This window comes from Homo sapiens, chromosome 1, assembly GCF_000001405.40.
Source record: "Homo sapiens chromosome 1, GRCh38.p14 Primary Assembly".
Taxonomy (NCBI): Eukaryota; Metazoa; Chordata; class Mammalia; order Primates; family Hominidae; genus Homo; species Homo sapiens.
In genome coordinates this window covers 99,703,708-100,185,660 of record NC_000001.11, presented here as the reverse complement: position 1 = coordinate 100,185,660, position 481,953 = coordinate 99,703,708, and the positions used below count along the sequence as shown (strand labels likewise).

The 481,953-nt window shown below is 38.3% G+C and overlaps 7 protein-coding genes, 1 long non-coding RNA gene and 4 pseudogenes across 72 annotated transcripts, besides 37 other annotated features; 6 read left to right on the top strand and 6 right to left on the bottom strand.

Annotated features, from left to right (window-relative positions):
- Window positions 5,994–37,213, top strand: LRRC39 (leucine rich repeat containing 39). Of its 5 annotated transcripts, none has more exons than XM_047445522.1 (11): window positions 5,994–6,008; window positions 7,430–7,526; window positions 12,291–12,330; window positions 17,067–17,257; window positions 25,090–25,195; window positions 26,246–26,402; window positions 27,294–27,430; window positions 29,344–29,489; window positions 30,458–30,610; window positions 33,137–33,276; window positions 36,564–37,213. In XM_047445522.1, exons 4-11 carry the CDS (start codon window positions 17,145–17,147, stop codon window positions 36,617–36,619), a joined length of 1,008 nt encoding a protein of 335 aa, XP_047301478.1. In that variant the 5' UTR covers window positions 5,994–6,008; window positions 7,430–7,526; window positions 12,291–12,330; window positions 17,067–17,144; the 3' UTR covers window positions 36,620–37,213. The 5 variants fall into 5 exon arrangements, with proteins under 5 accessions (XP_047301478.1, NP_001243314.1, NP_653221.1 ...); NM_001256385.2 differs by lacking the exon at window positions 5,994–6,008 and adding an exon at window positions 36,226–36,295 and having other exon boundaries at window positions 7,405–7,543; NM_144620.4 differs by lacking the exon at window positions 5,994–6,008 and having other exon boundaries at window positions 7,405–7,526.
- Window positions 35,165–52,498, bottom strand: TRMT13 (tRNA methyltransferase 13). 13 transcript variants are annotated; one of them, NR_135078.2, is made up of 11 exons: window positions 52,346–52,498; window positions 48,733–48,779; window positions 48,576–48,642; window positions 45,950–46,012; window positions 45,410–45,479; window positions 45,147–45,211; window positions 44,642–44,809; window positions 42,452–42,524; window positions 41,518–41,592; window positions 37,335–37,568; window positions 35,165–37,036 (listed from the first exon to the last, which is right to left on the bottom strand). NR_135078.2 is itself a non-coding variant. In NM_019083.3 (11 exons), the coding sequence occupies exons 1-11, from the start codon at window positions 52,490–52,492 to the stop codon at window positions 36,841–36,843; spliced, it is 1,446 nt and encodes a 481-aa protein (NP_061956.2). In that variant the 5' UTR covers window positions 52,493–52,498; the 3' UTR covers window positions 35,165–36,840. The 13 variants fall into 13 exon arrangements, 12 of the variants coding, with proteins under 12 accessions (NP_061956.2, NP_001380338.1, NP_001380340.1 ...); NM_019083.3 differs by having other exon boundaries at window positions 37,335–37,767; window positions 45,147–45,253; NM_001393409.1 differs by having other exon boundaries at window positions 37,335–37,767.
- Window positions 50,514–50,808: a silencer, noted in NCBI's record as "tiled region #13340; HepG2 Repressive non-DNase unmatched - State 3:PromF". NCBI's record gives its function as "represses a minimal TATA promoter and a strong SV40 promoter by Sharpr-MPRA in HepG2 cells {active_cell/tissue: HepG2}" and the evidence as "EXISTENCE:reporter gene assay evidence [ECO:0000049][PMID:27701403]".
- Window positions 52,284–52,813: an enhancer, noted in NCBI's record as "active region_1375". NCBI's record gives its function as "activates an Ori minimal core promoter by ATAC-STARR-seq in GM12878 lymphoblastoid cells {active_cell/tissue: GM12878}" and the evidence as "EXISTENCE:reporter gene assay evidence [ECO:0000049][PMID:35858748]".
- Window positions 52,284–52,950: a biological region, named in NCBI's record as "H3K27ac hESC enhancer GRCh37_chr1:100598267-100598869".
- Window positions 52,348–52,950: an enhancer, noted in NCBI's record as "H3K27ac hESC enhancer chr1:100598267-100598869 (GRCh37/hg19 assembly coordinates)". NCBI's record gives its function as "activates a minimal SCP1, AML or CMV promoter by ChIP-STARR-seq in naive and primed H9 embryonic stem cells {active_cell/tissue: H9 hESC(naive and primed)}" and the evidence as "EXISTENCE:reporter gene assay evidence [ECO:0000049][PMID:30033119]".
- On the top strand, window positions 52,731–102,091 carry SASS6 (SAS-6 centriolar assembly protein). Of its 6 annotated transcripts, XM_047447896.1 has the most exons (18): window positions 58,995–59,009; window positions 59,719–59,779; window positions 61,684–61,789; window positions 62,372–62,451; window positions 63,177–63,281; window positions 64,112–64,283; window positions 65,202–65,267; window positions 66,524–66,643; window positions 75,178–75,369; window positions 77,657–77,851; window positions 77,944–78,033; window positions 78,108–78,287; window positions 78,668–78,749; window positions 79,758–79,894; window positions 82,578–82,706; window positions 97,425–97,522; window positions 100,031–100,125; window positions 100,227–102,091. In XM_047447896.1, exons 7-18 carry the CDS (start codon window positions 65,220–65,222, stop codon window positions 100,331–100,333), a joined length of 1,473 nt encoding a protein of 490 aa, XP_047303852.1. In that variant the 5' UTR covers window positions 58,995–59,009; window positions 59,719–59,779; window positions 61,684–61,789; window positions 62,372–62,451; window positions 63,177–63,281; window positions 64,112–64,283; window positions 65,202–65,219; the 3' UTR covers window positions 100,334–102,091. The 6 variants fall into 6 exon arrangements, with proteins under 6 accessions (NP_919268.1, XP_047303845.1, NP_001291758.1 ...); NM_194292.3 differs by lacking the exons at window positions 58,995–59,009; window positions 61,684–61,789 and adding an exon at window positions 52,731–52,911; XM_047447889.1 differs by lacking the exon at window positions 58,995–59,009 and adding an exon at window positions 52,731–52,911 and having other exon boundaries at window positions 61,684–62,451.
- Window positions 52,824–52,943: an enhancer, noted in NCBI's record as "active region_1374". NCBI's record gives its function as "activates an Ori minimal core promoter by ATAC-STARR-seq in GM12878 lymphoblastoid cells {active_cell/tissue: GM12878}" and the evidence as "EXISTENCE:reporter gene assay evidence [ECO:0000049][PMID:35858748]".
- Window positions 52,946–53,109: a silencer, noted in NCBI's record as "fragment chr1:100598108-100598271 (GRCh37/hg19 assembly coordinates)". NCBI's record gives its function as "represses an EF-1alpha promoter that drives an FKBP-Casp9 reporter gene in an ReSE screen in phorbol 12-myristate 13-acetate-treated (for megakaryocytic differentiation) K562 erythroleukemia cells {active_cell/tissue: K562(+PMA)}" and the evidence as "EXISTENCE:reporter gene assay evidence [ECO:0000049][PMID:32094911]".
- Window positions 54,724–54,773: an enhancer, noted in NCBI's record as "active region_1373". NCBI's record gives its function as "activates an Ori minimal core promoter by ATAC-STARR-seq in GM12878 lymphoblastoid cells {active_cell/tissue: GM12878}" and the evidence as "EXISTENCE:reporter gene assay evidence [ECO:0000049][PMID:35858748]".
- Window positions 72,139–72,328: a silencer, noted in NCBI's record as "fragment chr1:100578889-100579078 (GRCh37/hg19 assembly coordinates)". NCBI's record gives its function as "represses an EF-1alpha promoter that drives an FKBP-Casp9 reporter gene in an ReSE screen in K562 erythroleukemia cells {active_cell/tissue: K562}" and the evidence as "EXISTENCE:reporter gene assay evidence [ECO:0000049][PMID:32094911]".
- SLC71A1 (solute carrier family 71 member 1) lies at window positions 102,284–147,566 on the bottom strand. 5 transcript variants are annotated; one of them, XM_047427996.1, is made up of 13 exons: window positions 146,309–146,765; window positions 142,432–142,588; window positions 135,657–135,752; window positions 126,933–126,995; window positions 125,656–125,783; window positions 123,712–123,826; window positions 117,466–117,684; window positions 117,075–117,188; window positions 115,976–116,047; window positions 108,384–108,496; window positions 107,113–107,210; window positions 105,002–105,165; window positions 102,284–103,658 (listed from the first exon to the last, which is right to left on the bottom strand). In XM_047427996.1, the coding sequence occupies exons 2-13, from the start codon at window positions 142,447–142,449 to the stop codon at window positions 103,452–103,454; spliced, it is 1,407 nt and encodes a 468-aa protein (XP_047283952.1). In that variant the 5' UTR covers window positions 142,450–142,588; window positions 146,309–146,765; the 3' UTR covers window positions 102,284–103,451. The 5 variants fall into 5 exon arrangements, with proteins under 5 accessions (XP_047283952.1, XP_016857573.1, NP_149044.2 ...); XM_017002084.2 differs by having other exon boundaries at window positions 146,609–146,765; NM_033055.3 differs by lacking the exons at window positions 142,432–142,588; window positions 146,309–146,765 and adding an exon at window positions 147,345–147,566.
- Window positions 107,780–107,929: an enhancer, noted in NCBI's record as "active region_1372". NCBI's record gives its function as "activates an Ori minimal core promoter by ATAC-STARR-seq in GM12878 lymphoblastoid cells {active_cell/tissue: GM12878}" and the evidence as "EXISTENCE:reporter gene assay evidence [ECO:0000049][PMID:35858748]".
- Window positions 107,940–107,989: an enhancer, noted in NCBI's record as "active region_1371". NCBI's record gives its function as "activates an Ori minimal core promoter by ATAC-STARR-seq in GM12878 lymphoblastoid cells {active_cell/tissue: GM12878}" and the evidence as "EXISTENCE:reporter gene assay evidence [ECO:0000049][PMID:35858748]".
- Window positions 135,205–135,294: an enhancer, noted in NCBI's record as "active region_1370". NCBI's record gives its function as "activates an Ori minimal core promoter by ATAC-STARR-seq in GM12878 lymphoblastoid cells {active_cell/tissue: GM12878}" and the evidence as "EXISTENCE:reporter gene assay evidence [ECO:0000049][PMID:35858748]".
- Window positions 135,375–135,464: an enhancer, noted in NCBI's record as "active region_1369". NCBI's record gives its function as "activates an Ori minimal core promoter by ATAC-STARR-seq in GM12878 lymphoblastoid cells {active_cell/tissue: GM12878}" and the evidence as "EXISTENCE:reporter gene assay evidence [ECO:0000049][PMID:35858748]".
- Window positions 136,478–137,193: an enhancer, noted in NCBI's record as "H3K4me1 hESC enhancer chr1:100514024-100514739 (GRCh37/hg19 assembly coordinates)". NCBI's record gives its function as "activates a minimal SCP1, AML or CMV promoter by ChIP-STARR-seq in primed H9 embryonic stem cells {active_cell/tissue: H9 hESC(primed)}" and the evidence as "EXISTENCE:reporter gene assay evidence [ECO:0000049][PMID:30033119]".
- Window positions 138,521–138,570: an enhancer, noted in NCBI's record as "active region_1368". NCBI's record gives its function as "activates an Ori minimal core promoter by ATAC-STARR-seq in GM12878 lymphoblastoid cells {active_cell/tissue: GM12878}" and the evidence as "EXISTENCE:reporter gene assay evidence [ECO:0000049][PMID:35858748]".
- Window positions 138,601–138,680: an enhancer, noted in NCBI's record as "active region_1367". NCBI's record gives its function as "activates an Ori minimal core promoter by ATAC-STARR-seq in GM12878 lymphoblastoid cells {active_cell/tissue: GM12878}" and the evidence as "EXISTENCE:reporter gene assay evidence [ECO:0000049][PMID:35858748]".
- Window positions 146,940–147,129: a silencer, noted in NCBI's record as "silent region_1117". NCBI's record gives its function as "represses an Ori minimal core promoter by ATAC-STARR-seq in GM12878 lymphoblastoid cells {active_cell/tissue: GM12878}" and the evidence as "EXISTENCE:reporter gene assay evidence [ECO:0000049][PMID:35858748]".
- Window positions 147,250–147,529: an enhancer, noted in NCBI's record as "active region_1366". NCBI's record gives its function as "activates an Ori minimal core promoter by ATAC-STARR-seq in GM12878 lymphoblastoid cells {active_cell/tissue: GM12878}" and the evidence as "EXISTENCE:reporter gene assay evidence [ECO:0000049][PMID:35858748]".
- Window positions 147,492–148,094: an enhancer, noted in NCBI's record as "NANOG-H3K27ac-H3K4me1 hESC enhancer chr1:100503123-100503725 (GRCh37/hg19 assembly coordinates)". NCBI's record gives its function as "activates a minimal SCP1, AML or CMV promoter by ChIP-STARR-seq in primed H9 embryonic stem cells {active_cell/tissue: H9 hESC(primed)}" and the evidence as "EXISTENCE:reporter gene assay evidence [ECO:0000049][PMID:30033119]".
- Window positions 147,590–147,769: a silencer, noted in NCBI's record as "silent region_1116". NCBI's record gives its function as "represses an Ori minimal core promoter by ATAC-STARR-seq in GM12878 lymphoblastoid cells {active_cell/tissue: GM12878}" and the evidence as "EXISTENCE:reporter gene assay evidence [ECO:0000049][PMID:35858748]".
- LOC124904230 (uncharacterized) lies at window positions 147,653–272,464 on the top strand. Of its 9 annotated transcripts, none has more exons than XR_007066246.1 (8): window positions 147,653–147,931; window positions 239,163–239,273; window positions 239,856–239,926; window positions 245,591–245,656; window positions 247,542–248,130; window positions 251,444–251,505; window positions 261,281–261,423; window positions 272,444–272,464. It is a non-coding gene; the product is annotated as an uncharacterized LOC124904230 (long non-coding RNA). The 9 variants fall into 9 exon arrangements; XR_007066244.1 differs by having other exon boundaries at window positions 251,438–251,505; XR_007066245.1 differs by lacking the exon at window positions 239,163–239,273 and having other exon boundaries at window positions 251,438–251,505.
- On the bottom strand, window positions 150,027–215,665 carry SLC35A3 (solute carrier family 35 member A3). Of its 13 annotated transcripts, NM_001438725.1 has the most exons (9): window positions 215,499–215,665; window positions 210,592–210,690; window positions 191,920–192,124; window positions 186,246–186,400; window positions 178,505–178,627; window positions 174,128–174,296; window positions 170,241–170,359; window positions 167,846–167,979; window positions 150,027–163,275 (listed from the first exon to the last, which is right to left on the bottom strand). In NM_001438725.1, exons 3-9 carry the CDS (start codon window positions 192,104–192,106, stop codon window positions 163,185–163,187), a joined length of 978 nt encoding a protein of 325 aa, NP_001425654.1. In that variant the 5' UTR covers window positions 192,107–192,124; window positions 210,592–210,690; window positions 215,499–215,665; the 3' UTR covers window positions 150,027–163,184. The 13 variants fall into 13 exon arrangements, with proteins under 13 accessions (NP_001425654.1, NP_036375.1, NP_001258614.1 ...); NM_012243.3 differs by lacking the exon at window positions 210,592–210,690; NM_001271685.2 differs by lacking the exons at window positions 210,592–210,690; window positions 215,499–215,665 and adding an exon at window positions 215,017–215,144.
- Window positions 178,564–179,064: an enhancer, noted in NCBI's record as "H3K4me1 hESC enhancer chr1:100472153-100472653 (GRCh37/hg19 assembly coordinates)". NCBI's record gives its function as "activates a minimal SCP1, AML or CMV promoter by ChIP-STARR-seq in naive H9 embryonic stem cells {active_cell/tissue: H9 hESC(naive)}" and the evidence as "EXISTENCE:reporter gene assay evidence [ECO:0000049][PMID:30033119]".
- Window positions 179,065–179,565: an enhancer, noted in NCBI's record as "H3K4me1 hESC enhancer chr1:100471652-100472152 (GRCh37/hg19 assembly coordinates)". NCBI's record gives its function as "activates a minimal SCP1, AML or CMV promoter by ChIP-STARR-seq in naive H9 embryonic stem cells {active_cell/tissue: H9 hESC(naive)}" and the evidence as "EXISTENCE:reporter gene assay evidence [ECO:0000049][PMID:30033119]".
- Window positions 184,922–185,024, top strand: RNU6-1318P (RNA, U6 small nuclear 1318, pseudogene; annotated as a pseudogene).
- Window positions 206,616–206,722, bottom strand: RNU6-750P (RNA, U6 small nuclear 750, pseudogene; annotated as a pseudogene).
- Window positions 215,216–215,305: an enhancer, noted in NCBI's record as "active region_1365". NCBI's record gives its function as "activates an Ori minimal core promoter by ATAC-STARR-seq in GM12878 lymphoblastoid cells {active_cell/tissue: GM12878}" and the evidence as "EXISTENCE:reporter gene assay evidence [ECO:0000049][PMID:35858748]".
- Window positions 215,426–215,625: a silencer, noted in NCBI's record as "silent region_1115". NCBI's record gives its function as "represses an Ori minimal core promoter by ATAC-STARR-seq in GM12878 lymphoblastoid cells {active_cell/tissue: GM12878}" and the evidence as "EXISTENCE:reporter gene assay evidence [ECO:0000049][PMID:35858748]".
- Window positions 216,026–216,075: an enhancer, noted in NCBI's record as "active region_1364". NCBI's record gives its function as "activates an Ori minimal core promoter by ATAC-STARR-seq in GM12878 lymphoblastoid cells {active_cell/tissue: GM12878}" and the evidence as "EXISTENCE:reporter gene assay evidence [ECO:0000049][PMID:35858748]".
- Window positions 216,136–216,185: an enhancer, noted in NCBI's record as "active region_1363". NCBI's record gives its function as "activates an Ori minimal core promoter by ATAC-STARR-seq in GM12878 lymphoblastoid cells {active_cell/tissue: GM12878}" and the evidence as "EXISTENCE:reporter gene assay evidence [ECO:0000049][PMID:35858748]".
- Window positions 235,128–235,322: a silencer, noted in NCBI's record as "fragment chr1:100415895-100416089 (GRCh37/hg19 assembly coordinates)". NCBI's record gives its function as "represses an EF-1alpha promoter that drives an FKBP-Casp9 reporter gene in an ReSE screen in K562 erythroleukemia cells {active_cell/tissue: K562}" and the evidence as "EXISTENCE:reporter gene assay evidence [ECO:0000049][PMID:32094911]".
- AGL (amylo-alpha-1,6-glucosidase and 4-alpha-glucanotransferase) lies at window positions 261,638–336,403 on the bottom strand. Of its 13 annotated transcripts, NM_000646.3 has the most exons (35): window positions 335,246–335,300; window positions 334,537–334,686; window positions 332,958–333,100; window positions 323,948–324,158; window positions 323,238–323,404; window positions 321,072–321,275; window positions 315,080–315,261; window positions 314,792–314,903; window positions 310,851–310,974; window positions 310,405–310,507; window positions 310,206–310,303; window positions 309,064–309,203; window positions 307,833–308,020; window positions 305,615–305,738; window positions 304,866–305,029; window positions 304,484–304,585; window positions 304,214–304,369; window positions 303,970–304,120; window positions 301,417–301,541; window positions 301,210–301,322; window positions 300,958–301,092; window positions 297,553–297,683; window positions 294,305–294,441; window positions 293,922–294,055; window positions 293,054–293,229; window positions 289,273–289,375; window positions 284,800–285,025; window positions 282,867–282,978; window positions 274,814–274,949; window positions 273,144–273,256; window positions 271,923–272,134; window positions 270,175–270,272; window positions 269,164–269,251; window positions 268,930–269,063; window positions 261,641–264,127 (listed from the first exon to the last, which is right to left on the bottom strand). In NM_000646.3, exons 3-35 carry the CDS (start codon window positions 332,989–332,991, stop codon window positions 264,010–264,012), a joined length of 4,551 nt encoding a protein of 1,516 aa, NP_000637.2. In that variant the 5' UTR covers window positions 332,992–333,100; window positions 334,537–334,686; window positions 335,246–335,300; the 3' UTR covers window positions 261,641–264,009. The 13 variants fall into 13 exon arrangements, with proteins under 13 accessions (XP_005270614.1, XP_016855990.1, NP_000637.2 ...); XM_005270557.3 differs by lacking the exons at window positions 332,958–333,100; window positions 335,246–335,300 and adding an exon at window positions 335,560–336,403 and having other exon boundaries at window positions 261,638–264,127; NM_000643.3 differs by lacking the exon at window positions 332,958–333,100 and having other exon boundaries at window positions 335,043–335,300.
- Window positions 334,206–335,179: an enhancer, noted in NCBI's record as "H3K27ac hESC enhancer chr1:100316038-100317011 (GRCh37/hg19 assembly coordinates)". NCBI's record gives its function as "activates a minimal SCP1, AML or CMV promoter by ChIP-STARR-seq in naive H9 embryonic stem cells {active_cell/tissue: H9 hESC(naive)}" and the evidence as "EXISTENCE:reporter gene assay evidence [ECO:0000049][PMID:30033119]".
- Window positions 335,180–336,154: an enhancer, noted in NCBI's record as "H3K27ac hESC enhancer chr1:100315063-100316037 (GRCh37/hg19 assembly coordinates)". NCBI's record gives its function as "activates a minimal SCP1, AML or CMV promoter by ChIP-STARR-seq in naive and primed H9 embryonic stem cells {active_cell/tissue: H9 hESC(naive and primed)}" and the evidence as "EXISTENCE:reporter gene assay evidence [ECO:0000049][PMID:30033119]".
- Window positions 335,330–335,649: a silencer, noted in NCBI's record as "silent region_1114". NCBI's record gives its function as "represses an Ori minimal core promoter by ATAC-STARR-seq in GM12878 lymphoblastoid cells {active_cell/tissue: GM12878}" and the evidence as "EXISTENCE:reporter gene assay evidence [ECO:0000049][PMID:35858748]".
- Window positions 335,830–335,979: an enhancer, noted in NCBI's record as "active region_1362". NCBI's record gives its function as "activates an Ori minimal core promoter by ATAC-STARR-seq in GM12878 lymphoblastoid cells {active_cell/tissue: GM12878}" and the evidence as "EXISTENCE:reporter gene assay evidence [ECO:0000049][PMID:35858748]".
- On the bottom strand, window positions 342,699–343,100 carry RPL39P9 (ribosomal protein L39 pseudogene 9; annotated as a pseudogene).
- Window positions 348,779–349,415: an enhancer, noted in NCBI's record as "NANOG-H3K27ac hESC enhancer chr1:100301802-100302438 (GRCh37/hg19 assembly coordinates)". NCBI's record gives its function as "activates a minimal SCP1, AML or CMV promoter by ChIP-STARR-seq in primed H9 embryonic stem cells {active_cell/tissue: H9 hESC(primed)}" and the evidence as "EXISTENCE:reporter gene assay evidence [ECO:0000049][PMID:30033119]".
- Window positions 375,887–376,387: an enhancer, noted in NCBI's record as "H3K27ac hESC enhancer chr1:100274830-100275330 (GRCh37/hg19 assembly coordinates)". NCBI's record gives its function as "activates a minimal SCP1, AML or CMV promoter by ChIP-STARR-seq in naive H9 embryonic stem cells {active_cell/tissue: H9 hESC(naive)}" and the evidence as "EXISTENCE:reporter gene assay evidence [ECO:0000049][PMID:30033119]".
- Window positions 398,700–398,839: an enhancer, noted in NCBI's record as "active region_1361". NCBI's record gives its function as "activates an Ori minimal core promoter by ATAC-STARR-seq in GM12878 lymphoblastoid cells {active_cell/tissue: GM12878}" and the evidence as "EXISTENCE:reporter gene assay evidence [ECO:0000049][PMID:35858748]".
- Window positions 399,190–399,239: an enhancer, noted in NCBI's record as "active region_1360". NCBI's record gives its function as "activates an Ori minimal core promoter by ATAC-STARR-seq in GM12878 lymphoblastoid cells {active_cell/tissue: GM12878}" and the evidence as "EXISTENCE:reporter gene assay evidence [ECO:0000049][PMID:35858748]".
- Window positions 399,400–399,449: an enhancer, noted in NCBI's record as "active region_1359". NCBI's record gives its function as "activates an Ori minimal core promoter by ATAC-STARR-seq in GM12878 lymphoblastoid cells {active_cell/tissue: GM12878}" and the evidence as "EXISTENCE:reporter gene assay evidence [ECO:0000049][PMID:35858748]".
- Window positions 400,776–400,921, top strand: RNU4-75P (RNA, U4 small nuclear 75, pseudogene; annotated as a pseudogene).
- On the top strand, window positions 419,026–481,691 carry FRRS1 (ferric chelate reductase 1). 8 transcript variants are annotated; one of them, NM_001361041.2, is made up of 17 exons: window positions 419,026–419,054; window positions 436,660–436,764; window positions 436,893–437,088; window positions 438,231–438,367; window positions 443,388–443,482; window positions 444,721–444,868; window positions 447,393–447,575; window positions 455,913–456,011; window positions 457,021–457,168; window positions 466,014–466,127; window positions 468,136–468,251; window positions 469,989–470,075; window positions 473,146–473,243; window positions 473,498–473,556; window positions 474,712–474,855; window positions 476,402–476,463; window positions 476,541–481,691. In NM_001361041.2, the coding sequence occupies exons 3-17, from the start codon at window positions 436,893–436,895 to the stop codon at window positions 476,631–476,633; spliced, it is 1,779 nt and encodes a 592-aa protein (NP_001347970.1). In that variant the 5' UTR covers window positions 419,026–419,054; window positions 436,660–436,764; the 3' UTR covers window positions 476,634–481,691. The 8 variants fall into 8 exon arrangements, 7 of the variants coding, with proteins under 7 accessions (NP_001347970.1, XP_047276195.1, XP_016856760.1 ...); XM_047420239.1 differs by having other exon boundaries at window positions 419,026–419,180; NM_001013660.4 differs by lacking the exon at window positions 419,026–419,054 and adding an exon at window positions 419,868–420,364 and having other exon boundaries at window positions 474,712–474,827.
- Window positions 427,316–427,405: an enhancer, noted in NCBI's record as "active region_1358". NCBI's record gives its function as "activates an Ori minimal core promoter by ATAC-STARR-seq in GM12878 lymphoblastoid cells {active_cell/tissue: GM12878}" and the evidence as "EXISTENCE:reporter gene assay evidence [ECO:0000049][PMID:35858748]".
- Window positions 440,254–440,548: a silencer, noted in NCBI's record as "tiled region #5706; K562 Repressive DNase matched - State 14:Gen5'". NCBI's record gives its function as "represses a minimal TATA promoter and a strong SV40 promoter by Sharpr-MPRA in K562 cells {active_cell/tissue: K562}" and the evidence as "EXISTENCE:reporter gene assay evidence [ECO:0000049][PMID:27701403]".
- Window positions 481,692–481,953: the final 262 nt, after the last annotated feature.

Sequence of the window (481,953 nt, the reverse complement as noted above, 5' to 3'; positions counted from 1 at the left end):
TGGGATTAGTGTCCTTATAAAAGAGGCCCTGAAGGAGCTTGTTTCACCTGTGAGGATACAGGGAGAAAGTACTACCTATGAGGAATACACCCTTGCCAAACACCAAATCTGCTGGTGCCTTGATCTTGGACTTCCCAGCCTCCAGAACTATGAGCAATAAATTCTGTCATTTAGAAATTGTCCAGTCTCGGCTGGGTGCAGTGGCTTATCCCTGTAATCCCAGCATTTTGGAGGCTGAGGCTGGTGGACTGCTTAAGCTCAGGAGTTTGAGACCAGCCTAGGCAACATAGTGAAACTCCAACTCTATCAAAAATAAAAAATAAAAAATTAGTTGGGCATGGTGGTGCATGCCTGTAGTCCCAGCTACTCAGGAGGCTGAGGTCAGAGGACCACTTGAGCCCAGGAGGTGGAGGTTGTGGTGCGTGATCACACCACTGCACTCCAGCCTGGTGACAGAGTGAGACTCTGTCTCAAAAAAAAAAAAAAAAAAAAAGGAATTACCCATTCTATCTCAGATGTAAGGATGGATCAACATACACAAATCTATAAATGTGATACACCACATTAACAGACTAAAAGACACAAATCATTTGATCATTTCAATAGATGTAAAAAAAAGCATTTGACACAATTCAGCATCCTTTCATTTAAAAAACTGAGCAAATTAGGTATAGAAGGAATGTACCTCAACACAAGAAAGACCAGATGTGACAAACCCACAGCCAACATTATACTCAATGGTGAAGAGTTGAAAGCTTTTTCTATAAGATCAGGAACAAGACAAGGATGCTGTATTAATCTGTTCTCTCACTGCTATAAAGATACTACCAAAAGAGGCTTAATTGACTCACAGTTCTGCATGACTGGAGAGGCCTCAGGAAACTTACAGCAGAAGACAAAGGGGAAGCAAAGCTTGTCTTACATGGCAGCAGGCAAGAGAGAGAGCAAGAAGGGGGAAGCACCAGACACTTATCAAACAACCAGATCTTGTGAGAACTCACTATCACGACAACAGCATGGGGGAAACCACCCCCATGATCCAATCACCTCCCTCCAAGTCCCTCCCTTGATATGTGGGGATTACAATTTGAATTACAATTTGATATGAGATTTGGGTGGGGACACAGCCAAACCATATCAGATGCCCACACCTGTCACTTCTACTCAATATAGTACTGTAAGTTTTAGCCAGAGCAATTAGGAAAGATAAAGAAATAAAAGGCATACAAATTGGAAAGGAAAATGTTAAATTGTCCCTGTTTACAGATTACATGATCTTATATATTAAAAAAAAAACTCTAATGACTCCACCAAAAAAAAAAAGTTAAGACTAATAAAGTCAGTAAAGTTGCAGGATATAAAATTAACATACAAAAATCATTGTGTTTCTATACACTAACAACAAACTATCCAAAAAGGAAATAAAAAATATTTTACAATAGCTAGAAAGAAAAAAAAATACTTAGAAATAAATTCAACTAGAGGTGAAAGATCTGTCCACTGCAAACTATAAAACATTGATGAAAAAAATTGAAGACATAAATAAATGAAAAGATATCCCATGTTCATAGATTGGAAGAATTAATATTGTTAAAGTGTCCATACTACCCAAAGTGATCTACAGATTCAATGAAATCTCTATCAAAATCCTAATGACTGTTTTCACAGAAATAGAATAAACAATCCTAAAGTTCCACAAAAGACTTCAAATAGCCAAAGCAATCTTGAGCAAAAAGAACAAAGCTGGGGTGTTGACACTACCTGACTTCAAAATATACCACACCGCTACAGTAATCAAACAGCATGATAAGGCTGGACACAGTGACCCACGCCTATAATCACAACACTTTGGGAGGCTGAGGCAGAAGGATTGCTTGAGCCCAGGAATTCAAGACCAGCCTGGGCAACACAGGCAGAACCTGTCTCTGCAAAAAATGTTTTAAATGCTGGGTATGGTGGCGTGTGCCTGTGGCCCCAGCTACTCAGGAGACTGAGGTGGGAGAATTGCTTGGGCCTGGGAGGTCGAGGCTGCAAAGAGTTCTGATTGTACCACTGCACTCTAGCCTGGGCAACACAGTGAGATCCTGCCTCAAAAAAGGCTGCAAGAAAACAGCATGATAGCCAGGTGCAGAGGCACATGCCTATAGTCCCAGCTACTAGGGAGGCTAAGGCAGGAGGATTGCTGGAGCCCAGGAGTTCAATGCCAGCCTGGGCAACATAGTGAGACCCTGTCTCTAAAAATACAAATAAGTAAAACAGTATGGTACTGGCATAAAAACAGACGCAGACCGATAGAACAGAATAGAGAGCCCAGAAATAAATTCACACATTTATGGTCAATTGGTTTTTTGTTTGTTTTGAGACAGGGTCTCCCTTTGTCACCCAGGCTGAAGTGCAGTGATGCTATCATAGCTTACTGCAGCCTTGAGCTCTTGGGCTCAAAGGATCCTCCTGCCTCACCCTCCTGAGTAGCTAAGATTACAGGTGTGCCCCATTATGCCCAGCTAATTAAAACTTTTTTTTTTTTTTGTAGAGGCAGGGGCTTGCTATGTTGCCCAGGTTGGTTTCAAACTCCTGACCTCAAGCAATCCACACATCTCAGCCTCGTAATGTGCTTGGATTACAGGCATAAGCCAATATGCCCAGCCAACAGTCAACTGATTTTTGACAAAGGTGCCAAGAACACACAATCAGCAAACAACACTCTCTTCACTCAATGGTGTTGGGACAACTGGATATCCATATACAGAGGAATAAAACTAATACTTCATGCTACATTAAAAAATAAACTACAAATGAATTAAAGACTTAAATATAAGACCTAAAACTATAAAACTACTAGAAGAAACCATAGAAGAAAAGCTCCATGACATTCATCTGGGCAATAATTTTTTGGATACAAATCCAAAAACACAGGCAACAAAAACAAACATTGACAAATGGGATTACACCAAACTAAAAATCTCTTGCACGGCCAAGAACACAAACAACAAAGTGAAGAGACAACCTGTCTGCAAATCATACATCCGATAAGGGGTTAATAAAAAAAAAAAAAAAAAAAAAGAAACTCAACTCAGCAATGAGAAAACAAAGAACTCAATTTAAAAATTGGCAAAGGATCTGAGTAGACATTTCTCCAAAGAAGACATAAAAATATCCAACAGGTATATGAAAAAGTGCCCCAAATCAAAAATCACAGTGAGATATCACCTCACGCCTGTTAGAATGACTGTTATCAAAAACACAAAAGATAACACGTGTTGGTGAGGATGTGGAGAAAAGGAAACCCTTGCACATTGTTGGTGGGAATGTAAATTAGTACAGCCCTTGTGAAAAACAGTATGGAGATTCCTAAAAAAAATTAAAAATTAAAAAACTACTATAGGATCCATTAATCCAGTACTAAGTACGTATCCAAAATAAAGGAAATCAGTATGTCAAACAGATATCTGCACCCTGATGCTTATTACAATATTATTCACACTAGCCAAGATGAAATGAACCTAAGTGTTCATCAACAGATGAATGGATAAAGAAAATGCATATGTACACAATGGAGTGTTATTCAGCCTTGAAAAAGAAAGAAATCCTGTCACTAGCAACAACATGAATAAATGTGGAAGACATTATATTAAGTGAAATAAGCCAGGAACAGAAACACAAATATACCACTTAATTTCACTTATACACGGGATCTAAGAAAGTTGAACTCATAGAAGTAGAGAATATGGTGGTTACCAGAGACTTGGGAGAGGGGTTGGGGAAACAGACAAACAAACTACCTATTTCAAAATTTTTTTATAGCAGCCTGAGCAGACTAAGACAGACCCTTACCCAATACCATGTATAAAAATTAACTCAAGCCGGGCGCGGTGGCTCACGCCTGTAATCCCAGCACTTTGGGAGGCCGAGGCGGGCGGATCACGAGGTCAGGAGATCGAGACCACGGTGAAACCCCGTCTCTACTAAAAATACAAAAAATTAGCCGGGCGCAGTGGCGGGCGCCTGTAGTCCCAGCTACTCGGGAGGCTGAGGCAGGAGAATGGCCTGAACCCGGAAGGCGGAGCTTGCAGTGAGCGGAGATCGCGCCACAGCACTCCCGCCTGGGCGACAGAACGAGACTCCGTCTCAAAAAAAAAAAAAAAAAATTAACTCAAAACAGATCAAAGACCTAAATGTAAGATCCAAAACTATAAAACTCTAAGAAGTAAACATAGGTGAAAAGCTTCACAGCATTGGATTTGGCAATGATTTATTGGATAAGACATCAAAAGCACAGGCCACAGAAGAAAAGGTGAAGTGGATCAGGCCTATAATCCCAGTACTTTGGGAAACAGAAGTGGGAGGATTGCTTGAGGCCGGGGGTTCAAGATTACAGTGAGCTATGATTGCGCCACTGCACTTCAGTCTGGGTAACAGAGTGAGACCCTGTCTCTTAAAAAAAAGACAGACTGGATATCATAAAATTTTTTAAATTTGTGCATCAAAAGACACTATTAAGAGAGTAAAAAGGCAACCCACAGAATGGGAGAAAATATTTGCAAGTATTATATCTAATAAGAGATTAATATCCAGAATATTGTCATTCACCACTTAATGATGGGGATACATTCTGAGAAATACGTCATTTGGTGATTTTGCCATTGTGAGAACAACATAGAGTGTATTCTGTGTGATAAAATACACATAACATTAAATTTACCATCTTGATCATTTTTTTTTTTTTTTTTTTTTTTTTTTTTTTTGAGACGGAGTCTCGCTCTGTAGCCCAGGCTGGAGTGCAGTGGCGGGATCTCGGCTCACTGCAAGCTCCGCCTCCCGGGTTCACGCCATTCTCCTGCCTCAGCCTCCCAAGTAGCTGGGACTACAGGCGCCCGCCACTACGCCCGGCTAATTTTTTGTATTTTTAGTAGAGACGGGGTTTCACCGTTTTAGCCGGGATGGTCTCGATCTCCTGACCTCGTGATCCGCCCGCCTCGGCCTCCCAAAGTGCTGGGATTACAGGCGTGAGCCACCGCGCCCGGCCGATCATTTTTAAGTGTACAGTTCAGTGGTATTAAACACATTCATAATATTGTGCAACCATCACCACCATCTATCTCCATAATTTTTTATTTGTCCTTTTGTAACTGGCTTACTTAGCATAATGTCCTCAAGAATCATCCATGTCGTAGCCTTTGTCAGAATTCCAGAATTACATTACAGTACTTGCCTAGTAAGGGAGTTGCTGCTGCTGACCCCAGAACCAGCTACATCTGCTGAGGCTAGGCAACTTTTGCTGCCAAAACAAACCCCAGAACATACTGCCTTTGCTGCTACCCATGCCAGCAAAAATGGACACCAGCGACACAAGTCACCCAACAGAGCCCTTTGTTGGTGTATATAATTAGTGGAACCTTAGTAGTGTATAAAATTAGTCACATACCCCATTCCAGTAGCAGGGGAGGCTGGGATTTCTTTTCCCCCTCAAATTCTACCTTGGAAAGGTAGGATTCATGATGTGGGGGATTATAAAAATGTGGATGGTGTTCAAAATATTTTGGACAGTCGTAAATGACAGATAGATATTCATTATATAGTGCCTGTCTCTTTGCATTCACTTTCTACATCCCTCCAAAGTCACCAAAATTCTGGCTAATTTGTGTCATAAATAGCTCAGGCATCTATTCACTTTCCCTATCCTCCCGGGCATTTCTTTAGTGTAAGTCACTCCATGGGGATGGGAAATAAAAGGTAGATAAGGGAAGGAGAAGAGAGATGCCTTGAAATTTGTGGGTTCTCTATAAATACTGTCAAATTAAAATTTAATTGTACGTAGTGCCAAAGGCAGAAAGAAATCTTAATTTTCTCCAAGGTAACAATATACTGTTCTTTTTAACTGAAACAAAACTCCCTGGATCTCTCTCTCTCTCTCTCTCTTTTTTTTTTTTTTTCTTCAGACAAGGAAGGCTCTGTTGCCCAGGCTGGAGTGCAGTGGCACCATCACAGCTTGACCTCCCTGGCTCAAGGTATCCTCCCACCTCAGTCTCCCAAGTAGCTGAGACTACATATACACACCACTACACCTGGCTAGTTTTATTTTATTTTATTTATTTTTATTTTTATGGAGACAGGGCCACCATGCCTGGCTACTTTAATTTTTTTTTTTTTTTTTTTTTTTTGGTAGATACAGGGTCTCACTCTGTTGCTCAGGCTGGTCTCCAGCTCCTGGGCTCAAGTGATCCTACCATCTTGGCCTCTCAAAGTGCTGGGATTACAGGTGTGAGATCTTGATTTTTACTTATGAACACATGCAAGCACTCTGTATGTGTTGGGTGGTGTACACTCTCGGGACAGGGAAGTTAGAGTTTCAATTGTGGCCATGGCTTCTTTACTCTTTCTGTGATCTTGAGCAGTCCCACAACTCTTAGAACTTAATTCATTATAGAAGTGTTGGAGAATTTCTGTGAGATAATCAGGCATAAATTTTTAAAGCATTAATATTGCTGAGATGTCCAAATGACTACATAAATTATGATCCACCTACACGCTAAACTGCTATGTAGCCATTAAAAAGAATGACGCTGCTCTAAATATACTAATATGAAACAGTTTCCAAGATATCCTGAGTGAAGAAAAGACAGTATAGAACAATGTATATAGTATGCTACCATTTTTGTATGTGTGCATGCCTTCACATATGTGTGCTTTTAAGGGATATAGGCATATTTAAGCTCGTAAATTCATAGACCATCTTTGTAAAGGTACACAAAGAACTGGCAATAGTGGTTGCCTTCAGAGAAGAGAACTTGAAGAGAACCTCCCTACTGGAGGCAGGGATGGTGGAAGGGGTGGGGGATGGAGAGAGTGGAGATTGAGCTTTTGAATTCTGTTCCATGTGCATATATTATAAATTCAAAAAAAGATATAGTTTATTTTTTAAGAACCTGGAATTAAGTCCTATCTATGAAAGCTGAAGAGATCAAAGTGAGAGGTAATTTAATTTGAAGCCCAGGTACAGCAGAAGTTTGGGGCTTCTGTGTTACTCATGCTTATCCACACCTTTATTTTTTCTTTTTCTAAAGCATCTGGGTCTTTAGTTCAAATATTTGCAGATCCATGGTTTACTGGGTAGAATTTTTGTTGTGGCATACATCAACATATTCCAAGTTTCTCTGCTTGGATGGAATAGATGCATGAAATTCTGTGAAATGATTAAGCTGTGAAAAGTAGAAGGACTTTGAATAGGCATTATTTTTCAAGATCTTAGAAATAGTTATGCCTGATAGTTTTATAATGTCTGTAGCGTATTTTGCAGTCCACAGAACGCACTCACATACATTATCAGCTGATCCGTCGCAAAGAAGCCTCATGTGATTCTTTCTATTCTCAGCTTTGTCCATGAACTAAAATTAGAACTAGGCTGACATTACATTTCACTTGGTTACAGCTGACTGGGGATTTTAATCATTTGGAGCCACACTGAAAAAAAAATTTCCCCCTGCAATCTACTCTTAACTGATAGTCGCTAACTTTGGTTATGTGTGGTAAGTATTTGACAATGGTAAGTATTTTTCAAAAACATTTTTCCTTTCTTCTTCACATGTAAATAGATTGCTGCTGATACCTATACTGTGTCTGTATTGGTTGGAATGTCCAAACAAACTGGAATAGAATTTAAAAGTTTTTTTGCGGGGTGTTCATGGTCACTCATATAATTGTGCTCCTCTGGAAGATAGATTTCCCCAGAAGTAAGAAACAATTCTTCTGCAATTCTTTTCTATGCTTACCTCACTTGTCACATTATGTGCTTTTTTTCTATTATGGTACTAATCAGAGTAGAGAGCAGTCCTGTGCTGGAGGAAGAAATATATCATTATTGACTTGTGTTTCCCTAGGGGAAGTTGGTTGTTATAGGAAAACTGATGGATGAGCAACATTTAATGGCAAATGAGGAAATGAATTAGCAAATGGATGAATTGTTTTACATGTCTTCTAAAATACATGTATACATGTAGATACTTGGGAATTCAAAAATATTTTTATTCGAGTATTTAGCAAAAACTTCAAACTTTCTTAAATTAGAGACAATAAATTGTAAATTGGTTGCAATATGCTCAGGAAGTTGGATTACCAGTGTATGTATCCCAAGGTTTCTTCACAGCAAAGAGATCTCGCATTCTGTTCCTGAGTAAATTCGGCATGCCTTGCTTAGAGATTCTCTCAACAATTTCCTGCCTATGCCAATTATTTATCAATCTTGAAATTTTAAACTTTTTTCTGTAATATAGTTCTCCTCTTTCTTTGACTGTCTCACACACATATATACTGCATAATATTAGTTTAAAAAATCAATAATTTAGAAGAGGTTAATAATGAAAAGCAATATTATCTATCCGATTCCTCTCTATCACCAGTCCTGCTCCCTAGAAGTAATCATTTTAACCATTTTGGAATTTAGTTTTCAGTGGTTATCTCCATATTTCTCTCTTTTTTTTCTTTTTCAAAGACAATTGCATGCTATTTTTAATCAACTTTAAACATCTGTGGAGCTTCATTATGAGAGGTGGGGATTAAGTTCCCTTACACTGCCATAGAGTTATATCCCTATTTTTAGCTTCTCTCTTGATTACCTTAATAACTTTAAGCAAATACTTTAATCTTTATTTCTTGTTCCATAAGGTACAGACAGTATCTGTTGATTCCCCACTTCGAAGATGTGGATATCGGTGTTCTTATCATTTACTTCTTTTCCTTATTTCCTTCTTCCATATTCTGTTAAAAGTACTGTCACTTTTATGTTTTCAAGATATATGGCATTTATATTCTGTTCTGTAACCCTCAATAAGTCTTCCTTACTTTTTTATAGATTGATTTATTTCAAAAGTTTAAGACCAATACATAGACTTTACTATGTAATTTCTGTTTTCTGCAGAGCCAACATTTCCTTCTCAGTATCAATGTCATATTCATTGTACTAAAGAAGAATGTTAAAATAGATTCTCCTTTCCTGCACTTCAATAAATGCTAAAAAATCATGCCACATTTTGTTGGCTCTATATATGGACTGTGGCTTTCTTGTACAGTGTCTTCCTCAACACAATTTCTGACTGCCTTTCTTTTTGCTTATTGGGAGAAGAAATTTCATCTTTTCACCATATCTCCAATGTCACACAGTTTTTTCCCCCTTAATTCTAGCTATTTTTATAATTCAATGGATGAATACTGCCATTCCTTTTTTTTGTTTGTTTTTGAGACAGAGTTTCATTCTTGTTGTCTGGTCTGTAGTGCAATGGTGCAATCTCAGCTCACTGCAACCTCTGCCTCCCGGGTTCAAGTGATTCTCCTGCCTCAGCCTCCCAAGTAGCTGGGATTACAGGCATGTGCCACCACGCCTGGCTAATTTTATGTTTTTTTAGTAGAGACGGGGTTTCACCATGTTGGTCAGGCTGGTCTTGAACTCCTGACCTCAAGCGATCCACCAGCCTCCCAAACTGCTGGGATTACAGGCGTGAGCCACCATGTCCAGCTATTGCTTTTAAAACATTGTTTTACTTTATTTTTAATTTTTTTACTATCATGTAAAACATTGCTGGGAACAGTCTTGTTCATGTTTCCTGGTGGAGACACACCCTTCCTCTAGGTACATACCTTTGAATGGAATTGCTGGATCATAAGCTGTGCTTATCTTCAATATTAGTACATAAGTATTTCAAAATAGTTAATACTAATTTACAATTTCACCAATATACCAGGAGTCCATGAGGATTTCTGTAACTCAAATTCTCACCAACACTTGGTATAATCAGCCTTTTGAATTTTAGCCATTCTGACAGATGTTCATTGGTATCTTATTATGTTTTTATTAAGGTGGAGCACAACTTCATTTGTTTTTGGTCATTTGGATTTTTTTTTCTCCACAGGGAAAGTTCTACCATTTGGATTTTATTTTTTGAAAATTTCCTGTTCAATTGTATTTTCTGTTGCCTTTTTCAGCTGATTTTAAGGAGTTCGTTATATATTCTAGATGTAATCCATTGGTGGTTATATATATTGCCAATATCTTCCCCCACTAATGTACATGGTATTCCTTTTATTTTCTAAGTGATGTCTTTCAATAGGTTCTTAATTGTAATGTAGTCCACTTTATCAATCTGTGTTAGGCTGTTCTTGCATTGCTATAAAGAAATAACTGGCCAGGCACAGCAGCTCATGTTTGTGATCCTAGCACTTCTGGAGGCCAATGCAGGAGGATCACTTGAGCCCAGGAGTTCAAGACCAGCCTGGAGAATGTGGAGACATCCTGTCACTACCAAAAAAAAAAAAAAAAAACTGGCACACTGGTTCTTGCTGTAGTCCCAGCTATTCTGAAGGCTGAGGCAGAGGGGGCCCAGGAGATCAAGGCTACTATAAGCCATGATTGTGCCACTACACTCCAGCCTTGGTGGCAGAGTAAGCCTGTCTCAAAAAAACAAAAAACAAACAAACAAAAAACCACAAAACAAAGAAATACCTGAAACTGGGTAAATTACAAAGAAAAGAGGTTTAACTGGCTCACGGTTCTGCAGGCTTTACAGGAAGCATGGTGCTGGCATCTGCTTCTCAGGGAGCTTTCAATCATGGTGGAAGGCAAAGGGGGAAGCCTGCGTCCCGCAAGGCCAGAACAGGAGCAAAAGAGGGAGCAGGGGGAGGTGCCACAAACTTAAAGAACCAGATCTCCCAAGAACTCACTGTTTCAAGGACAGCACCACGCCATGAGGGATCCTCCTCCATGATCCAATCACCTCCTACCTAGCCAACACCTCCAACGTTGGGGATTACAGTTCAACATGAGATTTGGTGGGAACATATATTCAAACTATATTGTGATATAGTATATCTTTTCCTTTATGGATATGCTTTGTATTCTGTTTTAAAAAGTGTTCTCTACTTTAAGGACATCAAGATAAGTCCTATATTGTCACCTAAATGCTTTATTTTTTCTACTTTCACTTTTAGATCTACAATTCACATGGAATTAATTTTGGTAATACATAGATATTCAACTGTCCCAATATAATTTCTCTTAAAAAATTATTCCCATGGCCAGGTGTGGTGGCTCACACCTGTAGTCCCAGCACTTTGGGAGGCCAAGGCAGGCAGATCACTTGAGCCCAGGAGTTCAAGATCAGCCTGGGCAACATGGTAAAACCCCATCTCTACAGAAAAATACATAAATTAGCCAGGTGTGGTGGTGTGCACCTGTAGTCCCAGCTACTTGGGAGGCTGAGGTGGGAGGATGGCTTGAACCCAGGAGGTGGAGGTTGCAGTGAGCCAAGATCATGCCACTGCTCTCCAGCCTGGGCAACAGAACCAGACCCTGTCTAAAAAAAAAAAAAAATTTCCACAATGTTCTGCAGTGCCTATGTGTATATGAGTCTGTTTCTGGGGTTCCTTATTCAGGTACACTGGTATGTTTTTCTATTGCACCAATAACATTATCTAGTACCATAGCTTTAAAAGAGATCTTGATGAATGCAAAATAAATCCTCCCACTCTAGTTTTCTTTGGCAAGAGTGTCTGGGCTATTTTGTATCCTTAGAATTGTCATTAAAAATTAGAAACTGATTGTCAGGTTGCTCCTCTCCTTCTCCAAATGAATTTTGTATTGAGATTGATTATAGTTCAATGTGGGGATAATTGACATTTTTACAGATTGAGTCTTTCTATCAATGAATATGATGTATATCTCTTCATTTATTTAGGCCTTCTTTAATTTCACTCTAATTTTTAGTTTTCTGTATAGAAGTTTTACATATTCTGTTCATTGTTAAGAATTTGATTTTTATGCTATTGAAAATAGTATATTTTTCAGAACTTAATATATATTTTCCGCTGGAATATAGACACATAATTGATTTTTCAAAATATTGACTTGTCAGAAGTCTTGCTAAATTCTATATATTTAGTTGTAAATTCTCCTGGATTTTCTAGTTCATAATTGTACTCATGAAAAATGTCCTTTTGTTTTTTATTCCTTTTCAAACTTTAAGCCTTTTATTTCTTTTTCTTGCTTTTATGCAATGGGTAGAGCCATGATACAGTATTGAATGGAAGTAGTGAGAGCAGACATCTTTTACTAATTTTAAATGAAAGGCTTTCAATGTTACACTATCAAGTATGATTGCTGCAGGTTTTTATTAGACATACTTGGTTAGGTTAAATAAATTATCTTCTACTTAGAGTATGTTAAGACTTGTTTTTAATCACGATATTAAATTTTAATAATTTTCTACATCTATTGGAATGATCATATTTTCTTTCTCTTCTAGTCTATTCAGAATATTACATTAATTGATTTCTCAAACAAAGGTAAGCAAACAAATCTTAATCTCTGGAATAAACCCAATATGGCTGTAATGTATTTTCTTTTTTTTGTTTTGTTTTGTTTTGTTTTTTTTTTGAGACAGAGTCTGGCTCTGTCGCCCAGGCTGGAGTGCAGTGCCACCATCTCAGCTCACTGCAACCTCCGCCTCTTGGGTTCAAGCGATTCTCCTGCTTCAGCCTCCCAAGTAGCTGGGATTACAGGTGCATGCCACCACACCTGGCTAATTTTTGTATTTTTTATTTTTATTTATTTTATTTTTATTTTTTTTGGAGACAGATTCTCGCTGTGTCACCCAGGCTGGCGTGCAGTGGCATGATCTTGGCTCACTGCAACCTCCTAATTTTTTTTTTTTTTTGAGACAGAGTCTCGCTCTGTCACCCAGGATGGAGTGCAGTGGCATGATCTCAGCTCACTGCAAGCTCTACTTCCCAGGTTCACGCCATTCTCCTGCCTCAGCCTCCCAAGTAGCTGGGACTACAGGCGCCTGCCACCACGCCCGGCTAATTTTTTGTATTTTTAGTAGAGACAGGGTTTCACCATGTTAGCCAGGATGGTCTTGATCTCCTGACTTCGTGATCCCCCCGCCTCGGCCTCCCAAAGTGCTGGGACTACAGGTATGAGCCACCGCGCCTGGCCACAATTTTTTGGTATTTTAGTAGAGACGGGGTTTCACTGTGTTGCCTAGGCTGGTCTCGAACTCCTGAGTTCATGCAATCTGCCCACCTCGGCCTCCCAAAGTGCTAGGATTACAGGCATGAGCCACCACGCCTGGCCTTTTTTGTATTTTTTTAGTAGAGACGGGGTTTCACCATGTTGTCCAGGCTGGTCTTGAACACCTGACCTCAAGTGATCTGCCCGCCTCGGCCTCCCAAAGTGCTGGAATTACATGCATGAGCCAGTGCGCCTGGCCAGTATTTTCTTTTTCCTATATTGCCAGATATGGTTTGCCAGTATATGGTTTAGGACTTTTCTCTGTTAATATATTTGTTAGTGAGATTAGTCTGTATTTTTCTTTCTAGAATTACCATTCTTGGGGTTTGGTATCAAGCATATGCTAATCTCATAATCTGAATTGGGGAGTATTTCTTTTCTATTCTCAGGAAGAGTTCATTCTATGATTAGTGTTATTTTTTACCCCTCAAATGCTTGGTAGAATTTTCCACTGAAGTCATCTCTGGGACCAGCATTTTGTTTGTGGAGAGATTTTAGATTATTATTATTGTATTCTATTGTGTCATTTTAAAATTTTATACATGTGTGTGTTTATCTATAATATTCCCTTTCTTCTGTTTTCTTTGTGTTTGTTTTATCTAGCTTCTTGAGATGGATGTAAATTTTTTAGCCTCATTTCTTCTAAAATGTATACTTAAGACTAGAAATTTCCCTCTACTACATTACCTATATTCCATACACTTTGATTTGTGGTATTTTTGTTAATTCAGTTCAAAATGCCTTCTAATTTCATGATGATAGCTTCTTTGACTACAGGTTATTTAGAAGTGTGTTTCATGGATGGGTGCAGTAGCTCAAGCCTGTAATCTCAGCACTTTGGGAGGCTGAGGTGGGAGCATCATTTGAGCCCAGGAGTTTGAGACCAGCCCAGGCAACATAGCAAGACCCCTGTCTTTACAAAAAAAAAAAAAAACAAGCCAGGCATGGTTGTACACATCTGTAGTCCCAGCTACTTGGAAGGCTGAAGCAGGAGAATTACTTAAGTCCTGGAGTTTGAGGCTGCAGTGAGCCGAGATCACGCCTCTGCACTCCAGCCTATGGGACAGAACGAGACCATGTCTCAAAAAAAAAAAAAAAAAGAAGAAAGAAAAAAAAAAGTGTGTTTCTTTAGCTGAAATAATATAGGCTTTTTTTCCAGGTATCTTTTCATTATTGATTTCTAGCAAGTTTATATTTTGATTAGAATAAAAACTTCATGCTACTTTAATCCCTTGAAATTGACTGAGACTTGCTCTATGACCCCAATATGAGATTTTTTTTCTGTGACTCTTCCATGTGTTTTTTAAAGCATTATGTATTCTGTCATTGTAGGATATAGTTCTTTATTTATCATTTAAGTAAGTTTATTCATTGTGTGGTTCAAATTTTCAGTATTCTTCCTAAGTTTTAAACTGCTTGTGCAACCAATTGCTAAAAGAATTGTTAAAATATCCCACTTCAGTTCTGGATTCCTTGATTTTTCCCTTTAGTTCTGTCAATTTTCCTTTGTATATTTGGAAGCCATGTTATTAGAGGCATGTAGTTTAAAGTTGTTTTATATTTCTTGTGGATTAAATCTCTTATTATGATATGATTGATCTTTTATATCTGTAAAGTATTTGTGCCTAAAGTCCATTTTGTCTGCTATTAATATATTGATACTAGCCTTCTTTTGCTTAGTGTTTGCATAGTATATCTTCCTCAGTTCTCAAAAAATTTAATTGATTAGCCAGACATGGTGGCACATGCCTATACTTCCAGCTACCTGAGAGGCTGAGGCAGGAGGATCACTTGAGCCCAGAGGTCAAGGCTGCAGAGAGTCATATCCCGCCACTATATTGTAGCCTGGGTGATAGAGTGAGACCCTGTCTCAAAAGAGCAAAGAAAGAAAGAAGAAAGGGATGGAGGGAGGGAAGGAGGAAGGAAGAAACGAAAGAAATAAAGATATAAAAAAGAAAGAAAAAATTAATTGAAATATAATTCATATATAAATTCTCTCTTTTAGTGTACAGCTCAGTAGTTTTATTCAAGAGTTGTACAATCATTATCACTAATTCTAGAACATTTTCATCACTCAAAAAACTGTACAGTTAGCAGTCACTCCCTATTTCCCCCTCTACAAATCCCCTGGGTACCACAAAGCTACTTTTTGAATCTACAGATTTGCCTATTCTGGACATTTCATATAAATGAGATCATATATGTGGTCTTTTGTGTCTGACTTCTTTCACTTAGCATAATTTTATTCAAGGTTTATTTATACTGTGGCATGTATCTATACTTCATTCATTTTTATGGCCAAATAACATTCCATTGTATGGATATACCACATCTTGTTTATCCATTCATCAGTAGATGGCCATTTGTGTTGTTGCCACTTTTTAGCTATTATGAATACTGTTTCTATCAACATTCATGTGCAGGATTTTGTGAGAACATATGTTTTCATTTCTGTTTCTATATACTTAGGAGTGGATCTTTTCCTGTTCTTGTACTGTCCACTTTTCTCTACCTTTATTTTTTAGGTGTGCCTCTCATAAACAACACTCAGGATTTTGTCTTTTCTTTAACTGGACAACCTTTGTATATTAACTTGGAACACTTAATCATCAGGGAAGTACAAATTATGACCACCCTGGGATATGGCTTTATGCAGTAATGGATGTATATCAACGGGGACCCTTATACAGTGGTAGTAAGAGTATAAATGGGCACAATCAATTTGGAAAACAATTTGGCTCTGACTTATAAATTGGAACATTTACATACACTATGATCCAGCAATTCTAATTCTAGATATGTACCCAGTAGAAATAATTCCACTGGAACACCAAGAAGATAAAAACATTAATTTTAGAAACATTATTGCTTATAATAGCAAAGCTCTGGGACCCAAATATTCACATTCATTAGAATGGATAAACTGTGGGATAGTTATATATTTTGGAGATCATGGCATATGAATATATAAGATACCTTTCTTTTCTTTTTTTTGAGCTATATAATTTCCCATGATATGGGTAGACTATAGTTTACCGATGAAATATTAGGTTGTTTACAATATTTTGCTGTTATGAAAAACACTGCGAATAACTTCAAAAATATTTGAGGGATAAATTGCTAGTGTGGATGAGCATTAGTGAGTTTAGTAAGTATTACCAAGTTTCTCTCCATACAGAATATAATAATACCACCATTGATGAAGGAAAGTGTCTGTTTCCCTATGTTGTTGCAAATTTTATTGCTTTCTTTTCCAACTACATTACTTTCTATTTACTTTACTTCCTTTATGGTTTTCCTATAATGTTGAATAGAAGTGATTGTGAATGTCTTTGCATTCCTGAATTTGAAAGGAAATAATTCAAATAATTGTGAATCAAATTATTTTATTATTACTAATTTGATCAAAAATCAGTACGATTATTTTAAGGCCATAGGATATTCCATAAAATGTACCTACCATAATTTACATAACCATTTTCCTATTATTGAGTATTTTCCTTTCATTTCTGAGATTCAGGTCAAAATCCTTAATACTGCGTCATCCATTTGCAATTTATTTTACACAAAAGGAAACAATCCCAATATATTATCACTTAACTGAATTTCTACTTGTGCATATGGTGTCCTGATTAGATTGATATCTCAAGATTCCAGTCTTTTTAAAAATCTCCATTATTTAACCATTTTCCTATAATTGGACATGAAGACTAGTTGCAGTTTTTCATTATTATGAAATACACAGTAACAAAGGAATCATATATTAGATATGAGACCCCCAAGAAAATTGTTCACCTTCTTTAAAGCTTAATTTTCTCATCTATACATTAGTCAATAAAAGTACCTATATTATAGTATTTTATGAGAGTTTTTAAATATGATATGGCATGTAAAGTATATAAAATAGTTTTTGGAGCATGGAATGTGTTCTATAAATATTAGCTATTATGATCATTATGGTACTCAATGAACAGTCTGAAACATTGCTTTTTTTCTCTGGTACATTTAGGTCCTTTCTGAAATGGTATCTATGATTCAGCTATTCAAAACCTAATGAAGTTGGTGACTATGACAATGTGGAGAAATCATGACAGAAAATGTGGTTTGTACTGGGGCTGTCAATGCTGTAAAGGAAGTTTGGGAAAAAAGAATAAAGAAACTCAATGAAGACCTGAAGCGAGAGAAGGAATTTCAACACAAGTATGCTAAAACATATTTATTATTTTGAATTAGTGAAAATTCATATTATCATCACCATAAAAAAGAGCATTCTAAATGCCTTGTTATTGAATTTGATATAGAATTTTATTTACTGAAAACTCAAAATATACTTAAAGAAAACAGCTGACTCAATTAAATTTGTCTATGCGATAGGAGTCACAAAAAATACAAATGTGAAAATGGTAGCTATCTTATACCCTCATAGGACTCTGTTTAACATTCATCAAAGTTTGATTAGTATCATATAGTCTAATTTTCAGGATTGTATGTTCAGCATTATATGCCCTAGGACCTAAAACAACATTTGACAGTAGAAGGTACAGTAGATTCTCATTTATTTGAATAGCCATGTGTTCTAGCCAGAGCTGCTGGATCACTTGATTCCTTGATCTGGGCTATATTTATTTGACTCTCATTTCCTCTGCCTCCATTTTATCTTACCTACTTTCCTGATTGGATGTCACCAAAAAGTATTCTACTAATCCTGCAAAAATAGTCCCTTTCCTCATAGATGCATATAGTTCCATACAATTCTCATTCATTGTCTCTTTCTATCATTATTATTATTATTATTATTATTATTATTATTATTATTATTATTATTTTTGAAATGGAGACTCACTCTGTCGCCCAGGCTGGAGTGCAATGGCATGATCTCAGCTCACTGCAACCTCCGCCTCCCAGATTCAAGTGATTCTCCCTGCCTCAGCCTTCCAAGTAGCTAGGATTACAGGCGCATGCCACCACACTCAGCTAATTTTTGTATTCTTAGTAGAGACAGGGTTTCACCATGTTGGCCAGGCTGGTCTTGAACTCCTGACCTCAGGTGATCCACCCACCTTGGCCTCCTAAAGTGCTGGGATTACAGGCATGAGCCACCATGCCAGGCCATTGCCTCTTTCTAAACATTAAATTAGCAAATGTTATTTGCCGATGTCAGTTAGCAAATAACAAAAAATTCAACTAAAGATGGTTTAGGCGATAGGGAAGTGAGGCTGTTCTGAAGATAGTCAATGCAAAGCCTCAACATCTTTTAAAAGTCAGCTTTTTTTTTTAATCACCTTCCACTGTTAATCCCTGTGTCAGTCTGATCCTCGGATTAGCTTCCTTCAGTGTTACAAGATGACTGATGCACTTCCAGGCATCACAGCCAATGATCATTATGTTTTCAGAAAAGTGGAAACTATTTTTTTCTATTTCTTCTTTAAGAGTAAAGAAATCTTTCACAGAGGGTCCCTAACAAACCTCTCCTTCACTTCTCATTGGCCAGAATTGGATCATTTGTACACATCTAACCCAGTTACCTTCTAGGGGAATGAGACTGATTGGTTTAGATAAATTAAGATTCATCCCTGGTGTATTAGTCTGTTTTCATGCTGCTGATAAAGACATACCTGAGACTGGGTAATTTATAAAGGAAAGAGGCTTAATTGACTCACAGTTCCACATGGCTGGGGAGGCCTCACAATCATGGTGGAAGATGAAGGAAGAGCAAACGGACATCTTACATGGCAGCTGGCAAAGAGAGAATGAGAACCAAGTGAAAGGGGAAACCTCTTATAAAACCATTGTCTTGGTGATTAACATGTGGCTCCTCATTACTTATACAAATTTCTGCAGCCAGCTTGAATTTCTCCTCAGAAAATGGGTTTTTCTTTTCTATCACATCCTCAGGCTGCAAATTTTCTGAATTTTTATGCTCTGTTTCCCTTTTAAAACTGAGTGCTTTTAACAGCACCCAAGTCACCTCTTGAATGCTTCGCTGCTTAGAAATGTCTTCCCTCAGATACCCTAAATCATCTTCTTCAAGTTCAACGTTCCACAGATCTCTAGGGCAGGGGCAAAATGCTGCCATTCTCTTTGCTAAAACATAGCAAGAGTGACCTTTACTCCAGTTCCCAACAAGTTCCTCATCTCCATCTGCGATCACCTCAGCCTGGATTTCATTGTCCATATCATTATCAGCATTTTGGTCAAAGCCATTGAACAAGTCTCTAGGAAGTTCCAAACTTTCCCACATTTTCTTTTCTTCTTCTGAGCCATCCAGCTGTTCCAACCTCTGCCTGTTATCCAGTTCCAAAGTCACTTCCACATTTTTGGGTATCTTTACAGCAGTGCCCCACTCTATCGGTACCAATTTACTATTTTAGTCCGTTTTCACACTGCTGATAAAGACATACCTGAGACTGGGTAATTTATAAAGAAAAGAGGTTTAATTGACTCACAGTTCCACATGGCTGGGGAGGCCTCACAATCATGGTGGAAGCCAAAGGAAGAGCAAAGGGACATCTTACATGACAGTCAGCAAAGAGAGAATGAGAACCAAATGAAAGGGGAATCCTCAGCCAGACATGGTGGCTCACGCCTGTAATCCCAGCTACATGGGAGCCTGAGGCAGGAGAATTGCTTGAACCCAGGAAGCAGAGGTTGCAGTAAGCCAAGATTGCACCATTGCACTCCAGCCTGGGCAACAAGAGTGAAATTCCATCTCAAAAAAAAAAAAAAAAAAGAAAGGGGAAACCTCTCATAAAACCATCAGATCTTGGGAGAGAGAATGAGAACAGTATAAGGGAAACTGCCCCCATGATTCAATTGTCTCCCACTGGGACCCTCCCACAACACGTGGGAATTATGGAAGCCACAATTCAAGATGAGATTTGGGTGGGGACATAGCAAAACCATATCACCTGGATTACTTGGTAAACACTTGGACTTGGAAGCAATTGATATTCTTCCAGTAAACGAGGGTGGGGGGCAAGAAGCTACTGATAAGCAATGATTTGTGTTGCTAAATATCTGTAAAAACAAAAGATCTTGACAGGGAGGAATAATTTTTCCCACTTAGTTTTTAGTAAGTGTGCAGACATAGCAAGATTCCTGTTCAAAGTGGATTCTGCAAGGACAGAGAGGGAAGCCCAAGGTCAATCCTGGTCAAGCAGAGGATGTGGAGCCTGGCTAAAGTTTTGATAAAAGGGATCTTTGTCATTAATTAAGAATCACTTAATTTCAGAAATTTCAGAAGTTCTCTATATAGGAATAATGAGTGTGCAGTCTTGCCCTTTCTTACTGCTTGTTCTTTTTTGGCATCATCTATTTTATGATTAGGGAGGAGGATTCTCTGTTAGCAAAATGTAATTTCCAAAAGTTAAGTTAGACCAAAATCAGCTTCTACTTTTAGAAACATTACATGGAATTTGTGTAATGTAGTTTTTCAAAGCACCTTTCCCTTAATCTTAAAACAATTACATTGTAAAATCATTGTACAGTATTATAAAGCTTGGATTGTGGTTAAAATTAAGTATAAACTACTTTAAAAGTAAATTATATAGAGATCAAAGGTTAGGTTTAAAACCTGTAATATGACTAAATAAATAATTTTCCAGGTATGCTGGCTTGTGCCTGTAATCCCAGCACTTTGGCAGGCTGAGGTAGGAGGATTTCTTGAGCCCAACGAGCTTGAGACCAGACTGGGCAACATAGCGAGACCCCATCTCTAAAACAAAAAGTTAGCTGGGCGTGGTGGCATGCACCTGTAGTCCCCGTTACTTGGGAGGCAGAGGGGTGAGGCGGGAGGATCAATTGTGCCCTGGAGGTCAAGGCTGCAGTAAGTTACAATCACACCCACTGCACACCAGCCTGGGTGTCAGAGCAAGACACTGTCTCATTTAAAAAAAAAAGAAAAAAATTAATAAATAAACAATCATAACTGACGCAAAATGGTAAGAATCTGAGAGACCTTTTAAAGTGAGACAGAGAAGCTGATTACCAGAGAAAAGGCTAACTGGAAAATTCATAGAAATTTAAAACCAACCAAAGGTAACCCAAAGAAATGTCCTTACTTTTTTACTCTGCTCTGAAATAGACCAGTGTTTCTCAAACTTGTCTGCGTAGGAATCCCATAGGGATCTTATTTAAAATAGCTTCTGGGTTAGTAAGTCTGGAGTAGGACCAAGAGTCTGGATCTCTAACAAGCTCCCAGGAGACAATGATGCTGCTGTTCTGCAAATCACACTGAGTGGCAAGGAAGTAGACAAAAGAAGCAGATTTGAAAGGGGTCAGTACACAGGCAAGGGGTAAGAAGGGTAAGAATGTAATCTAATGCTGCTTCGTTCAGCTAAATTGGCTAGAGCTTTAGCTAAAAAATGAAAGAAAAAAAGCCTACAGTTTAAACAGAAATTGTGTTTTCTCCCTTTTGATGCCAAGCTCCTTGAAAAAATCAAGTACTTAGGTAACGATTGGTGTGGCAATATCAGAAAAAGGCCTTATTCTACAATAAAATTTGTAGAATCAAATTTTATTTTGTTTTTTTAGAGACAGAGTCTCACTCTGTCACCCAGGCTGGAGTGTATTGGCGCAATCTTGGCTCACTGCAACCTCTGCCTCCTGGGTTCAAGTGATTCTCCTGCCTCAGCCTCCTGAGTAGCTGGGATTACAGGCCCACAACACCATACCCAGCTAATTTTTGTATTTTTAGTGGAGACAGGGTTTTATCATGTTGGCCAGGCTGGTCTCAAACTCCTAACCTCAAGTGATCCATCTGCTTTAGCCTCACAAATTGTTAGGATTACAAGCGTGAGCCACCACGCCCGGCCTCAAAAGGGTTTTAGAAGAGTTATAAAATTTCGATTAGAGACCTGAAAGAATATCAAGATTAAAATAAGCAGCTTCACACCTGTAATCCCAGTGCTTTGGGAGGCTGAGGCAGGAGGATTGCTTGAGCTTAGGAGTTCGAGACCAGACTGGGCAACATGGAGACAGCCTTTCTCAATTTTTTTTTTTTTTTTTTTAGAAAAAGCTGTATAGGAATTATAGAATATTTAAGCTGGAAAATACATAGATATCATTTAATTATAACCTCACATTTTATAGGTAAGGCCCACAGATGGGGGATGTCTTGCTCAAGGTAACCAAATTAATAAATCGTATATTCTGGACTTAGATCATAAAAACACAGAACCAGAAAGAATTTAGCGATCTTTACAGAGATGGAAATAGATTTTTCTAATAATAGCCTGACCGTGAACTCAGTAACAACAGAGCTTTTTGTATCTCCAATGTCTAGTACTTGGCTATAATGGTTACTGGATTAATTCCTTAAGTTAAAGGTCAAGGGATAAGATTCCTAATTTACTTGTTACTAAATCTTGCTCTGAATTTCATTTCTGTCTTAGTAATAATAACCATTAAGCCCATTGTTTGAATAGTTCTATTTTTATAATAAGTAATATAATTGAATAGCTGACATTATACATTTTTTCTTAGTTACCCACATCTATGGGAAGCTTAGCTGTTTAGATCAGAAGGCCACACATATCCCACTGCCACAGGGCACCTGTTAGCAGATTAAATTTTAGGCAAGTGATAGATCAAAATACACAGATACTAAGAGAGGTATTTTACAAACCCAAATACTTAAAGACAGCAAATTCAACACTTTGTTTACTTTTGGCTTTCTGTTCATTAAAATAAAATCCTTATTGAAGATCAGTTAATATACAAAACTGCTAAAATTATGTATTAACTCTCAGAATGTCAAGAGATTTCTGGCAAACAAATATTCAAATTAGTTAAACTTCATGCTTTCAGGACTGCTCATATTTATTATGTATCCTTTTAACAGCCTAAAATTTTCAAAATTTTCAATTCTAAACTTACTCTCTTTTTCATGAGTGAAGAATTTTCTGGGATAGAAATAGCTTTTTGCAAAAGGTTTTCCAGTTTCTTTTCTTTCTTTTTTTTTTTCTGGAGACCGAGTCTTGCTCTGTCGCCCAGGCTGGAGTAAAGTGGTGCAATCTTGGCTCACTGCAACTTTGCATCCCAGGTTCAAGCAATTCTCCTGCCTTATCCTTCCTAGTACCTGGGACTCCAGGCACGCATCACCACACCCAGCTAATTTTTGTATGTTTAGTAGAGATGGGGTTTCACCATGTTGGCCAGGATGGTCTCGAACTCCACCTGCCTCAGCATTCCAAAAGTGCTGGGATTACAGGTGTGAGCCACCGTGCCTGGCCGGTTTTCCAGTTTCTAGTTTGCATTTTTCTAGTTTGAGATCATTCTTATGTTTGCAATAGATCAAAAATCAACAGGAATGTGCTTCAAATGACAAAGATTTTATACATTTTTATATGTAAAAAGTAAAGACTAGATAAAATTAACATGTAGTAAGATGAAATTGAATTCTGAAGTTGAACTGTATTCTTTGCAAGCCATTACAAAGTCTATTAAATATCTATAGATTACTCACCAGGAAAACGCAAATCAAACCCACAATCGGATACCATTCGCACCCACTAGATGGCTATAATAAAAAAGAGGGACAATAGCAAATATTGGTGAGGATGTGAATAAATCAGAACCTTGATATGCCACTGGTGGGAATGTAAAATGGTGCAACCATTTTGGAAACAGCATGGCAGTTTCTGAAAATGTTAAACATAGCCAGGCACAGTGGTTCACGCCTGTAATCCCAGCACTTTGGGTGGCCAAGGCAGGCGGGTTGCTTGAGTTTAGGGGTTTGAGACCAGCCTGGGCAACATGGCAAAACCCTGTCTCCACAAACAATACAAAAATTAGCTGGGCGTGGTGGAGCATGCCTGTAGTCCCAGCTACTCAGGAGGCTGAAGTGGGAAGATCACCTGTGCCTGGGAGGTTGAAGCTGCAGTGAGCCGTGATGGTGCCACTGCACTCCTGCCTGGATGACAGAGCGAGACTTTGTCTCAAAAAAGAAAAATGTTAAACATAAAGTTACCATATAACTCAACAATTCTACTCCTATGAATATACCCAAGAAAAATGAAAACATGGTCACACAAAAATTTGTACATCAATATTCATAGCAGCATTATTCCAAATAGCCAATAGTGGAATTAACCCAATGTCCATCAGTTGATGAATTGGTAAACAAAATGTGGTAGATCCATACAGTGGAATCATTCTGCCACAAAAAGAAATGAAGTACTAATACATGCTACAGCATGGATGAACTTTGAAAAAAACGATGCTAAGTGAAATAAGCAGACACAAAGGCTATATATTGTATGATCACATTTAAATAAAGTGTCCAGGATAGGAAAATCCATATACAAAAAGTAGATTAGTGATTACCAAGAGGTATGAGAGGGAAGAATGGAGAGTGACTGCTCATGGGTATGGAGTTTCCTTTATGAGTGATAAAATGCTTTGGTATTAGATAGTGATGATAGTTGCACAAATCTGTGAATATACCAAAATTTACTGAATTGTGTACTTAAAAAAGTAATTTTTATAGTATGTGTATCAGACCTCAAAAAAGTTATTAATAAAATCTATAGAGTTATGATACTTTTAAAAAATTTAAAAATAGGGCATTTGTGGTACTAATCATATTTATAATTCTTGCAAAATAAGTTATTGTCTGATTTCCAGGTACTAATAGTCAAATGGTTTTTGATTGGTAATTAAAATATATATATATAAAAGTGGCTGGGCGCAGTGGCTTACACGTGTAATCCCAACACTTTGGGAGGCTGAGGCTGGTGGATCACAAGGTCAGGAGTTCGAGACCAGCCTGGCCAACACGGTGAAAACCCGTTTCTACTAAAAATACAAAAAATTAGCCGGGTGTGGTGGTGGACGCCTGTAATCCTGGCTACTCGGGAGTCTGAGGCAGGAGAATCACTTGAAACTGGAAGGCAGAGGTTGCAGTGGGCCGAGATCGGGCCACTGCACTCCAGCCTGGGCAAAAGAGTGAAACTCTCTCTCTCAAAAAAAAAAAAAAGTGAATGCCACTTATGTAATTGTCTATGAACTAAAATGATTTCCTGGTTTCCTAGGCTAGTGCGGATCTGGGAAGAACGAGTAAGCTTAACCAAGCTAAGAGAAAAGGTCACCAGGGAAGATGGAAGAGTCATTTTGAAGATAGAAAAAGAGGAATGGAAGGTAAGCTTTTATAGAATATTTGATTTTCCACATTTTGCATTTTGTGAGTCAGTTGAGAGAATGATTCTGAGACTGTGTAATTAAGACTAGAATAGTTAGAAACTAATTTTAATAATACACCAAATGAATTTGAGCAACATGTGCAACTGAAAAGAAACACAACTTCACAATTATTTTGCAAAAGTTCAGTTTGCTTCAACCCTGCCTAAACCTAAATCATTTGTGATATTTCTCCTATTAATCCTTCTTATAGCAACCTCTCATTTCCCATAAAAAAGATAACCATCTGCCTAATAAAAATAATATTGCTTTTCCAAAGAAATGCTCAGTTAAAACTTTATGGAATGGAAATATTAGTATTTTCAGTGGGTCTACCACCTAACTCATATTCTTTCTTCCCCTTACACACAAACTCACAGTTGGTTAATTATATTAGGCATACTCTAATTTTTACAAGAGCTTCTAACCCTTGGGTCAGTGTTTGTTTTTATGTTTTATGTCAGTGTTTGTCAGAGTTAGCTCCTTTATATTCTCTACTGGCTATTTTAGGCTGAAAGGGAAAAGGCACAGAGTTCAGAATAGTTGAAACTCTTAAAATTCTCAAATTAAAAAATAAATTTTTAAAAATATTCGTGTATTTCAAAACAGAAGTGGAAAAGCAGTTTGAATTATTGATTGAAATTATTTTTTTGGATTGTCTCATTTTCAATAACATATATGTACTTTAGGAAAGCCTAATACTGCATAACAGAATCATCAGGACATACTGGATGTGTGTACATTATTGATCAAAATATTTTTGTTTATTCTATCATGATTGGGGTTTGAAGGTTTAGCCAAAAAAAAAAAAAAAAAAAAAGGAAAAGAAAAAAAAAAGGAAAGATCTTAAAATCCGGAAGTCACACAAAGCACTTGGAAAAGTAACCCACTAAGGAAAACAAATTCCAAATATTCCAAAGTGCTTGTATAAGTCAAATATCACATTTCAGGGTGGCGTGATACTAAAAAAATTTAAGTAATATACAACAACCATCATTTCTTTTACTGTAGACCCTCCCTTCTTCTCTGCTGAAACTGAATCAACTACAGGAATGGCAACTTCATAGAACTGGTTTGCTGAAAATTCCTGAATTCATTGGAAGATTCCAGAACCTCATTGTGTTAGATTTATCTCGAAACACAATTTCAGAGATACCACCAGGGATTGGTAAGAAAGATTACTTTTATTCCTGTGCTATTTTATCCACCTGCAGATGTGCTTTTTATTAAGATTTTTTTGGATACATGGAATAAAGACCTCTTTATACAGCCCTCAACCTTGAGAATTTTAAACATTTAATCTAAATTGAAGCTTCTAGGGGATTCAAGTTTGTGGATTTACTGAGGTGATTCAAGATGAGATTTCAATGAAAGAAAAGCCTCTTTGGAAAATATCCTGTGATTCTCGGAACAATATTGTCGGCTCAGCTATTCCTCTTAGGAAACAACAGGTTGAAGGCAATAAAGCAAAACAAGAAGATTCTTCAAATGGGAAAAAAAAATCCAAATAGAAAATTGCTGAGGATTTTGTGTAGACAAAATGAAAATAGTTTTCGATTTTTTTTTTTTTCCTATTGCACGGATAAACTTGTCCCTTGTTTGAAGAAGGGACAGGACACAGACTGGGAAAAGGAAAGACACTAAGAACTCCGAATTTGCCAATACAAAATTGGCAAGTAAGTTATGCTGTAGGCCGGGCGCGGTGGCTCACGCCTGTAATCCCAGCACTTTAGGAGGCCGAGGCAGGCGGATCACGAGGTCAGGAAATCGCGACCATCCTGGCTAACACGGTGAAACCCCGTCTCTACTAAAAATACAAAAAATTACCTGGGCGCGGTGGCGGGCGCCTGTAGTCCCAGCTACCGGGAGGCTGAGGCAGGAAAATGGCGTGAACCCGGGAGGCGGAGCTTGCAGTGAGCCGAGATAGCGCCACTGCACTCCAGCCTGGGCGACAGAGCAAGACTCCGTCTCAAAAAAAAAAAGTTATGCTGTAATACCTTAATAACTATAAAGATTATTTTATATCCAACTCCTCTCTATTGTATATTATTTTTTATAGGACTGCTTACTAGACTTCAGGAACTGATTCTCAGCTACAACAAAATCAAGACTGTCCCCAAGGAACTAAGTAATTGTGCCAGCTTGGAGAAACTAGAACTGGCTGTTAACAGAGATATATGTGATCTTCCACAAGAGGTTAGAAAGACATAAATGCCTATGATTGTATTTTCCATCTGCAGTAGTTGACCACTCAATGTGTGGTTGTTAACAATAATAAAACTAATGAGAAAATTCTATGTATTTCAGAAAAAATATTTAGAGAAAACCATTTCCTTAAGTATAATGCAGGTTTTAACTGGAGAAAGATTTAGTGTAAAAGATACTTCTATTATTATCACAGTACTGACATCATTTGTTAAACTGTGATCTCCTTGAAGGCCAGGGTGAGAGTTGTATTATAGTCTCAGAATTGAGGGCAGAGCCTAGGTTGTAGTGATTACTTAAATGCTTTTTGAATTAATAAATGGTTATCATAAAGCACAGACAATGTAGTGATAGCAATGGGACTGGAATGCCTCCAAACTTTGATTTGGTATGATGTCTTGTTATTGGTCAAACCAAATTGATCATATAAAAATAAAGACATTTGTATTACTTTTTGAAAATATTTAATGCTCTTAGAATCAGTGAAGAAGTTTCCATGGTGCTTTGGCTTTGAAAACAATGACTTTACAAGATAAAAGTTAAGAAAAATAATAAAATAGGCTATTCCCTTCTCCCACTTTATCTTAATTAGTGTATCAGACTTTTCTTCCAAACAAGCAAACTTGTCACCAACAATTGTCGCTCTTGCAAATAAAACACAGTATATACATATACATTATATCTTCTAATAGTTCAATTTAATGAAATGTATACCCTTGTGTATTAGTCTGTTCTGACACTGCTGATAAAGACATACTCAAGACTGGGTAACTAATAAAGAAAAAGAGGTTTAATGGACTCAGTTTCACGTGGCTGGGGAGACCTCACAATCATGGCAGAAGGCAAAAGGCACGTCTTACATGGTGGGAAGAGAGAATGAGAACCAAGTGCAAAGGGAAACCCCTTATAAAACCATCAGATCTCATGAGGCTTATTCACTACCATGAGAACAGTAAGGGGGAAACCATCGCCATGATTCAATTGCCTCCCACCAGGTCCCTCCCACAACACATGGGAATTATGGGAGGTACAATTCAAGATGAAATTTGGGTGGGGACACAGCCAAACCATATCACTTTGCATACAATAAAAATGATAATCATATGGATAATTTCTTACACATACAAGAGGGCCAATAAATATTTTATTTCTAACTCATGTGTTTTTGTTTCTGGGTTGGCTCCATCATTATAAAAGCTATGTGATTTTGTACAGTCTATTAACCAGTCTTTTTTTTTGAGACAGAGTCTCACCTTTTGCCTAGGTTGGAGTACAGTGGTGTGATTCTGGCTCACTGCAGCCTCAACCTCCTGGGCCCAAGCAATTCTCCCACTTCAGCCTCCTAAGTAGCTGGGACTACAGTCGTGTGCCACCATGCCCAGCTAATTTTTAAAGTATTTTGTAGAGACAGGGTCTCACTATGTTGCCCAGGCTGGTCTCAAACTCCTGGACTGAAGTGATCCTCCTAACTACCAAATTGCCTAGCAAAATGCTAGGATTATAGGCATGAGCTACCCCTTTCCTCCACCACTATTATTTGGAAGTTAAATGTTGAGTTTTCCCATACAATTCTCAACTACTGGATCAAAGGAAAACATGATAATGGGTGCTTACTCTCAGGGAAAAAAAGGTTTTGCCAGGCACATTCTATAAACCCTGAAACCAGGTTATTATGAAAGATAAATTTTCTTCAAATAGATGAACTTTCTATGAGAGTTTTCCACTTCCCTGGAGGTCATTTAGCTTTATATTTATTTTTAATTTGTTGCGGACTAATATGACTAAATAAAGCCCAAGTAAAATGTGAATATTCCTGGATGTGAAATATCTCCTTTACCAATGTGAGTCTTTTAGTAGTTTACATTGTGGACATTTATTTTGAAAAACCTTGCTTTCTTCTTCAGCTCAGCAATCTGCTAAAACTTACTCACCTTGATCTGAGTATGAACGATTTTACTACAATCCCTCTTGCTGTGTTGAACATGCCTGCCCTTGAGTGGCTGGACATGGGAAGCAACAAACTTGAACAACTTCCTGATACTATAGAAAGGTAAAAGAAATAACTCTTTATGCTAATGATAAAAGTCTTGAAACCTCTTATGAAAAATAACCAAGCAAGACAAATGGGATCTCAAGCATAATCAATCACAATAGGTCCAACTAGTTTGAAATACACTGTTTTAACAGAATATTTTCATTTGTTCCAAGTAAGTAAAAGGGTTTGGGAAGAAGAAAAAACTGGCTTTTTTCAAGTGATCCACCTACCTCAGCCTCCCAGAGTTCTGGGATTACATGCCTGAGCCACCACACCTGGCCAAAAGTGGCTGACTTTGAGAAATTAACAAGAATATGCCACAATAACCACCTTGCTTAGCATATGCCAAGCACTTCTATGCACTTTACAAGTGGATGAAGAAACTAATGACAGAGATGTTAGCTAACTCGCTCAAGTTAGTAAGTGGGCAAGCTAGGATTTGAACCTAGGCAGCCTGGCCCCAGAGTTCATGATGTTACGCATTATGCATACTGCTTTGCTATAAATGGGCATATTCATCATTTTATTGTTCTCTTAAGACTCTGTCTCAGATTAGGTAACATTTACAGTAGTTCTTCTTCAAGAAATCCTATGAGAATAGTGAAAGAATTCTAGAATATGTTGATTTGATTTCATTTCTATTGCCATATGACATGAGAGTTGTACTGTAGAGATAAACTTCCTGATGTGGTTTCTCTAATAACCAGGTAATGTGATGTCAGTTAACTCAATAAGTATACTGGTTAAAGATGTTGTAAAAGACATTTGATTTTTAACATAAGAACCAAAGGCTGGGTGCAGTGGCTCACGCCTGTAATCCCAGCACTTTAGGAGGCTGAGGGGGAGAATAGCCTGAGCTCAGGAGTTTGAGACCATCCTGGACAACATGATAAGACCCCTACCTCTTAAAATTATTTGTTAAAACTCCAAAACCAATATTTTCATATTATATGTAATTAATTGTAGAAACCTTAATTTTTCAGAATGCAAAATCTACATACGTTATGGCTGCAACGAAATGAAATAACATGCTTGCCTCAAACAATCAGCAATATGAAAAATCTGGGTACTCTTGTTCTCAGCAACAATAAACTGCAAGATATTCCAGTATGCATGGAAGAAATGGCAAATCTGAGGTAAAAAGTTGTAGGCACAAAACTGAAAAACCTTGCTTTCTTTCTGGCTACAGAAAAAAGTACTGTAGAGAGATTGTTATTAATAAATTTCAGTTGTTATTTATGTGAATGGATATCTTAAAAATCTTTTCCAATGTTGACATTCTATAATTTGATGAATAGGATTCATATAACACTGGTCTATTCAAGAAAGAATCCTTAAAACTAAAGCAGTTTGGGATTTATCAGCTTTAAGAAATGTCTTCCATTTTAGATGTTTATCAAAGGTCTTTTATGGGGAAGAAAGTAAATGTATGAAATAATAAATGTGTGACCTTTATGGGTAATGTTGGCTCTGAACAAACTTTTGAAAACTTGGTTGACAAAATTTTGAATCAACTGAAAAAAAGCATGACTTGAAATCTCTGAATGCCTTGGTTCTCAGTATTATCATTCTTCATTGAATTTGTTTCTTATTAAAATATGTAGTTTTTAAGACTTTTTTTCTCACAGTATTATGTAATTTTTTAGCATGGGTAGATGGGAGTGTCACTTGTATGTTACCATACAGCTGACAAGTATTTTTGTCTTTTCTTTATTATGTTTCATGCTATGTATGTACCATAACCAACCTATTGCCTATGAGAAACATGTAAGATAAAATATTTACAGCCATTGTTACAAGTTTATAGTGTATTTTTCTATCTTGTTTTATATGTATGTTACATAACATTCAAAAGGAATTTTTTTTCTTGAGAAAAGGATACAAATTGCAAAATCCACAATTTTGATAACTGAAAATTGCCAATTGTTTTGCAGTACTTTATTATATTGGGTGTCTTGTCTCTTTTGGGCTTCTAGTTAGCTAAATGAATGAATACATTAGACATTTTTGGGTTTTAGTTGGGATTTTACATAGCTTGCATTTTAATTCTTTGGTTCTTCGCTGTTTGTATTAACCCATAGCATTATTTTAATAAATGTTATAATACCAACCTAAAAAAAAAAAGAAATGTCCTCTGTTGATGACATTTTCATGAAAATTATACAGCTAAAAAAACTTCACTCACAACATAAAAATCAAAAGCATAAAAGTGTTTATTTCCTAAATAAGCACAAAGGGAAACAATTATGTTATTGATAGCAGATATATTAGTCGGGAGTGGTGGTGCATGCCTATAACAGCTACTTGGGAGGCTGAGGCTGGAGGATCGCTTGAGCCCAGGAGTTCGAGGTTGCAGTGAGCCAAGATTGCGCCACTGTACTCCAGCTTGGGAAACAGAGACTATTTCTTAAAAACAAAACAAAAACAAACAAACAAAAAGCCACTAGATATAACTTTTTACTAAGTACTATCAAAACTCTGTCAAGCATTTTTTCTTTTTAAAAATTATTTTAGATTATTTTAGGTTGCTTGTATGTCTTCTTTTGGGAAATGTCTGTTCATGTCCTTTGCCCGCTTGTGGGGTTGGTTTTTTTCTTGTTGAGTTCTTTGTAGATTCTGGATATTAGTTCTTTGTCAGATGTATAATTTACATATATTTTCTCCCATTCTATAGGTTGTCTATTAACTGTTGATTATTACTTTTACTGTGCAGAAGTTTTTCTAATTAAATCTCATTTGTCTATTTTTGGTTTTGTTATGTTTGCTTTTGAGGTCTTCATCATAAATTCTTTGCCTAGGCCAATGTCCAGAAGAGTTTTTCCTAGGATTTCTTCTAGGATTTTTACTGTTTCAGATGTGACATTTAAGTTTTAACCCATCTTGAACGCTCCCTCAAGTATTTTTCTTCCAAAGCTTAATCTTCTGACAAATGAGAATAAGAGAATACCCACTAAAACCCAAAACTTCGATAACAAAATAATTCATTTATTCACTTGTTCAGCAACTACCTGCCTTGTACTGGGTGGTGAAGACACAATGATAAGTAAGATGGAGGTATATAAATTATGCAGAAACTAAGTTCATAGCACTAATTTTATATTTAAGATATGTTAAAATTGCTCTTAGAAGTTAAGCTGTATTGCATTAAATATATGCTGTAGGCCAGATGTGGTGGCTCACACCTGTAATCCCAGTACTTTAGGAGGCTGAGGCAGGCAGATCACTTGAGGCCAGGAGTTTGAGACCAGCCTGGCCAATATGGCAAAACCCTGTCTCTACTAAAAATGCAAAAATTGGCCGGGCGTCATGGTGTGCACCTCTAGTCCCAGCTACTTGGGAGGCTGAAGCACAAGAATCACTTGAACCCGGGAGGTGGAGGGTGCCATGAGTCCAGATCATGCCACTACACTCCAGCCTGTGCAACTAGACTAACAGTTGCTTTTATAAGCTTTGAAAGTAAGTTGTCTAAAGCTAGTGTTTTTTTTTCTCTTAGGAAAAAAACATAAGATTCTTGAGATATATCACATCTCACCAAGTCGTTCAGTTATTGAAACCAGTTAAAAACGAGTAATTTAGTATATTATCATTTGACCTTTCTCCAGGGAAATAAATGTACACTTCCATGACACCTATAAAAATACTGTTTTTTGATGAACTTCTAGGTTTGTCAACTTCAGAGACAACCCACTGAAATTGAAAGTATCACTTCCTCCCAGTGAAGGCACAGATGAAGAAGAGGAACGGGAATTATTTGGCCTTCAGTTTATGCACACATACATACAAGAGTCACGGAGAAGAGCAGGTATAAGATTTGTATATAACACAGATTAAATGTTTTTTGGTAGAGTAATGTGTGTATCACTAACTGCTGCCTTTTGATTAATTCCTTTATATATTTCTCATTCCATCTTAAGTTTTCTGTCAAATTCTGTTCTCTTAGTCAATATTGTGGGAAGAAAAAAAGTGAAATAGAGAGAGAGGTTTTAAAGATATTCAAAGTCTTTCAAGTGGGGGAAGGAAATAAATCCTTTGGCTAAGCATCTGAAGTAAAACCAAGTGAGTGAAGACATGATTCTTAAAGCTTTGCTACCTCATTCTACCAGCTTGCCACACATAGCAGTTTGACCATGAACTGACCTTCCCTGTCATTCCATAAATAGAAAAAAAAATTTACCTAGGGATGAAAAATATTGAGAACACAGTTTTTTGTTTGTTTGTTTGTTTGTTTGTTTTAAAGAGATGAGGTCTTACTATGTTGCCCAGGCTGGAGTGCAGTGGCTATTCAAAGGCACAATCATAGCTCACTGTAGCCTTGAACTCCTGGGCTCAAGAGATCATCCGACCTCAGCCTCTGAAGTAACTGGGGCTATCAGTGCATGCCACCACGTCTGGCTGAGAACACAGATTTTAATGAACAAAGTGTGAGGTTTTGATATAGAGATTTCAATCACTTAGTCTCTGATAATTAATTGAGGGCCTTTAAGCTAAACCAAGATCAGGGGAAGAGGACAAAGTGCACAATTATTTGTTAATAAAAACAATGAAACAATAGTAACAGAAATCATAGTCTTATAATTTTAAAATGTTAAGAATTTTTAACTTAAAAGGTAGATTTTAGTTCAACTTAATGCAACAACTAGTTTGAAAAATGAATATAACTGAGAAGACAATGACAGAGTTTTTCAGCTAAAGGAAATAATTTTTACTAACATTCAGTGGAGGATGTTTAGGAAATGGTGATTAGATTTATTGCAGCAAGGTCATAGAAGCAATGACATGGAGACAGATTGGGGGAAGACAGGCAAAAAAGTCATAATTGTGACCTAGTTTTGGAAAGCAGAGAATATATAAAGACAATTAGGAGACAGAATTGGTAATTGAATGAAGATGAGAAAAGGGAGTTTACAATGAATGTTTTTGGTTTAGAGGGCAACTGGATAGATGGTGGTGCTAAGATGGAGAATGAAGTACAGAAGATGGGTTGGCGAATAGAATCAGGTGGTAGAGGCAGAAGATGATTTCTAATTTTGGCAGTCTTTTTTTTTTTTTTTTTTTTTTTTGAGGAGTTTCTCTCTGGTTGCCCAGGCTAGAGTGCAATGGTGCAATCTCGGCTCACTTGGCAAATTTCGCCTCCCAGGTTCAAGTGATTCTCCTGCCTCAGCCTCCTGAGTAGCTTACAGGCATGCACCACCACGCCACGCCCCACTAATTTCGTATTTTTAGTAGAGACAGGGTTTCACCATATTGGTCAGGCTGGTCTCGAACTCCTGACCTCAGGTGATTCACCTGCCTTGGCCTCCCAAAGTGCTGGGATTACAGGTGTAAGCCACCACACCTGGCCCTTAGCAGTAAATTTGATGCACCTGTGGAACATGCAAGTTGTGGTAATTGTGCAGGTGAATCTGAAGTTCAAGAAGAGGTTTGTTGAATCTGAAAATTCTGCAGGACAAGAAATAGCTGTATGCATATCCCACAGTCACTTTCTCATGATATGTGAAGACAAATTAACAGTTAGGAAAACAATAATCCTGACCTAAGGCTGGCATGTTGAAGGACAAACTTATCTTCCTTTAAGGTACTTGATACCATTGTCAGAAACATACCATTAAGCTAAATGGGCCACAGAACTGTTTCTGTATGATAATTCTTGGGTGTGTATGTATATTTTATCAAACATAAATGAGATTATGCCTGTTGTAGAATATTGTTTATTTCTGGGCATAAATTGTTGAATGATGCAAAACAAATTTTATGACACAAATTAGTATTGCTTGACACAATAAAAAAAGGTTAATTATTTAATGATATATCTTCATTTAGGTTCCCTTGATTGGGGACATGGGTAACTAACTTAAACAAACTACCTTACTTGACATAAAACTTATAACAAGGGAAAAAAGTTAACAACTTAAAGAGATAATAAAATCAAAGCCTATTATGTTATTAAAAAGATTCACGAGTTACTACCACTACTATTACTAGTTAATATTTATTGAATTACTCTGTGCTTGGAACTGTTCTATGCATTTTACTTGTGTTATCTCATTTGATGCTCACAACAACCTTGTGAGGTAGGTATTATTGTTATCATCATCATCCCCATTTTAAAAGGAGGAAATTGAGGCACAAAGAGATTAGGTAGCATGCCCAAGGTCGCACAACTGAAGATGGTAGGTTTGGAATTTGAACCGAGACAGTCTGACAAGATATATGAGACTAAAGTCAGGAATTTTAAATTGGTTAGGCTTCTTATTTACAAATCATATAATCATAGAACTACAGGATAAAAATAGTTATTTCAGAATATCATAATATCTAAAATTAGTAATTCTGAACCTTTGTCTTGGCAAATGTACCATCAATTAAGACAATTTTTACAAATAAAGGCAGAAACAAAATAGGGATAAGATGCAGAAGAGAATAACAGTCCTACCATATATTTGGTTTAGTATTTTCTTGTGCATAGAAACCAGTCATGAGTTAAATAAGGCCTAAATTTGAGAAGGTTTTTGGTTTCATTATCTAATTTCTATTTTATTCCAAATTATTTTCCCAAACAGAAGAGAACATACTTATTGTTTGTGCCTACATATATAAAAAATGACCTGATAAAAGATATGAGATAGCTAATCAACTTCAGAAATTATTTCAAATTTGTGAATTATGTTTGTAAGTATCTTTTTGGAAGTTCTAACTAGACAATTATCCAACAAAATAATTAAGTGAAATAATCTTTTTTCTTTGAAAACAGCTCTTCAGTTTTGTGTTTGTCATGGACAGATTCTGACAATATATACATGTATGGCTCTGGAAATTTGAAGGTGACTTCATTAATTAATTGTGTTTATTAATTGTGAATATCTCTGAATTGTCTGCATTTGAGAAAATCACAATTGTGCTTTCCAGATCTGTAGGGAAAAATGTCCACATATAAGTCAAATTCTCAGATTGGCCCTTGTTACAATCAATCACTACCTCTTGAACTTAAGAAATAAAAAATATTAAATAAAATCAAAGGAAGATAAATTTCCAAAATTAATACAAACAGAAATACGCTAATTATGTGTTGACATGTTATGTATGTTTCAGATCACCAAGTCAACGGTTCAACTACTTTACCAATCTCCATAAATACGGATGGATAATATAATTCAAGATGCCCTTCTAAAGAGGATTACTTTGGTGAATTCTCTAATGTTTGGATTTCTGAAGTAAAAAGAAAAGCTATTACCAAAGTTTAATGAGGCCACAGCATTTTTTAAAGTTCATATTATTTGCTATTTAAAGTATATATTTTTTTGATATAAAAATATAATTAAAAAATTTTTTTTGGTGGAAGACAGATGATGCTCAAATTTCTTTTCCATTAAGCAGTTGTTTCTGGTGATGAAGAATGATTTGGTAAAGCAGTTAACAAAACATTTTCCAAAGACACCAGAGGGTCTGTATAGTACTGCAAAGCAGGACTGAATCCCTTCTGCTGCAAATACTGGATTCGACCTTGGTCAATCAGCAATTTACAAAGATGCCCTATTTTCTTCTTTTCTTCAACACTAAGAAGCCTAAATTGAATAAACACACACAAAACATTGTTAAAATTTTGCAAAAGTTTATAAAAAATTATTTTTGTCACTATTTATTGAGAGACTGTTAACTAACCCATAATGTACTAAGTACTTTGTCCCATGCTTCCAAGACACATTATATTTATGACCACAATAAAAGATGTGTATATTTTAGCTTATTCTAAAATTAGATTATAAAATACATTTTCATGAATTGTTGATAATAGTCATCTAAAGTACAGTACAATATAATATTTCTCCTTTAGTATCATGCATTACAAAAGTAGTCTCTTACCCAGGCAAACAATCAGCGCCATCATCTGTGATTCTGTATCCTCCATCATCATGCTCTTCACTATCATCATTCTGATTATCTTGCCTCTTTGTGGTACTATTTGAGGTTTCCAAAGATGTTTTCCGCATCCCACAAGTTGCCCAACTACTCATTCGCTGGAAATAATGGAATTCCACTGCTCCAAGGCCTAGAGCCCTGAAATATTCTTTGCCCACATAATGTCTCCAATCACACCTGTGGTGACAACAGAGTGCAATAACAATGCCAGCCACAGGGTTCCACTTCTCTGGGACATTTTTTTCATTTCCTTCCTTGGCCAAAGTGTAAATTTCTTTTTCTGTTTTATCATTCTTTATGCGTTTGGCTAAAGGTTCTTCATTCCTTTCCTCAAAACTGGCAGCATAGGTTTCAACCAAACATCGTAATGCAAGATCTGCAAACACAATTATGTGGCCCCCCCAAACCACATCATCTTTAAAAATAAATACTTTTTACATTTATTAAGCAGTACTGTTTTTAAAAACTCAACAATAAAAACAGCAAAAACCTACTCAGCTTTATATTTGTAATAATACTATCATGAATTATCAACTTCATTCAAATTTGCTCTTCTATCTTCTCAATTTCTTTAATGATTTATTCTGCATAAAGCCTACTTCCCAATAAAGCTATCTGAAGCTTAAGATCTACAATTTGAAGAACTTTTACCCAACTACCTGAATTGTCTCTCACTTTTCCTACCTTAGCTGAGGAAATGACTTGTATGGGAAAACTTTATTCACCTACACTTACATTCTAGTTTAAGAAAGGAAAAATGAAGGAAGGAAGGAAGGGAGGGAGGAAGGGCAGACAAATCTGTTTAGGTTGATGCTAGGTCAAGATGCTTGTCTTGAAGAGGCTCATAGCAAATAGTGATGAACTGAAGAGTTGAAAAGAGGGCGTCAGAACAGAATCTGGAAAGCAGGCCTCACTGAGTAGCCTTACTGTATTTATTCATTTATTTAACAAACATTTACTGAATGCCTTTCATGTGCAAAGCACTGAGGATACAATTATTAATATACACAAACTTAAGAGGCAGATGTACTCCACATTACAATGAAAATATTTTAGTATATTTTAAAACTAAATAAATGGATTTTTGATGACTATGGCTATTTCCCATCGAAAACTCCTACACTGTTGACAATACTGGAAAGACCCAAAATGTAGGACCCATATCTTCTTAATCATTAGATTGTCATGTTGTGTCTGTTCAATCAAAAACATATACATATTTTAAAATTTTATTACCCTAAGATATCACAAATGACTATTAAATGATCTGATATTTCACTAGTAAATTTAATTCAATATATGAATTTAAGTCAACAAACATTAGAAACCCATTATTTGCAGAAAGTGATAGCTAATCTATTATTTCATAAACTATTATTTTCTGACAAAATACATTTAGTCATTGTTTTATTCATATTTGACTTAAGTAAGTGATTTTCAGAAATGTGAATAACCAGATAAATTATTAAAAGAATTAAGTTATTTCAGGCCAGGCGCAGTAGCTCACGCCGGCTGAGGTGGGCAGATCACGAGGTCAGGAGATGGAGACCTTCCTGGCTAACACGGTGAAATCCCGTCTCTACTAAAAATACAAAAATTAGCCGGGCGTGGTGGCACGAGTCTGTAGTCCCAGCAATTCGGGAGGCTGAGGCAGGAGAATCGCTTGAAGCCGGGAGGCGGAGGTTGCAGTGAGCCGAGATTGCGCCACTGCACTCCAGTCTGGGCGACAGAGCGAGACTCCGTCTCGAAGAAAAAAAAAAAAGAATTAAGTTATTTCAGAATTAGAAGGAGCTTTAGCAATTTATCTCAATTCATCTTTTATAAAGAACTTAAAAGACAAAGCCACATATGCAGAAAGGGACAAGGAAACACAGCAAATTGGTAGCCAAGATTATTCATTCATTCAAATATTCACTGTGTTCCTGTTATATAGCAAGCATCGTACTAAGTATATACCATATACTCAAAAAATTCAGAGCATGGTGGAAGAATTAGATATATAAACAGATAATTAAAATACCACAAGGTAAAAATATGCAGAGGGTATTATGATAACACCAAGGAGGCATATCTTATTTAAGGGAGCTCCCTGAGAGTGGTGACAACTGAGGTGAAGGATGAGTAAAAATTGACCAGTTGTTTTGTTTGGGTGAGTAGGTGAATGGGGGTGAAATTCCAGATATAGTAGAAATAGTACAGTCTATGGAAAAGCACACAGGGTTTGATGTTGCTGAACAGCAAAGTAGGAGACAGGGAATGTAAAGAGAGGAAGGCTGAAGCCAGATTGAGACTAAAACGTTATGTCAAAGAGTTTGGACTATATCAGGAAGTACCGAAGAGTTTAAAGGGAAAGACACATTAGTTGTGTAGCAGATGGGTCTGAGATTGATTGACCGATTGAGATAGGGTCTTGCTCTGTCACCCAGGCTGCAGTGCAGTGGTGCTATCCCAGTTGACTGCAGACTCAGACTCTTAGGCTCAAGTGATCCTCCCACCTCAGCCTCCTGAATAGCTGGGACTACATGCACAAGCTATCGTGCCCAACAAATTTCTGTAGAGATGGGGTCTTCCTATGTGCCCAAGCTAATCCTGAACTCCTAGCCTCAAGCAATCATCTCACCTCAGCCTCCAGTGTTGGGTTTCCAGGCATAAGCCACTGTGCCTGGCCTGAATATTAGTATTTTAAGGACAGAAGTGGAAGGAGACTGTGAAATAAACAGAAGAATGGCATAGATGTAGGGGAAGAACCAGGAAATAAGAGTATCGCAAAAGAGAAGAAAATGGAATTTCAAAAAGGGTAAGCAACTGCAGCAGAGACAAAAGGAGGATTCAGATACAGTGAATCAAGGGAAAAAATTATGTGGAACATGAGAAATGGCCACTGTAGGTCAAAAGAGTGTACTCCCTCCTACCCCCGGGATGGAACTGGTTTACTTTAGAAGACTTTTATGAGGCTTAAATGAGATAAGGTATGCAAAAGTACAGTCATGCATTGCTTAACTATTGGTGTATGTTTTGGGAAATGCATTAGGCGATTTCATCATTGTAGGAACATCAGAGTGTACTACACAAACCTAGATGGTGTAGTGTAGCCTACTACACACCTAGGGTGTATGGCACAGCCTATTGCTCCTAAGCTACAAACCTGTACAGCATGTTACTGAATACTGTAGGCAACTGTAACACAATGGTATTTGTGTATCTAAATACAAAAAAGGTACAGTAAAAATATGGTATAATTTTATAGGACCACTGTCATATATGAGTCCATTGTTGACCAAATCATCGTTATGTTGTACATGACTATAGTCTTAAAAACTATGAAGGCCAACACAAATATATAGTACTCAATGCCATTTCCAGCCAATATGAATAATATCTATGGATGCTCCAAGTAATCCATATGGGTAGATGATGAAACTAGCAAAAGTTAGGAAGATGATGTAACAATAATTAACATTTATTGAGCACTATTATGTGCCAGACACTTTACATGCAACCCGGTAAATTATTAATATATTAGTATCTCTGTTTTATAGATGAGGTAACCAAAGCTCAGAAAGGTTAAGTAATTTGACAAGGTTACACAACAAAGCTGAAGGCTAGACTATCTGATTCTAAAGCACATGCTGTTTCCACTTTACCATGCTAGATCTGATGGATCAAAGTGCTAAGACAAGACATCTTAGATTTTTTTTTTTTGTCTAACATTTATTTTTTTCTTTTTCCCCAGAATCCTGAAACACAATAGTCTTTTAGTAGAAGAGGTTTCTGAGTTCTTTCTAAGCAACTACTCTAAAAAATCAGTAGCTTCTAGGTGGAATCATACAGTTTCCATAAATGGTCTTATTTTCCTTTTCTGGTTGAAATTTAACCCAAAGAACTTTAAGGTCTAATGTGATGCAGTATTTACATACAAAACTCTTAATTCATCCTGCAAAATGGCCAATATGAGCAGATAAATAGGAAAGCTATGCATCTAATAAAGCACAGGGCCAGTGCTCTATAAAGATTATTGAGTTGTAAACATAAGATATCTATTCAAAAGAGACCACTGAAATGGTTGGGGCCAGGTTAGGCCAAAACTTAATGCATTAATGTAAACATTATCAGTATGTTTACGTACCTGTTGCCATACCACACAGATGCTTTCCAATTCCTACCACAGGTAGTTTTTCTTCTCTTAGCACAGGAATCTTGTCTGAAATGGAAATGAGAATTAACTGTCTAGTGAAATAAAGTACATATTAATGTGGCCTTCCAAAAGAAAGAACTAATTAGAGTCTCTGAATTTTAGCCTGAAAGAGACTCAAACAAAAATTATCACTTTATGGAACCCAACATATAACATAAGAACTTGTTTAGGGTTCATAACATCAGAAAGTTAATATATTCAGCTAAATAATTTTAAATACATTGATTTCTATACAAATGCTGGGTTGCTTTTCATGGCTGGATTAAAATTGGTGAATGGAAGAGGTTGCAAAGATATGTTTGCATTATTTTCTTTGGATAATCTGAAAAATAGAAAAGGTATAAAAAGGGCACTACAGAGGTTGATTGAGGAGTTTGTGTGTGTATGTGTCTGTGTGTGTTTTGTGTATGGAATATGAATCCCACAGTGATGACTTCTTTTGTACAATTTAAAATTCTAGGAAGTATCTTTTACACATTAGCTAGGCAGAGAAATATCTCATTTTCTTTCATGGTTTAGGTAAAGTCACGTTAACTGCAGGCAGAAGGCTAGTTTATAGTTTGAACAGACTCAAAATTAATTTAAACAGGACAAAGAAACAACAGAAGTACATATTATAAAACTTTTAAACTCTTCCCTAATATAACACTTCATTTCCACTTGATACTGAAAATTTTTAAAATTCTCAACCTTAATTCAATTTACATCTATTTAAAAACATTATATAAAACATTCTATATTAACAATGAATTGATTTGACTGTTTTCCCTGAAGCACAGTTCTGCATGATTGGATTTCTAAGCAACCTCAGAGTTTAAAACAGTTATGATTTATTTGTAGACCAATGGAAAGTTACACAACTTACTCAAACACAAGTGTTGAATATCAATTTGAAGTCTTTCAAACACTGAATTTTTCTTTCTGTGTTTTCCATCCACCTGCACAAACAGAACATTATTGTAATAATCACTTCTTACATTTAAAAAAGCTTTATGAAAATAAAAAGATTTTTATTGGTTTTCAAAATTCAGAGCAACAGAACATATTTAAAAATTAAGATTGTACATTCTTTGATGAGAACTTCAAAATATCACACTTTTTAAAAAAGATTTGAAAATGTTTATCAATTATTACATAGACATTATTTCCTTTAACCCTAAAAATTCCCAATTCACTGACAAAGGAACTGAAGTTCACAGATCTTAAGTGATTTATCTAAGATTGTCTACTAGCTCCTTTATCTTTGTCACTCCTGGTGTACTATTTTTGGTTCGCTCCTCTTCTTGCTCTCCTGAAAGATCACAACCATTCTAATCTATACCTATGTGCCCACGACCGGCTGATCTACATTTGTGGCTCAGGCCTCTCCAATGGGCATCAGACACATACTCAATTGTGAACTAGAAAGCTCTACTTCACCAGCAAACTGGACACATTCAGAACTGAACTCATTATTTCTGTCTCCAAAACCATCCTTCCTCTTGTGCCTCCTTCATTCCTTATCTCAGGAAAGAACACCACTTAGTCACCTAAGCCATAAAAATCCTACCGAGAATTACTCCTTATCTCTCATATTCAATTACTAACAAATCACCAACTCTTGTGGCTTCCAACATCTTAATATTTCTCATACTCTTGCCCTCCTCTCCATCCCAATGCAATAGCTTTAGCTCTGGCCTCTTTCTTACTTGGATTGTTGGACAAAAATTATCTTTATTATTAATCTCTCTAAGTATCAGACTCTTCTAATATAGTTTTAATGGTGCTGCTAGGATAAACTTTGAAAAATTTCCTTCTACTTTACCAACTCTTACATATTATTTCAATCTCATCTCAACTGTCACTTCTGCAAAAACTTCTATGACCCACACTAGACTGAGGTTGGTGCTCTATCTTCATGCTCCCATAGGATTGGGTACTTACCACTATCAAAACACACTTAGCATACTGAACACAAATATTTATATGTCTACTCCACTAGACGTAAGCTTCCTCAAAGCCAAGAACTAAATCTTTTTTCTATTGTATCCCCACCAGACAGCAGCATAGTCAAACTCCTTCCTTAGCATAAAATATGAGACCTTCTATAGGCTAGCCATCCTCTCCAGTCCCATCATTGCTGAACTCTACTTTGCACCATGTACTCCCATTATACAGGAATGTTTCCATATTTTCCTGTTATTTCAGGTATTTGGTTACACTGTTCTTGCTTCCTAGAATGCTTCTCAAACTCTCTAACAAACACCAATTCACCTTTCAAGATTTAGTTCAAGCATCACCTTTTCTACATAGTCATTCTCCATCTCTTCCCTGCAATAGAACTTGTCACTCCCTTCTTTGAAACCATGCTGTACTCTGTGCAGACCTTTCTCGTATTTTAACACTTCACTACAATCATTTATGTATTTGCCTGGGTCTCTTTTCTAAATATAAGTAATAAAGTGGCTGGGCACAGTGGCTCACACTTGTAATTCCAGCACTTTGGAAGGGTAAGGTGGGAGGATGGCTTAAGCTCAGGAGTTCGACACCAGCCTGGGCGACAAAGTGAGACCCTGTCTCCACAAAAAATTTTAAAAAATTACCTGGGCATGGTGGCGTGGGACTATAGTCCCAGCTACTCATGAGGCTGAAATGGGAGGATTATATGAGCCCAGGAGGTCAAGGCTGCAGTGAGCCACGATCCTGCCACTGTACTTCAGCCTGGGTGGGGCCTGGCAGTATGCTCAAAAATTGTTTAATGAATGAAGGGCAAGTGGCAAAGATAGGAGTAGAGCCCAAGACTTTTAACTCCTAGCTTGAGCTTGGCTCTTTCTATATATTTTCCTGTCTCTGCAAATAATTTTAAGAATTCAGATCAATGGACTATCAAAACTTAGATTAAAAAATTCACCTTCAGTTTGAGTTATCAATACAATTAGAACTAATAAAAAGCTACAACAAACAGATAAAGAAAATTCCTTTCCTTTCTTTTAAGAAATGTTTCTATCACTTTTTTCCTGAATACAAAAAATGAAAACAAGTTTGGTTACTAACACAGAGCAATGGTTTCACTTACCTTGAATCTTGTGGTCACCTTTTCCACTAGGATGAAGTGAACTTTTTCAGCATCTTTTAAGGCAATATCAACCCAATGAGATAATTTTCCCTTTCCCGCTCCAAACTCAACAAAGCATCTTCTTGGACCAAGTAACTTTAAATTTTCAATGTTACCTAAAATAGAAGCCTGCAAACTTCACAAGATTATTTTATAAACTAGAGTAAACACATTTGGTTCAAATGGGAAAACAGCAAGGTAATTTCTGCATAAGGCAGTATGCTTACATTGATAATTTGTATTTGACTTAAAATTTTTCTCTCTTGCCTTTAAATATTTAATATACGGTACTCAGAATCACATCCATGCCCTCAATTTTTTGTATATGTTTCTATATATTTTTGAAATGGAAATATTTGGTACCCTCAAAGGTAAACAAAATAAAATCTTATTAATAATTACATTTAAAACAGTTTTAACAAATGAACAAAGGCCATGTTTAGTAGTTACTATAGCCTAAACATACCTGCTGTTTCAGGTGCTTGGTTGCAGAATCGCCATTTTTAGGGTCATTAAGTGCATCGTGTAATGCTGGATGGGACATAATATGATCTTTAAGTGTAGAATTCAAGCCTGTGCCAAATATAAGCACAACAGCTTAAGCAGCCAAACATGTAATTGTAGGATTCTGAACAATAGTAGTAACATATTTTAAACCAGAATGGTATCAACTCATATACCACCTAATTACTCTAAAATAATTGAACTTGCAACTTTAGGCAGTCTTACCTTCACTTGCTTTTCTCAATTTCTTAATTAACTTTTCCAACTGCTCTTCAGATAGAGAAGAAATTGGAACCTATATACAAAAATAAAACTAAATAATGTAGCCAAAAATTGCTTTAAAGTAGCATAACAGAGACTGAGTAGAGGTTTACCAACTGGGCAAATCCCATGACAGCTTAGGCTCTTCTCTCTATCAAGCCTTTTCCCTAAGCTGCCATCAGAATTGTCCAACTGCTAAATTTCTACTCCGTCTTTGCTGTGCTACTTTAATTTTCCTAACTTCCTCAAGGTCAAGAACAAGTCTAGGCTCAGAAGGGTTCAAGAATCAAAGGGGATTCAGGGCCATATTGTAGCTTCTTTTGTTATGGGGCATGAGCTGGTCTGGGTCTAGGAACTAACCATCACTAACAATATTAAGTCTACAGGAAAATGCATTCTAAATTAAAAACAGACTTGAGACAAAAATTAGAACATGCCTTATTCACATCATGAAGAGAGCTTATAAATATCTTTTAAAATTAAATATTAAGTCAATGTACTTACTAATTGTTCAGGTATTTCTGTTTCATCTCTTAAGCCTGCATTAATATCTTGAATATAGAAATCCTTAACAAAAACAAAACCATAAAAGAACTGTTAATAATGTGTAGCTCACAAAAATTAAACTAAAATACTGATTCTTCCCTTTATCCCCTGCTCTGTACCTGCCATCCTCCCTTCCTCCATTCATTTCTTCATGAAATCACTATTGAATATTTACTCTAGGCCCTAGTTTGCTTTAGGTATTGGGCACTCCACCACAGTAGATAACAAAAGTGACAAAAATATGTGTTCGTGGATCTTATATTCTAGTGAGGTGATTATCTGAATAAGCACTTACAGTTTAAAGAAATTCATTTGTAACACTTATTAAAAGTTCTACAGCCTAGACTGTTGACAGCATACACTGAGAACTGTAATAATTTTGTCTTATAGTGCTAAAGTAAAAACAGCAAAGTACTAACTACACAATGCTGCTTATCAGACATGCAGCATGACCAAAAACAGATAAGACAAAGATATTATAACAATAAGTCTGATTTCTTCTATTTTAAAATATTAATTAAAACTTGAAAATATAAATGTCCTGTCACACTATTTAAATTAACGTAATGAAGCCAGGCACAGTGGCTCAGGCCTGTAATCCTAGCACTTTGGGAGGCCAAGGCAGAAGGATCCCTTGAACCCAGGAATTTGAGACCAGCCTGGGCAATATAGGGAGACCCTGTCTCTAAAATAAACAAAGAAACAAACAAACACACATAATGAAATCTTTCTAGTCTGGCTTCAGAAATACAGATTCTAGGTAAGGATCTGCATTACCATTGTCCAACAGAACTTTCTGCAATGATGGAAATGTTCTACATCTGCTCTGGCCAATATGGCAGCCACTGAAATATGACTAGTGTGACTGAGAAACTAGATTTTTAATTTTATTTAGTTTTAATTCAAATTTAAATAGTCATATGTGGCTAGTGGCTGCCATACTGAACGGTGTGGATCTAGATGAATGAAAAAGTACTGTTTCTACAAATCCTGTTTCAAAAGTGAAAATAACTCTTGGGGACATTATGTTATGTGTAGTAAATGGACTTTTGTTACATGGAGGCAGAAAGGTAACATCCTGATTGTGTGTTGCTAGCTTTACCTATATGGACAGAATGTGTGTTGCTTGCAATGGAAACTGGTGATTGAGTGGAATGAGTGAAGACTGCAGGAATTACAATGTTTTACTGCAGGAATTACAATGTTTTACTGCAGGAATTACAATGTTTTACTGGATAACGGAAAAAAACTATAATAGAAAACTAGCTGTTAAGTATTAGAATTTGATGTACTCTTAGTTCAAAATGGTTGCCAAGAGTGCTCCAGGTAACTTACGTTGTAGATTAGATTTTTAAATGTGAAAACTATTTATACTGGAGAAATTTATAACCAACTAACTTTTATTTAGTATACAAAATTTAAAAAAATTGTTCACCAGTTTCCCAAAGTAAAGCAGAATAGTGATATGCCTTTACCTGGGTTCCAAGTGTCCTACTCTACATAGTGAACCAGATAAATACTGCTTTGCATTTCTTTCTTCGTCTCATCATTCCACCGCTTTTCTCCATTTCCTTGCCACTGTGTGTTGGTATGCAGTGAAACTCACCCAAGGGTTTCCATTTTTAATAAATTTATCTATCCTCTCAAACTTTTCTCTGAACACATATTGCACATGCTTGCTTTAACTGAAACCTGGAACTTAGGTAAGGAAGATATTTGCAAACAAAGCCAATGTTCTCTCTTTCTATTAAAGGGGCTAAGTCCTAAGTAGGTGGTGGTGGTGAGGGTCATCATTTTTCTTCTACACCATCTTAATGTAAAAATACTTTCTAAACTTATGCCATCTGGCCCAGTGGTTCTCAACTGGGAGGCATTTGGAAATGAATGGGAGTATTTTGTTGTCAAAGTAACTGAGCGGTGCTATTGCAAGACATCCTCCCATAAGTCTCGATTTTCTATGAGTCTTAGAAGCAAAGGCACTGATTATCTTTTTTCCCAGACTACCTTTTCAAGGGAGCTTGTATACCAAGCACCCTTGGAAGACAGAAATGGTGTCACCTCCTGGATCGCATGGCAGCCCTTATTGTACAGTGTAATAAATAAATGTCTACTTATGGAACAAAAGTCAGGCAGGTTTGCCTACTACCCAATTTAAAAATATTTGTATTTCCTGGCTGGATTTGGTGGCTCACGCCTATAATCCTAGCACTTTGGGAGGCTGAGGCAGGAGTACTGCTTGACACCAGCAGTTCGAGACCAGCCTGGGCAACACAGCGAGAACCCCGTCTCTATAAAAAAATAAAAAAATAAGCCAGGTGTGGTGTCGTTTGCCTACAGTCCCAGCTAGTCATGAGGCTGAGGTGAGAGGATTGCTTGAGTCCAGGAGTTCAAGGCTGCAGTGAGCTACGATCACGCCACTGCACTCCAGCCTGAGTGACAGAGTGAGACCCTATCTCTTTAAAAAAAAATTATATTTCCTGAGCTTGGGTTCCTCAGCTATGAAACAAGTACATTCCATGTGCAGCATCTACCAAGGCATTACATACCACATTTCACCATTCAATTTTACTGATCAAACACTTACAGGTTTTGGTTTCTCTCTTGAGTTACATTTTTTCAAATGCTTTGCTAGTTGATCTTCATATACTGTGCTAAATTTAAAGAGAAAATTATTTCAAATGAGACTTGTGCCAATTACTGTTTCCAGCACAAAAAAAAACCCGTATCTGATCCACACTTACTGTTTTGGATCTAAAGGACACAGGATTCTTTTCCGAGCATCTTCTTCCTAATAAATTAAGAGATACATTTATTTAAATAAAATATCAAGTTTATTGCTTACAGATACCAGATATAACTTCAGTGTCTCTGTAATCTCAAAACAAGGTAAGGAAACCTTACAAGGACATAATGAAAAGTTGGCAAAATCAGGTCCCAAGGGTTTAACAAAAACTCTCCAGTGTACTGGCTTAAATACATATGAACAAATACTGCTTTGGACAAACAAGGGTCTATAGCTTCAAACAGGGTATAGAGAAGGCCTACATATGGTGTCTGAAATCTAAGATAGCATCAACTATTATATGTATGACTATTTTATGCACAACCAAGAAAGAAAAAAATGCTGCCTATTTCATGTTAATTGACAAATAGTTGTATATATTTATCACATATTAGGTTTGTACAAAAGTAATTGTGATTTTTATGGCAATAAAAATAATATACACTATTATTTATGTATGGTTTTAATACAACATAATGTTTTCAAATATGTATACATTGTGGAATGGCTAAATCAAGCTAATTAACATGTATTGCCTCACATACTAATCATTTTTTGGAAAATGCTGCCCATTGACATATGGATTTTAAGATGTATCCTGATTTTAGAATGTTAAAATGTAAAAATAAAGTTTCTTAGAAACAATGGAACATGGCATTTTAACCATTTGGATGTGCCATATTTTACTGGCTTTGCAACTTTTTACTATCAGTTACATCCTACTCATTCCTAAGTTACATCACTTAATGACTGGGAATACATTCTGAGAAATATATCTTTAGGTGATTTTGTCATTGGGAGAACATCATACAGTATAGTAACACAAACCTAGATAGTATAGCCTACTGTACATCTAGCCTATATAGTATAGCCTATTGCTACTAGGCTGTAAACCTGTACAGCATGTTACCATACTAAATACTGTAGGCAATTGTAACACAATGTAAGTATTTGTGTATCTAAACATATCTAAACATAGAAAAGGTACAGTAAAAATACAGTATTATAACCTTATGGGACCACCATCATATATGCGGTCTGTTGTTGACTGAAATGTCATTATGTGGCACATGACTATATGAACTGGGAAAAAAGAAAGGAAAATTGATAATGTTGGCAATTCTACCCAATATTCCACATGAATCTGTATAAATAGGGGTCATATAACAGTTAAGAACACAGGCCAGCCAGACTGCCTAGGTATGATACCCAGCTCTACCTACCAGCTACGATCCCTATGACCTTAGTTAGGTAGGCTTACTGCCTCATCTGAAAGATGAGAACAAAAATATGTCTTACCTTCTAAGGTTTGAACACATTAAGTGAGCTAATAGTTAACAAAACAAAACTGCCTAGCCCAGTGCTGTACATAGAGTAAGTGGTGACTAAGTGTCTGCTATTATTATTCTTTTAAAAATTTATTTCTGTTCGAATGTGCCTCTCAGCATGTCCATGAAGCTATTCACACTGAATTTCATGGGAAAGCTAAGAAATTTTTTTTTTGAAAATACTATATATTCAATAGAAGAAAAAGAAAATACTGTATATAATTTCTTCCTTATTGCTGACTTTAAATCCTAACCTCCATGTAAAAGACTATTCTAACCCCCAGAGCCTAACTGTAGCATAGGAAAAAAAAAGCACATTTAAAATTTATTAGTTGAATTTAGAAACAGGAATTCTCAATCTTGGCACTATTGACGTTTTGGGCAGGTAATTCTTTTGAGGGGGTGAGTGCAGGGGGCTGTCCTGTGATTTGTAGGAGGTTTAGCAGCATTTCTGGTCTCTATCCATTAGATGTCAGTGATACTCCTCAGTTTGACAACCAAAATGTCTTCATTTTGCCAAGTGTTCACTGGAGGCAAAATCAGTCCCAGTCGAGAACCACTGGGTAAAAATGAGTGGTGTCATCACAGCTATATATGACACTTAGAAAAAAAGATGGAAACACAACATCCAGTTACATCATAAATTACAGATTCAGGAGGATAGCCACAATTTAAAACGAGATAGTAGTCAATAAAAGTGTTTCCACTTGATGTTTTGCGGTCTCTCTTCAAGTGTCTAATGACAATATGTCGTTCCTCTATAGGAATACTAATCAGCTTGTAAGGATTTATTCATATTCTACTATCATCACTATTTGTTTTCACCTTCCATATATCTGGATAAGGTGGAGTCTAAATCCTTCTCCTATCATAACTCTCATTCTTCAACAAGGGATGTTTGCCAGTCCCCTCAAAACCAGTCAATAGACTATGGGCATAATTCAGAGTTCCCACAACAAATCACGTCTCCCATATTCCAAAACAAGAATGTCCTTGTTTCAGTATGCTTCACTTTTGGTAAATGCCAGTCAAAACAAAATAGGAAGTAGACTACAACTATGATGGAGAGTGGCAGATGAAGGGGGTCAGGGGACTGATCTGCACTGGATATTGTCTAGAAGAATAAATTCCTTAAGAAATAAAATAATGCAAATAATACTGAACATTCAGAAGCATGAAATCTGATGCTGATCGCTTTGGTTTATTCTTTATAGTTCTGTGGAACTATAAGGACATGCTCTCTTCCTATGAGCATTTTGCTCCTCTGGTTTTTATTTTCCCATCTCATATATATCCTAAAGTAATATACATATATACAAATATAAAGTGTTTGATAGTACATTTATATGCATAATTATCAAACAAAATTGTATGCTTTGTTCTCAATTGTAAAAGGTCAATTCGTATATATTTAAAAATCTTTCCTTCCCATTCCAGCAAAGTTGCATTCTTAAAAACTGTAAGTCGAAAAAAATTTTTTTTTCTTTTTTGAGATTCAGTCTGGCTGTCACCCAGGCTGGAATGCAGTGGTGTGATCTTGGATTATTGCCACCTCCACCTCCTGGGTTCAAGCGATTCTCCTGCCTCAGCCTCCCGAGTAGCTGGGGTTACAGGCTCGCACCACCACGATTTTCTTAATTTTAGTAGCTCGCGCCACGGCTGATTTTCTTATTTTTAGTAGAGAGAGGGTTTCATCATGTTGGCCAGGCTGGTCTCGAGCTCCTGACCTCAAGTGATCCGCCCGCCTCGGCCTCCCAAAGTGCTGGGATTACAGGCGTGAGCCACCGCGCCGGGCCTCAAGTCTAAATTTTTAAAAGAAAGTTTCTTCCAACCGCATTCACGAGAAGTGCTTCTCTTTCATGAAATAACAATTAGAACACAACTAGTGAAACCTTTGGGACTTCAATCACTACTTTTTCTAAACTACCACTTTCCAGCAGGAAGACGGAGCGGTAGCTTGGGGTAAAAATTAAAACCTAGCATTACCATGAGTTAAGATCGAGATAAATAGATCAAAATAAATGGGTCACTGCTGGCGCTTTACTTAGAAAAATAAAAAATTTCTCATCACTAGAACTCATAATCGCTCCGCAAGGAGGGCAAAACTGGGTTTATTAAAGTGAAAGCTGGAGAATCCAGGGGACACAAGCAGAAAGCTGTCAAAGAGGGGAGGGGCCGGGTTCCAGCACCGACAGGACCAGGATACTTATTTCCGACTCTTGAGAGAGTAGGGCGATACCACACCTCCGCGGCTCCAGCGTGTTCACCACAAAATCTTTTCCCTGCGGCCACCACCATCCTGCAGAACCGTTTCTTCTTTTCCACATAGTAACCGCATCTACCCTCAGCTGGAAAACCAGGCGCGTGCGGCGACGTCGCGGAGGTCGCCATAATTCTAGGGCTCGCTTCCGGTGTCCAGCATCCGGCAACCAGAAGAAAAGTTAGAAGCTTCCTTCGGGTCTCCTTCCCTTAACAAACATGGCTGCCTCAGCCCCCGCGCCACACAGGTTAATACCCGGAACTACCACAACCGTCTTCCCTTTATCCTCCGCAGAACCGGAAGAATCCGATGGTGGCTGGCGAGGGCCAAGTCTCTTACGCCTTCCCCTCGTTTCTCCCTCCCCGCCTCCTCCGCAGAAGCCGAGCGCCAAACTCAAACTTTATCAGGACCCGGACCTCTCAGGCTAATCCCGAGGGCCGGGCCTGTTGGGCTTTTCTGCACACCAGCCGAGGCAGCGAGCCAACATGAGCCAAGTGCTGTTCCACCAACTAGTCCCGTTGCAGGTGAAATGCAAAGACTGTGAGGAGAGGTAAGGTCCGCGTCATCCAGTGCCCGCGGGTGGCGGTTGGGGTCAGGCCAATGGGGAAAGATGGCGGTTCTGGCCCGTGGGATCCACCTTGCACCTAGGTGTCGAGTCGGCCCCCCTAGGAAGCGGATAGGGAACCCAGAGGGCCCGGTGGTTACCTCTCTCACCAAGTCGGCCGTTGCAGAGGGGACTGGAGGAAGGGTGTGAGGAGTTAGGAAGCCGGCTCACATCAAGTTAATGTCAAAAACCCTACCTGTGCACGGAATCGTGAAGATTATAGCCCTACTCTTCCCTTTTGACAGATAAGAACTCTGGCCCAGAGAAGTTAAAAAAATTTACGTGAGGGCTCACAGCCAGTTCATGGCAGGGTCAGGACTAGAACTCAGGCCTTGGCTCCGAGCCTTTCCCCCTCGTTCTCTTTTGAAGTATGTTGGCAGTAAAGTTCAACTTTTAAAAACCTACCAATTTGGTGGCGTACTTTGGCTCTTCACATCAGTTGCTTTAAAAAAGTAAATTACATTTAACCGACTAAAAATGAGAAAAGCAGAAACGTCATTAATTCATTCAATAAATATTGCCTCCTTGTAAAACACCTTACTGGGCACTGGGAATACAGTGGTCAGGAAAAACAGTCCTTTTCTTCATGGAGTTTACAATCACTGGAGGAAATAAAGACCAGTCGCACAGAGAAGTGCAACTTTGATTAAGGAGGTGGTATTATTGGGGCGTAAATAGATTTGACCAGAGGTCAGGAGACTTACTTTTTTTTTCTCAGTTCTAACACTCAATGGTTGTCTCTTTTTTTCTCTGAACGTTCTTTCCTCATTTGTAAAACTGATATAACATGCGTATTCACGTGTTTGTAATGAGGATCAGGTGTGAAATCTTTTGCGTATTCACGTGTTTGTAATGAGGATCAGGTGTGAAATCGTATGTGAAAACTAAGTGGTGTACAAATGTAACATAAAAAATGAAGACATTGCCTTATTGAGTTGCCAGTAATGTCAAACTGTAGTATATATAGTTCAGAATTCGGTCAAAAATCAATGGCAAGCCGGTCAAGGAGATGGTCCCAAAACCAGCAGCTGCATATGGAGATCTGTAGGTTTAGTTGATCATTCTTTTAATGCTGTCCAGTATGGTAGCCACTAGCCACATGTGGTTATTAGACATTTGAAATGGGGCTTATCTGAATTGTTGTGCTTTACATATGAAAATGCACGTTGGATTTTTAAGACTTACTATGAAAAAAGAATGTAAAATATGTCAATTTTTATATTATGTGTTAAATGGCAATATTTTTGGGTATATTGGGTTAAATACAATGTATTATTAAAATTAATTTCACCTGCTTTTAAAAGTCTTTTTAAAATGTGACTTCTAGAAAATTTAAAAGTAGGCTAGGTATGGTGGCTCACACCCGTAGTCCCAGCACTTTAGGAGGCCAAGACAGGAGGATTGCTTGAGCCTAAGCTTGAGGTTACAGTGAGCTACTATTTGTGCCACTGTACTCCAGCCTGGGTGATAGAGCGAGATCCTGTCTCTGAAAAAAAAAAAAGAAAAAGAAAAAAATTAAAATTACATACCTGGCTCACATTTGTGGCTTACATTGTATCTCCATTGGACAACACTGTTTTAGAATGATTATAGAAAGATAAAGGAGGCCATGACTTTGGTTTCAATATGGAAACTCCTAGATGGTCTCTTTCTGGTTACATTGCCATCACAGTTAATCTAAAAACTCAATTTCTCTGCTTAGAAACCTTTAATATATTCCTATTATCTGTATAATAGGGGTCAGCAAACTGGAGCACATGGGCCAGTTGGCTCACTGTTTTCGTAAATAAACTTTTCTTGGAATACAGCCATGCTCATTTGTTTACATATTGTAGCTGCTTTTGCACAGGAAGGGCAGAGATGAGTAATTGTGACAGAGACCTTATGGCCCGCAAAGCCTAAAATATTTGCTATCTGGCCCTTTACAGAATAATTTGGTGATCCTTGACCTATAGGAAGAACAACCCAGACTCTCTCTCTTTCTCTCTCTCTTTTTTTTTTTTTTTCTAGACAGAGTCTCGCTCTGTTGCCCAGACTGGAGTATTGTAGCACGATTACAGCTCACTGCAGCCTTGACCTCCTGGGCCCAAGGGTTCCCCTCACCTTAGCCTCCTGAGTAGCTGCAATTACAGGCGCATACCACCACGCCTGGCTTTTTTTTGTTGTTAATTTAATTTAAAAGAGACGGGGTCTCCCTGTATTGCCCAGGCTGGTCTTGAACACCTGGGCTCAAGTGATCCTCTCACCCCAGCCTCCCAAAATTCGGGGATTATAGGCGTGAGCCACCACGCCCAGCCCAGACGCCTTGGTTGAGTATTTGAGGCCAGTTCAGCTCAACAAATACTGGCAAATGTCTGCTGTGTCTCAGGAACTGTCCTAAGTGTGGAGGATGTAAATACGCACCCCCCTCTCCGTCCCCAACAACAACAAAAGCCAACAAAAACCTCTTTTCATTCTGTCCCTCAAGGAACTCACATTTTAATAGGGGAAATAAGATTTTCCTTGAACAGGCACCATAGCACAGATTAGGAGTTCAGGCTCTGGAGCCAGATTGCCTGGGTTTAAGTCCCAGTTCTTCCACTTACTGACAGATCTTGTACAATTTCCTTCTCTGTGTCTCATCTTTAAGTTGATGGTAATAACAGTACCTACTTCATGGTATTATGAGAATGGAATGAATTATACATATGAACTGCTTACAACAGTGACTAGAGCATAATAAATGTTCACTAAATTTTAGGTATTAATGTGTGACAAATGCATAAAGTAATATAAGTACACTAAAGTCAGAGAAGAAGGAAATTCAGTTGAGGACAGTGGTAATGATCAGGGAACTTCATCTGGTGGAAAATTATGCAAAATTTTGGAACCCATGATTTGACACTAATCTGCCTTTTCAGTTTTGTTTCCTAAGCTTATCTCTCCAATATGAAAGTCATACAAGCATTCTTGTTACCTTCTGAATATACCTGATACTCATTCTATACTATTACCCCTGCTGTTCCTTGTGCCTCAAATGCTTTTTTCTTTCATAACTTTCAGGTATGTCTTAAATCCTTTCACTATAAGGACCCTTCAAAGTTGCCTAAGTTGAAATGAATTGCCATTATTCAGTTATTAGATAGTGTGGTGTAGGTGAAAGATCTGAGTTTTCATTTGGGCTCTGTAATGTGACCTTAAACCATTATTTGGGCCTTAAGTTCTTCTTTTGTAAAATAAATAATATTTACTTATCAAGATTATTGTTAAATAAGATGATATATGTAGAATACCTGGCAGGTACTCAGTAGTGTTGGTAACCCTTCCCTCCCCTCTCATGGAGCCCTAAAATGCAATCAGAAGCAAATCTAGCAAAAAGTCATTAATCTCATCTCAATTTGAGGACAGAGACCATGGTTTTTTTTGTTTTGTTTTGTTTGTGTCATCCTATGTTCAAAAATTATTATTTTTTTTTTTTTAGAGAGAGGCTGTCACTCTGTTGCCCAGGCTAGAGTGTTGTGTCATAATCATGGCTTACTGTAATCTCAAACTCTTGGTCTTAAGCTCTCCTGCTTCAGCTTCCAGAGTACATGAAACTACAGGCATGCACCACCATGCCTGGCTCATTTTATAAATTTTTTGTAGAGATAGGATTTTGCTATGTTGCCCATGCTGGTCTTGAACTCTTGGCCTCAGGTGATCCACCCACCTCAGCCTCCCAAAGTGCTGGGATTACAGATGTGAGCCACTGTGCCAAGCCCCTGGACCATGTTTATTTCTGTTTGTATCCCTAGCACCTGGCACAATACCTGGCTTAAAGTACCTTTTATTTGTTTGATTGATAGTTTAAGAGCACAGCTACTGGGTGTCAGAGATGGCCTAGAATCCAGTTGTGCTAAAGCAAGCCTGATGTTTAGAATACTTTTTATTTAGAAGAACTCATAACTAAATCTAATGTCATTAGTATTAGACATCTATTGAGTACGACATCTATTGAGATGAGAAATAACATTTTATTGAGTTTTTATTGTTTTATATTGCTCTTATGACATTAACCATTATAAGGGAAAAAATAAGATTTGTGATTTTAGTTAGCGTATCCTCTGAAAGCTTGTATTTTTCTACAGCATATTTCTAGGGATGTTTTTTAACTAAGCATGGGGAATTCGTTTAACTTACAGGCCTTCCGTTTTTTCTTTCAACATCTAATGTATATAGGCATTTGGAATATATGCAACAATATCATTAATATGATTGGTAAATTGTCATAGTAATATAACTCTTCCAGGATTATGTAAAGAACACTTTGATAAGTGAATTCTTCTTGTACTTTTTGCAAATATATGAAGTATGACAGGACTTTTAAAACCGTAAAACACCGTCTAGGTGCAGTGGCCCACGCCTGTACTGCTATCACTTTGGGAGGCTGAGGTGGGCAGATCACTTGAGGTCAGGAGTTTGAGACCAGTCTGGCCAACATGGTGAAACCCCATCTCTACTAAAAATACGAAAATTAGCCAGGTGTGGTGTTGTGCCCCTGTAAACTCAGCTACTCAGGAGACTGAGGCAGGAGAATCGTTTGAACCTGGGAGGCGGAGGTTGCAGTGAGCCAAGATCGCACCATTGCACTCCAGACTGGGTGACAGAGCGAAACTCTGTCTCAAAAATAAATAAATAAATAAATAATTAAAATAAAAATAAACTGTAAAGCACCATAAAAAGTTAAATACCAACTGCAGTATCATACCACTATGGCATTTATACTAGAGAAAACTTCAGAAGATGAAAACCAAACATAATGATGTAGAGCTAAAAAGGTTTTCACAAACCTTCTAGTTGAATCCACTTATCTTACAAGTTCGGAAACTGAGTCCCCCCCTCCCCCACCCCACCACGAAAGCTTAATCTTGCTGTGTTGCCCAGACTGGACTTGAACCCCTGGGCTCAAGCTATCCTCCTGCCTCAGCCTCTGAAGTAGCCAGCACTACAGGTGGGAGGCACTGTGCCCAGCTCAGGAAAGCTTAAATGGAATTGGAGTAACACTCTAATCTGTTTCACATATGTTGCTTTAGATACTAGAAAAATAGCAACAGTGTATTCTCTTGTTTTGAAAATAATTCTTCCTCTCTCTGGTGTAAACCAGTGCTTCTTGTTCCTTTTCAGAAAACAGATACAAGTTATGAGGTAACATTTAACCTTATTGTACAAACGGAGATTTAGCATCCAATCATATGTTCAACAAGAAACTTAACTAAAATGACACATTTTAAACCCATATAAAATTACAAGTCAGCATTAAAAAATCTAAACAATTGAATCTAGCCTTGATCAACTGTTTCCAAGTTTTCCTATCAGTACTCAATTGCTGTTTATACTTTTTACTTGTGTAGTAGATAAGCAATAGTGTGGAAAAGGTTTAAAAGAAGTCCTTAGAAGAAAAACTTAAAATTGAACAAATTCTATTTGTTAGTTTACTTTTTTCTACCTGCACATCAAAGAAAGGCCATTGTTATTTAATTCTGGCAGAATAGTTTGAGAAGTACTTGTGCATAGGTATTTTTTACTAATTTCTCCCTTTATTTTCTGAATTATATAAGCATTTGTGCTCTATTTGATTAATGTTTATGAGCACTTTCACCTATATACCTCTGTCCAATTCTGGATTCTCTAAGATACAGCATAGGATGTGGAACACTGTGGTCTCTCCCTCTCAGGGCTTAAAGTTACTTTACTCAAGGATAAAATAGGTGTAATAAACTTGTTGATAATACTTCTGTGGTTTTATTACATAAAGAATATATTAAGCAGATTTAATTCGTGGATGTGAAAATACGTTTTTGTATGAATAAATGTAGGGAATATGTTATTTCCTTGATTTTAAACATTCAAAGCATTCTAATATCGCTTCACATATTAAGTTTTTATTTTATTTTATTTTATTTTTTGAGACAGGGTCTCTGTTGCCCAGGCTGGTGTGCAGTGGTGCAGTATTGGCTCACTGCAGCCTCTGCCTACCAGGTTCCGCATTTCTCCAACCTCAGCCTCCCAAATAGCTGGGACTACAGGTGGGTGCCACCACGCCTGGCTTGTTTTTGTATTTTTTGTAGAGATGAGGTTTTGCCGTGTTAACAGGCTGGTCTCCAACTCTTGACCTCAAGTGATCTGCCTGCTTCAGCCACCCAAAGTGCCAGGATTACAGGTGTGAGCCACTGCGACGGGCCACATACTAAGTTTTTAAAATGCAATCAGTCTCTCATTAATCAGTTTGATTACATGACATGGTAATTTTTTAATGTGAAAAGTTGTTACTAAATTGGTGGTTTGTCTTTCTAGATGTTATTTTAGAATCAGGGCAGTAAGGGTATATGAGGTTCTTACCTCATTTAATCCTCAAAACATCCCCATTTTACAGTTGAAAAGTTACTAAATTGATGGTTTGTCTTTCAATAGATGTTACTTTACAATCAGGGCCGCAAAGTCATATATCAGGCTAGTGCTAGGCACTCCACAGTGTTTATTTCATTTAATCCTCACGATATCCCCATTTTACAGGTGAGAAAAATTTAGTTTTAGGTTAAACACTGCTAGATTACTCACTAGTGGAACAAGAAGAAATTAAGCTTCAAATCCGGTGTGCTTTTCAAACTTCTGTTCATAAGTTAGAGAACACCTGTGGAAAGTCTTGTCACTTAAGACTGAAAACTTAATACAAATGATAGTGATAACTCATTTCGTGTGAATGTTTCTGATGGTTGGGTATGTCTTTTCCTACAGGAGAGTAAGTATAAGAATGAGCATTGAACTACAATCAGTTTCTAATCCAGTTCACAGAAAGGTTGGTATTTAGTCCTTTTTTGAAATATCATTTCGGTACATTGTAGACAATTAGTTTTGTTCTTTAAGAATGTGACATCTTTTATTGCATTTATTTTGCTTTTACATTTTAGGCTATTTTGCAACTGTTGGAAATCAAGGGTGGTGGAATCTACTGAGACAACAACTGAAGGATAATTATACTATATATTTCTTTTTTTTTTTTTTTTTTTTGAGATGGAGTCTTGCTCTGTCACCAGGCTGGAGTGCAGTGGCACGATCTCGGCTCACTCACCTCCCGGGTTCAAACAATTCTCCTGCCTCAGCCTCCCAAGTAGCTGGGACTACAGGCATGCACCACCACGCCCAGCTAATTTTTGTATTTTTAGTAGAGACGGGGTTTCACCATGTTGGCCAGGATGGTCTCGATCTCTTGACCTTGTGATCTGCCCACCTCGGCCTCCCAAAGTGCTGAGATTACAGGCTTGAACCACTGTGCCCGGCCTATACCATATATTTCTAAAACATACGTGAAAAATTGTGGGGTGGGGTGACATTCTCCTTAGATTTGCCCAGTGCACTTAGAAGTTGCATATTATATATATATAATAACATATATATAAAAATATATTTTATTGCTGTTGGTCATACACACACACACACACACACACACACACACACTGCTGCCTTGTAGAATTGGCATTTCATGGTATAAATGTAAAAACAATAAACCGAAGTACTGCAGGGAGATATTTGTGAATCTTTTACTTTACGTTTTGAAGAGAGGCATTTAGAGTATCAGTCTCATATAACCTTCAAAAGTGTGAGTCATTAACAGAACTAAGGATATAGAATAGAGGAGGGGTCCCCAACCCCCTGGCCACTTACTGGTACGGTCTGTGGCCTGTTAGGAGCCAGGCTGCACAGCAGGAGGTGAGTGGCAGGCAGGGAAGCGAGTGTAACCTCCTACGATCCACCTCCTGTCAGATCAGTGGTGGCATTAGAGTCTCATAGGAGTGCAAACCCTATTGTGAACTGTACATGCAAGGGATCTCAGCTGTATGCTCCTTATGAGAATCTAATGGCTGATCTGAGGTGGAAGTTTCATCCTGAAACCATCCTTCACTCCCTAATTCTTGGAAAAATGTCTTCTACAAAACTGGTTTCTAGTGCCAAAAAGGTTGGGGGCCACTGGAACAGAGAACTAAGAAATACGGCATCTGTGCCAAGGGCAGTGCCTCACACCTGTAATCCCAGCACTTTGGGAGGCTGAAGTAGGCAGATTGCTTGAGCCAGGAGTTTGAAACCAGTGTAGGCAACATGGTGAAATCCCATCTCTACAAAAAAATACACAAATTAGCTGAATGTGGTGGCACACTCCTGTAGTTCCATCTACTTGAGAGGCTGAGGTGGAAGGATCACTTGAGACTGGGAGGTTGAGGCTGCAGTGAGCTGTGAGGGTGCCACTGCAACCTAGACTGGGCGACAGAGCGAGACCCCATGTCAAAAAACACTGAAATATAGCATCTGTTTTCTGTGTGCCATAGCTTTCCCTGAACACATTCAAGGACCTAGTAGTATTAATAGTACCTTTGGTTTTTTAAGTAGCATCCTGGGTGAATTTCAGGAAGTACTTAAATAGAAGCTGCTTAAGAACAAGGCATTCTGAGGCAGAGCAGGTGCCTAAATTACTAATTTTCCAGAGTAGAGATGATATATTATACTTCTTACATGTTATTCCTTATGCCTGCTGTACCTCTTCATTTTCTAGCTTGGTGCATAAGTGGTTTAGATTTTTCTAGGATCTTAGCATTTCCTCAGTAGACATGAGTAGAGATTTTATTTCAAATGAATTCTTAACCTTAATGCCCAGTTCTTTATTAGTTTTACATCATCTTGTAACTAATGCTGTTTTTCTTTCACCAGTGTTCTCTGGTACATAATTTTGGTGTACTTTTTGTGAGCTCTAGCTGTTATGATGGTCTCCCACACTATGTACACGTAGCTACCTGGAAAGTGATCTTTATGAAAGGTACTTACTTCATTTGAGACTGAAAACAGTTGGGCTTCCATATCAGTGGCCACCTGGCCTAGGAGAGAATAGGCTCTTTGGAAGAAGCCTGGCAACGTGTTACCTGATACCCTGGTCTTCTGAGAGACAGAAGCTCTTTTTTCTAGTGTGGATTATTGTCAGTTCTGCTGATATATTTGCCACTTTTGAAATGCCATACCAGTTAACTTTAAGGAAACTAAAAATAAAATTGAATGTGGTATGTTCAGTGGTAAAGAAAATTTTCATCATGTTATGGTGTAGCAAGGACTGGGTCTAAATTTCCCCAAGCCTCTGATAGGAGGATATTCCTAAACTTTCAACTCCTAGCACTTGCTTAACTTTTACAGACCTCCATGTGGCTTTTAAAGAGCGGAATGTCTACCCCTATTTAAGATTCTAACTCTCTAAAGACTAATAAAAAACCAGCAGCACTAGAAAACAAAGCTGTCTGCAATATAACTATGATACACTGATGTTGTTGGATTTCTTTACTTCTGAGAAGAAATTACTCAAAAGGCCAGATCTAGTAAAAACATTTAAAAACAACAAACTTTCTTTTAGGACTTAGTTATTCGTCTGACTGATGACACGGATCCATTTTTTTTATATAACCTTGTTATATCTGAGGAAGATTTTCAAAGGTAACTAAATTTTTTTCTGATCTTATATTTAGTGAAAAAATAAGTTTCTAAGTTTTATTGGTACTGTTCTCTTTCAAACACATACCTACATATTAGATTTAGTTACTTTGGGAATATTGGGCTATTTGTACTATCTTTACTTAGGGTGTTTTGGAAAATAAATATTTTGTGGGTTATTAGAATTCTGCTTAAAACACCTGTGAAGTTTGAAGCTTTTGCTGAATTTATTGATTTTTTTTCCCATTGAATACGTTCTATAAAAATCAGAGTTCCTTAGCTTAGTTCTTGATTATAACAAGCGTTAGTAAATTTGAAAAAAGAATCCTTCAGGATGCTAATTATAATTAAAGATAGTAATTGGCCAGGCACGGTGGCTCACGCCTGTAATCCCAGCACTTTGGGCGGCCGAAGAGGGCGGATCATGAGGTCAGAAGTTCGAGACTAGTCTGACCAACATGGTGAAACCCTGTCTTAACTAAAAATACAAAAATTAGCCAGGTATGGTGGCATGTGCCTGTAATCCCAGCTACTCAGGAGGCTGAGGAAGGAGAATCTCTTGAACCTGGGAGGCAGAGGTTGCAGTGAGCCAAGATTGCACCACTGCACTCCAGCCTGGGTGATGGAGTGAGCCTCTATCTCAAAAAAAAAAAAAAAAAAAAAGGCACCAAAACAAAACAAAGTTAATTAAAATTTTTAAAAAATTTCTTTTCCTTTCTTCTGTATAGTTTAAAATTCCAGCAAGGTCTTCTGGTAGACTTCTTAGCTTTCCCACAAAAATTTATAGATCTCCTTCAGCAATGTACTCAAGAACATGCCAAAGAAATTCCAAGGTAAGTTGCATGAGAATGCTACATTATTAAATTTAATTCAAGACAGACTCTTCTTTGAAACACAAGTTGATGGCAAAATCTTTTCCGTTTATTATGACTATCCCTGTTTATTTTTAGAACTGGGGTTAGGCCTCCATTAAATCTCAGACTTTAAGGCATCTTGATTAAAATCAGAAATATTTCTTAATTTTCATGTCTTGACAAAGGCACTAAAGTCATCCGAAATATTTAGCAGCATCAAATATTTGGTTTTATAATGATATTGGAAAAAGGGAAGACTAAGATTGTATGTGTGTATGGTGCTAACGCCTGATTCTTTTACTGTAAAGTTCACCATCAACCTTTTATTTATTGGTTTTATCAGTTGACGATTGTTGTTGAATCAGTTATTTCATTAGGAAGAACAAAATGATGCTTCTGTATAATTTTTTCTATATTAAGTATAATTCTTCTATAAAGAAGAACTTTTCCTCAGCAATTAGGGCTATTTGATTACTCAGAAAATTCATAAAGGATAAATGCTTAATTCTTGCATTTAAATTGTCAATTTTTAGAGTAAAGAGCTGGTAGTCTACTTTTGTGGCACTCAGTGAATTTTTGTTTCTAGTTTTTGCTTTTTCTCTCATTTGTTTCTCATGAACTCATGGACTTTTATGTAGTCACTGTGTTTCAGTCAATCTTTTCTTTTTTTTGCCCAATTTATCTTTTACCATTGGGAGTCCTCAATGTGCTCCCTTTCCTGAGCTTTCTTAAGTAGAGAAGCTTCTGATTCAGTGAGAGATTTTCACTATCTCTTAAGTGTGTTATAATGTAACATTTTCTTTTCAAAGGTTTTTGCTACAGTTAGTTTCTCCAGCAGCTATTTTGGATAACTCACCTGCATTTTTAAATGTGGTAGAGACAAATCCTTTTAAGCATCTTACACACCTCTCACTAAAACTTTTACCTGGAAATGATGTGGAGATAAAGAAATTTCTCGCAGGCTGTTTGAAATGTAGCAAGGTAAGATTTAAATTTAAGTTATTCTTTTAACAAAATAAGTATCAATGGTCTTTGATAAATTATTGAAGAGATACATTGCCATAAGTTTTTGTTTTCTAAATAAAGTTTTATGAAATATAACGAATTTATTTTACTGTTTCTTATTTAGTCAAGGTATAGTCGGGATGGATCTGGACCAGGAATTGAGAAGCTTAGGTCTCAGGGTTTTTACCAATCGTGTGATTTTGGACAGGTCACTTAAACTCTTCTGTCATGGTTTCATCAACTGGTAGACATGTATGGAAATAGCTACCCTATCTAGCCCATCTTTTTTTTTTTTTTTTTTTTTGAGACGGAGTCTCGCTCTGTCGCCCAGGCTGGAGTGCAGTGGCGGGATCTCGGCTCACTGCAAGCTCCGCCTCCCGGGTTCACGCCATTCTCCTGCCTCAGCCTCCCAACTAGCTGGGACTACAGGCGCCCGCCACTACGCCCGGCTAATTTTTTGTATTTTTAGTAGAGACGGGGTTTCACCGTTTTAGCCAGGATGGTCTCAATCTCCTGACCTCGTGATCCGCCCGCCTCGGCCTCCCAAAGTGCTGGGACTACAGGCGTGAGCCACCGCGCCCGGCCCTAGCCCATCTTTAATGAGATAAGATATATGGAAATGTCTTGAAAATTATAAAGTGCTATATGGCACAAGGAAACAACATAGGGATGCTGCTTGAGTTTTTAGAGTCTTTCTAGTCAAATGCTATAGATCAGTGCATGTCAAACTTTAAATTATCTGGGGATCTTGTTAAAATGATTTAGATTTGAGATGGAGCCTAAGAATCTGCATTTCTAACAGGCTTCCAGGATGATGCTGATGCTATACTTTGAGTAGCATGGCTATAGATGATTACATTGTAAACTGTGTAATTTTATTATTTTTATGAATAGGAAGAAAAATTATCATTGATGCAATCACTAGATGATGCTACTAAGCAACTGGACTTTACACGAAAGGTAATTCAAATTTCATTTTGTCTTTGTAAGTCATCCAGACATTGGCACTGAATTGCTTCCTTGACTCAGTTCCAAGCTTTTATGTATTTTCTTTCAAAGCATGCTTCCGTTGAATTTCCATTCCTCTTTGCCACCCTTCAACTACCACTTAATTATCTTAATTTGATACTTTCTCTTGTACATACTTGATTTTACACAAACATTTCTGTATCCCCAATATATAACATGTTCCCTCGAGTCTTCATTAAATAAGATATGTATGTTTCTGTCATATATTAGTTCTCCACTCCCCACTTGTTCGCCTCATTCCTCTGGCCTAAATGGCTTTTCAGTTCCTATGCTCTAAACCTTTCCCTTTCTTTGCTATGTTTAGAATTAATTCCTCTGATAGGCTTAGCATCATTTCAGTCATAGCTACAACATTTCTGCCCTAGTTCATGAAATTGAAGGCCAGAGTATCTGTTTTAGCTTGTTCTTGCTTTGCTTTAAAGAACTATCTGAAGCTGGGTAATTTATAAAGAAAAGAGATTTAATTGGTTCATTGTTCTGTAGGCTGTACAAGCATGGCACCAACATCTGCTTGGCTTCTAGTGGGGACCTGAGGAAGTTTACAGTCATGGCTGAAGGCAAAGGGGAGCAGGAGTGTCACATGGTGAGGGTGGGAGGAAGGAGGTACCACATGCTTTTAAACATCCAGATCTCATATGAACTAACTGAATGAGAACTTGCTTAACACCAAGGGAATGGCACTAAACCATTCCCATGATCCAATCACCTACCACAGGCCCTGCCTCCTCTGTTGGGGATTACATTTGAACATGAGACTTGGAGGGGACAGACATCCTAACTATATCGGTATCTGATAATCTGCATGGCCTCATGCAGAAAATACCCCTGCACAATGTGGCCCACAGGGCCATGTTACTGGGTTTTATATGTAAGTGAACTATTCCTTATAATCGACTTGCTTCCCCTTACCCCTCTTTATTGGGTGGTAAAGAGCCAGATTTAATTAAAAGCTTTAATTAAAAGATAGTTAATCTTGACCTGTGGGCCGTTTTGGGTCTAAGATTGTTCTTATTCTAATGTTGATTTCCTAAAATTAAAAAATTTTGTGTAGGAAAAGGCTTTGAACATGTCCTGAAAAGCTATAATTTTGTTTTCTTTAATATCCTTGTAAATATTGCTATATTCTAATCAAAATTATTACATATTAAGGAGCCTATCTTAATATTTTGTGTTAAACTCTAATGTAGACATTAGCAGAAAAAAAACAAGAATTAGATAAGTTACGGAATGAATGGGCGTCACATACAGCAGCCTTGACAAACAAGCATTCTCAGGAACTGACAAATGAAAAGGAAAAAGCCTTGCAGGTAAGAACATTAAAGGAAACTGAAAAAATATCTTTTATTGCTGTTAGTCATTTTGTTAATTTTAAAAGTAATATATGCTTGCTTTAAATTTTCCAAACGTTACAGAAGTATATAAAATAAAAATAAAAATCCTCTCTTTCAAAGTCTTACTACCTAGAGATAATCTATAAACATTTTGATGTATTTTTTTCAGACTTTTCTCTACGTATATGTAAATAATATGTAATTTATAAATATTTGTTTATAAACTTATAACTCTGTAAATTATGTCATTTATATATGTACCCATATAATGGGTTTTTGGTTTTGTTCTATACTAATGGGGTCTTATTGGATATATTGATTGTAACTTTCTTCGCTTAATGTGATACCATTCTGTATCAGTTAAGATATTCCTTTTTAGTGACTGCAGAGTATTCATTTTTTGGGTTTAACTTAAATTATTTAACTACTTGCCTAAATGGTGGTCATTTAAATGCTTCGAAGTTTTGGTTATTTTAAGCAATACTGCAAGAAGCACTCTTAGTTTCTAGAAGTGAAACTGCAACATATCTGTATAAAATATTGATGGATACTGCAAATTTGCCACCCAAAAAGACTAAACCAAATGGAATCCCAAAGATAAGGTAGTGTATAAGGATACTTATTTCCCCATATTCTTGACATTGTTTTTAACCTTCTTAATTCTTCTTTTTTTTTTTTGAGACAAAGTTTTGCTTTTGTTGCCCAGGCTGGAGTGCGGTGGCACAATCTCGGCTCACTGTAACCTCTGCCTCCCGGGTTCAAGCAATTCTCCTGCCTCAGCCTCCCAAGTAGCTGGGATTACAGGCATGTGCCACCATGCCCAGCTAATTTTGTATTTTTAGTAGAGATGGGGTTTCTCCATGTCGGTCAGGCTGGTCTTGAACTCCCAACCTTAGGTGATCTGCCTTGGCCTCCCAAAGTGCTGGGATTACAGGCATGAGCCACTGTGCCCTGCCACGTTCTTAATTCTTAATATATGCCACCTGATCTTAAGGTAGTACTAGTTTTATTTTATATTTCTTGTATTTTTTGTGAAGATAAGCATCTTTTAATACAACTTTTTATCATTTTTATTTCTTCTATGGATTATTTTTTATTTTCTTTTCATCCCTTTTTCTGTGTGGTTATTTTTTTTTTTTCACTGTGCCCTGCCACCTTCTTAATTCTTAATATTTGCCACCTGATCTTAGTACTAGTTTTAGTTTATATTTCTTATATGTTTTGTGAAGATAAGCATCTTTTAATATAACTTTTTATCATTTCATTTCTTCTGTGGATTATTTTTTATTGTCTTTTCATCCCTTTTTCTGTGTGGTTGTTTTTTTTTTCATTTTTTATTTTTAGATGGAGTCTCGCTCTGTCGCTCAGACTGGAGTGCAGTGGCACTATCTCGGCTCACTGCAACCTCTGTCTCCTGGGTTCAAGCAATTCTCCTGCCTCAGCCTCCTAAGTAATTGGGATTACAGGCGCATGCCACCACCATGCCTGGCTAATTTTAGTATTTTTAGTAGAGATGAGTTTAACCCTGTTGGTCAGGCTGGTCTTGAACTCCTGACCTCGTGGTCCACCCACCTTGGCCTCCCAAAGTGCTGGGATTACAGGCATGAGCCACCATGCCCAGCTGTGGTTGTTATTTTCTACTGCTTTGTAGTATGAATTCCTTTTCTACCTTTCGTACTATAGCTTCTTTTTTTTTTTTTTTGAGACAGAATTTCGCTCTTGTTGCCCAGGCTGGAGTGCAATGGCATGATTTGGCTCATTGCAACCTTTGCCTCCCAGGTTCAAGCAATTCTCCTACCTCAGCCTCCCAAGTAGCTGGAATTACACATGTGCCACCATGCCCGGCTAAATTTTGTATTTTTAGTGAAGACGGGGTTTCACCATGTTGGCCAGGATGGTCTCGAACTCCTGACCTTAGGTGATCTGCCCTCCTCAGCCTCCCAAAGTGCTAGGATTACAGGCGTGAGCCACTGTGCCCAGCCTTATAGCTTCTTTAATATTACATTTTATTGTTGTTTTTATGTACTTTACTAGATGCTTGCTCTTAAGAGTACAGCTTGATGATTTTTTTAAATGTGTAACTTTCACCCAAATTAAGATAAAGAAATTGGACCACCCCTCTAGGTTCCCTTGTATGGCTTCCTAGTCCTAACAGTAGTCCATAGGAGGTTATCATACTTCTGACTTACATCATCATTCATTAGTTTTGCCAATTCTTGAACTTTGTGTAAATGGAATCATATATGTTTGCATATGTCTTTCTTCACTCAGCATAATATTTCTGAAATTCACCTATTTTCTATTGTTTCCTTTTATTGTTATATGAATCTGCCATAATTTATTTTCCTATTGGTAGGCATTTGAGTTGTTTCTGGTATTTTGCTATTATTAGTTAAACTGCTATTAACATTCTTGTACTTATCTTTTTGTGGACACATGCACTCATTTTTCTTGGATATTTATCTATTATTGGAATGGCTAGGTTGTAGTATATATAGGCATATGTTTAGCTTTGGCAGAAACTACCAGTTTCCCAAAGTAGGTAGGTATACCGGTTTACATTGCCATTCTATGGGTATGTAATACTATCTGATAATAATGAACACTTCTTCATATACATATTTATCACTTGAATATTCTCTTTTCAAGTGCCCATTCAAGTTGTTAGCATGTTTAATTTGCCTATTATTAGTATTATTATAGATTTGTAGGAATTTGTATATTCTAGACATGAGTCCTTTGTCAGATGTATGCATTGTGAATATTTTCATTGTCTATAGCTTGCCTTTTCACTTTTTATTGGTATAAATTAAGGATATACACCTTATCTATCATGTACATTATAAACATTTCTCCCAGCCTGTCATTTGCCAGCATCTTTTGCCGTATATAGTTTTTTTAATTTGAATGTCATCAAATCTGTCAGTCATTGCCTTTATGGCTTAAGATTTCATTTCACATTTGGAAAGTGTTTCCCACCCGAGGACTATGAAAAAATTCTCCTATATTCTAATATTTGTTTAATTTTCTTGTTATATTTAGCTTTTTAATCTACTTGGAATATAATTTTGTGGAGTATAATATAAGGTAGAATTTTTTTGACATATAGTCAGTCATTGTTCCCCAATGATTTAAAATACTACCTCTATTATTTTATTTCATTTTTATTTTTTAGAGGTAGGGTCTTGCTCTGTTGCCCAGGCTGGAGTGCAGTGACACGATCATGGCTCACTACAGCCTCAACCTCCAGCGATCCTTCTGCCTCTGCTTCCAAAGTAGCTGGGACTGCAGGCATGTGTCACCACACCGGCTGATTTTAAAATTTTTTTGTGGAGATGGGGTTTCACTATGTTGCCCACGCTGGTCTTGAACTCCTGGCCTCAAGTGATCCTCCTTCCTTGGCTTTCCAAAGTGCTGAGATTACCAACATGAGCCACTGTGCCTGGTACTACCTTTATCACATACTAAATTTCTTTATGTACTTGGGCTTGTCTTTGGACTGTTGTTAAGAACTGATCTCATTTTCTCGTTCAGTGGAGAGATGTATCTCTTCATTTATTAAGGTCTTATTTGTTGAAAACAGACTTATTTACTCTCTCTCTCTCTCCCTTTTTCTCTGTTCTCTTTTTCTTTTGCAGTCTTGTTAAACAGTGTTTTTGGCTAGGGACTTTACAGATTTTTACTGCATAAATGAGACCATCCACTCCCTACCAGTACCACTGTGGTTAAATTTATAATTGTTTATCAGTAGTGTATGTTAATGTCATATCCAGCCACCTTACTAAATTTACATACTGTTTCTAAGAGTTTTGGAATTGATTCTCTTAGGTTTTCCAGGTAGATATGTAAACTATAAAAATTAGTAATTTTTTCTCTTCCTATGATTAGTGTCCTTTTTTTTCTTGCACAGAAAAATAATAGTGGAATTTTTATCTTTTTCCAGTCTTTTTTGGTAAATAACTAAAATATCTCACTGTTAAATATGATATTTGCTTTGCATTTGAGAGAAAGGGTTTTCTTCTCTTCCTTGCTACCTGAGAATTTTAATTCAAAGAGTGCTAAGTCAGATAAAATGAGTTTTGGGATCTAACCAAATAATTACGTCATTTTTCCCCTTTAATAGTGTAGTAAATTATAACAATAGATTTCCAAAGGTGGAATCATCTTTGCATTCATAGAATAATACTTAAATAGTCATAGCGATTTTTAATAAACTATTGTATCAATTTGCTATTATTTAACTTGGGATTTTTGTATTTTTATTTATTTAATTTTAGAGACAGAGTCTTGCTCTGTTGCCCAGGCTGGAGTGCAGTGGTGTGGTCCCGGCTCACTGCATCCTCAGCCTTCCGGGCTCAAGTGACCCTCCCACCTCAGTCTTTGGAGTAGCTGGGACCACAGATACAGACCACCAGGCCTAGATAATTTTTTTTATTTTTATTTTTATTTTATTTTTATTTATTTATTTTTTTTTTAGAGATGGAGTCTCACTATGTTGGTCAGGCTGGACTCAATCTTCTGGCCTCAAATGATCCATCTGCCTTGGCCTCCTGAAGTGCTGGGATTACAGGCATGAACCACCATGCCTGGCCCAGGATGTTTGTATTTATATTCATAAGTGACATTGGTCTGAGATTGTCTTTTTCCTGCACATCATAGTTCGCTTATTGCAAATGTGGGTTATAGACTATGGTATTAGAATTATGCTAGCCTCATGAGATGAATAAGGACATTTTTCAGTTTTCTTTATTCTTTGAAACAGTGAAATAACAGGGAATTAATCTGTACCTTGAGGGCCTGATACAATTAGCCTTTTAACACCATTTGGATCACTCACCTAGTTGAAGCATTTATCTTTTTCTTTTCCAGTTTTCTCCATGATTATTGGTCTGTTTAAATTTTCTCTTCTTGAGTTTTGCTAATTTATATTTTCTTAAAAAGCCATGTGTTTCATCTATGTGTTTTTATTTTTAAAATTTATTATTTTTTTTTATTTTTGAAGATGAGGTGTTGCTATGTTGCCCAGGCTGGACTCAGACTCCTAGGTTTAGGCAATCCTCCTGCCTCAGCTCCTCTAGAGTAGCAGGGACTACTGGTGTGTGCCATTGTATGTGGCTGTTATCTGTGTGTTTAAATATATTAGTACAATATCGTGCATATTGTCTTGTGATTTTTAAAATCTCCATATTATTTCTCTTATGTTCTTAATTTGTTTTGTTTAACGCGACTAGGTGGTTTTTCTATTGTTTAGTGTTTTCGAAGAACTAGTTTTTCATTTCATTAATTAGTTCTACACTGTTTCTCCCCCTATTTCGTTAATTTCTATTTACTACCTTTTCTTTTTTTTTTGGCTTGATTTTCTTTTTTTTTTTGAGACCGAGTCTCACTCTTGTCACCCAGGCTGGAGTGCAGTGGCATGATCTCAACTCACTGAAAGCTCTGCCTCCCGGGTTCACGCCATTCTCCTGCCTCAGCCTCCTGAGTAGCTGGGACTACAGGCACCTGCCACCACGCCTGGCTGATTTTTTTGTACTTTTTTTTGTCTTTTTAGTAGAGACAGGGTTTCACCGTGTTAGCCAGGATGGTCTCGATCTCCTGACCTCGTGATCCGCCCGCCTCAGCCTCCCAAAGTGCTGGGATTACAGGCGTGAGCCACCGGGCCCGGCCTTTTTTTTGGCTTGATTTTCAAGCAAGTTGTGTTCTTCTTGACGTTGTTGTTCGATTCAGGGGTACATGTGCAAGTTTGTTACTGGATATATTGCTTAATACTGAAGTTTGGGCTTCTGTTGAACTAATCACCCAAATAGTAAACATAGTACTCAATAAGTAGTTTTTCAATCTCTACCTCACTCTATTCCTCCCTCATTTTGGAGTACTCCTTGTCTATTGTCCATGGAAACAAGTTAGATCTGAAAGTTTCTTCATAAGGGCATTTGTTTAAAACTCCAGAGTGACTGAAGGATTTGTTTGTATTTCTGTATTGCACTTTCTGATAGGATTGTTAGGCAGCCCTTCGGGACTTTAAAACCAGGTCAACACTTCTCTTCCTGCTAATAGATAATGTAAAACTTTAGTGTGCGTGAGAATCATTTGAAGGGTGCATTAGAATGCAGATTGCTGGGCTTCATCCCCAGAGTCTTTGATACAGTTAGTCGGGGGTGGAGTCCAGGAACTTGATTTCCTGATAGGTTCTTAGCTGATACCGATTATTCTGTTCAGAGGACCGTACTTTGATAACCACTGCCATAGTGTGCTCTTTCTCAAATTAGGCCAATTTTGTGACTATATAGAAATCTGCTGAGGCAGGTAAACTGCCTTCTATTATTACTGATGGTTTCTACAAATGTTATAGGGAATAATGGCTGTATTATCTATATTTGTCACTTATCTATTCAAGTGGACATTAAACCTGTGTTATCTTTAAGGCATTTTAATAGGGCAAATTTGATTCTTGCATTTTTTATTTCTCTTTATGTTTACACTTATTTCTCATGTTTTCTTTATACCTCCATTTAAAAAAATATACTGAGTAATCTGAATTGTTTCTACACTAATTTCTTTGTAGAAGCTTTTTTTCTGTGAGGAAAGTCCTAGCAACACGTAGAATCACCCATCTTCCTTCTATTTATTGTATTATTTTCTTAATTCTGACTTCTATATTTCATCACTTCTTCATAGAATTTTTTATTAATTTTTGTTTTCCCATTCATATCATTATTATTCCATTCCCAAAACATTTTTCTCATCTAATATTCTTCCAAAACTACTGTGTGCTTTTCTGATTTAAGCCTCTATAGAATATTCATTTGAAAAATATTGCTTCCACCTCTACAAATTCTCCCTTTTCTGTTAGACTCTATTATTTTGAAACTGTCCTTCCAATGATTATTTTTTTTCCTCCAGAATGGAAAATTTTTAATGTATTTTTTTCTAAAAATAATGAAATGATTCAGAAGGGAACAAAGTAGAAAATGTGAACTTTATAATGCTAGTTCTCACACTTTTTTTTTAAACAAAAATCTCCAAGGTTCTGATGAGCACTGGAATAAAAACCAGTTCTTTATTTTCACTGCTTTTGGCCTCTATTGTCTTTAGTGTCTTTGATTACTCTCTTAGACAGTTACAGTTAGCATCTTTACCAGTTTGCTCTGATTTTTCTTCTTGGTTGCTTCTTCAATGTTTTCTTCCAAGATGGCATTTTCAATTTTATATGGACTGCTTCCTGTTTTATCTCTTTTTGCTCCTTCTCCTCTCCTTTTCAGCTTTCTGAAAATGAGGAAATTCCTGAAGTAGTAATGTAAAATTCCTAAGGTATTTTATGAGAGAGACACTCCCCTGTACTAGTGCTAAGACTTTTGAATGGGTATAACTTCTCTGGGATACAGTTTTGGAACTTGCATCAAGCTTTATATTTGTTTATATTCTTTATTCTATAATTGATCATAAAGAAATAATCTGAATTTTAGATGTATGTCTGTGCAAAAAAAATCATCATTTTATTTATAATTGTGAAAAATTGGGAACTAAATGTCCGTAATAGGGCAGAAGTTAAATGAATTATGGAGTAACCATGGATGGAATGTTGTGTAGCTATTAAAGACTTTACAAAGAATTTTTTAATGATGTGAGAAGGTGCAAATGCTAAGGGATTAAAAAGTGTGATTAAATTGTATAAATAGTTTGATATTCATTCATTAAATTTAATATGTATATTGTGTGTTTATGTGGATGTCAATATAAGTATATAAACGAGTGGAAGAGAGTACTCCTAAATATTAGGAGTGATTTTTCTGGATGGGATTATGGGTTATTTGTGTTTCCTTTTTGCCTGTAAGAGCATGTATAACTTTGATAACCACAAAAATATGCTTTATTTTCAAAAGATATTTAGGATTTCATAGTGTTCGTTAACAAAAGTTACTAAGATAGGTTTGTGATACGATTCAGACAGGCACTAAATATTGCACAGTTATAACCATGTTCAAATTTTATTGTTGGTAAAAATGACTATAAGATTGGACTAATGAACCAACCTTGCTCGTTTTACAATTTTAGGTGTTTTTCCATTATAAAGCATATATACGAGTATTTATTATTAAAAACTGAAACACTGTGATGGTGTTTAAAGCAAAAATCTGCTTTTTTTTTAATACACAAGTAGGTTCATCCTGTATACAGTATTTGCAGTTTGCTTTTTTAACTTATATAGCATCTTCCCTTAACTTGAAGACTGTTGCACCTAAACATATATGGATTTAGAAGAAGCAAAAATTATGAACAAGATCATGGTGGTAAATTTGCTTTTGTTGACCTTGCTTTCTCCGTCATGAAATTCATAATTGAAAATAGACCCTTTTCAGAATGGGGATCTAAAGAAAGATGACAAAATTAAGACAAAAAAGAAAAAGAAAAAATAAGAAATTACAATTTTTTTTTGTTCAAATCTTTCTGTATTTGTATTTCTGATTTTTTTCTTTGAATTTTGGTACTGTATTTTTATTGTATCATAGGCACAGGTTCAATATCAACAGCAGCATGAACAACAGAAAAAAGATTTAGAAATCCTCCATCAACAAAACATCCACCAGCTACAAAACAGACTGTCTGAGTTAGAAGCGGCTAATAAAGACTTAACCGAAAGAAAATATAAAGGAGACTCCACTATTAGAGAACTTAAAGCAAAACTTTCTGGTGTTGAAGAGGTATTGAATGTTGTTTTTTTTCCTCCCCCAATTTAAGAGAACGTTTTGATTTGGTTATTTTAATGTGGTTACTTGTGTGGGTGGTGTTCCTCTGGATGCTCTTGTGGTGTTAGGGTATCCATTCAGACAATGCAAAGAAAATTGAGAATTTGAAATTTGATAAAAAGCATAATTCATAACAGAACTGAGGTAAGCTTGAATATTTTTAGTTAGGGTCTTGAGAGCAGATTACTGGCACAGCTGTCAGATTTATCAATATGTTTTTAATAGTAACACAGCACCTGTATTTCATAGGGTACTGTGTTGACAGGGCTGGGGTTTTTTTTCCTCAACCTGCTTAACATATATCAAACAATTATGTGAATTTAGTATCTAGTAATAATAATGATAATGGTAATAGTAAAGATAATAGTTAATGCTTACTGAGCATTTTCTATGTGATAGGTACTGTTTGAAGTGCTTTACATATATTAACTCATTTTATTGTTACAACAGTTATTTAAGGTAGGAACTATTATTAGCCCTATTTTACAGATGATGAAACTAAGGCACAGAAAGGTTAAATAAGTTGCCTAAGGTCACATAGTCAAGGAGTGGAAGAACAAGGATTAGAACTCATCTATTATTTGACTATCTTTAATACTACCTTGTTCTTTCAGGCAACAGAGAAATTTTTATTTTTTATTTTATTTATTTTATTTAAGTTCCAGGATACATGTACAGAATGTGCAGGTTTGTTGCATAGGTAAACATGTGCCATGGTGGTTTGCTGCACCTATCAACTCATCACCTGGGTATTAAGCCCCACAGAAATTTTTAAAATCTTGCTATAGTGCCACATTTGTTGTTGCTTTGGCATTGATTACAGGCTTCTTTGTAGCATTATATATTATTGTCATATGAATTATTAGAAAATATATGTAGATTTTGTCTATATTTAAATACCAAAGTTACCAGTGTTATTCTAGCTCACAAGACTTCAAACTCTATTTTACCAGTCTCATGCTTAGAAGCTCTAAAGCCTGACCAATTTTGTGTTCAGATCCTCATATTGTTTTGCCCCAATAATAGATGTCTTCTGTTTTTCCTGCATACACTCTTCATACTGGTTGTAAAGCATTTGAACCTTCATGGTACATTGGTAGTCTAAATGCTTCAGTATAATGCTCTGATTTCATTATTCTCAGCCCTGGAACTGGTCATTATATAAACAACCTCATTGCATTGATTTTTATATGATCTAATGAAAATATTTCCTCCAAGATTTTCATAAGACTTGCAAATTGTTAGTTCTTGGAGCTTTTTTTTTTAACTGCTGAGTATTCAGTTACCTATTTTAAGTAACAATTTTTAGGCATTAGTGTCCTAAAAATAACAATTGCTACCATTTATTGAGTTTTACTGTGTGCCAGCCAAAATGCTAGGCAATTTACGTAAGGATTTTTATGAAGGTTAAATGAAATAATTTATTAAGTATTTGTTATTTCTGTTTTACAAATGAGGGAACTGAGATTTAATTTAGGGAGTTTCAGTAATTACCAAGATCACACAGTAGAAGAGCCAGGATTTGAATTTTGTTTGATACTAAAGTTTGTGCTCCTAAAACCACTATAGTCACAATACTGTATAATTATTTTTGGAAACTTTGGTTAAGAACTAAAACTATCTAGGAATATTGTATCCTGGGCTTTCATATACCAGCAGCATTTGGGTTGATATTAGCTGATTGGGAAGAGATCTATTGTAGATTTTTTAAAAATCTATTTTTAATGAACAATTATTGTTTATTTTGCTTGAAAGAGTGAACAGAGAGATCTGGAAATGTTAACATTTATTGACATAGAAAGATATTTGTAATACGTGAAGAAGGTAGATTATAAACTGCAGAGTATCAACCTTTAAAAAACAATCTGTACATGTAAGCAACAAAGAAAAATGTTAAGTCTACATTGTGGCGGCTCTCACCCGTGGTTACCCTTGGAATCAGTTGTGGAGACATCAGAAAATTATTGTTAAAAGTTTTAAAGTTACTGTAATTTATTCATAAATTAGAATTATTTTCCCTTGATATGATTGAATCAGATAGTAGAATATTTTACAATTATATTCCAGATATATGCTACTATACCATTAGAAAGACATTTATGCTTTTAAAAAAAAATCTGTACTAAAACTTTAAAATTATTAAAGACTTTTTTTTAATATGTTAGACATCTTAATTATAAATAACCAGATGAGGCAGCTTCCTTTTTTCATAATGCTTAATTTCTTTCTTTTCCCATTCTAGGAGCTACAGCGGACTAAGCAAGAAGTCCTCTCTTTGCGAAGAGAGAATTCTACACTAGATGTTGAATGCCACGAGAAAGAAAAGCACGTTAATCAGCTACAAACAAAAGTGGCAGTTTTAGAACAGGAAATCAAGGATAAGGACCAGCTTGTTTTAAGAACAAAAGAGGCATTTGATACAATCCAGGAACAAAAGGTCTACTTTTAAATTTTTCTCAGAAATTGATAATCATATTTATAAGTAAACACAAATGCCCTAATTATTCATGTTTTTAAAAAATATATCAGGTGGTTTTAGAAGAAAATGGTGAGAAAAATCAAGTACAACTAGGAAAGCTTGAAGCTACAATAAAATCATTATCTGCAGAACTTCTGAAGGTTTGTTTTAAAAATTTTATAGACTAGTATTTCATTAAATTACATAGAAATATACATATGAAGCTCTTTTATAGGCAAATGAAATTATCAAGAAGTTACAAGGGGATCTGAAAACTTTAATGGGTAAGTTGAAATTGAAGAATACAGTTACTATTCAGCAAGAAAAACTCTTGGCTGAGAAGGAGGAAAAATTACAAAAGGAACAAAAGGAATTACAAGATGTTGGACAGTCTCTTCGAATTAAAGAGCAAGAGGTAGTTAATATTTTAAATTTTTATGTTGTAACTAAATTTTTTCCTCGTTTTAAAAATTTATGCTTTGTTACATTAACAAATGGCTTTGGTCTTGTTTTTTTTTTTAACAAAAGAACATGACTAGATTGAGTAGATGGTAATAACCTGTTTCAGTTTGGAAAGTTAGTTATCATGATTCAGATACCTTGATTGCTCATGTATGTCTATGTTTGTATACACATGTAAATATTTTATTACATAATTGAGCTAATTCCTTTATTCTCATTTAATAATAGTAGTAGTAACCATTTATGTAATTATTTAGTTAATAATAATACATTCTTCAGTTTTTATTTAACCTTTATTTTGCTTGACTTATTGTGATGATTGATATATTTCAGGTATGCAAATTACAAGAACAATTAGAAGCTACAGTTAAAAAACTTGAAGAAAGCAAACAACTTCTAAAAAATAATGAAAAGTGTAAGTATGTTACGTGTTAATGTAAATGAGGTTTGTAGTTTTATTCTTTTATTTTTTTGAGACACGGTCTCACTCTGTCACCGAGGCTGGAGTGCAGTGGCATGATCTCAGCTCACTGCAGCCTCCACCACTTTGGTTCAAGTTATCCTCCCGCCTCAGCCCCCCAAGTAGCTGGGACTAAGGTGTGCACCACCACACTCAGCTAATTTTGTGGGTTTTTTTTGTAGAGACGAGATTTTATCATGTTGCCCAGGCTGGTCTTGAACTCCTGAGCTCAAGTGATCCACCCGCCTTGGCCTCCCAGATTGCTGCGTTTAGGTTTACAGGTGTTAGCCATCGTGCTCGGCTGTAGTTTTATTCTTAACCTGAAAATTTTATTCGAATTCATAAAAGTAGACATTGGCCAATATATAAGTAATTTCTGCTTTAAATATACTGTCTTAATGCCTTTTCTATAATAAATTTATATCATCTGCCCAGTAAAAGAGTTATCATCTTTATAAAGAAAACCATATCCCATAGGTCAGTAACCCACAATTAAAACTGTTGAAAATGTTGACTGTAATTTATTGTTTAAATTCTTCATTATTCCTTTTTTTAATAGCTGTGTTTACCTAATAATAACAATATGAATTGTTTGAAAACAAAACATAAAAATAAGATTTTAACTAACATTTTCTCAGTTTATACTACTGGGTATCATACATAAGATTGTGAATTTTAAGTAAACTGTAAGATATTCTAGAAGTGAAATCTTTCAAAGAGTTGCTTGACTAGCAGAAATATGTGCTTCGGAAAGTAATACAATAAGGAGTCCTATGTGGCAGCTTCTAAAATAAGAAACTTTAATGACAAAAATTTAGGTGAACCTATATTGCTCTCCTGTGATGTCAGGTAGTTGTAAAAACTTATAATTTAAAAATCTTAATATAATTTTTAAATGTTTAAGATGATTAGAAAAATAAACAGTCAATATTCTTTACCTTGCTTCTTGTTCTTTTATTTAAGTAATCACGTGGTTAAATAAAGAACTAAATGAAAATCAGCTAGTGAGAAAGCAAGATGTATTGGGACCTTCTACTACTCCGCCTGCACATTCCAGCAGCAACACAATCAGAAGTGGAATTTCTCCTAACCTGAATGTGGTAAGATTTAAAACAAGATGTGAGTGATCTTAGTGAATTTCCTGAAACAAAAGTATTTCCAGATTGTTAGGAAGTTTCCATGATTTAAGGTGCTGATACCAATACAAAGTGGAGTCCTACAATTGCACTGAAATAGAGTTTAAGTTGCCCCTGGAAGTGGAACAAAGGCACACTTGCTCTGAACAGAGGCTGAGTTTCAAGAGCACATTTCTTTTTTTTGTTTTGTTTTGTTTTTTTTTTGAGATGGAGTCTCGCTCTGTCGCTCAGGCTGGAGTGCAGTGGCGCGATCTCGGCTCACTGCAAGCTCCGCCTCCCGGGTTCACACCATTCTCCTGCCTCAGCTTCCCAAGTAGCTGGGACTATAGGCGCCCACCACCACGCCCAGCTAATTTTTTGTATTTTTAGTAGAAACAGATTTCACCCTGTTAGCCAGGATGGTCTTGATCTCCTGACCTCATGATCTGCCTGCCTCGGCCTCCCAAAGTGTTGGGATTACAGGCGTGAGCCACCGCACCCAGCCAAGAGCACACTTCTTTATAAGTCTTGACTGGATATTGAAATCTTTCAATGCTAACTAAAGTAATACCAAATATACTGAAAAACTTGAAAACACATAACGTAAAACATTTAGGAGACTTGAAGAAGAGAGAATTCAGGGTTTAGGCTTAAGCCTAAACTGAATTCTATCAGAAAAAGAAAAGAAAGTAAAAAAGAAAAAAGTCCTATTAGCAGGCTTGTCACCTTTAGATTCTACAAGAAACTGGTTATGAGATATAAACTTTCTAGCTCCCAGGACCAGATTTTTTTCTCTTTTGAGACAAGACCTCACTCTGTTGCCGAGGCTGGAGTGCAGTGGTGGGATCATGGCTCATGGCAGCCTTGACCTCCTGGGCTCAGGCAATCCTCCCACCTCGGCCTCTCAAAGTGCCGGGATTATAGCTGTGAGCCACTGTGCCCAGCCCTGCTTTTTTTTTTTTTTTTTTAACCTGAGAAAAAAGGGAGGCTGGGCACGATGGCTCATGCCTGTAATCCCAGCACTTTGGGTGGGAGGCTGAGGTGGGTGGATCACCTGAGGTCAGGAGTTCAAGAGGTCAGCCTGGGCAACGTGGTGAAACCCTGTCTCTACTAAAAATACATAATTCAGTTGGGTGCAATGGTGCATGCCTATAATCCCAGCTACTCGGGAGACTGAGGCAGGGGAACTGCTTGAACCCAGGAGGTGGAGGTTGCCATGAGCCAAGATCGCACCACTGTACTCCAGCCTGGGCAACAGAGTGAGACTCTATCTCAAACAGAAAAAAGGCAGAATAGGAAAAGCAGCTTCTTACATTCAGAGGTGGTTTGGTACTATCTGATAGTTAGGCCTAGGTGCTGCTAGGAGCTTACCTAGCATCCGCACATAGGCCTGGGGCTCTCCTGTTGAACACAACAATTTCATGGAATATTAACATCAGGCAAGGTTACTCTGTGACTCTGTCAATACAAAAACAAGACTGTTTCATAATCATGCCTGAATACAGACAAAAATATGAACATTGCTAAATCACAGATATGGCCCATAAGCATCCTCATATCCTGGCTAACATGAATGGCTGCTGCTGCTTTAATTACAGCTTTGACCTTAATACATTCCTCTTGCTTTATTAGATAGGATTTATTCAGATACCCAGTCATACATTTATCCCCATTTCCCAGTAGCTTCCAATCCACAGCAAAGCACCACTTAAACTTTTTCTTAAATCACCTAACATGTGCCTAAATCCAATAAATAAGTCCCTTTTAATACCCACTTTTGGAGATACCCATGTTTGTTCATGGTGTGCAGTTTCCCTTGTTGCAAGGAGCAATAAATCTAGCTCGTATATCTATACATGGGTTCCTGGTGGTCCTTGGCTACAGGACATTGGCAGAAGGTTTAAAATTCAGATTCCTAATTGAATTTTTAACCTAATCTACTCTGGTAAGTCAGAGTACGGGATGTCTAAAGAAGGGGAAAGATTGCTGTTAAATTGGAGAAGGGTGCAGAAAGAAGTGCCTGGGGCTGAATTACAAACTTAAAAAAGATTTTTTGTCCGGCTTAAAATTTGAATGACTGATGATAGCTGTGTGAAAGGTGTTTTTTTGTGTGCATCCATTAGTGTGCACAAATGCTTCTCAAGATTTCTGTTACAACTGGTCTCAGTATAAAAATAAACTTTTTCATAACGTTGGTTAATGTGTGGTGCCAGTATATTGAAAATTAGTGGCAAAACCAATTACTGTCTCAATTAGTCCATTTAAGAACACTGATCTTGTTTTTATGCAGTCTGACAGAAAATTAGTTTTATTTTATCTCTGATTGGCCTATTGATCTCCAGACTCCCCCATTCCCCCCTTTTTTAGGAGACTTAGAGTGAAACAAGTTGGTTCAGAAGCTTGGCTTTAACTTAGTACAAAGGCAGGCCCAGTAGTTTGTTTTATCCAAGCTTGCACACCTACCTTGAAAAGCCCTCTAGTTCAAAGTTATCCTAGCCCCATGGTAGATAATAAAGCAGAGTTGTGTGGCATGATAAACAAGACTGGCGTCTGAGATAGTGCTCTCTTAATTATTAGTTATTATAACAGATGCTAATGCCACCTGATCAACAAATACTATTTAGAATTAATTTATCATCTTTAATCATCTTTATGTTTTTATTTTTAGGTTGATGGTAGACTGACTTACCCAACCTGTGGGATTGGTTATCCTGTCTCCTCTGCATTTGCATTCCAGAATACCTTCCCTCATTCGATATCTGCCAAAAATACCAGCCACCCTGGTTCAGGAACAAAGGTAGCCAAATTAACTAATACTTGTTCTGGGAAAAAATATAGCAACCTATTAGCATACAAACATTTCACATCTTTTAAAAGTTCATTTATTCTTTGGTCAGTTGTTAAGTAGTAGGTAGTGTATTAGATAAATACATTACTGAATATCTAGTATCTATGTGTACAGGAAATATATGCACTATATATTTCTTGAGTCACTGTAATTTCTAAAATCTTGACATCAGTCTGTTTAAACCTCACTTATTTCTACTCAACCTCTCCTTTTTTTTTTTTTTTTTTTGAGACAGTCTTGCTCGGTTGTCCAGGCTGGAGTGCAGTGGTGTAATCTCAGCTCACTGCAGCCTCTGCCTCCTGGGTTCAGTGATTCTCGTGCCTCAGCCTCCTGAGTAGCTGGGATTACAGGCATGTGCCACTACACCCAGCTAATTTTTTTGCAATTTTAGTAGAGGTGAGGTTTCGCCATGTTGGCCAGGCTGGTCTCGAACTCCTGGCCTCAAGTGATCCGCCTGCCTTGGCCTCCCAAGGTGCTGGGATTGCAGGCCTGAGCCACCACGCCCGGCCAGCCTTTCCGTTTTTATTCATTCTTCTACTTGTGTCTCCTACGCTCTCAGGCCTGGCTAGGATTTCTGACTTCATACTGTTGGAGTCTGAGCTATGATTTGGAGTCCATTGCTAGAATTTAAAGGTCTGGTAGGGCAGGCTTAAATCAAATTCTAAAATTTAGTTCTGACAGCATTATCTCAGATAAGATATGACTAGCAATCCCCCCAACCCTTGATATATTTGTTAAGGCTTTCTTCTACCTACTTCTTTTTCCTCATTTTTATTATTATCTTAGATTTATGTATTTTTTATGTATTATAATTTTGTTTTCACAATAGTTTAATCCACCCAGACCAGTCACTGCTTTTATTTTCATTGCTAACTTCAGATCCAGGTTTATTTTTTCTTAAATAATGAGACAAATAAACATTTATGAAAAAATATTGTATAAAAGATAAAATTGAGGACTTTGAAACTGGTATTACAAACTCTATCAAATTAGGTCTGGGCTACTCTAAAAATAAGTTGGCTGTGTTGCTTAGGCATGTGCTCTTTTTAGCCATAGCCTTATTATTGCCAGTAGCTATGGAGAATTCTCAGTTAAATGAAAATTAAGCCTGAGTTTTTATGCCTGGAATACTGTTATGTAAAGAGTACTTAGATGCATATAACTGGCTCTTCTTGCATTGCTTATTAAGGAGAATTAGATATGTGCATTCGAAGGAATGTCTATTGTTTTATTATCAGTTTCAGTATACTCAAGTGTCGTTGTATCTTGGGATCATTTTTTTTCTTTAGAATTATAAGTGAATTCACAGTTGTTTTTTATTTAAACAACTTTCCAGGAATATATATATAATGTCCAAAATGAGGACAAGTACTACTAGAGACAGTTGCCTACTTGGTAGGACTAAAGATGGCTTATAAAATAATACTATCATTCTTATAGGTCTTGTGGAATCAGAGGAATCATTATAATAATTATGTTCTTAAATACAGGAGCAAGACTTTCAGTGTTTCCTGTATCGGTGATCTCCATATTCTTTTAATTATGTATCCCTAACAGGGAAAAAAAAAAACCCTAAAACAGAACAATTTGCGCTCTCATCTCAAATACATTAATGTGTATTTATTTGTGAATTTATGCATATACTACTGAAATACTATATGCCGTATAATTATTGGTTAAGAAGGCGGAATCTGATGTTAGGATTTAAAACCTGCCTCTATCAACCTGAAGTTGATCAAGCCACTGAAAAACAAACAACATTCAACTCTTACACTTCAGTTTTCCCACTTATAAAATGGAGTGATAATTTTCTCTACCTTACTGGATTATTGAGTTAAGTGAATTAATGCATTTGCTTAGAATAGTACCTGGTTCATGATAAGTGCTCTGTAAATGTTATATTATTAATAATAAAATATATTCAAAAATAGAAATTAAAGAATCAGACTAAAAATGGATGTAAATGAAAGTTGTAAGATTTTCTTCTCAGACCTCAGTGAATGGTCCTAATTACTGCCTACTTTGTCCTCCCCGACTCAAAGACCCACTTTAAAGCACCAAATACCACCTACTTTGGTGATCATTGATCTAGGTAGTTTTGTGCTAGCAGCTATGTTGATTAAAACATGTACTTTTGAATTACAGTTTTTAAAAATGACGCTTTTATTTTTGACGTTGAACCTGTGATCTTCCTGATGTCTTAAAATGTTACTGTCAAGATTGAATACATTCAAGGATGTTTAACTGTGGGAATGTAAAATAACATGAGAAATTTGGCAAGAAACAAAATAATGCTGAAAGAATATGTGAGAATATTTAACAAGATTGTGCTGTTCTGACAAATAGAACAAATACTTGATAATTTTAAAGCAAGATACACAAAACTACGTGTTTTTTCTCTTTTATTTTTGGATACAATGATAGCCAAAGATTCATTCATTGAACAAGTATTTAATGAATGTCTGTTATCTGCTGTGGCCAGGCATAGTTTTAGTTGCAGGAGATGACAGCAGTGAACAAGACAAATGCCCTGACACTATGGTGCTTACATTTTGTGGTGAAACACCAGTAGATAGTAAATTGTAATGTCTTTCAAACTAAACTGTTTATTCATTCATTCATTTATTCATTTATTTTTGTGACAGAGTCTCACTCTGTCACCAAGGCTAGAGTGCAGTGGCATGATCTTAGCTCACTGCAACCTCCACCTCCCAGGTTCAAGCGATTCTCATGCCTCAGCCTCCCGAGTAGCTGAGATTACAGGTGTGCAGCACCACACCTGGCTAATTTTTGTATTTTTAGTAGAGACGGGGTTTCACCATGTTGGTCAGGCTGATCTCTAACTCCTGACCTCAAGTGATCCACCTGCCTCGGCCTCCCAAGTGGTGGGATTACAGGCATGAGCCTCTGTGCCTGGCTTGGGTTACATTCTTGATCTTCAAGGTCAAACTTTCATCAAGGAGATTATGAAGTATGTGAGGGATTTTCTGCAGTGAGGAACGGGCCAGATGATTGATTTATCTTTTTTCTTTTAATCTGGTTGAAAGGCTTAGGGAGACAATTCTGTTTACTGTTAAGGACCAAAAAACAAAGTCTGGAAATGCCGTACACAATGGTCATGAACTACAAAATAGTAGTGGAGTGGAGAGGAGACACAGTAATACACAGCATTATTTTGAGTGAGCTCCAGCTTTTCATTCTAACCCTTGAACCGAGGAGAAACAGCTGTCCTTTTTCATTGAGTCTGCAACAGAATGGAAATGTGACTCAGTTTATCAGCTCCCACAGAGCAGGCAGAGTAAGAGACTATTTTAAGCTGGTTTGGGGAGCCCCTATCCCAAGCATAGAGTGGATGTTGAAGGTTGTTCCCGGCATCCACTGGTGGTGGCTTGTGGCTAGTCCTGGGCTCCCTGGGTCCTAGGCATCTCTTGATTCTCAGTAATGAACTTGTCAGTTGGCCAATGTGGACCTGTTGACAAATTACTCTGAATTACTGTAAGGTCTCTTTTGGCTTTATTCTCTAGGGTTTGAGTTTCTACAGGAACGTTTACATTTTTATTTTCTCGGAAGGAATCTCTTATCCTCCTGACACTGTAATTGTAGGTGCTGAAATGCTTGTTTTCTGTCAGTGTCATCCAGTACAGATCTCTAACATTTGTGTGTGACTGGAGGTGCCCCAAGGCCCTGTTGCCTCAATTTCTTTATCTTGGTAGTGTTTGGCCCACAGTGTGTATTCAGAGACAGATTTTGTGTACAGATAGCATTATTCAGTTGGGTTAACCATCTGATTCACCTAGATGGTTTAAATTAATTTTTCATTTATTTGGTATTAACTTTTTAAAAATAATGTGTAAGTATGGGAAGCTTTGAAAGGTACAAGAGGATGTACTATCTAAAAGTCCCTACTGTGGTCCCCAGTCCTCTTAGAGAAAAATACTGTTAGGAATTTCTTATGATATATTCCAGAAATATTCAGAGCATGTATTAGACCATATGTATGTGCATGTATATGTATATGTGTTCAAATATATGAGTGTTTTTATATATAAACATAAATAGTACTTGCCAATTGTTCTGCGCCTTGCTTTTTTCATTTAATGGTATTATGGAATAGGTAACTGCAGTGTATCAGAATATAAGTTTTTGTTTCTTTTTAATGACTTCATAGTATTCCAGTATACGGATGTACTATAATTAACTAATACTCTATTTATGGATGAGTAGGTTTTTTTCAATCCAGATGCTCATACAGTGCTCCAGCAAATATTTTTGTGCATACATCTCGGTGGCCTGGTACTAATAGATTTATAGGTTACATTGTTAGAAGTAACTGTGTCAAAGGCATTTTTGCATAACTGGTGACTAAAATAGTATCTTATTGTAATGTTAATTAACATTTTCTTGATTAAAGTGAGAAACATCTTTTTATATATTTGTAGGTTATGTTTCCTGTTCTGTAAAACTCCTGTTTATTCATTTTTTGTTTTCCATTTGTTTGTTTTAGAGATGGAAATCTCCCTGTGTTGCCCAGGCTGGCTTCGAATTTCTGGGCTCACCTGATCCTCCTGGCTCAGCCTCCTGAGTAGCTGAGACTACAGGCATGCACCATTGTGCCTGGCTCTTTCTTTTATTCGTTTTTTTTTGTTTGGGAGGTTTAACATTTATAAAATGGTTTTATAAGTGTTCTTTACATATTCTGGACGCTAGTTTGCCGTTGTTTTTAATGTGTTATTTTGTAATTTTTGGTTTGTTTTTATTCTTCATTATACTTCCTTTTTAAAAATTTAAAGGTTATTAAGGTAGAATTTACATACCATAAAATCCTTCCACTTTAAGATTAGTTCAATAATTTTAGTCAGCTTATAGAGTTGTGAAGCTATACCACAGTTCAATATTAGAACATTTACATTACCCTAAAAGTACCCTAGTGCCTGTTTGCAGTTTATCCTTACTCCTCCTTCTAGCCCTAGGCAACTACTGATCAGCTGTCACTATAAAATTTGCTTTTCCAAGTTTCATATGAGTAGAATCATACAACATGTAGTTTTTTTGTGTGTCTTTCTTCTTTTTTTTTGAGATAAAATCTCATTCTGTCATCCAGGATAGAGTGCAGTGGCACGATCATGGCTTATTGCAGCCTCGACCTCCCTGGGCTCAGGTGATCCTCCTATCTTAGCCTCCTGAGTAGCTGGGACTACAGGTGTGTGCCACCATGCCCAGGTACCTTTTTTTGCATTTTTTTGTAGAGATGGAGTTTCACCATGTTGCTCAGGGTGATTTCGAATTCCTGGGCTCAAGGTATCTGCCTGCCTCAGCCTCCCAAAGTGCTGGAATTACAGGCGTGAGCCACCATGCCTGGCCCATATCTTTCCTTTTCACTCAGTATACTGTGTTTGAGGTTCATCCAGGCTGTAATGTGTGTCAGTAGTTCTTTTCTTTTAATTGCTCAGTAGTATTTCATTGTATTGATATGCCACAATTTGTTCATTCATCAGTTGATGGACATTTGAGTTGTTTTAAGTTTTTGGATGTTACAGATTAAGCTGCTGTGAACATATGTGTACAAGTCTTTGTATTTATTGTGGGTGAGTACCCAGGAATGGAATGGCTGGTGGCATATGTTTGATTTTTAAGAAATTACCAAACTTTTCCAAAGTGTTTTTACAATTTACCACCAGCAGTCTGAGAGTTCAAGTTGTTCTGCATCCTTCCAACAGTTGGTATAGTCAGTTGTATAGCCATTCTAATACATGCATAGAAGTACCTCATTGTGATTTTATTTATTTATTGAGACAGTGTCTTGCTCTGTTGCCCAGGCTGGAGTGCAGTGGTGCAATCTCAGCTCACTACAACCTCCACCTTCAGGGTTCAAGCAATTCTCATGCCTCAGCCTCCCGAGTAGCTGGGGTTACAAGTGCACGCCACCACGTCCAGCTAATTTTTGTATTTTTTAGTAGAGACAGGGTTCACCATGTTGGCCAGGCTGGTTTTGAACTCCTGACTTCAAGTGATCCCCTACCTCGGCCTCTCAAAGTGCTGGGATTACAGGCATCAGCCACCACACCTGGCCCCTCATTGTGATTTTAGTTTGCATTTCCCTAAAACCTAATGAGGTTGAGTATCTCTATTCATGTGCTTATTTAACATCAATATTAAAATACCACTTTGGTGATATTTCTATTTGAATCTTTTGACCATTGCTAAACAAGGTTGTCTTTTTATTGAATTATAAGTTCTTTGTATATTCTGGATACAAGTCCTTTATCAAGTATATGATTAGCAAATATTTTCTCCCAGTGGCTTCCCTTTTCATTTTCTCAATGTGTCTTTTGAAATACAAAAGTTTTTAATATTTGATGGAGTGCAATTTATCAAACTTTTTTCTTTTGTGGATCTTGCTTTTGGAGTTGTATATAAGAACTCTGTCCAACCACAGGTTGAAAACATTTTCTCCTTTGTTTTCTTCTACAACTTTTATAGTTTTAGTTGTTACATTTAGATCTGTGATCCATTTTGAAATAATTTGTGTGCATGGCTTGAAGTAAGGATCTAAGTTCATTTTTCCCCCCTGCTCTGAATATCCAGTTCTTAGTACCATTTATGAAAAGTCTTTTTCTCTGTTGAATTGTCTAAGCACCTTTGTTGAAAATCAGTTGACCATGTAAGGATTTATTTCAGGATTCTCAATTCTGTTTCATTGATTTTTATGCCTATCCTGTGCCAGTGTCACAGCATCTTAATCACTATGACTTTATATTAAAAGTTTTGAAAGTCAGTAGTATAAATCTACAGACTCTATTCTTCCTTTTCAAAATTGTTTTAGATCTTTTACAGTTTCATGAAAATGGTCACCTTCTCAATTTCTACAAAATGGTTTGTTTGGATTTTGATAGGTATATAAGGAATTTATAGGTCAGTTTTCAAAGAAATGCTGTTTTGGCAGTATTGTGTCTTCCAATCCATGAATATTAAGAGTCTTTCCATTTATTTAGAGCTTTACTTTCTCTCAGTAATGTTTTGCAGTTTTCAATATATAAGTCTTGAATTTCTTCTGTTGAATTTATTCTTAAGTGTTTTATTCTTTTAGATGCTATTGTGGGTATAATTATTTTATTTTTCAGAATATTCATTGATGTGTAGAAATGTATGTCATTTTTGTATGTTGATCTTGTATCTTGAAACCTTGCTAAACTCATTTATTATACTCATTAGTGGTTTTTGGTAAATTCTGTTGGATTTTCCACATAGACAGTTATGTCATCTGAAAATAATGACAGCTTCCTTTCCAATGTGGTTGCTTTTTATTTATTTTTCTTGCCTTATTGTAATGGCTAGAACCGATAGTACAATTTATTTTTATTTATTTATTTTTTGAGACAGAGTCTTAGTGTCACCTAGCCTGGAGTGCAGTGGCACATTCTTGGCTCACTGCAACTTCTGTCTCCCAGGCTCAGGTGATCATCCTACCTCAGCCTCCCTAGTAACTGGGACCACAAGTGCATGCCACCATACCCCCAGCTAATTTTTTGTAATTTTGGTAGAGACAGGGTTTTGCCATGTTGCCCAGGCTGGTCTTGAGCTCCTGAGCTCAAGTGATCCACCTGCCACAGCCTCCAAAAAAGTGCTGGGATTACAGGTGTAGGCCACTGCACCCAGCCTATAGTGCAGTTTAAATAAATGTGAGAGCAGACATTCTGGCCTTGTTCCTGAGCTTCAGGGCAGAGCATTCAGTCTTTCATCATAAGCATATTAGCTGTAGGTTTTTGCTAGGTGGCCATTTTTCAGAATAAGGGAGTTTTATTCTATTCCTAGTTTGCTAAGAGCTTTTATCATGAATGGTTGTTAAATTTTGTCAAATGCTTTTTCAATTGATATGGTCATGTGGCTTATCTTTTATCAGTTAACAGATTGTATTGATTGTTTAAGATTATATTAGCCTTTCATTCTTGGGATAAACTTCACTTGGTCATGGTGTATTCTTTTTATATATCGCTGGAGTTAATTTACTTTTTGTTTCTTTTTCTTTTTTTTTTTTTTGGAGACAGAGTCTCTCTCTGTTGCCCTGGCTGGAGTGCAGTAGTGTGATCTCGGCTCCCTGCAACCTCTGCCTCCTGGGTTCCAGCGATTCTTCTGCCGCAGCCTCCCGAGTAGCTGGGACTACAGGTGCCTGTCACTGCACCAGCTAATTTTTGTATTTTTAATAGAGACACGGTTTCGCCCTGTTGGCTAGGCTAGTCTTGAACTTCTGAGCTCAAGGTCAGAGGTGGGTGATCCGCCCACCTCGGCCTCCCAAAGTGCTGGGATTACAGGCGTGTGAGCCCCAACACCCAGCTTGGAGTTAATTTTCTGATAGTTTGATTTTGTGTCCATGTTCATAAAGCATATTGGCCTGTAGTTTACTTTTCATGTACTGTCTTTAACAAATTTAAATCAGGACAATACTGGCCTCATAAAATGAACAGGAAACTGTCTTTTCTCTTTTATTTTCTGGCATATATTGTATAGAGTTGCTTTATATTTTCTTTAAATGTTTGGTAGAATTTTCCAGTGAAATCATCTGGGTCTGGAAATTTTTTTGCCGGAGGCTTTTTTCAGCTGTGAATTAATTTTTTTCAATACCTATAGAATGTTTGGGTTATTTATTTCTTCTTAGGCCAGTTTCGATAGTTTGTGACTTTCACAGGATTAAATCATTTAATCTAAATTTTAAGCTATGTGCGAAGAGTTGTTTTTAGTATTCCATTATTTTTAATGTCTATAGACTCTGCTGTAACATCCTCTCTTTCATTACTTATAATGGTGATTTTTGCCTTGTCTCTTTGAAAAATCAGTTTGGTAAGAGTTACCAGTTTCATGGATCTTTTCAAGGAACCGGCTTATGGTTTCATTGGTTTTTCAATTTACTGATTTCTCCATTTTAATATTTTTTCCCTTCTAACTGCCTTGAGTTTGTTTGGCTCCTTTTCTTACTTTCTTAAGGTAGAAGATTATGTTCTGATTTAAGAGTTCTATGTTAATCTAAACATTTAATGCTATACATGTTGTTCAGTCTTGCTTTAACTGCATTTCACAAATTTTGGTATTTGTATTTTCATTTTCATTAAGTTTAAAATATTTTTTTTTCTTTTTCTTTTCTTGTTTTTGAGACAGGGTCACACTGTGTCCCCCAGACTGGAGTACAGTGGCATGATCGCAGCTCCTTGCAGCCTCACCTCCTGGGTTTATGTGATTCTCCCACCTTAGCCTCCTGAGTAGCTGGGACTACAGGTGCACACCACCACACCTGCCTAATTTTCGTATTTTTTTGTAGAGACAGGGTTTTGCCATGTTTCCCAGGCCAATCTCAAACTCCTGGGCTCAAGTGATCTGCCTGCCTTGGCCTCCCAAAGTGTGGGGATTACAGGCATGAGCCACCACGCCCAGCCCTATTCTTTTCAAGTACACATGGAACACTAACCAAGATAGACTACGTCCTAAGTCCTAAACCAGTCTGGAATTAAACTAGAAATCTATAACAGAAAGATATGTGGAAGATTTGAGGGAAATTAGAAAATATTTTGGCCAGGTGTGGTCACACACACCTGTGGTCCCAGCTGTTGGGGAGGCTGAGGTGGGAGGATCACCTGAGCCCAGGATGTGGAGGTGGCAGTGAGCTGTGTTTGCACCACTCTGCTCTGTCCTGGGCAATAGAGTGAGAGGTCTCACAAAAAAAAAAAAAAAAAAAAAAAAGAAAACAATAGGTATTCTGTTTTTGTTGGGATAATGTTCTTTAAATATATCTCTTTGTATTATTTTTATTTTAGTGGTTGCTCCAGGCATTATAATATACATACTTTTCGTAGTGTGTAGAATTAATATCTTACCACTTAAAGTACAATATACATACCTTGCCACCATACAGTCCCTTTGCCTTTTCCCCCCTTATGTTTTCATATTTCGTATGTATTGTATCTGCATACATTGGAGACATTATCAGACAATCTATAATTTTTGCTATCCTCCATTATACATATTTAAAACTCTGGAGTGGGCTGGGTGTGGTCCCTTACGCCTGTAATCCAAGCACTTTGGGAGGCCGAGGCACGTGGATCACAAGGTCAGGAGATCGAGACCATCCTGGCTAAAGCAGTGAAACCCTGTCTCTACTAAAAATACAAAAAATTAGCTGGGCATGGTGGTGGGCGCCTGTAGTGTCAGCTACTCGGGAGGCTAAGGCAGAAGAATCACTTGAACTCGGGAGGCGGAGGTTGCAGCGAGCCGAGATTGCGCCTCTGCACTCTAGCCTGGGTGACAGAGCGAGACTCCATCTCAAAAACAAACAAACAAAAAAACACAAAAAAACTCTGGAGTGGAGAAGACTAGTTCGTTATATTACCCAGTGTTTACCATTTCTGTTCTTCTTGTTCTTTTCCTTCATTCCTGGTATTCTAAGTTCTTCTACAGTATAATTTCCCTGAATGATAGAACATTCATTAGCATTTCTTTTAGAGGAAGTCTTCTGTCAATTCTTTTTCTTCCCCTGGGAATGCCTTTCTTTTACCTTTCCCAAATGATATTTTCTCTTGATACATAATTCTGTATTCATAATCCTTTTCCTTAAGCATTTTAAAACTGTTGTTCTGCCTCTTTTAGGATTCCATGATTTCCAATGAGAAATTAGCAGTAAATTTGAATCGTTCTCCTATAACTAGTGCATCATTTTCTCTGCCTGCTTTTAATATATATATATATTTTTAGTTTTTCACAGTTTAACAATGATGTGTCTGGGCATGGATTTTGAACTTATTTGACTTTATCCTTTTGGGGGTTTACTAAGCTTGGTGAACCTTTTCCCAAATTTTTGAAGTATTCAGCCATTATTTCTTCAATTTTTTTTTTTTTTTTTTTTTTTTTTTTGAGACAGGGTCTCGCTTTGTAGCTCAGGCTGGAGTACAGTGGTGTGAACAGAACTTGTGGCAGCCTTGACCTCCCAGGATCAAGCATTCCTCCCACCTCAGCCTCCCATGTAGTCAAATATTTTTTTCTGCAGAACACTCTTCTTTCTTTTAGGACTCAAAAGACATGAATATAAATCTTTATTTTCCTAAAGGTCCACAACCTTCTGTTCTTTTCTTCCATTCTTATTTTTTCTGTTTTTCAGATTTGATTATTTCTATTGATCCGCCTTCAAGTTTACTGTTTTCTCTGTCCATTCTACTATCAAGCCCATTCAGCGGTTTTTTTCTGTTCTAAAATTTCCATTTCGTTTTCTTTCCTTTTTTTTTTTTTTTTTTAATGAGACTTTTTTACATTCATTTGAACAGTGTTATTAGAGCACGGTTATAATGGGTGATTTGAAGTGGTTTTTCTGATAATTCCAGTATTTGTGTCATCTTGGGGTTGACTTCTTCTGGTTTAACTTTTCCCTTATGAGTTGCTTACATTTCCCTAGTACTCTATTGAGTGATTTTGGATTGTATCCTGGACATTAGAATATTATGAGATCCCAGATTTTGTTTAAATCCTGAGGAGAATGTGATTTTTTTTTAAGCAAACAATCAGTCTTGTTAGGTTCAAGTTCTGATTAGCCTTCTTTAGGTTGTGATTCTTAAGTCAGTTCAATTTTTTTCAAAAGAGTTTCACTCTGTTGCCCAGGCTGGAGGATAGTGGTGCAATCTCAGCTCACTGCAATTCTGGGTTCAAGCAATTCTTGTGCCTCAGCCTTCCGAATAGCTGGGATTACAGATGTGCACCACCACCCCCAGTTAATTTTTGTATTTTTAGTAGAGATGGGGTTTCACCATGTTGGTCAGGCTGGTCTCAAACTTCTGGCCTCATGTGATTGACCCACCTCAGCCTCCCAAAATGCTGGGATCACATGCGTGAGCCACCATGCCTGGCTGTCAGTTCAAATTTTAAAGACTTTGTCATGTCATGCTGTTTGGATCTGTCTCAAGTGTGCTATTCTGTGACCTTGGCAGTAGTTTACCCCATAGTTCGGTTCCCAAAGCCTTTGGTATGCTGATTAGGGTCAGATTCGTACAGCTCATAAGTGAGCCTAAGAGTTTATATACCACTTTATAGGATTTCTCCCTTGAGTTTTCTCTCCATGATTTCCTCAGAATTTTCTGTGCCCTTAGGGTCCCCCTTCCTGGTCTTCTGGCTAGAAAATATAGGCCTAGGTTTCCTTTCCGTGCTATGCAGTTCCTGTAATTGTATCTCCATCTGTTATCAAGCAGCAAGAGGACAAAGAGAGTAGAAAAGTAGGGAAGATGTTTCCCCTGTTAATGAGGCCACAGTGCCTTTGGTAGGAAAATATGATTCCCCTCCTTCAAAGTTTTAGTTATCGCCTCGCCACTGTTGCTGTCACCATTACCTCTGGCACTTCTGCTTCCATATAGTAGCCTGGGAGTTGGAGCAGGAAAGAACACAGGGAAAAATGAAAAGAAAGGGATTTTCCTCCCTCTCTTTGACGCTTAGGAGTTTCTTTTTTCATATCTCAGCAGAAAAATAAATCTACCTTGATATTAATATTATATTCTGGCTCTCTTATGCCTAGTATTTACATGAAGTATCATTTTCTATTTTTTTATTTTCCAGCCTGTGTCTTTAAATGTGATTTCTTTTAGATATTTATAATTGACTCATTTGAATCCATTCTGACATTCTGGCTTAAATAATTTAAAATGTAATGCATATAATAAGTTTTACCATATTATGATTTGTTTTCTATATGTCCTGTTTCTTGCCTCCCTTTTCTGTTTTTCCTGCCTTCTTTCCAGTTAGTTTTGTGCATTTTATTTCATTTTTCATTTTATATTTACTCTTGGCTTTCTTTTATTTTCTTTGTGTTTACTCTAGTTTATAATATACAATTTCATCATCTACTTTCAAATATTATTATACTACTTCCCATGTAAAATAAGACTGTTACAATAATATACTTCCATTTCTTCCCTTCTTTTTGCTACTGTTGTCAAAATTTTACTTGTATCTTTGTTATAAGCTCTACTTTTTTTTTTTCTTTAAACAATCAAGTATATTTAAAAGACATTAAGCAATGAAGAAAAATCTCCTTGGTTAACCCATACATTACTATTTACACACTTTTTTCCTTTATGTAGATCTAAATTTTCATCTGGTATTATTTTCCTTTCTCCTCAATAACTAAGATCTCTTATAGTACAGGTTTTTAAGGCTTCTTACAATGCAGGTCTGTGAGGAATTAATTCTTCTTTTGTCTTATAATGTTGTTATTTTGACTTCATTTTCTCTGAATATAGAACTTTAGGTTGGCAAGTTTTTTTCCTATCTGTATTTTGAAGATGTTATTCCGTTGTTGCCTGGATTGAATACTTTCTGGCAAGATGTCAGTAGTCATGTTTATATATAATGTTTCCTTTATATAAAGTGACCTTTTTCTCTGGGTGCTTTTAAATTTTCTCTTTATCATTCATTTTCAACAAGTTAATTATGCCTTGGTGTGGAGTTTGTGTATTATTGTTTAATTGGGGTTTTCATGAAGTTTTTAAATAGGTGGGTTTGTAGTTTTTATCAGTTTAGGAAATTCTAGTCATTATTCACATTTCTTTTTCTGTTTTGTTCTCTTTTTTGGTGTTCCTCCTTGGTACTCCAATTATACGTGGTTGATTACATGATACTTTCCCAGGGAGACTTAGTTTATTTCATTATTATTTATTTCATTTTATGTAGATTCTGATGCTGTGTCTTAAAGTTTATTAGTCTTTTCTTACTGCAGTGTATAATTTGCTGTTAATTTATTCAGTGAGAAATTTTCATTTTATATATTGACTATTTTATGTCTGGAATTTTCTTTTCACTCTTTTTTATATCTTCAATTTTCTCATACTTTTTATTTCCATTAAGTTCTTACACAATTACATTTGTGTCCCTGGTCTATAATTTCTACCATTTCTGAATCTGTTTCTGTTGGCTAATTTTTCTTCTGAGTATGACATCTTATTGTTGTCTTTGTAATTTTTGATAAGTGGAGCATTGTGAGTGTTACATTGTTGATTGTCTGGATTTTATATTTCTTTAAAGCATGGCAGGCTTTTTTTTTTTTTTTATAGACAGGGTCTTGCTCTGTTGCCCAGTCTAGAGTGCAGTGATGTGATCATAACTCACTGTAACCCCAAACTCCAGGGCTTAAGTGATCCTCCTACCTCTCATATATCTGGGACTACAGGTGTGCACTACCACACTGCTGGAATTACAGGCGTGAGCCACCACACTTAGCCAAAGCCTGTATTTTTATGGTGTAGATTTATCAGAAAACAAATTTAACCACCCATCTCAATATAGAACTAATTCACCCCGGTAATGGTGGCTCATCCCTGTAATCCCATGATTTTGGGAGGCTGAGACGGGAGGATCACTTGAGCCGAGGAGTTTGAGACCAGCGTGGGCAACACAGTGAAACCCCGTCTCTACAAGAAATAAAAAATTAGCCAGACTTCGTGGCGTGTACCTGTAGTCTCAGCTAGTTGGAAGGATGAGGTGGGAGGATCGCTTGAGCCCAGGAGATTGGGACTGCAGTGAACCGTGATTATGCCACTTTACTCCAGCTTAAGCAACAGAGCAAGGCTCTGTTTAAAATCCCCCCTCTGCCCAAAACTGTCTACTTCTATATAACTCAGTTACATGAGATGTTTTTCCTTCTCACAGGTTCAGTTTAATTTGCAGTTTACAAAACCAAATGCATCACTAGGAGATGTTCAGTCAGGAGCAACTATTAGTATGCCTTGCTCAACTGATAAGGAAAAGTAAGTGCTTAATGACATAAAATTTAATGTTTGCAATTTTGAAGGCCATCTTACAGAATTTTTATCAGTGCTTGAGAGCTGTGATGCCCACCTGTTTACCTGAGACATTTCAAGTTACTGATCATTGGAATTTAAGTTGAATTACTCTTAGCTATAAAAAAGAGATTTCTCATACTTTTTTCTGTTTCCTCCTCCAACAATCTACTCATTATTTTTTAATGTGGGATGTGCTTAGATAGTAAAATTTCGTTTGTTGAAAGAGATTTTCCTACATAACTGAAGACTGGGCTTTCAAATATTCTCAGACATATTCATAGAAATTTTTAAAAATTCCTCATGGTCAGCTGTTTTTGTTTTCTTATATGGCTATGTCTGTCCCTGGAAGCTCTCCATTTTTCTGATTTATTGCTTTCAGTATAATCTAATCTAAAATACCAGCTAGTTAATATGCTAGAAATATACAGAGAATGAGTAAAAAGGTTTGTGAGATTTTCCCATAGATAACAAAAATAAGCTTTAATGCCATTTTGCGACTTCCATTCCCTGTTTTTTAAACAGGGTTTACATAGTGAAGTCTGTTGATTCAATGACTTGTGGTTAAATCAAACCACTCATACAGGCAAACTTTTCTCTCTGGATAGACTTCATGTTTGTAATTTATTACTACTAATATAGTTATTTATTAAATTTAATGGCTTTAAGGCCTGTCTGCTGATACTCATTATCATGAGCTATCACCATCCTAGTTCTACATTACAAACTAAATTACTAACATAGCTCAAAGAGGGTTCTTATCCCCAGCTCTCTAGCTTTTATTCATTGGATCATGATGTGTTAAAATAATTAAAATGTTTGTGGCTGGTCACAGTGGCTCATGCCTGTAATCCCAACACTTTGGGAGGCCAAGGTGGGTGGATCACTTGAGGCCGGGAGTTCCAAGACCAGCCTGGCCAACATGGTGAAACTCCATCTCTACGAAAAATACAAAAATTAACCGGGCGTGGTGGGCACGTGTAATCTCAGTTACTCAGGAGGCTGAAGCATGAGAATCGCTTCAACCCAGGAGGCAAGAAGTTGCAGTGAGCCGATATTGTGCCACTGTGCTCCAGCCTGGGCGATAAGAGCAAGACTCTGTCTCAAATAAAATAAATAGAAAAAATAATGTAAAAAAGTTAATATTTGTGAGCCTCCATTTTTAAAAAAGATCAAAATTCACTTGTTCACAAGGGAGAGCACCTTGAATTCCTGTTAATGGTAGAATATCATAATGTTTGATATATTTAATTCATCATAGGCCAGGCATAGTGACATACACCTGTAGTCCCAGCTACATGGGAGGCTGAGGCAGGAGGATCACTTGAGTCTGGGAGGTCAAGACTGCAGTGAGCCATGATCCTGCCACTGCACTCCAGCCTGGGTGATAGAGTGGGGCCCTGCCTCAAAAGGAAAAAAACCAAAAAAAAAGCCAGACATGGTGGTACATGCTTGTAGTTCCAGCTGCTTGGGAGGCTGAGGGATCACTTGAGCCTGGGAGTTGGAGTCTGTAGTAAGCTATGATCAGTCACATCACTGCACTCCAAACTGGGCCTCAAAACGAGAACCTGTCTCAAAAAAAAAAAAAAAAATCAAATCATTATAGACAGAGCAATTTTACTAGCAGAAAATATGACAATCGTATTTGTAGTATGAAGTCAAACATATCCATCTGTCCATAAAATTAGGACTGTTCAGTGATTTTGAGTTTTTTCTGGTTCTTTTATTTGTCAGCTAGCAAAAAGTGGCACCGGGTATCAAACTTTAAAGAAAAAAATAAAATAGAAAAAAAGTCTGTTCACCCACTTATTTCTGAAAATTGGGTCAAGAGCAACCATCATTTAATTTTAAGGATTGATTTATTCTCATTGTTTTGCAAGAGCCTTTAACTTCTTATTACAAGTAATACTAGGGAAACCGTTAACACTGGATGTATTTAGAAAGGATGGCAGTGGTAGAAAGGGGAAACACAGAAATGCCCTTCTTTCTCCCCCAGATTTTCTCATTTGTATTAATTTGATCAGAATTTATTGTGTAATGTGTGTTAATACTTGATCATGACTACTTTGAAGCACTAGAAAATTTCGAAGAGCTTTTGGTCAAAGGAAAAAGAAATCTTATTTTAAATATGAGTTAGAAATTAATAGTGTTACTCTCAAGGCACGTATTTTTCTGTCATGTATCACTTATGTGCTAGTATTTAAATTTTTATAGCACTTGTAGAATTTTCATTTTTCCCACCATCCTTATCCCAGCTCTTAAAATTTTATTATAATCTACTCTTTACTGAGGATACTTTGGTTTATGTATAAAATTACCATTTGCTTAAGAAACCAGTGAAGAATGTGTTCTGAACAAAGCTAAGCTATAAATAGAACTTAGTTACATTATCTTATATATATGTATACATATGAGATAAACCTTCAAAGTTAATAAAGACTTTGTTAAATAAGTTATTACCATTTTCTTTTTAAGTGGTGAAAATGTAGGGTTGGAATCCAAATACCTGAAGAAAAGGGAAGATAGCATTCCTTTACGCGGACTCAGCCAGAACCTATTTAGTAATTCAGGTAAGCAGGGATTTCTGGATTTTTGTACTTTATAGTTGAATTAAATTTAATGTATGAAGACTTAATGAATACCAGTAACCTTTTTTTGTCCTCATTTGCAGACCATCAGAGAGATGGCACTTTAGGAGCATTACATACATCTTCCAAACCCACAGCGCTCCCCTCTGCGTCTTCAGCCTATTTCCCTGGGCAGTTACCAAACAGTTAATTCTAGTGTCATGTTTTACTTTTTATTGGTATTTTAGAAACTCAGGTGCTTAAAAAATATGTCAACACAAACCAGATCCTCAAATAGCAAGTTTCAAATTTTACTTGAGCTGTTAAAGACTGGATACTTTAAGTACTGCTTTTATGGCAGTTTATAATATAGGAACAAATTTGTACTTGGGGATTGGTAAAGATTGTGAGTAAATGACATTTTTTGGTTTGTGAACATGGCGTTTTATAGAATAATATGAATTTTATTAAGCTATTCTTTAGAAATTCAGTTCTAAGGAAAGAGTTGATCCTTATGAGGGAGATTCTGATCATATTAAAAATCTGGGTAAACTAAAACCTGCTCATAACCTCATAGTATGCAACCAAAGAATACTAATTCATTTTATCACTTTCATTGGTAAAACTTTTAAATTCAACACCTGAAAATCATGAGGGAAAATGATTACCTCTTGAGATATATTATTGATGACATTTAAAGGGAAAAGTCCTAAATTTACCTTAAATAACTGAAATGAATTAAGCCTTCATAGCGTATTTTCCTTGAAGCATTTAAATTTGCTAGTGATGAATCAAATAAATTTGATATACTTAAAATAATTTGGACAGTTTTTATGTGACCAGATTAAGTGCTTTTGTCATTTGAGCTGACAAGTTTTTAAAACTTCAGTGCTTCCTAAATGTTTATACTCATCTAGTTTTTCTCAATTTGTAGTTTTATTATGCAGTTAAATCTGTATCAGTGGACTTTTAAAACTTGGTACTACTACTAAATCTACTATATCATGAATATTCATTTATTTTTATAGTATCAGAACTTGGGTTGATTTCAATGTTAATAAACTAGGCAAAACAAATAACTGTTAGAAGGTACAATTTTCTTCTCTTCCCTGTAACTGAAAGTTTTAAGAATTGTTCCTTGGGGAAAAATTTTTTTAAAATTCACCTAGAATCATAGGGCCTCATTTTGTTTTCTTATTGACAAACAATACCTGGTAGCATTCTCTAAAGAGTCTTCTAGATCAATTTTTATAAAGTACTAATGCTCATGTGATAATTTAAAATTATTTTCAACTACTTTATTACACAGATGAAGAAACATTTCAAGATATTGATGTAATAACATTACTGAGTCCCATGGTAAGAAAGAATCTTTGCTAATTTTTTTTTTTTTTTTACGAAGCCAGTATCTTGAAACTATTGGCAATTGCAAGTGTCTTTAAACTAGGGATCTAATCTGAAAATTCAGTAACTAATATTAGGCAGTTGATACTCCCCCACCTCCCCCATTTAGATACACTACTGTATTAGTGAGAATACTTGGTACAGTAACTTGAAAGCACTTGCTATTCTGGAAAGAAGCCTCTTGGTGATTTTGGAAGGAGCTTTATTGTAAATACTATGGAAGGGGCTTTGTTGTAAATACTATGTAATATATATAAAATATTGTGACATGTTTTGGATGGGATGCATGACATACAGGTAGCTCTCTTTTTTAAAATATAGGTATCTCTTTGCATATATATACACAAGGAAAGTTGAATTTTCAGGAGAGATCATTCTGATATCTTGCAAATTTGTATTAAATGTATACAGACTTCCAAGTGTGCTAATTCTTTACCTCCTAAACTTTTAGTTGCAATTGTTTTGCAGTGTAAAATTGTACATGTGTTAATAATCAAAAAGTGTTGCATTTAATGTTATTTCTGTAAACTTTGAGCTTTGTTAATAAACTATTATGCAGCATCTACACTTTGAAAATCAAGTACTTCAAAACGCATACTGCATTTTTGTTTCTTTCCTCTTGTCTTCCTTGAAGAGCATTTTTTAGTGAGGGAAAAGAAATGGATGCAAAGAAAGAATGAATAATGCTTTGATTTGTTACTGTAAAAATATGGTAACAAAGCCAAAACAGACCCTGTAGGAACTCACAGATCAAGACTTTTTTAAAAAAAAAATCATTAAAATATTTAACTTTATTAACAGAATATTTACATTTCTTTTAAGACCTTATTTAACCATAGTGAGTGTTCCAAGTTTAAAAAGCATTAAGCAATAACCACACACAAGATGAAAACAGTGTAAACTATACAGTTCTTTATATACAATTTTTACAAAGTAACACTTTTTTAAATAATATAACTGGACACAAAAATATACACTTTAGAGAAATTCACATCGGTAATTGTATAAAGCTCTCCTCTAGGGTCCTGAAAATTTAGGACAAACATTAGCTCTGTAAATAAAGTGTTACTGTGACAGTCCTGAAAGGCCACTATATATATTTATCTACATAATAGATATCACACTGACATTTTCAAGGCTACCAGCTTTACTATATAATTTTTAGATTATGTATTCAAGTGTTGAGGTGCTTATGATTATGCAAACATTAAAAGAATAGTGGTATAAGAAGTAGCTGGGGAATAAATTTGAGCCAGCATTTAGATTACAGGCTCTAAATACCCCAACTTAAATGCTAAATGGCTGATACTTTCTCACTTCAAAAACAGTAGTGAATAATGTTTAAAAGTACTGCAAACAAGCTCAAAACATGATTCAGATTTAGTACAGTTTTCTTAAGAGTTTTTTTTTTTAAATGCAAACAATTCATTTACCATTTCTTTGTTTTAGTGCATCTGCATTAAGGCTTTGAATTATTTGACCCAAGATTTTACAATATTAAAATCTGACTCAAAATTTTACAATGTTAAAACAAATAGGTCCACAACCATACTACCTACTGTGTCTCACTGAGTCAGCATAGAGTTAAAGCTCAACACCTTAAGGAAATGGTAGCAGAGACATTTGCTAATATCTAAGAAGTTACATATATAGTTTTTAATTAAAGGATGTATAATAAAACAAATAGCTTAGTGGCAAGAAATTGGTGCTAATAAACAAAAGGTTTTTCAAAAGAAATTGTAACATCTTTGGAAAACTGTCTGGTTCTAAGTTCCCACTTCCTTTAGTTCCCACGGAGTTCATGCAGATACATTTCTTAAGACAATCTTAAAGTACACTGTGGATGGAAATGGAATGTACATCCAGAACTAGAGGTGAAAACTAAGACCTGGGTGCTGATAGAAAAATCTTCCTGATTTCAGTCGTCACACATTTGTGTCCTGGAGTAAAGGTTCTTTGGCCTCTCCTGGCGCTTGTGTATTATGAGGATGGCTGTGACTGCCACAGTGCTTTCTCCAACTGCTGGACCTTAAGCTTAAATTGGTATGTTCCGGAATAAACAAGGCAACAAGCAGAGCCAGCAGTACTGAACAGGCTCCAAATAGGAAGGGAGGGCCAGGGATGATGGAATTCTGAGGAAGAATAAAGTAATTAGGATTTTTACACAAATACTTTTACTCATAAGGAGAAACTACATACCTTTTAGTATTAACTTATGAATTACAAGCTAATTGCTCTTCTCTTTATTAAAGCCATAATTATAAAAGGCATTCCCTTTTTAGGAGAAAAGAGATACTATCACATTCTCTATAAAATTCTGGGAATAACAACTGGCAAAACAGCCTATGCGAAAATATTACATCATTACTTTCAGCACAAAATGTGAACACAGCTATTCTATGATTAATTTGTTAGTCCAAGGGGAAAACGTTTATAGAAAGATCTCAAAAATAAAATCAGGCTGCACGTGTTGGCTCAAGCCTGTAATCCCAGCACTTTGGGAGGCTGAGGCAGGCAGATCACTTGAGGTCAGGAGTTCGAGACCAGCCTGGCCAACATGGTGAAACCTCGTCTCTACTAAAAATACAAAAAAAATTAGCCGGTCATGGTGGCATATGCCTGTAATCCCAGCTACCCGGGAGGCTGATGTTAAAAGAATCGCTTGAACTTGGGAGATAGAGGTTGCAGAGAGCCAAGATTGTGCCACTGCATTCCAGCCTGTGTGACAGAGTAAGACTGTCTCAGAAACAACAAAAAACAAAATAAAATCAGGTAGCATACAGTATTTACTACAGTAGCAAAATAAATTACCATTTCTTTGTTTCAAGAAGGTAATTATAATTTCAAGTGACTGGAAGTGAGAAAAACACAGGTTACCAAGAAAAAGAGACCTTTGTTTTAGCCCAAAATTACATTCATTCTTAGCAGAAGCTTGCACTGCCAGTTTTGTGTATAGCCCACAAACATTCTTTTATTTAAAAGTAGTCTTAGTGGGTTGGAAGATAAGTACAGAACTCTGCTAAATAAGCCAGGAAACTGATGAGCTGCTAATATTGGCCAAAATGATCAGCATTGTTTGGCATTAATTTTCAGTTGAAAAGAGGGAAATATAGCAAACAGTGAACAAAGGTTATTTACCATAAGCCTGCCTTTTGTATGAAAAGTTAGTTAACATACACAACTGTGATATTAGAAAAGTTTCAAAAGAGACTAGTAGTAAAGAGAAATGGTTTGTTACATATGCCATTGACAAACTAGGTACTTAAAATTTTTCATTCTCAAGTGGAAAAAAAATATGCACAGCCAATTTTCACAAGGTGGTATGTAGAAGAACACAGTCCCTTAAACTCTGGTTTTTAAGCATTTTATCCAATCTCAAATAGAATCTCACATAAAAGCTTTCATGACCAAAAACCAGTAGCCTTTAATCTAGCCAAATGAACCATACAATTTGATCATGTTGAATGAGAATTACCTGTTCAAAGTGGTGCTGAGGGCTTGTGTTTGTTCCCAAGTCTGTTCCTGTTATTGGCAGTTCTTTAAGTTCCACATGGAATATGTAGAAAATGAATCCATAGAGGGCCGGTCCCAGACCATTGCATAATCCTCGAATTCCTGTTATCATTCCTTGAACGACACCTACATTGTTTAAACAAATTATCACTTAGTAAACTACCTGGTTTTTTTTCCCTACCTTAGAACCAGTACAAATATGAAATCACTTAATCTAAAATCAAGCTTCTTATCAGACACTAGCAATTTATAGCAATGTCATTAAAAACTATTAATATTTAGAAGCTATCAGCTCTACAAAGTGTAGTAAGCTGTCCTATGCAAACATGAGCTCTGATGTACCCATATATAGGTCTCACATAGAAACAAGTGGGCAAAACTACTTTATTTCCCTAGATTACAGCCTTCAAAACATGGCTGGTTAAAAATCAGTCACAATTTCACAACTACAAATGTTAAAATTTATCTGTCCCCAAGCAAGTACTTAAGACCCCTTTTAGTCAAAAATAAAGTGGGGGGGTCAACTGGCGGGAGTGCAGTGGCGCAAACTTGGCTCACTGCAGCCTCAACTTCCTGGGCTCAAATACCTGGCTAATTTTTGTACTTTTTGTAGAGATGGGGTCTCACTTTGTTGCCTAGGGTGGTGTTGAACTCAACTCAAGTGATCCTCCTGCCTCAGCCTACCAAAGTGCTGTGATTACAGGCATTGAGCCACTGTGCCCAGCCAAAATCACACTTTTTTTTTTGAGACGGAGTTTCACTCTTGTTGCCCAGGCTGGAGTGCAGTGGCACGATCTCGGCTCACTGCAAACTCCGCTTCCAGGGTTCAAGTGATTCTCCTGCCTCAGCCTCCCGAGTAGCTGGGATTACAGGTGTGCACCACGACGCCTGGTTGATTTTTTTAGTAGAGACAGGGTTTCACCATGTTGGCCAGGCTGATCTCGAACTCCTGACCTTAGGTGATCCACCAGCCTTGGCCTCCCAAAGCACTGAGATTACAGGCATGAGCCACTGCGCCCGGCCAATAACACTGTTTTAACAGCATTTGATTTTTGTTTCTCTCTTTTGGATCTTTAATTTAAAATGCAACTTGCTTTGGCCATAGGCCTTTCCTTCCTCATTTATCAACCAAGTGACAACTGCCACTGTTTTGCAGTGCCCCTTTTATCCTTATGACTAGACAAAACATATCCTTTTCAAAGAAGTATTTGTCATCTGTTAGCATCCCAAGAATTAAATGTTCCCACCAAAAAAAAAAAAGAGAGCATATGACATTAAAGATGTTGCTGTGTTACATATCTTCAGATGACTGAAACTATATGATTTCTTTTTTTTTTTTTATTAGAGATGGGAGTCTTGCTGTGTTGCCTAAGCTAGCTTCAAACTCTTGAGCTCAAGTAATCCTCCTGCCTCAGCTTCCCAAGTGGCTGGGACAACATTCATAAAAGGTCTATGAATATATCCCACAAGGTGTCTAGCACAACACAGCAAAAACTTAATGCTTAGTTAATATTCTGTGGCCAACATTCATCAGTAAATTTTTTTGAGACAGGTCTCTCAAGGTCTCTCACTGTGTCGCCCAGGTTGGAGTTCACTGGCCTGATTTTGGCTCAGTGCAACCTCCGCCTCTGAGACTCAAGTGATCCTCCAACCTCAGCCTCCCAAGTAACTGGGACTACAAGCATGCGCCACCCTGCCCAGCTAATTTTTGCATTTTAGTGATGGGGTTTCCCCATGTTGCCCAGGCTGGTCTCCAACTCCTGAACTCAAGCAATCTGCCTGCCTCGGCCTCTCAAAGTGTTGGGATTACAGGTGTGAGCCACCATGCCCAGCCTCATCAGTAAATTTTCTATGAACAGAACAGATAAGCCACATATTCTAAGTGAGAGAAAAGGGAATATGTATCTACCTAAGGATAAATACCCTAGAATCTGCTTTTCCTGTTTATATCAAAAGCAATTTTAAAAGTCTCTACCCTGAAGATATACTTATGTTTCAGTACATAGGAGACAGAACACAGGATTAGAACATTCTGTACTTTTAAATAATTATCGCTAGTTCCTATCAACTCACCCTGTTGATCAGCATCAGCAGTTCGTGAAACAAGTGCACTGACAGCAGGAAAGGTGATGCTAGACATGGCTGCTACTGCCCCAGCAGCCCACATCATCCTATAAGGAGAGCAGCAAAACAAAAACAGTAAATTCTTCTCCACTGTACCTGAAAGTCAAACTACATAATTAAGTAATTCTTACTGTGAAATGGCTGTAGAGAAAAGGAGAACTGAACTTGCTTACTAGGTGACTATGGGCAAGTCGCTTAACAATCTGACCCTGTATACAAAGACAGCAACTTAATTCACAAGAGTGCTGTGAGGGTGTAATGTAAAATAGGGATATCATGTTCCAAACTGTAAAATGTGCTGGGTATTATTTCTACAGGCAATTGAGAGGTTATATTGAGGATAATGTATAATATAGATGACGAAACATCATCAAATATTTCCAAACACATGAAGCCAACAAGTCTTTGGCAAAGTTCTTATGGATGGATTTGTGAAGATATCGCTGATTTGATCTAATCCTTAAATTGTAAAGAACAAGTAACTTGGATGTTCCTGGCTTGATGTTTAAAAGAAATGTTTTAGGTAATTTCAATTGTGAGCACCTCTTTGCAAAGGCTAGTTTGGAGAACAAATCATCACCCTCTTGATGCTTGCTTATATCCAAGTCCAAACAGAGACGAGGCAGTCAGTTGTTTGAAATATTAGTGCAAACCATGGAGTTCAGTGCCATAATGCCTGAGCACAATAATACTATCTACGTGGGCAGCCTGACAACAAGCGTCACTACTCAAGTCCCCTGCAGGAAACCCGACTGGTCAGAAAAGCTGAGACACAGCATGAAGCTGGCACCAAAATAACTGGATTGTTTTCACTTCTGGTTTGCTATCAGTAATGATCACTGGTTATACAACTTTCTTTTTCCTGACCAGAAAAACAAAAAATGTAAATAACTTTCAGGGCCTTGTTGCTATGGGATTACATACTTTTTCCTAGTAACGGACTGATTTAGATTAAATGCTCCTTAAAGATTCAAAAGCTGTATAATCTCATTCAAAAATTCAGCCTGTCATTTAGCTATAAAAGGTCACCTTTTTAATCCTCAAGCCATTCTAGGAGAACATATAAATATACAAGTGGCAGACTTATATTAGACACATTTTGAAAGATAAAAAGCATAGTATGAGACAGATTACAGTCTACCCCTCAGTTGAGAAGCAAATAAAAACACAAGGGCTAACACCAAAATTAAAAATATTAACATTAAAATATTTATACTTACCAAGGTTCTGAACCAAAGCCATACCATGCCAACTGTAATATTTGAAATCCTAGACCCAGTAAAATGGTGTTCTTATTTCCAATTGACCTCATAAGTAAACTCAAGACTATGGTCTGAAAAAAAAAAAAAAAGATTTATCAGAATAAAGTTTTAAAAAGTGACTTCTTTCAATCTACACTATAAAAGGACTATTGGCACTTTTCTACAATTTGGCTGATTTTCAGCAATAATTGCCCTGAATATGTCTGAGATCACTAGTCCAGGTCACATAAGCAGATGAAAAGTCCCTCTGCTGACATAGATCCAGACTGAGAGTTAGAAAACTGAAAGATAAAACTTCCTATTCAGTACATTTCTACTGAGGACCACTTAAATCAGTAGTTGAAAATGGAAGGGTCAAAAGTTCTAACTAATGATTTGGAGATCCCCATTACATAATAGCCTTAAAGCTTGTTTAGGTCCAAGTTAGTCTAAAATGCTTATTTCCACAACTAAAGAAAAACTAACAGAACAATGATTACCCATATATTATTTACCTAAGTTAATCTGTTGTTGAAACCATGATGCCTTTTATAAACAGTAAATTAATAAGCTTGATTTGGGATAAATGCAGTATACTATACAGCAGACTTTAGAAAAACAGCCTGGATCATAATCTTGGCTTTGTGTGGCTCTCAGCAAGTCACTTCACTTTGAGCCTCACTTTTGTCTCTTTGCAAATGGGGATAACAGCACCTATTTCAAAACCTTGTCATGGGAATTAAATGAGATATATTTACATAAAGTTCTTAGAATTGTGCCTGGCAATAATCAGCGGTTAATAAACAATATTATCAGTGGGTGGGTTTTCTTGTGCCTCCTTTTTCTTTCAAAGTCAACAAAGTTCAGCAGTGATTTGGGAACATTAGAAAATTTTTTTTTGCTATTCTAACTAACGTTTTTAATATACTACATAAGATAGCTAGTAAGTCCATAGACAAGTAAAAATAATTCAGGAAATCACTATTTTATGATGGGCTGACACTTTAAAACTCATAAAATATAAGTTTTGAATTCTTTAAATTGAGATGGCCACTTAAGAATTTAATCACAAATATGCCAGTGAAAAGCAAATGATTCATTCAAGGATTTTTGAGCAATTAGAACTCACAGCTTTCTTGTCTAAGACTTTCACTTAAATCACGTGAGTATAAGACTGAGTTCCATGTAGAATTATATTCTTCGGCAACCAAACCAGAAAAGGAAACTTGCCCAGAGCCAGCAGTTAGCTGAGAAAAACTTCAACTGAAAGAAACATTTAGGCCAGGCACAGTGACTCATATCTGTAATCCCAGCACTTTGGGGAACTGAGATGGAAGGACTGCTTGAACCCAGGAGTTTGAGACCAGCCTGGACAACATAAAGAGACCACATCTCTACAAAAAATTGAAAAATTAGCCAGGCTGGTGGCACACACCTGTGGTCCCAGCTACTCAGGAGGCTGAGTCCAGAGGATCACTCGAGCCCAGGAGGTCGAGGCTGCAGTAAGCCATGATCACACCACTGCACTCCAGCCTGGGTGACAGAGACCATCTCAAGTCACCCATGACTTGTGGGTGGGAACTGGTGGCCAATATTATAAAAAATAATCAGAAAGATTAGAAATGATTAGGATTCTAATTAGGGTTAGAAATAATTAAAAATGATTTTATTTGTGGACTATATCAGAGACTGGCTTTCAATTAATTATGAAAAAGGAAACTGTAAGTATACCCAAAGCTCTGTGGCCTCCAACTGTCTGAGAAGAACAGGGAACTATAATGCAAAGTTGAAGAACTTCTGGGAAACTACTTTTAAGAACATCCCGGAAGGTAGCACTTTCATCTAAAAAGCTGTGATTCTTTATATGGCTCTAGGAACTCACAGAGCAGAAAACATTTGTTCTCATCATTCATTGAGATGATGATAAGCATTACAAGGAAGAAATGCTGTTAAAAAATAGATTTCACTTAATGATGAAATCCCTGGCACTTCAGCCAAGAGACAGGACAGTGAAGAAGGCTGAGCATCAACTCCCAGCTCAGTGGGAACAGGATGGCATGGGCCAGCCATGTACCCTGGAGCACGTGTTCTTTCAGGAATGCTAGTCTAAGAAAGCTGACACTTCTCAAGCAGAGATCATTAATATTACCAGAAAGTACTTATAAAATGCGGTCATCTCATAGCCCTTCAACCAACCCATCTAGCCAGTAAGTACTTATCTGCAGAAATGACTATCTTCCCCTTTGTGGAAAGCTGTTCTCAAAGAATAAATCCCAATTCAATAAAAAAGGCTTAGAATGCATTATTAGCCTCATTTCCTTTTTATAGATAAGATTAACTGGAGAATATATTTTCTTTTTCTTTTGGGTTTTTTTTTCTTTTGAGACGGAGTCTCGCTCTGTTGCCAAGGCTAGAGTGCAGTGTCACAATCTTGGCTCACTGCCACCTCTGCCTCCGGGGTTCAAGCGATTTTTCTGCCTCAGCCTCCCGAGTAGCTGGGACTCAGGTGCCCACCACCATGCCTGCTAATTTTTGTATTTTTAGTAAAGACAGGGTTCCACCATATTGGCCAGGCTGGTTTCGAACTTCTGACCTTGTGATCCAGCTGCCTCGGCCTCCCAAAGTGCTGGTATCTCAGGCGTGAGCCACCACGTGCCCAGCCTTTCTTTTTCCCCCCGAGATGGAGTTTCGCTCTTGTTGCCCAGGCTGGAGTGCTGTGGCGCAATGCTGGCTCACTGCAACCTCCACCTCCCAGGTTCAAGTGATTCTCCTGCCTCAGCCTCCCGAGTAGCTGGGATTACAGGCACGTGCCACCATGCCCAGCTAAATTTTTTTTGCATTTTTAGTAGAGATGAGGTTTCACCATGTTGGCCAGGCTGGTCTCGAACTCCTGACCTCAGGTGATTCACCCACCTTGGCCTCCCAAAGTGCTAAGGTTATAGGTGTGGGCCACCGTGCCCGGCCAAGAATATATTTTCTTAAGGCCATGAGATGAGTCATTAAAATTGGAAACAATGAGATACACCAATCCCCCTTTCCTGGGGTAACGTCCTATGTGCAGAATTACTGCAGCAGGCCCACTGCTGTGAGAACCTCCTCTTGGACTCCTTCCCCTACAGCCTATCTTGTGACCCAAAGCCCTAAAAGACACCGATACTTACAACACTGTAACTGGGAACACTGATTTTCTTCTTGAAGGCAGGAACTTTTCTCTTATTTACATTTATATCCCCAGCACCCAGTAAGTTCTTAATAAGTGTTTATGGAAAGCATGCATAATTCTAAATGTTATAATATTCTCAATAATATTAATAATAATGGAACAAAATACTTAATATATAAGTGTTCTTGAACGGAAAAAATTTTTGGTGTCCCTTAATTTAACTCTCATTTTGAAGATGACAGCACTGAGTCCCAAAGGTTAAATGACTTAAGCAAGATGGCATAGCTGATGAACAGCTAAGCTAACACTAACATCAGCTTTGGTTAGTCTGTCAACAAATATTTGCCAAATTCCTAATAAGACCAACTCTTATTCTTGGCCTGAAGACGCATGGGTGAGTAAGTCAAAGTATCCATCAACACACGGACTACCTTCTCATGGAGGAAAGATGCATATGAGCCTGCTTATTTAACAAGATATTCCAGGTTGTAGCTGCTATGAACAAAATAAAACAGGGCAGTGTGATGGAGATGCTGCTTAAACCAGGATCCAGGGAAGGCCTTTTGAAGTGAGAGCTCACTAAGGGGAGAGACCTAGTTATGCAAAGATCTGGGGAAAGAGAACACCCCAAGCAAGGCTGACAGCAAGTGCAAAGGCCCTGGACTGAAACAGAACATACTCAACCATGTGGAGAGTGGAGGAAAATGACATAATAAGGAGTCTAGATTTTATTCTGGTTGCAAAGGAAAGTGAGTTATAGGTAAGATGCGATTAAATTTCCATTTTACAAAAATTACTCTGCCAAGTGCAGAATGAACTATAGTGAGGCAAGATGGAAGCAGAGAGACCAGATGGAAGATATGGCCACGGCTCAGATTGGGTTCCTACTAATGGAGAATATCAGAAACGCTCTGATTCAAGATATATTTTGGAGAGAGAGGTGATAGGAAGTATCATTTGATGGGCTGAATGTAAGGTTAGGGAGAAAGGATTCATGAATGTCGCTAAGGCTTCTGGCCCCCAAAACCTGGCGGTGGTGAAGCCACTGAATGAGATGAGGAGCATAGGGGTGGCGGGCAAGGGATGGAACCCAGATTTTAATTTTGGCCATGTTAAGGCTGAGATACCCAGCCAATGTGTCATATAGGAGCTCAGGGACTGGACTGGAAGAGTAAGTGTGGGAGTCACCCCCACAGAGAGGGCTGGATAGGAAAACACTGAGAAAAAAGAAATGTGTAGAACTATATTGATGTTCTCATGTAAACACTTACTTAGTGCAAGTGTTAGGAACTCTTATACGTACCGGTGCCCAGGAAGTAATGGGGCTGATGATAAACCAAAAAGAAAAGGTTCCAAAGGGGACAGCAACTACTTGGCTCTCGCTGGAAGGTTGGCCCACACCCGGTTACCAGATCTAATCATTTTGGGGGAGAAGCTACATAACTATAATTTCACGTAACACTTCCCAATTTTAAAGTGCTTACTACTAATTTTTTAAGTTTTTTTTTTTTTTAACATTATGGAAAAAAACCAATGACCTTTAGTTTAGCACCTCCTGGCAGTTCAGGGTGCTAGGGTGACAAAAATGAATATGATATAATCCTGACCTCATCATCTACTCAGAGGTCCGCTAGAGCTCACAAACTAAGGCAATAAACAGAGATAAAATCTCTACTACACTGTATTCTGTACAATGATGGAGATATGCGCACATGAGCATGGGGACCCAGAAAAGGGCTACTTAGGGTGGAGGAAGGGGAGGCAGAAAGAATAGCAGGAACAAAAGCACGTGGGTAAGAAATAAAGCAAACATGCATTAATGGAGAGCTATTAGCAGCTCCGTGCTGCTGGAGAGGAGGGAGAAATACACTGGTCTTTCAGTGGTATGGAAGGTCAACAGGGGACAAGTCATTCTCAATTGTATATTTCTGCATAAATGAGAATACAAGATCATTCTTCTACCTTTGAGGCTATACATGTAATAATGTAGTAGCTCATATATGATATAAAGTGTTAATTCTTACTTCTACATAAGCACCAAAACCTAAATGGTCACTTAAGGACCTTGTTCCTCATGGACTGTGTGTGTCATGCTGTGTCAGCAATGGTGTTTGGAGGGTTGCTTGCACCTTTGCGGTCTTACTGCCTTCAGGGCTCTGCTGCTGCACTGATCTTTCCAATACAAATCCAACTACATTCCTCTCCTTTACCTGTCTGCCCTGCCAGATTCTGCACTCTCAGAGACTGTTTTTCATCTTGTAACCTAGTGCCAGATGCCATCTGCTAAACAGAGGAAAAATACCCTCAAAAGCACCCTCCACTCATCACTGGGTCTGCAGTGTCACTGACTACATTTATTAGATGCATACAGCTCCCATGGTCATTTAAGTAAGAAACAGAACTTAAGACCTTATAGCTATCAATCTTTTATGTGTCATTACAGTATTAGTCTGCTCTCTTCATCTAAATCTTAAACAAAATGTTAGCAAATCTAATGTTGGCAATGTATGAAAAAGATACTCATGCCCAGGTTGATCACATCTATTGCAAGGTTGGGTTAATCTTTGATAATTCATCAAGTTCTACACATACTAACTGTGTATTTTCCTTACACTTTTTTTTTGAGACAGGGTCTCATTCTGTTGCCCATACTGGAGTACCATGGGACAACTGTGGCTCACTGCACCCTCGACCTCCCAGGATCAAGCAATCCTCCCATCTCAGCTTCCTGAGTAGCTGGGACTACAGGCACACACCACCACACCGGGCTTTCTTTCTTTTTTTTTTTTTTTTTTTTTTTTTTTGGTAGAGATGGGGTTTTGCCAAGTTGCTTGAGCTGGTCTTGAACTCCTGGGCTCAAGCGGTCCCTGACCTTGGCCACCCAAAGTGCTGGGAATACAGACATGAACCACCGCACCTGGCCTCAAAAACTTTTTTTAAAGCCATTTTTATATAAAGGCTACAGTATATTTTCCTCCAAAGTTAAAAAGCACTTTTCTCATGGCTAGGAATGAATATTTAAATGCATTGTTTTTCCAGACTGATGATTTTTAGGACAAACCTGAAGCTAGAAATAGTACTAATACTCAACACCAAGTATATGTATGTGCAGAGGCTTGGGGAGGCATATAGGATTTAAATTTGAAATTTGTTGCTAAACTCACCAAAACAGAATGAATCATGAGACCTGCAGAAGGAATCCTACTCGAGAAATGGTGAACCATCCAAGAGTCAATTAAAAATACCCTAGAATAAAACTAAGTTGTAATCTAGTAGATTACATCTAAGGTGAGAAAAAGTATTAACTTAGACTAGATTGTCTTCATAGTGTCTTAGAAACAGAAAGCCAAATAGCAAGAAAGGGGGTGGGGCTTTTTCACAGGAAGGAGGACAATGTTCTGTGATGTGAGAGAATTATGGTGGTCACTGGAAAAAAGATAGTATTCTTATTGTTAAACAGAAACAGTTTGGAAGCCAGGATGAAATATCTCCTCAGAAAATCCAAATTCCTGTGTTGATTAATATCTTATTCATCACACAACAACTGTTTACCAACTGGGCTGCCAAGATACACACTTTCATGTCATTCTGCTGCTCAAAACCCACCAATGACTTCCTATCTTACTCAAGTCTTATGAGGACCTGTAAGCCCCGCACGATCTGGTCCCTCACTACCTCTTGGACTTCAGTTTCTAAGATGCTCTCAACTGTTCACTCAACTGGAGCCGCACTGGCCCCCTGTTGTTTCTTACACAAGCCAGCTACAGTCTCTCCTGAGAATTTTGTTTGTACTGTTTAAAATTCTCTTCTTCCAGATAATCCTACAGCTTGTTCCTCATACCTTTGCGTCTCTGCTGAAATGTCACCTTGCATTAGCAAGGTCTTCTCAACCATGCCCCCTGTGCCCTTAAGACCATTCTCCCAAGTCACTCTCCATATGACCCTTAGCTTTTTCTCTGTAGTTCTCAATACATCTGATATGTTTACATTGGTGTTTTTATTTTCTGTCTTATCCCACCAGAATGTAAACTCTACAAAAGCAAGAATTTAGTTAAGTTCACTGCTGTATCCCCAGTGCCTGACACACGGTAGGTATTCAATAAATATTTGTTGAATGAGTGAATAAATAGGACAAGGACTACAAGACATGAAACTTCTAACTTCATCCAGACATATATCCTAGTATACATCAATAAACTAGCTTTTACGTTTATATATCCTATATTAAATGTGTCAGTCCCAAAAATCTGATCAACACTAGCTACACAAACAAATTGAATTTCTGAACCTATCAACCTCAGACTCCTGACTTTGTTGATTCCACCAAGATACCATCACTAGATGAGGCCCCAGTTTGGATGGCCAGCCAGGGTCACTGACATCACTCTAACTAAAAAAAGAAACTCACCTGTGCAATAATGGAAAGAATGCCAAGGACTGCTATAAACGCTGCAACACTTTCTGGTGAAAATTTCATTATCTAGAAGGGTTTCCAGAAAAGGTAACATTAATGAATACAAATGTATACCAGATAGAAAACCACTGCAGCTACTTGTATATTAACATTTAATGGGCCAGAAAAAAATAAATGTAATTCATTTATAAACAAAGAATTCCTCAGAGGAAATACAACATATCTTAACATACTAAAAATGCCTACTTATCCATGGTGGGTCCCTCAATGTGGATATACTAAATTGGAGATACTTATCAAGAACTCAGAATCATTTTACAAATAAATATTGCAGTATTTTGTGCATTTTACATGTATTGGTTAAAGGCTTGATCTCCGTCTAGTGAGACTAGTGTCAAGGAGGAAAATACTTGTTTTTGCTCTCATTTTGGCTAGCTGCTCTACTTACATATGCTCTAAATCACAAAGAAGCTGGAGCAGGTGAAGGGGTTAAATCATCCCATCAATTCTATAGCCAACAAACTCAAACCACCTATATGGACAGGGAAAACTATCTTTCTCCCTAAGCCAAATATCTTAATATACCAAATAACCCCCATTAGAAATGCATAAGGAACATCAGCCACACAGAATAGGAGGTAAAGTCTAGTAGACCAAATAATATTCTTTTTATTTATTTATTTATTTATTTAATTTTGAGACGGAGTTTCGCTCTTGTTACCCAGGCTGGAGTGAATGGCGCAATCTTGGCTCACTGCAGCCTCCGCCTCCTGGGTTCAAGTGATTCTCCTGCCTCAGCCTCCCAAGTAGCTGGGATTACAGGTGCCCGCCACTACGCCTGGCTAGTTGTTGTATTTTTAGTAAGCATAGGATTTTGCCATGTTGGCCAGGCTGGTCTTGATCTCCTGACCTCAGCTGATCCACCCACCTTGGCCTACCAAAGTGCTGAGATTACAGGCGTGAGCCACTATACCAAGTCCAATGATATTCATTTTTAAAGGCCACTTCTATTACAGTTCTCTCAAGATTAAATATTTTTATTAAAGCACTAGACAATGAAAGAAAAGTCCACCTTAGTGGAAGAGGATTTTACCTGTCTGAGGTATAAAAAAAAGCTGGAATATTGGCCTGCCTCCGGTAGGTAGGAGAGAAACACTGTAATGCAGATCAGCAGCACTATGGAATCTTGGCCGACTTTTTTTAAGGACTAGAACAAGAAAAAGACTGATTGATATAAGGTTTTCTATCAAAACCACTGAACTATTCTTAAGAATACGCAGAGATTCCTTTTGGCAGTGTACTCATGGACAACTAGTTGTCCTTTTTATTTATTTCATATTCCCCAAACTATTCTGAAAAGTATTTCAAAATGTTAAAAGAAAAACCCAAGATGTTTTCCCTAAAGAAATATCCACAACAAAATATTAATGCTGCACTGAATCATGCACTTTTTTATCAAGGAGAAGGAAAAAGTATAAACTTACCGCAAAAGGGTCAGCTTGTTCCCAGGAAATGGGTGCTCCCCAGGATGCTGGCCGCATTTTCTCAGGCAACGACTCTGGCACAGCAACAAGGATAAAACAAATATCTAGCAAAGCTATTGCTGTAGCTAAGACCACCACCAAGCTGTCCCCATATACTCGTCCAAGATAAGCTCCAATTGCAGGACTGGTGACTAAACTTGCAGCAAATGTTGCTGAAACCTGCAATAAATTAAGGATAGACAGAGATTAGTCAGGCTACTTTTTTCCTCAACACCACATAACTCCTTTCATAATCTTGATTTATGTCAGGCCTTCTGTTGCACACCCTCCCTTTTCTCTTCCTACCTGTGCCATTTATCTTTTTTTCTTGTGGGGGCGAGAGTGGGGGAACTGGGTCTTGCTCTGTCGCCCAGGCTGGAGTGCAGTGGTGCCATCACGGCTCACTGTAGTCTTGACCTCTCAGGCTCAAGAGATCTTCCTGCCTGAAGATCTCCTGATGGGGCTACAGGCACACACCACCACGCCCAGCTAATTTTGTTTATTTTTTATAGAGGTGGAAGTCACGCTATGTTGCCTAGGCTAGTCTCGAACTCCTGAGCTCAAGCGATCCTCCCACCTCAGCCTCCCGAAGGGCTGGGAGTACAGGTATGAGACACCAAGCCTGGCCCCACTTTTCTTATACTCTCTCCTTTGGCAGGAAAAGTAAAGAATTAGATTCTTGCCTTAAAAACAGCCTGGACAACATGGAGAAACCCTGTCTGTATCAAAAAAGAAAAAAGAAAAATTAGCTGGGCATGCTGGTGTGCACCTGTAGTCTCAGCTACTTCAGAGGCTGAGGTGGCAGAATTCCTTTGAGCCAGAAAGGCGGAGGTTGCAGTGAGCCATGACAGCACCACTGCACTCCAGCCAGGGTGACAGAGTGAGACCGCATCTCAAAAATAAAATAAAATAAATGATAGCCTCTCAGGACACTGTCTTCAAACTTTCTAAGCCTTGGAGCCCTCTGTTCCAATAAATCCTACTGGCAAATTCATAGGTAAAAGAGATTTTTTTAAGAAGACTGGGTGTGATGGTTCATGCCTGTAATCTCAGCACTTGGGGAGGCCAAGGTGGGAGGACTGCGTGAAGCCAGAAGTTTGTGACCAGCCTGGGCAACACAGCAAGACCCTGCCTCTATTTAAATTTTTTTTTTTTTTTTTTTTTTTTTGAGACGGAGTCTCGCTCTGTCGCCCAGGCTGGAGTGCAGTGGCGCGATCTCGGCTCACTGCAGGCTCCGCCCCCGGGGTTTACGCCATTCTCCTGCCTCAGCCTCCCGAATAGCTGGGACTACAGGCGCCCGCCACCTCGCCCGGCTAATTTTTTGTATTTTTAGTAGAGATGGGGTTTCACCGTGTTAGCCAAGATGGTCTCGATCTCCTGACCTCGTGATCCGCCCGCCTCGGCCTCCCAAAGTGCTGGGATTACAGGCGTGAGCCACCATGCCCGGCCTATTTAAATTTTTTAACTCTTTTAGTTGAGGAAGGGTTGAGAGCCTGGGCACTGTACAAACACCCCTCCTTGACTGCCAGTCATGCTGGTCCTTAGGGGAGGGGTGTCTAATCTTTTGGCTTCCCTGGGCCACGCTGGAAGAACGGTCTTGGGCCACACATAAAATACACTAACAATAGCTGATGAGCTTAAAGAAAAAAAAACTGCATAATGTTTTAAGAAACTTTATGAATTTCTGTTGGGCCATGTGTGCAGCCTGTGGACCATGGGTTGGACAAGCTTGGTTAAGGGCATCTCCATAAACCCTTAAGTGCTCTCTGTGAAAGGAGTCTAAAATCCACTGCTCTAAGGAAATCCAATTTCACTGTGACTTTTCCAATATTAAAATTAAATGAACGTTTATCTTGATACATACTGAAGGGCTAGCTGAAATAAAGCTTAAAGACTTGGAGGTTCCTGTTCTCATGAATAATATGTTAAGCCCTGGAACAAAACTGAGCTTGGTAATCTTTTTAGTTGGCAGGGTTAGGAAGAATGAAATCACAGATAAATTAAGAACATCTCTAAAACTCTGAGGAAGTCTATTTTTTTAAGCCTGGTGAAGATGAAGATTAAAGTTGAAAAGGACACGAGTAGAGCAAACCTGTTAACCGCAGACATTTCTAGCCTACTGGACAACAGCCTACAAATTAGCAGATGTGACAGCAGGAAACACTTCATAAAAATAGCACTCTTAGTCAGGTGAGGTGGCACCTGCCTATAGTCCCAGCTACTCAGGAGGCTGAGGTGGGAGATCACTTGATCCCAAGAGTGAGTCCAGTCTGGGCAACACCCTGTCTGGAAAGGAAAGAGGAAAGGAAAGCAAAGGGAAAAGGAATGGAGAAAGGGGAAAGAAGAGGAGAGGAGAGAAGAGAAGAGGAAAGGAAAGGAGAGGAGGAGAAAGGAAAAGGGGAAAGGGGAAGAGAAAAGGGGAAGGAAAGGGTTAAAAAAGGGAAAAGGCTTAGGGAAAAGGCTTAAGGAAAAGGGGAAAGGGGAAGGGAAAGGAAAAGGAAAGAAAAAGAAAAAAGAAGGGAAAGGGAAAAGGGGAGGGGAAAGGAAAGGGAAAAGGGGAAGGGAAGGGAAGGGAAGGGAAAAGAGAAAAGGAAAGGAAAGGAGAAAGGTGAAAGCGAAAAGGAAAGGGGAAAGTGAAAGTGAAAAGTGGAAAGGGGAGGGGAGGGGAGGGGGAAGAGAAGGGCAAAGGAAAGGAAAGGGGAAGGGAAGGAAAGGAAAAGGACCATATTCTTTCAAAGCATAGAGATTAATGTTGGAATTTTATTCTGTTTCTATGCCATTTTTGACTTTTGGATGGAGAACTTAAACTTCACAAGAATGCTTACTTGCAACTCTATTGCTTAAGGCAAGCAATTCAATTTTCAAAGGTCAATTATTTGAACAAGTACATAAAATTCTAGTAATTTCAAACATCTAGCTATCAATCAAATGTCCATCAACTGATGGATAAGAATACACTACACAGCAATCAAAAAAAACTACTGGCCAGGTGCAGTGTCTCATGCCTGTAATTCCAGCACTTTGGGAGGCTGAGACAGGCAGATCACTTGAGTTTAAGAGTTTGAGACCATCCTGGGCAACATGGTGAAACTCCATCACTACAAAACATACAAAAATTAGTAGTCCCAGCTACTCGGGAGGCTGAGGTGGAAGGATCACTTGAGGCAGGGAGGTAGAGGGGAGACAGAGGCTGCAGTGAGCTGTAACGGCACCACTGCACTCCAGCCTGGGCAATAGAGTGAGACCCTGTCTCAAAAAGAAAAAAATTAGCTGGGCATGGTGGATCATGCCTGTGGTCCCAACTGCTTTGGAGGCTGAGGCAGAAGGATCGCTTGAGCCCAGGAAGCCAAGGCTTCAGTGAGCCATGATCATGCCACTGCACTCCAGCCTGGGGGATAGAGCAGGACCCTGTCTCAAAAAAAAAAAAAAGGAAAAGAGACAAAAATAGAACCTATTGATCTATAGTATCAACATGGATCAATCTCAAAAGATTATGCCAAGTGAAAGAAGTTAGACACAAAAGATGTTTTGTATTATTTAATTTCTATGAAGTTTCTAGAAAAGGCAAAACCATGGTGACAGAAGCTAAATTGTTGGTTGCTTGGGGTCACAGGTGGAGCATGGGGACAGATGGCAAACAGGGCTGAGGGAACATTTTGGGCTGATGGAAATGTTCTATAACTGGGTTGTGGTGGTTTTTTAAATGGTATTTAATATATTCACATGGGGGCCAGGCGCCATGGCTCACGCCTATAATCCCAACACTTTGGGAGGCCGAGGCAGGCGGACCAAAGGTCAGGAGTTCAAGACAAGACTGGCCAATATGGTGAAACCCCGTCTCTACTAAAAATACAAAAATTAGCTGGGCATGGTGGTGGGCATAGCTACTGGGGAGGCTGAGGCAGCAGAATCGTTTGAACCCAGGAGGCGGAGGTTGCAGTAAGCCAAGATCACACCTCTGCACTCCAGCCTGGGTGACAGAGCGAGACTCCGTCTCAACAAAAAACAAACTATATATATATACACACACATACATACACACACACACATACATATAAATATATATTTTCAAATGTAGTGGTTATTTTGTTATTGCAGCCCTAGGTGTGGTTTCAGAGGGACCCAGATCTCAGCAGGGCTCTGGCACAAGTGTGGGGAAAGGGAAAATGGTTCTCACTATGAGGGTCACTGAAGACATTTGAGGGCATTTACAGAGATCACATTTGTGACACAGTGAGCAAGTCAGTACAGTTGTTTCATGTCATTTCCCTTCTCCTCAGTTCTCTCCACTTGGTAGCCATTTCTTTCTGCTCAGAAAAAAGATCACAGGGGTCACCCCGCACCCCCCAACCCCCTTTTTTGGAGACAGGTCTCGCTCTGTGGCTCATGTTGGAGCGCAGTGGTGCGATCACGGCTCACTGCAGCCTCAACCTCTCAGGCCCAAGTGATCCTCTCACCTAAGCCTCCCAGGTAGCTGGGACTACAGGCACACACCACCACACCTGGCTAATTTTTAAAGTTCCTGTATAGATGGGGTCTCACTATGTTGCCCAGGCTAGTCTCAAACTCCTGGGCTCAAACAATCCTCCTGCCTCAGCCTCCCAAAGTGCTGGGATTATAAGCCACTGCACCTGGCCCCTCCAACTTTTTTTTTTAAGAGACAGGGTCTCACTCTGTACCCTAGACTGGAGTGTAGTGGCATGATCATAGCTGCAGCCTCAAACTCCTGGCCTCAAGCAATCCCCCTGCCTTGGCCTCCCAAACTGGTGGTATTACAGGCACATGCCACTGTGCCTGGCCACTTCCCCACCTTTTTTCTGCATCCATATTATTTCTAGAAGATTTCAGTGTTTTTTGTTTTGTTTTGTTTTGTTTTGTTTTGTTTTGTTTTTTGCCAGAACATGGCTTAATACACAGAACCTCCAGATTGAAAATTGTTAATTTCAAAACTTTGGCTATGGGAAAATAAATTACGTCAAAAAAACCAAACCAACGAACCAACCAACCAACCGACCAACCCCAAATTGGGTTATGGTGGTGTTTGCATAACAGTATAAATTTACTAAAATTCACTGAACTATACTCATAAAAAGGATAAATTTTATGGTATGTAAACTATAGCTTAATTAGACTATTTTTTAAATATCCTGGCTATCATCAGCCTTGTATCATTTAATGTTCCAAGTTTACAACTGAAATCATTAGTTCTTTTTCTTTTCACTTTTTTTTTTTTTTTTTTTTTAAATAGAGACAAGGTTTCACCATGTTGGCCAGGCTGGTCGTGAACTCCTGATCTCAAGTGATCCGCCTGCCTCAACCTCCCAAAGTGCTGAGATTACAGGTGTGAGCCACTGAACAGGCCAGAAATTATTAGTTCTTTTTCTAACTTTCTCTCTATAGGTGTTTCCTCCCCAAAAATCTTATGATTCTTCACTATAACGTCCTTTGAATCAGAAATCAGTCCCTTTTAAAACTAATTCAGCCCAACACAATATTCAGTCCTTATTTATCACAAGGTATTTGTCTCACATTTACCGAAATGCATCACTGTCCTATTTCTGGCTATTCAGTAGTGATCTATTATTGTGCCTATAGTAGTCATTCTATTACTAGGCTTTTTTCCTTTAATTCCTAGATTTGATAGATGACACATTATACTGCCATAATTTAGTTTACCAAAACAGTGTCCAGGAGTTGGCGACCTACCACTATGGCTCAAATCTGGCTGTTTCTTACATTTTTAAAGAGTTTATAAACATAAATACACATGCAAAAACAAAAGAATGAGACAGAGACTGTACGTGGCCCACAAAGCCACAAAAAAGGTTTGCTGATCCCTGAGCTAGATGTTAGCCTGTTGTATTTTAGATTAGACATTAAATGAGTAGTGATTTTTTTTAACTCTTGACATACTAAATAATTCTTATTTTTAGGATTCTGTTAAAAAGAACTCTACAAGGTAAAATATACTATAATTTCAATTCTGACATGTGACTTATGAATATCTACTAAATGAAAAGAATCAAAACTTACATAGCCTCATACCGCAAAAAAATTTTAAATGTAGTCTAATGAATGATTTTATTACAAAATATATTTTACGCAAAAATCTTGTAATGCAAAGGTTTGCACTCCTTATAATAATATTTATCTTAAAAACAAGGCATTTCTCAGCAGATACAAAAGGTATAGAATAAACATACATACCAGTCCATAAGCCATACTTCTTTCATGCTCTTGGGTTATATCTGCTACGTATGCAAATACCACAGAAAAAGTCACTGCAAAAACCCCAGAAACAGAGATAACAGCAAAGTACCACCTAGGAATGAAAGATAACAAGAAATGGTTAGAGCAATTACCATTGTTTTAATCTTCTTTCATTTTTATAAGTTAATTAAGCGTAAGAGCAGCTCATTTCAGTCAACAGCTTACTAGGATAGTTCATGGATTAACTATTCCATAAATATAAGCCACAGATATTATGAAAACATAGGGCTAGAAGGAGCCCTTCAATAGCAGCTCAGCTACTATACAGGAATACTTAAAATTAGATCATGTATTCAGGCAAATCTTTTGACCAACTGTTGAACTGTTAAGTGATTTTGCTTTTTCTGCCAAAAACAGCAACAAACTAAAGTCTATTATAATCCATCCATTACTGTTTTTCACCACAACACTAGATAAAAAACAAAATCCAGTAAACAAGACTGAGGAACAAGTTTCTTCATATTTATTTTGAGCCTCTATATAGTAACTAAATGTTTTCCATAAGTTATCTTTAGCTTTTCAAATGCTGGCAAAACAAATAACTCAGTTTTACACACAAAAAACCTATATGGCAGGATTCAGTGTTCATAAAACTGAGAATAGACAGTTACTATAAACAGTGAACAAAATATTTAAAGAGTAAACTATATTTTGCTATAAATAATTCCAAAATAGCTGGGAATAAGAAGTTTCTATTGTAATACTGATGTTTAGTTTCTGAAAATCACATATAATCATAATGAGCTTTCAAAATATCATTCCACCAAGACTATCACTACTAAAATTTTTCTAACACACTGCTTAACACAGCAAATTCTTTGTTCATTCCATGTTCAATTTTTGGTAAGATTTCATGTGCATGAGTGGCCTTCATCAAAGGCTTGGTCTATTAGAATTGTATCTCATCTACAAGAAGAAGATCCTGCCCCATATAAACCTTTGGGCCTTTGTAGATAACACCATGGAAATAAAGCCCATCCGTGATGTAGAACTAACATTAATACTCAGTGGAGTAAAAAGAACATTAGTCAGAATAAATCTATAAATCTACAACCAAATTGGGCTCTGACTTTAGGACAATTATTCCCTTTTTGTTAGCTTTCCTTCCCTTGCCTCCTGAGTGGAAAAAAAAAAAATACTGATTTTAATCAAGGTGGCCTTGAGTCCAGACTCTTGTAACTAGGAGCAGCATATCCCTGAAATCTGACCAAAGAAATGCAAGCAGAGGTGGGATGGGAATTCTGTAAAGTTTCCTTAAAAGAAGGTGATGTGCTCTTCTTAGCAACTCCTTCCACCTTGCTATCAGTAGTATGACTTGATGGCTAGAGCTCAAGAAGCCACTTTGTTCAGTGAGGTGAGAGATGAGGATGGAAGAACAGCAAGATAGAAAAAGTCTGCTCCACTGGAACTGCCATACCAGCTCCAGACTGCTCAACTTGCAGACCCTTTTTCACATGAAAAGAGAAATTTGATTTTTAAGCAACTCTTATTTTGGGTTTTGATATATAGCAAAACCTATTCCTAACTAATATAGATAATGACAAATTTTGTGTCTGTTTTTAACATTCTATACAAGAAAAAAAGTTAGCAATCCTATCCAGTCCCCAAAATATTGTTTTGAAATTTGGGTTCTGGAATCCAAAATTAAGTTAGCCAGAAGTCTAGATGCCTCCAACAGTGTCAACTATTTCTAAAATCTTTATGAACTATTACCTACTGTATTTTTAGAGGCCTTCTTATCTGTGTGAAAGAATAAATGTATTAGAAAAATAAAATTAAAACCTCATAACCAAGATGGCACAAGTGAAAGAAATAAAGGAACATTAAGAAAACAATAGCTGAAAGTGATATTTAGTTGCTATAATCTAAATGTGCACATACCATGGGCTGATCTTCATTAAAGGAATTGGGGCACATGTGAAAAACACCGTTAGCAGCAAGAAGGATTTTCGGCCCCAAACATCAGAAAGAGCACCAATAAGCGGGGCACTAAGGAATGACAACAAACCCTAAAAAAATTAAATGAAAAAAATGAATACCACACATCTATGAGCATGAACCAAAAATAAATCATTTTACTCCTATAGAAAAATTTTCAACAACTTTGTTTCTAAAGTAAATATATCACAAACTTTTAAATAAACAATTGCTTATCTATATATAAATTTAAAATTTCCCAAGATAGTTTAGAATCATCTGTGGGGCTCCAGGTAGGTATTAAATATGAACTGCTCTAATAAATTCTCAATCACAATAAATCCACAATAGCAATTCCATATGCTAATTACCTGTTTGTGTATGTGTGTGTATATGTATGTGTGTGTGTATATATATATATAAAACATAAAACATATATTTATATATATATAAAACAGGCTAATTACCTATTTCGAAAACTTGTTTGTCAAACTGAATCAAGAGTAAAGAATTTGAGCTGGGCACAGTACTTGCACCAATAATCTCAACACTTTGGGAGGTCGAGGGCAGATCACTTAGGTCAGGAGTTCGAGACCAGCCTGGCCAACATGGCAAAACCCTGTCTCTACTAAAAATACAAAAAATTAGCCGGGTGTGGTGGCACATGTCTGTGGTCCCAGCTACTTAGGAGGCTGAGGCAGAAGAATCGCTTGAACCTGGGAGGCAGAGGTTCTCAGCAGTGAGCTGAGATCATGCCACTTGCACTCCAGCCTGGGTGACAGTGCAAGACTCTGTCTCAAAAAAAAAAAAAAAAAAAAAAAAAAACACGAAAAAGAAAGAGCAAAGAATTCATATAATAACCAACTCTTTACCCTACTGATACAGTTTTATATTGATGGGGGTTTTTTAGTATAGTTTTTTCCTCTTCAATCTGTAGTCTTACAAAATCATTGAGATCTCTGGAATTAAAATGCCAACATAAAAACAGGGAATCTGTTATGATGTGGTTTATTATTATGCATGATTGGCTATATTGTAGTTAGATCATATTTAAAACTCAAGTCTAGAAAGTATTAAGTTATCTCTCAAAATATACTCCATCTAATTATAAAAATTAAGTTATTAATCAGTAAACAAACATATATTCGCATAGTTATATATATGTATTTATGTATGTTCATCCGTGTGCGTGTATGTGTATGTATGTATATATACACATATATATGTATGACTGATCCTACCTTTACTCCTTGAATTAAGCCGTTCATCAGAAATGTATGTTTAGGAAAGGTTTCATGTAATACCTAAAGAATAAAAACCAAAATAAAAATCACATGCTATATTTCAGTCTTAATAAAATTTCTACATTTACCTTTTTGAACATCCATTCATACTACAATCTGATTTATTTTACATATTCAGATTTGTATGACATGCATATGACCATTAATAACCAAATATTTATATGGTACTTAATATGTCACAGGGCACTACATTGGGCACTTTACATATATTATCTCATTTAATCCCTCATAACAGCCCTATCAGAAAACTGATATGCAGAGGTTAAACATCTTGTCTAAGATTACAGTCAGTAAGTAAATGGCAAAGCTGAAGCTGAACCTAAGAGATCAGACTTGAAAGCCTATGTTTTTACTCACTATGCTATGCTGCTTCCCCAAAATAACTGACTTATAATTCTCTTTCAGATGGATATATTATCTAGGATAGGAGATTGGGAAAATTAATAAGTAATTTTTAATTGCCACGAAGTAGATCTAGAAAGATTCTATAAAGAAAAAAAATCCCAACCTATGAAAATGTATAACAAGTTATTCTATCCTTTCCAAGGCTTGTTCTCAAATCATGTGGTATCAATTTTTTGCAGTGGGCAGCAAGAGAACCGCTGGAATGCATCAAATGAAAAGGCAATTCCAGGCAACTGGAAAAATAAACAGCAGCTACCATTTTTACAGCCTATATGTACTCCTGTTTAATCCCAACACTGTGAATTAGATAATATTATCACTTTACATATGAGGCAACTGAGTTCCTGTTTGACTTAGAAACTAATGCTTCTATTATCCAATGCTATCGCTCAGTAATAACAACAGAGAATGGGAATGTGGGTAATAAGGAAGGTAGGGAAGGTCTTCCCTTTAAGAAGAAACATTATGCTAAATATACTTTCTGACATGTTGCAAGAAGAACCTTTAGAAGGATCAGAATTGCTCCCCTTTCTTCAGTTATTCTTCTCCTGCCAATAGCGAGAAATTTAACAAAAATGTGCTCATTGTAAGTAAAAATCAATTTAGAGGCCAGGTGTGGTGGCTCACACCTGTAATCCCAACACTTTGGAAGGAAGAGGCGGATGGATCACCTGAGGTGGGAGTTCAAGACCAGCCTGGCCAACATGTCGAAACCTCATCTCTACTAAAAATACAAAAATTAGCCAGGCGTGGTGGCAGGCGCCTGCAATCCAAGCTACTCAGGAGGCTGAGGCAGAAGAATCGCTTAAACCCGGAGGGCAGAGGTTGCAGTGAGCTGAGATCGTGCCACCACACTCCATCCTCAGCAACAGAGTAATAGCCTGTCTTAAAAAAAAAAAAAAAGAAAGAAAAAGGAAAAAAAAAAACAGTCGCAGACTGTATGTAAATGAATGGGTTTGACTGTGTTCCAATAAAATTTTATTTATAAAAATAGTATGTGATCTCCAGGACACTGGACTGGGCAAAGATTTCTTGATAATACTCCACAAGCACAGGCAGCCAAAGCCAAAGTGAGAATGGACAAATGAGATCACATCAAGTTTAAAGCTGCACAGCAAAGCAAACAACAAAGTGAAGAGACAACCCACAGAATAGGAGAAAATATCTGCAAACTATCCATCTGACAAGGGATTAATAACAAAAATGTATAAGGGGCTCAAACAATTCTGTAAGAAAAGAATCTCATAATCTGATTTTTAAAAAACGGGCAAAAGATCTGAATAGACATTTCTCAAAGTGACCAATAGGTATATGAAAAAATGCTCAACCATCACTGATCATCGGGGAAATGCAAATCAAAACTACAGTGAAATATCATCTCACCCCAGTTAAAAACAGCTTTTATCCAAAAGATAGGCAAGGATGTGGAGAAAAGGGAACACTCATACACTGTTGGTGGGAATGTAAATTAGTACAATCACTAAGGAAAACAGTTGGAAGGCTCCTCAAAAAACCTAAAAATGGAGCTACCATATGATCCAGCAATCCCACTACTAGGTATATACCCCTCCAAAAAAAGGAAATCAGTATATTGAAGAGATAGCTGTACTCCTACATTTACTGCAGCACTATTCCTTTTTTTGTTTGTTTGAGACGGAGTTGGGCTCTTGTCGCCCAGGCTGGAGTGCGATGGTGCAATCTTGGCTCACTGCAACCTCCGCCTCCCAGGTTCAAGCAATTCTCCTGCCTCAGCCTCCTGAGTAGCTGGGATTACGGTGTGCACCACCATGCCTGGCTAATTTTTGTATGCAGCACTATTCTTAATAGCTAAGATTTGGAAGCAACCTAAATGTCCATCAACAGATGAATGAAAGGATAAAGAAAATGTATTTATACACACAGAAAAAGAATGAGATCCTGTCATTTGCAACAACATGGATGGAACTGGAGGTCATTATGTTAAGTGAAATAAGCCAGGCACAAAAGGAGAAACTTCACATGTTCTCAATTATTTGTGAGAGCTAAAAATTACAACAACTGAACTCATGGAGACAGAGCAGAATGATGGTTACCAGAGGCCGGGAAGGGTAGTGGGAGAGAGGATGGTTAGTGGGCACAAAAAAATAGAATAAATAAGATCTAGTACTTGATAGGCACAACAGGTTGACTACAGCCAACATTTATTCTACATTTGAAAATAACTAAAATTTGGCCAGGCGTGGTGGCTCACGCCTGTAATCCCAGCACCTTGGGAGGCTGAGGCGGGCAGAGCACAAGGTCAAGAGATTGAGACCATCCTGGCCAATACGGTGAAACCCCATCTCTACTAAAAATACAAAAATTAGCTGGGTATGGTGGCAGGTGCCTGTAGTCCCAGCTACTTGGGAGGCTGAGGCAGGAGAATTGCTTGAATCCAGGAAGCAGAGATTGCAGTAAGCTGAGATCGCGCCACTGCACTCCAGCCTGGTGACAGAGCAAGACTCCGTCTCAAAAAAACAAAAAACAAAACAAAACAAAACCTAAAATTGGATTGTTTATAACACAAAGAAAGGATAAATGCTTGAAATGATGGATACCCCATTTACCCTGACGTAATTATTACATACTGTATGCCTGTATCAAAATATCTCATGTACCCCCATAAATATATACACCTATGTACCCACAAAAATAAAAAATAAAATATTATTTAAAAATAAAAAAGGAAAAATGGCATGCCCTCTCTAATTGAAAAGAATTACTGGGAGGTCTTTGAGAAACTCCTAGAAGTTCTTTTTAGAGTTCTACTGCATGCATTAACTAAGTAGCTAAGTGATAATTAGGAAAAAGTTCAATTCAACATACTTGTGAAAAGGAATATAAACACACACACAAAGAGAAAGTTGCCAGAAGCAACTACAAAAAAAAAAAAAAAATTGCAAAAAAGATCTAGTCCTCTAGCCATATTTTCCCAGTCCTTGTGCTAAAGGATAAGATTTAAACTCCTTAAACTAGTATCTCAAAACTTTTTACGGGACTCAAATGTATTATGCTTTTCTTTCAATAATCACATAGGGCCTACTGCAAGCCAAATCTTTCTAGGTATGAAGAACAGGTTTGGTGTTAGAAAGAATGAAAAACATTATGAATGTCTATAAGAAGTTTTATACTATGCTAGATCTTATCACTAATGATTCACTTTGCCAAGCTGTATTCCATTCCAATCAATCTGTTCGCTTCACTGTTTCTGAAATATTCTATGCTTTCCAATATTCATATTTTATACACGGCATCCTTTCAATTTTGAATGTTTCTTCCCTTTCTTTATCTGGCCAACCCCCAACCCTTCCAAACTGTTCCTCTGCTACCTAACTTTTTTCTCCAAAGCAATTTCTCCTTTGGGGCCATACAATTTCTAACAAAATTTTAACAGACAAATATAACAAGTAATTCGAATGTTGTAAAGATTTTTGATGTCAGGATCCTTTAGCACTGGTCTTTAGAGGTGAACAGAGAAAATGTAACACTTTTCCAAAAAATTTTATGGATCTTAACTTTTTTTTAACTTTAAAAATGTTGAAAGTAAATAATCCTTAAAATGTTAAACGCTTTGGGGCTGTTTCTGTAGCCAAGGACACGAAACCATCTAGGTAGAAGAGATGCTAGTGGATTTTGAGTGTTCCGTAACATGGACTGTGTATCTAGGAGCTTGAACCATCAAACACTGGCCTATTATTTCCAGAGCCATAGGTCTGTCAAAAGGGTAAAGCCGGCCAGGAACAGTGGCTCACGCCTGTAATCCCAGCACTTTGGGAGGCTTAGGTGGGTGGATCACAAGGTAAGGAGTTCAAGACCAGCCTGACCAAGATGGTAAAACCCCGCCTCTACTAGAAATAAAAAAATTAGCCAGGCATGGTGGCAGGTGCCTGTAATCCCACATACTTGGGAGGCTGAGGCAGAGAACTGCTTGAACCTGGGAGGCGAAGGTTGCAGTGAGCCGAGATAGTGCCACTGAATTCCAGCCTAGACGACAGAGTGAAACTCTGTCTCAAAAAAAATAATAAAAAAAAAAATTAGCTGGGCGTGGTGACATGCACCTGTAATTCCAGCTACTGGGGAGGCTGAGGCAGGAGAATCTCTTGAACCTTGGCGGTGGAGGTTGCAGTGAGCCGAGATCACGCCACTGCACTCCAACCTGGATGCCAGATTAAGACTCCGTCTCAATGAAAAAAAAAAAAAAGGAAAGAAAAAAAAAAACCGGTAAATTCCACTCCTTGGCATTACAGATCCTTATACCTACTGTTATTCTCATCACTTAGCTAATATGTTACATAATCAAGCAATAATCACTGATTCTGACTGAACTATCTACTATGACCAACCATATATTCATAACCTCTCAAAAGTGTTAGACCTCAATCTTTAAAAATATTTGTCAGTACAAAATCCTTCTTTTTAGCTAAATCCCCTTGTTGGTAGAGGCTCACCATCTTCCCCTGGGCAGATCTTCCACAAAACACAGCTTTTGTTTTTTGACTGTTCTATGAGGGCTTAAAAGTGAAAGATAATTGCAACACACAGTTTTTTTGGTCTTAAAATGTCACATTAGTTTTAAAAATTAAGAAATTAAGGCTATCATAAATCCCAAACCAGACATTCAAAATTAATATGTCTAAAACTGGTTATCTGATTAAAAAAATACTTCAAAGAATATCTTTGAAATCTGAAATGCTGAAACAAACTATGATATAACTGTTGAGGGAGGGACAGGGAAATGAAAGATACTGACTTAAAATATAAATTAAATTATGTCTTCATCCTCATTTTCCTTTTAAAATGAATGTTAAAAACTTTGACTCTTGTGGCATGCACCATTTATAATCAGTTTCAAAACACATAAAACAGAAATGAAATGTTTAAAGATTAACAGACTTTTAAGAGGAGAGCCTTCTTTTACCCAGAAACCCACCTCTTTACACACCTCTCACACACAATGCTGGGGAGGAGTGGGAGGAGTACTGGGGCCCAAAACAAAGACTGCCAACAAAGCCAACAACAAAAAAACAAAATTTGTAAGCAAAAAGCCTTGAAATGAGTAAAACCTTTTTAAAAAGCCCATATTGAATTAATATATTGTTCTTAATTAGTGACATATACTGAATATATAACAGGGTCACTTCTAAAAAGTAGATATGCCAGGCTGGGCATGGTGGCTTATGCCTGTAATCCCAACACTCTGGGAGGCCGAGGCAGGCGGATCACCTGAGGTCAGGAGTTCAAGACCAGCCTGGCCAATGTGGTGAAACCCCGTCTCTATTAAAAATACAAAAATTAGCCTGGTATGTTGGCACGTGCCTATAGTCCCAGCTACTCGGGAGGCTGAGGCAGGAGAATTGCTTGAACCTGGGAGGTGGAGGTTGCAGTGAGCCAAGGTTGCACCACTGCACTCCAGCCTGGGCAACAGAGTGAGACTCCATCTCAAAATACACAAACAAACAAAATAAAAAAAAAAAGAAAAAGAAAACAAAAATTAAAGATAATAAGAATATATTGGCCAGGCACAGTGGCTCACACCTGTAATCCCAGCACTTTGGGAGGCCAAGGCGGGCGGATCACGAGGTTAAGAGATCGAGACCATTCTGGTCAACATGGTGAAACCCCATCTCTACTAAAAGTACAAAAATTAGCTGGGCATGGTGGCATGTGCCTGTAGTCCCAGCTACTTGGGAGGCTGAGGCAGGAAAATCACTTGAACCTGGGAGGTGGGGGATGCAGTGAGCCAAGATCGTGCCTCTGCACTCCAGCCTGGGGACAGACAGAGCGAGACTCCGTCTCAAAAAAAAAAAAAAAAAAAAAAGGAATATATTAAGCACATTAGTCTATGAAAAATGAATAAACAAGCCTTTCTAATTAAGGGGACTCCTTCCTTGTTCTTAAAAAAGATAGCCTCCCTTTGTCCAACTAGGAAAAAAATGTACCAAAATAACACGAAAGATAACATACCTAAAAAAATTTAAACAAGAAGCAAATTTTAAAAATAGCTATACACACTTGAAATACTGATAACAAATTATGGAAACATCACAAAATGCTTTTTTTCATAGCTTGCTAACAGCTCATCCACATTTTGATCACCCTACTTAGCTAGTGGTTGGGCTGCCTGACAACCTCAACTATCTAAAACATGGGTACAAACAAGTTACTACCTGCATTCCCCAAAAGACTGAGCACTGGAGGAGTCAAGGAAGCCTGGGTGCAAATACCAACACTGCAGCTTACTGTCAGAGTAGCAATCAAATTGCTTAACTTTTCTAAGCCCCGGTTTCCTCATCTGTATTATGAGGCTAATATCTCACTGATAAGGTGGTTGTAAGGATGAAAAATGATAATGTATTCAAAGTGGAATACATTAGGACTGTGCTTAACATAGTCCACTTTGAATACATTAAAGGACTGTGCCTAGATCCATCATAATATAAATACACGTGGGCTGTTTACTATTACAAAGCTCAAGTACTTTAAATGGTAGGAGTGATGGTCTACCAGACAGATTTGTATGTTAAACTGACAGATTATAAAAAGCACGCTGGCGCATTAGGAAAGCTAATGTAAAGTCATGAGCCCAAAAAGTTATTACAGCACTTCAGTAACCCTTGACAAAAACAGGTTATTACAATTCAATGAAGTTATGAATGTCATAATCAACTTGCATCATCTGAGGAAGTTCCAAATCGTTGTACTTGGATTATGAAGCCAGGAAATGTGTAAATTAATTTTTTAAAGATTTCTATCTGAAATCAGTAAACTAAAAAAAAAAAAAAAACCCTCTGATATTTTTTTATAGCAATACTCATGAACATGCTCTATATATTCAAAATGACTTTTTATTTTTGAGACAGAGTCTCACCCTGTATCCAGGCTGGAGGGTAGTGGTGCAGTCTCGGCTCACTGCAACCTCCACTTCCCGGGTTCAAGAGATTCTCCTGCCTCAGCCTCCCAAGTAGCTGGGATTACAGGTGCGTACCACCACGCACAGCTAATTTTTGTATTTTTAGTAGAGACAGGGTTTCACCATGTTGGTCAGGATGGTCTCAATCTCTTGACCTCGTGATCCACCCGCCTTGGCCTCCCAAAGTACTGGGATTACAGGTGTGAGCCACCGCGCCCGGCTGTTTTTTTTTTTGTTTTTTTTTTTTGAGACAAGGTTTCACTCCCGTCGCCCAGGCTGGAGTGTGGTGGCACGATATCGGGTCACTACAACCTCTGCCTCCTGGGCTCAAGTGATTCTCCTGCCTTAGCCTCCCGAGTAGCTGGGACTACAAACATATGCCACCATGCACAACTAATTTTTGCATTTTTTGTAGAGACAAGGTTTTACCATGTTGCCCAGGCTGGTCTCAACTCCAGAGCTCAAGCGATCTGCCCACCCAGCCTCCCAAAATGCTGGGATTACAGGCATAAGCAACTGCTAAACATCAATATTTTATGTATAGATAGTAACAATTACACAGCTGTCAATAAATATATCAAGAAATATGTACTGTAAATGTTCTTAGGCTAGTTCAATCTACTTACATAATTTTTCTATTAAATAACTTTTTTATAAAAACCTTCATGAAAACATAGTATATTACTTTAAAACTCTATTCCTCTAGGATTTGGTAAACTGTACATTTATCATAATTACTCCTTTCAAGATGGTATAGATATTTACCATAGATAGTCCTTCCCTCCTTCCATTCCCCTTATCTACACCAATATAAGAAAACTGGCTATCTTCTGAGTTGTTTGGTCGGGCAGGGAGGTCTTTTCTAAAGTTTCAAACCTGGGAGAATTTGGGTAAAATCAGCTTAGATCTATTAAAGAATAGCCCTTCTAGGTACTTAGCCCAAATGAACAGAAACCTGTTTTTGGAAAGTACAGCTGCATAAATGAACCTCAAAGTAATTATGCCGAGTCATGCAGGTCACAGACATCATCTTTTCTAAACCTGTCGGTTTAAGAATCTCTTCCATTTTACTCAGAGTAGTTACAGAGCCTCTGCTTGAACATGCCCAGTGACAAGTCCAAATTCAAACACCTCCACGCCACCCCCCTCCCAAAAAAAGGTAAGGGAGAGTTAACAGTTGGAAAAGACAACCAGTAAAATACTGGTGAATACTGAACAATACTGGTGGGAGAATTAACCGTGCAAAGGGAAAAGGCCCACATTTTCCTCCAAAACTGAAGAAGAAGAGATTTTGGAGTCAGTGTTAAATAATTTAAAAGATTACTTACCACCAAGGTGGGTGCTGTCAATAGTCCCCAAGCAAAAAACTCCAAAAAGATGACGATAACTGCATGATAGACACTAGGAGAACCTATTCCTTGAGGCTATAAAAAACAAGATTTTTTAAAAAGTTAAAAAAAGTTAACAGTACATTCTATAATTATTAACAATAACAACGATGTTAATAGTCAACAAATATTAAGATCATATATGTACTGGGCACTGTGTCAAACATCTGTACTCACTGCCTCTGTCTTCAAAGTCAGAGGGACAGACAAGGCAACAACGAAATTCATTAGCATAAGCACAGTATGCAGTTGGAACATACAGAGTCCAAGGGAGCTTGGGAGGTGGGAAATATCAGACTTCCAGGAGGAAGGCTGAAAGGACACAACAGAGTTAGACAGGCGGAGGTATAGGGTGGAAAAGATGGCTCAGCCTGTACAAAGCTTCCAAGGCTTGCGGCATTATGGGTCTCATATATCGAGTTCAGTACAACCAGTGCATGGGCTGCACGTTGGGTGTATTGAAAGACAAGCTACAGGTACTCAAAGACCAGCTTCCATGCTAAGGAGTCTATATTTAATTCTGAAGGCCATGGGGAGCCACTAAAAGATATTAAGACTGACACAATCAGATGAAAGTTTTAAGATTATTCTGGCAAAGATGTAACCAAAAAAAAAAAAAAAAACCATAAATGAAGCAAGTGGCAAAAATATAAACACGATATCAACATGGCTCAAAAGCAGAACAATCCCCAGCGAAAGTATGTAAGAGATTTGGAATTTGATATACATGAGAAAGAAAATACAAAATTAAGTTTATACCGCTGCCAGAGATGTCTTAAGACTCACTGCAGTATTATCACTCTGGTGATTTCCTAAAGGATAAAATGGAGAAGCAAAGCGCATCTAAAAGGAAGCTATCTGAATCAGCTCAAACAAGAAATGAGGGCATAAAACAGTGGCACAGTATGAATGTTGGAGGGGAGGGAACGGATTAAGGATTCAGGATTTGAAATTGGGAGGAGCTTGATAAATAGCGGAAGGGAGAATCAAGAACAACTTCCAAGTGTTTAGCTTGGTTGTCTAGCAGTTAAAGCTGGTGGCTTCCCAGCACTTCCCCCCACGAGGCTCAGATTTACTTCAGGTCCTATCTACAAAACTGCCCTCTTTACTTGAAACATTTGTATTGTCTTTGAGCACTGATTAAAACAATTAGCAGCAAATGTGATATCTGAAACCACCAGAGTAGATGAGATTATCAGGAGTGTCAAGTGTGAAAACAGCAGTGGGCTGAGACAGAACCCCAAGAAGCGCCAACATTTTAAGTAGGAGGCACAGGAAAATAGTGAAGGTTTTTCTTCTTTGATAAAGAAAAGAGGAAGATAAAAGGAACAGTAAGAAAATATCAGGAGAGTGAAGAGAATACAGTGTCACATATGACAATGGAGCAGTTTCAGGAAGGAGGAGGTGATGCCTAGTATCAAATGGAACAAGCATAGTAATATAAGGTCAAAAAAAGACCACAGGAGGCCAGGCATGGTGGCTCATGCCTGTAATCTCAGCACTTTGGGAGGCCAAGGTGGGCAGATCACTTGAGGTCAAGAGTTCGAGACCAGCCTTGCCAACATGGCAAAACCCTGTCTCTACTAAAAATACAAAAATTAGCTGGGCATGGTGGCGTGTGCCTGTAATCCCAGCTACTCAGAAAGGCTGAGGCAGGAGAATCGCTTGAACCTGGGAGGCAGAGGTTGCAGTGAGTTGAGATCCCACCACTGCACCCCAGCCTGGGCGACAGAGACTCTGAAAAAAAAAAAAAAATTGGCCACAAATTTGATAAGCTTTAAACCTGTTTTGTCCACCATGTTCACCACCACATATACCCAGCCCCTAGCAGAAAGCTTGGTACAACTTCTCAGGGCTTAAAGCATGCTAATTTTTTTAAAAATCAAAGTAGGATATAACATGTATAGGTAGGGTAATTTCAACTCTGAAAAACAATAAATACTGACCTCAATGTAAATAAAATTTATATTAGGTAATGATTTTAAGTGATATCACATTGTTTACTATGCTATTCTGAATTTTCCATATCTTTTCTAATAAGCATGCTTGCACTTTAGGAGGAAAATGCTTTGTTTATTTAAGAGAAAAATTACCTAAAACTAGCATGGAGAAAAACAAAATAAACTATGGGACAATATCTCTGATGAACATTGATGCAAAAATCCTCAACAAAATACTAGCAAACCTCCTTCAGGAAGGAGGTCTTAAAAAAGATCATTCATCGGCCGGGCGCAGTGGCTCTCACCTGTAATTCCAGCACTTTGGGAGGCCAAAGCGGGTGGATCACCTGAGGTCAGGAGTTCAAGACCAGCCTGACCAACATGAAGAAACCCCGTCTCCACTAAAAATACAAAATTAGCCAGGCGTGGTGGCGCATGCCTGTAATCCCAGCTACTCAGGAAGCTGAGGCAGGAGAATCGCTTGAACGCGGGAGGCGGAAGTTGCGGTGAGCCAAGATTGCGCCATTGCATTCCAGCCTGGGCAACAAGAGCAAAACTCCGTCTCAAAAAAATTAAAAACAAAAAAATCATTCATCATGTTCAAGTGGGATTCATCCAGGTATGAAAGGATAGTCCAACATACATAAATCTATCAAGGTGATACATCATTTCAAAAGAATGAAGGAAAATAAAATGATCATTTCAATTAATGATGAAAAAGCATTTACTAAAATTCAACACTGCTTCATAAAAACTCTCAAAAATGGTATAGAAGGAACATACCTCAATATGATAAAAGCCATATATGACAGACACAGAGCTATCATGCTGAACAGGGAAAACCTGAAAGCCTTTCCTCAAAGATCTGGAACAAGACAAAGATGCCCACTTTCGCCACTCTTATTCAACAAAGTACTGGAAAGTACCAACTAGAGCAATTAAGCATGAGTAAGAAATAAAAGGCATGCAAATTAGAAAACAGGAAGTCAAAACTGTCCCTCTTTACAGATGACATGACCTTATATAGAGAGAACCCTAAATACTCCACCAAAAAACTATCAGAATGGAAGCAAATTCACTGAAGTTGCAGGATACAAAAATCAGTACCATTTCTATATGCCAACAGCAAATATCTGAAAAAGAAACCAAGAAAATAATCCCACTTACAATAGCTACAGATGTAATACCTAAGAATAAACTTAAAGAAGTGAAAGATGTCTACAGACTACAAAACATTGATGACACGAATTGAAGAGGACACACACACAAATGGGAAGATATTTCATGTTCATAAATTGGAAGAATCAATACTGTTAAAATTTTAATACTACCAAAAGCAATCTACAGATTCAATGCAGTTACTATCAAACTACAAATGACATTCCTCACAGAATTTTTTCTTTTAAATCCTAAAACTTATATGGAACCACAAGAGCCAGAACAGCCAAAGCAATCCTGAGCAAAAAGAACAAGGCTGGAGGCTGGGCACAGTGACTCACGCCTGTAATCCCAGCACTTTGGGAGGCCAAGGCGGGCGGATCACCTGAGGTCAGGAGTTCAAGACCAGCCTGGCCATCAAAGTGAAACCCCGTCTCTACTAAAAATACAAAAATTAGCCAGGCGTGGTGGTGGGACCTGTAATCCCAGTTCCTCGGGAAACTGAGGCAGGAGAATCACTTGAACCAGGGAGGCAGAGGTTGCAGTGAGCCAAGATTGCGCCACTGCACTCCAGCCTAGGCGACAGAGCTAGACTCTGTCTCAAAAAAAAAAAAAAAAAAAAAAAAAAAAAAAACGAGGCTTGGAGGAATCACATTACTTCACTTCAAATTATACTACAAAGTGATAGTAACCAAAACAGCATAATACTGGTATAAAAACAGATACATAGACAATAGAGCACAATAGAGAACCCAGAAATAAATCCATGCATTTACAGTCAACTCATTTTTGACAACGGCACCGAAGTATACATTGGGAAAAGGATAGTCTCCTAAATGGTGCTAGGAAAAGTGGATATCCATATACAGAAGAATAAAATTATACCCCTACCTCTTGCCATGTACAACAATCAAATCAAAATGGATTAAAGACTTAAATCTAAAACCTGAAACCACAAACGACTAGAAGAAAACATTGGGAATACACTCTAGGACATTAGTCTGAACAGATTTATTTATTTATTTATTTATTTTGAGACAGAGTCTCCCCGTCACCCAGGCTGGAGTACACTACTGTACTATGTATGTCGCCTGGGCGACAGAGCGAGACTCTGTCTCAAAAAATAAAAAATAAAATAAAATAAAAGTGGAATTGGCATGTTCCTAACACAAAGAAATGATAAAAGTTTGAGGTAATGGATACCCCAGTATCCCTGATTTATTATACACTGTATACCTGTATCAACATATGCTTGTATCAAAATATCAGATGTACCTGATAAATATCTGTATCTACTTTGTACCCATAGTAATTAAAAAATTTAGAAGTCCTAACCAGAGTAATCAGACAAGAGAAAGGAATAACGAGCATGCAAATTGGAAAAGAGGAAATCAAACTGCCACTGTTTGCCAATGATATGACTGTATACCTAGAAAACCCTAATGACGCATCCAAAAAGCTCCGAGATCTGATAAACGATTCAGTAAAGTCTCAGGATACAAAATCAATGACACAAATCAATAGCACTGCTATATTCCAGCAACGACAAAGCTGAGAATCAAATCAAGAACTCAATCCCTTTTACAATAGCTGCAAAAAAAACAAAACACCTAGGAATACACTTAACCAAGGAAGTGAAAGATCTTTACAAGGAAAAGTACAAAACACTGTTAAAAGAAATCATAAATGACACAAAGGGAAACACATCCCATGTTCATGGAAGGGAAGAATCAACATTGTGAAAATGACTATACTGACCAAAACAATCTATAGATTCAATGCAATTCCCATCAAAATACCAGCATCATACTTCACAGAACAAGAAAAAACAATCCTAAAATTCATATGGAACCAAAAAAGAGCCCACATAGCCAAAGCAAGACTAAGCAAAAAACAAATCTGGAGGCATCACATTACCCGACTTTAAATTATACAAAAGGCTACAGTTACCAAAACCGCATGGTACTGGTATAAAAATAGGCATGAAGACCAATGGAACACAACAGATAACCCAGAAATAAAGCAAAATACTTATAGCCGCCTAGGCATGCCTGTAATCCCAGCATCTTGGGAGGCCAAGGCGGGTGGATCACCTAAGGTCAGTAGTTTGAGTCCAGCCTGGCCAACATAGAGAAAACTCGTCTCTACTAAAAATACAAAAAAGTTAGCCAGGCATGGTGGTGTGTGCCTGTAATCCCAGCTACTTGGGAGGCTGAGGCAGGAGAATGGCTTGAACCTGAGAGGCAGAGGTTGCAGGGAGCCAAGATCATGCCATTGCACTCCAGCCTGGGAAACAAGAGCAAAATTCCATCTCAAAAAAAAAAAAAAAAAAAAATCAGCAGAGTAAACAGACAACCCATACAGTTGGAGAAAATATTTATGAACTGTGCATCTGACAAAGGACTAGTACCCAGAATCTACAAGGAACTCAAATCAGCAAGAAAAAAAACAAACAATCCCATCAAAAGTAGGCAAAAGACATGAATAGACATTTTTCAAAAGGCATACAATAAGCCAACAAACATATGAAAAGATGCTCAACATCACCAATTATCAGGGAAATGCAAATTAAAACCACAATGAGATATCATTTACTCCTGCAAGAATGGCCATAATTTAAAAATCAAAAAATAATAGATGGTGTGGATGTGGTGACAAATGAACACTTTGACACTGCTGTTGGGAATGTAAACTAGTACAACCACTATGGAAAACAGTATGGCGATTCCTTAAAGAACTAAAAATAGAACTACTGTTTGATCCAGCAATCCCACTACTGGGTACCCACCCAAAGTAAAAGAAGTCATTATATGAAAAAGACACATGTACATGCATGTTTATAGCAGCACAATTCACAACTGCAAAGATATGGAACCAACCCAAGTGCCCAATGACCAACAAGTGGATAAAGAAAATGTGGTGTATATATACCATTGAATACTTAGCCATAAAAAGGAATGAAATAATGTCTTTTGCAGAAACTTGGATGGAATTGGAGGCCATTATTCTAAGTGAGTAATTCAGGAATGGAAAACCAAATGTCGTATGTTCTCACTTACAAGTGAGAGTTCAGCTATGAGGACGCAAAGGCGTAAGACTAATAGAATGGACTTTGAGGATGGGGGGGAAGCTTGAGAGGGATAAAAGACTATATATTGGGTACAGTATACACTGGTCAGGTGACAGGTGCACTAAAATCTCAGAAATCATCACTAAAAAACATCTATGTAACCAAAAACCCACCTGTACCCCAAAACTATTGAAATATTTTAAAAAATAATAAATTTTAAAAATAAAGTAAAACTTGAATGGAAAATGACAGGTATGCTGCATATACTTGTCCCTCCTGAACCATTCTATTAAGTTTCCCACGACTGGAAGGAAAACATGTATTATTTATTTTTTAAAAAACAGGGCAGTGGGAGGGATATTTCTTTGTTATAAAGTACTGGAAATTTTGAGAGCTATATTATACCCATATTCATCTCTTCTTGATGTACCCTGGCTGAAACTGTCAACTGTTACTTTCACACTTCCAATTTAAAATAATGCTAAAAGACAATCAGAGTTCCTTATAATTGAAACTTTTAAATCATACAGACTTGTCAGAATGTTACCTGAAGAAAGCTATTCATTTTTTTACTTAAACTTTAAACTTTCAGTAGCTGCAAAGGAGTTACATTTCAACTGTAGGAGAATTTCTGCAGACGGTCTGATTATGTTGGTATGCAAGTCTTCTAACTACATGAGGATGAACTGGATGCATATAGCCATCTGAAAAAAAAACTGCATATTAATTTATCCCCAAACACACCAATCTAAACCAAACACTGAACCATGGAGGTAAGGAGCTAAGTAATTAATGATGCTGCCAGCCACACACCTGCCAAAGACAATATAAACACCCTGATGTTTCTAGGCTTTTTGAAAAGCACCACGGGGCCAGGCGCAGTGGCTGACACCTGTAATCCCACTTTGGAAGACTGAGGCAGGTGGATCACCCGAAGTCAAGAGTTCGAGACCAGCCTGGCCAACATGGTAAAATCCGGTCTCTACTAAAAAAATACAAAAATTAGCTGGGCATGATGGCACATGCCTGTAATCCCAGCTATTCAGGAGGCTAAGGTAGGAGAATTCCTTGAACCAGGGAGGCAGAGGTTGCTGTGAGCCAAGATCACGCCATTGCACCCCAGCCTGAGCAACAAGAGCAAAACTCTGTCTCAAAAGAAAAAAAAAAAGAAAGAAAAAGAAAAGCACCACAGGCCCTTCTTATTGCTTGCATGCTAGCAACCAAAGGTTATTTAACAGCTCTCTGGGTCTACAAAGGCCCTACATCCCAGAGAGCTTTCCTGCCACTACTTCAGCCATCCTTGCAGGTGAAGAGTGCAAAGGGTCAGAGCTTGGGTCCTGCTCTTGAAACGGTTGCTGACTCCTATTTAATTAAAATCAGGGATGCCAAGAAAAAAAAAATCTGGTGCTCTGCTTATCCAGGGATATGCATTTCATTTTCAAATGATATATCAATTTTACTTTTTTCAGGTACTTCCGACCATGCAATTCAGATATGCCTTACTTTCTATCAAATCTTTAAAGTCATTTTACCACAAACTTCTGAAAGAACTATACATTTTCCACTGTCAGAGATGTAGTTCCACAATTGTATGGCCAAAACAATAAAGATCATATTTTAAGATGAGCATTTTAAAAGATAAGGAAAATTCAATTTGAATACTGTAAATAACTCTTTAGCTCTTAGCCTCTAACAGGAATGCTTAAAAACAAGTGGTAATGCTTTAATAAAACAAAACAGAATTCTAGTATTTGAAAATGTCAGAAGGTATTTTTATTTCAGCTGTCTTAAATACCTACACTGAATGTTACATACATGAAAACCTGTAACTAAAAACTTCTTTTTTTTTTTTTTTGAGACAGTTTCACTCCATCACCCAGGCTGGAATGCAGTGGCGTGATCTAGGCTCACTGCAATCTTGGCCTCCCAGGTTCAAGTGATTCTCGTGCCTCGGCCTCCCGGGTAGCTGGGATTACAGGCACATACCACCACACCTAGCTCATTTTTGTAATTTTGGTAAAGATGGGGTTTCACCATGTTGGCCAGGCTAGTCTCAGACTCCTGGCCTCAAGTGATCTGCCCACACTGGCCTCCCAAAGTGCTGGGATTACAGGCGTGAGCCACTGCCCCTGGCCTAAAAACTATTTCTATATATGGATGCTTTAAAAGCAAATTCACTAATATGGTTACTTTCATCAGTGAAGTAGTATACAGTATATGATTAAATATTTACTGAATATAATATGTGGAACTTATTCTTTAGTTACTTATGCTGTTTTCAAACAGAACAATTGCTCTTAAACTTTTGGGAAGTATGGACCTTTTGGGACTCTTCCAAGAAACATGTATAGCCAAAAGAAAATTTTGCAAACAACTTCAGGGTGAACAGACCCAGGTTAAAAACACCTAATATAAAATCACACACCTTAATGTAATTTATCTTAATTGTGTCTACTCACATAGGTAGCCTACTTGTTAGCTTTATCCTGGCCTGTTTTTCATTCAGCTGAATGAAATACAATTCAATGAAATACAATTTCAATAAAAAAATCAGTAACTTACGATTAATCTGGCTCATTTAGAAGGATTTATTTCTTCAGCCGTTGAAAACTACAAATCTGCTCTAATCTGCTCTAATTTTCAGAAAAATCATTAACAACTCTTACTAGTTTTGTTTATAAATATTTAAACTGGCCAAATAGGCTTACATATATGTCATTAGCAGGACAACGGGAAAGAATTTTATTAACATTGTTGAAAAGAAGAAATCAGAAGGGGGATCAAATCAGTACCATTGACCAGGTATGTGAAATACTGTTCACGACTGTCATGTACCGACCATAGAGCCTCAGACATCTCACTGAATGAATCTACCCATTGGCGGAACTTTATAAAAACTCTGAAACTCTGAGGTCAACAGCAATAGCACTGAAATATTCTATGATACGATGAATTAAAAAACACACAACAACAGAGTATCAAATGGCAATTTTTTCCCCTTTCTTAAAAAATGTTCAGTCTGGGCACGGTGGCTCACACCTGTAATCCCTGCACTTTGGGAGGCCAAGGTGGGTGAATCATGAGGTCAGGAGTTCAAGACCAGCCTGACCAATATGGTGAAACTTTGTCTCTACTGAAAATATAAAAAATTAGCCAGGCATGGTGGCACGTGCCTGTAGTCCCAGCTACTCGGGAGGCTGAGGCAGGAGAATCACTTGAACCCAGGAGGCGGTGGTTACAGTGAGCCGAGATCCTGCCACTGCACTCCTCCAGCCTGGGCAACAGAGTGAGACTCCATCTCAAACAAACAAACAAAAAAAGTTCATAATAGTAGTCTGAACTATTGTAAGTAGAGAGGTAGATAAGCAACTACCATTTTACAATCATTTCTATGACTGCAATAGTTATACTTTTTAAATTTAAAGCTGGGATGGATTAAAATACAAATAATGCAAAATATTCCCCTGATATTTATTGAAATATATCCTCTGATTACGTATAAGAATAAACAAAATTACAATAAAAATTCATCTAGGAATGTGCTAGTACAAAATAGAAGTGTTTTTATCACTTTAAAATTCACATACTAGGCCCTGTGGGATCCAAACATACAAAACAAAGCCCCTTTTCTAAAGGAGTGCCCAGTGCTCTTAGAATAGAGAATGAAATATTAAGTGTATAAAGATGAGAAATGATAATAGCCCCCATGTTCACAGCCCTCAAGAAAAGTCTTCATTTGTTCTATGTGAAACCTATTGCTGGTGCAAACATTTTATTTTGTGTCCCAAAGCAGGCTAAGAATTAATTACAACCTTAATAATAGGACAAGAAAGTTTAAAAACGATCTTTTCCAAAACTCACAGGATTTGGAAAGAAAGCATCTGCTGTAAAGCAAATCAAACAAAACCCCAAAGAAAGGTAATAAAACTGAACTTTCCAAGGAAAAGGAAGCTGTGTTTCTTAATCAGTTTCATTCTTACATTTTGTAAAAAATACTGATCTTAAATATCACTTGGTCTTACAAAATACAATCTTTCATTGCCACTATTTTGTAGATTTTATGAAGAATGTAAAATATTGTCTCTTTCTAAAGGTAGACAAAGGCAACAGTATTTTTCTCCCCACATAGTTCTTACCTACTTGGTCAAAAGAGCTATGACTCTTCATAACCGATCTAATCAAAGTAATGTTTTAATTAATCAAGTTCAATAAAAAGAACTTGAGGAATTTGTTTCTTTTTTTCAATAAATGTCAAAGCTATAACATATAATAAACGTTAAACTAAAAATATATTCCAAAGTCATTACATATGTCTCAAGTTTTCTAAACTTTGGCATATTGACTGGGCCGTGTTCTGAAATGTCATAAAATTTTGTCACGTTTTTCAACTGAATTCAGCAAATCCTCAATGGTGGCCTACTTACACATTTACTACTGTGCTAGCAGTTGATCGCGGCTCCAATAAGATATAAACAGAAATGGAATTAATGGTACAATTTCTGCACACTTCAGGTAAGTGAAACATATATATCACCTTTCCATTCTATTTCAGAACGCGGTATCAGCGGATGCAACAAAGACCACACAGTGTAGCAACGGAGAAATGTTAGCATAAAACAGTTTTGTTTTGTTTTGTTTTTCAATTAAAAATCCTACGTCCCCAGCTGGTTAACTACACACTGCATAAAGTTTACTGTGATGACAACTGTTTCTAAAAAGCAAACCTTTCTTCCCTTCAAAGTGTCCTCCTCCGATCCTTAGGCCATGACTGATTCTAATACTTTTGATCTTAAGACACACAGTGATGACTTTTCTTTGAAAACTAGCAGGTTCGAATGTAGGCCCCAGGTGTCTGCCGTCATGCTTCCGACTCCGGGAAGTGAGGGAAGCCCATCTCCGGTCAGGGTTTACTGTAAGCAGCCCAGAGCCGGAGCACCGACGCAGAGAGACGTGGAAACAGAAAGCGAACGTACTACGGGGCCGCAGCGGGATCCCCGCGCCAGACGCCACCCCGTTAGCAACATATGGGAGAGCAGGGATGGTTCCCAGCCCCTTGACAAGCGCGGCGACGGCTCCGCGGGGCCTGGCGGCGAAGGCGAGGCGAGGCTGCGGCGACGAGGGGCGCGGCGGGCGGGCCGCCGGGGGAGCCCCGCACATTCCTCCCCGCGGCGGAGGCGCACGTGGGGTTCGAGGCCGCAGGGCCTGCAGAGGCGGCCAGAGCAGAGGGCGGCAGGTGCGGGAAAGAAAGAGGACGGGCCCCGGAGGCCGCAAGCCCGAGCAGCGGAGGACGATTCCCGGAGCGGCGGCATGCGGGTCCGCGACCCCGAGGCACCGGCAGCTCGGACAGGGTGGGGGAAGGGAGGGAGGCACCGGGACGCCTAGAGACGGCAGTGTGGGGGTCTGAAGGAGAGACCGGATGGGGGCCCCGAGGGACGCTCGCCGGCGCGGAACTCAGCTCACCGTGCCTCCGTCCTTAATGATGATCTTCTTGGCCAGCATGATACTGCGGTTCGCGGCCCGTTTCTTCTTCTTCCCCTGGGTCATTTTACCATCCTCGATTCCTGGCGCTGCTGCAGCCACTCCCGGGGCGGCAGGCCCCAGCAGCTAGTGCCGTCCCACCACTACTGCCGGGCCGAGCCGCTCTGGGCGCCCGCCGCCATCTTGAGGGCCCGGCCTGCCTCCGGCGGCGCGTCACAATCGTGCGATCAGCCGACGAGCGGGCCCCGCCCCTCCCGCGTGATACCGCCCCGCCCGCTCGCCGCCAGCCCACTCTACAGTAGCCGCGCGGCCAGGGTAACCGCGGGCTCGCGTGGGTGCTGCTGGCTACCTGTACAACTTCGTGCTCCGGCGTCACCAGCTAGCTAAATCCTCGCAACGGTTCTGGGCGATAGGGGCCGTTTTTGTCCCCCTTCTTCAGCAGATGAGGGAATTTGTTTCAAAAAGTTGTTACCTGCTCACGGAAACAGACGTCCTAAGCTATTAACACAATCTCCAGCTGTGTTCTAACCAAGACAGGAACCGAAGGGAACAGTAAAAAATCATTTTCCGTAAGTAATGGGTAACTTAAGAGATAATGTAGTGTTTCAGAAACAGTCTTGTCCTTTTGGTGTTCAGGGACCCCCGCTAGAACTCAGCTGGCTCACGCTTGTTTACCTCCCTAGACCCAGGACCTTTTTTATTCCCTGCCAAAAAAAATACCTTACCTGACCGATGTCACCCTTTGTGGCCCTCTACGTTTTTACTGTATTGTTTAAAAATAAATTTGATGGGAACATTGCTAGAAAGGGCAATTTACACAAGTGGAAGTGGACTTTAAAGTATCACAATGTTAAAATTAGATATTGATAACTACCGTGTTGTATAATAGAATATCCTTTTCCTTAAGAGAAAAACACGAGGGATAGGGATACACCGCATGCTCCCTACTCTCAGATGGTTAGGGAGTAACATGTATGTGTATGTATATGTAGGTGGGGAAAAGAGAGGGACAAAGCAAAATGGCGAATGTTTAAAAGTACTGAAACTAGGTATGGTAGTTCTAAGATATGTTCACAGATTCAATGATATTCCTCCCTGGAAGAGGTGGACTCTAATTCCCCTCCCCTTGAGTGTAGACTAGGCTTAGTGACTCTTGATAGATCAAAACAGAAGTGACAGTATTGACTTCAGAGGCTAGGTCATAAAAGGCACTGCATCTTCCTTTGCGGGTCTCTTTTTCATTCATTTTGGGGCTTGGAGCCTGGGGAAGCCTGCTTCCGTGTTTTCAGGACACTCAAGCAGCCTATGGAGAGATCCAGTTGTCCAGGAACTGTTTGTAGCCTCCTACCAAATGCCACGGAGTGAGTCACTTTGGAAGTAGATCCTCCAACCTTGGTCAAGCCTTTGGCTGACTACAACTTCATGAGAGACCCAGAGGTAGGACCACCTAGCTTAGCCACTCCTGGAATCCTGACTCAGAAACAGTGTAAGATGAAAAGTACTTGGTGTAAGCCACTAAGCTTTGGGGTTATTTGTTACACAGCTATAAATAACTAATATATAGGGTAAAAGGAAAAACAGTAAATGAATGTATGAGTTCTTTGTACTGTTTTTGCAACTTTTCTGTAAGTTTGAAATTATTTCCAAATAAAATGTTAAAAAGTAAATTTGATTGAATTTCCTTTTCCTTGTATTTTCATACTGACTAAAAATGGAAAAAAAAACTAATTTCCATGGAAGGGAGAAGAAAAGCAATTTATAGCCTGATAGATACTTCTAATTATATTTTCCAATCAATAAGTATATTCATTATACTTGTTTTGAAACATATATTCTCATTTTGAAACTTTTTTTATTATTTATTTTTTGAGACAGAGTTTTGCTCTTGTTGCCCAGGCTGCAGTGCAATAGTGCCAACTTGGCTCACTGCAACTTCCAGCTCCCAGGTTCAAGTGATTCTCCTGCCTCAGCCTCCCGAGTAGCTGGGATTACAGGTCCCCACTACCATGCCTGGCTAATTTTTTTTGTATTTTTAGTAGAGATGGAATTTCACCGTGTTGGCCAGGCTTGAACTCCTTACCTGAGGTGATGTTCCCGCCCCAGCCTCCCAAAGTGCTGGGATTACAGGTGTGAGCCACCATGCGTGGCCTATTATTATTTTCTGAGGCAGGGTCTCACTCTGTCACCCAGGCTGGAGTGCAGTGGTGCCATCATGGCCTCCTGCAGCCTCTTCCGAAACGATCCTTCTGCCTCAGCGTCTCAAGTATCTGGGACTACAAATGCACACCACCATGCCTGGCTAATTTTAATTTTTCTTTTGTAAAGACAGAGTCTGGTTATGTTGACCAGGCTGGTTTCAAACCTGGCCTCAAGAGATACTCAGTTCTACCAAAGTGCTGGGATTACAGGTTTGAGCCACCGCGCCTCGCCTGCAACTTTTTAGTTGACACCCAACTTGAAGTTCTTTAGAGAAAGTAATATGATAGATTTCATAATTCAATTCCCAGGAGCTTGTTTTGAATGGAAGTAGAGGGCTGATAATTTATTGTGTGGTTACTTTGATTTTCATAGTCCCTCAAAATCATACTTCATCTAGCTATACCAATTTTATCAGCCTTATGAACTGGTTATTGTTCAGTCATTCAAAAAATATTTACTGGGTGCTTGTGTTGTCAGTGTTTTATTAGATGCCAGGGATACATCAATAAATGAGACACTATCTGCACAGAGCTTACATTCTAGTGGGGGACACAGTTACAAAACAAAAGGAAGGTAATTGCAGATTGCAGTAAATACTGTTGGAAATAATGTAGTAAGAGAAATTTAACACATACTAAATGTCCAGAATGTCCCAGGCTTTGTGCTAGAAAGGCTGCAATGATAAACAAGAGAGAACAGTCCTGTTCTAATAGGCCTATTGTGTATGAACTTGTCGCTTTGTATGTGATTTGGGTTGTGAATACAGCTGGCCCTCAGTATCCTGTGGATTCAACTATCCTCAGAATAAAAATATTTTTTAAATCCCACAAAACAACAAAAATACAAGTAAAAAATACAGTATGACTACACAGCATTACATTGTATTAAGTACTATAAATAATCTAGAGATGATGTATGGGGAGGATGATAACCAAATACTATGCCATTTTATGTAAGGGACTTTAGCATCCACTGATTTGGATATCCACGGAAGTCCCACAACCAATTCCCACTCCCCTCCTCATATGGAGGGATGACCGTATTCACAAACTTTGCGCTAAGAGACTGATATCTCAGTTAGGGTTTTTTGGTTAGGATCAACAGAAACTAACACTGGCTAACAAACTAGTACTCGCTAACGTAAGCAAAAGGGAATTATTTGGAAGGATATTGGAAGTTTTGAAAATTAATGAGAAGGCCAAGAATCAGGCTTAGAAACAAGCAGAAACCAATGTTTGGAAAGTTCATGAAAACAGTTCATGAGGCACCTTGAAAGGGAGTGGGATTCCTTGGAAAGAAAGGCAAGTGGCCAAAAGTAAAAGATTCCTAAAGAAACAAGATTGTATCACAGAATCCAAATCCCACCCCCACCATGCACAATTTATTAAAGAAACTGCACTTCACCATGCTAACAGAAGAGGGTCCTCTTTAACTAAAAACTGAGTAAGTCACCCACATCCCTTCTACCCTCCATTCTATAGAGCCACCTGTTATTGCTGATTGAAGAAGATCCTACACATTTAATCATGAATAGAAAAGCCACCAAAAATCCATACAAGGCTATTATAAAAAACAGAAAATGAAAACTTTTCAATCAATAGAAAATACTACCCTCTAGACAATATGAAGCAGAGGCAAATAATATACAACACTCCAACATGAATATCATTAATTGCACATATAAAAGAACACAGCAAATAAAAATTTTTAAACTCAATAGTAAGATGTAAAATGAGAGTTGAACAAACATAGGCAATATACTGAAAAGATAAAATCATCTAAAAATGAAAACTAAATCACAGGGTACCTGAGAGACACAAATAAAAGTAAAGTAAGAAATACAGAGAAGAGGAATAAAACAGCTATGAGAACAAAAATGAGATAAAAAGGATCATAGATAAAATAATATAGAAAAAATTATCTGGGTCTCTAGGTAAAAAACAACAAACAAAATGTCATTTCCAAAAGGGAAAAAAATCAAGTGGTGCCACACTTCTTGATGATAACATCAAGCAACCCAACAGTGAAGCACAAATTCAGACAAACTCAAGAAAAGGAAATGTTTGTCAAGGATTTTCTACATGGCCAAGGTGTACTTTAAGTATCTAGGCTCCAGAAGAAATTTTAAACATGTCACAACTCAGAGAATATTGTACAGTACTTACAAGCCCTCCTTGAATACTCTACAGAAGAGCTTCATCCAGCCAAAAGTTGACCAGAGAGACTTCAGGTAAGTATCAGTAGGTTATTAAATATACTTTTTTAAAATTTTAATTAATTTTATTACAAAGGTGGGGATTAGGATGGGAAAATAGTGTGTAAATATTATATGTTCTAATCAAAAAGAAATAAGACTACAGAAAATATGAACAGATAATATATTCACTGACGGTCACATAGACAATTAGATAAGAGTCAAAGAACATCATTTAAAGGTGTCAAATTAAATAGTAGAGGCCTAGACAAGCAAATTGGGGACTCTAAATGCATTATATAAAATGTTATCAGTATAAATTAGAGCATACAAACCTTTCTAAACATCCAAAGAAATTTTATAAAGACCCCATGTTGTGAAAGAGGCACAGTAAGTACAGCAATATGCATATTTGTTTGCTTTTTAAAAAGAAACACATGAAAGATAAATTGGAAAACTAAGAAAATACTTATAATAATTACTTATAAGAGATGGATAATAATTACTTATAAGAGATGGTTAGGAATGGAGGGATAGGTATGACAGCTAGATTTTTTCAGAGTACACTTTTCATATAAAACTTTTCGAAAAAATTTATCTTTTTTTTTTTTTTTGTAGAGACAGGATCTCACTCTGTTGCCCAGGCTGGTCTTGAACCCCTGGCCTTAAGTGATCCTCCCACCTCAGACTCCCAAAGTGCTGGAATTACAGGGATGAGCCACTGCACCTGGCCATGTTGCTAAATTTTAGTTGTAAATATTAATTTGAATTCATGATCTTTTAAAATTGTATTTCCTAGCTATGTCCACTAAAATGGCCTAGAAACAATGACAGCTCAGTAACAATGGATTCTATAATAAATTCCATTCACTGGCTAGAAGGACTCCAAAGAAAAAATTAAATAAATCCCACTCCCCTTAAAAGGTATAGGGCTCCTTGGAGAATTAGCTGATAATCCAAATTTGGAACAAGACAAATATAAGGTAAGCCTCAGATTTCTTGTGCCTAAAGCAAATAAGGACTAAAAGACTAATGTGGTCATGTTTAAAAAACACAAGAGTGGCCGGGCGCGGTGGCTCATGCCTGTAATCCCAGCACTTTGGGAGGCCGAGGCGGGTGGATCACGAGGTCAGGAGTTCAAGACCAGCCTGGCCAAGATGGTGAAACCCCATCTCTACTAAAAATACAAAAAATTAGCCAGGCGCGGTGGCAGGCACCTATAGTCCCAGCTACTCAGGAGGCTGAGGAAGGAGAATCATTTGAACCCGGAGGGTGGAGGTTGCAGTGAGCCGAGATCGTGCCACTGCACTCCAGCTTGGGTGACAGAGTGAAACTCCATCTCAAAAAAAACCCAAGAGCTAGCTTGCTGTGACTTACATGGGCTAGAGGCTCACAATATATATGAGCATCAAAAAGAACTGTGACCGATTGGCTATAATATATTGAGTAATTTTTTTTAAATTCATGAAGACATGGTCTTTTTTTTAAAGAGGGATATTAGAGAAACAGGAGGGAAATATACTTTTTTATTTTAAAAAAGAATATAAACTAATAAATGTAGAAGAAATTTAGAGCACTAAAAAAAATTTATCACCATTTTGCACCCCAGTGTAATAAATGATTCAGTCAAGAATCATCAATTGATGCTAAAGGCATTGGGAAACAGAATATTCTCCTGGTGCTAAAACATTACTCCATAGATTACTAAGGGTGAACAAATGACCTTTACCACAGGGAGAACTTTACAATAACCTTTACAATGGGGTAGTCATCATCTTAACCAAATAATTACCAACATTAATAATGAGATTATCTGTGCCTTTTAATATGATACAATATAAAATCTGTGAAATATTTTTACCCAATACATTTAACCTGAAGGTAATCAAACCTATAGACTTGACTTCCAGTTCAAAGGACATGAAAGGAATAAAGGGAACAAATCAAACCACATAATAGGAGCAAAGTAACTTTGGTCCTTCAAAGAGTACTATCATGGGGAGAAAAGTCATTAGAGGTAGCATTTTCAGTCTCTTGGTATAAAAAAGCCATTGAGGGGCAGGTGGTGGTGCAGGAAGGGGACTTCAAGACCAAAGGAGACAATCAAATACAAAGCATTAACCTTGATTTTACCCTCGTTCCAAAACAAAAAAGCTATAAAAAATCATTTTTGAGACAACTGGGAATACAGTTGACTCTTGAACAACAGATTTGAACTGCATGGGTCCACTTATATGCAGATTTTTTTTCAGCCAAATGCAGATGGAAAACACAGTTATTTGCAGGATGTGAAACCCACCCATAGGGAGGGCTGACTTTTCTTATACGCGGTTTCCCCTTAAGGACTTGAGTGTGCCCAAATTTTGGTATACACGAGGTGGGGGTCCTGGAACCAATCCCCCACGTTTACAGAGGGGCAATTGTATTTGAATTTGAACTTAGATGAAGTGACCTGAATTAATTTAAATTTTCTTAGGTGTCATAATGGCACTGAGGTTAATTAAGAAGATGTCCATATCTTTAGGTCACGCATGCTGGAGTATGTAGGGGTAAAGTGTCCCAACAGAGATAAAGCTAGTGTGGCAAAATGTTAATAATGGTTGGATTTAGGTGGTATACCAATTTTTCAATTTTTTTGTATGCTGCAAAATGAAAAGCTGGAGAAAATTTAATTTTAAAAAAGGTTCTTTAACAATGCCGCATGTGTGAGTTCATGGAGGTAGCCCATGAGTTTTTTAAAGCTAAATTGGCACAATCTGTCATAGCATGATTGAAGCCATTAAAATGGCAATATTATAAAAACAAAACATTGAAAACAAAATGAAACTTGACACGAGGGAAATGGAGAAAAATAATATGAAATAATGGAAATTTGAGGCATTATGTGTATATAACATCCAAAATAAGTGTGGCAGGTTTTAAAATTCTAGAATTCATAGCAATATGACTGGAACAGTTATAAAATGAAACATGGGCACACATCTTTCATGATTTTCTATAATTCTATCATCACTCAGGAAATATTACCCTGCCTTGGCTATATTTAAAAGACCTATTGAAGCAGCATGCATATATTAAAAAAGCACTTAGCATCATCATTTTAAAATGCTGTATTTACTATCCAAGCAGAATAAAATAAAACTTTAGCCTAAAGGGAAAAACTTAATAAACCCTCAATTATTAGAAATCATGTTTGTACATGCAGTATCTTTTAAAAGACCAAACACACACACACACAGATTTTGTGTCTAAATCACACAAGTCTGATTTAGTACATTTAACTGAACCTCTTAAATACTCTACATTTAAAGCTGGGGTGTCCAATCTTTTGGCTTCCCTGGGTCACCCTTAAAGAAGAAGAATTGTCTTGGGCCACATATAAAATACAGTAACTAATAATAGCTGATGAGCTTTAAAAAATTGCAAAAAAATCTCATACTGTTTTAAGAAAGTTTACAAATTTGTGTTGAGCCACATTCAAAGCCATCCTGGGCTGCATGCAGCCTGCAGGCCGCGCGTTGGACAAGCTTAAAGTATATTTTAACGTGAATTTTCAGTGATTATCACTAAACACTGTAACAATATTCATTATTCTTTTAAACCTGCAGTGAGTTCTACCTTTAAAATGAGGAAAGTGTATATCTAAGATAAACTGTATATTTCCAAAAGAACACCATGTTATTTGTTTTAAACAAATTACCTCTAACATTTTAGAAATCCTAAATGAATGAATGAAAATAAATGCATTAAACGAAAAACACCTGATTCTCAGGTCCAAGGGAGGAAAATGTGATCCTAACACTAGTGAAGCCCTACTGTGAGCCAAAATAACAACTGGTATCAGGTTTTAGCTCTTCCTTATAATGGTGATAGGAATGCCTAATTTAAAATTAGTTCAAAATTGTTTATTAATATGCAGTACAGGTAAAAGGTTTATAAACCATGTTTTAAATTTGTAGTTTAAAATAGTCCAGCATTTATAAAGTTGTCATTAAACATAAGAAGTGAAAACTAAATGACAATACTATGCTCTCTCTCTCTCTATATATATATATATGTTCTTAACACAATATCTGATTATAAACATTTTTCCACACTAGATTCATGTTATGTTCAGAATCATTTGACAGATATTCTAAAATTAAAAATGACAATGTATAAATTAAAAGTCTCTGGGCTGGGTGTGATGGCTCATGCCTGTAATCCCAGCACTTTGGGAGGCCAAGGCCGGCAGATCACCTGAGGTCAGGAGTTCGAGACCAGCCTGGCCAACATGGTGAAAACCCGTCTCTACCAAAAATACAAAAATTAGTTGGGCGTGGTGGTGAGCACCAGTAATCCCAGCTACTTGGGAGGCTGAGGTAGGAGAATTGCTCAAACCCAGGAGGCGGAGGTTGCAGTGAGCAGAGATCGTGCCGCTGAACTCCAGCCTGAGTGACAGAGCGAGACTCCATCTCAAAAAAAAAAAAAAAAAAAAAATTAAAAGTCTCTGAAAAGAAGAATTGTCGTTGCTTGTATCATCCTCATCAATTCAGAAGGAAGTGTATAGAGATGAATGGTCTTTGTGTAGTAAGAAATTTGGCCCATCCAAAGAAAGTTCTGGTGTAAGTCTTTGGGAGTTCTCACTGATAGGAATGTCTTTATTATTCATTGTGGGTTCCTTAGACAACACTTGACAGTTTATGCTAACGAGATAACCTATGGTGAGGCCCTGAAGTCTTGATGTCAACCAGATCTCCAGGGAGGGGCAGATGTTGGAAAGAGAGGACAACTACATGGGCAAAAAAATCAACCAACCATGCCAACTAATAGAGCCTCTCTCAATAAAAATCTGGACACCAAAGCTTAGGTGAGCTTCCCTGAATGGCAATACTATGTGTGTACTGTCAAACATTGTGGTCAGGAGTAGATAACACCTTCCATGACGCTACAAGAAAAGGACACCGAAAGCCTCAAGTTTGGACCACTCCTAGACTCTGTTTTATGTGTCACTTCCTTTGGCTGGTTTTAATTTGTATTTCCTTTCTCTGTAATAAATATGACTGTGAGTATAATAGCTTTTAGTAAGTTTTCTCTTTCTAGCCAGAACTGAGGGTGAACTTGGGAAACCCCTGAATTTGCAATGACCAAAACACTCTCAGCCATAGCAGAAGCTCAAATCTTTGGTAATTGAAGGCAATTTATTTCTTCCTTGCTATTTTCTTTTCTAGAGTGTATATGTAATCGGTCCTGCCTTAAAGGAATTCTCTTTTTAAGAACAGTAAGAAAGACCAATATGGGCTGGGTGTGGTCGCTCACGCCTGTAATCCCAACACTTTGGGAGGCCAAGGCAGGCAGATCACTGAAGCTCAGGAGTTTGAGACCAATCCGGGCAACATGGCAAAACCCCATCTCTACAAAAAAATACAAAAATCAGCTGGGCATGGTGGCGCGCACCTGTATTCCCAGCTGCTTGGGGGCCGAGGCTCCTGGGAGGATCACTTGAGCTTGCTCTATCAAGGCTGCAGTGAGCCAAGATTGTGTCACCGCACTCCAGCCTAGGCAACGGGAGGAAGACCTTGTCTCAAAAACAAAAAACAAAAAACAAAACAGAAAAACACCCCAAAAAACCCCACCAGTATGATTACTAATGCTGGTCACTATCAGTCTCTTTTGAAAGGCAGTATTGGCCGGGCGCAGCGGCTCACGCCTGTAAACCCAGCACTTTGGGAGGCCGAGGCAGGCGGATCACCTGAGGTCAGGAGTTTGAGACCAGCCTGGCCAACATGGTGAAACCCTGTCTCTACTAAAAATACAAAAATTAGTTGGGCGTGGTGGCATGGCCTGTAATCCCAGTTACTAGGGAGGCTGAGGCAGGAGAATTGCTTGAACCTGGGAGGCAGAGGTTGCAGTGAGGTCACACCACTGCAGCCTAGGTGACAGAGCGAGACACCATCTCAAAAAAAAAAAAAAAAAAAAAAAAAAGGTAGTATTATCTATAAGATTCAGATTCTAAGATACTTTTGCATAGCAGTGGAACTTGAGGATTGTGATATATTTCCAACAAAAGAAGCACTGTAATACAAAAAAGATTATTAAATATTTTTAGTTAGTGCTTTTCATGAGAGGTTGCCAAAGAAAAATATACACTTTAAAAATGCTGGCACTTTAGTGATTTTTTTACAAAGTATTTTGTGTAAGGTTACTTCAGCAGTAGAGATAGGACTAAAATCCTGTATATTATCACAATTGATCTCCATGCATTCAATTGACAGTCACAATGGAAGCAATTATATTCAAATTATGAAGAAAATACATACCAAACTTCTATAATTACTTAACCTTGAGGCTAGCCTAGAGATATTTAAAACAAAAAATCTGTTAGGCTGTTATTAACATATAGAAAGATAAATTCTAACTAGCTTAAATAAACCCAGTCTTTTTTTGTTGTTTCAGTTTTTGTTTTGTTTGTTTTTTGAGACAGAGTCTCACTGTCACTCAGGCTAGAGTCCAGTAGTGTCATCATGGTTTACTGCAGCATCAAATTGCTGGGCTCAAGCAATCCTTCTGCCTCAGCCTCCTGAGTAGCTGGCCCCACAGGTGCATGCCCACATATTGGCTAATTTTATTTTTAAGATTTTTTGTAGAAACAAGGCTATGTTGCCCAGGCTGGCCTCAAATTCATGGGCTCAAGCGATTCTTCTGCCTTGGCTTCCTAAAGTGTTGGGATTACAGGAATGAGCCACTGCACCTGGCCAACCCAGTATTTCATGCTAGAATATGGGCTAGAGAAAAGGAAGAAAGATCACATGTGACAGTGATAGAGATACTACAGAGCCAGAGAAAAAGATCAGTAATTCATTTTTGATATATAAAGAGAGAAGACTAATTCATAGGTTAGGTCATAGACACAGGTAAATAGGAAAATAAGGAAATATAGAAAAAGATTTGTATAGAGTTCTTTATGAAAATAATCTATTTCAATAAATCTATTAAATAGGTAATAGCTGGATACCAAAAAATGACAAGAGAAGTTTATCAATTAAAAAGCCATTTAACAAAAGACCAATTTATACATTCCTTTGAATTATGTCCATAAAAAATTTAAATATACAAATTACATTATCAAACCCAAAAGAATCTTTCTAAACAAATGAAATACAGATATAGACAAAGTCAGGATCCAAATTATTTTAAAAAGTTTTTAAATTATTTTGTAATTACAAATGAAACAACAAACTGACAGTTTTATACAATTGTTAAAGTTTCAAAAAGTTCAATGATGGAGCAATAGTATCACAATTTATTTAAGTACTGTTCACAAATGTTTATGCTTTTGTAATATACCTATTTTAATTTTGTTAATGAATTTGAAGAGCTAATGTTGAAACAACCAAAAAAATAGAAATGTATTTATTCTTAAAAATCCTAATTTTGCCCATGTGTCTACAGTTGTGAATTACAGGAACACCCTCCAGAAAAATCAGGTATTTGGTAAAGCAAGGCACATAGGACCAGATTTTGATAAAGGTGCTTGTTCTCTGCTCCTATAACTACTTTAAATAACCTGGAGATTCTTAAGATGACTTTCAATATAGCATAAATAACTTTTATAAACCTTTTTTATGTAAAGCATACACCCATGATAATTAAATATTATAATGTGAATGTGTAAATCAAATGAGTGATGCTAAACCCTTTAAGAAAAAACCCAACTCAGTTTAATGACTATACAATGAAATTTTTAAAGTTCAATAATTTGATATGTAAGAATAATCAGTATTACAGTAAGTGTAGAGAACATAATTAGTTTCCTTTCAGATTATATCTTAGAATCTAAATATCAAGCTACCTTTCCTTCCATGAAATTATGTGACATTCAATATAAATTGATGTAAACATTTAAGTTTTGCATCTCTATACTATATATTCCACCGTAAAAGTAGCCTACAACATCTCTAAAATCACTTACTAAAGAACTGATAATATAATACTACTGTGTTGAAATATCCATTTGTTGCATTTCAAACTTTTCTTCCCAAATACCATATTCTTAATTGCTAAAAGAACTATCAATTGGCACTCTTCTCCCATGAGTTAGCACATTTTCACATTGAACAAAGTAGTTGCGTGATAACAAATAAAAAGTATAGGAATTTAAATAATGAAGGAGTCATCATTATAAAAGCTTGATACAGTAAGGCCTGTGGAGGTCATCAAAACACACATCACACACACAAGGAAATGGCATTATCTGTATATGTGACATGATCCTAGGGCACAGGTCTACCTTCTCATGTATGATTACTTTTTTATGAATTAAAAATTATAAACTACATAGCCCAATCTCCAATAAACATTTTCAAACCCACTAGAAAAGCAAAATGTAAATTATGCCTGTCTAATAAAATTGTGCTTTGAAAATATATTTGACTACTTTGTCCATTTTTACAATTCTTGTTTACATTTTTATAACTTTCATTAGGAATTTTGAAAATTGTGTTTCGACACCTAAAAATGTGTTACCATTGTAACTAACATGTCTAATATCTAATTTGCTTGTATAATTTTTTAAAATTATTAAAATAGAAACAGACTAAACCTGATTAAATGTGAATGCACACTGCATTAATACATAAGTAACCAACCAATACTTCAATGTGAGCTAAACATAAATCATTATATTTCAGCTTGAATTCTGTGCATTTGCAGGATTTAGATTTTACTTAGCAGTAAGTAATAATGTAAGTCTAAATATTATTGCAGTCTAAAACTACCATGTTCAAAATGTGGTGAACTTAGTAAACAAATACTCTAAAGGGTGGTTACTGAAAATCATGTTGGGCATCCAGAAAGTTTGCTTGGTACCAATTTGGAATCACCACCAAAGTGATTTTAAAGATTTGGTAATTTTAAATGCTTTTAAACTTTGGATGGAATTGATGAGACCTGCAATCTGTAGACTATTACTGCAAAAGCAAGGTAACACTGCCAGTTCACGTTAGGCAAGGGTACCCAACAGTCTGTAACATAGTATTTTTGAGCCAATTCTGTTTAATAAAATCCATGAGAGCTATATAAAAATACTTATTTTTTACAGTTTTTATATCTATTAGAACAGTCTTTAAAAATATATACAGTATAGGCCGGGCGCAGTGGCTCACGCCTGCAATCCCAGCTACTCAGAGGCTGAGGCAGGAGAATCCCTTGAACCAGGGAGTGGGAGGTTGCAGTAAGCCGAGATCGCGCCACAGCACTCCAGCCTGGCGACAAAGTGAGACTCTGTCTCAAAAAAAAAAAAAAAGAAGTATTTTATTTTTTTCATTCATACTGTGGGTGTGTGTGTGTGTGTGTGTGTTTTCTTTTTTTTTTTTTTGAGACGGAGTCTCGCTCTGTCACCCAGGCTGGGGTGCAGTGGCACGATCTTGGCTCACTGCAACTTCCACCTGGTGTGTTCAAGAAATTCTCCTGCCTCAGCCTCCTGAGTAGCTGGGACTACAGGCGCGCACCACCATGCCCAGCTAATTTTTGTATTATTAGTAGAGATGGGATTTCACCATGCTGGCCAGGCTGGTCTCGAATTCCTGACCTTGTGATCCACCCGCCTCGGCCTCCCAAAGTGCTGGGATTACAGGCATGAGCCACTGTGCCCAGACAGTAAAATACTTCTTATACTCAGTAAGTAATTCTGTCTATAGTTAATAATTAAATTAAACCCATATTCAAATTATAGAAAGCATTTTTGCCCACCAAATCATCTTACCATTTCTAATATACTCTCTCTCTCTTGAATCAACTTATTAAATAACTCATGTAATCTGCATCCTCAGCTCCAGTGTTCATTAAAAAGGAAAAAAACCCACTATTTTAAAGCAAAATGGTGGCTCCTTCTCAGTAGCTTTTTTTTTTTTCTTTTTTTTGAGACAGACTCTCACTGTGTCGCCCAGGTTGGAGTGCAGTGGCGTGATCTCCACTTACTGCAACCTCTGCCTCCCGGGTTCAAGTGATTCTCCTGCCTCAGTCTCCCGAGTAGCTGGGACTACAGGTGCGTGCCACCACACCCAGCTAATTTTTGTATTTTTGGTAGAGACGGGGTTTCACCATGTTGGTCAGGATAGTCTCAATCTCTTGACCTTGTGATCCACCTGCCTCAGCCTCCCAAACTGCTAGGATTACAGGCGTGAGCCACTGCGCCAGGCCTTCTCAGCAGCTCTTGTGGGAACACAGAAAGGGAATTCAAAATTTGGCTACCTCTCCCACTCATGTGATCAGGGAAGAATAGGCTTATGAGAGACCTAAAAAAATCTTCCGAGCAGCCTTGGATTTAAAGTCATAGCGCTGTTTAAAATAAAGTAATATGGCAATCTGGAATGTCTCCAAGAAAAGTCATTTTGTTCTGTCACTGACATCTGTACTATTTGTTTGAATGTTGTTTTTGTAAACAGTTGTAGATTAAAGAAGTTTTTACAGATCAATGAGTAAAATGTTCATTTAATAACTTTCTAACTGTATACAGTATATGCTTGATAGTTCAAAATTCTCCAAATGTAGATATTATACAATAATTATTTTAAATTATTAAATGAGTATTTAATCCTTTTAAATTACATTTTGAAAATTTAATGGCAATTACACACAAATTTTAATTTAAAATAATATTAAGGACTTAATCTGATTTACAGAAATGAAATGCAATGAAGAGATTAAGGGCTAACCTCCATTACTATAAAATTCTCTGGCTACCATCTAGCACAGGAGCAACTGGATTGCTTTCAGCAGTCTTGAAGCACTAAAATATCTTAAAATTCATATGGAGAAATAGTATGTATCTCTACATTAAATTTAGATTTGATATTTATTCTCTGACAGATCAGACCCAGAATATTAATTTTTATGTAATTGAACCAAAAACATTTAGCAATCCTTCATTTAGTAATCTTTTGTATAAATATAAAAATCTCTGATAAGTGAAATGTTTTTTCAAATTATACTTCTATTTTTCACAGCTTTATAGGTAATTATAATTTTCAAACTTTAAATATTTCATGTGATTTGATATATCTGTACAGAAAGAGTAAGATAAAAACATTTAATAAGATTAAATCTAATTTGCAAAAATTGGTATCTGACATTTGTTGTGTGCTCTTGCAAAGAGTGCATAGGACATTTCTGCAGCAATCAAAAAGGTAAAATCTTTTTAAACTCAGATTTCAAGTTTCCTCTAATATTCCTTCTAATCCTAATCCCTGGAAATACTTTCAAGTTTTGATTTCTAGATGCAATGTGTTTTGTTACATATACACATGTCTTATCCTTAAACTTTTAAAAAACAGTATGATCAGATTCAGCATGATGATATCTTCTCAGACTCTGTAGAAGTCCTCTGTGCAAGATTAATGTCGAGATTCCTAGTGCCCCATCGTGAAAAACCAGTTAAAGATAGTATACAACTATGCTTTAGTGGGATTTCCTGCAGGTTTGGGATCATAACCATACAAAAAAGTAGCTGTTATTACAAGGATGGCTCCAAGGAAAAAGACACTGAATAAGATGAAGACAAAATAAAAAAGAGAAAATCAGATTAAAAGCAGAACAAGTTCCTTCTATTTCTTTACTATAAAAACAATTATAATGTGGGGAAAAATGTTCCAGTAACACGGCTAACAAATCTTGAGTACTTACTACATTCCAGGTATCTGGCTAAGTGCTTTATATGCATTATTTCATTGAGTTGTCACAGCAAATCTATGAAGATGTATTAGTATTCATTTTTTACACATGAGGAAACAGTTTTAAAGAATTTAAATAACTTGTCTAAAGTCCCACAACTTCAAGAGGATCAAACCCAGGTATGTCTAACTCTACAGCCTGCACTCTCATCGACTGCACTATACTGTCTTCCAAAGCAAAGCTATTTTAAGTTCTGTATTTCACCTTAATAGGGATTTTGTATACAATACATTCAATAACAAAAGGCCTTAATTCTTTAGTTGAACATACGAAAGGAATATTTTATTCTGTCATGTTAAACCAAGGTAAAGTTTAGTTTAAAATCCAAGATAATAATAAGCAAAACTCAGGACCAATTTTTATAGGATGCTTTACAAAGGGAAATTACATTAAATGCAGGGAGTTCTTGGTTTCCTCTTTATCCTATATATTTATAGATATAGTCTACTTTACAATAAATCAGAAATGAATTTAGACAGGATATGTAAACTAGACTACAAATATTAACTTTTTTTTTTCTTTTTAAAGACAGGGTCTCACTCAGTCCCTCAGGCTCTGGAGTGCAGTGCTGTCACCATGGCTCACTGCAGCCTCGACCTCCAGGGTTCAAGCAATCCCAGCTCAGTCTCCTAAGTAGCTGAGACCACAGGTGCAAACCACCACACCTGGCTAATTTTTCTATTTTTTGTAGAGCTGAGGTCTCACTTTGTTGCCCAAGCTGATCTTGAACTCCTGGGCTCAAGTGATCTGCCTCAGACTCCCAATGTGCTGTGATTACAGGCATGAGCCACTGTGACCAGCCTGAATCTTAACTTTTATTTATTTATTTTTTTGAGATGGAGTCTCACTCTGTCGCCCAGGCTGGAGTGCAGTGGTGTGATCTCGGCTCACTGCAACCTCCGCCTCCCAGGTTCAAGCAATTCTCCTGCCTCAGCCTCCCGACTAGCTGGGATTACCAGTGTGCACCACCACACCCCGCTAATTTTTTGAATTTTTAGTAGAGATGGGGTTTCACCATGTTGGCCAGGCTGGTCTCAAACTCCTAACCTCAAGTGATCTGCCCACCTCCGCCTCCCAAAGTGCAATCTTAACTTTTAATGTGTACATTTTTTAAAATGCTATTATAGAGACATAAGCTAGTTTTGGATTTAAAGTTTCTACTAATAGTCCAAAGCCATGCTCCTGTTTTTTTGTTTTTAATTGCCTATAAACGAAAAATAATTACTAATCATTATTAAAAGGCCCTTCATAATATGGTCCCTCCAAACTCATCCTTCCCACTTCATGCCACCCAATCTATAATTCAGCCACTCCAATCAGTGAACACAACATACACTTTCTTGACAGTGTCTTTAGAGATACTATTCCCTCTGTCCACAGTTTCCTTGCTTCTTAGAAAATGCTTATTCATAATAATTCAGGTCTAATGTCTCCAAGACTCACTCCCCTAGGCAGAACTACCCCAGCATAACACTTACCACACTGTCATTAAATGATGCATTATTTACAAGTCCACTCCCCTGCTCAACCATATGCTCTTCATTCACTGTGGTAGCCACAGTGCCTAGCATATATAGGGAGCTCAGTAATTATCTGTTATGATTAATAACTAGATTTGACTTGATACAAATGGTTAACTCTTCAAAAGACTCGAATGCAGTTATACATATAAGGTTATTAGGATAACATAAAACATCCTGTAATGTATCTTGAAGAAATTGCTACATTAATATTGGTAATTATTAATTACTAGACACTGTCTTCCTTAGTCATTATGAACTATTCTTAGCTTTCTGGAACTTTGGAATGGCATGGACTGAAAGTTCATGCTCAACTGAAAGATTCTGTGGTCTACCTTTGTATCCACTGCAGGAATCCTTTCTATAATATCTTTAGCAGGATCTACTTGAATACCTAATCATGTCAGGAAACACCTGTTTCTCAAGCCAGCAATTTTAAGATGGTTCTGAGAGAGAAAGTTGTCTCAGAAAAAAAAAAATTAGGATAAAACTATCAGAATGTAATGATTACTTCAAGGATTTGAGCCCCCTCTAACAGAATTATTGTATGTATACTTCCATTGTTGCATTGATCATACTGTTATAATTATTCACATCTGTCTTTCCAATCACTTGATGATCACCAAACCTTGATGACCTTGAAGACAAGAAATTGTGTCTCATTCATGCACTCCTTTTCCAGGAGCTAGCACAGTGGCCAGCAGGCACATAGTAGACACAAACTTTTGATAAAAGAATAAGCAACCCTAAATGGAAGAATGGTAACACCAATAAGCAAAATAACAAGCACAAGAAAAATAATTTAGGGAAGTGGGTAACAGTGATATTGTATCAGTAGAGATGTCTAACAGTCAATAGAATAAAGGGATCTAGAGTTTAGGTGAAATCTGAACTTATCTTCCTAGAGAAGACAGATATGACATGGCAGTGGATGAGATAGCCAAGAGAGTGAGCAAGGATTGACAAACTACCAAAGGGACAATCAGAAATGCAAGTATAGGCGTACCATTTCAGAGAAGCCAAACAAACAAACAAACAAAAACCCAGTTTCAGGAGATGGAATGAGGCTAAAGGCAAATATATTATTACATTTAGGATAGAATTGAATGAAGATTGAGAAAATGTCACTAGATTTATTACTGAAAATGTATTCTCCACAAAGGTAAGATGCATAAAGATAGAGGGCTTAGTTACCTATTTTAGGAAAAAGAATCCATCTTCTCCATCTGGCTTAGTGTCCTGAGCATATTCTCAAAATATTCATTCATTCATTCATTCATTCATTCATTCATTCAATAATGGCAGTATCATTGTCTTTTCTCTTTCTATCTTCAACTAAACAAACCTTATATACTTCCTCAGAAACGTGAATTTACAGGCAGGCATACATCTCATTGCCAAACTACTACTCTTTTGTCCCTCTGATGGTTTGCTTGTTCATTTATTTGTTTATTCTCTGCATAATTCAAAGATTTAATTACCTCGGCCTTACATAAGGTTCAATTTAAAAAAAAAAAAAAGGTATGCTTTTAAAAGTAAAATCTAAAAATCTGCAAGGTGCAAACATTCTCAAAGTACATTAAAGCATACGATTTCCTCATCTTATGAACAGGGAATATGATTAAGATTACAAAATTAAGACACAAGTGTTCATTGTTCATCTAGTCTCACTAGCTAAGTGATTCATTTCCATACCAAGCTGAAAACAGAAATGCTTTTAAATTTTTGTCCCATAAGAACTACAGATCTCAACATGTATGTTCCAGACCTATTGTCTAGATTGCTAGAAAAGAATTAAAACCGTCAATGTTCAATATAAAAAATATAAAAAGGATATTATATTTTTATAGTGCCAAATTCCATCCATAATCCTATTTCACTCTCAAAAACACAAATGAGTTCAGCGAAGTGGCATATGCCTATAATCCCAGCACTCTGAGAGGCAGAGGTGGGAAGATTGCTCGAGGTAAGGAGTTCAAGATCAGCCTGGGCAACAAAGCACATGTGTAGTCCCAGCTACCTGTGAGGCTGAGGCAGGAGGATTGCTTGAGCCCAGGAGTTTGAAGCTGCAGTGGGCTACGATCACGCCACTGCACTGCAACCTGGGTGACAAACTGAGATCCTGTCTCAAAAATATGAACATATAAATAATAAAGTAATAAATAAATAAAAGATTCTTGGGAGATTCCAAAGTTTAGAGGTTGAGAAAATCAGGAGAGGAGTAAAGTTGGAGGAAAACCAAGAGTGGTGTACTGGAAACAATTAAAATATAATCCCACTAGTCTGAGATTATAAATTAAACAAAAAACTAGAATTTTCAATGCTGTCTGTAATGGATATTCATTACACTCAATTTTTCCTGATGCTATCTCCTCCCTTAGCATCCATAAAACTACAGAGTCCTGGGTCTTCTTCCTCACCTATAACTCCTCCTGCAATTCCTTTCCAGATTGCTCTTCCTGCTACCACCTAATTGAGTTTCCTCATGAGCCACATTCTCTATATAAACTATCTCCTTCAAGGAAGTCATGTAAATTCCGTATTTTAAAAATGTCATTACATGACTTATTTTTATGACTTTATATGACTTATTAACTTTTTTATATCACTTTTTTACTTTGCAGGGAAAATATTCACATCTATTTATTGGGAAAATTCTGGCCAACCAAATTTGTATAAGAAACTTTTCAGGAGAAGACTTTCTTTCATGAATTTAATTTGAAATATTTTTAAAACATAGTTAAATAAATTTTTAAAATTATATTTCAGTGCTTCTTCAAATTTATCAGATCACCTTACAAAGAATTCTAATTTTTCTATATACTTCTGGGGATTTAAAAAAATAGAAAAGAACATTTTACCTGGTTGGCACAAAATCTTGAAGCCAAAAATAGGAGATCAATGTTGATAATATTATCGATAAAGAGGTTGCAAATCCTTTTAAAATATTATCTGCATACTTAATAACAGCAGCTATTACAAGGCCTCCAAGTGCCTGAAGTTTTAAAAAAATATTTTTTAAAACACACATGTAAAACTGCATTTCAAAACACTTTCAGTATTTAATAAAGCTTTAAGCTTTTGTCCCATAAATTCAATCCCATTATAGTAAGGGATTTATTTTAAACATCTCTTAACAACGAATAGACTTACAGGTTTTGTTCAATAGCCCTCTTATTTCAAAAGGCATTTAATTAAAGTAACTACCAGGACAATCTGCAGTGTGTTATAATGGACTTTGACCATATTACAAATAAAATGTCTATCATTATCCAATTTAGTAATTAAACATCACTTGTTTGGACAAATGTAAGAGGACTGGTCACTTTAAATAGTGAAATATTTTTACTTTTGAGTAAAATTAGTAATCAGAGTCATTTTACAGCCTTTCAACAGCCCCTTAATTTGGCTTTTTTCCTATAGTTTCTCCCCTTTCAAATCCACCTCTCATTACTGTCACATTAAGTTTTCTAAAGCACAGTTTTAATTGTGCTTTTTCTTTAAGACTGTAGAAAGAACTTACCTAATCCCTCTCAAATTCCCAATTGTGGCTACTTTAATAATGAGGTTTTACTATACTACACAGTTTTGCTTTCTGCCAAAGACTACTTATCATTTTCCAAATCTGGGTTACCTACTGCAACAACTTTCAAAACATCTCTTCTATGATGGAAGCTTTATTTAGAGAAAGTCGTAAATTATGCCAATTGAGCTTACTACAAATTAATGTTTCAGTCCCAGTATTTCTTGGCAATGTTGTCATTCATCTATTTACTCCCTATTGAATCCTTCATACCAGTTATACCAAACATTTTTAATTTTTCTCATATCTTCAGCCCCTTTTTAAGGGAAGGGGGCTTCTTCTCTTTGCTGGAATAAGATACATCATACATAAACTCTCTTGACTCACCCTATCTCCGCTTCAAATTTTCTCTTAATTATTTTTTTAAAATTTTCACTTATCTTTGTTTCCTTTTCTGCTATCTTAAAAACAGAAGTATCCGGGCCAGGCGAGGTGGCTCACGCCTGTAATCCCAGCACTTTGGGAGGCCGAGGTGGGCGGATCACAAGGCCAGGAGATCAAAACCATCCTGGCTAACACAGTGAAACCCCGTCTCTACTAAAAATACAAAAAATTAGCTGGGCTTGGTGGCGGGCGCCTGTAGTCCCAGCTACTTGGGAGGCTGAGGCAGGAGAATGGCGTGAACCCAGGAGGCGGAGCTTGCAGTGAGCCAAGATCTCGCCACTGCACTCCAGCCTGGGCAACAGAGCGAGACTCCGTCTCAAAAAAAAAAAAAAAATAGAAGTATCCGGGCCGGGCGCGGTGGCTCACACCTGTAATCCCAGCACTTTGGGAGGTCAAGGTGGGTGGATAACGAGGTCAGGAGATCGAGATCATCCTGGCTAACATGGTGAAACCCCCGTCTCTACTAAAAATACAAAAATTAGCTGGGCGTGGTGGCACATGCCTGTAATCCCAGCTACTCAGGAGGCTGAGGCAGGAGAATTGCTTGAACCTGGGAGGTGGAGATTACAGTGAGACGAGATCGTACCACTGCACTCCAGCCTGGTGACAGAGCTAGACTCCGTCTCAAAAAAAAAAAAAAAAAAAATAGAAGTATCCTACCTGCTTTTAAAACACAACTATCCTTTGCCATCTTCACCTTCCTTTCTGGAGCCTTGCTTCCTAGGCTTCAAATATCTCTAGAAGAATAGGAGGCTCTAAGGATAGTGACTTGTATCTTCATTTTTATATCCTCTAGAATTCTCCATATGTATTTTTTAAAGATGTAATTAATTACTCAACCCTTGAACAATTCCAAGCTATATATAAACTGAATTTGACAGATGTTTTCCAATATGTAACTACAATATGAGGCTATGAACTGTCACAGAATTAAATATCTAGATCTGCTTCCTGGGTCTTAATGGCTGACCCAGACTTCCTGTACAATGATAAGACTTGTAAAAATCAAAAGTTATATTTGCCTTTAGCTTCAACTCTTTTATTCTTAAACTTGTATTTTCATTATGTTACATTTAAAACCACAAAGTTCATTAAAGACCCCTGTACAAAATAAGATTTCATTACAGCATTAAGATCACTTCTATTTTCACTTCCTTGAATAAACTAGATACGAGAGCACTAACAGGAGGGACCTTTTCCCCCTCACATCAGTATATCAGGAGCTACTTTGATTCTTTATATTAAAATACAGTTTATTAGCATTAAATCTAAGACTTTAAATGCTTTACCTGAAGAACAACTACTATCCAGGTCAGTCGGTTATATCCCTGAAAAAATCCATTCTTTGATACCAGTTCTCCATCATAAATGTATACACCCATTAATCCAAATATACTTCCAAAGAAACCTAAAAAAAAGTAAAGTCTACATGATATATCGTTTAGTTTGTCTGAAGAGATATATTTTTTCCACTGACATTCCAAATAATTTTACACTTAACTTTTTCTTTTTGATAAAATTAGATTACTTTCTTTTTTTTTTTTTTTTTTTTGAGACGGAGTCTTGCTCTGTTGCCCAGGCTGCAGTGCAGTGGCACAATCTTGGCTTACTGCAACCTCCACCTCCCAGGTTCAAGCAATTCTCCTGCCTCAGCCTCCCGAGTAGCTGGGACTACAGGCGCGTGCCACCACGCCCAGCTAATTTTTTGTATTTTTAGTAGAGACGGGGTTTCACTGTGTTAGCCAGGCTAGTCTCGATCTCCTGACCTCATGATCCACCTGCCTTGGCCTCACAAAGTCCTGGGATTACAGGTGTGAGTTACGTGCCCAGCCAAAATTAGATTACTTTCTAAAATTTTTACTTGGTTTTGTATACTTAACAAAAGTATACTTAGTACTATATTATGACTACAAGACAAAGACATATAAATGTAAAAAGACAAAGACATAGAATACAAAAAATAACATACATTACCAACTTTGGAGCACTAAAATAATACAATGCACAAATTAGATAATTACATGGCTAGCCCATTCGAATATGTGCAAATTGCTCACATTTGGAATATGTCATTGTTCTTCCATCTTCCTCTTGCTAGATCTAGATTTTTCATATATTCACATTGATACATACAAATATAAAAGCTGAGGCAGGGGGTACAATATTTTTCCCTATTAAGAAGTTTTGAGAGTGGGCACAGTGGCTCACGCCTGAAATCCCAGCACTTTGGAAGGCCAAAGCAGGAGAATCATTTGACCCCAGGAGTTTAAGACCCACCCAGGCAACATAGCAAGACTCCATCTCTACAAAAAAATTTTTAAATTAGTTAGGTGTGGTGGTGCATGCCTGTAGTCCTAGCTACTCAGGTGGCTGAGGAGGGACAATCACTTGAGCCCAGAAGTTTGAGGTTACAGTGGGCTATGATTCTACCACTGCATTCCAGTCTGAGCAAAACAGCGAGACTGTCTCTAAAAAAATAAATAAATAAATAAAAGTTTTGTTTTGAAAGTATAACTAATAATAACTGATATCCAAAAAATCACAGCTAAGAAATAGTCATAGAAATCATTAGATTCTGTGTTACTGAAGTTTCACTGTTAGAGAAAGTTAACTTGGTGACAGCAGAAACTGTCTTGTTCATGTTGAATCTCACCTCAAAAACATATTCTATCACATGACTATTGGAATAAGAGATTCCCAGAAGCATTGCGAGGCTATTAATAAAGAAATTCATGCTTACATGGACCACTTCTTATGGGTCACCTTTGAAATATGTGCAGTTAAGGAGTGCAAGCGTAAAGCAATTTTTAAAAATGAAGTTATAACTAATCAAAGTATTCCACAATAGAAAGGAAGTGAAAAGGATGAGAAATGCTCTAAAATTCCATTTAAGTCAGCTCTATCCTTTTAATGTCTAATTTCAAACATGAAATTAATGCTGGCATATAATTACAAAAACACATGTGATGGTATTTTATATGATGGTATTACATATATATAAAATAGGTATGTGTGTGTATATATATACACACATATATAAAATACCATCAGAAGAGTTTTATATATAACATATATATATGTATATGTATATTTTGAGACAGGATTTCACTCTGTCACTTAGCAGGCTGGAGTGCAGAGGCACAATCACAACTCACTGCAGCCTCGACTTCTTGGACTCAAGCGATCCTCCCACCTCAGCCTCCGAAGTAGCTTGGACCACAGGCACACGCTACCACACCCAGCTAATTTTTTTTTTTTTTTTTTGTACAGAGTTTTGTAGTGTTGCTCAGACTGGTCTCCAATTCCTAAGCTCAAACAATCCACCTGCCTCGGCCTCTCAAAGTGCTGGGATTACAGGCGTGAGCCACTGTATCCAGGCTTATATATATATATTTTTAAGAAACAGGGTCTCACTATGTTGCTCAGGTCTCAAAACTCCTGGTTCTCAAGCAATCCTCCCATCTCAGCCTCCCAAGTATCTGGGATTAGAAGCACAAGCCACCAAACCCAATAAAGTTTTTTAATTTATAAAAGACTTTGTAATTACTAAAAAAGTATACATTATAGAAGGATATATACATGTCAGTATGAACAGAACTACTGCATTCTAACAGTTGCATAATATTCCTTTGTATGGATTATAATAGCAAATATGTATGTATCAGCATGTAACAAGAATTATTCTAAGTGCTTCATGTATGTTAACTCACATACAACACTATGAGGTAGATGTCTATTTTATAGATGAAGAAACTGAAGCACAGAGAGGTTACATAACTTGCCCAAGCTCACACTACTGGTAAATCATGGGCTCAGGAGAGAACATGATCTTAATCACTATACTATGTATTATACTGATAATTTATTTAACCAGCCCTCTAAATGTTTTCTGTTTTTTAGAATGGTAACCAATGGCTGAAACAATAATCCTGGACATCTATCTTTGTGCTCTTATAGGATAGACTTTTATCCAGACTTGGAATTCTTACATTACAGCCTACACATATTTAAAATTTTGGCAAATATTCCCAAATTGAAATCCAACATGGTTATATCAATCTATACTCCTAGGAACAATAGGTAATAGAGTTCCTGGTTCTCTATTCTCTGGATAAATTGGATCTTATCATGTTAATCTTTGACAATTTGATGTTTGAAAAATGCTATTACATTGTTTTAATTTGTTCTTATAATTTTGAATTGTGATAGGTAATTATTTAATTATCCTTTCAAAACATTAAGTCTGTTATCATTTTTTTCTATGAGCATTGGAGCTTATGAAGTCACCAAATAATAAGAAATCCATGAAGCACATTAGAATCATGAATTCTGATTTGTCTTCCATTTTTATCTTACAATTTAATAAAAGTTTAGGCAACTCACACAAACCTTATTTCTTTCTTTTTCTCTGATATTGTATATTTATATAAATAGTTGACATTTTTAGGGCTCACTATATGTAAGACACTTTATTCTTGGCTCACTGCAACCTCCGCCTCCTAGGTTCAAGCAATTGTCCTGCCTCAGCCTCCAGATTAGCTGGGATTACAGGTGCGCGCCACCATGCCTGGCTAATTTTTTGTATTTTTAGTAGAGATGGGGCTTCATCATGTTGGCCAGGCTGGTCTTTATGTCACAGATCTAAGTTTTTCATATTCTTAAATAAAAGGCGTTCATTTAAAATAAAATGTTTGGCCGGGGAGGTGGCTCACGCCTGTAATCCCAGCACTTTGGGAGGCTGAGGCAGGCAGATCACAAGGTCAAGAAATTGAGACCATCCTGTCTAACACAGTGAAACCCTATCTCTACTAAAAATACAAAAAATTAGCCGGGCGTGGTGGCGGGCGCCTATAGTCTCAGCTACTCAGGAGGCTGAGACTGGAGAATGGCGTGAACCTGGGAGGCGGAGCTTGCAGTGAGCCGAGATTGCACACTGCACTCCAGCCTGGGCGAGAGAGCGAGAATCTGTCAAAAATAAATAAATAAATAAATAAATAAATAAATAAATAAATAAATAAATAAATAATAAAATGTTTTAAAAGACAAGAGCATTGCCAGATATTTGGATCAATAGCAGATTTTATGCAAGGCTCATTTATTTAAAGATATATAGAAATCTTTAAATATAACAATATAATCATTTTTAAAATAATATTAGAAAACATTTAAAACTTACCAAGCTGAATATTTCTTATCCACACTGATTGTTTTGTTTCTTTTAAGATTTTCTCAAAGTAAACCCCAGCAAAGCCACTTGAAAAACATGCTGTGAGAACTGCCATGAGTCCTACAAATTGAGAACCAGCTGAAAGTTCCTTAGAATCAAGCTGAGAATCTGAGGGCCACTAAATAAGAAGAAAAATAAAATTGAAGTTTAATTTCCATAACATTTTACATAAACATATTGAGAGCCCACTCTTAGACCATAACTTAAAAATGCAACCAATATCATTTTTGGGACTGCAAAGGAGAGCTTTTAACATAAAACCTTACAATCATTTGATTTTTTTCCTCACAGTGATAATATATTACTAACTTATAATTTCAAAAAGCACCTTAGAAATAATAAATATTTTACATTTCATCTATTACAGAGACCAATGCTACCTTGAGATAATTCCTTAAAGTTTAATTTATTAAAAAGCACCATCTCAAATACAGGTAGAAGAAAGAATGAGAATCTCACATCCCCTCTGCTGTGTCAGCAAAAGTAGAGATCAGCTGGAAAGTAGTGTTCTAAATCAAGCATAATAAAGGGAAGCTGTTGGGAGGTGAACCCCCCCAAACACTGTCAGGAAAAGACAGTCCATCAGACAGGGAAGGAAAACTCTGAGTACAAGACACTGGAAACGAAATGTGTTGGAAGGGACTCCAGGATCATTGCACCAGGGATAGTACCCTATGGCTTAGATGTTACCCTTAATCTAATCAACTGATATCCTGTAACTACTGTTAAATTTTCTTTTGCATCTATTTCTTCCCTCCTCAGTTTGATCTTCTACTAGCTGGACTTCTTTTTTTGAGACATGGTCTCACTTTGTCACCCAGGCTGGAGTGCAGTGCATGATAACAGCTCATTGCAGCCTCAACCTCCCTGGGCTCAGGTGATCCACCTTAGCCTCCCCAGTAGCTGGGACTACAGGTGCACACAACCACACCCAGCTAATTTCTGTGTTTTTTGTAGAGACAGGGTTCTGCCATGTTGCCCAGGATGGTCTCAAACTCCTGGGCTCAAGCAATTTGCCTGCCTTGGCCTCCCAAAGTGCTAGGACTGTGGGTGTGAGCCACCATGCCCAAACTAGCTGGACTTCTTAAAACCATTTTTCCTTCTGAAACTGTACTTTTCATAGCGACCAAAGACTTTTCAATCAATATGTTAACTAATTTTTAATAATAAAATTGTTCATTCTCTATTCAGCTTGCTTTCACCAGAGAATTAACACTAGTGACTATTCATTCCTTACCTCTTGAAACAACCTGCTCTTTTCCGTGTTCTCTCCTCCAATCTTTATATTTATTCTAGTCAACTGACTCTTTGGATGATGGAAATGTTCTGTATCTTCACCCTCAATAGGGTCATCGCTATATTTAAGTGGCTATTGAGCACGTGAAATGTGGGTAGTGCGACCAAGGAACTGAAATTTTAATTTAATTTTAACTAATTAAATTTAAATAGCTACATATGGCTTGTGGCTACCCTACTGGACAGTGTAGTTCTACAGCATAGTTTATAGGAATCCCCTCTACCCTGGAGAGCTGATTCACAGAAGCACTGACATCTCTTCTGAGCTCAAGTCCAAGATTTTCAGTTGCTGCTATCCAGAAACTTACTATCTCCTCAAAGCCAATATGATTAAAATGTACCCATACCTCTTCAAAGCAAACATACCTTTTGATACCTTTATATCTATTAAAAATGCCACCATTCAAACTTAAGTTTCTTAATCTCCTTGCTCTCCATTCTCTATGATATTTATTGGTCTAACACTCATACTGATTCTTCCCTTGGAACAACTCTTACATCACTGCTGTGGGACATTCCAATCCCATTAACCTGACAGTTTAGGTCCCTGTCATGCTTTCTAACTCCTCTCCATTCCTTCAGTATTTCTCCCCACCAATCTGTCCTGCATGCCTATAGGATTTCTCTGATATGCCTCTCTCCCTTCCAACTCTCCAGTGAGCCCTTACAGCCAAAAGCAGTCAAGCCTAAGCTCCTGGCTCAATACTGAAGACCACATATAATCTAGGACCAATCTGTATTTTGTAATTTCATCTCTCGCCATATCTTTGTCAATTATTTGTTCCAATCAAAGAAGACTATTACCACTCCTTAACTTATTTGTGCTTATCCACAGATCGACATCTGTATTTTTTTTAACATACCTTTTATGTAATGCTTTTTCTGCTGTTTCCGACCTACTGAAACACAAATAGTGAAAAGTTTTAAGGAGATTTGGTTCTGGCTCTGCCACTACTAGATTGGGATCAATAAGCAATTTCATTAACCTCTCTGAGCTTCAATAACTCTTTTGAAAGTTGGGAAGAATAATATCTACCTTAAACAGTTGGGTATAACATGAGATTATACAAGATAAGTACCAAGTGGGCACCTGGCACATAAGTACTCAGTATGCAAATTTCATTATAATTATTACCTTTCAACACCTAATTTAACTCCAATATCATCCCTGAAGATTTCCCAGGAGTCATCTGTACTTACAGGATATAAAATCAGTTGACAACCAATCACATAAAAACAAATATCATTTGTTTAAGTCTTGCTAATTAGGCACTATGAATGGAAGAGCGGTGAAACACAGCTGCTGCCTTCTAGGAACTTAAGTTGTAAGTGTAAACAGACATATAAATGAGCATTTAACTATAATATAAGTACTTTGGAAAAGATATGTACAAAGTACTATGGTGGTACAGAAGAAGGCACAAATGTTTAAATGTTATGCCTGTGATGTTAGGAAGATATTCTGGTAGAGGCAGACTTTAAGACTGAGCTGAGTCTTAAAGGTAGGAGTTAGCCAGGCAAAGAAAGGGGAGAAGGCATTGTAGGCACAAGAGAAAGAATGGATAAATGCTCAGCTGTGCAAAATAGCCCCTACAAGCAGCTCAGTTGTAGCAATTCAGAGTGTGAAGTATGCAGCAGCAGAAATGAGTCTAGAACTGTAGGTACATTTCAGAAGGTCCAGTGTGTCACACTAATCACTCTGAGCTTTATCCTATAGGTCTGTGTTCCTGAAGCTTCAGTTATTTGCCTATCATTTTCATGGTTTTGTCAAACTTATGTTCCACCTGAACTATTAATAACTTTCTAATTTAAAATACCTAACTGTTTGAAACAATGCCTACTTTAGCTTACCCTAAGCAATATTTATGAAAATATGAATTTGATATGCCACTTAAACTTTTGTAATACTCATTTAAAATAAATATGAAAAATATTAGGCTGGGTACAGTGGCTCGCGCCTGTAATCCCAGCACTTTAGGAGGCTGAGGAGGGTGGATCATGAGGTCAGGAGTTCGAGACCAGCCTGGCCAACATAGTGAAAGTCCATCTTTACTAAAAATACAAAAAATTAGCCGGGCATGGTGGCAGGCACCTGTAATCCCAGCTACTTGGAAGGCTGAGGCAGGAGAATTGCTTGAACCCAGGAGGTGGAGGTTGCAGTGAGCTGAGATTGTACCACTGCCTTCCAGCCTGGGACAGAGCAAGACTCCATCTCAAAAAAAAAAAAAAAATTAAAAAGTTATTTATGATATAAATACCACACTTCAGGGAAAGTGATGGCATGAACTGAGGAATTATCAGGATATAAGTATTAAAAAAACCTTCCATCAGAACAAGTATCACTGAGGACTAAAAATAATAATAATCATAATAAATAATAAGGCCAGGTGCAGTGGCTCACATCTAACACTTTGGGAGGCTGAGGCAGGATGATCACTTCAGCCCAGAAGTTTGAGAGACTAGTCTGGGAAACACAGTGAGACCCCGTCACTTTATAAATTTTTTTTAAAAAATTAAAATTAACCGCCCCCCAAGAATAGATGAAATCTCCAAAAATAAAGATGTAACTTAGAAGAAATAACAAACCTGCAAGCAACCCCAGTATTTAAAGGGAGTCTCACAGAAAAGATTCCTATGAAGAAAACCAATAAGGAATCATTAGAAAGATAAAAGAACCAGGAAAAAATGGTATTGTGAAGCCGATAGAAAATAAAAAGGGAGTGGCTAATAATCTCAAATGCTACAGATATCCAGCAAAAATCAACTTTCTTTAAAATGCAGTGTCTTATTTCCCTAATTAGAATGTTCACTTCTGTAGGTAATATAATTTTATTTTGATTAATTCCTCTGTATTACTTACACTCCCAATGTAGTATGTCACATAAAGGATGCCCTCAAAACATATGTTAGTTGTGGGGAAAAACATTTGTTGGTTTCAACAATCAATAGAACCATATTTCTCCACACAAAATAAATAAGGTTTTGAAACCACAATAAAGATAAAAATATATACTTATCTTGAATAGTTACCTGTACAAAAGCAACTCCTGTCATCAAAATTACTAGGGACAGCCACTGGTATACACCCAATTTTTTACTAAGCATAGACACAGAAAATAATGCTGTTGTAAGAATTTTTAACTGATACGTGACCTGAAAAAGAAAACAGTAATATTATTAATGTTCGTTTGTTTGTTTGTTTGTTCCTTAAGAGTACTATTAGAAATGTATTTTAAGGACTATGGCAGCATGCCTGGTGGTTGCATCTGGCTGGGAACTGGAATCTAAAGCTTCAGTTAATGCCAGTCTCAGGAATCTGTACTATGTACCAGAGAGCTCTGGACACTTTAGGCAATAATGCAAAATGAATTGAACCTTCTTATTATAAATTAGGTTGCAACATGAAAGCAAAGACAAAATTATCTCCACAGCCACTGCCACTCTTGCAGATACACAAGCATGCAATCTAGGGGCCTGGGTATCAACCTGCCCCACCTGTCACAGACAGCACCTGCGCAGACCATCCAGGGGCCTGAGGACAAGCCTGTCCTTGCACAGGCCTCCAGGGACTTGAAAACGAGCCTGCTCTGTCTACTGCCCACGCATGCCTCCTGGGGGCTAGCGACTGACCCTGCACAACCTGTTGCTACCACTGCTGGCACCCACCCATGCACACAAACTGGGGCCTGAAAATTGGATTGCTCAGCCCTATGCTTTCACCACTGGCACTCATGTACACTGCTTGGGGAACCAAGATTGGCCTACTGCTGCTTCTGCTACTGCCAATGCCACACATGCCACCCAAGAACTGGAAGACCCACCTACCTGCCCAGCCCACTGCTACCTCAAGCAGCACTAAAACAAGCTGCTGGGAGGCCCAAGGACCAGCCACCTGGACCCACCACTGCTAGTATCTGCATACACCTCTTGGAGACCCAAGAACCAGCATACCTGGTCCACCACTGCCACCACTGGACCCTGCCTGGCATCCCCATCCCCAGCAAAGCCTTGCCACAGCCTCCACTAACAACTTCAGTCGAAGCCACTAAGGAACCAGACAGACCCCACTGACATTGATTATAGCCAAAGAAATCATATAGAGACTATATATTACTGCACCCACCCAGGATCAAAGCCAAAGCACCCTACCCAACCAACATTATGCATATATCTGTGAGAAAATGTCTTTCCCTATGAAAGCTATCTACAAAACTGGAAGAAGCTATTGTTATACCAGATGCACAGATATCAATGTAAGGAAACAAGAAACATGAGAAAGCAAGGAAATATGACACCTCCAAAGGGACACAATAAGTCTCCAGTAACACATCCCAATGAAAAGAAAATATGAAAGGCCTGAAAAAGAATTCAACATAATGATATCTAGAAAGTTTAGTGAGATACAAGAGAACACAAGCAGACAATATAAACAAAATAGGAGAACAATTCATCATCTAAATGAGGTTTTCAACAAAGAGATATCATAAAAAAGAACTAAACAAAAATCATAGAACTAAAGAATTCAATAAATGAAATAAAAAATCCAACCAAGAGCTTCAATGTTAGACTAGATGAAACAGAATAAAGAATTTCTGAACTTGAAGTCAGGTCTTTTGAAATAAGCCAGTCACATAAAAAAAAGAGAAAAAAGAATGAAAAAGCCTAAATAGAGTCAACCCAAAACGATCTTCACCAAAGTACATTTTATTTTGATTAATTTCTCTGTATTACTTACACTCCCAATGTAGTATGTCACACAAAGGATGCCCTCAAAACATATGTTAGTTGTGGGGAAAAACATTTGTTGGTTTCAACAATCAATAGAACCATATTTCTCCACACAAAATAAATAAAGTTTTGAAACAACAATAAAGATTAAAATATATACTTTTTTCTACCAAAAGTCAAACTACCAAAAGTCAAAAGTCAAAGAGAGAACCCTAAAAACAGCAAGAGACAAGCATCAAGTTACATATAAGGGAATCTCCATCAGTCTTAGCAGCAGGTTTTTTAAGAGAAACATTATAGGCCAGGAGAGAATTAGATGATATATTCAAAGTGCTGAAAGAAAGAAAAACTGCCAGATAAAAATACCATACGCAGTGAAACTATTGTTAAAAAATGAATGCAGGCTGGGCGTGGAGGCTCATGCCTGTAATCCCAGCATTTTGGGTGGCCGAGGTGGGCAGATCACTTGAGGTCAGGAGTTCAAGACCAGCCTGGCCAACATGATGAAACCCCGTCTCTACTAAAAATACAAAAATTAGCAGGGCATGGTGGCGTGCACAGGCATGGTAGAGTGCGATTGTGGTCTAGCTACCTGGAAGGATGAGGCAGGAGGACAGGTTGAGCCCAGGAGTTTGATACTGCAGTGCACCATAACTGTGCCTGTGAACAGCCACTGCACTCCAGCCTAGGAAGCATAGCAAGACATCTGTCTTTTAGAAAATAAAAAATAAAAAAAATAGAAATAATTTTTTTTAAATTAAAAAATAGGTAAATAAATTTTTTAAAAATAAAATGAGAGATAAAGTCTTTCCTAGATAAGGAAAAACTGAGAAAATTCATCACCACTAAACCAGCCATATAAGAAATGCTTAGGCCAGGTGCCTGTAATCACACTTTGGGAGGCCAAGGCGGGCAGATCTCTTGAGCTCAGGAGTTTAAGACCAGCCCTGGGAAACATGACGAAACCTCATCTCTAAAAAAATATGAAAGTTAGCCAGGCATGGTGGTGTGCATGGGTAGGCCCAGCTACTTGGGAGGCTGAGGGAAGATGGCTTGAGCCTGGGAGGCAGAAGTTGCAGTGAACCAAGACTGTGCCCCTGCACTCCAGCCTGGGTGATAGAGCCAGACCTTGCCTCAAAAACAAACAAAAAAAGTGCTTACAGAAGTCCTGCACTTGAAAGCCAGTATCTACCATGATAAAAACACAAGAAAGCATAAAACTCACTGGAAAACCAGATACACAAATAACAAAAAGAAAGAAGTCAAACATTAACACTACAGAAAACCAACCAGAAAACAACTGACAAAATGACAGGAATAATCCCCATGTACCAATAATAACTGTGAATGTAAATAAATTAAATTTCCCACATAAAAGATATGGACTGGCAAAATGGATTTAAAAAATCATATGTTAACTACACACTACCTACAAGAAATGCAGTTCACCTGTAAAGACAAACAGACGAAAGTAAAGGGATAGAGAGATATTCCATGCAAACAGAAACCAAAAACGAGCAGAAATAGCTATACTTATGTAAAATAGACTTTAGGTCAAAAACTGCAGAAACAGACAAAGAGGTAATTATATCATGATAAAGGGATCAATTCAACAACACTATAAAGCAATTCTAAATATACATGCACCCAACTCTGCAGCACCTAGATATATTAAGAAAATATTAGTAGCTCTAAAGAGAGAGATAGACTCCAATACAGTAACAATTGGGGACTTCACAACCCCACTCTCAGTTTTGCACATATATCATCTAGAAATAAAATCAACAAAAGAAACATTAGAGGATTTAAACTACACTTTATACCTAATGGAACTCCCAGACATTCACAAAACACTTCATCTAACAGTTGCAGAATGCACATGCTTCTCATCAGCACATGCAGCATTCTCCAGAATAGAATATATATTAGGCTATAAGTCTCAACAAATCTTTAAAAGTTGAAGTCATATCAAGTATCTTCTCAGACCAAAACAGAAAATTTTCTTTTTTTCCTCTTCTCTTTTTTTTTTTTTTTTTTTTTTTGAGATGGAGTTTCAATCTTGTTGCCCAGGCTGGAGTGCAATGGTGTGATCTCAGCTCACGGCAACCTCCGCCTCCTGGGTTCAAGCAATTCTCCTACCTCAGCCTCCTGAGTAGCTGAGATTACAGGTACCCGCCACCATGCTTGGCCAATTTTTGTATTTTTAGTAGAGACAGTGTTTCACCATGTTGGCCAGGCTGGTCTCAAACTCCTGACCTCAGGTAATCCACCCACCTTGGCCTCCCGACGTGCTGGGATTACAGGCGTGAGCCACTGTGCCCAGCCTAGAAAAATTTCTTAAAACAAATATAAATTGAAACACAACATACCAAAACCTATGAGATACAGCAAAAGCAGTGACAAAAGGGAAGTTTACAGCAATAAATGCCTACATCAACAAATTAGAAAGATTCATATAAACAACCTAATATACCTCGAGAAGCTAGAAAAGCAAGAACAAACCAAACCAAAACTAAAAGAAGGAAAGAAATAATAAAGATGGGCAGGCCAGGCATGGTGGCTCATAGCTATAATCCCAGCACCTTGGGAGGCCAGGTGGGAGGATCACTTGAGGCCAGAAGTTCAAGACCAACCTGGGCAACATAAAAAGACCCTGTCTCTACAAAAAAAAAAAAATTAACCGGCATGGTAGCACATGCCTATATTCTCAGCTATTCAGGAGGCTGAGATGGGAGGATTTCTTGAGCCCAGGAGGTTGAGGCTGCAGTAAGCTAAGACTGTGCCATGGCACTCCAGTGTGGGCAACAAAGTGAGAATGTCTCAAACAAACAACAACAACAACAAAAGATCAGGGCAGAACTAAATGAAATAGAAACTAAACAAAAATACAAAGGATGAAATAAAAGAAGAATTGGTTTCATGAAAAGATAAATAAAATCAATAAACTACAAACTAGACTAACCAAGAAAAAAAGAGGAAAGACCCAAATAAAATCATAAACAAAAAAGGAGACAGTACAGATGACACCACAGAATTACACAGGATCATTAGAGACTATTATGAACAACTATATACTAGCAAATTGAAAAACCTACAAGAAATGGATAGATTCCTGGACTCATACAACCTACCAAGATTGAACAAAGAAGAAAGACCAATAACAAGTAACAGGATTCAATCAGCACTTAAAAAGCCTCCCACAAAAGAAAAGTCCAGGACTGGATGGCTTCAATTCTGAATTCTACTGAACTTATAAAGAAGAACTAACACCAATTCTCCTCAAACTATTCCAAAAAAATCAAATGGAGGGAATTTTTCCTAACTCATCCTGTGAGGCCAGCATTACCCTGATATCACAACCAGACAAGCACACAGCAAAAAAGAATACTATAGTTGCATATTCCTGAACAGAACAACAGAGAACCCAAAAATCCTGAACTAAATATTAATACTTGCAAATCAATTCCAACAGCACATAAAAAAGATTGTTTACCATAATCAAGTAGGATTTATCCCAAGGATGCAAAGATGGTTTAATATATATGCAAAATCAATAAATGTAATACACCATATCAACAGAATGAAGAATAAAAACCTTATGATCATCTCAATAGATGCAGAAAAAGCATTTGATAAAATTTAAAATATTCCTAGGAACATATCAACATAATAAAGGCCATATATGACAAACACACAACTAATATCATACTGAATGCGGAAAAGCTGGAAGGCTTTCCTTTAAAAACTGGAACAAAATCGGGCAAATGAGATTTAAGGCATCCAAACTGGAAAAGAGGAAGTCAAATTGTCCCTCTTTGCAAATGACATGATCTTATATAGAGAGGACCCTAAAGATTCCATTAAAAAAACTCTTAGAGCTGATAAACAAATTCAGTTGTTTCAGGATACAAAATCAACATACAAAAATCAGTAGCATTTCTATAAACCAATAACAAGCTAGCTGAAAAAGAAATAAAGAAAGCAACCTTATTTCCAATAGCTACAAAAAAAAAATCTGGGAATAAATTTAACCAAGGAAGTAAAAGATCTCTACAAGAAAAACTACAAAACACGGATGAAAGAAATGGAACAGGACACAAATGGGAAGATATACCATGCTTGTGGATTAAAAGAATTAATATTGTTAAAATCACCATATTACCAAAAGCGATCTTCGGATTCAGGACAATCCCCATCAAAATACCAATGACACTCTTCACAGAAACAGAAAAAACAATCCTAAAATTCATATGGAACCACAAAGACCCTGAATAATAGCCAAAGCAACCCTGAGCAAAAAGAACAAAGCTAGAGGCATCACACTATGACTTCCAAATATACTACAAGGCTATAGTAACCAAAATAGCATGGAATTTGTTTAATAACAGGCACAAAGACCAATGGAACAAAATAGAGAACCCCAAAATACATTTACATGTTTACAGCCAACTGATTTTTGACGAAGGTGCCAGGAGCATGCATTAGAAAAAGGACATCCTCTTCGATAAATGACGCTGAGAAAATTGGATATGAATATGAAGAAAAATGACACTAGATCCCATCTCTCACCATATAAAAAAAAAACCCAAAATGGATTAAAGATGTAAACATAAGACTCAAAACTATAAAACTACTACTAGAAGAAAATAGAGGAGAAATGTTTCAGGACATTGGTCAGGGCAGATTTTATGGCTGTTATTTCAAAAGCACAGGCAGTGCTTGCTTCAGCAGCAAACATACTAAAATTGGAATTACACAGAGAAGATTAGCATGGCCCCTGCATAAGGATGACAAACAAATTCATGAAGTGTTCCATATTTTAAAAGATATACAAATAAATACATAAGAAAAAAAGCACAGGCAATGAAAACAAAAATAGAATAATGGAACTATATTAAACTAAAAAGCTTCTGCAAAGCAAAGAAAAAAATACAGACACAATCTGTAGAATGGGAGAAAATATTTGCACTAATCATGTGACAAGAAACTAATATCCATAATATATAAAGAACTCCAGAGCGTAAGAACAAATAATCCCATTAAAAAGTGGGCAAAGGACCTCAATAAACATTTCTCAAAAGAAGACATACAAATAGCCAACAGGTATATGAAAAAATGCTCAACATCACTAGTCATCAGGGAAACGCAAATCAAGACCACAGTGACATATCATCCTGCCCCGTTAGAATAGCTATTATCAAAAAGACAAAAAATAACCAGTGCTGGTGAGTATGTGGAGAAAAAGGAGCTCTTGTACATTGTTGCTGAGAATGTAAATTAGTACAGCCTCTATGGAAAACAGTACAAAGCATTCTCAAAAAACTTAAAATAGAACTACCAGACAATCCAGCAATCCCACTACTGGGTATTTATCCAAAGGAAAGGAAATCAGTATATCAAAAGGATATCTCTAGCCCTGTATTTATTGCAGCATTGTTCACAATAGCTAAGATATGAACTCAACCTAAGTGTCCATCAATGGATAAATGCATAAAGAAATACTATTCAGATATAACAAGAATGAGATCCTGTCATTTGCAACAACATGGATGCAACTAGAGGTCATTATGTTAAGTGAAACAACCCAGGCACACACAGAAAGACAAATATCGTATTTTCACTCACATGTGGAAGCTAAAAAAAAAAAGGGAGCGGGGGGATCTCATGGAGGTAGAGAGCAGAATGATAGCTACCAGAGGATGGGAAAGATACAAGGGCAGGGGGAGGAATAAAGAAAGATTGGTTAATGGGTACAAAAATTGAGTTAGAGAGAAGGAATAAGTTCTAGTGTTAGCATAGTAAGGTGACTATGGTTAACAATAATTTACTCAAAATTTCAAAATAACTAGAAGAGAAGATCTGAAATGTCCCCAACACAAAGAAATGATAAATGTTTGTGGAGATGAATATCCTAAATACCCTGATTTGATCATTACACATTGGATGCATGTATCAAAATACCACATGTACCCCATAAATATATACAATTATTATGTATAAGAAAAAAGTTTTTTTAAAAAAGAAAGAAATGTATTTTAAGTACCTGATAAGTAGCTGCATCTAGATTTGATAGTGCCACATACAGTAAATTATTCTGAAGAGTATAGATCCCTGATGGAATAGCAAGTTTAAGTGTTTCCATAGGTTTATTAAGAATTTCATCATGTAGTACTCGATTCAGTGCTCTTAGACTACATTCTAGAAAATAATATGAGAAAAATCAGTAATTAAGTAACTCTGAATAAGTTACATATCTGCTCTCAAGATCTCAATTTTCTAACCTATAGAAAAACAAAATTGAGCTACATGTCAAGATACTTTTAGGACTAAAATATATCTTTATGATGCTGATTTTTAAAATGTTAAATATTATAATGTATTAAGAAATCATATTCTTTTATTCTGATATATAATCAAATGTATCTTATGTATATCTACATATATGTATATATACAAACACATACAAACACATATTTATGACAGCCAAAATCTCAAAGTTTTAATTTGTTAACCAAGTATTCTTAGTTTATTATAGCAATGTTATAAAAACTTGTATTTTGTGCATTTTGTTTATCATCAGCCATTCATGCCAATTAGTAATTGTGAAGACTTTAATCATTAAAAGAAGGTAAATCAGTTAGGGAATGGGTTTGGTTGCAAACAACAGAAAACCCAACTAACACTAGTTCAACCCATAGGGATTTGTGTCACATGGGGTGAGTCCAGATTTAAAGCTTTTATAGAGACTCAGGGACCCAGGCGCTCTCTCTCTGTAAGCATACCTCATTTAATTATGCTTCATTTTATTACACTTTTCAAATATTGCATTTTCTTCCAAATTGAAAGTTTGTGGCAACCCTGCACCAAGCAAGTTGCAAAGGGTGCCAAAGTGTCTAGCTGTGAAAGGAAGGGAAAAGTCCCTGGGGTGGACAAAGGACTCTAAGAAAAGTGGGAAGGTGGATGCTAGAAGCAAATGAACCCACTCCTAAAAGTGACTGTCAGGCTGGGCACGGTGGCTCCTGTCTGTAATGCCAGAATCTTGGGAGGTCAAAGTGAGAGGATTACTTGAAGCCAGGAGTTGAAGACCAGCTTGATAAACATAATGAGAACCTGTCTCAAAAAAAAATTTTTTTTTAACTAGCTGGGTGTTGTGGCATGCACCTGTAGTCCCAGCTATCCAGGAGGCTGAGGCAGGAGGATCAACTGAGCCTAGGAGTTTGAAGTAGCAGCAAGCTATGATTGCATAACTGCACTTCAGCCTGAGCAAAAGAACAAGATCCCCATCTCAAAAAAAAAAAAAAAAGAAATGTGACTGTCACTGGCTTGAAAACAAACCAGATTAGCTCTGGCACAGGCTGCCAACCAGTGGTCTGGAAGAAGGCTTATTCTTCCACTTCTCCCACCCTGACTGCGACATTGAGACTGAAGAAAACTCAAAGTGGTGCCACTAATGGGTCAAGGTGCCATCAACCAGGAGAGGAAAAAAAGAGAAAGCTGGAGCCAGAGGATTTCAGAGTTATGAGGAACCAACCCCTTCTTGGTTGCATGAATCTCTCATACAGCATTATCTTTTAAAGACCTTCCAGTATCTAGGTTGGAAATCCTCTAACCACTGCAGCCCATTCTGGTGATAAACAGGCTTCTAGGTTCAGCTGGATTATCAAAGAGATAGCAGGATTCTCTCTTTCCTGTTAATACAATGCTGCTACAAATTAAGCCTGTGTCTCTTCATATTGTAAATTATTAAAATTATGTCCAAGAGAGGTATACTTAGAAAAAAAGGCATAGCAGAAAAACAAAATAACTGCATTAGAGTAGAATAACAGGCTTTAAAAATTTCTGCAATATAACCTTGAGAAAATTCCTGGATGGTAAAATAAATAAATAAATAAATATATAATATATATAATATATATATTAGATCTTAATACATGTCCAATTTTTGGAAACCAAAATGTGCCTGGTATGTGATAATATCAACTAAACACTATTCTAAGATCCATATATATATATATATATATATATATATATATATATATATATATATAAAACTATATATAAAACATATAACTGTATATATTTTGGCTTTTTAATCTTCATGCTTTTCATCTGTTGTCTACGTGATTATTGCAACAAGGTCATCAAAGTACTGCTACATCTCTAGTTCTTGTTTCAGGCAGCAAAAAAAGGAGAGGAAACAGCAGCTTAGCAGGTATCTTCTTGGTTCTCATTGAACAGAATTGTGTTGCATAACTACCCATAGCTGCAAGGAAGCCGGGAAGTCTTTTCCTTTATTTCCTCCACGTTAGAGCCAAGAAAGGGAGAAAGGGATTGAAAGTGAACTTTGAGCTGGCCAATCTTATGGTTAACAGTCATGAAAAATGGCCAAAGATCCTTTAGAGATATATACATAAACTCCTCAAAAAAATGAGAAATTCTAAGGAACCCTAGAATTAGGGTTCTAAGGAGCCTAGAATTATTCTAATTCGAAGGAACCCTAGAATTATTTACCAATAATGATACTTTAGACAATTTTTTCTCTCAATATAAAATAGGAAGACTTTGATTATGGAAAGTTTTTTGAAATAAAAAAAACTTTAAAATTGCTACCTGGTACTCACCCTCTCCTCAACCCAAAATAATAGTTGAAAAATTCTTAACTAAGATAAAAGTTACCAAAAGGTTTTTTTCTTAGTTTTACCAGAAAAGAAAACTAAAATATTACCTTAACTTTATGTTATTTTATTTTTACAGATGAGGGCCTCGCTATGTTGCCCAGGCTAGATCCCAACTCCTGAGCTTAAGCAATCCTCCTGCCTCAGCCTCCCAAGTAACTGGGACTATAGGTGTGCACCAAACCTGATTATTTTTTAATTTTTAAATTCAGTTTTTAAATAATCACCAATTCCTGGTATTAAGACTTTTTATTTTTGCCAATTTGAGGGCAGTGAAATTGTGTCCTGTGGTTTTAATCTGATTTCCTTGATTGCTAGTGAAGTTGAGCATCTTTTTATGTATTTATCTGCCATGCAGGTTTCTTCTTCTGTGAATTACCTGTTTATATCCTTTGCCCCCTTTTCTATTAAGTTTCTATGAACTCTGATTGAGTTGTAGGAGTAATTGTAATTCTGGATATTAATTATTGGTGGTTACAAGTGATATAAATATCTTCTCTTAATTTGTGACTTGCCTTCTTACTTGACTTGATTTACAGATGTTTTTCAATTCAATATACCCTAAATTATCTATTTTTTCCTTTATGTCTTATTTGTACCTTTTGTATGTTGTTTGAAATCATTCACAATAGTAAGGTCATAAAGTTTTGCTTTTTAAATGTCAATCTTTAATCCACCTGGAATCTGTTTTTCTGTATGGTGTGTCTATAGATGCTTTGGTTCACTGAAAAGTTGGTTTTACCACATTTTCACCACATCTCTCTACAATGCAACTATTTGTGTCAAAGATATCTTTGGCTCCACAATGTTAAATGCAGTGAATACTTCTGCTCATCTATACCTTAGCAGCAAAAACACTACCATCTCAGTTTGGCTATTACGTTTCCATTTATCTTTCTATTTTGCTTCTGTCTTCTTTTGCTGATTCCTTCTGTGGAATCTGATATCTAAATATTGGGAATGCAACAGAGTTCAGCCTTTGGCCTTCTCCTCTTCTAGTATACACTAGGTTATCTCATTCAATCCTCAACTTTAAAGCAAAATGTAAACTGACAAATTCTTGAGCTCCATATGCATAGACTCTACTATTTGACATCTCAATGGGAATGCCTTATAGCTGTCTGAAACTTATATGATGCAAAAAGCAGCTTTAATTTCCCCCCAAATCTATTTATATATATCATTAATTGCAGCACCCATTCACCCAATAGTTTAATCTAAAAACCTAGCAATTATTCCTCAAGCTGGATTCCTCCTTTCTTCTGACTTTCACATATTCAATCTTTTAACAAGCCATGCCAGATGTAGTTCGAAAGAAAATACACAAAAAGGGCCAGGTGTGGTGGCTCACTCCTGTAATCCCAGCACTTTGGGAGGCCGAGGTGGGCAGATCACCTGAGGTCAGGAGTTCAAGACCAGCCTGGCCAACCTGGTGAAACCTCATCTCTACTAAAAATACAAAAAGTAGCAGGGTGTGGTAGCATGCACCTGTAATCACAGCTACTCGGGAGGCTGAGGCATGAGAATTGCTTGAACCAGGGAGGTGGAGGTTACAGTGAGCCAAGATCATGCCACTGCACTCCAGCCTAGGCGACATAGTGAGACTCAGTCTCGAAAAAAAAAGAAAGAAAGAAAGAAAGAAAGAAAGAAAGAAAGAAAGAAAGAAAGAAAGAAAGAAAATACACAAAAAGCCAAAAAAAAACCCCATAAAAATTCATCATCATTAGTTATTAGAGAAACACAAGTCAAAACCACAATGAGAAACTACTTCACACCTATTAGAATGGCTATTTGAAAAAACAAAAAAACAAAATATTAAGTGCTGGTGAAGATGTGAAGAAACAGGAACCTTCATACTTTGTTGATGGAGATATAAAATGATCCAGTTGCTGTGAAAAACAGTTTGATGGTTCCTTAAAAAGTTAAACATAGAATTACCATATGACCTAGCAATTCTACTCCTAAATATATACCCAAAAGGAATGAAAACAGGGACTCGAACAGATACTTGTACATCTACTGAAGCATTACTCATTGTTCTTTCCAGCATTATTCACAATAGCCAAAAGGTGGAAACAACCCAAGTGTCCATCAACACATGGATGAATAAACAAAATGTGTTACGTCCATACAATAGAATGTTATTCAGCCATAAAAAGGAATAAAGTTCTGATGCATGTTACAACGTGAACAAATCTTGAAAACATTTTGCTAAGTGCCAGACCTAAAAGGACAAATACATGATTCTACTTATATGAAATATTTAGAATAGGCAAATTCATAGAGCCAGAAAGTGAATTAGAGGTTACTAGGGGCTGTGGGTAAGGGAGAATGGGGGTTATTACTTAACAGTTACAAAGTTGTTGTTTAAAGTGATACAAAATTTTAGATAAAATTTAGATTAAAAATTTTAGATAAAATTTAGATAAAAAATTTTAGATAAAAGTGATTTAAAAATTTACACTGTTGTACAACACTGTAAAATAATGACAATGAAGTGTACACTACAAATAGTTAAGATGGCAAATTTTATGTTATGTGTATATACTTTACCACAGGTTTAAAACATTATAATTGAAATATACCAAAAACCATTAAATAATATACTTTAAACACATAAATTGTATGGCTCATGAATTATCTCAATAGAACTATTTTTTAAAACTATATAAAATTAGTCACTGCTGGACTAATCAATAAAGCAAATAAAACAGAAGGTGTTTACATTAGTAAAAAAATTATTATGATTCTTCTAGAGTTCTAACAGTAACAGATTTATAAAATTTACTCTTACTCTCAAATTATTATAAATGCAAGAAACTATTTTATATTTACAGAATTAACCAGAAGATATGAATCATGATACAGATTAAAATGGCTTTATTACTAGACTTAAAATGTCTTAAGAAAATTTTTAAAATATTGAAATATTCTTCATACTAGGCCATTCGACAATGCAAGAGTGCAAATGTGTAGTTACCAATATATATATGCAAACTAAATAAATTGCATTGATTAAAAACAAAAAACCTAGATACCTACTGCTGTCTTTGTAGACCAATAAAATGCAGGCCATTATCTTCAAAAGTTCAGCAACAACCACTGCTGTAGAAGATAGATAACGAGGTCCTTCTTCTTTTAAAGTTCTGGAATAACGCATTGTTAGAACCAAACTGGTAGTCTGAAAGACCAAAATTCCCAGGGAAACGTATTTTAGGTTGGCGAACATTGTTTTATCTTCATTTGCCTGAAAAACAAAATAAACAGGGCAAATAAATAAGATTACAACATATGAAAACTAGTATATTTAAAAACACCGAGAGGGAGAAGGGAGAGGGCCTGCAGGTCTCTCCTCCACCTGCCACCAAAAAGAAAAAAGAAAAAAAAACAGAAACCAAGAGACTCAAGATGAAATAAGCACACTCCACCTTATTCTTTCTGCTAATTACAACCAAAAACCTTGAATTGGAAACAAAAAGCAACTACCAGAAGACTCTGAAAGGTGAAGAAAATAAGGTAAATTGGATAGAGACATCAGATCTTGACGGATGACTCAGCAGTGAGTTCCCTAGAGATTTTTTTTGCTACAGATGTAATCTACTTTGGGTGCTACAGCAGCCCAAAACCTGAAACTGCTCAAAGGCATAGAACAAAAACAACAACAAAAGCCCCAAGAAAAACATACTTTCTCTAACCAAAGGCCTGAGAAGGCAAGAGTCTTTCAGAATAAAATCTTTTCAACTGGTTACTGTGTAATCAGCAAGAAAGAACTTTACTGACCATCCTCGTCTTGAACCAATGAGAGCAGAGGTGGTGGCCCTTCCCCCTCCCACTAGGGGTTACAGCCACAGAAACTGTGGCACAGAGCCCTGCTGACCATTCCTGTCCTATAGAAGGCAAATGTTTGCAAGGAGGCAGTACTCTTCCTCCCTCCCCAGTGGCTGTCTATTAACATAGAAGATTTAAATAGGAAACAGAGTCTCATAATATGCAAAAAGTTCAGGAAACAATCCAAAGTAAGTATATTTATTATACCAACAAACAGAAAAAAGGTCTCAACTTGGATGAGTAAGGACAACCAACAGACAACAATGCAGAGATGACACAGTTGTTGCAATAGTCAGAAAAGAATTTCAAGCAAGCTATCTTAAAAATGCAGCAACAAGCAATTATGAAGACTTAAAATAATTTTAGACTCACATAGTTTAAAAAATAGTACAAGAGTTCATATGTACCCTTCACCCAGCTTCCCCCAATGAAACTAATTCAAAATCCCTATATTTTCCCTAAAGCAATTCAGTATTACTCCAGGAGACTTACTTTAAATATGAAGACATATATAGGTTAAAAAGTAAAAGGACAAAAAAAGATATATCATGAAAAAAATAACTAAAAAAATTAAAGAAACTTTAGTAATATCAGCCAAAATGGGTTACATAAGATTTATTTCTGGAATCAAAGAAGGACATTTCATCATGATAAAAGGGTCAATACATTAGAAAAATATAACCATTTTAAAACACATATGTGCCTAATAACATACCTTCAAAATACATAAAGCAAAAACTAACATAACTAAAGGGGAAAACAGGTAAATGCAGTCATAATTAAAGATTTTTACCCTACCTTTCTCAGTAATTAGTAAAATAACAACAAAAAAGAAAACCCAGTAAGAATATAGAAAATCTGAACACTATCAACCACCATTACCATGGTAGACAAAAAAATGATCTACCTGGCTGGGTGCAGTGGCTCATGCCTGTAATCCCAGCACTTTGGGAGGCTGAGGCAGGTAGATCATGAGGTCAAGAGATTGAGACCAGCCCGGCCAACATGGTGAAACCTCGTCTCTACTAAAAATACAAAAATTAGCTGGGTGTGGTGGCACGCACCTGTAGTCCCATCTGCTCGTGAGGCTGAGGCAGGAGAATAGCTTGAACTCGGGAGGTGAAGGTTGCAGTGAGCCGAGATCATGCCACTGCACTCTAGCCTGGCGGCAGAGCAAGACTACGTCTCCAAAAAAAGATCTATCAGATCTTACTTGAATTCAAGGATTCAAGGAAGGACTTAATGCAGTGTCTAATACCTGACTGCTTTCCTAGTGATGATCACATCCTTTGTCATAGATTTAACTGAAGATGCAATTCAATTCTGAACAAAATCGCTGTAGGCTTTTTTGGTAAACAAACAAACAAAAACCAAGCAAGCTTATTTTAAAATCATATGGAAATACAAAGGACCTAGACCATCAAAACGATTTTGAAAAAGAAAAACAAAATTGAAAGGCTTAAGCTACCAAACTTCCAGACTTACTATAAAACTACAGTAATCAAAACTGGTGGCTGGGCGCGGTGGCTCACGCCTGTAATCCCAGCACTTTGGGAGGCCAAGGCAGGCAGATCACGAGGTCAGGAGTTCAAGACCAGCCTGGCCAACATAGTGAAAGCCCGTCTCTACTAAAAATACAAAAAATTAGCCGGGCATGGTGGCGGGCACCTGTAATCCCAGCTACTCAGGAAGCTGAGGCAGGAGAATTGATTGAACCCAGAGGCGAAGGTTGCAGTGAGCTGAGATTGCGCCACTGCACTCCAGCCTGGACGACAGAGCGAGACATCATCTCAAAACAAAAAAACAAAACCTGGTATTGGCATGAGGACAGAAGCATAGATCAATGGAACAGAATATAGTCCAGATTTAGATCCATATGTCTTATGAGCTTAGGCTGCTGTAACAAAGTATCATAGACTGGGTGGCTTATAAACACAGCAATTTATTTCTCACAGTTCTGCAGGCTGGAAGTCCAAGATGAGAGTGCTGGCATCGTTGGGTTCTAGTGAGGCCCTTCTTCTGAGTTCACAGATGTCTGTCTTCTCATTGTATCCTCACATGGCAGAAAACAGAGAGTTCTCTGGGGTCTCTTTTTATAAAGGCACTAATCTCATTCATGAGGGCTGCACTTTCATGACCTAATTACCTCCCAAAGGCCCTACTTCTTAATACCATCATATTGAGAGTTAGGATTTCAACATGTGAATTTGGGGAGGCAGGGGACAGAGAGGAGAAGAGCACAAATATTCAGTCTATTAAACCATATATAAATATTGTCAAACAATATTTGACAAAGGTACAGAAAAAAGGGGACAGTCTTTTCAACAAATAGTTCTGGACTGGAATAATGAGATCTATGTATTTTTATTTATTTATTTATTTTTTGAGACGGAGTCTCGCTGTCACCAGGCTGGAGTGCAGTGGTATGATCTCAGCTCACTGCAACCTCTGACACCCTTGTTCAAGCAATTCTCCTGCCTCAGCCTCCCGAGTAGCTGGAATTACAAGCACACGCCACCACACCCAGCTAATTTTTGTATTTTTAGTAGAGACGGGGTTTCACCATGTTGGCCAGGATGGTCTCGATCTCCTGACCTCATGATCCACCCACCTTGGTCTCCCAAAGTTCTGGGATTACAGGCTTCAGCCACCGTGCCCCGCCAGATATACGTATTTTTTAAAAAATAACCCTCTACCCCTAACTTTCTCACACCAAATATTAACTAGAAATGGATCATATAGCCATTACAAAAGCTGAAACTATAAATATTCAATAATAACAAGGCATAGGAAAAAAACTGTAATCATGTAGAGATAGGCCAAGAGTTCTTAGGATACAAAAAGCACAAACCATAAATGAAAAAAATGGATAAACTGGACACATTAAAATTAAAAATCGGGCCAGGTGCAGTGGCTCACACCTGTAATCCCAGCACTTTGAGAGGCTGGGGCAGGAGGATCATTTGAGCCCAGAAGTTCAAGACCAGCTTGGACAACAAAGTGAGACCTCAGTTCTACAAAAAAATAGCTAGGCATGGTGGCATGCACCTGTGGTCCCAGCATTCAAGAGGCTGAGGCAGGAGGATCAATTGAGCCCAGAAGGTCAAGGCTGCAGTGAGCCATGTTCATGCCACCACACTCCAGCCTGGGTGACAGAGCAAGACTCTGCCTCAATAAAATAAAACAATAATAAATTAAAGACTGCTCTTCCAAAGATACTGTAAAATAATATGAAAGGCAAACTACATTATGGGAGAAAATATTCTCAATACATGTATCTGACAATATATCCAGAATATATACAGAACTTTAATAATACAATAAATCAAAGACCGACAATCCAATTTAAAAATAGGCAAAAGATATTTTACCAGCCAGGCACGGTGGCTCATGCCTGTAATCTCAGCACTTTGGGAGGCCGAGGTGGGTGGATCACCTGAGGTCAGGAGTTCAAGAGCGGCCTGGCCAACATAATGAAATCCCATCTCTACTAAAAATACAAAAATTAGCCAGGCATGCTTGCAGGTGCCTGTAATCCCAGCTACTCAGGAGGCTGAGGCAGGAGAATTGCTTGAACCCGAGAGATGGAGGTTGCAGTGAGCCAAGACTAGGCCATTGTACTCCAGTGTGGGCAACAAGAGTAAAACTCCATCTCAAACAAAACAAAACAAAACAAAAAAACAAAGATATTTTATCAATAAAGACAAATGAGTGACTAATAGGCATAGGAAAAGGTCATTAGGGAAATACAAATTAAGACCACAATGAGATACCATTATGTACCTATTAGACTGGCTAAATTTTAAAAACTGATACAACTAAGTGTTAAAGGGGATTTAGAGCAAACAGCCCTCAACATTGCTAGTGAAAATGTAAAATGGTACGACCACTTTGAAAAAGTTTATCAATTCCTTATTAAAAGAAAACAGCACTTTGGGAGGCTGAGGCTGGAGGATCACTTGAGGCCAGGAGTTTGAGACCAGCCTGGGCAACATATTGAGATCCCGTCTCTACAAAAATAATTAGCTGGGTTTGGTGCTACATGCATGTAGTTCCAGCTACTCAGGAGGCTGAGGCAGGAGGATGGCTTGAGCCCAGGAAGTTTGAGGTTATAGTGAGCTACAATTGAACTGCTGTATTCTAGCCTGGGCAACAGAGCAAGACCCTCTCAAATAAAAAGAGTATAGGAGAGAGGAGAGAAGGGGAGGAGAGAGGAGGGGAAGGGGAGGGGAGAGGAGACCAAGGGGAGAAAGACAGGTAAGAAAGGGAAGGTAGGAAAGGATGGGAAGAAACGAGAGGAGGGGAGGAGAGGGGAGGGAAGAGGAGGGGAGGGGAGGGACAGAAGGAAGGGAAGGAAGAGAAGGAAGAAAACAATAACATAATCTTTTCATATGACCTAGCAATTCCACTCTTAGATATACCCAAGAAATTTGAAAACACATGTTCACAACAATATTTGTACATGAATATTTATAAGAGATTTATTTGTAAAATCAGAAATGAAATACTCCAAATGCCCATCAATATTTGAATAAATTATCCTATGTGGTATATCCATACAATGGAATAATGCTCAGCTATAAAAAGGAATAAAATACTGCCACACTAAAGCACCCAAAAAAAGTAAAAAACATACTGAGCAAAAAAAAATTAAACAAAACAGTATACTGTATACTTTATCTTTCCATTTATATATAAAATTCTAGAAAAGGCAAAATTAAATTATAGTGACAGATGCAAATTTATGGTTACCTACAGATAGGGGCTGGGGTTGAGGGTTGACTGCAAAGGGACAGCAAAGAATTTTTGGTAGTGGTGGAAATACTGTGTGGTAGTTATATGATTGAATTTATTTATCAGAATTCACTGAATTGTGGATTTTGTTTAAATCTACAATTCAGGGGTATAATGGTTCATTTTATTCAATGGGTACATTTTATTGTATGTAAATTAGAACTCAATAAAGTTGATTTAAAAAAATTAAAGATTGAGGACATACCAAATAATAGCATTCCTAACCAGGCTTTCTTCACAACTTTGGCTCTAGCTCTGATTTATTTGGATTAATTCTAAGGACATTCTGTTAGTCTATTCTTCACCCCACCTCTATCTTTTCCATGAGTCCAACTTCTACCTAAATTTTTTCAAATGTGAACCCTGTTTATAGTATATCTCTTTAGAGCTCTCACAGCCCAAGCTATCAAGCTACCAGGTTGCTACAACCAAGCTACCATGGTTTAGGTATGGTTGTATATATATGATCCTTAACTCCTAATTATTGTAATATATATAATATATTCAAAGAGATTCAACAATCATTATTTCATGCCTACATTAGGCTAAGTACCATAGTTACAGAGAGATCTATTCCTAAAAGCATTAAGTCTAGCTTACTAAATTCAGCAATTCCTACCCTCAACTGAATATGCTCCAAACACGAACAATGCAGCACCATGAATATAAGGATAAAATTTTTAATGGTAAAATACGTATACTCACTATTAAATATACATAGATTATAACTATTGGAAAAAACGATCTTAAGCATTTAATTTGACTTTCAGAGACAAAAATTGAATAATATATCTCTGTTACAAATAGAGGATCAAGCTTAGAGGAAAGAATACATAGACTTTGTAATCATCTATCTCAATTTTGTCCAATGTGAAATAAAATTATAGCACTTTAGAGGTATAATATGTTTTAGAAATCATCTAATATAATTTCTTCACTTTAAAATGACGAAAATAGTGAATAGAGAAGTAGATGATTTGTTCAAGGTCACTACTAGTAACTGGAGACACCAGCCTATATAGCTTATATCAGGCTCCCTGGCTCCCACTACATGCTATTGTAAAATTCCAGGACATCCTGGTGCCTTTATCTCTATATGGAAGGAGAGTAAGTTTCCAGCAACTTACATTTGGCAGAGGCATCTAATTCTCCTGGAAAATGTCAAACAATGATTTCATATCTGTTCAAGGAAGTCTTGTTTATTCTGTGCAAACAAGACCATAATGTCCCTATTATAACAGCAATGCTCTAACTTCTTTTCAAGTGAAAATTTAGGCCAGGCGTGGTGGCTCAGGCTTGTAAACCCAGCACTTTGGTAGGCCCAGGTGTGCAGATCACTTGACTCCAGGAGTGAGAGACCAGTCTGGTCAAAATGGTGAAAACTTGTCTCTACAAAAAATACAAAAATTAGCTGGGCATGGTGGCCTGTGCCTGTGGTCCCAGCTATTGGGGTCTGAGGAGGAAGTATCCCTTGAGTTTGGGAAGTCAAAGCTGCAGTGAGCCAAGATTGTGTACCACTGCACTCCAGCCTGAGTAACAAAGAGAGGCCCTGTCTCAAAAAATCAAAAAAATAAATAAATAAATAAATAAAAATTAAAGGTCAGGATATACTTTGAAAATTTTGCATTTCCATTTCCAAACATCAATATAAACATTCCCCATAATAATACAGTTATTATTAATGCTCTTTATTTATTATAATGTATGTTTTTAAAAGTTGAAAAGTAGAATATGGCCAGGCGCAGGGGCAGGCAGATCACTTGAGCCCAGGAGTTAGAGACCAGCCTATGCAATGTGGCAAAACCATGTCTCTCCTAAAAAATACAAAAATTATCTGGGCATGGTGGTGCATGCTTGTAGTCCCAGCTACTCAGGAGGCTGAAGTCAGAGGATCACTTGAGCTCGGGAGGTCGAGGCTGCAGTGAACCATGGTGGCACCACTGCACTCCAGCCCGAGCAACAGAGTGAGACCCTGTCTCAAAAAAAAAAAAAAAAAGTAGAATATATGCAAACAAATGATCATTTGTAACAGATTACCTATAAAGAATTAAAATTTAATTTACTATTCTGCCTAACAGTAGAATAAACTCAAAATGAAAATAATCAGGCATCCAAATTGATAAACAGGAAGTCAAAGTGTGGCTGTTTGCTGATAATATGATTGTATACTTAGAAAACACTAAAGACTCATCCAAAAAGCTCCTAGAACTGATAAATGAATTCAGCAAAGTTTCAGGATACAAAAGCAATGTACACAAATCTGTAGCTCTCCTATACACCAACAGTGACCAAGCTGAGAATCAAATAAAGAACTCAACCCCTTTTACAATAGCTGCAAAACAATAAAATAAAATACTTAGGAATACACCTAACCCAGGAGGTGAAGGACCTCTATAAGGAAAACTACAAAACACTGCTGAAAGAAATCATAGATGACACAAATAAATAGAAATACATCCCACACTCACGGATGCGTAGAATCAATATTGTGAAAATGACCATACTGCCAAAAGCAATCTATAAATGCAGTGCAATTCCCATCAAAATGCCAGCATCATTCTTCACAGAACTAGAAAAAACAATCCTAAAATTCATATGGAACCAAAAAAGAGCCTGCATAGCCAAAGCAAGACTAAGCAAAAAGAACAAATCTGGAGGTATCACATTACCTGACTTCAAACTATACTATAAGGCCATAGTCACTAAAACAGCATGGTACTGTTATAAAAATAGGCACATAGACCAATGGAACAGAATAGAGAACCCAGAAATAAAGCCAAATACTTACAGCCAACTGATCTTCAACAAAGCAAACAAAAACATAGAGTGGGGAAAGGACACCCTATTCAACAAACGATGCTTGGATAATTGGCCACGTTCAGAAGAATGAAACTGGATCCTCCTCTCTCACCTTACACAAAAATCAACTCAAGGTGGATCAAGGACTTAAATCTAAGACCTGAAACCATAAAAATTCTAGAAGATAATATTAGAAAAACCCTACTAGACATTGGCTTAGGCAAAGACTTAATGATCAAAAACCCAAAAGCAAATGCAACAAAAACAAATATAGATGACTAAAATGTTTCTTCACAGCAAAAGAAATAATCAGCAGAGTAAACAGACAACCCACAGAGTGGGAGAAAATATTTGCAATCTATACATCCAACAAACAACTAATATCCAGAATCTACAAGGAACTCAAGCAAATCAGCAAGAAAAAAACAAAGAATCCCATCCAAAATTGGGCTAAGGACATGAACAGACAATTCTCAAAAGAAGATATACAAATGGCCAATAAACATATGAAAAAATGCCCAATATCACTAATTATCAGGGAAATGCAAATCAAAACCACAATGTGATACCATTTTAATCCTGCAAGAACAGCCAAAATCAAAAAATAAAAATAAAAATAGATGTTGGCATGGATGTGTTGAAAAGGGAACACTTTTACACTGCTGGCTGGAATGTAAACTAGTATAACTACTATGGAAAACAATGTGGAGATTCCTTAAAGAACTAAAAGTAGAACTACCATTTGATCCAGCAATCCTGCTACTAGGTATCTAGACAGAGGAAAAGAAGTCATTATATGAAAAAGATATTTGCACACGCATGTTTATAGCAGCACAATTTGCAATTATGAAAATATGGAACCAGTCCAAATGTCTATTAATCAACAAATAAATTGTGGTATATATACAATGGAGTACTACTCAGCCATAAAAAGAAATGAAATAATGACATTCACAGCAACCCAGATGGAATTGGAGACCATTATTCTAGGTGAAGTAATTCAGGAATGAAAAACCAAACATCATTATGTTCTCACTCCTAAATGGGAGCTAAGCTATGAGGATGCAAAGGCCCCTTTAATCTACAACTCTAAGTCTATTCCTTTCCTCTTCCCTCCAGGGGAATCAATTATCCGGCTTCTAAATATTATATATAAGACACAAGTGTTTTTATGCTATTTTTAAAAATTTAATATTTCATATGATTTCTCAGGTCCCCTCTATTTCTTGTTTTTGTACTTTTTAACTGATATATCAGATCTACTTCTTTTGGGAGTACATGTGATATTTTCATACATGTATATGATGTGTAATGATTAAATGAGGGTTAATTGGGATATCCACCACCACAAACTAATCTTTATGTTGAGAACATTACAATTCTTCTAGCTATTTTGAAATGTAAAATAATTAATTAAATGTAAAATAAAATAAAAAAATAAGGCCGGGTGCGGTGGCTCATGCCTGTAATCCCAAGCACTTTGGGAGGCCAAGGCCGGCGGATCACGCAGTCAGGAGTTTGAGACCAGCCTGGCCAACATGGTGAAACCTCATCTCTGCTAAACATACAAAAATTAGCCAGGCGTGGTGGGCGCCTGTAATCCCAGCTACTCAGGGGGCTGAGGCAGGAGAATCGCTTGAACCTGGGAGGCAGAGGGTGCAGTGAGCCGAGATCGTGCCACTGCACTCCAGCCTGGGTGAGAGAGCAAGACTCCATCTCGAAAAAAAAAATTAAATAATATATTTCCCTATTGTATTATCATATACTCAAACTTATTCCTTCTATTCAACTGTTTTTTTGTTTTGTTTTGTTTTGTTTTGTTTTGAGACGGAGTCTCGCTTTGTCGCCCAGGCTGGAGTGCAGTGGCGCGATCTCGGCTCACTCCAACCTCTGCCTCCCGGTTTCAAGAGATTCTCCTGCCTCGGCCTCCTGAGTAGCTGGGATTACAGGCGCCCGCCACCACGCCCGGCTAATTTTTTGTATTTTTAGTAGAGACGGGGTTTCACCATGTTGGTCAGGTTGATATCATCTCCTCACCTTGTGATCCGCCCGCCTGGGCCTCCCAAAGTGCTGGGATTACAGGCATGAGCCACCGCGCCTGGCCCCCAACCGTATTTTTGTAGCCATTACCCAACTTCTCTTCATTCCACTCCCCTCCAGTTCTGAAACACACACACACACCCACACACACACAATTCTATTAATCTAATTTCAACTTTTTCTAAAAGTTCCACATAAATTTGTAAATTGTAAACGTTGAGTATATCTATATAGTAAAATATAATAATCAACTATTGTATAATTATTATAATGATCCATAATTATAATCTTTGGGTATGAATGTAGACATTACAATCACACTGATTTGATACAGCAATCACATTGCTAGTACTTCTATAAATCCTTTACAGTCCTGTGCACAAAAAATATTTCAGGGTTTTGTTTGTCACCCTAATCGATCTTGAACTTGCTTTCTAATCACTAATTCTCCTCTAAATTTTTGGATGTTTGATATTTATAAAGTTCAGTTTTATTATTTTTAAATCTCTTCTCACCTCTTGGGGGAAAATATACAAGAAAATTTCATTCATCTAAACTCCATTCATTTGGATTTAATGAGTTTGGATGATGGCTTGGTTAGAATTTACTTTTGCATTTTATACAAAAAATATTAGCTTATTTCATGTTCAAAGATATTTTCAGTAATTATTTAATATTCTTAAGAGAAAAAGATTTTCAAACACACTAAAATCTATAGTTAAATATATGTGATATACTAGTTACCTTCATTTTTATTAAAGCAGCTCCCAAAGATCCTTGCTTTACAAAGTTTTATCAGCCAACTACGAGTTACTTTACAGGTCTAAATATTTAAAAAATATACATTATATAATGCATATGTTTCATTAATGCACACTTACTACCACCATCCCCAAACTAATGAGATACTGATAAATTATTTATATCTTCATTAATTGCATTACAGATCTACACCAAGTTCTAAAATACTCAAAACACCATATACTAATAATTTATATTCATCTTTTCAAAAATAGAATACAGGCCGGACGCAGTGGCTCACACCTGTAATCCCAGCACTTTGGGAGGCCGAGGTGGGCGGATTGCCTGAGCTCAGGGGTTCAAAGCCTGGGCAACATGGCAAAACCCGTCTCTACTAAAAATACAAAAAATTAGCTGGACATGGTGGTGCGCACCTGTAATCCCAGCTACTCAGGAGGCTGAGGCACGAGAATCACTTGAACCCAAGAGGCGGAGGTTGCAGTGAGCTGAGATTGTGCCACTGCACTCCAGCCTGGGCAACACAGCAAGACTCCGTCTCAAAAAAAAAAAAAAAAAAAGAATACATCCTTGTAGGTGTAGGTAAACCCTAAAATCAGTATTACTACAGACTTATTTCCAGTGGCTCACCAACGTATAGTCTGTATACTTTCTCAGTCTGTGTATAAAGCTTATCATTCTGAGACAATATCTGTATTTTGCTGATATGTCTCCAGCCACTAAAAGTCCTAAAAAACTAAATGTTTAGTCAATGTTTTAAAACTGTACTAAAATTCATACACAGGCTGGGTGCAGTGGCTCATGTCTGTAATCCCAGCACTTTGGGAGGCTGAGGTGAGCGGATCACTTGAGGCCAGGAGTTCGAGCCAAGCCTGGTCAGCATGGCAAAACCCTGTCTCTACTAAAAATACAAAAATTAGCCAGGCATGGTGGCACACACCTGTAATCCCAGCTACTCGGGAGGCTGAGGCCACGAGAATTTCTTGAACCTGGGAGGAGGAGGTTGCAGTGAGCCGAAATCCCGCTGCTACACTCCAGCCTGGGCAACAGAGCAAGACTCTGTCTCAAAAATAAATAAATAAATAATAAAATAAAATAAAATTCATATACATTTTGAGACTACCTAGTATCTTAGATAGTCTGCAAGTCAATTTTCCTTCTATTATAAAAACAAGGGCTAAATTCCTAAGTTATGATTTTTAGAGTAAGCTATATTTACATTTTCTAAACACTATACTCCCTTAGTAACAATATCAGTCTACTAGAGGTTAATGACATAAGAGAGTATATATGAAAACACACAAGTTACAAAGTGCTATGCAAATATGTCACATTATACACTGGTCAGAGACAACTACTAGGGTAAAAAACAAACATTTTAAGGTTTTTCCAAATAAATCAACAGAAAAAAGTATATACATACAGAAATGCTGAGCTCAGTTGAAATTTTTTGTCCATTATCTTCCATGATGCCAAAACTTTAAAACTATAACCTATTATTACAGGCTAAATAATGACAAATAAAATTCATCATAACTGACAACTTTTGACACTGGTATTTGTATATATTCTTTTCTAACTACCTCAGAAGTAGATACAGTACTCAAGAAGAAGAGCAACAATATCTTGTACTTGAAATCCATAATAATCTCGTGGAAAATCCAAAAACCTTTTTCATGTAAGTGAAAGAAATAAGTAGAAAGTAATTTACGCTACAGATATAATAAACTCAATTTTTATGATAGAAACAATAGCCTCCCCTAAATTAGTTCCCTCTTAAGTGCTTAAGAAAAGCAAAATTTTGCTCAATAACATTTAACCAACTCTATAACTTACAGGCTCCTATCATGTTCTAAGTTAAACAACTTTTCATTGTTTCTCCTTTTCTTTCTTCCTCAAGGTGTCAGGTAACTATTTACTAAGAAAATATCACCTGTACGTAAGTTACAGTAGTATCCATTTTTAACTTGTTCTTTCATAGGCTGCAAAATTTCCATTCCTAGATTTAAATAAAACCAAGAGTATTCAGCTATTTCTTTACCTATACAAATATAAAACCTATTTGCATTCTAATGTTTAGATAAAAATCGTTCAGCACTCACTATTGTACTGTTTACAGAAATGCATTGATTTGGAAACAAAACGACTTAATATCTCTAAGATCTCCTTTCAATGTGTGGTGCCATGTAAAAATGAACTTACTCCTTCCCACCCTCCCATTTCCCCACACTCTCATGCAATTCTGCTCTACCTCATTCTGTTATGGTCACTTCCCACCACTTACAACAGTTAAAGATATTCTACAAAGAACAGAGACTTGTGTAAAAGCCAGGTAGGGTCTACAGGCACTAATCATTAGTAAAGATTCAAAACTAAGAAGATTGGGGATAGAAGTAAAAAAAAAATACAGTTATCACACAATTCTCCAGATGGAAATCAGCCACCAAATATTTAATTAATACATATATATATAAACACTTCAATAAAGCTGGAATATATATACATATATATAGAGAGAGAGAGACAGAGTCTTGCTCTGTTGCCCAGGCTGGAGTACAATGGTGTGATCTCGGCTCACTGCAACTTCTGCCTCCTGGGTTCAAGCGATTCTCCTGCCTCAGTGTCCCGAGTAGCTGGGATTATAGGCTTGCACCACCATGTCCGGCTAATTTTTGTATTTCTAGTAGAGACGGGGTTTCACCATGTTGGCCAGGGTGGTCTCGAACTCCTGACCTCGGGTGATCCACCCACCTCGGCCTCTCAAAGTGCTGGGATTACAGGCGTGAGCCACCGCACCCGGCCTGGAAAAATATTTTTAAAAAGAAAAGGAGGCCAGGCGCGGTGGCTCACGTCTGTAATCCCAGCACTTTGGGAAGCCAAGGTGGGCAGATCACGAGATAGAGGAGATCGAGACCATCCTGGCTAACACGGTGAAACACCGTCTCTACTAAAAATATAAAAAATTAGCCGGGCGTGGTGGCGGGCGCCTGTAGTCCCAGCTACTCCGGAGGCTGAGGCAGGAGAATGGCATGAACCCGGGAGGTGGAGCTTGCAGTGAGCCGAGATCACGCCACTGCACTCCAGCCTGAGCAACAGAGTGAGACTCTGTCTCAAATAAAAAAAAAAAAAAAAAGAAAGAAAAGGAGAATACAGATACACAAGAGAAGAATGCAATATAAAGATGAAGCAGAGAGAGATTTGATAATGCTGTCCTGTGATATTAGAGTGATGCAGGCACAAGAAAAGGAATATTGGCAGCCAACAGAAGCTGGAAGAGGAAAGGAATGGATGCTCTCCCAGAGCAACCAGATGGAGTGAGGCCTTGCTGACAATTAGATTTCAACTCAGTTATATTAATTTTGGATTTCTGGTCTCCAGAACTGTGAGAGAATAAATTGCTATTGTTTTAAGCCACAAAATTTGTGATAATTTGTTACAGCAGCCACAAGAAATTAATATGAGGATCTAAGTCTGTATTTTTTAAATGTAATGTTTCCAATTCTACATCTATTTTTTCTTCCCTAAGGGAATGCTTCATGAATTTGTGTAGCATCCTTGAGCAAGGGCCATGCTAATCTTCTCCATAACGTTCGAACTTTAGTATATGTGCTGCCAAAGGGAACACTCTATGTCTATTCCAGAAGAAAGCATTAAATATGTTTCAGAGAAAGACTGGATGAAATTAAGTTGCTATATTTTTAAAAATTAATTATTAGGAAAACTGGTTTACCGAAGAGTACATAGAACAATTCCTTGCACACAGTATGCACTCAATAAATACTTTTTAAAATATATTCTGGACTCAGTAACAACAAAGATACTAAATGAATGAGAAACTACTCTAGTAATCTTCTCATAGAAAACTGACCCATCCACTTTTTGCTCACAAAACTAAATGTTTAACCGTAACATTTCCATAGAAAAAACAAGGACTTGGCCAGTGTTACAAAGCAATTCTTCTACTACCACTTAGTTTAGAAAACATCAATTTGTTTTATTATTTTATTTCTTATTTTCTTATTTTATTTTATATTTTTTGAAACAGGGTCTCACTCTGTTCCCCAGGCTGGAGTGCAGTGGCATGCCACGGCTCACTGCTGCCTCTACCTCCTGGGCTCAAGCTATACTCCCACCTCAGCCTCCTGAGTAGCTGCAACCACAGGCATGTGCCACCACACCTAGCTAAATTTTTTAAATTTTTTTTTATCTGTAAAGATGGGGTCTCCCTGTGTTGCCCAGGCTGGTCTCAGGCTCAGGCCATCCTCCTGCCTCAGCTTCCCACAGTGCTGGGATTGCAGGTATGAGCCACCCTGCCCGGCCTCTTTGCTGTTTTAAAAAACATAGCTAGGTATGGGTAGGAGGAAAAAAGGACATAAAAGGCAAAACAGTACAGATTTTCACAATTTTCATTAGTATGTTTGTTTTTATAACTTGAAATATTAATAACATATAATCAGATATAAAGCTTATAAGCTAGAGAAAAAAATTCCCAATTTTAGTCTCTCTGTCCCTACTAGACTATTCAAGTTGACTCCTTTAAACATAATTTATTGCTCAATCTCAGATATACTGCATGTATCAAAACATGCCAACTGAAACGTATCTATATGCAGAAAGTAAAATATAATTACTCATTAAGATAGAATTGCTCCCCACGTACTAACATTACAAGGTTCTAGCATTTTCCAGTGATTTTTCAAATGTTTAGGTATTAAAGCATACGAGGGCCAGGCACGGTGTCTCACACCTATAATCCCAGCACTTTGGGAGACCAAGATGGGAGGATCCCTTGAGCCCAGGAGTTCCAGACCAGCCTGGGCAACATAGTCGGACTCTGTCTTTACAACAAACTTTAAAAAATTAGCCAGATATTGTGGCGTGTGCCTATCTATACTCCCAGCTACTCGAGAAGCTGAGGCTGGAGGATTGCTTGAGCCCAGGAGCAATGAGCTGTAATCACATCACTGCCCGCCCTCCCTCCCTCCCTTCCTCCCTCCCTTCCTCCCTTCCTCCTTCCTTCTGAGATGGAATTTCACTCTTGTCGCCCAAGCTGGAGTGCAATGGCGTGATCTTGGCTCACTGCAACCTCTACCTCCCGAGTTCAAGTGATTTTCCTGCTTCAGCCTCCCGAGTAGCTGAGATGCTGAGATTACAGGCACCTGCCACCACGCCCAGCTAATTTTTTTTTTTTTTTTTTTTGGTATTTTTAATAGAGACGGAGTTTCGCGATGTTCGTCAGGCTGTTCTCAAACTCCTGACCTCTGGTGATCCGCCCGCCTCTACCTCCCAGAGTGCTGGGATTACAGGTGTGAGCCACTGCACCAGGCCTACTGCACTCCTTCTTGTGTGACAGAGTAAGACCCTGTCTTAAATAAATAAAGCATAGAAGGGTAATCAAGAACAATGTTTAGCTATTCAGCCTGAGGATAAACCTGAATGGTGAGGGGCCTTAAAATAGTTTTCTTTGTAGCATTCATAAATGATTTTTAAAAATTTAATGTGAAAATAATTTAACTGAAACAATATAGAATGAGCAGTTTTTATGGATTTATGGTCTGACAAACTGTCAAACATTCTTTTTTTTTCCCCAACTTTTATTTTAGATTGAAGGTAAGGGGTAGGTATGCACGTTTGTTACATGGGTAAATTGTCTGTCCTGGGGCTTTGGTGTATAGATAATTTTGTCACCCAGGTAATCAGCATAATACCCAATAGGCAATTTTTCAATCCTTACCCTCCTCCAACCCTGCACCCTTAAATAGACCTCAATGTCTATTGTGTCCCCTTCTTTGTGTTCATATGTACTCAATGTTTAGCTCCTACTTATAACTGAGAGCATGCAGTATTTAGTTTTCTGTTCCTGCATTAATTTGTTTAGAATAATGGCCTTCAGCTCCATCCATGTTGCTGCAAAGGCCATAGTCTCATGTTTCATAGCTGCATAGTATTCCAGGTGTATATGTATCATAGTTTTATGTCCAGTTCACCACTGATGGGCATCTAGATTGATTCTATGTCTTTGCTATTGTGAATAGTGCTGTGAAACTTAACAGTGCATGTGCCTTTACAGAACAATTTATCTTCCTTTGTTGTCAAAGGTTTTCAAACTTTAAAAAATCCTAGCTGCTGATTGTGTTTAAATAATTAATGTTAGATTACCACCTTCCCTTGAGAACAAGATTCCAATATTCGAATCCAAATGCTGTATAGTTTTGTTTTTTTAACAAACACCTTTTCTAAACATGAAATTGCAACCACTTCCAGGTAAACCTACAGTCTTAGAAGTTTACACATACTATAAGCTTAAGCTACAGAGAATATAAATATATATTAATTATGTTTGTTCTACATTTACTGTTCAAGTCTTATGCCACTCTGCCTAACTGAAGAGGGCAAGCTTCAGACGCTCTCAACTCTAATCTAGCCTCCATATAGCAGATATCTTAATAAGACATAGGTCTGATCACATCTCTTTTATTTTTGGGGTTTTTTTGGAGTTTTTTTGAGACCAAGTCTGACTCTGTCACCCAGGCTGGACTGCAGTGCTGTGATCACGGCTCGCTGCAGCCTCAACCTACTGGGCTCAGGCAATCCTTCTGCCTCAGCCTCCCAAGTAGCTGGACCTACAACCGCATGCTACCACAACCAGATAATTTTTTTATTTTTTGTGGAGCCGGGGTCTTGCTTCATTGCCCATGCTGGTCTCAAACTCCTGCCCTCAAGTGATCCTCTCACCTAGGCCTCCCAAAATGCTGGGATTACAGGCATGAGTCACTGTGCCTTGCCCTGTTTGTAAAGTTTAATTGACTTCTTACAAAATAGAGGATAGAGTCCAAACTCCTTCACATAAAACAGCCCTCATAATCTGGTCCCAACCTACATTTCCTGCCATAAACTATTACCTGTCTCAGTCTTGTTCTTTCATGCATTCACGAACAAATATTCGTCTTTTTAAACACCTCTTCTCCCTTCTCTATTTGTAGAACCTCTATATATCTTACAGGACTCAACATACAAGTTTTAGTGAAGTTTCATATGTCTTCCAAGCAGATTGAATCCTTCACTCTACTACACTCTCATGCCATTTTGTATATACCTTTTATAATAGCACTCATAAATTTTATCAGACTAATTTGTTGACAAATGATATACATTTCCTTCTTCTATTCACTGTATTTCCTGCTTCTCCATACCAGCACCTTTCATATATTAAGCATTTACTCTATGTTGAATTTATAAAATAATAAATAAACGCCACAATATTTATTGTGGGAGAATGATCTCTTCATAACTCTGTGTAATAACATAAAAGACAAATGCAGGGGCTGGACACGGTGGCTCAGGCCTGCAATCCCAGCACTTTGGGAGGCTTAGGTGGGCAGATCACTTGAGCCCAGAAGTCTGAGACCATCCTGGGCAACATGGTGAAAGCTGTCTCTACAAAAAATAAAAAATTAGCCAGGCATGGTGGCACATGCCAGTAGTTCCACCTACTTGGGAGGCTAAGGTGGGAGATCACTTGAGCCAGGGAGGTGGAAGTTGCAGTGAGCTGAGATTGCGCCTCTGTACTCCAGCCAAGGTGACAGTGAGACCCTGTCTCAAAAAAAAAAAAAGACAAATGCAGGTCAAAACTGGTTTGCATTAAATGTTTTCTAATAACTGTAATAACTGTACTTCATGAGAGAAGTAAAAATAGTAAGAGAATCTTGAATACCTACAGTATATCAGGCATTGTGCTAGGTGATTTACAGGTATTATCTCATTTAGATCTCATTTAATCTGTAAAAGGAGGTATTCATTTTACAGATTAAGAAACAGAGGTTCTGAGATATTAAGTGTATGGCTTGTCTTGCATAACTTGTCAGAGCTCAGACATGAACCAAGACTTATCTCAGTCAAAACCCACAGTCTTTGCAGTAAAGCCTGTGTTTAAGCATGTCTATGGACTGATCACACCAGTAATCTCAACACTTTCAGAGGCCATGGTGGGAGGATCGCTTGAGGCCAGGAGTTCAAGACCAGCCAAGCCAACATAATAAGACTTCATCTCTACAAAAAATTATTTAAAAAACAAAAAAGCACATCCAAGTATCAGAGGGTCAGTCACCATAGTATATAAAAGTATGCCTTTGGTCTCAGACTGAGTTCACATTCTGTCTCTACAACTTAGTACAGCAAATTATTTAATCTCTCTGTCCCTCCTTTCCCTTATCTATAAAATGGTGATAAGTAATAGTATGTATTTTGTAGGGTGGTTATGATTAAGGAATATAAATCAAATAAAGTGATTATTATACTACAATGCCTTATTCATTGAATACCTTTATAAAACCTACTCATGATAGAAAATACTATTAGAAATGCTGTTTGAAATTGGTTTTATAGCATATATGAATTTAGAAAAAAAACTTACATAACTTTTACAGAAAAAACTCAGCTCTAGGTAGATATAAAGTCCTATGTAGATACTTTGTGGAATGAGCTTGTTTCTTAGCATTTTATCTGACATGACTTCAAAGTTTCAGCTTCATTTTTTTTTTTTTTTTTTTGAGATGGAGTCTCACTCTGTCGCCCAGGCTGGAGTGCAATGGAGCGATTTTGGCTCACTGCAACCTCCGCCTCCCGCGTTCAAGCAATTCTCCTGCTTCAGCCTCCCGAGTAGCTGGGACTACAGGTGTCCACCACCACGCCAGGATAATTTTTGTATTTTTAGTAGAGACAGGGTTTCACCATGCTGGTCAGGCTGGTCTTAAACTCCTGACCTCGTGATCCGCCTGCCTGGGCCTCCCAAAATGCTGGGATTACAGGCATGAGCCACCACACCCGGCCCAGTTTCAGCTTCATCGTAATTCTAATTTCCACTATGCTTCCTGACCTAGCATACCTTTTCAATCAAACTTCTTATCTCTAAGTACAGCAACTTATTTTAAACTGGCTCTTTGGTTTCATTTTAGATGGTGTCTCCAATATGGATGATAAACTAGAAAGAGTTCTGGTCAGGCAATCTGGATAGAGAAGCCAAGCAACATTGTAGCTTCTAAAGTCATTTTCACACTTATATATAAAACACTCGAATTTATATAAAAGATACATTAAAGAAACAATGATTAAAAATATATAACCACTACACTCCTTCATTAATAGAGATAATTAAGTTGAACATACTTAAGAATACATTGCTTTTGTGAGGATTAAAATCTAATGTTAAGCTACCAATTCATATTCACCTGAATCTTATTTAATAATAAATTAATACTCATGAATGACATTATTAACTGTCAGTGTGATGATGTTCAAGCTATTTCAGTTACCCAGACAGGTCTATAACTTACTCTAAATTTCTGGCACTTACATGCACACACACAGACAAATCCACAGTTGATTAACATTAAACAGAAACTTCACTCTCTATACTTCTCAGGAAAGGAAAAGCTCAAAAGTTATATTTCATGGCTACTGAACAAGTTTAGGCTTTCAAACGAGATTCTTTCCATTGATTCTGTAACTTATCCAATCACTCGAGCAAAATGTTGAATTTCTACTAAGTAAAAGGCACATGTTTCAGGACACAAATTATATCAATTTCAAATATAATTGAGGCAGCCTAAGGCGTATATGTAGGTCCCAGGGCAAATTATTTGGACTGTCTGAACTTTAATATTCTTATCTATAAAATAGCGGTGATAATAACTATCCTACACCAACGATTTATTACTAGGATCAAATGAGGTACTAAAACATGGAACAGAAAAGCATTTTCAAATATTAAATCCACAGTAAGTTTCTATAACAACTCAAGAGCTCATCTTGTCTCCAGAAGCACAATAACAGTCTGTTTCATTACATGATTAATGTAACAAATATTTAAGAGTCTAATACATCATGATGTGTTCAAGTACTAAAGTGCTTTAAAAATGTAGTAAGTACAGGCTGGGCGCGGTGGCTCATGCCTGTAATTCCAGCACTTTAGGAGGTGAGGTGGGTGGATCACTTGAGGCCAGGAGTTCAAAACCAGCCTGGCCAACATGGTGAAACCCCCGTCTCTACTAAAAATACAAAAATTAGCTAGGTGTGGTGATGCACGCCTGTAGTCCCAGCTACTCGAGAGGCTGAGGCAGAAGAATCTCTTGAACCTGGAAGGCAGAGGTGGCAGTGAGGCGAGAGGGTCACGCCACTGCACTCCAGCCTGCGTGACAGAGCAAGACTCCATCTCAAAAAAAAAAAAAAAAAAAGTAGTAAGTACAAATGCTTTCCTTAGGAAGCTTACATTACAGTAGGGATAATAGAACTCTCAAATTACAATGCAAATTTAACAAGTGTTGTAAGATTTATAAAGCCCAGCACACATGAAGAAAAAAAAATGGGCTGGGCGTAGTGGCTCATGCCTGTAATCCCAACACTTTGGGATGTCGAGGCAGGTGGATCACCTGAGGTCAGGAGTTCAAGACCAGCCTGGCCAACATGGTGAAACCCCGTCTCAACTAAAACTACAAAAAAATTGGCTGGGTGTGGTGGCGGGCACCTGTAATCCCAGCTACTTCAGGAGGCTGAGGCAGGAGAATCGCTTGAACCCGGGAGACGGAGGTTGCAGTGAGCCGAGATCGCAACATTGAACTCCAGCCTGGGCAACAAGAGCAAAACTCTCTCAAAAAAAGAGAAAAAGAAAAAGAAAAAAAGAATGAACTGGATTTATGGCAGATTTCAGAAAGCTGCATAAGAAAGAGATGGCATTTAAGGAATTGAAGAATAAGTAGAATTTCTACAAAGACAGCAAGGAAGGCCTTCCTTGTTTCTTCTTTGTAGGAAGAAATGATAAAAGCAAACACCAAGGCTGACAGGCATATAGCATGTTCAGAAACTGGACGTCTAATTAACGACTAGTTTGGCTAAAAAATAGGATATGTGGAAAAAAGTAATACTTGTTTAATAAAAGGAAAAAAGAAAGAATCATATTGGGGGCCGGGTGCGGTGGCTCACGCCTGTAATCCCAGCACTTTGAGAGGCCGAGGTGGGTGGATCACGAGGTCAGGAGATCGAGACCATCCTGGCTAACATGGTGAAACCCCGTCTCTATTAAAAATACAAAAAAATTAGCCGGGCGTGGCGGCGGGCGCCTGTAGTCCCAGCTACTCAGGAGGCTGAGGCAGGAGAACGGCATGAACCCGGGAGGCGGAGCTTGCAGTGAGCTGAGATTGCGCCACTGCACTCCAGCCTGGGCGACAGAGCGAGACTCCGTCTAAAAAAAAAAAAAAAGAATCATATTGATTTTACTGGAGCCACCGTCAGACTCAAATTCTGAAGGAAAAATCTGAAGCCTCCCTAAATAATATAAAATTTATTAAATGCCTCCCTAAATAATTTACATTTTATTCTGAAGCCGATCGAGAGTCACTGCGTATTTCTGAGGAAGGAATAACCAAAAAAAGAAAGTCATAAGATCTTTGGCTTTAAAAGTAATATGGAGGCAAGTGACTGGAAGGGTGCCAGGCTGAGGACAAGTCCAGTTTGGAAGTTATTGCTATAGTGCAAGTAAGAAGAGGAAAGACGAGCATATTTAGCAGACAGGTAGTGGGAATGAAAAAGGGGAGAACTAAATTTGAGATGCTGAAGAGATAGAATCAACAGTTGGGAGGAAAGTTAGCCTCAGAAATATAAGTTTACAAGTCATTCCCTTGAAACACCCTGAGTTTACCAGTGAAAGTGAATAAGAACACCAAGTAAGAAACTGCACCAAATTTCATCTTTAACTACTAAAGTCGAATGTTGATTTCAAAAACGAAAAGACTTAATTTTCAAATACTGCATTTAAGAGAACATAATAAAAGATCGTCTTTTACTATAAAGCAATGCACCCACACACCTGTTCTGATGAGAATCTCACCCCACTTCAAACAGTCCTTGTGTTCTTACTAGCCTTACCAAGGGCAGCCTTTCCATTTCTTTAAGTTCCTGCGGCTTCTTGAGCTCCAGGTGCTGGTCGGGTGCATCTGTGCCTACCACAGGGCTCAACACCGAGCGAGAGCTCATGGGATGTTCACTGAAGGAATGACGGGCCCCAGCCGGGCCCACCCGTCACTAGCTCCGCACGCACCAGGCGCTGAGGCACACACTGCCGTCTTCATTCGCTTGACACACCCCTCTCCTCGGGCCTTTTTTCCTCCTCCACCCAGTACATTCCGCACGTCGTCCGTCGGAGTTACAACGTGTCACCTCATCTGCTCCCACCCCTACTTAGCTAGCACTGTATTTCAGGTCTTCGATACCGTCCCCTTCACCCCTACAGACTTCACATCAGCCCCCTCGCATGCCTCCTCTTCCTCCTCCTCCAGGAGCTTCCCGGGCCGCCCCGCAGCCGCTAGCCTCCTGGTTCCCGCCCCTCCCCAGGTGCGCTGAGGACTCACCTCCCGCGCAGCTCGACCGGCTGAGCCCACCACCGGGGGCCGCGGTTCAGCTCCGCCGGGCGCCCCAGGCTGCCGAGTCCGCTGGGTCCTACGCGACCGCTGACCCGCAGCGCCGCCGGCTCCCGTCGCCGTAGCCACCGCCAGCTCGGTGCAGCCCAGGCGTTTCCGGGTTCCCGCGGTCCCGTCCCCCAAATGCTCCGGCTTCCGCCTCGGCTCTGGCAAATGCCGTTCCCGGCTCGGCTCTGGCAGCCCCAGCTCGGCACTTGGCAGCTCTGTCCCTAAGGCGACGCACCTGGGCTGCTCTGCTGGCAGCCCCTGGTTCCTGCTTCACCGTCGCGTGGAGGCCTGGGGCACTGCTTTCTGCTACACCTCTCCTAGGAGCGCGAAACAGATGGAGTGACACTCGTCGAGGGCCTCTGCGGGACTGTCTGTTTGCAGAGGGTGCCAAGGTGTCCACTGCGTAAGGAAGGGCAAAGTCCTTTGGGGCAAAGAACCCTGAGAGGAACGGGGAGATGGATTTTGAAAGCAAACGAACCCTCTCCTAAAAGTGACTGTCACTGACCTGAAAACAACCAGATTAGCTATGGCAAAGGCTGCCAACCAACCAGTGGTCTGCAAGAAGGCTTGTTCTTCCACTTCACCCACCCTGACTGAGATCTTGAGACTGAAGGAAACCCAAAGCCGTACCACCAATGGGCCTAGTGTCATCAACCGGGAGAGGAAAAAGAAAACTGGGCCCAGAGGATTGCAGAGTTATGAGGGACCAACCCCTTCCTGGCTGCATGGATCACAGCATTACCTTTTAAAAGTGTTCCAGTAGCTGTGTTGGAAACCCTCTAACCACGGCAGCCCATTCAGGTGATGAACAGGCTGAAATCAGTACTTCAGGTTCAGCTGGATTATCAAATAAGCGAATAGGATTATCTCTTTTTGTTAACTCAGGGCTGCTATAAATTAAGCCTATGTCTCTTTATATTGCAAATGATTAAAACCATGTCCAAGAGAGACATACTTAGAAAAAAAGTGATATTGAAGAAAAATAAGTAACTGTATTAGAGTAGAATAACTGGTTTTAAAATTTTCTGCAATACAGTCTTGAGAAAATTCCTGGATGGTAAAATACATATTAGATCTTAATACATGCCCAGTTTTTTTTGAAACCAAAATGTGCCTGTTAGATGATGATAACAGCATGCCTCGTTTTATTGTGATTTGCTTTATTGCTCTTCACAGACATTGCTTTTGTTTTTTTGTTTTTTTTTTTTACAAATTGAAGGTTTGTGGCAACCTTGCCTCAAGCACATCTATTGGTGCCATTTTTCCAACAGCATGTGCTCACTTTGTGTCTCTGTGTCACATAATATTCAATAATTTTTGCAATATTTAAATTTGTTCATCATTATTATATCTGGTATAGTGCTTTGTGATCAATGATCTTTGATGTTACTATGGTAATTGTTTTGGGGTGCTGATATGGTTTGGCTGTGTCCCCACCCAAATCTCAACTTGAACTGTATCTCCCAGAATTCCCACGTGTTGAGGGAGAGACCTAGGGGGAGATAATTGAATCATGGGGGCCAGTCTTTCCTGTGCTATTCTCATGATAGTGAATAAGTCTCATGAAATCCGATGGGTTTATCTGGGGTTTCTGATTTTGCTTCTTCCTCATTTTTCTCTTGCTGCAGCCATGTAAGCAAGTACCTTTCACCTCCCGCCATGATTCTGAGGCCTCCCCCGCCATGTGGAACTGTAGGTCCAATTAAACTTCTTTTTCTTCCCAGTCTCGGGTATGTCTTTATCAGCACCATGAAAATGGACTAATACAGGTGCCATGTACTGCACTCATATAGAAAGGCAAACTTAATTAATAAATGTTATGTGTGTTCTGACTACTCCACCAACTGCCCATTTCCCCACACTTCTCCCCCTTGGGCCTCCCTATTTCCCAATAAACAGCAATATTGAAATTAGGCCAATTATTAACCCTACAATGGCTTTGAAGGAAATCAAAATATTTTACCCCAAAATATACTACTTTGACATATTTTGAGATGACTGTTTAGAGGGCCTGCAATCAGAAGTAGCCTTTGCAGGCCAGATGTGGTGGCTCACGCTTGTAATCCCAAGACTTTGGGAGGCTGAGGCCAGCGGATTGCTTGAGCCCAGGAGATCGCGACCAGCCTGAGCAACATATTGAGATCCCATCACTACAAAAAATAAAAATTTAAACATGTACCAGTCATAATGGTACATGCCTTTAGTCCTAGCTACTCATGAGGGAGGCTGAGGTGGGACGATCACTTGATCCCAGGAGTTCAAGGCCACATTAAGCCATGATCATGCTACTGTACTCCAGCCTGGCTGATAGAGCAAGACCCTGTCTCAAAAAAAAAAAAAAAAAAAAAGTAGCCCAGTAGCCCTGCAAAACTGTCTCTTGTAGGGCAGATTTGCATCTGTGGAGAATCTGCATTAATGTAGCCAGGCTTTCTCTGAGGCCCTTCCTTGTCCAGATCTAGGAAAGATTTACTGAGATTCTGACACTTTTAAAGGTCTGAAAGAAACTTCCACCATCTATTCTCTCTGAGGGCTGCTACCCACCTTTGTTAGTCAGGCCTCTGCTTCTGTCCCTCCCGTAACTTGTTTTGCCACTATAACCTGATTTACCACCATAATCTATTTTTGGCCATGCTTGGAGCTCTCATTCTTTGTAAAGATGGTATACCCTTCTGTACTACATGGGGGATAAGAGTAATCACCCTGTGATTTCTCCTCATGTACACTAATAAATTTCTATGCCTTTTTTCTTTTCTTTCTTTTTTTTTTATTTATTTTTTTTTTAGTTAGGGTCTCTCTCTAGAAGGAGTGCAGTCGCATGATCATGGCTCACTGTAGCCTTGACCTCCAAGGTCCTCCTGCCTCAGCCTCCCACTTAAGCAACCCTCCTGCCTCAGCCTCCTGAGTAGCTGGGACTATAGGCACATGCCACCATACCTGGCTAATTTTTTTTTACTTTTAATAGAGATGGGTTCCCACTATTTTATGCAGGCTGGTCTCAAACTCCTGAGCTCCAGTGATCTTCTTGCCTCAGCCTCCCATTGTATTGGGATTACAGGCATGAACCACCGTGCCCAGCCTGCCTCTTCTCTTATTAATCTGACTTTTGTCAGTTGATTATTCAGCCAACCTTCAGAGGGCGAAGAGGAAGGTACAGAAGCTCACCAGGGCAAGAATGTCAGCTGAGCCTGAACTGCAAGTCTGGACATCCAACAATTCAAATCAGTACCCAAGGTCTGCAGCTCTTTCAAATGAGAAAAAGATAATAGTCTAAAGGCAGCCAGGGCCAAATAGGACTATGTGTCTCAGTGGTACCTAATTAGAATTGTCGGATAAAATAGAGGCCTTCGCCTGGCGCAGTGGCTCACGCCTGTAATCCCAGCACTTTGGGAGGCCGAGGCAGGCAGATCACCTGAGTTTGGGAGTTCGAGACCAGCCTAACCAACATGGAGAAACCCCGTCTCTCCTAAAAATACAAAAAATTAGCGGGGCGTGGTGGCACATGCCTGTAATCCCAGCTACTCAGGAGGCTGAGGCAGGAGAATTGCTTAAACCCGGGAGGCAGAGGTTGCGGTGAGCCAAGGATTGCACCATTGCACTCTAGCCTGGGCAACAAGAGGGTAAACTCTGTCTCAAAAAAAAAAAAAAAAAAAAAAAAAAAAACAGAAGCCTTGTTAAATTTAAATTTCAAATAAGCAACGAAGTATGGAATATTTCGGATATACTTTAAAAAATTCATTGATTATCAGAAATTCTAATTTAACTGGATGTCCTGTAATTTTATTTGCTAAATGTGGCAACCCTATTGAAGGCATGAGTGCATTATGATATTGTACAATAACTGGGATTCCCTATGATGCCCCAGAGAAATTAAGGCCAGATCAAATTATGTTTAGTGCAGTTGACGCTGCAAACATTATGCACACAAAATGACATTCTCTAGATCAATATCTTCAGACAGTGCCAAGCTGGTAGACTTTAATGGATAAAGGTCAGACGTTGTTAGAAAACCCAGGAGAAAATAATGAAAAGACAACAAACAAGAAAGAAAGAGGGCAGGGACTATGTTGATAGACATTTTTAAGGAATTTCTGCTCAAAATGGTTAAAATATTGAAAAAAATTTCAGTGCTTAGAGAATTAAGCTGCAGGTTTCCAGGTGTCACTTGACAAATATTTTGTTCCTATGCCATCATAGCTTTTAAAACTATTTAATTGAAATTTCAGCTCAGGAGCAGGAAAAACCAGTTTGTTGTTTCAAGCTGCCAAATCATAGTAATTGAATCTGGCTTTTTCTTGTTAGTTCTTCAGGGGGAAAAAGAAACCTATGTGTAAACAAAACTGGAAAGGATTGCCAAAGATTATCTACTTGTCCATCATTTACTTCTAAGAAGAGTTGAATGAGGTTACTTCCATTATAAGAGCTTAACTGTCAATATGAATATGGTCCTTTGATTCTGAGATGGATCTGTAGAGTTTAACATTCTCTAGAACATGGATCTGATAGGTTTGAAATAAAACTTACTTTTCATTTCTGAGGAAGAGTATTTCAGTGGCTTCTGGTTTTTTCCTATAGTAGACTTATTCTTCGAGTCAGGGGCCCAGGAGGAGATTTCAGGGAGATGAGGCCCTTTCCTCCCTCTGTACATTCGGAAACTGGAGAAGCTACCCTGCATGATTGCTACCCTATGGGGCTTGTTGATCAAAGCTTCAGTTATCACTTGATGCTCTAAAGTCTATTTGAGAATCAATGAATTGGTTTCATCTCAGAGTCAGGGTTAAATATAAATTAAAGCCTTGGGGATTCTCCTGTATCTAGCACAGTTACCTGATAAAATCACCACAGCTTCCTTTGTGGAAGACTAGAGAAAGGTGCACAGTATGTATAGTATGCACTTGTGCTGTTAAAGGGACCTCTTAAATCTGGGAATGGGGGCTACAACTCCAGTAAAGTTGGGCCTCATTTACCAGTCCTAGTGTACATTTGATTACGAAGTTCATATGCAATTGGATTGTGCTGTTCACCAACTATTTCCCACTCTCAACCTGCAGGGCACTTCTTAAAGTAGGTTGCACTCTCAGGCTCTCTTGTGGTTGAGTGAGACCACATGTCCAGTTCTGGCCAATTACCTCAGGGCCAGGGCACTGAATTGCCAATTTGCGACTGTTTAGACTCCTCTTTCTCTCTGCCTTTGAGTCTGGCAATGTGCAGCATTGCTTCATCATCAGACTGTATCCTAGAATTAGGAGATGTATAACCTACAGTAAACGTATAGCATGAACAAGAAATACATTTTTTATTATTTTATGTTACAAATGAGAAAAGAAAAATAGCTCAGGGCAGTCTGAGCTTTGGGAGGTATGCAGTCCCAAAGAGACAAGAGCATGGGATTTTGGTCATTCTTGCCTTCCATCCTGCAACTCCCACTCTACATCCATGCTTGGGGACAATTATTTAAAGTAATTTTCTTCCTGACTAGCTGCCTCACCCATGATCTTTGTGTTCCCAGAATTTATGATGCAAAACAACAACAACAACAACAACAACAACAACAACAACAACAACAATGTATAGCCCATCAGTAGCTTGGGTTTAAAATAACATTTTAATTTACATTAAAATATGTAAATTCTTGGTAAACAAGTCAGGAGCTGCCTCTTCTTTTCCTTTAAAAATCCACTTGTAACTGCTGCTAATCAGAGTGTATATTTAGGGCAACTTGAATCTGTACTCCTAAGTTGCAATCCTCAAGCTTGGCCCAAATTCTACTTATATTAATTTTGCCTCCACATCTTCCTTTGAGGTCACACTAAGATTTTGCCAATTTCCAAGCACTTGGAAGTTGAAAAAAAATTTTTTTGACAAAACCTAGCATATATTGATTAATACAGAAACTTATGGCCAGAGATGGGTGTATTTTAACAAAAGCATGACTTTTGTGACTTTGACTTAGGGGCCAAGTGATGGGGGCAAGCAAACTGATTTTAGCAGCTGGAAGAATGATAACCCATGGTGTACTATGGAATATTTGATAAAACTGTGACCTACAATTACTTAAAAGTTAAATAATGAACATAGTAAGTTTATAGCTCCAGTGCAAGAGACTAGAAAACAAAATGTTAATAGCATGTGTAGGTTAATGTTGGATGTATTTGAAAGACACTTCATGAAAGAGAAATAGCCAAAAAATAATTTACTAATTTGTAAGCAGGAATGGAAAGGAATAAAGACAACATAGAAATTCAGGAACTGGCACAGTTGACAATGGCAAATACTTTTCTAATGGAAGCCTTTAATAATAATTTTAAAAAATCAAACCAAGCCTATCCCTGTCATACCTATCTTTAAAATCTCTAAATGGATTGAGATATCACCTAGTAAGTCCTTTCAATTGGATGAAATGGCTAAATGAACAGGGAATAAAGGTGTTGGTCTCCCACCAAGCTTGATAGGCTCAAGGTACCTAGAATTAAGTAGACAGATAAATGGAGATATGTCAAGGAAAGAACTGTGTTATGGCCATTGGCAAATGAAGCTGATTGGAATCTAAGAGATAAGAAACCAGTAATGTTTATAAGATAATTGTATTGCCAAAGGAGCCAAGAGCCTAGACAAAACTTAACATGTCTCTTTGGCCTACAGCCCTCTATACACAGGAAATGAGCTCAGGATACTGGTTAGCCTCCAAAGAGTGCATATTCTCCAATACCCTCTTCACATATAACTAAAAAATATAATAAAGGAAGAACTGTCTCCCAGAAGGTCAAATCAAGGAACATAAAGAACAATGAATTGGGAACCCCCTTCTAGAGGGCAGAATTAGCATCTAATTCAAGAACTATTTAATATCACCTACACCCAGGATAGCAGGACTTCACAATGTGTTGCCACTGAGCAGTGTCAGCTCTGTTCATTGACTTTACTCTCATTTTTTCCCAATGACTCACCACATCTCTTCCCTCTAATATACTTTCTGTGATCTAAGAATTTGCCTGTTCTAGATATTTTATATGTGTTATCATACAATATTTGTCCTTTTTTATTTAACTTCTTTCATTTAGCACCATGTTTTCAAGGTTCATCCATATTGTAATCTGTATCAGAACTTATTCCTTCTTCTGGCTGAACAATAACCCATTTTATGGATATACCACATTTTATTTATCCCTTCATCCATCAGTAGACATTTGAGTTGTTTCTACCTTTTGGGTGTTATGAATAATGCTGCTATGAACATTTATGTACAAGTATCTTATTCGTTTAAGTCCTTGTGTTTTTTTGTTTTGTTTTGTTTTTTTGTTTTTTTGAGACAGAGTCTTGCTCTATTGCCCAGGCTGGAGTGTGGTGGTGCAATCTCGGCTCACTGCAACCTCTGCCTCCTGGGTTCAAGTGATTCTCCTGCCTCAGCCTTCCGAGTAGCCAGGACTACAGACACATGCCACTACACCTGGCTAATTTTTGTATTTTTAGTAAAGACTGGGTTTCGCCATATTGGCCATGCTGGTCTCAAACTCCTGACCTCAAGTGATACTCCCACCTTGGCCTCCCAAAGTGCTGGAATTACAGGAATGAGCCACCGTGCCCAGCCAAGTCCTTGTTTTCAATTCCTCCACGTATATAAGTAGGAGAGGAATGCTGAGTTATATGGTAATATTATGTTTAAATTTATTTTTTTAGAGGCAAGTTCTGGCTCTGTTGCCTAGGCTGGAGTACAGTGGCATGATCTCATAGCTCACTGCCACCTCAAACTCCTGGGCTCAAGTGATCTTACAGCTTCATCCTCTTAAGTAGCTAGACCTACAGCTATGCGCCACCATGCCTGCCTAATTTTTTTTTATTTTTAGTAGTGATAAGGTCTCCCAATATTGCCCAGGCTGGCCTTTTTTAAAAAAAAAATTTAATATTTAAAAAATAGAGGCTAAGCAACATGGCTCATACCTGTAATCCTAGCACTTTGGGAGACCACAGCGGGCAGATCAGGAGTTCAAGACAAGCCTGGGCAACATAATGAAACCCTGTCTTGACAAAAAAATACCAAAAAAAGTAGCCAGTAGTTCCAGCTACTTGGGGGCTGAGGTGGGCGCATCACTTGAGCCCAGGAGGTGGAGGCGGCAGTGAGCCAAGATCATGCCACTGCACTCCAGCCTAGGTGACAAAGAAAGACTCTGCCTTAAAAAAAAAAATTAATTTAATTTAAAAAATAGAGAGAGATGGGGTCTCACTATGTTGCCCAGGTTGATCCTGAACCTTTGGACTCAAGTGATCCTCCTACCTCAGCCTCCCAAAGTGTTGGGATCACAGATGTGAGCCACCACACCCAGCCTAATTCTTTTTTAAGATTTTTTTTCCTTGTTATCTTCTTCTTAAATTTTTTTGTTTTTTGAGACAGGGTCTTGCGCTGTTGCCCAGGCTGGAGTACAGTGGCAGAATCATGGCTCACTACATCCTTGACCTCCTGGAGTTAACTGATCTTCCCACCGCAGTCTTCAAAGTAGCTGGGACTACAGGCACTCACCAGCATGCCTGGCTAATTTTTGGATTTTTTGTAGAGACAGGGTTTCGCTGTGTTGCCCAGGTTGGTCTTGAACTCCAGGCCTCAAATGATCTGCCAGCCTTGGCCTAACAAAGTGCTGGGATTACAGGCATGAGCTGTCCCACCTGGGCTGTCATCTTAATTATTTCCATTTGGTACATTTAATCTTTGAGGAACTGCCAAACTGTTTTTCAAAACAGCTGTACCATTTTGTTTTATTTATTTATTTAATAATAGAAATGGGATCTTGCAATGTTGGCCAGGTTGGTCTCAAACTCTTGGGCTCAAGTGAGTCTCCCACCTCAACCTCCCACAGCACTGGGATTACTTGTGTGAGCCACTGCACCTGGTCCCAAATTTTAGACAAAGCTTTACTCCTTTAATCAATTGCAAATTAAAGAATCTCTGAAGACACCTATGACCTGTAAGCCCCCACTTCAAGATATTCTGCCTTTTTTTTAAAAATTATACTTTTAAGTTTTAGGGTACAGGTGCACAATGTGCAGTTTGTTACATATATATACATGTGCCATGCTGGTGTGCTGCACCATTAACTCGTCATTTAACATTAGGTATATCTTGGCCGGGCGCGGTGGCTCACGCCTGTAATCCCAGCACTTTGGGAGGCCGAGGCGGGTGGATCACGAGGTCAGGAGATCGAGACCATCCCGGCTAAAACGGTGAAACCCCGTCTCTACTAAAAATACAAAAAATTAGCCGGGCGTAGTGGCGGACGCCTGTAGTCCCAGCTACTTGGGAGGCTGAGGCAGGAGAATGGCGTGAACCCGGGAGGCGGAGCTTGCAGTGAGCCGAGATCCCGCCACTGCACTCCAGCCGGGGCGACAGAGCGAGACTCCGTCTCAAAAAAAAAAAAAAAAAAAAAAAAAAAAACATTAGGTATATCTCCTAATGCTTCCCTCCCCACTCCCCCCACCCCACAACAGGCCCCAGTGTGTGATGTTCCCCTTCCTATGTCCATGTATTCTCTTTGTTCAATTCCCACCTATGAGTGAGAACATGCGGTGTTTGGTTTTTTGTCCTTGCGATAGTTTGCTGAGAATGATGGTTTCCAGCTTCATCCATGTCCCTACAAAGGACATGAATTCATCATTTTTTATGGCTGCATAGTATTCCACGGTGTATACATGCCACATTTTCTTAATCCAGTCTATCATTGTTGGACATTTGGGTTGGTTCCAAGTCTTTGCTATTGTGAATAGTGCCGCAATAAACATACGTGTGCATGTGTCTTTATAGCAACATGATTTATAATCCTTTAGGTATAGATAGTCTGCCTTTTTAGGCCAAAGCAATGTATAACCTCCATATATTGATTTATGACTTAGCCTGTAACTTCTACTTCCCTAAAATATATAAAACAGGCCAGGTGAGGTGACTCATGCCCGTAATTCCAGAACTTTGGGAGGCTAAAGTGGGCAGATCACTTGAACGCAGGAGTCAAGACCAGTGGGTAACATGGTGAACCCTCATCTCTACAAAAAATACAAAAATTAACCAGGCATAGTAGTTCACAGCTATAGTCCCAGTTATTTGGGAGGCTGAGGTGGGAGGATCACTTGAGCCCAGGATGTAGAGGCTGCAGCAAACCAAATCATGCCACTGCACTCCAGCAGGGTGACAGAGTGAGACCCCGTCTCAAAAAAAAAAAAAAAAAAAGATGGCATAAACATATTCCATGCTATTTCTCCCAGAGAATACAACAAAAATTCTGGGGAGAATACATGAAACTGTTGTACCTGACCGAGTTAGAGAAAACGCCACACTTTGAGACGAATTAAGAGTCCTTTATTAGCTGGTGACCAAGAGACGGCTAATGCTCAAAATTCTCTTGGCCCCGAGGAAGGGGCTTGATTAACTTTTATACCTTGGTTTAGGAAGGGGAGGCGAGGGGGGGGCTAGTTAAAACAATTTTACAGAGGTTAAGTAGTCAAAAAAGTTAAAAGAATAAATGGTTACAGGAAAGTAAACATTTCCAGGTGCAGGGGCTTTAAGACTATTACAAGGTGATAGACGCGGGGCTTTGGGCGTTATCAATCAGACGAATTCTTGTGGACTGCGGATATAGCTTGCCACAGTATCTTATCAGTTAATTGCATTCTTGGATGTGCTGGGAGTCAGCTTGCACAAGTTAAGTCCTTGAGGAAGGGGCTGCCAATGAAAGAGCCAAGATGGAGTTTGTCTGGTTCTCTTAGCTAAGGGAGGAACAAGGCCAGGTGAATAAGGAAAAAACAAGGTTGGGCATTACAAAACAAATAACTGAGATTAGTAAAATAAATAATAAAGGTAATAAAGAAAATAATAGAAGATAAATTGGGTAAGAAATTAAAACTCAAAGACCAACAAAATGGTGAGTTTCGTATATTTTTCTCTCTACTATCTCAAAGCAAGAAAAATTCTGGAATGTTGCAAAAGGAACACCAAGATGTATCTCTATCTTTAAAAAGAAAACTGGAAAGAGGCCCCTCTGACAAATGAGGAACTATTCTGTTTCTGTTTTCTTTTATTGGCTCTGTAGGGCTCCAGTTCTAAAGCTGCATTCTCCCTATGGATGGTGACTCTATCAGCAGCTGAGCTTGCTGATTTGCCTTGGAGATTGTCTTAGTCTACTTTGGCTGCTATAACAAATTACCTTAGACTGGGGAATTTATTTATTTTTATTTTATTTTTTTGAGACAGAGTTTTGCCCTTGTTGCCTAGGCTGGAGTGCAGTGGCGTAATCTCGGTTCAATGTAATGTCTGCCTCCCGGGTTCAAGCTATTCTCCTGCCTCAGCCTTCCCAGCAGCTGGGATTATAGGCGCACATCACCACACCCAGCTAATTTTTTGTATTTTTAGTAGAGACGGGGTTTCACCATGTTGACCAGGCTAGTCTTGAACTCCTGACCTCAGATAATCCACCCACCTCAGCCTCCCAAAGTGCTAGGATTACAGATGTGAGCCACTGTGCCAGGCCAGACGGGGGAATTTATAAACAACAGAAACCTATAGCTCAGAGCTCTGGAGTCTAGGAAGTACAAGATCAAGTCACCAGCTGATTCAGTGTCTGGTGAGGGCCTGTTCCTCATAGGTGGTATCTTCCATGTCCTCACATAGTGGAAGGGGCAAAGGAACTCCCTCAAGCCTCTTCTAAAGGGCATTAATCCCGTTCATGAGGGCTCTACCTTCTAATCACTTCCTAAAGACCCGACCTCCTCATGGTAATTGATGGTAATTGGGGAATAAGTTCTAATTTATGAATTTTGAGGGGACACAAACATTCAGATCATAGCAGAGATGGATCCAGTTGTGGGAGGTGTCTGACAGCACAGGAAGACTGAAAACCAGGCATTTGGGCCACAGAACCAGGATAAGGAGCTCTGGGAGCCAGAGACTATTGTGGAGATTTTGGAGAAGAGGACTTCAAAGAGAGTTGAAGTCTTAGGATCACTCCCAAGGTGTTTGTGGGAAAAACTTATCTGAAATAGAAGAGTGTAAGGGAGGGAAAGACTTTCCCTTTACCCACCTAGGATCAATAGCTAGGTCTAGGATACAGACTGACAACAGGTGATTAACAGGAGAAAAGGTATGCTAATTTATTATGCGCATGGGAGCATCACAGGAAAAAAAGGCAAATACCCAAAAAGCAGTGAGATTTGAAAGCTTGTATATCATCATCACAAGGGAAAGGGCAGAAGAGATGTGGGCATTTTGGGGAGATTAAATGATTTTTAGTAAAGATGAATGGGCCAGGTGTGGCTCATGCCTATAATCCCAGCACTTTGGGAGGCTGAGGCGGGAGGCTCACTGGAGCTCATGAATTTGAGACCACCTTGGGCAACATGGCAAAACCCTGCCTCTACAAAAAATTCAAAAATTAGTGTGGTGTGGTGGCGAGCACCTGTAGTCCCAGATACTTGGGAGGCTGAGGTGGGAGGATGGCTTGAGTCCAGGAGGCAGAAGTTGCAGTGAACCGAGATTGTGTCATTGCACTCCAGTCTGAGCAACGAGAGTGAAACCCTGTCTCAAAAAATAAAAATAAAAAATAAAGATGAATGATGGGTCCCTTGGAAGAATAGATGGGAGATATGATAGTTTCTGACAAAGTTTGTCTGGGGATAGTATCTAGTCTGCTTTCCTATGATGCATTAATCTTTTCTGTTGATGAAACTCCTGGGAAGGGGATTGATGACAATTGAGTTCCTTTTGGAATATCTGTCTTTAGGCAGATACAGGGAGTTCAGAGAAAGCTTGTCTCTGCATTTGTTGTTTTTTAAGTGTCTTCACCTCAAAATAATCAGTATACCAAAGTGGCATATTTTGAGGTGGCATATCCTAAACTACTTCAAGACCAAGGGCTTTGAACACTGGTGTGTGGTGTAGACCCCCACCCAGGTCCCATTTAGCCCCTGGGGGAAACATACATAGAACAGATTGAAATACTCTGCAAAAGCTTGAAAACTGAAATTACATTCCATGGTCCATAGAAGGCAGGCTAGACTTTGGCCTGAACGTAACTGAGACAACTATCTGCTAAACCAAAACAAAGAAAAAATCCAGCATTCCTCAGAGGATTTTAACAGGACTTACAGTCTCATAACATAATAATAAAAACATCCTGGATACAATACAAAATTGCTCAACATTGAAAAAAACAACAGAAACAAAAACAGGAAAATTGCAGCAACTCATGGTGGAAAAAACAGCAAATCCCAGCCCAAGATGACTCAGAATTATCAGACCTAGACTCAATAATAGCTTGAGAGCAGAGTGGAAAAAAAGGAAAGGATCTATAAACGTGAAGAGCAATAGAAATTATCCAATCTGAACCACAAAAAATATTGAAAAAAAAATTGAACAGTGCCTCAGGGAACTGTGGGGTGATATCAAATAGTATAACATTCATTTCATTAGGGCAGGAGAAGGAAAGGAGAATGAAATTAGTGCAGAAAAAAATATTAGAAGAATGAGGTTGGAGGATGCACACTACTCAATTTTAAGAATCATTATAGGCCGGGCGCGGTGGCTCACGCCTGTAATCCCAGCACTTTGGGAAGCCAAAGGGGGCAGATCACAAGGTCAGGAGTTTGAGACCAGCCTGGCCAATATGGTAAAATCCCGTCTCTACTAAAAATACAAAAATTAGCTGGGCATAGTGGCAGGCGCCTGTAGTCCCAGCTACTGGGGAGGCTGAGGCAGAAGAATCCCTTGAGCCCGGGAGGCAGAGCTTGCAGTGAGCCGAGATTGCACCACAGCACTCCAGCCTGGGCGACAGAGCAAGACTCTGTCTCAAAAAACAAACAAACAAACAAACAAAACATTAGAAGAACAAGGTTGGAGGACACACACTACTCAATTTTAAGAATCATTACAGGCTGGCTGAGGTGACTCATGCCCGTAATTCCAGCACTTTGGGAGGCCGAGGCAGGTGGATCTTCTGAGGCCAGGAGAAAAAAACTCGATTTTAAAAACTGAGGCTGAGGGCTGTGACTTACACCTGTAATACCAGCACTTTGGGAGACTGAGGTAGGAGGATCACTTGAGGCCAGGAGTTCCAGGCCAGCCTCAGCCACATAGCGAGGCCTGTAGCTCTACATAAAATAAAAAAATTTGCTGGGCATGGTGGTATGCCCTTGTGGCCTCAGTTACTTAGACGACTGAGGTTGCAGGATCGCTTGAGCCCAGGAGGTTGAGGCTGCAGCGAGCCATGATTGTGTCACTGCACTCCAGCCTGGGCAACAGAGTGAGTCTCTGTCTCTAAATAAATAAATAAATACATAAATAAATAAATAAAAGGCAAAGGTTTTGAACAGATTCCTCCCCAAAGAAGATACAGATGACAAATAAACATGGGAAAAGATGGTCAACGTCATTAGTCATTAGGCAAATGTAAATTAAAAATCACAATAATATGCTCTTACATACCTATTAGAATGGCCAAACAAAAAACTGACAATACCAAGTGCTGACAAGGATGCAGAGTAACTTAAGTTATCATACATTATTATACAGTATCACACAGCTACTGTGGACGTTTTTCAGTTTCTTATAAAGTTAAACATACACTTAAATGACCCAGCAATTTGGCTTATAGGTGTTTACTCAAGAGAACTGAAAACTTATGTTCGCACAAATCCTATGCATGAATGATTATAGTAACATTATTCATAACTGCTTAAACTTGGAAACAAGTGAAATGTTTTTCAATGGGTGAATGAATAAACAAACTGTGATACATCTGTACAATGGAATACTGTATGATTCTATCATACGACACCCAGGAAAAGGCAAAATTACTAGAGACCAAGAGCAGATCAGTGGCGGTGCACTGTGGCTCAGGCCTGTGATCCCAGCACTTTGGGAGGCTGAGGTGGGTGGATCACTTGAGGTCAGGAGTTTGAGACCAGCCTGGCCAACATGGTGAAACCCCATCCTACCAAAAATACAAAAATTACCCGGACGTGGTGGTAAGCATCTGGAATCCCAGCTACTCTTGTGGCTGAGGCATCACTTGAAACTGGGAGGCTGAGGTTGCAGTGAGCCAAGATTGCGCCACTACACTTTGGCCTGGGCGACAGAGCCATGGAACAGCTCTCAGAAGAGAGGGGATGCAGGGGCTGGGGGGTGGTCCCACACCCCTGCAGTCAGGTGGTTTTTCTCTCTTAGTGTGGCTGGGTCCTGGGCTTTTTATGGACTCAGAATGGGGAGTGCATGCTGATTGGTTTGTGAGTATGTAAAAAAGGTTAAAACGAAGACTCCACTCAAAGGTGGGCATGACAGTGGAGAAAACCAATTAGGAAAGGGTAGATAAATGTAAAATAGGTAAAGGGTGGGGATCAATCAGAGGAAAGTGCACCAAATAAGAAGACAGGTTCTCAGTTCAGCTGAGAGATTTGACTTGTAGTTTGGTTTTCAGGCTTTAAACGGTCCTTGGCTTGGAGGAGGGGTTTCACTGGGGACCCACCCCTATTTGTCTAGGCATTTGTCTGCGTCCTGTGACTCTCAGTATGATCAAATTAGATTATAAAATATCTTAAAAGGGTTCTATTCAGATTGGTTTAGAGATAAATAAGGCTTATATAATACTTGAAATAGCCAGAAATTTAGGGGATTGACCTTCCAATAATTTCAATGTGCTGTTAAAATGTACTTTTATAGAGACTAATTTAAATGGTTTAAGAATTTAAGTTCACATTATTTATGTGAATATTTGGCAAATGAGGCTAGTTTAATATTGTGGGTTTAATAAAAACAGCGTGTCTTCTGAATTATCTATATTAAGTATAATACAGGCATACATTTTTATTCTAATTGGGTATGCTTTTCCTAAACCTATACAGGTTTACAGATCAAATAAGCTAGCACATTGTGCAGGATCTGGATTTTAAAAAGATAATAAAGAAAAAAGTAAGCTAGCATTATGATCTACTAGATGTTTAAGATTATGAAAATTGTAAATTTGTGTTTAATCAAATTAAATCATTATTCTGGCAAACCTTATTTCAGCAGTAATTATATTTGGTAGCATGTCAGCTTGGAAATAGTTTCTAAGATCTTTTTGTAACTAAAAATCTTGAATTGATGCTAAATTGAATTAGTTAATGGATATTCACAAAATATTAAGATCATTTCTTTCTTTTTTTTTTTTTTTTTTTTGAGATAGAGTTCGCGCTTGTAGCCCAGGCTGGAGTGCAGTGGCACAATCTCGGCTCACTGCAACCTCTATCTCCTGGGTTCAAGTGATTCTCCTGCCTCAGCCTTCCCAATAGCTGGGACCACAGGTGCGTGCCACCACACCTGGCTAATTTTTTGTATTTTTAGTAGAGACAGGGTTTCACCATGTTGACCAGGATGGTCTTGAACTCTTGACCTCAGGTGATCCTCCTGCCTCGGCCTCCCAAAGTGCTGGGATTACAGGCGTGAGCCACCGAGCCCGGCCAAGATCATTTCTAAGATAAGCTACTGAAACATTAACTTCAAAGTATAACTTTAAGTTTATATATATATATATATATATATATATATATAATTTCAACTGTTATTTTTGATTCAGGGTGTACATGTGCAGGTTTGTTAAATGGGTATATTGTGGGACACTGAGTTTGGGGTATAAATGATCCCATCACCCAGGTGGGAATTCATAGGTAGTTTTTCAGCCTTTTCCCTCGTCCCTCTCTCTCCCTTCTAGTAGTCCCAGTGTCTATTGTTCCCGTCTTTTTTTTTTTTTTTTTTTTTTTTTGAGACAGAGTCTCACTCTGTTGCCCAGGCTGGAGTGTAATGGCACAATCTCGGCTCACCACAACCTTTGCTTTCCGGTTTCAAGCGATTCTCCTGCCTCAGCCTCCCACGTAGCTGGGACTAGAGGCACACGCCACCATACCCAGCTAATTTTTGTATTTTTAGTAGAGATTGGGTTTCACTATGTTGGCCAGGCTGGTCTCGAACTCCTGACCTCATGATCCACCCGCCTCGGCCTCCCAAAGTGCTGGCATTACAGGCGTGAGCCACTGCACCCGGCTTTTCCCGTCTTCATGTCCACAGCTACCCAATGCTTAGCTCTGAATTATAAATGAGAATGTGTGGTATTTGATTTCGTATTCCTGCAAAATTTGCTTAGGATAATGACCTCCAGCTGCATCCATGTTCCTGCAAAGTACATGATTTCGTTCTTTTTTTATGGCTGTGCTTATATATTTTTAACATTTTTTGCCTCTTATTTTGATATAATACTGAGAGGCTATGTACTTGGATCTGTTAATAAATATACTCATTTTTGTGAGTTAGGGATGTGTATCACTATAAAGTTATAAGATATATAATCATAAGCTTTGCTGGTCTGCTAAAAATGCTGATGTGTTACAAAAACAGTTGCAATTATTTACCTCCTAGTTTTCTGTGTAAAATATAAGTCCTGTGATTACAAGTTATAATCAATATATGTGAATTAGACTCTACTAGGAGCAAATAGAGGCAGAGAAAAGCAACTTTCTATGCAAAGTATATGGGGATGGATTTTTGTTAAGGAAAAAAGTAGTTTTGTAAGTAGTTTTGTGCTGAAGTAAAATGACTTTGTTTCAGAATGAGAAGGCGTAAAGTATAGGAAAAAATCTGAATAGATATAGAAAGTCATGGAAGATTCACAGAAAGGAAATTTTGTGGTGGTCAAAGCTGGCTACATTTGATGAATTTATTTATAAGATTATTAGAAAAAGGCTTAGTGTAAAGTATAATACTTACATAAAACTTGAATTTGGTTTTCTTTCTGTTAAAATTACAAAGTCAGCTGGGCATGGTGGCTCACGCCTGTAATCCTAGCTCTTTGGGAGGCCAAGGTGGGCAAATTCCCTGAGCTCAGGAGCTCAAGATCAGTCTGGGCAACACAGTGAAACCGTGTCTCTACTAAAATACAAAAAGTTAGCCGGGTGTGGTGGCATGTGCCTGTAGTCCCAGCTACTCAGGAGGCTGAGGCAGGAGAATTGCTTGAACCCGGGAGGCGGAGTTTTCAGTGAGCCAAGATCGCGCCACTGCACTCCCGCCTGGGTAACAGAGCAAGACTCCGTCTCCAAAAAAAAAAATTTTTACAAAGTCTTCTTGGATTAATTGGCTGTGTTACTAAAATGTTTGTAAAACCAAACCAAACCTGGGTCCACTCACCTGGTACGGGAAAGCCAGTCTACACAAAGATTTGCAGTGAGAAAAAGGAGGATGTTTATTTGCAGGGCACCAAGCAAGGAGAATTGGGCAGCTGACACTTAAGACCCAACTTCTTTACTAGCCTAAACCCAAGGGTTTTTAAAGGAAGGGGTAAGTTTCAGAAAAGCAGAAGTTACAGGCAAAATTGTATACCAGTATGTGGAGGTTATACACTGGTTTGGCCTTAAAAGGTAAGATATATTGAAGCATGGCCTTACAGGTCATAGGTGGTGATATGGTCTGGCACTGTGTCCCCCACCCAAATCTCATCTTGAATTGTAATCCCTATGTGTTGGGGGAGGCACCTCGTGGAAGGTGATTAGATCATGCAGGTGGTCCCTCCATGCTGTTCTCGTGATAGTGAGTGAGTTTTCATGAGAGCTGATTTTTTTTTTTTTGGAGATGGTGTTTCATTCCTGTCACTCAGGTGCTGGAGTGCAATGGCGTGATCTCGGCTCACTGCAATCTCTGCCTCCCAGATTCAAGTGATTCTCCTGCCTCAGCCTCCCTCGTGGCTGGGATTACAGGTGCACAAAACCATGCCCAGCTAATATTTTTGTATTTTTAGTAGAGATAAGGTTTTGCCATGTTGGCCAGGCTGGTCTTGAACTGCCGACCTCAGGTGATCTGCCCACCTTGGCCTCCCAAAGTGTTGGGATTACAGGCATGAGCGACCACGCATGGCCAATCTGATGAATTTATAAGGAACTTTTCCCCCTTTGCTCAGCACTTCTTTTTCCTGCCACCATGCAAAGAAGTATGTATTTGCATCCCCTTCCACCATAATTGTAAGTTTCCTGAGGCCTCCCCAGCCCTGTGGAACTGTGAATCAATTAAACCTATTTCCTTTATAAATTCCTTTATAAATTAATTGCTGGGCAATTCTTTATAGCAGCGTGAGAAAGGACTGATACAGGTGGCTTCCAAGATTCTTTGATTTGCAATTGGTTAAGGAAGCAAAGCTTTGTCTAAAAACTTAGGGTTAGCAGGAAAGAATGTTAAGATCTGGCCTGTGGTTGCGACTCTCCAGGCCCCTCAAGAAGAAATTTAGAACAAAGAACAGTGGTTACAGTTCAGTCCTCAGTTCCCTCTTATCTGAGTTCTACATGTCAGCAGGATGGACTTTCTATTTGGTGGGGGTCCAGGTGTCTGAAAAACAACTCAAGAACATATGTTGATATATTGTCTTTAGTTTCCATAGGGAACCAAACATCTTGTGGCTCTAACTTCCTTGGCTATTGTTTAAAGCTATTACCTTCTTGCTTATCAGGTTGCTCATTTACTTTTCAAGGCTAGCAGGGTGCCCAGAATTTCCCTTGAAGTAACTCAAGATTTTTTTATATTTCCATGCCTGGGGGAAGGGGGACAGTGGGCAGCCGGCCCCGAAAGGAGGTCCCTGCTCTGTCTCAGTTGTAAGAGATTTTTCTTACCTTCTGAGTTATCTATACAACAAAGATTCTGTGTTTTATCAAAATAATCTCCTGTGCTTTATGTTGAGTTTATCATGTCCTTGATTATTTAAGATAATTATTTATTTAAGAGAAAAGTCTGCCCACTTTTGAAAGAAGAACCAAGGTCCTTTTCAATTGTGCTATCATCTATGTATACTTTACATTTTTGTTTTATTTATTTTATTTTATTTTATTTTATTTTTGAGACGGAGTCTTGCTCTGTTGCCAGGCTGGAGTGCAGTGGTGCGATCTCAGCTCACTGCAACCTCTGCCTCCTGGGTTCAAGCAATTCTCATGCCTTAGCCTCCCAAGTAGCTAGGATTACAGGCGCCCACCACCACAACCAGCTATTTTTTTTTTTTTTTGTATTTTTAGTAGAAATGGGGTTTCACCATGTTGGCCAGGATGGTCTCCATCTCCTGACCTCGTGATCCGCCCGCCTTGGACTCCCAAAGTGCTAGGGTTACAAGCATGAGCCACTGTACCCGGCCTATTTTATTTTATTTTTTTAGAAACAGGGTCTCTCTGATGCCCAGGCCGGAGTGCAGTGATGCAATCGTAGTTCACTGCAACCTCAGATGCCTGGGCTTTAAACCATCCTCCTGCCTCAGCCTCTGAAGTAGCTGGGACTACAGGTGTGCACAACCATGCCCATCTAACTTTTTAAAAAAATTGTAGAGACAGGGTCTTGCTATATTGCCCAGGCTGGTCTCAAACTCCTGGCCTCAAGTGATCCTTTTGCCTTGGCCTCCAAAAGTGTAGAGATTACAGGTGTGAGCCACTGTGCCCTACCTTTAAAATTCTTTAATGTCATTTTGCTGTCACATGATTAAATAGGTAGCCAAGTGTTATTTCCCAGGAACCCATGATCCTATTTAATCAACTGTTCAAACCTCCTGACAACTTTTGATATTTTGCCTTCCCAATATAAAGTCCTAAATGATATATTTTGCACCTAAAACCGATTTTCCAGAAGGCCTCTGGAAAATCACAAGGAATTTGTTTTTCATCTTACAAAAAGGGAGGTGCTAGAAATAATTAGGTTTATTTAATTTGTTACTATTGAGTTCCTTGGGAAAAGTTGTCAAATCAGAAGAGGTGATAAATTTGTATGAGTAAAATGCTATTAATATAAATACTTCAGAAATTGTGTGCTATATAAGAAGTTCATAGAGATTTGTCAATGTCCTCACTATCCATGTTATATTTCCATTTCTCAGAGTCTTGGTGCTGTTTTGCCAAGATATTAGGCAAAAAAATGGTATAATAACACTGGTCATATTTTGAGTTATTTTTTAAAGTGTTAAGTTAGTTGCAACTTTAATTTGAATCTAGCATCCTCTTGTCCAGAGGTTTTCAACTGGGGATTCATATCATTAACCTACGAAGATTTATCAAATTCAGATGTTTAGGATCTACTCGAGATTTTCTGAGTCTCTTTCCTTGATAAACTTGATATATTCTCGGTGTAGTCTAACTATATGTTTAGTATATCCATGGTATATTGTGTCTCAGGATTATTATATGTTATATTTGAATATTTTTTCCTCTGTGAAGATTACATTCACTTATTTTCAAAATGTAGATGTATTATCTACTCTTCTTTGAAAATAGGATTAATCATTATGTTTATAGATATTTTATCTAAAACTTTTTTGGGTTGACATTTCATTTTGCATGCCATGGAAACATTTTTTGCCAGTTGCATTATTCTTGTAATAAACTCTCATCAGATCTTTTACTTTGGAAAGTTATTAGTAATAACTATTACTAGCCATTTAAAGCCTTTTGTCATCAGCTGGGCCCGGTGGCTCACGCATGTAATCCCAGTACTTTTGGAGGCCAAGGTGGGTGGATCGCTTGAGCCCAGGAGTTCAAGACCAGCCTGGGAAATATGGTGAGACCTCATCTCTACAAAAAATACAAAAAATTAGCTGGGCCTGGTGGCGTGCGCCAGTAGTCCCAGCTATGCAGGAGGCTGAGTTAGGAGGATGACTTGAGCCTAGGAGGTGGAGGTTGCAGTGAGCTGAGATTGTGCCATTGCACTCTAGCCTGGGTGACAGAATGAGACCCTGTTGAAGAAAGGAAAGGAAAGGGAAGGGGAGGGGAGGGGTAGGGGAAAGGCCTTTTGTCATCTATAGACAGTTTTTTGTTTTACTCTGATGCTTCTGTGAAGCACTTGGAATAGCTGTGGCCAGAGTGAATCAACAAAGATGGACTCTTTCAGAGCCCTGTGAAAAAGGAACCCTGTGTCCAGGTACTCCTGGGCACAGGCTCTTCTGATGGCATTACATAAACAATTCTGAATTTATACCAGTGGACTGAGTCAGAATTTCCAGAACTGTGGTTCAGAAGCAGATAGATTTCTGAGACTGCTAACTCAAGACTGAGTGGAACAAGAATTACTTACATAGGACTGGATAAGCTGATGGATAATTGCGGCTTTCATCTGGAATATTGTTGATGTTTAATGTTATATTTTCTGAACATAAGGAATGCGTTTCTCTCTCCTCTTAAGCTATCTGTCACTCATAATAATTGATTAAATTACACTTTTGTAAATGGAAATGAAATATTTATATTTTTCTCTTTGCCTGATTTCTCCAGAATTGGAAACTGTCACTGATTATTATTATTATTATTTTCTCTTTTGGAGACAGGGTCTCACTCTCTCACCCAGGCTGGAGTGTGGTGGCACCATCTCAGTTCACTGCAACCTTCACCTCCCAGGTTCAAGTGATTCTCGTGCCTCAATCTCCTGAGTAGCTGGGATTACAGGTATGCGCCACCATGCCTGGCTAATTTTTTATTTTTAGTAGAGATGGGGCTTCGCCATGTTGGCCAGGCTGGTCTTGAACTCCTGGTCTCAAGTGATCTGCCCACCTCGGCCTCCCAAAGTGCTGGGATTACAGGTGTGAGCCACCACATCTGAGCTTACTATTTTTATTTTCATTGCAATATAGTTATTTTTACAATTTCAATGAGTCTGTCTTCCTTGTTAACAGGATTTAATTGCAAATATTGGTTATACAACAAATGTCTTCCTTGAAATGTTATATTTTAGAATGATTACTTAATCAGATATGATCTGACACTTTTAAGGAACTATGGTTAATTTTGTGGAGGTAAAGCTTACAAAGCATACCTAGGAAAACTGGAGTCTTATCTGGTTTACAGAATGAATAAAGATTGTCATTTCCTGGCAGGACTGTGAACATTAGGATATTTTATGGACTTTGAGAAGTGAGGAATTTACCCAAATTTTTAGGTATTATAGGTGAAATGTGATGGTGAATTCTTGGCTTGGCTTCCTAGCTCAAAAAGTTTTTAAAAGTTTAATGTGACATTTCTTACTAAACTTTCAGCAAAGCACATTTAAGAAGGACTCTGGTACATTACAATTTTTGTAGCACCTATGTAAATAATCAGGTCAAATCTAATCTGACCGTCTTTATTTTGTGTTCAAGGATAATCTTCAAGATCATCTTTGATTAAAAGGGGAGTGACTGGAGAGATATTTTCTGTTTCAATGGAAAACTATAGCACTATACCCCTTCTTTCCGACTATAGTCCTGAGTTGCAACAGTGTTACCAGACTCTAGCCCTGTTCATTTCCTTTGAGTTAGTTGCACTCCTTGTAAATTGCAGGTAATTGATGGATATGCAAACTCTGTTTTCTCTGGTAGAGATTTAAGTTACTTTCTTCCCCCATACTTTATATACTTTTTGTGAAAAAATCAGTTTGGGTACATGCCTGTAATTTGGACTGGATCCTGTTACCTTGCACAAATTATCAACAATTACCCAATGCTTAATTCTTCCAGTGTTCTTCAATATCTGGCTACAACGCTCTAAACAAAGTTTTCCAAATTGTCTCCCTTCTGTGTGACTCAGCATCACCAAGAACTAAAACTTGACCAGTTAAATCCTTTTCAGGTGCTGCGCTGGGTCTTTTTCTTTGGAATTTTAAGAAGTTCTGTGAGCTAAAGACCAATGACTTCCTACAAATCTTGAAGGACTCCAGGACTCATCACCATAGCAGACCATGTATGGATTTCTTTTCTTTTCTTTTCTTTTCTTTTTTTTTTTTGAGAAGGAGTTTCTCTCTTGTTGTCTAGGCTGGAGTGCAATGGCACGATCTCGGCTCACCGCAACCTCCGCCTCCCAGGTTCAAGTGATTCTACTGCCTCAGCCTCCCGAGTAGTTGGGATTACAGGCATGCGCCACTACGCTTGCCTAATTTTGTATTTTTTAGTACAGACAGGGTTGGTCATGTTGGTCAGGCTGGTCTCGAACTCCCGACCTCAGGTGATCCACCCACCTCTGCCTCCCAAAGTGCTGGGATTACAGGTGTGAGCCACTGCACCTGGCCAGTATGAATTTCTTTCTGGACAAGTGACTGTCAGGGCCAGTAAAGAAGTTTGACAAAACACTGGTTATGCATGCCTTTACATGAAAGGTAGCTAAGACTGTGGACATCACCAAGAGCATCAACATTTTAGCCTCAAGAAACTCAGTGAGTTTTACCAACCTCTTGGAATCCACTGGATTGGTTACCCTCAGATTTAACTTCTGAAGCTATTACTTTAATACAGCTTTTCATATTAATATTTCTCTTTTTCATTTTAGGCATCCTTTTTAAGATGCTTGATGTCCAGGACTTTGAAACAGCTGATTTCTTTTTAACCACCTCTCAATAGGTAATTCAATTGATTTTTACAGGAACAGCACCAGTGAGGGTTCTCAAGAGATTGTTTCTTAGCCCTTGCTTGGTCCCACCCACGTTTATTCTCACCTGAGTTGTTCAGTGTCGAACAAAAGGCTAACCATGTTAAACTTTACCTGAGTCGTGTGCTCTTGGAGAACAGCAACAGTTAAGAAATCCCTCCAACCTTGGCATTCCAGGAAAGGACTTTCTGCAAATAACCATCTTTCTTCATATGACTTAGATAGGACTCACTTTCCACTTTTTCTCATGACTCCCATAACAGTTGAGGATAACTCCACCATTTACCTGTGTCAGGAACAAACAGAGAACTTTCCCCTCTTGCATGAATTTGCTGACAAGGCCAAACACAGATCCTCAACTTCTTGTTCCTTGGCTCATGATTACTGAAATTAGAATCGTTTGTCCCCTGGAAAAACTAGCTAATACAGAGAAAAACACTTTCTGTTCAGCCAACCAACTGATATTACCCCTGCTTGCAAAAACACTCTACTGTAAATCACTTCACCTGAAATTTGATTACCATTCTTTCTGAAACTCTAAGGCAAAATCACCTGCTGAGATACGCTGATCTTTGAATTGGGGATGCTCTACCATTGCAATAGCCTGAGTAAAATTAAAATTAATACCCTTACTTGTCCAATTTTTGTTTTTCACAATAGCAAAAGGGATTTTGCAGATCTGTTTAAGGTCCCTTTTGGTTGACTTTAAGATAGTGAAGAGAAATCAGTAACACTGATTCCATCTTTTCTAGCCAGGCATGGTGGTGTACACCTGTCATCCCAGCTACTTGGGAGGCTGAGGCAGGAGGATCCCTTGAGCCCAGGAATGTGAGAACAGCCTGGGCAGTATAGCATTACCTTGTCTCAACAAACAATGAACAAACAAACAAACAAAAAACCCAACAAAATAATAGAAAAATGTCCTTGCTGGGCCTAATCTAATCAGGTGAGCCCTTTAAAAGCAGAGACTTTTCCCTGGCTAATCAAAGAGGAGATAAGAGAGACATGCTCTGGGTGGCCTGAAAGAAAGCAAACATCTATGGTGTAAATTGTGTATGGGGGGTCATATAGCAAGAAACCGCAGAAGGCCTAGGAGCTGAGAGTGGCCCTTGCTTGATTGCCAGCCAGGGACTGGGGGCCTTAGCCCTTTAGCTGCTACGAACTGAATTTTGCTAACAATCTGAATGGGTTTGGAAAATTTCCTCAAGTCCTATTTGAGAACTATAGCCTGACCAACACCCTGCTTTCATCCTGTGAGACTATGAGTGTATTTGTGGATGTGGAGGCTTAAAACAACACCCTTCATTAACTCATGCATTGTGCATCCTCACTGCTCTGTACTTTATCTCCTTTCTCAGTGGTTATTACCTCTATATGGTATGATCTGTTATGGAGCAAATGGGCTCACTGCTTGATGCTCACAGAAGCTGATAACTATGGCACCAGCTTTTGAGAAAAGAAAGGCTTTATTGTAGAACTGGCAGCAAAAAGACAGGCTCAAATCTGTCCCCCAGTTTGGAGTCTGCGGCAAGTTTTATGAGATCAGAGGAAAAGAGACAGGATTTGGGAATGTTGGCTTGGCAGGATTCGACTGGGGAGCTTCAAATTTGACCATTTACAGTAAAGCATGTTGAGGCAGATTTTAGCCCCAGATCTTCCAGGTCAGCAGAGCCCTCACTTCTGAAAATCCTTCGGATTGCAGGCATGTTTTGAGGGGAGGAATAGTTGGTTCCAGGTGTTGTTAAAGGTCAAAGCTTTTTCTGTTGTGTATGCTTGTTGGGGTGATCAGACCCAACACCAGGTTGTGGGCGTGATGAAGTCCGGCGGAGTCAAAGGAATGAGAAAAAGACAGTTTGAGAGAGAAAGTGGGTCCAGGGGATCATCGCGAGTGTGGAGGCTGCGAAGGCCCTAGCTCTGGAAGCCCAGACTATTTATTGGTGATCAAAGAAACAGGTGGTGAGAATGTGGGAGTCAAAAGGGAGTGTTGCATTAAAGCACATGATTTACAGCTGTGACGGTTTAGCATCTGCTCTGCTACTTGAGATAATGGAGAGCAGGTTCTTTTAAATCAAGATATAATCGATCCCGGGAGAGCAAGGAGCAAGGAGCCAGCAAGTCTAGACACATTCCAGAGTCGCAAGCCCGGGGTTCTATCCAAGCCACAAGGGGTTTTATGCCCTGGGCTTAGATTATGGCGCATCAGGGTAGCCTTCCACCCTTTAGCACCGAGCTTGTTGTTGCAAAGGCCACAAGAGGTTTTAGATCCTGGACCCTGGACATATTCCAAGACTCTTTTACATTATGTCAGACATGCAAGCCCTGCCTCAGCTTCTGCCAACACTCAGCTTTTCTCCCAACATATGCCTGGGCTGCATGACTTGCAGTTTTTGGTTTTGTTATACCTAAAAGGCAACTTGACATTTGTTACCAGTTTGGCTGGTCCTGTGGTTATTATGCTACACCCTTCTACAACCTCATCCACAGGAATCTTACTCCATTGGTTGTTCATATTATTTATTCTTCCTCCTATCTCAGCCTCCCAAAGTGTTGGGATTACAGTGTGAGCCACTGAGCCTGGCCTGAACTTATGTTTTCTATAGTAAATATTTAAAATTATAAAAATCATAAATTGAATCTAAGCACAAAAAGTACAAATAAAAATGTAGTACCTATTACTTCATGTATATCAAACATAGCATTAAAACAAAACCCCTTGTATTAACTTTTAGGTTTTTCCTTTTTTTTTTTTTTTTTTGAGACAGGGTTTCCCTCTGTCACCCATGCTGGAGTGCAGTGGTTCAATCTTGGCTTGCTGCAGCCTCTTCCTCCTGGGCTCAAACGATCCTCCCACTACAGCCTCCCAAGTAGCTGGAACTACAGGGACATGCCACCATACCTGGCTAATTTTTTATTTTTGCAGAGACAAGTTCTCACTATATTACCCAGGCTGATTTTTGCTCTCATGATGTTTGCTTAACATGAAAACACATGTGGTATAAAAATAGTTAACAGGAAAATAACTTGAGAATTATGGCTAGAAAATAACTTGAGATTTGTCTGTCTTGTGAAATTTTCATGAATAATCCAAATGTAATTGTTAAAAACAATCAAGTAATGTAAGTGGGATAAGTTTATAAATAAACTTCTAAACAATAACTATTTTTTATAATATGTCTACTGAAAAACAGTTTCCCAAATCTCTTTGGTAACATATACCCTTAGAGTTTTTTTGTTAAGTTAAATTGTGAATATTCATTGAGTATCTAGACCATTTACAAATAAGATAAAATACTAAAATATTAATTGCCAAACATAGGTTTAAATTTATGAACTTTTGGCTTCTTAATACAGAAGTGGGGTCAGTTGGTAAATATGTCCTGTGCAACATTGAAAAATAGTGCTGTGGGAAATTATATGTTTCTAGAAATTATGAAATTATATAGTCATACATTTGCCAATCTACAGAGTGTTATACAGTATGTACCAGACAGTTCACAATTGCTTACTTCCTAGTTTTCACTAGAAATTAGGTTTACTAAGGATTAAGAATTTTAATTAGGCAATATAGTGGTACCCTGTATCTACAAAATTAAAAAAAAATTATCCAGGCTTTGTGGCATGTACTGATAGTCCTAGCTACTCAGAAGGCTGAGGTGGGAAGATTGCTTGAGCCTGGGAGCTCAAGACTGTAGTGAGCCATGATCGCACCACTGCACTCCAGCCTGGGTGACAGAGTGAGATTCTGTCTCAAAAAAAGAAAAAGGAAAAATTCTAATTAGTATATGCAATTAAAATTACTAGAGATAATAGGGAAAACAACTTTGTGTATAAGAAAAGTAGGGTGTATTTTTGGTAAGAAAAGGTATGGAGTATGAAAATGTGTGTTTGTTGAAAAAAGAATTTTTTTCTAGCTTGGAGATTATTTAAATTTTTCAGAATGTAAAAGGAGAATGAAGGACAAAAAATTGATATAGAAAATTGGGAAGAGAGAATCTTGTGTGGTCAAGTTGACTACCATTGAATGAACTTATTATAAGGGTCTGAAATGACTCAACATCAAAATACCATACACTAATGCAAAACTAAAAATTGGTCTTCTCTCTGTTAAAATGACAAAGATTTCTTGTAGTATTGATCTCTTCTTGGTAAAAGATTGTAAAAGGTTTTCTTTACGTTTTAAATAATCTGCCTAGAAAACAAAGTTTTTTTGTCTTATCAAAGTAATTTTCTTTTTTTTTTTTTTTTTTGAGACATAGTCTCACTCTGTCGCCCAGGCCAGAGTGCAGTGACATGCTCATGGCTCACTGCAACCTCCGCCTCTCAGCGGATTCAAGCAGTTCTCCTGCCTCAGCCTCCAGAGTAGCTGGGATTACAGGCATGCGCCACCATGCCCGGCTAATTTTTGTATTTTTAGTAGAGATGGGGTTTCACCATGTTGGCCAGGCTTGTCTCTAACTCCTGACCTTGGGTGATCCGCCCCGCCGGGCCTCACAAAGTGCTGGGATTAGAGGCATGAGCCACCTCGCCCAGCCATTATCAAAGTAATTTTCTATGTTTCATGTTGTCTTTATCAAATCTTTGATTACTTAAGGAAACTGAGCATTCTCTATTAGGAGAGGTAAGGTTTTTCCTACAGCTACAGTTTTCTGTATTTTGCCTTTGAAGTCTTTCAGTTGCCACTTTGATTAAATGATAACTAAGTATTTTTTCACAGTGACCTGTGATTCTATTTTAAACAAGTCTTTAACCTTTTTGACATTTTTTTACAAACTTCCCAAAATCAAAATCTAAATTTTGACCTCAAACTAATTAATAACTGGGATTTTCAGGGCCCCTGGAAAATCTCAGAAAAAATTTGTTCTTTTTTAAAAAAATCTTTTTTTCTGTATTATTATTATTTTTAAAATTTTCTGCAGAGACAAGTTCTCACTATGTTGCCCATACTGGTCTAAAACTCCTGAGCTCAGGTGATCCTCCTGCTTTGGCCTCCCAAAGTGCTGAGATTACAGGCATGAGCCACTGTGCCTGGCCCTTTTTTGTGTGAAACAGGGTCTCATTCTGTTGCCCAGGCCGGAGTGCAATGGTGTGATCACAGCTCACTGCAGCTTCAAACTCCTAGGTTCAAGTGATCTTCCTGCCTCAGCCTCCCAAGCACCTAGGGACTACAGGTGCATACCACCATGCCTGCCTAATTTTTTAATTTGTTGCAGACATAGGATCTCACTTTGTTGCCCAGGTTTGTTCTTTCCTTATTAAAAGAAAGATCTTAAGCTAATCAAGCTTCCTTGATAAGTTTAAGCAAATGGGAAGCATTGTCAAGTAAGAAGTGATGCTTAACCTCCTTTATGCTATATTTATATAGGTATATATTATTAATATAAGTCTTCCAGAAATGCATAAAATTCCTGGAAATTTGATATGTCCTAGTATAAGTCATAATTCTAGTTATCTTAAAGTGATATGTCACAAAAATAACCAAATTTTCTTGTCAATTGCATTATAATGAGCTCTCATTAGGTCTTAAAGCATCAACATTTTAAGTCTTTTGTCTTCTGCAGACAGTTAATTTGTTTAATAAGATGCCTTCCTATAATTCCTGCAAACACCTATAATTTGAACGTATTTTCTTTTCAAAGGATTCATGGAAAAAACTCTGACAAGCACAGATTTCTGAAAACTTTAAGGTCATACCACTGGACTCGGTAAGAATTTTCAAAACACTAATAAAGAAACCGATTGATATGTAAGACTGTTAAACCAAGATCAAGTAAAACAAGAACTAGGTACACGGGGACCCAGCACGTTGACTCACACCTATAATCCCAGCACTTTGGGGGGCCCAGGTGGGTGGATCACTTGAGGCCAGGAGTTTGAGACCAGCCTGGCCAACATAGTGAAACCCCACCTCTACTAAAAATACAAAAATTAGCCAGGCAAGGTGATGGGTGCCCATAATCCCAGCTACTTGGGAGGCTGAGACGTGAGAATTGCTTGAACCCGGGAGGCAGAGGTTGCATCGAGCTGTGATCGCACCACTGCACTCCAGCCTGGGCGACAGAGCAAGACTGTCTCAGCAACAACAACAACAAGAATTAGTTACATGGGATTAAGTGAACTGATGAGGATGATTACAATATCTATGCTATTTTGTTTGAAATATTTCTGGTTCTTCAGCGTTTTATTTTCCAGGCTTTTTTTTTTTTTTTTTTTTGAGACAGGGATTCCCGTCACCCAGGCTGAAGTGCAGTGGAGCAATCACTGCTCACTGTAGCCTGGAACTCCCGGAATCAAGCCATCCTCCCCACTCAGCCTTCCAAGTAGCTAGGACTATAGGAGTGTGCCACCATGCCTGGCTAATTTTTTTAATTTTTCGAAGTGACAAAATCTCACTTTGTTGCCCAGTTTTAGACTCCTGGCCTCAAGTGATCCTCCCACCTCAGTCTCCCATAGTGCTAGGATTACAGGTGTGAGCCACCACACCTGGCCATTTTCCAAATTTAAAGAAACCCTTTTTCTCTTACTTTCTTCAATCATCTATAACTTACTGCAATTTGGTAGGTTATACACTTTTAAATGAAAAACAAAACAAAACGTTTATCTTTTTCTCCATACCTGATCCCTCCAGAATCAGAATCTCTTATCAAATATTCTTATTTCATGACAACACAGTTATTCACCTAAGTTCAATAAGAACTTTTTCTCCTTGCAACAAGGCACAAATAGAAGTAGTTATATTACCAAGACTTTGACTCAGATGTCACATTTGTGAATGATATGCTTAAAAACAGACACAACAGGCTGGGCGCAGTAGCTCCCATCTGTAATCCCAGCACTTTGGGAGGCTGAGGTGGGCAGATCACCAGGTCAGGAGTTTCAGACCAGCCTGGCCATTATGGTGAAACCTCGTCTCTACTAAAAATACAAAAATTAGTTGGGCGTGGTGGCGCAAGCCTATAGTTCCAGCTACTCAGGAGGCTGAGGCAGGAGAATCACCTGAACCTGGGAGGCAGAGGTTGCAGTGAGCCGAGATTGCGCCATTGCATTTCAGCCTGGGCGACAGAGCGAGATTCAAAAAACAAACAAAACCCCAGATAAGACAGACAGTTTTAAGGAATTAAGATTGACTTTATGGAACCAATAAAGCCCCTTGAAAACAACTGGCTTTGTACCTTGCCTATGGAGTTCCTAACCTTACTGGGGAGAAAGATCACTTTCTGGCAGGCCCAGGAACTTCAGAATATTTGGGGAACCTTGAGAAGAGACATCTGTTGGTGAGTCCTTGGTGTGGCTTCCTATACTTGAGGGGCTTTTAAAACTCCAATCTGAAATTCTTTATTGAAACTTGCAGCAAAGCAGACTTCAAAAGAGCCTGTATAATCAATCACTATTCTTGCTGCACCTTTCAAAATAATCCTTATGCCAAGCTGGCATATTTTGGGGTGGCATATCCTGCTACTCTTCAGTGTGCAAGGTTATTTTAAAGGGACTTAAACTGAATTATCAGCTTTTTTTTTGGTTGCATCTCTTGCTAAAGGTTAGAGTTAAATGGAAGTTTGACCATGACCTGTGACTTTCATTTTCTTTCAGAGAAATATTACTGAACACTTGTTCTGAAGGCTGATCCTAGACAGCAAGACTCAGAGAATTGAGAGAAGACAAAAACATTCATCTAATCGGGGCGGCTGGGTGGGGTGAAGTGAACCCAGCCTGATTACCCTTAGCATCTAACTCCACAGAAACTCTGCTCTCTATTTTCTCAATCTTCTCCAATTCTTTATGAAGGGGTTCAGGAAATGCCGCCCCAAAATATGGTGCTTTGGTGTAATACTTTGAGCTGAAGACACTTGAAAACAGTATATGCAGGGAGACGCTTTCTCTGAACTCCCCTTATCTGTCTAAAGATAGATACCGCAAAGGAACTCAATTTGTCATCAATTTTCCATCAGTGAAACTCTTCCAGGAGTTTCATCCACCAGTGAAGCTTATCTCAATCACAAGAGAAGAGACTAGAAGCCCACACCACACTTAGACAAATGTCACAAACGATCATCTGTTCTTCTAAGGGCCATTCATCTTTTCCCAAAATCATTTACTCTGCCTGAAATTGGCTACATCCCTGGCTTCCTTCTCGCCTATGTAGAGGGTATATAAGCTCCTAAATCTCCCGGTTTTTCAGGTACTTTTCTTCCTGTGATGCCACCACACATGTAATCAATTTATATACCTTTTCTCTTATTAATTTGCCTGTTGTTAGTATGTTTCAGAGGCTGAGTTATTGAACTCTCAGAGGGTAGAGAGGGAAAGTCTTCACTTTTCTACAATTAAGTAGATCAATTTAACTTCTAAGGATAAGTCTGTCTGTTTTTCCCATGTTTTGAATTTTGAATCATAATGACCTGAGATCCCCAATTAAGGAGAAATGGGAAACAAATATCTGTATGATAATCTATAACTGTTTTCTTTTATACACAAATCTCAATGTCATGAATATAAAAGTAATGCTTGATTTGGAGTTCCTTTACATTTATTATTCAAAAACACCCACATGGCCGGGCACAGTAGCTCATGCCTATCATCCCAGTGATTTGGGAAGCTGAAACAAGAGAAACGCTTGAGTCTAGGAATTTGAGACCAGCCTGAGCAATAAAGCAAGACCCCATTTCTACAAAAAATTAAAAAATAAAAAAAAATTATCTAGAAATGATGGCATGTGCCTATAGTCCTAGCTACTCAGGAGGCTGAGGCAGGAGGATTACTTGAGCCCAGGAGTTTGAGGCTACATTGAGCTATGATTGCAACACTGTACTCCAGCCTAGGCAACAGAGCAAGACCCTGTCTCAAAAAAAAAAAAAAAAAAAGAAAAAAAAAAGAAATATGGTCAATATTGGTCCAAAAGGAAAGGAAATTTTCATTTCTGAGAAAAAAAAATATACGTATATATTTTTGAGACGGAGTTTCGCTCTTGTTGCCCAGCTGGAGTGCAATGGTGCGATCTTAGCTCACCACAACCTCTGCCTCCAGGGTAGGAAGGAAGTTATGGCAACCAGCTGGTAAATGCATTTCCAAGTTAAATGTCAATAAAACATAGCACCTATGAACAATTTTTGGAATTTTAAACATGTTAGATCAGGAAGCAGTCTTTAACACACAGCATGTAGCCTTTCCACCATCTGACTTACTTTTGTCAAGACATTAGATTGTGTAGTAGTCTTGGGTTTGATGCTGTGGCTCTCACAGGCCTGTTGAATGGTTTGATGGATTTGGCAGAAGTTTGACCTCCAGTGTTCCATGTAAAGTGTACTCCATTTCTAAGTGTTGCAGGATTTTTCTCAGCCACTTTGCTGACTGAGGACATCCACAGCTGGTGCTGCCCCCTGACTGCCTGGGCCTTGCTTGGCCCTGGGCCTGCTGCTGGAGGCACCCTGCCCACTCGGCCTGCTTGTGTTATGACTTATACCCGCATTAGGCAGTTCCCGAGCTCTTCTCCTGCATCCAAGAAGAATGAGGATACACTGACAATTTGAAGGGTGAAGAGGGTGAACAAGAATTTTATTGAGTGATGGAAAAGCTTTCAGTGGGGAGGGGACAATGGGGGTGGTCCCCCATCCTTGCAGTCAGGTGGTTTCTCTCCCAGTGTGGCTGAGTCCAGGGCTTTTATGGGCTCAAAATAAGGGAGTGTGTGCTGATTGGTTTGTGAGTATGCAAAGAAAGGCACCACTCAAAGGTGGGCATGGCAGTGTAGAAAACCAATTAGGAAAGGGTAGGTATATGTAAAGTAGGTGAAGCTTGGGGATCAGAGAAAAGCATGTCAAATGGGAAGACAGGTTCTCAATCTGGTCCATGGATTTGACTTGTAGCTTGGTTTTCAGGCTTTAAACTGTCTTCTGCTTGGAGGTAGGGTTTCACTGAGGACCTGTCCCTATCTGCTTAGGCATTTGTCTGCCTCCTGCCTCTATCATAAGGGCATTCTGAGTCATTTATGTCATGTCATTAGGTAGTGGTTGAATGAGAGTGAGTACCTTAGTAATGCATCCAAGAATAGGATGAGTCTTAGGGCCCCATGTAAAGAAAAATATATTAGGTTTTAGTAAATTCTAACCAGGAAACTTCTCAAAAAGAGTAGTGGCCCTTTTGATGCTTTAAACCAAGCTTAAACTCTCGCTGCTGCTTCAAAGCCATGTCTTTTTGCTTTCAATATAACCAATTATTCAGCCAATTATTAATGTGGTGAATATTCATTTTACTGAAAGATAGAAGTAATTTTGGAGATTATAAAGGTAATACTGAGATATAAAAGTCACTTATTTTGTGTTTTAAATATTAATGTATTCTAGTACAGGGTTTCTCAACCTCAATACTGTTGGCATTTTGGGCTGCAATAATTTTTTACTGTGAGGACCTGTCCTATGCTGTATAGGATGTTTAGCAACACACTAGAGGCAAGTAGCACTCTTCTGCTGTGACAATTAAAATTGTCTCCAGATATTGGTAAATCTCTCCAGAGAGGCAATTTATTAATTTTGTTTTATTAATAGAGATAGGGTCTTGCTCTGTCACCCAGGTTGGAGTGCAGTGGTGTGATCATAGCTTACTGTAACCTTTAACTACTGGGCTCAAGCAATCCTCTAGCCTCAGGCTTCTGAGTAGCTAGAACTACAGGCAAATGTCACCACACCTGGCTAATTAAAAAAATTTTTTTGAGACAGGGTCTAGTGATGTTGCTCAGGCTGGTCTTGAACTCCTAGCCTCAAGGGATTCTCAGCTTGGCCTCCCAAAGTGCTGGAATTACAGGCATGAGCCACCACACCTGGCTGAAAATCACTGTTCTAATGGAATAATCCATCTTATATGAATGCTATTTTTAAATTGGTATTTTTAGACAGATTGTTTCACTTAATTCTTAGATTCCTGTGACTATTCCTTTCCTGAGATATGAGAGTATTCATTCTCATATCTCGAGATTCCTAAGGTATGATATTCATTTTATTTGTAAGTCATTTAATTCTTGTGAACCTCAGTTTTCATGTACATGAACACAGAGCTAGAAGTGTTACACCTGGAACTTTTCCCTTAGAACAAATTAATTCTCATATGATACATAATGAAATAATTGTATACCTGTTGAAAATGAATATCTGGGTATGAAATTGTTATCTGTATATGATCACAGGTTTGTAAACATTTTGTATAAAAGGCAAAAAAGGCAAGATGACAGAAAATATTTGATTTATTTTGGTAGTCAAACTTGTTGGCTTCAGAATCCTGACTTCCATTGATGCAGTGGTCTCAACCCTAACAGTTAATTAGACTCCCCTAGGGGGCTTGAAAGTTATTAGTGCTGGATTCCTATCTCCAAGGATTTGGATTTGAGGAAAGAAAAAGCAGAAAGGAATACTGCTTAGTTAAAAAGGAGAATGTCTCACCAGGCACCAGTACACTGCCATTCATTGCCTTTTCTTTCTCTCATTCTCTTCTAAAACGAGGTAAAGAAGATAAAATTTGGGAACTTAAAACTTGGCAAAGAAGGAAATCCTTTTGGCAATATCATAAAGTGAGTGTCTATTTTCCTACCTTGCAGAGGGGAACCTAAAACTCAGATTTTATCTCCTTTGTGGGTTCCTCTTCTTCACCTGCTCATGAAATGGAAGTTTCCTGAACATCATTTCAGAAATGAGGACATTAGTAATTTTCTGTTACTGGATCTTTTTATTAAAATCACCCTTGATGTACATAATTTAATAGAAATATACATCTCTTTGGCTTCTTAAGAACAACCAGAGCCAGATGTCTTGAAGGCAGAAATGTCCCTGTGTTTTCCTAATACGGACCAGTATTTCTTTTTTCTTCTCTAGGTTCAATTTTTAATTTCATGTAATTTTATTTTAAATTTTTATTTATTTATTTATTTATTTATTTGGAGGCAGCGTCTCGTTCTGTTGCCCAGGCTGAAGTGCGGTGGCCTGATCTTGGCTCACTGCAAACTCTGCCTCCCGGGTTCAAGCTATTTTTGTGTTTCAGCCTCTCAAGTAGCTGGGATCACAAGCCTGTGCCACCAAGCCTGGCTAATTTTTGTATTTTTAGTAGAGATGGGGTTTCACCATGTTACCCAGGCTGGTCTCAAACTCCTGACCTCAAGCAATCCACCTGCCTTTTGCCTCCCAAAGTGTTGGGATTACAGGCGTGAGCCACTGCACCTGGCCTATTTTTTTTATTTTCATCAAAGCTTCCTTGCCCACAGTATTAAGAGATCTGTAAGTTTTGTTCCCCAAACACCAGTTCACCCAGTCAGCCCCAACTTCTACTGATCTTTCATGTTCTTCCAGCCATTTCATATCTGAACTGATTGTTTTGGGTATTACCTGCATGTTGCTATGTAACATGTTTATATTGCTATTTCTTGTTTTTTTCTTTTTTCAATTTTAGGCATTACTTATTGACTTTTATGGAAGATGTCCATTTAATTATCTTTCACACACACCTTCCCATTCCTCCTAGCCTCTACGGCAAACACATTTTCCATCCCCAGTCCAGTCAGTATAACTTCATCATAACTTTGCTATAATAAAAATTCACCATTTATGGTACTAATAACTCTTTTAAGTTTTATTAACAGCTGAGCCATATGGTATACTTTAATTACCTTTCCTTTTCTGCAAAACGTTATTTCCTCTATTGTTAAATATCTATTTTTGTTATTGCTTGCTTAGTTTTCTAAGTACTTAGGAACAATCTAGCCCTACTTCTTTACCTAGGAATCCTCTTAAAAGTTCAAACGCACTAGGTATCCCATCAATTTTAATGACTTAGAGAACCCTCTTCCTTGGATAGCTCCAATCTGCACTGGTTGATCTCTAGGTCCACTCTACAAATGTCACCTTGAGATCTCCCTTCAACATCATCCTGGCTCCCCTGGGAAAGTTCTTGAACTTTATTGTATAATTCTTTGTTTCTGCTGGAGTTTTCAATATCTAAGAGCTCTTTTTATGTCCCCAGGTGTTCCTTTTTTAACAATAGCATCCTGTTCTTGTTTCCTGAATGCAATATCTCCTCCTATACCTTAGAGGATATTAATCATAGTTTTTCTGATATTTTCTTCTCTCTGCATCTAACTTTTTAAAAAAGCTTTATTGGGCCGGGAGTGGTGGCTCACCCCTGTAATCCCAGCACTTTGGGAGGCCAAGGCGGTGGATCCTGAGGTCAGGAGATCAAGACCATCCTGGCTAACACGGTGAAACCCCATCTCTACTAAAAACACAAAAAATTAGCCAGGCATGGTGGCGGGTGCCTGTAGTCCCAGCTTCTTGGGAGGCTGAGGCAAGAGAATGGCGTGAACCCGGGAGGTGGAGCTTGCAGTGAGCCGAGATCGCAGCCTGGGCGACAGAGCCAGACTCTGTCTCAAAAAAAAAAAAAAGTGGCCAGGCGCGGTGGCTCACGCCTGTAATCCCAGGACTTTGGGAGGCTGAGGCGGGTGGATCACGAGATCAGGAGATCAAGGCCATCCTGGCTAACACAGTGAAACCCCATCTCTATTAAAAATACAAAAAATTAGCTGGGAGTGGTGGTGGGCGCCTGTAGTCCCAGCTGCTCGGGAGGCTGAGGCAGGAGAATGGCGTGAACCCGGGTGGCGGAGGTTGCAGTGAGCCGAGATCGCGCCACTGCACTCCAGTCTGGGCTACACAGTGAGACACCGTCTCAAAAAAAAAAAATAAGTTTTATTGAAATTAATTTCCTTACCAAAAAGTTCACCCATTTAAAGTATATACATGAATGATTTTTAGTAAATTTTCAAAGTTATATAACAAAAACCAAAATCTAATGGTAGAACATTTCAATCATCCCCACAAAAAAGCTTATGCCCAACTGCAGTCACTCCCTCTTCCCTTCCCATTCTAATCCCCAGGCAACCATTAATCTGCTCTTTGTGTCTATGTATTTGCCTTTCTGAATGTTTCATATAAACCCAAAATGAAGAATATTCTTTTGGTAAGAGGTGGGGTAACTTTTTTTCTTCAAAAATGTCATAAATGACAAAGAAATATTGTGGAAATATTCCTGATTAAAGGGAACTAAAGAGATGACAATTGCATGCCACACCTGATCTTAACTGGACCCTGTACTCGACGGAAAATAAGCTATGGAGGACATTATTCAGTGAACTGACAACACTGAAATTAGAAGGTGTATTTGATGAAAGTTTCATCAATGTTAAATTTACTGGAGTTAACTGTACTGTGCGTGTGTGTGAAGAGGAATAATTAAGAAAATAAGACAGATGGGGTAAAATGTGAGCAATAAATAGTTTTCAAAAACTCTCAGTCATTGTTATCATTTTCCTTGATTCTGAGACTCCAATTACAAGTGTGTGAGACTGTTTGACACTGTCCCATGTGTCTCACAAGCGGTGCTTGGTTCTTTCCGTTATTTTTCTCTTTTTACATTAGTTTCGATATTTTTAATTGATTGGCCTTTGATTTCATTACTTGTAGCACTCAGTCTGCTGTTAAAACTACTCTATATATAAATTCTTAATTTCAGATTAATATTTTTCAGTTCTAGAATGTCCTTCTGATACTTTTATATAGATTCCAATTCTCTTTTGGAATTCTCTGTGTTTTCCTTTATTTACTAATTTAGAGACAGGGTCTCCCTATGTTGCTCAGGCTGGTCTTGAGCTCCTGGCTTCAAGCAATCCTCCTGCTTTTGCCTCCCAAAGTGTTGGGATTACAGGTGTAAGCCACCATTTCCTTCTCTTATTTTTTAACATGTCTATAATCTTATTTGAAAAGGCCTATCAGCTAACCTCTGCAAGTGCATCATTTTGATCTGCATCTCGTCTGTTTTTTCTTTTGATTATTTATCACAGTTGCTTTTCTCTTCAAATGTTTCTTTATTTTGGGTAATATGCCACATATTGTGAACAAAAGAACTGTACAGCCTAAAGCTGGCCAGGCATGGTGGCTCATGTCTGTAATCCCAGCACTTTGGGAGGCCGAGGTTGAGGGGGAGGGGATCCCTTGAGGCCAGGAGTTCAAGACCAGCCTGGGCGACATAGTGAAACCCATCTCTATTAAGAAAAAAAAAAGATATTGGAAAATTTATTTTTAAATTGAAAAAAGAGACTAAAGTTGGTGTTATTTTCTTATAGAGAATCGTTTGAAGGGATGTATAAATTGTGGTTTATTCAAACAATGGAATCAACTATGGCAGAGAAGAAAAATGAGCCACAAGCTGCACTCATCAATGGGAATAAATCTCAAGAACATAATATGTTACAAAAATTAAATTTAAAAAGATTAGAAATAATAGAATTCCAAATATATAACGGTTAAAACAGGCAAAACTAAATCGTATATTAAGATATACATATATAACACTATAGAGATAATTAGGAAAATAACTAACATAAAATCAGGAGGGAGAATCCACCAGTGGCAGAGAGGGAATCTAATTTGGAGGGGCAGGCAGTGCACTTTAGTGATACTGGTAAGGTTATCTTCTAAAGCTCTGTAAAAATCTCCCATAAAATACCTCCAGAAAAATCTGTTGGTCACGTCTTAAATATTGCTGCAAGGAAAAATACCATCTTAACAAAATCTTGGTATTTTCTCAGAAGGGGTAAGTTAGGGAAAGGTATTTACAGAGTTTTGGAACATGGCTGGGTGATTTTTAAGGCAGGTATTGCAAGATGGAGCTGGTTGGGATTAGGCAGAGTTTAAAAATAATAGCTTTGTATTGGTGGACAAAATGAGGCAAGTGTTTTAAAATAAATCTTGATGAGCAAGATAATTATCAGAAAAATACTGGTGAGCTAGCTGTTTTAGTTGGTTTACAGTCTCATCTTCCTAGACAGGAATTTGTGAAATAAACAGCTACTATCTTTGCTTGGCTGTAGTATTGTCTAAAATAGGGGCAGGATATTTGTCTTCGTTTTCAACTCTGTGGTGGGTTCATGCTGTTCACTTAATTGTTGTTCTTTAAAAATGCATATATTATGTTTCAAAACACAATTTCTTTTTCTCTAGGAAAGCAATTATACTTAAACATTCCATAAGAAATTTATATTCCATTCACTGAAAGAAAACAAACAAAACAACAAAAGAAATTTATAGGCTGAAAACTGATAAACTATCCCCTTAAGTCCAACATAACAATTTCTCCTTTAATTGTAAGTGGTTTGTTCTTCCTTAGATTGGGCACAAGATATAGTAATTGATCTCTGTGTTGGGGGCAGCTTCCCAACCCATGTAGGACTCTATGATGAATGGGTTACAGGAGTGATGAAACAGTTTTCCTTAGCTCTTTAGGCAACGCGTCTCTGGCTGTTTGTCACCAGCCAGAAGTATCCACCTCTCTTTTACCACAGTATGCTAATTATCTTTTTGTTGTTGTTGTTTTGAGACAGAGTCTCACTCTGTCACCCAGGCTGGAGTGCAATAGCAGGATCTCAACTCACTGTAACCTTCACCTCCTGGGTTCAAGCAATTCTCTTGCCTCAGCCTCCCAAGTATCTGGGACTACAGGTGTGTGCCACCATGCCCAGCTAGTTTTTGTATTTTCAGTAGAGACAAGGTTTCACCACGGTGGCCAGGCTGGTCTCAAACTCGTGACCTTAAGTGATCCATCAGTCTCAGCCTCCCAAAGTACTAGGATACAGATGTGAGCCACTAAGCCCAGTCTTTTTCTTGTGTGTTTTTCTGAGACAGGGTCTCGCTCTGTCACCCAGGCTGTAAGGTAGTGGCATGATCATAGCTCACCGCAGCCTTGACCTCCCGGACTCAAGTGATCCTCCCACCTCAGCCTCCTTAGTAGCTGGGACCACAGGTGTGTGCCACCACACCAAACAAATTTTTAAACTTTTTAGTAGAGATGGGGTTTTATTGCCCAGGGTGGTTTTGAACTCCTGGGCTCAAGTGATCTTCCTGTTCCTGTCTCACTGTCTCAGCCTCCCAAGCTATATATATATAATTTTTTTTTTTTTTTAAAGACAGGGTCTGGCACTGTCTTCCAGACTGGAGTGCAGTGGTGCAATTACAGCTCACTGAAGCCTTGACCTCCTGGGCTCCAGTGAGCCTCCTGCCTTAGCCTCCCAAGTAGCTGGGACCACAGGTGTGCACAACCATGCCTGACTGATTTTTAAATTTTTTTGTGGAGATGGGGGTCTCACTATATTGCACAGGCTGGTCTCAAACTCCTGGGCCCAAACAATCCTCCCACCTTGGCCTCCCAGAGTGCTGGGATTACAGGCGTGAGCCACCACACTCAGTCCAAGCTTACCTTTTTACATGTGTTCTATAACATGTAAAGGGTTGGAAGCACTGGTTTAGGGAACTGTGTCTTATGGAAATGGTATATTTTTAAACACTGGACTCACAATTGGCTCAGTGGAACAATGACATTATGAGAAACACACAGAAATGAAGACCCCCCCAGGGAAGCATATATTTGCTTATTTCTGAGTATGCAGAGCTGAATTCCAGTAAGTGAATCTCTAATAGAAATAGATCTCTAGCCAGATGTGGGTTGCATGCCTGTAATCCCAGCTACTCTGAAGGCTGAGGGAGGCTGAGGCAGGAGGATTGCTTGAGCTCAGGCATTCAAGACCAGCCTAGGAAAAACAGTGGGACTCTATCTCAAAAAAAAAAAAAAAAAGGAAACCGATCTCTAGGTCTAAGAGTTAATGCTTTGAAGTTGCTTAAAGAAAATAAAAAAGCTTATCTTTTGTAGACATTCAGAAAGAAGGGAAGTCTATCAAACAGTCACACTCTATTTATTGCAAGCTAGTTCATTTATTTGTCTGAAATACATTTCCCCACGTTGTCCAATGATGAGAAAGACCAAAGTAGAATTAAAATCAACCAAACCAAAACGAACAAAAATTCCTATAAAATTCTATCTTGCTTTATTAGTAAAGACTTCAGTAATAGCTCTTCTGCTTCTTTAGAGTTTAAGTATAAAATTACAGATTTTTTTTTTAGGTGAGAAAATTTGTTATTTTAGCCAAGCCTTAAAATTTGCCATCAATTTAGATGATGTAAAATTTGAGTTGTTTCCCCTATTGTTAAAATAAATAGGCTGGGTGCAGTGGCTCATGCCTGTAATCCCAACACTTTGGGAGGCTGAGGCTAGAGGGTCGCTTGAGTTCAGGAGTTTGAGGCCAGCCTGGGCAACACAGTGAAGCCTTATATCTACAAAATATTAAAAATTAGCCAGGCTTGGTGGCACATGGCTGTAGTGCCAGCTCTCTGAGAGGCTGAGGCAGGAGGATCACTTGAGCCCAGGAGTTGGAGGCTGTAGTAAACTATGATCATACCACTGCATTCCAGTCTGGGTGACAGAGTGAGACTCTGCCGCTAAAAACATTACAAAAAGTAAACAGATTATTGTCTACCCCTGCTTATAATATCTAAGAGACAATAAGCTCATATTAAAAGAAATATTTGAGAAGTTCTTGAATATTCTATGTCATTAAATGCTAGCTTTGGTTCTTGATGACAATGGAACCATCATATCAAATCTGGGGTGCACACCTTCGACATTTATCTTATGTAGACCATTGTTATTTAGGTTCTATTATAGGCAGTGAAACTTAAATACACTATGGGTTGCCCTCGTGAATTCTTACTACCCACAGATGTTACAGTCACTGTTTTTACAATTGAAGAAACAAAGTTTCAGGGAGGCAAGTAATCAGCTTTGGAAACAGCAAGGAGACACTAAGACAATAGGACTGGAAAGAGACTGAGGCCAAATCATAGCGAATCCTCAATGTCCTCTGACCAGTGATGGACAGCATCAGTGTTCAAGAAAGGTTTTCCTCATAGTTCCATGAGGGATAAATTGTGATCAATTTAAAGATTATTGTGTTAATCTATGCACAAGATAAGAGTACGAGTAGAAATCTGCAGTCAGGTAAAAGTGAAAAGACTTTGTGATCCATTGAATGTGATGTGGGAGCCAAGATAAATCATTTTTGGAGTACTGCTCCTTTATGTGGTAAAAAAGATATCTAATAAGACTTAGTGCTCAGTTTTGTACTTTGAAAATATATCCATTACAATAAATATATTAACATTGAACACTTGCAGAATTAAGTGCCATATTTTTTAGTGAATTTCCATAGATTGTTTCCTTTGGTATTAAAAATGCATGGGCATGGGCCCCACTTTTTGGCCGAAATTCCTTTGGACCAACTTTAACCAGTTGGCCTTCTCTTAATTATTAACACTTCCTGTTGTCTCTGACTTTTCTGTTTCACTGTCCTTGATAAGATACTTATATTTCCAAATTTATCCTACTTGTATAACCTAGCCCATGCTTGGCACCAAGTCTACACATTTAGCCAGGAACACATGGGGTTATCTGATTAGTGCAGATGGCTGCAGATACAGAATTTTGGCCAGGTAATAATAAGGAAGTATACCTAGGCCCAAGGAGAACAGACCTAAATGCTTTCCATGGGAAACCGATAATATCAACAGTGGGTCCTGTGGGTTGATGGTTGCAGGAAGCAGGAGGGCAAGCACAGAAGACAGCAATCTTGAGGGTTTGTGTAAGAGGATTTGTGGTAGGAAAATCAGAGTTTGAGTCTTGGGTCCAACAATTTATCCACTATGTGATTTATGGTAAGATTATCAATGTTCTGATTTACAAAAGGGATATAATACCTCCAATGTAAAATTGCTTATATAGTAGGGGCTCCATAAATGTTTCTTGAATCTGAATTTTCGATTCTGACCAATTGACCACCAAATTGAACCAAAATGGACCACAGCAATCATAAACATAAAAATTAGGAAGAATTCCAACAAGCTAAAAATTTTTAAATAAATAGCTTATGTTTTAAGATTAAATAATGTCAATATGTCTGTTGTTATCAAATTAATAGTATGAGGGCTTGTTTAGTAAAAATGCTGAGAATACTTTTTGGATTTGGAAAAATACATACAAAGAATAGGTGGGAATAAATAAGATTCTGAAAAAGAAGACGAGGGAACCGATGAGAGAAAAACGTGGTGACAAAATGCTCTAACAAATATTAAAACAAAAACTGTAATAGTGAAATAGGTGAATGGGCACAGAAAACAGTATATTCTAGAAGTAGACCCTACTAGTAAAGAATAATGCAAGATTAAAAAAGGACTTCCCATAAATCATATTCAACTTATAAGTTTGGGATTTAACAATTTGGAAAAAAAAGCCTAAGTAATGTCTCATCTCATACCACATGCACTTATAAAAAAAATAAAACTGGAAATAGAAACAATGGTTATTATTGAGACTGATGTAAATTTTGAGGAGACAGTAGAGATTACAAACGTGGAGGCAAGTGCTGAAAGATCTGATTAAAGAAAAAAGCTGGCCAGAAATGGTCACGCCTATATAATCAGCACTTTGGGAGGCTGAGGTGGGAGGATTGCTTGAGCCCATGAGGTTGAGACCAAGCCTAGACAACACAGTGTGGACCCCCATCTCTACAAAAAAAGAATTGCAAAAGTTAGGTGGGTGCAGTAGTTGTACGCCTGTCATCCTAGCTACTTGGGATGCTGAGGTGGGAGGGTAGTTTGAGCCCAGGAGGTTGAGACCAGCCTAGACAACACAGTGTGGACCCCCATCTCTACAAAAAAAGAAATGCAAAAGTTAGGTGGGTGCAGTAGTTGTACGCCTGTCATCCTAGCTACTTGGGATGCTGAGGTGGGAGGGTAGTTTGAGCCCAGGAGGTTGAGGCTGTAATGAGCTGTCTGTCATCAGGCTTGGGCAGCAAAGCAAGACTCTTTAAAAAAACAAAAACAAAACCCCTGCTCTAACCAAAATAACTACAGCCAGAATGACAAAGTATTAGCACTACTCTATAATTCAAGGCTCATACAAATTGGGGGGGTTGGGGGAGGGAACCAACAACTACTAAGCAAATTCCATGAGTTTATTATATTGGCACATTGAGGTTCTATGTAAGTAATTTTGGCAAGTTTGCTGTGGTAGTTACAGGTTTGGATTTTTAGGTTAATATCTTTTATCTGAAGATGAAGATATGCATATCTGCAGTAAAAAGAAACCAACAGAAACTAAGGCAAAGACCAAACTGATCAACTTTGGTCATTAGATGCTTTTCTATAAATATGTATATTATTCAGTAATACAATGAAAAGTAAAAAAATTTTGGCTACTTTAGGAGGCAACGTATATATGTCTTCTGGCCTGTAGTGTTTACTGTAAGTTGATCAAAGGTAAATTAAAAATTCACACTTGAGTAAAAGGTTTCAAGAAGTACCAGGAAAGTGTGCAGCTTATTTTTATTTATTTTAAAAAAATTATTTTTATTTTTCCAGGAGGCCCATTGTCACCAGAAGTGTATAGTTTCTAACAGATTTATACATTGGAAGTTGATTTTGCTCCTAATTTCAACATGCCTAATGAAATAAATAATCAAAACAGTCTAAAATTCTTCCTCCTCTCTGCCTCCTGCAAAAAGGTAAGCACCTAAAGTAGGCAAGCACTGAATAAATGACTCTGGTCAGCACTGACAAATTAATTGCCTCTAGGAGGCTGAGGCAGGAGGATCACTTGAGGCCAGGAGGCTGAGACCAACCTAGGGAACATAGTGTAGAATCCTGTCTCTACAAAATAAAAAATAAGTAAAAAATAAAAAATTAGCTGGGTGCAATGACTATGAATGAAAGCAAAATACAGACCTTTAGAAAATATTTTTATTTTCTTAACACACAGAGGTAACAATGACATTTGCCCACTAGACACAGTAGTTCAAGACATATCAGAAATGGATCACAATTCACATGTTACAATATTCATCAATATGACCAGTCTCATGTTTTCCCAATTATCTTTGAAAACTTATTAAAATACCACAGCATACTAAACTGGTAAATTCATTTATCATGTTAAAGAGTAATTTTGATTTTGATTAGTGAAAAACCAAGGCATAGTCCATTGTTGAAATACAATACCTTATCCAGCATCACTCAAGTATGAAGCATTCTACCGAAACGTTTAGTCAAATGACACCTGTTAAAAATCTAATTCTGTATTTTAACTACCATAGAGGAAATAATGTTTAACATGCCTTCTTAAACTTTAAAATATACCACGCAGAATATAACAATGTTCTTTCATTAATCTTCCTCATTAGAAATATGAACCACTTAGTTTTCTAGTGCAACACAATATCCTAAAAATTTACCAACGTGGGTATCTGCCTTACTAGAGATAACCCCAAATGGCTACATTAAAAAAATTGTGAACTTTTAATTTTTTTGGTCACATTTAACTGTCAGCGATTACTTCTTGCTTTGATTAAATATGCTGGTTTTCTGTTACCTTTCCTACCTCCCTGAATATCAAAGTTAGGGTACAGCAACAAAACTACATAAACCTTTGATAAACTAATGGTTCTCTCAAGGACAGTCATTCCTTTTACCCGCACAGTTTAGAGAAGGGTATATATTGAACAAGGAAGGAACTGAAGAAGAAAGGGAGATTTGGAAACCAATGTCCAATGTATTTATAGATAGTGGTCAGATTACTGTCACAACTGTCCTTAAATTTGTAGGATTTAATCTATTTTAGTTTTGGAAACCAGAAAACTAAGCTAGTTAAAACTATTTCTAAAGCAAGGTCAGCTTTGAAGAAGAGCAGGCAGATAATCTTAAAGTAAATTACACGAGCTTTCAAGCATGGGTATTTGACATCTGAAGCATTTATATATTTTTGCTGCCCAGAAGTTTTAGTTTGCTGGTTTTCTTCTTTAATTTCTTAGTCATAGTTAAGGTTTTGGGTATGTAACCTGTAAACTAACTAAAAAAATGCTACTTTGAAAGTAGCATTATTTTAAAATACCATTATTTTATTAGGTATAAATGAGCCACTGAATATTATATAGCAATGAAAGAATTCTTGCCACTACTTTCTTCCAACTGAATGCATAATGATTTAACTGTTTTCTTAAGAAAACAGTAAAAAACAGTAAAAAATTCTATCTAGGAAATAAGTTCTATGAAAAAATGTTAACTCATGTAAATGTTAAAAACCTTTTTCCTTTTGTGACTTTAAGATTTTTAAGGCATCTTAAAATAAGTTATCATGAAAAACTTCCAGTGATTTTATTGAATTTAAGATATCTACTGAATTCATATCCATATTTTTGTTAAGATTCTTCTCAATGTTAAACTTGTCAATGTAGGTTTTGAGTTAATAGAAAACCAGTATCTACTATGATCTAGCAATAGATTTTTGAACATGACTAAAGATAGTTGAGTTTTAGAAAACTAATATAACATTCTTTTTTCTTTAAAGTTCTAGAAATATGACCGACAATTTCCATTTTGAAAATGTAAGCTATCTTATAATACTCAATAGAACTCAATACTAATTTTACAAAACTGTTTTTAGGAAATAAATTTCCTAATGCTTTGCATGTTTCCTCACATAAGTAAATCATATAAAATATACTGTTGGCATTCATTACACAAAAATTAATATATCAGTGAAAAAATGAAAGCATAGTTTGAACATCTGTGCTCCATTTAGGAACATATATTGTAGATGGAAACTTCTATCATTCATCATTTATTAAATATTTATTAAATGCAGTGAGCACTGTATTAAGAATACTATAGTACGTGGTGTTAATATTAATGAACCACAGCGTATTCAGTATGTATTGTTACTGAAGATTATATATACCACAATTAAAAGCTATCTTTTCATTTCTTTCATTATTTTCATATTTTATTTTCATTTCTGTACAAATAGAAGATGACATGATTTTTCTTTTCCAAACTATGGATTTCTAGGCATTTGAATAATTCTTACTGAACTCAAACACATTTCATTGGTAATGATATTTCTTTCTGATTCAAATTGAAATCTACCTCTGTACATTAAAAAAAATCAATGCTTTTACAATCTTACCTAATTGAGCATCAATATTATAATAAATGAGATTTTTAAAACAACTTGAGCCTGTGCATATAAGGCATTTACATATGATGACCTTGCATCCTATAATACAAGTAATTGCATACTTAATATCTGTAATAAACTATAAATCATAAAGTGTCTCAAGAATAGTAGCAATTGACCAGGCTTGTGTTTCACAGCTGAAAGGACAGTACTGGGCATTCTCATTGGTCAGTTCTGGAAGTCCTTTCCAAGGGGATCTGAATGAAAGAAAAGACATTTTACAAAGACATAATTTAATTCATATTAACAAAATAGGCAAGACCTGGTGATTTTTGCCTTCTAGTGTAGAAAATAATCATATGTAGTCATTTGCTACAAAATAAAACAATATCCTAAAGACATACAAATGAATTTAGACTGAAATTATTCTTTGACATTCCATCTTTGGAATTTGAGACTTTTAAATACAAGGAATCCCTTTATGTATTAAAAACATAGAAGAAACTACCATTACAAGCTACATATAAACATAGAGATAAATACTCTCTCAGGCATAATTTTGTTTATGAGACTCAAATTGTAATTATGCAGATGTGTTATGTGTGATCTTGATAAAACTGTAAAAGTAAAAGTAATGAAGAAACACTAAGAACTATGATTAGGCGGAAAAATGGCATTCCAGAATACTTTCTACTTAAAGAAAAAAATGCCAATTAATTTCTCTTTCTACTGAATAATAAACTTGGTATTTATTATGCATTTATGTTCTAATACTGCTTTTATGTATATTATCTCATTTAATGTTCACAGTAACCCTGTAAGGAAGGTACCATAAGTATTCCTATCTATAGAGAGGTAAGAGAGATTTATAGAGGTTAAATAACTTGTTCCAGCCCTCCTTATCAGAACACAGTGATGTTAGCACATCAAATTTATTGTTAATTTCAATGTAATCCCTTAAAAATGAAAACAAATTCAAAAAGTACAGACATCTGTAATGTTTCATTTTTAAGTTGGGTTGTGGGAACATATTTGTTTCATTACTATGGTTTGTATCTCAGGGCTATATTACATACACGCTTCAGTGGGCATCAAATACTTCATAGTAAAAATGGGAAAAAATAATCCCATTAGGTAAAACAGGGTATTTTGGATAATAACTAATATCAGCTAGGTACCATATTTAAAAAACTGTCATAGAAACATGGAAAATATAGAAAATGTATGTTTCCAAGTATTCAAGCTACATCAGAGTAAAATGCCAAATGACTGAAGTTGGATACCTGGGCATCTGTAATGTGTTGAATTACATCTCCACAGAATTTGTATGTTGAAGTCCTAGCCCCGAGTACCTCAGAATGTGAACCTGTTTGGAAATCGGGTCACTGCAGATGTAATTAGTTAAGATAATGCCACATGAAGATTGGAGTTTTGCTGCCACAAGCCACAGGATTATCAGCAGCTAGGAGACAGGGCTGGAAGAGACCTTTCCCTAATGCCTTCAGAGGGAGCATGGCTCTGCCCATGCCTTGATTTTTCAGATTTCTGGCCTCCAGAACTGTGAGACAATATTCTGCTGTTTAACAATTTCTATTATTTAAGTCACTCAGTTTGTAGTGCTCTGTTACTGCAGCTCTAGCAAACTAACAGATACCAAAATTAAAAAACAAAATGAGGTTACAAAACCATGAATATGCTGCCCATAATTACACTTGGACACTAGGACATGGAATGTATCCATACAAATATAAGGAAGTCCCCTTTCCCTTGCTTTCCTGAAAAATTCATCCTGAAGTCATTAGGTGGGACAGAGCAAGGTAGGTGACCAGAAATGGAGGGGAAAGGGTAATAGGTAGTATGGAGCAGGATGTTAGAGTCCAAGAGGTATGAAGAGGGAGTCCACCAAGGGTGAGAGTGGTCCAGAGTGGGTAGTTAGAATCCAAGTGGTGCCAGGAGGGCTCCACACATAGAGGTGGCTTACTGTGGGGTAGCAGGCCCAAGCTGGGTGAGCAGACTCTATGTGGTGGTGATGGCCCAATGTGGGAAGTAGGTTATTCATTGTTGGAAAAGGGAATTACAAATATAGAAAGGGAGAAAAATAGAATTAAACACTGAGAAATAGCTTGGAACTGGTGTAAACTCAGGTTTTCAACACACATAGACAGGATACATTGAGATGAAGATAAGTGTGTATGTATTTACTTATGTTTATGTATTATTATATATTCCCTAGCCCTATCTACTGGGGGTCATAGTAATAATAAATACACCATGTGCTCAGATCTGGCTTCTAAATAACATTTTTCACTATAAAGAACAAGGGATCCTTAGAGAATTGCCCAATTCCAGGCTGGGGTAGTGAAAGTGAAAGATGAGTGTTGAAAACCTTGCTGGGCCAGAAAGCAAGGAAGGACTTCCATATGTGACAAACAGGAAGTAGTATGGACAGAATTTCCCTCCTGTCTGATACAACTGAAGAACTGGACATTAAGACATTAGACATTAGGCAACAAATAGCGATCCTTGAAGGATGAGAAACAAATGAAGCAAACCCTATGATTACCATACCTTACTGCCTTGAGAGTTTCCAGGATTTGGCACAGAGAGGGGGAACACAGGTGGAGCCTGGCAGACTTCCTTGAGTTGAACTGAGAATCCAGGAACACTACAAAGCAGCTACAATTTGCAGGATAGAGTACTAGAGAGGAAGGAGCTGTACAAAGAGAGAACTCTGAAGATATGCAGAGGGTCCCACTCAAGTATCTGTAGTGTACCAACCAGCAAATTCACAAGAGGAAACTACCAAAGAACAAGGAAAGAACCATCCAAAAGGATGAGAAGAAGCAGTATGTGGCACTCATACAGCGTCAGGAACACTTGCTTGTTCCCACCAGCCAGATTTGAAAACGTCATAATTTTCGAAATACAGGGTAGGGAACACAGATGGGTCTTGATTCACTAATGGAGAATAATTATTCCTAGACCAAATGCTATTCTGGTCAGGTCTAACAAGCTTAAAATCAAGACCAGAAAGGATCAAACTGTTTCCAAGTAATTTCACTGCATTCCAAAACAAAGCTCAAAAACATTTACAGAAACACCAAAAATCTAGCACCCAACAAGGTAAAATTCACATCTGGTATCTAATAAAAAATAACCAGGCAAATGGCTGGGTGTGGTGGCTCATGCCTGTAATCTCAGCACTTCAGGAGGCCGAGGTTGGGGGACTGCTTGAGCCTAGGAGTTCGAGACCAGCCTGGGCAAGATAGCAAGACCCCTGTCGCTCCAAAAATCAAAAAACAAAAACTACCAAGCAAAGAAGCAGGGTGATATGACCCAAAATAAAGAGAACAATCACAAGCAAAAGCAACCCAGAAATGAATTAGCAGACAAGGATATTAAAAGAGTCACTGTAATCATATTCCACATGTTCAAAACATTAAGCAGAGACATGGAAGATATAAAAACAGCCCAGATAAAACTTTGAGAAATGAAAACTACAACGTTGAAATGAAAAACACCAGCATGGATGTGATGGTAGGTTAGACATAAAAATGATGCAGATTTCTTATCAAAACAATGTAACCACCTTAAAGTATGAAAGAGAAAAAAGCTTAACTTTGAATTCTATACATAGTGAAAATATCTTTAAAATAAAGGCAAAACACAGATGTTTTACACTTATAAGAATTGAAAGAATTCATCATGAGGAGGCAAACACTACAAGACATGATGGAGAAAGTCCTTCGGGTAGAAGGAAAATGATACAAGATGGAGATACAGAACATCACAAACATATGAAGAGCACTGAAAATGGCAACTATAAGAGTAATTAGACTTTTTAATATATTATTTAAAGATCATTAAAACATAACTGACTGCCTAAACAAATGTAGTAACCATGTAGTGTGGGGGGTAATAACAGGTAAAAGCAAAATGGATGATGATGATAGCACACAGGCCGGGAGGGGAAAAATAAAACTATACTATTTTAAGGATCTTTATACCTTACTTGAAGTGGTATATCACTGGAAGGTAAACTATAAAGACATATACTATAAACCTAAAGCAGCCATTTTAAATAAACAAGAATTACATCTAATTAGCCAACAAAGGAGATTAAAATGAAATAATAAATATTCAATGCAAAAGAAGCACAAAAAGAGGAAAAAGCTAACAAAGAACAGACAGAATAAACAGACAACAAACATTTAAATTTCACAATTTCAGACCTTAAGTGTAAATGGTCTAAATATTCCAAAAGCAGAAACTGTTGTGCTACACGAGAGCAAGGCCCGATTACATGCTACTATGTACAAGAAAGCCACTTTAAATACAAAGACATAAATAGCTTAAAAGGATGGTAAAATCTGTACCATGGTGACAACCAAACAAAACAGACCAGGAGTGGCTCTATTAATATGAAACACGCAGAAGTCCCTTATGTGCTTGTAAGAAAGGAGATAAAATTTGTGCTGTTTATTCATTATCTGAGGAATAGAATATAGATATACTTAGGTATAATCTAAAATTTGAGGAATTAAGATACACTCTGAATTTATACTCTTATAAAGATACGTAACTCTGACACTGTCTATTTGCTAATAATTAGGACAAGGAAGTGAAAAATGTTTTTTGAACTAACAGGCAAAAGACCAGTTCTGATATTTTAACTATAATGAAAGCATTTCTGAAAACTATTTCTTGATATATCTTTAAATCAATTAACTCAAAAGGCCCAGGCTGAGTACCTTCAGTTTTTATATTTATCCTGTGCTAACCACATCCAAAAACATCAGGGAAATTTTAAAAATCAAAGACTATTCCACATGTATAAATCGCACAATATCAAGACCTCAACTTAAAATAAATAACAACCCAAAATAAGAGAAAGTGAAAATTATATAACAGAATTTGTCATGTTAAAGAATAAAGGCTTCACTTTTCATTGGGATACCTAGGGCATACAGAAATCAATTCTAAGAAACTGTAATTTACCTAATAGCTAATAAACTGACTAAACACTAGTTATGGAAATTACATGCTCCTGATGACTTACCTCTCAAGATGAACATAATGTCGGGAAAGAACATTTTTAACCAAAACTATAGTCTTTGCAGTAGTCTCCGGGCCCATCAATCTGGAAAAATATAATTTTGCACGAAGAAAATACCCAATAGGCCACAGCCACTCCTAAAAAAGATTATTTAAAAGACAAAAAAAACCATAAATACCTAAAAATTACTTGAAAAATAATTTAAACTGAAACTCAGAAGATAAATGAAATTCTTACAGGTCCTTGGTGATAATTGAAACCTTTAGCAAGATTGTAGTTGTCATTGTCTAATGCATTGTCATAAATTCCACAGTAAACCATATCACTGCAAAATGATTGAAATTTAAGTTAAATAAAAGATGATCAGATATTATGTAAAAAGCATTAGAAAAATTTCAATAACAAAGGTAAGAGAAATAATCAATTATTTTGTCTTCTACAGAATAAGCTCGGCATTAGTACATCATCCATCTAACCTTAAATTAGTACATACTGAGTTCACAGGACTTTAATCATGTGTTAAAAATGATTAACAAATACTGGTTAATATAAAAAATGTAAAATATTCTGGTATCTTGCCTTAAAGAAGTTAGCCTGGCACTAAATATGGCTTGGTTTAAAGTCAACTATTTCCTAGGCCTCTAATATATTGAAGCCTATCTAATAATTGAAATATATATAGAATAATTTGAATTAATAAAAATTAAAGACATGGTTTTATTAATTATAGATTGGAAAGGTGATTTTTAAGCTTCTCCATAAAATTATTTTAAAATTAAAATTGGCCTATTATCGGATTACAAATAGCAACTGAATATACATATTGCTTTATTGTAATACATGGAACTTATAACACAGTTATCTATACTCCATTTGTTACTTTTCTTTTTTTGGAGAGCTGGTCACAAGAGTCAGCTTTAATTGTGAGTTTTGGTGTGTGTGTGCGTGTGTGTGTGTGTGTTTTAATACAGTGTCTCATTCTGTCAAGCAGGCTGGAGTGCAGTGGTGCCATCATAGCTCACTACAGCCTTGATCTCCTGGGCTCAAGTGATACTCCTGCCTTAGCCTCCTGAGTAGCTAGGACTACAGGTGTACACAATCTCTCCCAACTAATTTTTTTTTTAACTTTTATTTTTGTAGAGATGGCATCTCCTTTTGTTGCCCTGGCAAAAAAAAAAAAATTATGGTTGATGTCAATGTATTTGGATTAAATATGATAACATTCTTAATACTTATATTCCAACTTACTCTGGATCTAAAGTTTTCATGCCAAGGGGACCAAGCAATTTTTTTTCTGCAATCTCCAAAGCTTTCCATGCTTTTTCTGTAGTAAAGAGCTCAGGGGCCTAGTGAATGCCAAAAACAAATATACAAATTTTTAAGATCACAGAAGAATTAGTTCCTACCCACAGAAACTATTCATAAGCTTGAAAAAAATTACTTAAAATACCATGAGGGTCAGAATTTGAGTGTAGATGCCTAAACAGATCTAATCCTATGAGGCTGACTTAGAAGGACTGTTTTTGGCCGTAGAAGTTAGGAAAGCCTTTAGAGGTGATTATTTCTCTGTGTCACCTCAAGAAAGTTACTCAGCTCCAAAAGGAAGTTGCCACAGCTACACTGAAGGCAGAACACACTTTTATTTTAACCCCTTTGGAGACAGGGTCTCACTCTGTCACCAGGCTGGGGTGCAGTGGCGAGATCAGAGCTCAGTGCAGCCTCAATCTCCTGGGCTCAAGCGATCATCCTGCCTTAGCCTCTTGAGCAGCTGGGACTACAGGTGTGTACCACCACAAATGGCTAATTTTTTTTTAAATTTTTGTGGAGATGAAGTCTCACTATGTTGCCCAGGCTGATCTTGAACTCCTGAGCTCAAATGATCCTCCAACCTCAGCCTCCCAAAGTGTTGGAATTACAGGTGTGAGCCACTGAACCCAGACAGCACACACTTAAATTTATGTAACTCATTCTTCAGCAGATTCATAATAGCTTTCTTTAAGTACATCTGATACCCATTGTTTGCTTCTGGGGCCATAAATAAACACAGAACTTTTACTCCAATAGCATGAGTAAATTTATCAGAGATACAGAGAAAGAAGAGAAAAGCATTGTTGACCAAGAATATGCATTAATTTTAATGGTCCACGCTGAACCAAAGCTACCTTTGTGTACTTTTACACTTTTCATTCTACTATAATTTATAGTAGTAGGTTTGGTACTCTTTTTGACAACGTGAAAACAGCTAGCCAGGCATAGAAGAACACATACCTTCTCTATTTTACTTCCTTGTAGTTTATTTTTAGACTAAAGTATAGATTTAAAACAGCAGAGAGTCTAAAATTCTTTGCCGGACAAACTGATTGCAGCAATGCAACAATGAAAACAGAATGTTAACTAAAGCTATCCACTTTAGTTCACTAGTTCAGGGCTTTCCAACTAGTGTGCTGAGGCACTGGTTATAGCACAGGTGTGTAGGATACAGAGACCCTCAGCTTTCAGGGTAGCTGGGTGGGGCCTGGGGCTAACTGAAGTAGTTGGATCTAGCACAAGCAGCCTACTCCATGTAACCTATTGTGCTATACAAATATCATTTTCTTTTCTTTTCTTTTCAAATATGGTGGTGGGGCTTCATTATGATATCCAGGCTGGTCTCAAACTCCTGGGCTGAAGTGATCCTCCTGCCTCAGTCCGCCAAGTGTGTGAGCCACTGCATCTGGCCACAAATAACATCTTCTATGTGTGCTCTGAATGTGAAAAACTCTAGGAAGCACTTCATTAGTCATCATCTATTACTTTCGGCTTTTGGATACTGAATGTTACAGGTTAAAAGTGATACGCATAATACTTGATTAATTAGGAAAGACTATTTAAAACTAGCTAGTAAGCAATATACTACTTTTTAGCAATGAAGTGAATTTGAAAACAAATGGGAATAAGGAACTAAGCAAACTCTAGCACATCATTTTTTGAAATGTTTTTACAAACGAATCACCTACCACAACCATTGCTATGGTAAAATTAGGCCTGAGCTGATAGTCACACCAAGGACTTGAAGCTCCATAACTATCTTTGTATATGCCACGTTTGTGAACCAGATTTGGATGCTTTTCATTTAAATCTGAAGGGTCTTCGGAAACATGAAATAGCTTTTCAAAGTTGTCTTGTATTTTTCTGTTCCACTCATCATATGAGACCTTTATAGCCTTTCCTGAAAAATGACATAAGACATGGTAGTTTTAATCATTCAAAACAATTCACACATCTAGTTACAGACAAATAGTAATATTTAGTTTATTTTTATCTACTACAAGGCAATAAATTATCCACTTTTGGAAAATGTGGCCAGTCTGAATTGAGATGTGTTATAAATGTAAAATATAAGCTGGATTATGAAGATGTAGCACCACCCAAAAAGAATGTAAAATAGCTCATGAATAATTTTATATTGATTACATGTTGAAACAATATCTTATATACATACACTGAGTTAAATAAAATGTCTTTTTTTTTTTTTAAGACAGCGTCTGGTATTGTCCACCCAAGCTGGAGTGCAGTAGTATGAACTTGGCTCACCGCAACCTCCGCTTCCTGGGCTCAAGCCATCCTCCCACCTCAGCCTCTCAAGTAGCTGGGACTACAAGCTCACATAACCACACCCTACTAATTTTTGTATTTCTTGTAGACATGGGTTTTCATGTTGCCCAGGATGGTCTCAAACTCCTGAGCTCAAGCGATCTGCCTGCCTTGGCCCCCCAAAGTGTGGAGATTACAGGCATGAGCCACTGCACCTGGCTGATTTAATAAAATATCTTGTAATCAATTTCACCTGCTTCTTTTTACTTTTTAAAATGTGGGTACTATAAAATTTAAAATTATGTATGTGGTTCACATTATTTTGGACAGCACTATTCTAGAAAAAGACATGTAAAGATTGCAAAATTGCTCACAGAAATGCAACTTGCTCAGTCACAGTGAGGAAAAAGACATGCACAATAAAGGCAACAGCTATGCTGCTTTCTTATCTCAGTTCAAAGTTGCGACAAATATGGTTCAACTAGAATTGTTACAATTTTCACACTAGTAAATTAATGAATTTTCTTTCTTCTTAATTTTAAGGGTTTTCCGATATTAGCTGATAGAATCAAATGATGATTACATAGGTTGAGAATATACATAGTACATTTGAAGGTTCTTTGTAAATAAAATAACCAGCTTACCATGTCTTTTTACTGTGACTTCATGATAAGGGAAAATATTTTTTTTGGATAATTCCAGCAACCAGCGAACAGCAGATTTACTCAGGCCCACAATTTCCACAGCAGACCCATCTCTAAAATTAAAAAACGTATTTTTATTCTTTAAGTTGGCGTCCTTTAAGTACTATTTAAAGGGCATTCGGTAAACAATTGTAATGAATCATATAACATATTATGAAAACTATTAAAAAATCCTTACTCTATAGGAATGTGTACTATATCATGTAAAGATTTTTTCCTCTCACGGTTTTGCCATTGTCTATCATCCTCACATAATTTTAAAAAATTCTATGATGTAGAATGGGAATTGTGGAATAAAAGAAGATGGCAGTTGGAAAAGGTAGGAGTAAGGAATCTGAATATTGGGATAAGGTACTAGAGAAAAGATAGCAAACATGAAAAATAGGGCTGGAGAAAGTGAGGGAAGGCAGACACATTAATTTGAAAGCTCATTTTTAAGAAAAATAAAAGGGAAGTACAAGGATCTAATGTACCAAATAGATTTTTAAAAAACTGGTAAAGCATGTAAAGATGGCAACTTATTTATTAATTATTTTTTGTAGAGATGGGGCCTCACTATGTTGCCCAAGCTGGTTTCAAACTCCTGGGTTCAAGCTATCCTCCCACCTCAACCTCCCAACCTCCCAAAGTGTTGAGATTACAGACGTCAGCTACCACACCCAGTACACAACTATTTTTTGGACAATTCTTACTGAAGATAAAATTTAGAATAAAAGGCCGAGTGCAGTGGCTCATTTCTGTAATCCCAGCACTTTGGGAGGCTGAGGTGGGTGGATCATTTAAGGCCAAAAATTTGAGATCAGCCTGGCCAACATGGTGAAACCTCGTCTTCACTAAAAATACAAAAATTAGCCTGTCTGGTAGTGTGCGCCTGTAGTCCCCAGGTACTTGGGAGGCTGAGACAGGAGAATTGCTTGAATCTGGGAGACAGAGGCTGCAGTGAGCCATGATTGTGCTACTGCACTACAGGCTGGGCAACAGAGTGAGGCTCTCTCTTTCAAAAAAAAAAATTAGAATAAGAAAATAACTTCTCAGCTTAATACAGTATCAGAAGCTATTTTAATAGACATTACTTAATGGGTACAAAGTACGTTATTTGGGTGATAGTAATATTAAAAGTGATTTTAATAGCTTATGATGATGTATTTAGCATTTGAAATGATAAAAACTTCTTAAATGACAAACATTAGGAAAAAAGATTTAAAAATTAGGAAAAAAGGTTCAGAAAGTGAAAGAATTGCATAAAAGACAGAACAACTGGTTGTTTTCTATGTTTGCAAAAGATGGGCATAATGAAATGTTTACATCAATAAGCAGTTCAGGTTACGAAAATGTCTTAACCACTGGGATAATGAATCATAAATCTTTCCTTTGAGGTGCTTGTAGAGAATCAACCCACGAGCACTTACAGAAAAGAACAGATAGTGTTACTTGATAACTTATATCAACAGGATTGTGTAAATGTATAATGGGGAGATGAAGGGAAGAAGGCAGGGAAATTTTGATTGACTTAATGTAAAGAGTTCATAGTTAACAGAATAAAAGATTCCACAAGTAAGTGCTTTCTTAAAGAAGGGTATAATTACACAGCATTATAACATTTACACTACCTTGGTGTGGCTGGGATTCCTCTGTTTCTAGCTCTGTCACTTTCTCCCATTTTATCCATCCATGTGCCACAATTGAAACGATTTCCTCCATAAACAAATCCTGTTTCTTCATCAACTCCTGCAGTTATATTAAAACCTAAAAAACAAAATGTGTATAAAATAAAATTTTATAAGTATTATATATAGTATATACAAATATTTTAAAACATTTACAAAATTTTAAATATAATAAACTAGGACAACCACTCTAAAGCTCAGTTTGGTGGTATCTTATTATTTTGTATCCAGAATATACAAGCACAAAGTTGGAGATGTGTATATTCTACCACATAGGAATTTCATTTCTATATATATTCTAGAGAAACCCTTACTTATGTGCACATGGAGATGTGTACAAGGATATTCACTGCCACATTGCTTGCATTCACAAAAAATAACTGCTCAATAGAGGAATGGATAAACACTGTAGTTTATTCATACAATGGGAAACCCTCTATACCATTTGAAATTAATGAACTGGATTTACATGTATCAAAATGGAGCTAAATAATGTATGTACATGGACATAGAGTGTGGAATAATAGATACCAGAGACTCAGAAGGGTGAGATGAGAGTGACAGATGAGAAATTACTTAATGGGTACAATGTACATTATTTTGCTGATGGTTACACTAAAAGCCCAGACTTCACCCTTACCCAATATATCCATGCAACAAAACTGCCCTTGTACCCCTTAAATTTATATAAAAAAGATAAATCTCCAAAACAAAATGATTGAATAAAACAAGTTGCAAAAGGACATATATAGTAAGATAACTTTTTTGTAAAAGTTTAATCATAGATAATACTGGTATATCTAATATCTGTGTATAATCTCAAAACATAAATTATTGATTATAGTATATATTATAGTACACTGAATATATGCTATGTAATATATAGCATAAGTAATTTACACATACTCAAACACACATAACTACAGAAAGTTCAAAAACTTCTGGTATGAAAAAGGGGAGAAGACTCATTTTTCCCTGATCTTCCTCTCTTAAGTACAATGAAAATCCCTGAGCATAATACAGTGGACTATCATAAGAGGACTCAAAAAGTGTAAAGAGGAAGGCAGATTGGCTAGGAACCTCAAGACTTGAGGAATGTCATAGTGGTGAGTTCCCTGGTTTTTTTTTTCTTTTTTTAAAATTCTCCATATATACCAGTCTGGGTGAGATGTAAACTTGGAAAAGCAACCTGCAACCTCCAACAGGTAATGACAAAGAGTTCCAAGAAAAACCAATTGACTCTAGCCAAAGGAAAAGGAAAGAGGGACCCTACCCAGACAGAAACTTTTGTGACAACATCCGCCCTGTGCCAGTAAACACCATGGATGTCCTTTCTCCCTGGAATGTCAGTGGAGACTGAGTGGAAGCCTGGACTCCTATCCCCTACCTGGGGGTAGCAGATGGCTTAAGGCAGTGCTCCCCTTCCTCAGCAGCGTGGTACCTGCGGGCACCACGAGGGGAATCTGGGGAGTATGAACTTCCACACCCAACCTGGCAGTAGTAGGTGGCCTTGGGGTGGCAGCAGGCAGCTCAGGGTGTTTCCCACCCCTGCTGCATGATGTTAGCACAAACTGGGTGGGGAGTATAGACTTCCACCCCCAGTGGAAGCAGGTCGTTAGGGACAGTGCTCCCCTCTCCTGACAGCATGCTGTCAGCAGAGACTGAGTGGAGAGTCCGGATTTCCATGCCCTGCCCAGCAGTGATGGGGTGCCCCTCACACTCCCAACTAGAGATTTCAGGGAAGATCTGAAGAGGAGGAAGCTGGAAAACCACGCTTTAAAGCTGTATAGGAAGTCCTGGGCAGGCTCTGACCAATCTACATGTGAAACAGATGAGCATTAACACACCCAAAGGTTTGAGAAGTAAATTACACAGTGTGGAACTCCACTCAGGTTTCCTGAGTGGCCTCCTGATAGCCCATGAATGAAGTAGACCAGAATAACCTTGCTAAATATTAAATTGTTACTGAAACCACAGCCCACAAGAGTAGGCCAGAAGCTGCATACTAAACTTAAATAACGGCTACTTGGTAAAATGAAAGATTTCATAGGATCCAGTGTCCTATAACATCCAAAGGTCTAGGAAAACACGAAAAACTACTTGTCAGGCCAAGAACCAGGAAAATCGCAACCTGAATGAGAAAAGGCAATTAACAGGTGACAACACTGAGGTGACTCAGATGTTGGAAGTATCTGACAGAAAAGCTTAAGGGAGGTATCATAAAAATGCTCCAAAGAGAATGATGCTTTGTAGAAATAGAAAATTCCATCTTAAAATAAATATGGAATCTCCAGGGACCTTGAATAGCCAAAACAATCTAGAAAAAGAACAAAGTTAGAAGACTCATGCTTCCTCATTTCAAAACTTACTACAAAGCTACACTAACCAAAACAGTGTGGTTCTGTCATAAAGACAGACACAGAGGCCTATGGAACAGAGAACCCAGAAATAAACCCTGTATATGCAGTCAAATTTTTTTTGACAAGGGTGCCAAGACCATTCATTGGGGAAGGGACAGTTTATATTTTTTTTGGCAAATGGAGCTGAGTAAACTGGATATTCACATGCAAAAAAAAAAAATGGACTTGGACTTAATATCATATGCAAAAATTAACTCAATATGGATCAAAGACCTAAACACAAGAGTTAAAACTATAAAATTCTTAGACAAAAATGTATGGCAAAAGCTTCATGACATTGAATTTGATGAGGCTTTTTTGCATATGATACAATAGGCACAGGTAACAAAAGTAGATAAATTGGACTTAATCAAAATCAGAAACTTTTGTTTATCAAAGGATACTTTTAAGATAGTGAATAGACAACCCACAATATGGGAGAAAATATTTGCAAACCATATCTAATAAGTGTTTCGTATCCAGAATATACAAAGCACCCTGCACCTCAATAACAAAAGAACTCAATTCATTCCCTAAATTCAAAGGATGTGAATAGACATTTCTCCAAAGAAGATATATGTATGCCTGCAAGCACATGAAGAGATGCTCAACATCACTAAGAAATCATTAAGGAAATGCAAATCAAAACCATTAGATACCACCTCATAGCCATTTAGGATGGCTACTAGCAAAAAAAACAAAAAACAAAAACAAACGAACAAAAACAAAAACCAAAACAACAAAAACAAAATCCAAAAAAACAAACACAGAAAAAAACAAGTATTGGTGAGGATATAGATGAATGGAAGCCTGTTTACTATTAGTAAGAGTGTAAAATGGCACAGCCACTGTGGAAGACAGTACGGTAGTTACTCAAAAAGGTCAACAAACAATTATCATATGATCCAGCAAGTTCTCTTCTAGGTAGATACCCAAAAGAATTGAAAGCAGGGACTCAAACTGATATTTGTACACCCATGTTCACAGCAGCATTATTCCCAATAGCCAAAAGGTGGAAAAAACCCAAATGTCCATTGACAAATGAATGGAAACACAAAATGTGGTATATACATACAATGGAATATTATTCAGCCTTAAAAAGAAATGAAATTCTCATATGTATGATAAGGGGTTAATATCCAGAATATATAAGAAACTTCTACAAGTCAATAACCAAAAAATCAAAAACCAATTAAAAAATGGGCAAAGGGCTTCAATAGACAATTCTCCAAAGAAGACCCATAATTGGCAAACAAACATATAAAAAGATGGTTAACACTTCTAATCATTAGGGAAATGCAAATCAAAACCAGAATGGGATATCACCTCACACCCATTAGGATGGTAACTATCAAAAGAACAGAAAATACCAGGTGTTAGCAAAGTTGCAGAGAAATTTGAATAGTTGTGGGAATGTAAATGTTGCAGCCATTATGGAGAATATTATAGAAGTTTCTCAAAAAATTAGAAATAGAATTAACATACAATCTAGCATTCCACTTTGGGTATATATACATAAAAATGAAAGCAGGATCCTGAAGAGATATTTGCATACACATGTTAACTGCAGCATTATTCTCAAGAGCCAAGAGATGGAAGCAATAAAATGCCCACTGACAATGAATGAATAAAGAAAATGTATGCATACAATGGAATATTATGCAGCCTTGAAAAAGAAGGGAATCCTGTCACATGCTATGAGATGGATGAACCTTGGCATTATGCTAAGTGGAAAAAATCAGTCACAAAAGAACAAATACTGCATGATTTCACTCATATGAAGTATCTAAAGTAGTCAAAATCACAGGGACAGAAAGCAGACAGGTGGTTACTAAGGCCTGGGAAGAGTGGGGATAGAGGAGGAAGAACTAGTGTTTCACGAGTATAGAGTTTGTTTTGCAAGGTAAAAAAGTTCTAGAGATCTGTTCCACAACAATGTTAATATACTTAACACTACTGAACTGTACACTTGAAAATGGCTAAGGTAAATTTAACGTTACATGCTTTTTATCACAAAAAAGACAAAAAAAGGAATAAAATTATGACATCTGCTACAACATGGCTGAACTTCAAAAGAATTATGCTAAGTATGTACAACTCTTATGTATTGATAAAAAATAATTATGCTAAGTGAAATAAGCCAGGTACAAAAGGGCAAAGACTGTATGATTCCGCTTATATGAGGTCCCTAGGATAATTGAATTTATAGAGGCAGAAAGTAGGATAGTGGTTCCAGGGGCTGGGGAAGGAGATAATGAGGAGTTCCTGCTTCAATTAGGAATGATGACAAAGTTCTGGAGATGGACAGTGATGATGGTTGCACAACAATGTGATTGTACTTAAAGCCACTGAATTGTACACTTAAAATGGCTAAAATTGTAACTTTTATGGTAAAATGGTAAATATACATTATGTCTATTTTACCACAATAAAAAAAACCAATAGTAAAAACAAAACAAAACAAAACAAAAAACAGCACTCCAATTATACAATTATAAAACGGACAAAAGAGATTGAGCTCAGTGGCTCATCCCTGTAATCCCAGCACTTTAGGAAGCTGAGGCAAGAGGATTGCTTGAGGTCAGGAATTCAAGACAAGCCTGGGGAACATAGGGAGACTCCCACCTCTACAAAAAAATTAAAAAAAGAAATTAGCCTGGTTCAGTGGTGCACACGTGTAGTCTCAGCTACTTGGCAGTCTGAGGCAGGAGGACTGCTTAAACCCAGGAATTAGAAGTTGAGTGAGCTATGATGCACCACTGCCATCCAGTCTCAGTGACAGAGTGGGACCCTGTCTCTAAAAAATAATAAAGAAAGAGACAATGTGCAAAATACGTGAACCGACATTTCAGCAAAGAGGGAAGATGGATGGCCAATGAGCACATGAAAAGATATTCCATACCATTAGCCATTAGGGAAATGCAAATTAAAACCACAATGTCCAGCCTGGCCAAAACATGGCGAAGCCTCATCTCTACTAAAACAACAACAACAACAACAACAACAACAACAACAACAAATACAAAAAATTAGCTAGTTGTGGTGGCATGCACCTGTAGTCCAGCTACTTGGGAGGCTGAGGTACAAGAATCGTTTGAACCCAGGAGGCAGAGATTGCAGTGAGCTGAGATTGCGCCACTGCACTCCAGCTGGGGGACAGAGCAAGACTCCATCTCAGACCCACCCCCCCACCACACACAGTTTGTAGTGGTCTATGAAGCTATCTGAACAGCTTAAAAGAAAGGGGTACCACCAAATGCTGGCAAGATGTAGCAAAACTGGATCTCTCCAGTTTGCTGGCGGGAATTTATTAAAATGGTAAAACACTCTGGAAAATAGTTTGGCAGTTTCTTCTAAAACAAAACATATACTTACTATATGAACCAATCCCATTCTTGGACATTTATCCCAGAAAAAATGAAAACTTATGTGTCACACAAAAACTTGTACATGAATGTTCACAGTAGCTTTACTCGTATTAGCCAAAACATGAAAACAACCCAAATGTCCTTCAATGGATGAATGGTTTGGATGAATGGTTAAATAAATACTGGTATATGCATAAAAGGGAATACTACTCAGCAATAAAAAGGAATAAACTATTGATAAATGCAACAACTTGGATGGATCTTAAGGGCATTATGCACAGTGAAAAAATCAATCTCAGAAGGTTATATAGAACATGGTTTCATTCATATAACATTCTCAAAATGACAAAACTATAGAGTTGCAGAACAGATTAGTAGCTGCCAGAGAGACCAGGGTTGGGGGTGGAGTGGTCAGGTGTGACCATAAAAGGGTACACAAAGATCTTTATGGTGATGGACCAGTTCTGTATCTTGATTATGGCAGTGGCTACATGAAGCTATACATGGGGTCAAATTGCACGGATCTACACATACACATATACACACAAGTGAATGTAAAAACTTTTAAAAGTTGAAAACATACTAATGTCAATCTCCTGACTCTGATGCTGTACTGGGTGAAGAGTTCATGGCATACTATGTATCATTTTTTCAACTTCTTGTGAGTCTAATCTTTCAAAATTACAAAGTTTAAAAAACCCACATGAACATAAAACAATGCATGTTTTACAAAATAAATATATAATAAACACATTGGAATGACTAAGGGGAATGGGGAATAAAATGAAATAAATTACTATTAGCCTTGCATTGGCGGCGATGATAGTGTGCCATGAGATGACGAATATGGTGAACTCAAGAGAAGTTAGAAAAGCACATTTATTTTAATACCATATACAAATAAACCTTTCTACAAAAAGTATTTTGTAAGTGCCTAGGCTCTCAAGATAGACCATGAGTAAAGTCTACCTCTACCACTTAGTAGCTATGTGACTCTGGGCAAGCTACTCTGCTTCAGTTATCCAGAATCTACAAAGAACTCAAGCAAATTTACAAGAAAAAAACAAACAACCCCATCAAAAAGTGGGCAAAGACATCTATGCAGCCAACAGACACATGAAAAAATGCTCATCATCACTGGCCATCAGAGAAATGCAAATCAAAACCACAATGAGATACCATCTCACACCAGTTAGAATGGCAATCATTAAAAAGTCAGGAAACAACAGGTGCTGGAGAGGATGTGGAGAAATAGGAACACTTTTACACTGTTGGGGGGACTGTTAACTAGTTCAACCATTGTGGAAGTCAGTGTGGCGATTCCTCAGGGATCTAGAACTAGAAATACCATTTGACCCAGCAATCCCATTACTGGGTATATACCCAAAGGATTATAAATCATGCTGCTATAAAGACACATGCACACGTATGTTCATTGCAGCAGTATTCACAATAGCAAAGACTTGGAACCAACCCAAATGTCCATCAATGATAGACTGGATTAAGAAAATGTGTCACATATACACCATGGAATACTATGCAGCCATAAAAAAGGATGAGTTCATGTCCTTTGTAGGGACATGGATGAAGCTGGAAACCATCATTCTCAGCAAACTATCGCAAGGACAAAAATCCAGACACCGCATGTTCTCACTCATAGATGGGAACTGAACAATGAGAATACTTGGACACGGGAAGGGGAATATCACATACTGGGGCCTGTTGTGGAGTGGGGGGATGGGGGAGGGATAGCATTAGGAGATATACCTATGTAAATGATGAGTTAATGGGTGCAGCACACCAACATGGCACATGTATACATATGTAACAAACCTGCACGTTGTGCACCTGTACCCTAGAATTTAAAGTATAATAATTAAAAAAAATGGAAACAATATCACTCATTCTCAATGTTTTGGGGAGTGTTAAATGGTAATAATATAGGTAAAGTAGTTACCACAATGCCTAGCAATAGTAAGCATGCAGTTCATGGCGATTATTATAGTTATAAATGAAACCACCAAAATTATCTTTCAAACTGGCTGACAAAAGATATAAAATTTTATTTTTCTGCTAGAAACTAAAAACTTGGTGAGATCAGGAACTATGTTAATCTTTTTAATCATTATATCGTGAGGTTTGGCACACAAATATTTACTAAGTGAACAATTGCAAGGTTTAATTTCATCACCTTGATAAATTTGTACTATTTTAGTTAAAGTTCTGTACCTTCGTCCTTCATGTTTCGATCTATCTGGGGACCAGCATTCCTTTCTCGGAACTGTATGCCCTGCATGTGTTTTTGCATTGCTTCCTGTATGACTTCAAACAATGGCTGATCCTGTTTGAGACATAATGGGTGTTACCTCTGTTAGAAATTACATTTTTCTTATTTTCCCCCAAATCCGACAACTGAAGTAATGTGAAAATATATACTTTCCTTTGAAGTGAGAAATAGGAATTGGGGTGAGGCCAGGGAAGAAGCAGCTCCTATATACCAAATAATACAGACGAGCATACAAATATTTAACATCAGTAGTTTTGACTATTCATGTCTGTGACATAAAATAATCTGCTGATACACAAAAACAAATCTAGTGAGCTTCTACAGTTTCTATCAGAGTGATCTCTTCAGCTAATAAACGAACCTAGCTTGTTATCCAGCATCTGAATTTTAAATTGGCATTGCTATTTTTACTCATCTGCATACACAGGTAATGGGGGTAAATTATGAGCTAAAGGGAAACTCTCAAATTTGAGGATCCATAATGACTTTGGAAAATACCCCAGTGAATGTAAAGAATTCATAAGTCATTTTCTTTACCCATATAAATAATAAATGTGATACTCAGGATGACATTTGGGAAAATATACAATTATATTTTTAAAAATAAGGTAAAGAATGTTAAATAGAAGCAAAATGTTTAGAGTCCTTACATGTTTATTATGTTTCATTTTAAAGACTCTGAATATAACCAAAACTCTATAATATAAAAATTCTACTATTAATTATAAAAATTATAATGCTGTGAATATTTTTGGATAAACTGTGAGAAAACAAAGTTATGTGTAAAATAATTACCTGCCTGATAGCATGAACCTATATTCATTGTAACAGAAATGTCAGTTGATAACAGAGGACAAATAAAAAAATTTTGGACAAATGTTGAGTACTTCATGATATAAATAAATATCATGAGAACACAAATATATGCTAACCCTGGAGTAGCTTACAAAGCTACTATCCCCTCCCAGCCCCCCCAATCATATATAACAAACTATTAACATAAAGGCAGATCAGAAGTGGCAAAAGTATAGTATTATTGTCCATTCTTGATTAGGGAAAAAAAAACACTCAAAAATGTCTATCCATTCTTCACTGTTCATAAGATAATCTTTAAGCTCCCTGGATTGGTAGTCAAGGCTCTCCATAACCTGGCTCACCCTTTCCATAATCTCTTACTACCCTGCAGGTATCCTACACAAAAAGCCAAACCATATTGACTTTTTCACAAAACGTATTTTATAAGAGCCTAGGCTCTTACAAAAACACTATTAAGTACTATGTCCCCTAAACTGTGCTTCAATCCACTATGCAACCCTATTATTCCTTTCCTCTTTTTTTTTTTTTTTTTTTTTTTAAAGAGACTGAGTTTTGCTATGTTGCCTAGGCTGGACTCATACTCCTGGCCTCAAGTGATCCTTCTGCCTCAGCCTCCTGAGAAGCTGAGATTACAGGTGTGTGCCATACACCTGGCTTCTTTTCAACTCTAATGTCTCCCAACAACTTTCTCCATCTCTCCGAAAGTCCTACTCACCTTTTATGGCTCATTTAGGTGAAACTTTAGCTACTTTCTAACGTTCTCCCTGAGACCTACCTACTGGACCTTCTCTCTCTTTTAAGAGACTACACAACACTTCCTCTACAATCTATTGCAATGGCCATATTTATGTACACATCATCATCTCTTCTACCATGTTGCAAAGTTCTTCAGGCAAAGACCAATCACTTATAGTACCAGCAGGTGCCAAATCAATACTGACATTTGAATAATTCGTAAGATTTGGATTCTTAATTACCCTTATTTTTACATTAGAAACTAAAAGTCATTTTTCAGAAAAAAAAAAAAAAACAAAAAAACATTTTAAGAAATATCTTTACCAGTGTGCCAGCAGGCAAAGGAGCAGAATCATCTGTAGGATACATTCTGGAAACTGGGCACTTGAGAATGTCTAGACCATTTGGAACCATTTTACAGTAATCCTGGATACACTGCAGCCACCACCACACAGCATCCCGACAATTGTATCTGGCATAAATTCCTTCACCCAGTAGATTAGGAATGAGACCATGCCTCAGGGTACCCGCAAATGCTAAAATAATATTCCTAAAACAACAGAATTAAGTGGATCAGAAATGAAAACAAACACTTAAAAATTGAAGACAAAAACCAGTCACTTTTGGTGACTATATTTTGAATGCGTTTTCTCTCTTGCCCTATTTCTTTATATTTTCATGTAGAAAGTAGTCATAGTATGATAGAGTAAGTACTGAATTAAAGTCAGGAACCTTGATTCTAGACTAGAATTTTATGCTAACAATCTGTGTGACTCCCTCTCTGATACAGTTTTTTCATTTGAGATTGGACTGGGTGATTTTTAAGGTCCCTCATAGCTCCAGATTCTACTTTTGAAGTCTATGGTATTTCAAAATCGAAGTAACTATTAAACAAGAACTTAATTATTTTAAATAGCAGAAACCAAGAGTAAAACAAACATATAGGAAAACAAACTGGCTGGGCATAGTGGCTCACACCTGTAATCTCAGCATTTTGGGAGGCCGAGGCGGGCGGAACACCTGAGGTCAGGAGTTTGAGACCAGCCTGGTCAACATGGTGAAACGCTGTCTCTACTAAAAATACAAAAATAAGCCAGGAATGGTGGTGCGTGCCTGTAGTCCCAGCTACTCAGAAGGCTTAGGCAAGAGAATTGCCTGAACCCAGGAGGCAGAGGTTGCAGTGAGCTGAGATTGTGCCAGTGTACTCCAGTCTGGGCAACAGAGCAAGACTCTATCAAAAAAAAAAAGAAGAAAGAAAAGAAAGAAGGCCGGGCGTGGTGGCTCAGGCCTGTAATCCTAGCACTTTGGGAGGCTGAGGCGGGTAGATCACGAGGTCAGGAGATCGAGACCATCCTGACTAACACGGTGAAACCCCGTCTCTACTAAAAACACAAAAAATTAGCCGGGCGTAGTGGCAGGCACCTGTAATCCCAGCTACTCAGGAGGCTGAGGCAGGAGAACGGCGTGAACCAGGGAGGCGGAGCTTGCAGTGAGCGGAGATTGCGCCACGGCACTCCAGCCTGGATGGCAGAGCGAGACTCAGTCTCAAAAAAAAGAAAGAAAAGAAAGAAAGAAGGAAAGAAAGAAAGGAAGGAAGGAAGGAGAGAGGGAGGGAGGGAGGGAGGGAAAGAGAGAGAGAGAGAAAGAGAGAGAGAAAGAGAGAGAGAGAGAGAGAAAGAAAACAAACTGGTAGAAGCTGACCTTGAAAAACATAATTCAACCAGTTTAAAAACTGGTTGAAGACAGTTAATTTTTTAAAGCATTATTTTACTATTATATACCAAATGAAAATTTTGTTTGTAAGACAGAAAGGCACTCTAGAAACAGCATGAAATTAAGAAATAAGAAGGCTGAAGTCTAAATCCTAGCTTTGCCATCTGTGTGGCCTTGGAAATGTTATTTAAAATGTCTAGGTCTTACTGCTTTTTGGCTAAACCACTCAGAAATTTTTATTAATTCTATGTCTAAGCTTAATGCCCATCTTTTCAACAGTAATGCAATGGGAAACTTTTTATTTACAAAGTATAAAAATATTAGTATAGACAGTGACACTTTCAATTAAGAAAAGGTCAGAATACTAGCTCTCTCTATATATACATATATATTTGTTTTTTTAAGAGACCCTGTTGCCCAGGCTGGTCTTGAACTTGTGGACTCAAGCAATCTGCCCGCCTCAGGCTCCCAAAGTGCTGATTACAGTTGTGAGCCACCATGCCTGGCCATAGTGCTAGCAATCTTAACCATCTGGAACAATCTTGTACATTTTAATAAAACGACTTCTGATTCATGATTACCTCTATAGAGGGAGGAAGTAGAACCATCTGTGGTAGAGGTATATGTCCACTAAAACGAATTTCCTACAATTCACAACCAATCTTACAGTTGGTTGTGGCCAGAACTGATGCATGTTAAGTGTATGGAGAATAGGTGTGTTCCCCCAGCTCTCTTTCCCTCTCTGCTTGCCTCCTGGAGAGGCCCCAGAAGCCATGGAAACTGACAGATCCTCAAGCTGGAAGAAACCTGCTTCCCTGAATCAGTATATAGAAGGCTGCTTACTGAGCATGCGTCTACGACTACAAGCAAGAAATAAATTTTATTTGTGAAAAGCCATTAAGATTTTAAGTGTTTATAATTTATGGCAGCTAGCACTACCCTAACAAATACCCTCTGGGATAATATATTATTCTCTGGGAATCACCTCTAGATCGGGGTAGGCAAACCTTTTCTATAAAGGGCCATATACTAAGTATTTTAGGCTTTGTGGGACATATATGAATTCTGTTGCACATGCTTTCTTCTTTTAAATGACCCTTTAAAAAGAAAAAGGTAAAAGCTATTCTGGTAGGGCGCAGTGGCTCACGCCTGTAATCCCAGCACTTTGGGAGGATGAGGCAGGCGGATCATAAGGTCAGGATATCGAGACCATCCTGGCTAACATGGTGAAACCCGGTCTCTACTAAAAATACAAAAAATTAGCCGGGTGTGGTGGCGGGCGCCTGTAGTCCCAGCTACTCAGGAGGCTGAGGCAGAAGAATGGCATGAACCCGGGAGGCGGAGCTTGCAGTGAGCGGAGATTGCGCCACTGCACTCCAGCCTGAGTGACAGAGCAAGACTCCGTCTCAAAAAAAAAAAAAAAGGTAAAAGCTATTCTTTGCTCATAGGCCATACAAAACAGGTGATAGGCCACAGTTTGCTAACCAATAATCTAGACAGTTCTATGTAAAATTAAGCAGCACAAATTTGTGATATTGCATAGAGGTGATAATTGGGAGCCTAAACATTAATAATGATAAAAACTAACATTTATGAACTGTTTAGCATGTGGCAGATATTACTCTAGGCATGTGGCAGATATTACTCTAGGCACCTTAACTGTATGTGTTCATTTGATCCTCCCAAGTACCCAGTAAGGTAATTTGTCAGTTGGTAGTTTGGAACCAGGATTAGAAGCTGGCAGTCTGGTGTAAAGCCGAAGTTCTTAACCACTATACTATGCTGAATGCTGATGTTCCATTTCCTTCTTCTAAATCAGTAATTCAGGAGCATTTAGGGAAGAAGCAAACAGCTTCCTAAATTTCTATAGCTCCATAATGGTAATACAAAAAGGTCTTACTATATATCGGATTAACAAAAATGCAATTCATTTCAGATGCCCACCTAAAAACTTCAGTTTTAAAAGTATCAAAAATAAAATTTTGGCATGTAAAGATGCAAACTTCAGTTATTTTCCTGATGGCATCAAAACAAGGTATCGTATAAATGCCCTTTTGCTGAAAGTTTTATCTTTTAGAGCAGTGCTTTCAAACTTCAGCCTTAGACTGTTGATAATCATCCAGAGACCTTGTGAAAACACAGATTTCTGCCCACCAACCCTACTCTCTCTATGTCCAGGTTTGGATTTGGGAGGTTTGGCATAGGGTCCAAGAATCTGCATTTCTAACAAGCTCTCAGGTGAGGGTGACACTACTGATGTGTGGAATGCATTTTGAGTGGCACTGCTGTAGTGCTTTCCTTTCGACCTCCAATAAGTTCATTCATATTATTGTGACATTAAAAAAAATACCATTTTACGGCCGGGCACGGTGGCTCACGCCTGTAATCCCAGCACTTCGGGAGGCCGAGGCAGGCAAATCACAAGGTCGGGAGTTCAAGACCAGCCTGACCAACACGGTGAAACCCCGTCTCTACTAGAAATACAAAAATTAGCTGGGCGTGGTGGCGGGCGCCTGTAATCTCAGCTACTCAGGAGGCTGAGGCAGCAGAATGGCTTCAACCCGGGAGGCGGAGTCGGAGGTTGCAGTGAGCCGAGACTGTGCCGCTGCACTCCAGCCCGGACGACAGTGCGAGACTCTGTCTCAAAAACAAAAAACAAAAAACAAAAACAAAAAAAACCATTTTAAGTCTAGAAAACATAAAACTGGAGGTTACAAGGCTTGACAACAAATAGAGGGAAACATCAAGACTTCTACAAGACTCAGACAAAGAACTAGCAATGCCTTCACTATGGAAGGCATAAAAAGGTTATAACATTTTTAGTTTTGTTGAAATAAATTAGCTAATGCTAAAGATAACCTGACTTGTAATATGAAGGACTAGAACTTAGTGACTTCAAAGATTTTCACCCCTTTGAAATTTTATGATCCTATTAAGTGAACATACAAAAATAAAATAAAAACTACCTAAAGAAAATACAGCTCCCAAATGTTAAGAAAAGATGGACAAGAAGGAAAGTTTGAAGAGCATGTAAAAGACATTCAGACATAAACTCGCAGTACAACACTTTAGAGGCTCTCCTACCTGGCTTCTACATAGCGTCCAGTAATCAGCAGTATACCTCTAAGTGCAATAAAAGTATCCCTTCCCCAGCAGCGGAAAATACCAGAAGAAAAATGAGGTAAGCCTAACAAAAAAAACACAACAAAGTAATATGTTAATCATAATAATACACACAAACCTATGAACTCCATTACTATAGAACAGTTACTCTAAACCTGGGGTACAAGGCAGGCACCTGCAAATCCTCTAAAACCCTCTAAAATTATTTGCAAAATGTATGTCTATACTTATGTTAACTTCTGTCAAATGAGATTCCATTATCTTGTCAGATTCCTAAAGGAACCTATGACCTAAAGAAGATTAAGAACCAGAGCTATAGAGAGATACTTATCTAAATTGAGGTGTGAATACACAGATAAACTTTTCTTCTTTCTGAGAGAGGGTCTGGCTCTGTTGTCCAGGCTGGAGTGCAGTGGCACAGTCTTGCGTCACTGTAACCTCCACCTCCCAGGCTCAAGCCATCCTCCCACCTCAGCCTCCCAAGTAGCTGAGACTACAGGTAGACACCACCATGCCTGGCTAGTTTTTGTATTTTTTGTAGAGAATGAGGTTTTGCCAGGTTGCCTAGGCTGGTCTTGAACTCCTGAGCTCAAGTGATCTGCCCAACTTGCTTTCCCAAAGTGCTAGGATTACAGGCAGGAGCCACTGTACCTGGCCAAACTTTCTTTTATAAATTAAATCTAAAGAGTAAAATCAGAGATCAAATATTTAACACATAAACACTAAATATTAATTATATATTTAAAAAGACTCTACCTTGAACTTAAGGACAATAAATAAACCTAAACATGAAATTATTACCTTAATGATACCTAATTAAGTATATGGAGTCAACATTTGAGCACTTGAGTCAACATTATCAAATTTCCCACTAATTTAAAACAACTTAAAAGTGTTATATTCTGTACACAATATGTACAATTTTACTTGTCACTTCAAGTTATCTGGCACATTAAATCCTTCATTCTAGGTAATTGGAGGTTTTATATACAAGATAAAATAGTATGATTAATGGTGCAATCTAAAATTTTACTTAAAGATTGAGTTTGGTTTCTTATAAAACAGTAAGGTCAGGAATTCGAGACCATCCTGGCCAACATGGTGAAACCCCATCTCCACTAAAAATACAAAAAATTAGCCAGGCGTGGTAGTGGGTGCCTGTAATCCCAGCTGCTTGGGTGGCTGAGGCAGGAGAATTGCTTGAACCCAGGAAGCGGAGGTTGCAGTGAGCCGAGATCACGCTATTGTACTCCAGCCTGGGCAAAAAGAGCGAAACTCTGTCTCAAAAGAAAAAAAATTATGCCAAAGCATAAATATAACACATATTTTGGTTAGGGGAAACTGAGGACAAATAAAATATACACAGCATTCACTTATAACTATCTTAAAAGCACTTAACGCTATCTGAAAATTATCTTGTTTGCTATCTGTTGAATGCATATATCTTCCCAGTAGGAAATAAGACCTATGAGTAGAAACCTCATCTACCTTGTTCACCAACAAGTATGTATTCATTGAAAATTGTAACTGTATATAATATATACCTATAAATATTTGATGACTGAAATAAAAAACAAATATTAAAATGTAGATCGAAAAGTGAAAGAATTTGACTAAGATAAAAGAAAGTTTTGGCAATTCCTGAGTGTACTTCACAATTTAAGTTTCTGTTTATTGGGAATTAGATGTTAGTTTCTTCCATTAAGAAAGATAAGAATTAGACCTTTTTCCTACCTATGTTGTCTCCAAAATGACGGTACAAAATTTCCCCAAATACACTGTGTATTATTTATTTATGATTAATATGGTTTATATATGGTTGATATATACATGATATTAATTTTGATGATAGTGATGACAGCAGCTAACATATATATAGCACTCTGTGCCATACACACTTCCTGGTACTCTGACCCATTTAATTCCTTGTATGAAACATGAATACAGGTAGATTCAAAGGTGAGTCTGAATCGGTATATCCAAAAATATATGCGGTCTGTCTTTGTGAAAAAGTCAAAACTATAAAATCTCTAGCACTATGTATGGAAATGTTTGTATTAACTTTTTGACCTCTAAGAGTACACAACTAATAGATTCCATATCTTCTAAGTGATTTCTAATTTGTCAATTATTAGAACAGGCTACAAATTTTTTTTTTTTTTTGAGACAGGGTCTCCTCTGTCACCCAGGCTGCAGTGCAGTGGTGTGATCATAGCTCACTGCAGCCTCAAACTCCTTGGCTCAAGGGATCCTCCTGCCCCAGCCTCCTGAGTAGCTAGGACTACAGGTACATACCACCATGCCTGGCTAATTTTTAATTTTTTTTTTTGGTAAAGATGGGGTCTTGCTATGTTGTTCAGGCTGGTCTTGAACTCCCTGCCCCAAACGATCCTCCTGCCTCAGCCTTCCAAAGTGTTGGGATTACAGGTATGAACCATTGTTTTTAATTGCTGTTGTTGCAATACTATAACCAAAGGAAGACATCCCCAATCAGTTTAAAATGAACCCCAAAAAACCTATCTGCAAATCTGAATACAGTCCTATTTTTTACAAGTATGGAATAGGCAAAACATTCCCTTGGGATGCTAGGAGCAAATATCACACTTCTATTTGTATTTGTTTATCAACTTAATTTTTTAGTTTTTATTTGTTTTATATCGTACCTGAGAAGTATGTCAGATGTAACAGTTTATATCAGTATATCGTTTAAAGTGTATATTTTGAAGATGTTTAACAACAGCAGTACACAATCAAAAAGGTTGAAATTACTATTTTTTGTAATGGGTTCTAAAAAGTAGGCTTTAAAACCAAGTTATTTACATCAATGTTTCCTTTGCCCCTATGGCTAAGGTCAGTTTCATGAGCATCTGCATGGATTCATGAGGGAACAACGGGTACCAGGAGATCAAACAGTCAAATGAAAATCTAAAAACACAATTATAGAACTTAAACAACGTTTTATGAATGTTTCATGAACATTTTTAATGGAAAGGTAATTTTCATTTTAGTTGTTGGGTATCACTAAGTCTTTTTATCTGGTCTAAGTAGCTGCAAATTTAAGGGTAAAAGAGGGAATTACACAGATAATACTATTTCTTTCTTCCTGTAACTTGATATTTTTCAGTTTAGTTTGGAAAGTTCTAAACTTCAGTCACCTCAAATACTAAGTACTTTCTAGAAATATGCTTGAAATGTATTAAAAAGAAAACAAAAGCCTGTCCTTTAGCCTATTTTGCTTACTTGAATTTGTTACTTGATTCAGGTTTTAAATCTAGTTGGAATAAAGGATATTTATTCAAATGTTGAAAGCATTTGATTCCAATTAGACACATGATGAAAATTATTTAACATCTGTTTTGTTTTATAATTTATAGGGACCCTTACATGACCTCTTGATAATTACAAGATTGGGTTTATTTTTTAAAATTGGGGGAAAATATAGAAAAGAGAATAGCAAAATAAATTTGATTTAAAAAAACACAGAATGTCAAGAGTTGGAAAAAATAGAAACATGAAGAATCAGCTAGCCATAAAAAACACACATAAATGCCTGGTGCACAGTTATAATTAAACAGTAAGCATGGTTATTATTTTTATGAGTGAATATCTATGAAATGTACTAAGTGGTAAAATAAAATCTTGAGTAGCATTACAAGCTTTTAAAAAATAATCATTTTCCTATAACTTTTCTTCCGCGAATACTATCGATTTACATATTTTAACCTTGTACATAATTCCTTACCTGCAGCTAGAGAAACACAACATTGCTCCTTTTCTTTTGTGATCTCATTTAACCTATAAGGTACATCCATTAGGGCAGGTGAAAGAATTGGCAGGGAAGGGAATTTTCCTACTCCACACAGTTGAACTGAACCCAATGAAAGGTGTTTCACAAAGGTTGAACCATTCTGAACAAAGCTGTAACAAAAGTGATTGAATTTATTACTTGTAGAAATACAATTTTTAGCAGTTTTATTTTACTTGGTTTCTTTCCTTCAAATGATTTTTCTATACAAATCTATAACAATAGTAATATTACTTAACATTTTTAAAACTTTGGTTAGATTTCAAAACTGCTTTCATTTCACCCATTATTTTAGCTGGCTTACAGTCCACAGATGGTTGTAAAACAAATGGTAGAAATGAAAGTTTGTTCTTGTGAAATTATGTCCTAATCAATTTGGTGGCTCTCACGAGTACACTTAAATTTGTGGTTTCATTTTAGGGAAATTCATCATTAAAGGCAAATTTCATTCATAGTAATAGTGGAATTTTTTCTCCTAATTGATGAAAAATTAGAAAAATTGTACATGTAGATTTCAGAAACTTTATCAATTAACTCAATAAGTCAGTGAATACATAGAAACAATATAAAACAATATTCTTATCAATATGTTTTATTAGCTTTTAGAACAGATTTTATAATATTCAAGTTTGTTTTTGTATGCTACACAGACTAAAGGATGCTAATAAATTTACTATCCACCTACAAGCCTTTTCAGTTCTATGACAATTCTTTATGGTTTGGTTTTTTAAGAACATGTATGAAGTGACTCTGTATATAGTTTCAACACAGATATGCCCATTTATTCAAGCTTTGTTGGATATACCTTGACATCTGCTTCCATGCTGTATCCAGAAGAGTGGTATATGCACCAATTAATATAGCATCAAAGTAACATGGGATAAGGTAACGTGGGATCTGCTTCAGGTAGAAGAACATAGCCTGCAACCATTTACCAACCTGTAATTAAAATAAATTTGAAAGTTAATTTGGTATGTGTACAGACTAGGTGTGTTTTTAGAGGTAAATCTAAATGTGCAACTTTATCTAGTAATCTATAAACCCGATTTCCATTTATTATAACTGAAAGATGATGAAGGAAGGAGGAAAATGGTTCAGGTTAGAAAACAATGTAAATATTATATATAACATGGTAATATTTATTATTATGTCCTTGATTTTTTGGGACGATAATATAGCTCTACTTACTTCAGCAATAGTTCCTGATCGTGAAATAAGCCGGTTACTGACATAGTCAATCATCCAATCTCCAGATCTCAAATTATTACAAAAAGGATGCCCCAAGTCATTCTTTGGTCTTATTTCTGCCAATACAGACATTAAACCTGAAAATTCAGAGACATGTCATGCTGTATTATTGGTAGCATCAATTTGTTCCTATATCCTCTAGTCCCTATTCTGCTAGTCTCTATTCTAGTGATTTGGGGTGAATACGTATTAGAGGCACACACAAGGGCTACCCAGTCCACAACACTGCTTAATACAGTTGGAGATAAGTATGACAATACTGGCTTGAGCCAAGTTACAAAGGCATACTGAAGGGGACTACTGTCACAAGAGATATAAAGAGCTTTTCAGGATTCATAACTTCTGGGACTGGTCTTATTCTTTTGGATTTTAATGTTATAATATTCAAGGGTAACTGGCATGGCTTCCCTGCCCAAAAGCATCTCAAGAAAGAAAAGTAATAAGCCTGTATTTTTTCATGTTGAAAAGTAGTGGGTTCATCAGTATTCAGGCTAGATTTAAGGAAGTCATAGAACTGGTTTCAGAAAGAGCAAGAACACCTATGGAGATAATAAGAATAAAGCATGCTTTGGAAGGAATTGTTAAAATTTAACAGGAGGTACTTAGAACTAAGTGAAGTATCAAAATGAGGTATATATATATATATTTTTTTTTTCTTAATCCTTCTAGTCTTCAATTAGAAGCATTAGAATTTCCCAGATTTTATTATTTCAATGATGCTACCTTAAAAATTATATTGGCATCACTGACTTCATTTAGACTAAATTTATTTATCTATTTAGAATTGCATGAATTTTACTAGGTATGTAGCATGTTTTGAGAAACTAAAAACTATATAAATTTAAGATAAAGTTCTTTCCCTCAAGGGGCTCACAATCTTCTCTGGGGAAGAAAGCTTAAAACATAAAGATGTTGGGAAACAAGACTATAAAATAATATTCTACATATGCCCTGGCATTTTCATGGACAGCAGATAATGCTCGGTAAATGTTGGTCTCACTGTTGAATAATGGAAGGACATAAGGAAAACAGTGTTTTAGAAACAGATCTGATGATGACCAACGGAATGGAATGATTTGTAGATGAGGTAACAAGATTTGGAAAATTGGTTAGTTGGTTTTGTATATAGGACTTAGTCCTAGAATAGAGTGAAAACTGTGGTAATAAAAAGGATATGGTGTACCCAACAGAACATGGAAAAGAATCCACAAATCATAATGACTGATTGGATACTGAGGATGAAAGGAGCAGATCCAAAATGGATTCCTGGATTCCAACATGACTAGATATACCGTATTATAAGGAGGGAAATACATTTTGTTTAAGGGAAAGACAGGTCAACAAAGTAGTTAAATCTGATTTAATCTGAGGCTCTTATTAGCAGCCTGCTGGAAATATGTGGCCTGCTGAAAATATTAAACAATCAGAGGGAAAAGGGATTGGTATAAAGCAGCAAAAAATAAACAGGTAAAGGCAATTCTATTTAGAAAAGATAAGAAGAATCATTTCATTAGAAAGATAAGGAGAATTAGCAAAGAACCAAACTTAACTATAAGAAAGACAAAGGCTAGAAAAAGAGCACACACAAGTTTGGTCTTTGTAGTGAACTAGAAGTAGTTTAACAACTCAGAGTGAAAATGAAGTAGATAATTACTCAAATCTGATAACATACATACATCTTTTAAAAATTAATTAAATAAATAAATTTATTTATTTTTTGAGACAGTCTCACTCTGTCACCCAGGCTGGAGGGCATTGGCATGATCATAGTTCACTGCAGCCTCAAACCTCTCTTGGGCTCAAGTGATCCTCCTGCTGTGGCCTCCCAAAGCATGAGATTACAGGTGGAAGCCACCATGTCTGGCTCACATACACTTCTTTCTTACTCATAGCACAAAACATTTTGTATTAAAAATGAGAATATTTTAGAAAAAAAGATCATAAATCCAAAAAGTCTCAAAAAAGTTTATTGAGAACCGCTTACGTGCTTGGTTTTGCAGAAAGTATAAAAGCTAAAAGACAAGAAGCATAAAAAAGATAAAACTTAATTCTTCTTTCTGAAAGTGTGCAGCCTACTTAGTGTGGTTTTAAGGCTAACAATTTCCAATTACTTAGTATGAATTAGGTGTCGTCTAATGAGCTGTTCACATGTATTAATTCATTAATCCTAACCATAATCCCTGTGGTAGGTACCATTTTGCAGGGGAAAAGTAAGCCATAGAGCATTTACTTCAGGTTATAAAACTAGTCAATGTAACCCAGGAAATCTGGTTTTAAAGCCTGTTTCTTAATCACAATGATAAAGATTCACAAAAATCATTATACTAACTATCAAAATAAGGCAATATATTTCAAGGGCCAAGTAAGAGGTATAGAAAATAAATGCAATGGTGTCTGGAGGACAAAGAAATTACTGTAAAAAGCAATAGTTAAAGAAGGTTTTATGAAAGATGCAAGAATTAAATTAGTCCTTAAAGATAGGTTAGATGGAGAAAGAAATAAAGAGTTGAACAAAAGGCATAAGTGAAAACTATATGAACCAGGAATACAGGTGTGATAAAGCAAATTTCTTAAACATCTAAGTAAATATTACCAACTAGATGAATAAAACTGATAAATACTTAATTCCTTTAACTCATCTTACAACTACTGTATGTTTTACTGTAAGTTCTCTTTACAGGATAAAACAAATATGCAATAAAATATATTTCCAATTAGATTTAAAAAAAGGTGAATGGATTATATTTACAACCTAATCCCACTTGGGGCCCAAACAAGAATATTCTGTTTATTATATAATAAACCAGGTCAAGAAACATTAATCAAGGTCCAAGTATACATAAAGAGCTATACAGACCTTAAGGAAAGAGATAGAACTAGTATTTCTAGGTAAAATTTACTGGGTAATTACTTTGTGTTACATCCTGTTTTCAGTGTTTTATGTGAATGATCTCATTAATCCTCACAAAAACCTTCTAAATTAGATAATATTATTCAAATTTTATAGAAGCAGAAATTGGCACACAAAGAGGTTATATTACTTGCCAAAGGTCAATTAATGAGCAGAAGCAGAGCCATAATTGCAACCCAAGTAGGCATACTCTGAGCCTATATCTATGTCTGTAAAGAAGACACCAGATGACCCTAAAAGAAAAACACAAAGCTCAGCTATCCTTCCATTTGCTTACCTTGAAGACCTGCATATTTAAGGGCTGACCAGTTTGGTATGTCATAGCACCCTCCACCATCTTCCTTTTCTTCTGATTCACATCGGTAAAGGATCTGATTTAGCTCAGCCAAAGTTAATCTGGAGGCAAGACTAAGAATTGGAAAATAAAGATAACCATATATTGAAGTTTCGCTTGTTGTCAATAGAAACAAAAGAAGAAAATCTGAATTACAATCATAAAATGTCTTAGCAGTGTATGTTTTAGGAACTCAGCATTCAAATAAACATTATACTCATACATTTTAAGTAATTATTAAAGGACAAATTGTGAAAAAAAATTCAATTAGAAGCGACATTACTCCCAAACCAAGCAAATAATCAAGTACCAAATTGTATTGATTAGAAGTATGCTGGGAAAATATTTTGGCTTCTATATCCTTTATCTTATAAATCTGTTTTTTTAACCTTTCTAGTTTGGACTTAGTGTTTTCCTTCCTTCCTTCATTTATTTATGTGTTCTCATCTGATTTCTCTCCTTTATATTCCCCTAAGTGAGACATCAAGAACTTTTTATGCTAGTTATTGTATACTAAAAATACTTATCAGAGGATGACTAAAGGAATAAAAAGTCAAAGTTAATTGCCTAGGAAATCACATGCTCTCTACCTTCATATTTCTCTCCAAGTCCCTTCCTTTCTCTTCTCTAAGGTTGCACTGCCCCTCAGCTTGTTTATTCAAGAAACCAGGATTTTTCTCAGATTAAGATGCCTCCTGATAACTGTCAGAGGGAAGACTATCATGGCCTTGATTTCCCTTTGTTTGGTTAGCAGTAAGACTGTATAACTGACCACACCTGAATACAGCTGAAACTGTATTTTCTTGTGCTTCTATAATAGATGCTCAGGTAATTTCATTTTACATGACTGCTATTTTATGTGAACACATATCCTCTTGAATGTGTATCTTTCTTTCCCATTTAGTTCTGGCTCAATTTAGAAAATCATTGTCATCTGTGCTTTGTTCTCTCCATATCAGCCTCCCTCCCCAGAGCTAGTTTGTGAGTCAAGCCTGAGTCAAATCACTCAGAAGTCTCAGTATCAACTCCATTCTAGGACAATATTTTTCAATAGCCAGTGGACTCCTTGCCTAAAAATTACCTGGGGATCTTATAAAACTGCAAATTTCTTGGCCTTGCTCCAAAATAATCTGAGCAGGTCTGAGGAGGAACATGCATTTTACAAGCAGTCCATCCAAACACAAAGCTGCTTCATCACAGATTTTTTGGTTAAGAATGCAACTACTTTATTAAGAATAGTTTGAATTAGGAGTTAATATCCTTAACAATAAAAAGTCTTACAAAACAACAAAGAAAGCCGAACACAATAGCAAAATGGGGTAATACATAAAACAACACTTCAACAAATAAATACAAATGGCCAATGAACAAAATAATTTAGCTTAATATTTAAATTACATGAGATGTTATTTTTAACTATTTTATATTTACCAGTTTGATTAGTAACAGCTAACACTTATCAATCACTATGTGTCAAAAACTATTGTGTTTTACTCAAGTAATCTGTAAGAAAGGTGCTATAATTATGTCTATTATAAATTCTCAAAGATCTCTTTTTTTTTTTCTAGAGACAGGGTCTTGCTCTGTTGCCCAGGCTGGAGAGCAGTGGCACAATCATGGCTCATTGCAGCCTAGACCTCCTGGGCTCAACTGATGCTGATGCTGTTACCTCAGCTTCCTGAACAGCTGTGACCACAGGTGCATGCCACAACTTCCAGCTAATTTTTTTAAAACGTTTTGTAGAGATAGGGTCTCACTATGTTGCCCAGGCTGGTCTTGGACTCCTGGGCTCAAGCAATCCTCCCACCTTGGCCTACCAAAGTGCTGAGATTATAGGAGTGAGCCACTGCACTCAGCCAGGTCTTACTTCTTATAGCTAATAAGAGTCTGCAATGGAATTCAAATCCAGTTAGTCTGGTTCTATACTCCATGCCCTTAAACACTACGTTATAATAATATATACTCAGTATTGCTAATGATGGAAACTCTTGGATAGAGCTGAAAGTATTAATTATTATAATCTTTCTGGAGAAAATTTGGCAGTATGTATTAACAGCCTCAAATATATGGATATAGTCTAACCCAATGGTCCTTTTTGGCACCAGGGACTGGTTTCACAGAAGACATTTTTTCACAGACTGGGGGTGAGGGGCGTGGTTTTGGGATGATTCAAGTGCATTACATTTATTGTGTACTTTATTTCTACTATTATTACATTGTAATATATACTGAAATAATTATACAACTCACCATAATGTGGAATCAGTGGGACCCCTAAGCTTGTTTTCCTGCAACTAGACAGTCCCATATGGGGGTGATGGCAAACAGTGGCAGATCATCAGGCATTAGATTCTCATAGGCAGCATGCAATCTAAATCCCTCGCAGGGACAGTTCACAATAGGGTTCACGTCCCTATGAGAATCTAATGCAGCCACTGATCTGACAGGAGGCAGAGTTCAGGTGGTAATGCGAGTGATGGGGTGCAGCTGTAAATACAGATAAAGCTCACCTGCCACTCACCTCCTGCTGTGCGGCCTGGTTCCTAACAGGCCATGGACCAGTACCAGTCTGTGGCCCAGAGGTTGGGGACCCCTCGTCTAACCCAAAACTTCCATTTCTGAAAATATTTATACTAGTACTAATGATGGCAAACTATGAGCATTTACTATGTGCCAGGCATTGTATTAAGTGTTTTATAAGTGTTATCCTATTTAATTCTTACAAAATTTTCCAGATGGGAGACTGAGATGATGAAAGTTCTAAACAATAGATCCAAGATCATACTGACAGTAATGAAGCTAAAGTTAAACCTAGGTCTAAACCTCAAAACCTATATTCTTCTGTAGTATGCAGAAACATCTAGAAAGGGAATAACTAAGGATTCATGTAAAGATGAATGTACAAAGACATAAATAATAGGGAACAATTAGAAGCAATCTAGATGTCCAAAAATGGAAATTGTTTAAATAAATTATGGTAAAGCCATAAAGTAGAATAATATGTTGACATTTTTAAAAAATGATGTGGTAAAGGGTATGAGGTATGCAACTTAGTCTCAAATACTTCAGAGAAATTGTGTGTGTGTGTATACAGAGATGCATGCATGTGTTATGTATGCATGTAGGCATGTGTGTATCTATATCTATAGAGAGAATACACATGCAGGTACACACACAAATTATAAAACAATAGGGTAAAATGTTAACAACAGGTGATGCTGACACTGCTGGTCCTTGGACCGTACTTTGAGTAGCAAGGATATAGAGGACCCTTAAAACTGCTTAATTCAGTCTAGTGGTAACTTACTTATTAAGGTGGCAAATCTCTACCAAACAAGGCATACTTACGAAGCAAAAGGAATTTTTAATATAGGATCTGCATTGTCAACAGCTAGGCTGCCAGATTTAAAGTGAGGACTGAATTGTGTCAGATGATTTCGAAGAATTCCAACAGCGACTTGTGCATGTGGATCAAGACTAACTCTGAAAATGTTAATTAAAAAGTGGTTAATTTTTAGGAGTAATTTATTCAAATTTAACAGGATATGCAAACTATTTTAAATATAAGTAAAGTCAACAGTTTGAGCTCAATTAACATACCTGAATATAATAACACTTCCTGGAGACAAGTTTTCAAATTCTATTTCTTGAATATATTCATTGGGCCCTTTTGTGGCAACTCCAGCTTGTTTAACAATTTTACTTTCATTAAGCTTGAAAAAAAGTACATTAAAAAAATCCATTCAACAAATAGTTCTAATGTTCTTAAAATGCTAAACACAGTAGTAAGATGAGAGTCCCAAATACCTGAATATGTTCTCTAATTTCTACTGTGATATCTGGTGTTCCATTGATTGAATTCTCATCCTTCCTATAAGGTTTCGTGTTTCTCTCAATAGTTCTAGCTTCAAGAACTACTTCTTCAATTTTGCCTAGGAATACATAAAAACATTTTAACAAAATTTCATATGGAATCATCCAAAATTAGGAAGGCTAAAGTGGTTTCAAATCATTTAACTTAAAGTTGAAAACAAATTATCAGTTACTTTTTTTTAGAAGTCTGAAAGTAGATGATTCTACCCAAGGTGTATTTTCACATTTGTAAAAAAAATTACAGCTTAGTTAACAAAGCTTTTTTTGAAGTAGAAACGTATCAAAATAATAGCTTAGCTCTAGGGAACAACTTCCTAATTTTGAGCAGAGAAAAGCAAATCACTTGAAAGGCTTACATTTTTTTAAAACTTGGAATATTTCGGATACAAAAAAAAATTAAAAACCCAAGTTCTACTTCCTCACTTAAACTTTACAAATACAATAAAGCCTCTGTGTACCCATTCTTCACTTTCAGAGGTAACCTCAATTCAGTTTGGTGCTCACTACCCCTGGCATTTTCACTACACATGCCTGTTTCCTTAAACAACATATATTATTTTCCCTATTTCCAAGTTTTATTAAAATGAATTGAAGTTATATATATTTGCAACTTGCTTTTTAGTGGTCAACAATGTATTTTTTAGATTCATTCACACTGCTGCATCAGCTACAGCACATTTACTTCAAATGCCAAATAATATTCTACTGTATGAATATACCAAAATATATCTGTTCTATTAAGGTTGTCTCTAATTTTTCTCTATTATAAATAATGTTGTAATAAATATTCTTGTGCATATCTTCAAATGGAAATATATGAAAGTTTCCCAGATATATACCTAGGGATAGAACTGCAGGGTCAATGGATTATATAAAATTTCAACCTTACTTTAAATAACTTAAGCTTTAAGTCATTAATCTGGCAACAGGTAACAGAACCTTTTGATCTAGAAATTCTACCTCTGTAAATATACACTAAGAAAATTGTTTAAAAGAAAAAACAATTATCCTTACTGTATATTTAACACTTAGTAACACTACTAAACATACTATAGAATATTTAAAAGGGCATAATAACAGAACGTACGAACATTTAACAAAATAAAAATCACAATTTTGCGGACTGAAGTGGAAATGTTTTAAGAATGATCTGTGACCAAAACAAAACCTGAGATAATATTGTACACAGTGATTGTTGTCCTATAAAACTGAATACGTATATTAGCAAAGATCAGATAAGGATAGTGAATATACATTTGTGAACAATTAAAGAAACTTTTAGGTATTCAGGTTGATAATTTTTAAAAACCGGAACTATGCATATTCAGCAACTAGCAACCAATATAGAATATGATGATTTTTATAGGAATTTTCATTTGGTCAATCAATCAACAAACTTTGCCAGCTGCTGCATGAACAGGAGCATGCTATGCTGTAATATGCCACATATAATAGTAAGTAAGACAATAAAATACACCTATCCAGAAAAAAATCAAGTAATATTAAGGACATATCTCAGGGATGTATTTTATAATTTTTGACTCTCTATGCTAGAGGAATACATAGAGACTATAATTGCTACATGTTCAGAAGAATCACTGAACAAAGGAGGTGCAACTTTAGACCTTGAAAGATCCAGACAATTCGCATAGTATTTGGGGAGAAGTAAAAATATCTATTTGGCTGAAATAGTGGACTGACATAGGGCTAGGATGGTGGATGAGAATGGATTATGAAAAGCCTTAAACATAAGGTTATATTATTTTCCATTTTAGTTCGCATGTTTGTATGTATGTTTGTGCATATATACACACAAAGACATTTATACACATATATACATATACACTAACACAAATATACATATTGTTCTGCTAGAAGAGAAATAAATGTTCATTTTACACAAATTAGGAAATAAAATATAAACAAAAATATTTCACAACTCAAAAAATGTTAACATTTGAAAGTATTTCTGTCTAGGTTTTGTTCCATGCAGTAAAAATATAAGTTGCCAAAAATTTCTTTCTTTTTTTTTTTTTTTTTTTGAGATAGGGTCTCACTCTATCACCCAGTAGAGTGCAGTGGTGGGATCTGGACTCAGTGTAACCACTGCCTGCTGGGCTCAAGCGATCCTCCCACCTCAGCTTCAGGAGTAGCCAAGACTACAGGCATGTGCCACCATGCCCATCTAATTTTTTGTACTTTTTTTTTGATAGAGACAGGGTGTTACCATAATGCTGAGACTGGTCTTGAACTCCTGAGCTCAAGTGATCTGCCTGCCTCAGCCTCCTGAGGTGTTGGGATTACTGGTGTGAGCCATCATACCTGGCCAAGTTACCAAAAAGTTTAAATTCTTTTTCTCAAGTACGTCCACAGTAGCACTGTGTTATAATATATATGATATATACATGATATATAACCATAACATTACAGTATAATTTAATATAATAATATAATACAAATACAGTAACAATTTTTAGATTGCATTACCAGGGATGCACATTTGAGGCACTTCCTTGCTGTAAAATGAAGTCTTGGGATTCCTGAAAGCAGTTCTAGATACAGCCACAACAGACTGATGGATGCTAGGTGAGTGTCTTGTTACTGCCACTATGTCTTCATCAACTTGATCCACATACACCTGAGAAGCAGAAAGAACAACTAGATTAGCTCTCAAACTGGAAAGACTTACTCTGAAATTGAACCTGAAGAAACAAATTTAATTATTTCTTGCCTGAATAAAACCCTTGGCTCCAAGCTCCTGATGAAGTTTACTGATAGCACACCTGGCTGCAATAATGCCGCTTTGGAAATTAACTTCACCTGTGTTTGAAGGCAATGCTTCAGGATTCCACTTAGTGTAAAACCGTTCTTCAGAAACCACTGAAATCTGGACAAAGGTAAAATTTAGCATGGATACATCTTAATTACAATGAATTTTTTTTAATAAAAATGCCCAAAGTTGTTGGCCATGTAGGTTTTAAGAAACAACATATAAACAAACCTGATGAGGCACTAATTCATCATAGCCTCTTGTACTTCCACTAGCACAACATGCCATAGAAACAATTGTAGTACTTGGAAGAGCATCATACGCTGATCTATGCTAGAAGACAACAACAACAAAGCAAAAGTTTGCTTTCTTTCAAATGCAAAGTGCTATTCTATAGCATAATGAAGTAAAAGGATAATTACATAAATAAATTCATAAGGTAAATTAATTTGCTTTTAAACAAGTAAAACATTCTGAAAACTATGTATTATAAATCAGTTATAAATCTAAGACACTATTTTGAAGTATATGGGTATGATTGTGACCAAGTGTCAGAGAGTTAAATATCAAAGCATTTAGCAAAATAAGTACATGAAAAAGATTAGGTGCTTACCACAATAGGACACTCATTATCATGCGTAATATCCATAAACAGGGCATGTGCAATAGCTGGCATTAAAGGCCTCAAACAGGGCTGAACAAAGGATCCAACAGGTTCTCCTCCATATCGGTAAACTAATCTGCCCTCTTCATGACTATTATATGCACTCATTGCCTCTGCAGAGCATTACAGAATATTTTAACAATCTTCATTATTTATGTCCAGGAAGAGGTTAGATTTCTTCTCATAAATGATTTTCAAAATAAAGACCACATCAATATTATAAAAAATAAAACTGCTTTAAGGATTTAAACAAATGTCTACTAGTTTAAGTGACAAAAAAGTTTTCCCCATAACTTAACTGGAGAAATGGCTCATGTAAGGAAAAGGGAACATATGTTGTTTACTGGGATGTAAGCTATACAAAATTGATTATAAAACATCTAAACATTACATCATATCTCCCAGTAGAAGATGAAAAACAGGTTTGCATATTTTCAACAACAAAAAATGGTTTTGTTAGTGAGTCTTCAGTTCATCCTACTGGTCTTTCAATTTGAAATGAGGTATCTTACCCCAAAGTAGAAATTTATACTGATAAAAATAGACTGAGTTATATTAGAATATGTCATACAAAGTATTTAGAAGAACATTAACTGTGTTAAAAAATTATTAAGCATTGCATATGAAGCTATTAAATCCTTTAATCTACTTAAACAAAAGCTAAAGTTTTAGAGGGAAATACACTCCAACAAGCCTACCTCTTATTAAGGAACTAATGCCCAGTCTAGTAACAAAGACATTGTCCAGATCTTCACTTCCTGTGAACAGTTCAGCTACTACATATAAATTGGGTTGCAAATTCCTAGCAGCATCCAACATGTACTGTAAAAAGCACAGTGACAAATGTAACAAATAAATGTAACAGAAAGAGAAAAGCAAGATAGGAGGAAGGAAAGAGACAAAAGGAGGCATGATTTGACATAGAAAAATATGCAGCAAGATATCAAACATACCAAAACACATAGAAACAAGAGAATTTATCAAGAGAAGAAAACGGTTAAAAAGGAAGATTAGATTTTGCAAAGATATTGAGACATGAGAGAGGAAAAGAAGAAGAAAAATGTTAGTTTCATATTACTAAATGTAAATCATAACACTACAATTCTGTTAGGTTTTCTCCCTGTTTTTTGTTTGCTTATTTATTTATTTATTTATTTATTGAGACCAAGTTTCGCTCTTGTTGCCCAGGCTGGAGTGCAATGACATGATGTGAGCTCACCACAACCTCCGCCTCCCAGGTTCAAGAAATTCTCCAGCCTCAGCCTCCCGAGTAGCTGGGATTACAGGCACGCACCACCACACCCAGCTAATTTTGTATTTTTAGTAGAGATGGGGTTTCTCCATGTTGGTCAGGCTGGTTGCAAACTCCCAACCTCAGCTGATCTGCCTGCCTGAGCCTAAAAGTGTTGGGATTACAGGCGTGAGCCACCGTGCCTGGGCCTGCTTGCTTATTTTTAAAACTTTAATCAGACTTAATTTCCAGGTGGTTGACTAAATAATTATTCATAAATTCCCTGCTGGTGAATTACTTAGCTGTTGGAAAGATTAGATTTGTCTGACCAGACTGAAGCCAGTTTCTCCTACAGATGATGATAAATAACTCTTAAAAACTCTTACACCTTACAATTTCCACTTGTGTGATTTACGTTTAACACTGGTGCTATCTATCTAGCTGTTTATTATAAACACTGGTTTATAATAAAAAATCAGATTGGTTCCAAACTGTTAAACACAACATTTGCACAAAGATTAATAAAATACTTGAAACTCTATTAGCTAACAAGTAGAATCCTAGATTTTGTAATTTAAAATTAAGTAAATTAAGTTTGAACATTCTTTTCTGCCATGTAACAATCTTAGAAGCATATTTCTTTTTGCTATTGCTAAAAGCACAATAAAATAAAGCCGTCATTTTTTGGAACTAAACAATGTTCTACCAGCTTAACTAATATTCACTAAATCCCTCCAAATCAAATCAATTTTTCATCATAGGACTTGAAATATATATTATAATACTGCTTTAATATTATAGAAATAGACATTTTTTAGGTAAGCACACATTTCCAAAGAACACCTAAGTGACACTGGTCACTAGTAAGGTATCAAAAATCTTATAAGCAGTGCCACTGTAGGGTTTCTAAAAATAACAAAAAAAACTTATAAGCAGGATGAAAATTATGAGTTTAATTACAAAGATTGTATTAGATAGAAGTTAATACTATAAGTATTGGCATTGTTCAGAAGTTATTGTAAAGAGCTCAAAGAGAAATAGACAATGTTTATGTTTACACTTATAATTTTTATAAATAATAAAAATTAAATCGATGAGGCTAGACTGGCTTCAATATGCTATAATGTTAATGTTTATTTTTTATTTAATTTAATTAATTAATTTATTTTTTAGACAGAGTCTCACTCTGTCGCCAGGCTGGAGTGCAGTGGTGTGATCTCGGCTCACTGCAACCTCCACCTCCTGGGTTCAAGTGATTCTCCTGCCTCAGCCGCCCGAGTAGCTGGGACTATAGGCACACACCACTATAATGTGTAATAAGCTATTCACCTTCACAGTCACTTCTAAAATATATTGAAAGCAACCTAAAAATAACAAAAATTAACATTTTATGTATTCACAGTAGCCAATATGATTGCACTCCATATTATCAGAAACGTGATCAACTTCCCTAAATTAAAATTTTAAAATTAGCTAGTTAAATATTTTATAGCCCAGTATTCCATAACAACTGCAAAAGATTGTTAGAATTATGCTAATTATGCAATAGTGATAAATACTACCACCAAATCAATGCTTGTGTCCAACTAGCAAAAGGAAACATTTACCTGCATAGTTTACTTAAGGAAAGCTAGGAAGGAACACTGAATTTCTTTTCTTAATGTAGATAAATTGTTTTTCTGTACCTCAGCTACGTGAAGAGGTGTTGAGTGGCAGTTATCAAGACGTACTCCCTGGAAATAAGTTGCAGTTATTTCAGTGTATTTTTTCATGTGTGCCCAGAGATAAGGACAGTCCTCTGGTTTATTCCCATAGCGTAATTTAACACTGTCTCCCCAGCAAATAAGTTCTCTCCTTAGGTAAACTTCTGAACCTGTTCAGAAAAGAGATTGCTTTCAATGGTTCAAGAAATAAAATGAAAACAATTACTTCAAGGAAACACTGGTTTTTAAATTGCTTTGATCATTTCTGCCATAAATGATATATTGGTTAAATTATATCTAAAGTGGTATGAGATAATGTTTTAAAAAATTAATAATTATTTATTTCTCATAGCTATTCTGAAAAAACTCTAGCTTACAGTCTCTTCTAAAAATTTGTCCTCAATTTCAAAAACCCAAGTCGCATCATAAGGGAAAACAGAAATGTTAATATCATAGGCCTTTTAAAACCATAGTTCTACCAAAAACATTTAAAACTCCATCTCCACCCTCCTACTTATTTTCGGCAACAGGTTGTATTAGATCCATGGCATACAGCAGAATGGCTTGATTTCGTTTAGAATGGCTAGAAAAAAGAGGGCAGAGATACTTACACCCAAATTTATACTCTTAAAAAAAAGCATTAAGATTTCTGAATAAATTTTAATGTCACTAATATAGACTCCTAGTTTCGAAATGTTAAAAAATAAATATATCAATGGGCTCCTGCAACATTCTTCCTGGTAATGAAATAGCTATAGAAACACAAGACACTAAGAGTGAGGGGGGACCTAAAACCATTAGGTTCTGGTTTAATTGCCACTGAAATTCTTAATACCTCTGGCCAATGAGTGAAAATATCTCTTATGTCAATGTAATTGTAATAGCAGTGGTTTCAAACTTGTCTGTAAAAATGCAATAATATTTTGTCCAAATAAAAGCTTATGTAGACCCACAATATAGAAAACAGTACATAAAAGTTATTCTGTTTGAGAAGATAAAAGGTAGGAAGGCAAAGGAGAGGACAGAAGATGAACTTCTTTTTTTGTTGGCTCCATGTTTTCTTTCTCAAATTGTATGTATCTCTGGTACCTTTATGGTGAAATATTTAAAAACCAATAGACTAATGGGGAAGAAAATCAGTAAAGCAGATTTTATTTTGACCTTGCCATGAACTATTCTTTCCCCATCCACAGAGAAGTTAAAAATTACATACCCGGTTCAGCAAAGTTTCGAAGAGGATCATCTCCCATTACCCATCCATTGTGTGCCATCAGAAAACAAGCTTTATTTGGCAGATGAATCATAGATTCTTCCATGGAGAAGTCTATCTCTTCAAATGGGAAAGTAAAATACCTATGAAAATATAATTAAATATTAAATCCATACAAAGAAACTCCTTGGAGAGAATATAAATTTGCAATATTAAAACTAAACTTCTTTTCTAATGAATAGAATAAAATAAGTTTGATGCTATTTATAGGAAAAAAACTTCAATATAGGTCAAAAATCTTCATTAGGCTTTTTGAGTAAATCTAGCAGGATGTGAGAAATAGGGAGTTAACATGACAGCATATCTGGCTAACAGTTTAAACAATTTTTAAAACTTCATAAAATTATTTTAAAAAATCATTGAGGCAGCTGGGCATGGTGGCTCATGCCTGTAATCCTAGAACTTTCGGAGGCCGAGGCAGGGGGATTACCTGAGGTCAGGAGTTTGAGACCAGCCTGGCCAACATGGGGAAACCCCGTCTCTACTAAAACTACAAAAATTAGCTGGGCATGGTGGTGCACCTCTGTAGTCCTGGCTACTTGGGAGGCTGAGGCAGGAGAATCGCTTGAACCCTGGAGGCGGAGGTTGCAATGAGCTGAGATCGTGCCACTGCACTCCAGCCTGGGTGACAGAACAAGACTCCATCTCAAAGAAAAAAAATAAATACATAATTGAGGCATTGATGTTACTTTGCAAAGATATTTTTAAAAAAGACTCTAAGTAAAGATATGCAAAGGCTTTTACTGCACTCTAGTTGCCCAACCTATGCTTTATGTCACTTACAAAGTAAGGAGCCAGATGCTTGCTTAATTTGATTAATATTGAATTTATTACTAAGTATGCAGTCCTCCAGAAACATTAAATAATAACTATGAATTGGTTTATACTGATGACAGTTTCTCTAACAAAATATTTGCCTAACAAAATTAGTTAATATTAAGCCTATGTCCAAATCAAAACTTCTATTTCAATTTAAGAAATGTACTGAACTCACATGTTAAAGAAAACATTTAGGTTAATTTCAAAAGTTAAATACAATTTTCAGTTTTCAACCATCAATAAGAAAAAAAACAAAAATGCAACACCTGGTAACTAAAGGATGCTTTCTAGTGACAGGTCCTAGTTTTGGACCATGGCCAGCCAGTCGTTCATAAAACACATTTCCCAAAAGGCAATTAACTGCCTGAAAAACATTAAATTGTGTTAGATCATCACCATCCTCAAGACAACAAAAAAATAGTAGTAAGATGCAAGGAAAAGCAGCAGTTCAAAAATAAGTAAAACCTGTTCCTGATGATAGTTAATGAGTCGATGCTTCTCTGAATTTAATTCCTCCATTCTTTTATGAAACCAATTACAGCATTCTTCAATTGCTGCTGGCCCCTTGCTAGAGCAGATGGAGAAATGCAGATATAATATTTAATGGCTTTACAGATTCTACATTTAAAAACTTTCTAACAAAGGTCACAGAAACCTTAAATATATTCATCGGGATTTCAATTATGGCTGATGATGTTTTCCAATTGTAAAAATGTTTATATACACATATAGAAACATGGCCCACACACAGAAAAAGTGGGAAAATGTCATGTGCTGAAATAGTAGAATTACAGTGAATTACTTTATTTCATTTTCTATTAAGCGTTTTTAATAAGTAGTATGAAAATCATACTAGCCATAAAGGTTTGTAAGTAATATTATTATTTCACAGAAAAAAACACATTACATACTCATGTGGTATGAAAGTCGTTAGTGCAATGTTCATATCTACAGTACAGCCAAACCGTCTGTATTCAGGATCTTGAATAATCGTAAGGTGTTGGTTTGGATCAGACTTGGTTACTCGCCTATTTTCTAAAAGAAAGAAAAGACGATACCTTAAATGCAAATATCTACAAAGAGATTATAACTGTCACTATTTTCTAATTTTTGGCCTATAATTTTTTCACTGAAAATAAAACAAATATTTATTTCACAGGTATCCTCCTACCTCCTCCCCTTCTCATCCTGCTGTGTGCACGTGTGTGCACGTGCGTGCACGCGCAAACACACACGAGGGGTGTGGGGGAGAAAGAAACAGAGACAAAAATAACATAAAAGAAAGACACAAGGATTCCTATCAATTCAATCTCAGCCCCCACTTTTCTGCCTACATCAGCATTCACTTATTCTATTCTTTTTTTATTTTTTTATATATATATTTTATTATACTTTAAGTTCTAGGGTACATGTGCACAACTTGCAGGTTTGTTATACATGTATACATGTACCTTTTTTTTTTTTAAACACTTTAAGGACTTTAGTGGAACCCGTTTTCCTCCCCGGTGCTACCAAATATTCTAACCTCAGGAGTTCTTTTTCAAGATTGCTTTCAAAGTTTGCTTCCTGAAGTCTTATTAACAACCTGACTTTCTTTGAATTCTCTAAAAGAAGCACACAGGTTTAATACTTTTTTTCCCTTTTCATCAACCATATTCCTTAGATAATAACTTAAAAATTAAAAAGGAAATAAATGGTTTTTGGGGAAATTTTCACTCTTTTTCTGGAACTTGTTTGTAATAAAATTAAGAACTGGTACAGGATTGCCTCCATTGAACTTGATTTTATATTAACTAATTAATTTGTGTCTGGCTTATTCTAAAGAGACTTTGAAATGACTTATAAAAACACGAACAAAAAAACAAAATAATGGGTTTCATAGTGTAGTGGTTATTCACGTTAGCCTCACAAAACAGCATAAAATACAAATCAATTCTTAAAATCCAGTTTCTAAGGTTCATCTGGAAGAGTAAATATATGAAAACTGCCGCCGGGCATGGTGGCTTGCACCTGTAATCCCAGCATTTTGGGAGGCTGAGGTGGGTGGATCACCTGAGGTCAAGAGATCGAGACCAGCCTGACCAACATTGAGAAACTCCATCTCTACTAAAAATACAGAATTAGCTGGGTGTGGTGGCACATGCCTGTAATCCCAGCTACTCGGGAGGCTGAGGCAGGAGAATCGCTTGAACCCAGGAAGCGGAGGTTGTGGTGAGTGGAGATTACACCACTGCACTTTAGCCTAGGCGACAAGAGTGAAACTCTGTCTCAAAAAAAAAAAAAAAAAAGAACACTGCCAAGAAATGTTTGAAAAAGAGAAAAAGCTATGCCATCAGTATAAACTAATAATCTTTAGTATTGATAGAATAAAAGAGACGGATCAGTGGAAGAGCACAGATAACAGATGTATATTTTGTATATTACCATACACTATGAAGTATTATGGTGGTACTTCAAATCAGTATAAAAGGATGGATTTTCAACTCAATATAATTTTAAAAATACAAATCAAGTTAAATATCTTCTTTATATAATACACAAAAATAAATTTCAGGTATATTAAATATTCAAATGTAAAAATACAAATTAGAAGAAAAGAGAATGTTGATGGAAGGTCTTTTCTAAGCATGATATGAAATTGGAAGCCATCAGAGATTGAAAAGTTTGACTACATTGAAAAAAAATGTCACCATAAACAAGAGTTAAAAGATCAAGAGCATACTAGGGGATATATTTGAGGCCTGTGTAATAATCAATAATGTCGATATAAAAAAAGAGACAACTCAATAGAAAAATGAGAAGAAACATTAACAGGCAATTAATGGAAGAAATATAAATAGCTAATCAAGGTGTAAAAATATACTTCATTAATAAGCAAAGAAATGTAACTTAAAAGGCTGGGCGCGGTGGCTCACGCCTGTAATCCCAGTACTTTGGGAGGCTGAGGCAGGCAGATCACGAGGTCAAGAGATCGAGACCATCCTGGCCAACATGGTGAAACCCCGTCTCTACTAAAAATACAAAAATTAGCTGGGTGTGGTGGTGCATGCATGTAGTTTCAGCTACTTGGGAGGCTGAGGCAGGAGAATCACTTGAACCTGGGAGGCAGAGGTTGCAGTGAGCCAAGATCACACCACTGCACTCTAGCCTGGTGACAGAGTGAGACTCAGTCTCAAAAAAAAAAAAAGAAATGTAAATTAAAATAAGGTATGTTTTGCCTAATTGACAAACATGATAAAGGTTAATGATATCTAATGTTAGTGATAATATTAAGTTGGTATAACTTGCTGTGAAAATAAATTTATTATATTTGAAATCTGTATACCCTTTGACTCAATAATTCCATGTTTAACAATGTATCCTTCAGATTGACTCACATAAGCAAGTAAACATAAGGTGTACGGGGATGTATTTTCTGCAGTACAGCTTATGAGACTGGAAGTTTATCCAGGGAAAGGACTTTGTTCTGTTTACCACTGAATCCTCATGTCTAGCACACAGTAGTAGGTGGTTCAATGAATATGCATTGAATGAATGAATGAAAAATGAAAAAACTGGAAACAACCTATCAAAAAGGCTAAATAAATTCAAGTACTTTAAAAATAGCATATTGCTATACAGAGGTTAAAAGAAATAATTAGCTATAATAAATTCATATTGTCAACTAAAAGAACAAGTTGTTGACAATTTATGTTCTTATTTGCATGTGTAAAAAATAAAAATAAATATAAAATTTATGTACTTACCATATATAGAATTATATAAAATTATATATAAAATTGAATTTTTTTTCACAAAGAGTCTTAAGTACAAGAAACAATATGTAGTAGCTGAGATGTGGGTTTTGGGAAAGAAGAGGTCATACATTCTATTTTCTTACACATTTAAACTATTGGGCTTTTTCTCTTTACAATGAGCACATATTATTTCATGTAAATAATACAGGTTATTGGGGGAAGGGAAGATAGAGGCCCTTTAGTAAAATGAAACAGGGAGAAAAGTTAATATTAAAAATTCCTGTATTAAGGTGTTACACAATTGCAAAAGTTGATGCATGAAGCTGACTGAGTATCCTAGAGCTCAAGCCATATTGACGTCTACTTCAAAGGCACTATTTCTGAGTCCTACTCTAGTTCTGTTTTCTGCAAGAGAAAAAAAGTATTTTAAGATCTTCCCCAAATCCTCACTGCTAGGTTGTCCTATATGAAATGCAGATAGACTCTTAATAATCCTTTCTAATTTGTCTCCTACAAACCCTACTTTCTCATTTCACCTATTTTTTCCTACCCTATTTTGTTGGGGGGGGGGGGGCACATTAACTGCTTGATTAGTTATGTCCTTAATAGAAGACTCACTTCGTTACCTTTTGTTATCTCGTCAATATCTGGCTTCAATATCACTAGTGGTTAGGTGGCCTTAATAGTGCGCAAAATCAGCTGGGAGCCCCTCTACGTCAGTTAAGGTTCTTACTATAGACAACAGGAGACTATCACATCTCTCAATTTCAAAACTTGTTTCAAGCCTTTCTCAGCTGAAATAACCTGTTCAACCTACTTCCCATTCATACATTTAACAACTATATACTGGGTTCCACAATATTCTGAGCATTCTATGGAACTAACAGTAAGATACAGTACCCAGGGGAAATAATTGTGTTATGTATTATTATGACGTGCCCTTTAGATGTTTCTGCTAACTCTCAGCTTACAGAATCACAGTTTTATAATATCAACAATAACACAAATATAATACAATGACATATTTAATAATGACGTTACCCAAAAGAGAGTTTTCCCTTTATAATATTACATTTCTTAAAATCGATAGGAACATTCTAGTATGTATCCTTTACCTTGTGTAAGAAGTCTTCTAAATTGCTCAACCGCTTTGTTGACATCTACTTGGAAAAATTCCCAGAGTTTAAGCTTTGGAAAAATATCCTCCCAAATTATTTTTCGGATGGACTGAAAAATGTCAATAGTTAAAAAATACATATATACATATACTTATTTAAAATCAGTTAAGCAAATACTGTTTATCATATTAAAATACAGGTTCTAAGTAATTTTCAACCATATATTTAATGTGTGCTTTAGAAATTTTTTCTGTTTTAGTGTGATACTCCTCTGTACATACTGACATTCATATGGTGATCATTTTCAATCAAAGCAGGTATTCCCTTTTCTTTGTATTTCCCTTCTGCAACATCACAGGAGAAACGCCAAAGTGCTCTGTCTAAGACCCAGGCAGGTTTTAAGTGTGGAGAATTCACAAGATTATAGGCACATTCTGGATGTTCCTGGATCCATTTACTATTAGCAGCTGAAGGAAAAAGGAGACACAAAGGAGTATCTCATAATTAAATTGAAACTGTATCTATGTTAAGTTTAGAGGTGAAATAAAATATAAAGATCTACCACTCATTTTTTTCTATATTGGACATCAATTTTACGATGATACTGTTACAGGAAAAGTTTTTTCTTTGGTTATGGTATCCTATCATTCGCTTCAGCATACTTTTTTTTTTTCTAACTTTAATTCTGCTTAGAAAATCCGATGAAACAAAAAGCAACTCTCTCATAGGTAACACTTTTGTATGGCTCATCCTAAAGTGTTAATGAAATACGTTGTTTTGATAAGTTGGATAAAAGCGAGGTTGAGAAAGTGCTAAAATAAATACGCTCAAGGAATACGAATGTAGCTTATAGTTCAGAATCAGAATCAGGAGTTTGGCACAGTATTCCAAATATTTACAACATTGAAGATAATTTGTTTTGGCCAGGCACGGTAGCTCAACCCCAGCACTTTGTGGGAGTGGAGGTTGGATAGCCTGCAGGAGTTCAAGACCAGCTTGGGCAACACAGTGAAACCTTATATCTACCTATTTAAAAACAGATAATTTGTTTTAATTTAAAATAAACGAATGAAAGTTACATGGAATTTGTTTGATCTTTAAAATGGACTAATAATTATCCCTGAATTCATATTGAAGAGCATGAGTGATTAATGTGTATAAAATAAAAAGTAGTAACAATTACTGAATATTTACCACATACCAGAAATTGTTCTAAGCAGTTAAATACACTAATTTATTATTCCTCACTTCCTACCACACAAATTAGGACATACTGTTATGTTCCCTTAACAAAAGAGAAACTGAAGCACAGAGAGTTAAGTAACTCAGCCCAAGTCATACAGTCAGGAATTAACTTGGCCAAGTCTCTCTTCAGAATATGCAATCTTAACCACATTGCTCTGCTGCTGAAATGAATTGTTTGTGCTTCATTTACTCAGCTGAGCACCCTTATATAATTTTAGAATCATTATTATTTCCAGTTTCAGTCATTTATTTAGTAAGTCATTTATTTACTTAGTATTTATTCATACCCATAATAAGCACTCAGATGAAGAAAGGCTATGTAAGGAGCAGAGAAGTTGTAATAAAAGTTAAATTGGTAATTCTCAAAACTTGCATTAAGTAGTTCCTCCGAGATTCATCAACACAATCACTGAAATTCAAGGTATTTTTCAAAATGACAAAATGTAGTAATAACTTATGTCCAAATAGGATTTTCACGTATAAAAAATAAATATTGGGGCTAGGTGCAGTGGCTCACGCCTGTAATCTCAGCACTTTGGGAGGCTGAGGAGGGAGTATCACCTGAGTCCAGGAGCTGGAGACAGCCTGGGCAACATAGTGAGACCTCATCTCTACAAAATTTTTAAAAAATTAGCTGAGCATGGTGGCATGTGCCTAAAGTCCCAGCTACTCAGGAGGCTAAGGTGGGAGGGCTGCTTGACCCCAATAAGTGGAGGTTGCAATGAACTGAGATTGTGCCACTGCACTACAGCCTGGGTGACAGAATGAGACCCTGTCTCAAAAAAAAAAAAAAAAAGAGTAAATACCAATGCTGCTCTCATTCATCCATTTATTTTTGAGAAAGGTCTTTCTCCATCACCCAGGAGTGCAGGAGTGCAGTGGTGCAATCATAGCTCACTGCAGCCTTGAACTCTAGAGCTGAAGTGATCCTCCTGCCTCAGCCTCCCAAGTAGTCAGGACGACAAGTGTATGCCAACACACACAGCTAATTTAAATTTTTCCCTTTTTTTGAGACAGAGTCTTGCTTTGTCACCCAGGCTGGAGTACAGTGGCACAGTCTCGGCTCACTGTAACCTCCACCTCCTGGGTTCAAGTGATTCTCCTGCCTCAGCCTCTGGAGTAGCTGGGATTACAGGCGCCCACCACCATGCCCGGCTAATTTTTGTATTTTTAGTAGAGATGGGGTTTCACCATGATGCCCAGGCTGGTCTCAAACTCCTGACCTCAGGTGACCCATCCGCCACGGCCTCCCAAAGTGCTGGGATTACAGGTGTGAGCCACTCCACCCGTCCCCAATTTTTAAAATAGCAAAATCCTAAAACTGTTTCTTTTTTCAATATTTTGAAACAAAAATCAACTGTAAAATGAAAGAATTCTAAACAATAGGTAGTGAAAATATTTTTTTCTAATTCTACATGAAAGAAGAGTCAAACTCCAAACTATGTTTTAACACACATCAACATTAAAAAATAAATATGGACTTCTGGAGTGATACAGTAAGAAACTCAACAAACACTGTCCCTAGCAAAACAATTTAACTGGTGAAAATAATTTTAAAAACAATCATTTAGTCCCTGGAAATTATCCTAGGGCATTCAGCATAAGAAGAAACATTTATTTAAGATAAGAACAGCAAGAGTCTTGGCATTTGAACCAAGACCTTTTCCAGGGCAAATGGGTTCCCAGTGTTCTTGGCCTGCTACTTGTGGGAAAGGATGTCAGCTCTGCAAGTAGGGGCTGGGTGGAGAAAAGGAGATTTTTCTCCACCTGCCTGCTTGGAATAGAACTTCTGCAACACGGCCGGGTGCGGTGGCTCACGCTTTGGGAGGCCAAGGCAGGGTGGATTGAGACGAACCTGGCCAATATGGCGGGACTCCAACTCTACTAAAAATATAAAAATTAGCCAGGCATGGTGGCTCATACCTGTAATTCCAACTACTCGGGAGGCTGAGGCACAAGAATCGCTTGAACCCGGGAGGTGGAGGCTGCAGTGAGCCAAGACTGCGCCACTGCACTCCAGCCTGGGCGACAGAAGGAGACTCCGTCTCAAAAAAAAAAAGAGAAAAAAAAATTAAAAAAAAAGAACTTCTGCAAGACAGGGCCGGCAGGGAGAATTAAAAACACTCATAGACTGTGCCTCTTAGCATGAAACTATAACCCCAGGCTGGGAGTTGGGAGGAGAGAATGTCTCCCTCTTGGCCACACCTACCAGGAGTGGAGCACCTGTGATACAGCTTCCATAACAGAGGCATTTGTGTAAGATAATGGAGCAGGTCTTGGTTCAATCACCAAGGACTCCTGTTCTTACTAAGATGTAGTAGATCTTCATATGTTTCTCCATATGCTAAATATCCGTAGGACAATTTCAAGGGGATTTAAGTGATTGTCTTAAAATAATTTTCACCAGTTAGGGTTGTTTCACTACGTAAAGAGTGTGTGAAGCCTTCACATAACCATTCTGGAGGTTGAATTCTGCTAGATAATACTTTTTTAAAAGAAAACTGGCTGGGCACAGTGGCTCACGCCTGTAATCCCAGCACTTTGGGAGGCCAAGGTGGGCGGATCACTTGAGGTCGGGAGTTCAAGAACAGCCTGACCAACATGAAGAAACCCCATCTCTACTAAAAATACAAAAATTAGCTGGGTGTGTTGGTGCATGCCTGTAATCCCAGCTACTTGGGAGGCTGAGGCGGGAGAATCACTTGAACCTGGAAGGTGGAGGTTGCGGTGAGCCGAGATCGCGCCATTGCACTCCAGCCTGGGCAACAAGAGTGAAACTCCATCTCAAAAAAAAATAAAATAAATAAAATAAATAAATAAAAGAAAACTTGTTTCACAGAAAGGATATTACGATTTGCAACACTTTTCAAGTAAGGCTGTGGCAAGGTTTACTTCTTTTACATTGCACAGAATCTCCCAAATGTCTCAGAAATACAGTCTGTGGTAGAGACTGCTGCTGTACTCAGTTTTATCCTCCCTTTCTTTCTTTAGTAATAAAATTCCCAAGGTTCAACTTTACACATAGCTGACAAACTCAAGACTACGCTGCAGGTCTCCTTTAAGGTAGGTATGGCAAGAGACAAATTCCTGTGATGCAATATGAACACAGTAATATATATCATATCATACCCAAAAAGACATGCCTGCCCTTTCCTCATTTCCACTGGGGAGAATGTGGTAGCAGGAGCTGGAATAGCCATATCTGACTAAGAATTTGAAGCAAAGTGTTGGAGACTGCAGAGCAACATGAGAGAAACTAGTTCCCTATCACCACTGAACTACCATCCTAGTCCAGGAATGCCTATCTAATCTTTTGTAAGAAATAAATACAATTTTAGCCTTTAGTCCCTATGTTTTTCTGTTATAGCTGCTTATGCCATATCCTAACTCATACAATTTATAACTCATAAAATGCCCTTATGTGGTTTGATAAATCTGATTTCAATAATATTATAGATCTCAAAGTGATTATCAAGACTGTCAAATTTTCCTTTACAATTTTTTTACATTATTTTGTAAGAGATGGGGGTCTCATTATGTTGCCAAGGCTGGTTTCAAACTCCTGGCCTCAAGTCATCCTCCCACTTCAGCCTCTCAAGCAGCTGGGATTACAGGTGCAAGCCACAGCACCTGGCTTAATAATGTCAAATTTTCAAATGAAGAATACTGAGTTCTTAGGTATTATGAAGTTTTCACCGTAGAACTGGAGGCTTGGTTTCTAGGTACATGCAGAAACACCAAATTTTAGAATGTACCTATTTCTTTACCTAACTTTGCCATTATGATTAGAGATTTTTATTTATATTGATGAACCAGATCTATGAGCTTTTAAATATCTTCATAGTTTCTATGGTTACTTGGAGAACTGTTTTATGAAACAGCAGATTGTATCTTTTAAATGTTTGTACCAACTAGAATTCTTGTTCTTTACATATGCAAATCAGTGGTTTCCAAACTTTTCTACATTGTAGCATACACACAAGATAACATTTGTAAGGTAAACTGGGTTAAACCCAAAGCTGCTGATGGCCACGCTTTGTCAGGCTAGGCCAGGCCAGGCTCAGCTCCTCTGACAGGTGAGGGGAGCAACCATTTCCTCAAGGATCACTAGCTGGAAAAATCTGATCTATTTTAATAGAATTATATACCACTAAGGAATCTTAGGAACCAAAACAGACTAAATTTAATAAGCTCTTTTAACATGTAGAAGACATAATTTCCAAATACAACTTCTGAGAGTTTACTAATAAGTTTCTCTCCAAATAATAGAAGTCATTCAGTTTTTTCATATATGCTATAGTACTATAGTACCAGAGCTCCTGCTAATATAGGATCCATGAGTTACTTGGGAAAGGATTAATAGAGTAGTCCCCTCTTATCCTTAGGGGTACCTTCCAAGACCTCAAGTGGATGTGTAAAACTATAGATAGTATGAAACCCTATATATATATATATTTTGATATTTTGTGTTTTTTTATCTGATAACTGAGCAGGCTATTAAGTAACTGGTGGACAGGTAGTATTTACAGCATGGATGCACTGGACAAAAGGATGAGTCACATTCCAGGTGGGATAGAGCAGGATGGCATGAGAGTTTGTCATGTTACTTAAAACAGCATGAAAATTAAAACTTATGAATTGCTGATTTCTGGAATATTCAATATTTTTGAAATGTGATTGACTGCAGGTAACTGAAACCTCAGAAAGCAAAACTGCGAATAAGGGGGGACTACTGTACTGTAAGTTGAAATATGTGATCATTATGTTCCTTCTATGATCACTCTCCTGTATTTATAAGCAACAGATGCAAGATACTTATATATTGACTTAATCCTCAATTAAGAATGTTTTCTTTGAAAGGAAAAATATTAATTTTTTAAACAGAAGGACACCTAATCATCATTTGTGTTTTTAAAATTTATGTTAGCCCCTTTCCTTTCTCTTTCTTTCTTCCTTTCTCTTATTTGTGTGTATATGTGTGTGTGCATAAATTCTCATCAAAATTAATGAAGGCAGTCAATGAAGCTCATACCAGTATGATTGTAGACAACATCAGTAATACAAATAACATTCCATTCCTTTTTTAATTTTTCCACTAGCTGTCCAACATCATTCCAGGTATACTTTCTATTAGGTCTTGAAAAGTCAGGATTTAATTCTAACTGATTGGCAAGGGAGTAGCATGACCTAGATAGTCCAAGAGTCTGCAATGGGGTAAAATGAATCATGTTGTAGCCTGCAAAGCAAATAAAGGAAAGACCACTGTAAAAACAAACAAACAAAACCAGCCTAAAATGAAGAAAATATAAATTTAAACTTTCTTAAGTAATTATAAATAGCAAGGCAAGCATGCTACTGGAAAAGAGGTCAAACACTTGGGTTCAAATCCTAACTGTACCACAAGAGACTTTAAGCAAGTTTATTTAAATCTTTCAAGATATGTGTCCTCATATACAAGACAGAGATAATGAGATAATATTTGAAAAAATTCACACACACTGCCTATTAGAAAATTTATATACTTAACATGTAGTAAATTTATCTTCTACGAGTATATCAACACGTGTTTCTACTACTTTTAATGTTCCATAGTACTTGTATTCTGTTTTAGTTATGTCAGTGAACTTCTCATTCCTTTCTTCATGTATTATCCAACTTAAAAGCAGAAAATTAATATTGAGATCAGGTGCAGTGGTTTGCACCTGTAATCCCAGCACTTTGGGAGGCCAAGGCAAGAGGACTACTTGAGCCCAGGAGTTCAAGACCAGCTTGGGCAACACAGTGAGACTTTTGTCTCTACAAAAAATAGATCAGGCCACTGCACTCCAGTCTGGGTGACAGAGACACTGTCTTAAAAAAAAAAAAAAAAAAAAGGCCAGGCGCAGTGGCTCATGCCTGTAATCCCAGCACTTTGGGAGGCTGAGGCAGGTGGATCATGAGGTCAGGAGATCGAGACCATCCTAACACCGTGAAACCCTGTCTCTACTAAAAATACAAAATATTAGCCAGGCGTGGTGGCAGGCGCCTGCAGTCCCAAGCTACTCGGGAGGCTGAGGCAGAAGAATGGTGTGAACCCAGGAGGCGGAGCTTGCAGTGAGCCGAGATTGCGCCAAAATGAAACACAAGTTTCATTTTGCTCTTGGTATTTATGGTAGCACATGTCTTCTACACAAAAGATGGTTAACCAATGTTTGTTGAATTAAAATGATACATAATGATAATACATTTTCCTTCACTTTTCAATAGCTTATTTCTGATTTTTATATGGTAAAGTCTTAGAAATGATAAGTGTTTCATTATGGAGTTCCTTCATTTCTTAAGCTGAACCACAAAATTTGCCATTTTTATAGGTTAAAAATGGTTAAGTATCAAAAATGTAATATGGGCCAAGCACAGCAGCTCATGCCTATAATCCCAGCACTTTGGGAGGCCAAGGTGGGCAGATCACGAGGTCAGAAGTTTGAGACCAGCCTGGCCAACATGGTGAAACCCCGTCTCTACTAAAAATACAAAAATTAGTGAGGCATGGTGGCAGGTGCCTATAATCCCAGCTACTCAGGAGGCTGAGGCAGGAAAATCGTTTGAACCCGGGAGGTGGAGGTTGTAGTGAGCTGAGATCGCACCATTGCAGCCTACGTGACAGGGTGATACTCCGTCTCAAAAAAAAAAAATTTTTTTTTAATATGGTTCTATCTACTTATATTACTAAATAATAAGAAACAAAATTAAACATAGAGGCAAAAAGATATGGTTTGGATTTGTGTCCCTGCCCAAATCTCATTCGAATTGTAATCCCCGATGTTGGAGGAGGGGCCTGGTGAGAGGTGTTTGATCACAGAGGTGGATTTCCCCCTTGTTCTCATGATAGTGAGTGAGTTTTCACAAGATCTGGTTGTTTAAAAGCACGTAGCACCTCCCACTTTGTTCTCTTCCTCCTTCTCTGGCCATGTAAGACATGCCTGCTTCCCCTTTGCCTTCTGCCATGACTGTAAGTTTCTTGAGGCCTCCCCAGCCATGCTTCCTGTATAGCCTGCGGAACTGTGAGTCAAACCTCTTTTCTTTATAAATTACCCAGTCTCAGGTAGTTCTTTACTGCAATGAGAGAATGGACTAATACACAAAACTTTTGAAATCTATATCACAGAGGATAATTACATTTATTTTTTTAAATAAGAAAAAGAAAGCAAGCTGACATTACCTGATTCTTTTGCAACCCTAAGTCTGCTTTCCCATTCATCAAAAGGTCCCAAACACTTAGCTAAAAATGTCTGAAGAGTAACACAGTCCAAGGGTAGCACATGATTATCAGCACCAACACGTAAAATGGGGTCCACAACTATGTAACCTCCACCACTTTTCTCATTTCTAAGGGAAAAAACAAAACAAAAACTTTTCAGTCAGTGATAGAAAAAAAATCCTCATATAATATAGTCTGACTCTAACTAAAAGGTTAATTGTCCCAAATAAAATGTATTTATTTCTAAGCACATAAAATCATTTTAAAAGTTGCAACAAAACTTAATGGAAAAGCTACTTTTACCCTTTCACAATCTACATAATTACATGTATAATACACAAAATATCCAAGAATGTTGGTTTAATGAAATATAAGTATACTAAAACCTATCAGTAATAACAAGGGCACGCAAATAAACAGCAACCTATAATCAGGTTGCATGAAATTACTACATTTTAAGATGTTACTTAAAATACATTTACTTGATACTTTAGCTCTGCAATGGACCATAAAATTACCTCCTAGAAATCAAAGAATATTCTATTTGCATCTCAAGGAAGCACTATAAAAATTGCACTGCCATGGTTCATACAGTAACATTTACAAGTTAGGTGACTTCAAATTACAGAACAAATTAACTTTTTTTCTCACAAACAAAACACCTGACTTACCCTTGAAGGAAATAATACTGAAATGAACCAGATTGTTGCAGATTAAGTTTACAGTATTTATCAGAATCATCTTCTCTTTCTGTTGGATTTTCCCAATCCAGAGAACGGAATTTTTCTCTATTAAATGTTTCTCCAGGAAATGGGTAATTTGTATACACGGTAACTGCTTTTCCCTGTAAAGTTGGGCCTAATCGGAACTGTAGCTCATACCCTAAATAAAAAGCACATGTTAATAAACTCATCGTAGGACTTAAATTACCACATTGAAAAACAGATGTTTTATTTAAAGTATTAAAAAACCTTGATTTTTCAATTATGTTTAAAATAACTCCGCAAACCTAATGCTGTTTTGGCACTACTTTGTATTCCAATTTAGCTGAATTTCACATTTTAGCAAGTATAGTAAACATCATAGAGCTGTCTGCTCTGTAATGTCTCTTTCTCCTTCCCCTGGAAACGCATTCCTATTCACATAGCAACTTGGGATGTGCAAATTCTTATACAACCCCATTTACCATGATCCCCCATCCTCACCCCTGAATTAAGTACCCAATGGCAGGCATCTGAGGAGAGACCTTCTCTAGTATTTTTCTAACTGCAACAGAGAAAGCTAGTTTCTCTATGGTGTCAGAAAGTATGTGATAGTCTGTAAAACTTGGGAGCTACCATGGGACTATTATCTCACCATACTGAGAAAGCTAGTCTTCACTGACAGAAGTCAACCTCTATAGAGGCAGAATTCAGGATTCTAACAGGAGTTCTGAAGGCAACTGAACCCGACTGATATCTGCTCAAGTCCAGTGATGTGCTAATAAAGATTTAGCAACTGACTAGGGTGGTGGGAACCTCTGACTTGGAGTGTTTGCTGACTTTCTGGTGGAAATAATCCCGACATGGGCAATCTTAAGCTACCAACACGACAACATTGAACGTGGAAGTGGGAAGGGATGTGCACAATCAGCTCTTGTGAGCCAGCAAAAGCACCTCCAACACACTACTGCCTATATCCCTATGCTTCATGGTTTAGTTACTAAAGCTGTCTTGTAATCCTGAGAGCCAATGCATTTCTACTTTTGCCCAAGTTAGGTTATTTTTAAAAAAACATACCTTAGACTTGTGCAATGTGTTACAAATATTTTGCCATAAGCGAAAACAAATAAGCACATTACAGTTAAAACTGTACTGTGAAAGAAACATTTTGGTTGGTTTAAAGCAGACTTTAAACCTTCTTTATAATTATTAGAATACAAAAATACTGACTATGGTCAAGTCTATTAGAAATATAATACATATAAATTTTAAACACGAATATAACTTTCAATTAATAATGGGCAATAATAACTGATGAGGCAGGAAAGTTTAGTTCCACTGAGTAAAATCTTTAATATCTAAGGAATTTCTTTGAGAGGAAAAAAACTAATATTTACCTATTTAATATATATTATTTATAATTTATAATCCTTGACTTATTAAACATCCAACAAAGTAATAAAAGAGGATATACTAACAGGGATATTTTCTGTGAACAAAAGATTTCAGTAAAAGACACTAAGAGAATGCTCTATAGTGAAACTAAGAATTTCTTCTCTAAGCAACTAAATGTACTTTTTCTATAATACAATTTGGCATTAATATATTAAGAATGTTTATATTTTTTGATCTAGGAATTTTATATAGATTTTTTGAGAAAAGTATCAGTGATGTAAACAGAGATTATGTATAAGGATATTTATCACAGCCTCATTTATTGAAATGAAATAAACTGACAACAACCTAAATATCTAATGATTGGCAGTGATTAAATAAATTATGGTAAATCTACAAGCTGGCATATTGTAAAGCCATTATAAATCATGTTATCAAAAGACATTTGGCCAGGCACAGTAGCTCACGCCTGTAATCTCAACACTCTGGGAGGCCGAGGCGAGAGGATCACCTGAGGTCAGAAGTTTGAGACCAGCCTGACCAACATGGTGAAACCCCATCTCTACTAAACGCAAAAATAGCTGGGTGTGGTGGTGTGCACCTGTAATCCCAACTACTCAGGAGGCTGGGGCAGAATTGCTTCAACCCAGGAGGCAGAGGTTGCAGTGAGCTAGGATCGCACCACTGCACTCCAGCATGGGTGACAGAGCAAGACTCCATTAAAAAAAAAATGTAATAACCACTTTTAATTTATTCTATTTTGTTACATTGTACACATTTATGTAGAGCTTTTAAAATATCTTCTGGAAAAAAGTATGGCTGAAACATGGCAGTAGGCAGGGAGGTAGAGTACATACACCATAATACTACTACAAACGGGAAAAAGGCAGGTTACAAAATTGTTTAGATAGTATAATCCTAATTAAAAAAAAAACACAGAAAAAATGCTTTTTATACATTTGCATAATTTTATAATTAGGGAAAACATTTTAAAATTAGAGCTACAATTATGAAGGGATAGACTAAGAAATAATTACAGAAAGAATTAAAACATGAAGTAAAATACTTAGTGACTGAGAAGCATAAACATTTACATCTCACAAGAATGACTAAATTTATCTTTAGGAGAAATAGTGTCATTTTGAACAAGTACAAACAGCAGAGATTAGCTGTCTGGGTATATGTGTACAACCTGTCCCCTGTTAAGTTTATACAAATACTGTTTTTATAATTACACAAGTATTCAGAGAACTTGCAGAGCAAAGGTTAAAACTCATCTAAAATCTCCAAAACAGTATTTGGATCAGTGCTCTACCTTCAGGAAAAAACCCCAATAATTCCCAAGCTAAGTCATTTATTTATATAATATATATGTATGATGTTCTCATAGATTATGTAAATTATAAAATATAAAAGTTAACTTAATGGGATAAGATATAAATGAAATAAATAATATTTAAATAATACATTTTATTTATTAGTGGGTAGAAAAAACCTTTTGGCTCTCACTAAAAATTAATATTGATAATATCTCTCAGTGAAAATGTAACTAAATAAATTTCATTATTTTAAAAAGTCTTGGTTTTAATATTTTGTAATAAAGTGATTCAAAGATTTCAAGTTCTACTTATTTTGGGTAAAATCATATAATGATGAAAGAAGCATTTCTAAAAATATATATTCAAAATGCTTTCACTATAGCAAGGGTTGGCAAAGTATATCCAGCCTAATCCCCATTTCTGTAAATGAAGTTTTACTGGAACACAGCCACATCCATTCATGTATGTTTGCCTATGGCTGCTTTCCTGCTACAATGGGAGTTGAGTCGCTCCAATAGGGAGTGCATTGCCTGAAAAGCTGCAAAGATTTGCGATCTGAACTTTTGCAGGAAAATATGTGCCAAACTCTGCTCCAAGCATCAATTTCCTTCAAAAAAGCACTTAACTTTCTCACTCATGTTTACATCAAAGACTTAAGTTTTTATTTTTTCTGAAAATATTTTCTAAGTATCATACTATCTAATGCTACTTGTTATTTCTGAAAAGGACGAATCTCAAACACTTTCTAACTCATCTTTTAAGTTCGATCACTCCTGTGAGGTAAAAGAACTATTCTTGGTTACTCTACCTCTCCTTACAAAGTAATATAGAGACTGTTATTTAAGATAATATAACCCGTAAAGCTACTTAACCTAGCTTAAGTAAAAGTGCAATGCATGGCAACATACTGCAAACAAATGAGGGTGTGATTGTCAACCCCTTCCAGACCTACAACCTCTACGTTTTCTTCTGAGTATGCCTTTTTTGTTTGTAACTTATCTGACATACAAACTGAGAGCATAATTCATATATTAACGTAATTCAATGTTGCTAACATATAACAGACTTAAAAAACTAAAACAGGTAGAGAGAAAAGAAAAGAGCCCTCTCCCTCTTCCCCCCTCCCCCTCCCCCTCCCCACGGTCTCCCTCTCCCCCCTCCCCCTCCCCACGGTCTCCCTCTGATGCCGAGCCAAGGCTGGACTGTACTGCCGCCATCTCGGCTCACTGCAACCTCCCTGCCTGATTCTCCTGCCTCAGCCTGCCGAGTGCCTGCGATTGCAGGCGCGCGCCGCCACGCCTGACTGGTTTTCGTATTTTTTTGGTGGAGACGGGGTTTCGCTGTGTTGGCCGGGCTGGTCTCCAGCTCCTAACCGCGAGTGATCCACCAGCCTCGGCCTCCTGAGGTGCCGGGATTGCAGACGGAGTCTCATTCACTCAGTGCTCAATGTTGCCCAGGCTGGAGTGCAGTGGCGTGATCTCGGCTCACTACAACCTCCACCTCCCAGCCGCCTGCCTTGGCCTCCCAAAGTGCCGAGACTGCAGCCTCTGCCCGGCCGCCACCCCGTCTGGGAAGTGAGAAGCGTCTCTGCCCGGCCACCCTTCGTCTGGGATGTGAGGAGCCCCTCTGCCCGGCTGCCCAGTCTGGGAAGTGAGGAGCACCTCTTCCCGGCCGCCATCCCATCTAGGAAGTGAGGAGCGTCTCTGCCCGGCCGCCCATCGTCTGAGATGTGGGGAGCGCCTTTGTCCCGCCGCCCCGTCTGGGATGTGAGGAGCGCCTCTGCCCGGCTGCGACCCCGTCCGGGAGGTGAGGGGCGCCTCTGCCCGGCCGCCCCTACTGGGAAGTGAAGAGCCCCTCTGCCCGGCCAGCCGCCCCGTCCGGGAGGGAGGTGGGGGGGTCAGCCCCCTGCCCGGCCAGCCGCCCCATCCGGGAGGTGAGGGGCGCCTCTGCCTGGCCGCCCCTACTGGGAAGTGAGGAGCCCCTCTGCCTAGCCACCACCCCGTCTGGGAGGTGTACCCAACAGCTCATTGAGAACGGGCCATGATGACGACGGCGGTTTTGTGGAATAGAAAAGGGGGAGAGGTGGGGAAAAGATAGAGAAATCAGATTGTTGCTGTGTCTGTGTAGAAAGAAGTAGACATGGGAGACTCTATTTTGTTCTGTACTAAGAAAAATTCTGCCTTGGGATGCTGTTGATCTATGACCTTACCCCCAACCCTGTGCTCTCTGAAACATGTGCTGTGTTCACTCAGGGTTAAATGGATTAAGGGTGGTGCAAGATGTGCTTTGTTAAACAGATGCTTGGAGGCAGCATGCTCCCTAAGAGTCATCACCACTCCCTAATCTCAAGTACCCAGGGACACAAACACTGTGGAAGGCCGCAGGGTCCTTTGCCTAGGAAAACCAGAGACCTCTGTTCACTTGTTTATCTGCTGACCTTCCCTCCACTATTGTCTTATGACCCTGCCAAATCCCCCTCTGCGAGAAACACCCAAGAATGATCAATAAAAATAAATAAATAAATAAATAAATACAAGAAAAGAAAAGAAAGGGAAGAAGGAAGGAAAGAAGGAAGGAGGGAGGGAGGGAGGAAGGGAGGAAGGAAGGGAGGGAGGGAGGGAGGGAGGGAGGGAGGGAGGGAGGAAGGAAGGGAGGGAGGGAGGAAGGAAGGAAGGGATGTTATATTTTCTTTCTGTAGCCCAATAGATATATCAGCGCATACCCCAAGGGATACATAGCCACTCTGTAGACCTCTAATGCAAATCACTGAAACTAAAATTTTTATATACAGTAAATGAAACATCAGAGAGCCTACAGTAGGTCAGATTCCATGACTCAGTTTGCTAAAATTAGCTGAGGTCATAGCAGTACATGGTGTGGCTATCTTATTCCTCATACTAATGCTAGGATACTTAACTTGCATTAGCCATGTCTCTCTTGTAGGCAACTAGCATAATGAGTGATTAAACTATTATTGTAAATAAATATGTTCTATCTTTTCCCCTCCACTCAATTTATAGAAACTCAGTCTTCTAATCAAAGAACCTTTATGTCTAAATATTTTCTTTAAAAAATAGTAAAAATTATAAATTTCATCAACCTACTTAAAAGATGGAAGAATTTCAGATTTGGGAAGTACTTATTTTGTTCATTATTCTTTTTTTTTTTTGAGACCGAGTCTCGCTCTGTTGCCCAGGCTGGAGTACAGTGGTGTGATCTTGGCTCACTGCAACCTCTGCCTCCTGGGTTCAAGCGATTCTCCTGCCTTAGCCTCCTGAATAGCTGGGACTACAGGTGCATGTCACCACATCTGGCTAATTTTTGTATTTTTGGTAGAGATGGGGTTTCACCATGTTGGCCAGGCTGGTCTTGAACTCCTGATCTCAGGTCAACTACCCGCCTCGGCCTCCCAAAGTGCCGGGATTACAGGAGTAAGCCACCGTGCTCGGCCTGATTTTATTCATTATTCTACCACTAAATGAGATAGGAAATAAGCGAAAAAGCTATGATTTGTCTAGAAAAGATCATTATTTATTCTTGTACTTGTTGAACTGGAAGAATCTATAGAAATATCAGTCTTAAAAACGAGGAGGAATTCCTTCTTGTAGAAAAGAGAGAAGGAAAGAAATATGAGGGCTTTGATGACCAATTAAATATGAAACAGCCAAAAACTGCCAGAGTTTTTCCTCACATTTGATTGGTTACCAAGTCCTCTGAACTTGAAAATAACTCATACTTTGTCCTCTCTTTTTCTTTTTTCTTTTTTTTTGAGTCGGAGTCTCGCTCTGTTGCCCGGGCTGGAGTGCATTGGCACGATCTTGGCTTACTGAAACCTCCGCATCCTGGATTCAAGCAATTCTCCTGCCTCAGCCTCCCAAGTAGCTGGGATTACAGGCACCCGCCAGCACGCCTGGCTAATTTTTATATTTTTAGGAGAGACAGGGTTTCACCATGTTGGCCAGGCAGGTCTCAAACTCCTGAACTCAGGTGATCCGCCTGCCTTGGCCTCCCAAAGTGCCAAGATTACAGGTGTGAGCCACCGCGCCTGGCCTTGTCCTCTCTTTTTCAACTCAGGCTGTTCAATCCTTTTCTTTAATCAGATGTGTTTTTAAAATAGCCTTCTCAATGCTTCTTGTCTCCAATGTCCCTTCTCTACCACTCTTCCACTCATCTTTCACATTTCAAATTATCTTTTTTTTTTTTTTTGAGACGGCATCTTGCTCTGTCACCCAGGCTGGAGTGCAGTGGCGCAATCTCAGCTCACTGCAAGCTCCGCCTCCTGGGTTCACGCCTTTCTCCTGCCTCAGCCTCCCGAGTAGCTGGGACTAGAGGCGCCCGCCACCAGGCCCGGCTAATTTTTTTTGTATTTTTAGTAGAGACGGGGTTTCACTATGTTAGCCAGGATAGTCTCGATCTCCTGACCTCGTGATCCGCCCGCCTCGGCCTCCCAAAGTGCTAGGATTACAGGCGTGAGCCACCGCACCCGGCTTCAAATTATCTTCTAAAACAAAATGATCACACCATTACTGCAAAAAAAGGTGGCACATTCTCATTTATAACATTTGGATACATTTACCGGTTTTAACCAGAGTTATAAAGTCAACCACATCATTCTTTTTTCATAAATCCTTCAATTTCCCTCTTCAAATAGGTTAGCTTTTACAATTTTTGCTAGTTTTAACTAGAGTTCTAGTAATCAATCAGCAGTACACTGCACTAAGTTTGTAAGGCTGTCCCTATCCTCACAGATTTTATTTTATTTTTTATTTTTTTTTAAGATAGAGTTTTGCTCTTGTTGCCCAGGCTGGAGTGCAATGGTGTGATCTCAGCTCACTGCAACCTCTGCATCCCAGGTTCAAGCGATTCTCCTGCCTCAGCCTCCCAGGTAGCTGGGATTATAGGCATGCGCCACCACGCCTGGCTAATTTTTGTATTTTTAGTAGAGAAGGGGTTTCACCATGTTGATCAGGCTGGATGGTCTCAAAATCCTGACCTGGGGTGACCCACATGCCTCGGCCTCCCAAAGTGCTGGGATTATAGGTGTGAGCCACTGCGCCCGGCCCTTTATTTTTGTTTTTTAAAGACAGGGTCTCACTCTGTCACCCAGGCTGGAGTGCAATGGTGGGATCATAGCTCACTACAGCCTTTAACTCCTGGGCTCAAGAGATCCTCCAGCCTCAACCTCCTAGGTAGCTGGGGACCACAGGCAAGCACCATCATGCCCAGCTAATTTTGTTTCTTTTTTGTGGAGATAAAGTCTTACTATGTTGTCCAGGCTGACCATGAACTCCTGGCCTCAAGTGGTCCTCCAGCCTCAGCCTCCCAAAGCACTGAGATTACAAGTGTGAGTCACCTGCCCTCATCAATTCTCACAGATTTTAAACCCTAGTCTGACACTGTAAGACTAACAAGCCTTTAGACACTGCTTCATTATTCAGCACTTAATAGTTCTGTGCTCATTGTGTAATTGGAAATCAAAGGAAGCAGACAGTGAAAAATTAGGGAAAGACTTCACAAAGGAGGTGATATTCTAGCTGAAAGTTGAAACTTAGGCAACACATAGACTGACAGTAAATGAGATTTAACAGATATAAAGGAATCTGATGGGAGTACGGGTATAAGGACAGGCATGAGAAAACCTGCTGAGAAGGGAATTAACAGGAATGACTTGGGCAACTGTAAAGATCTATGACATTAATGATGGAGAATGAGATACAATCTTGGCTAAGGAAGGTGTAGTCTCATTACAGAATGTCTTAGAAGTCAGACAGAGGTATTTAAATTTGATTTTATACATACCACTTAATAACAAAGGGAAGAGACTGCATAAGATTATTCTGGCATCTATATTCAGCCATACAGAATAGACAGGCAATCAGAGATATTTGGAAAGAAACTGCAAGCTTAAAAAGAGACTGCAGGAAAAGAGAAGAAATCATCAAAGAATATAAGGTTTCTACCCTGGGAACTATAAAAATGGAGATGCCACGAAATAAACAGGGAAGCTGAGAAATAAAGGATCGAGAATGGGCAGGGGATATTTTTGGACATGCTAGATTTAAGCATATCCAAGTTGAGCTATCCTAATACTATTCTATTGCATAATATCAGGTTGAAGCCAAGGTCCAGGGTGGGAATACATGGAGTGATTCATATCAATGCCTTATATTTATTTAGGGCTTTATCACAAAAAATTCATGTATTATTAATTTTGAGTCTCAAAACCTAGAAAGGTAGAAGAACAGAAATTACCACTTTCATCTCACCAATAAATAAATTAATGCTCAGAATTGGGGCCATGCCCGGTGGCTTATGCTTGTAATCCCAGTACTTTCAGAGGCCAAAGAGGGAGGGTTGCTTGAGTCCAGGAGTTCAATATCAACCTGGGCAACATAGTGAGACCCAGTTTCTACAAAAAAAAAAAAAAAAAAAATTAGCGGGGCATAGTGATGTATGCCTGCAGTCCCAGCTACTTGGGAGGCTGAGGCAGGAGAACTGCTTGAGCCCAGGAAGTTGAGGCAGCACTGAGCCATGATCATGCCACAACACTCAGCTTGGGCAACAGAGTAAGACCCTGTCTCAGAAAAAGAGAAAAGGAAAAAAAAAAAAAAAAAAAAAGAAATGAATGCTCAGAATTAATGTAACTTGCCCCAAGTCAGCTTGTTAGCAGCAGAGCCAGGAGAATTCTGGCTCTAGATCTACCCGTCATCAAATGCTGAAAGCTTCCAAGAAGAAGAAAGCTCAAGGCTTTTCCTCCAAAAGTAGTCATTAGCACAGAGGCAACAGTTGAGGCCATGAGACTGTGTAACTAATTCTTTGAAGGAGAACAGAAAAAGAATTCCTAGCAGATACCCATAATTAATTAAAAAGTGAAAGGAAGAGAGCCTAGTAAGAGACACCAAGTTGACAAGAATATGCAACAGGGGAGGGGGAAAAAAAAATCAAAACCAGAAAAGTGCAGAGTCAGGAAAGCCAAAAATGGAGTAGGTACTCAGTGATTTTAAATGCCAAAGTTGGAAAAAGGCGCGGATTTGGCATGAAGATATCACATTGTATGTGTGAAATTTTTTTCAAAAATTTAATTCTTAAAACATTAGCGAAATTTAAAAATTCCTTTGAAATGTTTATGACTAGCAACATCCATTTGGTACATTAATAAGGGGGACTGGATTTTTCATATATTACACTTCTTCAATGTTGAAAAATTACAAAGGCTAAGAAAATAAAACATCTATTAACTAGCCTTGTAGAAAAGTAATTTGATCTTTTAAATACAGATCAACTATATATAGTTCAACATAACCAGATGAGTTATTGCACTTTTTATTTGCTAAGAAAATATTTTCAGCTTTTACCTACTCCACATTTGAGAAGTTTTTGATATACATAAACAATAGTTTACTATACTTTTTGCTGCAATCTATTTTGTCAATTCAAAGGTTCAACAAAGGAAAAGAGACAGTTATACAAAGGCAAAACTACATGCATACCCAAAGCAAAATTACATATGAAGTAATTTACCAAGTTTTAATAGTAAATGTTATTAGAAATAATATGGGCAATCTTCTGATCATATATTTAACTTCAATCTTAAGTGGGAATTAGTACGCAGAGAAAAGAGAACTATTTTATCCTTATCCTAACACGAGGGATATAAAATATTTTTAATTCAAATCAACATTAATTAGTGATATATGGAGAACACAGCACCATCTTTGCACAAATCAAGTTTTAGACCCTTGGAAATAATATTTATCTTAGAGCTTTAAAACATTTAACAGGACTGCCAATGAATTAAAAGTTTAAAAGACGCAAATGAGCAAATCAAAACAACTTGCTACTGACCTTGTTCAAGTCTGAAGAGGGTCTTTTCCAGTTTCTCCATTTCGTTCAGAAGTAAAATTCGAATCTGTTTACTGTGTCCCATTTTGGCTTCTAGAGGATTTGAAATCTTTCATAAGAATTAAAAGAACTCCACAGTCGAATGAGTTACCCCTATGAAACAAAAAGGAGTTAAAATATCGAAAATAACTATTGCCTTAAACTCTCCAGAGCTGACAGCGGCACTTACATGTTCGAAGTGTGTTTTATGCCTAGCAGAGCAATGAAAGAGAATGAATCTTATAACTATTAAGATTCGAGAAGGCAAATTAATAGTTGTTTCCTGCCTTTGAGCACAACGAATAAGACCGAAATAAAAATGCTGTATTACAGATTCTTACAATTAAAAAATTAAAAACCTAGACCATTCTCAGAGAAAAGCAATACACTTAGGAAAGCCTGAAGTCAGGGGGACATTCCCAGCCCCAAGCCACAGGGCTCTGGAGACTCCGAATGGCACTTCTGCTTACAAGAGATTAGTCTGCTCAAAGATAACAGGTGGGCAATCTCCCCATTCCCAAATTCGGGTCGCCAGCCACCAATGGGGAGATGAGAACAGAGGGAAGCAGTTGTTGCCTCTGGAATAGCTGCCGTAGACAGAAGATGTACAGAGCGAGCTATAGATAGAAAGAATGCGTTTCCCCGCGAGGCCAGCGGCATTCCTAGCACTTACGCCGAGGGAGTTATACGTGCGGCTTCTGGGGCACTGCAGGACCCGCGACTCTGGTGCTACGGTCGGGGGGAGGGGACGGGGAGAAACAGAAGGGGAAGGGCTGGCTGCCCAGCCTCGCACAGAAGCCGCAGCCCAAGGAGGGCCGGGCGCCGTGAAGGGCAAAGGGAGGGGCGGCGAGCGACCGGGGCAGCGCCGAGGCAGCTGGGTGAGAAGCAGGCAGAGTCTCAGCGACTTCGCCTCGCGCGGGTTCCTGGGCGCACCCGGTACCCAACCTGGCCGTGCGCGCACTCGCCCCAGGTGGGAGCGGACCGTACCTCTGGCCCACTTCCGGGAGGCTCGACCCGCCCGCCCCGACCGCTAGTCTCGCGAGAGCGTGGGCACCGCACCGTCTCAGTCGGCTCCGGGCCGGGGGACCTGGAGCCTGCTGCGGCTGAGGCCGGGAGCGGCGCTTTCTCCTTGCCCTGGGGAAGGTGCACCGGCCAAGGCGCGGCCTTCCTTTAACAGCCTGCGAGCTCACAGTTGCACATTAAAATCCCGCGGTACCGGCTGCGAGCTAGGTTGAGCTGCACAGTAGGATCTTTTGCTGGGAAGGGCTGAATGGTGAGGGGCAAACGACCTGGCTTCTGGTGTCTTTTGTGCCACCACGTGTTTTGTTTCTTTGTTTTGATAATTTTTACTTGGCCTAAGTTCTCAGAGTCCTGATTTCTAAGTGTCTAAAATAAGGGGCCTGGCTACAGCCTTGACATTCCAGCCAACACGTGTCCATCACTTCTAGTGCTAACAGACAGGACACATGTTCCTGAATGCAGACCCAGTAGGTAAGGTGTGGCCAGTCTGCAAACCATCGAGAGTGCAAACACCACTGATACTTAACGGTGTCCGGGTGTACCTCATGTACACTAGATAGACCCGGAGATCGTCTGAGATTAAGCTGCACTTATGTTAGGCCAGTAACTCAGAACTTTTTGCAGATGCTTAAGGAGATTTAATGCCTGAGGGTAAAGGAAAACCCATCTTCCAGGGCTTTTGGAGGGCTCCTAATGGTTATGAGAAAATGGACAGAAGATTTGGTTAACTAAGACTTGTGGCGTGTGGAGAAGATTCTTGCATTCTTTATTGTGGAATGACTGTAGGTCCAAAGAGGATATAAGTTAAAAAAAAAAACCCCATACTGAAGTATTTGTTTATTTCTGTAGATTTCTGAGAATGGCTAGTTGCAAATGGTCCGTAACTGACTTTGGGAACCCACAGCTCATTTTCTGGCCCCTACTATTTGCCAGGCACATAAGGTGCTGGGAATGCAGCAATAAAACAGTCACTGCCCTCAAGGAACTCCTACATTTTATTGGTGGGAGACAGATAAATTAAATAAATTATACAGGATATAATATATCCTATATAATAAGAAGGATATGTTATATCCTATATATAATAGGAAGGGGGAAGTGTGGAAGAGTAAGCAGAGAGAGGTTTGCATTTCTAAATATAACGTTCAGTAAAGTGATGCCAAACTGCGAGAAAGAAGAAGTCTAAGGTAGAGGGTTACATGTAGAGGTATAGGAAGTACAAAGGCCATGAGGCAGGAGCATACTTGGTGAACCGAAGAAGATCACCATAGCTGAGTGAAGAAGAGAGTGGTAAGAGATTAGGACAGACAGATGGGGCAGGAGAAGGGATCAGGAGCACAGACGGGTGACCAGATCTTTTAAGGCTTTGTAGGCCATTGCAAGGACTTGGGCTTTTAAACTTTGGAAAAAAAGCCATGGAGATTTTGAACAGAGGAGTGACATAATCTGATTGACCTTTTAAAAGGATCGCTCCGCAACTTTATGGGAAATAGTTGAATAAACTGTAGAGTGTAGCAAGGAAGGAAGCAAGGAGACCAGTTAGAAAGCTATTTTAGTTATTCAAGCAAGAGAAAGTGACTTGTGTGTGTTTTCTCTGTGTCGGGGGGTTGGGGGTGATGGGGGGGAGGTGGTATAGCAGGTGGTGTAGTTGCTGAATTCTGGACTATTTTGAAGATAGAACCTACAGGATTGGTGGAGAAAGGAGTCAAGGATGACTCCAAGGTTTTTGGCCTGAATGAGCAGAAAGCACTGTCCAATAGAAATATTAAGTGCCACATAGGTCATTTAAAATTTTCAAGTAGCCACATTAAAAAAACTTTTTTAAATACAAAAATTAGCCAGGCATGGTGGCACATGCCTGTAGTCCCAACTACTGTGGAGGCTGAGGCAGGAGAATCGCTTCAACCTGGGAGGTGGAAGTTGCAGTGAACCCAGATCATGTCACTGCACTTCAGCCTGGGTGACAGAGCGAGACTGTCTCAAAAAAAAAAAAAAAAAAAAAAGAAAAGAAAAGAAAGTTTTGAAAAAGGTAATATTAATTTTAGCAATATAATTTACTTAATATATCCAAGGCATCATTTCAACATATAACCAATAGAAAAAGTTACTTTATTTTATTTTACTTTTTGAGACAGGGTCTCATTGTCACCCAGGCTGAAGTGCAGTGGTGCAATCATGGCTCACTGCAGCCTCAACCTCCTCCCTCAGCCTTCCTCATCCATTCCCAGTAGCTGGGACTACCAAATGCATTACATTTGGTAAAAGTATTATTTCACAAAACTTCTATTTCTGTTACTTATGTTTTGGTGTACTGAGTCATGTATTCTTACTGGAAGGATTATGGTTAAAAACAAGATTGAAAGTGATTGTTCTAGATTGCATGCTGTGTAAAATGATAATTCATGATTATGAAGTGGTGCCTGGTGTTGAATCCCAGCTCTGCCACTAACTAGCTGTGAAGCTTTGCATGGTACTCAACCTCTTTGGGCCTTGGTTTTTGCAACTATAAAATGGGGATGAAAGTAGTATCTATTGTTAAGTAAATGAGGGCTTAGAACTGTGCCTGATAGAGACTAAGTACTAGCGTACATACAAATGTTAGCAGAGTGAGGCCCTGACCATGTTGTGAAAACAGATCACATTTATGTTTGTCTTCAAGTTCTCCCTTTCCATGCCCCCTCCCACTTTCAGTCTCTCCTATGACTATCTCATTACACTGCCCTCCTGTTGATCACTGTTCTCCAGGGCTCCAAAATTAGCCTTTCTTGCTGTCCTTCCTCCAGTAAAACTCTCACTTTAATGCCCAGTGTTGCAATTAGATATAAGGAGTAAAAGATATTGATGACATCAATTCCTTTAGTAGTGATTTATTCTCATACAAATGCTTGAATTTTACAAGATTTGTAAATCCAAATCATCTTAATCTTGGAAATTTCATATTTTGAATGAAAATGAAGACTGCTAAGTAATGGAACCATGATTAATATGATGTGCCTCTAAGATTAATTTTACAAGCTACATAGTGTCCTTTTTAAAAAAGAAAAGTCACATTATTGTGCTATTTGTGAAGTTCTTGGAATGCCAATGAGTTTGCAGTCTAGGGCTACAGTGGTGCCATGTGCAGCCTTCATTTTAATGCACATTTGTCATGTGCCTGTCCTGTGCATGACAGTGATCTATATATACACAATAATCTCATGCTGTAGTTGTCAGGAGAAGGCTCACCTTGGGGAACATCTGATGGATAACCTCAACTATTTGGCAGTGACTCTAGTGCTTTCTAAAACATTGAAGTTAATGCATTTGGGGAGTGGGAGGAGGACTGTAGTTGGAAAAGACTTTCTCCAGGGTTGTGTGTATGTATGTATGCTTTCTGAAAGGAAAAGAGTTATTTGGGTTATTATTTATAATTAGGTCCTAATCCTGTGACCTTGTGGATCTGAAATGGACGGGGCTGCCTTATATTTGGTTTTTATATTCTTTGGCATTTTCTGTGCACTTTATTTCAGAGTGCACCATTATTATCATGTCATAATTTTACTTTGTAAAATTTGGATTTGTGTTTTCAGAATCCCTTCTAAATTGAACAACTTATTCTGTACTTTTGAAATATCCAGATACAGCCAGTGAGAAGCAAAAGGGAAGCAGGGAAAAGAAATAGAGTTGAAGTTGGAGAAGTGGAAGACTTGAATGTAATGATACAGAGGTATGGAAAATCAGAGAGAGATTTTCTTAAAGTGAGATAGAAAACAGACTTTAGAGGCAAACAAACCTTGGATTCGTTTTAATCACTCTGAATCACGATTGATCACCCATAAAATGGAGAGAACAAGACCTCACTTGCAAATTTGGCATGAAGATTAGAAGAAAAAAAGAAAGCATTTGAAGCATCTATTCTAGCACTTAGCACATGATAGACTTTTAATAATAGTTTTTTTAAAAAAGAAGGGGTCACATCTAGTTGTCCTTGCTGGGTTCAAGATGGTAGTCAGACAAATTAGATGAAGAGGAGGTTCCCAGTGCATGGCAGAGGCCAAAGTTTCCAGAAAGTTTCTTACTTTGTGAAGAGGGGATATAAGAGTGAATTCAGTGAGCAAAATCAGAGCGTAATTGTTTCAGCCCAAATTAGAAAACAAAAAAAAGGCAGAACCTAAGAATGAAATGAGGATTAGTCAGTATACAATAAATATTTATTAGAAAATGTATTGAGATGTACATAAATAGTGGTAAATATAGTTGTATTTCTATTCAAAACAAAACTTGAGCTCTTAGAGTTTGCATAGGAAAAGTCCTTTAAAAATTCCTAATAATTGATATAATAAATTAGTCAAAAACAATGTATGGAATGCTTTGAATGCATGACAGGAGGACACGCGAGAGGCTTTTTTTGGTGGTGATCTTTCCTTTTTTCTTAGAGTAGATCTTTTAAAATGTTGTTTGGCCCCAATTTAAAAACGAAATCATTTACTCTTGCAAATAAATTTAGCTGCTTGTTGTTGGAAGCAAGCCTCCCAACATCTGGCCATAAACTGGCCCCAAAACTGGCCATAAATAAAATCTTTGCAGCAATGTAACATGTCCATAATGGCCATAACGCCCAAGCTGGAAGGTTGCAGGTTTACGGGAATGAGGGCAGGGAACACCTGGCCCGCCCAGGGCGGAAAACCGCTTAAGGGCATTCTTAAGCCATAAACAAAAGCCTGAGCGATCTGTGTCTTAAGGGCGTCTTCCTGCTGCAGTTAACTAGCCCAACCTATTCAATTAATTCGGCCCATCCCTTCGTTTCCCTTAAGGGATACTTTAGTTAATTTAATATCTATAGAAACAATGCTAATGACTGATTTGCTGTTAATAAATATGTGGGTAAATCTCTGTTCGGGGCTCTCAGGTCGGAAGGCTGTGAGACCTCTGATTTCCCACTCCACACGTCTATATTTCTGTGTGTGTGTCTTTAATTCCTCTAGTACCGCTGGGTTAAGTTCTCTCCTACCGAGGTGGTCTCGGCAGCTTGTTAAAATTGTGAGCTCCAGAGTTTCCATAAATGAGCGCTTTGGGTTGGCAGTATAGCTGAAGAGAAAGGACCAGGAAAGGGGGACTTCAAGCTGATTTGCTGTATTTGTTAGCATCACCTCAGCTGCAGATGGCAGGAACACACACACACACGACAAAAGTGGCTTAAATAAGAGCCACTCTCACATATTTTCTCTCACATAAAAGTGTAGAGGATGCTGGGCCCGGTGGCTCACGCCTGTAATCCCAGCACTTTGGAAGGCCCAGGTGGGAAAATCACTGGAGGTTAGGAATTTGAGACCAGCCTGGCCCACATGGCAAAACTTTGTCTGTACTAAAAATGCAAAAATTAGCCGGGCCTGCTGGTGTGTGCCCCTGTATTCTCAGCTACTCGGGAGGCTGAGGCAGGAGAATTCCTTGAACCCAGGAGGCAGAGGCTGCAGTGAGCCGAGATCATGCTACTGCACTCCAGCCTGGGCGACAGGCAGGAGGGCGAGACTCCGTCTCGAAAAAAAAAAGGCTAGAGGTAAGCTCTTCAAAGCTGGTGAGGCAGCTCTGTAAAGTCATCAGGAACCCAGGCTCCTTTCAGCCCATAGCTTCCTCCCTTTTGTGTTGTGGATCTCATCTTCATTGTACAATAAGGCTGCCAGAACTCCAGCTGTCATATCCAAATTCAGGCATCAGGATGGAAGAAGAGAAGAAGAAGGGCGAACCTTCTTCCTTTAAGGATAATTATTGAAAATACTGTACATTTCTGCTTGTCTCATGTTTATTAAAACTTAATCCCAATGTACATACAAATGTAACCTTTATGTAGGCAGCAATGAGTCTAGCTAACACCCAGGTTTTGTTGTTCAGGAAAGAAAGAATAATTTTGGTGGACAACTAGTAGTCTCTGACACAGTTTGCGTGGTATTTTATTTTAAAATTTAATTGTTGTCAAAGTGACACAGTTTGCAGCAGGAGAATGGAAGGCTCTTGGAGGAATGCCTCCAAGGGATGGGGGTGGGGGAGAGACTGATTATTTAATGAGCTTGACCACATTGAAGAAAAAAAAGTCCTGTTGGAGAATGAAGCTTTAGATCTGTCAGACAAATGAGTTTGCTAAAACTGAACTCTAGAACTGGGCCAACTTTCTCCCAGTCACAGAAGGACTGGAAGAATCGTGCTTGGCCACTTCATGGTCACTCCTAAAAAGGAAGAGGGATAGAGGTGAGCCAAGCTCACAGTTATTCTTCCCCAATTTCCCAACCAGAGAAATCACTTTTCCTCCTCAGGAATGGAGCAAGTTAAAGGGCAAAGAAAATCCAAGATATTGTTTTGGGACACGCTCTCTTCAAAGAAAACAGGAATTAGGGAAAAATATTTTCATCAAACATAATATAAGTCATTTAACCTCTTTTAGGCACTAATTCCTCAGCTGTTATTTATCTACCAAGGATCACAAAAATAAAATGTCTGAAATGTTTTGAAAATAATACATGCTCTATAAATGGTAACAACTAATATTAATGAGCTTTTAAGAGGTGCCAGGTACTGTTCTAAGTTAACTCAATTTCCAGAACAACACTATTATTACCCCCACTATAAAGACAAGGAAACTGAGTACCCAAAGTTAAGTAACTTGTTTAAGATCACATAGTGAGCAAGTGAAGGAATGTGACTTCAATTGCATGCTCAGTGATTCTGTTCGGTAATGCTACATCTGAGGCAGTGATGCTACGTCCATGGCCTGGTAATCAATAAGATTTTATAAATTGAATTGGAATGTTGTTGGCTTCATATATGGCTATGCCAACAGTGAGTCTGTTTTCTTGATTCTAGGATATTCTCGCTAATCTAAGACTCTATCATCTTAGATATCTCCTTCAAGAAGTCTCTGCCTGCCGTGCCCTCCCTCCCATGGGTCTAGGTTAGGTGCTCCCTGGAGCTCCTTTGCTGTGGCTATGTTGTGCCATGTTGTGTAATAACTCATTATCCCACTAGATTTCTTCAGACAGGGCTGCGTTTTCTGTCTCTGGAAAACAGAATTACAAAATTATTTACACTACTTAGATATATTAAGAAACGTATATTTTATTCTTTTTGTTTGTTTGAAATGAAAGGTCTCACATATTTATTACTGAATCCAGCCTACCAGTGCACCAACAGCACATACACAGAGAAAAAAATATATATTCACAATAAAACATGTCCAACTGTCCAGATAGTGGTGACATTTTCAGCTTGATATGGTAAGATGGTTGTGACCTTGACACAGCATAAATATGTGTGCCATCTCATGTGTAATTCCGTACAGACCCAGCTTGATTCTTCTCCAATGTCTCCTTTTGGAGTTCTACCTGATTTTATTACCAGTTTTCATCTGGATCCACTGGGGGATGGGATGATTTTGCTTTTGTTTCTTGACCACGAAATGCTTAATCCTGAAAGTCTTGTGAGAAGACATGGCAAGAAGCAGAGTCAAGCACACACCTCGATGGCAGAGAAAGGAAGAGAGTATATTTTATTCTTAAAAGCTTCTCCAATTTCCTTTACCGTTTCCTAACTGCTAGGCAGGTGTGGGAAAACAAAAATAATTTTAGTCTAATCTGGTTGGAAACTAATTCTGAGCCAATTATTTAAATAATCTCTTTAACCCAGTCTCTTTGAAATCATTGTTCTATTGTTTCGACGCCCCTTTCTCTCTCTACTTTGTTCTAAGAGATGTCTAGTATAAGGAGCAGGATCTCACATGAACTGGTTGCACTGGGGGAGTTGAACTCTGTGACCTTGAACTGGTTCTTGTGCAGGGGCTGGCATCACCTAATGTGTATCTGTCTAGTCCTGTTCCTGGTAATCCTGTTGGCACAAACTATTGATGTCTGTAGCTGATAACTTCCTGTCTATTCTTTCTTGGCTTGGCCAGAGTCTAAAGGCATCCTCCTCCCCTACTGTCTCAGCCTTTCTTGATCCTACTTTCACTACAGACCCCTCTCTGAGTACCTAAAATGTTCTCTGCCTGGTCCAAGGCCCAAGACATCCATTTGATAAGGCTTTGCTGGAATCACCTCAACTCTGTCATGGTGGATCTATAAAATGTGTACTGGAGCTGAAACCCAGGTCCTATATGTAAGTGATCTTGCTTTACCCTCTTAATCATTCTAGGATCCCTCTTTTTGGACCCCCCCCAACCCCCGCACCCTTTTTGCCTAGTATAGCATTCTACAACCAGAGTTCAGAACAGGGAGCAGAACAAAAAGCCCTGTGTGCATTCAGTAAACACTGTGTTTGCTGTGTACTAAGCACTGTTCTATGCACTGGGGATACAGTAATGAACAAAACACACAAAAATCCTTGCCTGCATGGAATTTATAATCTAGTAATCCCCTCAACCTATTGGACTTGCTTCTATCATGATACATCAGACCGTTTCCTTCGCCTCCTCTTTTCTTTAGGTTTTCTCATCTTTACAATCTTTCAAACCCTTTCTTAAGAGAATGGGTTTCCCTTAGAAATTTTTTTGTTTCTCAAACTGCCCATAGTCTTGCTGCAAAATCCTATTTTGAATGTCAGGTGTTAAACATCACCTCTCCTTCCTCTATGCATTTATTCTATTACAATCCAAATCTCCTACAGAGGCAGATGGGTGTCTTAGGCTGAATGGAGAAAGTCTTGCATATTGCAAAGGCAAATAAGAAAGTACATTAATATCTTTAGAAATACTAACTTCATTATATCAGAAACAATAATGCACCATTCCCCCCTTCCAAATTCCTGGCAGCTACTCCTTTCTGTCTCTATGATGTTGATGACTCTAGGTACCTCATATAATAAAACCATACAGTAGTTTTTGTTACTGATTTATTTCACTTAGCAAAATATTGAGGTTCATCCATGTTGTAGCATGTGATAGTATTTCTTTTCTCTTTCTTTCTTTTTTTTTTTTGACAGGATCTCACTTTGTTGCCTACGGTGGAGTGCAGTGGCATGATTTTGACTCACTGAAGCCTCATCCTTCCAGGCTCAAGTGATCCTCCCATCTCAGCCTCCCGAATAGCTGGGACTATAGGCTCATGCCACCATGCCTAGCTAATTTTGTTTATTTTTATCTATTTATCTTGTTGAGACGAGTTCTCATAATGTTGCCCAGGCCTGTCTCGAACTCCTGGACTCCAGCAATCCTCCCACCTACCTGGGCCTCTCAAAGTGCTGGGATTACAGGCATGAGCCACCATGCCTGGCCTAGGATTACTTTTTTAAGGCTGTCTAGTATTCCATTTTGTGTACACACACATTTAGTCATCTGTTAATGGACATGTGGTTTGCTCTTGGCTCTTATGAATAATGCTATTAGGAACATGAGTGTATTAGTTTGTTTTCACACTGCTGACAAAGACATACCCGTGACTGGGTAATTTATACAGGAAAGAGGTTTAATGGACTTACAGTTCCATGTGGCTGGGGAGGCCTCACAATCATGGTGGAAGGCAAGGAGGAGCAAGTCACATCTTACATGGATGGCAGTAGGCAAAGAAAGAGCTTGTGCAGGGAAACTTCCCCTTATAGAACCATCAGATCTCATGAAACTTATTTACCAACACGTGAACAGCAGGGAAAGACCTGCCCCCCATGATTCAATTACCTCCCACCGGGTCTCTCTCACAACATGTGGAAATTCAGGATGAGATTTGGGTGGGGACACAGCCAAACCATATCAGTGGGTATACAATGATCTCTTTGAGATCATACTTTCAATTCTTTTGAGTACATGCCCAGTAGTAGAATTGCTGGATCATATAGTAATTCTATTTTTAACTTTTTGAGTAACCACCATAATGTGTTCAACAGTGGCTGTAACATTTTATCTTCCCATCAACAGTGCACAAAGATTTCAGTTTCTCCACATCCTTACCAACACTTATTTTCTATTTTTTGTTTTTTTTATAGTAGCCATCCTGGTAGATGTGAGATGGTATCTCAATGTGTTTTTGATTTTCATTTCCCTAATGGGTAGTGATGTTGAACATTTTTTTATGTGCTTACTGGCCATTTGTAAATCTTTTGGAGACATGTCTATTTAAGTCCTCTGCCTACTTTTGAATTTTTGTTGTTGTTGTTGAGTTTTAGATTAGTTCATTACATATTCTAGATATTAATCCCTTATCAGATGTATGATTTTAAAATATTTTCCCCCATTCTGTAGGCTGTCTTTTCATGCTATTGATAGTGTCCTTTGAAGCACAAAAGTTTTACATTTTAATGAAATCCAATTAATCTATTTGCTTTTTGCCTGTGTCTTTGGTGTCATATTCATTGCCAAATTCAATATCATGAAGTTTTGCCCTATATTTTCTTCTAAGAATTATATAGTTTTAGCTCTTTTGTTAGGTCTATGATTCATTTTGAATTAATTTTTGTATATGGGGTTAGGTTAACAGTCCATTTTCATTATTTTGCATGTGGCTATTCAGTTTTCCCAGCACTATTTGTTGAAAAGACTGTCCTTTCCCCACTGAATGGTCTTAGTACTGTTGTTGGAAAACATTTGACTATATATACTGGGGTTTATTTCTGGGCTCTCTATTCTATTTCATTTGTCTATCTATATATCTGTCTTTATGCCAGTACCACACTGTTTCAATTACCAAAGTTTTGTAGTAAGTTTTAAAATCAGGAAATGTGAGTCCTCCAATGTTGTTCTTCTTTTTCAAGATTGTTTTAGCTGTTCAGGGTCCCTTAAGATTCCACATGAATATTAAAACTAATTTTTCTATTTCTGTAAAAAAAAAGTCAATCTGTAGATCACTTTGGGTAGTACTGACATTTTGACAATATTAATCTTCTAATCCATGAACCATGGGATGGTTTTCCATTTATTTATGTCTTTCTTAATTTCTTTTAGCAATGTTTTATAGTTTTCAGTGTACAGGTCTCCTTTTGGTTTGTGAATTCCTAAGTTTTTAAATGCTATTTTAAATAGAATTGTTTTCTTAATTTCCTTTCAGATTACTCATTGTTAGTGTATCAAAATGCAATTGATTTCTGTGCATTGACTTTGTATCCTGCTGCTTTGCTGAATTCATTTATTCTAACTGTGTGTGTGTGTGTGTGTGTGTGTGTGTGTGTGTGTGGTATCTTAGTTTCCTACATATCACATCTGTGAACAGAGATAATTTTACTTGTTCCTTTTCAATTTGGATGAAGCTTTCATTTATTTGTCTTGATCAATTGTTCTGTCTAGGACTTTCAATATGTTGAATAGAAGTGGTGGAAGTGGTTATCCTTGCTTTGTTCCTGACCTTAGAAGAAAAGTTTTCAGTCTTTCACTGTTGAGTATGATGTTTGCTGTAGATTTTTTTACATATGGCTTTTATTAGGTTGAGGTAGTTTTCTTCTAGTTTGCTGAGTGTTTGTATCATGAAATGATGTTGAATTTTGTCAAAAGCTTTTTCTGCATCAATTGAGATGATTCTTTATTTTTTATGTTTAATTTTTTTTTTTTTTTTTTGAGACAGAGTTCTCACTCTGTTGCCCAGGCTGGAGTGCAGTGGCGTGATCTTGGCTCACTGCGACCTCTGCCTCCCGGGTTCAAGTGATTCTCCTGCCTCAGCCTCCTAAGTAGCTGGGACTACAGGTGTGTGCCACCACACCTGGCTAATTTTTGTATTTTTAGTAGAGACAGGGTTTCACCATGTTGGCCAGGTTGGTCTTGAACTCCTGACCTCAAATGATCCGCCTGCCTCGGCCTCCCAAAGTGCTGGGAATACAGGTGTGAGCTACAGTGCCTGGCCTCTTTATTTTTTAAAGAATACATATTTTCTTTTCCTTTTTGAAGTATCACAGGAAAGGGCTTGATTTTGCTATATCTTATAGCAGCATGGTAAATTTATGGTTAGCATAGTGCTAACCATGATGCATTTACTGTCTTTTCAAAAGCTTTAACTTTGGTTAGTTTTTTTTTTTTCCTCAGTTTTGAATAGGAATTGATTTGACAGCTGATTTTGTGTGTCCTTTGCCCAGCTCAGAAGGGTGGAAAACAAACCTGTCAAAACAAAGCTCTCAGAGTGGCAAAATTCCTAAGAATGCATCAGGTATCCTGACCTAACAATTAAATGTCTGTCCTACTAGAGGGTGAGCTTATTGAGAGGAGAAAATATCTTTTCTCCGGAATCCCCAGCACCTAAAACATTGCCTGTTGTATAGAAAACACTCAATAACATCTTGAGAAGGAATCCAAGAACAGTGTGTCTCTTGCCCTTTCTTCCCTGTCCTTTCCCCAAGAGAGAATACATCAAAATCAGTAACTTCCATATAGTTAATTTACTGTGAAGTATAAATATGAAAACATTCAAGTTCTACAAATAGTGCAAAAGTGAGCAGTTATGACATTTGACAAACTATTGTTGAATTGAAAGGTTTAGAGTTTGGTATTAAGAAAGGACTGTACTCTCTCATGTACTCCATGTCATAATTGATTGCTTTCTTTTTCCAAAGCTATATAGACTCATGTATTATCCACTTCTTCTTCTTTTTTTTTTTTTTGAGACGGAGTTTCGCTCTTGTTGCCCAGGCTGGAGTGCAATGGCGCGATCTTGGCTCACCGCAACTTCCGCCTCCCAGGTTCAAGCAATTCTCCTGCCTCAGCCTCCCGAGTAGCTGGGATTACAGGCATGCACCACCATGCCCGGCTAATTTTGTATTTTTAGTAGAGACGGGGTTTCTCCATGTTGAGGCTGGTCTCGAACTCCTGACCTCAGGTGATCCGCCCGCCTCGGCCTCCCAGAGTGCTGGGATTACAGGCGTGAGCCACTGCGCCCGGCCAATCCACTTCTTAAGAGTTAAGTTGATAGATTGTCTGAGGGTACATGGCTAACCAGTAATTAAAGCCTGAATTGGAAAATAAAAGTACTTTGTCTAACCTCTCAAAGCAGGGCATTATTTCATGTAGGTCATCACACAGTACATTGTGTGAAAATAAAAATAGATGAAGTATAATCTATGAGTGATACCTGTATAGATTCTCAGTTTGATGACCAATGCAACCTAACTTTCCAGAGCACTTGAAAAAGGTATTCCATGGCCGATCAAGTAAACTTAGGAGAAAGGTCAGTGGTGTAACTACAAAGGCCGATCTATTTTAACTACCTAAGGTTTAAAAAAAGCCCTCTTCTCAATTTACAGTGACTGTGGGAGTCATTTTCCTGCTTACACAGTGGTAAAGTTTTGTATATCTTAAATGCAACATAGTAAAAACTCAACAGAACATTAAATTAAATTAATCAGCACTTTGGAAAGTTTATTCCATGAATGTGGGGAAAAGAGAGATCAGACTGTTACTGTGTCTATGTAGAAAGAAGTAGACATAAGAGACTCCATTTTGTTCTGTACTAAGAAAAATTCTTCTGCCTTGAGATGCTGTTAATCTGTAACCCTATCCCCAACCCTGTGCTCGCAGAGACATGTGCTATGTTGACTCAAGGTTTAATGGATTTAGGGCTATGCAGGATGTGCTTTGTTAAACAAGTGCTTGAAGGCAGTATGCTTGTTAAAAGTCATCACCACTCTCTAATCTCAGGTACCCAGGGATACAATACACTGCGTAAGGCCGCAGAGACCTCTGCCTAGGAAAGCCAGGTATTGTCCAAGGTTTCTTCCCATGTGATAGTCTGAGATATGGCCTCATGGGAAGGGAAAGATCTGACCATCCCCCAGCCCGACACCTGTAAAGGGTATGTGCTGAGGAGGATTAGTAAAAGAGGAAGGCCTCTTTGCAGTTGAGATAAGAGGAAGGCATCTGTCTCCTGCTCCTCCCTGGGCAATGGAATGTACCTGATTGTGTGTTCCATCTACTGAGATAGGAGAAAACCGCCTTAAGGCTGGAGGTGAGACATGCTGGAAGCAATACTGCTCTTTAATGTACCAGATATGTTTATGTATGTGCACATCAAAGCACAGCACCTTTTCTAACCTTGTTTATGACACAGAGATATTTGTTAACATGTTTTCCTGCTGACCCTCTCCCCACTATTACCCTATTGTCCTGCCACATCCCCCTCTCTGAGATGGTAGAGATAATGATCAATAAATACTGAGGGAACTCAGAGACCGGTGCTGGCGCGAGTGAGCGCCGGTCCCCTGGGCCTACTTTTCTTTCTCTATACTTCGTCTCTGTGTCTCTTTCTTTTCTCAGTCTCTACCGGACGAGAAACACTCACAGGTGTGGAGGGGCAGGCCACCCCTTCACATGAACATAGAATACATGTTCTGTCAAGGTAAATAATTACTTCATTGGTTACAAGAAAAATACTAACATGTTTTTATTTTCTATTTTTAAAAAAGCATTTTACTGGAAATAATTTATACAGAGAATCAAACATAATAAGGTTATATATTAAAAAGATATGAGGCCTAAATTTGATAATAATGGTATTTTAAAGTACAAATGTGTGAAATACACATTAAATTCGGAACCAGTTCAAAATTTAGCCTTTGAACTGATTTTGCAAATCATGCCATTTTTATCTAACCTATTCTGTAGGATACATCTTGACTTATCTCTTTCCTTTTTTTTTTTTGAGACAGAATCTTGCTCTGTTGCCCAGGCTGGAGTACAGTGGTGTGACCTTGGCTCACTGCAACCTCCACCTCCCAGGTTCAACCACTTCTCTTGCCTCAGCCTCCTGTGTTGCTGGGATTACAGGCACCTGCCACTGCGCCTGGCTAATTTTTGTATTTTTTAGTAGAGACGGGGTTTTGCCATGTTGGTCAGGCTGGTCTCGAACTCCTGACTTCAGGCGATCCGCCTGCCGGGTGAGCCACTGCACCTGACCCTTGACTTATCTCTTTCCTTCTCAAGGCTTTTGATATTATAAAATAATTTTTTATGTTGTAAAATAAAACTTAAAAAGTCATAAAAATTTGAGATACTTTCTAGTTCTCTCATGTTATATCTTAATAGTAAAACTAAAATCAAAATGTCAAGCAACATTCTTGTGTTCATAATTCTGTACTGTTTAGAAGGTATGGTGACATTAAAAGATCACTAGGGTGCATATCAGGAAAGATGATTGCAGACCCTGCTGAGCCACCAACTAGCTGTATAGGTCAGCCATTCTCAGAGCCTTACTTTTGTATCAATACGATCATCTCTAATAGAGAATGGATAAATAAGAGAAAATCTACATCATGAGTAGAATGTACAGTGAGGTACTAGCCATACCTCAGAAATCAGAGGAATTTGTGCTAGACACAGTGCTGATGATACTGCATTTTAGGAAGACTTGAAGGGCTTTTGGGCAACCTAATCCATGAGATAGCTGCTTGCTGGGCAGAATATCAAGGAAGCACTGGAATGCCCTCACTAACTTGCCCTTATTCAGTGATGTAAGTAGTCATGGGATGATAAAAGGCTTTGGGGATGTTGAGACTCCCAGCAGGTCTCCCTCTCCCATGGAAGTTATGGGAGTCCTGCGGGACCCACATGGGAACCAAAAATGTAGGAGAGAGTTCTGATCTTTAGTCCATTATTGCATTGTACTTTCTTTTTATTTTATATTATTTTATTTTATTTCAATAGTTTGGGAGGAACAGGTTGTTTTGGTTACATGGATAAGTTCTTTAGTGATGATTTCTGAGATTTTGGTGAACCAGTCACCCAAGCAGTGTACACTGTACCCAGTGTGTAGTCTTTTACCCCTCACTGCCCTCCCAAACTTCCCCTCAAGTCTTCAAAGTCCATTGTATCATTCTTGCACCTTTGCATCCTCATAGCTTAGCTCCCACTTCTAAGTGAGAACATATAATCTTTGGTTTTCCTTTCCTGAGTTACTTCACTTAGAGTAATGGTCTCCAATCCCATCCAGGTTGTTGTGAATGCCATTATTTTGTTCCTTTTTATGGTTGAGTAGTATTCCATGGTGTGCGTGCGTGTGTGTGTGTGTGTGTGTGTGTGTGTATATGTATATATATATATCACACTTCCTTTTTTTTTTTTTCTTTTTGAGATGAAGTTTCACTCTTGTTGCCCAAGCTGGAGTGCAATGGCACGATCTTGGCTCACTGCAACCTCTGCCTCCCCAGTTCAAGCGATTCTCCTGCTTAAGCCTCCCGAGTAGCTAGGATTACAGGCATGCGCCACCACGCCTGGCTAATTTTGTATTTTTTGTAGAGATGGGGTTTCTCCATGTTGATCAGGCTGTTCTCAAACTCCCGACCTCAGGTGATCTGCCTGCCTTGGCCTCCCAAAGTGCTGGGATTACAGGCGTGAGCCACTGCGCCCAGCCTACGTCACACTTTCTTTTGTTTTTTTTTTTTTTTTTGTCTGTTTGTTTTGAGACAGAGTCTTGCTCTGTTGCCCAGGCCGAAGTGCAATGGCATGATCTTGGCTAACTGAAACCTCCGCCTCCCAGGTTCAAGCGATTCTCCTGCCTCAGCCTCCAGAGTAGCTGGGATTACAGGTGCCCGCCACCACGCCCAGCTAATTTTTGTATTTTTTTTTTTTTTTTTTTTGAGACGGAGTCCCGCTGTTTAGCCCAGGCCGGATTGCAGTGGCGCAATCTCGGCTCACTGCAAGCTCCGCCTCCCAGGTTCACGCCATTCTCCTGCCTCAGCCTCCCGAGTAGCTAGGACTACAGGCGCCTGCCACCTCGCCCGGCTAATTTTTTGTATTTTTAGTAGAGACGGGGTTTCACCGTGTTAGCCAAGATGGTCTCGATCTCCAGACCTTGTGATCCGCCCGCCTCGGCCTCCCAAAGTGCTGGGATTACAGGCGTGAGCCACCGCGCCCAGCCTAATTTTTGTATTTTTAGTAGAGGCGGGGTTTCACCATGTTGGCCAGGCTGGTCTCAAACTCCTGACCTCAGGTGATCCACCTTCCCTGGCCTCCCAAAGTGCTGGGATTACAGGTATGAGCCACCACGCCCAGCCTACATCACACTTTCTTTATCCACTCATTGGTTGATGGGCATTTGGGCTGGTTCCATATTTTTGCAATTGCAGATTGTGCTGCTATAAACATGCATGTATCTTTTTCGCATAATGACTTCTTTTCCTCTGGATAGATACCCAGTAGTGGGATTGCTGGGTCAAATGGTAGTTCTACATCTAGTGCTTTAAGGAATCTCCATACTGTTTTCCACAGTGTTTGTACTAGTTTATATTCCCACTAACAGTGTGAAAGTGTTTATTTTTCACCACATCCACACCAACATCTATTATTTATTTTTTAATTATGGCCATTCTTGCAGAAGTAAGATGGTATATCATTGTGGTTTTAATTTGCATTTCCCTAATAATTAGTGATGTTGAGCATTTTTTATATTTTTTTTTGCCATTTGTATATCTTCTTTTGAGAATTTTCTATTCTCGTTCTTTGCCCACTTTTTGATGGGATTATTTGCTTTGTCTTGCTTAATGTTTGAGTTCCTTATAGATTCTGGATATTAGTACTTTGTTGGATGCATAGTTTGTGAATATTTTCTCCCACTCTGTGGGTTGTATGTTTACTCTGCTGATTGTTTCTTTTGCTGTGTAGAGCTTTTTAGTTTAATTAAGTTTCATCTGTTTATCTTTGTTTTTGCTGCATTTGCTTTTAGGTTCTTTCTCATGAAGTCTTTGCCTAAGCCAACGTCTAAAAGGGTTTTCCAGTATTATCTTCTAGAATGTTATGGTTTCAGGTCTTAGATTTAAGCCTTGATCCACCTTGAGTTGATTTTTGTATAAGGTGAGAAATGAAGACCCAGTTTCATTCTACATGTGGCTTGCCAATTATCCCAGCACCAGTTGTTGAAAAGGATATCCTTTCCCCACTTTATATTATGCTTGCTTTGTCTAAGATCAGTTGGCTGTAAGTATTTGACTTTATTTCTGGGTTCTCTATTCTGTTCCATTGGTCTGTGTGCCAATTTTTATACAATACCATGCTGTTTTGGTGATTATAGCCTTGTAGTATAGTTTGAAGTCAGGTAATGTGATGCTTCCAGATTTGTCCTTTTTGCTTAGTCTTGCTATGGCTATGTGGGCTCTTTTTTCATTCCATATGAATTTAGGATTGTTTTTTCTAGTTCTGTGAAGAATGGTAATGGTATTTTGATGGGAATTGCATTAAATCTGTAGATTGCTTTTGGCAGTATGGTCGTCCTGATACATAAGCATGGGATATGTTTCCACTTGTTTGTGTCATCAATGGATTTCTTTCAGTAGTGTTTTGTAGTTTTCCTCATAGAGATCTTTCATTTCCTTGATTAGGTATATTCCTAAGTATTTTATTTTATTTTATTTTATTTTGCAGCTGTTATAAAAGGGATTGTGTTCTTGATCTGATTCTCAGCTTGGTCGTTGTTGGCATATAGCAGTGCTACTGATTTGTGAACACTGATTTTATATACTGAAACTTTACCAAATCCATTTATCAGATCTAAGAGCTTTTTTTTTTTAAAATTATGTATTTATTTATTTTTGAGATGGAATCTTGCTCTGTTGCCCAGGCTGGAGTGCAGTGGTGTGATCTTGGCTCACTGCAACCTCCGTCCCCTGGGCTCAAGCGATTCTCCCACCTCAGTCTCCTGAGTAACTGGGACTACAGGCATGCACCACAATGCCCAGCTAATTTTTTTGTATTTTTGGTAGAGATGGGGTTTCACCATGTTGCCCAAGCTGGTCTCAAATTCCTGAGCTCAAGCAATCCGCCTGCCTCGGCTTCCTAAAGTGGTGATATTAGAGGCATGAGCCACTGTGCCCGGCCTAGAAGCTTTTTGGATGACTCCTTAGGGTTTTGTAGGTATATGATCATATAACCGTGACAGTTTGGCTTCCTCCTTACAGATTTTGTTGCCCTTTATTTCCTTCTCTTGTCTAATTTCTCTGGCTAGGATGGGATGGCATTGTACTTTCTGCAACATAATACTCCTGTTATGCGCTGGTCCTCCATGTGGATCAGGCAGTGCTTCTGGCAAGCTTAGGGATGCTCTTCACAGCTGTTTTGTCCATTAATTGGAGGCTCAGCCACAGGGATTCTCATCACCACTCTCAAAGCAATAATGTTTAGTTCTTGCCGCCCAGGTATCTTGTGTCCATTTCTTCATTTCAGGCAGAGCTTGGATCCAAAAATGGAGTATCTCAGCAATTCTGAGAAATATTTAGGAAAGTAATGGGATGTTTTGGTGTATGAATATTGTGGGAACCAATTTATAATTTTTATATGTACAGGGTATTTTGGAATTACATAAAGATGAAGGGGACAGGTTAGGCAATATGACTGATTTTTTGTAGAATAAAACAGCACCATTTCAGAGATAGCATGGATTGCATCCAGGCTGACATAAGTAGGCAGGATTCAATCTCATTGAGTGAGACATAGTAGTAGCCTTAAGTGGCACCACTTTTAGTTGAATGGAAGCATATTTGTTCTTGGGGTTGGAGTTGGACCAAGGTCATAGATACAAAGAGATCCTACAGTGAGGAGGTTGGGAAGGGGCTACAACGACCAGGCATAATATCAGGGTCCCAGAAATCATATTGTCTAGGATTCTCTATTGTATTGTCTAGGACTCTCCACCAGGCTCTAACCTTAGTTGCAGAATTGGAACACAAATCAGGCCTGGAGTAGCTGGAGAAACTGTGGGAATTGGGTTTGGGGTTTAGGAAAGAGACTGCTGCTATTTATTTTTATTTTATTTTATTTTTTTTCTTTTATTATTATACTTTAAGTTTTAGGGTACATGTGCACATTGTGCAGGTTAGTTACATATGTATACATGTGCCATGCTGGTGCGCTGCACCCACTAACTCATCATCTAGCATTAGGTATATCTCCCAATGCTATCCCTCCCCCCTCCCCCCACCCCACAACAGAGACTGCTGCTATTTAATAGGCTGGGGAATGTTACCCCAATGTGAAACACAGGGAAAACAGGCCAATTGTAGATTTTAAAATATATCCTAGACATGGTTCTTATTGGCAGACCTTCATCTGCTGATCACATATCTTTAATTCTCCCTGCTGGACGGAGTACAAGTGAGCAGGGAGCAAGAAACTGCTCTACTGGCACTTGAGCACGTGGTTTAACTTACAAGGCATGTACTTTACCTGAGACTTAAATGAGATATTCTGCTCGAGTAAGTCCACAGATTTATAACTGTAAAGTTTCCACATGTTACCTATGTAAAATATGTGCTACTGCATTTTACAATAATTTCCACATGTATTTTCATGATACGCTGTCAGATGAACATGTACTGTTTTATCAGTGCTTCTAGGACTATCTGAAAAATAGCACAGGTATTCGCATGACAGTGTTATGTTAATAGGTTTGATTGGCATGAGCAAAAATTAATTCAATGACTCATAGGTAAAGGTAGCAAACTCTGTTTTCCCATGCCACCAGTATTCTAATCTTGTGAAGGTCTGTACATTTCTATGGCTGAACAAATATATGGAGACTTCCTACTTGGGTTCCATGGATGCTATGTTAAGTCAGGAGTCATCAGTACTTTGCTATTCAAAGTGTGACCCAAGGACCAGCAGCATTGGTGTCATCTGGGAACTTGTTAGAAATGCAGAATCTCAGGCCTAGTGCTAGACCTGCTGAATCAGAGTGTGCATTTTAACAAGATCTCCGGATGATTTGTAAGTACATTCACGTTTGAGAAGCACTTGTCATGCCATTGTGCCTCAAGTGCTTCCATTTTTGGATTCTTTACTTCCTACTTTTTCAGATCTGTGAGCCATTAGATAGCCAATTCACTTGAATACTTTAAACATTCTAAAACCTATAACTTTGTGTGGCCTAAGCTGTCTCTCTCCCTTATATGTCAGAGAAGGAGGGCTTCTTTTCTTTTGCATTGCCTGTATATTTTACCTCTTTCTCCTAGATGATTTTAATTTTTTGGAGGCAAAGCATTACCTTTAGCTTTCAAGGGACACATTTGCTCTATGATCAACCTGACGACTCTTTTTTCCTCCCGTGGCATCTCCCTTAAGAACATTGATATATTGAAGTTCTGTTTATTGTTGAATTCTATCAGAAAAGGCAAGTTGCCCATTAATTTCAATATTGCATATTTTTAGGTAGCTTTAGATTACCTTTTAAATAAAAAATGCGACTGACAAAGACTACTTGGTAGCTTTCTCTGTCAAGTCCAACTTTTTGTTTTGTTTGACTTTTCACAATGTAATAGAAATGTTGGGACCTTAGAAATTTCATCTCTTCCAACAGTAGCTGTATTTTCTGTGTCTTAGCCATAGGTCTTCTGTTATTTTATTCTACAACACTAAGCCAATTAAGGGGAAAAACTCTCTATTTGGCATTTTCTCCTTTCTGTTTTTTTAGCTTTGTTTTCTATTTTTCCCACCATCTTTGTTATAAAAAGAAAAAAAACCCTCATGGAACATGTCACCATTTTGGAATGTAGGTATTTATATATACTATTTTTGCTTATGTATCAGAAGTCACATTTAGAAATATTCTCTGTAAGTTAAGCTTAAACCATTTTAGTTGGTAAATGCCAACAACATTATGGTTTGTTTCATAAGAATCCTCTTCACTTTGAAGCCATATCCTTTGTTTCTTCATTTTCTCTAAAAACCGCACAGGATGATGAAGAAATAAAATGAGAGAAGTCTGCTGAAATATATGCACAAGCTATTCTAAATGTCATTTATTGAATGATATATAGAATTTCATAACAATGAGTGGCATTGTCTGAAAGTGTCTCCCGTAGCTCACTCTTGGTTACCTGAACCAATGGACTACCTAGAACCAGGAATTATTCTTCAACTGGTTGAAGAAGCTGTGCTTAAACTCAACTTCCAAGAAAACTGATGGTGTTATTTCACCCTCTTGCAAGAGCTACAACTTCCCATGGTCCCCACTGTTCTTGGGTGCTGGACAGCTAGCTTTCAGTCACCTCCTCCAACTAGCTAACTGCCAACCCAGACTGCCAAACATTCAAGTTGTCTGATTATCTCTTCTGATAAAGTTACTTGCTCTGTGAGAAAGGAGAGCAGCAGTGGGGTGGCGCCCCTTCCCTGGAATACTAGACTGAGTCTCCATCAGATGATCCTGGCCCCTGCATACTGCTTCATGGGAACAGTGGGAGAATCAAAGGACCTGTGAATTATTTTGTTGCTGACCCCTTGAGTTCGCCTATTTCTTAAACTTTATAATGTGATATTGTAAAATTCATCCTGAGCTCTGGTGAACCTCAGGTGGCCATCACAAAGAGACGCATCTTGCAAAACACTTTTACTGGTGATAATCAAAGCTTTGTCCTGCCTTGGACCCTGAGTACCCTGTTATTAATTAGTGTTGGGACAGTTCATTTAACTGCTCTGTATTTCAGCTTGCATACTTCTAACATGGATTGCAGTCACTAGCTGTATTCATATTTTGCCTTGGGGCCTAACGTTATAGATTATCTTTAATCTCTATATTCAAACTCTCCCTCAATTGCCACTTTAAAAAACAGGCTCAATTTTCTCCCAATTAAGAGAAAGAAAGAAAAAGAAAATTCTCACTTCATTCCCTCATTCCCTTCTAGCTAATGCCTGAGTTCTTCCTCTTTACAGGCAACCTTTTCAAAAGTTGTCTACACTTGCTGTTTCTGTTTCTGTCTCTACTCACGTCTCAACTCTCTCTACTCTAATTTTTGCCTATTTCACTCTATGTCAGGATTTCTTGACCTCAGCACTATTGGCATTTTAGGCTGGGGAATTCTATTTTTGTGTGGGATACCATCCTGTGCATTTCAGTGTACGTAGCAGCACCCCTGGACTTTATCCACTCCATACCAGTAGCAGTCCTCTCTCCCCAGTAGTGACAACCAATAATGTCTTCAGGCATTGCCAAATGACCCCTGCAGGGCAAAATCACCCCTGGTTGAGAACCATTGCTCAGTCTTTTGTAACAACTTCTGCTAAGGTTACTAATGACTTTCACATTGTTAAATCCCATTTCTCATATTAATATCTCATTGGCATCTGACATTGTCAACCTTCCTTTCCTTCCTTCCTTCCTTCCTTGTCTCTCTTTCTCCCTTTCTTGCTTGCTTTCTTGCTTTCTCTCTTCCTTCCTTCCTTCCCTCCCTCCCTCCTTTCTTTCTTTCTTTCTTTCTTTCTTTCTTTCTTTCTTTCTTTCTTTCTTTCTTTCTTTCTTTCTTTCTTTCTTTCTTTCTCTTTCTCTCTTTCTCTTTCTTTCAACAAAGTCTCTATGTTGCCCAGGCTGGAGTTTAGTGGTACAATCTTAGCTCACTGCAACCTCCACCTCCCAGATGCAAGTGATCCTCCTGCCTCAGCCTCCCAAGTAGCTGGGATTACAGGCACCCGCCACCACACCTGGCTAATTTTTGTATTTTTAGTAGAGACGGGGTTTCGCCATGTTGGCCAGGATGATCTCGATCTCTTGACCTCATGACCCACTCACTTCGGCCTCCCAAAGTGTTGGGATTACAGGTGTGAGCCACTGCATCTGGCCCCACAACCTCTTCTTTCTTGAAACATTTTCACTTACCTCCAATGACAACATACTCTTAATTTTCCTCTTACCTCTTGGATTGTTCTCTCTCTCTCTTACAAAAATTTCATTTGTAGGTTTATCCACTCCCAACTGACATTTAAATGCTGGTATTCTCTTCTTCTGCCCTTTGAAAATAATTTAAAAAATGATTCTACTATACTATTTTTAGTTGTACAACCTTGCTATAGTCACTATTTTTTTTCTTATATTTCATTTCTTTCCAGGACAGACATTCTGAATGTAGATATAGTCACTATTTTTATTTGTAAAGACTATGCTAGGAAATAGGAGATTTCCTAACTCTAGGAGAATTCAAACAATATTTTATGTTGGTTGAGTTAATTAAAAGAGAATGAGTGAAGTCAGAGTCTTTGAGTTAAACTATTACGGATTGGAAGAATATATTCAAATTTAAATTCGTGAATTAAGTACATAAAAAGTAGACACAATTTTTTCATAACAGACAATAAAAACAAACATCTTCATCTTGGAAGTTCAGGATTATATAACAATGAATCATTTTAGCTTTGAAAATATCAGATGAGTGTATACTTAAGAGGGGGAAATAAGTAAATAAAACAATATATTACAAAAGATCTTGTAAACTCTCAATAACTCAATTTTATGATGACATGATACCAAATAAATATTAATCTGACAAGAAAACCTGACTCTGCAAATATGCACATAAGAATATTTTTCTGGCACTGAGGTTACTAGGTTCTTTGAATTGTTAAGAATTATTTTTGTATATATTTATTTATTTATGAGATGGGGTCTTGGCCTGTCACCCAGGCCGGAGTGCAGTGGCATGATCATGGCTCACTGCAGCCTTGACTTCTGGGGCTCCAGCAATCCTTCCACCTCAGCTGCCCTGAGTAGCTGGGACCACAGGCACACACCACCATGCTTTGCTAATTTTCATATTTTTGGTAGAGATGGATTTTCACCATTTTCCCAGGCTGGTCCCAAACTCCTGAGCTCAAATGATCCACCTGCTTCGGCTTCGCAAAGTGTTGGGATTATAGGCGTGAGCCACCGCACCTGGCTGCAAGAATTTTTTGACATTAATAATTTGACAAATACCTTGCCAGATCTAAAGCCTTGAAGAAATATTGACAAAACAGTACTATATTACCATTTGTATTAGTCAGCTAAGGCTACCATAACAAAATACTACAGACTTTGTGGCTTAAACAACAAAAAATTATTTCTCATGGTTCTGGAGGCTGGGAAGTCCAAGATCGAGCTGCCAGCCAATTTGATTGCTAGCAAGGGCTGACTTCCTGGCTTGCAGATGGCTGCTTTCTCACTGTGTCATCACATGTCAGAGAGAGGTAAGTCTAGCGTTTCTTTCTTTTCTTATAAGGACACCAGACCTGTCTGATTAGAGCCCCATCCTTATGACCTCATTTAACATTTATCACTTCCTCACAGGCCCTGTCTCTGAATACGGTCAACATAGCATTTTTGGAGAGGACACATTCAGCCCATAACACTATTCAAAAGAAGGAGAGAATATTTTAATTTGGGTGAAAATGCCAAAAGCTTTCAAAGGAGGAGACTTTTAAGACTGGCTCTGCAGAATTTTCAAGAAGGGTTAAAACAAAGACTGGCTAGAAAGATAATTATTTTGAACAAATCTCATATTCATCTTTCATATATAAAATTGTTACTTATTCCTTCCATGCAGTCTCTTCGTTGTCTTTAAGTGTGTGCCTCCAGGCATGCTTATTTATTTTTATTGTCTCAAGGTAACATTTAAGATGTATATTAATCTACATTTTTTTACTTCATTATTGCATTTACAGGGATTTAATTGTACTTTGTAATTTATTTTTCTTATTAGCCAAAAGTTTCGTGCATTTTTTTTGATGAATTAGGCACCCACATGAACACCACAAATCAGGACATTGTTTATCATTGTTGCTATGAATCCTATGAATGATCTTTTTTTTTAATTTTAAAGACCTACACTTAACCTACAAAACATTTGCTGTATAATTTGGTCAGCAGTTTCTATCTATCTGTATACTATCATGATGTCTTAAACTGCAGGAGTTACATACTGAGTTTACATTTTTATTTGCTTTGAGCAAGATAGATGAATGTTTTGGCCATTATAATGTGAAACCACTTCTTTTTTTTTTTTTTTAATTGATCATTCTTGGGTGTTTCTCGCAGAGGGGGATTTGGCAGGGTCACAGGACAATAGTCGAGGGAAGGTCAGCAGATAAACAAGTGAACAGAGGTCTCTGGTTTTCCTAGGCAGAGGACCCTGCGGCCTTCCACAGTGTTTGTGTCCCTGGGTAATGGAGATTAGGGAGTGGTGTTGACTCTTAACGAGCATGCTGCCTTCAAGCATCTGTTTAACAAAGCACATCTTGCACCGCCCTTAATCCATTTAACCCTGAGTGGACACAGCACATGTTTCAGAGAGCACAGGGTTGGGGGTAAGGTCATAGATCAACAGGATCTCAAGGCAGAAGAATTTTTCTTAGTACAGAACAAAATGAAAAGTCTCCCATGTCTACTTCTTTCTACACAGACAAAGCAACCATCCGATTTCTCAATCTTTTCCCCACCTTTCCCCCTTTTCTATTCCACAAAACCGCCGTCGTCATCATGGCCCGTTCTCAATGAGCTGTTGGGTACACCTCCCAGACGGGGTGGTGGCCGGGCAGAGGGGCTCCTCACTTCCCAGAAGGGGCGGCCGGGCAGAGGCGCCCCCCACCTCCCGGACGGGGCGGCTGGCCGGGCGGAGGCTGACCCCCCACCTCCCTCCCGGACGGGGCGGCTGGCCGGGTGGGGGCTGACCCCCACCTCCCTCCCGGACGGGGTGGCTGCCGGGCGGAGATGCTCCTCACTTCTCAGATGGGGTGGCTGCCGGGCGGAGGGGCTCCTCACTTCTCAGACAGGGTGGCCAGGCAGAGACGCTCCTCACCTCCCAGACAGGGTCGCGGCCGGGCAGAGGCGCTCCTCACATCCCAGACGGGGCGGCGGGGCAGAGGCGCTCCCCACATCTCAGACGATGGGCGGCTGGGCAGAGACGCTCCTCACTTCCTAGATGGGATGGCGGCCGGGAAGAGGCGCTCCTCACTTCCCAGACTGGGCAGCCAGGCAGAGGGGCTCCTCACATCCCAGACGATGGGCGGCCAGGCAGAGATGCTCCTCACTTCCCAGATGGGGTGGCAGCCGGGCGGAGACTGCAATCTCGGCACTTTGGGAGGCCAAGGCAGGCTGCTGGGAGGTGGAGGTTGTAGCGAGCCGAGATCACGCCACTGCACTCCAGCCTGGGCACCATTGAGCACTGAGTGAATGAGACTCCTCTGCAAACCCGGCACCTCGGGAGGCCGAGGCTGGCGGATCACTCGAGGTTAGGAGCTGGAGACCAGCCCGGCCAACACAGCGAAACCCCGTCTCCACCAAAAAAATACGAAAACCAGTCAGGCGTGGCGGCGCGCGCCTGCAATCGCAGGCACTCGGCAGGTTGAGGCAGGAGAATCAGGCAGGGAGGTTGCAGTGAGCCGAGATGGCAGCAGTACAGTCCAGCTTCGGCTCGGCATCAGAGGGAGACCGTGGAAAGAGAGGGAAAGGGAGACCGTGGGTAGAGGTAGAGGTAGAGGTAGAGGTAGAGGAAGAGGAGGTAGAGGAGGTAGAGGAGGTAGAGGAGGTAGAGGAGGTAGAGGAGGTAGAGGTAGAGGTAGAGGTACAGGTACTTCTTCTTTCTTTACAGTATTTGACCAAATTTGTGTGTCTATGATATTTGTAAATACATGGGAATATCTGTATTTCTTATCATAAGCCTATTTAGTTTTATTCTCAGTAGGGTTTTTTGGATTGTACGGTGTTTATATGATCTGAACTCCTTATACATAAGAAGGTGTGTATATTAATCCAATTATGGACTTAAAATATTTTAAAAGTATAAATACCCTTATTTGCTGCAAAGACCAGCGTGTGGGCATTTGCTTTTTAGAAATATTTTTAAGTGCTCCATTTTAATGCCAAGGAATAAGTCTTTTGGCAACACAAACTGGTTAATAATAGGTAATGCAGGTATATTCAGGTTAAGCCAACAATGTTTTGCATTTTTATGCTTATTTTCTGTCAACACTAATGAAGTCAACATTGCCTGAATGAATAATGAAACACATCCCTGTTTAAAAGTATGTAACTGAAAAAGAAAGAAAAAAAAATTAAAGTAGTTTAAAAAAAAAAGACTGGCTCTGAAGGGTTTGGACATGCAGAGTGGGATGGAAAATTATACTAGGATTTAGATATTATATGGGGACAGCAGAAGGAATGCAGGATCTGTGTGGGGGTAGTGGGGATTTCAGTTTGATTGACCTCCTAGGATGTGAGAAGAAAGTGAGTGAAAAATAGGGTGATTTCAAGTCTTTGAGGAAGTTGAATGATAAGCTGTGGAGTTTGTATTTTATTCTGTGAACAACAGGAAACTACTATTTTTAAAAAGAGTGCTATGATCAGAATTACTTTCTAGGAAGATTTAATCTGACAGGGCCTTCAAGTGGGTGAAATTGGCAGCTTAGTACTGGTCTGGTTAGGGGGCTATATTAATAGTCAGGAGTTAATGAGAGCCTGATCTGTACTAGTGGTACTAAGGTATTCACCAGTGAGTCAAACATCAGCCCTTCCTCAATAAGCAATAAGCCAGCACTCTAATGGGTGAAACATACAAATAAACTAATAATTACAATGTAATGAGATAAGTACTATGATAAGATTCAATTCACCAGAAATATATAACAGTTCTAAACTTGATTACATAATAAAATATCCTCAATATTTACAAACCAAAAATTATATAAATAGAACTGCAGAGAGAAATGGACAAATCCACAGTCACAGTGGAATAGTTCAAGGTAGGTTAAGCAGAGGAAATGTATGAAAGATATAGAAGATTTGAATAACACAAGTAGCTGTATTGACGTAGGCTCAGTACAGAGAAAAGTATTATTGGCTTAGAGAATAAGAGAACTAGAGAACACACATTAATGTTGTTTCTCCTTTCCCCTTACCCAAATTCTTTTTCATAGTTACCATTCTCCTACTTATCAAATGAAAGGGATACCTCTTATCCATTCAAAATTTTCTTTCTTTTTTTTTTTCTTTTTTTTTTTTTTTGAGAAGGAGTCTTGCTCTGTCGCCCAGGCTGGAGTGTGGTGGCATGATCTCGGCTCATTGCAACCTCCGCCTCCCTGTTTCAAGCGATTCTCCTGCCTCAGCCTCCCAAGTAGCTGAGACTACAGGCATGTACCACCATGCCTGGCTAATTTTTGTATTTTTAGTAGAGACAGGGCTTCACCATGCTGGCCAGGCTGGTCTCGAACTCCTGACCTCAAGTGACCCTCTCACCTTGGCCTCCCAAGGTGCTGGGATTACAGGAGTGAGCCACCGCACCCGGCCACCATTTGAAATTTTTTATGATGCTTTCTCCTGTAGTATTAAAAAACTTCAGAAGAAAAATTAAAATAGTGGTGTTGAAGAAGCCTCTTTTAATCATAGCACATATACCCTTCTAGGCCATTGTCTTTCCATGACTGATATGAATGTCTGTTAAGGATGAGACATAATATTAGAAATGGGGTAATTTCATACTTTGGGGGATAACTGAATTCACTAGTATGATACAGTTGGAGTGATGATAGTTTTTGCCTGACCACGTCACCTGTCATACTCCCACTATTACCAAACATGAGTTACACTTCAGAGAGTTTTATCAGAGCAACACTCACTTAGGTGGATGAGAAAGGGGGACAGGAAGGACTTGGCAGGGCTGGCCCAGGTACCGTAACGGTAGCCTTGTCAATCAATGGGCTGGAGTCTCTGAGAGTGGCTCTGGCAAAAAGCACTTCCTGACTAGAAACTGGGAGGAAATGACAGATGTGGCTTAACCACTAGTTACCAATAATGACGAAACAGAAGCTTGTCTAAACTATCAATAATAAAATGAAAATACATCACCTATGCAGAAGAAAAGTCTCAATTAGCTTTCTATTTTTCTCAGAGAAAATGATGTAGAAAGTCATTACCATTTGAAGTGGTGATTAAAAGTATCTAGCCAAAAACTATAGAAGTGTCATAGACATATTAATGAACATCATTGTTATATAATTTTTCTGAGTTATATGATGTTTGTAGAATTGATCTTTTAAAATTCTGTCATTTGTTGAGATTTTGTTCTCCTATTAAATATTTACTTTCTACTAAATTTTTTCCTTTTTTTCCCACTGGTTTCTCCTGAGAAAACATACCTAATTTTTTATTCATAATGTTGTATTATTTTTCTGTAAGAGGTCTGCACCTCAAATTATATAGGCTTCAAGCTGAAAAAACCCAAATCCATCCCTGGTCCTGATACCTTTTCTCTGTTGCTCTTTCTTGTTATCTGTTTTTCTTTTCTTTTCTTTTCTTTTCTTTTCTTTTCTTTTCTTTTCTTTTCTTTTCTCTTTCTTTCTTTCTTTCCTTCTTTCTTTCTTTCTTTCTTTCCTTCTTTCTTTCTTTCACAGTCTCACTCTGTCACTGAGGCTGGAGTGCGATGGCGTAATCACCGCTCACTGCAGCCTCAACTTTCTGGGCCCAAGCCATCCTCCTGCCTTAGCCATGTAAGTAGCTGAGACTACAGGTGTGTGCCACCATGCTTGGCTAATTTTTTTCTGTTTTTTATAGAGATGGGGGTCTTACTCTATTGCCTAGGCTGGTCTTGAACTCTTAGGCTCAAGCAACACACCTGCCTTGGCCCCCCAAAGTGCTGGGATTACAGGTGTGTGAGCCACTGAGTCTGGCCTGTTTCTCTTATCATAGCTTTTCATGATATCATGCTCTTAAAAACAGGATCTACACTAATATATATGAGATGTGGAACAAAATATCAAAAAATATAACCTATGATATAGTGCCCTAAATTTTAGAAAACCAGTTTTATTAAATTAAGATTAATTCCCCACTCACAGATATTAATTATCAGATGCAAAATATATGTAGTCTTTGTTCACACTCAATAGGAAAAATACAAAAATGTACAATTTTTTTTAAGTTAAGTTTTATTTATTTATTTTTTTGAGATAGGGTCTGGCTCTGTTGCCTAGGCTGGAGTGCAGTGGTGTGATCTTGGCTCACTTCAACCTCTGTCCCCTGGGCTCAAACCATCCTCCCACCTCAGCCTCCTGAGTAGCTGGGACTACAGGTGTGCACCACCATGGCCAGCTAGTTTTTGTATTTTTGGTAGAGACAGGGTTTCACCATGTCACCCAGGCTGGTTTTGAGCTCCCGAGCTCAGGCAATCCTCCTGCCTTGGCCACCCAAAGTGCTGGGATAACCGGTGTGAGCCACTGTGCCTGACCAAAAACATACAATTTCTAATTCAAGATATTATACTTATACCAGTTTCATCTGATTTTAGTGCCATAACAAGGTGAAAGACAAACTAATAGTCATTTGGTAAGTCCTGATATAATCTTTCTCATATACTTCCTAGAAACTCTGAAAATGAATGATTCAAATGACAGAGTAATAAACACATTTGTAAGTCAGATGGTTTCTAATTCATTGCTTTTATCAAAGTTTAAGCTGGCCCTAAATAGATTGTCATCTAAATAGATCATTAAAAATAATCTTTGACAATTGATCACTATATGTTATTCGGCATTTAACTTGAAAGGTTTAAAGAATTGATTGACATTGCTAACAGAATTTCCAATCTCATTTACTTATGTATAAGAACAAGGTTTTTTAGTGCTATAGGTATAAATGAAAAACAGGAATAGCTAAATCCTGACTGATTTTAGCTATAAGGTAATATTAACCCATGGACAAATAAACTTTTCAATTATCTAAACATATTAAAAATATTAAGTGGTCAACTTTTTTTGCCGAAGGATACATAAATTTTTCCAATGTCTTTTAAGGGAGCACAAGCAAAAATGTTTAGAGACAACTAATCTAGAAAAATGAATATGGAAAACTATATAAGTCAATTACGCAACACCCTTAAAGGAGACTGGCCATCTATTTTTAACTGTCCTGTTGGCAGACTTGAACAGACAGCTGTATCAAATGATGGAGGCTGCCTGAGGGTGTGGAAGAACACTATGTTGGCTGAGTTATTTTTAGTTGTGAAACTCTCTTTTCAAACCCTAATATGTAAAACAAAATACTTGAGGTGAACACTTTTATAGTTTGAAGTGGAAATAATTCCACTTAGTGCTACAGGACACAGACCACTGGAATCTACAAGCCTACACTGGCAGCAGTTCTGATCTATTTCCCTCAATGCCCTCCTTTTGTTTTTCCAGGAAACCTGTGTAGTTATTAACAGTACTTAGGAGCAAGTAAGAGTGATGGTGTGATTGATCTAGACTGCCTTGATTCTTTCTTGTTGAAGTGTCTACACTGGAGACTCCTCGTCCTCAGTTTGGAGTGTCTTTCCTGCATAACTGGGATGAAATCCCCTGTCAAGGAGGCTGGAGCACCCACAGTAGGTGATTTTTAAGGATAGGCAATCATGTTTTCTTGGTGTTACTCTTAGTAAAAAAGGGTCTATCCAAACTGACCATAACGTGAGACTCATTGCTCTTTTTATTTCTTCCCCCAACCAGTTTTCCAGGATTTGAATCTATTCAAATCTATCCAGGAGAGCGGGTTCAGTTTGGATTCTGGAATTTATTACTTATGGACTTTCTGTTGCAGTAAGCCTGGGTCTCTACAGATTAGACTTCAGTAATCAAATCTTTGAAATAACATGCAGTGACTTCTCTTGAGTGCCTATTTACCCTCAGGTGGGCTGGATTAGGGTAGGTTCCACCATACACTGCCTCATGGACTCAAAAAATCATAGTTTTCTCTCCCTTGGCTCAGTTCTGGGGCTCAGTGCTGAGCATTGGTCCCCTCTTTATGCTGTCGTAATAACTTTACTTCAGAAAACTCATTGACTTTCACTGTGACCAGCCTAAATACACACAGCCCAAGCTCCCTAACTCCAAATCTCAGAGAAAAGGGGATAGGGTCTTGATTTCTTTCCTTGCAAAAGGTCTCAAGTTCCCTTGAGTAAAATTTTCCTTCCCACAGATGTACTAAGAGGAGTTGCTGACTTTGCTAAGATGAGAATGAATTCTTAGTTATGCATCATTCTGTTTTAAATTGATTTGTATTATTTTGCAGAGCAAAAAACAACAACAAAATGAACAACTCCCCCGCCCCACCCCACCCCAACACCAAAAAACCATTCCAAGGTTATCTTCTATTTCCTTTTATTCTGGGAGCACAGTGCAGCAAAAGGAATAATGCTAACAATGATAAAACCAAGTGATGGCCGGGCACTCCCTTATCGAGGTAAAACTAGGCCCACGCTGAAGGGGGAGTGAAAGGCATGAGTTCCACTGGTATATTGGGCCCCCCTTTACTTACCTCCTCCTAGATCATATCCAACTTATGGCAAATTTATTTTTGAAAAGTTTGTAGAGTTAGTTTTAAACACATAATTTATTTCCCAAATACACTGCATCATATTCGGCAAACTTATCTTTAAATAATTCCAGTCCCTCCCCTGTCACCATTTTGTTCCCAGAGACCTCTCTCCTAGAACCCTCTTTCCTCTGCTCCACTCGGAACAGATCACTCTCTAGGCTGCCCCACAGCCGTCATGAGGGACTTCACCTGGCTGGTCTCCTGGGTTAAACTCAGTGTAACAGGATCCGAGGTGTAACACGGTGGTTGCTGAGTGAGAGTTTTCCTCTTGTCCCAGAATAAAGTACAGATGTGAGGCCCAGAGGCACTTAGTTCTCCGCACTCTAAAGAGAGCCACCAACTCAGCCTCATCAGTTGGTCAGTGGCCAAGGCGAAGTCTTGGACTCCTGCTCTTTATTGTGTTCCATGTTCCTTCCTCGGGAGCCTCAAGAACTGGGTCCTCTCCAGCTGGATATGATAAGGGCTTGTCCTTTTTTTCCTTTAGGGATTTGGGGCTTGAGGATACTGGAGGGGTGGGATTCTTCAGAGACAAAATTACTGGGGAGTGAAAGCAGTCTTGGGAGGCAGAGTTGCTCTAATGTAAAGTATGCATGTGCATGAGTGTGTGCGTGTGCACACACACATACAGATAAAGATGTGCTTGTTCTAAGAGTTAATATCGGTAAGCCTGCAAAAATTGGGAGGGAGCATCTTATTTCTTGGATGAATTCTTGCTGAGCTGCAGAACCAGTAGGTCTGCGCTGGAGCTGCAAGTATGGTAATGAAATTTTGGGGAGAGCTTGGCTTTTGTGTCCCCTGGAGTTTGGGCAAATATGAATATAGAGACTGTGCCTATTTCTTAGTCTAGAGATTTCTGAGAGAGTCTCTCTTGGTTAGCCTGGGACTGTGGGGCTTGAGGTGACTGTGGCATAGTACATCTAAAGGAAGAAAGGACAATCTCTTAATGTATTCAGTTGGGGAGGACCCAGTTCTTGAGGCTTCTCTGGAAGAAGCACGGAAGACAGGTGAAGAGGAGTAGCTCAGAACTTTTCTGGTGGCCACTCAACCAACTGATGATATACCCAATCTAGAGGAGGTGTTGTGGTCCTCAGTCTCTAACAGGCCAAAAGAAGACTGCCTTTATTTGAGTTGGTTCTCAATGACAGGTTGCTGGTAAGACTGTGCTAAGAAATATATTCTATCTAAGAAATCTATTCTATTCTATTTCTACCTGGAGACCAGTCATTGTAGTGGGAACTTGGTGGGCCAGTTTTAATCTGGAGATTAATATACTTTGGTATTGAGAACTTTTCTTGTTAATATGGAGATTAATATATTTTGGTATTGAGAAATTTTCTTGTGTTATTATTTTGAGATTATCCTTCATCTACATTTTTCTCTCTCCTTCACCCAGCTCCTACTAATCAAGTATTTGATTCTCCATTTAAGTCCTCTAAATCTCTTACTGCTTTTTCCATATATTCCATCTGCTTGTCTTTTTGTTCTGTTCATTTGAAGGTTTTTTTTCTTTCTTTCAACTTTATCTTTCATAGTTTTTGTTTAATTGTTTTCTTTTGACTCTTGTATTTTTAATTTCAAGAATTTTAAAAAATCCTTGCTGGCTGGGTGCGGTGGCTCACGCCTGTAATCCCCAGCACTTTGGGATGCTGAGAGGGGCAGATCACAAGGTAAAGAGATTGAGATCATCCTGGCCAATATGGTGAAAACCCGTCTCTACTAAAAATACAAAAAATTAGCTGGGCGTGGTGGCATGTGCCTGTAGTCCCAGATACTAGGGAGGCTGAGGCAGGAGAATCGCTTGAACCTGGGAGGCAGAGGTTGCAGTGAGCGGAGATTGTGCCACTGCACTCCAGCCTGGTGACAGAGTGAGACTCCATCTTAAAAAAATAAAAAATAAAAAAAAGTCCTTGTTTATTCCTTATTCATATTAACCTATTCTTTTTTAGTGAATATTTTCTCCTATTTCTTTGATTAAAAAAAATTTCTTTCTGTTTCTTGCAATATTTCTGTGTCTTCTGAATTCCTTTTGTCTCCTCATAAGACATTAATATGCATAGGCAGGGCTTGTGAATTAGTGACCTCTAGATCACACCACCAGGGTTCAGATGAAAGCTATTTATCCTTTGTAGGCCTCCATTTCTTCCTCTATAAAATGGGTATAATAAAATTACCCCTCTCATAGGCTTTTGAAAGATCTCAGGGAGCAGTGCACCAGGAAATGAAATTGGGCCAGTACAAAGTACTAAGGCAAGAGCATAACAAATGTGTTTGAGCAGCCACTGTTGCTGGAGAAGAATAAGAGAGAAGTAAGAGATGAAACAAGGGTCTGATTGTGTAGGGCTTTGTAGACAATTGGAAAGACTTTGGCTTTTACTAGGAGTGAAAGAGGGCACCACTAGGGCCTTTTGAACAGAGCAGTGACCTGATCTGATTTGCGTTTTAACACTGTCATTGTGGCTACTTTGTTGACAGAAGTCCATAGGAGGAAAATACCTAAGGAGGGAGACTAGTTGGGGCCTGTTGCAAGAATCCAGGTGAGATCATGGTGCATTTGACTGGTATGGTAACGGCAGAGGTAGTGAAAAGGGGTCAAATTCTGGTTATATTTCAAAGGTAGAGCCAACGGGACTTCTTAGTGGATTGAAAGTGAGAAAGACAGAGGAGTCAAGCATGACTCCAGATTTTTAGCCCCAGAAATTGGATATATGGATTGCCATTAAACAAGATGAGGAAAATTACAGATGGAGCAGGTTTGGAGAAGAAGAACTGAAATCCGGACAGGTGAGGAAGAACCTGACAGGTTTCTACTAAGGCTACTAGTAAGACAACTCTTAAAAGGAGATTTGCTGTAAGTTAGAGCTGAGAAATGATCTGGCACCTGAAGCAGGAGAATGGGGTTAGGACCGTCTTTGTTTTTAACATGGGAGAAATAACAGCGCATCTATTTACTGATGGGAGTGACATCAGTAGAGCGGGAAAACTTATGATGTAGGAGAGGAAAGGGGAGTGTATCAGTCTAGGTCCTGGCGAGAAGCAGATGGTGCATGCAAACTGGGTAATTTAAGGAGAGTTTTTATTTTTGGATTTTTTTAAGACATGGTTTGGCTCTGTCACCCAGGCTGAGTGCACAGACCTGATCTTGGCTCACTGCAACCTCAGTTTCCCAGGCTCAGGTGATTCTCTCACCTGTATTGTATTTTTTAGTAGAGACGGGGTTTCACCATGTTGCCCAGGCTGGTCTCGAACTCCTGAGCTCAAGTTATCCACCCGGCTTGGCCTCCCAAAAAGCTAGGATTACAGATGTGAGCCACCGCACCTAGCCATTGAGGAGAGTTTTGAGGAGAGTTTTTTTTTTTTTTTTTTTTTTGAGATGGAGTCTGGCTCCGTCACCAGGCTGGAGTGCAGTGGCTTGATCTTGGCTCACTGTAATCTCTGCTTCCTGGGTTCAAGCAATTCTCCTGCCTCAGCCTCCCGAGTAGCTGGGATTACAGGCGCGTGCCACCATGCCCAGCTAATTTTTGTATTTTTAGTAGAGACAGGGTTTCATCATGTTGGTCAGGCTGGTCTCGATCTCGTGACCTCGTGATCCTCCCACCTCGGCCTCCCAAAGTGCTGAGATTACAGGCGTGAGCCACCACGCCCGGCGAGGAGAGTTTTAAGAAGGACTATTCATTATACAAAATTGTGGTCATAGTGTAAGGAAATGATTAGTGCAGTGCTCTGGGGTTAGTTACAGTTTGGCATCAATACCACCTTTCAGCATGAAGGGACAAGGGAAAGGGAAAGGGAAAGGATTCCAGAACCTGGAATGAGAGAGCTGTGTGGAGAGGGCTGCTTGTACCATTTGGTGGATGAACTCAGCCAGCCCACAGGGAGGGAGCTGGAAAAATAAACGCTCCAACTTCACTTCGCTTTTCCCCACACATCCCCAGCCCTTTCCTGGGATCCCCAGTCCTTCTCATTGACCAAAACCATCTGGAAGCCAGAGACCAAGGGAACATATCGATTCAGGCATACAGCAGGGTAGAAAATGGATCTGGAGGGGCAAATACAAGAAATCCACACAGGGAGAATTGCTGGGGCAATGCCCTTGAGTAGGTGAGATTGAAGAAACTTGGTGTACAAGTAGAGGGATTAGCCTTAGATAAGACCTCTACCGTTCATGCTGAGGACAGGAGAGAAGGCAGAATGCCAGGGTGCAAATGCTGGTAGGTGCAAATGCTGGTAGTTTGGGGGATAAGGTTGTTTTTCTCTTCGGATTCCTTCGAGTTTCTCAGTGAGTTAAAAAGCAAGGTCATCAGATTGAGCATGAGATTTTTTTTTTTTGAGACGGAGTCTCAACTCTTGTTGCCCAGGCTGGAGTGCAGTGGCGCAATCTCTGCTTACTGCAAGCTCTGCCTGCCGGGTTCATGCCATTCTGCCTCAGCCTCCCGAGTAGCTGGGACTACAGACGCCCGCCACCACGCCCGGCTAATTTTTTGTATTTTTAGTAGAGATGGGGTTTCACCATGTTAGCCAGGGTGGTCTCGATCTCCTGACCTCATGATCCGCCCACCTTGGCCTCCCAAAGTGCTGGAATTACAGGCGTGAGCCACCACGCCTGGCTGAGCATGAGATATTTGTATGTGTGCATAATATTAAAGAATCTGGGAGTACATTTATAATTGTGAGCTGTTTGTCAGTTGGGGACTGCCTATACTTTCGTACTTCTGCCATTTATCTTTACTGCTCTGTGTCCTCAAAAACATAACTCTTTTTTCTAGTCAGAACCATCTCCTCACAACTCCAGTACCTTCCAAGTTAATGTTTTTGCATGCTTTTGTCTAAAATAAACTACCTATCCCTTTGTCTATCCATTTGCGATGTCGAATTCAAGGCATACTTCCTTCATGAAGCCCTTATTAAATTCTCCATCTCATGCTATCCTTTCACTTCTATGTACTTTAACTTGTAGTGAATGCCACAAATTTCCAGCTTTGTTTTCTAATTGTTTCCTGCTATTCTTGGTCTCTGAACTTGACTGTAAGATCATCTAGCAGAAACCATTTTTTCTTTTGGTCATCCTCTCACTATGATGAGTGACAGGCTTGAAATAATTGTTCATTGTTATTATTCAATAGTTATTGCTCAATAGTTATTACTATTATCCACTCAGAGCCACAACAATTCTGAAGTAACTATGATGGCTGTGATTTTAATAGTTTTGTTTTTTAGCTACATAATCCAAAGGACATGGTGACTATCAATTGAAAGGCGAAAAATATCCTCTCCAATGACTATTTTTGATTTTGTTAAATAAGAAGTTATAGCTAAATATGAACCAGATGCATTTACTCAACATATTACAATTATTGTAGGAAAATATTCTGAGTTTGTCGTAGTCTGGAGATTTTCAATCCTAGTTGTATTGGTTATGTGCCTGGAAGAAACCTGAAGGTATTAGGAATGGTTCATCTAAGAGACAAACGTAGCAAGCTCAAGAGACTTCTCCTTGCTAACTCCAATCTAGCTAGTCACCAAGTTCTGCTGATTCTAGGTCTGAAATGATTCTCAACTCCCTGGGTATCTTAAGTTTGACTTGTCTGAAGCCACATCTTGATATGCTCCCTAACATGTTCCACTCCCTCCCCATCTCCCTTATCTCAGTCCATTTGGGCTGCTAGAACAAAATACCAAAAAGTGGGTGGCTTATAAAAAACAGAAATTCATTTCTCACAGTTCTGGAGGCTGGGAAGTCTAAGATCAAGGCCCCAGCAGATTCTGTATCTGATGAGGGCACATTTCCTGGTTCATAAATGGCACCTTCTTCCTGTGTCCTCACACAGTAGAAAGGGCAAGGCAGCCTGTTTTACAAGGACACTAATTCCATTTGGCAAGTGGCACAAATGGGATTAATCTCTTATCCTGAAGGACCTAATCACCCCCGAAAAGCCTCACCTAATACTATCACATTGGGAGTTGAATTAAGTTTCAATATGTGAATTGGCAGGTGGTGAGGGCACACAAATATTCAGACCATAGCAATTCTAAACCTTGAAGTAATTCTTGATTTTTCCATCTCCTATTTTCACATTCAATTCATCCAATTCTGTCAGTTCTTCCCACAAATGTATTGTAATTCAGACCTCTTCACTTGTTCAGTTCTCCAAGTAAGTATGAATCACAGATATCACATACATTTTATGTAAGACTTAGAGTATGTCAGGGGCACACTTGGTTCTCTTGCTGAGGCACACTCCTGCACCCATTTGCAGTGTTCTTCCTTTCTAATAAACTTTCCTTTTTCAAACCTAAAAAAAAAAAGAATATATGTTTTATTGTTACCTCTTAAAACCACGAATTGTGTTCAGAAAACTCCACTGGTTTTCATCACACCTGGAGTAAAATCCAGAGCCCTTGGTGTGGCTTGCAAGTCTCTACACAATCTGGTTCTACTTCTCCCTCTGACCTCATCACCCACCACTCTTTCCTTTTCTTTCTTTAAACTTTTATTTCTTATTTTTAAAATTTTCTCTGTGAGTCTAGCAAATGATCCCATTCTCACTGTACTCCAAGCAGGCTGGCCATGTTGCTATTCCTTGAATGTAACAAACATGCTCTTGCTGTTTTCTCATTCTGGAATAATCTTTTCCCCATATTTCTACATAGCTCACCTTTTCAATTGATTCAGATCTTTGCTCATATTAACTCCTCAGGTGATTACATATTATTGTGATTTGTATGGGTATATAGTTGGCAAAAGATAATGTTAAAAATTTACCAACGCTTGGGCAGAAATGGTGGCTCACACCTGTAATCCTAGCAGTTCGGGGAGCTGAGCTGGGCAGAATGCCTGAGCTCAGGAGTTGGAGACCAGCCTGGGCAACATGGTGGAACTTGGTCTCTACAAAAATACAAAAATTAGCTGGGCTTGGTGGCGCATGCCTGTAGTCCCAGCTACTTGGGGGACTGAGGTGGGAGGATTGCACCTGTGGTCCCAGCTACTTGTGGGGCTGAGGTGGGAGAATCACTTGAGCTTGGGAGATAGAGGCTACAGGGAGCTGTGTTTATGCCACTGCACTCCATCCTGTGTGACAGAGTGAGACCCTATCTCAGAAAAAAAAAAAAAAAAAAGAAAGAAAGAAATTTACCAACCCTCCAAGACTAGCCAACTATTGGACCATTGTCATTTATATAAAACAAACACAACCATTTTAGATTTGATGAGGCACTTTCAAACTCTTTGGCCCATCTATTAGCAAAAGGGAATGTTATATTACCTAGAAAAAGAACGTAGCTGGGCACAGAGGGTCGTGCCTGTAATCCCAGCACTTTGGGAGGTTGAGGTGGGAGGATAGCTTGAGTCCAGGAGTTTGAGACCAACCTGGGCAATATAGTGAGACCTTGTCTATGAAAAAAAGAAAACCTAAACATATAAGGAACTTTCACTTTTGTAACACCAAACTGCCTTTGTAGAATATCTCAGGATTAAACAAATTCGAACAGTGCCAGTTATTAACCCCTTTGGATATGGACTAATTAAGAAGATATGAGACAATCAGAAAAGGTCTTATTAAGATTTCTCGGTTTATACATAAACTCAGATAATAAAACCTCTCTCGTAATACAACTTTGGAGCACTCAATTCTGTTGAGTTATCTCCTCTTTTATTAATGCCAGATCTAGTCACTCTGACTGGGTAATGCTAACTATGGAATTCTGTACAGTGTACGTGTGAATATATGCACTGTATATATATGTGAGGCATGCCTATATGGTGTTAAGCCTTTATCCTTAATGTCTCTCATTTGTGGAAATAATATTCCTTCTTTTATTTGACACTTATTTTCCCCTGGGATTTCCCCAGTGGTATCAACTCTGAACTAGGCAGGCTTCACAGCAGACCAAGTATGACATTGTTTTAATTAACGCCACTCTGAAATATTTGGCTGTGAGTACTTGATAAGGGAAGGCTTCATAAGTATTTCAGGAGGTCTCATTCTCCCGCCTTAAGACCCTTACTACTCTTCTAGGAATTGGGGGAGGAATACAGTGAACTGTCTATGTCCTCACTCTTCAGTGGTAATACTTTATGGGTAGTGCTTCAGGGATGAGTGTGTGGAAAGATTCTAGTTACCTCCCCCTTTCCTTCCAGCAGTCAGACAGAAAGGAAAACGTGGGTGGCCATATAGGGAGATAAACTTGCTCTTCCATGCCCTCAGTTACACGTAACACTTAAAATTTCTTGGCATCTACTGCCACCGTGTGGTTATTTACATTTACTGACTTTAATGTGTTTCCCTTTTAAGGCTGGTCCGAAACAAAAATACAAGGAATTCTAGTTTGTTTTAGTATCCTTCAGCCTCAGATTGTTCCCAAGTCCCTCTAGGTTCTCTGTGCTCTTACACTGACGAGAAGATTCCACTACTAAATACTTTCTTCTTCTCTTATGTTACGCTCTACTAAAGCATGCTGCTGATACTCCAGTGACTTTCAGAGTTTTTGATGAACCAGTTTGAGGCAGAAAGATTCTAAAATGGGCTCCATATGTCCCTGTCCCTGATATTATGGCTTATGTAATCCCTTCACAGGAGTGTGGATGAGACCTGTGACTAGCTTTTAACCAACAGAATATGGCTGAGGTGATGGGATGTCACACTGCAATTACACTGGACAGTATTGTAACTTCTGTATTGCTAACAGACTCTCTTTTTTAGTTTTATTTTTTAATTTTTGTGGGTATAGTAGGTGTATATATTTATGGGGTACATGAGATGTTTTGATTACAGGCATGAAATGTGATATAACCACATCATGGAGAATAGGGTATCCATCCCCTCAAGCATTTATTCTTTGAGTAACAAACAATCCATTTACACTCTTTGAGTTATTTTAAGATGTGCAATTAAGTTATTATTAACTATAGTCACTCTGTTGTGCGATAGCACAACAGATAAATGATAAAATAGGTAAATGATAAAATAGGTCTTATTCATTCTTTCTATTTTCTTGTACCCATTAACCATTCCCACCTTCTCCCTGCCCCACACACTATCCTTCCCAACCTCTGGTAACTGTCCTTTTACTTTCTATGTCCATGAGTTCAACTGTTTTAATTTTTATATCACACAAATAAGTGAGAACATGCAGTGTTTGTCTTTGTGTGCCTGGCTTATTTCACTTAGTAAAATGATCTCCGGTTCCATCTGTGTTGTAGTAAGTGATGGGATCTTATTCTTTTTATGGCTGAATAGTATTCCATTGTGTATATGTATAACATATTCTTTATCCATTCATCTGTTGGTGGACACTTAGTTTGTCCAAATCTTAGCTATTGTAAACAGTGCTGCAGCAAACATAGGGGTGCAGATATCTCTTCAATATACTGACTTCATTTCTTTTGGGTATACCCAGCAATGGGATTGCTGGATCATATAGTAACTCAATTTTTAGTTTTTTGAGGAACCACCAAACTGTTCTCCATAGTGGTTGCGCTAATTTACATGCTAGCAGACTCTCTTGATCGCCTTCTGGGTTTGCATGCATGAAGCAAGCAGCCATGCTAGGGAGACTCAGTGAAAAGAAACTGAGGGTGGCTGCTGGCTGTCAGCTGCAAGAAATTGAGGCTCTCAGTCCAACAAAACACAGGGAATTGTAACAACCACATGAACTTGGAAGCAGATCATCCTCTTCGGTTGAGCTTTCAGATGAGATCACAGCCTTGGCCAACACCTTGATTGCAGCCTGATGAGAGACCTTGAAGGAGAGGACCCAGTTAAGCTATGCCCAGATTCTGTGAGCTTATACAGACAGTCCTTGACTTACTATGGTTCAACTTATGATTTTTGTGACTTCATGATGGGACAAAGGACGTTAAGTATTCAGGAGAAACTGTATTTTGAATTTTGATATTTTCACAGGCTAGTGATATACAGTACAATATTCTCTCTCCATGCTGGGCAGTGGCAGCAAGCCACAGCTCCCAGTCAGCCACACAATCAGAAGGGTAAACAACTGGGTACTCTACAGTGTACTGTGTTTCCAGATGATTTGGCCTGATAGTGGGCTAATGTAAGTGTTCCAAGCATGTTTAAGGTAGGCTAGGCTAAACTATGATGTTCGGTAAGTTAGATATATTTAATGCATTTTTGACTTACAATATTTTCAACTTATGGTGGGCTTATTGAGATGTAACCCCATTGTAAGTTGAGGAGCATCTGTAAATGTGAACTGTTTTCAGCCATTAAATGTGTGGTAATTTGTTACACAGCAATAATTAATACACAGTTCTTTGGTTTTACTTACATCATTCCCCTCTTCCTAGGACTGCAATATAAGTCCTTGGAGACTGTTTTTGGCAATAAATATAATTGTCAAACACCATTCTTTGTTCAGAATTGTCCCTTCTCTCCCACCAAGGCTCTGTTACTGAATCAGCTTGTGCCTGATTTCTTTAAAATAAGTTCTCTTTCAGGAGCTATCTCAACTCCTCATACAAAGAAAGTTTTGTGGGGCCTGCATATATAATCTGCATTCTTAATTTAAAAAAATGTTTCATTTGCGTGGAACACCTGTCTAAGAGCATCACAGTGGTGCCAAAAGGCAGGGGTGGAGAAAGGGATTTACTCTTCTCATCACAGATATTCAACTTGATCCCAAAATAAAACCAGGAGTTTTTAAAAGACGTAAAACTCAATAAATGGTATTGGATGGACAGTTGTGCTATGTCAATGGCATGCTTCTGAGAAACCAGTTTTAATAAGGAGGTTAATATAAAAGAGGTTAACCTAGAGTGATTATTTATGGACCAAGCTGCTCCTAGTAATTACCATTTGTTTTTCTCATGAAACATTATTTAGTTTATTCATTTTAGAGTTTGAGCTTGCTATTAAGCTCTGTTGCTTGTAAAATTTAATTTACTCTTTTTGAAAACCAGAACAGCATTTATTCAGCTCTGGCTTATAGACTTAAATATATTTAATCCTGAGAAATTCTCATATGTTATCCTTTTAGCATAACTGAAGCAAGTTTGGTTGTGAAGCGTGTCCAATTTCGACCAAAAAGACAGTGGGTAAGGGGAGGAGGATAGTTGATATGCTTTGGCTGTGTCCTGACCCAAAATCTCATCTTGATTTGTAGTCCCCATAATCCCCATAATCCCCATGTGTCAAGGGTGGGATTGGGGGAGGTAATTGGATCATGAGGGCAGTTTCACCCATACTGTTCTCACGACAGTGAGTAAGTCTCAACAGATACGATGGTTTTATAAGCATTTGGCATTTCGCTTGCTTGCACTCACTCTGTCCTGCCACCCTTTGAAGAAGGTGCCTGCTTTTCCTTTGCCTTCTGCCAGGATTGTAAGTTTCCTGAGGCTTCCCCAGCCATGTGGAACTGTGAGTCAATAAAAACTTTTTCCTTTATAAATTACCCAGTGTCGGGTATTTCTTCATAGCAGTGTGAGAACCAACTAATACAGTAGTTCTGTGCAGAATCGATCAATTTATAGAAATAGCTCTTGATGGGTAACTTGCTGTCCAAAGTAAAGTATGCTCCAGTATTTGACCCTAAACCAGACTATTTCTCAGTATGAACTTGCCCACGCCGCCATCTTCTGATACTTCAGTCTTTATTCCCCACCTCTCCTCCACCTCTGGTTTGGCATCTCAGCACAAAGAAACCTCCGTTGTTCAGTGAGGTGTAGAAGACTTAGACCAGAGGCAATATTTGAATTCAGATGAGGTGTCATGGTGGTTTCAAAAAATCCTTTTGGTCATGAGAACTCCAGCCAATGACTGAGGTGTGAGAAAGAGGATCTCATATCCCAGAGAAAAAGCTTAGAACAGGCTACAAAAGTTATCATGGTAGGTCTCTAATGTTTCTGTAGAATAGTAGGAAGGGAGGCCCAGGCTAAAGCCCAGGTGCACAAACAGGGTCAACAAAGCAGGGACAGAGGCTGGCACAGCCAGATTACTTATGGAAACACATATGCCCAGGGCACTTTGGATATTAAACCTAGATTTAGATCCTACTCACTGGAAAGGCTGAACTCCCGATATATTCCTGCATCTTTGATTAGCCTCATAGAAAGATGGGACTCAGGTAAATCCTTAGAGCACTAAGACAGACATGGAAAAGGCAAAATTGGGGGTGGAAGGAGGGGCAAAGACTGACCTCTCAGAAGACCCAGTGTGTGCTAATTTATGTGGAGCAGTAGTTGGATTTAAGGATGGAGATTCAAAGATGTGGATGGATTATTAATTAATTAATTAGCCCAACAACTGTTTTTTGTTTGCTAAGCAGAGGAGTCATAAAGTCTAGTAAGACCTAGATCTGGCCCACAATGATCTTATAGTCTCAAGTGGAAAGCAGATAAGCCTAATTCATCAACTGATGAGATGATAATGGAGCTGTGTTTTGAAGGACAGGAAGGAATTGGGTAGATGAAGATGACGGAGAATCCAGAGGAAACATTAGGTGGGACAGTCTGGAGACATGAAGCTGCCTGAAACATCTGGGGCACTGCAAAAAATTTTGAATGATGGGAGCAAAGAATGTGTGTATGCAAGTGGCAGATGATGCCAGAGAGGTAAGCAGGGTTCATATTCCACAGGGTTTTGAGTGATATGTTATAGAGCTTGGACTTGATCATGAAAACAGGAGATTTAAAATATGAATGCTATTTTAAGCAGGCAAATATTTTAATCAGAGAAATTATATGATGATTTGTGTTTTAGAAAGATACAGCCATTGTTGTGTTGTGGATGGGTCAGAGAGGGTTAAGATTAGAGGCAGGGAGACAAGTCAGGAGGTAAGAAGCAATGAGGACCTAAATTAAGATAGTGGTAGTGGGAATAGAAAATCATGAAAGAATATGAATAATTATGGAGGTATTTTTGATCAGAATTGATCAATGAAACATGGATGCTAAGTGAAAAGAGAAGACTATGAATAATATCAGGTTTGTAGCTTGGAGAATGGGTGGTTGGAGAAATAGAGTTGAGAGTGGAAGTCTGAGAAACATTAATGTTTAAAGCCTAAAATTTAAGAGTATAAGAAGAAGTCCATGTGGGAGCCTAAGTACAGGATGTCAGAGCCATTGGAAGAAAGCTAGGAGAAAGTGGATACACCAAAGCTGAGAAAGTAAGTGTCAAGAAACCTGGAGTGAGCAATAGTATCCAATGCCACAAAGAAATCAAGTAAGATGAAAGGAAATTATAACTTGAGTTGAAGAAGGCTGTGAGTGGAGCAGATTTGGAAGTAGGGGCAATTAAGAGGTCAATTTCGGACATTCTGAGGTTGAGAGGTCTATTAGAGGCAATAGAATAAATGAGTAGAGAGCTGAGCAGAGGAATTGGGGCTAAAGATATCTTTAAGAGTTGTGGACATACAGATTTGTTTACAGTCATGAGATTGAATATAATTTTCAACAGAAAACATATAAGAAGAGGAGATATTCAAGAACTAAATCTATCCTAATATTAAGAGGTCATGGAAAAATTGAAGAGCCAGCAAAGGACAAGAAAGATGAACCAGCGTGGTTTCAGGTTCACACTGAAAGTGTGGTGTCCTGAGAGTCAAACGAAATATGTCAAGGAGGAGGAGACAATTGATGATGTCAAATCCTCCTAATTTGTCAAGTAAGATAAGCAATTTTAATTTAACGAAGCAGAGGGCATTGTTAGATCAAAGTTCTAGATCAAAGTTCAAGAATCCTTCAACTAAAGTAGTTTCCATGAAGTAGTGAGGATAGACATATATTTGGGTGGATTTAACTGAGTATAGGAAAAGAAGAATTGGAATCAGGGGATGTGATGGTTAATTTTATGTGTCAACTTGAATGGACCATAGGAGCCACAGTGGTTGTTGTTGTTGTTGTTGTTGTTGTTGTTTTGGCAAAAGGGTCTCACTCTCATTGCTCAGACTAGACTGCAGTGGCACATGATCTCAGCTCACTACAGCCTCGCCTTCCAGGGCTCAGGTGATCCTCCCACCTCATCCTCCCTAGCTGCTGGGACTCCAGGCATGTGCCATGACGCCCAGCTAATTTTTTTGTATTTTTTTAGTAGAGACAAGGTTTTGCCATGTTGCCCAGGCTGGTCTTGAACTCCTGGCCTCTACACACCTCGATCCCGAAGTGCTGGGATTACAGGCAGGAGCCACCGCACCTGGCCAAGATTAACATTGGAATTGGTAGACTGAGTAAAGCAGATTATCCTGCCCAATGTGGGTGGGTCTCATGGAAATCCACTGAAGGCCTGAAAGGAACACAGGGGTGAGTAAGGCAGGATTCTCTCCCTGCCTAATGATTGTCAAGCTAGGATGTCAGACTTTGGACTGATACTCAGACTGGTACTCATACCATTGGCTGTCCTTTGTGCTGACTATAGATCTTGGGATATCTGTCTTCATAATCACATGACCCAATTTCTTTTTTTTTTTTTGAGTCTTACTCTGTTGCCTAGGCTGGAGTGCAGTGGCATGATCTTGGCTCACTGCAACCTCTGCCTCCCAGGTTCAAGTGATTCTCCTGCCTCAGCCTCCTGAGTAGCTGGGACCAGAGATGAATGCCACAGCTAACTTTTGTATTTTTAGTAGAGATGGGGTTTCACCATGTTGACCAGGCTGGTCTTGAACTCCTGACCTCAAGTGATCCGCCCACCTCGACCTCTCAAAGTGCTGGGATTACAGGTGTGAGCCACTTCACCTGGCCCAATTTCTTATAAGCTTCTTTATATCTATCTATTTATATCTCTTAGCAGTTCTGTTTCTATGGATAACCCAGACTAATACAGATTTTGATACTGAGAAGTGAGGTGCTGCTGTAACAAATGCTTAAACATGTGGAAGTTGCTTTGGAAATGGGTAATGGGTAGAGGCTGGAAGAGTTTTAAGGTGCATACTATAAATATAGATATTAAGGGTGATTCTTGTGAAGTCTCAGATGGTAACAAAGATCATGTAGGAACCTGAAGGAGAGGCAATCCTTGTTATAAAGAGGGAAATAACCTGACTGAATTGTGTTTGTGTTCTAGTGTTTTTTTGGAAAGTAGAACTGGTAAGCAATGAAACTGGAAATTTCCCTGAGAATATTTCTAAGCAAAGTGTTGAAGGAGTATCTTAGTTCCTCCTGACTGTTTATAGTAATATGTGAGAGGACAGAGATGAACTGAAGAAAGGATTGTTAAGCAACAAGGAACTAGATCTTAAATATTTGGAAAATTCAGCCTATTGATATTGCAAAAAATGCAAAAACATATTCTGAAAGGAACACCAAGGGTGTGGCTGGACTTTCACTCAATAAAGAGTTTATGATATTATAGGAGCAGAAGCACTGTCAGCTTGAACTGAGGGATGGAGGTTGGACAAAATGAAGAAAGGATATTTGACTTCTTAGATTTTGAAAGACAAGACGATAGAGCTATCTGGGTATAAACGTGCACTGTTCAAAGACAGAGAAAAATTGCCCTGAAGGCAATTCAGAGATTATCACGGTCACCATTCAGTTTTAAAAGGCCAGGTGGCCTCTGACCAAAGCTTGGGAGCCAGGACCTCTCTGCAGAGCTGTGGGGCCAAGACCACCATGTACAGCCTTAGGGGGATGACCCCCTCACCCCAACACCACCAGGCCTAGAAGGCAGAGTGTTGAAGAGGATTATTCTCCGGGCTTAAGATCTCATGGAATACCTTGTTGGGTTTTGAACTGGCTTGAAACCAACTACCTTTCCTTCTTTCCTGCTTCTTCTTTTGGAATGGGAATGTTTATTCTATGTCTGTCCCACTATTGTATTTTGGAATCAGATAACATATTTGGTTTCAAAGGTTCACAGCTGGAGAAAAATTTTGCCTCATAATGAATTACATCTCAAGTCTCGGCAATATCCAGTTTAGATGATTTTTAGAGAGACTTTAATAACAAACCTGCACATGTACCTCTGAACTTAAAACAAAAGTTAAAGAAAACCTTATTAAGTTAAGAAAAAATATTAGACTTTAAATGTTAGACTTTAGAGTTGAAACTGGAATGCGTTAAGACTTTAGGGGCACTGGTCACTTCCAAGATGGCCAAATAGGAACAGCTCTGGTCTATAGCTCCCAGCAAGATTGACAAAGCAGATGGGTGATTTCTGCATTTCCAACTGTGGTACCTGATTCATCTCATTGGGACTGGTTGGACAGTGGGTGCAGCCCATGGAAGGCAAGCTGAAGCAGGGTGGGGCATTGCCTCACCGGGGAAATGCAAGGGGTTGGGGGATTTCCCATTCCTAGCCAAGGGAAGCCGTGAGTGACTGTACCTGGAGGAGTGGTACACTTCTGCCCAAATACTGCACTTTTCCCATGGTCTTCACAACCTGCAGACCAGGAGATCCCCTCCTGTGCCTGGCTCAGCAGGTCCTATGCTCACAGAGCCTTGCTTGCTGCTAGCGCAGCAGTCTGAGATCAACCTGGGATGCCGGAGCTTGGTGGGGGGAGGGGTGTCCACCATTGCTGAGGCTTGAGTAGGTGGTTCTATGTTCACAGTGTAAACAAAGTGGCAGGGAAGCTCGAACTGGGTGGAGCCCACTGGAGCTCAGCAAGGCCTACTGCCTCTCTAGATTCCACCTATGAGGGCAGGGCATATCTGAACAAAAGGCAGCAGACAGCTTCTCCATACTTAAACATCCCTGCCTGACCATTCTGAAGAGAGCAGTTGTTCTCCCAGCACGGCATTCGAGCTGCAATAACAGACAGACTGCCTCCTCAAGTGGGTCCCTGACCCCTGTGTAGCCTGACTGGGAGACACCTCCCAGTAGGGGCTGACAGACACCTCATACAGGTGGGTGCCCCTCTGGGATGAAGCTTCCAGAGGAAGGATCAGGCAGCAATATTTGCTATTCTGCAGCCTCTGCTGGTGATACCCAGGCAAACAAGGTCTGGAGTGGACCTCCAGCAAACTCCAACAGACCTGCAACTGAGAGGCTTCTCTGTTAGAAGAAAAACCAACAAACAGAAAAGAATAGCATCAACATCAACAAAAAGGACATCTACACCAAAACCTCATCCATAGGTCACCAACATCAAAGACCAAAGGTAGATAAAACCACAAAGAGGGGAGAAACCAGAGCAGAAAGGCTGAAAATTCCAAAAACTAGAACACCTCTTCTCCTCCAAAGGAACACAACTTCTCACCAACAAGAGAACAAAACTGGTTGGAGAATGGGTTTGACGAGTTGGCAGAAGTAGGCTTCAGAAGGTCGGTTATAACAAACTTCTCTGAGCTAAAGGATCATGTTCTAACTCATTGCAAGGAAGCTAAAAACCTTGAAAAAAGGTTAGACGAATGGCTAACTGGAATAACTAGTGTAGAGAAGACCTTAAATGACCTGATAGAACTGAAAATCACAGTATGAGAACTTCGTGAAGCATACACAAGCTTCAATAGCCGAGTCGAACAAGTGGAAGAAAGGATATCAGTGATTGAAGATCAAATTAATGAAATAAAGCAAGAAGACAAGATTAGAGAAAAAAAGAGTGAAAAGAAATGAACAAAGCCTCCAAGAAATATGGGACTATGTGAAAAGACCAAATCTGTGTTTGCTTGGTGTTCCTGAAAGTGACGGGGGGAATGGAACCAAGTTAGAAAACACTTTTCAGGATATTATCTGGGAGAACTTCCCCAACCTAGCAAGGCAGGCCAACATTCAAATTCAGGAAATACAGAGAACACCACAAAGATTCTCCTTGAGAAGAGCAACCCCAAGACACATAATTGTCAGATTCACCAAGGTTGAAATGAAGGAAAAAATGTTAAGGGCAGCCAGAGAGAAAGGTTGGGTTACCCACAAAGGGAAGCCCACCAGACTAACAGCGGGTCTCTCTGCAGAAACCCTACAAGCCAGAAGAGAGTGGGGACCAATATTCAACATTCTTAAAGAAAAGAATTTTCAACCCAGAATTTCATATTCAGCCAAACAAAGCTTCATAAGTGAAGGAGAAATAAACTCCTTTACAGACAAGCAAATACTGAGAGATTTTGTCACCACCAGGCCTGCCTTACAAGAGCTCCTGAAGGAAGCACAAAACATGGGAAGGGGCCAGGCGTGGTGGCTCACACCTGTAATCCCAGCACTTTGGGAGGCTGAGGTGGGCAGATCACGAGGTCAGATCGAGACCATCCTGGCTAACATGGTGAAACCTCATCTCTACTAAAAATTATAAAAAATTAGCCAGGCATGGTGGTGGCTGAGGCAGGAGAATGGCATGAACCCAGGAGGTGGAGCTTGCAGTGAGCTGAGATCACGCCACTGCACTCCAGCCTGGGTGACAGAGCAAGACTCCATCTCAAAAAAAAAAAAAAAAAAAAACAACAAAAACCATGGAAAGGAGTAACTGGTACCAGCCACTGCAAAAACATGCCAAATTGTAAAGGCCATCGATGGTATGAAGAAACTGCATCAATTAGTGGGCAAAATAACCAGCTAGCATCATAATGACAGGATCAAATTCACACATAACAATATTAACCTTAAATGTAAATGGGCTAAATGCCCCAATTAGAAGACACAGACTAGCAAATTGGATAAAGAGTCAAGACCCATTGGTGTGCTGTATTCAGGAGACCCATCTCATGTGAAAAGACACACAGGCTCAAAATAAAGGGATGGAGGAAGATCTACCAAGTAAATGGAAAGCAAAAAAAAGCAGGGGTTGCAATCCTGGTCTCTGATAAAACAGACTTTAAACCAACAAAGATGAAAAGAGACAAAGGAGGCCATTACATAATGGTAAAGGGATCTATTGAACAAGAAGAGCTAACTATCCTAAATATATATGCACCCAATACGGGAGCACCCAGATTCACAAAGCAAGTTCTTAGAGACCTACAAAGAGACTTAGACTCCCACACAATAATAATGGGAGACTTTAACACCCCACTATCAATATTAGACAGATCAATGAGACAGAAAATTAACAAGGATATTCAGAACTTGAACTCAGCTCTAGACCGAGTGGACCTAATAGACATCTACAGAACTCTCCACCCCAAATCAACAGAATATACATTCTTCTCAGCACCACATCACACTTATTCTAAAATTGACCACATAATTGGAAGTAAAACACTCCTCAGCAAATGCAAAAGAAGAGAAATCACAACAAACTGTCTCTCAGACCACAGTGCAATCAAATTAGAACTCAGGATTAATAATCTCACTCAAAACTGCACAACTACATGGAAACTGAACAACCTGCTCCTGAATGACTACTGGGTAAATAACAAAATGAAGGCAGAAATAAAGATGTTCTTTGAAACCAATGAGAACAAAGACACAACGTACCAGAATATCTGGGGCACATTTAAAGCAGTGTGTAGAGGGAAATTTATAGCACTAAATGCCCACAAGAGAAAGCAGGAGAGATCTAAAATTGACACCTTAACATCACAATTAAAAGAACTAGAGAGACAAAAGCAAACAAATTCAAAAGCTAGTAGAAGACAAGAACTAAGATCAGAGCAGAACTGAAGGAGATAGAGACACAAAAAAACCCTTCAAAAAATCAATGAATCCAGGAGCTGGTTTTTTGAAAAGACCAACAAAATAGACCACTAGGAAGACTAATAAAGAAGAAAAGACAGAAGAATCAAATAGATGCAATAAAAAATGATAAAGGGGATATCAGCACCGATCCCACAGAAATACAAATTGCCATCAGAGAATGCTAGAAATACCTCTATGCAAATAAACTAGAAAATCTAGAAGAAATGGATAAATTCATGGATACATACACCCTCCCAAGGCTAAACCAGGAAGAAGTTGAATCTCTGAATAGACCAATAACAGGTTCTGAAATTGAGGCAATAATTAATAGCCTACCAACCAAAAAAAGTCCAGGACCAAATGGATTCACAGCCATTCTACCAGAGGCACAAAGAGGAGCTGGTACCATTCCTTCTGAAACTACTGCGATCAAAGAAAAAGAGGGAATCATCCCTAACACATTTTATGAAGCCAGCATTATCCTGATACCAAAGCCTGGCAGAGACACAACAAAAAAAGAGAATTTCAAGGCAACATACCTGATGAACATTGATGTGAAAATCCTCAATAAAATACTGGCAAACTGAATCCAGCAGCACATCCAAAAGCTTATCTACCACAATCAATTCAGCTTCATCCCTGGGATGGAAGGCTGGTTCAACACACGCAAATCAATAAACGTAATCCATCACATAAACAGAACCAATGACAAAAAACACATGATTATCTCAATAGATGCAGAAAAGGCCTTTGACAAAATTCAGCAGCCTTTCATGCTAAAAAGTCTCAATGAACTAGGTATTGATGGAACATATCTCAAAATAATTAGAGCTATTTATGACAAACCCACAGCCAATATCATACTGAATGGGCAAAAACTGGAAGCATTCCCTTTGAAAACTGGCACAAGACAAGGATGCCCTCTCTCACCACTCCTATTCAACATAGTATTGGAAGTTCTGGCCAGGGCAATCAGGCAAGAGAAAGCAATAAACAGTATTTGAATAGAAAGAGAGGAAGTCAAATTGTTTCTGTTTGCAGATGACATGATTATATATTTAGAAAACCCCATCGTTTCAGCCCCAAATCTTAAGCTGATAAGCAACTTCAGCAAAGTCTCAGGATACAAAATCAATGTGCAAAAATCACAAGCCTTCCTATACACCAATAACAGACAAATAGAGAGCCAAATCATGAGTGAACTCCCATTCACAATTGCTACTAAGATAATAAAATACCTAGGAATACAACTTACAAGGGATGTGAAGGACCTCTTCAAGAAGAACTACAAACCACTGCTCAAGGAAATAAGAGAGGACACAAACAAATGGAAAAACATTTCATGCTCGTGGATAGGAAGAATCAATATAGTGAAAATGTCCATACTGCCCAAAATAATTTATAGATTCAGTGCTATCCCCATCAAGCTACCACTGACTTTCTTCACAGAATTGGAAAAAACTACTTTAAACTTCATATGGAAACAAAAAAGACAATCCTGGGCAAGAAGAACAAAGCTGGAGGTATCACACTACCTAACTTCAAACTTTGCTACAAGGCTACAGTAACCAAAACAGCATGGTACTGGTACTAAAACAGATATATATATATATATATATATATATATATATATGAATAGAACAGAATGGAGGCCTCAGAAATAACACCACACATCTACCACCATCTGATATTTGACAAACCTGACACACACAAGCAATGGGGAAATGATTCCCTATTTAATAAATGGCGTTGAGAAAACTGGCTAGCCATATGCAAAAAATTGAAACTGGACCCCTTCCTTATACCTTGTATGAAAATCAACTCAAGATGGATCAAAAACTTAAACATAAGACCTAGGACCATAAAAATCCTAGAAGAAAACCTGGGCACCACCATTCAGGACATAGGCATGGGCAAAGACTTCATGTCTAAAACACCAAAAGCAATGGCAACAAAAGCTAAAATTGACAAGTGGGATCTAATTAAACTAAAGAGCTTCTGCACAACAAAAGAAACTCTCATCAGAGTGAACAAGCAACCTACAGAATGGGAGAAAATTTTTGCAATCTATCCTTCTGACAAAGGGCTAATATCCAGAATCTACAAAGAACTTAAATTTACAAGAAAAAAGCAAACAGCCCCATCAAAAAATGGGCAAAGGATATGAACAGACACTTCTCAAAAGAAGACATTTATGCAGCCAACAGACATGAAAAAATGCTCATCATCACTGGTCATTAGAGAAATGCAAATCAAAACCACAATGAGATACCAACTCATGACAGTTAGAATGGTGATCATCAAAAGTCAGGAAACAGCAGATGCTGGAGAGGTTGTGGAGAAATAGGAATGCTTTTACACTGTTGGTAGGACTGTAAACTAGTTCAACCATTGTGGAAGACAGTGTGGCAATTCCTCAGGGATCTAGAACTAGAAATACCATTTGACCCAGTTATCTCATTACTGGGCATATACCCAAAGGATTATAAATCATTCTACGATAAAGACACATGCACATGTATGTTTATTGTGGCACTATTCACAATAGCAAAGACTTGGAACCAACCCAAATGTCCATCAATGATAGACTGGATTAAGAAAATGTGGCACATATACACCATGGAATACTATGCAGCCATAAAAAAGGATGTGTTCATGTCCTTTGTAGGGACATGGATGAGGCTGGAAACCATCATTCTCAGCAAACTATCGCAAAGACAAAAAAAACAAACACTGCATGTTCTCACTCATAAGTGGGAGTTGAACAATGAGAACACATGGACACAGGGAGGGGAACATCACACACCAGGGCCTGTGGGGGTTGGGGGGGCTGGGGGAGGGATAACATTAGGAGAAATACCTAATGTAGGTGATGGGTTGATGGGTGCAGCAAACCACCATGGTGCATGTATACCTATGTAACAAAACTACACGTTCTGCACATGTAACCCAGAACTTAAAGTATAATAATAATAAAAAAATACTTTAGGGGCTATCAGAATGGCTTATTTTGCATACAATAAGTGTAGGGAAAAGAAAGAGAGATCAGACTGTTACTGTGTCTATGTAGAAAAGGAAGACATAAGAAACTCCATTTTGATCTGTACCCTGAACAATTGTTTTGCCTTGAGATGCTGTTAATCTGTAACTTTAGCCCCAACCTTGTGCTCACAGAAACATGCATTGTATGGAATCAAGGTTTAAGGGATCTAGGGCTGTGCAGGATGTACCTTGTTAACAATATGTTTACAGGCAGTATGCTTGGTAAAAGTCATCACCGTTCTCCATTCTCGATTAACCAGGGGCACAATGCACTGTGGAAAGCCGCAGGGACCTCTGCCCAAGAAAGCCTGGGTATTGTCCAAGGGTTCTCCCCACTGAGACAGCCTGAGATATGGCCTCGTGGGAAGGGAAAGACCTGACCATCCCCCAGCCCGACACCCGTAAAGGGTCTGTGCTGAGGAGGATTAGTAAAAGAGGAAGGCCTCTTGCGGTTGATATAAGAGGAAGGCCTCTGTCTCCTGCATGCCCCTGGGAACGTAATGTCTTGTTATAAAACCCGATCGTACATTCGTTCTATTCTAAGATAGGAGAAAACTGCCCTGTGGCTGGAGGTGAGATATGCTGGTGGCAATGCTGCTCTGTTACTCTTTACTACACTGAGATGTTTGGGTGGAGAGAAGCATGAATCTGGTCTACCTGCACATCCAGGCATAGTACCTTCCCTTGAACTTATTTGTGACACAGATTCCTTTGCTCACATGTTTTCTTGCTGACCTTCTCCCCACTATCACCCCGTTCTCCTGCCGCATTCCCCTTGCTGAGATAGTGGAAATAGCAATCAATAAATATTGAGGGAACTCAGAGACTGGTGCCGGTGCAGGTCCTCCGTATGCTGAGCGCCGGTCTCCTGGGCCCACTGTTCTTTCTCTATACTTTGTCTCTGTGTCTTATTTCTTTTCTCAGTCTCTCATCCCACCTGACGAGAAATACCCACAGGTGTGGAGGGGCAGGCCACCCCTTCAAATAAGGACATGCATTTTGGGGGGCCAGTGGTGGAATGTTATGGGCCAAATGTTTGTGTCTCCCCCACTTTCATATGTTGAAGCCCTAACCTTCTCTGTGATGTTATTTGGAAATGGGGATTTTGGGAGGCAATTAGAGTTAGATTTGGCCATAAGTGTGGGTCCTCACGATGGGATTAGCGGCCTTTTAAGAAGAGAAAGAGAGAAAGATCTCTCCTAGGGCACACACTGAGGAAAGGCCATATGAAGACACAGCAAGATGGTGGCCATCTGCAAGCCAGGAGAGAGAAACCTCAGAAACCAAATTAACACCTTCATCTTGGACTTCTCAGACTTCAGCATTGTGAGAAACAAATTCCTGTTGTTTTAGCCACCCAGTCTATAGTATTTTTGTTATGGCAGCTAGAGCAGACTAATACAAGGAATATAAGCAATTCTTTGCTTTTGTTTCTTTCTTTTTTTTTTTTTTTAATTTGAGTTGGAGTCTCGCTGTGTCACCCAGGCTGGAGTGCAATGGTGCGATCTTGGCTCACTGCAACTTCCGCCTCCTGGGTTCAAGCAATTCTCTTGCCTCAGCCTCACAAGTAGCTGGGATTATAGACATGCGCCACCATGCCCAGCTATTGTTTGTATTTTTAATAGAGACAGGGTTTCACCATGTTGGCCAGGCTGGTTTCGAACTCCTGACCTCAAGTGATCCGCCTGCCTCAGCCTCCCAAAGTGCTGGGATTACAGGCGTAAGCCACCGCACCTGGCCAGGAATATAAGCAATTCTTATGTTTTGCCACAACAAAGAGGAAAAAAAAAGTCGTGGTGATGGGGCAGTTGCAGGTACAGGAAATAGTATCAAGGAAAATTTTGTGGAGATAAACAGCAGTTTGTATGCCAATAGAAATGAGCCAGAGAAAGTGAATGAAGCACTTCTCTTAGTGGATCACTATTCTGGGCACAGTGAAAACAAGACTAACAAGGCCTCTGCTCTTTTGAAGCTCACATTTAAATAGAGGCATGGTGCATAGTGTGTAAGGGAGACTGAGTAAAAGAACAAATAAACATGAAAAAAATTAAATGAATTTAAATCCAAGTAATTTTAATGAACCACACCATTTGTTCTGTACAGCTTTCGAAGGCCTTGCTCTCTACCTTTAAGGACATATTTTTGACAGTCTTTTTAGGGCATCTCTGTTTGAATCTATCATTTGACACCTTCTCTGTTGAGAGCTGCTTTATAAACTGAGGAAGACCAAGGCTTCAGGTGAAGGACATCGGTGGCTAGAAGAAACTGGGACCGGGGATACAGAGGTTGCTCCTCACCCTCTTTCTCGTTCCTTTATTCTCCCCTGATCATGTTTGTTTTAATCTCTTCACTTTCAAAATCATTCTGTTCAAGAGAGAAGAAAACAGGTGTTGAGAAGTTCTATTTTCCACTGCCATCTTTTAATTTACCACCTGCCTCTTTTAGGCAGATATCTTCCTTATTTTTGTACTTTAAACATTCCTTAACAGGCAAGCCTTTACTAATCTTCTTAGCAGTCTTCATTGAACAATATTAAAATAGTCAATAATCATAATATAAATCCTGTTTATAGTTTCAACTTTGAAATCAATTTATAGGCAAAACATGGATGATATAGTTATGGTTACAGAATAGAATATAAATGTTATCCACCTGGACCATGTGGGAGTTATTGACAGAAGATAAGAAGGGAATGTAAATGGAATGTTGGAGGTCCTATTATCCTAATCTTCTTCTTATTTATTTATTTTAAACTTTATTTTATTTTTTATTTTTATTATTTTTTAAAGGCTACTCAAGTGAACCAGTGGGAGTGGAGAAGGGACAAAGAAATCTGTGATTAATTAGTTGTAAACATCACTGCACTTGGACCAGCCTTATTATCCCCCTCTTGTATAGGAAAAATTCAAAGGATAATATATATATTTGAGACAATTATTAATAGAAAGAAGTTTGGAGCTGGGCGTGGTGGCTCATGCCTGTAGTCCCAGCACTCCAGGAGGCTGAGGTGGGCAGATTGCTTGAGCGCAGGAGTTTGAGACCAACCTGGGCAACATGGCAAACCCAAATTCTACAAAAAATACAAAAATTAACTGGGTGTGGTGGTGCATGCCTGTAGTCCCAGCTACTCAGGAGGCGTAGGTGGGAGTCCAGGAGGTGAAGGCTGTAGTGAGCTGTGATCATGCCACTACACTCCAGCCTGGGCAACAGAGTAGGACTCTGTTTCAAGAAAAGAAAGAAAGACAGACAGACAGAAAGACAGAAAGAAAGAGTATTATATTAAGTTAAGAAAGAAAGGAAGAAAGAAAGAAAGAAAAAGAAGTGTGAGTATTATATTAAGTTAAAAAAGTAGCCAATTCAGGAACTAAAAATAGTGACATGAACATACAAAGAGTGGAGATGAGCAGGGGAGAGTAGCAGGAAATTAATAAAAAATACCTGAAGGTATTATATAAAAAAGTAGTAGGAAGGGTATATTATTAAAAGAAATGGAAGTAGCCACCAGAAGAACTAAAAGAGACATATGTAAAAGATTCGCCTCCAGGTTCAGGGACTGGTGGTAGAGGACAGAGGAACACAGAACAATTACTTTTTATTACATATCCTTCTTTATTATTTGATTTTAAAAACAACTTGCTTCAGTTAGAAGAGTCTCTGTCTTTCTCTTAGAATAATGTATTTACCGAGAGCTTTTCTTGGGATGAGGTAGCATAGGCAGATAAGCTCTTTGTTAAAGAGATAAACTCTTTGTTAAAACCATACCTCCTGCCTCCATTGTTTCTGCAGTACTGAAGTAATATCCTTAAGTTATTGAATGATGTCATAAAGTATAATTTTCATAACTATTTAAGTCCTCACACATTGCTGGTTGGAATGAGCAATGATGCACTTCGGAAAATAATTTGGTAGTTTGTTAAAATTTTAAATATAACTTATAGTCACATTCCTAGGTATTTATTTAAAAAGAATGAAAACATATGTGCACACAAAACCAGTATGTGAAGTTTACAGTGGCTTTATTCATAACTGCTCTAAACTGGAAACAACCCAAATGTCCTTTAGCTGGTGAATGGATAAACAAACTACAATACCTACAATGAAATATTACTCAGCAATAACAAGGAATGAACTTCTGACACAGGCATCTTGGATGAATCTCTTAGGCATTATGCGAAGTGAAAGAAAATAGATGCAAAAGGCCACATAAATGATTCAGTTCATAGGATAGTCTGGAAAAGATAAATCTACATGGAGAAAAACAGATCAGTGGTGTTATGGATTAAATTGTGTTGCTCTAAAATTCGTATGTTGAAGTCCTAACTCAACAAATGGTACCTCAGAATGTGACCTTATTTGGGTATAGGGCCTTTACAGAGCTAATCAGGTTAAAATGAGTTCACTAGGGTGGGCTGTAATTCATCATGATTGATGTCCTTGTAAAAGAGGAAAATTTGGACAGAGATATGCATAGAGGGAAGATGGTGCAAAGAGACATAGAAAGAATACAGCCATCTGCAAGGCAAGGGGAGAGGCCTGGATAAGATATTTCCCTCATACTCCTCAGAGTATGTAACCAGGAACCAACCCTGCCAAGACCTTGACTTTGGACTTCTAGACATCAGAATTGTGAGGCAATACATTTCTGTTAGGTAAACCACTCAGTCTGTGTTATTTGGTTATGGCAGTCCTAGCCAACTAATACAAGTGGTTTCTAGAGACGAGGTGAAGCAAGGGTTGACTACAAAGGGGCACGAAGGAAATATTTAGGGAGGTGGAAATGCTGTTTGTCTTGATCATGGTGGTTACAGGACTGCATGTGATTTCAGAATTCATAGAGCTGTACATTAAAAAGGGCACATTTTACTTAACATAGAATTATATCTCTATAAGCCTGACATCAAAATCTAACAGAAAAACTAGATTGGAAAAACCAAAATTACTTTTAAAAATTAAAAATTGGAAAAGAGACCCAAGATACGTGTGTGTGTATGCGTGAAGATCTTCATATTAACATTGGTCATAATAATAAAACTGCAGAAGTAAACACTATGTCCAAAAGTAGATCATTCGAACAAATATTAGTTAAATCAATCAAAAGACAAGATTCTTTTCCTGGTGAATCTTACATTATAGTAGGTGAGGTAGCTAATACATAAATAAAGAAATAAACATATAAAAATGATGTCAGGAAGTGATAAATTCTGTGAAGAAAATAAAGCGAGGTAAGGAGCTCTATTTTAAATACAATACTGTGATAATCAGTTGTATCTGTCAACTTCTCTGGGCTGTAGTCCTGTTATTCAATCAGACACTAATCTAGGTGTTGCTATGAAGATATTTTGTAGAGGTAATCAAAGACCATAATCAGGTGGCACCAAGAAAGGGAGATCATCCTAGGTAATCTGTGGGCCTGATTCAATCAGTTAAGAGCAAAGCTGAGGCTTCCCTGAAGAACAAGAAATTCCAGCTCTGGACAGCAGCTTCAGCCTGCACATAAGAGTTTCAGCCTATGCTTCTTGACAGCCTACCCTGTGGATTTCAGACTCACCCAGCTAGCCCCCACAATCATGTAAGCCAATTCCTTGCAATCAATTTCTTAATATGTATCTCCTACTGGTTCTGTTTCTCTAGTTGAACCCTTGCTGATCCAAGTAGTCAGGGAGGGTCTCCTGGATATGATACTTGAGTAGAAACAGAATGAGGAGGGTACAAATATCTGGTGTAGGGGCGAGGGTGGTAACGGTAGATTCTAGGAAGAAGAAGCATCTAGTGCAAAGACCCTGTCATGGAAATGTGTTTGGCTTGATAGAGGAAGAGCAAGGAGGGCAGAAAAGTTGGAGAACAGAGTGAGGCAGAGCATGGTAGTGCTGAGTTTGGGAATGGGGCAGGAGCTGGATCATGCATAGGTCATGATAAGGACTTCGGATTATATTCAAGTGAGCTGGGAAGCTAGTAGAGGGTGTTGAGCAGAGCAATGACATGCTGCAAATTTAGAAGGGGCACCTAACCTGCCATGCAAGAGAAGATCAGGGAGACCAATTAGAGGGCTATCACAGTTGTCTAGGGAGGAAATACTGGTGGCTTGGAATAGAGTGGTGAAGGTGAAGAAGGTTAGAAATAGATAGATTTAGGACATATTTTTATTTTTGTTTTTGAGATGGGGTCTCACTCTGTTGCCCAGGAGTACAGTGGTGCAAACTCAGCTCACTGCAACCTCCACCTCCTGGGCTCAAGCAATCCGCCGACTTCAGGATCCCGGGTAGCTAGGACTACAGGCAGGCGCTGCCATGCCCGGGTAATTTTTTATTTCGTTATTTTTTGGTAGAGATGGAGTTTCACCATATTGCCCAGGTTGGGCTCAACCAATCTGCCGACTTCAGGATCCCGGGTAGCTAGGACTACAGGCAGGCGCTGCCATGCCCGGGTAATTTTTTATTTCATTATTTTTTGGTAGAGATGGAGTTTCACCATATTGCCCAGGTTGGTCTCAAAGTCCCGGACTCAAGCAATCTGCCAGCCTTGGCCTTCCCAAATGCTGGGATTACAGGCATGAGCCACTGCACCTGGCTTGATTTAGGACATATTTTAAAGGGAGAGAGAGAGCTGAAAAGATTTGCTAAAGGGTTGAATTTGGAGTGATAATATAAAAGTGGAATATAAAAAGAATGATTTCTAGGGTTCTAGCCTGAGAAACTAGAAGAAACAATATGGTGGTGGCATCTGTGAGGATAGGAACATTAGTGAGAGGGAGGGGTAGAGCAGCTCTGAAAGGTGGAAAGCAAGAATTCAGTGTTGCACATATTAAATTTAGGTGTCATTAAAATATCTAAGTGGAGGTGTCTGTTTGATACATATTTCTGGAGATATATTAAATATGTTTGTGTCATTGGCACTTAGGAAGTGAGCATGGGCAGGCGCAGTGGCTCACGCCTGTAATCCCAGCACTTTGGGACACCAAGTTGGGTGGAGTGCTTGAGCCTAGGAATTGGAGATCAGCCTGGGCAACATAGCCAAACCCCGTTTCTACAAAAATACAAAAATTAGCTGGGCATGGTGGTGCACACCTGTAGTCCCAGCTACTTGGGAGGCTGAGGTGGTGGGAGGATGGCTTGAGCCAGGGAGGCAAAGGTTACAGTGAGCCAAGATCACACCACTTCACTCCAGCCTGAGTGACAGAGCCAGACTCTGTCTCAGAAAAGAAAAGAAAAGAAAAAAAAAAAGAAAAGAAAAAAAAGGAAGTGAGCATGGATGGAAAAGAGACTAGGTATGAAGAGTGTGCCTTGGACACACTAGTATTTGCAGGTTGGGAAGAACAGGTGAATTCAGTAAAGGAAACTGAGATTAAGTGGTCTGTAAGGCAGGCATAATACCTAGAGAGACTAGTGAGCAGAAGGTACTTCCAGGAGGCAGGTGTGGTCAATTGTGTCAAATGACTATATTAGGGACTAAGAGCTAAACAATAAGTATGGCTTCTCAGAGTCATCTGTGGACCACCTGCATCAGAATTACCCAGCAAGTTTCTTAAAATGAGATTTCTGGACCCACTTCAGGCCTACTGAATCAGATTCTCTTGGGGAGAACCCAGGAACCTGCACTTAAACAAGCACAAGATTAGGATTATTGGAAAACAAAACCGAAACAAAAGCACCAGGTGGTTCTTGTGAACCTGGAAGCTGCTGCCTGAGAGTCTTTGTTCATGGAAGCATATCAATCTTTTCTCTAGACTAGTGGTTGTCAGACTTTAACTTATCTCAGGATCCCCGATGAGCTCCTTAAAAGGATTACTGGTTCCCACCCCAGAGTTCCTGAGTCAGGAAGACCGAGGTGAGCCTCAAAGACATGTCTAACAAGTTCCCTAGAAATGCTGATATTACTGATTGGTGGACTACACTTTGACAACCATTGGGCCAAAACATTTTAAAATACGCCCTTTAAAAGTAGAATAAAGATATAATTAAGAAATGTGGTCTCTACTGCAAGTCATAGACGTGTGTGGGATATTGATCCATTTCCCTCATCTCCATTTTCAGTTCCTTCCCCTCAAATTTTTTTTTTTTCGAGTCTCACTCTGTCGCCCAGGCTGGAGTGCAGTGGCGTGATCTCAGCTCACTGCAACCTCCACCTCCTGGGTTCAAGAGATTCTTGTGCTTCAGCCTCATGCGTAGCTGGTATTACAGGTGTCCACCATGCCCGGCTAATTTTTGTTATTTTTAGTAGAGACAGGGTTTCACCATTTTGGCCAGGCTGGTCTTGAACTCCTGACCTCAGGCGATCCGCTTGCCTTGGCTTCCCAAAGTGCTGAGATTACAGGCGTGAACCACTGCACCCAGCCCCCACAAAATTTTGAATTAAAGCTTTTATGATGTTGGCCAATCACAGAACTGCTTTAGCAGAGGTTAATTTGACCCTATGACAAAATTTAGAGATATCAAAAAGCCTCTTAGAAATTTTAAGTTTGAAAGACTTTTCAGGATGTCCCATTTTTTAGGTGGGGGTGGCAGGGGTTAATTTTTTTTTTGACAGATGAAAGGCATTTAAGTAAAATAAAAATGAAAAAGGCCTTCGGACATTGTGTACTTGATGGTTCTGTCTTTGCCTATAACAAATCTCATTTTTGTTACCATAAACTGAATGAAAGAAGTAAATCCGCCCCAGTTCTATGTAATTAATTCCATCTATTTGTCATTTCTGACTGGAAAACTTCTTACTTCCATACCTTGTTTGATATGGAGAACAAATAATTGGATTGTCTGATAAGTCTGCCAAGAAACTGTCCAGAAACATCAAGTGAAATAGTCCCCACTATATGAATTTTATGGTTTGTCTAAACACTAACATTTTCCCCTTCTGTAGTTGTATGAAAAAACAAATATTGTTAGCATAGTAAACATTGCAATAAAGTACCAGAAAGAAAAACAGATCAGTATCTTTTAGCTGAGAACAACCAATACCCTGATAAATGACTGTATGGGGATTTCATTTGCATGTTAGTCCACAGAGTAGCCCAGAACCCTAAATTTATTCATAAAAGAAAATATTGATTAATTATTGGTCATTCCTCATAAATGTAGCTTTTGATGTGTATGTCTAATTTTTTGCTTTTTGAATTTTACTAAAACTGGCTGGGCACAGTGGCTCAGGCCTGTAATCCCAGTGCTTTAGGGGGCTGAGGCAGGAGGATTGCTTGAGTGTGGGAATTCAAGACCAGCATGGGTAAAATGGTGATAACCCGTCTCCACAAAAAATTTAAAAATTAGTTGGGGATGGTGGTGTGTGCCTGTGATCTAGCTACTTGGGAGGCTGAGGTGGGAGGATTACTTGAGCCTGGGAGGTGGAGGCTGCAGTGAGCTCTGATTGTGCCACTGCACTCTAGCCTGGGTGACAAAGCAAAACCCTGTCTCAAAAAAAAAAAAGTTATCTCCTAAAATTTTGTAAAATTACTTTTTTTTCTCCAGGGGAGGAGAAAACATCAAGAAAACAAAAAGAGAAATATCAAAATCATTCTTTCGGTTCTTTTGTGGTTTTCAACCACTTTTGGGTTTTCCCCTTGCAGAAACCACAGAAATATTCTCTTAGAATAAAATAGTTTATCTGTTTAAAAAAAGAAAGAAAGAAAAGAAAAGAAAAGAAAAATGTGATAAATGTGATCTCTAGTTTTGTGCAGGGGCAGTATCATAGTATCGTAGCCAGTGAGGTTTATCAAAGGTGTGATTATTGCTAACTGAAAACTTTTCCCAATATCCCTTCATGACAACTAAAAATAGAGTCGGCATTGGCAATTTTCGAATTTGACAGTCTATATGGAGACTGAACAAAGAAACAGAAAAAGAAATGTGGCCTCTTCCTTGGCTAAAAATTTTAACATAACGTGGTCTTGAGAAAAACATGGTCTATTTCTCTCAAGTTTTCTTTCTGTATTCACCAAATTTCATGTTGATCAGGGTTAAAAGAAATAGCACTGGTTGTTGCTTCCCTTGCCCTCGGTGGGGTAAAGTTATCAGTAATTCAAATCAAGAATTTATCCAATGCTCTGTTTTTAGAGAATTATTGCCAGCATCTTAAAATACCTCATTAGAGGCCAGAGAAGAGCAAACTTGGCCCTTTGGGGACAGCAAAAAACAGTCTGTTAGCTGTTTAGACCTAGAGAAGGCAGCTGAAAGTGTTTGGTTACCAAACAGCGTTCCTAAGCACCTAGATAACTGGTGTGATCAGTACTCAACCCTGCTGTTGGCTGATGACAGGGAAGAGACTGGAGTGAGAGTGTCAGGTGAGTGGTGAAAGAAGGAGAAACAAAACCAGGCCAGGATTGGAATATTAAAGAAACTCTGATTTTTAGTGTGCTAGAAGCCAAACTAGATTTAGGCTGAATGCAGTGGCTCACACCTATAATCCTAGCACTTTGGGAGGCTGAGGCAGGTGGATTGCTTGAGCCCAGGAGTTCAGGACCAGCCTGGGCAACATAGCAAGACCTCATCTCTACAAATAATAATAATAAAAAATTAGTCGGGCATGGTGGTGTGCGCCTAAGTCCCAGCTACTTGGGGGGCTGAGGTGGGAGGATCGCTTAAGCTTTGGAGATTGAGGCTGCAAGTGAGCTGTGATTGAACCACTGCACTCCAGCCTGGAAACAGAGTGAGACCCTGTCTCAAAAAAAAAAAAAAAAAAAAAGCCAAACTAGATTTGCCAAGAAATAGAAAAATCAGATCATTAGATCCTGATTGTTTATCAACGTAAAACAAGGCAAAGTAAAATAGCAAGTCTGAATTTTTAGTCTCCTGAGGAATCATTTCATCCTCATCTTATACAAGTCATATGTGTGGATGTGGCCAGGCACAATGTCATAGTCTTATGCCGCATTTGTTACTTTTATTAGGAACATGCCATTCATGTCATTTGTGTGACTGGCTTGTCTAATTCCCACAATATCAGTTGCTTTTATTTCTACTTCCTTTTATCCCTCAACTACTTTTTTCGAGACAGGATCTCGCTCTGTCAACCAGGCTGGCATACAGTGGCGATCGTAGCTCACTGCAACCTCAAACTTTTGGTCTCAAGTGATCCCTCTACCGTGTTAGGACTACAGGCATGCACCACCACGTTGGTTAATTTGTTTTTTTTTTTTGTAGAGACAGGGTCAGGGTCTTGCTATGTTGTCCAGGCTGGTCTCAAACCTCTGACCTCAAGCGGTTCCCCTCCTCAGTCTCCCAAAGTGCTGAGATTATAGGCATGAGCCACTGGGCCCCACCTCAGGTGCTGCTTATTATGCTCCCGAACCTTGGGACTGGAAGGATGTTTGTGGAAAATGTGAGGTTCATACAGGTCAAGTGCTATTCTTCTATCTCTTTTTAAAAATCATATATGTATTGTTTTGGTAAAGGATATTCTTCTGTTTCATCATTCATTGATGCAACAGGCATTTAAATGCCTACTATGTGCTAGACACTGCTATCAATACAAAAGCAAATAAAGGCAATATAAAAACGTTCTGCATTTTAAAAAATAGTGGGGCTGGTCATGGTGGCTCACATCTGTAATACTAGCACTTTGAGAGGCTAAGATGGGAGGATCACTTGAGTCAGGAGTTCGAGACCAGCCTGGGCAACATAGTGAGATCCTGTCTCTATTAATTTCTTTAAAAAATTAAAAAAATATAAAGAACAATGGGAGGAGACATGTAAAACAATAAGTGCAGGAAAAAGTAATAGATGACAGGATGGAGAGTGCACAGAATGTGGTGGGAAACAAGGGAGGAATGGCTGATCCTACTGTAAGTTTCATGGAAGACTTTATAGAGAAGATGATTTTTGAATTGGGTCCTGACTCACGGGTTCAACAGCATTCAATGTGGGGGTTTGGAGAGTGTCATTGAAGGAAGGGGAGCAGTGTGAACAAAAGTACCAATGCATGATAGAGCTTGCACATTTGGGGAATTGAAAGCAGTTTAGTTTGATTGGTGCTCAGGTTCCCCAAGAATAGACAGAAGAGGTAGATGGAACAACTATGTCATCATAGCAAGAAAATAGATGCAAAAGTTGGTCTCAAACTGCAGTGGGGACATCTTTTTCTTACAAACTAGATGTGATATAAATAACTTGTAGGGGTGGAGGTAGATAGTTGAAGGAGTGGACCCCTGCCTAACATTAATTTCATCTAATTTGCTGAGAGAAGGTGGAGCGTGTGTATGTGTTGAGGTGGTTAGATAGATGGAGTAAGCTACAGGGATTCATAAAATCTTCTTGGCTGGGTGCGATGGCTCAATGGCTGTAATCCCAGTGCTTTGAGAGGCTGAGGCAGGAGAATTACTTGAGGCCAGGAGTTCAAGACCAGCCTGGGCAACATAGCAAGACCCTGTCTCTAAAAAAATAAAAATAAATCAGTTGGGCATGGGAGTGAGGCAGGAGAATAGGGAATTAGGGTAACCAAGGGTTAAGGCAGAAGCAAAGGAACAGCAGGTGCAGACAGTTCTAGGCAAGATTAGGCAGTATACAGGCCACATCAGCACTCCTGTGATAAGAAGACAGAAGTTTCCACTTCAGCTTCTGATTGACTGCAGGCCAAGTCTCCACTTCAGCCTCTGGTTGGTCGCAGGCCAGTCCTTCATAGGGTGTAACCAATGGAAGGGTTCTAAAGGGCACCAAGGGCTTTATAAAAACCCTGGGGACCATTGCAACCGGAGGGGGGTTGCTCTGGAGCTGCTCGCTTGAGCCTGCTTCCACTCTGTGAATTGTACTATTGCTTCTTCGATAAATCTGTGCCATCATTACTCCATTCTTTTGTTATTTTGTTCATCTTCATTACTTCTTTTGTTGCTGTGTTCACTTTATTCAATTATTTGTTCAACACGCCAAGAACCTGGACAAGACAACTCACAGGCAAGACCTTCCATCTGGTAACAGTGGCACATGCCTGCATGCCTGTAGTCCCAGCTACTCAGGAGGCTGAAGTGGGAGGATCCCTTGAGCTCAGGAGTTTGAGGCTGTAGTGAGCTATGATCATGCTGCACACTCCAGCCTGGCTGACAGAGTGAGACCCTGTCTCTTAAAGCAAAACAAAACTTCTCCATACTTTCCTCCACTGGGCCATGTTTTCCCATCTTCTGTTAATGAGTTTGATGACCTCCAACCTCAGAATCTTTTTATTTTATGACCTTTTGGAGGATGACAAAGGATTTGACAAAAGAGAAAGAGGAGTTCATTCCTAGTGCCAAAAGTGCAAGGGAGATGGAATAAATGAGGAATGAATAGATGAAGATAAATGGAAAGCATGAGCCTGAAAGCCTGGCTAACTAGTCTTTTTTATGTGAAAAGGGGTAGAACAAAATCCTATGGCATCTCAAAGGCAGAAGTTAGGAAGTAAAGTGCAGGAGGTGGGTACAAATGATCCACACATATCTTGGTTATACAAGGAGGTGCTATATGTAAAATTATAGGTTAAGGACACAAGAATGTAGTTGGCTTTGCTGCTGCAGTGGCAAATGAGCAATTTGATGCATTGAATCTATGTGACAATAGGCATGTAATCCTCTGAATGCCCTGCGATGTCTGGAAGGGTTGCAGCTGTCATTGTTAATGTACCCTAAAACTTAAAGTATAATAATACTAAAATTAAAAAAAAAGAAAACAATCTTAATACTAGCCAGTGTTGAGGCACACTCGTGTAGCCCAGAGAATGTTGGGAAACATTATTTATTTCCTCTCAGGTTGCCTCCCAGTCCACCCAGAGCTAGCATTGGATGAGCATTTTGGAGTTATCACTCGTTTCTAGTCTCTCTTCCTCATTTTTTTCCACCTTTCCCTACGGCTTACCTCAGTCCCATCTTCATGCATGCACCCTGGGTACTGAATCCATCCTGGTGATGCTCTGTAAGATCAAGTTTGAGAACACTGTCTGTGACACTCAGTCCTTCAAGTTCTCCTAGACATGGGCTGAGAGCTTTTAGATAATTCCAATATTTTCAATATTTATAGGCTCTTACAGAATTTTTTTTTGCCTTTTTTCTTTGAAGAAAGATTTCCATCAGGAAAAAAGAATTGAAGGAACAGAAGGAGTGAGTGATCAGAAAACCCTGTACAACAATACCAATTTCTGAAAAGAGCTTAGTAAATGTGAGTGACTATTTTAACAGTTGATTTGGGCTCTTTCACTGCCAGGGAAGGATGGGTGAGAGTCTGAATTCCAGGCAAAGGGGATGGTATTAGGAGAGGCATTGGATTAAGAAATAGCACAAGATGTGCCATGGATTATAAGCAGTTGAGTGTTACTGGAGCATAAAATGTGAGGCAGGGACTGGGGAGAGATGAGATTGGAGACCCAGTTCTTGGAAGGCTTTGCCATTTTAACAAGGTTTTAATTTGTTCATTAGGCCCCTGGGACCTATTAAAGATTTTAAGCTGATGAGTGGTATAGTCTTATTTCAATTTCTAGGTGAGTAGATCTGACAGCTGGATAGAGGATGGATTTGAAGGGGAAAAAATTGAGAAGCAGGAAAACTAATTAGGATACTATTATAATTCTTTAGGCAAGTAATGATGAAAACCTAACTAGGAGAGGAAAGATTAGAGAAATATTTAAGAGAATAGGTGTGAAGATATTTTAGCTAATGGGGCTGTCTCCATCAGTTTAGGCTGCTGTAACAATACCATAGGCTAAATGGCTTAAATAAGAAACATTTATTGGTCACAGTCCTGGAGTCTGGGAAGTCCAAGATGAAGGTGCTATCAGATTCAGTGTCTAGTGAGGGAGTGCTTCCTGGCTTGTAGACAGCCACCTTCTCATATCATCACATGGCCAAGACAGAACAGCTCTCATCTCTTTCTCTTCTTGTAAGGGCACTAATCCCATCTTGGGGGCTCTACCCTCAAGACCTTATCTAAACCTAATTACCTCACAAAGCCTCTACCTCATAATACCATCCCACTGGGAGTTAGGTTTTCGACATATGAATTTTGGCAGATCACAAATATATAGTCCCTAATGGGCAGCCTAGAAGGAGGAATCAAAGAGAACCCAAGGTTCCTGACCTTGGTGGTGCTGAGCATTAGGGCAGATGAAGAAATTGGGATGCAGGAAATGGTGCAGAAGTAGTTCTCGGAGAGTGGGTAGGGGTGGGGAGACAACGGACAGACACAGCAGACATCACAGAGAAACAGCTGCTCCTGTAAATTCTTCAAGGACTCTCAAGGTTTTTGGGAGAATCCATAAACTACAGAAATTATTTTCTCCATTTTCCCTAGCCAGCCTATTCAATGGCAGACTGTCTGGAGTGGTCTTTTAGCTAGCTGCTGGTGAAAGAGCTTACACCAAAAATGGAGAAAAGGGTGCACTATTCCCAGACTGCCTACAGGTTTATTTGCTTTCCCATTTTTCTTATAAGTCCTGTTTTTTGCCTTTGTCCCTTGACAGTCTAATGTCTACCTTCCTCATGTAAGAAATAAAAAGCATGCAAAATAATTAAAGGTCTCTGAGTTATTCTTTGACAATATATCACTACATGAAAAAAATATGAAAAGAGTCACATGCAGAGAATGATGCTACTTATGTTACAAAACCAAAGCCATATGTTTTTGCAAGTACATAAAACACAAATGCTTAGGAGGTAGGACACTGATAACAATAATTGTTTTTTTGGAAAAAATTTGGGATTGGGTGGTATCAAATTACATTTTAAATTTACTCTGTTTCAATTTTTACAATAAAATTGTGTAGCTATAGTACTCGTCTAATTAAAAAATAATTTAAAGGCCAGGCATTGTGGCTCATGCCTGTAATCCCAGCACTTTGGGAGGCTGAGCAGTTGGATCACTTGAGCCCAGAAATTTGAGACCAGCCTGGCCAACATGGCAAAATCCCATCTCTATTAAAAATACAGAAGTTAACTGGGTGCGGTGGCACACGTCTGTAGTCCCAGCTACTCAGGAGACTGAGGCAGGAGGATGGCTTGAGTCTGGGAAGCGAGGTTGCAGTGAGCTATGATCGCACCACTGCACTCCAGCCTGGGTGACAGAGCGAGACCCTGTCTTTAAAAAAAAAAAAAAAGGCAGAAGACAAAAAAAATTGCACTGAACATTTTAGGAGAATCTGAGAATTTTGCAGAGTGGGTGGTGTTATTTCCATTTTATCTTCAAAAAATTATTTTCTAATTTTTAAAATTTTTTATTTATTGTTTATTCTATTTTATCTTATTAGGAGGTTTTGATTGGTTTATGGCCAGCCCACTGTTGCATAAAAAGTCACTGAAGACTTGTGTGTGCCATTCCAGAATGCATCTGGACCACCACTTCTATCCTGTTCCATTATTGCTTTCTCCTGCTATTCTTGGTTGTCAGGATTCCTTATTTTGGCCACTTATTTCCACGCATGTTTTCCCAATGGTTGCTTTGATTAATGACCAAATTTAGATTTGCTCTTTTTGTTTTGATATTGCTGCCTTGTCAGGATACTACGTTTGGTATCTGCTCTCAGTTTTCATGGAACTTTTAAAGGCTTTTACTCCTACATTCAACTTTGGGACACTATAGGATAGACAAACTTCTGCTTCCTCTCGTGTGCTGAAGGGTAGGACTCATGTTGCTTATGACTCACTCATGTTCTAGGATTATTTCCCATTCCCAAAATGCATGATGCTGTTTATACCTCTGTGAAATAACTGGTGTTTGTTGTTTCATTTTTCCTGTCTAGGATGCCCTTGTCCTGCTAGTCTGCTTGGAGACACCCATCTTGTGTTTTCTTCTCTGTGCAGACTCATGCAAGCAGCTGGGAGTTGCTTTCTCAGCTTCCATACGTTCCTACTATACAATCTTCCACAGCAAGTGGCACACCATTTACACTGATTATTTAATTAGATTTCTGTCCGTCTGTCCTGCTAAACTAGGAGCTCCTGAAAGGTGGACTTTGTCTTATTTATCTTTACGCTTTATATTTGTTAAATTTTAAATCCTACAACTTTGAAAATTTACCCAATGGAGAAAAACGATTCTTGCAAAAATGGTTAGATAAGCTACCAGCTTTCATGATAAATGTTACCCTGACTATATAATATTTTGTGCATAGTAAACTGACTTTTGGCCAGGCACAGAGGCTCACGCCTGTAATCCCAGCACTTTGGGAGGCCAAGGCGGGCGGATTACCTGAGGTCAGGAGTTCGAGACCAGCCTGGCCAACATGGTGAAACCCTGTAACTACTAGAAATAACAAAAATTAGCTGGGCATGGTAGCGGGTGCCTGTAATCCCAGTGATTTGGGAGGCTGAGGCAGGAGAATTGTTTGAACCCAGAAGGCGGAGGTTGCAGTGAGCTGAGATCGTGCCATTGCACTCCAGCCTGGGCAACAAGAGTGAAACTCCATTTCAAAATAAATAAATAAATAAATAAAATAAAACAAAATAAAATAAAATAAACTGATTTTAACTCAATCATTAGATTGATTCTCAATCTGCTTGTGGAGAGTACTGTTTCTTTCAGTATTGAGACTACTTTTGTATATATTAAAGGTTGTCACTTAACTGATCGGAACCTGAGCCATCTTGTAAATAAATGACATTTTGAATAGGTCACGTAGCTCAAGAGCTGCTAAAGCAAAAATTCTATAGTAAATGGTACCTTTTTATTGTCAAAATTTGGTAAATAAAAATTAGGTTATTGCTGAATAGATCTAAGTGCTATTTTACTCTTTTCCTTGAATTTTTATTTCTTATTTGTTTTACTAGTTTCATAGATTTAATAAGAGAAATGACAGAAATGTGAATGTAGTATAACCCTAACTGATAGGAAACAGTAAAGGCTACTGATCATTATCACAACTTTTGATTTTATGTTATGTCTATAGGTAATTGACAGAGATTTTATTATTCGGCAGAGCTGAGTCAACCTTTTAATATTTTTACTTTGATCAGTGTTACCATCTCTGTGGCACATAATCACAAAGCATTAATATTGTCTTGTACTTAATTAAAATGCCACAAAAGAAAATTACATAATTAAAGAGGATAAAAAATGTCTGCCATCCTTTCATTATAGTCAATAAATCTGGCCTTAAAATGAGCTGATATTCAAATAGAATTTGAAGAGAGGTAAAAAACAAAAGATGAAGCCTTCTATCTTTCTGCCACTTAAATTAAGGTAAGGCCTTCTATTTAACATCTATTTTTTCAGTTTCTAAAAAGGGAAGTTGAAAGTAATGACAGATTAGAGAGAGTAATCACTGCCCCACTGATTGCTTAGAGTGACTGAATTTTCATCCATTGTTATTGACTGCTTGGTATAATGGATTGAGAAGAGTTCTGACACCATCTCTGGGGTCAGTAGTGAAGGGCATTGCAAGTAATTAATGATGGCTGCTCAAGTGTGGGAATGGCAGCTTATGTAATGTGTGTTTTCTCACTTTGATGTAAGACATTAAAGATTGTGTTTAAGACATTAAAGATTGTGTTATAAGGAAGTCTTCGAGATCACTCCCATGCTAGTGTGAGGAAATATTCTGTTATAATATAATCACAACAACCCCACTTATGTATCATCTTTTTTATACAAGTGAATAAAGTAAAATTAGGGGGTTAAGAAACTTGCCTGAAGTCAACCAGCTATTAATGAGCAGAGCTGGGATTTCAAGCTAAGTGAATTTGATTTCAGAAAGCATGATCTTTTTACCTGACCATGAAGTCATTTTTTAGATGGCAGAACTAATATTAGTTCAAATTGTCAGAAAAGTTCCATAGATAAATTGCGACTTTTTGCTAAACCTTGAAGAATGTCTGGTATTAAATAGGTGGAAAGAAAGGAGATTCTCAACAATGTCTGGATAGTTGAAAAAAAGAAAAGAAAGGAGATAAGGGAACAGCATGAACAAAGGTGAAAAGATGGGAATGAGTGTTTAATAGACTGAGTTAGCTGTACCAGCTGGAAAAGCAATAAGAATGCTCAAAGTGTGACCGTGGAGTGCTGTGAATGTCAGAAAGAGTACAGATATCACTGTATAAACCATGGTAAATCACAGTACATTATTGATAAAAGGAATCTTTTAGGAAGATTAAACTGAGGTTGGGCCATTGTGGACAGGATTGATGGGAGCGATGAGAGATGAAGTTAGATTAGTTAGAAAGTTACTGCTATAGTCTAAAGATTTAGAGCATAGATAATTATAGTGCATACCTTTTCTCAATTTTTATCTTCAGGCATTGAACTAAGCACTTTACATTTATTATCTCAATTAATCCTCAGAGCAGCATTATGAGGAGAGTAATATCATATTCATTTTACTATGAGGAAACAGGTTCAGAGACCCCCAGATCACAAAGTTAGGGGTGGAGTTTATCTTCAAATCCTGGGTCATCTGATTCCACAGCACCACATTGCCCTGCTTAGAATAAATAAGTGGGGAAAACACCTGCGTGTGAGTATTGAGAAAGAAGAAACTGATTGATAATTGACTTGATGAGATATTAAAAGCAGTTTGTTTCAAGATTTTGGACTGTCACCCAGTTTATTTCATAAACTAGGACATATCTACTCACAGATACAATTAGAAAAAGTTTACGAAACAACATTTATTTATCCTTATCATATATAATGTACTCTGACATTTTCTTTTCTATTTTACTAAAATGTTTTTGGTGGTGATTCACTAAAGATTTTTTTTTAAATTGTGGTAAAATCCACATAACATAACATTTACCATCCTAACCATTTTTTAAGTGTATAGTTCAGCGATGTTCAATACATTCATGATATTGTGTAACCATCACCACCATCCATTTCCAGAACTCTTTCCATCTTGTAAAACTGAAACTATCCGTTAAACAATAATTTCTTATTTCTCTGTACCCCCAGCCTCAGGGAACCACTGTTCTACTTTATGGTTTTGACTCCTCTAACAACCTTATATAAGTGGAGTCATACAGTATTTGTCTTTCTGTGACTATCTTTAAGGCTCATTCATGTCGTAGCGTATGTCAGAATTTCTTTTTTAAGGCTAATGTTTCATTGTATATATTTACTATATTTTAGTTATTTATCTATTAGACGCTTGGTTGCCTTCATGTTTTAGCTATTGTGAATAATGCTGCTATGAACATGGGTGTACAAATCTTTCTTTGAGACTCTGCTCTCAATTCCTTTGGGTATACCCATTAAAGATTTTACAATCCACTGATAAATGGGCTGTGGCTCCTGGCTGAAAAACTCAGAGCTATAAGCTATGAAAAGGATAAAAAATTGAAAATTATTTCTAGTTTTAGTTTGAGTGTTGAAGAGAATGGGTACCACTGATTGATAAACAAGGAGAAATTGTTTCCTGAGGCTGCTGTAACAAATTGGTATAAACTTGGTGGCTAATACAACAGAAACTAAGTTCTCACATTTCTGGAGGCCAGAAGTCCAGAGACAGTATCACTGGGCCACAGTTAAGGTGTCAGTGAAAACATATTCCTCCAGAGACTCTAGGGCAGATTTTTCAGAATTTTTTCTTGCCGCTTCCAGGTTTTTTTTTTTTTTTTTTTTTTGAGACGTAGTCTCACTCTTGTCGCCCAGGCTGGAGTGCAATGGCGCCATCTAGGCTCACCGCAACCTCCGCCTCCCGGCTTCAAGTTATTCTCCTGCCTCAGCCTCCCGGGTAGCCGGGATTATAGGCGCCCGCCACCACGCCTGGCTAATTTTGTATTTTTAATAGAGACGGAGTTTTTGCATATTGGTCAGGCTGGTCTCGAGCTCCTAACCTCAGGTGACTCTCCCTCCTGGGCCTCCCAAAGTGCTGGGATTACAGGCATGAGCCACCGTGCCTGGCCGCCTATTCTTAATAATTATTATCATAAACTGCAACCATGTGTAATCTCCCTCTGCCTTTCTTTCTTAAGGGCACTTGTGATTGCATTTAGGGCCCACCTGGATAATCCAGAATAATTTTTTCATCTCAAGATCCTAATTTAAGAACATCTGCAAAGTCCTTTTTTGCTGTTAGGTAACATTCATAGTTTCCAGAGATTTAGAAGTGGATATCTTTCTGGGGGCCATCATTCAATCTACCACAAATGTTGAGAGAAGAGAAAATATAGTGAATTCAGTTTTTGAATGGAAAGATGTTCAATTGCCTTGAAAGCAGTTAGGAAAACAGTACTTGCATTTACTAATATATAAAAGGTGAGTGTTGTGATTATATATTGGGTGTTTATTAATATCAACATGATAATTGAAGCTGTGAGAGTACGTGTGCTTATCCAAGTACAAACTGAACTCACCTTCATAAAACATACACTCTTGGGTATTGGACAAAGAGTATGCTCAGGTCAGATATCTGGAAAGCAATGAGAACTGTATGTCTATCAGGTTATTTATCTATTAGGTAATTATCAGTCTATCAGTCATCTATTCATGTATTACCCACCTAGAAAATCACAATATATTAGAGTAAATGTGGAGCTACTTTATACAAGTAGGGCCTAGCACAGGATCTGCCATATAGTAGGTGCTTGACAAAATATTTATTGAATGTAGTGCCTCTCAATCTTTTTTTTTTGACTGAGTCTTGCTGTGTCACTCAGGTTAGAGTGCAGTGGTGCAATCTCCTGGGCTCAAGTGATTCCTCCGCCTCAGCCCCTTGGAATAGCTGGACCACAGATACGTGTCACCATGCCCGCCCAGAAACTCTGGCTTATTTTCTGTCTCTTCTTATCCATCAGAAACCTGAATTTAGAATTTGGATGGGAACTCAGAGAATATACAGTTCTGCTTGTAACTCCTTATCTTTACTGTTTTGGTAACAAAAATAGAGAGGATAAGTGATTTATCCAGGATGATCTAATGCTCTTTTCACTACATACCTCTGCCTTTTTAGACTTATTTTAAGTTAAGCTTCTTTTGAATTTTTGTGTCAACTTGAAGAAGCTGCACTATTCTTCACTAGGAAGAGGTAGTATTCTAGTTCTTTTCTATCTTAGCATTTATTTTCTTCGAAAGCAAAATGCTTTGTTCCATTAGGACCCAGAGTCATCCATCTAATCGAAGCCTTACAGAGTGGATTGAGGCATTATTCTTGCTTCTGGCCACAACTTTGGAAATGTGTTGCTGCTCTTTTATTTTTTTATTATCACTATGGGGAAGAAGAGGGCTTTTGGGATTTCATAGCTAGGATTAGGGATGCTTATATATTCTGCAATGCAAAGGACAGTCTCTTACAACAAAGACATATCTCTCTCTCTCTCTTTTTTTTTTTTTTTTTTTTGAGTTAAAGTCTCCCTCTGTCACCCAGGCTGGAGTGCAGTGGCTCAATCTCGGCTCACTGCAACCTCCACCTCCTGGGTTCAAGCGATTCTCCTGCCTCAGCCTCTGAGTAGCTGGGATTACAGGCACCCCCCACCATGCCTGGCTAATTTTTGTATTTTTAGTAGAGACGGGATTTCACCATGTTGGCCAGGCTTGTCTTGAACTCCTGACCTCAAGTGACCCACTTGCCTCTGTGTCCCAAAGTGCTGGGATTACAGGCATGAACCACCATGCCAGGCCAGAAATATCTCACTTGAAAATAATTAATAGAAGGCCACATCCTATCCCACCAAAGAGCTATCTTCTATGTATTTGCACTGGAGTAGGCTTTTATGACTTCAGATAACCTCCAACTGGCTTTATAATGAAAAAAAATGGTGAAAATTGTGAAAGTTGCAGATACCAGGGTGAAATCACTTTTGTCATACTCAGACAAAATAGGACCAGGAAGGCCCTCCCCCAAAAAGGAGGTTCATGCTTACATGTCTGAGATAAGAACTGTTTCCAAGGACTTTCTAAAAACCCTTTCTGTCCTTCATACATCTCCTACTTTGATAGTTTATCATTAGGCATTCTTTAGGCCTGCAGGAATTCAGATAAGATGATCTTGGAAGAACACTTGCCCAGTAATGTCATCTCTACCAAAGAAATGACAATAACTCTGCCTTTGGAAATAAGGAACTGTTTCTAAGCAGTTTATGTAAATATTTTTTGCTAATAATAGCTTCCCTTACCCTACCCAAGCCAAAGGCACTGATGGCTTGCCATTTCATACATTCCAGATTATAATCCTTATTTCTATTTTTGAGTAAACCCAACACAGTTAGAGACAATTTTCTCTTGTGTCTTTTTTTAGGTGGACAAAATATTTTGAAGAGTTTAATTTTATCTAGATTATTCAAAACTAGTTTTCAGTAATAAGGTTAGCTCTTTCTGGAAGACACAGACAGCTCTAGCTAAGGGTGAGGACGAAGGGGCGGATATTCTTCAGGATCTGTTATCATAGGAAGGTCACATTATTTTGAATAAGGATTGGGTTGCGTTTAGAGGAGCATAATGTGAGGTGACCTTGAACTGGTGGGTAAGAAAAATATGAAGATGACTGTTATTACCACTAATTAAATGTTGAGAATGGCTTTATGTTGTCAGAAAGTAAAACATGGATTTACTGACCAGAGTTTGGTCAGAAGTCCATGGATAATTTTGGAACAATGTATTATTTATAGCACTGCGAAGAAGGGACATTTCATTTAAAAAGCCACTATCAAAACTTTTTTGCTATTGACTTCTATTTATTAAATACTTATTTTTGTGCCAAGCACTGTGGTTTACAGAAATTATTTCGTTTGACCCTCTGTTATTTGGTAAATGCAGCTGATAGCAGTAACTTAAGCATACCCTGGGGTTATCCTTTCCAGCCTACCGCCACTGAATTCTCCCCTGTGCATAAGCCCCCAGTAAAACCCCATATCTCATTTGCTAGCTCCGTGTCTTTGTCAGCCTTTTGAACCTGCTGCCATCCCCACTGGAATTGATAGAGGTTTGGCACAACATCTGTCTGCGGAATCTGGCCATTCATTCATGCAGTTATAAGTAATAAGTAGGTAAGTAAAGATTTTTTTGAGCATAGGAGTTACAAGATGTGAGTTATACTTGAGAAAGATTAGCTCTCCCAGGCTGGGCACAGTGGCTCATGCCTGTAATCCCAGCACTTTGGGAGGCTGACGTGGGCAGATCACCTGAGGTCAGGAGTTTGAGACCAGCCTGGCCAACATGGTGAAACCCCGTCTCTACTAAAAATACAAAAATTAGTTGGGTGTGGTGGTGCACGCCTGTAATCCCAGCTACTCAGGAGGCTGAGGCAGGAGAATCGCTCGAGCCGAGGAGGCAGAGGTTGCAGTGAGCCGAAATTGTGCCATTGCACTCTAGCTTGGGTGACAGGGCGAGACTGTGTCAAAAAAAAAAGAAGATTATCTATCCCATATTATGTGGGATAGCTAATTAGATTGATGAGAAACTGGAAGCATTTAGTAGATAATGACTGTAGTTCAGTTGAGACAACAGTCCAGGACATAAACCAGAATAGTGGCAGTGGAGATGGAGAAGAGGGGGTGAATTTGGCTGTTTGGGTGAGATGAATATAATTAAAGGCTAAGTGAGAATAAGTTTATTTTAGATGGTGGGTTTTGGATGTATTGAGTCAAGGCTGTGTCTAATCAACTGGAGACGTTCTCTTTGAATGTAAACTTGTTTGAAATGCTGAGTATAATAGGGCAGGCAAGTTCCTAAGTTTGGTTCATCAGACCTCATTCAGACTTGGCGGTGGTGCTCAGTGGAGACAGTGGTTCTGGCTTAGGATCCTGTCTACCACTTCTCTGTCTAATCTTCAGCAATTTACTTAGCCACACAGGTCCTTAACATTCTCAGCTGAAGGATGTTCATAATGGATAGGATAATACATGTGCCTTGGTTAAAATGAGTGTTCAATAAATGATAATTATTGTTCTTGCTATACTTTATTTGCCTTCTTCATTCTCATTTTCTCATGAATATACAGTGGAGTTTTCCAGTGGCTACATGAGGTGTTACATGATATCACAAAAGATTGAATGCAAGCAGATATGAGAATCCTACTGTCTTCTATTAAGCCAGACATTAAAGAGATTTGCAACAATTTAAACAATGATACTTTTTCTTTTTTTTAGACTAGTCAAATGCTATACTTTTTCATTAAATTTTTTATTGTTGAAAAACAATAATATAAGCAACAGAAAAGATACTGTGTTAACATGTAACTATTATTGTCACTTAAAAACAAATTTATGAATATTTAACTTTTTCTGTTAATTTTTAATACAAAAATATTAATAGATATCACCCACATAAAGAAGCATCTCTGATGTACATAATAATCTTTCAAAGTTGTGAAGGGACCTTGAAATAAAAAAAGTTTGAGAACTGCTGATATAGAGGCATGAGAATGGTAACCAGTAGGGTAGCTTTAACTTCTTAGGATCTAAGCTCCATTAAACTAATTTTAATAAAATTGGTCTCCTTTGTGACAACTGATGAGTTGATGAAGAGTCTGGTAGAGGTGATCTGGAAGGGAATGATAAGGTGGAATTATAGCTGGGGACATGGAGAGAAATGATAGTCTCAGAAGGGGTGGTGTTTTATTTATTTATTATTTATTGAGATGGAGTCTTGCTCTATTGGCCAGGTTGGAGTGCAGTGGTGTGATCTCTGCTCACTGCAACCTCTGCCACCCAGGTTCAAGCATTCTCCTGCCTCAGCCTCCTGAGTAGCTGGGATTACAGGCGTGTGCCACCACATCTGGCGAATTTTTGTGTTTTTAGTAGAGACAGGGTTTCATCATCTTGGCCAGGCTGGTCTTGAACTCCTGATATCGTGATCCACCCCCCTCGGCCTCCCAAAGTGTTGGGATTACAGATGTGAGCCACTGAGCCTAGTGAAAGGGTTGTTTTAGACAAAGCTAGCCTCTCTCTCCATTCAGTTCTTCCCACTGTGTCGTACCACTTCCTAAGAGTGCTTTAGAATGTAGGGTTCTGATAATATAGTCGAAGAGTTTTTGTTTTATAGACATATCATACTTTTGGCATGCAATGGGGACAGTTCCTGGAAAGGGTCTGTTATCTGCAGAAGGCTATTTCACCACTTGAGGCTTTGAAGAACTGAAGATCAGCTGACTTAGTTTAAAACTATTCATGTTCCCAGCAGCTTTAGGATAGCAAACCAACTCTGGGTCATCTTTATTTAAAGCCTCTCTTTAATAACCTGTAGAGAGGGGCTTTTGTTAATTGTGACTAGTTCTTTAAGAGAAAGCGTAACGTGATGGTGTTCCTTTCTCTGTTCTCTCTTTAAAAATGGTTTAAAGAATTTACTGGGGTTGATTGATAACCAGCATTCACAGGTCAAGGCATGGGTCATAATCTATTTTCCAGTCTGCATATGTTGAAAGCGCCTTTGCAAAAAGGCTTTTTGCAAAGCCTTTTATAACTGAGGAAATTATGGCAGTGAATGAGAACAGACCTAACTGGCTCTGTCTTGCTTCTAATCTTTAAGCTGTCCTTGTTCATTCCTGGGCATATGCCAAACTAACTTTGGGAAGGAATCCAGTTCATGTTTTGACTCTGAAACAAAATTGGTAGTAGCCCTTTCCTGAATAGACCCCCTTCTTGCCTGGGGACCAGTCTGCCTTTGCAGGACCAACAAATTAGCTACAAGATTAGAAATTATGGTTTAGGGGTCATGCAGCCTCTGGCTCCAAGAGTCTGAACCTCCCCAAATTGCTCCTGGGGATAACATCACTATTGTAAAACCTAAGATCAGTGCTTGAGATATTTTGCAGAGCCTGGACTCGGTGGATCAGCTGATGCCACACAGACCGGTAATTGGGCTCACCCAGTTCTGCCATCCCACCCAGGAACAGAAGACAGCAAGAAAACCTCACGTCGACCCCCCATGATTCCATCTCCAATCTGACCAATTAGCACTCCCACTTCCCAAGCCCCTACCCGCCAAATTATCTTTAAAAATTCTGATCTCCGAATCCTGGGGAGACTGTGTTGAGTAATAATAGAACTCCGGGCTGGGCGCGGTGGCTTATGCCTGTAATCTCAGCACTTTGGGAGGCTGAGGCAGGTGGAATCACTTGAGGTCAGGAGTTCCAAACTAGCCTGGCCAACATGGTGAAACCCTGTCTCTGCTAAAATACAAAAATTAGCCGGGCGTGGTGGCGGGCGCCTGTAGTCCCAGCTACTGGGGAGGCTGAGGCAGGAGAATCGCTTGAACCTAGGACGGGGAGGCTGCAGTGAGCCGAGATCATGCCACCGCACTCCAGCCTGGGCCACAGACAGAGACTCCGTCTCAAAACAAAACAAAACAAAACAAACAAACAAACAAAACAAAAAACTCCGGTCTCCTGCACAGCCAGCTCTGCGTGAATTACTCTTTCTCCATTGCGATTCCCCTGTCTTGATAAATCGGCTCTGTCTAGACAGCGGGCAAGGTGAACCCACTGGGCAATTACAATGTCACTCAAGGTCTGAAATGGAATGTTTAATATTTTCAATTACATTAAAGAGAAGAAAAAAAGTAAAAAACAGGAAAACAAAAAACAAAATAAAAACAAAGATTGTTAAAAATTCAATTACATTGTCTTTTCCTAGCCCTAAAATTTTTCTTTTGCAAAAGAGTCTTGTGAAACAGATTAAAGGCTTAAAAAGAAACAAAACTCCTAAATTTCAGGGGTAATTTGCAAAATAAAAGATTTCTTTTGCATTATATCATTCACACTGCAGAAAGGTTTCGGTTCTATGCAATCTGATCTTTTTCCACTTTTTAAAAGTTAATTTGCTTTTACTTAGCACTATTATAGAACAGGTATTTTCAAATAGTTTTGCAATTAAACACAAAAACTATAATTTTTGTGGCGAAGTAGGTACTAGTTGGCAAACACTGTTCCTTAGTGTAAAACAGAATTCTAAGTTTTCAGAAATGGAGTCCTAAAACTAGCACTGGTCTTGCAAATCAAGTTCTGCAGCTTAGTTTGGGAAAGGTTCCCTTTTGGCTCAAGGCTTAACTGGCTCCACCCAGCTGCTGAAATGTGATACAAGTTGTAACAAAACCGGAAGTTGGTTAGGCTGCCTTCGCTTCTCAAGGTAAGTGTCACGTCTTTTTCCTTAATGTCAAAGCTCTTTGTAAAGCGTTAAAAATCAAATCCAGCTTAGCGACAGACTGGAGAGCGAGTGCCTGTGCTGACCAGGGCAGTCGGCCAGGCAGAACGGGTGCTGTATTCCGAAACTATGTTCTGGAGCTTGAATTGAGCTAATGAGTGTTCACTAACGAGTTAGGTTAATATGTCCTGTGACTTTGACTAACAAGCTTTAATTCCAAGATATGGGTGGTTATAAGTAGAGACGTGTTTGGGATCCTGAAAATCATTGACTTTATTCTTGCAGGAGTTTTTTTTTTGTTTTTAATTTTAAATTTAAAACTGTAGGAACTCTTTTTTTATATTTAAAGCTAGTGGCATGGTTACCTATATCAGGGTCACTTAGAACCTTATTTGGTTTTTAAAGTGGCTTTTTATCTAGAACTTTTAGTCCCCTTACCCTCCCACTCCCTAGCCCTGGTGTGTCGTTAAAATTTCAGAAAGACTCCAGGGTGGCAAGGTGTTATCACTGCACTTATTTTTGTGTGTGCTTGTCATACTGCCCTAAAGGGTAAAGGGGATTTTTCAAATTGTAAATGTGTTATTAGGAATATTTCTTAACATAGCTAAACTTTTCAGTTCAGATATTTTCATTTGCTTCTGTATTTTTATTTTTTATTTTTATTTATTTATTTATTCATTTATTTTTGAGACGGAGTCTCGCTCTGTCCGCCAGGCTGGAGTGCAGTGGCGCGATCTCGGCTCACTGCAAGCTCCGCCTCCCGGGTTCAAGCGATTCTTCTGCTTCAGCCTCCTGAGTATACTGCTGGGATTACAGGCGCCCGCCACCACGCCCGGCTAATTTTTTGTATTTTTAGTAGAGACGGGGTTTCACTGTGTTGGCAAGGATGGTCTCTATCTCCTGACCTCGTGATATGCCCGCCTCCGCCTCCCAAAGTGCTGGGATTACAGGCTTGAGCCACCGCGTCTGGCCTATTTATTTATTATTTTCGAGACGGAGTGTTGCTCTTGTGGCCCAGGCTGGAGTGCAACGGCGGGATTTCGGCTCACTGCAACCTCTGCCTCCCGGGTTCAAGCAATTCTCCTGCCTCAGCCTCCTGAGTAGCTGGGATTACAGGCAGGCACCACCACACCCGGCTAATTTTGTATTTTTAGTAGAAACGGGGTTTCTCCATGTTGGTCAGTCTGGTTTCGAACTCCCAGCGTCAGGTCATCTGCCTGCCTCGGCCTCCCAAAGTGCTGGGATTACAGGCGTGAGCCACCGCGCCCAGCCACTTCTGTATTTTTAAAAAAGTGGTAAGATTTGAGTATTATACTGGGATAGAACTGAAGTTGGGGGCTTAATTTGATCTATCAGCTTATTGAAAACAAAGACCTTTTAAGAGATGGTTTTGTTAGGTTGGAGAAGTGAGTTTTAGTTCGTCATTTAGTTAGCCAGTATGTTGATTTTTTTGGTGAAGTGTACTCTCTGTTTCACACCTGTCAGCTTTTTTAATATTGGATTTTCTCAAAATTCACATAACAATCACACTGTATGAGTACTGTTTTGAAGGTTGTCTGCTAGTCAGAATGAATGGAGATCAATGTGTAGGACACCTTTACTGATATCCAGAGGTTTACCAAAAGACAAGTCACCAAATGTGGCAGAAAAACATGATAAAATTTATTAGGAAAAACTAAAGCTTATGGAGTGAACAGTTATTTCAGGTTGGTGGAATTAGGCAAGAATCCAAGAAAGGAAGACAGTTTTATATGGGAGACTTTGTTAATGGTGGTCATTGTGCTAGATATTTTGGAGATAGTATTTTATTTAATCCTCATGCAAGCCATTGATATTGGTGGCATTGTCTCTAACAAGTGAGAAAACTAAGACTCAGTAAGGTTAAATAATTTGTCCAGGGTCACTATGGTGGTGCCTGCTGGATTACATTAATGGACAGATTCAAACCTAGGTCTGTGATATTTCAAAGTCCATACACTTCATTGTATCATAGGACAGTAGTTGACGGCGTTTTAAATGGATCTTGAAAGAGGGGTGAAGGTCTTCTTTATCAAAACAAACAAAAATAGTAAAAGTAACATAGAATGTTTGAAAATAGAAAAAAGAAAATATCTAACCACCTTCAAATCAGTTTCTGTACAGTCTTACATGTACATACTTTGTAGTGTTTTTTGAAATTATAAAACACTACATGCTTTAAAAAAAATGCACATTATAAAGGGCATTAAAGAAAGGAAGCCCACTCTTCCCATCCTGAAAACACATACCTTCCTAAGGGGTAAACACTGTTGAGAACAATTGGAAGCATGTATAAAGGTTTTTTTCTTTTCCTTTTAAGTTATGTATATTTTGGTACATTCCATATCATTTTGCAGTTTTCTTGTTTTGATTCCTCAGTGGAGCATGAGCATGTATCTTCTTAACATGCAGATTCATGTCTTGGGATTTTTGTGAAATGAGTTCATACTTGCAAAGTACTTAAAACAATGCCTACCTCCTAGAATGCACTCAATAATTATTAGCTGATGTATTTGTTATCTGTTTACTCTATTTCATTTTGTTAACGTTTAGCAAGTATTATATAGTTTGGGTATAGCGTAGTTTATTTTTGTAACCACTTAAATTATCCAACATTTTTGCTACTGGAAATAATCCTTGCTTAACTGTATGGGTTTTTCTGTAAGATATATTTCTTTTCTTTTCATTCTTTTTTTTTTTTTTTTGAGACAGAGTTTCACTCTTGTTGCCCAGGCTGGAGTGCAATGGTGCCATCTCGGCTCACCTCAACCTCTGCCTCCAGGGTTCAAGCGATTCTTCTGCCTCAGCCTCCCGAGTAGCTGGGATTACAGGCATGCACCCCCAAGCCCGGCTACTTTTGTATTTTTAGTAGAGAAGGGGTTTCTCCATGTTGGTCAGGCTGGTCTCGAACTTCTAACCTTAGGTGATCTGCCCGCCTGGGCCTCCCAAAGTGCTGGGATTACAGGTGTCAGCCACTGCGCCCGAACTGTAAGATACATTTCTAGAAATGAAATTTCCAGGTCAGAGGATAAACATTTTTAATTTACTAAGATATTGTTAACATCTAAAAATGTGACAGTTTACCATTGTCCCTGTGTATGAGAGTGCTCGTTTCTTCACATCCTTGCTTATATCAGATATTATTACTCTTTTGCATATTACATGAAATAATGGGGAATACACAGTTCTACCTAGTTTGAGCATAGTGTACAGAGATTATTGTATCTTATTTTTCAGTGTAACATTTATTTTTATATGGACAGGAATTTAACCAAATTCCTGTCCATATAAAAATAGGGGGTCCCATTTAGGGGAAAAATAGGGGTCCCATTTAGAAGGCAAAACTTCAGGAGAAAAAGAAGCTTATTCCTGGAATAGCAGATGGCACATTGTTATTACAGTATAGGGAAAAAAAATTCTTGAAATTTTGGTTGTGTAGAAAAGTATAAAATATTAAATGTCGAGTGCCTTTGCTTCTTAATCTAATAATTCTTGGGAAGCTGCTGAGTGTTTTGCGGGGAGAGGAGAGGTATAATGAGAATTGTACCTTAGGAAAATAATCCTGTGTTGAGGAGATACAGAAACAGGGAGACCAGTTGAAAGTGTTTTATTAATCTGAGTGAAGGTAATGAAGTCTTCATGCTTGGAGGTGGTGGCAGAAAGGAAAACACTAGACAAATGTAATAGAATGGAAAGTAGAAGAGAGTTGCAAGAGGGATAGGTAGAGTGCAGAATTGGTGGAGGTAGAATCTGCAGAGCTTGTGTGGAAGTTGGGGACCAAAAGAGTGTTTGGAATCCAATCCTGAGAGTTCGGGGTTTGAAATCCTGCTGATGAGAAATGTGTTGACAGACCACCATCAGATTAGGAAAGTGAGGTTCAAAAACTAGTCTGGAGGAAAATATGAATTTCACTTCAGACAAATTGAGTTTTTTGTTATCTAAACAGAAGTCCATACCCAGTTGGAAATCTGTGTCACAGCATTGTAGAGCTGTGGGGTGGAGCAATTGAAAGATTTAAGAAATACTATCCTAGAGGTTATAATTGAGGCTGTGGAAGTGATGATCCTACAGAGAAACAGGGCAAAAAAAAAAAAGGGAAAAAAAAAGAAAGAAAGAAAAGCCAAGAGAAAAAGTCTTGGAGAAGGATATTTTCATGAAAGAGACGTAAAAGAGGAACCAGACTTAATTAAAATATTTTTACAATGACTATTTCTGACATTTGATTTTGATTCTAGTTAGACTTCCTTACTGCCTCCAAAAAATGTGGTGGAAAAACATGATAAACTTTATTAGGAAAAACTAACGCTTATGGAGTTTCTGTGGAGAGAGCAGTCCCCCCAAAAGTCCATTCTCACTTTTTTATTTCTACCTTTGATTCTCCCATTGCTCCAATTCAAATCATGCTCATTCAGAATCCCTCTTTTTCCATAATGCCTTATTTACTTACTGTGTCAGCCTTAAGGGTCTGATTTGAAGCTATGGATAGTTTGGTGATCAAAACCTCACAAAGTAGGCCAGAGACCATACTTTTCACCTCTCATTTTCTGTAACTTTGGCAAGTGTCTTAATCAGTGCCCTATTTTACATATGGGGACAATAGTACCTCCCATAGTTCCCTAGGTTGTTCTGAGGAATGCATACTAAGTCCTTGACATGATGTGTTGTAAGCCCTTAGTAATTGTTAACTCTTCTACTATTATTTCTTCCATACCTCTAAATTACTATAGCGAAATGCAGTTTTAAAATTTCTGTCCCTGTGTGATCTTAGGCACTATTTTTTTTTTTATAAGCTCTGTGAGCTTCAGTTTCCATACCAGTAAAAACAACAACAGAAAAAACCCTTGTATGTTTCTTCCAAGGATTAGCATTCATACATGTAAAGCAGGACTGTGATGACTGGAATAGAGCAGGCACTTAATAAATAGTAACATTATTCAATTATAGGTTAATAGTATTTACTATTGTTTTATCTATTAGTTTTGGGTCTTTAGAGAAGGGGCCATTCCACTTAGCACTGAATTTTGTTTTAAGGAAAGAATTATTGTGAGGGCTACATGGAGTGATCCAAATGAAACCTGTATATCATGTAATAAGATATTTGTTTCCAATCATTTTTCCAGAAAATGAATAAAGAAAATGGAAAAATTGGTCAGGTGAGGTGGCTTGCGTCTGTAATCCTAAGACTTTGGGAGGCCAAGCGGGAGGATTGGTTGAGCTCAGGAGATCAAGACCAGCCTGGGTAATATAGTCAGACCCTGTCTCTACAAAAAAATTAAAAAATTAGCTGGGCATGGTGGTATGCACCTGTGGTCCCAGCTACTTGGGAGGGTGAGGTGGGAGGATTGCTTGAGTCTGATACGTGGAGGTTGTAGTGAGCCGAGATTGCACCACTGCTCTCCATCCTGGGCGCCAGAGTGAGATGAGACCCTTCCCCCACCCCCCCAAAACAAAATTAAAAAGAAAATTGAAAGATTACTTGCTGATGGTGCTGTGATTAGAGAAACTAGGATTAGATTGTAGAGTTTCAAATTACTTTGTTTTCCCAGTGTTTTTTTCTTCCTTTCCCCTTACTTTGTCTTACTTTCACTCAAACTCTAAAATCTTTTTCAGAAGTCTTTCCTACTGGCCAGGCGCATTGGCTCATGCCTATAATCCAGCACTTTGGGAGGCCGAGGCAGGTGTATCACCTGAGGTCAGGAGTTCAAGACCAGCCTGGCCAACATGGTGAAACCCCCGTCTATACCAAAAATACAAAAATTAGCCAGGCATGGTGGCAGGTGCCTGTAATCCCAGCTACTTGGGAGGCTGAGGCAGGAGAATCGCTTGAACCCAGGAAGCGGAGGTTGCAGTGAGCTAAGATCACACCATGGTACTCCAGCCTGGGCGACAGAGCGAGACTCCATCTCAAAAAAAAAGAAGTCTTTCCTACCATCTTAAGTTGTCAGATCTGACAGATCTTAAATTGGTATTGAATGTGCCACTTTTATGCTCTTTGTTTTTTAGAACCTTCTCTGAAAATGTCATAACTCTGATTGTTAATTTAAAAAAATCATTTTTTTCTTCACTTCCTTCTGTGAAAATGGAGTCTGAAACATTTTTATCTGGGGAAGTGGAAATACTTGACCTATTTTTCAATTTCCCTATAATTTGAGTTTCAGCTATCAAAGTCAACTTAGTTTTTGGCATAGAAGTTTTCTATGAAGGTAAAATTAAATTACTAGAAAGAAAAGGAGCACATTTTCTGAAATATTTTACGTTTGAACAAATTAAATACAAATGCAAGAAACATGCAAAAATCTCAGTTTATCTAAGCCCAATAGTGTTCAGAAGAAATTAGCACATATTGAGGAGATGGAAAGTTAATAGTGATATTATAAATAGTGGCAATTACCACTTACTGACAACTTGCTGTTTTCAGGCATCTATGGATTTTTACATTCATTCTTTCTGGAGTTTTAGTTCTATGAAATAAATCTCTACATTGCTATTCAGTCTCTTATAAAGCAGATTTAACATTCTGAATTAGGTAGGCGAACTTAGATTTCAACCTTTGTCCCAATAGCTCCCCACTCACTTTGTTTGTCCCTGTGAAATGTTGATCCTTGCTGGACCTGTTTACTTTTCACCTTCTCTCTAAACAGGGAACAGTGATGAACAGTGAAAAGAACATGGCTATTGCAGTTAGATTTTGGTTCAAATCCTAAAAGTATGTGTGATTTAGGGTATATTCCTTAACCTCAGTTTCCTCATCTCTAATAAGAAGATAAATCTGCTGCTTATAAGGATTCCATCAGACGTGGTTTCTAACTGCCGGGTCATCACTGAGTGTTCATTTCTTTTCGTCTTTCTCTATGTCTCCTTTCCTTTGACTCTACAGTAAAACTACAATCCTTTTCTTTCCCTTTGTCCACAAAATTTTATTGCTGTCTTTATATATCTTGTGCTTAGTCTTAACTTGCTGACTCTGTCAATCTCCTTATCCTTCTGTGGTTTTACCTATTTTTCTAAAAGTCTTCCTACCTAACTCTGCTACTCAGCAGGTGAACACCTATTTCCACCTCTATCCCCAGTCTAGGTTTTTGGTGACAATGCTAAGCCCACCAGGTTTGCCCCAAATCCTAGATGAAATGCTGAGCTAAGAAATGTACACTGTCCCCAGATTACTGGAGGAACCCGCCCCCAATATTTCAACATAGGTTCTTTCTATTTTCAGTAAGTGTCAGCTGGCTGAGAAATAAAGAGAGACAGTTTAAAGACAGGAATTTTACAGCTGGGCTGCTGGGGGTGACATCACATATCTGTAGGACCCTGATGCCCCCTGAGCCTCAAAACCAGCAAGTTTTTATTAAGGGTTTCAAAAGGGGAGGGGGTGTAAGAACAGGGAGTAGGCACAAAGATCACACGCTTCAAAGGGCAAAAAGCAGAACTACTAATAAGGGTCTAACAAAGATCACATGCTTCTGAGGGAACAGGACAAAGGGCAAAAGCAGAACTACTGATAAGGGTCTATGTTCAGCCGTGCAGGTATTGTCTTGATAAACATCTTAAACAACAGAAAACAGGGTTCGAGAGTAGAGAACTGGTCTGACCACAAATTTACCAGGGCAGAGTTTTGCCCCAACCTAGTAATTCTGAGGGTACTGCAGGAGACCAGGGCGTATCTCAGTCCTTATCTCAACCCCATAAGACAGACATTCCCAGAGCGGCCATTTATAGGCCTCCCCCCAGGAGTGCATTCCTTTCCCAGGGTATTAATATTAATATTCCTTGCTAGGAAAAGAATTTAGCGATATCTTCCCTACTTGCACATCTGTTTATAGGTTCTCTGCAAGAAGAAAAATATGGCTTTTTTTGCCCAACCCCGCAGGCAGTCAGACCTTATGTTTGTCTTCCCTTGTTCCCTAAAAATCAGTTATTCTGTTCTTTTTCAAGGAGCACTGATTTCATACTGTTCAAACACACATGTTTTACAGTCAATTTGTACAGTTAACACAGTTATCACAGTGGTCCTGAGATGACGTACATCCTCAGCTTATGAAGCTAACAGGATTAAGAGATTAAAGACAGGAGTAAGAAATTATAAAAGTATTATTTGGGAACTGATAAATGCCCATATTAAAATGAAATCTTCACAATTTATGTTCCTCTGCCATGGCTCCAGCTGGTCCCTCCATTCAGTGTCCCTGACTTCCTGCAACACCAGATTAGTTTCTAACTCAGTTTGGAATTTCAATTTCATTTTCTAATAGAAGCAATATGTGAAAGAAAAACCTAAACTCGACCTCAATTCATTATTAAAATTAAGCTGAAAGCTGAGTCATGCAAGCAACTGCATTTCCTTTTGTTTCAAAGCAGAGAGCTACAGATAAAAGGTTAGATATCTCCACAGGTAGCTACTGTATGTTCACCTTATCTTATGTAAAGTGCCAGCTTACTGAGCATAAGCCAATGCATACTTGACTATTCCCCTACCTGCTCATTTTGTCTTGGAACATCTGAATGACAAGTTCCTCTTTCCCCTCCAGCCCACTTTTCCCCTTTAGATACTGAAGCCCTCAAAGTCATCTTGGGAGAAAGGCACAGACAATAGACTGTTTTTGTGATTCTGTGTTTTTTTTTTTTTCCTCCCAGGCATTCTCCTTAGCCTGGCAAAATAAATTTCTAAGTTGATTAAAACCTGTCATAGATACTTTTTGGTTTCCAAATATTATAAATGGTGGTTCTATTTTCAGGCCAAAAGCCTAGAAATAAAAGCATGTTTAAGACATAAATTAATTAAAATATATTGCACTTGTGCCAAAATAAAAGAAAATAATGCCATTGTAATTCTCATAATAAAATAAAATGAAAACAATATTTAGTAGGAAGTGGCTATTTACCTTAAACATTGTAGAATGTACTTGATGGAAGAAAAAAACAAAAATGCAACCAATGGAAATTCTGAAAGGAGCTTCCAAGTGACTTAAGGATTACTGCGTTTTTATATTATGGGTAGTTAAACAACAACCTTTCTCATACAGAAGATTACTGTGAGAATGCTAATTTATTTGCCATATTTATACTTTTTGTTCAGGCTCACAAATGGAATGAAGTGAGAATAAGGCAAAATCCAGCTTCTATCTCCAAAAATTTTCCCTGTTGCTTAGCCTGTTTGTTCCTTTGATTCTGAGAACTTTTCTTTTTTACTGAAATTCTTGATACTCTTAATTTAGAATTTGATTCAAGGCTGAAACTTAATGGTCCATGCATGCCATAAAGTAATGTTCATCAGACTGCAGGTTAAGATCCATTGGTAGATCGTAAAATAATGCAGTAGGGTGTAACCAGCATAAAACAAAAAAAGGAAGAAATAGGAAACATACACATCTATAACATGTAGTAAAGGTAAATAATGTTTCATGAAATGTTTGTTGGGTTATAATGTAAAAATATTTCTTACTTTGGATGTAGTAAACGAAAATTAAAACCACTATATATTGCAAAAAAAAAAAAAGAGACCCTTTTCCAAATTATGTAGATATTTTATAGTGAACTATTTTGGCTAAGTTTTTGCTTTTTTGCATCTCAGTCTTCATAATTAAGAATTCCTTGTTGCCTCATACCTATGCATTAATTAAGACTCTCGGTACCTGCTTCACTCATATCTTAGGTAATGTAGAGTGGGTGTAACTGGGCTGAGTTCCCACAATTTTTTTGTGTGCATGTCAACTTTTGAACTCCTTTGATACTTTAATTTAAAATAAATGACTAACAAGAGCTAGAACTTGAATGCAATATAACTAGACATGATTCACTGTTTGCTAGCTTAATCATCTGACATGGTTTAAAAAGATTGTTTTCCTTCTTTTTTCTTATTCTCACATGTTCTTAGAGTTGCACAATACTAAGACGTTTAATGACCGATTTATTTTAAAAAGTCTTTTGTTAACACATACTCCTTTTTCCAATGACTTTCTTACATCTAAATATTTTTGATTGAATTCTAGTTTTGTCTGAATTTTTACTTTGTAATAAATATATTCTCTTTATTAACATCACTTGCTTCTGTGGCCCACAATCAAATAATAATTACATTTTCATTTAAGTACAAGAATTTTGTATTTACATAATGAAGAATATACTTGCTTTGAGGTTTTATCTTTATGTGAGATATATGTAGAACATGGTGTTAGCAGTCATCATACCCTTTTACTAAGCACTTGTCTTTCAGGTAAGAAAGAAAACTGTACAAATCTCATCAGGTTTGGGAATATTTTAGTTACAGAATCAGGATAACTGCTCTTTTGGTTTTTTAAAATAGTAAATCTCTCTGTCTTGGGTGGACAAAATAAATCTTTTTTGTTTTATCGTCTATTTTGTATAGACAACAGAATGGGAATATTAATTTAAGAAAATCATGCATAATTGATAGGAGTCCTTTCTGTGCTTAAAGGGTGATTTCATAATGTAATAGCTTATTGTTGACAGTCGATAATTTTAACTTAAATGTTTCCATGACTAACTCCTATTCTGTCATAATTATGTGATCTGTTAATATAGGTTGGCTAATGAATTTATGTATTAGTTTGAAAAAAAGTTGTACCTTAAAACATTAACTAGAAAACCATAATTAGCTATTATAATGAAAATTGAACTTTACCTTGAACAGTCAGCATTTGACAGAGGACAAAGAAGTTGCCATTGTACAGGTTCCTCTCTGACCTTGTTATATTTTCCTAATCGATGATGGGTGGTGGTGTCTTAGTCACTTCCCTTTCTTGTCTTATACTTCTTGCTCAAATAATTCCCAATATGCTTTTCCACTTTGCTTTTCTAAAATCGTAAAATTTTAGAATTGAAGGTGGCCTTGAATGTCTTCTGGTTCACTTGGTGTATTTTGCAACTGATGAAACAGATTTAGTGACTTGGTTGATGCTGTTCAGCTGTTTAGTGCACAGCAGAGACTGGATATCAAGTTTTGTTTCCATTTTCACTGACAGAAAGTTAGTGCCAAATAAATATTTGTTAAACTGAAGTAACTATTTTCACTATACCATTCTTTAGGTAAGTGGCACATGACTACATTTAATCTTCTTAATAATGGCGAAGTCGATTAAATAGTGATCTTCCTTCCCTTCCTTCCCTCTCTCCGTCTGTCCCTCCCTCCCTTTCTCTCTCTCCCCCTCCGACCCCAGGCTGGAGTGCAGTGTCACAATCATAGCTCACTGCAGCTTTGACCTCTTGGATTCAAGGAGCCCATCTTCCACCTCGGCCTCTTGAGTAGCTGAGACTACAGGCATGCCACTGTGCCTGGCTAATTTTTTTTTTTTTAAATTTTTGGAGAGACAGGGTCTCACTTGTTGCCCAGGCTGGTCTTGAACTCCTGGCTTCAAGTAATTCTCCGGCTTTAGTCTCCCAAAGTGTTGGGATTATAGGTGTGAACTACTGCACTTGGCTGCAGTTATTTCCTTAAATATTCTGTTTCCTATAATAATCAACCATATTATTATTATTATTATTTTCTCCATGGAGAAATCTTAAGCTCCTTTTATGTTGTAGATATTTTTCAGAAGCTCTTGGTTGGTTCATTTGTTTCTTTCACTCCTCCTTAAATGAAAAGAATTCTCCCCAGCTTTCATGTTTGATAAATAGTGGGGTATATGGTACTGTTGGACCCTATGCTGTTTACTCAGTAGCTCCTGGCATTAGGTGCAGGGCTGGTTAAAGTGTATATTTCCCAGCACAATATCTGGCGTTTAACAGGAATTCCTGTAGTTTAATTTAGTGAGGGATTTGTTTACGTAACTATATATGTGTTTAATGCTGTAAATTTCCCGTTAAGCACTGCTTTTGCGGCATCCCACGAATTTATTCTCTTAAATTTATTAAGTTGTATCTTATGGCCCAGAATGTAGTCTATCTTGGTGAACATTCCATGTGAGCTTGAGAGGAACGTGTATTCTGTTGTTGGATGAAATAGTCTATGGATATCCATTATATCCAGTTGACTGATGTTGTTGAATTCACCCATGTCCTTAATGATTTTCTGCCTTCTGGATCTGTGCATTTCTCTCTCTCTCTCTCTCTTTCTCTCTCTCTCTCTCTCTTTGAGACAAGGTCTCACTCTCTGTTGCTCAGGCAGGAGTGCAGGGGTGTGGTGTGACCATAGCTAATTGCAACCTTGAACTCCTGTGTTCAAGTCATCCTCCCTCCTAAGCCTCTTGAGTAGCTGAGACTACTTGTGTAGTCCACTGCACCCAACTATTTATTTACTTACTTATTTTTTGTTTGTTTTTACAGACAGTCTCATTATGTTGCCTAGGCTGGTCTCGAATTCCTGGCCTCATGTGATCTTCCCGCCTTGGCCTAACAAAGTGCTGGGATTATAGGCATGAGCCATGGTACCCAGCCTGGATCTGTCCATTTCTGATAGTGGATTCATCTATTTCTCCATTTAGTTCTAATAGTTTTTGCCTCACTTATTTTGATGCTCTATTGCATTGTTATGTCTTCTTGGAGAATTAACCCTTTTATTATTAGGTAAAGCTCTCTTTATCTCTGATAACTTTCCTTGGTTTGAAGTCTACTGTCTGAAATTAACGTAGCTACTCCTGCTTTCTTTAAATTAGTGTTAATGTAGTATATCTTTCTCTATGCATTTACTTTTAATCTATATGTGTCTTTATATTTAAAGTGGGTGTCCTGTAGAAAACACATAATAGGGTCTGTTTCCTGATCCACTTTGACAATCTGTCTTTTAATTGCTACATTTAGACAACTGACATTTAAAGTGATTAGTGATATAGAGGGACAGCTTGTTTTTTTTTTGGAGTCTTGCTCTGTTGCCCAGGCTGGAGTGTAGTGGCGTGATCACAGCTCACTGCAAGCTCTGCCTCCTGGGTTCACGCCATTCTCTTGCCTCAGCCTCCTGAGTAGTTGGAACTACAGGTGCCCACCCGCAATGCCCAGCTAATTTTTTTTGTATTTTTTTAGTAGAGATGGGGTTTCACCATGTTAGCCAGGATGGTCTTGATCTCTTGACCTCGTGATCCACCCGCCTCAGCCTCCCGAAGTGTTGGGATTATAGGTGTGAGCCACCGCGCCCGGCCAGGGATAGCTTGTTTTATGGCACTTCACTTTGTTGTGCTTTGCAGATAGTGTGTTTTTTACAAATCGAATGTTTGTCTTTTTAAAAAAAATCAAATTATAAAAAAATTTATAAAATTATTAAAAAAAGAAAAAGACAGGGTCTTGTTATGTTGCCCAGGCTGGTTTCAAACTCCTGGGCTCAAGCAATCTTCCTGCCCTTCCCTCCCAAAGTGCTGGGATTACAGGCATGAGCCACCGCACCCAGCCTTTTTTTTTTTTTTTTTTTTAAATCGAGACAGAGGTCTTGCTTTATTATCCAGGCTGGAGTGCAGTGGTGTGATTGTAGCTCACTGCCACCTTGAATTCTTGGGCTCAATGGATCCTCCTGCCTCAGCCTCTTAAGTAGCTGGGGTCATAGGCACGTGCCACCACAGCCAGCTAATTTTTTCATTTTTTGTAGACATGAGAGCTCACCATGTTGCCCAGGCTGGTCTTGAACTCCTGAACTCAAGGGATCCTTCATCCTCAGCCTCTCAAAGTGTTGGGATAATAGGGTTGAGGTTCCCTTGAGCCCAGGGTTTGGAGACCAGCCCCCTTGTCCTGTTCCTGGCTACAAATTGAAGGCTTGTGGCAACTCCTCATTGAGCAAGTCTGTTGGCACCATTTTTCCAACAGCATGTGCTCACTTTGTGTCTCTATGTCACATTTTGGTAAATTTCTATTTTATTATTTGTTATTTGTTATTTTTAATTAAAAAATAGAGATGGGGGTCTCATTATATTGCCCAGGCTGGTCTTGAACTACTGGGCTCAAGTGATCCTCCCAACTTGGCCTCCCAAAATGCGGGGATTACAGGTGTGAGCCACCACGCTTGGCCACACTTTTGCAAGTTTCTAAACTTTTTCATTATATCTGTTATGGTGATCTGTGATCAGTGATCTTTGATGTTTCTATTGTTTTGGAGAGACACAAACTGCACCCGTATAAGATGGCAAACTTAATTGATAACTGTGTATGTTCTGACTGCTCTACCAACTGGCTATTCTCCAATCTCTCTCCTTCTCCTCAGGCCTCCCTATTCCCTGAGGCACAACAATATTGAAATTGGGCCATTTAAGAACCCTATAATGGCCTGTAAGTGTTCAAGTGAAAGGAAGAGTCATATATCTTTCACTTTCAATAAAAAGCTAGAAATGATTAAGCTTAGTGAGGAAGGCATGCCAAAAGCCAAGAGTGGCTGAAAGTCAGGCCTCTTGTTCCAGTCAGCCAAGTTGTAAATGCAAAGAGAAAGTTCTTGAACAAAATGGTTACTCCAGTGAACATATGAATGATAAGAAGGCAAAACAGCCTTATTGTTGATATGGAGAAAGTTTTAGTGGTCTGGATAGAAGATCAAACCAACCACAACATTTCCTTAAGCCAAAGTCTAATCCAGAGCAAGGTCCTACCTTTGTTTAATTCTATGAAGGCTGAGAGAGGTAGGTCCCTAAGAGAGAGGTCCCTGCTCTATCTCACCATCCCTTATATCTTGTCATTTATTTTGCTGATATAGAAGCATACGAAAGTAAGCATATATAAACATATAAAAATAATTATATGTATTATTATTTTGAACAAACTTTCATGTTAGACTAAGTGGAAGAAAAACATTTTTACTTTACCTTCACTTATTTCTTTTCCAATGCTCTCCTTTCTTTATGTAGATCTGAATTTCTGACCTTTATTGTTTTTCTTTTCTCTTAGGAATTTCTTTTCACTTTTCTTGCAAGATAGGTTTTACCAGCAACACATTCCCTCAATTTTTGTTTGTCTGAGAAAGTCTTCCTATTTCTTCTTCACTTTTGAGAGATAATCTTTTGGGGTATAGAATTCTATGGTGCCACCTTTTCCTCTCAACACTTTAAATATTTCACTCTACTCTCTTCTTGCTTGTGTGGTTTCTGAGCAAAAGTCAGATATAGTTCTCATCTTTGTTCCTTTCTTTTTCCTCTGGCTTCTTTCAGGATTTAAAAAAACACTTAGATTTCTGTAGTTTGAAAATGATATGCCATATTAATCAGGGTTTTCCACAGTTACAGATTAAAATAAGATTTTATTTATATTTATTATAGATATTTATTATGGAAATTGACTTGTGATTCTGAAAGCCCACAAGTCTCAAAATCTGTTGTCTACAAGTTGGAGAACTAGGAAAGCTGCTGGAGTAGTTCAGTGTAAGCCTAAAGGCCTAAGAACCGGGGGAACCCATAGCGCACCTCCTGTTCAGGTCTGAGGGCCTTGGGTTGGGGAAAGGATTGCTGGTGTAAGTCCTGTGGTTTTAAGGCCCCAGGACCAGGAACCTTGATGTCTGAGGGCAAGAGAAGAGGGATGTCTCAGATCAAGAAGAGAGAGTAATTCCCTCTTCCTCTGCTTTTTTATTCTATTTAGGGCCTCAGAGGATTAGATGATACCTACCCACTTTGGTGAGGTGATCTTTTTACTCAGTTTCCTGACTGGGATGCTAACCTCTTTTAGAAATACATTCATAGACACTTCCAGAAATAATATTTTATCAGCTATCAGAACATCCCTCAGCCCAGTCAAGTTGACATATAAATTAACCATCATATATACCTAGATGTAGTTTTTTATTTATTATTTATTTATTTATCCTACTTGGTATTGTGTGTCTGATAATAGTTTGGGGGAAATTCTCAGTCATAATTTTTTCAAATAATTCTTCTGTTTCCTTCCCTCTTCTCCTTCTGGAATTCCGATTCCACATTTGTTGTACCTTTTGTAGTTCCACAGTTCTTGGATCTGTTCTCTTTTTCAGTCTTTTTTTTTTTCTTTTCAGTTTGATATTTTTCTATTGAGATATCTTCGGGCTAAGAGATTCTTATCTCAGATATGTCCAGTCTACCCACAAGCCCATACTTCACTTCTTTTAAAGTGTTTTTGATCTCTAGCATTTCTTTTTGGTTCTGAGAATTTCCATCTCTGTGCATTTGTTCTTGCATGCCATCTACTTTATCCATTGGAGCATTTAGCATCTTAATCATAATGTTTTAAATTCCTGGTCTAATAATTCCAACATCTCCATCATACCTAAGTCTGGTTCTGAGGCTTGCTCTATTTCTTCAAATTGTGTTCTCTGCCTTTCAGTATGCCTTGTAATTTGTTCTTAATAACTGGACATGATGCAGTGGGTAAAAGGAACTGCTGTAAATAGGCCTTTAATAATGTGGTGGTAAGGAGAGGGAGGAGGAGAACTGTTCTGTAGTCCTGTGAGTAGACCTCAGTATTTTAGTGAGCTTATGCCCCTGGAGTGTGAACTTCACAACCGCTTCAAGGTTCTTCCCCCACTTAAGTGAAACAGGATGGCTAATGTGGGCAGGAATTGGGTATTTCCCATCCTCCAGGTCATGTAGGCTCTGATAAAACCCCAGCAGGTTAGGCTGCGGTTAAATAGTTGCTCCTGATTGACATAACTAAAAAACAATAATTTTTTCTAGTGATTCTAAGGCTGCTATTGTCTATGACCAGATATATGATATAGAAAACTCCTTTTCTATAAATAATAAACTGCCTCTTAGGTGTTTCCCATCTGCAACCTGTCCATGGTGTTAACTTTATTTACTGCCATGTATCATGTCACTGCTCATCACCTCCAGCCTTGTTGAGTCCTGTGATTTGCAGGTTTTGAATATATGCATGAAGCAAAGTGGTTGATCTGGGCTACAAGAGTGTGGGACTGAGGTAAAGTAGCTGGTTTTCTATTATCCAGATGCTAAGAGGAAGATTGGAGCTGTGGGAGGGAAGAAGATTGTGTGGGCTGACAATTGTGTTTCTTAATTCAGAAGTATCTGGGCTACATGTAGTAGAATTATTATCTCTACCAATTGGTTCTCTGTTATCCTCAGTTTTCAGTATTGCAAATTAAATAATCCACCCAGTCATCATGATCAGTTTAATAGGAAGTTGGGAAAAGTCTTATCATAGATTTATTCAGGTGATGATATTTAAATCCAGAAGAAACATTTCTTCTTTGTTCTTTAAGCTTTCTAGGATGACGTGGAGTAAAACCTTTTGCTTTTATTGACTAGTTTATTATTTCCAATTGATAATAAAGAAAGCTATTATTTATTATCTTCCTTGTCAGATTTTGAGCTATATTTTCATTTTTATTTAAACAACATTGGGCCAGGCACAGTGGCTCATGCCTGTAATCCCAGAACTTTGGGAGGCCAAGGTGGGCGGATCACCTAAGGTCAGGAGTTCGAGACCAGCCTGGTGTAACTCCGTCTCTACCAAAATACAAAAATTAGCCAGGTGTGGTGGCGCATGCCTGTATTCTCAGCTACTGGGGAAGCTGAGGCAAGAGAATCACTTGAACCCGGGAGGCGGAGGTTGCAGTGAGCCGAGATTGTGCCACTGCACTCCAGCTCGGGCAACAGAGCGAGATCTATGTCTCGAGAAAAAAAAAACAGCATTGAAAAGAGATCTTTGTTTCCTTATTTTTCAGGTAAGGAAGTGGAGGATTAAATGATTTGCCCAAAGTCTCACAGTAATTTGTAGAGCTGAGATTGAAATTCGGGTGAAACTTCACATATCACATTCTTTTTATCAGGTATGTTGAGAATATGGTTTGCTGAACACAGAAAGCAAGTAGTTATCTAGAATTATGGTCCAGTTGTGTAAAAGCTTTTATATTTTAATTATATATGACAATAATGGGCTTTTACCCTTCTTTTTGAGATGGCAGTTTCTGGATTTACTCTTGGTACCTGCATACTTCTGTTGCACATTAGTTATGTGGCTAATTATCCCAATGGAAAAGTAACACAGTCATGCCATGGAATGATTCCTGAACATGGTCATAGTCCACAGTCTGTTCCTGTTCATGACATTTACGTGAGTCAGATGACATTCAGGCCAGGAGATCAGATTGAAGGTACCGTGCTGGGATTAACTGTTTACATTTTGGATTTCACTCTTTTACTGTTTATTGAATCTTTATTATTACTTGATTTAGAAGATTTCACTTAAATCTGTTTTCTTTTGTAAGATACTATCATACTTCTTATTTTTGGTTCCAGATGACTGTATTACTTAAGTAGTCTGTGTATTCCCCATCCAGAACAGGCTTTAAAATAAGTTTTTATCGTTATTTACTATTTTTATTAATTGTGCTATCACTTCAAGAGAAGAGAAAAATGAAGTTTATTTTATCTTGTTTAAAATATAATAAACCCTTGTCCTTCTTGATATCATATAATTTTAAGAACAATTCTCTAATTTCTCTGGTAAAATGTAGGCTGATTATTAAAGATAAATCTATAACAGCATTTTGCAAACTATTTTTTGCAACTCTAGAAATGCAAAATGTTAACAGGTACTCTGTTACATAGAGAGTATATAGAAAAATAAGTTTGGAATATTCTGTGTGATATATAATATACCTTAGAGTTCACACTGTACAGTAGGATATTAAATATCCTAAGAAATTTGCAGTAAAGAAACAAGTATTTACTTTCATCCAGTGTTTTTCTTTTTTTGTAATTCAATAAGAATTTATTGAGTGTCACTGTGAGCCAGACACTGTGTTAAATACTGCAATTCAAAAGAAAACACCTCATGTTTTTTCCTCTAATGAGGTCAAGTAAACATTTTTTTTTTAAACTTTTATTTTGGGTTCAGGGGTACATGTGTAGGTTTGTTTATAGGTAAATTCCATGTCACGAGGGTTTGGTGTACAGATTATTTCATCACTCAGGTGATAAGCATAGTACCCAATTGGTATCATCTAGCATTTTCCAAACTAACTTAGCCTTATGGACTGCCCCTGGACCATCACCTATTTTTCTTTTCTCTTTGCGGAATGGCTATTAATATCTCACAGATTGAATATCTTATGGAACACTGGAAAAAATTTTATGGAAAAAGTTTAGAGCTTCTTTGCCTATAAGATGACTGTTTTCTCTCCAGGAGTACTTTTGCATATGTAGACCTCATTGTAATTGTAATGTACAACCTCTAAACATTTTTTTTTGATATTACTAAGCTTTTTAACCAACCCTTTTGTCTTTTTCTCAGTTACTTTGTCAGGGCATCCATTTAAAGGCTTTCTCCTAGAAGCGCGTAATGCTGAGGATCTGAATGGCCCTCCTATTGGCTCCTTCACATTGATTGACAGTGAAGTGTCACAACTTTTGACCTGTGAAGATATACAGGTTTGTGTTTAGAGTTGATCCTTGAACAATGTGGAGGTTACAGGTGCAGACCCCACCCCTGGGGAAATTGGAAATCTGTGTATAACTTTTGACTCCCCCCAGACTTAACTACAAATAGCCTATTGGTGACCAGAAGCCTTACTGATAACAAATAGTTGATTAACACATATTTTGTATTTATATGTGTTATATACTGTATTCTTACAATAAAGTAAGCTAGACAAGAGAAAAATCTTATTAAGAAAATAAGAGAAAATATATTTACTATTCATTAAATAGAAGTGGATTATCATAAAGGTCTTTATTCTCATTGCCTTCATGTTGAATGGGCTGAAGAGGAGAAGGAAGAGGAGTGGCTGGTCTTGCTGTCTTGGGGTGGGTGGAGGAGGTGGAAGGGGAGGCAGGAGAGGCACCACACTGGTGTAACTTTATAGAAATACATTGTAATTTCTGTCTGACTTTTTTGTTTTTTCGTTTTCTTAAAAATGTTTCTATATGGTACCAATTCTTCCCCGCTTTGCTTTAGTTTCAGTGCTATATCATAGGAGGGTCCATGTCGTAGAAGAAGGCAAAAGCATTGTTGAATAATTGGAACCCTTCTGCCAGGTTGTCTAATGTCAGTTTGTTTGCTGGGACTGCTTCTTCTCCATAGTCCTCATCGTCATCTGGCACTGGTTTGGAAACACTCACCATCAAGTTGTCTTCTGTTAATTCTTCTGTTGTGGTGTCTATTAGCTCTTGAATTTCTTGAAGATTCATGTCTTGAAACCCTTCGTCCCCCACCTTTTTTTTCCATATTCACAGTCTCTTTTATGATTCCTTGATTGGCTCTGTAAATCTTTAAAAGTCATGCACAACATCTAGATACAGTGTTTCTTCAGCAGGAATTTATTGTTTTGGGTTTGATGGCTGTCTTGGCTTTTTCTATAATAACGATAGTATCTTCAATGGTGTAATCCTTCCAGACTTTCATGATGTTCTATCAGAGTTCTCTTCCATAGCGTTGACAATCGTTTCCATCGAGTACTGTGTGTAAAGAGCCTTACATGTCCTTAAGACTTCCTGAGCTAGAGACTGAGTTAGAGACATTGTATTTGGAGGCAAGGAGGCTACTTCAGTGGCTTTGGTGTTGAGCTCATGGGGTTCTGGGTAGCAGGGGCATTGTCTAATATTGTATTAGGCTGTTCCTGTGTTGCTAAAAGAAGTGCCTAAGACTAGGTAATTTAACAAGGAAAGAGGCTTAATTGGCTCACTGTTCTGCAGGCTGTACAAGCATGGCACTGGCATCTGCTCAGCTTCTGGGGAGGCCTTAGGGAGGCCTCATGGCCTTTTACTCATGGCAGAAGCTGAAGCCGGAGCAGACACTTCACATGGTGAAAGCAACAGCAAGAGAGAGAGTTAGTGGGGGGGGAGGTGCCACATTTTACAACAACCAGATCTTGCTCACTATCTCGAGGAACAGCACCAAGCCATGAGGAATCTGCTCTCCTGACACAAACACCTCCCACCAGTTCCCACCTCCAACACTGGGGATTGCAATTTAACTTGAGAGTTGGGTGGGGACAAATATCCAAACTATATCAAATATCAATAGAACACTTATTTATTTAGAGACAGAGTCTCGCTCTGTCATCCAGGCTGGAGTGCAGTGGTGCGATCTCAGCTCACTGCAGCCTTTGCCTTCTGGGTTCAAGTGATTCTCCTGCCTCAGCCTCCTGAGTAGCTGGGATTATAGGCGCCCACCACCATGCATGGCTAATTTTTGTATTTTTAGTAGAAATGGGGTTTCATCATGTTGGCCAGGCTGGTCTCGAACTCCTGACCTCAACTGATCCTCCCGCCTCGGCCTCCCAAAGCACTGGGATTACATGCATGACCCACCGTGCCGGCCAAAAGAACCTTTAAAAGGCAGTCTTTTACTGGCAAGGTGCTTCTTGTCTTCAGAGGTAAAACGTCCATGGAGCCAATCCAGACAAAGATTTCTTATTGTCCAGGACTTCTTGTAGTTAACAACCAAAACAGTGGCAGCTGATGTTTATCTTCTCCCTTCAAGGCTCGGGGATTAGCAGCCAGCAGCTTTATAGGTAAGAGCAGTCCTGATCATAAACTGACTGCATTTGCACAAAACAGTAGAGATAGCCTGCTCTTTCTTGCCTTAAATCCTGGTGCTTGCTTCTCTTCTTTACTAATAAGTGACTTTGTGGCATTAATTTCCAAAATCGGGTACTTCTGTCTGCATTAAAAACCTGTTAAGGCAGATACACTTTCTCCTCAATGATTTTCTTTTCTTTCTTTCTTTTTTTTTTTTTTTTTTTTTTTTTTTTGAGACGGAGTCTCCCTCTGTCGCCCAGGCTGGAGTGCAGTGGCCTGATCTCAACTCACTGCAAGCTCCGCCTCCCGGGTTCACGCCATTCTCCTGCCTCAGCCTCCCGAGTAGGTGGGACTACAGGCGCCCGCCACAACGCCCGGCTAATTTTTTGTATTATTATTATTATTGTTATTATTTTTGGACGGAGTTTCACTCTTGTTGCCCAGGCTGGAGTGCAATGAAGGGATCTTGGCTCACCGCAGCCTCCGCCTCCTGGGTTCAAGCGATTATCCTGCTTCAGCCTCCTGAGTAGCAGGGATTACAGGCATGTGCCACCACGCCCGGCTAATTTTGTATTTTTAGTAGAGATGGGGTTTCTCCATGTTAGTCAGGCTGGTCTTGAACACCCGACCTCAGGTGATCCGCCCGCCTTGGCCTCCCAAAGTGCTGGGATTACAGGTATGAGCCACTGCGCCCGGCCTTTTGTATTTTTAGTAGAGATGGGGTTTCACCGTGTTAGCCGGGATGGTATCTTCAATGATTTTCTTAATGACGCCTGGGAACTTGCCTGTTGCCTCTTGGTCAATAGAAGCTGCTTCTCTTGTTATCTTGACATTTTAAAAGCCAAACTTTTATTCTAAATTATCAAACTATCCTTTGCTGGTATTAAATTCTCCAGCTTTAGACCCTTCACCTTCCATTTGCTTTACGTTGTCATATAATGACTTTGCTTTTTCTTGAATAATATTAGTCTATAAGTATCCCTTTCTTACAGCAATTCTTACACCTGCATAAAAGCTGCATTTCCGATATGAGATGAAAAGGTCTTTCACAAAAAATGTGAGGTTTTTGCATCTGTTGGCATAGCTGCAGTGACAGCTTTACGAATTTTCTTTTCTTTTCTTTCTTTTTTTTTTTTTTACAATCGTTCTTATACTGGATTCATTTATCTTGATATGGCGGGCAACTGCAGCAGCAGACCTTAATCTACAGTATATATCAAGCAATTCAGCTTTTTCTTGTAATGTCATGAGTTTTCTCTGCTTCTTGAGAACTCTTACCGCATCACTAGTGGCACTTCGTATGGGCCCCATGGTGTTATTCAAGGTTTACAGTAGTGCACAAAACACGATAAAAGCTGGGTGCAGTGGCTCATCCCTCTAATCCCAGTACTTTGGGAGGCTGAGGCTGGTGGATTGCTTGAGCTCAGGAGTTTGAGACCAGACTGGGAAACATGGCGAAACCCCGTCTCTACAAAACAATACAAAAATTAGCTGAGTGTGGTGGCATGTGCTTGTAGTCCCAACTACAGTTAATTTTATGCAGTTATGATTTAATACTGCATTTTTACATTTGTTTATATGTCTCTGTGAATGGCACATGTGTGGTCTGTTTGTGTATGTATGTTTTGATAAATTTTAACTTTTTGTGATAGGTGTGTGCATATTTTATGGTAGTAAATGATAAAATAGACTAATACCTATATATTTTGTGCATTTAAGGCATACCTAACTTTTTAATTTTTTCAATATTTCTAGCCTATGCAGTTTGTCTGAGTTTTTTCAAATTGTTGAAAACCTCCAAACGCTTTTCTAATATATATATTGAAAAAAAATCTGTATATAAGTGGACCTATGCACTTCAAACCTGTGTTGTTCAAGGGTCAACTGTAGTTTGAAATTGCTCTCTGTCAGTTTTTTTTGGGGTTCTTTTCACTATAAGGTGGTGGTTGCAAGATAAATGATGACATTAACCATGTATTGTAAACATCTAAATGGATTTACAACAATCAGACTTTTTCCTTAATTTTATGTGCAATATGTTTTTACACATCAGCACCCTATAAAAGGTAAAGTAGTTTGAAGAATTTATAGCTTGTGATGTTTTATATGAATATTGGCTCTTAATTATATTAATTTTTGAAGGGTTTTAATATTGAAGACAGAGATCTAGAGTATGACAGGAGTCTAATTTTTTTTTCATTTATTTACTCATTCATCCATTTATTTTTACACCAAAAATGGTCCTGAATGGGAGGGATAGGTGATGGACAAGACTTACTCTTGCTCCTTGAAGAACTCCTTACTTTACATATAAGCACATCTATGAACACATAAGTAGAACCGTGTGATAACTTTGGTTAGAAGCATACACAGTGAGTGGGAAGCATAGCAGAGAGAGCCACACACAGCCTGGAAGGAATTGGGAGAGAGCTTCTTGGAGGAGGTGAACTTCAAGTAAGGCCTCAAAGAATGAGTAGGAGTTGGCCAGGTGCATGAAAGTGGGAAACAAGATTGTTCTGGAGAAAGGAATGACTAAAATATCATGCTACGTATTTGAAGGCAGGAAATTTTTCTCTTTCGAAGAATCTTCTGCATTCTATTTGTATCTATTAATGGAAGAGATATAAATTTATAATGTACATGAAACAATGAGCAAGCTCTATCTAGTGTTAACGTACCCAGTGTTCACAGCTCTCTTCAGTTCTTAGATTTCTGTGGACTCTCATTTATTCACAGAGCCAGCTGCTAATATGTTCTCAACCAATCAACATTTCATTTATGGAGTGCCTGAGTCCTTCTTCTAAATAAAATAGTCTTCACCAGAATGCTAATGTCATGCAATGATAAATTACTTCGCAAAATGATAGAAGTTCCAGCCATGCTGAGCTATTGAGTGACTGAATGGTAGCTCTTTTCCCTTTTATTTCAGGGATCAGCAGTGAGTCACAGAAGTGCATCTAAAAAAACAGAAATTAAAGTCTACTGGAATGCTCCAAGCAGTGCTCCAAATCACACACAGTTTCTGTGAGTATAAGAGTTTATAATTCTGGGCCAGGCATGGTGGCTCATGCCTATAATCCCAGCACTTTGGGATGCCAAGGTGGTGGATCACTTGAGCCCAGGATTTTGAGACTGGCCTGGGCAACATGGTGAAACCCCATCTCTAAAAAAAGGAAAAAAAAGTTTACAACTCTGTAACTACTAGTATAATTGAAACCATAATTAGTCTGTATCATTTTCTGTACCTATTGGACATTCACACATGTAGGAGAGCTTTGGTATAGTAATAACACAACCTTCCTGATGTAGGAGTTTGTTTTGCTTTTTACCAGTGTATACCTATCACCTAGCACAGGACCTGTCACAAAATACACATTTAATAGACATTTGTTAAGTGAATGAAGTCTTGTACTGCCTTAATCCTAATAAGAGCTATCAATTAATACTTGAGTCTTTATGTTATATAATACTACTTTTAGATTGGCTCCTGTATTAGCATGAGAATACAAATGAAAGTCTTGAAATTTGGATGACTCTTACTCTTTTGCAGTATTACAACTTGCAGATTAGACTCTCAGAAAGACTGCATGCCTCTCAAATTATGAAACTCAGTAGAATTAAAACAGAACTTCTTCCTTATCCTACATACAAGGGGAAATGGAATGTTATAATGCCATCTAATGATTCCTGAGGGGTGATATGGACATATATTTTAAGGGAAGGATTGCTATCCTGACATGACTGTTTTCTTCACTTTGTGCGTGGGTCCCCAACACACAGTAACACAACTCTGCACTGGTATGTTAGATGGAATGTGAAAAAGGGGGTGTGACCCCAGTGAAAGCTGATGGTTACTGATGCAGCCTCTATTATAGCTTGTTGCTGTTGTTGCTTGCTACACATGCCCTTTGGAAGAATTGAATACTGCACTCTGAAATGACTTGTAGTATGTTCTTCATATGCCAGGAAGTAGAAATCTGTGCAGTTTTGTCCCTGGGTCTGACATCATGGCTATTGTGAATATGCCCCCAAAACAGACAAATAAGGAAAGAGGGACAGAGGGAGAGAAAGCAATAAAAATTTGTCAAGTGATCGGGTGGGAGAGAGTGGTTAGAGATTTGCCTCAGGCAAAATTAATAGTCCTGTTAGGTAGTAAGTCATGTTTTTCTAGTTTAGTCTTTCTTTTTTTTTTCCTTTAACGTTTTGATCTGATTGTGACAGGACACAATTAGGGTTCTAATCTCACTGGTATTGCATTTCAGAGTCACAGTTGTTGAGAAGTATAAAATCTACTGGGTGAAGATTCCTGGTCCTATAATTTCACAACCAAATGCATTTCCTTTTACAACACCTAAAGCTACAGTAGTACCTTTGCCAACGTTACCTCCCGTTTCCCACTTAACCAAACCAGTAAGTAACAATTTTATTTTCTCTGTAGAGATGGGGTTTCACCATGTTGCCCAGGCCGGTCTCGAACTCCTGAGCTCAAGTGATCCTCCTGCCTTGGAGTCACAAAGTGCTTGGAATTACAGGTGTGAGCCACTGTGCCCAGCTTTAGTAACATTTTTATAGCTTCATTAAATGTAATCTAAATAATATGTGGCCAAATATAATGTCCATATATTATAAAATACAGAAGAGAAGGTAAACAAAATAAGACATTACATAGGAGTAAAGTGCTGTACTTAGTTTTCTCTATGTGAGCAAACAGGTAAATTTGTGATTGGAAATTGTGGTTCTGTGTATTTTGTGTGGCAAAGTGCATAGAGAAGTAGCTGTGCTGGGTAGTGGTAGCACGTTTTGGAGTCCTCTGTAGGAATCTGAAGGAAGCCTTCATTGCAACCTTATGACTTACAGGTTAGAATGAAGGGAATGCAAGACCCTGCATGTTCAAGGTTTGGTCATGACATTCACCTGTAGTCTTTACTGGTGGTGGATATGTTTTCATTTGAAAATAAATCTGATGAAGCAATAGTTTTTTTTTCTTTCTTTTAAACACAGCCAGATATCAAAAGAAGAGCTTAAGTTAAATTTAGACAAGATTTGGAGGAGATTCTTGAAATGGTGATAATAACTCTTAGATCTCATTTCATTAAGGTCAGAGAGTCCTAGGGAATTGTATATGCTGAACAACAGAAAATGTCTTGTAAATTCATCAGTTAGAATTTCATCTAGGCCCTCTGATTTAAAAGATTTATGATTGACAAGACGTATCTTGGAAAGTGTTATGCATATTAGAAACATAAGGAAGAAGGGTTTTACTGCAGGAAATTCTGATAAGTTAGACTTCTCAATTCAGAAGTGGATACAATAAAAAAAAAACGTGTTGAGAAAGGTTGTTTCAGTTGAAAGAACAAACGTGGGCCTAAATACTGACTTGCCTAATTTTCGTGTGTCTTTGGGCAAATTACTTAATTTTCAGTCTCAGTTTCCTCACCTATAGAAAGAGATGTAATAATATTTAGCTCTTAGTATCACTGTAAGAATTAAAATAATGAATGTAAGTTTTCTATAACTGTGTCTTGCATTTAATAGATATTCAGTAAACATTAGTTCCTTTTCTTTTTCCTTCTTTTTATTATCCTTCTGTACCTTTTTATTCACATAGAGAAGACAAAGTAATGCGCTTTGCTCCTTATTTTGTTTTCCTTCTCTTCAACGTCTTATAGCATATGGGCACTATATTTGATTACATTATTATGATTGTTGCACTTTCGTTTGACCATACAATTAGATCTGTTATTTGTACTAGCTCTCAGTTTAGGCTTAATCCTTATTTAATTAAAAGCTGCTTTAGGGAAATACACAGTCAGTTTGGACCTGAGCTTCCCAGTAGGAATCTGTTGACAATATTGTTGTCTTTCCGTATATTCAATCAAAGGCTCTTGTTGGAACTTTTATTGTGTCTTTGTGCCATGTTTATAATCTCTAATTATAGGGAGGTTCATTCAGAGTCAAAGGTTTATAGCATTTTTAGAGCTCGAAGATACCTCAGGGTCTATTTCTTACAGTTTTCTTGTTGTGTAGTTGAAGGTTCAGGGATCCTGAGAGAACAAGTCCTTTGGCAAACATGATGTAGGGAAGGGGAGAGCAGAGACCAAAGTCCAAGTTTCTTAATTCCCCAGTGGCTTGTTCTCTTCACCCTAGTATGATCTGTCTTTACATTTCCATGAACTCTAGTTACATAATGTTTAGCTCTCTTCTGAAATTTACTGTCACAGCATTCGAACAAAGTCTGCTCATTTATCAGATTATACAGCTGATTTTTTTTTCTAAGACTCTTCGTCTTATATTCCTTATCAAGAAGCTCGGGATTAAGTCATCCGATTGTTGCTTATTTCTCCCCCCAATAAATCACTATGGTTATTTGGAATGCTGGTAAATTGGGGCGACCATTTTTTTCTTATGTCATTTTAGTACGAAATTTGAATCAGAATTCTAGAAGCAGAATCCACAACCTAAATATAATAGCTTTCTAAGTATTTATTTGTTTGCTTTTTAAATCTTCATCTCTGAGAACTAGAGGATACCCTTTAGGCAGGAACGTTAGTGTCATTTAAGTCTTAGGGACTGAAATATTAACTCAAAAATTTCTCAAAACCTATCAGAAACTTTGCTCCAAAACTTACTTAATGTGAAATGTTTTGTGTATTACAGGAGCTTTAATACCCTTGCACAATTACAGCCCAACAAGTGTATGTTTTCCAAATTTTAATTAAAATTAATTAAGTTTAAAAGTTCATAACCTAACTACTGCTCCGATCATTTTTAATTTGGGATGTGTCTTTTGTTTCCTTATTTGAATGCTTATTATGGAAAGGTATTCTCATTAATTTGGGAGCTACCCGTACTTGAAGGTAGTTATTCTTCTGTCATTGCCAATGAACTGCTTGTTTGATAATTAAGATTTTTTTTTCCTCTGTCATTTTTCTAGTTCAGTGCCTCAGATTGTGGGAACAAGAAGTTCTGTATTAGGAGTCCTTTGAACTGTGACCCAGAGAAGGAGGCTTCCTGTGTCTTCTTGTCCTTCACAAGAGATGACCAATCGGTGATGGTTGAAATGAGCGGCCCCAGTAAAGGCTATTTATCCTTTGCATTGTCTCATGATCAGTGGATGGTTGGTACCTCTCACTTACATAAGTGGTAACAAAAGGAGAATCACGGCTAGGCATGGTGGCTCATGCCTGTAATCCCAGCACTTTGGGAGGCCGAGGCAGGTGGATCACGAGGTCGGGAGTTCAAGACCAGCCTGGCCGAGATGGTGAAACCCCACCTCTACTAAAAATACAAAAATTAGCCTAGCGTCGTGGCGGGCGCTTGTAATCCCGGCTGCACGGGAGGCTGAGGCAGGAGAATCACTTGAACCTGGGAGGTGGAGGTTGCAGTGAGCCAAGATTGTGCCACTGCACTCCAGCCTGGGCGACAGAGTGAGACTCCATCTAAAAAAACCCCCCCAAAACAAACAAACAAAAAACCAAAAGGAGAATCATTGAAACTGTTTGTTCCAGGGTCAAATGATCATCCAGGAGAAGCTAACTTAGAACAGATTCTAAGTTAAACGGCTTTGAGTACTGTATGATTTTAACAGTTGGGCAATTACTTCCAAGAACAGGCTGTCCTAAGGAAAGTTTGGAAGATCATTTTATTTCCAGTGTATTTGCCATTTTATGTCTGTCTGTCTCTTTGCGATAAAGCAGGAAATACAGTTAAGAAAAGTTGTTCTGCATAAAATGTCATGTTTTTTGTAATGCTTTTCAAACCAGAATTGTTTATTCAAGTGGCCAGAACTAAAACATGTGTTCCTGCTCTTTTGTCCTATTTTAGTAGTCATCAGTGCCTTTCCTAAAAAGAGAATTAAACTTGTATATCCAGGCAGCATGTATTACAGTAGGCTCCTTTGTCAAATCAGCAGAAGGCAGCATTTATTTTAAGCCGATTCTCACTCATCCTGGGTAGTGCTGAAATGGATTAAATGATTCTGTAGGTGGCAGCCTTGTGCTGTGGTGTGGAAGAGCAGAGGCCTGCATAAACATCTCGCTTTCCTAGGGAGCAGGAAGAGTATTGTGGCCAGGACGTGTATAAGTCCTGTTCAAGCAGAGTGGGCCTTGGGGCATAGGGATGACCAGAAATGGAGAAAGCCCCTTATTAGCACAGGCGTTCTTGTCTTGAGGGTTTTCTTCTTATCAGGATTTAAACTTAACACCACTTCTTTAGGGAATCATATTTCAGAAAAAGAAAAGGAACTCTGACATGGCTGTAATAGAAAAACTAATGCTCGTCCTGAAAGTGCACTTGATCACATTGGTCCTGGAGCAGTGTTTGCAAGTATTGTAAGACGCTGGATGTAACTAACTTTCTTTTTTTTTTTTAATTGTCCTAATTCTTTTTTTTATTCTTTTTTATTTTTATTTTATTTATTTTTATTTTATTATTAGTACACTTTAAGTTTTAGGGTACATGTGCACAATGTGCAGGTTTGTTACATATGTATACATGTGCCATGTTGGTGTGCTGCACCCATTAACTGGTCATTTAACATTAGGTATATCTCCTAATGCTATCCCTCCCCACTCTCCCCACCCCACAACAGTCCCCGGAGTGTGATGTCCCCCTTCCTGTGTCCATGTGTTCTCATTGTTCAATTCCCACTTATGAGTGAGAACATGCGGTGTTTGGTTTTTTGTCCTTGCGATAGTTTGCTGAGAATGATGTAGGATACCATTTCAGTATGTATATATGACCTACATATTTCACTAGACACCTCTAGAATGCACTTCTATCTTCTTTCATTAAACAAAAGATATACCTTAAGTCTATGAGATACAAAAGATACCATGTACTTAAAAAAATAACATATAAGAAATAATGAATCCTTCCCCTTCCAAGTTGCTTGTATAGGAAATTTTATACTTGCTCAGCTGATGCGCTGATTGTTCAAAACATCTTCCCCACTTCCTTTTGTGATTGCCATCAGACCTGTAGCATATTCTTTTGGATATTCTTAGTGTTGGCAAAAATGAACAATGTTTAGTGTATAAGGTGAATGAGGTTGAGTTGAAAATAAAATGTGACTATAAAGCAATAATGATAGGTGGTGGTAGTGCTGCTGTCATGTGAATGTGATAAAACTGGCTAGAAAGGAAATTCTGAAAATGAGTCCAAAAAGGATTAACCTGTTGAATGAATGTATAGTTTCATTAAGGTTCATCTCTGAGTTACAGCACTCATTTAGATATATGCTCTAGCCACTTAAAAAAAAATCCAACTTATTCCAGTCACTTTATAGCCAAGATTCATGCTATAGTATACGGATACATTTCCTTTTACTGGTTACGTAAAACCTGTAAGCAAGAGGGAAAGACTGTTACTGCATTCAGTATGGTAATGAGTAGCCCACAGGTAGGTCAGTTATTCTGTTCTAAATTGTAGGCATTGATGGCACAAAAGCATTTCTCTCTAATTCAAGATATATTTATCTTACTTAGAAATCTTATCTGTTTCCAGTATAGTACTCCTCAAAAATGTTTACAAAAAAGGCTTAATTACGCAGGTGCAGTTGATTTACAGAGAAATCCTGTTTAATGATTAAAATAATCTGTACACCTGTTTGACTAACTTGGGGGAAATGAATCATCCTCAAAATATATTTTTAAGTGGTTATTTCTATTTTTGGTTATTACTTTTAAAACTTTCAGGTATTTTTGTGACCTGCTATTTCTTTGGAGTGTATAATGTAAATTTAAATACTGAAGGTATCTGATGTCACGAATACTCATTCGATAACCTAAATTATACCCCTTTTTCAATTTGGCTTGTAAATTAATGTTAGCAATTATTTTGGTATGTTAGACCTCATCACTAAAATCAAAATGTGTAATTTACCCTATTTCTGATAATAATGACTTGCTAATGTGTGAATTTTAACTGAATTTCCAAGTACAATAAGTCCTCACTTCATGTCGTCAATAGGTTCTTGGAGCCTCTGACTTTAAGTGAGGCTACATACAGCAGTTCCTTGAATAATATCATTTCCTTCAATATCGTTTTGTTATGACATTGATGAGGAAAGAATATTGGCCATGTTGTATGTTGTTTTGCTTAAAGTCACAATTTTCAAGAACTTACCTATGAGTTTAAGTGAAGATGTACTGTACATACCTCTTTCCTATTTGAGATATTTTGTTAAATAATGTAAAGTCTATCAAGTATGCGCATTAGCTTCCTTCCTTCTCCTTCCACTGCGCTGTATCATCTTATTCCATACATGATCTCTCCATGCCCCAATTCCAGGATGTCCCCAATCCTGAACTCCCTTGGACTCCAGACTGTGATTTCCAGCTGCAGGCTGGTCTCGTCCAGATGTGTGTTCCTGGACAGCACAAAGCAACATCTAAAAGACTGAACTTTTTATTATGCCCCCTGATGTCTCCTTGTCTTCCCCATTCTTGGTGATCAGCAATGTTAGGAAAGCACCTACCATTGTTGATGGCTTGTTTCTTGTTGGGTACTGTCCTAGGCAATTTATAAACACATCAGTTACTGCTGCCAGCATCTTTTTTGGTATTCAGAGAAATGTTGGTTTTGACTTGGATTCCTTCCTTTCATCCATCTTTCAGGTCCTTCCTTCTGCCATTTCCAATTTTTTGTTTTGAAAAGTTTTAAACCTCAATAAAAGTTAAAAAGATAGTACAGTGAACACCCATAAGCCCTTCACCTAGATTTGCCACTTTATCTTTCTATTTCTATCTACCTAAGTTGATTTTTGTGGTGTATATAAATACATATTTTTTTCTTGAATTATTTGAAAGTAAATTACAGATAGTCATGACATTTCATCTCTAAGGTTTTCAACATGTGTCTTCTAAGAACATGGACATTCTCCTACAATTACCACAATATTTTTATCACATTAAGAAAATTTAACGTTAATTTTATGTAACAGACGATCTGTATTCCAATTTTCCCAGCTGTCCCAATAAAGTCCTTTGTTTTATAAAAATATTTCTTATTCAGGATCCAATCAGTTATTACTCAGGGCATTTGGTTGTTACATCTCTTGGATCTCCTTTACTTTAGAACAGTTACTTAATCCTTTTTCTTTTTTATAAATTAAATTCAGGCCAGTTATTTGTAGAATATTCTACAATTTATATAATAGATTTATGTTAAGACTTTTTGGCACAAATGCTATGTAAGGGATATTATTTCCACATCAGTGCATTATTTCAAAAGTTTCATAATGTCCAATTGTTCTATTATTGATGATGCTATGTTTGATCACTGGTGTCTGTCAGATTTCTGTATCATGAAGTCTGTTTTCTTTTTGTAATAAGTAATATGTGGGATGATACTTTGAGTCTGTATGAATAATCTGTTCCCCAATAGCCTGTAACTAGGTTTTTGCATTTATTGATGTTTCTCCTATGAATCAATTGTTACATTTGTGGTTGCAAAATGGTGATCTTCTAACTTACTTATTAGCTGGCATTCTTATGAAAATACGAGTTTTCTTTCCTCTGCACTTGCCTTTCCCTTTTATATAACACTGTGGACTAATGGGTTTCTTTTGTCCATTGTGTTGTAGTTTATTACCACCATTCATTCTTTCACAGGGTCATACTGACGCCAATTCGGCCAATGGGAGCCCTTTCAAGCAGGCTTCTGTGCCCTTTTGATGTGTCTCCACCACTTTTGAGCATGTCTTTGTTTCTGGTGTAACAAGATGTTCTCCATTCATACTTTCATGCATTTCATCATTTCTCAAAAGAGCTTTATTTCCTTTTAGTAGGAATAGATCTAGAAATCAAGATTTGGGTGCTAATATGTTCACTGCTACTGATCTCCAGGTACTTCTGATTCTATCTTTGACGTACCTCTTTCATTCTCTTTGTTGCATTGTCACTATCTCTGACTTGGCTTGTAGTTTTACTGTCTGCTTCCTGGACTGCTGTAGTAACCCGCCATTAGTCCTCTTGCTTCCATGATTTCCTCTTTCATTTCATCCTTCACACAGCCATTGGAATTTTCTCCCCAAGCCACATTTAAGATCGTCTTGGCTGGGCGTGGTGGCTCATGCCTATAATCCCAGCACTTTGGGAGTCTGTGGTGGGAGGATTGCTTGAGCCCAGGAATTCAAGATGAGCCTGGGAACACATGGCGAGACCCTCATCTCTACAAAAAATTCATAAAAAATTAGCTGGGCGTAGTGGCATGCAGCTGTGGTTCCAGATACCTGGGAGGCTGAGGTGGGAGGATCACTTGATCCCAGGAGGTCAAAGCTGCAGTGAGCTGTATTTGCACCACTGCATTCCAGCCTAGGTGACAGAACAAGATCCTGCCTCAAAAAAAAAAAAAAAAATTGTCTCAAAAATATCCCTCCAAACCTTTGGCAAAACTTTAGTAATTATAGAATTATATAATAATTATAGAAAAACTGTTCTTTTCTTAAAGCATGGTGCTCAATACTTTGGGAATACTTCTAGAATTTTCAGCCTTAGAGCTCTCTTTTTATCCTTTATATATTTTAGCTAGCAAAACTACCTGTTTCTTAAAATTTTCATATTTCTATATCATTGGTCCTAGAAGTCCTTCAACTTGGAAAATCTTTCCTTTAATCTCATCTTTACCTTGTCCTCCTATAAATATGTTTTATCTTCTAAGGTCTGCTTAATTACTGTCTTTTCTGATAAGCCATTTTCAATTCTCTGGCCATACATAATTTGTCTTTTCATGTCACTTTACCTATCTGTCTGGCTCAATAAAATATAGCTTTAGGTTATAAGAGCCATATTCTTATAATAAAGTCATTTTTGTTTCTCCCACAGTGTCCAGCTTAATGTTCTCTCATAGGATGCTCTCTAAATGCTTGACTTGAGAGGGGCAAACTGGGGAGAGAGCTTCAGTACAACCCAGGGATTTGGTGGAAGTTCTTATAGGGTGTACTTTTATGCTTTCAAACTTGAGGTTTCTAGAACTGCCTGGAGCCTGAGGTTGGAGTAGCACGTTCACTTACTCTTCATTTGGAATAGTGAGAACTGAGAGTTACCTGCTGTCTATCCCCATCATCTTCTCTAATATTTGGGAGGTCTACTTGTATTGATTTTATTTGACTTCTCATCCTCAGTTTGCCTCAAATCAACCATTATTTGTATTAAAATTTTTTGTGTAACAAAAGAATTTCTATGTCTCATTCATGATGGATATTATAGAAAACATGCATTGTTTAAATCAGGGTTCAGGCCCAGCATGGTGGCTTACACCTGTAGTCTCATCACTTTGGGTGGCTGAGGCAGGAGGATTGCTTAAGCCCAAGATTTCAAGACCAGCCTGGGCAACAGGGCGAGAATCCATCTCTACTTTTTTAAAAAATAAAAAATAAATCGGGGTTCAAAAAACGTTTTCTGTAAGGACCAGGTAGTAACTATTTTAGAGTTCGTGGGCAATATGGTCTCTGTTGTAGCTACTAAACTCTGTTGTAGTATAAAAGCAGCCATAGATGATATGTACATGAATAAATGTGGCTGTGTTCCAATGAAACATGGACATTGAATTTCAGTTTGATTTATTTTCATTTGTCATGAAACATTCTTTTCACCACCTAAGTATGTAGAAGTCATTCTTAAACTATGAGCTATATAGAAACAAGCTTTAGGTTGAATTTGATTTGCTGGCCATGGTTTGTTGACTCCTGGTTTAAGTCATGATTGCTCCAAATTTCTTATCTGGAATTGGGCTAATTCTGATTTTACTGTAATATGTGTAACAGTACATAATTACTTTGCTAAGAGTACATCCTTGAGAGTTTTTAAAAGTGGAACATTTAAAAATAAAGTTGAATCTGAAACTATAGAAGTATGTTAGAATCTAATATTGGAATTTATAGCAAGATTTGTTATAACTGGGTAGTCTTGGACCTTGTTTAAGGAATTGGGTGACTAAAGCACATAAAGAACCTTGTTAGATAGTTTATGGAGAAACCAAGTGAAAGACCAAACCATGGATAATAACTTAAAATCAAGATTATTCCTTTGTGCCATTGTTTAAATGTACTTTGAAGTTACAGTCTGCTTCTTTTTTGGTATTCTTTTTCATTCTTTTTCCCCCTATTAATTGACAGTCTGCTTTTTGATTATCACTTTATTTTATTCTGTTTTATTTCTCTTTTTTGGAGGCAAGGTCTCCCTCAGTTGCCCAGGCTGGTGTGCAGTGGCACGATCATGCCACACTGCAGACTTGACCTCCTGGGCTCAAGTGATTCTCCTGCCTTAGCCTTCTGAGTAGCTGGGACCACAGGCATGCATCACCATGCTTGGCTGATTTTTTTTTTTTTTTTTTTTGAGACTGAGTTTCGCTCTGTTGCCCAGGCTGGAGTGCAGTGGCGCGATCTCGGCTCACTGCCAGCTCCACCTCCCGGGTTCACGCCATTCTCCTGCCTCAGCCTCCTGAGTAGCTGGGACTACAGGCGCCCACTACCATGCCCAGCTAATTTTTTGTATTTTTAGTAGAGACGGGGTTTCACCATGTTAGCCAGGATGGTCTGGATCTCCTGACCTCGTGATCTGCCCGCCTTGGCCTCCCAAAGTGCTGGGACTACAGGCGTGAGCCACCTCGCCCGGCCCGCTTGGCTGATTTTTAAAAAATTTTTTTTAGGATGAAGTCTCACCATATTGCCCAGGCTGATCTCAAACTCCTGGCTTCAAGCAATCCTCCTGCCTTGGCCTCCCAAAGTGCTAGAATTATGGGTGTGAGTCACTGTGTCTGGCTTGATTATCACTTTAAAGAATAAGATCTAACTTTCAGAGTTAAGGATCTTTGGAGACTAAAGGATAGATAAGAGGTAGATTGTTTGACTAATTCCTCCTTGAGTGCAGGTATTTTTGCCTCAGTTATATAACATTAAATCTATTGAATATGTACACTATGTAGCAATATTTCTTTACAGTGTCTTCCATCTTAGAAGTTACCAAAAAATATCCAGTACAATGCAGTGTATTTGGTCATTAAAATATGTAGGATATAGATATTTATTAATAAATAAATATCTGGAGTATTGTTTATGGTAAGTTAATTGAAAAAAGGTAACAGAACTCTATATTTTCCCATTTGGGAAGGAAAAAATAGGTATAATACAAATAGGTTTGGATGAATATACATGAAAATATTAAAGTGGTGTTCGATTAGTGATGGGTTTATGAACATATAAACATGTTATATATCTATCTTAATCTATTATTTTACACTGAAATTCTAGTGCTTTTGTATTATAACAAAATTATTTGCTATTCGCAAATCAGATAGCCAGTTCTCTAGAATTCATAGCATCATTCATGATTCAGTAAATTATGTTTTCAAAGCATCACATAATATTTGGTTTCCTGATGTACTTTTTTAAAAAGAGAAAATAAAATGCTGAAATTCCTTTGAGCTTTTTTTCTCATTTGCAATTGTTTTTCAGGGTGATGATGATGCTTATCTGTGTATTCATGAAGATCAGACTGTGTACATCCAGCCTTCCCATTTAACGGGGCGAAGTCACCCTGTAATGGACTCCAGGGTAGGTGTGAAAATTCTGAGAACCTCCACCTGGAGACCCGCTTTCCGGCTGTGTGGCTATCACTGGCGTGGCTGTGCTGCTAGATTGCCTCCAACCCCCACAGTTCCACCTAGCCTGAGCAGGGGCCTGCCAGCAGGGCTCCTCTCATAATGATTTCTGAGAAACTTTTCTACACTTCAGAAGTTTCTGTTGTAGGAAAAGATGAATTCTTGCTTGTGTCACTTACATCCTTTTGGTTGTATCCTACAAAAAAGTACTTTATGGTTTATTAAGATGGTCAGGGCATCAGCTTCCTTTCAAAAGCTTACAGACGGGTTTCTAAGACAGGATGACATTAGTGACAAAATTTCTTGACTAGTGAGAAAGAGGAGCACATTTGATGAAGGCTGGAGATGCCTTGGACAGTTGTCTTAAGTGCCCTTTGTTGGCATGTGTGTCAAAGGTGGGCTATTTCTGGTAGAGAAGTGTCTTTTTTGCAGGACAGTTGACAAGCAAATGAGCTCTGAAAGAGCAGTAGCTATCACTTAATGACAGCAAATGAGCTCTGACGGAGCAGTAGCTATTACTTAATGACATAACTGTGCACAGCCTTCCCATGGGATTGACTCCCAAGGCTGGCTTGGAACTTCTCCCCAGTTGCATGTTGCATTTTGGCCACTAGGGTAGTACTTGTTAATTGTTTATTTCAATGTTTTTGATTGTATACTAGTGGCCAGATGGAGTTAGTACATCTGTTAAAATTTCTAACCTAGGTAGAGGAATTGTGGAGTTCTGGCTCAAAGTAAAAATAATATTTTTTCTTTTTGCCAAGTGGGATAAAGACAAATAAACTGGGAGAAAATGTTTCTTGTTCTCTTCAAAGAGGAAGTGGAAAAACAATGACACTGCAGACAAAGCATGGACATACGATCTTAGAGAAAGGAAACTGAACAGGGCAGGATTTTGATCATATCTTATTTTTAGCAAATCTTTGGAAAGTGCTGAGAAGACCCATTGTGTGTGTTTGTAGGATACCCTTGAGGATATGGCTTGGAGGTTGGCGGACGGTGTTATGCAGTGTTCTTTCAGAAGAAACATTACCCTTCCTGGAGTTAAGAATAGATTTGATCTAAACACAAGCTATTACATATTTCTAGCAGATGGTGCAGCTAATGATGGTAAGTATATTGTTAAGCTGTCTTTTCAAGTGTCTTTTTCTCTCTTCTTCCCTCTCTTTCCCCCATTTTTGGAAAAACTACTGTAATTGCCCGTTTTTAAGGCACACGCTTTCCTATAAATGTCAAATTTTGCCAGAAACTGGATAAAGGTAGAAAAATTTTGCTGGAAACTAGATAGAGGTAGAGTGTCCCTTGTGTTATAAGGCAACACGGCTCAAGACAAAAATGGCTTCTGATTAGTAAAATGCATGTGACCAGAAGAACTATAAATACCTAATAAGAAGCCACGTATTTGGGCTTCCCTGAGTGTAGTGATAGTAGATTAACATTGCAGGGGACCTAGAAGCAGTGACTTTGAGGTTGTTGCAAGAGATATTGGCTCCTGTGGGGAAACTTGCCCAATATGAATCTCATCTCCTTAGACCTGAGCTTTCTCTAGGGAGGCGGGGAGGGAAAAAAGAGAATAGGTCCTGGACAGCTGAGTAAGCTGCTGTAAGACCTCCCACTGAGGGGAGAATGCCTCACACTGCCTTGCTGGTGTGGTATGTTTCCTGTCTCACATCTTTCTACGTGACTCTGATGCCAAGTACAGCCTAACATAGTTTTATGAGTCTGAATCTTTATTCTCAAGAAGACTACACTGGTGGATATTGCAACACATATTAATAGGAATAATTCGATTTTGTTTCAGGTCTTGGCTAATGATTTTTGAGGAACTGCAGGAAATGTCAATGTAGCATTTAATGACTCATCTCTTAGGAGATAACATTGCTCCAAAACTTTGAGAATATAGCCCACTTTGAAAATGGCGAGAAGGTAGATGTCTAGAGTGGAGAGACAGAGATGGGGTAAAAGAAAGGAAGAGCAGGAAATGTGATACAGGCAAATTGTGAAAAGCCTACAATTCTATCATGTGTTTTAGATTTTCTGCTCTTGGTAAAGCAGACTCCCAAAAGTTTTGAAGCAGAATAAAATATCTGCTCAATGTTAAAATTTAGGAACATTTAAATTAATTAACTCGCTTTTTATTAATTTATTTTTTTTGCTGAAGGAAGAATGCTAAAGGAACATTTTTAGATTTAGATATAGGTGATACATGTAGTTATCTTAGTCAAATCATTTGCTCTTGTTTGCACCAGCAATAGCAAATATGGCTTGAAAATAATTTCTTAATATGGCTTGATAATAATGAGTAAAAATTTCTTAATATGAGTAATAATTTCTTAATATGGCTTGATAATTATGAGTAAAAATTACTCAGTGCTTACTGAGTGCCAGTCAGTGGCTAAGCATTTTAGATAGATTCTTCATTTTTATCTTCATAAAATACAAGCTAGAGGTGTATTATTATTATCCCTTTTATCTAGGAGGAAATTCAGACTTAGAAAGGTGAAGTAATTTGCCCAGACAAGTAAACGGTGCAGTTGGAATTTGGCCTTTAGAGCCTGTGTATTCAGTACTTTAGAACATGGGAAATGGACTGGGTGCAGTGGCTCACGCCTATAATCCCAGCACTTTGAAAGATCCAGACAGGTGGATTGCTTGAGCCCAGGAGTTCCAGACCAGCCTTGGCAAAACCAAGTCTCTATTCAAAAAAAACAACAACAAAAAAATAGAAATTAGCTGGGTGTGGTAGTGTGCACCTGTGGTCCTAGCTACTCAGGAGGCTGAGGTGAAAGGATTGCCCGAGCCCAGGAGGTTGAGGCTGCAGTGAGCTATGATTGCACCACTGCATTCCAGCCTGGGCAACTAAGGGAGACCCTGTCTCAAAAAGAAAAGGAACATGGGAAATGTAGGGAATTAATTTTTAATGAGGAAAAGGTCAAGTATTTGTGTTTTTAAACAGCTACTACTAAAGTGCAGATCATTGTGTTGTTGTTATGATTGCAGCTATCACTTGTTGCATATTACATGTATCTCATTTATTTCTCACAGAGGCTTTGCATGTAGGTATTTTGTTGCTTTTTTTAGAGATAAGGAAACTGGGACCTAGTAGGGTCAAGCAACTTGTTCAAAATCAAACAAGTAGCAGAGCCAGGAATTAAACCCAGGTTGCTTCCAATTACAAAAGTTGTATCCTTTCTATAATATCAGACTGCTTCTTTTGGTGTCTGTATTAGTCTGTTCTCACACTGCTATAAAGAACTACCCGAGACTGGGTAATTTATGAAGAAAATAGATTTAATTGATTCACAGTTCCACAGCCTATACAGGAAGCATGGCTCGGGAGGCCTCAGGAAACTTACAATCATGGCAGAAGGCAAAGGGGAAGTAGCCACATCTTACATGGTGACAGGAGAGAGAGAGAGTGAAGGTGGAAGTGCCACACGTTTTTAAACAACGAGATCTCCTTAGAACTCATTCACTATCATGAGAACAGCAAGGGGGAAGTGTTCCCCCATGATTCAATCACCTCCCACCAGGCCCTTCCTCCAACACATGGAGATTACAATTCAAAGTGAGATTTGGGTGGGAGCACAGACCCAAACTATATCAGTGCCCAACATGTTATAGATACTTCATAAATGATTATTGATTCAAATGGATTTCTTAAATTGCTAGGGGATTTAATGGTTTATACTTTTTAAAGTTTTATACTTAAAATTATACTTTAGAGGAAAACTATTTCATTTAAATGGAGGAATTCTGTTGTATAATAAATTTTAAATGTGTGGGTATACAGCAGGTGAAATGTTTCTTCATAGGTTAGCAATGTAGAAATCAGAACATGTTTTCTTTTAAGTGATAGTTCTAACACTCCCTCAGAAACACCTAGTTGATGGATGATCCATGTGAAAATAGAGCATTGTTCCCCCTCCCTTGCCGGCTGATGTTGCTGTGCTGATGGCATGGGAGGGAAAATCTCTGTCTTGGCTCCTCTGTGGTGTTTCTCCAAGTGTCGCGCTTAATGTGCTTCAGAACCACCTGGAGTGACTGCTAGCAATGCAGATTCCTGAACCCCATCTCAGACCCACTGAGTCTCTTTTGTTGGTGCATGGAATCTGCATTTATAGGCATCCCAGGTGGTTTTATGTGTGCTGTAGTTTGATAACTTACTGCTCTAGGATGGGGTTTTCCCAAGTAAGCTATGCACATTGCAAGGCAGTCGAGGGGATACAGGGAACAATACTAGAACTTTGTTTAGATTTACTTTTATGTCATTAAAATTTTAAATATTTTAATGTATTTTATAGTGTACATCAGGGATCCCCAACCGACGGGCCATGGACTGGTTCTGGTCTGTGACCTGTTAGGAACTGGGCCGCACAGCAGGAGGTGAGCAGTGGGTGAGTGAGCATTACTGTCCTGTCAGATCAGCGGTGGCATTAGATTCTCATAGGAGCACGAACCCCATTGTCAACTGCGCATGTGAAGGATCTAGGTTGTGTGCTCCTTATGAGAATCTAATGCATTTTGATCTAAGGTGGAGCAGTTTCATCCCAAAACCATCGCTGCCCTTCTTCCATGGAAAAATTGTGTTCCATGGATCTGGTCCCTGGTGCCAAAAAGGTTGGGGACTGCTGGAGTACATAAGATATTAATACATATTAATATCTTAATATGTATTAGATATAATAGATATTAATACAATATGTATTAGGTGTAATAGATATTAATACAATATAATCCAATAAACATGAATCTGTTTATTAACAAAAATATACATATATTTGCAGCACAAGCTAATTTTTTTTTTTTTTAACTGGTACAGTGCAAAGCACACAAAACAAAACACTCCAATAAACAAACCTGGAGATTGCTATTCCTGGGAATGAATTTTCCAATCTTTTTGTACTGGGGAACAAAGGACAGTTATCACATAAATCATTGCCTCTTCTATTACTTAGCTTTATGTATGTGGACCATTTATAAATTGAAATCTGCTTAAAAGCAGTAAGACTTGGTAAGGTTTAAGCCAATTTTCAAAGCTATCATATAATCTCTGTAACCCGTATAAATGTAAAATGTATCCAATTTCAATAAAGTCTCCTAACAATCTATCCATTTAAAACCTTTTTCTAACTGCTATTTTCTTCATGTTGCTGACATTGTCCTGTCTTGGGATAAGCAGTCATGTGAAATACTGAGTGTTTAAACTGAAAGATAGAAATCACTTGGGTAATTAAGTAATTCACAATGAGGAAATCTACCAATTTTAATAATTAATGAAGTAGAGACACAGCTGTCACATGACCTGTTATTTAAAGAATTTAGGAATACTGTAGGTAACCTATTACTGCTGGTTCTTGCACTAAGCATGAACTCCCTTTGAGCAAGACTGCAAAATTATAATGGAGCCACACAATGGAACTCTGAAATCATAATGGACTTCTGCTTTCATGAAGGTTAAGTTCATACTTAGTTCATGGCTCTATAGTGATTCAGAGTTTAAACACATTTTCTTCCAACTTGTCTCTCAGGCTTGTTGGGCTTGGAGTCTCTTTTTCATAACTACCACTCAATGAATGCAAGATTTTTGCTTTCCCAGTGCCTTTCTTGTCATGTTTGATAGTTTTCTTGATCATTTTCTTTTTGACACTTTTGTAGCTCCTGACAGTTACTGTCTTTTTCTTCTTGACACTCTCTTCTCTAGGCATTCATTACATAAAACTCTTCTTTCTCATTTTCTGCTTTATAAGAAGCCATGGTAAAATAGTATTCACTGGATGAGTAACCAGGTGTCCTAACACCATTTTTTTGAATAGTCCATGTTTTCTCACTGCTTTAAAAGCCTCTTTATCATATACTAAAAATCTATCAATAAATTGAATTATTTCTAGTGTATCTGTTCCTCTATTGATATATTTGTCTATTCCTGCATTAGTTAGAATTGCTATTGCTTTATAATAGGTTTGTGAGTTTTGATAGAACATGATTCCCCTTCTGGCCTTCTTTTTCAAGAATTTTTGCTTCTTCATATGTATCTGTTCTTCTAGATAAACTTTAGACATAATTTGTCAAATTCTTCTTTTTTTTGAGATAGGGTCTCACTCTGTTGCCCAGGCTGGAGTGCAGTGGTGCAATCACTGCTCACTGAAGCTCGACCTCCTGGGCTCAAGCCATCCTCCCACCTCTGCCTCCCTAGTAGCTGGGACTACAGCCATGTGCCACCATTCTCAGCTAATTTTTTGTATTTTTTGTAGAAATGGGGTCTCGTCATGTTGCCCAGGCTGTTCTCCAACTCCCCGGCTCAAGCTGATTTGTCAAATTCTATTAAAAATCCTGTTGGGGTTGTGATTGAAATTGTAATGCAATTTTAGAGCAAGTTAGAGAATAATAACTGTGCAATAGTGAGTCTGTCTATGCAGGAACACATTGGGATATTCCATTTATTCCAATCCTGCATATGTGTCTTTCAATGAAATTTTATGGTTTTCTACATATCTTCATATAGGGCATATATATTTGGTTACTTTGTTCCTATGTATTTTATAGTTGTCTAAAGCAAATTATTATGAATGGAATTGTTTTTCATACGTTTTCTAAATATATTGTCATATAGGAAAGTTATTCATTATTGAATATTTATTTAAATTTTAAGCCTCCTAATTTCCAGTTGATTATCTTGGATTTTTCTAGATAAATGTCATATCCTGTGCAAATAATGGCAGGTTAATAGCCCTCATTTTCTTTCTTGTCTCATTGCATTGTTTAGTTCTTGCTGAATAATGTAGAATGGTAAATGAGGTGGCAAGAATTTTTGTGGTTATTTTTTATTTTGATGAAAATGCGTCTGATATTCAGTGTTAAATGTCTTGTTTGTTGTATTTTTCTTGTGGATATCCTTTATGGTGTTGAGGAAATATTCTTTTGTTTCTAACTTTAATAAGAATTCATATGAATGTGTGCTGAATTTCATCAAATGTCTTTTGGGCAGTGATTGAGATGATATTTTATCATTACTTTAATAGATTTCTGGACAGTGAATGATCCTCACATTCCTGGAATAAACCTTACTTGGTCATGTTTTATTATTCTCTTAATATATAACTGATTTGATTTACTAATATTTTCTTTAAGCTTTTTACATCTATATTCATAAGTGATTTTGGTTTACGTTGTGAATGTGTGCGAATGTGTGGGGTGCTTGTGTGAATGTACACATGCGTAGTTTTGATTTCAGGGTTATACTAAACTCATAGAGTAAGCTCTAGAAGAGTTTAAATAAAAAAGAATTTTTAACAGGCGAGGCACAGTGGCTTATGCTGTAATCCAAGCACTTTGAGAGACCGAGACGGGCAGATCATTTGAGCCCAGGAGTTTGAGACCAGCCTGGGCAACATGATGAAACCCATCTCCACAAAAAATACAAAAATTAGCTGGGCATGGTGGTGTGTGTCTGTGGTCCCAGCTACTTGGGAGGCTGAGGTGGGAGGATCTCTGGAGCCTGGGAAGTCAAGGCTGCAATGAGTTATGATTACACCACTGCACTCCAGCCTGGACAACAGAGTGAGACCCTGTCTCAAAAATAATAATAATAATAAAATAAAATAAATAAACAAATTAAGGAAAAATTTTAATGGTATGGTAGAACTCACCCATATAACGGTCTGGATGTTGGATGGAAATATTTGACTAATTAAAAAGAATTTTTCGACCGGGCGTGGTTGCTCACTCCTATTATCCCAGCACTTTGGGAGGCTGAGGCAGGTGGATCATGAGGTCAGGAGTTCAAGACCAGCCTGGCCAAGATGGCGAAACCCCGTCTCTACTAAAAATACAAAAATTAGCCGGGTGCAGTGGCAGGCTCCTGTAATCCCAGCTACTCGGGAGTCTGAGGCAGGAGAATGGCTTGAACCTGAGCGGCAGAGGTTGCAGTGAGCCAAGATCGTGCCACTGCACTCCAGCCTGGGCGACAGAGTGAGACTCCATCTCAAGAAAAAAAAAAAAAAAGAATTTTTCTATTGTTATTACTCTCCATGGTTACTACTACTTTGGTCAATTTTTGTAATTCTGTATTTCTCCCCCCAAATTCACCTATTTTGTTTAGATTTTGAGATTTTTGGGGGCTGATTTAAAGTTGTATACAGTGTTTTTATATAAAATGGTCTTCTATATTAGCAGCTATGTCACCCTTTAAATTTCCTTTTTTTTTTTTTTTTATTGAGACGGAGTCTTGCTCTATCTCGCAGTCTAGAGTGCAGTGGTGGGATCTCTGCTCACTGCAACCTCTGCCTCCTGGGTTCAAGTGTTCAAGTGAGTCTCCTGCCTCAGCCTCCTGAGTAGCTGGGATTACAGGTGCCCACCAGCGCACCCGGCTAATTTTTGTAGTTTTAGCAGAGACAGGGTTTCACCATCTTGGCCAGGCTGGTCTCGAACTCTTGACCTCGTGATCCACCCACCTCAGCCTCCCAAAGTGCTGGAATTACAGGCGTGAGCCACCACACCCAGCCATCCTTTAAATTTCTAACATTTTGATGTTTCCTTTCATTGTGTGATCAGAGTTGCCAAAAACTCAATGGATTTTAATTATCCTTTTAGAGGACTGACTTTTCTGATTTTTAGGGTTACTAGCTTAAGTTCTACCTTTATTTTTAATCGATCTTTTTTTTCTGGTTTCCCAGATTATATTTTGTTACTTTAAATGCACCTTGAATGAAATGATTTCTGTGTGTGTGTGTGTGTGTGTGTGTGTGTGTGTGTGTGTGTGTGTGTGTTAGGAAATGCTTTTAAGATGATAAAAACTTTTTTTGAATAGTACCTTGATTGCATCACACATGTTTTGTTATGAAGTATCTTTATTGTTATACATCTTGATGAAGACATGTGATTTTAGTTTTAATTTCTTATTTAATCCAAAGGTTATTAAAAAGAGTAGTTTTATAAATATCTAGGTGGACAATTTTCCCCCTAGCTTTTCAATGTTAATTTTTAGTTTTGTTGCATTTTGGGCAGATAATATAACCTGTATCCTTTTATTTCCTTTTGGAAATTATTGAGATGTAGTTTGAGGTCTAATATTTATCATTTGTTTTAGACAAAGGTTCATATATATATATTTGTTATATTAAATGTCTCATTTTTGATGCAGCACAGTATTCTAAAAATATGTATGTTCCAGAATTTATTTACTCATTCCTCTAATGATGGATATTTAGTTTGTTTGCTTTTTTATTTTTTGCCAGCATAGAAAACATTGCTATAAACATTCCTGTACATATATCTTTGGTAAGATAGATTCCTAGAAAGAACACACACAGATCCACACACATTTGGAATAATTCTATACATTCACTGATTTAATTTTGTACACAATAAATGGTAATAATGAAATAATTTATCCTTAATTTGCTTATGTCACTACTATTTGGAATTTTGGTTTGTCAGTTCAAATTGACCATGTGTGAAATAATGTATCATAAAATGCTTTTCTTTGTCTTCCAACCATCCTCTTTCCCCCAGCCCAATTTCAGTTAGTTTATTCTAGGATTTTATATGCAGGTGGTGGTCAATGGCTTGTAGATTTTTAAAAAATATGTATTCTCTTTCAATATTTTTTTTAACATTTTCAATGATTTGTGACCATATTAACAGCACTTATTTTAATTTATTATTTAACTTGTCTCTTTATACCACCAGTTCTTTTACTATACATTCTCCATTCCTAGTTGTCATTTTAATTCATCTCTTGGTTGGCTACATTCTTTAACTTTTTTCAGGAAGTCTGTGCCCTTGCATATATCTTTATGTTGCTTTTGCATATGAATGACATCTCTGTTGATATTTAATTATTTTTTATTACCTTAAGAAATTTTGTTGCCATGCCCTGCCCGTATCTCAATTCCTTTTTTATTTGAGGAAGTAATTATTCTTTGTCATGTTTAATTTTGTTTTTAATTTGCAGGTCGAATTTACAAGCACTCTCAGCAACCTTTGATTACCTATGAAAAATATGATGTGACAGACTCTCCAAAGAACATAGGAGGATCCCATTCTGTACTCCTTCTGAAGGTTCATGGTAGGTTACATGTGTAACTACTTTGTGGAATCAACTTACCTGCTGACTCAGTGCTGGCTGGATTAGGAATGGCTGTGGGTATAATGTAGCTAATTTTTATAAAGCATTTTTTTTTTTTTTTTTTTTGAGATGGAGTCTCGCTCTGTCACCAGGCTGGAGTGCAGTGGCACGATCTCAGCTCACTGCAAGCTCCACCTCCCGGGTTCACACCATTCTCCTGCCTCAGACTCCCGAGTAGCTGGGATTACAGGAGCCTGCCACTGCACCCAGCTAATTTGTGTACTTTTAGTAGAGACAGGGTTTCACCATGTTGGCCAGGATGGTCTCGATTTCCTGACCTCGTGATCTGCCCGCCTAGGCCTCCAAAGTGCTGGGATTACAGGCATGAGTCACCGTGCCTAGCCTATAAATCTTTTATGTTTAAACACTAACACTTGCAGGCAGCATCATCTTTTTTTTTTTTGACACAGCTGTTGGTAAGCATCATCTATCTTAATGTTTGCTAATTTTCATTAAAAATGGAGACTAGGGCTAATTCAGTGGTTTTAACCTTGGCTACACACTAAAATCACCAGTGGAGCTTTTAAGACATCTATAATTTTGAAAAACTATCCTAGTTGTTTCTAACTGCAGCCAGGGTCAAGTGTTACTGGGTTAATTTAACTTTTATGAGACCTTAATTTTTACCATTTATTAAAATAAATGCTAATAAAAGAGTGGCCTGTGATTTTGATTAATTATAACAATAGTTTGGTTTCAAAGGTACAATTTTATTGTTGCATTGATCAATGTACAAGTATTTGAGAGCATACAAAGTATGTAGTGCTGTACTTAGGCATCATATATAATACCTAAATGAGGAATAGAATGAAGTTCAAGAACAGTAGCCTAAAAACAAGGCTCTAGGCCGTACGCGGTGGCTCATGCCTGTAATCCCAGCACTGTGGGAGGGTCTGGTGGGCGGATCACTTGAGGTCAGGAGTTTGAGACCAGCCTGGCCAACATGGCGAAACCCTGTCTCTACTAAAAATGCAGAAATTAGCCAGCCATGGTGGTGTACGCCTGTAGTCCCAGCTACTTGGGAGGCTGAGGCAGGAGAATTTCTTGAACCCAGAAGGTGGAGGTTGCAGAGAGCTGAGATCGCACCACTGCACTCCAGCCTGGGCAACAGACTGAGACTCCATCCCCCAAAAAACAAAAAACAAAACACCCAAGACTCTTAATATACTCTGGTTCTACAGATGAAAGTTGATTTCATTTGAAAACTAGCCTGGCTTATAGTTAAAAAGATGGGATTTAAAAGTATGGGAGTAGTGTAGGGTATACTAAACTACTGTAAACTCTTAGTGTTTTGGGGGAAACTTTCCTTATTTGGGATATTCCCTTTATATTTTCCAGAGTTATCCATTATAGTAAAGTTTTCGATAAATGCCATCACAGTTAAGCTTGAAAGTAACTTTATTGTTGTTGATTTACTTCTACTCATGTTGTAGCTCCAGTTTGGTAGTAATTGGATTCAGAAATAATGTGCCTAATTGTTTTTCACTGCCTTTTGGAGTGAGATGTGAGAAGATTTTGAAATAACTACACACAGGCAGTTATTAGTACAGTGGTTAAGAGCACAGTTGCTGAAACCAGATAGGGTTTGTATTCCAACTTTGTAACCTCAGAAGAGCTACTTAATTCTCTATGGCTTTGTTTCTCCATTCAGCAAAACTGGAATAATAGTTTTGCTATTCATAATCATAGGATTGTTGTAAAGATCAACTAAATTAGTATATGTAAAGCATTTAGAATGCCTGGCACGTAATAGGAGCTGTAGAAGTGTTTGCTGTTCGAAAGAGTAATGGTAGTAAAACTATAATGTATAGCATCTTTTTAGGTTGTACTTATGTCAGCTGAATGTATTTTGCTGGCTGTTTATATTTTCTGAGCATTTGGCTTGGTCATTTAAGCGATGGCTTGATTCGTTTGTGATTGTCTACTATTGCATTTATCTCACTTGTAGGTGCCTTAATGTTTGTGGCATGGATGACTACTGTTAGCATAGGTGTACTGGTTGCCCGGTTCTTCAAGCCAGTTTGGTCAAAAGCTTTCTTGCTTGGTGAAGCAGCTTGGTTTCAGGTAGGTGAGGGAAAAAAGTTCAATGCAATATTCATAGTATTTGAACATTGCAACATGAAAACATATGAAGTATGTGTGTATGTGTATGCGTTTTGTGGTTGCAGTTGTAGGTTTGGGATCCTCCTTTTTCCCTTTGATTTCCTGATCAATTGAGAGTGGACACAATGTGCTTGATAGAGATAAGAATACAGACAGTTTTAGGAAGAGTCAGGCTGGACTGGAGAATGTGTCAGGACCATGTGAGTCCCTTTGTAATATAGACTTTGGGACCCAAATGACCTTTACTTATACCTCTGTTTGTAGAGGGAGATGTGGGAAGAGCATTCACCCACTGCACTGTACTGAGTAAAGTCAGGCCAAGGAATGCAGAGGAGCTGAAGAAAGAAATAGTGGGGGCTTACTGTGTTTCAAAGCAAGGGTCACTCCTCTGGTTGTGGGCCATTGAATGTTAGATTAACTCATCAATTGGGATCATCTATCTCCTGTATGGGTGGAAAGAGAAACTGAACGTGTTATTTTTCATGCTCTTCCTTCCCTTGAGATGGGGAGGTAGTCTACTAAAAGGAATATAGCAAGAGCCAATGAGTATCCTTCAAAACAAAGCAAAACAAACCTTATCTTTCATGGGTCATGGAGTATAGATATTTACATATGTAGTGGAAAATCACTGAGTTCATGTTGACTTAGAATGTACATGCCTGTAGAAAAAAATACTGCTTGTTCGAACAGTTTTGACTTTGTAAGAGGGTATCCTTGACATTTAATATTCATATAAATTTGTAGATCATAAGGTTTACCTTATCGAGCCTCATTTCTCACTATTGCCTGGGAAGGCCAGTCTGATTTGTTCTCGGTACTGCTACCTGGCTCACCTTGCTCCTTTCTTTCTCTGCCTGTGGTTTGCTGCCAGGTGACTACTTTCTTGCTTGCACTTGCGTGCCTTTGCTCTTGTGCTCTCTCTCTCTCATCTGCTCATGTGGATATTCCCAGCTCAAAGACTGTGTGTATTCTCTTTATCAACTCAAATCCTCCACTGCCTTTAAATTTATGATGCTGATGATGTGTGTACATACATGTCATAGTTTTATCTCTGTCTCTATCTCCATCCATCCATCCATCCACCCATCTATCCATCCAGCCATCCATCCATACACACACACATACACAGGGTGCTTCCTACTTTCCCCAAGATAGTTTTGGTCTGCACCAGTTATCCTGGCATAATCAATAAACAGTGGCTATTTTCACACTTATTCTCCTAATTTGTATCATGAATTATATAGTTCACATATTTTTCTTGTATTGACTCAATTATATCTGAAGCTCCTCAGGAGACAGTATTTTTTGTTTGTTTGTTTCCTTACTATCTCATTGCACCTGTCATAGCACTGTGCTCGATGGTGGAGCTTAATAAATATCTTTGGAAGGAAATGAAGGACTTGGCAAGTAAATATGCTCTGTGTGTGAAATATCCATTCCTGCTGCTCTGTGCAAGTGAAGTCTTGGCAAACACTTTTGAATGATGAGAATGGCAGCTTAAGGTTTTCTTTAAAGTTTAATTGTATACTAAGTTTTTTTTTTTTTTCTTAACCTGGCTACAAACTGTGATTAGATGTCAGTTGAATGCATGCCTTCAGTGAATCTTACCCCATAGTCTTTTCCCCATTTTCCCCGTTGCAACACCACCTTTCTTTTACATGGATAAGTGTCTTCTTAATTTGTCATTTTACCTTGCAGGTGCATCGGATGCTCATGTTCACCACAACTGTCCTCACCTGCATTGCTTTTGTTATGCCGTTTATATACAGGGGAGGCTGGAGTAGGGTAAGTATATCTTAAATAGGGTTTTTTTTATAAATCCATTTTATGTCAAAACAGATTGCTGTTTTATTTTCAAATGATGGGTAAAAAGATATTTCAGCATTGATCCCTCTTTCTTTCCCTTTTGAATCATTGGATGGCTCTCTCACATGGTTGGAGGTTGGGGTATAGTGAGGATGTCAGTACAGATTACTTAGCAATGAAATGTATTTTTAGGGTGCATCATGAGTTATATACATGCTATAGCCTTAGTGAATTTTTTCTCACTATAGAGTGGTGACAATTCAATGTGTGATATCTAAGGAACATGAACAATGTGAGTGGTTTTCTCTAACTAGTACTGTGATGACCACTAAGCTAACATAATTTGGATTTCTACTCAGTACCCAGCGGTGCTAAGTGCTTTATATGTGTTATCTAATTTAAATCTCAGGCTGGGTGTGGTGGTTCACACTTGTCATCCCAGCACTTTGGGAGGCTGAGGCGGGAGGATTGCTTGAGCTCAGGAATTCGAAACCAGCCTAGGCAACATAGTGAGGCCTCATCTCTATATATTTTTATTAAAAAATCTTTTAAATCTCAAATATAGTAGGTATTAATAATAATCCCATGTCACAAATGAAGAAACTGATGCTTATTCCCAAATCTTTATCTCCAGTCCAGACTTCTCCCGTGGCTTGAAACTCACACATCTAGCTCACATTGCATGCAGGACCTTGACTTGCATGTCTAAGACATTAGACTTAACATGTCCAAAATGGGACTCCTGATCATCTTTTCTCCCAGGCCTGTTCTACCCACTGCCACCTCCATGGTAGCTACTGGGATTCCATTGTTAGATCAAAGCCTTGGAATTATCATTAACTGTGCTCTCTTGCACATCCCATGTCAAATCCACTGGGAAGTTCCACTGGCTCTACCTGTAAAGTATATCCACAGTCCAACACTTGTCACTGTCATCAGATACTACTGTAGGAGTGTGAGCCTCCATCATCTTTTGGTTGGCCATTGCAGTAGCCACTTAACTGGTCTCTCCACTTCAACCCTTGCCCGTGCACAATCTATTTTCTACAAAGAAGACAGTTATTTTTTTTTAAATGTAAACCAGGCCGGGCATGGTGGCTCACACCTGTAATCCCAGCACTTTGGGAGGCCAAGGCAGGCAGATCACGAGGTCAGGAGTTCGAGACCAGCCTGACTGATATTGTGAAACCCCATCTCTACCAAAAACACTAAAATTAGCCAGGCGTGGTGGCGCACGCCTGTCATCCCAGCTACTCAGGAGGCTGAGGAAGGAGAATCACTTGAACCTGGGAGGCGGAGGTTGCAGTGAGCTGAGATCGCACCACTGCACTCCAGCTTGGGTGACAGAATGAGACTCCACCTCAAAAAAAAAAAAAAAAGTAAACCAGACCATGCCATTCTTGTACCTCAAACTAGTTTCTCTAATGTCTCTCAATTTTATTAAGAGTAAAAGTCAAAGTTCTTCCAGGGACCTTCATGACTGCCTCCCAGTTATTCTCTGAACTGACCTCCTCGTCCTCTCCTTCTAGTCCATCTCCTTCCATACCAGCCTCCTGGTTGGTATGCAGACATGCCAGGCATGCTCCTGCTTTATAGTCTTTGCCATGATTCTTCTTTCTGCCTGGCACACGCTTCCATTACTCCCTCACCTTCCTCAAGTTTTTGCTCAAATAGAAGCCTCTCAGAGAGCCCAGCCCTGCTCTATTTTTTCCCATAGCACTCTTTATGCCATTTCATATAATTTACTTACTTGTCATATTTTTTCTTGATCTCCCTTCCAACACTACTATGTCAGCTCAGTCAGAGCTGGGATATCCACTGATATGTTCAGAACAGATTTAAGTATATAGCAGGTACTCAGTAAACATTTAGTGAATGAATGAATAACTCTTATTGAGAATAAGTGACATATGTTAAGTTCAGAGCCTGTGCTTTTATTATGCTTTTCCAGTTTTATAGCCAATGAGAATTTGATATCAAAATTTCACATTTCAGAGCTTGGGCTGGTGCTACAGGGATAAGATTGATGAATCCTGGGTCACAGATATTACTAGGAAAGCTCCCTCCTGCCTTTTAGGTAGTTTATGGGTCAGTCAACCTATCTTTTTAAGGAAGTTATGAAGATTTTGTGATATGAATTGAGACATGAGAACTTTATTTTATTCAGACATTTTGGACAAAGGTAACACTTATTTTGTAATTGTCTAGTTTATAGCCTTTGCAATTTATGAATACGATAGAACAAAGGTTAAGAGCGCCATTCTAAAGCTGGATTCCTTGGATTCAAATCCTGGCACCATGACTTATTACCTGGGGCACCTTGAGCAAGTTATTTAACTATGACCCTCAGTTTACTCACCTGTAAAATGGGGGTGGTATAGTATCTATCTTATAGGCTTTCTGTGAGCATTGTGGTTAAAATAACTGAAAGTACTTAGGACAGTTCCTAGCACATTCTAAACACATGCAAGAATCTTGTTGCTGCTGCTGTTTTATTTTTTATTAGATAGAACCCTTTATATCTCTAAAGTCATGGTTATAATTTTACCCATGCATAACTGAGTCCCAGCTGGGCTGCAGATGGCTGTTCTGATGTTGGTGGCCATCTATTAGGTTGGTGCAAAAGTAATTGTGGATTAAAATACTTGAAAAAAAACTGCAAAAACTGCAACTACTTTTGTACTAACCTACAACATCCTGATGGGGAAAGGTAGCATTCTGTACATGGATTCCACCACAACCATGTACATACTCTGTGACCTTGGACATAGTTCTTGATATCTCTGAGCCTCAGTTTCCCCATTTGTAAAATTGGGATATTGATAACCAGTTGTCAAACATTGTAGTTGTCAAAAATTAGTGTGTGTAAAGTGTATGCCTGGTACAACGTGTATACTCAGTGAATGTTGCATATTATTATTATCATCATTATTGAATCTTTAAAGCCATGGAAAAATACTAAGAATACATCTGTGTGTATTATTTTTAACTTGAGGATTTAAATTGATGAGAGAGATTGAGGCCATTAAAATGATGTAACTTTGTTTAGCATGCAGGTTACCACCCATACCTCGGCTGTATAGTGATGACTTTGGCAGTTCTTCAGCCTCTTCTGGCAGTCTTCAGGCCACCTTTACATGACCCAAGGTACTTAGAGCCTTTCTATATAAATGCTCTCTTAATGTAGATATCATTAGTTGGCAAACTAATCTGTTTTCAAATGGAAAAATTTTGCATTTTATAAAATTCAGTGATAAATTATAGTTACTTTGAAATACTTTAAAATGCATTTCAGATATCTAATTCCCAGACAATAAGGAAATTACATGCTTTTTATTCTAGTGGGAATTAATTATAGTTCCATTGCTTTTAAGAATACTGACTGGTTCTTATTTTGGTAGAAGGCAAATGTTTAACTGGACTCATTGGAGTATGGGAACAGCTGCTAGAATAATAGCAGGTAAGAGATTGTGATGCCACTTATTCATATATAATTGCTAGCTGCTTATATTACAAGTTGTAATTTGGCTTAAATGATTTTTAGATGCATTAGTAATTGGAGTAATTGGTTGTTGAGAAGAAATCAGCCTTAAACGTTGAAATCCAGAAAGTAATTTCTAGAGGTAATGATTTAAGTCATTATTTCAGTTTTAAGTTTAAGGTCTTTACAATAACTTTAAAACTCTCATTTAAAGACTTATTTTAGTATTTGCCTTTGCCAGCAGAATAAGCTATGCTGATGGCCAAACATTTGAGTAGCTCAAATTGAGGGTCATTTGTGAATTGGGTTGAGGTGGGTTGCTGGGTTCAAGCTTTCCATCTCCAGGTCCTTTCCATGGGGCTTGTATCTTCCAGGGCAGGGTGGTTTTCAAAAGTCAGGAATACTTATGCAGCATATTTTGATACCTTGTATAATAAACACCTAAGTAGGCACCTTCTACCTTAACACTGCTATAGTCTATGGGATTCTTTGTCAGAGTGGGAGTCCAATCAACTGTGGTTTCTATACTTTTCTCCTTTCATATATTGCAGACTTAAAACAATCTGGAAAATGTGGGTGCATCTCTTTTAAGGATTGGTAGATTACGCAGCCATAAAAAAGAATGAAGTCATGTCTTTTGTAGCAACATGGATGCTGCTGGAAGTGATTATCCTACATGAATTAATGCAGAAACAGAAAATCACATACCACATGTTCTCACTTATAAATGTGAGCTAAACAATGAGTACACACGGACATAAAGATAGAAACAATAGACCCTGGGGACTCCAAAAGAGGAGAGGGCGGAATGGGGGAAAGAGTTGAAACACTACCCTTTGGGTACTATGTTCACCACTTGGGTGATGGGTTCACTAGAAGGCCAAACTCCAGCATTATTACGCAATATGCCCTAAACCGCCCCCCACAATTGGTAATTCATAATCAGTTGCCCATCTTGCCCTATCTAGCCTTATAATTTTAAAAGTCTGAATTAACTATTTGGTCTTAGATATTAATCTTCTTTTATCTCAAACTCTTTTAGTATGTTTTACTTGATAATACACATACACAAACACACAATTGTCTCTCTTGGTGGGACTACATTTGAATGTAACTTTTTTCTTTTGTATGTAGTGGCAGCGATGTTCCTGGGAATGGATTTACCAGGACTGAATCTTCCTGATTCATGGAAAACCTATGCAATGACCGGATTCGTAGCCTGGCATGTTGGGACTGAGGTTGTTCTGGAGGTACATGCTTATCGGCTCTCTCGCAAAGGTAACCTGGTAAAAAAGCCATGTTATGTAGAAGCACTTCTATACAAACCATTGGAAAAGAATGCGCTTCCCGATAGTAATGGCTGACTGCTACATTGTTAGCTCACTAAAAACTTGTGATCACTCAGCCAGTGCTAGAAATTGTGATTTTCTGCCTTTGTTTTTTTACATTTGTTACTATTAGAAGTTGTGAATAAGATATAAAGGAAAGGTTTTAGGTTTTAGGCAGGGAGTCTTCCTTGTAAGTACTTTCACTTTGCTGGTCTGACTTAGAGCCAGTATGGACTGGGAACTCTGAATGCCTAGAGCTGAGGAAACCCTGAGATGGAGGAAGAAGAGACTCAAAGTCAACACTGGATGGAGGTGCAGACAACTTTGACCTATTTGACAAATTTACTGGGTGCTATCATTTAGGTTGTCATGTGCATAATTATGTAGCTAGGAGCAAGCCAGATAGGAAGGACTGATTTTGCTTTTGCTCTTTAGTGACAAGGTTTGTTTTGGTGCCAGGCAGGGTCAGGATACCTATAGCCACCATTAGGAGTGGAGAAATTAGTAGGGAATGGGTATCATTTAGCCTGGATTCTAGGCTAAATGTCCTTTGTGTCCTGCCTGGTTTTCATCCACCAAAATAAGTGAAGGTGGCCTTCTAAAAACAAAAATTCTTTGTTGTCTAGTGTATATGTTGTAAACTTAGGAGAGCCTGGGGTGGCTTCAGGAGCTGAGTAGTACATATCTGTCCTGCTACTTTTGATCCTTGATAGGCTTATATATGTGGGGCTTTTGATGACCACTGAATTATGGCTTACTGTTTTTTTGTTTGTTTGTTTGTTTGTTTTGAGACAGAGTCTCACTCTGTCATTTAGGCTGGAGTGCAGTGGTGTGATCATAGCTCACTGCAGCCTTGAACTCCAGAGCTTAAGCCATCCACCTGATTCAGATTCCCATCTAGCTGGGATCACAGGGACGTGCTATCATACCCAGCTAAGTTTTTAAATTTTTTTAGAGACAGGGTCTCACTTTGTTGCCCAGGCTGATCTCAAACTCCTGGGCTCAAGTGATCTACCCGCCTCTTCCTTCCAAAGTGCTGGGATTGCAGGTGTGAGCCACCATGCTTGGCTGATGGCTTACTGTCTAAAATACATATATACTTAAAACCTGGATAGTTATCATATGTTAATTAGTTTGATTTAGCTATTTTATAATGTATGCATATATCAAAACATCATGTCATACACCATGAATATATACAATATTTTGTCAATCAAAAATAAAACCAAAGAGCTTAGATCGTTATGACTTTGAGGTGGTGTTTAATGACTAGAAGAAGGCATATTTTAAGTTATTTAACAAATGTGTGCTCTTGCCAGATTGTCCACATTTGTGAGAGGCTTAATTGTTCAGGAAGTCTGCAATAATTAGTAGTTTGGAGTGGGAGAATTTCTACCCTGGAAATTGGGGTGAACAGTACAAATCAGGTTTTTTTAAAAAATTTAATTTACCTGCATAACGCTGCCCTTAAAAACTTATGTTATTATTCTTGACAGTTGAAATATTGGATGATGACAGAATTCAGATCCTTCAGTCATTTACTGCAGTGGAAACAGAGGTAAGTCCTTTTCTTGTTCATTGACACAAACCTTAATGGTAATACTTTTTTTTTTCATATCTCAATTTTTCTTTCAGGGTCATGCTTTTAAAAAGGCAGTGTTGGCAATTTATGTCTGTGGGAATGTTACTTTTCTCATCATATTTTTATCTGCAATCAACCATCTATGAGCAAGCAAAGACCTTGGCTTTTGCAGGCCAAGTGATAATTATCATCAAACCAAAGAAACTTGAAGCCTGTCCTGACTGCCTGGAGCATATTTGTGAATTCTCACTTGGAAGACTGGGGTCATGTCTGTAGAGGAATTCTGAAGTCCAGCCTTTAGAGAACAACATTCAAGAGGGTCATATAGACTATAAATTAATGTCATGCCCTATATGTAATTCTGGGTCTTAAAGGAAAGATTGTACTTCAGGAGAAGTAACTCTCAAATATTTCATGCCAAGATTTTAAGAATGTTGGTATTTAAGAAAATAAATAGTGATTTGGAAAATCACAACAGATGTCACTAGGATAATAAAGAGATATATTACGATATATATATATATATATATATATATATATATATATATTTTTTTTTTTTTTTTTTTTTTTTTTTTTGAGACAGAGTCTTGCTCTGTCGCCCAGGCTGGAGTGCAGTGGTGCAATCTCGGCTCACTGCAAGCTCTGCCTCCTGGGTTCACACCATTCTCCTGCCTCAGCCTCCTGAGTAGCTGGGACTACAGGTGCCCGCCACCATGCCGGGCTAATTTTTTTTATATTTTTAGTAGAGACAGGGTTTCACCATTCACAGGATGGTCTCGATCTCCTGACCTTGTGATCTGCCTGCCTCAGCTTCCCAAAGTGCTGGGATTACAGGCGTGAGCCACCACGCCCAGCCTATGGTAAATATATTTTGAACTACAAAGGTGCTGTGGTACTTTAAAGAAAAACTATTTTTACTAGTTTATCTGAATGGTCTGTGGACTTTATTTAGAAACTGTTTTTCAGTTTAGTTTTTTGGACATATCCTTTGCTCAGTGTATTTTGTTACTTCTCTAGTAAAGGTAGAAGTGAAGCAGATGCCATTGTAGGTTTTACCAGCATTTAAATATATTATGAATTGCTTAGCAATGAAATGCAAGTATGCATCTTTTACTTAAAGATACTATTTATGTATTCAGCTACAGAGATGAAATAGCATTTTATGTGTTAATTGTTTTGGCTATAAAATTTAAGTCCTTACAGCATTTGGGGATTATACACTTGGATTTCAAAATTGATAAAACCCTTGTGAACATATCTAATAGATATTCTGTTTACTTGTAGAAATAATATAATGTGTCTGGTTCTGTTTTGTTAGACATTTTTTATGTTCTACTGAATCAGAATAGTCAGTGTTATATTCCTTATTTCAAGAATTCATCTATTTTATGGCTACATCTCATATGTGCTATGAGGACTTCTAGCCAGTGGGTGGCGCTGTAATACCGAAGTACTGCACTGCTTTGTTCCTGTTTCCTTGTGCTGATTCCTTTCTAGTATTTAGGTAACATTACCGGATGGCATTTCCCTTAAATTCCACCAACTCTTAATCTTTATTTTAAAAATGGCTACTTTTTTTGGGTGGTTGGGGTAAGGGTTAAAACCTTAAATTAGTAACCGCTGTTTATTTTCCAGTTTATTTGTTTTCTGTGATTATTTATAATAATTGATATTTGTTTTTACAAGTCCCCTGACCCTGTAATAATGAATGCAGCTATCTTAGGCAAAGCAAATAAATAAACTGGGCATTTTTAAAATAAAAAATTTAGGAAGTCATACTTTATTTCTTTAGGTATTCTTTCTGATTATGTTATAGTTTCTGCTTGGCCCGAGAACCTAATTTCTATATGGTGTGAATAATAGCCTCAGCTATGTAGCCTACATCTTTATTTTATTAATATTTTTCAAAAATTTTCTCATTATTTCTTTTTTATATTTTTATTTTTTGAATTTACTTAACCAACTTTCTACTAATAGCCTACATCTTTTACTGGGTAAAATAATGTGGAAGTTTAGTTTTTGTTCCTTTTATAGGTGTTTATCATAAGTGGCTTAGGGCTTAGATATGAACTTTCTGTGTTCATATTCTATATGTGCCATGCTACTTATAATCTAAATTTTCCTTTTGAAGGTCTTTATTAAAAAAATTTAGTATAGCAAATTAAGTGTGTACTAAAGTTATTTTCCTCCAGTTTTCTATACTAAGGAGCTTAAATGTTAATAAATTTCTCTTAAGTTATATTCTACATCTGACAAAGAAAAATTCTCTCTTTTTTTTTTTTGTGACAAAGTCTCACTCTGTTGTCTAGGCTGGAGTGCAGTGGTGCAATGTTGGCTCACTGCAGCCTCCACCTCCTGGGTTCAAGCGAGTCTTGTCTCAGTCTCCTGAATAGCTGGGACTACAGGTGTGCACCACCAGTCTCGGCTAATTTTTATATTTTTAGTAGAGACGGGGGTTTCACATTTTGGCCAGGCTGGTCCCAAACTCCTGGTCTAAAGTAATCCACCCGCCTCAGCCTCCCAAAGTGCTGGGATTACAGGCACGAGCCACTGTGCCCAGCTGAAAATTCTTTTAAGGGAAAGATGAGTCTTGATGTGTTTGGTCTTCAAATATGTGGGCTTGCTATATTTCGAGTGTTGAGGCTAAGATATTTTAACTTTTTCTTTTTCAGTGCTTCATATGTTGGCACTATTTTGGTCTTTGCCAACTTACATACAGAGTTCCCCGAATAAGCCTTTGCATTTAATCTTTTTTTTTTTTTTTTGAGACAGGGTCTTACTCTGTTGCCCAGGCTGGAGTGCAGTGGTGCGATCTTAGCCCACTGCAGCCTTGACCTCTTGGGCTTTAGTGATCCTCCCACTGCAGCCTCCAGAGTAGCTGGAACTACAGGCACCAACTCCGTGCACCACCACAGCCAGCTAATTAAAAAAAAATTTTTTTTTTTTTTTGGTAGAGAAGGGATCTCCCTTTGTTGCCCAGGCTGATCTCGAACTCCTGGGCTCAAGCAATCCCCTTGCCTCAGACTCCCAAAGTGTTGGGATTATAGGCATGAGCCATTGCACCTGGCCCCAAATAGACCAAATCTTTTGATTAGAACCAAATTATTCTTCTTCTGCTTATGGGTGGTTGGTATCCACAAATTGCAAATGCCTAGTCTTCACTCCTCTCAGTTTTTCTTTTTGTTTCTGTAATAAACACTCTGGGAAGTTTTTCAAAAGTTATTTCTTTTGATAGTAATTATTGTTAAATTAAATGCTTTTATATCTTTAGCAATGTTGCCAAAAACAATGAGCAAAATCATGTTTTCTTCTAAAGAAGTGATGCAATATGAAATAAAGATGTGTGTGCTTTTCAGAAAGAAATGAAAGAAATTCTAGAAAATTGTGGTTGGGCTGGCATTAATAGCTGAGGCAATAAAAAAATTCTCTGGTCTGCAGAAATCAATCTTAAGGGCAAAGGTAGTCTATAGTATGGGTTATCAAGTAAATGAATCAAATTCACTTTAGTACTTTATTTTTGTCAAGGATTTTGTCTCTAATGTGTGTTAAGCAATACCTCATCCCTTCCACATCCTGCACCAGTCCAGGCTGCAGTGGGAAAAGACAAATGCAGCAGATGCCAACTAGGAAGCTCTCAGGGCACATGTAGTGTTTGGCTGAAATTCTATTTATCTGTATATTCTCATGAGGCAGGGAAAAAAAGAACAAAGGTCCTTGTTTAAGATAATCCATTATAGGTTGGAATGAAAGGAAAGATTCTTCTAAGAGTCCTTTTTAAATCAGATTAGGATATTCACAGTTCCTATCCACATCCTGCTTCTTTCTTCCTTGTGCAGCCCCTACCAAGCTCATCTCTGCACCCAGGTCACAGATGGTTACCAGCCTGGAATGCCCTTCTCAGTGAAACGGGAAATGTTCCCTTGTCCCCCTTGCAGGGTGTGGAATGGGGATGTGGCTGGCTTCTTCAGTGCCCCACTGCTCAAATCTAGGGGAGCATACAGATGGGCAGGCTGTGGGGCTCCGACCCCACAGCAATGTCTAGGGGTGAATGTTTGCAGCTGAAGCCCCAGTGGGCATGTGTTACCACGTGCTCTTTTAGTTTAGCTGTCCATAGTTAGCTTGTGTTAGCTCAATTAGACCCCTGCCTTATTGCAAGGACAGAGGGCTTTCTGTATCCCTGGGTTCTTGCCTTGGTGTACCAGGAGAATCGGATCACACCTGGGCTTGAAGAACGAGTGCAAGGTTTTACTGAGTAGAAGTAGCTCTCAGCAGATGGGGGAGCCAGAAGGGAGATGGTTTTCCCCTGGAGTTGGGCCGCTAGACTGCCTGGGCTCTCCTCTGATTGCCCCGGCCAAACTCCGCCAACTGTTCCTCCTTCCGCCAGTCGTGGCCTGTCGGCATGCTGGGATCTGTCGTGTGCTCTTCCTCTGGCGTGCTCCCATCCACATCCTCTCGCTGTCCAGCTGCTTGTGTCTTCTGCGATGTGTTCCTCTCCACGTCCAGCTGCTTGTGTGTCTGCCTGCTAGAATCTTGGAGGTTTTTATAGGCACAGGATGGGGGCGTGGTGAGCCAGGGTGGTCTTAGGAAATGCAACATTTGGGCGCTGAAGGCAGGGGTGCCTGTCCTCACTTAGACCCGTGGGCACGGGTTTGGGGGTGGAGCCCTCGCCAGGGACCACGCCCTCCTCTACCCAGCACTTCCTTTCCCTCCTTTCCTGTTATTTAAAGGGACCACGCCCTTCCCAGCACTTCCCTCCCGTTATCACTTACAAAAGCTAGTTTATCAAGTTCTAGCTCCTTCCCTGACTTGCTGTCCAACATTGGTATCTTTTTGTTTTGACCATCCTTATAAATGGGATGGGAGGCAGCTGATCCTGTAAATTAAAAAGGACTGGAAATTAGAAGACCTGAATGTGCATGTTTGCTTGTTGGTTTACAAGCTGCATGTCCTTGGGTAAGTCACTTATCTTCCCTGGGCTCTATTCTTTCATCTGTAAAGCCCATCTCACAGAGCAGCTGTGAGGATCCAATGAAGTGATGCCAGCAAAAGGTGCTTGCTTCGTACATGTTTTTGATGATGTCTTTGCCATTTGATTGCAGTGTTAAACTTAATAAATTTTGCATGTAAAATGTATACTTTTTATAAAAAATATTTGATATTCATCTTGAAAACATTATGCTGAATAAAATAAAGCAGACGCAGGACGACTATTGTATTAATATGATTTCACTTATATGAGGTACCTAAACTAGTCAGATTTACAGAGACAGAAAGTACAATGGCGAGTACCAGGAGCTGGTGGGAGAAAGGAAATGGGAAGTTAGCGTTTTTTTTTTTTTTTTTTTTTCCTTTTTTGAGATGGAGTCTCGCTCTGTCGCCCAGGCTGGAGTGCAGTGGCATGACTGGATTCTAGGCTAAGTGGAGCTGCAGACAACTTTGACCCGTTTGACAAACTTACTGTGGGCT

Excerpts from the sequence above, each read along its gene's own strand:
- LRRC39 (NM_001256385.2), top strand. The coding sequence starts at position 17,145 with ATGACAGAAAATGTGGTTTGTACTGGGGCTGTCAATGCTGTAAAGGAA. Across the intron at positions 29,490-30,457 it reads CTTCCTGATACTATAGAAAG|AATGCAAAATCTACATACGT; the intron begins GTAAAAGAAATA and ends TTAATTTTTCAG. Across the intron at positions 30,611-33,136 it reads GAAGAAATGGCAAATCTGAG|GTTTGTCAACTTCAGAGACA; the intron begins GTAAAAAGTTGT and ends ATGAACTTCTAG.
- TRMT13 (NM_019083.3), bottom strand. The coding sequence starts at position 52,492 with ATGGCGACCTCCGCGACGTCGCCGCACGCGCCTGGTTTTCCAGCTGAG. Across the intron at positions 46,013-48,575 it reads CAAGAGAGAAACCAAAACCT|GATTTCTATATTCAAGATAT; the intron begins GTAAGTGTTTGA and ends GTTTTTGTTAAG. Across the intron at positions 45,254-45,409 it reads ATTGAGAAAAGCAAGTGAAG|GCTTGAATTCTACACTTAAA; the intron begins GTAAGACTGCCT and ends TATTTGGCACAG.
- SASS6 (NM_194292.3), top strand. The coding sequence starts at position 52,847 with ATGAGCCAAGTGCTGTTCCACCAACTAGTCCCGTTGCAGGTGAAATGC. Across the intron at positions 78,750-79,757 it reads TCTAAAAAATAATGAAAAGT|TAATCACGTGGTTAAATAAA; the intron begins GTAAGTATGTTA and ends CTTTTATTTAAG. Across the intron at positions 100,126-100,226 it reads GAACCTATTTAGTAATTCAG|ACCATCAGAGAGATGGCACT; the intron begins GTAAGCAGGGAT and ends CCTCATTTGCAG.
- SLC71A1 (NM_033055.3), bottom strand. The coding sequence starts at position 147,428 with ATGACCCAGGGGAAGAAGAAGAAACGGGCCGCGAACCGCAGTATCATG. Across the intron at positions 126,996-135,656 it reads TGACAGCACCCACCTTGGTG|GTATTACATGAAACCTTTCC; the intron begins GTAAGTAATCTT and ends TTTATTCTTTAG. Across the intron at positions 103,659-105,001 it reads CTCAGCACCACTTTGAACAG|AATTCCATCATCCCTGGCCC; the intron begins GTAATTCTCATT and ends ATTCTTCCTCAG.
- SLC35A3 (NM_001271685.2), bottom strand. The coding sequence starts at position 215,124 with ATGAGCTCTCGCTCGGTGTTGAGCCCTGTGGTAGGCACAGATGCACCC. Across the intron at positions 178,628-186,245 it reads TAGATGCAGCTACTTATCAG|GTCACGTATCAGTTAAAAAT; the intron begins GTACTTAAAATA and ends TTTCTTTTTCAG. Across the intron at positions 167,980-170,240 it reads GGATAGTAGTTGTTCTTCAG|GCACTTGGAGGCCTTGTAAT; the intron begins GTAAAGCATTTA and ends TTAAAACTTCAG.
- AGL (XM_005270557.3), bottom strand. The coding sequence starts at position 334,618 with ATGGGACACAGTAAACAGATTCGAATTTTACTTCTGAACGAAATGGAG. Across the intron at positions 269,252-270,174 it reads ATGAAAACTTTAGATCCAGA|TGATATGGTTTACTGTGGAA; the intron begins GTAAGTTGGAAT and ends ATCATTTTGCAG. Across the intron at positions 264,128-268,929 it reads CATTATGTTCATCTTGAGAG|ATCCCCTTGGAAAGGACTTC; the intron begins GTAAGTCATCAG and ends TCTTTCATTCAG.
- FRRS1 (NM_001013660.4), top strand. The coding sequence starts at position 436,893 with ATGGCAGTTTCTGGATTTACTCTTGGTACCTGCATACTTCTGTTGCAC. Across the intron at positions 438,368-443,387 it reads TGACCTGTGAAGATATACAG|GGATCAGCAGTGAGTCACAG; the intron begins GTTTGTGTTTAG and ends CTTTTATTTCAG. Across the intron at positions 468,252-469,988 it reads GTGAAGCAGCTTGGTTTCAG|GTGCATCGGATGCTCATGTT; the intron begins GTAGGTGAGGGA and ends TTTACCTTGCAG.